General features: G+C 41.4%; 3 protein-coding genes and 2 long non-coding RNA genes across 15 annotated transcripts; 2 read left to right on the top strand and 3 right to left on the bottom strand.

Moving 5' to 3' along the window:
• Positions 1-143,649: 143,649 nt before the first annotated feature.
• Positions 143,650-180,200, bottom strand: LOC149316801 (uncharacterized). Its single transcript, XR_016280530.1, has 3 exons — positions 179,709-180,200; positions 147,773-147,924; positions 143,650-145,344 (listed from the first exon to the last, which is right to left on the bottom strand). It is a non-coding gene; the product is annotated as an uncharacterized LOC149316801 (long non-coding RNA).
• PSD2 (pleckstrin and Sec7 domain containing 2) lies at positions 156,355-236,154 on the top strand. Of its 5 annotated transcripts, none has more exons than XM_089516301.1 (17): positions 156,355-156,647; positions 170,645-170,720; positions 179,588-180,209; positions 181,314-181,802; positions 186,304-186,498; positions 191,226-191,306; positions 196,423-196,535; positions 198,060-198,120; positions 215,753-215,843; positions 217,134-217,177; positions 219,534-219,724; positions 222,140-222,210; positions 226,492-226,649; positions 232,428-232,572; positions 234,075-234,218; positions 234,504-234,731; positions 235,510-236,154. In XM_089516301.1, the coding sequence occupies exons 3-16, from the start codon at positions 179,653-179,655 to the stop codon at positions 234,723-234,725; spliced, it is 2,562 nt and encodes an 853-aa protein (XP_089372427.1). In that variant the 5' UTR covers positions 156,355-156,647; positions 170,645-170,720; positions 179,588-179,652; the 3' UTR covers positions 234,726-234,731; positions 235,510-236,154. The 5 variants fall into 5 exon arrangements, with proteins under 5 accessions (XP_089372427.1, XP_089372426.1, XP_089372428.1 ...); XM_089516300.1 differs by having other exon boundaries at positions 235,505-236,154; XM_089516302.1 differs by having other exon boundaries at positions 156,356-156,647; positions 198,060-198,118; positions 215,754-215,843; positions 234,504-236,154.
• A 5,515-nt stretch (positions 236,155-241,669) lies between these two features.
• NRG2 (neuregulin 2) lies at positions 241,670-446,017 on the bottom strand. 3 transcript variants are annotated; one of them, XM_089516295.1, is made up of 11 exons: positions 445,288-446,017; positions 323,137-323,308; positions 308,421-308,539; positions 298,059-298,179; positions 276,656-276,714; positions 264,014-264,037; positions 252,538-252,640; positions 251,021-251,144; positions 248,115-248,242; positions 245,879-246,103; positions 241,670-243,981 (listed from the first exon to the last, which is right to left on the bottom strand). In XM_089516295.1, the coding sequence occupies exons 1-11, from the start codon at positions 445,781-445,783 to the stop codon at positions 243,333-243,335; spliced, it is 2,220 nt and encodes a 739-aa protein (XP_089372421.1). In that variant the 5' UTR covers positions 445,784-446,017; the 3' UTR covers positions 241,670-243,332. The 3 variants fall into 3 exon arrangements, with proteins under 3 accessions (XP_089372421.1, XP_089372423.1, XP_089372422.1); XM_089516297.1 differs by lacking the exons at positions 264,014-264,037; positions 276,656-276,714 and adding an exon at positions 276,980-277,056; XM_089516296.1 differs by lacking the exon at positions 264,014-264,037.
• A 10,181-nt stretch (positions 446,018-456,198) lies between these two features.
• On the bottom strand, positions 456,199-480,574 carry LOC149316798 (uncharacterized). Of its 2 annotated transcripts, none has more exons than XR_016280529.1 (6): positions 478,842-480,574; positions 473,412-473,529; positions 469,544-469,638; positions 461,085-461,148; positions 459,095-459,244; positions 456,199-457,523 (listed from the first exon to the last, which is right to left on the bottom strand). It is a non-coding gene; the product is annotated as an uncharacterized LOC149316798 (long non-coding RNA). The 2 variants fall into 2 exon arrangements; XR_016280528.1 differs by having other exon boundaries at positions 478,853-480,574.
• Positions 480,575-494,402: 13,828 nt separating this feature from the next.
• On the top strand, positions 494,403-524,523 carry PURA (purine rich element binding protein A). 4 transcript variants are annotated; one of them, XM_089516291.1, is made up of 4 exons: positions 494,403-497,199; positions 519,857-519,922; positions 521,180-521,234; positions 523,964-524,523. In XM_089516291.1, exon 1 carries the CDS (start codon positions 494,429-494,431, stop codon positions 495,428-495,430), a length of 1,002 nt encoding a protein of 333 aa, XP_089372417.1. In that variant the 5' UTR covers positions 494,403-494,428; the 3' UTR covers positions 495,431-497,199; positions 519,857-519,922; positions 521,180-521,234; positions 523,964-524,523. The 4 variants fall into 4 exon arrangements, with proteins under 4 accessions (XP_089372417.1, XP_089372418.1, XP_089372416.1 ...); XM_089516292.1 differs by having other exon boundaries at positions 494,403-496,286; positions 521,180-524,523; XM_089516290.1 differs by having other exon boundaries at positions 521,180-524,523.
• The last annotated feature ends 52,193 nt before the right edge of the window (positions 524,524-576,716 follow it).

Below are 576,716 nucleotides of genomic sequence, written 5' to 3'. Positions count from 1 at the left end.
GCATACGCGGTGCAGGATTAGACTCAGAGAAAAGAGGACTTAAGATCAGAGGAAGGAATATCAACAATCTAGGGCTCATCTACATTTGCCAGAATACTCCAGGATGCCATCATAGGATGGCCCCAAATTCCATCCGAATCCTCCTTTACCTACTGCAACAAAATGCTGCAATGACAAGTGGCTCTCTCTGCAAGCTGTGGGTGTAAATTGCTCTCAGATTAAAATGAGGTGCCCAGCCTCGTTCTGACTTCAAAGCAACCTGTGCCCACAGAGTGACTGGGCAGGGATGCTCATAGGGATTGTGTAGGAAGGCAGCCACCTATTGTCACCACATTTTCCTCTGGGTCCTCTGGGAAACCCAGAGCAAAAGGTAAGTTTTTTTAAATCCCAGACAAGGGGTGGAAACCTTGAACTGGGTTCAGGCATTGTGTAAACAGCCCAGACCCAATTCAGGGTTTTGGAGATGAGTAGTATAAACAGTTCACAGCCAGCCCAAGGGGAATCACCATGTATATTGGTATATGTAGACAAGCCCAAAGGTATGCAGACAACATCATACTACTAGCAGAAAACAACAAAGATTTGAAACAATTACTAAAGAAAGTCAAAGAAGGTAGTGCAATGGCAAGTTTACTGTTGAACATTAAGAAAACAAAACTAATGACCATGGAGGATTTAGTAAAATCAACCTGGTCAATGAGGAAATTGAAATAATTAAAGATTTCCCAAACCTTGGATCAATTATTGCTCAGACCAGAGATTTCAGCCAAGAAATTAGAAGATGACTGGGACTGAGGAGAGCAGATATCATCATCATCATCACCACCACAATCATCATCATAATAATCCCACCTTTCTCCCAAGGCTGGGACTCAGGGTGGCTTACAATATTAAAAAAAAACACCATACAGTTAAACACATACAAATATAGTATATTAAAATAGAATTAAATTGCAATTAATAATTAAAACAAATTCAATGCTAAAATCTAATTTAAAAAGATTAAAATGCTTAAACTACATTAAAACAATATAACAGCACCCCAACACTTGCCTTAAAAACTTTCTGTTTTTAAAAGCCTATCTAAACAAGTAGGTCTTAGCCTGCTGGCAGAAGGATAACAAAGAAGGGGCCATCCTGGCCTCCATGGGCAAGGAGTTCCAGAGTCTAGAGGCAGCCACAGAAAAGGCCTTCCAACCGTGCTTGTGATGGTGGTGGGATGGAGAGAAGGGCCCAGGACAGCTCATATAGGGACATACGGTCTGTCAAATAGCCTGGACCTGAGCCATATAGGGCTTTATAGGTCATCACCAGCACTTTGAATATAAAGGATATGAAAGAACTAGACAAGATCCTTAAGTAGAAAGATGTAAAACTTAACACTAAAGTTAGGGTTATCCAAGCCATTGCAGAGGGCTCATGGTGAAAAAAGTGGACTGGATGAAAATGTGAAGCTGGAAAAGAGAGATGAAGATAACATGGACAGCCAAATAGATAAAGAAATGGGTTCTGGAACAGATCAAACCTGAGTTCTCCTTGGAAGCTTAGATGACAAAATTGAGGCTGTCATAATTCAGCCACATCACAAGAAGACATGACTCACTAGAAAAGACAATAATACTAGGAAAAGGAGAGAACAGTCGAAAGAGAGGAAGACTGCATACCATATGGATAGACTCAATCAAGAAGGCCATGGCCATGCGCCTGCAGGTCCTGAGCAGAGTGATTCAGGACAGGGGAACTTGGAGAGGTGTCATTTACAAGGTCATCATGAATCAAAGCTGACCTGAGGGCAGTTAGTAACAACAATAACAAGCTGGAACCTAACTTTATGGAATGCCACTCAGCTTATGAAACTTAACTTTATGGAATTCCACACAGAGTTCTGAGGAAAAAAGATTGATGCTTGCAATTTACATTTGCAAAGGATGCTGATGTGGAAGGCACAGTGCCCCACAGGGGTCAGTAACACAGACATCAAGACTCAGTCTGCAAACATATTAGCTAACTCCCTTGGCAGATGCTAATAAGCAGGAAAGACATCTTGTGAGAATTTATTGGCAAATGCTGCAGCCAACGTGTAGGTAGCACGAATACAGAGAAGACCATTAAAAGTTTCATGAAAATGGATTTTAGAGCTACTTGCATGATGCAGCTCACACTGGCGGGCATCCTGTTGGTGACATATGTAGAGGTAAGTCCACCTTACCCCTGCATGTCTTTTTTTGGACACTGTGGTTGTTGGTGTTCTCTTTTATCTACTGCAACAGCCAAAGGTTGCCAACAAACTCACTGTTCATCCAGTGCACCCTCCCCATGCAGCCACCTCATTCTGTGGCGGGTGGAGAACATCTGGTTCTTTCTGTGCAGCCAGCTGCAGAATGATTACATCATCTGCTGAGACCTCTGGAGGAACCTGGCAGATCTCAGTGGATGAAATCATTCTATGTCTGTCTCAAATCCCTTCTCAATTTCTGCCAGCTATGGAATGGCCATGGGAGTTTGCAGTGGGTAAATGGTGAATCTGGAGGTGAAGGTTGAGTGGAGATACGTACCATAGTTCATGGGGAACTATTATGGTGCTCTGAGATCCACAGAATTTCAGCCATTGTGTGTCCCCACTCCCTGTCAGTGAAGTTTCTGGTAGAAGGCTACATTTAGTTTCTCTATTTCTCCTGTTGTTAATCTCTTTAGTATGCTGGGAGTTAAGCACATGGAAAGGAAGTTTCAGCCCCTGGAGAGTTTCTGCACAGAGCAATGTTCCCATTTATAGCCCTGTAGGACCAGGGTGTCCTTCCAAGATCCTACAGAAAAACGATCACAAATGGAAACTTCATGACTGTGAACATGACTGGCTTTTTTAACAACTCTGGGTCAGATGACAGATAACAGGGGAATTATCAATATAACTAGAAACCAGAGAAGTAGGAAGTAGGTAGACTTAAAATATCACTCTAAGATTTTGTTGCTAGTTTGTGGCTGTGCTGCTTTTCTCTAAAAGAAAACAGATCCATTCATCTTCTCAGTCAAAGGCCTGTCTGAATGTCCTTTGCATGCCTGGCAGTTTTAATTCACTCCATATAGACTATGCATCAGGTAAAATGAGGCAAAAAACCCATACCAAACAACACTCCTAGATGTTTCTTTTATATAACCTAACATCTGGAGACAATCTATTAATTTAACAAACAAACTTTTATTTTACAAGATCAAAGGGTCAATTAGAATCAGAAAATGAAGAAGATGGAGAAGGTTCCTGGACCAGAAGGTCACCAAGGAGACAGAGCCTGTGGAACAGGGATGGAAAGAAGAGTAATAAATATTCAAATCTCTGATGAAAAGAAGGCATCCTAAATGTCTGGAAACTCTGACAAAAATTTTCACAGTTTGGGATTTATTCTGCATGAAAAAACATACATAGAGGTTTTTGTTGTTGTTGTTGTTTTTGGCATAGAAAAATGGCATTTTCCACAAAGAAGAGTTTTTCTTTAGGTAGAAAGAAAATTTCCTGTGCAGAAAAGTTGTTGTTGTTTTTTTTAATAAAGGAAACAGCATTTGCTGTACAGAAAACTCCATTTTCTAGGTACAAAATTTCCACTTGTGGATTTATTTTCCAGAATAAACCCTGGACTCCAAATAGTCCTTGAAAATTGTGATTGGCTTTCTCACGGTGAGGAATAAAATGGTTAAATTATCCAGTGTGAGAGAAAGGAAGGTTCTTTTCTTCATCTATGGTGGGACTGTGAGATGGCTAAAACGTTTTGGAAGAGTGTACACAGATTAATGATTAATATCCTTCAGGTGGAAATACCTCTAGATCCTCGTAATTTTTTGTTAAATGTGATTTGTATTGTGGAGGAATATAATGTAAGAAAGAAGTCTTCCTTAATATTGTATATGATTATTGTAGGCCGAATTCTATACGCGCAATATTGGAAAAAGAAGGAGATTCCCTGTGAAACGGAATGGTTAAGTAAGTTATGGGAAGCCAAAGAAATGGATGTACTTACAGAGAGTATGAAAAATAAGGATGTGAAGAAGGTATCTGTAAGATGGGAATGCTTGGAATTGTACTGTGGTTTAAAGTTATGTATAACAGAAGGTTCTTAGAAAATAATAGTGTACATAGAGGAATAGATTTGTATGCTTTAATCAGGATTGAACAATTCTTTTGGGGATCATATAGAGGTAAGATATCAAAGGCTATGGTCTCTCCTGGGTTTTGATATAGTGGAATATGATGTAACATCATTTAGTTAATTATCGCAGATTGTGTTGGAAGTATTGGTAGCTTTTTTATATTTGATATGAGAAGATAAGCATATTAGTGTGTTGTTATTTGTCTTTATTGTTTATGTTTTATGTTTAATGTTGGGTATTGTCAGTGATGTTTTTCTATATATATATGTGTTTGTCTGCTTTATAATAAATTTTTAAAAAAATTATCCAGTCTTGCCCTACTGTAAAATTCCTTTGTGCCTTTATGCTGGTATAAATGATGTTATATGGACAGTTGCACTTTCTTGGTGCCTGCACAAGTGTGATATCCTATTCATGGTTGTACAAGTCAATGTAGTGTTTTGTAAGCTGTTCTTCTCTCTAGGAAGTTCTGTAAGTGCTATCCTTAGGAGTTCAACTGACTGTTTGCAATAGAAGAGCAAACAGTTATACCACTTTTTTCCATGACTGGTTGCACAAGTCGTACTACTTGTTTCCATGACTGCTTGCACAACAACTAGTGAAAAGGTTCAATTTGGCAATTTTTGATGCAGTGACATTTTTGACCATTTTCATTAAGTTTCAGGAGGAACACTATGAAGGGAAGCCCAAAACAGCATTGAAAAGATGAGTGTTGAGGAAGGGTTTGACAGAAGTTTGCATGTGCAACTATTTCTGGTAACCATTCCACAGTGACCATAGTTTGGTAGCATAATTTAAGAGAGCACAGGACAGTTGGGTAGAGGTGAACAACTGTGTGGGGGCCAAGGGCCAATTTTTCACTCAACAGCAAGGCTTTTGCACTGTAATCTCACTCGAAATGGCAGCACAAAGTGGAAAATACAGATATTTGACAATAGTACAGGATTCCAGAATATTTGTGAGTTTTTTCATTGGTGTGTGTGTGTGTGGGGGGGGGGGTTAGCTACATCATCTTGGAGTAAAATTGTGCATACACCTAATTATTTTTTTTTTAAATGGAGGGTGGTTGGGGAAAATGGGGGGAGGCTTGAAGAGGCCACAGAAATAAGGTACACAGGCCACACTATACCCATCCATGATGTAGGACTAAATGCAACAAATAAATAAAAAGGAGAAAAGAAGAGGAGACAGGTAGTTTCTGTGGTATATTCTCTTGTATTGTCCACTTTGTTGCTTTGTCAACAATAGAATGATATTGTCAGACTGCACTTCCTCCTGCATGCCACTCTGCCTCTGTCTCTCTCAAAAGCATGCAGTCAATGGTAGCAGACCCAATCTTTCTTCTTTCTCAAATATTCAGTTCTCTAATAATGTTTTATCACTATAGTTGATGTATTGTGATGTATAGTGTCTGACTACAGTGAACTCTTCCCATTCGTGGGATGAGTGGGTGGTGGAACCAAACCCCCATGAATAGGGAAAAACATGTACAGTCAGCCCTTCTTATACACGGATTTTTTATATACTGATTCAAGCATACACGTTTTGAAAATGTTCCAAAAAAGTATAAATTTACCTTGATTTTCCATTTTTTATAAGGGACACCATTTTGCTATGTCATTATATGTAATGGGACTTGAGCATACAAGGATTTTGTTATACACGGGGGATCTTGGAACCAAACCCGAGCGTATAACAAGGGTCCACTGTATACTCAAGCCCCATATTATTCAATGGGTGGTGATGTGTGCTTGTCTGCATAATATGGGGCATGGTGAGCTGTAGACACTCCAATCTGTGGATAGCTGACCCATTGATGCAACGGGTCCACGGTATTACTTCTGAGGCTTTCTTATTTTGTTTGGGTTCTTAGTTTTCCAGTTTTCCACCCCACCCAGCTCTGTGCTATCTGTTTTTCTCCTATGGAGGGGTTTTGTGTGCCATTTGAGTCGCAACTGAGCGATGGAGAAACCAGTGCTGGCTAGTTCCTTTGTATGTCCTCAACACAGAGATAGCGATAGCATAGTTAGGCGAAGATACAAAAAGATTTTAAGAGGAAAACATGTTAATTCCTATAGTCTTGGATGATAATGAATATGTAAACATACAAGTAAAACAATCAACAAGAGAAGAATTCAAAAACAGGAGAAGATTTTTTTTTGTCTTTTCCACTTAAGGCATGAACTTCCTTTGATACTATTATTAGATATATTTTTTTAGCTTTTCACTTAATCTATTAGTCTCCTAACAGCCAAATAATAATAATAATAATAATAATAATAATAATAATAATAATGTGGACTTTTACCCTTCTAAATTGTGAATTGTTTGTTATTAATCCCAGCATTTATTTTGTTTTTCATTGCATTTCTTATTTTCAATGTGAAGTTTGCATGATCAGAGAATTGCAATCATAGCCTTTTCAAAATGCTAATTCATTTAAACAAAAAACATGCTGTGGCAAGGATAGCCAGAGTTAAAGCATTACTCTGGTTCATCTGCCATCTGGGGATTTGGCTGACTACTGTATATACACGTGTATAAGTCGACTTCATGTATAAGTTGAGGTCAACTTTTGGGACCAGAAATGGGGATTTTTATATGACCTGTGGATAAGTCGAGGGTCAGACTTAAGGGGGCAGCTCTGGGACCATCAGCATCTCTCTAGCCGGCCTCCCTTTTCAGGAGGAGGGAGGCCAGCTGGAGAGAAGGCTGCGAGGGACGTATGCACGCCCTTCCCTGCCTTCTCTCTAGCTGGCTTCCCTTCTCAGGAGGAGGGAGACTGGCTAGAGAGAAGGCTGCAGAGTGAATGCACACCCTTCCCAGCGTCCCACCAGGTGGGCTTTCTCTTGTGGAGAGAGCCCGATTGGGGAGACGCTTGGTTGGAGCACCCCACTGACCCGTGTATACGTCTACCCCAGGAGGGCGACTAAAATGGTGAAAGGTCTGGAAACCTTGCCCTATGAAGAACGACTCAGGGAGCTGGGGATGTTTAGCCTGGAGAAGAGATGGTTAAGAGGCGATATGATAGCCCTGTTTAAATATTTGAAAGGATGTCATATTGAGGAGGGAGCAAGCTTGTTTTCTGCTGCTCCAGAGAACAGGACCCGGAACAATGGATGCAAGCTACAGGAAAAGAGATTCCACCTCAACATTAGGAAGAACTTCTTGACAGTAAGGGCTGTTCGACAGTGGAATAAACTCCCTCAGAGTGTAGTGGAGTCTCCTTCCTTGGAGGTCTTTAATCAGAGGCTGGATGGCCATCTGTTGGGGATGCTTTGATTTGGATTTCCTGCATGGCAGGGGGTTGGACTGGATGGCCCTTGTGGTCTCTTCCAACTCTATGATTCTATGATTCTATGATTTTGGGGACCATTTGGGGGCAAAAATTTCTCAATTTATAGTCGAGTATATACGGTATGTAACATTGATTTAAAACAAACAAACAAAAACTCTGTGTAATAGGGTAATATTCTATCATAGCATATAATGAGAAAATTTTTTATAGGGGAGGATGGAGTCAGTGTGTAATATTTATTTATTTATTTGTAGTTTATTACACAGGAAGAATTCAAGCTTTTGACTATGTCTATTACAGTTTTTCTAGACTGGCTGAAAGAAACACAAGTCTGTAATTCTCATTGCTGTACTTATGGCCAATATCTAAAGTTTCTCTTGACCCAATCATTCCTTACAATTACCACAATTTTTCCTCCTTAGCTGAAAAAAGCATTTCCCCCCGGCAGGTAGATTTTAATACATTTGGAATTTGAATTCCTAATTCATGTGTGCACCTTTTTGCTATGGCTCATTTTGTTTTGTGTTTAGACAGTGACATCTGTGCCTCTAGGTGGGCAGTGTTAACCTTTTGGTCCTTATCATACCATGCCATCATACCAGCATAGCAGTGGTTTGGTCCCATTTTTGTCTCAGCCTTATCACATGATGTTATGGTTTACCTGGTGCCGTTGTGCTATACAGTCATTGCAAATATGATTTTTTTTCATGCTTAAAACAATCTGTTAATTACTCCATTTCCTGCTATGATTCTGTAACCTGTTTGATTGTGGATGTCTCATTCTGCTTTGGATTTCCTCCCTATCTTTTGTAAAATATAAATAGTTTGTTGTTATAGTGCAATAAAGCGGTGATGCTGACTTTTTAATCAGTGAAAGTCACTATTCAGATACATTTACTTTGGTGTTTTCCAAAGATTCCTCTGCTGCTTTCATGTGTTGCCACAAACCACAGTGTTACCATCACAGTGTTACTTATTTAAAAAGTATTTTTAGTATTCCCCTCCCCCAGATAACAGTGTGATAGCAGTATGATGCCTTGCTGTAATAGTGTTATTATGTTTAATGAGTACAAGTGTAGTCTTTTTTGAACAGGACAATGTAAACGGTGAAACAACTGCCTACAGTGATAAACATTCTTTGTTTTCCAGTGGAGAAAGGTGACAAAAATGGCGGGGAATGGTATGGTCCATTTCTCTTCCTATGTCAACTCTCATAATGTGAGATCTGAACAGTGGCGGGTGCACTGTAATAATATCATGCTGTAATTGTGTTATTACAGCTTAATGACTACAAGTGAAGCAGTTTTCAACAGGATATACTGAAATATCTGATTAGTGTGATCAGCACTTTTATTTTTCACAGGAGAATGACATCAAAAATGGCAGAGGATGGGGATGTCTGTTTCTCTTCTTGTGCCAGCTCTCGATATGAGAGACTTGGGCAGTGATAGTGCTATTACTTGCTGTAATTGCAGTATTGGGGCCATTGAAAAATACATATGTTGAAGCAAACCAGTCATGAAGCACAAGATGGGACAAATGAAGTTGTGATAATGGCATTAGTGCAAATGAAAAAACCCTGCATATCATGCTATTACAGTGCAAATGTGGCAAGGGTGTGATACCCAATTTTGGGGGGAAAGCAAGATACTACTACTACTACTACTAATAATAATAATAACAACAACAATACACAGTGTCAACAATCAGCTATTATTGCCAGTGCAGCTGAAGCAGTTTTCAAATGGTATAATCCAGCTTAACCGCATGGTGTAATAAGGACCTTCATGTTCCAATCACAACCCAGGTTTTGTGCGCTATTTTACAATGGTGGGTGTGAAAGAATTGGAAAGCATTTCTTTCATATAGGGATAGCTGGCAAGTGCTGCTGTGTTGAGCCCTTCACTTGACCAGAAATGGAGCCATTGTTGCACATAGAAAAAGAAGGTAGGAGCCAATAGAATTGAGAAATAAATACACAATACTTCCCATCATTGGTTTCAAGGGAACCCACAAGCAATGCTTTTGCAGTCTGCCTCCTGACCGTCCCTGTTTCATTTTCTCTCCTAATCAATATGTCTCCAAGGAAATGTCTCTCTCTTCTCCCACAGGGAGAAAGATTTTAATTTGTTTTTTTAAAAAATCTCTCTCAAACATTACTGTTAAAACGGTAAGCTGTGTCCAAAGCCCACTGGCCAATACTTTTAAAGATGTCAAGACTGGTAATGTTCCAGATCTCTTCTGACAGGGCATTCCATAATTTGGGAGTGGCCAATGAGAAGGCCCTCTGGGTAACCATGATCAACCTGGTCTTTATTGGTTGAAGGAGGTTCTTCCCAGAGGACTTGAGTGTGCGGGATGGATTGAATGGAAGGAGGCGATCCTGCAAACAGGTTGGACACAAGCCATGTAGGGCTTTAAAGGTGATAACCAACACCTTGTACTGTGCCCTGAAACTAATAGGCAGCCAGTGAAGAGATTTTAAGATAGGAGTAATGTGGTCACCCCTAACTGTCCCAGTGACCACTCTGGCTGCCATATTTTGGACTAGTTGAAGTATCCGGACTAAGTACAAGAATAGCCCCATGTAGAGTGCATTGCAGCAATTGAACCGTGAGGTTACCAGTTTCTAATTAATAATAGATCAATCATCAAACTTAGGTTGGAAAGTTCAGAACTGCCTGTCTCCACAAAAACCTTGCAGAACTTTCTCCAAAGCCATTTCCCCACTACTACCCAGTGTTATGCATATGGTAACCTCAGATTATACTTTTAAGTGGTAGCAACCCATTTCTGAAGTGGTGGACCACATTTTCATTTACCCAAGCTATTTAGTATTTTAATCCTTAAAAATTATGACAATGATTTTTTATTTTTATTTTTTAACAAATTTGGCACCCACTTATCTGTTATGCTGGCTGCAAATGAGATTAATTCGGTATACCAACTCCTCATGTAAATTTATGGGAAGATGTCACTTCATGTATAAAACAATGGGAAGAACATTGAGAATATGGGTTTCACATTGAAAGTTTTTCATCTCCTGCTATAAAGACTGGAATAGTCTTTTGATTGATTATCTCATATATATATATATATATATATATATATATATATATATATATTATTTTTTAAAAAAACCTGATGTGATTTTGTTTGTTTTTTCCCAGGGCTTTAAAGGTGTTTTCAAAGTAGTCTTAAGCTTCTGTGAATTTTTGTTATTATTGTTTTAGCTACTCTCAACTAGTCTGGAAATCCTTTTCATGGAATTTAGAGGATGGGACAGAAGTGTTTCAAATGAGCAATAAGAGAACAACTGCAGAAGCCTTATCACACAAGAAAACAAAGCTGGCACGGAGCTGGAGAGTTGTGGCTTTCTCCTTGCCTTATCACAAGACATTGTAGTGTTTCTGTTCACTTCCTGCAGGAGATGGTCATAGAAGCCTGTTGTGTTGAATGGATTTTTCACAACCGTCTCCCATAGGAAGAGAACTGAAGTGTTATAACATCATGCAGTAAGGCACAGAGAAAGCCAACACTCTTTGGCTCTGTTTCTGCTATGTTTTCTCATCTGATAAGGTTATAGGTCATGGTCACTATCAAATGAAAGCTTTCATCTTCTAAGCAACCACCTCCCCACCAAGAACTACAGTAATTCTTCCCAAGTGTCCACAAGCACCACCTGTGTTCCATCGTGTAAGACTGCATACTTCCTGGCATTTTGCACATCCGTTTGCACACCTTCATTCACAAAATTCAAACTAGATAGCATAAATGGACAACACTATAAATATAACTAATAGCTATTAAAACACCCATCTGTAAGACAGGCATGGAATGTAAAGGATGTTTTGTCTGCTGGAAGGATGTCTTGGGTTGTGTTAGGTTGATCAGTTTTAACTAGGCAAACCAATTATGGAGTTACTGGACTTTTCCTTTTTCTACATGGGGTGACCGGTAACTATTTCTTTCTATGGGAGAAAGTAAATGTATTCACACTAGGACACTCCTAGGGGGGAGGCTAAACGTCCCCCCTTTCAGCTGCCAAACTATTTAAGATCAAACTTGCTTCTTTCCATGAGCTCTAATCTGGTTCTGTTTTGTCAGCTGCAAAATAGGTACATTCACACTTCTAGAAAGCGTTCCCCACCCACTCCTGCCTTTGGCTTTATGAAGACTTTAATCCTGAGCAGGGAATGTTTACACTGCAGTCATCCAGCTGAGAGGATATTGGATCCAAGCAACCCAGCAATTACTAGGTCACTGTTCAGTATTCTCACTTGCTAAGAGAAAGCAGGATGTGCTGCTGATGCAATGTGACAGTGACAGTGGCAGCCACCATCCCTCTCCTTCCGCCTCCCCCCTCCAATCCAAGTCAGAGGATTCCTAAGAAGCACATCTGCACCACCGCTGCCTGGTTGTCACTGGATCCATATGAAATCTGGACTGCTCTTTGGAAACCACTGTTCCTCCTCTATGCTGAGAACCAGCATCATGTTATCAGAGTCAGGTTGGGTTCCCAGATGTCAGGGCCTGCTCCGTCTTGCCAGTCCTGGGGGGGGGGGGGGGGGGAATAATAGGATGCGAGTGCTGCTTTGAAAAGAATATATATTTTTCTCATTTGTCTTTTTTATTTGAATGGCATACTCTGTGCAATCTCAGTTGATGCTTAAGGTCATGCTTAATTACCTCACTGAGGCCTTCCCTTCTAACACCACCTTTGCAACATCATTAGGACCCTCCTCACTAAACCTCAGGTTTGGCCCTGCAGTTTCAGGGTCTGGGATAATCCTAACCTTGCAACCCTAGAGGCAGGGCTACATGGAAACAGATTGATCCAAGCAGAGCCTCTAATGTGTGAGTCTCTGTCAATCAAGAAAGCGAAGGGAATGAAGGTTAAAGCCAAATGAGAAAAGATTCTGTTTTGAAATACCATGCTCGGTGAGTACTGCAGAACCTGTCCTTGGAGTCCATGTATTTATCTTGGTCCAGGATGCCCAATGATTGCCTAGAAAAAAAAACCAAGGTGTGCTTCTCTCAGGGCATTGCAAAGAGAAGAAGCAAGGCTTTAAACAGTTTCCTTCAGAGAATGCCAGCAAGCTTAAAACAGCAAACATGTCCCACAAGATGACACTTTCAGAGGCTGAGCACAGCTCTTTGGCTGAGTGCATCCCTAGGTTGTGTGTGTAAGCTAGGGACCATTGTAGAGAGCTTTAGCAGATCACAGTGCCTCCAAAATGTTTGAAAGCAATAGTGCGCTCTCTCTCTCTCTCTCTCTCTCTCAATCACACACACACACACATACACATACACACACAGAGCAGCTGTCTGCAGTGAGTTTGCTCAGGTCAAGGTCAGAGTAACACAACACAACATTTCTGAAGCAATCAGAGAGAAAGTGAAAAATTCACCCCCAACAGAGATGGAGGATGTGCCGCTACAAGAATTGCTAACAGTATGAAGCTAATAAACAAGCCATTAATTTGTGTAACATATCTTATGCACATAACAGGGAAATTTGTTTTCGGGGAGCGGGGAAACCAAGGAACCAAGTGTAATTTTTGTGCAGCATAAGTCCTGAACTAGGAAGATTCATATCGGTTCAGGATTCTCCTCATCAAGGTTTCCCAACACTTGAGAAACACTTCTTCCAAACGTTTTCTGAATATTTTTGAATATTCTTTCCAATCCTACCTTGAAGTTTCAAAACTCATTCCTTTCTTATATAATATTCTAGTTTAAAAGCTACATGTACCACTGATGTATAAAAGTACAGTCGGATCTTCATATACATGGATTTTTTTATACACAGATTCAAGCATCCACGGTTTGAAAAAGTTCAAAATAAGTATAAATTTCAAATATCAAACCTCGATTTTCCAAATTTTACAAGGGACACGTTTTTGCTATATCATATTTAATGGGACTTGAGCATCCACGGATTTTGTTATCCACGGGGGATCTTGAGCATCCACTCCAGTGTATAACAAGGGTCCACTGTACCATGAACTGAATAACAAAGTTAATTTGTACATGATATGCTTTATAGATTACCATATTTCAAAGACAAGAAAATTCACAAATAAAATTTTTACAGCACTCTCATTTAAAACTTCCAAACAACTTGAAAAAAACTTCCAAACATTTATGGTGGCAGTGGCTGATTCAGTGTTTAGTATGAATGAGCAGTGGCAAGGGACTATATTTTTGATATAGCTGGTAATAGTAACTACCAGCCATCAAAGGCCACAGAATTGATTAGGTTATATGGTGATATCTTCATTTTGCATACTTACTTTTCCATTGCACTATTTTCACCTTATTTAATGGTGTTCATATAACAGTCCCAAAGGGTCAAACGCAGTCTGGTTTCAAATTCTTTTTCTTATTTAATATATTTGTATCTTATGACAGTTCCTACAATGATGAGAGGAAGGAAGGAAGGAAGGAAGGAAGGAAGGAAGGAAGGAAGCAAGGAAGGAAGCAAGCAAGCAAGCAAGCAAGCTGTCCCAGAGGGAAATATTCTCAAAGCAAAATCCAGTCACCAACCAATCTGAACAAGACAAATGATATTTCAGATCTTTATATTGTCATGAATTGTATCTTGAATGGCCTGCCAATCATACACTTGAGTTAAATGTTGCACACCAATTCAAAATGGAGATAAATTAACAGAGAGTAATTGTAAAATTGGGTCAGAGCAGTAACTCATTTATCAGAAATACTTTCAGAATAAGAAACCTAGGAGCAAGGTCCTTGAGGAGTGGTCTATTCATCTTCTATCCTTGATACCCACCTTCTAAAACAGAAGGGGGAATTGTGAGCTCCCCAAAGATTGTTGGACTGCAGCTCTCAGCAGCTGTAGCCAGCATTGCCAATGATGAGGAATGCTGGGAGCTCCAGTTTAACAGCCTGGAGGCCTGCAGGAGTCTCATCCCTGTTGCTGAAAGCCTTTCATGGCCAGCATCCATAGTTTTTTGTGACTTTTTCAGGCTATGTGACCATGTTCTAGAAGAGTTTATTCATGATGTTTCATCTGTATCTGTGGCTGGCATCTTCTGAAGATGCAAGCCACAGCTGAGGCGAAATGTTAGGAATAAACTCTTCTAGAATATGGCCATACAGCCTGAAAAACCCACAAAAAACTATGTAACAAGGTTTGGCCAGCAATTGCCTATTCACGTAGAGGGTGGGAGCGGGGCAAGGATTGTTTCCCTTTAGGGTCAAAATTAGTCCATTTATAAGGTAGCTGAACTTTCTACTGTATTTTCTCACCACAGTTTCTTGCATCATGCCTCGCACATTGTGCTTTTTGCATGAAAAGGAAAGAACAAGTATGACTGCCACTGCCATGGTATCTTTGTTCCAAAAAATCGGAAGGCCATTTCAGTCAAAATGACTGGTAAAGGTTTCCCCAGTATCACAGCCAAACTTATTTTTCTATCTGAGCTCTTCCCCTCATTTAAGATCTCTGTTGTACATTCCCAGAGTTTTGAAAAGTTTCTTTTTTAAAACTACATGTCCTAGAATCCCTTAGCCTGCCTGGCCACTGCTAGCCATGTCAGCTGAAGGATTCTGGAAGTCAAAATAAGAATTTCCCCAGTCTCTGAGCGTTCATCTATGCCTTCTCCCTATTGCACAGTTTTGCACAAGGATTTGCTTTCTGGATCCTGTTCTAATCTCGATTTTTCACACTGTTCTCTGACCTCAGCACTGCACTGCAGCATAAAGAGATTCCCTCCCCACAAGACACACATTTTGAAGCACTTTCCCTAGGTGAGATGCACTAATGAACTGTGGAGAAGATCAATAGACCGATTGGAAATGCTGTCAGCCCCAAGGCAACACCTCCTGTATTATCTCTGATCATGTTTTGAACTTTTGTCTTGAAAATGTTACCTGAAAGGAGGAGATGGCTGGCAGGTCTTAAATATCTGAATTTATTTGTTTAACTTTTTAAACTGCCCAGTAACCAAAATATTCTCTAGGCTCTTTACAACTACATACAAAAACATAAAACATAGAGGACCAAAAGCAGTCTACCCTGCCCAGAACATCAGCTACCTCACCTGTACTAGATGAAAAAGAAAGGTGGTATTAGGTGTTACCCACATTTTGGAGGCATACTAGCATATGTCTGCATGCCATTCTTTCACTTTAGGAATTCAATGAATCTCTACACAGCCCCTGGCTTAGGGGCTACTTAGGGGATGTGAAAAATCACCCAGTCTCTACTAACTTGGCAGTAGCCACTGCAAAAGATGGAATTCTGTTCCTCTGTTGCTGAGGAAGCTCCCGTTTCCATCCAATCCCTCATGTGAGAGATCTCCGGCACAAAGGGGAATATATTTAATTTTATATTGTTTTGTTTTGTTTGTATGCTGCCTTTTTCCTGGAGCAGGAGCCAAGATGGCTCACAAGGAAAGAAAAATGGGAAAACTTTAACCACTAAAAAAAGCACAATTAAAAATCCCCATACTGTGACAGAGACCTTATTTCTGCCTGTTGCAATGGGGATTGCTCGTGGGAGGGGGTGGAAATGGCATGCCATTCTATGTCTGCAGGTAATTCAGTAGTTTCATAGAGAAGCTGAAGGGCGTGGGGGATAAAATGGCACCTTGGGAACCACAAACTGTAATTGCCAAAGACAAAGCAATGCCCCCAGCACCAGCCTGCAGATTCAACCAGCAAGCTAAGGACACAATTACTCTGATCATGTACCTACAAATCCCAATTCACACTGCCTATCCTGCAGGATAATAAGGTCTGATAATATTAAAAGACAGAGAGGTCAAAGAGGACCAACAGATTGGGATGACTTCAGGCCCCACCTGGAATACTGTGTCCAGTTGTGGGCACCACAGTTCAAAAAGGATGTTGAGAAGCTGGAGCGTGTCCAGAGGAGGATGACTAAAATGGTGAAGGGTCTGGAAACCATGCCGTATGAGGAATGACTTAGGGAGCTGGGAATGTTTAGCCTGGAGAAGAGAAAGTTAAGAGGTGATATGGTAGCCCTTTTTAAATATTTGAAGGGATGTCATATTGAGGAGGGAGCAAGCTTGTTTTCTGCTGCTCCAGAGAAGAGGACCCGGAGCAATGGATGCAAACTACAGGAAAAAAGATTCCACCTCAACATTAGGAGGAACTTCCTGACAGTAAGGGCTGTTTGACAGTGGAACACATTCCCTCGGGAGTGTGCTGGAGTCTCCTTCCTTGGAGGTCTTTAAACAGAGGCTGGATGGCTATCTGTCGGATATGTTTTGATTGAGAGTTCCTGCATGGCAGGGGCTTGGACTCGATGGCCCTTGTGGTCTCTTCCAACTCTATGATTCTATGACTTTATCTCTCTCTCTTGGCACAGGTCAGGGTCACAAAGACAGTGTCTGTTCCACAGCCAGGCCTCATTTCAAACAAGAGTGGTTCAGTTTCATAGAAGAATGGCTGTAGTTGCAGAAGAAACCATTGAACAAGTACCTTATTTGCAAAGGGCATTTGGCAACTGGCCTCTAAGGAGTACTCTTTAATATGTTCATATGCTCTTTTTCTCCACAACCATTTCCAACACTATGAGGTATGTATTCATTCACCAGCTCATGAAATGTGACAGACACTGAAGAGCATGGACCAACTACAGAATGTCTGCATATATGAAAGGGATTCAGAATAGCTGCTTTAGTTGTGCCCAAGAGTTTATGAGTATTCACTGGATTTCTTGGCATTTTTTTCTCTGACTCGCCCCACCAAAACTCCTCAAATGTAGCAGTTTGTGATGTGATTCAGTGCAGCCTTGGGTGCATGAAATGAGGGCTGTGTTTCTTTGGATCATGACCTTTTTTTGCTTTTGTTAGAAAACCTGAAGTACAGATATGAACAGTTTGTGCTATGTGGAATATATCCAAATATGATGGTCCAGCGACTGGCTTAGAGCAGTTTGGGTTCCATGGAATTTGGAATAGTAGAGGCTGCCATGCAGCTGCTTTCAAAATCTCAGGTTTGCAACACCATAATATGCACAAGGGTTTTTAACTGACCTGAAAACAGAGCTCTTCCATTTCTGTCTATTTTGAGTCACCCATTGTTAGAGCTTGGTGATTTGGGGATTGAATAATTCAAATGCATATATATATATATATATATATATATGCAGAAAGACAAAGAGAGAGCTGTTTCAAATTTACATACATCTATATTTCTTAAATTTAAAACTTTATTTGTACGTTTTGGTTGTAGCTTTGTGAAGACATATAAATAATAAGAAAAAGCATAAGTATAAATTAAAACACTACTTGAATTTAGTAATATCCAATAACTGGCAGTTCACCTGGGCCCAAAATCAGTTTGTCGAATGGCCTACCATTTGCTTGATTTTGCCTTGGGTGTGCAGAGGAGAATAGATGGATATGGCTTTTCTAAGAGTATTCCCATATTCAGCTAGCTAATACTTAATACTCAAGAAATAGCTACTATTTTATTAATAACATTGCTCCTCAAAAGAGCTCAAGGCAACATATCTGTCCTTCCATATTGTATCCTCACAATAGAGCTGTGAAATAGGTTAGCGTGATAGATAGCAATTGATCCAAGATCATATACATTGTGAGTCCTCAGTCTAAATCCTGTACTGCCTCCATGTGCCTCCATTTTATATCCACAATGTAAGTGTGTGTATTGAAGTTATTAACAAACAGAACTGGAAAATATAACAAAAGCAAAACATTTAGGCTTTTGCCTTCTTCAGTTGCTATAAAGATGAGACTAAAGATTTCAGCCAGAATCCTGCATGGCAATTATAAATGTCCAGTGGGCCCTTGTTATCCTTTGGGGTTTGGTTCCAAGACTACCTGGGAATAATAAAATCCATGGATGGCCAAGTCCCAGTACAATGGTATGGCAAAATGGTGTCCCTTATATAAAATGGCAAAATCAAGGTTTGCTATTTGGAATTTATACTTTTTAATTATTTTCAAGCCATGGATCCTTGAATCTGTGCATACAAAATCTGTGGGTAAGGAAGAGTGTCTGTATAACCTACAGTTACGCACAGGTCAGTGCTCATGATCCCTATGAAGCCCCTAGTTTAGGGGCTATGCGGGGAGTATGAAAGTCCCCCAATCTCTATTTACTGAGCTGCAGCTGCTGCATTTGACAGAGGTCTATTCCACTATTGCTGACTGCTCTTCCCACCTCTCTCACACAAGGGATCTCTGGTGCAAGGGGTAATTGCAACAGGGGCTCTGTTTTTGCCTGTTGCAATGGGGATTGCTCAGGGGACGTGGTGGAAAAGTCAGCCAGTTGCATCCTGAATGACTGGGGAATAGACCACCACCACCCCATTGTAGGTGCTGTTGCTCATAAGCAGGGATGGAGTGGGGTCACACTGGAATTCATTGTGTAGGGCTGTAACTACAGTAATTATACTTAAGTAAAGACCATACAGGATTCTGGCCTTCATCTTTAGCAAATGAAGAAGGCAGAAGCCAAAATATTATATTTTTCAATTTTATTTGTTAATTACATTGATAAATATATATCTATTTAGTGGTTAAATGCAGCCTTTGGGAACCCACGAGAAAACTGCTCAGCCATGGAAAGCCACTGGGTGACCTTGGGCAGGTCACACTCTCCCAGCCTCAGAGGAAAGCAAAGACAAAAACCCCTCCAAACAAATCTTGCCAAACAAACAAACAAACAAACAAACAAACAACCAAAACCCCTGTGATAGGTTCACTTTACAGTCACCATAAATTGGGAACAACTTGAAGGCACATGACAACATGCCTTAAAATATTTTTAAGTTATTGCAATACAAATAATTTCATGGCAAAATTTTAAGTTTATTTGAATAACAAAATTAAACCAGTCTAAGTGCATGTTACTGCAGTTTTGTTCAACTATTTTTGGCTACTGAAAAGACATGGCTTTTTAATGCATTTTATTTACCAGTTGCATGACAAATTAAGATGCTAAATCAGATAGGCAGGGGAATCCAGAGGGAGAAATCCAGATGAAACATTTCCAGAAAACTGGCATCACTTAAAGGAAGATCTGAACCTCCTTGTCCCGAAGTGGCCGCTCATCACACTGTCAATTCCAACCTGATCAACATTTGGACTAGGCTGTTTAAATTAGGTCATCATGAATGGAAGATCTGCCCATCTTTGGAGAATTCCATTTGATTTCTAGATGGATAGTGATGACTCCTTGTTCTTGCATGTCTCATTCCTGTTCCTAATATGTTCTGCATATTGTCCTGCACACGACTGGATCTGCTGTTTAGCACTATACATACTCCCATAAAGTTCTTGTGATGCCATGAAGAGAGAAATGCTCCTGAGAAGAAGGAAGTTCTTTCTTCATCTCCCCAAATATTGGTAGCATTTACTGCCTACCCTTGGCCCTTTCCCCAGGTGTGTAGTAAGTGAAACAGAGTGAGATTATGGCCTCCATCATGCTATCAGGTCCAGGCAGGGAGATGCTCAGAGCCACCTCTTCCCTTGGGCCTGAAAAGGGGCTGGCTCTGTCCCCAAGGAAAACTATTTTTAGCCCGGCGGCAATGCCAAACTTGATCTATTGTATTATGAAGCCAGTATTCTAAAACTAAAACTTGCCCACATGCACAAAGGAGATCCTGTTGTAGGTCTCTAAGGCCACAATCACCTTAGTCTGGCCTTGATCCTGCATAATAAAAAAGATAAAATGAACACTTTCTATTTTCTCTATGCCTGTAGTTCTGTTAATGAATCCTTAGTGTCATACATTATTGACAGAGGTGGAAGGCCAAACAACAACAGCAGGTCTGTGATACCCATGTGTGTAGTTGACTCATGAGGGCTGAGGGTCTGAGAGAAGAGCCCATGCAATATGAAGAAAAGGCAACAGGGAGATAAAAGAGCGATTGATGGCAACAGTTGGAGCTAAAAGGCAAGGAGAATAATGACCCAGGACAGGACAAATACAAGGAACTTGGGAGTCTGGATATTTCATCCTTTTGAAACAAAATAATGAAGCAGCTACTGGATACCAGGAACATCCTTCAGCGGAGGCTGGCAAATGTACATGACATAAAGATCTGTTAAGGGTTCTGATCATCATTCAATCCTATCAAACGCACATGCAGATTAATGTACCTCAAAGGACTGTTTTAGGGAGGGGGGTCAATGGGTGATAAAAAGGGTTGCCAAGTCTCAGGGACCCTAGCCTAGACCCTCTTCTCTAGTCCTCAGGGAGGAATCTCGGCCAAGAACACTGCTTTGAAATGTATGTGTCTATATATTTTTCTCACTTGTTAGACTTTTTATTTTATTTTAATAGTATATTCTGTGTAAGTGTGCTTGATGCTTAATGCATTATGTTTTATGCCATCATCAGAGGCTGCACCTTGCAATACCATCCTTGTAACATCATTGAGACCCTCTCATGTCACATCACAAGGCATCTAGGTCTCAGGTTATGGCCCTGAAATCTTAGAGCCTAGGATAGTCTTGACTTACCAAAACTACAGATAAACCATGTATCCTGAAATGGTTGGGGCAAGGGTAGGAGAAAATAAATTTTAATCTTAAAAGTGATCTCAGCACCATATCTGAAGACAGAACAATTTTGAAAGTTGTAGAGAACTCCAAACATCCAGTCAGACATATTTGGGTATAAATAACTGGGTTGGCTGTCAATCTATTTTGTGTTACTTAAACAAAGACTAATTGGTGGGAGCAATTTGTTTAGTATATTTCTGCATTTCTATTTCCCTATTGACCCTCTCCTCTTGGCTAGTGGCATTGATTTTAATTGTCTTTGTCTGAGATTTGTCTGAAGCCAGTGTTTTGCATCTTCCCTGCAGTCTTGTTGTGACCGTGCTTTCCTCAGATCTGAAGTAAGACAGAAATTTAATGTTCTTGTTACAGGATATCCTTAATAACTGTGCAGAAGAGGGAATTTCCACATGAACAAGTCAGGAGTCAAGGTATAGAAACCTCCCCACTGTTCTTCATTCTGTCTGGTCACCTTACTTCACCTTTTCTCTTGAGATGTTACTGTTCACAACAATAGGCCTGGGACAGAAGGTGCTACACTTCATTTTTTGGAACTCAAGCAGAGAAACAGACTGGGAGAAACAAAGAGGGGTTACAATGGGTAGAAAAAATATAGCCCAGGGAAGCATCAAAGCACCAAGGAAAATGAGGAATCCAGGTGGTGCTGTTTCAGCTTTCAAATCTTCAGAGACAGAAGCAGTGGATTCATAGAAAAATTCTGTCCATAGTGCTGAACTTGAAAAGTATTTTGGCATGACTTCAAGATCATTATAATGAAAACAGAATCTATTAATGCTTCCCCTTTCAGAGAGCAGAATTTGGCTCTTTGATTTGCTCAATCAACTATCTTGTTTTGCTTAGTCCCTAAAAAACCATCACAACACACTGTGTGGGTCCCCCTCCTCCACCCATTTTCAGTACATTGTACAGCACTTGGTTGTGTAGAATCACACTTCCAGGCTCATCTGTATGTCACCAGATGGCTTGTCTGCACATTGCTGCATGGCACTTGGCCTTTGGATCCTCTGCTTTCGATGACCTTCAGAATCCTTGATCATGACTTATTGCTGATATGGCTGAATTATCTGGAAGTTTTTACAGAGATATTTATGGAGAGAACTAGTGAGGCATGTAGATGAGGCCCTTATTCATTCAGAGACTTAGCTATAGCATTCTGCTCCCAGGCTGACAGGTTTGCTGCTGTCACAGGGAATGAGATTCCCAAAGGGCATCACTCCAAAGAAGAAAATCTGTAGAAGGGACCGATTGTTCAGATTAAGATCTGACATCCTCTCAAGGCTCTGGGTAGTGTGAAATTTGGTAACTGGACATATAAAGAGATGGGCTTGTGATTTTTGTGTTGACTAAATAGTGACTGAATTACTATGAAGTTTGTGGACATCATATTGTGTTGATAGGCTGGCAAATGTTCTAGACAGGGAAACAATGGTCATTGTGCATGTCACCATCCAAAACACAGAAATTAAATGTTCCAGAAAAGTTCTGGAAGCCAAATTTAAGTTCTAGGTAACATGTGTCAATACCTCATATTCAGGACTTTCAGCAGTAATGCTACCTTATCCATGCTCAGGAAGAGCTAGATCAGTGCTTCCCAACCTTCCTAATGCCGCGACCCTTTAATACAGTTCCTCATGTTGTGGTGACCCAAACCCATGAAATTATTTTCGTTGCTACTTCATAACTGTAATTAAATAGGTATTTTCCAATGGTATTAGGCGACCCCCATGAAAGGGTCATTTGACCCCCAAAGGGGTCCCGACCCACAGGTTGGGAACCACTGAGCTAGATAGAGCCTGAGCAGAGTCTCAATGCAAAGAATACATGGTGACATCAAAAAGTTTAGATTGACTAGAATCATAGAATCATAGATTTGGAAGAGACCACAAGGGCCATCCAGGCCAACCCCCTGCCATGCAGGAACACTAAATCAAAGCATATCTGACAGATGGCCATCCAGCCCCTGTTTAAAGCCCTCCAAGGAAGGAGACTCCGCCATACTCTGAGGGAGTGTATTCCACTGTCGAACAGCCCTTGCTGTCTGAAAGTTCCTCCTAATGTTGAGGTGGAATCTCTTTTCCTGTAGCTTGCATCCATTGTTCGGTGTCCGGTTTTCTGGAGCAGAAGAAAACAAACTTGCTCCCTCCTCAATATGAAATCCCTTCAAGTATTTAAACAGGGCTATCATATCACCTCTTAACCATCTCTTCTCCAGGCTAAACATCCCCAGCTCCCTAAATTGTTCCTCATAGTGCATCGTTTCCAGACCCTTCATCATTTTAGTCACCCTCCTTTGGACATGCTCCACTTTCTCCACATCTTTTTTGTCACATTTTGGGGATCATTTGCAATGTGATGCAAAAAAGATGGGCATCAGAAAGGAAGGAACAGATTTTAGAAGAAAGTTGCTGAGACTGCAGAAGACTTGTCTAAGCAAGCAGCTAGAGCTAGGGCTCAGGGATGAAGAGTTGTTTTAAAAAGGTGTTGTGTAAGCAACATTTAGGCAGCAACTAGAACATGTAATAACTGGTCCAGAACTTCCCAGAATCAATGGACTGGATATGCTTCAGTCAAAGACCTTTCTGAAGGATCAGTGTTAGAATAGCTCCACATTGGAGAGCAGGTACTGCATCTTCTTGAAGGATATTAATGTGGATTTTCTGGAAGCTTTGTTCTTGGGTGAACCTTGGTGGTCCTGTAATGATCCTTCTTTTCCTTTTTCTCCCTCTCTCTTTTCCTTTCCTTCCTTCTCTCTCTCTCTCTCTCTCTGGTGTGTGTGTGTGTGTGTGTGTGTATATACATATACATACACATACACATACACACATGTATTGACCAATCAAACAACCAAACAACCAACCAACCAAATAACCAAATAAATCAATATTTTTTTGCCAAAGGTGGCAGAAGATGGTATAAAACCCACAGCACCCCATCTTGTTTTCCATTTTGCTATCAAGCCCAGAGAGGCACCAGAATTACTCTGTGACTGTGAAGGAACAACACTACAACAAGACACAATGACACCAAATTAGGAGTAGTAGCTAACACTCCAGAGGAAAAGATCAAAGTTCAAAATGACCTTATAGAATGCTGGGCCAAAACTAACAGAATTAATTTCAACATGGAGAAATGTAAGGTACTACACTTAGGCGGAAAAAAAAATGAAATGCATAGATATAGGATGTGGGACACCTGGTTTAACAAGACTACATGTGAAAGGGATCTAGGAGTCCTAGCAGGCCACAATTTAAGCACGAGTCAAGAGTGTGATGCGGCAGCTAAAAAGGCCAATGCAATTCTAGGCTGTATTAATAGAAGTATGGTGTCTAGAATAGATCGAGAGAAGTAATAGTGCCATTCTATTCTGCTTTGGTCAGGCCTCACCTGGAATAGTGTGTCCAGTTCTGGGCCCCACAATTCAAAAAGGATGTTGAGAAGCTGGAGCATGTCCAGAGGAGGGTGACCGAAATGGTGAAGGGTCTGGAAACCATGCCCTATGAGGTGAGACTTAGGGAGCTGGATATGTTTAACCTAGAGAAAAAAAGGTTAAGAGCTGAAATAATAGGCATGTTTATATATTTGAAAGAATGTCATATTGAAGATGGCATAAGCTTCTTTTCTGCTGCTCCAGAGACTAAGATATGGAACAATGGATTCAAACTATAGGAGAAGAGATTCCACCTAAACATTTGGAAGAACAGTAAGAGCTGTTTGAATATGCTGCCTTGGTGTGCTGTGGAGTAGCCTTCTTTGAAGGTTTTTAAACAGAGTCTGGATGGCCATCTGTTGGGGGTGCTTTGATTGTGAGTTCCTGCATGGCAGGGGGTTGGACTGCATGGTCCTTGTGATCTCTTCCAACTCTATGGACTTTATCACATGGACAAAAAAGACGGGAGCATAGCAGGATGCTCCCATCAATATTACACAATAGCGTGAAGATTTTCACATGACGTTGCGTGAAATCGCAAATATCCTGTACTTATTATGTGAAAAGAGAGGAATACTAGTGCCGCTTTTTATTCATGGATTTTCCCATGAATAAGAAGCGGCGCTAGAATTTCTTTTTATTCGCACAATAATTGTGGGCTAATCACCACATTGCACAACCTCATGTGAAAATCTTTGCGCTATTGTACAATATTGATGGGAGCATCCCGCTATGCTCCCGTCTTTTTTGTCCATGTGATAAAGATCTATGACTCTATGATTCTATAAGTCTGTAATTCTAAGCAATACAAAAAATCGAACCACAATTCAACTGGAATTTCAGAAATTCACTGGAAGGAACAGACAGGCTGTGACTGAAATTAAATGTCCATTTCTTAAACTCTATGTAATTAAACTCTATGTAAACCACTTTGATCTTTTTGGAAAAGCAGTATATAAATAAAATTATTATTATTATTATTATTATTATTATTATTATTATTATTGCTCCCCAAGTAACTCCCCAAGAGTCACTGACACCTTGCAGTGTAGATAGCCCATGCTTCCATAGTATCTAAATCATCACATCCAATTCCACAAAAGCAGCAAACAGAACTTCACAAGCTTTGCCCCTTGCTCCAGCCACACAAAAGAGGTACCACTTGGGCATGTGTACATTGCCTTATCATTGACATTTTCAACTAGCAGTCCTGATTACATGTGCATTGACGTCGATGTGCAGGCAGCCGTGTTGATCAGAGACCATCCTGAACTAAGGCAAAGACACAGCCTATTCCCCTGAGAAGTGAGCAGTCTAATTTCTGTACCTCCTGCATTATGCACTCTGAGTGTGTGTGTGTTACTTGGCTCCTGAGCTTTGCTGCTAAGCTGCAGAGTGGCTTCGTCCTTCTGTTTCTCGCCTCCGATTCCAGGGTCTCTCCAGGATCACATGGTCAGCGATTCTTCCAGCCCACGAGTCGTGCTCTGCCAAGAGAAGCTGGAGTGCCTCATGCAGCGTGGCCTGCGGACAAAATCACAGGCCTCCAATTAACCCTTCTCGAGTTGTGCTCTGCACTCACGTAGAAACCAAAGGACTTTTTCCTCGCACATGGGAACAAATGCACAACTTGACATCTCAGCAGATTAATTTCCTCTGCATTGGCAAAGCTAGGATCAAAGCTAGCAAGCTTGTCCCTAAAAGCAGCCATGAGATTTCTTGTTGGGATCACGGTCACTAGCACTTCTTCAGAGTTCAAGTCTATGTGGAGTAACCAAAAATGGCACAATGGAGGAAGGTTTTTTTTAAAAAGAAATAATTCATATGGAAATAATGGTGGGATTTGGAAAGTTAGATTCCTTGAAAGGATCATATTAGCAGATAGTTTGCTTCCCTTCCAGCCACATGTTCAAATTTGGCTTGATTCAAGGTGGGATGCTGCTGAATTTCAAAGCCTCTTATTTGCATGTTATAATGTAGGGGGTGAAGGGACTAAAAGAAAAAAAAGCACCAGGAAGCTACAGCGTAGGCTTTTCTGCTTGCTGACTCCACAGGGGACATAACTGCAGACATCCTCTCTCTCTGTGAGGCTGCATATGAAGTGAAATGGTCTGTAAAGATCCCAGGATGCTGTGGGCTTGGCTGGCAAGTTAGCAGGGGCTCTTTGCAGTGACTGCCCAGCAGTCTGTGTAGGTGGAAACCTGTATTGTGCCTAACCAACTTCAAACTGCTATCTACCTGGCCATCTAGCCATGCATCCAATCTGTTAGGAACTTATTCCAGAAAAATCAGAATTTATACATCAGAAAGAAAATTTGTGGGGAAAAACCCTCCAGAAGAGCAGCTATTAAAAATTAAACCAGCCTAAGAACCTGGTCTATATATGTGTGTGTTTGCGTGTAAGAGAGAGAGAGGGAGGAAAGCACATAGAAGGGGTACATTGTGAGTCATGTCCCTAGGGGGCACTCTTTTGCCAAAGGTGCCATTTTCTGGTTGAGAAGGAAAACCCAGATCCTCCTGCCCCCTTGTGGTTCTTCCATAAATATCTTGCAACAGTGTTTATGTGCAAATAAAGACCAAAAGACTAAATGAAGATGAAAATACAGGTATTTGCATCAGTTAACAATGGTGGCATATTTTACTTAGATACTTTCAAATTGCTGTAATGAAGTTGGCAAGCTGAAGATAACAGAATAAAACATTTTCCCAATCATACAACAACCCCTTTTACTTGAAGACTAAACCCAAAGCTGCCAGAGGTCTCAATGAGGAGGAGACCAGGGCCATGTTCCTATTATGATTTAAAGTGAATTGCTGATCAGGTTATATGACTGTAATTTCCATTTGAAACTGGTTCCAATCCTACTGTGATTGGTTTCAATCGCGATGAAGCAAGGCAAATGCAAAAAAACCCACTCTTTCCTAACACTAGTTCTTTGGCAGTTCTTTTGAAAAGAATCAATTCCAAAGCATGTTCAACAAGTGCGAACAACGGATCTGAATTGCATCATTCTGGAGGGGAGGGACTAATGGCAGAGGGGTATTTACCATCCTTCCTCAGTTTTTGGTAGATCCACCATCCGCCCCTCACAGCGTTGCCTTTGTGCTTGTGGTGTGACCTATGAGCGGCATGATTTTAAAAAAAATGATAGAAGATTCGATTCATTGATTTTGCAGCTACTTGCAATCAGTGAGGCAAGTAGTTGCAAAATCAATTAATCAAATCTCTCTCTCTCTCTCTCTCTATATATATATATATATATATATATATAGTCCCCAAGCTGTGCTGCCCGAGCTGCCACTTATGTCACTGATGACACACAGATGATTGACATGCATTTTGAAGTGGTGCAAACTAATCAGGATGACAATCATGCTAAAAAAGAAGCAATTACAAGGAGATAATGAAAAGATCTGCTTTCATAGTGGGAACAACGGACCTTTTGGAATCGATTTACCAACACGTAGCGAAGGCAAATCGCAAACCGATTTAAATGTTAGTGGGAATGAGCCCCAGGAGTAGATTTGTATGGGAAAGGACTGCAACATGACTTCTAAAAGCAATGTTTGGTCTGAGGTTTAATCTGTACTGCAAAAATAACACAGTTTGACACTGCTTTAACTGTTATAGCTCAATGCTGTGGAATTCAGGTATTTGTTGTTTGTTGTGGCACCAGAGCTCTCTGATACAGAAGATTAAATCTCTCACAAAACTATAAGAACTTTATCACACCCGTTTTTGTCTCCATTACAGGTATGGAAAGAGGATGCTCATATGCACGTGCAACCATCTAAAAACAGATTTTATCGCACTCCAAAGTGTCCTCCAAAAGGCCCCGTTCTGTCCCCCGGCGCCAAGCCGTCCCGGTTCAGTGCTGACGGGCGCCATTTTGCTTGGTCGGAAGACTTCCAACCAGAATATTTCACACACCTCAGCACTGATCCGGGATGGCTTGGGGCCAGGGCCTTTTGTAGGATGCTTTGGCATGTGATAAAATCCGTTTTTGGCTGGTTGCATGCGCACATGAACGTCCTCTTTCCGTACCCGTAACAGAGACAAAAATGGGTGCGATAAAGTTCCTAGTCTCAGAATTCCATCACACTGAGCCATGGCAGTTAAAGTGGTGTCCGACTAAATTTAATTGCAGATTAGACCTGGGTTTACAGCTACTCAATTCCTGAATTCTTTGTTCTAGGTCTATGTCTGCCTTAAGCCATTATTTTGCACCTGGCTTGGGGTTGGTAAATCTTGGGATTCTAGTGAAAAACAAAGAGCACCACATGCCTGGAGTTTGCCTACTGCTGCCTTAGATGATCCTTTAGAAACATTTCAGGAAGACCAGAGGAAAAGTGTTCTGTTTATATTGCTTTTCTGTCTGCATCCTGAAATGCTGGAGTTAGCAATAACTATGGTATCAACTTGGTCTGGAATATTACAGTAACTCCAAACTGATAATGCTCAACTATATTATGAATCAAACATGTTTCCCCTAAAATGTTGTTTTACAGCCCAGAAGGTAAAACATCATTCTGTACATAAAAGCAGAATTTAAACCCACATTTTGTTCTTGTCCTTAACACTAACCACAGTTTAGATAAAGCTAATCAATCCAATCCACCCAACCTGGCCTGAAGCCTATAGGATATGGGAGCAATGCAGTCTTTAACCTTGTCCAAAATATCACCAATCAAATGACCTTCTTGTTGTTGTTAACTGCCCTTGAGTTGATCCCAACTCATGGTGACCCTGTGGATGAGACATCTCCAAGACTCCATATTTTCCACTGCTCTCTTTGGGTCCTGTAAATTTATACCTGTGACCTCCCTAATGACATTACATAAGAGATTTTTGAACTGTATATGCTTTGTTAGCCCTTTCCTACAACCTCTGTTTTCTTATTTTAGCATATACTAATTCAAAGTATAGTGTAATGATTTGAGCATTGGACTAGGACAATGGGCGACCAGGTTTGAATCCTGGCTCAGCCATGGAAACCCACTGGGTGATTTTGGGCAAGTGACACTCTCTCAGCCTCAGAGGAAAGCAATGGCAAATTTCCTTTGAACAAATCTAGCTAAGAACATCCAGTGATAGGTTCACTTTATGGTCACCATAAATCAGAAACAACTTGAAGGCACACAACAACAACAACTCCAAAAACAGCTCACCCCAAAACCTCAATATAATGAAATGATTTTACTGCTCGAGTTTGTTCACCACTTCTGGAGCCTTAAAAATCACCCTGCATGAGTTTTTATAGACCTTTGCCTGACCCATGAACAGCATCTACTGCCTAGACAAAAAAATAGATTAAATTCTGAACAGAAGATGATCAGCCAATGACACAGCTCCTATGTCTTCCACTAATTTATACATAAGATCCCACCTTTATCCCAGTTATCAGCATGTTCACATCTCTTTGAGCTCACTGCACACCAGTCATCATTTGTGGTCAGGGCTGCTGTACACAGTTCACCATGCCAGAACAACTGTGAAAGTCGTGGAGTTCTTCTGGTTTATTCACAACTGTTCTGTTTTGTTCTCTTGCTTCCAGACTATATTCCTTCCCTGGCTCCCTTTGGGGGCGTTCCCACTTGGCAGATAAAATGGATTATATTGGAGTGATTCTGATTCGGATTATGTTCCGGGAATAATTCGAATTTTTCCCATCATTTCCATTACCAAAAGGGGCAAATTACCTCGATTCATTTAAACCTTGTTTTCGTTCCCATTTATTTTAAATCGCTTTATTTTAAAGTGGATTAACTTGCTCCCCATTCCCATTTGTGTCCACAAGCTGTCAATCAAGTGCATAGGCTTCAGACATCACAAGTCTTGGAGTTGCTTTTTTTGGGGGGGCAGCCAATGAAAATTGACTGCATCCAAGGCTCTTCTGTTGTGTCTCCCCAGGCTAGAAGGAGGCTTGGCAAATCGGATCAAGGAGGAGAAGGCAGCGGGCTTCATTAATGGGGAGAGAATCTTTGGGGAAGAGAGAAGATAAGGCTCGATCCCCCCCTCAGATCCCTGGACGTCCAGGCTCTCCATTCCCCAAATCACTTTTCCTCCCCCATTGCTCCTTGGGCTGTTTGGAGGTCGATCAAGTAGGGATGTCCTGCAATGCCCATCCCATAGTTCCTCTGGAATGAGCCTTCTTTCCCAAAATCACTTTTCCTCCCCCAATGCTCCTTGGGCTGTTTGGAGAGCAATCAAGCAGGGATGTCCTGCAATGCACATCCCATAGTTCCTCTGGAAGGAGCCTCCTTTCCCAAAAATCGCTTTGCCTCCTCCATTGCTCTCTGGGCTGTCTGAGGGGCGATCAAGCAGGCATGTACTGCAAAGACCATCTGCTGCTCAGGTGCTCAGGCAGAAGTGAAAAAAGAAAAAAAGAATAGTTTAAAATGGTGTTCAATGGCTCTCCTCACACATCGGTCTATGAATGAGGAGCAGAGGGGAGGTTGCAATCCACCGGAGGAAAGGCTATGCGAATTGAAGAAAATGGTGCTGGCGATGCAGAAAGAGACCAAAGAGGGTGACACCCCCAGGCCAGCCCCTTGAGTGATGCTCCTCCCATCTCCAGGTTCCCGAATCAGACACCCTTTCGTTCCCATTTGGATACAGCGAATCGTACCCCGCTTTCAAAAATAACTCGCGTTATAAACTACTATTTTTTTAAACCGAATTATTGGCTGATAATCCGGTTTAAACATTTTAATTTGATTCTAATTCGAGATGCTGTGGGAACGAATGAGGGGTAATGGAGATTAAATTCGAGCTTCAGTGGGAACGATGCACCCTAAATTCGGATCATGACCCGCTTTATAGGTAAGTGGGAATGACCCCTTTGTCTTTCTCACATCTCCTGCTGAGACCCTCCTTACCAACTTCCCTCATTGTGGAATTATTCTATCCAGCAAAGGCTTTCATCCACCTCTTTGAGCCTTGACTGAAATGCACTATTTAACTTCATCAACATAGTTCCACTGGTCCAGCTGCTTTGATTATACAGTTCTGAATGAATGAATGAATGAATGAATGAATGAATGAATGAATGAATATAAGCTGCATCTGCACTGCAGAAATAATCTGCTTTGACACCACTTTAACTGCCATGGCTCAATGCTATGGAATTCCAGGTTTTCTAATTTTTGTTTTTGTTTTGGTGGCATCAGAGCTCTGGTATCACAACAAACTACAAATCCCAGAAATTTACAGCATTGAGCCATAGCAGTTAAAGTGGGGTCAAACCGGATTATTTCTGCAATGTGGATGCAGGCAGCATCTCCAAGAATTTGAAGTGCATAGTGAGGCCGCAATCTGACGTCTGCTCCCTCTGAATGTCTAGATGTGAAGCCATGGCCCATTTCCCCCCATAGGATGCTGTTCTGATGAGAGATGCTTAAAGGTTCCATTGATGAGTTTAATCAAATACTCTGTCATGTTCCTCCTTTTTGTCTGATCTGGCCAGGGTTAATTCACTCTATAGCTGGTTAATTTCTAGATTTTGCTATTTCAGGAGCTGAAATTAATGGCATTCTCCCCTGAAAACCCAATGCAGCAGCTTCACTGTTGGCTTCCTCCACTTCATACCAAAATGGCCATGTGCTTTCTTTCAATTTACCCATCCCCATATGTGTGTGTGCACACACTCCCCATCACTTCCAGTCTACCCTTCTTCCCTGGTGCTCTTCATCTGCTTCACCTTCTGCTAAGATCCTCCTTCCCATCCTTCTTAATTGTTGGATTATCTTGTTCAGCACATCCTTATGAATGACATTTTAACAGGGCTTTTCATTTAAATCTATATTGGGATGAGCAAAGTGCAGCCTGTGGGTAACATCAACTCCCCAGGGCTATTTTCATGGTCCCTGCCCCTGGTTAAAAAAAAAAGCTCATAAATGCAAAATGCAAGGGGAATGTGGAGGGTATTTGCACTATGTGTGAAGCCCCCAGGAACCCACAAGGGTCAAAATGAAATTTTGAAAAGAAAAAACAAAACAAAATTGCCCTCTAGGGGCCCAGGAAGACCCAAAACATGTCCCCTAGAGGGCATTTGGGTGTACTAGAGGCAAAAATTATTATTATTATTATTATTATTATTATTATTATTATTATTGAAGCAGATGAAAGGAGGAGTGCGGCCCTCCAAGGTTTTCTGGAGGGCTGATACAGCCCCATGTTCTTCCACAGTTGCCTACCACTGATATGAATCTAAGTGTATGTGTTTGCGTGTGTGTATTTGCATGCTTTTGCACATGTCCCTGATGAAGTACAGCCCTTACAGAACTCACTGTCTTGAGCATAAGATTGCTCTGCTTCTCGAAGTTTCTCAGTACACCTTAGTTAATTTTGTGAACATCCTATAAAACATGATGGTATAGTAGATTACAAAAGACTTTTGTATTACTCTCTTTATTTAAGCCATTTAACTCTTACATTTGGAAACCAATAATTTCCATGTCCCTCCCTCCTCTATTCTCCAAGTCTTCTAGATGAGCAAGGACACCCTCAATTTTCCATTCATTCTTCTGAAGATGTCAATTTGAGACTTGGGTGCTCTGTATCTTCTGCAGGCTATCAGAATGATTACTGGATTTCTCTCTATAGCTGCATGTTTGTACTGAATTTTGGTTTCAGCTTTTGCCCCTTTCTTGTGTGCTACCTTGTATTTTTGTTTTACCTCTTCCAGCCTAACGTGCTGCTGTCTCCTTCTACAGCAATATCTGCTTGGCCCATGTTGCTTCCTTAATCTTACTGTGAATAGGAAAAGAGCTCACAAAACAGTGAGGCTTTTGCTTAAATATCCTTTGCATTGTGGTGCCTGACTTCTGCCTTGATCTGTAGTTTTCTTTTGAGTGCTGTTTGATCTCTTCTGTCAAGCATTTAAAAAATCCATTTACAGTTCTTTAGGCAGCACCCTCTCTAGCTCCCCCTTGGAAAATATTTGCTTTGCCAAAATCAGTCAGCAGTAAATAAAACCCGTGTGGCACCAAGTACATTTCCTAACAACTTGAATAGGTATGTATGCATGTACTCTGGCTTTTCTTCACAAACAAAGATTCAGGAAGGATTCATCCCACGCTTTCTACAAGCGCGTTGATGACTAAAAAGGCCAATCCGAGATAAACAAGTCTGGTTGCAGAAAGCACAGCAGAAAGTCTCCTTGGGTGATGTTTCCAGGTTGTGGTTCTTTCTGCGCTGTTTTTTTCTTCGAGACTCGTTCGGTGTGAGTTTTCAAAAAAGGCTGCAGCATCGTAGATAATTAGACTCCATGCCTCCCAAAGCGAGGTCAGGGCAGACCGTTGTTGGTGATCAATTTGGCCAAGCCTGAGATGTTGTATCAGGGAGTCCTTGGCGGGCTACAGACCGCCGCTTTGCGGCAGTCTGCCGCCGCCGCCGCTTGCTCCGTGCGGGAGCCGTAGCAGTCACACCACGCGGCTCCCGTGCGGAGCAAAAAAGGAGCTCCAAAATGGAGCTCCTTCTTGCGGCGCCTCTGTGACGTCGTGAGGCGCCGCTGGCGCATTCGCGACGTCATAGGCGCCGCGACACGTCTGGACGCTATGCATCCGATACATAAAGATGGCGGCGCCCGTATGAACAGGGCGCCGCCATCTTGTACGTATTCTATACGTACTAGGGTTAGGGGTGTGTGGAAGCACCGCCCCTTCCTAACCCTAGTACATATAGCATACGTACTAAATGGCGGTGTGTAACCCGCCATCGTATCTCTTCTTTGGTGCACCTTTCTTAAGCTGACCCATGGCAAGTTCACTGTAGAATACTATTTTTGGGAGGCGATGGTCCTTCATCCTAGAAATGTGTCCTGCCCAGCACAGCTTACTCAGTAGCATGGCCTCAATGCTAGTGATCCCTGCTTGCTCAAGGACAGCAACATTTGTCACATAGTCAGTCCAGTGTATATTTAGAATTGTGCGTAAACAGTGCTGATGAAAGCGTTCGAGGAGTCGTAGGTGTTGGTGATAGGTGACCCATGTTTCAGGCCCATAAAGGAGAGTAGACAGTACAGTTTTTGTGCTTCACCTCAGGTGTTTGTTACTCCAGACTCTTTTGTGAAGCCTTCCGAATGCACTATATGCCTTTGCTAGTCTGTGATTGATCTCTTTATCAATCTTGGCATCTGAGGAGATCATGCTTCCCAGGTAGGTGAACCGCTGGATAGATTTAAGCACAGATTTGCCTACAGTGATGTGGGGATGGTAGTGTTCTTCCTGTGGTGCCGGCTGGTAGAGAACTTCCATTTTGGTTTTGTTTGTATTCTCTTTGTTATGCCTGCATCATTCTCTCATGGCAAGTGGTTGCTAATATATATAAAGAAATATTTATTTCATGCATGCACACAGTTATATGAAATAGATATTTCTTTATATATATTAGCAACCACTTGCCGTGAGAGCATGATGCAGGCATAACAAAGAGAATACAAACAAAAATAAAAACCACCCAAAATCATGTGACTCCTTAAAAACAAAATATTAAGCTCCCTGTTTCCCTGCAGCGTTCAGAAGATCCCTTCTCTGTTGCAAAGAGAAAGAGCTCAGTAAGACAGGAACATGAGAGAAAGCACCAACACAAGGCTATCCCTGGCAGCTGATGCAGCATGAAATCAAATACTCCCTCCCAATGAGTCATGAGCCACACAAACCCTCCCCTGGCTGCTACTTGGCAGCGGCAACAGCAACTCCCTCTCTGCACCAATAGCTGTGTGCGTGCTGGAACAGGGTGCCCCTGGCAATGCCCTACTTTCAAGGTGGCATTCAGCATTTGATGAACTATCAAGGCACAGAAGGATGCTGCAGTGTCCAGAGAGTAAGGAACAAAACAGGAGACGAAGGGGGATAGTTAACAGGGAAGCACAAGGACTTGAGCATCTAAGCCATGTGGGAGGGTTTTCTCCAGCCAAAGTGACCTTTCTGTTGTCTCACGAGAAGGTGCAAACTGCTTCTGTGATCTGCTTTCCCGGGGCAATTAGGCTGTTTGCGAATGTTTCACATCACTGCGAGAGTTAGGCCATCATTGTTCAAAATAGCCTGCTGCTTCCTGTCCTCCCCCAAAGAAAACGTTAGAAATGGATTAGATCTTTTTTTGATTCTTAACTGGGAAAGTAGAATGGTGTTTTAAAGGGGAACTCACATTTCAGCTAAACAGAAACTGCAGGATGCTGGAATAAAATCAAAGTTTTTACTTTGGTCATCTGTTTGAAGACAGCAAATAAAACTGGTCAAAAGCACGGTTCCTTTCTCCTTTCCATCTGCTTATATAGCTTTTCCCCTTTTATTCCCATTCTATCACCCTCATCTTCCATCTCTATCCTTTTCCAGGATGCCTTTTTAGTCATCAACGCGCTTGTACAAAGCGCGGGATGAGTCCTTCCTGAATCTTTGTTTGCGAAGCAAAGCCAGAGAGAGAGTCAGAGAGAGAGATCATAGTAATCAGTTGTCTTGGGTCATTCTGTTTATAAACTGCTTCTCCTGTACTTGGAAAGATAATGAATGGTAATACACTGCTTCACACCATTGCTGTATTTGTGCATCAGCGATATTAGTTCCTGTGTTTGCTTTCTTGCACTTGAAATACGACAGTGTGATTCATACCACCCAGTTTCCTCTGTCTCCTGCTCCATGATTGGTGTGGATTTTTTTTAAAAAGGGAAACTGTGTTTGTACAATTGCACAACTGCACAATAATGTAATAACGCTGTTATAGAACCACCCCCCACTCCCTACCCAAATGAGGAGGATGAACACACACCATTACCACTTGCACCAATCCTCCCCCTACCATTTCCCCCTGTGAACCATCACTTGACTGGTTCTACTTTTGTATATTACACTTTAAACTTTTACGCACACACGCATACACACATGCTTTATTTATTCTTTAAACTTTTCTAGACATTAATCCTTAATAAGATATCATTACAGTTGTACTATAGAATTACTCTGCTTATTTTTTTAAAAAATAATTTAAAATAATGTAAGAAAACATGCAGGAAAAAGGAGAAAAAATGCAGAGAAGTTCTCTTGGGAACTCTTGGGAACCCTGGGCAAGGAAGACTCAGAAGTGGTTTTGCCAGTTCCTTCCTCAGAAATATTGCCCATGATACCTGGTATTCCTTGGTGGTCTCCCATACAATGTGATAGTGTTTGCCTTCATGTTGTTCCTGACATATCGTGACCCTAAGGCAAACCTATCATTAGGTTTTCTTGATAAGGTTTCTTTAGAGGAGGTTTGTCACTGGCATATTCTAAAGTTGAGAAACCGTGACTTGCCCAAGGTCACCCAGTGGGTTTTTGTGGCTAAACAGGGATTTGAATGCTCTCCAGAATCATAGTCCAATGCTCAAACCACTACATCATGCTCCCATTAAAACAGGAGTGGGAGTTCCTGAAGTTGGGGGCTGAACAGATCGCCCCCTAATGGGTGGCCTGTAGCTGCCTCTTTCAACACTGGATTGGGGCTGTGGCAACTGTGCTGTGACCCCGATCTAGCCTTTCCATGGCACAAAAAAGAGCTGCAAAACCCAGCTCCTTGTTGTGCCACAGAAAGGGCACCATAGCTGCTGGCGTCATGACTTTTAGGCTCTCCTTTGGCATTGCATCATCTGGATGCAGTGCCAGAGGAGTGCCATGACACCACCCGCCATGTGGTGGAACACATGGTGCCACGCTGACATGGGGGTGGAGTTTGGCATGCATTGTGCGGACACCACGCCCCCATTTGATGCTGGCCTTTGATGCTGGTCTGTTGAGGCTCTTAGTTTTTAGCCTCTGGAACCCTCAGTTGGCAGACTTGCCTAAAAAATCAAATCAAATTTTAAAAATCCAAACCAGAAGGGGCTTCTGGTTCATTTCCACCTCCCCTGCTCCTCCTCTCTTCTACATTTAAAGTAAAGACTTCTGAACAAAACTACCACTGAAAAATCAACTCCAGGGGGTTAAAATTACCCCAGGTAGATTGCAAGGCAGCAGAGAGCAGCAACAAAGGCAACCCCTTGCCCACCCCCTCCATTAAAGTGTTATTCTAAATTTCTTCCTCTGACAACTGAATGCTACTGAAGGCAATTTAGTAACTTTAAGGATTAGAACAATGCTTAATTGAAAGAAGCCTTTACTTCCTTTACTCTTCCCTTTTTGCAGAGGCTCTGCAGATGTCTTTTCTCTATAGTGTTACCTGTTGTGTTTTGCGTTGGCTGCTAGGAGCACTTTCACATTGAATGTTTGTCCTTATGTTTTAATAGACAGAGCCAAGCTCTGGAAAGAAATCCCTTGCGAACCTTACTAAAGTAGGCTTAAATCCTGTTGTTTGTCCCACCTGGTGTAGATCCATTGAATCAATTCAAAACATGTATGTGTTGACTCACCATGCACCAAGTGATTCAATGCAAATATTTTAACTAGACTAACCAACAGGATTATAACCATGGTTTTGGATCCCTTTGAAGGCAAAGGTGGGGTTTGGTGCTGCAGACATGGCAACCCTGCAGTTGATATAATCACCACCACATCAACAGCTGCTCTGAGTTGTCCAGAAGGCCCTGCAGTGCCAGACCCAATCCGTTCTGAGATATGGCATCTAGCAGAGCTCCAGTACAACTCAGAGCAGCAATGGAAGTACATCAAGAATGGCAACATCAAGAGTGAATTCACCAGCTCCATGGCAGCAAAACCACCAGCTTTGATTGAAGGTCCTGCAACAGTTGAATAAAATATCACAGCTAGTTTAAAACCTGGTTCCTATTTACATTGGTAACTGCACAGTTCACCATAAGTTAACAGGTATCATATTGTTAATTGAGCCAGAGGTACTGTGAACAACATAGGCTATAAAGGAGCACAGACAATACAGCTATTGTCCAACATGCCATGAGCCACAGCATGCTTTCCCATTTTCTGGCTTTATCTGTAGAACAGTGTGACTGGGATAACTTTTCAATCCCAGTTGTCTCCCAGAGCCCATAATAAGCTCTCTAGAATTTGGTGAAACATATGTTGCGACATATTGACATCTAGGCAAATAATTCACAGATATCTGAGTAAAGATCTGGCTCCATCTTAGAAACCTATCTGTCTTTGATTATCAGGAAGATTGGCTTACACAGTGGGAAGACCAGCCTACATTGACAAAATCAAAATCATGTGGACTCTTTCTGTTTAGCTTGTCACTGTATGGTTTTTGAAGATATATACACGCTCTTTCCCACCATCCAGAGAGAGAGAAAGGCAAGCCAGCTCATCAGGCCTTGCCTGATAAGAAGAAGGTCCTCCCTCCCTCCACCATCATCCAGAGGGAGAGAAGGGTATGCCAGCTCCATCGGGCCTAATCAGAATAAAAAGAAAGGCCCTCCCTACAATCCATCTGCCTTGGTCCAGCCCTCGGAGGGAGAAAAGATCTGCTGGACTTTCCCCCTTCCCCCCCTGCCATTTCCTTCTCCTTTTGCATCTTGTCTCTTTAGATTGTAAGCCTGAGGGCAGGGAAATGTCTAATTAACAATTTTTAAGCCGCTGTGATAGCCTTTTGGCTGAAGAGCGGGGTATAATATATATATATATATATATATATATATATATATATATGCCATTACAAAGAATAAAAGTCAATTGTCAGCCTCCTCTCCATGCACTCTCCAAGCTAAAACAGTGTTAAACTGGTTTTGGTAAACCATGGAAGGTTCTACACTTGTGCTTACTTTGTAATAATGTAATCTCTCCTTTCAATTCAACCAAGAAATTCAGTACAGCTGTATAACTGTGTAGGGTCAAGCATAAAGATGATCCCAATATGTCACTTATAGAGCCAGCAAGGTATACTTTTTTGAATGCTGGACTAGGACTCCAGGAGATCAGAGTCTGAATCCTTGCTCAGCCTTGGAAATCCTCTAGGTGGGTGATCTTGGCCGCACTCTCACACTCTCACAGTCTCAGAGAAAGGCAATGGCAAACCTTCTCAGAATCAACCTTGCCAAGAAAACCCCAAGGCAGAGTCACCATAAATTGAGGTTGACTTGAAGGCACACAACAACAACAAACAATACTCATATTTTACAACTGTTTCACAGAATCATAGAGGTGAAAGAGACCACCTTTCTAAGGCAGTAAGATGTGATTGGTTTTTTTTTTTTAAAGAAAGTTCCATGATCAATACTTTTCATCAGAAATAAATAAATAAACCAAGTTCAGGAGTCAAGTACAAAATATTCTCAAGTCTGACGTCGAAGGCTTTCATGGCCGGCATATAGTTTTTTTGTGGGTTTTTCAGGTGATGTGGCCATGTTCTAGAAGAGTTTATTCCTGATGTTTCGCCGGCATCTGTGGCTGGCATCCTCTGAAGACGCCAGCCACAGATGCTGGCGAAACGTCAGAAATAAACTCTTCTAGAACATGGCCACATAGCTCGAAAAACCCACAAAAATCTATATTCTCAAGTTTTTGCATCCTTTCGGTGGTTGATCTAGATATTGTTTAGGTGCCGCCGGGGCTCTGCAGGCCCCACTCTGAAAACCTCTGAGGCAACAGAGAAGCAACAATTAAACAAATCAGGTAATAAAACCCTACGGAAGAGCGCATGGGTAGCCAACATAACAGCTAAACTTGGACATCCATGTGTTTACCCAGCGCTGTGCTCTCTGGGGCCTGTGGCAAGAATTCTGCTCATTTTAGGATCTCAAAGGAGATTTACGAGCAAAAATTAAAGGTTCAGGCTTGCAAGGGACTGTTTGTAAGGAACTGAGAATCCACTTTCTTCCATGGCTGCCTGCCACTGTGAAACCATAATTCCCCAAGCAGGGTGAGACGGACGCCTAGCTACCATGACCTCCTCAGTAGGTTTCCATGGATACCGCGCACTATAAATAAAAAAAGGGGAATTTCAAACCACTTTCCAGTCCGGCTTTAGTGACAACAAGGAAACCTCTTTGAATTTAGTTTCCTATTTCACCTTTTCAGGGGTTGTTTTGAAGACAAATAATTACCGCTTGAGCCCGGAAATTACCACTAGTCATACCTATTTACTTCTACCCTCGGCTCTAATTAGCATGTTGAGGGTGGCTGCCTCTCTGAGATGGGAGGTTAAGCTCTGGGTTTTGGAAGACAGCATGGTGGGCGGCTGGGAAGGGTGGGGGTGTCAGGCTGCAGACCACAGACCTCTTCCAAATCCTGAAGGTGTGGCATGGATATGAGTTCAGGAAGCCTGGGGATGGGGGAGAAAAAGAGGGGGACTCTTGCATCTGCATCCTTTTGCAATGAATCAGATTCACACTGCAGATTTTGTCTGGCATCCTGGGTCTCATGAGGATTGAAAATAATTTGGTTGCAGCAGTGGGAGGTGTGCGTGTGAGGAGAGAGGGGACTCGCTTTCCAACAGCCTGCTGGGGCGAGAACATGCCTGACACTTCATTCCTTTCCAGTTAATGCAGCGAGACCGGAAAGAAACTTAACCCTCTAATTGCTAAATGGGGAAACTCTGGTTTCATCTTTAAAGAATAGATTTTTTTCTTTCCCCTCCTTTACCGAATCAGGCCTGAACCCAAATGTGCAAAGCTGAATTGTCTTCATCTGGAGCATAGGTGGAAAGAATCGGTCATTTAAAATATTTCTTAGAACTCCAGCCACGCTGGGATGAGGGCAAAACTGTCTGCCTGTGTAAGAGATTGTTCTGTTCTTTCCCTCTAGAATGATAAAACTGGGAACAATTAATCAGAATCATGTTTCTTATGATCCACTGTAGGTACTATCACCCACCATGATAATGCAAAACAACTGATCTACTGTCTCCAAGCTGATACCAATCAATCCCCTTTCTTTCAGACATAGTCTTTGCTCAACAGCAACCACCAAACATCACTTTTCTGCCTTCTCTGCCAGCCCACCCCTCTAGGCTCTGTGTAAACATATTTCTGTTTCCTGCTCTCACTGCTTGTGTCAAACCTAAGTTTGGCTTGAATGAAATAGGCCCTCAAGGATGTAATCCCTTCCTTTGCCAATGTCTAGACCAGCCCACTCCCAGTCGTGTGCCCCCTGAATATATTGGATTATATCCCACAGCCTAGCTTCTATTACTCCTCCCTGCAGAACATGGCACTATGGTGAAGGAAGAAATGATCTGGCTTTGTGCATACTGTTAAGCTTTTGCTAGAAGAAATATAAGGGATCATGGCAGAACATTCTCTAGAGACCCCTTTCCTGGGTTCAGTGTGATGTATTGGGTGGAGAGTTGGACTAGTCCCCATACAGCCATAAAGCTCACTAGATGAATTTGAGCCAGACGCAAAATTTCAGCTGTACCCTCCACAGCATTAAAGGTTTGAGGTGAGGATAAAATGGTGAGGCATAAGCCACCTTAGGTTCCTTGAAAAGAAAATAAAGGAAATATATGTCTTAGTATGGTTAGAGTTGGTGCTACTATTAACAATCACTGTGAGCGTAGCCATCTTGCTCATATTGCCATGACAAAAAGACACTAGCACCACTAGTAGAAGTGTTGGGTGAGTTTTCCCCATTAGCTTTATGGAGCTGAAGTTAGTCGGATTCTGAAATAAATGAATGGGAAGCAATACAGACCCTCCAAGTGTCCCAGTTTGTCAGGGACAATCCCAATGAACCCTCTGTCCTATCACTCTTTCAGCTGCTGTTGAAATATCTCTGAAGTTTATCACACGGGAGGAATTTCTCTTAATTTCAAATGAAAAGAAAGTGGGGTCAGAACGCATTCACGTGAATTCGCTAGTTCAGCGAATTGTGTTTGAACTGACTTCCCATTGCCCGAAATTGCGTGTGATCACCTCTCATGCAATAACGTGAAACCCCACGATTGCGTTCGGACTGACTTCCCATTGCCCGAAATTGCGTGTGGTAGTCTATCACACAATAAAGTTAAACCCCATGATTGTGTTCGGATTGCCATTGGATTATACTTCCAGTTTCCCTTGTCTGATAACGTCCTTTGTTTCCTTCTCTGCCTCTCATTTTCCTCATTTGTCCTCAGCTTACTTCAATTGCTACAAACTGAATTTGAAGTGCAAAAATTGTTGCACTCAGTTAACTTGGGGAGAAGAGAGGAGAAAGTGAAATTTTGCCTTTCTCTGTCAGCTCAGACAAAAGCTCACTTTAGCAGCCTCTCTTAGCTTATGTGTTCTTCTTTGCTGACCTTTCCTTGTTCTTCCTTGCTTGGCCACACACACACTGGTTTTCACTGATGAAATGTTGGAGGGTATGACAATGCAGCAAGCGTTAATGTAAATGACAGTGTTAATGTAAAGTCCTGCCCTCATATGTGAGGCCTGGACCAATTCCTCCCTAAGGATCTTGATTAGAACCCCCTTACAATATGAATGAGGTAGTGCTCTGTACATTTGGGATAAACTATCCACCCAGTAAATCTCCAATCAGTGATAGCCTGATTTTCCTGCCTGTAGTGATGGACATAATAGTAGCCTTTTCCACATACAGAAGCCAGTTAGATTGAAAACTGAATCTTACTTTAACACTGATGATGATTGCTGTCTTCTTATCACGTCTGAAAGTGGCAGGCTCCTTTAGAGATCATACACAACACTGTTCTCCAGTGCCTCACTGCTTTCTGCCTGCCTGCCTGCCTCAAGTTTCTCTTGAGTATTCCTCAATCAGGTCATGATGGGTCTGAGCATTGTAACATCTTGTTGTGTGCCTTCAAGTCGTTTCTGACTTATGACGATTCTAAGGTGAACCTATCATGGGGGTTTCTTGTCAAGTTTCTTCGGAGAAGGGTTGCCATTGCCACCCTCTGAAAGAGTGTGTCTTGCCCAAGTTCCAGTTTGTGTTGCACCTAGAGTAGCTATTCACAACCTGGTGTCCTCCAGATGTTTTGGATTACAACTTCCATCAGACATAGCCAGGTCATAAGGTTGGAGAAAGGCAATCTAGAAAACAATATTTGATATGGGATCTGCCTAGAAGTTATTACATAAACTAAAACAGAGGATACCACCTTGTGCTGCTCAGATGGTTAAAAAAAAAACCTCTGATAAAAATACTTCCAAATTTAGGTGTAGCTTGAATTTCTTATAGCTCCTCCCCAGATTTTCAGTATTTGGCCAACAAAGGCAGGTGAATGAGTGTGAAAGAATGCCAGGTACAGAATTTTAAATAAACCAAACAGTAAAATTTATTTAAGTAAAATAAAGTTTTACTTTAGTTTAGATAGTGCTGGAGCGGCAAAAAAGTACAAATGAAAAAGTGGAATGATATAAACAGAATATTACTAAATATTTGACACACCTAATCATTTGTGGTTATCTGATTTTTCTTAGTTGCAGAAAAAGCAACCATTTAATTGAACCCCTAATAGTGAAATCATGCTTTTTCAAGCCACCTTTAGAATAAAGAGACATGAAGGTGTCAGCCATCAGCTCACGCTGGTGTTGTCAGGCTCTACACTCCACACCAGAGGAAGGGCTTTCTGGCACAGAAAAAAAAATATGAGAAGCCATCCTAGCTCAGCCTTTTTCCAAAGGAAAATTCATTTCTTTAATTATTGGTTGGGCAGAATAGGGTTAAACAGGCAAGGTGAAGATTGACAACTGACCCAAGTTCAATAGGATACCAGCTAAGAACTTGAATCCTACTGTTAGTCCCAACTGGAGCAGACCCATTGATTCAGTGGGATTTGCCAACATATTGACTCACCATTCAAGAATTGATTTAATGGATAGACTTCAGCTGGAAGCAGAAGGAAAATTTAATCAAGGCAGGTAGGGAAGGGGGATTCCTACCCAATGTCAAAAATGTGTTTTTACTCAAGAGTAGGCTGCTATATTATGTTCTTTGAACACATTTTATAGACGCCATTGCCAGAAGCAAGATGTGAGCCTACTTAGGACATTACTTTGTTCCACTATGACAATTCCTTTGTTCCTAGCAAGGGTGAAATTCTCTCCTGCTGAGAAAGCCCAGTCAAAGACCAGGCACAGTGTCAATCCTACTAAATCCCAGATGGCTGAAAGGAGAATTTCACTGTAGGTGAAGCAGGAAATATAAGAGAGAGGATGCACAATCACATATGCACATGCACACACATAGCCACACAATATTTAGATTTCATTTTTTTAAAAAGGGTATAACAAGCAAAATAATATAGAAACTAAACTCTCTGGGGTTTTGATGTTGTGTGCCTTCAAGTAGTTTCCAGTTTATGATCACCCTAAGGTGAACCTATAATTTTTTTTGTTGTTGTTGCAAGATTTGTTCAAAGAGAGTTTACCATTGCCTTCCTTTGAGGCTGAGAGAGTGTGAATTGCCCAGCCCAGTAGGTTTACTTGCCTAAGTTTGAACTCTGCTCTCCAGTGCTATATTTCATTGCTCCGACCATACCATATTGGCTCTCCTGTCTGGGGGTAAAAAGGTAAAGGTAGTCCTTTGAAATGAATATCTAGTCGTAACTGACTGTAGGGGTGGTGCTCATCGCTGTTTTTAAACCAAAGAGCCAGCATTGTCTGAGGACTGCTCTGGTGCTCATGTGGCCAGCATGACTGCACCAAACATTGTTACCTTCCCTCGGAGAAGTGGTTCCTATCTATCTACTTGCGTTTAAATGCTTTCAAACTGCTAAGTTGGCAGAAGCTGGGACTAGTGACAGGAGCTCACCCCATCATGCAGCACCCGAGCCTCGAACTGCCGATCATCAGAACTGAGGGTACAGATGGCAAATTAAAACTGGGGAGGTGGGGATAGAGTATGATCTTCCATTGTAACATTATACAGGGACACCTTTGTCTGCACCCACTATTTGATGTTTGAGGTTTCAGAGGATAAAATATTAGGGCAGCAAAAGAACGGCGTCAGGAGTTCAGAAGCGTCAGCTACAGAGGAAAGCACTGTTAATCCTATTTTTAAGCAACAGTCACCAGTGAAACTGAATGGGCTCCCTGATTCAGTCATAAATTGGATCTCTGCACCAGTGGGAATCCATAGGATAGGAAAGAGTGGTATATTTTTATTAGCTTGCTTGTTTCTTTATATTTTCTACTTACCCACTTAATTCAGTTTCAGATACTGTCGAAGGGACTCCTTGTGGACCACAACATGATAACATACTGGCCAAAATAAAGTGTTTGATTCATATATTAATTAATTTTTTTAATCCTGATTTTCTACTGGAAATAGCAAATTAACTCCAGTTCATGTCAACTCTATTGTAAGGTTTTCTTGGCAAGATTTATTCAGCGGAGGTTTGCCATTGCTTTTCTCTATGGCTCACAGAGTGTAACTGTAGGAAAAAAGGGGGGGCAGCATTGTATGTCAAGGATATGTATACATCTGTAAGGATATTCCATTATTTAGTACATGGAAACCTGGTTGGGAGTTTTTGGGTAAATATTAAAAAAAAAAAAGGGGGGGGACAACAGTGACCTCATCATGAGAGACTGCCATAAGCCCCCAGTGAGGCTGAAGATTTGTATGATGCTCTCCTAAAACAAATGGCCAAATATTCAAAAAGGAGGGATATCATATTAGTGGGAGACTTCAATCACCCTGACACTTGTTGGGATGCAAGCTGCCAAAAAATAAAAAGTACAACAAATTCCTTGCAGACAATTTCAGACAAGTAGGAGGAAGAAACAAGGGGATCAGCTGTTCTGGATTTGAGATGAACTAAAAGAGATGAACTGGATTTGTTATACAGAGGAAAAGGGAAGCCAATCACACTCTGGACTTCAAGAAAGCTGATTTCCATAAGCTTAGGAAAATACTGGGTGAGATCCCATGGTCAGAAATGCTCAAAGGGAAGGGAGTTCATAATGTACCAGACCTTCTGAAAGGTGATATTCTTGCAGACAAGCTGGTGAAATGTAGTCTAGACAGTGCTATTGTTATGAGGATTTGTAATTAGTTGACAATGAATCCAGAGAGGGCTCATCAAGGGTTGTTCTTCACCCTGTACAGAGGAAACTAGTTGGTGCCCTGATGTTGTTCAATGTGTTAATAAATCATTTGGATGATGGTGTGGAAAGCATGCTTATCAAATTTGCAAGTGACACCAAATTAGGAGGGGTAACTAACACCCCAGAAGATAGAAACAAAATTCAGAATGACTTGAACAGATTAGAAAGCTGGGCCAAAATTAACAAAAATGAATTTCAACATACATAAATGTAAATACTATATCTAAGCAGGAAAAATGAATTCAGAAATAAAGGAGGGGTACACCTGGCTTGAAAGCAGTGCATGTGAAAAGGATCTAGAGGTCTTAATAGACCACAAGACTGCAAATATCAGTCAACAGTGTGATGTGACAACCAAAAAAACCCCCCAAAAAACAAAAGCCATGCAGTTCTAGGCTGAATTGACAGGAGCATGGTGTCCAATTCAAGGGATGTAGCAGTTTTGGTCAGACCTCACCTGGAATATTGTGTCCAGTTCTGGGCACCACAATTTAAGAAGGATATTAACCACCTGGAATGTGTCTAGAGTAAGATGATCAAGATGGTAAAAGTTCTGAAAACCAAGCCATATGAAGAATGGCTTTAGGAGCTGGGAATATGTAATTTGGAAAATGGAGCGAGCTTGTTTTCTGCTTCTCCAGAGACTAGGACACAAAGCAATGGATTCAAATGATAAGAAAAAAGATTCTGCTTAAACATTAGGAAGAAATTTTTGAATTATGAGCTGTTCCAGAGAGGAATTGTTTGCCTCAGAGGGTGGTGGACTCTGCTTCTTTGGAGGTTTTCAAACAGAGGTTGGGTGGACATCTCTCAGGAATAAGAAATAAGAGAAATGAGAAATAAGATCTTTCTTTCTTTCTGTTTTTTCTTTCTTTCTTTAAACTGCATTAGCATAATTCTAGAATTGCATTAACCTGCACACACATGCACACACACATGAAAGGCACACTAGGTAGGAGACAGGGTTAAGGATGAGGGCAGAAGAAAGAACGGTACCGGCTAACCAGCTGTCATGCTAATGAAGGGACATGCAGTAGGGAGTGCTCCCATTGTATGCACTTCTCTTCATTAATGTGACTGTGGTGGAGGTTGTGTGATGAAGTTCTAGATAACCTCTGCAATCCCTTCCAATTCTATAATTCTATGATTCTACGACTTCCTTAAATCACTTAGTGGATTTCCATGGCTGAGCATAGGTTCTAACTCTGATCTCCCAGAGTCCTAATCCAATGCAAAAAGGTCTGTCTGTCTGTCTGTCTGTCTGTCTGTCTGTCTGTCTGTCTGTGTGGTTGTAACTTGACAGCAAATCAGCTGAAAATACATGGAGCAAAAAAGATTTATGACTTCTCAAAAAAAGGAATACAGAGAGAATACAGGAGAATAACAATTTAATCACTACATTATAGAGCTGCCTTGGGAAAAGTAAGGGAACACCACTATACCAGAGTAAGCATAGTAGCACCCAAATACTGCAAGATCTCTTTCCTGGGCCTAATTCCCACTTACCTCTTGATTCAATTCCTGAACCAATTCCTGAGCAGAAGGAGAGAGGCAGGCTGGGAGGATGGAGGACTGAGGATGGAGCAGGCATGGCTGGGAGGCCAAGGAAGCCGCAGCCAGTGGAAACCAGGGGGATACGAATCCGATTTGAATCCACCCTGGTTCCCACTTGGGCTGAATTGATTTATTTCTAAATAAATTGATTCAGCCCAAACAACACCCCATTTCCCCACGTCTTTTTGGTGTGGGTTAAATAGGTAAAAACCATGGTCCCCCTTTCCAAATCACTGCAGTGATTTGAATTAAGTGGGAACCATGGTGGTTTAAAGTGGATCTTTTCAAATCACGATCTGGTTTAAACCATAGTGGGAATGACCCCTTGTTTACTCTGTGCTGGTCCAGATCCTACTGTTGTGTAAGAAGTTAGGAATTTTAGCACCAAGAACATCCCTGTGTACTTGGCTTATAGTGAACCATGTTTGTCAGTGGTGGTCTGTCTGCTTGAGCTGTTTTTAAAAAATTATCCACCATCATCCAAAATCATTGGGTGTCATTTGCATACGCATTTAATTGCTCACTCCTAACTCCTGGTCATTTTACGATTAAATTAAATAGCACGGTTATGCTCCACAAAATAAGTCCTCAGTGGGAATCCATAAGTTATTTTCTCCACTGTAAAAACTGTTTGTGTATTAATGCTTTCCTCTTTTTCTTCCTCCTCATCATTGTTTTCCTCCTCCTCCAGCCAGTTAACAACCCATAAGAAGAGCTGCTGTTTTATCCCATGACTACTAATGTGGTTTAAGAACTCTGTCTATTTGTTGATGAAGAATTCTAAAAGGTTGCATTCCTTTGCACAAGCTATATTAAACCATCCTCAACAAAGCTTGTCCTTTTCCATCAATTTACCTAGGAAGGTTAGGTTGATGGGTGGATCCCTTCAGGTTCTGTCATTAAAAAAAAGATGGTGGTACTTTGACTGCATTCTTCTGGTTAGGAAACTAATTATGTTTCCTCTCTGACTCTAGGTGAATGGAGAGAACACCCTCAGTTAGGTTTGGAACTGGACTTAGAAAAATAATGATCAATTTTCCAAAAGTCTAAAAAATAATTTGGCTTATTCGGAGTCCTTATCTGAGACTCTGCTGTCCCCTGGTGATGTAATTGGGAGTGCAATCCTTCTTCCAAACCCCTATGCTTGAGATTACTTCCATCCGTGGCAAGCAGATGCCTCTGTGACGTTTACCGAAAGGACAAGATGAAGAAGCAACAACTTCCCCTCAGCTCCTAGGACAGCAGTGTATACATCTTCTGAATATACTAGTCTAGTTGCCCAAAGGGAAATACCTTTCATTCAGTTGTCTCTGTGTATTAGAGAATATCAGCAACAGACCCCAAACCCCCAGAAACTATGAACTATGAATATATTATATTATTATTATTATTATATTATATATATTCAGGAAGCAGGTGTCCCACATAAGGATGGACAGAAAGTATATTATAGGTCAAGGGTTCATATATTATATATATTATAGAATATATGAACTATAGATTATAGTTCAGCTACTGCTGGAGGGGATGAGTGGGAATGAAGGCACTGACCTTTAAATTTTCCTTTCACCTCCAAATTTCTAGCATTCCAGAGAGTGAGAAATTGAAAACAGTTCACACTTAGAACTTCTATATTGGTTGCATTCACATTTCCTTGGTGATTTTGCCTCCCCCCTCCTTTTTTTTAGATGCCTAAATTGTATTTCGACATGCTCAACTGAAGTTTTAAGTTACTGCAGTGCTAGAAATTTGGAGCCCAAATGAACATTACAGGGGAAAATAATTCCTTGGAGAATGGCAGGGGATTGGACTGGATGGCCCTTGTGGTCTCTTCAAACTTTATGATTCTATGATTCCTATTTGGGGTTACAACATCCTCATTCCTCACCCCCACCCTCACTGCTCTAGTTCGTTGGTGGATTGTTGTTCAGTTTTTGATAACAAAGTTAGTAACTGGGATTCTTGAAAAATATGCTGGAGTAGGGAGGTCTTGGTTTGATGTGCCATGGCACAAGGTGTGAAGCCATTTTCAGAATCGCTTAGTTCAGATTAGATATGCCTTAATTGTAAAGAAATCCGGAATACACACTATTTAAAATGCTTAAGTGGACCAATGGAATTGTAATTAAAGATAAAATTGTAGGTTGAAGTGTGTTCACTTCTGCATGCCAAATTTTCATTGGGAAGTTTTGGGGGTTTGGGGGGATTTTGTTTTGTTTTGTTTTAGGACCCTATCACATGGGATTAAGACCCCAGTATACCTTTCCCAAATTCAGTCCTAATTCAAGGGGAAGCCAAGTGTTATCACACAGAAATTGCTGCTGAGTCCTGGGTTCGTCCTGGGTGCAGCTTGGGTGCAGCCCGGGTCCTGTAAGCCATTTCGGTGGCCATTTTAACAAGTCAGAAGCTTCCAACTTCTAAAAATGGCTGTCAAAGCAGTTTACAGGACCCAGGCTGCACCCTGGGTAGACCTCAAAGCTGCGCTTGTGGTTCACTGCCTTTTTTCTAAACTACATACACACTAGCGACAAGGCAGGACTGCAGAAGAGGAGGATGTTTCCTTGTGGAGAACTTGGAAGCTCATCAGGTGGGAAGGAAGCTCTGGAGGTGCTACCTTTTTCTCCCTTTCTATGAAGGTTATTACACAGGGTTAAAAAATGGAATAAGAGTGGATTAATCCCACCATTAAATTGTAATTGCGAAAAGATTATCACATGACATTACACTCATCTCGTATTTCTTTTGGCTGGAAACTGCAATTGTCTCATAACTTCTTATTAATGATAAAACCCCATGAATGAGAAGTCAATATTACTCTAGTTGCGCAGTTGAGGAGGCTAGGAACCAAACAACAATTCAGTTGCAATATCGCAGAGCTGACATCATCACCGTTTTTTCCTTCTTCTAAATCCCAGATTGCTGTTTGGCAAATGAACTTCCTGTGGATAACTTGCCATTTGCAAGATTATTCTGTTTCTGTAGATTTCTGTTTTATTTATCTCAATCACGAACATTTTTTTTTTTAAAAAAATGTTTTAATTGTTTTAAATCCCGCTCATTTTATGTAATGCTCTCTCGTGGTAACTCTCATGATAACAAAAGAACTTGAACAAATGCAATATTTGTCTTCTAAATGTGCATATGCACAACTTTGCATTTATGATACAGCAATAAAAGTGGTTTTCATGCGTGGAAAACGAAATTGCTTTTGTTTTGTTTTCATCCTGGCATTGAATCGTTATTGCGAAATTTCATAGAAAAAATAGATTGTTACAGTGTGATGCTCCCATTCACTGCCACTAGTGCTATAGTTGTCGAAATGACCCTAGTATGATAATCTTTGGCATACTATGCAATTCCAACACAGTTTATTTTTGTTGTGTGGCTGCATTTCTGAGTTATGGCAACCCTAAGGTGAATCTGTCACAGGGTTTTCTTGGCAAGATTTATTCAGAGGGGCCTTGCCCGGTGTGGTAACTCATGGTGTCACTTCCCATTGACCTCCTCCCATACTACACCCATACAGAATCCTTAGTAATGTTTTTGTACTAATTTGCACATAAATCGCAATTCCCATATATCACTGAATCTAATGGTAATAGTTGTGACATAAACACCTGGCAAAATTAAAATTATCTTTAAATTACAATATCATATGCACAGAATAAATGTGTTTACATGTACATAGTTTCATGTGATTAAAGTGAAAAATTGGTAAAATATGGTGTTTTTAACGATTTTTTAAAATTAAAAATATTTTTAAAAAGAATTAAAGAAATTAAATTTTGAAATTTGAATTTAAAAATAAAACAAAACATGAAACCTCTCCTTTCTCCTCCCACTGATCCTCACCCTACTCATCCCATTTCTTTAGCATTTTAAAGAGATACAGGCAAATGTCATAGCCTATTTTTGTCAAAATACATATGTTTGAGGAACAGTGGTGTCATCCCGCCTTAAGATGTCACCTGGTGTGGTCTGAATCCCCCGCAGTACCTAATGATGCCACTGCTGGGGCTGACAGTGTTGCTCAAGGTTATGGCTGAACATGGATTGAAACCCTGGCCTCCAGAGTCGTAATCGATTGCTCAAACAGCTACACCACACTGGCTGTGATCATTGACATGAGGTTTGTAGTTTGGTCAGCGGACCAGAGGAGTTCTTGGGCTAAGAATTCTAAACACACCTCACTAAACTGAAAATCCCAGGCTTCCATAGCATGAGATAGATAAAGAGGATGCAAGATCCAGTGTGGCATAATGGTTTGAGCTTTGGTCTCAGCAACCCTGGGCAAGTCAGAAAACCCCGTGATAGGTTTACCTTAGGGCTGACATAAGTTTGAAATGACTTGAAGGCACACAACAACAAAGTGGAAACAAACATATCACCATTTTCTAATTTATTGCACTCTAAAGTCATTCTCCATTACCAAACAGAAAAGAGGTGAGTGAAAAACGGCTTCATGTAGCACCTAACCTTGTTTTGTGCCCTCATCCCCTTTGTATTCTCGTGGCCAAAAATAAGTCCAATAGATAGACAAACAGACAGACTGAAGAAAAAAAACAAAGTGTATTCCATTCCCTAGAAGCTGTGAGGAGAGGAAACCCAATCTTTGAATAGGTTGCAGCCCTCTGCTATTTTAACATTAAAAAAACCCTACTTTTTCAAAACCAGACATGGAATTCTGACCACTCCTAATTTTGTACATTTTTGGCAGTCTCGGCAGCCCCTGAGGCTTATCAGAGCCAGAAAACTGGGCCATGGACCAGCTGTATTTACCCACGATACCCTGATATACAGACATCTAAACATCTTGTGTCTCATAGCTTGCACATTCTCAGCTCTGATTAATCCTCTGCTGCACCATGTTCACAGAGGCTTTTAAATTGTCCCAGTTTCTTTTCTTCCTCCTACCTTCCCCCTTTTTCTCAGTTTGCTTCATTTGGTGCAGAATGAGATCAAAGTACAAAACTTGTTAGGTTCCAGTTAACTCAACAGGCAGCAGAGGGGTGGATATACACACAGAGTTTATATAGTGGATCTGACAGCAAGCTGTAATTCTGAGCTAGTCTGTTAAAGGAAGTTTGATTTCATAATAAAGTATTATGTTATATTTATTGCTGTGCACACACACCAGGATTACTATATTTATTGATCTGTGCTTTTACTTTTCTTTTTTAGACTTTTCTAAAGTCATTAAATAAATTCCAAGATTTCTCTGATTATTGCTTGATCACACTCTTTTGACCACACTCTGATGCTCCTTAACTACATGTATCCTGATGTTCACCTATAAAATGTTGGTGGATATGTACCTATTTTATGCAGCACCTTCAGTATCTTGAAAGAATCCCTGTATAGAGAAATATGTGTGTGGCATCATTTATTTGGTAAACTGTGTATTTATTTTGCCAAAAGTTCAGGACTTTACAAAGACAGTTAAAAGCAACTTTCAAATTAATCTGAACATATTTGTATGTTCCCCTCAATTACCTGTGAAATGGGTATTAATGACTGAAGCATGCCATTGCAACATACGGCTGCAGTAGTAAAAGAAAGACTATCGAACTGGAAATCCTCATTTATTCAGGCATGTAAGCTACAGGCATCTTTATTCAGGCATGTAAGCTACAGAGGATAGCTCTAGCCGCCAAGGAACAGTAGCACAGGTTGAGTATCCCTTATCCAAAATATGGGGACTAGATGTATTCCATATTTCAGATTTCCCCCCCCCCCCCCCCAGATTTTGGAATACCTGTATTTGCATATACATAATGAGTCATAATGATACTATAGAGAGACTGAGGATCTGTGAAGTAGTGGAAGGTGTAGATTCCCACCAGTTTACAGTACCTCATGTCTCTTTCCAGCCTGATGAATACAATAGAGGTACACACTACACTACTTGTTTTGTTTCACAAAGGGTTTTGTATCTTTGCATGCTTTGGATTTCAGAATTTCAGATGAGGGATACTCAACCTGTATCACAGTATCAGAAGCAAGATAAGGACAGCAAAAAGCCTCCTTAGAGGCAAGACTGAAACTTAAAAGCACATCTCCGATTTTCACACAGAGATTTTCCCCTTGAATTTTCCTCTTTCCTTTTCTGTTTCTGCTAATCATTATCTACATTACATACTAAAGAATGAGAATTTGTGTATGTGATAGCAATAAGGTCAATCTTCACTTCTGCACTGGGGAACGAGCAGCAAGTTGGGTGATAGCTACATTTTACCTTGTTGTGCCTTCAAGTGATTTCCAACTTAGAGCAAACCTAAAGCGATCATACGGTTTCCTTGGCAATTTTCTTTACAGGAGGTTTGCCATTGCCATCTTCTGAGGCTGAGAGAGTGTGACTTGTCCAAGGTGACCCAGTGGGTTTATATGGCTGAGCTGGGGTTTGGACCCTGGTCTCCCTAGTCCATCACTCAAACCATTATACCACTCTGGTTCTAGTTAAATGATAATTAATGAATGGCCCACAAAGGTGTCATTCCAAAGACTAGAAATATCTATGGTATATTTACACGTATGCACACAGACATTTCACAGGCTTCCCAAGGGATTCTGAGTTGCACCTTGGCTTGTTAAAAACCCTAATGATATTGCCACTTGAGCAATGATGGTGGTTGCTTCTATAGTATGATAGCACCCAACACTCAACAATCCTTTTTTGTTATTGTGTGCCTTGAAGTTGTTTCTGACTTACGGTGACCCTAAGGTGAATCCCTAGTTAAGATACTAGTTATTCAAAATCAGAAGTGACTTAGGAGTTTATCCCGTGAATATCATGGAAAAATCGTGTAATTACGTGAAACAGTTTCACACAGCATTGCACAAAACCCGCCATTAAAGTGGTCGCAAAGAAGCATTAAGGCTTTACTTTTGGGATTTCAGTGACAATGCATTTCTGATACCACTTTATTTGCACATTTGGGTATGATAATAATTTGGGCAACTGCTCGCCATTTTTGCTTTATTTGCAGGATGCTTTAAATGCACTTTAATCGCCCTTTAATGCCGAAATTAGCCCCAGTGTGCTAAAATCCATACACCCAATTCCATTTGTGTTTTGGTTTCTTTTGGCAGTCTGTGGTACCTGCAGGTTTCCTGGTGCAGACAAGTAGCCTACAGACCCAATCCAGTTGCCTTTCTCTGATCTACAGTGTACCTTGCTTTCAGTAGGAATACTTAAATAGTATTGTACCATCTGAATTTCTTTCCAGGCATTGGGACTTTAGATTTCCTGAACTTGGTTTCCCACAGTCTCCCTTGCATAACTTCTGCTTGTGCCATTATGCATGCACAGCTTGCCATAGCTTTCAGCTCATTTTTTTCTTCTGCTGCTGATGTACACATCAACATGTTCCTATTAGCTCAATTACTATGGGAAAATGCATTGCCATATGCCAAGAAGGCTACTGAAGTGGACAATAGGGCTTGGGAATGGAGGAATCTGTACTTCCCTCATAATCAGGCAGGTCTGTTAGCCAATTCAGCAGCACCTCATGGAATCCTCTTTTGACCTGAAAGCCCAGATAGATGCACCCAGGGGATTATAAAAGACAACATCTTTTATATGGCACCTGAACTATGGTTGCTGCCAAACTTCAGCCTAAACTACAGGCAGAAGAAAAATTACAGGTTTTTCCTCAGATGAAACAACCAAGGAGCTCTGAGGATATCCCTAAGCTTTTTGGTAAGACTAGTAAAGCCTTCTTGGGGAGCAGAATAGTAGGGGAATTAAAGAAGTAGATTCACAGATTAGAAAACTATAGTTTTTGACAGAACCTTGGTAAAAACATAAGTAATGGTTTGGCAGGAATTCCATTAAAGAACATGATTTCTTAGATGTCAGTATATTTATTAGCTGGAAATAAAGCAGCTCCTGGCAGTCCAGTTAATGCAACAGTTACCAGTTGGAAGTGGGGATGATGGTTTGGGTAGGAATGCTGAACCTGAATTCAGTTCCCTTGAACTAGTTATTGTCTTATTAGAACCACCAAACATGCTGTCTCTTACCTGCAGATAAGTTAGTATGTGAAGAGTTCTTGTAGTACCTTTGAGACTAACTGAAAGAAGCACGAGCTTTCATGGACTTCAGTCTACTTCCTCAAATGCATATAGTGGAGTGGAAAGTGGTAGAATTCAAAGATATAGCCATGTTAGTCTGTAAAATCAGTAAGTAAAGAGATCTTGTTGCACCTTTGAGACTAACTGAAAGAAAGAAGTTGGCAGCATGAGCTTTCAGATACGTTTGCACTCCACCAAATGTATCTGAGGAAAGTAGACGAAGTCTACGAAAGCTCATGTTGCCAACTTCTTTCTTTCAGTTAGTCTCAAAGGTGCTACAAGATCTCTTTACATACTGATTTTACAGATTAACACGGCTATGCCTTTGAATCCTACCACTGGAGATAACTTGTTATCTATAAATTCCTCTGCATTAATATTTCCCGTCAAAGAATCTCTAGAGGAAGACTCATTTCATGTGCCAATCTGCCCGCAATTTTAGTGTTTTAGCATTGGAATATTTTAAATTTTCTTGTTCTTTAATCCTTTTTTATGGGTTGATTAAATTTTTTATGATTGAGGGGAGGGTTGGGGTTTTGGGGTTTTTAAATTGTAATTTTTTAATTGTATGATGTTTCAATTTTATAATGTTGTAATCCACTTTGATTCCTTTGTGAAAAAGTGGAATATAAATTATTATTATTATTATCTCCTACATACTGGTGTCTCTGATGGGAACATAAACTTCCAAAAGCTCTACCACATCTTTGCCTAAGAAATAGTCTGCCTGGCCATACTCTCAAGTGTTAGCCTTTTGTAGCAGACACTTCAAAGTCTTAGACTGTGAAAATCTAAGACTCAGAAGCTAGCCTTAAAACATCCCCCCAACTCCTGCATCTCACCCATGGTGAGATTCATTAATCCTTAAATGGCTGAGGATAAGAAGTGAACATCCTTTCACGTGTTACAGGGAATGAAGAAGCCAAGATGCAAGCACTCCTGCTTTCCCCTTTATCTGCCTTGTCTCATAGGTTCTGCATTTCATTGACTGTACCAGACATCCTCAAAAATAACACTAACCATGCATGATCTCAATCCATTCCTTCCACTGTACAAGCACTAGTCTGGTTTCATCCAAACTCCTTTGAGGATCAGTCTGAGCAGTTCTGTACTCATGCTCTCTTTTGGTATCCCTTACTTCAAGAAGTGGGTAATATTTTTTTAGTCTTGTTCCTACCATAAAAAAATCAAATTGATACAAGTAGCAAACTATCACATTAGACCTGGGGACTTTGTTCCATTCTGTACTTTATTCTATACAATGAGAAAATGCTTTTTTAAAAAAGAGAAGGAAATACTATTTGTTTCACTAGCTATGCTTTGAAAGTAAAGGGAAGTTAGTCAAACATACATATTTAATAGAACAAAGAGATCAAGAACATCATTAAAGTCTGCGGATTTTGCTTCCTTATTAGCTGAGTGAACTCATTTATCTTGTGGTCCTTTTGATGGACAGTTTGCAGACATTAACTGGTTAGCTTTTGAATACTTATCCTAAGCATTTGTAGGTGAAATAAATCACACTGGGAAGTGAAAGGCTTCATTTTAGCAAAGTCATAAATGAGAAATAGATATTTCTATGGCAATGTATTGCAAATCTGGAAGGAAACCTATATTATGTATCAGTTACCCAGTTCTGGGGATAAAAGTAAGATGAAATGAAATAAAATAAAAGTTGTATCTTGTTCTAAACAGCCATTCAGAGAAGGGACTCCAGCAGGGTCATTGAGCCGACACAGTTTGACACAGCATAATTTTGAAAACGAGAACTGTCACCTTTATTCTTTGGCCTCGAAAAATCAGAGTATTTAGTTATGGGGATTTCTTTGAAAGAAAATTGTACAAGATTACAACTAGCTCCTGGTGTCCAGAGATGCCAGGTTCATTTCCGCAGAGTTTCACACATATCGGAAAGAAAGTGCCTTCTACCAGGTTTATTTGTCCATCCAGCCCAGCAGCTCTCTAGAAAATTTCCCTCCATAATAATTGCACACTTCTACACATGTGGCTAGACTGCCCCAAAATAAATACATTTTGGCAATTGGTACTTGAACAAATTTCATTGATTACCAACCAAGAAGTAAAGTTATGTTCAGAAATGCTTTCGTTATCAATATATGTGGACACATTCAAATTTGAAACATAAAAACGTCATAGATTGCTTCATAACAGCAGCTCATGTAGAAATTGCCAGATGCTGGAAAACAGGGGAGATATCTTTAGATATGTGGTGGGAAAAGGCATATGAATTATGGTTACTTGAAAAACTGTCTGACAGAATGGCAAGTTATGCAGGACAACAAAAATCAGGAACTTTCATAGACAAACGGTTCCCACTCATTGACTTTGTAAATAAAGACAGAAACAAGGGAAGACAACCTCCATCTCATCCAAACCTTTGGTTGGACATTCTGGACTAGATTTACACAAAGACAGCACTGGACTTTAAAATGACCACTTATATTGAACAGAACCTAAGAAGGAGACCTGCAACATAATTCAAAGTTGTGAGATGAATTGTTTTATTTTGCTTTATTGTTATGCAGTGTTTTGTACATAGTTGTTTACTTATAATAGTAATTAAAAAGAAAAAAAAGTCAAGTCCAACAGCCTGGTTTGCAGGGAATATGTTTTCCACTGTGATCTTGAGGACACTTCCCATGATAGTTACTGCCAGTTTAAATTGTTTTTGTCATATATGTCAAATTAAGAAGTGTCCCTCCATTCTATCTACATGACCTTAATTACACTGAACCTCAGTTGTCATTCAATTGTCCTTTCACCTTGTTTGGAGTAATTCATTTGGGGCTTTTCACCATCTGCTGTGGATTTTAAGTTGTGAAACAATGCGGTATTGTCACTGGCATACCTGCATGTGCACACACACAATGCAAAAGAGAAAGAAAGCAAAGCCACACTGCCTGTAGGAATAGAATGGCTGGCAGAATCCCACTAGGCCAGTACAATGAATATCTGTTTGAGGGCTTTAGGGAGTGATATGTTTGTCAATGGCTGCTACAGGTTTCCCCACGTCTGTCCTTAATCTCCTGTGCCACTCCACAGAGCCTCACTTCTCATAGTGTGAGGAGCTATTCTGTAGAGCAGGGCTACTCAAAATTGTGGTAGATGGACCACAATTTCAGACTGATATGCCAGTCCGTGAACCACTGGCTGTCAATCTGAAGCAAGTTTCCATGAAAGCAGGAAAGAGTTGTAGCAAATGAATACAAATATAATGCCAGTTCCTGGCATATTGGGGGAAAAGATCTACCACTCCCACATAACAGATAGCTTAAAAAGCATTACTGTAGAGGATGCCTGGCACAGAAAGAAAGAGAGTCATTGGTGCGGTCCAGATGGTGCTTTGCGCCAGCCTGGCCACATACTAAGGTTGTGCGGGGGTGGAGCAATCAGACGCCGCGCAACCCTAGTACATGACAGCGGCATAATAATGGCGGTGCCTTGTATACATAGGTGCTGCCATTGTTACGTAAGCCCCACAAGGCATCCGCACATTGCCGTGCGGCGTTTACGTAACCAGTGTACCAGTGACGCACTTGTTATGGTGCCCCTGCAGCTTTAAAAGAACCCATTTTTTTTGGGTTCTTTTTCCGCCGGAGGGAAGCCACCCGGTTTGGTGGCTGTGGCATTCTTCCGGGGGGGGGGGGGGAAGCCACCGCTGTTCCAGACATTCTCTAAGGTATGTACCGGGCCATGTCTATATATGCCAGTTACACTGGTTTCCCCTATGCTCACCATAACCTGTCTACACAACACAGGGTCAATTTGAGACTGGACTATCACTGGCTAAATTGGTGCAAAAACATCTCACCTTTTGTTCCAGATTTTGCTGGAAAATCCAGAGCATTCTGTAGCAGTGGCATCCATAGCTGTGAGTCACAACAAGGTGCCTAGTATGTGATTGACGGTGGGCACCTCATTTCTGACCTCAGACGGAGCAGTTTGTACCAGTGGCACCAGGTGGCACAGCTGGATGAGTGATTAGACAGCCACTTGGTGATATTCTGAAGTGTGGACAATCTACATAAGGGAGTTCCAGAGCCAGAATACTCTAGAAGCATGCCTAAGTCAGGTGGAAGCAGGAATCTTTAGGGTTGTGGAAATGCAGCTGAATGTCTGAAATTGCAACCCAGCAACTCCATTTCTAAGCACATTCAGACTGTGAAGGTGTAGGGAGTGGAAAGGGAAGAGCAGTCTCCTTGAACTCGAGGGCATCTTTTCTTTGCCACAAGACAGTTTGGGTTGCCTTGACTGGGATCTAGACTGGTTCCCTGCAGACACCATTTACTTGAGAAGATGCCTCATACAGAGACAATTACTTATTTTTAAAAAACGTTATGATATTTTTACCTAGTATCTAGAAGAAGCCATGGAAATGGAGGAACACATTGCATATGTTTCCATGCAGAAGTGATTAAAAAGAGTCTCTTGTTAGGAAGTCTCTAATTAGGGGAGTTTCTTAATTTAACTCGAATTGCGGAGGTTTAACAACGCCCTCGCGAGATTTTGTCCCTTACTCTATACCAGAGGGCCAAACAATCTCTTAAGATATGACGCGAGACAGACTGCACCAATTAAAGTCCAAATATTTATTAAAAAGGGAAACAAACACACAGCAAGGGTCACACACACACACACACACACACACACACACACACTCAATACTCAAGGAAAGCAAAGGAGGGAAATTTGGGAGAGAATTGAGAGAGACAAAATTACAGGAGATACTTACCTCCGAAAGTTTCTCCAGGAATCCAATGTAGTTGTGGATGATGGAAGAGACACGGCTGCCGGAACATGGGGAAAATGGCCAAGGGAGCTAAAATCAGAGTCCAGTCTGGTGTGAACCAGGCTGTATTCTGGTAATAGCACACTGGGTGAACAAATCTACAGATATTTATAGGCGAAATCCAGCATCTGGTGATGAGCTTAATGGTTTGGCCAAAGCCAAGACAAAGGGTGTAAGGACCTGGGCTTTGTGAAGCTGAAGTGAAGAATAGTCTAGGCAATGCACTTGGGTTGGGGAAGACAAACAGATATATGGGTGGATCATTGATATGTTATGGGGCATACATTTTTAGACTAATAGACAAGTATATATGGTAACCCACAATTGCTGACTTCTTCACCTCCTGATTCCTGAGCACTTTGAATTCCACAAGCATAATCTGGACTCTGGGGAAGCAGGAAAGAAAAGGTTTCATCTCTGGAACTGTGGGATCTGGAGTTTGAGCAGGTACTTCACATTCTCTATGGGAGAGCTTTAATGTTCTCACCTGAACTACAGTTGCCAAAATACCCTAATTTAATTACCAATCCTTGCTAGGCTCACTTGGGTACTATAGTTTAGGGGTGTACACTTAGCTCTTCCTGCCTAAATGACAAATCTCTGGATCCTGTAGGTTGGAGCTATGACAGTTAATGTGGAATCAAACAAGTGTAACCTTGGCCCCATTCCCACTGGGCAAAAAAAGCGGCTTATATTGCTGAGATTCTGACTTGAATTTTTTTTTCTGAGTTGTATTCGAATCTGCTCCCTCATTCCCATTACGAAAGGGGGCAAATGGACTCGGGTTTTTTTTTACCCATGTTCTCATTCCCATTGAAATTTTCTCGGTTGTAATTTGAAGCGGACTTTTTTGCTCCCCGTTCCCATTGCCCTTCCAGAACCTTTTTTTAAAAGCAGCTGTCAATCAAACACCTAAGCGCTTGACATCACAGCCAATCAATCGCTTAGGCGCTTTTCCCCTCTGGGAAAGGAAAAAGGGAGCCTCTATTTCCTCCCATGTCCCTTTGCCTCCCTGGCTCTCCTGTGTCTTCCCAGACTCCCTCTGGGAAAGGGGAAAGGGAGCCTCCATCCTCCCAAGTTCCTTTCCCTCCCTCATTGCTCCCTGGGCTGTTTGGGGGGGCGATCGAGTAGGCATGTAAAAAAAAAGAAAAAATTATTGTTAAAAATGGTGTTCAATGGGTCTCCTCACACGTTGATCTATGAATGTGGAGCGGGGGGAGGTTGCAGGAGGGAGTAATGTGTTTACCGTATTTTGAGGTCAATGTAGCAATTTGCTATGTATGGACACCCAACAGAGTGCCTAAGCGATCGAAAGCTTAATTTAAAAAAAAAATAAATTTGTTTACACATGCGATCGCCTTACCCTGCTTCCCACTCTACCGGGGGAAAGGCTATGCAAACGGGGGAAATGGCACCGGTAATGCAGGAAAGAGAACAAAGTGGTTGATACCCCCAGGCCAGCCCCTTGAGCACTGCTCCTCCCATCCCCAAATTCCCAAATCAGACACCCTTGTCGTTCCCATTCATTTGCCCCGAATTGGATTCAGGAAGTGCAGAAAAAACCTCTAAAAATGTGCACCCTTTTTAAACCGGTTTATCCACCACTGATTCAGCTTTTCCAAGGAAAATCAAATACATGGGGATCAGATCCAAATTCCAATGGGAACAAAATTGGTGCAATGAGGATCGAATGCACGCTCAAATGGGAATGATGCACCCATAATTCGATTCTTGAACTGCGTTATAAGCCAGTGGGAATGGGGCCCTTGTAGTATAAATATTCTCTTCTGCACTCAGGTGAGATGTGTTGTAATGTTTAAACATTTACTAGTTTTGAATCTGCATATAAAAATCACAATATGCAGTGTATTAGAAACCATCCTCTTTTGTTCCTTCTCCTTTCTTCTGCAATCTCTGTCTGATACATGTTTTCTCTTTTGGTGGTGCATGAATGGCCACCCACTCAGCTGCAAATCACACCTTCCCAAGAGTATATTGCAAGGGGAAAACAACAAAGTGGCTAACAGTGCATGCAGTGACAATTTTGCTTTTGGTTTGGGCCATGGTTTAAAAAACAGTACTCATTAAAGTGTCCATGTGCCCCACTTTACAGAGGAAAACTAGGGTGTCACCTAGGTCTAGTGTGTCACCTGGGTCTAATCTGCACTGCAGAAATAATGCCATTTGGCACAGTTTAAACTGCTAGGTCTCAATTCTATGGAATTCTGGAATTTGTAATTTTGTAAGATATTTGACCTTCTCTGTCAGAGAGCTCTGGTGCCACAACCAATTACAAATCCCAGGATTCCACAGGATGGAGCCATGACAGTTAGAGCAGTGTCAAACTGCATTAATTTTACAGATTAGACCCAAGTGACAATCTTCCCAGCTATATTGAAATGTATTGAAATTCTTTTCAAAAAATATATACGATTTCATATATCCCTATTAATTTGAACATGCACATTTTAGCAAATCATCATCTTCTTCTTTGCCAATGCATGTGGCCACCCAGACACTTGCACATCTCTGTTTTAGTCGTGTGTTGGGATAGCCCTGCAACTCAATCGATCTCCCTAAGATTAATATTGAAAATATGTTCCCTTCATCTTCAGTTAACTTTCTGATCAGTTCCTGGCTACAAACCTAGACGATGGATGGAGGCACCTATTTTATTATTATTATTTTTTTTCATTTAGAGTATGAGAGTGAGAAAAAAGAAAGTGCTGTTAGAGGACACACAATGGCAGCTGGAATTAAATGAGACAGTCCTTCAAACAGGAAACACCACTCAGGCCTTTTGTTCAAAGCAAAGTGGCTCAGAGAGCACTTTGGAGAAGGGGAAAGCAAAGCTGCTGTTGTGCAAATAGATTTTGTCTGTCTGGAGTGCTGGTTTTTCACCCAAAATATGATCACTGAAATTTTTTTAAAAATCTGTTTTCACCTCCATCTCCTTTCCCATCTCCTCCTCTTTGTTTCAGTTTCCAGTTCAGCTGCGCATCCAGCCTTCCAAGAGTTAAAACTTTCCAGCCTGTGCTGCAGATTCCTTGCCTGCAGCCTGCTGCCCTGAGTCAAATTAATCATGTACTGGGAAACACAGCAGGCATGTACTAGCTCTGGGCATGGTGTATCACGTACTTTCTGGAATCTGTCACATGGGAAGCTTTCTCCTCTAGGCTCAATTGATCCTTTCTCAGTTTGATGCTGTGCTTAATTGTGAGACAGGCCTGTATTTTTCTTGTTCAACCGAACTTAAAGGGCTACTCTTGCCAGCCTCATCCGAAGAAGTCTAACACAACAGAACTGCCAAACAAAAAGGGCTTTCTCTCCATGCACATAATAGTCTTTATGTGTTGCTGGTAGGACAGCATGGAGATAAATTGTTTAGGTCCCATTTCTTTCATGTACAAGAGGGGCAAAGCCTCCCCTACCATAACAAAGCACAATTCCCTGTTTTGGCAAAGTGTGCGAGAATCACCAGGAGGCATCGCTCACTGGGGGAGAGAAAGAGATAAGTATGCAGTGGGTAGGTTTCAGTCACCCTGCATTACCACCTGCAGCAGCTCTCTGTTCTATTATTTCTAAACACAGGCTGTTCATACTGGTGTGATCTGTTTATCCACACAGCCGCAAATCCAGTATTGTGTTAAAATGCGGCATTATATCACCAGGGGATTATTTTATGTTCCTGAGCGTTAGATTTCTGAACTACGTTTCTAGTACTCATGATTGCAGAGACAATCTCACATCTAGTAGTGAATTCAAGGCTATAAAATAAAGGATCACTGAAACATGTAAGGGGTGCAAGTTTTTCAGATTTCATTCATCACTCAGTTTTGCTTTCTACCATGCCCATGTGTGTAGTTGGGCAAAATGAGGGCATTGTCCCTTCAGATAAGAATTCTGTCCCCAAATGAAAATTTCCTTCAGTCCCCAAATTTCAAGCATTCAAGAGATAGATAGATAGATAGATAGATAGATAGATAGATAGATAGAGAGACTGAAAATCATTTACACCTTAAATTTGCTATCTTTGTATTCCCTTGGAAGCTTTGCTATGAATACTCAAACCATATTTCTAATTTCTCACCTGAACTTTCCAGCTACTACAATGCTATAAATTTTCAGAGTGAAGGAATATTTCATGGAGGGGGAGGTAGAATTCTTATTTAGGAGGGGGCAATGCCCTCATTTTGCCCCTTCTGCAGTGATACCCTGGATTATGTCTATCCATGGGTGGGCACATCCATTTTCCTGGGACCTAAGTCACTGTCTAAGAGGGCTAGGAAAACCTAACTTTACTACCCCCATCAATATTTTGGTCTTACCAGAATAAATCCATGAGAGGTGAAGAGACAGGATAGATGTTCAATGGCTATGATTAGTAGCAATAGGAGCTGGGTGGAAGATTATTACTTTCTTTCAGTGGCAAATCAGTTGTAAACCCCCAGACAATGCCTATGAGGAGGAGGTCTACTATGCCCTTACTCTGTCCATCATTTGGTGGCAGTGAAGGAATTGTAGAGGCATATATTGTTGAGGGATCATGTACATGGATTATACCAGATGGTTATAGAACTTGGAATGTACAGTTTGAAAATTAATTTGTTAGTGATAGGAATTAGAAATTGGGAGATTAATAATGATTTTTTTAATCTATTGAAATATGTTAATTAATTCATTGTTTAAAATGTTAGCTATTAGAATAAAGCATGGAGTTTACAGAGGTTGTCATTGTAGACTGCATAGGGCCACATCTTATTAGTGGATCCTTCAAAAGTTCTCTTTTTATCATTTTAAAGTTGTATCTCCTTCTCAGCCTGGTTCCTTTTTGAAGATGGCTACAAAGCCTATAATTCAATTGTTTGAAAACTATTGGTAAAGGCTGTCCTAACGCATGTAATCTCATCGTTCAAGTACGTTTTTTCATTTACTTGCATCTGTCTTCTCTACTTTTCTCTCTCATCAACATGTACAGTATTCACTCACTCTTCAAACACTTCATTTGTTAAAAGTTAATAGGAAGTGATGTTAAAGGTTAGTAATGAAATGTTTATATTAGCTAGAGGACAATGATCAACATGGAACCATAACAGGCAATCTACCAGGAATAGTCTGCAAACTGCAATAATTTACAAATTGATATTGAGAACAGAGTTAGAACCAGAACCAGAGCAACTTAAAATTTGTATGATCAAGAGGAGACAAGATGTAAGTTATAATATTGAGATGGAGAGGTGAGAAAAAAAACCTGTGGGTGAATGGATTAAAGAGAATTTCTACAAGATGATGTTCAGGTGGTTCGTGACACCAACTAAAATAGTTAAAATATATAAAAGGTTGAAAAATATTTGTTGGAAATGTGGAAAACAAGAAGGAATGTTTCCTCACATATGATGGATGTGTACTAAAGCCAAGAGGCATTGGAAGGGGTTCAGAGACATGAAATCTTCAAATTAAGAAGTCAGTTGAAACCAGAGTTAATGCTGCTGAGAATTCCAGGTGAGCATATTAAAATTGTTAACTATATAGTATTGCACTATATTGTTATAACCGCTAGAATACTTTATGCTCAAAAAATTACTGACATACCTAAAAAATAAAGTTGGATTTTAAATGTTTTAGAAATATTAGAAATGGAGTAGCTCTCTATTTTGATCAAAGAGTAACTGTTCCATAAATTCCAGAATGACTGGAAACCTTTCATAGAATTTATTTTTTAAAAAAGAAAGGTATAAAAATGCTTGGGAATTCTGAATATTAAATTGATTCTAATGGTGCAGAAGTTAGACATTTAAGGGTCTTTTAAAAATAAAATTGAGTAAAACCAAGGCAATGAACTTCTTTTCATATCTTGTGATTTCAACTTTGGAGTGTGTATTTTAGATGGAAAGCAGGGGTTCCAAGAGTTAACTGGTATTATGATAAGTTAGTAACATTGCTCTTGTGTTTGTCTTTATGTTTGGAAGGATTATTGGATACTGTTGATATTATATGTTTGTAAGATAATGATGACTGTGATTATGTCAGTTTTGCTAAAACTTATAAAAATAAATTTTAAAAAAATTATGTGAATCAAGTGTAAACAATTTTTAATCAGCACATTGAGCACATGCTGAATTTTTTTCTGCACATCTGAATCATTTTATCTTATATCTCCTACTTACAGTCAAGAAATGTGGCTTGAGATTCTGCATTGGGAGAAGCTACAATGTCTCCTGATGCTACCGTCCAAAATCCTACCTTTGACATCTTGCAGTCTTGGTTGTGGGGCATGATAAGACAGACATTTGCAGAGCCTCCTGCAGGATCCAGTCAGGATCCGGATGCAGCTGTCTGTTTAAGCATACCCCACACCCAGAGGAAAAGGCACATCGTCACTCACCATCCCAATCTCCAGCATCTTGGAAATGTGTTGTGTTGGGGGGTTGTGAGACTTCAAAGGTAGGATTTGGGGAGAACATTTGGTCATTGTGATTGCTCAATGACTGTAAATATGCATTAGGATAATTATAACATTGTAAGTAAAGTTGATGACACTGTAATTACAGTACTGAAGAGGATGGATGGCAGCCAGTGACTGTAAAGACTGGTGTAAGGGCACATGTTTTGCATACCACGTCCAACCAATGGCATCTCCAGATTGAAAAATCTGGTCTCTAACAAGCTGTTCTCTGCCCTTATTTTACTTTCATACCTTTTTTAAAACTTCTTAACGTGGCACTGTAGGGTTAATGAAATAAAATGATAGTTTTTTGTGGGATTTTCAGGCTATGTGGCCATGTTTTAGAAGAGTTTCTTCCTGATGTTTCGCCAGCATCTGTGGCTGGCATCTTCAGAAAATGCTTGCCTGGAAAGGACTTGGGTATATATATTGTGTGACCTGGAAAGGCAGGAGTGATTTGCATGTGTATTGTTCACTCCTGCCTTTCCAGGTCACACAATATATATACTCATGTCCTTTCCAGGCAAGCATTCTAGAAACTCTTCTAGAACATGGCCACATAGCCTGAAAAACCCACAAAAAACTATGGATGACGGCCATGAAAGCCTTCGACTTCACAAATAAAATGATGTTTGCACTCATTCATTTTGTTCTCTATCTATGCTTCAACTGAGGTCTAAGCTGCACTATAGAATTAATGCAGTCTGACACTGCTTTAACTGCTTTGACTCAGTGCTATGGAATTCTGGAATTTGTAGTTTTGTGAGATATTTAGTCTCCTCTGTCAGAAAGCTTTGGTGCCACAACAAACTACAAATCCCAGGATTCCATAGGATGGAGCCATGACAGTTAAAGTAGTGTCTGTCTGGATTAGCAGATTAGTGCTGAAACATAAGAGATGCTTGCATCAGAGTTCCAAGGTGGAATTTAAGTAATCCAAGGATAGGCAACAAGCAGCTTCAAACATCTGCCCTGGGAAACCTGACTTTATTGGTGCTGTATGGGCAAACCCTAAAAACACCTTTCCCCCACAAAACATGTGGCCCACTGAAGTCAAACATGAATGGGAGGTGGGGGGGGGTAGGGAGAAGGCCAACGAGGAGAAAATAGCATATGTGTGAGGATTATTTTTTACTTATCTATCTCAGGGTGCATCCACACTGCAGAAATAATACATTCTGGGCCTGAACAGACAGGCCAAAATAAAGCTGCTTTGGGTCACTTTGGAGGTATGCTGTTTAAATGCTGCATGCATCTTAAGAGGCCGGAAACCGCGCCAAAGCCACACTCCAGTCCTAAGGACGGGAGCGCAGCTTTGCCGCAGCTGCTGGCCTCTTAAGATGCGTGTGTCATTTAATCAGCATACCTCCAAAGTGACCCAAAACAGCTTTATTTTGGCTTGTCTGTTTGGGGCCTTTGGCACCAATTTAAGTGCTGCAGCTCCATCCTATGAAATCACCAGGTTTGTATTTTTACAAGGTCTTTAGCCTTATCTGCCAAAGAGTCCTGGTGCATCACAAAACTACAAATTTGAGATTTTTGTAGGATGGAACCAAGGCAGTTAAAGTGGTGTCAAACTGCATTATTTCTACAGTGAAGAGGCACCCTAACTGTTCTACACTATATGAGCAAAGGAATACAAAGTGATTTATTGCATCTCACACCAAATAATAATATACAAAACCAGAGAATAAAACCAATAAATATTAGAGAAGGATAACTGAAGAGAGTCACAATTCCTCATCACAGAGAAAGAATCAAACAACTTCCATATAGGCTAATATAGAGATGGGAAACATTAGCCTTCAGCTTTAGAAGACCTGACATTCAAAAAGGGCCATGGTACCTTAAGGGCTGGCTTCCTGAGGAGGAAGCAACATACAACCACATTGCATTCCTCCATCCCTTCACTCCTTTTTTCTCTTTCTCTCATTTGGTTGTTTTTCAAATCCATGAGTCATCAGGCACCTTACTTACTATATTTTCTTTATTTATTTCATTTGTACGCTGCTTTTCTTCCAGAATGGGAACCAAGGTGGCTCCCAGAAAGAGTCACTTAAAAATCAGAATAATTTTTAAAAACACAGTTAAAATAATGACATAAAACAATATCAAATTATTATCAAATTATTTAAAGTTTAGAAAGATAGATACAAAAGTTTTATTAGGAACAGCCACCAAGAAGACTCTTTCAGGTCCTCACCAAGTAAGCCTGCAATGGTGATGGGACAGAGAAAAAGCCTTCCCCTGAAGATCTTAGAATTCTAGCAGGTTTCTATTGGGCGATACAGTCTTTCAGACAGTCTGTATCTAAGCCATATAGGGCTTTATAGGTCATGACCAACACTTTGAATTGTGTCTGGAAACAAAATGGTAGCAAGGGTTGCTTATAACTGGCCCCAGTCAACATTCTGGCCCCGCGGAAGTTTCTGAACAGTTTTGAAAGGCAGCCCCACATAGTGTGTGTGTAGCAATAGCCATTAATTTATTAACTAGTACACTTGGCCCTCAGTATGTGTGGGTGATCCATTCACTACTACCCACAGACACCAAAATCCGCAGATGCTCAAGTTCCATTGTCCCCAATGGCAGCACGTGCATGCAGCCATACTGCCATTAGGGACAACAGGACTTCAATGGCAGTACATGCACATGGCCATGCCACCATTCGGAACAGCCCTTGTTGTTCCCAGTGGCAGCACATGCATGCAGCCACACCATCGTTAGGGACAACGGGAAGTCATTAGGGACAACAGGACTTCCTATTGTCCCTAATGGCAGTGTGGCCAATGAGACCAAGCACCAGCAGTAGTCTATGAATTCCCTGCACAAACTTCATGGGGAATTCCAAGAAAGGAACTAGCTGGCCACACACCCAACCTGCCCATATCCCATCCAGTAATGGACTTCTCACAGAAGGAAGCAAGATTGGAGTTCCACAGCAAAACAAGTTACTATAGATTTTTGTGGGTTTTTCAGGCGATGTGGCTTCAGAGGGTGGTGGCATGCATGTTTGTGTAGTATATATACTTGTGTGACCCTTGGTTGGGAGGAAGTGATTTACATGTTAATCTGTGTGTTGGTCTGTTGTTGAATGGCAAGGCCTCAAGGTGGAAGGATATGTGTGGTGGAAGTGTGTCCATTCATTAGCAATCCATTGTCTGTGGGGAAACCCCCGACCCTGGGTGGTGTTCATTTGCAAGAACTGAATCTTGATTTAGGTGTTCTTCAGGACTGACAGCCAAACTTTGTTTACTTGTAGTGTTTTTTCTTTCCTGTTGAAGTTGTCCAGGTGTTTGTGGATTTCAATGACCTCCCCATGCATTCTGACCTGGTAGTTGCTGGCATGGTCTAGAATTTCAGTGTTTTCAAACAGCATTCTATGCCCAAGTTGGTTTATGATGTGTTCTGCTACTGTGCATTTTTTCTTCTTTCCTGTTACTATTTGGTGGTGCAAAATGTGGTCATTAACGGATTATTTCCAGCTTGCAAACATGTAAACTTGTGACAGTGGTACAACAGGATGAGACCAGTACACCAATGACCATATGATAGGGCATGATCACTTGTGATGTTGCTGCATTACTATGTTGCCATAATGCCATGGTGGTATAAGTTAGCACATTGCTATCTGATGCATTGCTTCCAGCCCTAATCTTCTCCAGAGGCCTCCTGTCCTATTGTGTTTGGCAGAGAGAGAGTCCACATCTAACAAATTCTAAGAGAATTCTAAAAATAATTAATTTATTAAAGAATGAGAATTAATTACAATAGAGAATTAATTAAATGAATCACAGGGGCCTAGCAAATTAATAATTTAATGAATTCAATATCCCCCCCCCCCAGCTCTTTGTGGTTTAAAAACTCTGGTAGTACTGGCTTTTCAGAGCAGTGCAGAGTCACATTTTTCCAGATGCAAAATATAGTGCATATATTACTGGAAAAATGCAATTTATTTTTAAAATCACAACCTTGAGGGAGATAGTCAGCATTGTGTGGAATAATGGTTTCAAAAATTGCAATGTGTTTTTAAAAAGCTGCACAGCTTTAGTAAGACAGGCTGAAAGGTTCACTCTACATCCCAATTTGGGGTTGTTCTCACTAGGTGAAACCCCGCGTTCTGAATCGAATCCAAGGAGTGGCGTTCCTATTAGGATCCGATTTAAACCTAGAACGGTTCTAGAGCAACCCGCAATCATCCCCACTACAAATCGAATTGTAGAGCGGAATAAAATTTTGAATCGAGTTTTCCTCATTTAACGTGTGTTAAAAAAACACTAGGGTCCGACCTACGTTTTTCCATTGATTCGATTTAGGAACCGGAGCATTTAAATAGGAACGACAGCCTTTGAAATTGCGTTAGATGAATGGGAGGAGCGGAGTGCGATGGGGCTGTCCTTGGGGGAGTTGCCCTTTCTGTCCCCATCCGTCTGGCTGTCGCCATTTTTGCTTCCCTCACCCCTTTGTCCGCTGTGGTCTTTCAATAAGAGATAAGGATTATTTTTATTTTTTATTTTAATGGTTTACAGGCGCTTAATCTCTTCAGCGCTTTAAACACCTGAAGTCCCGGCTGCTCAAGGCTTCCCCCAGTGGATTGCAACCTCCCCTCTGTGAGGGGAGAGCCCATTTCTAACGGAGGAGAGGCAGGGAAGGGATGGCTCCTCGCGAGGAGACATCTGATCTCGCCCAGGCAGGGAAGGGCTCTAATCAATGGGGGGGGGGAGAATAGAGCCTTTCTCTCTCCCTTTCTCAAATGGAATCTGCCTTCTCCTCCAACCCTGGAAAGAGAATCTTTGGGAAGAGTGCTCCCTCCCTGCTTTTCCAGCAGCCTCCTTCATTGATCTCTGGGCTCTCTGAAGGGATTCTCCCATAGTTCCTCTGGAAAGAGCTTCACTTTGCCAGAAGCCTCTCCCATTGATCTCTGTGCTCTCTGAAGGGATTCTCCCTGGCTGTCTTGGGAGACAGGATGCTGCCCTCCAAAACCTATCCCATAGTTCCTCTGGAAAGAGCTTCGCTTTGCCAGAAGCCTCTCCCATTGATCTCTGTGCTCTCTGAAGGGATTCTCCCTGGCTGTCTTTTGGGAGACATGAAGAGGGGATGCTGTCATGCAAAACCTATCCCATAGTTCCTCTGGAAAGAGCTTGGGTTTCTTAAATTCGCTTTCCTAAATTCGCTAAATTCACAAACAGTCAATGAAATGGAAACGATGCCAAAAGATAAATCGCTTCCAAATATTCCGGATTAACGTTACGTCATTCTGACGTACTATTGATTGACAGCTCCAAATAAGGTATGGAGGAGAAGAATCGCTTTATTTAAACACCGATTTCATGCCAAGTAGGAACGCTTGCAGGTAAAAACTTCGATTTAAATAACCAGATGGGAACGATGAACAAAGCGATTCGGATAGCGGGATAAGAACAGTGTTATTTTGAATCGATTTTATTAAAAACGTTGTATTTTAAATTGTTTCAAATCTTAAGTGGGAACAACCCCTTTGTTTGCTTTCACTCTTGTGAAAGCTTTGAAATTCCTTTAAATTGTGGGGGGAATTTTTTATTTGAAAATAGATTGTGGAAACTGGACAATGTACATGGATACCAATTTTTTTGTCAGCTTTCCTTAACCATACATGACAAGGACACCTCATTTTAAGATGCTGAAGAAGACTGAACTTTAATATTCCATTTATTGTGAAGGTATTTCCCAGCGCTCCTGTGTCCATAACTTGTGCGAGTGGGCACCTTTGCACAGAATGTTCCACTTCTTCCATTTCATGTTTGGCAACAGAACTTGGCACAATGTTCATGGTCTTTGTTTGATCTTGGCCCTGTCTGGTTTCCAGCATTGTCTAGCGGCCTAACCCTTAACTTGCCACAGGCATGTTATAGTCAACAAAAATACAAAAAGAAAACGGTCCCTCTTCACTGAGCAGCCAGGATACTACAAAAACTAATTTCAAAAGCTACTTTTATGATGTTTGCAGTGTTCGCTGCCTCCTTGTGGTTAATCTTTATACTGTATCTCTCAGCATTTTTTTTTAAACCACCATATTCTCTGAAAACTGCAAGAAACATACAGGTTGTTTTTTAAGAGTTTTCCCCCCCACAAACAGGAAGTCTTTACAATACCTTTTTATATATATATAAAAAAAGACAAGTGAAAAAATGCATTGTTATAACTGTCTCCTCTCTTGACTTTTTTCCTCCAATGACATCAAAAACATCTATCCATCCATTCATCTGGTCATTCAGAAGAATGATTTGAAATTGACTGTGACATTCTCACTTCAGAATACAAGTGGATTATAATAAGATTACGTGCTTCACCACTTCAAACCCTCCCTGCCCTTGGAAGGCTAGCATAAGAGGGGCAAGTTTAGGAATCCCCCCTCCCACAACAGCAGTACATAATCCTGTACCACTAAGCAATTTCATGGAGGGCGGGAAAGCAGATGGTTTGCATGTGGTAATGGTGGTATGTGCCTTCAGTGGTATGCATGTGATGTGTCTTCAAGTTACCTGTCAGCTTAAAGGTAACTCCCCACCCCCTTAATTTCATAGGGTTTTCTTAGATAAGGAATACTCAAATACAGTTTTGCCAGTTTCTTACTCTGAAATGTAGCCTACAACACTTGGTATTTGCTGTCAGTCTTCCATCAAGTACTAACCAGGGCTGAACCTGCTCAGTTTCTAAGGTTACACTGGATCTGATGCCTTTAGGGTATATAGGCCCTGGTACCATAACTTACCCCTGGAGGATTCAGACAAAGAGGAAGAAGAGGAGACAGCTTGTCAGGGATTTGCTGCTTCTGATAATGAAGGTCTCTGTGAGTCCCAGGAGCCTGGGGCTGAGGCAGTAAAGGTCCCTACTTCCTGACAGGAAGTGGCAAAGGCCAAAGAAACTAAAAACAAGTCCCTATCCTTTGCTGAGAGACAAAGAGATAAAATGCCGATCCTAGCAGCTGTTAAATGGGAGATGCTGATTAATTAGGCACCTAGTGTTGTTGAGGGAGCTGCCCATAAATCGCCCAGCAGTCCCCTGGCTTGTTTATTCACAATAGTCTTATCTGGGTAGTTGACTGACATTTGAGTTTCCTTGGCCTGGACTAGTTTCACTATGACAGTTTGGCAATTCCTTATTGGCTTCTGGTAACTGGACTCCTGGACAAGCTGTTGACCACCATTTAGTTGGATAACTGTGCGCTGTACAGACCAGCACTTTGTACTGGCCTGAGCTCGAACTAGGGTTGCCCGAGGGCTGAGCATTTACACGCTCCAAGCCCTTCTTGTGGCAACCAGGCGCAATCTTGGTGTGTGCCTGACCAGAAGGGTGCGCCATGATGCTTGTGTGCAGCATCCAAATGGTGCTGCACATGAGAGGCATCATAAGGCTGTGCCGAGGGCCTTATGGCACCCCTGTAGTTCTGGGAATAGGAGCCATGTTTCGTGGCTCTTTTTCAAGCAGGATGGGGGCATGGCGTCCAGTTGCCATGTCCCCAACCCAGCGTTTCCAGAGGTGGCACAGAGCCTGTTGAGTCCCTGAGTTGGATAATCTGTGGCTGACCTGAACTGACTGCTTGATCGTTCTTGCATTATAACTCCTTGCTTCCTTGCTTCCCACATGGTGAGCAAAGCACACCATGGGGGAATTAGTGCTGTTTATTTATTTGGAATTATTTTATCCTTCCTTCCAAAGTAAAATTTTGGAATCTTTTTATACTGCCTTTCTAGGCGAAATCTTATTTGTAAAACCAAAACCAAATCTCAACATTTCTTTTTTAATGGGACCTGCATTAGATAGGGTCGTGCAGTCTTGGGAAACAACTTTGTAACAGAATCACTGGAAATGAGAGTTAACTATTTTAAGTGGGACTTGCCCTTGACTTAGGCCTGTTACAGACTGCCAAAATAAAGCTGCTTCGGGTCACTTTGGAGGTATGCTATTTAAATGATGCATGGGTCCTAAGAGTCCGGAGGCCGCACCAAAGCCACACTCCATTCCTAAGCACTGGAGTGTAGCTTTGGTGCAGCTTCCAGATTCTTAGGACCCATGCATCATTTAAATAGCATATCTCCAAAGAGACCCAAAGCAGCTTTATTTTGGCAGTCTGTAACAGGCCAAAGATTCCAAAATGAAAGGTGTTGGTTCTAATAAAGGATGCTTTCTACATCTAGAGTTGTCTGCTTCTCTATTTGGCCAGTCTTCAGAGGGGAATAATACTTGCATGGGAAACACCCACATCATGTGGTTCTTAAAAAAATGTTTACTACAGTGGTGCTATGCAGTACACTAAAGTGACTACCATGTTACTCCAGTAATGCCTGACTCAACCCTGAGTGTGGAAAAAGCCAGTCAGATTAATCTCAGGCTGCAATTCAACATTGCCTCAGCATAGCATAAATATCCACATGCAATGATATGCTACGCCAGAGGTATGTACCTTCCATGCACAATAGCAACATTGTGCAACACATGTCAATGCCAGAATGCCATTGTACAATGCACAACTATAGTATAAAATGTGCAACACACAACCACAATGCATAATTTTGCTGTATGTGCACCTCTGCTCCTGCCCCTATCAACAGAATATGTCTGTTGTGTTATGGTAAATAATGTGCAGCAAAACGTATGAATGTATATCTTGCTAACAGGATGCCAGCCAATGAGTTCACATGTGAATAATTAATAAATAGCACAGATGATGGTTGTGAGCTATCTGCTGCCCAGAAAACCATCTCCTTATACAGGCTACATTCACTGAAGGATATTTTTAAAATACCAGGAACTAGCACTGGCTCCCATCTCTCAGTATATATTTTCAAAGGCAAGATTACTGTTCGCACCTTTCCCTTGAACACAATCTAGACAGTTTCAAAAATCCCACAGAAACCAAGCAATTCCAAGGACTTTTCTGAAAAATGAAAGAAATGTGCAAGCACAAAAAAGCCAGAGTCCTCATCTACTTCCTGATGAAACTGCTACAAGGACTGCCAAGTTTTCTCTGCACAAAGCTGCGTACACAAAGAGACATAACCAGTGCAGACGCACACACAGAGAACAAGAGAACTGAAAGAAAGTATCTCAGCATTGGCACTCATTGCTCTCTACACCTCATCACCATGCATGGAGTGGGGTGGGGGCAGTAGGGAAGAATGGAGGGCCAGCCTGGGCAATACATTGGCTGCCAAGAGACCAGATGTGACTCATTCACCATGATGTTTTCTTCCTAATTTCCCTTTACAGATTCAGAAGCTGCCTCAATGATCAGAACAAATGATTGGTCACAGCCCCCCTAACCCACATGTTAAGAGTATTAAAATATGTTTCAGCAAAAATGTGGGTCATCTTGACACCAGATAAACAAATATGACTGGTTAGATAGTGTCATCATAATGTCATTATGCAATGGTTGTGCATTGGCAGGGACCACATAGGAAGTTTTCAAGGATCGCTGACAGGGTGATCACATAGGGAGTTTAAAAAAACAGCAGTAAGGCTATTGCCAAGTAGGTGATGGATATCATATGAATACTAAAAAAATAGGTGAAGGAGGAGGGCCTGGGGGACATTTGGCCTGAAAAAACATGTTTTTATGTCACTCCTCCCACATTGCTTGTGAACATTCAACACAACCCTATCAACAGCACTTCTCTCTCTCTCTCTTTTTCTACTTGGAGTGACTTTCTTCTTCTTGACTGCATTTTCCCCTTCTCCCAATCCTGAACGTTCAGCTGGAAAGTTTAGAAAAGCACCTTTCCATTGCACAGAGAGGAATTTTACCTGGAGCTACTACTGTGAATGAAATTACTAGGACCACCTGGTTTTAGCCAATTTAATTCACAGGAGGTGTCCAGATTAAAGAGCTTCTGTAGTAGGTCAAAGGCACTACTCTCAATTCTCAGAGATGCTGCTGCTAAATTTGGTGGATGCTGCCCATCCAGAGATGGCTTGGGGAGAAAAGATGGCAGGGTTCTTTATGTGTTTCAGTGATGGAGCCCTGACTCCTGCGGTGTCTCCAAGCTCATTTCAAAAGCTCTGTAGCCACCCAAGAGGAAAACATGATCCCACCATTTGCTTAAAATAAACATTTCTGAACCTCTGGGTTTCAAGAAGTTTGGAAGAAGGTCCCACCTGTATGTCTGGAGTTGGGGGGGGGGGGAGAAACACACACAGAGTCTATATTGGGCTGCCCTACACTATTCCTCTTGGGTTGTACATCCTTTATAATCCAGTTTCAATACCTAAATTCAGAGCCATACAGCTTCTTAGTTAGTGGCTGATTTAGTTCCAAGGTCAAGCCCTATGTGTTTCATGTGGTGGTCAGATTTGCATTGATCCAAATTATACCTGAGGTCTACCATGCACAATTAGGTGCCCCAACAAATTATATACTTCAGGCATGAGCAAAGTACAGCAAGGGTGGGACTATAAGCATGCATTTATTATGATGACCCAGGTTTTGCTGAATATAGTGTGTGAGGGCCCCCAAAACATTTTTTTTCAGCACACAAATGGCTAATCAGCTCTTGAATGATCTTGAATAAGGTTCTTCTGGTCATGTGAAGCCTATCTACTCCCCACCACCACCACCACCACCACCACCATCACATAGCTGTTTCAGATCTGAAATAGGGTTTTTTGTTAGAAAAGGCCAAAAGTGGCTACAGATGAAGGGGGCAGACAAGATTGGCAATTTTAATATAAATTTTCGCCTGCATTAAATGGGCATGATAAAAAAAATAAAGTGGGTGGGTGCAGACTACTGAAGTTTGGGGGAGAGTGTATATGGCCCCCGGACTGGCCACAGTTGTCCATGATCCACAACAATCATGCCTAAAATGGCAATAAATGAATAAACGTAGATTCACAGATCTGTTCCACAACTGAAACTTGAATTGCCCAGCATGGAGCCACCAATGGAATCTTTCAGTTGTATGCCACGGCCTCACAGAAGCAACAAGCAGTAGTTCAAAACTGGCTGACTGCTGGGTCTTCCACAAGAGAGGGAGAACCCATATAAATTAAAGTTACTCTGCTCCCTCCCCTCCTTCTCAAGTTGAGCCAGGCAACCTGGTGAACATACTGGAGCAAGACTGAGTTCTCCTAATATAGCTCCTTGGGTTTTGCCAGTTGTTGCCACATCTGCTTCCACTCATTCCATTCTTTTGCAGGTCTCTTTATAGCAATTTCTTGGATCTTCAGCAGGTATGGTTTGCTCAGGCGGCCCTATGGCTTTCTCCTCTCTGAATTTTTAATAGTTCTTTGTTAGCTTTCTAATGTCATAGTGCAAAAGTGCCATTTCATTGATGAGTTGATGTGATATAGTTAAAACACAGACACAGACACACACACACTTCCTCATTATGTGAACTCAGACATTGGAGGAGAATGTCTACAGAAGTGTGGGTGTAAAGTAGGAGGTGAGGGAATGTGATTTTGCTCTGTGGGAATAAACACAGCAATTACACTTTAGAACTATATCAGAGGAGCAAATTATAGAAAATAAAAACAAAATTATGGAGGCACTGCAAGAGAAGCAGTTGGAGACAATGTAAGGATGGCAACTCATGTGGAAACACATCTCAGGAATTTTAAGGGGTTGGGCATATCCACATCTAACATAACTCATACCACAAACACGATGCCTACAAATGAACCAAAATGTGTTACCTTTTTACTGATTTTTTTAAAAAAACAAAGACGTCGGGAATATGTTTGAATGGAGAAGCAAAAAGAAGTATCAAGAAGTTTCAAGAAGCAACAACTGCATAAACATACAGGGGCAAAATGGAGGAAAGTCCTTTTGAAATAATCAGTTATTTTTAAAGGGTCTACTTGGCCCTAGCAGATTTGTATTCTGTTCCATCTGTCTGGCTTTCTTGATTCGTAAGTTACAGAGAGGAAGCACAAAGGAAAAAGCTCATTTAAAACAGCAGGTGATTTGCTTCCCAGGTATTTACCAATCATTTACTTCTTTGATATATTACGAAACTGATCAGTAATTATCTTTTAGTGTGTTCTATCTTCAACAGTTAGTTTAATATGCTTTTAGGTTACGTTCTTGAGCTTTTGATAGTGAGATGCCCTCTTATAATTTGTATTTCCTTTCAGATTTTATTAAGAGAATTATGCCTCAGGAACAGTGCTTGGGAAGATCAGGTAGAACTCAGGAATTTCCTGATTTAAATCTCATCTTTGCCAATAACCCCGTGGATGATCGTAAGCAAGTTATTCTGTTTCATTCCCCTCACACATCTATAATGTGGAAAACATAACAACTTTGCCAGGTTGTCCTGGGGCCAAAGGATACTACACAACTTTCTTCCACAGAGGGAGAGAAATACCAGACCATAGTAAGGCACCTTGCCACAGGGGTCTCCCTCTGCCACAGAGATGGAAAGCTCTGCATCTAGTTTGATCTCTTACTGCTCTGGTGCAAATAAGAGCAAAGAGGGGAAAGTACCAGGGGCAGGGCAAGGGAAGGCTGGAGCAGGCTTTTCACTTGCTAGATTCTTTGGAAACAGATTGGTGTTGCATCCAGAAAAGGAGATGGGAGCAAAAAAGCTAGCCCCACCACCTTTGCCCCAGCTTTCCTAATCCCTGTATATGTTATTTTTTGCTGTGAAGGTTGGTATTCCCTTCCTTCCACTCAGGGACGTAGCCAAGGGGGGGGGGGTCCTTGGGGTCCGGACCCCCCCTTCCATTAGAAAAATGAATGGTGTGTGCAGCTGCGCCGCCGCACACAAGCTTGATTATAATGGTGGCACTTAGTCTGCCCCCCCCCTTCCTAAAATCCTGGCTACGTCCCTGTTCCACTGCAGCAGCCAAAGCCCCTCCCCAAGCCATACTGTAAAGCCTCTGAAGCCCATCCCTGGAATGGCCATTCTGTGTGTTGTTGGGAGTGGACAAGATTACAGGAACTTCTGGCTATGTCCCCATTGCCAGGCGTGAAATGATTACAGCAGTACAGCATTTTGCATCTGGCTACAAGGACATAGCCTGACACATCTCCAATCCTGCCTGTTCTCCATGAGGTACAAAATGCAGGTGGTGGAGGCTTCAAAAGCAATATTATACATTCAGGAGAGTGATATATGGCTCAGCCTAGCATAAGTCCACATGCAGAAGCATTAGACTACACTGGGCTACACAGAATGGCAGCCCCAGACTGCATAAATCTCAAATGCTTTCTATGATATTAATGGAAAAATCTGCTAAATTTTAAGTAAGCTTATTTAAATAAAAAACTAAATAATATTTTTATTCATTCCCACATTAGAATGAGTTTCATCCATTCCTATATCCTTCTTGAGATATAGCTCCTGGAATCTCCCAGTCAGCAGGGTCCTATGCTGAAGAGAGATGAGTTTCTAAACCAGCATGCATCAAACTGCACTGAGGAATCACCTGAAGAAGAGTTCCATGTTCAACATATTGGCAATTTTATTATGCGTACGTTGGACCAGTATAGAGGAAAATGTATGTATGCACGAAGGAATCACTGGTACAAATTGTTGACAGTATATGCAAGGGTTGATCAATTCCAATTTAATTCTTTTTCCTTCTTTCTTTTCAAGATCTACATGGAAAAAGTTAGTGTCCGATGTAACCATTATTAATGTCAATATTTTTGTTCTACATACACATTTTTCTTAATGTAAATTTTTCTTTTTAAAAAAGGTAACATTTTGAGCAATACTTTTTTTTAAAAAGTTCCATTTTGTTTGATGTTACTTAGAGTTTGTCTTTATGTTGTTATCATTAATGCAATCTAGTTTTGTGCACTCGACCCATGCTTAGCATGGCATTTCCTGGGAATTGTCGTTCTGTGCTGCCAAGTTATTTTCTGACTTATGGTGACCCTAAGGTGACTGTATCATGCGATTTTACTGGCAGAATTTGTTTGGGGGGGTGGGTGGGCTGCCTTCCTCTGAGGTTCAGAAAGTGTGACTCACCCAAGGTCCTCCAGTGGGTTTCTATGGCTGAGTGGGGATTCAAGCTCTGGTCTCTCAGAGTCCTAGACCAACATTCAAACTGCTATACCAGCCTGGGTCTCTTTTGGGAATAAACCCAATCAAATGGAAAGTTTCATCTTACCACTGATAGCAGAGAAGCCTCTAGAAGGCTTGATAAGGCTTGATAAGGAAGTTTTCCCCATGTGACTGGCATACTCCCTGGAGTCACCTAGACATAAGACAAGTGGCAGGGCTCCCTGGGTGGATATGGGCTGCCTACATCCCGGGACAGATAACTGTGATAAGACCCGTTTTTGTCTTTTAGATCCCACATCTCTCCTGCTAGTTTTTCTGTGTGTGGTAATCTCCATACAGACTAGCTTTAAATAGTTTTGCCCAGAATTGTGCAGAATTATTGGACTCCTTAGGCTAGCAAACTGCTCAGACAAACAGTGCAGAAGGATTTTCAAAAGGGAATAAGACATAAGTATGAGGAAGCAGAATATAGACCACTCCAGTCAGCATGGAGGCAGGAATGTTATTTCCCAGGGGATTGACACGTGTCTGAGATCATAAACTGATCATTTGTGAAGAGGATGGGGACAGTATTTATCACCCCCAATCTGCTGTGAGCCTACAGGTTTGCCTCTGTTATGTCTCATGACCAATGCAGCAGAGACCTCACTGTTTTTCTGTAACAAAACAAAGAAGGGGGGAAAACAACAATGACAACTACATTGTCATTAAAGTAGGCAAATAATGATTCACTACAACTGCTAGCATATTTTTTAGCCAGTTGGTAAAAAAAAAATGCAAGGATTTTCAAAATGCTAATGTACTATTATGGAAGTATTGATGCTGAATCACTAGGGAGCCATTATAGTCAACCAATGTTGTTTAAATACACCAAAATGTGCCCATACTCAGAGTAATCCCACCTCTCTCTCAGTCTGGGGAGGAGAGCTAGCTCAGAGAGAACCCACAGATGACCAGACTATTGAATTTGTACATCTTGTACACCACAGAAGTATTGGCCTAATAACAGCTCCTTAGAAGAAACCTGAGTAACTTTTTAAAAAGCCAGTTCTTCTTTCTATATGCCTTTACTTTCCTCCTCTGCACCTCTTCCTTCTGGGGAAGAGGGACCATAACTATTTGAACACTTTGCTCCTGTCTCAGGCAACAAGAGCACTTGGGCTGGCCCTGGACACATGTGAGCATGAATTGGATACATTTAAGAAAAGTCTCAGTTAATGGTAATTTCCCCCATCCCTGTGTGCATTTCTGCACATTCAACAAGCATTTAAAAAGGACCAGTGGGTGTTTATTTGTGCCACAGCTTCAGAAGGCATTCTATAACCTCATCACTGAGATGTAGCACATCCGGAAGAAGAGAGCAAGTAACCACAGAGGAAGGTGTAGATACCACCTGTAAAGAAGACAACAAAGATATCCAGCTACCAACAGCTGTTGCTAAGATAGAAGGAAGAATATTTCTTTCTGCTATGTGTAGGTGATATAATAAGAAGGAAATATAGGAAGATTTTGGGAGGACAATACAATTTGGATTAACAGAAGCTTTGCAGAGTCATCAAATCAATATGGAGCTATCACCTTTGAAAGATTTTCTGTGCCAACAAGAGGAACAAAGGACATGTTATTGTTTCTCATTATACTGATGAGCTTTTGAGGACAATTTTAGAAAACCATTTCTGGCTAAATTGGCAACTGAATTTGGGGCATGTGATCCCCTGATTCATTGGCTTCCTCCTTTATGTTCTCTGTGCAGTTACCCATACACAAGTTCTGCATCTCTAGTGTAGAGCAACATCTTGGCAAGCAATTGGGTTCAGACAGCAAGGGACGGGATTTGTTTCATCCCATCAAATGGGCAAAGTCCAGCTAATGTACAGGTCTCAAAGTTTGGCCAAATGCTTTTCTCCCAGGTTCTCTTTCAACTGCTGCCTTAGCAGAATGGTTGGAGGAACATTCTCCAACTTTATGTTTTGAGGAGCTTCTCAGCTTTGCATCACATTTTTCTTCTTTAGCAAGTTTGTTTTCATAGTACCTGGTTAGTGACATTGGCATGTGAACATAATTGTAGTCTGAGAATTCATTGTCATAGAACTGTTATACATAATTTTAAATTGTTTATAGAGGGTGCAGCAGCGCAGTAAAATGTTTTTGCTTCAAATTATATTTAGTGCATTTTACATTTTGGAAAAGCAATAATCTACATGAGATTATTTCCACTGGTGACGAGAATGGAATGTAGATACAAAACACACTGCAGGAATAATCCAGTTTGAGACCACTTTAACTACCCTTGCTCAATGCTACAGAATTCTGGGAACTGTAGTTTTGTGAGATATTTAGCCTTCTCTTTCAGAGAACTCTGGTGCCACAATAAACTACAATTCCCAGGATTCCCTAGCACTATGCCAGAGCAGTTAAAGCAGTCTCAAATTGGATTATTTCTGCAGTATGTGTTGGACCATAGTTACGGAGTTGTAGAATGGATTTGTGAACACATTTAAGGACATTTTTGGCTAAGTAATCCCATAAAATGATGCAGCCGAATGTTGATGGATGAAGACCAGGGAGCGGGCAGACTATATCCACTATAGGTTTCTTCTTTCTCCATTTTCTTGTGCTATCTCATTGGCTAAACAAAAATATCATACCCCATTGATTAATGTTAATACACAGTGTCCTCAGTATTTCTTTGCAACCTTTTGTTCTTTGTTAAAGTCCTCTCCTCCACCTCTCCCTCCATTGTTTTCTGCCAATGTCTTACTGTCTCACTGTTGCCTTTCTTTTCAAAAGTCTTGGAACGTGCTGTTTACGTATGCCGTCTTAAGTTTTTCTCTAAGGATCATGGATCCTTTTCAATCTGGATTTTGCCCTCTGCACTCTACGGAAACGGCTCTCATAAAAATTACAGATGATCTGCTTCAGGCCAAATTAAAAGGCGTATACTCCATTCCCATTCTCCTCAAACTCTCTGCAGCTTTCAGTACAGTCGATCATATTATTTTGCTAGATTTGCTTCAGAACCTAGGATTTACTGATTTAGTACTTATTGGTTTGGATCATACGTTACAAATCAGTCATTTGCAGCGGTAGCTGGAGGTCAGGTATCTTCTACTTTTCCTCTGTTGGTTGGGGTTCCACAGGGCTCCGTTTGGAGCCTGTTGTTGTTTTCTTTATACACCTTATTTCTTAGTAATCTTATCAGTTCGTATGGTTTTCAATATCATCTTTCTGCCAATGATATGCAGTTATATTTTTCTACTCCAGAACTTTCTTTGGAGATTGAACAGCATGTTACATCATGTCTCTCAGCTATCTCATCATGGATGCTTCATCAGTGTGTGTAACATGGCTAAGTCAGAACTACCCATCTTTCCTCTAAAACCTACCTTAAATATACATTTTCTATCACGGTCAGTAATGTTATCATTCATGCTGTGAACGAAGCATGTAACCTTGACTTTATTTTTTATTCTTCTTTGTCCTTTGCTCCTCAGTTCCAGGCTGTAGATAAATCATCCTGATTATTTTTTCTTTATAATATTGGTAAAATTAGACCTTTTCTATCAGCTTCTTCTGCTAAGACCTTTGTTCATGCCCTAGTTGTCTCCTGCCTTGACTACTACAGTCTTCTCTTGATGGGGCTCCCATTGTACCAGCTTAGTCCTCTGATTTCCATTCAACATTCTGCTGCTAAGATGATCTTTTTAGCTCATCGCTTTAATCATGTCACCCCACTTCTGGCATCTCTTCACTGGCTACTCCTTCTTTTTAGGATTCTGTACAAGCTTCTTCTCTTAGCATTTAAAGCTATCTGTCACTCTTTATTGCATCTCACCATCCTGTTCTAGATTTGTGGTTCAGGAGCTCAGGGCTTCCTACCCAGCCAGAGATTTCTTCTTCCTTGGCTCGGCTTCACCCTTTTTCACTTGCTGCACCATACTCCCGGAGCTGCCTTCCTGAACGTCTGCAGATTCTCTCTTCTCTTTCTAGTTTTATATCTGAATTAAAGACTTTCTTGTTCTCTAAAGCATTTGAAACTGTATTTTAATATTGTTTTATAATTTTATATTTGATTATAAGTTGTTTCTATAGTTTGCATTTTAAGTGCATAACTTGCTTAATTTTGTATAGTTTCTATTTTATGACTTTTAGATTGTACACCATTGGCAGGATATATGCTGTTTTCATGATGCCTGTAAAGTGCCATGCAACTTTATGGTGCTATATAAATAAACAGCAACAACAATAATAAAAGCCTTGATCATTTTGTATAAAAGACATTGTTGCCAACCAGGATAATAAATCAATTCTATAGAATCTTACGGTGTGCAGTGTGAACATATCCAGAGACTCATTGGACAAAAGGTCCATGCAAGGAATAATAATAATAACAATACCTCTTTTTAAATAACTCCCATTAGCCTAGACAGCAGCAACCAATTTTGAAAAAATAAACATACAATTCAGGAATAGCTAACTATTGACATTCTGTCATCAACAGTAGGGTTGTTCTTAGATGCATGGATTCTCAGAAGACTGTAGGTTCTCTTTTTGTTATTTAAAAGATGCAGACTGTCTTGTACTGTAGCACCTTCCTTGTCCAAGGCCAACTGCTCTAGCCTTCCTAGACATGCAATAGAAAACCTTGGTGTGGACTATCTGTATCTTGTCCAGGATATTGGATCTGCTGCAATCATAGTAAGCTGTGCTACTCAAAATGGTGGTCCATGGACTGGTTTCAGTCCATAAGTCATCAGCTGCAGGTCCCTGGAGAATTTCCAGGAAAGAAAGAAATTGTAGCCAAAGGGCACAGATATTGTACTCTAGAGGGGAAAAATATTGGTCCCACAGATCAGAGAGCTTGTGGTGCAATGAGCTATGGCAGATTATGCTGGAAGTACAGAAAATTTATTCTGCACAAATCCCTCTAAAAAGATATTATGGCCAGGGTAACAAGGCGGATGAGGCACCATGAAATATAAGACATTCAAGAAAAGTGTAGGACATGACTAAACAAAAGCTGAAAATGCTACAATAACAATAAATTCATGCTTCTTAGTCTTCTCCAAATGGAGGACATTTTGGAATTCCACCTGGACAGAAGGTTGAAATGTAGGACATGTCCTGGAAAAGGGAGATGTCTGGTCACCTTGTGTTATGGCAGACTATTTTAAGTTCCATGAATGAACAAACTGCATAGTGGATACTGCTGTGTAATAAAATACTGGCTTCCCCTCTCCTTTAAGCATTGTGGCAGGATTATTTGGCAAGAATGCAGCATTCATTTCTTGGAACCGAATGGCTCCTGAAGGTAACTTTTCAAAAATATGCCTTTAAACAGTCTGACAACATTAATTTTCTGGTGCTTCCAGTCTTGTCCTGTGTGGCATTTACTTTTAGTAAGAACGGTGCTCTCATTTGAAACCTTGCTTTAGTGCTCCCATCTCCACCAGATCCATATCTCTCAGGCAGTCTTGGGAGCTGAAGCAGCAGAGCCTAGCAGTGCAGCGTATCCTCTAATGAGATGGCGTGTCAGTCTGTGGCTAATGGCTGCCTGGGCTGGTTGTTTGTGCAGAGTGATTGCAGTTGTTTTCCCCGCAAGCCAGAGAGGAAGCCATTCCAGGGAAGCTGAGGCTGCTGACAGTAAACATCTCAGTGTCCTGCAACCAGGCTCCCTGGGAGAAGCTTCATTACAATCACTCCACTAGAGGGGATTCTGCCTTATATTCATTCATTTGTTGCTTTTGTAAGACCTGAGTGCTCCAAGAAGAGCCATGTTGAGCTTTCTTCGTAGGGGCATAACTCGTTCCTTGTGCTTGATAAAGCATGCATACTCTTGTTGTTGATGTTGAATTCAAAGATACGGACATGTTAGTCTGTACAATTAGTATGTAGAGAAATCTTGTAGCACCTATGAGACTAAGGAGATTATCACACATTAAAAAAGTGTCCTATCCCCGATAGGATTCAGTCATGTTTCGGATTGCAAACAAGTCTTATCACACTTAAAAATGCCACCACTGCCACTGGGCAATTGCAACCCACATGCAGCCCAGCCAATTTTCAAAGAGGGGAAACTCCCATCTTTGAAAATCGGCTGTCTAAATACAGCTGAGATCCGGGCTGCATGTGGCTTGCAGTTATTCAACCGCAGCGGCAGCATTTTTGAGTGCGATAAAAGCTTCCAATTCGAAATGTGACCATATCTTGTCAGGGATAGGATGTGGTGGGTTTTTTTTTGGTGTGCAATAATCTCCTTACTGAAAGGAAGAAGTTGACAGCATCAGCTTTCCTAGGCTTCAGACTACTTCCTAAGATGCAAGCTAGTTTACAAGCTAGTGAACTGTGGGCTAGACAATGCAACTATTAGGTAGATTAGTAATTGGTTGACCAGCTAAACCCAAAGAGTACTCAGCAATCACTGCTGTTCGAGAGAAGTGGCCAGTAGGGTGCCACAGGGTTCTGTCCTAGGCTGAGTTCTATTCAACATCTTTATGAACGACTTAGATGAAAGAATAGAGGACATGCTTATCAATTTTTCAGATGATATGAAATTAGGAGGAGTAACTAATACCCCAGAGGAGAGGATCAAAATTCAAAATGATCTATATAGATTAGAAAGTTGGCCCAAATATAACAAAATGAATTCCAAAAGAGAGAAATGTAAGGAACTGCACTTAGGCAGAAAAAAATGAAATGCACAGATATAGGATGGAGGACACTTGTGTGAAAGGGATCTAGGACTTCTAGTAGACCACAAGTTGAACATGAGTCAACAGTGAGATGCAGCAGCTAAAAAGGCCAATGTGATTCTAGGCTGCATCAATAGAAGTCTAGTGTCTAGATCAAGGGAAGTAATAGTGCCACTCTATTCTGCCTTGGTTAGTCCTCACCTGGAATACTGTGTCCAGTTTTGGGCACCACAGTTCACAAAGGATGTTGACAAGCTGGAGTGTTTCCAAAGGAGGGCGACAAAAATGGTGAATGGTCTGGAAACCATGCCTTATGAGAAGAGACTTAGGGATCTGGGTATGTTCAGCCTGGAGAAGAAATGGTAAAGAGGTGATATGATAGCTCTTGTTATTGTGTGCCTTCAAGTCCTTTCTGACTTATGGCAACCCTATGGCAAACCTATCATGGGGTTTTCTTGGCAAGTTTCTTCAGAGGGGGTTTGCAATTACATCTGAGGCTAAGAGAATGTTACTCACCCAATGTCACCAGCCAGCCTGGTGTAGTGGTCTGAGTGGTGGATGAGGGCTGGAGACCAAGCTTCAAATCCCTGCTCAATTATGGAAACCGCTGAGTGACCCTGGGCAAGTCACACTCTCTCAATGTCAGAGGAAAGGAATGACAAATCTCTGAACTGACTTTGCCAAGAAAACCCTGTCATAGGATTGCCATAAATCAGAGTTGATGAGAAAGTATGTAACAACAATGATTCACATGAAGGGGATTAAATCTCCTTGCTGCACAAGTCTGTCTATCTATTCCCCACAACTCCTCTATGACTATTGTGGCTAGTAATTGTTGTTAAAATATATATTATTAATATATAAACATTGTTGTTAAATGTTGGTGCTATTAATATCATTATGTTCAGGCCATGTGTGGAAGACAAGTAATAATTCCAACAAAAATACGAGTATACATTTTAAATATATATCCACACATGTAACATCCCATCTGTTAAAACATTGGCACGGCTTGCACAGAGTCTGTGACACTGCTAATGTGAAGCAACCTCTCCCACACACATCCCATGCCATTAGCTTTTATATTTTTACCATTTTATTCTTTAGAAGCTGAAGGAAAGTTACTCCCTCTTTGGTAACACACAGGTGGTGGAGGAGGAGGACTCATGTAGGCATTTTAAAACTGCAAATATCAGCAAAGGTGGATCTTCTTTCTTCTACAAGTGCCTCTTTCCCTCTCCACGGAGTTTATCAAACGGGAGGAATTTCTCTTAAATTCGAATGAGAAAGTATGTAACAACAATGATTCACATGAAGGGGATTAAATCTCCTTGCTGCACAATCTGCCTATCTGTTCCCCACAACTCCCAAAACGCATTCACTTAAAATCGCTAGTTTTCCGCAATTACGTGAATGCGCATTGCATTCGAACTGGCTCCCCATTGCCCCAAAATAGCATGCCATTGCCCAAATTTGCATGTGGCAGTCTATCACTCAATAACGTGAAACCACATGATTGTGTTCGGACTGACTTCCCATTGCCCAAATTTGTGTGTGGCGGTCTATCACGCAATAATGTTAAACCCCATGATTGTGTTCAGATTGCCATCAGATTATACTTCCAATTCCCCTTGTCTGATAAACTCTTCATGTTTCTTTTTATTTAGCTCTTTGACAAATCTTCTTTTCACTGCTAAAGAGCTTTGATTTTTAAAAACATAGTTTACAACTAGCTACTCACTGATTTTAGGGTGTGCAACTGTGTAACAAATAATTGTTAATTATTTTAAAAATAAAAGAAATGAAAAACCATGATCCAGCAGCTTTTTAGAATTGTCTTTAGAAATGTCTTCTGTCCACATGAACATAGCAGTGATCCAGTGTACTCTGTATATTTATATTAACAGTGTTTCTTATCAAAGGCTCCTGAAGAAACGTGAGTGTCTGAGGTTAAAAGAACAGATTCTCTTATAGACTGGGAGCTGTTTAAACAGCAAGAAACACAAAAACAGGCAGTAGGGAGAAACAGACCCTTTGTACAATGGGAAATAGAAAGTGATGCCTTAAATGGGGATCTGTGCTTCAGATGATGTTTAACTTATTTCGAACTGTTTTGGAGACAGTGATAAAGATGAGAAAGCAGAAAAGATGTACCAGTAGTGGGCCAGGCTGTGCACATTACACACAAGATAGTAATTAACTGGAGAAATTAATTTGTACATTTAGTACACTTGCAATGACAGTGCATTGTTCCTTGTGGAACCAATATGTTCTCTACTTCCTAGGCTGCACCCGGACTGCAGAAACAATCCAGTTTGAGACTGCTTTAACTGCCATGGCTCAGTGCTATGGAATCCTGGAATTTGCTATTGATTGAATGGTGATTTTCCCCTTTGCTATTAATCAATAAAACTAAGACCCAATACAGACCTCCACTTTATGGCGGCCTGGGGCCAAAATTAGGGCTCAAGAGCGCAGAGTGTCCGCATGCTCTGCACTCTCCCAGTGCCATTTTGGTGCTTGCATGTTCACACACTGCACGCACTGATGACGTGACTTGTGTGCCACGTCCAAATGGTGCGGTGCACAAGAGATGTCACTGTGCCACTCCAGGGTGCTAATGGCACCTTGGCAGTGGTGCAGAAAGGAGCTGCTTTTCGCAACTCCTTTTCGGGGTGGTAACGATCTGGGGCAGAAAAGAGAGGCGTCTTGCCATCCCTTCCTGCCTGTCTGTACCAGACCGAAGTTATATCTTGCCGTCTGAGAGTTTTAGTTCTTGGACCTGTTAGACACAGGCTGGCATCTGGACTCTTTGAAGTTACCAAGAGTCCTCTCACTGCCATTAATTTTATACAATCATAGAATCATAAGAGATTATCACATATGGGACAGGACATCATTGTCCCGTCCCTGTCCCGTCCTTCCCACCTGATCATGGGAAGGACTTTCACATATGACCTGACATTGATCTGGCAGGGAAGCACCAGTGAAAGTGATCGTGCAAATCACTTTCACTCACAAGTGCTTTGAACCTGTCATTCTGGGAAACGGTAGTGAAAGTGATTGCGTGAATGACATTTACATGAAAGCGGGCTGAAAAGCGCTTTCTCCTATCAGCTGAAAGTGCTTTCTCCTGCCTTTGCAGTCTTTTGCATTAACTGAAGAACCCGTTAATACCATGATGGCTAAAAGCAGTTTCAGCTGACGGCTGAAAGTGCTTTTCAGACTACTTTCATGTAAAAGTGATTTGCGTGATCACTTTTCACTTCGGTCACAGATGGGTCATGGATGGAATAAGGACAGGGGACCAATACTGTCCCTGTCTCATCCTTATGAGATAATTTCCAGAGAGTTGGAAGAGACCACAAGGACCATCCAGTCCAACCTCTGCCATGCAGGAAATCACAATCAAAGCATCCCAGACAGATGGCCATCCAGCCTCTGTTTAAAAACATCCAAACATGGAGACTCCACCACACTTCGAGGGAGCGTGTTCCACTGTCGTACAGCTCTTACTGTCAGGAAGTTCCTCCCAATGTTCAGGTGGAATATCTTTTCCTGTAGCTTGCATCCATTGTTGCAGGTTCAGTTCTATAAAGCAACAGAAAACAAGTTTGCTCCATCCTCAATATGACACTTCTTCAAATACTTGAACAGGGCTATCATATCACCTCTTAACCATCTCTTCTCCAGGCTAAACATACCTAGCTCTCTAAGTCTACCCTCGTAGGGCATGGTTTCCAGACCCTTCACCATTTTGGTTGCCCTCCTCTCGGCACGCTCCAGCTTGTCAACATCCTATTTAAATTGTGGTGCCCAGAACTGGACACAGTGTTCCAAGTGAGCTCTAACCGAAGTAAAATAGAGTGGCACTTTTACTTCCCTTACTTTTTTTTGAAGCAGTCTAGAATCACATTGGCCTTATGGCTGCTGCATCACACTTTTGAGCTATTTGAGCTATTAAATTCCCCCTACTATATATTAATTTGTGGGTGTCATCTCAATAACCTAACAATCTGGGTAACAAGACATTCAGTGAAATATAGGAATCAAGATTTATGAGAAACATTAGTGCAAAAAAACTACTAAAGGTTCAGCATGGTGTGGTATGGGAGGAGGTCAAAGGGAGGGGGTGACACCATGAGTTACTGCACCAGATGACACCAACCCCAGTGATGCCATTGCTCTGCTAACTGGTTTTGTTATTATTATGTGCTGTCAAGTTGACTTCAGTTTATCATGCCCCCTATGACTGAGAGACCCCAGGCTGTGGCTTCCTTGACTGAATCTATGCACCTGAAATGTGATCTTCCTCTTTTTCAACTGCTGACAACTTTTCCCAGCATTGCCATCTTTCCAAATGAGCCATGTCTTCTCAAGTTATGTCCAAAGCAGAAACTAAGCATGGGCTGGGCTAGAATCCTGCAGACCTGCTACTTTGCAATCCTGTCTCGAGATTCCTTATCTCCACTACAACCACTTATTTGAAAGCAAAGTGGAAAACATTTATCAAGAGCTGTAGATGTGCACTGATGCAAAATCAGCAATTCTTTTTGTTTAAACAAAGCTTAAAAATCTAAGAATGTGTGTGCATGTACAAGGAAGACTTGTGCAAGGATTAGTTCTGAATGAATGAGTAATATGTAACAAAAGTGCTTGTCATATCTTTAATACAGCAAGAAATATGTCTTGATTTTGGCTTTCAGTGGCTCATGGTTATAGAAGAAAGAGATCTCAGGATATGTCTTGTTCACAAGATAACTGGGTCCACAAATACATCATCAGAAGGGAAACTTAGGAGTAAAGCAATTTAATATGTCTCATTTCATTTTATTCACGGGCCTTTCTTGTGACAGGATGGCAGATGAGGTGATGAAGTCCTTGGTTCAAATTCTGTCTTTGCTACAGATGCACAAGCTAGCCATAAGTAAGCCACACACACACACACAGTTTTTTTCTCTGTCTCGCCTTTCCATGACAACTTCTTCCTGTTTGTGTGAGACCAGGAACATGTAGGAGTGTCACTAAGATGTTGCTGAGTAGATACCAGGTGGTAGATAGAGATGGGAACAATGTGTGTACTATTTTATTTTTAATGTTATATTTTATATTGATGCTGGTCTTTGACCGTAATAAAGAATTTCATCATTTCTATTCCTTTCAGCTCTGTTTTTCTGCTTTTGGCCATGATTGGTGAAGTATTCTGATCAACCAAATAAGACTTCTATAAGAGCTAGTGTGGTGTAATAGTCTGAGTGCTGGACTACAACTCTGGAGACCAGGGTTCAATTCCAACTTTGCAATGAAACCCACTGGGTGATCTTGGCCAAGTCACATGCTCTCAGACTCAGGGGAAGGCAACGTCAAACCTCCTCTGAACAAATCTTGCCAAGAGAACCCCTTGATAGGTTCACCTTAGTGTTGCCATAAGTCAGAAATGATGTGAAGGCACACAATAACAACAACAACAACAATAAGAAGCAATTCAGAACAGATGAATTTGCTTCAACCATCCTTCCTCCCCAAATTTGGTCTCATGTCAACCTCCTCAAATGAATAAGGGTAGATACAGGTTGATCTGTGTGTATGTGTTAGTCCATGTGTGTGTATTTACAAATGCAAACAGTGTTTAAAACTCAGCCTCATTGGTAAAGTCGTTGCAAAGATGATTCAGAGCTTGTCTGTTGCTGGGTGGAGAAGATGAATGCTTTTCTGATCAACTGCTTAAAATTCAAGGTCAAGTTGCACCAGTGTCAGCAGACTTCTTAGGGCTTGGATGGTAGAGTGGGCTTTTTGGGAAATAGCAGTGCTGTTGCATTGGGAGGGAGAAGCGAATATCCACCTGCCCTCAGAAGAACACTGCAGGGAATAGATGCTGGAAGCAGTTCCACTTGAGCAGATGGCTGAACAACGTTGGCTGCAGAATAAATTGGCTATGACGGTCCAAGGGCCAATCACAGATGGCTGAAATTCTAGCCGTGTCCCAGATCTCCTCAACAGAGAAGATTTTCTGCTTTCCTTCATTTGTGCTAAAACATGGTCAGGCTTTACATACTGAAATCCTGTGGAAAGGAGAACCCAAGCATTTCTCCCTGGCATTTTTTTTTTTTTAAAAAAGCTAAGCTTAATGTTATTTTGGCACTTCTTATGCTTGTATTCCGCCCTGCTTTCATGCTTAGGTTGCTGTAAAAGGGCCTTTCTTTCCATATTACTCCCATAAAATCCTTTAAGAGAAGCTAGGCTGAAAGTCTTAAAATCACCCGGTAAAATTCATGACTGCTCAGGATTTGAACTCAGGGACTTCAGGAAAATCCAGGGGATAGAGCCACGGGACTAGCAGCAATGTGGTCCCTAGTGCCCCTTCCTTTTCTGAATCCTGTTTGCACCTCTGGAATTTCTCTTTCCATGCATGTTTGGAGTCTATGCTGCAGAAATTTGAGCATTATTTTGCTTGTATGTGAGATTAGTGCTATTGTCCTATAGTTGCTGAAGTCTTTTGTATCTCCTTTTTTGTGGATTGGTATGTATATTGAGCGTTTCCAGTCTGTTGGCCACCGCTTTGTTTTCCATATTCGTTGGCATATTTCAGTTAGCACTGAAGTTGCATCTGTCTGTAGGCACTTCAATTGGGATATGATCTGTTCCTGGTGATTTATTTTCCCCATTTCGACTTCACTTCTTGGATTTTGGGGTTCATCTTCATATGGCTCCTCATTCCAAATATCATTCATTCCTGAATTCTGTTCTGATGGTGGCCTCTTGTCTGTGGTACAGATTCCCCATTAGGACTATCAGATGTAGTGGCACCCCCTTGTCTTTAAGTACATTCCATAGCTTTTCATGATCTATATCTTTTCATGATCTCTTTTGTATAACTCTTCTGTGTATTGTCTCCAGCATCTTTTTATTTCTTCTTGTTCCTGTATAATGTTCTTTTTTTCTCCATAGAGCATCTCTGCCCTCTGTTTGAACTTGGCTTTAATTTCTTCGATTTATTGATAGAGGTCTCTTGTTCTTCACTTTTTGTTGTTTTCTTCTATTTCTCTGCATTGGTCATTGTAATATTTCTCTTTATCCCTGCATGTCAGACGTCGGACAGTTGTGTTCATACTTCTGGCTTTGTTCCTATCTCCCTTTGCTTTTGCTTTTCTTATTTCTTTTATTGCATGAAGCATTTCCTCTGTCATCCATTGTTTCTTATCTTTCTTTTTGGCTACTGTTAGTGTTTTCCTGCATTCATTCTTAATTATGTCTTTGACTTCTGTCCACAGTTACTTAGGTTCCCAATCGATTATACTCAATAGTTCAGATCTGTTTCTTACATTGTCCTTGAATTCATCTGAAATGTTATTCAGGTCATATTTTGGTATAATTATAGTTTTTGCTTTCTTCTTCAGCTTCACTCTGATTTACGAGCAGTTTGTGTTCTGTGCCACAGTCAGCTCCTGGTCCGGTTTTGGCCACAAGGATAGAGCTTTTCCATCTTCTTCTTCCATTTATGTAGTCTGTCTGGTTTTTGTGCTTACCATCTGGTGATGTCCAGATATATAGTCTCCTATCTGGTTGTATGAAGCAGTATTTGCAATGAATAGATTGTTGGCCTCACAGAATTCTATCAGACACTCTCCTGCTTTGTTTCTTGTTCCTAATCCAAATCTTCCTACTGTTTTTTATTCTTCTTTGTTGCCAACTTTAGCATTCAAGTCTCCAATGATTAGTTTGTAATCTTGTGATGGTATGTCGTCAATTTCTTCCTCGACTGCATCACTTATTTTTATTGTAAGGAGAAACTGGCAAGGATCTGTGCAATCCTTATGTCTGATGTGTGGGAAACACTCTGAAAGTGGGGGCATAACATTTCACTATGCACAAACCAACATGCCAATTGCTTTAAGATATTGATTGATGGCATTAGCTCCACAAAAGGCTTTATAAGAAAGGTGGGAATTCAGATAATAAATGCTGAAAAATATAAACAGAGTCAGGGAAGTAACTTTCATATATGGTGATATATGATAAACCAAAACTCAGCCATCACACATAAGGAATAGACTGAAAAAATAACCATGATGAAATTAAATCCTCTTATTGTTTTACTAACATCCCCTGCAAAACACGTACTGCTGAGCTATTATATCTGTATTATCAGTTCACTTCCTGTTTCTAATAAATGCCATTTTATTCATTTATTTATTTATTGTGGTAAAAATAGGTCTGGGGATAATTACATTTAGATGATAAATTACAACCCTCAGAGCATTCTAGGGGTCTAATTTGTCATTTTAGGGTTGAGTTGTTTTTTTTAAGAGTTGGGTGTCAGAACAGAGGTTGACCCAAACTATCAAAGTCTGAGGGAGGGCAGAAATGGCTGTCAGAACTTCACCATGATCTAAGAGAATTAATCTTGTAGTAACAGCAATATTCTGCTATGCAAAACATTAGGGAAATGAGCCAGCAAAGCTTATGGGTTATATAAGGCTGAAAGAAGGGAAGGGAAGAATTAACAGATTTTTTTTGTAGTGCTGGAATATGTTTAACATAATAAGGCACACACTTCAGGCAAGTGAAAATGTTTCATTTTATACCATGGAGCCAAAATATGAAATGTAAAAAATATTTATTTACTGTGGGAAGGAATAAATCTGCCTCAGAATATTTGTCACACCCAAACCCTGTGGGCTATGTAGGAATTTGGGTAGTAGCTCTTCCTCCTTGTTTCTGTCCTGTTGTATTTGAATGGGTTTTCAGTTCTATTGATGGCAAGGGAGGGGGAGAACTATGGCAGTTCAAGGAGCCTCTTCTTCTCATGCAGTGTTTATAAAAGGGCAGGTGGTGGGGTTAGACCTATGGCTTTCCCTTATGCTCTCCCTGAACACTGAACATTTCTGGCCCCACCATTGACAGGTCTCTCAGTGATGGTAGCAGAACTTTCCACTACACTTGAAGCAGGCATCCCTTTCCTACTCATGGGCCTCTCATACCCCCCAATATTTCACAGATGAAAACTGGAACACATGTGGCCAAACAACATCAGTGTGTGTGATCAAGATGGTTATGTTATTACTGAGTGAAGAGCACAAAAGGCTGCACTGTTGCTTCCCTACCCGGAAGGGCAACATTCCACCCATTTCTCTCCTCCTCCCCACTGACTTAATTGAATACACATTACTTTTGCACTTTCAACTCAGTTTTTACCAACTGAAGTATTTTGAGGACAAAAGGAGAAGCTGACATAGGAGAGAGAAACTGGGACTAAGCTGGCAACAAATAGCAGCTGGCATCCTGTTGGTGTTTTATGCATATGCAAATTCCCTTAGGCAATGTGGTGGCATAGTGGTTAAAACATCAATTCTAATCACCACAAAGTTTGCAGATTGTCAGTTTGAGACCAAAGCACCGCATGATGGAATGAGCACCCATCACTAGTCCCAGCTTCTGCCAACCTAGCAGTTTGAAATCATATACTAGTGCAAGTAGATAAATAGGTACCACCTTGGCGGGAAGGTAACAGCATCCCATGTGCCTCGGCATTTAGTCAGGACCACAGAGTCGTTTTTGACAATGCTGGCTCCCTTGTCTTAGAAACAGAGGTTAGCACTGCCTACTACTGTGGGACACAACTAGACAATCATGTCAAAGGTGAAACCTTTACCGTTAAGTTCCCCTATACATGTGAGTAAATTTTTTGGCCATTGTGCAATGGATCATGTTTCTGATTGTGGTTGCATATGCAAAAGTTCTGCAAGTGCAAACATTTCACATGGAGTTATGCACTCTTGGATGGTGCATAACTATTTGTCAGTGCTTTTAATGTACCATTTGATTCGCTGGGATTGTGGAAAGAGCATGTGCACACACCCCATTCATAGAATCATAAAATCATAGAATCATAGAGTTGGAAGAGACCGCAAGGGCCATCCAGTCCAACCCCCTGCCATGCAGGAACACTCAATTAAAGCATCCCTAACAGATGGTCATCCAGCCTCTGCTTAAAGACCTCCAAGGAAGGAGACTCCACTACACTCTGAGGAGTGCATTCCACTGTCGAATAGCTCTTAACCATCAGGAAGTTTCGCCTAATGTTGAAGTGGAATCTCTTTTCCTGGAGTTTGCATCCATTGCTCTGGGTCCTAGTCTCTGGAACAGCAGAAAACAAGCTAGCTCCCTCCTCAATATGACATCCCTTCAAATATTTAAACAGGGCTATCATATCACCTCTTAACCTTATCTTCTCTGGGCTAAACATCCTCAGCTCCCAAAACCATTCCTCATAGGGCATGGTTTCCAGGCCCTTCATCATTTCAGTTGCCCTCTTTGGACACACTCCAGTCTCTCAATTGCAATACACAGGCACATTTGTGGATATGCATTAAGGTGCACGGGGTTTGGTATTCATTAGAAGGGAGAGGTAATGCAACCACCACTTCACAACATGTAGTAGAGATTTGCACTGTAAAAGCACTAGTTAGGATTTTGGCCAGCAACGAATGACAAAGTTAAGACCTTATCCCATTTCTGTTTATAATTGCAGAAGGTGATTCGTTCAACCAACCCTTAGCATAGAACCACAGCTGTAGCCCTACAATATATTAAAAAGTAAAGAAGAAACAAGAATAGGATATTGAATGCTCTACCCTCATACCATATCTATATCCTCCCCCTGCAATTTTCCCCCAAGCCTGTAATCCCATATTTTAAACACTATTAGGTGAGGATGCTGCTTGGAACAGGAAAACAGTGCATGTAAAACGGATTACTTGTCCTCTCTGGGAGCAGAACCAAAGGGAAACTACTGCTCTAGAATATGGTTTTCTTCGTCAAAAGAAGTTGTTGAAATTTCACTAAGCATGCAGTCAAGAAATCAGGAGAGCTGGATTTGGAAAGACAGCTATGAAGAAACTAGACAAGATCCTGAAATATAAAGATATATCATTATATACTAAAGTTAGGATTGTGCATGCCATCATTTTCCCCATTTGCATGTATGGCTGTGAAAGCTGGACAGTGAAGAAAGCTGATTGGGGTGGGGGGTAGGACTCATTTGAGATGTGCTGCTAGAGGAGAATTCTAAGAATACTATGGACTGCTTAAAAGACCAATGGATGGGTCTAGTGGTGCAGTGGTTAAATGCCTGTACTGCAGCCACTCGCTCAAAACCACAAGGTTGCGAGTTCAAGACCAGCAAAAGGGCTCAAGCTTGACTCAGGCTTGCATCCTTCCATGGTTGCTAAAATGAGTACCCAGATTGTTGGGGGCAAATTAGCTTACAGTTGTAAACCACTTAGATACTGCTTAGGCGGTATGAAGCGGTATATAAATGAAGCTTGTTTGTTTTGTGGTTTTTTTGTCCTAGAAGGAGTCAGGCCTGAACTCACTCTAGAAAATAAGGTTGCTCTATTTTGGGCACATCATGAGAAGAAAGGGCTCACTAGAAAATACTATTTTTTGTTGTTGTTAATCACCCTCGAGTTGAGCCATGGCACATCTCCAAGATTCCCTCTCTTCTACTGCCCTGCTTAGTTCTTGCAAATTCATACCCGTGACCTCTTTAATACAGTCCATCCATCTAGCATGTGACCTTTCTCTCTTTCTGTTTCCCTCTATCTTTCCTAGCATTATTGTTTTTTCCAGTGAGTTTGCCTTCTCATGATGTGGCCAAAATATGACAGCCTCAGATTAGTCATCTTGGCTTCCAGAGAGATTTCTGGTTTGATCTGTTCTAGGACTCATTTGTTTGACTTTTGGACTGTTAGTGGAAACCTTAGCACAGTGATGGTGAACCTTTTAGAGGTCGAGTGCCCAAACTGTAACCCAGAACCCACTTATTAATCGCAAAGTGCCATGTCCCTCTGGCTTTCTAGTAACAAACTCTAGCAAACTCTGTGCTGGGGCGATGGCACATGTGCCCACAGAGAGGGATCTGAGTGTCACCTCTGGCACTCGTGCCATAGGTTCGCCATCACTGCCTTAGCACATGCTTGGTAAAGCTGAGAGCAACAGGAAAAGAGGAAGATAACATTCCAGAGGGATAGACTCAACCAGAGAAGCGACAGCCTTGAAACTGTAAGCAGTACAGCTGAGGATAGGGTATTTTGGGGGTCTCTCATTCATCCAGTCGCCAGAGGTCGATGCAAACTTGAAGGCAGTTTAACAACAACAACAACAATAAGAACAACAACAGTGTGTTTATGTATAATGTAGAGATTGGCCTACAGATTCTATAGTTAATACATCTTCAACACACATCTACAACTAATTTGTGAAGTAGCCCCCCCCCCCCCCCAGTTTGTTCATTCCTCAGCACCCCAGTTCTGGCCTGAGCTTTTGGGGACACTGAATGGCCCTCAATTCATGTCTTCTAACTGTCATCCTTTAAGACCTGGACTGCCTGCACTTTTTTTTCACTTTTCCTTCATTGTTTTAGCCACTGCAGGACCACAGCTGGACTGCCTTCTAATTGCTTTGGTTCTTTGTTGGCTAATCCGTCACTGGCCTATAAAATCCAAGTAAAGCTGCAGGAAGCAGCTGACTGCCATGTATTCAGTTGCTTTAGAGGTGGACTGCAGCCATTTTTGCTCAGTCCCTGCCACAAATTTCATTCCATCTCCAATCACTGCAAATCAAATACAGAGGTGCAGCATGTTCCAGGTCACACAAGAGTTGCTTTAATTCACTTTTCCTTTCATGCTCCTTGGAACTCTATATGTTCCTGACACATGATGGCTTTGCATCATTCTTACATTGTTGCCTTCAGCAGAGATTTGCTGAAGCAAAGCAGAAGGATGGTTATTGCTCTCTGAACTACAGATTCCCCTTTTGATATGCATCACAGAGACATCCAGTCAGAGCTTGCCAAGAAGGCTAGCATCCCACATTATTTTGCAGTCAATTCTGACTTTCAAAACAGGAGTCACTCTTGAACTGGGACATTTTACACAATTGATACATTAATATAATTGTGTCAATTATATAAATCAATTAATTGAACTTTGAGTGACACGGATACGGTGTACCTCCCATTCTGGATAGCAGCTCAACAACTATTTAAGCCATAGTCTATTGGCTTGTTTGTGTTGGTCCAAAGTACACAGAGAAAACGCTCCAATTTGAGAGCACTTTAACTGCCCTGACTCAGTCCTAGTGAATTCTGGGAACTGTAGTTTTGTGAGACATTTAGGTTTCTCTGTCAGAGAGCTCTGGTGCCACAATAAACTGACCACACAGCAATGTCCTGCCACTGATCCACATTTTCCAGGCGAATGTGTAAAAGGCAGTTCTTTGTTCTCTGGATTTCCAGAGAAAAGAAAAGTTCTGCATTGCCTGCAAATCCTGAGGAATGTAGTGTGCTCAGGCTGCAGCTGCCAGGAGATGAGTATGGGGTTTTCTGCTGGTGCAGATAGGCCCAGATTGGCAGCTATCATTGTTCCTTGGTGTACAGTATCTGTCCTGAATTTATCACCTTTCCATTTTAATTGATGACCCCCCCAGGGCTCTGGTAATACCAGGCTGAGTTGACCCTGGTAATGCCAGGCTGAGGTTTGTGAGTGAGTGGCTGCAGTACAAGCATTTAACCACTGCACTACCAGGGCTCTTATTATAGGAGAAGATTTCTCCATATTCTCTACACCATGCATCATTTCATACAGTTGTTTTATGTCTCCTCATATTTAGTTCTCTTCTAGGTTAGAAGGTCTGAGACATCATTGTAACCTTTCCTCATGGAACTTCTCCAGCTCCTCGATCAGTTTGGTTGTCCTTTTCTGCATCTTACTTACCAGGAAGTAAGCACCATTTTTTTCAGTGTAATCTATTAATTAAATAGCTAATTGAGGTGCATGGGCTGAGAAAACCTCATTTGGCGAACAAATTAATTGAGGCAGAAAACCAGTAGATCAGGGGAAAGGATGTGCAGAGTATGACATAAAATGGCTCTGAAGCGACAACTGCATCAAAAGCAACAGATTAAATACAGGGAATGCCAAAACATCCCATCTCACTACCCATTGTCCAGGGAAAGCTTCTTCCACTGTGCCTTATTCATACATTTTTCTATCCATACAGAGATTATATTGCCTTCTTCTTCTCCTCCTCCTCCTCCTCCTCCTCCTCCTCCTCCTCCTCCTTCTCGGGATTTAAGGCAGCACCTATACATTAAAATAAATAAATATAAAATAAATACAAAATAAACATTTCAATTAGCTAAGAGGATCAACAAAAGAACAGAAAACAGTGAAACTGAGTTAAATATCAACAATATCTTAAAAATATGTACAGTGCACTCGTGCCATATGCAAGCGCACCATACACAGCTTTCAGTTTACGCTGAAGCTGCACCTGGGAGGAAACAATGTTGCATGCTGTGCCATATGCATGAGTCCCATTGTTTTCAATGGGGCTCAAGTATACACATTTTTCCCCTTATGCAGGGGTGGTGGTGTCACAAATGGATCCCCCATGTAAGTGTGCAGTTAAAAAGAGCTGGGAGTCCCATTAGTGAAGCAGAGGTCCAGTACAGCAACAGACAACATCTTCCTCCTAACAACACCCCCCCCCCCAAAATGTCTTCTGTGGTGTTCCTTCTCTGCATGAAATGCTGTTCTGTTCTCTCTTTCTTCAATGGATTTTATACTGTAAGAAAGAAGGCCAAAGAAGTGGGGGGAAGGGGACATGGAAGGGCTGCTATAATGATTTCTTACACCATCTGGATTTCCCTGGTTCTATAGGAAGCATGGTGATTGTACATCAAAGCCTCATCTAGAAGCAGATTTTCCTGCTGTGAAACCCCTGCATAGAGGCAGGCAGAGGAATCTGGAGCAGGTTCTAAGATGAACAGTTAATTCACATGGGGAGGGGAGTGCCATTACCAGACCTACTGAGAAGGACCATTTGAAAAAAGAGTGCTACCACACCATATTAAAACACAATATTCCCCCCAGTCTGCATACATGGCACAAAGGTAATTGTAGACTAGATATCTTTAAGGGAAGGGTGCCCAACATCATTGATTTTTGCGTTGCAGAACCCTTCATGTGGGCACAGGTCAAGATCCTACATGGAAGAGCTATAATGGCTGACTGACTGTTGTCCCAGTGCAGACCACTATTTATATTGGTTCCAAATCACACAGAACTCCAGTGACAATTCCAAATAATTTTTTGTAGCTCTATTAAGAAAGTAATCAATACACATACACAAACACATACTCATGCACACATGATAGAGCTCAATAGATGCATCGAGGAGCCTAGTAAAACCCACAAAGTGTCTGCCCAGTTACGAACCAGGCCAAATTGCTAGTGTCTAGAGAGTGGTATATATACTCAAAATCATGTCTTGGGGCAGTAATCAAAGAATGAACAGATTAACTCACAGATAAATGGTTCCAGGAGATAAGAATGGTTGAGAGCTGTAGTAAATATTCGGATGATTGCTGTGAATATCTCAGACAAAAGAAAACCCCTTGCTGCTGGAGAAGTGTCCTTTGTCAGTGTATGCACAACCATCTCCCTTGGCCAGACTCCCTTCATCACTCTCCATAGACAAAGGGATTATGTTGATGCCTTGGGTAAACTCATTGTGGTAGGTGTCTTGCTTTCTCCCTTGCTAGAGCCAACCAGATTTTCAAATATGGTATGATCAGGTTTCTGTCTTGGAGTTACATTTCCAGGTCACTCCCTGGTCACTTATCTCAGTGTCCCTTTAATGTTAAATTGATATAAAATATGAGGGGTGGTCAGGGATCTGGTCTTGGGATAACAATTGTGTACTAATGTACATATTCAGAATAGTAGTTGACAGGGAGGCCAAAGGCAGCCAGCGATCATAAAAGTGATCAGTGGCTGTCTAGGCCCATCAGTACCAAGCAAATATCTTGTAGATGGAGGTTTTCAATACCTCCTTCTGAAAAACTGAAAAAAAAAAAAAAACAGATTCACAAGCATAAGCCCTGGCTACATTAGCATAAATTTCCAAGAAGATTCTGGTCAGGGAACCCACAGCAGATATTGTGTGGAATCTTCATTTTTCATTCTGGCTCCAAGCAGATCTCGATAATGGATTTATTTTTTATTCAACAATGTTATGTACAGCTTCCTGGCAGAATTATCCATGTCTGGGAAGTCTAAAAAAAGGAAGGAGAGCAGAACGAAGACTCTGGGCTATGCAGAGATAATTCATTGTGCCTGTATACAGCTGTGCCCATCTATTAACCCAGACACCATGAAAGATACCATGGTGAATGGCATCTGAGAGGTCAAGGTAATTCAAGCAGAAAGCCTTTCCCTGTCACCCTCCCAGAACTGGCCATCCTGGGGCCAAAAGCATTTTATTTCCTAAATCACTCTCAGGAGCCTAATCCTAATGTACCCAGAAAATCAGTGTAGCCCAGGAATGCTGAGAGGTGGACCCTCCTCTTCTGCTCTGTCACCTTGCCTAACCAGGTAATTAGGGAGGTCTACTTCTGAAGTGCCTCAAGCACCATCTCAGCCCAGATTAAAAATGCATGAGAGATTCTCAGCAGGAGCAAACTATGTTGGGCTGGGAATGTGCAAATCCTCAGGTTTCAGAGAATTGTTCATGAGGCAGAAATGGGATCATTATGAAACCATATTGTCTTACTTCAGAGCAAGGAAGTGGGCACTGGAGAGACTGGCTTGGCAGGCCCCCAGTGGTACTTCTGCCTACCTATTCCTGCTGTTAGCCTCAATTCTCATAGTTTTATAGTCTCTTTCCAGAGATTTTCCTAAAGCATAACCATCCTTTGAAGGTGACATTTATGTCTGTAATATCCCTGCTTCACTACAATCCAGCTTCTAGAATGTCACACTTCTGGGGCTGCCAATCTTAAGTGTACCAAGATCATAAAGGGCAAAAAACAAGGAAATATTTAGTGAATGCTAAACCCTCTTAAATCCATTGATGTCAATAGCAGAGACTAATGCATAATTTCCCCACTGTAGCCAAGGGGGCATAAAATGCTTAAGTGTCCTGGATCATACACTCACTGTCTAGTATGAATGGGATTTGGTTACTGTTGTCTCAAGAGATGGTATAGAGCCTATTTGGGGGAAATATGATGGGAAGAGGAACTTCCAGGTTTTCTTGGCTCTTTGGCTGGAATCCTGTTGCAGCACAGCACTAAATTGTGGTTGCTTCCCCCCCCCCCCCCCCCAGTGATATATGCTGGTGGTGGGGGAAGGCAGACAAAATCTGCTGTCTATAAGCAGCCTATTTTTCCAATGCTTACAGCTTCCATGGTCACAGCACCCACAGCCTTTCTCCTCCTGATGTCACTCCTAACTCTGGTAGAGTTACAGCAGTGTGTTTGTAGATGAGATTCCAGCAATAGGCTGTATGCATGGTTTGGCCTAAAAGAATGGCCAGAAGCATCCAAACTAGCAGCTCCAATTCTGGATCTTGAGGAGAAAACCAAATACACATAAGAGGTTCTTCATGCTATCTAACCCACCTTATACCCTCCAATATTTTACAGATCAAACTGAGTTGCATGTGGCCAAGCAACATCAAAGTATGCAGAATGTTAATATGTATTAATATGTAATATGTTTAATTGTTGTTCCTAGAATGTACGCCACAGACAGGATTATTTTATTTTATCTATTTGAATTGATTGTATGTACAGTGCTGTGTAAATTTACAGTGCTTTATAAATAAATTAATAATAATAATAATAATAATAAAATTATGGCAAAAAGTTCTTAATGAGGAAGAAGACACAAGCAAGGAGGGGCTGAAGCAGTTTGCTTGTACTTGATCCTACTGGGAAGAGCATGATCTACCTCCTTTCTGTCCTCTCCAGATTGCTAACTGAATGCAAACTACTTTTGCACTGTGTCCTCAGTTAGCAACTAAAGTATGCTGAGGACAAAGAGGGAAAGTGGAAGGAGCAGGGAGAAACTAGTCTATTTTAAAAGCAGCTGAAAGGTGGGATGGCAGAGTATTAACTGGCATAGTCCCTACCAAATTGGGGCAGTTGAAGGGTATGCTGCTTTCTCCCTGATATACAGTGGTACCCCGGGTTACGAAAGTAATCCGTTCCGCGGAGCCCTTCGTAACCCGGAAACTTTCGCTAGCCGAAAAAGCCCATAGGCTTTAATAGCGAAAGCCGCGATTCCGGGTGAAATCGCGCCGAAAAGCACCAAAATTTCTTTCGCAACCCGGAATAACCTTCGTAACCCGGAAATAATTAATTAAGTGAATTTCTTTCGTAACCTGGAAATTTCGTAAGGCGGCGCATTCGTATCCCGGGGTACCACTGTATTTGTTTCCTAGCTTCAGAGAGCTTTCCCACTTGAATCAAACATTCAAATGTATGGTCCTTAGATTTTCCTCTGAAGAGGTACAAGGGGCTGCACCACATGATTATGCTGTTAAGACTTGCAGTAAGTTTCTATTTGCTGCAATTATTAACAGCATAATCATGTATTGCAGCCCGGAGGTTAGTTTCTGAGAGCCAGTGGTTTGAGCATTGAACTATAACTCTGGAGACCAAGGTTTTGAATCCCCACTCAGCCATGGAAACCCACTGGGTTATCTTGGGCAAGTCTCTCAGCCTCAGAGGAAGGCAAAGGCAAACCCATTCCAAATAAATCTTGCCAAGGAAACAGCCTTAGGGTCACCATGTCAGAAATTATTTGAAGGCGTGCAACAACAAAGTTAATTCTCACTGGAGGAGGTTCAAAGTCCCTCTTTGCTTGAATATCCTGCAAAGACCTCAAAGATTAACCGATATTGGCTTCTAAAATAGATTCTTCATGACTCAAGTTCAAATGTAGTGGGCACTTAAAAATACATTCTCACTGCAGTCATTCATACAGAATGAGAGAGTGAGAGAAAGGAGGTGTTTTGGGTTGCTAGAATGAAAAAAAATGGACAGGAATCCTGGACAGGTTTGAGTGTTGGACTACAACTCTAGAGACCAGGGTTTGATTCTCAGTTCGGCCATTAAACGCACTGGGTGACTTTGGGCAAGTCACACTCTCTCACCATCAGAATATGGCAACGGCAACCCTCCTCTGAACAAATCTTGCAAGAAAAAAACATGACCTTAGTATAAGTCAGAAACAACTTGAAAACACACAGCAGCAACTACAAAAATGTATTTCAGCTGGTGTTGCTTTTACAAACAAGATGTAAAAATTTAGTCTTTCATACAACCAATAAAAATATAGGAGCCCTTTCCAGTCATCAGTTTGTCAACCCTGATATCCATGGATCTTTTCACACGACATAAGTGTAGCATTATGATGGCTATGGCTGCATGCTGTGGAATCCTTGAGTTTTTAGTCTGAGAAGGCACCATAGGAGCTCCTTGGCTGAGAATTCCAAGTGGCCCACTTTAAATACCAAATCCTAGATTCCATAAGATGTTGCCATGTCAGTTAAAATGGAATCATAGTGCTATCAGTGTGTACAATATGAAAAAGTCCCATGTCTCCATGCTCGTAGCAAGATCATGAAACCAAGATACCCAAAATATTGGCTGGGATATTTAAAGAACCCGGAAGCCTCCCTAAATTATTCTGAGTTATTTTGTTTTTCATTAATTAATTAATTAATATCCCACCTTTCTCCCAGCACATAAATTATGGCATCTCACAAGTTAAAATAAAATACAGGTTATAAAAAACTTATTAATGGATTAATCGATAAGTTTAATGAATAAATGAATGAATTATGCTAATTATTTATATAATATTATTCTAATGTTGCACATTTATATTGAACTGTACTTATTTATATTGTATGCAAATAGCTTATAGTCTAAGCATTAATAAATTACTGCTGCTACTAGTGTTCTATACAGGCTAGTGTAAAAAGACACTGTGGCTTGAGAAGCTGTACAAGGTAGAGACAGGTTAGCATAACCTTACATCGTGGCAACTGGTATTAGGCCTTGCTAGCCTCTTTGTATATAAGGACACCTCTCTGAGAAGAAGAACATCTTCTTCCTCTCAGTCCCAGGGGAGAAACCACAAAAGGGTAGAATAACCCCTTCCAGATTGTAAATGTCACTGCAGCTTCTAGAAAGCCAGTCTTATTAGAGCACACAGTCCCCATCTATTAGGGCACTTTGTCTCTGTCCTAGGAGTTTATCACATGGGAGGAATTTTTCTTAATTTTGAATGAAAAGAAAGTGGGGCCACAATGCATTCACGTGAATTAGCTAGTTCAGCAAATTTATGTAAATTCAAATTGCGTTCGAACTGACTTCATTGCCTGAAAATAGATTGCCATTGCCTGAAATTGCGTGTGGTAGTCTATCAGCATGAAACCCCATGACTGCGTTCGGACTGATTTCCCATTGCCTGAAAATAGCTTGCCCTTGCCCGAAATTGCGTGTGATCACCTCTCACACAATAACGTGAAACCCCATGATTGTGTTCAGACTGACTTCCCATTGCCTGAAATTGCATGTGGTAGTCTATCATGCAATAATGTTAAACCTCATGATTGCGTTCAGATTGCCATTGGATTATATTTCCAATTTCCCTTGTCTGATAAACTCCCTAGAGAGGGGAACAGCAGTGCCTTCCCTAGGAGATCTAGAGGCCCAAGGAGAAAGTGACACCCTGTTTATGTTTGGAGACCAGCTACACATTCAGCTGTAGAGCCAGTGTGGTGTAGTGGTTTTTGCATTGGACTACAACTCTGGAGACCAGGGTTAGAATCCAGGCTCAGCCACTTAAACCCCCTGGGTGACTTTGGGCAAATTACACTCTTTCATCTTCAAAGGATGGCAATGGCAAACCCTCTCTGAAGAACCTTGCCAAGAAAACCCTGAGATAGGTTCACCTTAGGGTTGCCATAAATTGGAAATGACTTGAAAGTACACAACAACAACAAGCATTGAAGAGATGAGAGAACATTTTCTTTGTTTTTATTTCTCTTACTGCATCCTTTCCTCATCTGTTTGCAAACAGCAAAGTTTGGGTTTGCAACCTCAGTAGCTTCTTTTTACTTCAGTGTATCATTGAATTTGGTTTCATTAGGACCTAAGTGAACCTTTATAGAGAGGTCTTCAAGCTCCATCAGGCCTTCCCTGAAAGAGGAGCCCACCCCTCCATCCACCATCATCCAGAGAGGGAGAAGAGGAAGCCCGATCCATCAGGCCTTCCCTGAAAGAAGAGCCCACCCCTCCATCCACCATCATCTGGAGAGGGAGAAGGGGAAGCCATCTCCATCAGGCCTTCCCTGAAAGAGGAGCCCACCCCTCCATCCACCATCATCCAGAGAGGGAGAAGGAGAAGCCATCTCCATCAGGCCTTCCCTGAAAGAGGAGCCCACCCCTCCATCCACCATCATCTGGAGAGGGAGAAGGGGAATCCTTCCAGCCTGGAGGGAGTGAGATGGCAGGCTCAACGCCATCGGGATTATCCTTAAGAAACAGAGCCTTCCCTCAAGTCCATCTGCCTTGGTCCAGGCTTCAGAGGGAAAGATGAACTCCAGGACCTGATCAATTTCCCCACAACCATTCCCTTCTCCTTTTGTGTCGTGTCTTCTTAGATTGTAAGCCTGAGGGAAGGGAACTGTCTATTTAAAAGATTGTATGTACAGTGCTGTGAAAATTTACAGCATTATATAAATAAAGCTCAATAATAATAATAATAATAATAGGGGTCCCCTTAAGAGCAGGAAACATATGAAGCTCAAATGCTTTGGAGGACTAGGCTACTTAAGTCCTATTTAAGATCCTTAAGAAGATCCTACATCTGTGTAACCAGCTGTGTATGGGGGGGGCATATAAATATAAATACAGAATGAGACAGCAAGGAGCTTCTTATGACATGGTACTTTTCTGACCTATAAGCCTAAAATGAAGGATTTCTCGTAGTCTATTGCATACCCAACTGTATTCTTCTATGGCTGAGGCTAGGTCCTCAGCTTCATAGTAGTCTTTTTCTTGCCCATAAAGAGTTGTCCTCAGAGAGGGATACCTATCCATCCTGGTGTGGGGAGGGGGAGTAAGAAGAGTAGGTTCCAGCACTGAACTCTGCTGTTGCTTTCTCACTTTGTTTCCAAGAGTCTTCTCAAGAAAGTTCAACTCCATCACACTGACAGGATGACGCCAAAATGGCCCTGCAGAAAAATAAAAGGGTGACATAAGCATGTTAAGAAGAACTCCAAAGGTTTGTAGAGCACAATGTAGTTGTCTAATGAGGACTGACCCACAGAAAGTTGAGGGTTGGGTGAAAAAGTAAGACAGAAAACTGGGTGTTGGGATGTATTTAGAAGAGGGAGGCATGCTTAAGATTAGACCCTTTAACAGGAGTATGCCTTTTAGAAGGTGAGAAGGAAACACTGCAGTATTTTGTGACAGGTGCCATTGTGACAGGTTCTTGAAGCCAGCAATTTCTGGGATGGAAAGTTGTCACGATATCAGACACTCAGCTACCTTATTGGATTCTGAGTGTCCAGAAATGCCACAGTAGCCACTCCCAGTTCCAAGGGATGGTTCGGTAGCCATCTGGGTGGGCAGATTGCTTGCATAATACAGGTGTAGCACTACCATAATTCAGGGGATGGTCCCTGTTGGATTGCAAGAGCGTCAAAAGTTGCCCTCCAGTCAGCTTCTTCAACCAGAAAAGGACCTCCATTCATGCACCTGATGCTTTTGGTGCTAAAGGCACAAGAGGAAATTAAAATGAGGAAAGAGGAGCAGTCATTTGCAGAAAACACCTTCCTTTGGTTGCTGCTGGAGATGGGGAAAGAGCCATGGAAACAAATGGGCTTCTAGGGAGCAGGCAGGCAGTAGCTGCTGCGTAAGCACAGCAGGTGCTCTAGAAGGAAAGCTTTCCTAAAGCCCCTGAGCTTCCTATTGCCAAAGAGGAGAATGGCCCAGCCTGGTAACCTGTTGTCTTTTACGAACTTTTGGAGGATGGGGAAGCAGGAGTGGAGGGAGGAGGAGGAGGCTTGCTATCACTAGAGAGAGCTAGCCCCAACAGGGAGGACTGAGCAGGCCGAGGGAGGCTGCTGGCAGACTGCTGACTGTGGGACTTCTGGAGTGTTAGAGCATCAATTAACCTTTGTGGAGGCTGTGCCAGTGCCAGTCAGGCAGAGCAGCTTTCCCTGGAAGGCCTCTGATAGGCTGCAAAGTGCCGCATGGCCTGCTGCAGAGTTGGGAGAAACTGAGAGGAAGCAGCCACCTGAGCCAGAGCCGCCAATGTCCCACGCTAAGGGTTTTATCTCCTTTCCTCATTAAGTTTATGAAGGCGATGTTTCTCCTCTGTGTCACACTGCTGCCGTTGGAATACTAATGGGGAGAGATATTAGTTCCAGCCTTCACCCGCTCTGCCGTTGTCAGGCAATTTTATCCGTGCCAACCCCTGACCATGCTATTTTTAACACTCTCGGGTCAGGCCAAGCAGAAGAGCAGGGATGTCGCAGCCTAGATGTTTAGTTAAGCACCACCAGAAAAATTGGACTCTCAGTTTTCCCAGAGCACAGGACTGCAGTCCAAAGAGCTTCTTATTAGGTGTAAAGGGGGAGTCCTCTAAGAGTAAAAAGGTTGCCCTTGCTTGAGAGATAGTCAGGGCCTGGATCAGGAGAGAAAATCCACATCTATACTGTTCTGCAGTGATCAAACGAGTCGTCCACACTTGTGATCCACTGAAGATCTAACAAATAGCAATTTCTCCATTTGAAAAAAAATCATGAAAGCAAAGGGCTGTGCACTCTCAAAAAAACAGCAGCCTCTCTACTAAATGAGGTGGCAACATATTGAGCAAACATATTGCGCCCAAATGTAGTTATCCAAGGCAAATGTAATGACCTGAGGTTTGTAAGGTGTCGCTGGATGTATGATGGCATATCAAAAATACTGTTGATAACATTAATCATAAGATATCTCTGGAGGTCTGGACAAATGTCAGACATAGACATCATCACCCCCATTTACCTGTTGCAGACGTACACTGTTATTTTTTATATTTATTTCAGTTTTACTTGTATTTCTGTTTTAAAAGAAAAAGAACCTAAACATTTTACAATTCATAAAACCATAGATACAATGACATACAAAACATGAGAGAAACAGCTACTCAGCAGCAGCGTAAAAGGTCTAAATCAAGGGTGGGGAACTGTAGAAGGCTAAGAGGACACATTAGCCTTCCAGACCTTGGGAAACTGTGTCCCCACAGAACCTGCTCCAGCAAAAAAAAAAATGTTTTTGCCCTCAAATGCCCCCAAACACCCTGTAGGGGAGATGGGGACATATTTTGCAATCTTCCTTGGTGCATTCTGAGGCAAATTGTATAAAATTCTGTTCTGACCCCCTGGGGGGTCCAATGGGGCTCCAAACAGGGAGAAATGTCCTCATACTGGCTAGAGATCATTTCAGGGCATTTCAGAGCAATTTGTTTTGCATATTTTGACCCCTGGAGGCCTTAGGGGCCACATAAATGGCCCTGAGGTGCATGCAGTTCATGGGCCACACTTTGCCCACTCCTTGTCTCAAGTGAAGGCCTGGGGAAATGAGAAAATCTTTGCCTGGCATGGCAATGGCATCAGAATAGCTACCAGACAGATCACCACACCCAAAATGGCATTCTCCCCCATAACCAGCTAGCAATCTCACATCTGAGGTCGGGGATGCCCAAGGGAGCAGGATGATAGCTCTCTTGTAGGAATCAAGTTAATCAATGTATTGCATAGAGATGGACTTCTTTAAAAATCTGTCAGAGGTTGGAATTAGGTTCAACTCCTGGGACTTCTTTATTTCCCATGTTACTAAAACAAAAAGATTTAAATGTAGAGCCGTGCCCCCTGAGGCCACCAAAGGAAGTGATTCTTCAGGGGTTCACAGGAGACTATCAGGGAAAATCAGGGAATTAAAAAGGCATTTCCCTGGGAAAGTTGTGTAAACATGGCAAAGGTTTTCAGATGACGTCGCGATCTAACAGGACTTATCCTGGGAAGAACTAGGAATACTCCAGCAACAAATCATCCACAGGATTTACTGATGAATGGTTTGTTGCTGGAGCATTCCTGGTTCTTCCAGGGATGAGTCCTCTCAGTTCACAATGTGTATGAAAATCTTCACCACGATCGCACAACTTTCCCAGGAAAATGCCTTTTCAATCTCTGATTCTCCCCAGTGTGACAGTCTCCACAATTTTGCCCCCTACCTGAAAAAGACTTCCAGCAACAAAAGTTTAGAAAATGGAAGCGATCAGGACATCACTTCCAATTTGCCAAAACAATCACATGCAGCTTTGGGGATGTGTGTGTCTGAAATTAGGTAGTTGTAGCTCCTGGACTGTCCTCCATGGCTGCTGATTCCTGGCTTACATTCTTTGCACATGGAAAGTCTAATCAATCCATCAAATCTTCAGCTTTTTTTAAAAGGTCAGGTAGCATATGATGCCAAAGATCTCTGCCTGAGACAATGAAGAATTTCTGCAAGTCAGACCAGTACTGACACAGAAGGACAAATGGTGTGACATTCCTGAATCACAAAAACCTGGCACAAAATTGACAAGGGAACCAAGAAGGGAATTTGCCTCAGCCAGGATCTTGTGTCTTCTAATGCACCTTTCCATTTGGGCCTCCTAGAAGGAGACAAAGGGAGTAATCAATTTCCTTCCAGCTTTGGAAGATGATATGGTAATCCCTTCGTACCATGAGGGGTCCATTCTGGACCCCTCACGGACAGCAAAAACCACAGGACTTTAAGTCCCCTTGTTTCCTATAGTGGAGCAGCATGCATGTGGCTGCTGGCATAGCTGCATACACATGCCTCCATTACAAACAACAGGGCTTGTCATCTGAAGATCTGCAGATGGCAAGCCCATGGATGAGAAGAGTCCACTGTACTGTATAAGCATCGTATAATCAGACTGATAGGAAGAGGTTTACTTTTATCTATCATTTTTCTTATGAATTATAAGACAGACAGTTCTAGAAGGACACACCATTGTGCAAAAGAACTTAAGTTTTGGGTGCACATTAAGGGACAATAGAATGAGATCAATACATTCAGAATTCCCAGCATGCTTCTGTGCCAACCTATCAAAAACGTTATAGGGAGCATTCTCGAGCTACATTAAAATACTGGAGTGTTCCCTCAAGGTGACAAAGGAGTGGTAGAGGCATAAATAGTGAGAATGTTGTGGAAAGTGACTGAGCCATCAGAGGTGGATTGCGATGCCACTAGGTATTCCATGCGGACCACACACATTCAATAATTTGAAACACACATGACTCCCCACTCCATCTCTTTATTACCATTCGTCATAGAATCATAGAGTTGGAAGAGACCCCAAGGGCCATCCAGTTCAACTCCATTCTGCCATGCAGGAACTCACAATCAAAGCACCCCTAACAGATGGCCATCCAGCCTCTGTTTAAAGTCCTCCAAAGGAGACTCCACCACTCTCTGAGGGAGTGTGTTCAACTGTTGAACAATGCTTACTGTCAGGTAATTCATCCTAATGTTTAGGTGGAATCTCTTTTCCTGTAGCTTGCATTCATTGCTCCAAGTCCTATTCTCTGGAGCAGCAGAAAGCAAGCTTGCTCCCTCCTCAATATGACATCCCTTCAAATATTTAAACAGGGCTATCACATTGCCTCTTAACCTCTTTTCCAAGCTAAACATCCCCAGCTCCCTAAGTCTCTCCTCATAAAGCATGATTTCCAGACCCCTCACCATTTTGGTGGCCCTCCTCTGGACATGCTCCAGCTTCTCAACATCCTTTTTGAATTGTGGTGTCCAGAACTGGACACAGTATTCCAGGTGAGGTCTGTCCAAGGCAGAATAGAGTAGCATTATGATTTCCCTTGATCTAGACCAGAGCTGCACAACTTGGTAGAAAGAAGGGGCCAAAATTAAAATAGGTTAACTTCTTTGGGCCACGTATAGGTTTTAGTTAAATATTATTTATTAATTAATATTAATTCCATCCTCCTCTTCCTCCTCCTCCTCCTCCTCTGCCTGGCCCTTTTCTTAAGAGAAAGCAGAACAGCGGAGGAGCATTGTGAGTGTTCACCCATCCTCATCCTCCACCTGGCCTTCTCCACAGGAGAAAGCCAAGCAGCAGAGGAACCTTGTAGGGAAAGTCCTCCTCTTCCTCCATCACCTGTCCTCATCCTCAGGAGAAAGCTGGATGGTGGAGGAGCCTTGTTCAGTAAGTATTTGTCCATCCTCTTCCTCTGCTGTCAAGGCCCCACTGCTGCCAAGGCCAAGCAACGGAGGAGCTTTGAAATCATTCCACATTGTCACGGGCCGCCCAAAATCCCTCGGTGGGCCCTGGGCCATATGTTGTGCAGACCTGATCTAGACACTATACTTCTATTGATGCAGTCTAGAATCACATTTGCCTTTAAAGCTGTTCAACTTGTGGGCTACAAGGACTCCTGGATCCCTTTCACACTAGTCTCATTAAGCCAGGTGTCCCTCATCCTATATCTATGCATTTCATTTTTTTGCCCTACATGCAGTACCTTACATTTCTCTTTGTTGAAATTAATTTTGTTAGCTTTGGCCCATCTTTCTAATCTATTAAGTTCATTTCAAATTTTGATCCTGTCCTCTGAGGTATTAGCTATGCCTCCTAATTTGGTGTCATATGCAAATTCGACAAGCATGCTCCCTAGCCTTTCATATAAGTCATTGATAAAGATGTTGAATAGCACTGGGCCCAGGACAGATCGCTGGGGTACCCCACTGGTCACTTCTCTCCAGGATGAAGAGGAGCCATTGCTGAGCACCCTTTGGATTTGGCTGGTGAACCAATTACAAATCCATTTAATGGTTGAATTGTCCTATCCACATTTCCTAGCTTGTTTTCAAGAATGTGTTAATCTCCTCTCAGCTACTCTCCTCTCTGAGGTAATTCTTTATCACCTTCTGGGTACCTAGGCATCAGATGGTGGTCAAAACCAGGCAAGGTAGAATTAACATCAACACTCCACTTAAGCACTCCACTTAAGTCTTGGAATTGCATATATGGGAGAATGAGCAGGCTCCTTGGTAGGCTTTTAGTTTATTTATTTATATACAATCATACACACACACAAAATATCTTTCACCCTTAGGCAAAAGAAAGACATGTCAGTATCTTGGTACATGGCTTCATTACATTAAACAACATAGTATGGCACATAGAGCATCATATATTCATTATATTACAGGCTTCCAAGGGTTAATATCCTTCAGTATTGCTCTTTCTATAAACATGTTATATATCTATAAACATTGATAATGGATATCCATTACCAGTGACGTCACCAGACTTGGTGATACGCAGTGGGGAGGGGCTGTCATGGGGGATGGCTGTGGCCTATCCCAACCCCCTGCTGCTTGTGGCTTCATTGTCAGCATGGCTCATTCTCCAAGGAGAGAGCTGGGCTTGTGATGAAGCCATGAGGAGCACTTTCCACCATCTGCTACTACCTTGGCTCCCTCCTCAGGGATAGAACCGGGCAGTGACAAAGCCATGAAGGGTGCACTTGCCCCTCACCACCACCTTAGCTCCCTCTCCAGGGATGGAGCGAGCTGATGATGAAGCCATGAGGGGGCATGCTTACCCCTCTACAGTCCTCAGGGAGGAAGCTGTATGGGTGACAAAGTGATGAGGAGTAATCAAACTCTGTTATTCTACTCGCTGGACATAGGAAATACACCTTTAGTGCATATTTCAACAGTTCCACGCACTCATTTTCTATTTGCATCTTAGAAAAATATCTCCATATGGCAAATTATTTATGTGTACCAAATACTGAGAGCCAGCGTGGTATAGCAGTTTTGAATTATGCTTCTAGAGACCAGGGTTCACATCCCACTCAACAATGGGAACCCATGGGATGACCTTGAACAAGTCACACTCTCTCAGCTTCAGAGGAAGGCAAAGGCAAACTAAGTCTGAACAAACGTTGCCAAGAAAATCCTGTGATAGCATTGCTTGAGGTTCACCATAAGTCAGAAATGACATGAAGGCATACAACAACAAAAGCCATATACTAGTTTCGGAATCCATGTCCAGAAACAGACCATCAGAGTGATTTCTGCAGCCATGTCAACTAGCTGCTCATTCTTTTTAGACAACTGAAAGATGGGGGGGGGGGGGGGAGGGGGGAATCAAGCAATTATTTTGGTAATCATAGAAATAAAATTCAGTTGCTGAGCCTCTCCATGTAACTTAGTATGCACATGCCTCATCCAAATTATTTTGGACATGTTTACTCAATATAACCAGAATTTCATATCATCATCATCGTCATCATCATCATCATCATTTTACTACAACTGAAATTTATTACATTGAGATAGATCCATACTTAGAGTTGACCCATTAAAATCCATTAGTCTTGATCCAACTCATAATCTTGCAAGCCATAGCTACTTCCCATCAATGTCGAAGGTCAAACTGAACAAAAACTATGGAAGAAATGTTTGATAATTTTGTACATACTAGTACTATTACTACTACTAATAATAATTTAAATAATACTTCTATATTGAATCAAATTTAATCATTCATATCTAATTAATTTGAAATTAATTTGAAATTTCCATTTCTGTTTTCACCTTGGAAAGTCTGAGTCCTTTCTTTAGTGACATTATATTTAAGCAATATTTCCATGAAATCTGTATAAACATCTTCACTGATGCTCCGTCCTTTCAGTCTGAGTCTGAAGCAAATAGTAACTTACAATTAGCTCTCCCATGCACCCAAAAGTGAGGTATAATTGCATTGCATTACATTCGCAACTTATCAAAAGTTATAGGGGTATGGGTTCACTAAACAGTGGAAGACAAATATTAAGTGGTTCAAGTGCTGACTAATGCTGTCCCTTGTGCTTTGTTCTGGACATTGAGATAGTGATGCAATGGATAACAGAAAAGTGCATTTTGTAACAAAGGGACAAAAGGTTTCAGATTTTTAGAAAATGAAATTTAGAAAGTAACTATTGTAGTTATTTTTGAGAAAAGATTATTTAAAAAAAGATCACAATTATGATAACAAACTACTTTGAGGAGTATGAACTATAAAAATAACTACTTCTTTTAAAAAAAGGATGATCGAGTCTGTGCCTGAAAAACTAGGGGGGAAAGGGGGATGCATAGAGGACAAGTTGTAAGCCAACATAATTTGTGATAATGCACAACATCATTGCTGATCATTGTCTGTTAAGGCAACAGCCTTACTTTCCAATTACATGGCTCCAGGGAGTGGAAACCAACACAAGATAGCCTCAAGTGGCATTCTCCAACCTGTTTCCCTCCAAGTATTTTGGAAAAGTTTGCTGGGCATTCCAGACTATGAGAGTATATTGGGATTTAACAGAATCTCTGCTTGGGAGGAGATGATAATCCTATTATCATTTAGTAATAACACCCCCCCCCCAAGCTAGTCTTTTCTGTTCCTTATCCCTCAACCCCACTGTTCTGTCTGTCAGCACTCAGTGTTACCCATAGGCATATAGGAATTCTCTGGAGTGATATTGGTGATGGTTTATATCAGTTGATGTTGGTGTTTTAGAATAGCACTGCATTGCCCTGCACTTTCTTATTCAGGACCTGAATGAAGCCCACACCCACTCTTTGTAATCTGCTCACAAAGCTTGGTGGGGATGTCTGCCACCTCCATCTTTCCCCTTCTCCGTTGCAGAAGCCAGGAGTGGGTTTGCCATGATTCACACTGTGCAGGTAACAAATCCAGCTCTCCAGGCAGGAATTCAGTGGACAAATGTAGGTATACCTGCCTAAGTGAAAGTTTGATTAATTGCATTAATTAAGCCCTAAGGTATAGCTCATAAAATAAAGGTACAACTGGGCATATTGGGCTGCGGAATGGATTAAGTGACATGGAGCAAATTGCAGTAGGAGCACAGACACTTTTCAGTCTAGGACAGCTTGAGAAATGATCAGATAATTAATGCAAAGTTTTCTGCTGAAGCTTCAGCTTACAAATGGGCAACTCTGCCAACAACAGCTTGTAGATTCAGATGCTAAGAGATGCAGAAGCCACTGTCAGAGAACACTGAGAGTTTAGCAGTGAAGGGTGGCTACCTATGAAAGCCAATATTATCATGTCCTGGACATCCCTAGAAGAAAAAGTTGGTGGTGTCCATCATTTCTGCACTGGAGAAGTGCCAACAACAATGTAGTTCTACTGTATGAAACACACACTACTTTGCGGCGGCCCAAGATAACAGTTGCTATCCGCAGTTTTCCCAAGGACTTGTGTTTTTACTATTTATTTTTTTAATGGATTAGTGGAACCCATGGGAGCTTTCCGTCTGGTGATTTCTACCTATTGATTTATTTAAAGCACGTTTAAGCCAAAGCGTTTTCTAGTACAATAAAAACAAAACAGTTCTGTCTGCAGCCATGCAGTGTCCGACATAAAAAGGAAAGGGCTGAGGCAGGGAAGAAGACAACAAGCAAATTCAAGCATCAGTTCCTAAAGTAGTGCTCATAATGTGCAGGCAAAGGGGTCAAGAGGAGCTATGTGAAGGTGAGACTCACTCACCCAACTTCTGTTCTCGGATGGCAGCACAATGGGTATTTTTGATCCCACCGCTACCACCAATTATATGACAGTGACAATGTGGCACTGCTAGAATCTCTCAATACCTTTCACTCTTTTTAATGTGTGCTACCACTGCCACCAATGATGTGAAGATGATGTCCACTATCCCACCAATTCTTCACTGGGAAACTCAAACTGGGACTCTCTTAAGTGTCTCCTGCACTATAGATCTCTTTAGATGCCAGTCCTCGGGGTTTCAAATTTTTCCCAGCTTGGCACCAACTATTCTTTGACAGCCACACACTCACTGTCTAATGTGTCCCAATCCTAAAGGACTTTTCACAATGTTGCTAACATTTTTAATGTGTTCTGAAATTACTTCAGAGAGCTGCTTAGTAAAACAAAGTAATACATTTATTTACAAGTCAGGCTGAATACAGTATCTCTTGTAATGGATAGTGTTCACTATAGAAACGGTGCATAAATAGTTTTTTGTGAGTTTTTTGGGCTGCGTGGCCATGTACTAGAAGAGTTTATTCCTGATCTTTTGCCAGCATCTGTGGCTGGCATCTTTCTCTGAAAAACCCACAAAAAACTATGGATGTCAGCTATGAAAGTCTTCAACTTCATGGTGCATAAATACTTTATAAGTTATACAGTTTAATAGTTTCTTTAGCTTGTTTTTGTAATTCTCTATAGCTTTATATATGTTTCCTTACAGACTGAGAGCTGTGCAGACCGGCAGTTTGGGCTAGCTTGGGGGTGGAGTCGGGGCATAGTGTCTACACAAAATACACCCCAGCTCTGCCCCAAGGCAATGTGATGCTGCATGCTACACCACATGGCGCACAGCGTCACAGCATTCCTCCAGCACTGCGTTCATATGACGCAGCGCCAAAGGAACGCCGACAAACCATGACAACGCAGCTATCATGCCCTTTGCAGGGCACAAAAAGAGCCACTTTTTGTGGCTCCTTTTTGTGCCCTGCAAAGGCCAAATCGGCTACGGCATGCAGTTGCCGCAGCCCCGATCTGGCTGTAACAGGGGTGGCTGGAGAACCTTTATTATTCACAGAACCTTTATTAAACTTTTGTATCTTATAACCCTTCTGGTTACCTGTGACTCCACTAGTCACCAAACATTAGGGGGATGGATCTGGGTTGTGGCATGCGGTTGCCACTGCCCCAATCTGGCTGAAGAAGGGGTGGCTGGAAGCCACCCCTTCGGGGCTGTTTGTACCGCCCCTATGTCTCCCGCAAGACACTTGGGAGGACAGATGTTCAGAATGGGCCCACCCCAGAGTCCAGTCCCTCCCTTTGGAGAAACAAACCTCTCTTCCCACTGAAACCCAGCCCCCCAGCTTCATCAGACTCCCTTTCTTTGTGCACAAAGACACATGGAATGATTATTCAGTGTTAGGGATTAATAGATGAAGCTCTGGGGGGAAAATAGTATCATGACATAGTTTTCTGTGGGTTTTTCAGGCTATTTGGCTGCGTTCTGGAAGAATTTAGTCTAGTCCTGACATTTTGCCTGCATCTGTGGCTGGCATCTTCAGAGGTTGGTGGCATGGAAGTGTATGGATTATATATACCTATGGGACTCGTGTTTGGGAGGAAGTGATTTACATGCTGATGGTGGAGTTAGTTTGTGTGTTGTACTGCACTGAACAGCCTGCTGGTGTATTGTGTGGATGATATGCGAGGGGAATTTGTGTCTGTTTAATTGATAATCTATTGTCTGCGGGGAAAGCTCTTGAGCCTGAGTGGTGTTCATTTGCTTGTGTTGCATCTTGATTCTGGTGACTTTCAGGACTGTTGGTCAAACTTTACTTTCAGTGTTTCTTCTTTTCTGTTGAAGCTGTCCAGTGTGTGAGGATTTCAATGACTTCCCTGTGTATTCTGACCTGGTAGTTGTTGGCATGGTCCAGAATTTCAGTGTTTTCATATAGCATTCTGTGCCTCAGTTGGCTTATAATGTGTTCTCCTACTGCTGACTTTTCTGGCTGGTCCAATCTGCAGTGTCTCTTGTGTCTCTTAATTTGTGTTTGGATGCTGCATTTGGTGGTCCCTATGCAGTCTTGTCCACAGCTGCACAGTATGCGGTAAACTCCTGCAGCCAGGAGAGGGTCTCTCCTATCCTTCACTTCCAGAAAGTGGCCACATAGCCTGAAAAATCCACAGAAAACTATGGATGTCAGCCATGAAAGCCTTCGACTTCACAGTATCATGACACTTTTGTACTTATCTACAGTGTTGCCATATTTGGAATAAATTATATAATTCTGGTTGTCCCATTTCTTCAAAAATGATGGTCAAGTGTGCCTTTACACTCATGGGGTTATGTGATGATTATGTATTAGTGAATTACAACACTGTGAATTACTCTGTGAAACTGAGTATGCAAAAAAAGTGAAATACACATTATGATGCTCAGTGCACACCTACAAATACAATGCACAATGCATAAAGTACATCTGGGTGTGCCGTGCACAACGGCATCAGTTGTGCAATGGCACCACCTGTTCAAATCTTCTTCCGCAACTTTCAGCTGAATATAGATGTTAACCCTATTTAAATGCTTTCTCGCTCCATCTTGCTAGAAGGGTGTCATCCAATGGAATAGATCCATCACAGATTTTAAAAGAAATCATTTTTGATGCTATTAATTAATTTAAATAGTTTTTACACTACAGCTGAACAAGCAAGTCATCTATTGTATCCTGTAACGTTTTGAAAATTCATCCAAAAACAGCAGCTTTCAACGTAAATCCAAGATTTTCTTCAAAATGTAATACAATTCTAGATAACTAGACTGGTGCAAAACAATATTGTAACAAAGCACTGTGTTTTATTTTTCAAAGAAAAACCAAACAATGAAGCAAATAGAGCTACCCATACTCTACTTACCATGAAATGTGTGCTCCTGTAGCTATTACATTACCACAAAGAACCACTTGGTGGCAGCCTTTGACTCTAAAATAGGTGAGCAGAAAAAGGGAAAAACCTTCTATAATTGTTTTTTCATGTTCAGGTCTCTCTGTCTGTTCCTGTCACCCTTGTTTGATTGCTGGTTCTGTAAGCATATCATCAAACAAATTCAGTTTGTTAAAAAATAATTGTTAGCAATTTAATTTACGATCAAATAATATACATTCTGAAAATAGTAATAGAAAGAAAAAACAAAGAGGGGAGGGGAAAGCAGGGAAAAAGGAGGGGGTTTATCACACGGGAGGAATTTCTCTTAATTTCAAATGAAAAGAAAGTGGGGCCAGAACACATTCATGTGAATACGCTAGTTCAGTGAATTTACGTGAATTTGAATTGTGTTTGAACTGACTTCCCATTGCCCGAAAATAGCATACCATTGCCCGAATTTGCTTGTGGTAGTCTATCACTCAATATTGTGAAACCTCATGATTGCGTTCGGACTGACTTCCCATTGCCCAAAATTGCGTGTGGTAGTCTATCACGCAATAACGTGAAACCCCATGATTGCATTCGGACTGACTTCCCATTGCCTGAAATTGCATGTAGTAATTTATCATGCAATAACATGAAACCCCACGATTGCATTCAGATTGCCATTGGATTATACTTCCAATTTCCCTTGTCTGATAAACTCCGAAGAAAGTACATTTTCTGATATGATATGATAACTGATACACAATAGGGCTCCGATGCCATCCTGACAGTAATTGGGAGGGAGATCCAACTAAATAATCCTACTAAAATTACTAAAAACTATAACCACTAATTAGTACATTGGTAGATTTGTTATTGCTCAAAAATCCATAAATGATTTATCAAAAAGTCCTCAGTTCGCTTATTCTTTAGAGCCCACGTTAATTTGGATATATGGGCTAACTCAGCGACCTTGACAATCTGTTCTCCCATCATGCTTTCCCAAGTTTGAGCAAATAATATTCTTAATGCTGTTGTCATATACTGAAGAAACAATCCTTATTCAGTTTCCAAGTCTTTATTGATAATACCCAACAAAAATATTACTGTAACATTACCTTTAACAATACTTTGAATTAACATAGAAATCTTAGACCAAAATCATTCGGTCAAAAAACAATATTGGCTGTTATTAATCAGACTTCCTGTTAAAAGTTATCTTATAAAACTGATGTCAAGAGTTTTCAGTAGCGACTTCTTAACATTCAGGCCAAGCTAGGGAATGCTTTAGTAAGGCTTTAGCCCAAATCCGGAGATGAGGAGGCCATATGGATGCTAATATGCAGTTGACAGACAAACTGATGATGGATTTGTTGTTGTGTGCCTTCAAATCATTTCTGATTTATGGTAACTCTAATGCAAACCTATCACAATTTTCTTTTGGCAAGATTGATTCAGAGGGACATTGCCTTTGCCTTCCTCTGAGGCTGAGAAAGTGTGACCAACCCAAGGTTACCCAGTGGATTTCCATGCCTGAGTTGGGATTTGAACTCTGGGCTCCAGAACTGTAGCACAACAGTCAAACCACTACCTCATGCTGGGTCCTGATGATGGATAAGAATGCATTTTTTTAAAAATGTGTATTAGAGATGGTCAACAAAGGGCCCGAACAGACAGGCCAAAATAAAGCTGCTTCGAGTCACTTTGGAGGTATGCTGTTTAAATGATGCATGCATCTTAAGAGGCCGGAAGCTGTGCCAAAGCCATGCTCCAGTCCTAAGGACCGGAGTGCAGCTTTGGCGCAGCCTCTGGTCTTTTAGGATGCATTTCTCATTTAAACAGCATACCTCCAAAGTGGCCTGAAGCAGCTTTATTTTGGTCTGTCCGTTCGGGCCCAAAAGTTCATTGTTTAAACTTTCCCATATTTGCATAACAAAAACTGTATTTTTTAAAAAAAGGATATTTTCAAGATAATCAAGGATATTTACTAAAGGTTAATAAAGCTTTCATTTTAAACTGGAACATCAAAAAGGCAGTAATACAGAATTACAGTATTTCTCTGAAGTCTGTAACCAGAATTTCAAACAAAGAGATGGAGAGGAATTAGAATGTACCGATGCATTCTAATGAATGTGTAAATGTAAAATAAGATATAAATACATATGTAAACATATTTCTTATCCAGAAGAATTATGCCTATGTGGGAAGACAGATTGCAAACTGGAATCCTTGAAATAAAATAGTTAGGTAGGATTAATGAGAACTACTTCCAAAACAGAAGCATACAGTAGGACTTGAATTCTACACCCTGCTCTGGAAGAGAGCATCTCTCAGTAGGCTGCTTAGAAGTATATTGTTTTTCATAGTGTTATGATGCTTGTAAATGTTACAAAATTTGGACATCCCAGGTCCAAAACACACTGCAGAAATAATCCAGCTTGAGACCACTTTAACTACCCTAGCTCAATGCAAGGAAATTCTGGGAACTGTAGTTTTGTGAGACAATTAGCCCTCTTGGCCAGAGAGCTCTGGTGGCACTGAGCCAGGGCAGTTAAAGAGGCCTCAAACTGGATTATTTCTGCAGTGTGTTTTGAACTCTAGAAATACAATGACAATATCATCACAGTGAAATATACAGGAAGCTTTCATAAATATGATCTTAATCTCAGTATGTTTTTCTTACAGTGATGGGCTGTCTTGCAATATCCTCCAGGCTTTCCTTACTGTAGCATATTTTTGATGTTGCAGAAGACAAGATAGGAGGCAAAATCTCAAAAGCGAGACTAACAACAACTTCCCATAAGGCATTTACAGTCGTGGCCCCCAAATTGTGGAACAATATACCGGAAGAGATCCGTCTTATTGCCACCTTGGAAGCTTTCAAGAGGGCACTTAAGACGGATCTCTTCCGGCGGGCCTACCCACCTGACCTATTATGATGACCCTGAAAGAACCCCATCCGACTGTGACAAGATGGAAAATAGACAACAAGCTAGCTTTTAGTAATAGTAGTGATATTGCAATATTGTGATTTTATTGAATATTGTAATGTATATGTTTTTATGCTGTGATCCTGCCTCAATCCGCAGGGAGAGGCGGGAAAAGATTATTAATAATAATAATAATAATAATAATAATAATTTATTATTATTAAAATCTGCAGCTACTATTAAGTCCCAGGGCTTGCCGTGCATGAAAGCTTAACTCTGCATATGGCAGGGCAGGCTGTATATTATTTCCATCACAGATTTTGTTATGTTAAATTCTAATCTCCCCCACCGCCTGATATTGTAAACATTTTTAAAAATTACTTGGGCAAATTATCCAGGTGAAGCCCGTTGTTATTATACTCATATCACAGGAGGCAAGGCTGTGACTGAAGGAATGTCTATAATGCCAGCCCAGCACAATAGCTCAGAATTGTTGTACCCATTTTGTTCTTGGAAGTTAGAGTGCTGTATGGCAAATTTATAGCATAGTCCAGTATTGTTATACAGTTCCCTTCTGTACTGACTTTTTGTAGGGGCCATGCAAGAGTAAAACTACCATTGCATTTGCCTTACGCAAGGGAACTTGATACCAATACTTCGCTACACAGTAAATTTGTGTTATATGCAGAGCTTATATGCAGAGCGCTTACCATTCCCTCCTATTTCATTTCATTTTAAGAGTCTGTTCATGCTGACTTCACAATTTCAACATCCAGTCAGCTTTCCCTGTCATCGCTCATCTTTCAGGTTATTTGTAACATTTTACCTAAATCTGAACATTTTTGTGACCTCAGAGTCAGATTTGCAGACTTGTGTATTCTTGAATAATATAACAAATTTGCTCGATTTTTGAACATATATTTCAATGTGTGGCCATCTTTTAACCACTGATGGCGCAGTGGTTAAATGCCTGTACTGCAGCCATTCACTCAAAACCACAAGGTTGCGAGTTCAAGACCAGTTCAAGACCAGCAAAAGGGCCCAAGCTTGACTCAGGCTTGCATCCTTCTGAGGTCGCTAAAATGAGTACCCAGACTGTTGGGGGCAAATTAGCTTACTTGCAAATTAGCTTACTTGCTGTTCACCGCTATGATCTTTGGAATAGCGGTATATAAATAAAACAAATTATTATTAATTATTATGTGTGGCCATAAAAAAATATCTGGCCAGAACAGGTTTGCCTATGGGTAGACAGTAGGATGAGACAGAGTAAGCTTACCTCCGCTATTAATTTACTAATTAGACCTAAGAGAACATGGGATAAATTCAGGATAGGTGGTGCAAATAAGAAGATACATTCCAGATGATTGATCTAACCACTGAGAAACAAGAGAGAAGAAAATCAAGCATAAATACTTAAATGCTGAATACCAGACCTTCCAGAAATGTAGACTCTGACATTACTGGTACTTTTTTTTCCCTACGTGAAATGTGCAGTTGCAAAATAATATTTGTGAGATTCAAAATTCAAGCAATGCCGGACTCTGTTATGTTAGCTGGTGTAAAAATTGTCTGTTGACAATGTGAAAAACACTGGTATCAATAGGGTTGGTGTCACACAGTGCAGTAACTCATAGTGCCCCCCCAGTCCACCAAATGAAGCCCTGCCTCCCAGAATAACGTGTGTGTGTGTGTGTGTGTGTGTGTGTGTGTGTGTGTAAAAGGGATTGCCTTCAGATTACTACACCCTCCCTACAAGCTCCTGAAGAGGTTCAGCTGCTCTTCCCGCCCCCACTCCTCCTTCTTTCTGCACCTCACTTGGACAACCTTTTGCTCAGGGACCAAGTGCATGTGCTTTAGAACGTTCCAAAAGTAATTTAGCATAGAGTTTTAGCCTGGTAGGTATATTGATACACTACATGAAAGCTGGGCTTACAAAAAATACTTTTATGGTTATAACTTAACAAAAGATTCATAGACAGTCATGTCAGTGCCACCCTCTATGACAGTGTCACCCTGTGTCAACTGCACCCCCGACATCCCTCTAGTGATGCCACTGGGGAAAAGTAAAATAAACAGCCTCTCTAGAACCCTCAGCATTTATCAAGGGTAGCCATTTCTCATCCTGTTACCACAGATATTCACTGCAGAACATGACCCGCCCCCATGTCTACTACTCTTTATAGCAGAGATGAGCAATGTGCAGCCCTGGGCCTGCATGCTCCACCCTCAACCTCCCTCCAGACTCCTTGGATTGCCTTTTTCTGTCCAAACTCTAGGGTGAATTGCCTCCCCTGAATGCCTCCAATTATGTCACCTCACATTTTGATTCAGTTCCAGCCCTCAATTTAACATTTAGCCCAGCCACCTACCCGTTTTTCAAAACTAGGAGTAAATTTCTGGCCAGTTCTAGCTTATTGTTTATTGTTTTACAATTTGGCTCCCCCCCCCACTCCCCGAGAGTCCCTGGAAAATCTCCCCCTCTTTACCAAACATTCCCCAGTGTTTTCAGGTATATAGAAATAGAACAAAAGACATTTTCAATACTGTGACAAGGGTAGTGATGCCAGAGAATGCCGTGGTTTTTTGTTGGTTTTCTGTTTGCATTAAAGCCATTCAAGTGACAGCATTAATTCCATGACCTCTTACTTCAGACAGGACAAGCTGAGAAAGGTGAAGTGGCTGGAAACAGTAGAACAACACAGGAAAAAAATCGTACCATATGTACAGGGTGTTTTATGGAAAAAGAGCACAAGACGATGTTCGTGAATAATTGAGTTCACACATTTTAATTGAATTGAACTGGTCATTCAGTCTGAATAACTGATTATCACTGTACCCTTAGCAGCACTTTAATGGAGTGAGAGAAAATTTGCCAGGAAAAGAGAGGTCAGTAGTGGGTGCTCACAGCAGGAATCCCCAGTCCAAAATCCCTTCTTTTGCAGAGAAGAAAGCCAACCGGACCAGTAAAAGGTGTTCAGGTGCTGTCCAAGTGACCAAAGTCCAACATGTGCAGGCAGAACATGAGATTATGGAAGATGAAGACAACACGCTGTCACCATCTCCTCCAGTCTTTGCAGGGACTTTTTGAGATTGTCAAGGAAAGGGATATGTGTCATTGCTCAATAACTGTTAAGAAGGTCAGAGCCAAAGAGGAGTAGCTTCTTTTAAGGACCAAAATTTTGAGTGGGACCCCTTTGGTGGTTTCCTTTCCTTACTACATGGCCCTGGCTGGTCATCTCTCTCCTATGGGATGTTATTAGCTAAAGAAGGCAAGGATCAAACAAACCAGTGGGAACCTGCACCCTTCTCAGGAGAGATTTTTCTAAGTACCATTAGCAGGCTAGGCATCAGTGCAAAGTGCAATGACCAATTTCCCATAAATCTAAAATGAAAATTTCAAAAGTGCAAAAAACAAAAGCAAAAATAAAAAACAAACTCAAAACCACACAAAACCAAAGTCAGATTTTTCAGTTATAGCTGAATTAGAGACGGATGTAGCTATAGTTTTGCCTGGCCAGGTTACTGTGGTTACCTTTCAGTTTCATGGCATGGACACATTATAGCCCAGTGTAAACAGTGAAAAACACATGCATATGTTAAAATAATCTTAGAAGAGTTTATTCTTTGTTTTTTTTTTAAATTGTTTATTTCATAAAAAAGACATTACAATACAGATACATACCATAATATACACATAACATATACATACAATCTATACAAGTTTTAACCACTTGACACTTATAATCTTTCATAACTTCCATTGTGTTCACATCCTTCCATCACCCATATAACATAACAACCACTACAACATAAATCTTCCTGTATCTTCAGGTATCCTTATATCCATTGAACTTCAAATAATGTTATAACTTGATTACTTCATTTCCTTAATTTATATCTTATCATCTATTTCCTTACACAAAGAAATAGATGAAACTACATACAAAATATAAAGAGGAGAGAAAAATCTATGTATTTTAAAGGAAATCTCTTTTCATTTTGTTGGTATTGCCTTTGACTGGTATTTACATAAAATCAAGCTCTGTCAGTACAGAAAAAATTCTAATGCGTCTTAATTCAGATGTCCAAATACTTTGAAGTACTATATTTCCCTATCCCGATAGGATAGGTATGAAGGGAAGAAAGGAAGAAGAGCCCAAAAAAAGGATCTACACCTGAAGGCTCTTATTATTACCATTCTTTTAGGAGATTTAATGTCTTTATGTCCCCTTTTCTCTCAAAGAAATTAAACACTTGTTTCCATGTTTCTAAAAATTGTTCTGATGATTCATAATTCAATTTTCTTGTCAATTTATCTGATTCAAATATCCCATATAGTTTATCAAACCACTCTTTTAATTTTGGAACCTTTTGACTTTTCCATGTTTTCGCATATACCATCCTAGCTGAACAGATCATATAAAAAAGCACACATCCATATTTCTTTTCCAAATTTTCATCAATCATGTTCAGGAGAAATATTTCTGGTTTATCCTCTAATTTTACATTCAGTATTCTATTAACAGTTTTCCGTATGGTTGACCAAAACTTTTTTGCCTTGTTACATTTCCACCAGAGGTGGTATATTGTCCCTTTTTTCTTTTTGCATTTCCGACATTTACTGAAACACAATCAGACTAACTTAAGAAATAACCAACAGAAAAGTGCAGAATTTGTTCCATTACAAAACAACCCTCCTCCCTGACTAACCATATTAGATGGTAAATGGAGTAACCACTTAGGGTATTACAAGGTACATTCCTGTAGAGTATTTGAAGCCTCATATGGTAGTTGAAAACAATTTCCAGTCTGTGAGAGGAGTGAAGTCAAGCGTCAAGAGGATAGTGTTGGTCATTGTACTCCAATGCCAACAACAGCCAGTTTATTGAGGAATGAATAAGGATTTGGGGATGTGCATCTCGGATCATACACTCCACATTTCCAAAACAGGGGCTTATATACAACACAGAGAAAACATCATTTTATTCTGGTTAAAGACAATGTCAAGAGTATTTCTCTCATGCCAGTACTAGCTAACATATGTATAAATCCGGAGGTATAAAATATGTATTGGACTGCCCCTTATCAGTTGCCCACCCCTCAAAAATAGAGTAACATCTGGTCCAGTGCTCCTTTTGGGCTCAAGACACAGCCAAGCATTTGGGAAGTGGGCCTAGATTTATTGTGAGTTACACACACACTGGTCCTTATTTTCTTCTACCCACATTGCGTTATTACTAGTATGGAGGCATGCATGACAGTGTCTTGAATCCAAACAAATTATTGGGCCCCACAGTGATTATGTACAGTGACTATGAAAAAGTTTTAATGCTGATACTAAAAAGGTAATTTACAAGGTAAACTTTAGAACATCCTGATTATTGTGCTAACAATAAAAGGTACAATTAGAGATAGCAAAGTTTAAATGTTGGAAAAGTCCATTTAAAGTGGGGCCTTAAGTTCCATAGAAACCTGTACTACCTCCAATCTTTCTGTTTTCCTCTGCAGCCCCTATCAAAATGGTGACACAAAGAGAAATCACTTCCATTGACATTTTGATAGTCCTCTGTAGATAAGAACTTCAGAAGAAAACAGTGGACTTATTATATGGAGGGGATGCAGGATGCACTTGTTAGTACATGCTGCATACCCTACATTTGGGGCCTCCATGTTTTCATGTTTCATATCTAGAACCAGCATGTTCTTATAGGTCTTGATGACCTTTGGAACATCAGGTGGATTTCCCATGAGAAAGGAATGCAGACCTGTGGACATGTGTACGATCCAGGGTAAAAGGGTGCATGGATTGATCCTTCCTCCTCCAGGCCTTTTCTGCATTTCCTCTTGCATCGTGAGACAAAGGTGAAGCCAGTCTACCCCATGTTGTGTTCCCAGCCAACTTCCCTATCCTCTCACCCTGGGGTTGTCTTCATCTAATCACTGTTTTTGTCACCCTAACATTAAAGCCATCAACCAGTCTAGAATCCCATTGTTGATTTTTGGGAAAGCCAACAGATGTTTGTTTCATTGCTAGAGATCATCAAGCACACCCCCAGAGACTAGTTATCAAGTATAAATATCAGCCCCAAATCTAGCCCTGCATGTGTACAGAGAGGTTCTTCCACCCACTGAGTCTCCCTCAGATCTTCCTAAATCTGAGCCACTCCCATTTTCCATGGTCTGCTCTTCAGACAGGCAATTATCTCCTTTCTCTGAAACCCTAAACCTCCTCTATCCAATCTCCATATTTCCATTTTGGTTAGCCCTGAATGCTGTGTCTGTTTGAATTACTATCATGTGTTTGATTGCACTCTTAATTAATTCTTCTTAATTCATCTGAACTTGGAATCCTCCTCAGTGAGTACTGGTATTTACAAGTGGCAAAGGTCCTAAAGTTACCCAGCCTCTTGAAAGATTAAGCTAATTCCCCTAGCATTTCAAAATAAGATGATGCACTAGGTGTGGACCTGCTAGTGCTCCCACCTTTCTCTGGGTAACATAGTGGTGTGAGGAGGGGGGAATAGTTGTTTACCCAGCCTACTTCAATTTTTTTAAAAGTGATATTCATTTCACATTCCCAGTTGTTATTGGAATGGCCTAAAAGTAACAGTGATTGTTCTTTTATATATGAAATCTTTAAAATGTATTCCATGCAAATATAGACCCAAAACAGCAATTCCAGCCCCCAAGTTGGTATGCCAATCAGTTCTAACTTGCATAGAAACAACCAAGATGTCCACATAAATACAGTGGACCATTGCCTTACTCCACAACCTCCCCCCGCGTAAGGCAAATTCCGCCTATGCTCGAGCCCATTCATTTGAATGGGGCTCGTGCGCATGGCGGTGTGGTGTTGCGGCGGTGCGCGCATGCCATGGGCATGTGCCCCAATCATCAGACTGGGACGTGCCACCTCTTGCACCTCACACGCTCTCCGTGGCTTGAGTGCGTGTGCTCAAAGCCACGTATAACGTGGGCACATTGTAGCTAGTTTGTTGGTCAAAATTAGTTCACAATGTGCATACTGAATAAATAAATAAACAAAAATCCAAAACGTGTTTGAGTATCCAACCACTTTGAGTACTTTGCAGTATGCAAATAATTGATGGATTAGCCTCACACCTTGCTACTGTCTTCATTTTGGTTCCATTAGATAACACAGTAAGACTAGCGACTCTGTGATGTAGATTTGTATACCATAACAGATAGAAAAAACACGTGAATTTTAATATTAAAGATACTCTATATTAGAATAGAAGTAATAAACTTCAATGCTTCTTCTTCTTCTTCTTCTTCTTCTTCTTCTTCTTCTTTTGAAAATTTCAGTCCTTCTCTGAATGCTCGCTGTGCTTGTGTTTGTGTCTGGCAAATATGACAGCTTATTAAAATGGCAGCCTATTCATTATTAATCCCTGAGCTGTGATCAACAAAAAACAAAAAAAGGTCACAACTTGCACTCAACTGCAGCCAAGTGCAAACCTGGCTCCCTGTCGTATCTGGTCACATGATCAGCAAGCACCGCTAGACACCCCTATGGCCAAACAATAACGTGAGGTTGCAGCAAAATGAATTATCCTTACTTCATGATGTGGCTGGCATGACAGGTTGGATGCCCTGAACGGTGGTGCAGCCGCCCTCCTTGTACCACCGTGGCAGGTGAACCATTGCATGCCAGTCCACATGCTGACTCAGTCTTCTCCCTTTAACAAAGCACTATATTCCTTGCAGCTGCATGTTCTTTAGATGCAGGTCGTGGTGACACTTTCTGTTCTATCTGTACTGAGAAGGGGATCTGATTCCCCCGCCCATTCCTTCGTCTCCTCATGACTAATTCAATTCCCCGTTCTCCAAAAGCAAGGTTCTTCCAGTTCCAGGAAGCAAACACTCTGCAGTGAATGCTGAAGGGTGGCCTTTGTTTCCACCCTCTGCTTCACAGTCCATGTCATTTCCCCTGCCAGCCTGTCAGCCTCTCTCTGGCATCTTCACCTAAAGCTGCCGGGTGGTTTCATCCCCTCCTGCTGACATAATGGGATCAGCCTGCTGGCACCACTAGCTCCCAGGGGATGCTGTCGCTTAGCAACTGCCCTTACCCAGAAGGAAAAGGCTGAGAATGCATCTTGCCTATCCGACTTTTTTTTTTTGCACTGTGCCAGTGGATCACAGTTGCAGTCTGTGTAAAGGGAAAGGATCCGGTTGTGCAGCATACATAGGTTCCTCCCCTTTTGATCTCCATCATGAGAGAAGAGGATATTCAGATAAGTTTTTATTATGCATCATTAACAGAAATATGTAGTTCTGTTGTTTGGCAACATTCTCCTTCTCCTCTCCCAGAGCAAATGAGCAAGCAAACAGGCCACAAGGAAGGCAGGGTATCAGCAGAGAGTGAAAAGTATTTGAACCACTTAAAATGTATCGAATTAATCAATCACACATCACTGGTTATGCTGTGACCTGGTTTCATGATTGGTGATTTCCAGAGAAAAAGCTATTGGTGGAGGGATAAGGCCATTGCCTCTACATACGAATCCCACCCCCCTGAATTTTCCTTGAGTCTCCAAATTAAAATTAAAACTTCTGTTGGAATACCATTTAGGCATCCAAAGAAAAGGGGCACATAGAGTTACCAAAGGAATACTAACACAGTAAAATGTGAACAATTTGCAACACTAGAAATTTGCAAATGAAGGCAATTTCCATGGGGTGCAGAATACATATATTTGGGAGAGGACAATGCTCTTATTTTGCCATTGCTATAGGCCTTGCCTTTAAGTTGCTGCAGTCACGTTATATAATGTGCATTTTACCCCCAGTATTTAACATTATTCAGCATCCCTGAACTTTTATTTTCTTTCCTCAAATGCACTGGACAATTTATATTAATCAATCATCATTGGAAGAGGGCAGTACCACCTTGAGGCTCACCTTTCCTCTTTTTCTCCTTTTACCCTTTAAAGGAATTTGGAATGCTCTCACCCACCTGTTCCATGGGACAGAGAAGGATTTCTCTGAATCTCAGGGGCCATTCAGACTGCCTTTTACCCTGGTTCAGAAACCGGATTAAAAGCGGGAAGTTCATACTGGCCTCGATTCTTTAACACCTGAATTCAAGGTTTGCACACCCGTTGAGGGGCAAATGCCCCTTGGCACGGGTCTTTTGAAAGCAGAGTTTTACCTGTATCTTTTGAGAAAACCCGGGTCCCGGCAAATATGAACTTTGGTCATGTTCGGGTCAAGTTCAGGGGAGGGATTAGGTCAGAGGGTGGAACATGCCTCCCTTCTTGCAGGCATCTATCTATCTATCTATCTATCTATCTATCTATCTATCTATTTTTTGGTAATTTTTATTTTTGACAGACTGTGCAAATAGTTCTACAGGTTGATAATATTGATAGAACGTTGTGTGCTTGTGCTATATTTCCCTTTCGTTTGCTTGCTGCCGGCATGGCACTTCACTTTGCAAGAGGCTTTTTAAAAATTATTTTGTGTGTGTAATATGCGAATGCTACAATGCGATTGTTACAAATGTTTCTCTTTCATTTTGGCAAAATGATACAGAATGCTTTTGCTACACATGTGTATTGTAAGGCATTCTGGGGTGGTAATCTGAGGGAAAGCAAAGGATGCAGAGATGGCATTCTGAGGTGAGGGATTATTATTGTTGTTGTTGTTGTTGTATGTGTATATGAGGCATTCTGGGGTCGCAAGGAGGGAAAGCAAAGCAAGAGGATGCAGAGATGAAATTCTGAGGTGAGGAATTATTATTATTATTATTATTATTATTATTATTATGTGTGTATGTGAGGCATTGTGGGGTCGCAAGGAGGGAAAGCAAAACAAGAGGATGCAGAGATGACATTTTGAGGTGAGGATAGATGGCATTTAGGGGTGGAAAACGGAGGCTGAGCAAGGAGATCCAAAGACGAGGGAAGGATAGATGGCATTTTGGGATGGCAATCGGAGGGAAAGCAAAGAAAGAGGATGCAGAGATGGCATTCAAGTGACCTCCCCTGCAAGCGACATTTGTTGTTATTATTATTACTGTGACAGATTATGTGAATGCTTTGGGCTGGAAGGGAAGGGAAGAGGTTCCTTGGGGAAGTCACACTCTCTCAGCCTCAGGGGAAAGGCAATGGCAAATCTCCTCAGAACCAATCTTGCCAAGAAAACCCCAGGATGGGGTTGTTTTAGGTTTGCCATCATCTGTAATGACCCAAATACACACAACACACACACACACACACACCCCTGGAGGTTTTTAAATTTGACAAGTTGACAGAATATGCGCATACTGCTTCCAGTTTTTTTTAAAAGGAGGGGGAAAGCACCCATTCCGTTGGCCAATGGCTGTAGGATACATCACCTTTGACGAAAGCGGAAGTGAATTTGATTGACAGCAAAGGAGGCTTCATTTTAAACCAGTACCGCAAATGTGAACTTCAGAGGGGTAAATTGCCCTGATCAAGGTAAACGATAGTGGGCACTTGTTTCTGAGCAGATTTGAGAGGGGGGGACCCAGATCTGCCCAGTTCTATCCAGGGCAAATGGGTGAGGGGGAATGGGGCCTGAGAGTCTTTGTGAAAGTTTGGTACCACCCAACCATCACTGCCATACAATGCTTACCTTGCCTCATAAACCTGGACATTTGCAAGACATGCAATGCATTTTAGAAAAATGAGTATGCATACTAAAGGGAAACTGGTTAAAATTCATAAAACTGAAAAATGAGAAGAAATATGTTTTAGTCCAATGCTTCCCAAACTTTGGTCCTGCAGATGTTGAAGGATTAAAGTTTGGAAATCACTTCTCTAGTCAATGTGGGAAGGGGTACAAAAATAAATGTATTAGGGGAAATATGTGTAGAAAGGCGGGCAAGTCTTGCAACCTGATATAAACTAAGAAATACTTTAATTATTCTATCCCCACCTTTGGGGCAGCTTGGAGCCACCCCATTTAGACTGAACTGAGGCCATGGCAAACAGATGTTCAGCCCTAATCCAGCCAGCTTCTGTCCCAACTAGGAGCAGAAAAGATCCACTCCTATTTGGGGTGGGAAAAATCTTCCCTTTTGCCCCTGGAGCTGGCTTTTCACCAGCTCCAGGGTGTGTGGCATTTAAATACCATGCCCCCAAGAAAGTGAGAAGCCAGCTTTACTGGGCAATCTGTTTTGGCCCTTTGTTGGGTTCTGCTGAAGTGCTTTTCCCCAATGAAGTGGGTCATATGGTTTTCAAAATATTTCTGTTCTTAATCCCACTCTCTTTTCCATCCTCCATCCCATTCTAGGATGAATATCTGAAGACATTGCCATTTTTTTATCAAGCTACAACATCTGGAATTGACCCCTTAAAACAGGAAAGGATGGTGCAAAGGAAATCTCATTTGACACTGTACTAATAGTGGCACTTGATGTGGTATGAAGGTGAACAGTTTCATGGCAATTTTGTCACAACAGACTTCCAAGGGTTCCATCTTGGTTAGATATCAAGAGTCCCTAAACCCTTTAGAATAGCTCTTCTGGACAGCTACCTAAGGATGTAATGGATGTAGCAAAGTACACCTTCTTTGTCACCTCACCACTACACAAGAGGTATGACTATGCACTCTTACACATAACTACTCAGCATCACATCAGATCCTATGCCATTTGTGTTCTAGGCATATTACAGCCAGTTTCATTACTTCCTTGAAAAACCAGAAGGCCATCCAAGTATCATATGGGCACTACAATTCAAAAATGATATTGACAAGCTGGAGGGTATCTAGAGAAAGGCAACTAAAATGGTGAAAAGTCTGGAAATCATATCCTCTGAGGAGATGCTTAGAGAGCTGGATATTGAGAAGGTTAAGGGATGATATGACAGCCATGTTTAAATATTTGAAGGGATTTTATATTGAGGATAGAGCAAGCTTGGTTTTTGCTGCTTCAGAGACTGAGGACTTTTTCACACAGGAGGCAAGCCTCATTAAATCATGATTAAATCATGCTAATAGTGTGATCAGGAGGAAGATTATCACACCCCTCCATGCTTCTCCGGTTTGTGTCCCATGCATAAACAATAATGGACATGTCATTGTGTAATAATGGAAACTCCCATTATTACCCAATGATGCATTCATTACTGTTTACGCATGGGACACGAACAGGAGGAGTGTGTGGGGGTGTGATAACCTTCCCCCGATCATGCTATTAGCACAACTTAATCACGATTTAATGATGGTTGCCTCCTCTGTAAAACACAGAACAATGAGATTCCACCTAAGCTTTAGGAAGAACATTTTGATGTCATACGAAAATGGAATCTCCTGTCTTTGTGTGTGTGATGGAGTCTCCTTCAGAAGTTTTTAAAGAGAGGCTTGATGGCCATCTGTTAAGAGTGCTTTGATTGTGTATTCCTGCATGGCAGGGAATTAGACCAGATGGCCTGTGTGGTCTCTTCCAATTCTGTGATTCTCAGAGCATTCAGGAATCCATTGAATCCTGCTAACCCCTGTGGGTAGGCCACTTTAACAAAGAGGCACTGTCAGTGTGAGATCAAACTTCACCAGACAGCCATTTGAAAATAGTGAGGTGGTAGTTTCTACCAACACAACATCCTGCCTAGCCAGAGAAAGTTCTAGTCCATGGACATTCCCACTTTAGCCTGCAGCTTCTTCAGTTGTTATTTTCCTACAAGAGTACAGTCGGCCCTTCTTATACACGGATTTTTTATACACGGATTTAAGCATACATGGTTTGAAAATGTTCCAAAAAAGTATAAATTTACCTTGATGTTCCATTTTTTATTAGGGACACCATTTTGCTATGTCATTATATTTAATGGGACTTGAGCATACACGGATTTTGTTATACACGGGGGATCTTGGAACCAAACCCCAGCGTATAATAAGGATCCACTGTATTCAAATGTCTCAGGATAACTGTTAAATAACTCCGGAAAGAGCAAAACTATGTACTTTGCAGGCTCTTTGTAAGTTGTAGAACTCAACTGTACATTTTCAGGCTGTGCACTTTTTATGCTTTGTGTGAAAAGGTTCAAATTGGTAAGAATTGTACCTGATCCAACCTCTTAAGAGAATGTAGCACCCAAGAACCTTTCCAGACTGGAATTGAGGCTGAGGCCCCCCCCCCCAGCTCCCACTCCTAATCAATAACATCCTGCTTATTTTCAGAAACTCAGTTGAGCCTATGTCCTGCTTTATGCAGAAAGCCTGTTGGTATACCTCATGGCCATGAAATTCTAACACAGCTCAAATCCTTGTTTTTTTCTGGATTTCACCCAGTTTTTAGGCACATCACTCAGTGCTTGTTTGGATCCTTATTTCGCCTGGATTACAAGCATTCATTATAAAAGCTAGTGGAATTATAGAGCAAAATGTACAGCTACTCTGTACAAATGTGCTCTGCTTTTGAGCCTGTGTATGCCAATGAGAGAAGTCTCACACTTAACAGAGAGATTGTATTAGTCATGAGCCCCTGCTTCTCAAGAGGACTGTGCAGTTTCCTGTATCGATTTTTCAAGTCTGCAGAAAAGATGACCATTTCAAGGACTGCCCAGTTGAAGTCTGTTTTCCATAGAAACTAACAGAGGGCTGAAAGTTCAGCTGCAGTTGCCCCTATGGCTGCTACAAAGCAAAACATGATAGAACTGAGGAAGGGTAGAAACTGCAGCATCAGCTGAATGCAAGGTGCAAAAGAAGGCAGATGTGGCAACATGAGGTGAGAAGAGAAGGAGATGCACATAAGTGTTGGAGTGCTTTCATGGCCAGCATCCATAGTTTTTTGTGGGTTTTTCGGGCTATGTGGCCATGTTCTAGAAGAGTTTCTTCCTGACGTTTCACCAGCATCTGTACCTGGCATCTTCAGAGACAGTGAAAGATTGAATGGGGGATTCAAGGAGCAAGAAAGGTAGGCATGCAGTGACTGAAGGTGCATGAGAGAGAGCAATGATAGCTCAGTACAAGGTAAGGAGGGAAGAGAGGGTTGGAGATGCAAGTAGTGGGATGCAAAAAGCAAAGGAGGGAAAGATGGCAATGGTGCAAGAAGAGGCAGGAAATAAGATAATTGAAGTCATGGTGTAAAGGAGAGAGGAATTGTGAAGTTTCAAAGTGAGACAACAGGTAGGAAGGGAGACAAGTGCAATGGGAAAGTGCAAAGAAGAAGAGAGGTAGGTACAAGGTGAGACAAAGTGCAAGGCAAGGCAATGCTTTGTGTTTCGTGACTTATCTCTGCATTCCCTCTAGGAATCAGATGGCAGCCTTCTGTAAGAAAACTGATGGCCAATAAGTAAGTAAATAAATTCCGAGTGATCTGATGACAATCCAGTAGTATTAGAAGTGGCTATGCCTGATAAAAGCCTATTTACCACATCAGGAATGTACATAACTTTTTTATCTTGATCCAGTCTTACCCTTACTAGTATTACTAGTACAAGGCAATGTGTTACAGTGGTTTCATTGAGTATCTATATGAAACCATTGAGGGAGGTCATTAGGTGTATTGGGGTTGGGTGCCATTAGTATGCTGATGACATTCAGCTCTACTTCTCCTTATTTTTGGAGTCTGCTGGGGCCATGAAGATGCTGGAACAGTGTCTGGATATTGTAATGGGCTGGATGACAGCCAATAAACTGAAGCTGAATCCCAATAAGAGATAGCTCTGTGGCTTGGTGGTTCTCAGGTCCAGGAATTGGGTAGGTTACTTGCCCTCAATGGGATTGTGCTTCCCATGAAGGAATTGGTGTGTAATCTGGAGGTCCAGACAGACTCTGCGGCTCATAGTACCTTGGGCCAGCTTCAACTGGCCTGCCAGATATGGACTTTCCTCGATAGAGATAATTTAGCTACCACAAGCAAAGGGATTTTGTAGTACAAAATTCCTGTACATGGTGGTATTCCAGACTAACATGGCTATATCTCTTAGCTACAGTAGCCCATGCTCTTGTAACTTCCTGATCAGACTATTGCAATGTACTCTACTTGGGGCTGCCCATGAAGATAACTCAAAAACTGCAGCTAGTTCAAAATACATCAGTTAGACTGCTTGCTCACTAGAACTTCATTCAGAAACCATATAGCACCAATTCCAAAGGAATTGCATTGGCTGCCAATAGGCTTCCAAGTTGAATTCAAGGTGTCGGTGACATTTAATGGCCTAAATGTCTTGGAACCTCAATACTAAGAGGAAATGTATCTCTCTGTATGCCTACCGGTCTGTTGAAGGGGCCTACCTCTGTATAATGCAGTGAAAATTGGTTGGATGCAACAGTTCAGCCCATGGACACTAGATGGGGCCCAAACCCCTTCATTTTTAGATTATCAGGCACTTTCATTCATTGGATGGAATTGGTAGGAAAGGTCTAAAGACTTGAGAAATCAGAGAGGAATACATGAAGTAAAGAAGCACTAGGTGAAGATTCCTGTTTGTAGAGAAAAGTCTATGGTGAATGGAACTTTCTCAGTAGAAGATTAAACTGTCTGAATTGTTCTTTCCGATGGGGGGGCTCAAGAACTGTGTGAGAAGTGACATGAAACAGCAGAATTTATGGTGACAGTAGATCTTTAACCACATTCAGTCAAATGCACTTACAAAGGCCTTTGAAGACCATGGAGCCTTGTGTGTGACAATGTTCAGAAAGTGCGGCTTGCATGCAACAACCTACCCTGCCATTCTCCACATGTTCAGATGAATGCTTGAACAGGGCTAATCATCAAATTCACCCACCTTCTCTGTGACCACCCGAATTGCCTAATTGTCCAGTTGCCTTTCTAAAAAATAAACAAAATCTTTATTTATATTTCCCACCTCTCCCCATGGATCGAGGCAGGAGGACAACAGCTAAAATCAACATTACAGTACATGGAGTCACAAACTCACAAATTCGTGCAATATATTAATTGACGGTCAATTATAAAACAGTATAAAATTTATTATTACAGTCTATGTGCACATCATCCCTAGGAGGTAAGCATTTTCAGGGTTCAGTTCATAATAGATCAGGTGGGTATGCCCACCGGAAGAAATCCATCTTGAGTGCTTTCTTAAAAGCATCTAGAATGTTAATAAGATGGATCTCTTCTGGTAGGCCATTCCAGAGTCTTGGGGCAGCAGCAGTAAATGCTTATCAAAAGTTGATCTTAGTCTGACTTTAGGATGTTCCAATAATTTCTTTTCAGATGTCCTGAGAATGTGGGGCGAATTGTGTAGGGAGAGGCGTTCCCTCAAGTAGCTCGGGCCCGAGCCATTTAGGGCTTCAAAGGTCATTACCAACACTTCATATTGGGCCCGGAAGCTAATCGATAGCCAGTGCAGAGATTTTAATATCGGTGTAATGTACTCTGATCTAGATGTTCTAGTGAGCAATCTGGCTGCAGCGTTTTGAATCAGCTGGAGCTTCCGAACTTGGTATAAAGGTAGCCCCATGTAGAGGACATTACAAAAATCTAAACGAGAAGTTACCAGCACATGTACCACAGTTTCAGGGTCTCCCTTAGGGGCGCAGCTGGCATATCAATCATAGTTGGTACCAAGCACTCCTGGATATCGCCTCCGCCTGGGATGACAACTGTAGAGATGAATCCAGGAGTACACCTAAAATGTGAACCTCATCCTTCAGGGGAAGTGTGACCCCATCAAGGACTGGATGACTAACTTCCTTCTCTGAACTAGGGTTACCTATCACTAGTACCTCCGTTTTCTCTGGATTTAGTTTGAATCTATTTTCCCTCATCCAGCCCATTGCCAACTCAAGACAGGCATTCAGAGGAGAGATACCATCCTTGGTCACTGCTTCAGTCGGAGACATAGAGAAATAAATTTGAGTGTCATCAGCATTCTGCCTGTTTTCTTCCTTCCACTTTAATAAAGAAACATTTGGTATTAATCTTTATATTTTAATAGTATTGCACACTACCTAGGATTAATAAAACTGGGGAAATGGAAAACAGAATGGGGATGAATCCATGAAGAAGGAAGCTTCCACAACAAAACTTGTCATTTCCCATGCACACTCCCTCTCATCCCAAGTATCTCTGTAAAATCATGGGGGATCCTGAAAAGAATGGATTGTTTCATGGAGGGATACAGTGGGCAGTGGGAATTGTCTCAAATTACATGAACACAGTGTGTATGTGGCACTTCTGCTTCGGTTTGGGGTGGTTCTCCTCATCTGACCATTCCAGCAACATACTCCACGCTGTTAATTAACATGGCAATTTCTCCTCTGGGGAGACTTTTCAGAACAGAAAAGAAAAGCTGTTTATATTTTGTTTTTGACAAACTGATACCACACCAGTATATGGATCAATTTCTAGAATAGACATATAAATGGGGAATTGTATTTCATCAGGATTTGAATCTATATTGAGTTTGGACTCAAGTGGTCATCTTCAGTTTTGGAACCTACAGATTTAGCAGTGTGACTGGAGGACCTCGTGTCATCCTTCATCGGGGTCTAGGAGAAGGCAGAGGATGATGGGATAGGTCGCTGGGGCCAGGATTGGGAGGCAGGGGCAGTCAGAGGATGATGGGATAGGTCGCTGGGGCCAGGATCGAGAAGCAGGGACAGACAGAGGATGATGGGATAGGTCGCTGGGGCCAGGATCGGGAGGCAGGGGCAGTCAGAGGATGATGGGATAGGTCGTGGGGCCAGGATCGGGAGGCAGGGGCAGTCAGAGGATGATGGGATAGGTTGCTGGGGCCAGGATCGAGAGGCAGGGGCAGTCAGAGGATGATGGGATAGGTTGCTGGGGCCAGGATCGGGAGGCAGGGGCAGTCAGAGGATGATGGGATACGTCGCTGGGGCCAGGATTGGGAGGCAGGGGAAGTCAGAGGATGATGGGATAGGTTGCTGGGGCCAGGATTGGGAGGCAGGGGAAGGCAGGGGATGATGGGAATGATGGGATGGGTTGCAGGGTGGCGGAGGGGGTGAGATGGCATGAAGGATGAGGAGGGGGATGACGGAGCAGGATGCAGGGGACCAAGGGGGGTGACTTCAGAGTGCTTTTCCACACCAGACCAATTCGCAGTGCAATTGAAGTGAGCTTCAATGCGAATTCTGTGAAGTCCCTTTTTTTCCAGTTTTACCAAAATGAGGGGTCACTTGGGAAACACTGCTGAAGCACCTCACAAGGCGCTCCCACAGAAATCAATGGCATCTGATAAGACAGTCACTTTACGACGTGAAACCGCATCGTTGGAAGTGCAGTCACCTCGGAAATGAGCCGGAACTGGGCTGGAAAACCACCGGAAAGCTCCGTGTGATATACTCCTAGGTTGCTGAAATTACTACCCAGCTTGTTGGGGGAAATTAGCTCACACTTGAAAACTGTTTAGTATATTGGTAAGCATTATAGAAATATACTTGCTATTACTAGGTTGGGTACATGTCACATGTCTGTATCCATTGTTTCAGTTCCTCCTGCTGTACTTTTGGGCTGTCCAACTGCTGACATTTAAGAAGAGGGTGTGATTTTTGACTTTGTCCTCTTGCCACATTTATGATTATCAAACTGCACATTTCTTCTCTCTCTCTCTTTCTTTATTTCTTTTATGGTTTATAGTGCGAAAATGATAGAGCACTTCAGCACTATTACTATAACTTCAAAAAAAAACTGTGTGGCAGGGAACATGAATACTGGCAGAAAAGTACAGGGCTTAGGTGCTGAGTTCAGGGAGGGGATGGTGGGAGGATGGATGGAAACCTCTCCCACACCACCAATTACCACACCTCAGCTGGGAGAACAGTTGTAAAGAAACAAGTAGCTCAGAGGCAAGCACTAAACTCCACTAAATCCTGAAACGGAAAGCTTGAGAATTTACTGGGACTATTGCGCTCTTTGGAGAAGCCCTAAGACAGCCTGTCTAGTAGGCAAAAAAAAAAAAAAAGTATTAATCAATAGTCAGCGAAGTGCAATAAACAGGCATCAATAAATTGGGTAGGAATTGCAAACAGCAATTTTTAAATTAAGGATTCAAGAGTCTTGAAAAGCTCATGTGCTATGTCCATGCCTTCTAGGCAATCTAGTACTATTAAACATAAATCAGCACAAATAAGGTCTTAAAACCAAAGGAAGGCACAGGTGCACAGAAACCACTGTACTACAACAACTAGGCACCATTGTCTGAACTCTGTTACAGTGAGTGAGCAATGAACAGCAATTCCAGGGGGAAGGGCTAATGGAAACAGTTTTAGATGCAAATTGAGTTGTGCATACTCTTCTGTGTTTCTCCTACAAAGGGGATGTAAGGATAATGAAGACAACCCATTTTCCTCATTAAAACATGCAGCCTGTCTTCTCAGATTAGGCCCCTGAGTGATCTGTTTGCTCCCGAAAGCCAACTTTGTTTGCTCCACCTCAATAATTTTCCTTGTCATTCCCTGTCATGGGGCATTTTCCAATGTGATAGATGCAAGCAATATTTTGGCAATAGGTTAATCATCTGCTAATACAGTGGTCTGAATAAATGGGGAAAATGCACACAGTCAAAAGTACAGGTGCAGATGGTTTTTGTAAGTATCCAGGAGGATCGTTGTCTAGACTCTATATGTGGTCTCTTTCACACTACAGAGTTTATAGTAGTCCAATCCCACTTTAACTCCCATGGCTCCATCTTATTGCATCCGGTGCTATGTGGTCTTTAGAATCCTCTGCCAGAAAGTTCTCAAACTCCCTGGATTCTATAGGATAGATCTGAGGAAATTAAAGTAATGTTAAAGTGCTATAACCTGGACTTAGTGAAGCATGAAACAGATGTGTGACAAGGGATAAGGAACCCCTTTCATTCTAAAACCCAAATACAGTTTCAGACAAAGTCTTGGGGATGCATCCCAGTGATGGGTGGAAACAAAGGCAATATGCTTACTGCTAGTAGCCATGCTTTAAGGGAGATATTCCATCCTTTTAGAATGGCAAAATCTCATGGAAAACTAGGGAACCGCAAACAGTGGTGCCACAGGAAAGGTGAAACCGAGAGGACCAACAGGAACAATTATTTCATGATACTGGCACTGCTTAATATTTGCTGCTATTCAGCTCATTTATTTTGCCTCCTTCTTTCACCATTGGTCTCCACAATTTTCTTCCATTTCTTGTGATGTAGGTTCTGAAAGATCAGAGAAAGAAAGAAAGAAACTCAAGGCCAAAATAAGAAAGATAAGGCACTTCACATTCACAACAGATTCAAAACAACTCACCATTCTTTTCGGTTATATGAAAACACGAGTAACTTAGGAAAGGCCTTCATTCTGAACAAGGCTTGCCTTATAAGGTTGTTCCACATCAACTGAAGAGCTTGTCTCCAGGCAGATGGCCATACATGTGGTAGGAAGAGTTGCATTTTACCAACAAATATTTTCCCTTTCTGCTTGTAAAGCCAGGATATTACATTATTTAATCCAACAGTACAGAGCAGTGTCCCTCTCTTGCTTGATGTCTGGAACACCATCAGTAGCTGACACAGCTGAACATTTATTTTATTATTTATTTATTTAAATCTATTTGTTTCTAACAGCTATAAATATTAACATTAAACTAGCTGTGTACTAAAATAAACAAAGATTTGTACATCCATCATCACTTATTAAAATACTTAATGGTGAAATCATTAAGTAGGCACAGTCACATGCACAAGTAATTTCTTAACTGGGTCTATGATATTTTGAAACCCCATTGGGACAAAATGAGTGGGTTACATTTGAAATAGTCTTCTTTCGTTCTAAGGGCTTTATCACACGCAGATTTAAAACTGCAATTCCCATGGGAGGGAAGTGGCACTGGTGACACTGATCACAAAATGTCACTTCCCTTCCGTAGCTGCCCCATTCCCCAGGTATCTCTTTTCATTCACTGGGAAAACCCGTGAATGAGCTGCCAATAGTGCAATGCCCCGAGTGTGGAAAGCCATTCCCAGGGCAGTTACGTTTTTGGCAGCCACTGTCCTCTCCTGCCCCATTTTCCCCCTCCCCCATGCTATTTTTAAAAATCCTCTTTTTTCTTGCAATTGTGGAGCTCTGCAGCCTCAAGGTTTCTTTAAAATGCAGAGCTCCAAAACTGCAAGAGAAAAGTTTAAAATGAAACAACAACAACAACAACAACAATAACAACAACAGGACACGGGGATGAAGGGAGGGTGGAGTTAAGGGAGAGGACTAGAAGGGAGGGCCATGGGAACAGAAGTCCCCAGTTGCATAAAAGAAAAACATGCTGTAAAAGATGCTATAAAAGCGGTACTTGCCGTTTCAATTTTTTTTTTCTATGATTGCAGCAACAAAGGGGCTGGTGTGATAAAGCCCTAAGACTTTCAAGTTGGTAATACCTCCCTTTTACTGTTAAAAAAAAATCAATATACTATTCTCTATTTTTCTATTGAAACCCATTCTTCTTCCTATTCTCCACCTTCTCTATCTTTAACTAATTTCAACACACACACACACACACACACACACACACACACACTGTTTTATATATCTGGGCTGTGATATACAGTGGACCCTTCTTATACATTGGGGTTTGGTTCCAAGATCCCCCGTGGATAACAAAATCTGTGGATGCTCAAGTCCCATTAAATATAATGGCAGAGCAAAATGGTGGCCCTTATAAAAAAAGGAAAATCAATGTTTGATATTTGAAATTTATACTTTTTTTTTGAACATTTTCAATCCGTGTATAAAAAATCCGTGTATAAAAAAATCCGTGTATAAAAAGGGCCAACTGTATATCACTCTTCTTCTTATCTCCCCCCTTCTTTGTCTGTAAGTTTAAGAAATATATTATTCTCTATTTCTGGCCCAATATACACTTGCTAATCTCCCTTCCCCTCTTTCTCCTCTCGCTTTTCTCCCCAGATGTTCTCCTCTTTCAAAACCTGTTTCTTCTCCCACATTTTTGGCATATCTGTGGAGATTATCACATGGGGATGGGATGGCACAGGAGTGGATCATTCTCCTGTCCTTATCCTGTCCATGACCATGATTATGTGAAAGAAATTCATAGATGTCGCACTGATCTGGTCATTGTCCCATCAGTGAAATGGAATTGTATTAACTGGTACTTCTTTTAATACAAAATGACAGGAAATGGCGAGACAATTCCACTTCTCTCACAGGATAATGATAGGATCAGTGTGGTGTAATATGAAAGTCTTTTGCGTGAATGCTGTCATTTGTGCTTCCCGGACAGGACAATGTCCAGATCGTCACAACGTCATGTGAAAGTCCTTCCTGTGATCATGCAGGAAGGATGGGGAAAGGGTGGGACAGGGACATCCTTTTCCCCATCTGATAATCTGTATCACTGTCATTGCTATCCAACTCTGGTGTCTACTTTCCTCCACACATTTCCTCTACCTTTCTTTTTTAAAGTACCTCTTCAAGTGTCATGTTGTGGACACCTTTCTTCCAAGGCCATACAGAGTTCTGGAATGTTTGCCTTTCCCCCTCTTTCCTCTGTGTGCTCCTCTCTCTTCCTAAACTGCTCTCATCTGTCTCTTATCTCCCCATCCTGCACATCTGTGCCACTATTCCATCTCTCACCTTGTCTCTTGCTTCCATCTCTGTGTCCATTGCCTCTTTCACATGCATTCTACTGCTTCTCTCCTTCTCATGCATACATGCTGCACCATGAGACAATGCACTGCAGAGTTCCTCTTCCTGTTCCTCCCTCCTTCTTATTCTTTGCTGCCTGCCTGCATGTACAACGGAATGAAAAAATTCAGGGTGGGCAAAAGGGAAGGTGGCGAGGGCAGGGAAAACAACATAGATGATGAAACACACACAGAGAGAGACACGCAAACACTTCCCCGTTCCCCATAAAATGAACATTAAGGTGGATTTGGACAAAAGATTTTTATATGCTGGTTTTAGCTTATTAAATATTAAAAATGTAATTAACATAATATTAATGCATGGGTTATTATTTCTGATTAAGAACACAGGACGTTGCCTTATATTGAGTTAGACCACTGTTCCATCTCAACCAGTATTTTCAACTCTAACTCACAGTGGCTTTCCAGAGTTTTACAAATTCATTCTTCTCCTTGCCATAAAGCTGTTTCTGATTTATGGCAACTATAAGGCAAACCTATCACAAGGTTTTCTTGGCAAGTTTCTTCAGAGGAGGTTTGCCATTGCCATCCTCTGAGGCTGAGAGAGTGTGACTTGCCAAAGGTCACCCACTTTTTCCAGGCAAGCATTCTCTGAAGATGCCAGCCACAGATGCTGGCGAAACGTCAGAAAGAAACTCTTCTAGAACATGGCCGCATACCCCGAAAAACCCACAAAAAACTATGGTCACCCCGTTGGTTTACAAGCTGAGCCAGGATTCAAGCTCTGGTCACCATAATCATAGTTCAACTCTCAAACCACTGCACCAGGCCGGTTCGTTCCTCTTCGTAAGCTCCCATAATCAGATCAGATCAGGTGTTTTCATGGTGAATATGTTTACATCTGAGCTATGACTAGTTTTAAATAAATCACTTGCACCCAAGAGTTTTTCTTAGTGGTTGTATGTACAGCGCTGTGTAAATCTACAGTGCTTAATAATAATAATAATAATAATGAAATAGTGGTGCCCAGGGCTATGTATGCTTGAAGATCATTAACTAAGTTTCTCTGATGATGTCAATGGTATGTAATAGAATAAGAAGTACCTGTGAATATAGATGCATGTATGAAGATCAAATGTCAGCAGACATCTAAGGGTTTTCTGCTGACAGAATATTCTGCCTAGTGTTCACAGCAGCTATAAATGAAAACTGCTAGTTGAAAACCCCACAAGGTAGATTCTGAAATCAACATTTATCAAGGAGTTTAAGAGTAACCAGGAGAGAGGGAGGAGGAATTATTTAAAATATAGTAATGCTCCAGTCAGAGCATTACAATGAAATTATTACTGGCTTTTGAAGAATTCATTTCCTTGTAAAGATAAATTTCAATCACTTATAGCATAGGTGTGAAATTGTTTTCTTTCAAGGAATCTGCCAGGAATCCCTTCTTCATGTACTTCTACCAGCTTCTAGCAGACTCCATTAAGGCTGGAAAATGTGCCTTCGCACCAAACCACCAGCATTTAAAAAAAACATTCTGGCTCAAGTATTCAAGGCCAAAAGAGAAACCTCTCTCATTAAGCCTAATAGTTCAGATGTATTCCTTTGATAATATGGTGTTGTTTTTTTTCATTCTGGAAAGTCTGAGAAGGCTGTGATCAATGTGAATCCCATTCCAAATAAAAACGGTTCTTAATCCAAGATCCTGTCCTTGATTACTGCTATTGTTAAAGGTTTCGGGCCTAAAAACCAGAAACAGAGGGTGCTGGTTTATATCCTAAACTGTATAGTCTGGGTATCCTGATCCAGAATGAGTTGCAGGAAAAGGTGGTGACAATTTACCTTTATTTATGTATTTATTTGATATGCTGCCTTTTCGCCAGAGTAGGACGCAAGGCAGCACACAGAAGGAAATCCATTAAAATCGACCAATGCAATTGTAAAAACAAAATCATCACAATTAAAACAATATAAAATACTAATTATAGCAAAACAATGGAAAGATCAGGGAGATTTGCAAATATAAGATTGGTATAAAGAAGTATGGAAAATAGCAATTAATGATAAGTTAACATGTGAAATCAAGGAATAATGAAATAAAGAAGAGGAATGATTTTGAAGCAATATGAAAAATATTAATACAAAATATTTTAATAAAAGAGGAAGGTGGTTTACCTCCACAAGAAGCGTTACAATTTTGGAGGGTAGAATAATATGAAGATTAATATCTCTGGTGATGGGGAGCACTTGGGGAGGGGGAGTTAATTAATGATAAATTAATAGTATTATATTTTAGTGAATAGAATATATTTAAAAGAAGATAGTAATAAGAATGAAGATATCAGTAATAATTTCATGTGTTTTTTTTAAATTATTGGTTTAGTTAATATTAAATGGTTTAATATGAATAAGATTCAGATAAGGTAATTAAGTGGATAATTAATGTGATTTATTACATATTGTATGTGGAATACTATGTAAAAGACATTTTTCAATATTAAAAATATATAAAATTATTTTAAAACACACAAAAGTTTTTAAAAATAAATGAAAAATACAATTAAAAAAAGATTCCCAGGCATGGTTACTTATTAAAAGCCTGCTTAAACAAAAAGATTTTGTCTGCTGGTGAAAGGAAAAGCAAGGAGGGGACCAGCCTAGCTTCCTGTGAAAGTGAGTTCCAGAGGATGGGAGCAGCCACCAAGAAGGCTGTCTCTCATGTCTTCACCAAGTGAGTCTGGGATGGTAGTGGAATTAAGAGAAAGCCTTCTCCGGAAGAGGTTAGAGTTCTTGCCAGTTTGTATGGGGAGATATGGTCTTTCTGTATGGTCTTACGAAGGCACGGGACAGAACATCCAAAAAGGACAGTCTCCTGTCGCCCAGCTTTGGTCCGCGGGGAAGCCACAGCGGGTCCTTCTTGCGGTGCCATTATGACACCGCAGTGCACCAATGGGGCATTCGTGACGTCACAATGGTGCCATGATGTGCGGATGCTAGGCATCCATCACGTAATGATGCCGGTGCCCATCTGTACAGGGCACCACCATTTTGACGCTTTCGCACGTGACAAGGGCACCCTATCACACCCGTCTGGAGCCGGCCATAGTCTCTATGTAAGCTGTACCTTGCAGGTTTGGTGACTTGGGTCTCCAATTAATCAATCCTGTCCTTGCTGTCTTACAGAGATCTTGGTGGTCCTTGACATGCCACACACCCCTGGAGATGGAGATTGGAAGTGATGTGTTACAAGTGGCAAAATAACCTCTGTAATACATTACATTTCAGAGGTAACAAAGACCAACAACATTCTTTTTGAAATTAATGCAAACATACTGTCAACTGAAGATGCTACAACTGGATTAATGAATGTAAATGACATGTTGTAGTGCCACAACAAAACTAGTAATTCCTCTCTATTCATCTTATAATACTGGCCAGTCTGCTTTGACTGTGCCATGTTATTTCTTACTATTAAGACATTTTAAAAGGCAGGCTTGCCCACACAATCTCAGCAGCTGTGGGACTTGAGACAAGAGAGCAATTTGTTCAATTGAATTGTGGGAACGCCTCAATGATTGGTTGCTATTCATCCAGTAGAAGTGACTCTCTGTTTTTATTGCTGTGATGTCTGGCACTTTCTTTCTATCCTTGGGATTACAGAAATATTAGAGCACTGCTGTGTACACATGTGACAGGAATGAAATGATTTCTGGATGTGAATCCTGCCAAACTCTCTCATTTTAAAGTTCTGATTTGGGTTGTACACTCAAATTCTGACATATGAATTTCAGAACTGAAATTTGTGGCCCCTTAAAAACTAACAATTAGACACGGATAAATTTTGTCCAGGTCCCAAAATTTAATGCCAAACCTGTTAGACTTTAAGTTGCTTCAAGACACTTGGTTGGTTTTACTATCACAGACTAACTGCAGGCAGATTGCTCCAACAGACTGAAGTAGTTGCCTCAGTGAAAACTAGAATTTGTCATCAAAATTACTCATTTACTTGTTTTAATTGCTTAAGTGGATAAATTAAGCTTATTATTGAACTACATTGCTCATTGAATTGTGTTGATAAACATATTGCTAAATGTTGATAGCTGCATGCAAATAGCTGTGTGTTTTGTGTCAAATAGTGGTAACTGCTGATCACAAAATATCAGATACTCTGAACATATGACTTCTTTTTCAGGGCTGCTGTCAAACATACTATCCCAAGGTTGGACCCTCTGCACTCCTCCTCTGTGCCAATATCAAACTGATAGAAGAAGGGGATGTTTAGAGCATGTAGTCTTGGGGATGCCCCAGAGCAAAAAATTGCATTTCCATATAAGGAGATCCAAGTAGCTCAGCATGGGGAATCTGAAGAGCATGTAGCCAGGGTAGGTCAACTAAAATGGTAGGTGATAGACCTTGTGATCATATGTGAACAGAGATCTATGTACACTCCCCTCTGGAAGCAATACTCCTTTGTCCAGGGACATTTACACTGATTTTCCATCCATTCTCAATTTCCTTGCTCATTCTTCCCTTCTGAAAATCCTTTCATGTCCTGATGCCGGCCCCAGGATATATTTTGTCCTATAAATATGCCTACCCAGGCACTCTCAGTTCAATCTCATTTGAGATAAGGTAAGCACTCTATCCGGAACTCACCTAACTCTTCAGCATAAGCTGGTCACACCACGATGCTAAGGCAGTTGCTGAGCCATTTTCCACTTCACATTGTCCCCCAATTGGAGCTACACATCTGGAATTGGTACAGTATTGCCCTCTGCAACCCCTTTAAGTCGCTGTCTGTTACCACTTTTTATATCATTAGTTTTTGGATGTGTGTGTGTGACAGAGTGTCTCTGTGTGAATTGTGATTCCCTTTTGATTACAATAAAATTACATTTGGACCTGAACTCTGGAGTTCTGTTTCTCAAATCCATTATGCACAGGCTTGAACTCGCTTTAGTTGCCCAAGCCCTCTTGGTTGCTGTCATTTGAGCTAACAAAATTCCTCTATTTGAATATTAATTGTGGTTTCCCTCTCAGGATCCTTGCATTTTGGGTAACAAACATCACTGAATGCTGTAAAGTCACCAGTAGACAAATACAGATGCTTAGGATGGAATATCCAACAAACATCCAGAAATTATCAGCACAGCCTGAGAACAGAGATTACCTTTCATCTACATTTGGGAAGAACTGGGGAGATGGAAGAATTAATTTTAGCCTTAACAATTTCATTGCACATATTTAAACAACAACAACAACTTTCCCATCTGTCCTCAAGGCTCAAGGCAGGGTACAACATGATAAAATACAAAATAAAATTTAAAAAGAGTATAGATAGAGCCAACAATTAAAATACAATACAGTAGGCCCTGGTTATCTGCAGACTTGCCATCTGCAGATATAACCATCTGTGGATAGCAAGCCCACACTGTTACTAATAGTAGTGTGTACACATAGCCACGCCACCATTAGGGACTGCCCCATTGTCCCCAGTGGCAGTGCATGCATGTGGCCATGCCACCATTAGGAAGAATAGGACTTCACCTGATGTCCCATTGTTCCTAATAGCGGCATGGCCATATGCACCCACCACCATTGGGTACAACAGGACTTGAGGTCCCACAGATTTTGGTGTCCATGGCGGGGTCCAGAATGGATCCGCTGTGGATACTGAGGTCCAACTGGACTATAAAATCATTAAAACACACTATATAATACATTCTTTAAAATATACCTATTAAAAAGTCATGATTTAAAATTGACTTGGGTAGGAATGCAAGAAGAGATGTGTCTTTAATGTTGTTTTAAATGCTGTCAGCATTTTCAGTTGTCATTTCTCTTCTAACAGGTCATTCCACGGTCTGGGAGCAACTGATGAAAAGGTTCTTTAGGGAACTATTGCCTGTCTAGTCCTGGCCTGTTGGAGCAAACATGTTCCAGAGGCCTGAGTGTACAGGGCATATTGTACAGAGAAGGCAATCCTGTAGGAGACCCAGATGCAAACTAAATAGGGCTTTAAAGGTAATAAGCAACACTTTATACTTTGCCAGAAATTAGTTGGCAGTCAGTGGAGTGATTTTAAGATCGGTGTGATGTGATCATTCCTAGATGTACCCATAATCACTTTATCTGCCATATTCTGAACCACTTGGAGTTTCCAGACTTTGTACAAAAGTAACCCAATGTAGAGCACATTACAGAAGTCCAGTCTTGAGGTTACCAGTGCATGCACTACCATACTTAGGTACTCCAATTCTAGGAAGGGGTGCAGTTAACGTTATCAGCCAAAGCTGATAAATAATCATTATACCATGATACATTTTATATCTCCTGCTTTTCTGGACTTGGCGGGTTGGATCTAAACTTAGGGGTGAAAGAGACAGCCCCGAAGGAGCAGCTTCCCGCCACCCCTTTGAGCACTGGATCAGGGCCGTGACAACCACACACCACAGCTCCAATCCAGCTATTTGCTGGATCGAAAAGGAGCGGCAGAAAGCTGCTCCTTTTTGAGCCAGCAAAAAGCTGGCTTTTCTGCCACAGCAGCAGTTTTTCCACATTTCTGCAATGTGGTGCATGTAAATGGTGCACTGCAGAAAAGCCATGACACCATGCGCTGTATGGTCAGCAGGGTGGCATGACTCCGGCTTAGGAGAGGTGTCAGGGCATGTGGAGTGTGTACACTACGCCCCCATGCCACCCCAAACCTGGCATTTTTTGCTGGTCTGCTTTGTCCCTTAGTCAGACTTGGGACAAAAAGGCAGTGAAACCAGTAGATGATAAGTTGATCCTGACTGTCCATTGATTTCAGTGGCTCTGCTCCATGTGTATCTACTTTGATTGCTATTCCCTCCTCTTTATAGAAACAAAGTATAATAATTTATAATTTATAAATGTAAAATTTTCTATAAATTGAAGGAAATACCAATTACATTTGTTGAATCCAGACATAAATACACTTGGAGGAATTCCACTGAAATCAAAGGGTAGTCACAGAAAACATATTAATTTTCTAGAAGCCTGCACAGTTGTTGTGCTGGAATAGATGATTTAACATTTTGCATGTGAATTTTACTTTAACTCATACACACTTTGTTAGCATCTCTTGGTTGTGTTGCTAGGGATCAAAATTGTCAGATTGGATGCCATCAGTGAACTCCAGCCATTAAATGCCATTGCGTCAATTCTACATATTGTTGCATACCAATCCTCACATTTGTAAGAAAATAAAAGAGGAGAGGCAAAATGGTATAAGCAGGAAAAAGGGTGAAGTGATAGATTAGTAGGATGATATGACATGAGTTTCTCACTGGCTACTGTCATATGAAGAGGGTTGCATGGGTGGAAGCAGAGAGGATATTATAGGCAAGCAGATGGAGAGCCCTGATGCATGAAACCAAAAGCCTACCTAGCCCAGCATTCTATTCTCACTGTGGTCTGCTTGCAAACAGGATATAGGACCCTCTGACATATGTTTCTCAGCAAATGCAACTGAGAGCCATGCTGCCTCTCATAACAGAGATAAAGTATAGCCACTGATAGATAGTCTTGTCCTCCACAAAGTTCTCCAGTAAATCTGATAACAGAAAGAACCTGCCATTTTTTTTTTATAAAAGAAGGCCATTCGCAAACAGCAAGCTGTAGCTGAATTTATCACATTTCTTAGGATCATGTCCAGAGGAGCCAAATGGGCTAAAAAAAAACCAGGATGTGAGGCAGGTGCCATTTTAAAAGAAAAGTTGAAGAAGCAACTTTCAGCCCCCTTCTGAATTCTCTGTTCACTTTCAGACATTCCTTGTTGAAACGTCAGGAAGAAACTATTCTAGAACATGGCCACATAGCCCGAAAAACCCACAAAAAACTACTGGATAAATTGTTGTTCTGGTGACACTATCATGCAGAGAAGAACAATCATACAAATGCATCTGAGGAAGTCTACAACTCAAATCTATGAAAACTCATGCTACCAACCTCTATCTTTCAGTGAGTCACAAAGGTGCTGGAAGATCCCTATCCCTAATCATGCACAGTAGATCATACAGGTGGAAATACTTTCTGTCCCAGTATCTTCCCTGTATGTAAAGTAAAGCAAATAGTAGTATGTACAATGGTTTGTACGGCATTAATGGACATGTTCAGTGTTCAATAACAGATGAAAACACTCATAATACAGTTTAAACACCTTCAACCTAACAGGAAGCAATCACACTAAGGAAAACGAACCCATTAAAAGACAGGCAAAACATTCCTTTTGTGCAATACTTCGATTAGGTGGCTTGGAGGAAGGACCGACAGACCATGTAAGTATATCCTTGTGAGTTTTACAGAGCTTGTTGTTTTGTATGCACCCTATTTTCCTAAAGACAGCCTGCCCGTTTGGCAGGAATTTCCAAGTTCCAGTTTCAAGGTATCTGATTGGCTAGCGGAAGGCAGATCCATTTGTCGTATCTTTGAGGAAAATGTTAAATATTCTTATCCATTTACTCACACTTGCTATAGTAACTCCTAATTAAATTGTTCACTGGTCTTTCAACATATATTCATCCAAACCCTTGTGCATCAGGTCTCTCCCCTGCTCTTTCATTCAACACAGGCTTCATCAACCTTCCCTTTCAGGCTTCTCTCTTACCCCCTCCTCTTTTTTCCCCTCCTGTCTTTCCTGCAACCTGCTTCCTAGCAATCTTTTGACACCTGAAGGAAAGCTAGGGAGGCGTGACCCATTACAAGTGGTGGGGAAAGACAATAAAAGGAAAGTCTGGGAAGGCATGGAGGAAAGGATGACTCTTTACATGTAGCTGCTGATTATTTTGCATGGATTTTTGAAAGAAACGAACTGCATTCGTGGAGGAAAGCTTTCAGCTTTGGTAAGTGGAATCACCATTTTTTTTATGCTGTATTGATTCACCTCTGTGTCAATGTATGTAATATTGCTCTTGGTAAAGCATTTTATTAGTGTTATGGTTCTCATTCATATTTGATGCATTTACCTAAAGCTGCAATTGATAGGATTTGATTTATCTTTAGATGTCTCCAGTTTGTATCCTTCTGTACATTTATGTATGTGTGTGCAGTTATGCATTCTCTATATATTCCTAGACAAGTAGTGGGATGTAACGATTATTGTTCGAATCAAACACAATCATATTATCATCTGTGTCATAATCCTTGAATCCTTTGCCAAAGATGTGAACTATTATTTATATAGCTGAACAATGGGAAGAAAACCTTGACAAATGAAGAAAGGGCTCCTCATGTAATTATGAGATCGTTCTTTCCTCAGAGACTGTGAATGAATAAAAATTAGAATCAAACCACTTTACTGGCTTCATTTTTATTTGAAAAACAATTCTTACAAGCCTGAAGGTATAGCCTAGTACAAGATGACCTTTCTTAACAAGATGCTGATATCGTCTGTGCTGTATTTTATAACACGGTTACATTTGAGCATCAGTTCAGCAGTATAGCACCCAACTTACATGGTTGTCATGGAGATGGTACAGAGAAGGTGAAGTGATATGACTGCATCTGGACCGTGGAAGAATCTGAGGCTGCTGCAGCTGATTCGTAGTGATAGTAGTGGTGGTAGTGGTATAATATGTGCTTTGGGGGATTTGGTTTTTCCTCTGCTATGTGCCAATTCCCTCTTCCTTAGAAAGATTTAGTGCAGTAATACAGGGCTGAAAGGACTCTGATATTTAAAAGATATGGCTGCACTGGTACTACATGATTACTGGAATTGTAACATTAGCATTTGTGTGTATTTGTCAGACTAGAAATGGGAATGAGATTAGGTTAGCCATTCAGATCTATTCTCCAAATACATCTAAAAGAGATACCTTGAAAAGCATTGCTGCAGAGGTATTTTTTATTCAAAGAGAATCTATTTGCTTTATTACCCACATTTTGTTCCATTCCCCCCCCCCCAAAAAAAAATCTGAATTCTAACAATGCAATTTTGTCTGCTTGTTTCACCTTTACAAACCAGACTGTGTATGACATTTTGCAAGTGGTAAAAGGAAATGTGTCAGCTACTGGAGGAAATGAATAATTTATTAGGCAGAAATTCTCTTGCCTAAGGCAGACTGCACTACAAAGACAGATTCTCTGAAAATTGTATTCATGTTGCTCACGAAATGCATTCAGTTTCATGCAACAGACGTGCAATGTTTCTATGGTAGCTGGAACTCAATCAGACTCTTCTTAATTTTGGCTGGCACACCAGTTTTGCCCATGATTTAATCTGGTCTCATTATGTGCTCACATAATAAACATGTAATTTGAAGGCATCTCCAAAAAATTCAGTGAGGAAGGCACTTTTTGTTTTCTCTGCAAAATACAATTTCACCCTTAATTTTTAATTGTTCTATCATATTAGTACCATGGAAATTAAAATATAATGGCAAAAGGCTTCTATTAGAGAGGGTAAATCATTGTAATTAATATCTCCAAGCACAGGGAAATTTAATTGCTAAGATCTACTCTGAGCTGTCGCTTGCCAATCCATGTAATATGACGTTTCACGTTTGTATCGTATTCTAGGTCAGACTCTGACCTAGACTCTATACACAGGTTGCACTAGATATCTAGTACCCTTTCTTTTCAAGTTTCTATGGATACATTTTATTTTTTTTCAACCAGAGGATGTGGATTTAGAGTTCTTAGCGATTAGGCTAATCATGTGAACACTTAATTCTTGCTCATTTATGGGTAATTGAAATGGTGAGATTGGGATTGTCTACTTGGACAGCAGAAGTTGCTAATGTCTCAGTATGAAACATACTATGGGTCTATTGGACTGTAAGAGTCAGTTTTGTGTCCCCTAACATACAGTTGGCCTACTCCAACTGTGGGCTTGCCATCCATAGATTTGAGCATCCATGGGTGGCCCCACCCCTTTCACTTCAATGGTGGCATATTCATGTTTCTGCATCATCATAGCCATGTGCGCAGTGTGCCGCCATTAAAACCAATGGGAGTTGAGGTCCTGCTGTTTTTGGCATCTGCAGGGAGGTCTGGAATGGAACTCTTGTGGATACGAAGGGCTGACTGTATATAAAAAGAAACAACATGGTAACCCCTTGGACTTGCATTGTTCCCATGCACTCTGAAATATTCTCTTCTTGATTAAGGTGCTAACATGTGTTGTACTGATCAAAATTTTCTTGACTAAAGTTGATTATGTTGGTGTCTTACAGTCTGGTTTCCATCCCAGTGTTGGAACAGAACAGCAACACTCTTGGTGGCCTTCGGGAATGATTTATACAAGACAATGGATGAAGGGAGTGCAAATTGATTGATACTTTGGGATTTTTTCAGAGGGCACCTCCCACAATTTCTGATGGATAGGTATCAGAAAGTGATTTCAGGGGACTATTCTTACTCATGACTACTGGCTTAAGAATAAAAGATGAGCCATATTAGTCAGATGGATGGCCTACGTAGCCCAACTTTCTGTTCCCAGAATGCCCAATCAGTTGCTTCTGGGAAGCACTGAAGCAGATCATGCAAGAAATCCTTAAAACGTACTCCTCTTCTCTGGTCTAATGGGCTCCATCCTGTCTCTCCATACTTTTCATCATATAGATAAAACCACTAGGGTGAAATCATGCAAAGATCTGGACAGAAATGTTCTCTTTATACTCAGTATAAATTTTTTTACTATAGGGAGATGGTGGAAAGATTAACCCCAGGCTGGGTATGATCTGAAGCCCACTGCACCTCACAGTAGCATTTCTGCCTCCTTGGTAATTCTACAGAGCTGCACCAATGTAGTTGCCATTTGGGTTAACTGGAAGTGACATTGCATTATTACCCATCACCTTTTGGACCTTGGGAGGGCATTCTGCCTGTTTTGGGTTGGGAATCCAACGAGATTTTTAAAAGCATGAGAGGACCTTTTTTCAGTTTAAGACAGCACATACTGCCCAAAGGTCCCACAAGCCACAGAGTTCCGATCCCTGCTTTAAACAGTAAAGGACTGGATATCAGTGTACAAAATGAAACTTAATTTAGGTAAGACAGAAACATTGTGTGGGGGTCAGTTGGCCAAGGGTGGGGAACTGCCCAGAGGTGATAGGTGCGTCTAAGGCCAAAGGATAGAACCAACAAGAAATTAAAACTCTTACTTCAAGTAACTAAGCCTTAGGAGAGGGATGTCAACCTTTTAGCATGTAGTGTGGAAGACATATAAAAGTTGGGCAACCACTAAATGTTGGTATCATAGGGAAGAGGTGTGGAAACATGGTAAAACTGAGGGGGCTGAGTTAGGGCCACAGGAGGGTCAATTTCATCATCAGGAACTGAGGTTTCTCATTCCTGGTCTATAGTCTAGGGCAGTGATGTCCAAACTCTAGCCCTCCAGGTGTTTTGAACTTCAGCTCCCAGCATCCCAGACCATTGGTCAAGGTGGCTGAGGCTGTCATCTTGGCCTCAGAGGGAGCGATCAGGCAGACCCAGCAACATCAGGGACTGCCTGAAGGAAGAGGCCCCTCCCTCCTTAACTGTCATCTTGGCCTCAGAGGGAGCGATCAGGCAGACCCAGCAACATCAGGGACTGCCTGAAGGATGAGACTTCTCCCTCCTTTAACTGTCACATTGTATTTTGTATTGTATTGCAATTTTTTACTGTACACCGCTATGATCATTGCGGAATAGCGGTCTATAAATAAAATGCATTATTATTATTATTATTATTATTATTATTATTATTATTATTCTGGGAGCTGAAGTCCAAAACACCTGGAGGGCCAGAGTTTGGACATCACTGGTCTAGGGGATAAATAAAGATATAGGTACAGATATCCTTCCTTGGATGGGGTTGAACTCTCCCAAGGATATGAGTTTCATGTTTGGGGTACTTTCTGTCCTGGCGCTGCTTTACAATGCTCAGCTGGTGGAAATACTATTTAAAAAAAATATCTTCAGTTGTTAATGCTGTCTTAGTTTTGCCTTATTCTAGTTTCTCTAATCCAAGCAACTAATCTGCATATTATGCAATTTAAGGAAATTAATTTTAGCATTCAAGGCAGCATACAGAGATCTCTCTTCCTTCACTTTATTTCCACAACAAAATGGCCCTCTTTGAGCTCCATTCCAGCAAAATGGTGGCAGTTGTGGGGCAGCTATATTTGACCCCTAATTTAAAAATGACATGACTTATTTGGAACATTTGGAACCCATCAATAGCAATTTGAGATTAATTGTTATGGTTCCATTCTACAGAACCCTAGGTTTATAGTTTGGGGAAGGATTTGAAATGCACTGTACTTAAGCACTAGAGCTTCCTAGCAGACAATTCTGACTACCTCATCAAGCTACAAATCCCAGGATTCCATAGGATGAAGCAGTGACAATTAAGTGGCATCAAACTGTCAAACCTATGCAGAGCAGATACCTCCTTTATCTAATGATTTGTCATCACGAGTACTCCATTTACAGTGCAACCCTAAGCATATATGCTTATAAAATAAAATCTCACTGAGTTCAGTGGTTCTTACTCCCTGACAGGCATGCTTAGTCCTGTAGCCTTTTAAAATGTACAGTAACCATTTTACCATGAAAATGGAAAATTAGGTGAAAACAGAGCAAGTAATATTCTATAAATCCCTCAGTCTGACAAGTGTGGCATGGTGATTAGAGTGTTAAACTGGGATTTGGAAGATCAAAGGTTGGAGAACAGAGTTGGGATGGGAAAGGAGGAGAAAGAGGGAAAGAAGGAGCCCTCCAAAAGAGGATAGGAGAAAGAACTGGGGGAGGAATTAGAAAGGAAGAAGCAAAACAGTGGAAATTAAATACTGATGTACAGATTGAGCATCCCTTATCTGAAATGCTTGGGACCAGATACATTTTGGCTTTTGGACTCTTTTGGATTTGGGAATACATGTATTTGCATATACATACACAATGGGATACCCTGGAGATGGGACCCAAGCCAAAATACAAAATTCATTTATGTTTCACATACACCTTATATACATAGCCTGATAGTAATTTTATAGAATAGTTTTAATAATTTTGTGCATTCCTCCATTATTCCCCTTCTCCTTCCTTAACTCTTGTGATTATCTGGAACTGGGGGGGGGGGGATTCCTGCTGAGCCCCTCTGCCTCCTCCTTGTCAGAGGGATTCTTTTGGGCAGATGGTACCTTACCCTGACTGCCTCCAAGTCCACAGCCAGCAAGTGTCCTCCGGTGCCTTCCTGGAGGATCGTTCTTCACATGCCATACCACCGGAAGTCGATGCTAAATACAGAATTTTAAATATTCTTCAGAAAGGAGAAATTTCACCAAAGATGAGTTTCTCCCATTATGCTTTTCAATCATTCTGTTTTTTTATTCAGTCGGCTCTTGGTATCTGTGGGGAATCTGTTCTGGATCCCCCAGTGGATATCAAAATCTGTGGACGCTCAAGTTGCATTGTCCTCAAGGGTGCCGCAGCCACATGGCCGCACAACCATTGGGGACAATGGGACTTTGCCATCCCGGCCACCCAAAGCTGCTCTCACCACAGTAGGCAACAGGGGGCTGCCTCCTATTTTTCCTCTTTCCCGGCTGCTGCCTCCTCCCTCTTCCTCTTTCTTCCTCCCTCCTCCTCCAATTCCTCCTCTTCTGCCCCCCCTCCACACACACACATGGGCTTGCAATCTGCAGGTGCTGGAATCCATGGATGGCAAGGCCACAGATACAGAGGGCCTACTGTATTTCTATTGATGCAGCTTAGAATCACATTAGCCTAAAAAGCCAATGCATTTTGAGTCTGCATCAATAGAAGTATAGTGTCTAGAACTGGATCGAGGGAAGTGATAGTACCATTCTATTCTGCTTTGGCCAGGACTCACCTGGAACAATAGTGTCCAGTTATGGGCAACACAGTTCAAAAAGGATGTTGACAGGCTGGAGCCTGTTCAGAGGAGGGTGACTAAAATGGTGAAGAGTCTGGAAACCATGCCCAGTGGCTTAAGGATCTGGGTATGTTTAGTCTGGAGAACAGAAGGTTAAGAGGTGATATGATTGCCCTATTGAAATATTTGAAAGGATGTCAAACTGAAGATGGAGCAAGTTTGTTTTCCACAGCTCCAGAGAATAGGACCCAGAGCACTGGATTCAAACTATAGGAAAAGAGATCTTATCTGAAAAATAAGAAGAACTTCCTGATAGTAAGAGCAATTTGACAGTGGAATACACTCCCTTGGAGTGTGGTGGAGTCTCCTCCTTTGGCGGTTTTTTAACTGAGACTGGATGGCCATCTGTCAGGGGTGCTTTGATTCTGTGTTTCTGCATGGCAGAGGGTTGGAGTGGATGATCCTTGAGGTCTCTTCCAACTACATGATTCTATGATTAAAGGGCTGTGCCTGATGGACCTTCCTTTCCTATGCATCTCATAAAGTTCAAGAGTACTCTCAAGACCTTCCTTGTGATCATATGAAGGACTTTGTTCTTTGATCCACCTTTCTTCAGCTTCAGAACTAAGTCATTTCAAAAGCTCTTAAACCCTTTTCCTCCTTAAAGGGAATTTTCACTGAGGGATGAAAGCTAATTCATTTCCAGCCATTTGTCTGTGCCTTGCTTTGGAGTCAAAGCAACCATTGCTGAGAAGCCTTGCCCACAAAATGCCTCTTCATCAACATAATGAAAATGAAAAGTATAGCTCAGCTGTCTATACAATTCAATCAAACAATGATATGTGCCAACTGCCCCCCTTGAAAACTGTAATGTTTAAATTTAAGCTGTAGAATATGAGTGGAGAACATTCTTTTGACCATCAGTCACATTCCAGTTCAGTGAAGAGGCGATATGTGGGGTTAAGAAAATTGGGAGACAAGGGGAGAATAAATGGTGCCAGAACAAAAAAGTACAGAGCCAAGTAAAATTCTCATTCATTTAGATATTTTCTGACCTTATGTACAATGCACAACTCAAGCCTAGGCATGTCTTCTCAAGAGAAAGGCCCAGTGCTACTCAAACTCAGGAGAAAGCCCTGGTGCATAGCTTGTTGTTAGTAGTGTGTGCATTAAGTAATTTCTGACTTATGGTGGCCCTATCGTGGGATTTTCTTGGCATGATTTGTTCAGAAGAGGTTTGCCATTACCATCCTCTAAGGTTCAGAGCATGTGACTTGCCCAAGGTCACCCAGTGGGTTTCATGGCCAAGTGGGGAATTGGACCTTCGTCTCCAGAGTTGTAGTTCAACACTCGAACCATTATGCCTGCAAAGCAAGAGTTAAGTCCCTTAAAATATACATGTACAGACTGGGCCAGAACTTCCCCAACCTTGCTCTAATTCGGTGGTTTTTAACCTTTAGTTTACCAGGGACCACCCTTAAATATATTTTGCTGCTACTAACTCCCAAGATTTAAAACCATAATAATAATAATAATAATAATAATAATAATAGAACACTGAACCATTAACAATCATACCATCTGTTAAACATTCCTTCAGAGGCATCATACTACCAAGTTCTCTCTTTCAGTTACTGTATATACTCAACTATAAGTCGACATCATGTATAAGTCAAGATCAGGTTTTGGGACCAAAATTATGGATTTTGCCATGACCCGTGGATAGGTTAAGGTTAAAACTTGGAGGCTTCTTCAGTGTGTGAATGTGTGTGGATGGCAAGAAAGACTCTCATTGAGGCTTTTTGCTTCATCATTTCAGCTTTTGTTTCAGCCAGACACACAGGTGGGAGAGGGACTCTTAAACAAACAGCAATATTAATCAATCAACCTGGGCTCTTTCTGCATGGCTCCAGAGAGAAATAAACTCCTCTCTGCACCACATGGGGAAATCTGAAAGAGCTGCTATCACATTACCATAGTGACCCATAAATAAGTCGACCTGGGATTGGACATAAATTTTTAGACTTATAGATGGTAGTCGCAAAGATCCATTGGCATATTAAATACCTTATACAAGTTGATAGTAAATAATGGTTAAGAATATATCCTTGCTGAAACGTGATTTTTCCGAACATTTTTTCTTTTGCTGAAAGTGCCCCTTGTCCATTCCAAGTGTGGGTTAAAAGATGCCACTATTCTTCTGACGTCTATAGGCTATCTCTATCCCCCTGAAAAGCTGGAGCAGTCCAAGTGTGATATAGAGATTCAATTGCTAAGAGAGTACAGGGTTCAAATTTCTGTCTGTCTTGCCTCCCTCATAGAATTCCTGTGAGTAGAAAAATGGAGGAAAGAACCAATTATGCTACTTTGAGCAACTTAGAGGAATTGCTTGAACCATTTTAGGGGGAGTTTGAATAACTGATGGCTTATGACATGCCAATGTGCAAGTGATGGCGATGACTGGTATTACTATTATTGGTAATCACATTTAAAATATTTAATTCAGACGCCAAGTGAAATAGTTAAAAATAATGAAGTACCTCAAGTAATAATTACAAACAGGACATTCTAATTAAATTATAAATCTCAGTCTGCCACAAATAGATCCAAAAGCTTGGAAGCAGAGGCCCCAGTCTAGATTATGCTGAGAAACAGTGTGATTTATTAGTCAGAGTATTGATCTGAAATGTGTTGGACTCTGACTCTGGAGGCCAGGTTTCAATTCCCCACTCGGCCATGAATCCCACTGGGTGACCTTGGGCAAGTCACACGCTCTCAGCCTCAGGGGAAGGCAATGATAAACCTCCTCTGAACAAATCTTTCCAGGAAAACCACATGATAGGATCTCCATAGGTCAGAAATGAGTTGAAGATACACAACAATAACAACAACAACAAACTGAACTAAAACGGAAGCATCCTCGTTCAACCACAAAGTTGATTGGTTTACCTTGGGCGACTCACTATTCTTGGCCTAACCTACCCTATAGGCAGGGATGTAGTGAAGGGGGGGTTCTTGGGGTCTGGACCCCCCCCCTTCCATTAGAAAAATGAATGGGGTATGCTGCTGCGCCGCCGCACTCAAGCCTCATTATAATGGTGGCACTTAGTCTAGACCCCCCCCCCCTCCTAAAATCCTAGCTACGTCCCTGTTATAGGGCTGTTGTGAGGAGAAATATGGGGAGGACAAGCATGAATTCTGCCTTGAACCCCTTGGAGGAAAGGGTGGGTATAAATGTAAGAAGTAAATAAAATAAATATATCAGATGGTAAAGCTAAATTTAATAAATTTAATAAAAGTGTTAACCTAGTTAGAGGGAGGTAATATGACTGGATGAACTGAAAAAAGAAATTGGGTGAGAAGGAGGGAAAAATAGGTAGAAGATTATGGGGCAGTACAGACAGGTGGCTAAAAGCCATCCCTGTAAGCCCCGCAGCTGTGCTGCAGCACAGATGCACTGTTCAAAAGGAGCCGCTCTAGGCAGCTACTTTTTTGCCCCGTCCCTATGACACCTCTTCCACCCAGAGGCATGTGGGTGCTTGGACACCCTTATGTCACAAGGCTGTTCCCCATGTGGACGGGGCCACAGCCTTGTGACATAATAGTGCCTATATTAGGGCTCAGTGCATACGGATGCTGCGCTGTATCGCACTCTAATATCAGCGCAAACGGCTTGTCTGTATTGGACCTATGATTGGAAAGTACAAAAAGCTAAAGAGAAAATATGTAATGAGAAACTGCAGAGAGCACTGAGGCAAAAAGAGGACTTGGTCACTAATGTTTGATATAAGGAAGTGAGCAAGTAGAGCTTACTGCACCATAACAAAAACACACAAATAACAAGGCATCAGCTGAAGTTCAAATGTGTGGGTTTAGGAGGTTAGTGCAGAAAAAACTGTAAATATCTCTCTGACTGCCGGTGGATGATTCTTGTGTGTGAGAGAGAGTGCATGAGCCTACAAGGAGAGATGGAAAGAGTCTAGTCCAGAGATTCTCAGACTTTTCACTCTTGTGACCCTCTTTATATCTACATGCGGAAGTTGAAACCCCCCACAAACACTGGATGTAGTACATGAATAAAAATATTTTGTTTAGTGTGTGTATTTTCATTTGCACATTTGTGTATATTCATATTTTTACATTTTATAAAGACATATTTCTTATTATTTCAAAATGAAACAATTTTATTTAACTAAATTTGATTTTTTTTTAACTCAACACATGTGTAAATTTTACATGTAAAATGGTTTGGGAAGAAGAGGAGGAGGGATCTCAATCCACCACCCCCCTCCTTCTCTACAGTTTGAGAACCCCTGGTCTGTTCTATCTTAATAATTGTCTCTTTGGTCTGCTCACTAGAATGCAATAGCTCCATTAACAAGTGAAAGAAAGAATCTCTTTGTCATAGAACTTCTTTGTCATAGAAAGAAAGATGAAGGACTTAACCAAGGTCAGATATAACAAATTGCAGTGATAAATGATTCTGAAATGAAATGCAGTTCTCTCCCTTGCTATGGTTATTGATTTTTTTAAAACAGAGATTGTGCAAGTGAGGACCTTTGATAAATTTTAGCAAGCAGAGTTTAGAAATAACAAGTTGTAAGTAATGTAGTCATTTGTAATTACTGGGGTTTTGTTCCAAGATCCCCCATGTAAAACAAAATTCGTGGATGCTCAAGTCCCATTAAATATAATGACATAGCAAAATGGTGTCCCTTATTAAAAAAAATTGGAAAATCAAGGTTTGATATTTTAAATTTATACTTTTTTTTAACATTTTCAAACCATGGATGCTTGAATCCGTGTATAAAACAATCCGTGTATAAGGAGGGCCGACTGTAGTTATTTTTTGTAACAAGGGTATGCTAAGGATATATGTCTAAGGTAGCCATGAAAGCAATCACATTATTGATCTAACAAGTAATTATTAAAAACTTCTCTATATAGTCTGCCCTCACTGTACACACTCGTACCGTATGCAGCTTTGGAGCTTACACAAAATGGTGCAAGCGCTGCTGGTGTGGTGAAGCATACAAATACTAGATTAATATCACTTGGCAATCTTAGCCAAGATCTACAGTTCCTTTCCATGTATCTAGCTGTCCTTTTAAGAATAGTCCAACCCTTTTGTATGGCTGAGCTGGTTTTTCTGATTAGAATTCCTGCAGCACCTGCTTTGTCAGTATCCACAAAAGCTTATGCTAGAAATTTCTTCTTCCCAGTTAGTCTCAAAGAGGCAATTGAATTTGCTTATATAGTTTATGCTAAAACAGACTAAAGTTGCATCTGCACTACAGTGTTAATGCAGTTTGACACATCTTTAACTGCTGTGCTTCAATGTTATGGTATTCTGGGATTTGTAGTTTTGTGAAATATTTAGACTTCTTTGTCAGAGAGCTCTGGTGTCTCAACAAGCTACAAATCCCAGGATTCTATAGGATGGAGCCATGACAGTTAAAGCAGTGCCAAACTGCATGGATTCCGCAATGTGGCATCAGCCGAACACAACTATCCCCTTCAATACCTATGAGATAGGATAGGCATTGAACAGGTACACCTTTGTTGGATCACAATAGGCATCTGGGGATTTGCTGTGGGATCTGGTCTGTCTTCGAGTCCAGACTATTCTCACCTATATCCCCTTCTCTCATTCTACTGTTCTCAGCTTCTGTCTGGCGTTCTGCAACTTCTTCTTCTTTCTCACTTCACTTTTTTGCAGCTTCTACCTCCTCCTTTGGCTCAGGTTGTGGATCACATTGTATAATTGCTTGTGGTCTTCCAACATGAAAGCACTGGCTCCAATATGAAAAGGTGGACACGAAAGGCTCGTTTCAGAGGTCCAGCATACTCTCTTGTTGTCCTAATGCTTCAAACATGGTATCTTGTTCTGGAAAATCTATCTGCCCCTGTTTTGTCAGCTCTGCTTTGGTCATTGATGTGTCTAATACTTTCTTTGCCAGTTTTTAAGTTCATTGCTGTGTATCACTTAGGAGCATAGCCAACCAAAATACTTTGTTTTATTCTGGCATATAGCTTTTGATGCTTTTGCTTTGATATTTATGCATACACTCAGCTGCCAAAGTATATAGCAAAGATTATAATCTTTATAATCTTTACTATACTAAATGTACAATATGCTTCATATGTGGTTCTCTTCCACATCACAACTAACATGGTGTGTGTATGGTGCCTTTGGCTGGCAATCTGTTCTGGGTATACATGGCAGAGACAAATGCCTTACCAGAGTCTGCAGAGAAGATTACTACCTGACAACATGCATTCAGTGGTTCCTAAGATAGACCTCTGCTTCCTTTCAGCAGTTTCCTTCTGCTCAGAAGCATAACTCACACTTCTTCTGTACAAAATGTCCTGCTCTTTGAAAAAGCCTTGTGTGGGGTGTGAATTAAATGCACCACTGCTGTCTATGTGTATGTTTCAAACTTGATATTGACCATGGTCATACATTTCTTCAACATCTAAGGACCTTTAGTTTCATCTTTGAGCGCTTGGATGACATAATACCTTAAACAATCATCCACAAAAAGAAAGCATTTTCGTTTTTCCCAAGTGTCAGTGTATTAAAAGGGCCATGTTGGTTGGCATTCAAGATGTAAAAACAGAAATTCTGAAAAGATAGGGAAAAAATGTAATTTTTTTTTCAAATTGCAAAGTATGATTTGACTTGGTATACAATTATGATCTTTACTATACTAAGTGTACAGTTTATTCAGGAAATAATTAGAAATTGAATTTAATTTTTAATTTTCCCCCTACAGATAGACCCACAAGGTGTTGGAGTGTAGGAAACTTGTGGACTGTTACAAACTACTTCAGCTTTGCCAGTCTTTGAGAATCAACCCCCGTTCCCAGTGAGAACAGAAGAAATGGTCAACATTAGTTAAACAACAACAACAAAAATTGTTTCGTTTAGTGCTCCATAGTGTCAAGCAGGAGTAAAGCATTTATGCCCATAAAAAGGAATCAGAAAAGGAAACCAGGACTAGGAGGTACAATGATCTCATCACTGCTTCTCAGGCTATTAGGTGTGGGGAACCTGGCTTCTTTCCCCCTGATGTGATAGGGACCAGTACCTATCCTATTGTGTCCATTGGCTACAACAGTTAGTTCTTTCTCCACAATCTCACTGCAAACTAACAGCCAGTGGCTGGTACAACAGGTTGAGCAGCACTACTGTGCATGGCCTTACCCAAAAGTCTACTTGTTATATAGGTTTCAGAAATAATGTGGGCAGACAAAATACATGAACATCTTCTCTTAGAGAAGGTCCAAGATAAAGAAAGAAAGAAAGAAAGAAAGAAAGAAAGAAAGAAAGAAAGAAAGATGATATATAGAGATATGTTGGAAAAATAAGGCTTCAGGAAAAAAAATGATTCCATCACCAAACTTTTCTTTTCTGTCATTTTTTGTTTTATGCCTTTGGGTTTTCATATGTCTAGTTGCTGTGTATGAGAGATCACATTTTAGTGCGTCTTCCAGTCCCTAGCTGAAGTAAAGGCCCAATGTCTCAAGTACAGTGTGTACCTGTGTGGACAGTTACTTTTCTGTGCATTTACCTTAATACCTATAGTCAGGTTCTTGTCTTTTGCTGAAGAACACCCTTTGTAACATAGTGTCCCCGCTGTCTATGTCACAGTTCAAGGCTGTTTACCTTCTTCTGTACTTGGATGACATTTGCTTGCTGAACTGAAAGACTACATTTTATTCCAAGAAACTGCTGCAAAAGATAAGAAATCACCAAAAGTAATCTCACTTTCTGCTGGACAATTTTTCTGGGGAAAAATAATTAAAAATTCAAGTCTATTTAATTTTAACTTGTTAAATACAATAATCATTGTTGTTATAAGCTGTTTACAGCATCTCTATAATCCAAGCTTCAGTTTCATCATCTCTTATATCCAAATTGTCTGACTTAAAGTTTAACTAAATGGTTTTTAGAGTGTAACTAAACTGTTTTTAATGGTGTGTCTAGCATTTCTTTAGTTCTGCTACATTCCTTTACAGATTACCTTCCTAATAATAAAGAATTGATTTAGCAGCTGCATCGTTTCACCTTTCCCAAGAATTTACAGCATCTCCTGTGAGTTTTCCTAGTTCACTATAAGAGTATGTATTTTTGACTTGCAAGATTATCTTAATTCTGTCATTCCATTCTTAATAAAATTTGTTTGGTTAGGATAACTCAAAACTACCGCAGCCCCAAAGAGGAAAAAATAGCTTCTTGCAGGGAAAAACTTAAAGAACAAAGGCGGGGGGGGGGGGGGGGGGTCCTGAACAACCTGATTATTATTAATATATATATATATATATATATATATATATATATATATATATATATTCTGTTCATATAGCAGAAATATGCTGAGCCCATAATCTATTGGGGATCTAAGGGGTTGTTCTCACTAGGTGAAACCCTGCGTTCTGAATCAAATCCAAGGAGTGGTGTTCCTATTAGGATCCGATTTAAACCTAGAACGGTTCTAGAGCAACCCGCAATCGTCTCCACTACAAATCGAATTGTAGAGCGGAATAAAATTTTGATTCGAGTTTTCCTCATTTAACGCGTGTTAAAAAAACACTAGGGTCTGACCTACGTTTTTCCATTGATTCGATTTAGGAACCGGAGCATTTAAATAGGAACGACAGCCTTTGAAATTGCATTAGATGAATGGGAGGAGCGGAGTGCGATGGGGCTGTCCTTGGGGGAGTTGCCCTTTCTGTCCCCATCCGTCTGGCTGTCGCCATTTTTGCTTCCCTCACCCCTTTGTCCGCTGTGGTCTTTCAATAAGAGATAAGGATTATTTTTATTTTTTATTTTAATGGTTTACAGGCGCTAAATCTCTTCAGCGCTTTAAGCGCCTGAAGTCCCGGCTGCTCAAGCACCTGCATCTGCCAAAGGAGCACAAGGCTTCCCCCGGTGGATTGCAACCTCCCCTCTGTGTGGGGAGAGCCCATTTCTAACGGAGGAGAGGCAGGAAGGGAAGGCTCCTCTCAAAGAGGCATTCCCTGCCCGCTTGGGCACTGATCTCGCCCAGGCAGGGAAGGGAAGGCTCCTCGCGAGGAGGCATCTGATCTCGCCCAGGCAAGGAAGGGCTCTGATCAATGGGGGGGGGGGGAATAGAGCCTTTCTCCCTCCATTTCTCAAATGGAATCTGCCTTCTCCTCCAACCCTGGAAAGAGAATCTTTGGGAAGAGTGCTCCCTCCCTGCTTTTCCAGCAGCCTCCTTCATTGATCTCTGGGCTCTCTGAAGGGATTCTCCCTGGCTGTCTTGGGAGACAGGATGCTGCCCTCCAAAACCTATCCCATAGTTCCTCTGGAAAGAGCTTCGCTTTTTGCCAGAAGCCTCTCCCATTGATCTCTGTGCTCTCTGAAGGGATTCTCCCTGGCTGTCAATGAAATGGAAACGATGCCAAAAGATAAATCGCTTCCAAATATTCCGGATTAACGTTACGTCATTCTGACGTACTATTGATTGACAGCTCCAAATAAGGTATGGAGGAGAAGAATCGCTTTATTTAAACACTGATTTCATGCCAAGTAGGAACGCTTGCAGGTAAAAACTTCGATTTAAATAACCAGATGGGAACGATGAACAAAGCGATTTGGATAGCGGGATAAGAACAGTGTTATTTTGAATCGATTTTATTAAAAACGTTGTATTTTAAATCGTTTCAAATCTTAAGTGGGAACAACCCCTTCGAGCTATTTCATTTTGTCTCTCTAGCAGACTAAAATGCATACCCTTCAACTGTCCTGATTTGACAGAGACAGACTCAGTTAATCCTCTATCATTCCATTTTAAGATGCTTTTAAGCATCCCAGTTTCTCTCTCCTTCTTTTACTCCCCTCCTTTGTTTTCAGTTTGTGTAAACAAGCAAAGGAGGAGAGTAGGAGAAGGAGAGAGAAACTGGGATGCTTAAAAGCATCTAAAAATGGGATGATAGAAGATTAATCAGGACTGTCTCTGTCAAATCAGGACAGATGAAGGGTATGCATTTTAGTCTGATATTGCATTTGTATGCAAACTGAGTTCAAAGTGCAAAAGTAGTTTGTACTCAATTAACTCAGCAAGTGGAGAGGACAGGAATGGGGAATTTGACCCTTCCTCTAGGCTTAGACAAAAGCAAATTGTTGTGGTCTCTCCTATTTTGTGTGCTCTCCCTCATTAACAACTTTTGCCACATTGATATTGCTTGGCCACGTGTGTCATGGTTTCCATATGTGAAATGTTGGAGAGTATGGGGCTCGACAGATGGGTGGTTCTGTGCCGCCCATCTTTGCCCCGAGTCAGTGCTACAGCGCTGATGAGCTGCCAAAAAGAAGCTGCCTAGAGTGGCTTCTTTTTTTGTGGCACTGTAAAGGGGGAAAGTGACGTCCTGGAAGTGACGTCTGGAAGCTGCACTGCCACAGCATCATCATGGCATCCCCCATGTGGATGGGAGGCTGCCATTATGGTGCCGTTGGCACGTACTAGGGTTTGGGAGCGTGCAGTTAGTGCATGCTCCCGAACCCTATAATCAGGCCCAGGGCACCACAAAGCACCCACTTGTACCAGGCCAATAACATTGAGAAACAGAATCAGAGTTATCAGCCATCTGTACTCGCTCCATACAATCAATTAGAATGACTTAAAGACAGAAATTCCTTTAAAATAAATTTTGAAATAGTTTACTGACAACCTCAGTCATGTACGCTAAGACAAAGTCGCAGTTTAGAGAGTGATGAGTGCACAGAATTAAATTTATTCAGAGAACAGGAATCTGTAGCATCATTTTGAGCTATGTTCTTCACTGAGTGGAACCTAAAGTAACAATGGGCTTTGTAATTATTTACAACACTGTTTCAAAACAAAGCTTTAGCTAGTTCTTTTAAACTTCAAGAGGAATTTCTTTTTTCTCCATGTAACCCATTCCATACTCATGGACTCTCTTCTTTTTGTACCATTGTCAAACAAAGAATAAATGATGGTCTGTGAACACTGAAAAGATTTAGCCGTTTGATGTGGAGACATTTGAAAGTCATGCCTTTGCTATCCCAGCAATCATCTCTTCTTTCATGCAAAAACAAGAACAGAACAAAGTTGCATTAGTTCACAGGGTGGTTTTCTCCCCCATTAATGCAGCCTCTCTAGGCCAAAGTGCCCAGTAGTGGGATTCTTTCCCATTCTGAAAAACAGCAATGAAATTAACAAGTACATCATTTTTGCTGACTGTTCAGTTTTAATAAAAACTGGTTTGGCTCCAAATTAAGCTTCAAAAAGAGCTATAGTCCCTTCCCAATTAAAAATAAAACAAGGCCAAATTCTTGCCTCATTGGCAGACTTTTTAGCCATGTTTTACCAAGATGACCCCTTGTCTGGCAAAATGCAGTGGGAAAAAATTGTAGAAATGACCTAGTTTGATCAGAAAGCTAGTGTGTTTGTGTGTGTGCCCTTCTTAGAAAGGTTTCAAAAAGACAGGCAAAATTTTCTTGTGGGTGTCATCTTGTTATAGACAACCATGTTTTACAGAAGAATAAAGTAAGTGTAGCAAGGTATACAATAGTTAATGGTGGAGCGTATTATCTGAAAGAACAGATTCGGGGGGGGGGGGGGGAATGAAAGTAGCTCTGTTGGCCCATTAGACAAAAACAAAAATCAGTAGTGTAATGCCTTCCCATAGGGCTGAGAAAATTAGTAATGAGCAAGCTTTTTAATTCTCTAGAACTCTTAGTCAGGATATGTTCAAGCTATATTTAGGTTTTAAAAGAAAAGAATAGGAGCAGGAGGAGACAGAACTGTTTTAGACCATGATAAACCATGACAACTGCTTTTCATTCTAGGAATATGTGAGACTTTTGTAGGGTCCACATTTTAAAATGTCTGGATTCAGACTTCCCAGACTAAATGTGTGCATCAGAACATATTTATACTTTGGATTATGCATTCCTCTGAATTTTGTAATATAGTTTTCTGCTAAAAAGGTGTAGGGAGAGCAAGAAAAACAATGCGAGACAATATTACTATGGACAACTATAGAAAAATGCCAAAACATTTTTAGGAGAAATTCAATACAAAAATGTGTTTTTAGAGAATATTGTTCCAAAAGAAATACAGTGTCTGTGGATTTTTAAAAACGATGTATATATATAGAAAAGGGGGGGTGGGGGGGCAGACTTACAATTGAACATATATAAAGCCAAAGTGGAGTGGAAATACACCAGGAGTTGGCCATGTGCAACTGATTTTGACAGATCATTGTTTCAGCAGAAAGGAAAAGGTATATTTTCATAATGCCGTACTAGGAGAGGTGACTTGAGAGAGTGATGTGGGACTTGATCACAGAAAAAGAATCAATTATAAAGCCAAGATTTCAGGCTTTGATGACCAAGTGTATTGTAATTTGGTCAATATATCTAAAGCATAATAAAGAGAGGAAGGCTTTTCCAGTTAAACAAAAGAGGGACAGGTCACTCTTGACCGTGTTGAGGTTGAAATGATCATGAAACCAACCCTATCTTGCGTTGCAGGGCTATAGCACATGAATTGCAAGTGAATGTTAGATGAGAGAATAGAATGGTCTCACTCATATCTTAAATGCAAAATAACCACTGTTGAGGTGTTCATCCTATCTTCAAATGTCTTCCTCTTATTGGTTTATATACATATTGGTCGACAGAATCACAAACACTTTATCAGAGTGTCATAAAGTATATAATCATTCCATCCTGGCTGCTCACAAAAACAAGACCCCTTGCTCAAATGCTTGTAAGTCTTGCTCTTCATACATCAAGCCAGATAGTGACTAAGCTGTCAACTCAAAAGCCCTTGGCAACAACACAGGGGCTACAGATGTTCTTGCCTTCACCCGCACCATGACAGGCTCCACTGCTCCTCTGACTAATACTGACATTGACCTCTCCTCCTTTCTGGATGCAGGATGAGTTGCTTGGGTGATGACTGGCTTGTGGGCAAGCAATTAGGGACAGGGAGCGAGATGCAACCTCAGTTTTCCTGCTCTTACTTCATGAAGGTGGGGAGTGCATTTTGATGGTGCAACAGAGGACAGGCTGTGAGAGAGTTTTGGCCACTCTTGGACAAGTATAGCAAAGCTGAAGCACAACTAATTGCCTTTGAGCAGTTGTATATGCATTAGCTAGGTCACTGGGCAGAGTGAAGCAGCTGCCTCAGGCAGTGGGTGCTAGTGAGCAGCAGTGAGGGGTTAGACCACAGGGCTAATGTTGCACAGCCTGTCCCTGTCCCCGATATTTATTTGATAATTATTTGAATAAATAAAATTTCAAAATTTATAATGTTAAAACATAATTAAACAAACCATAATGTTAAAAAGACAATTGAATCAAAACCAGTTTAAAAGCATATTAACTGGGGAAAAAGGAAACCATCCATGCATTAAAAGTTGCTTTCTACACAAGAAGTCCACTTGCATAGAAAGAGTTTTGCTTTTGTGCAGGACAGCAAGGAGGGGTAAGCCTAACTGTATGGCCCATGAGCAGCCACTGAGAATGTCCTAAACTACCTCAAGCAGCATAATATCTCAAGCTGGTCCCGGCAAATATTTCGTTCCATTCTGTCAAGCCCACCTTGAATTATCTGCATGAAATTTCTCGTATTCCAGTGTTTGCATTGTCAATAGCCCTAAGCAGTACAGTACATTTCACCAGGGTTTGTGGGAAGCAAAAGGTGTTACTCTAGTGTGAAGAAAGATATTTTTAACTGAATAAACAGCAGGAACAAATTGACAGCATTGTACATCTCAGCTGTTACAAAAATCACAAGTAATGTTCCTTGTGTCTGCAAAAACTGGATGTTGCTGCTGTTGCTAAATGTGACCATAATCTTCTTTCAGTCAGTGGGAGAAGATGTACTGAATTTTTTGCCCCCCCCCCCTTTTTTTTTTTTTTTTAAAAGAGAAAATACTATTGAGCAGAAAGATAGGGATGTCTGAGTGGCTGTAATGGGTGTGTGGAAGCACACATCTTTTCTTCTGGCACCGAAGCAGACTAACCTGATCTGCACTTTCCAATTTTTTTTTTTCATATGGTGTAATTTTGTTGTTAGCTGCCCTCGAGATGGTGATCCTGTGGATGCGACATCTGCAAGAGTCCCTATCCTCCATCTCTCTGTTCAGGTCCTGTGGACTCATACCTGTGTCCTCCCTAATAGATTCCAGCATGTGGCCTTCCTCTTTTCCAGCTGCCCTCCACCTTTCTTAGAATCATTGTCTTTTCTAATTATTTGTTTTTCTTCATGATATGGCCAAAATACAAAAGCCTCAATTTGGTCATCTTGCCCTCCAGAGAGAGTTCAGGCTTGATCTGTTCTAGAAACCATTTGTTTGTTTTCTTGACTGTCCATGGTATTCTTCGTACTCTTCCCCAACACCACATTTCAAATGAACTGATTTTCTTCCTATCGGCTTTTTTCACTGTCCAGCTCTCACATCCATACATGGTGATAGTAAATACCATGGCTTGGACAATCCTCACTTTGGTGTTCAGAGTTATGCCCTTACATTTTATTATCTTGTGCAGTTCTTTGGTGCAACAGTCCCCATCATTTCATTCTCTTTTCTTCCAAAGTCCTCCATTGAAGCTGTGGCTTTTAAAAACATGGGACACCTGGAGTCTCCTCCCCACCCCTATGACATTTTCTATTATTTATTATGCAGATCGTGGAGAAGTTAACTATCTCTCCTAATGCTAACATCACACTCAGAAGCATTACTTTCAAAACTGCTTTATAGATAGGGAAGAAGTTAAATTTCCTTAGATTATTTGTATAGAATGTACTACCCTTTCTTTTCCCCCTCTAAAGCTGTGCCTGTAGGAGATGTAGATATACAACAGCTTTTTGAGCAAGGGTTTCACTAAAACTGGGATCTTTCTTTGCAGATCTAAATTTAACTGACAGCATTTGTGCTCTGTTTTATGCCCCCATCCTATCTGCAAAACAGGGGCAATGGTTTTGCATGGACTCAGTGTTTAGATTGGAGTTCCTGTACTGGGAAGAAGGTGGGGTATAAACAAACATAAACATAACAACAACAACAATAAGATTGCTGTAAGGATTATTGAGCTAGTAGAAACAAAATGCTTTGTATGCTCAAAAATCCTTTTAAAATGTGAAATACTACTCTTAGCATTGTTACTGTATAATAGCAATGACGCTATTAAATAGTGACTGGGCAGAATACTTTCCTGTATTGTGTTCAACACAGAAAGCAGTCTGAGAATCAGTTGCCACTGAACATGTGCAAAAGGCAGCCACCGCTAACATTAAACTACTTTCTTTAAAAAGAAAAAAAAATACCAGTTGACAGTCTTACACATGTCTTATAAAAACAAAACAAAGCAAGCAAACAAACAAAAGCTTGCCATACAACCAAGGAAAGGAAGGCAGGCAGCATGTAGTAGGAATGTGAATTCTCCCTCCCTTTACATAGGTACATGCACGTGTTCATGTACTTGCAGACAGAACCAGGCAAGTCTCAGTCATCAGCTGGTTTTGTTCCTGTAGAGGAAAGCCTTGAAGTGAAAGGGTTGTTAGCCTGGTTCTCCACAACAAAATGAGTCCAGAATATAATCATTAGATGAGAAATTACTAAAATCACAATGCACCTGCCACCCCCTCGAAAGACTCCAGATGCTTTCCATAAAGTCCTGCGGGGGGCACACGTGCCTTTCAGACCTAAAAGACTCAGCATTCTGAAAAGGCTGTGATTACTCAAGGGCCTTGGCCTCTCAAAGAGATCTTCCCCACTCTGTTCCCATTCCATTGCTATACTCACTTTATCCCTTGTTTTCCATCCCACCCCCCTACATCTACACCTACACCCCCCCACACACACACAGCTCTTATCTGGGCCCTAAAAAGTTTTCTTTCCCCTTCTAGCCTGCCTTACATTCCTCCAGTCCTAATACATCTTATCTAGAGGCAGAAGGCCTCATGTTTTACTGAATCTAACAAAGGAAGATGCATTCTCCCCAAAGAATTTTAGAGACCCAATTCTCTAATTCATATGTTTAGCTTCATCATTAACTGGGGTAAGAAGTGCTTTAGGTGAACTCACTAGAGAAATTGGCCTAATTCATGAATTAACAAATTAATTAATTTGTTAGTTCCAAGTTCTCATTGTTCTCCTTCACCAAGGAATAGAGAAAACATAGGGTTAAATGGCGTGACGGATAACATATTGTACATTTAATCACCACTTGACCTTACTGTTTACATGTTTTCCTCTATGTATGCGAGTCTGCGCCATCAAGTTGTTTGTCAGTTTATAGCAATCCCATTAATTTCATAAGGTTTTCTTAGGCAAGGAATACTTGGAGGTGGTTTTGCCAGTTCCTTTCTCTGAAATGTAGCTACAGAACCTAGAACCTATAGGTATTTGTTGGCAGTCTTCAGGGCCAACCGTGCTTAATTCCCAATATTAGATAGGATCTGCTGCCTTTAGGGGTTTTAAGGTGTTTTGCTCTATACCCACATATATACCTGCCAGCCTGGGGGTATCCCTATAATTCTGGAAAGCTTATGCCACAACATATTTGTTAGTCAAAGGACTAATAAGACATGATGAAATGGCTAGAGTTAATGCCATTACAAGATTGATTGACTCATTGATTAATGTGGAGGAAAGAGATAGGAGACAAAGTACATCAAAGTTACATAAGTTTCTTTAAAAAAAAATCAAAACTAAACTAATCTTAGGTATTTGCCCCAACGTGTTTGGTAGCAACAGAGGCAAAGAGCAAAAGGAGGCATAAAGGGAAAAGGGGTGAGTATACTGTATATAAACACATTTACTTCTTCTTAGGCTTTGCTTTGGCTGGGAATCACAGCTTTTGATAAACATTACTGTCATTTAAACAACATTTGTTTTTGTTTTTTTTTTTAAATAATCCCTTTCTGATTCTGATGGTTTTCTGCTTTTCCCTCTTTGAAGGTAATACAGGGTTCAAATTCACAAAGAAGACAGGGTAACACAAACCAAGGTAGAATCAACAGAACATGAATAGAAATATTCTATTTCCATCACCACCTGAAGAGTATAATGAACCACATACCTCAAGTGCGCAGGTAACCACAATCATCTCCGAGAACAAGCAACCAGCACAGCCAGCAGAATCCCCAAGTATCACATCCAGCATCCGGAATGACACCGAGCCTCCTGGATCAATGGATAACAGAAGCCTGGAGGATGGTATCTATCTGAGCAATGCAAACAGACATAAGGGAACAGTGGCAGGCGCTTGGAGGGAGACTGAGATGCAGAAGGAAAAAGGATGGCAAGAACAATCAGGAAGTACAGGGGATGGCATCAGCAGTCTGGTATTCACAAATGGCTTGCACACTGAGACTGAGTCTGAGCCTGGCAAAGAAAGGGATGACAAGGGGGGAGCAAAAAGACAGGCTCAAATCAATCCAAGGACGGGCAGTGCTGATTTGGAAGAGAGACTCTTGAAAAACAAGTTGCTGTTCAGTGAGCCGCTCAGCAAAGCAGGTTTCCAGTCACACCGTGATGTTTCAGAGCTGCTTGATCCTGAGGATGGAGAGGACCAGATAAGGTAACAGAATGGCAGAAAAAAATGGCAATGCCTTGCATGCCTTTCAGTTGCACCTTAAAGCCTTTGAGCTTGGGCTTACACTTGGGAATGTCACCCCCAAAGCAAGATTTTCACAGCTGCCACTTGTTCATCTCCCCTTCCCCATGTAAAGGCTTTTAACTGAAAGGGCTTCCAGAGAAACGTAACAGCATTGTGTTGTGTTGGCTGATTTATATCCCACCTATTTCCCAATGCTGGGACTCAAAGGGGCCCAGGTGGTGTGCCTTCTCCCTATAATGCAGGAACTCTAAAGCAAACCAGTGTCCCTGAGGAATGGGAGACTGATTCAGACTTCTCAGTTAAGCCTGCTTGAAGATTTAGAGATGATGAAGTCTCTTTAGCAAACAAATTATATTCAAAAGCATAGCCAGAGGAGCTTGAAGACTATGCCATAAGAGTTTTTCATATCTCAAAGAGTCTTGCTTTTTTGTCAAATATTTCTCATTTGGGCACTATTTATTTAAGTAGTCATATCTTAACCAAAATTATAAAATCTCCAAGTGGTTTATAATAAAATCACCTTAAGGAATTAAAAATTAAAAGAATAAAAATAATTTAAACGCTCTAATATATACTAAACAGTTGATTTAAAAGATGAACATTTTCAAAAACTATATGCTATTTGGTTCTATTTTTTCTGTTCCATGTCATTTATATTCTACTCCAAAAGTTTCTGTTTTTCCTAAGAAAGTATGGTTCTTTAACTGTTTAATTTTGGTAACTTACACTAAAAAGCATCTTTCCCATTTATCATGTCATAAAAGCACCTAAGAAATAATACTCTTTTCATTTCCTCTGTTCTGCCCATGGTCTTCTAATGAACTACTTGAAAATGAACCAAAAGGCAATGGGAGTTTCAGGATATCCATGGGGTTTGAATCTAGCTGATAAGTGAGCATCACATTCTAGGCTCACATGTGTTTTACTGCAATAGCTTGAGTGTCTCTTATGCTTTGCACTGCTACTATTTTGCTTTAACTCCCCACACATACCATAAAGGTCTGAAAAGAATGACATCCAACAAGTGTAATGTCTCTATTGTTCAGTCGTATCTTTCCTTTTCAGCTTCGCTGCTGCAGAAGCCAAGCTAAGTTACAGTGATGATGACAGGGAAGATTTTGCATTTAAAGACATCAGGGATGGATTCAGTTCTACCTTTGAAAAAATTGTGGAATCTGACCTTATGAAGGGCACATACTACAGCAGTCTGGACTCCTTGGATGTGCTCTCACTGACAGATGAGACAGACAGCTGTGTTAGCTTTGAAGCTCCCCTCACGCCTCTTATTCAGCAAAGAACTAAAGAAAGTTCTGAACTTTTAGAACAGAAACTCCTTGCTCATCGGAAAGACCTTCTGGAGCCCGTGTTGACTGATAAGGAGGAAGAGGCAATGGCCAAGGCTCTGGATAGTGAATTTGGGAGCCCACTGAAACATTCTATCACTAGCAGCCGGTCTGAGAATGTGCTCAGCAGGGCATCTCTCAAAAACATCCCTAACGGCTACCATGTTGAGAGGACAGAAGAAGATGCTACAAAGCTGATGAATTCAATCAGGTAAAATGCTTTTCTTGTACTATAGCTGTCAACCAATTTCAAATTTACCTTGGATTAACCATGTTTAAGCAATTAGCTGCTGCCGTATCATTGAAATTCAAGTATTGCATATTCATTATTACTATTTTTTATATCTTTAGTATATTTGATTATTAGTACTGCCTATTTTGTTTTATTTTGCATTATGTCTCTCTCTCTCTCTCTCTGTTTTTTCTATTGTATTTTAGTACTCTACATATTAATAATTTATACCATATACTACTGAATAGTATGTCAATGTTTTATTCTGCAACTGTTTCTGAACCGCCACGTACATGGATGGTCCTATATAAATAAGTGATGATAATAAGAGTTAGTAGTAGTGGCAGTGGCATTTATAGCACTGATAGCCTTAATTGGTTCAAGGAGCCAATTAATCAATGAAAGATAGATTAATTAGTGGAAGAGAACTTTAAATTGAAAAGGTGCTTTTAATCAGTGCGACTATATGTTAATGGCCTAGTTTCTCGAGGCTATTTCATGCTTATGTGCAAGTGTCATCGTCTGTATTTCCTTTTCTTGCCCTTAATAAAGATAATGTTTCATTCTGACATTGTTTGGTAGCTTTAGTTTATTAAACCCACTGTTTCTTAAATCCACCTTGAGTCCCATTATTTGGAGAAAGTCAGGATATAAATGAAAATAATAAGAATAAGAAGAATATAATTGTTACCATATACCTCCATTTTATATTTTGAAAGTAAATTGTCTAAACATCCAGAATTTGGTAACTTATCAATATCCACATTTAACCAACAAATTGGTTAAAGGCAGATTATTAATCTACTAAAATGAAGCAAAAGCTTGGTAGCCCTAGTTATTCATAGTGATATCAGATGCAATGTTAAGAAAAGAGGAAGGACTGAAATTATAGGGAAGCAAGGAGAGAAGAACAAAAGCAATCAAAACGGTCAGGAAATAGTTGGGATCAGTGATCTTCCTAATGCACTGTCCCATGCTGTTCATTTAGTTTTAACCTCAGGGAAATTACCAGTATACTTCCAACAAGGCAAGAAGTTAAATTCATCTTTTTGAACTGAAGATACAGTATTGTAAAGATGCAACTAGCACCAGCTGAACTCAAACATCATCAGCAGCAGCATAGATGCTGAAGTTAAAGCAGCCAGAAATGGGGGTAATTTAAACCCCCTCCCTCACAATATTCAGGGAAATTCCTTCACCAAAGCTGGAAATTCCCATGGGAGAAAATCCCCCATTGGCAGCCAAGTCTAGGGTCCTTATCACACTAGCGAAATCCCATTCAGGAATGGGATTTAAGCTACTTTTAAAATTTAAAAAAACTGCAAATGCGGGAAGTTTATCACACGATGTCACTGTTAAAGTGAAATAACGTGAAAATAAACCTAAGGTAAAAGTGGAAAAAACAGCAGCTTTTTTCTTTTGGGAAGTTGCGAAAGTAAAAAGCTGCTGTTTTTCTCCCTTTAACCTTAGGTTTATTTTCACGTTATTTCACTTTAACAGTGACATCATGTGATAAACTTCCAGCATTTGCAGGTTTTTAAAAATTTAAATGTAGTTTAAATCCGATTTCTGAACGGGATTTCTCTAGTATGATAAGAACCATTGTCCAACTCACCAGGACGGAAAGATAAAGAATCCACACTGTTGTTTTCTCTTCATCCTCAGCTAACCTAGATGAACTCCTCCTCTGCGAATATGTCCCCTAGCAAAGTGTAATTCATTTGATATAAACCCAGAAGATGGTTTAATTTGTGATTTAAACCTTGCTTTGTGCTGAAATATATGTAATAGACCTTTCTTAATAATACACACACACATACACAGTGGTGTGGTGAAAATACTTAAGTATGAGGGACACTCCTGTGTAATATAACAAATGCATGTTTGCCCAAATGTTCTTTTGGAAAAAACGAGTGGAAATAAGAGTGCTTGGTGAATAGAAAGTGTGCCCCAGATCCAGTGGGATGTGGTGTGGAATGGGCAATATCATAGCACTGTTTATAGTCTTCACAACTGCTAATATCAGGAAGGTGTGATAGTGGACTTTTGATGGCAGACACACTATGTTCCACAGCATCCACTTATATGATTTGGGAGTGAGAGCTTAGCCATTTCATGAGGTGCACAATCTATTTTGGTTTTTAAACGAAGCCCAAGTACAATGTTGACTAATTGTGTAAGGGATATGAGCATTAGATATATTGAATATTAAGTAAATTGGGCACTGGCTATGTTATACAGTTGGCCCTCCACATTTGCAGCTTTGACTTTTGCAGATATGATTATTTGCTGTTTTAATTAATATGTTCTCTCTGCTGAAAGCTGACCACAGAGTTGTGCTGAGAACCTAGAAGTTCCTAGAGAAAACACTTCTCTGGGCATTGGTAGGTCTTCCAGTATGATTCTATGATCAACTTCTGGCAGGTGTTGGCCATACAGTTGCACCCGAAGACCTGGAGATTCCTAGAGAGGTGTTCTCTTGGGTAAAAAGAATAGGTTTTTTTTTAATTTGCATGTTACCCCCACATCCATTGGGGATCCTTCACCCCTAACCCCAGTGAATGTGGAGGGACCATTGTAGTACCTTGGAGGGATTGTATGGAGCTTGACTCACCATGCTATAGGATGATGTCAAATATGCTTCATTAGTTTTTATCACTTTCGCTGAACCCTGCATCTGAACAAGGTTCAGATTTCAAAGTTTATCACCGCTACATAATAAGCATTAGAATTTCAAGAGTTTAACATGTTTAACATGTCAGTTGCAAACATTTGTAACCACTATACAATTCCATTGAAGTTTTAATGGGCTAAAGAAAAATTTGTAATGTAATAATTGCGTATACAGTCACCCCTCTGTTTCCGCCGACTTGAGATCCGCCCACAGCTGCACACAGGAACATACTCCAGTTCAAGCCAATAGGGCTTGAACATACTCACATTTCTGTTTTCAGTGGTGTGTGTGTTCTGGAATGGATGCCTCACAAAAATGGAGGAGCGACTGTACATTAATGTATTTAACCTAAGTTAGAAAAGTTAACAGTAGTCTCTGGATAAACTTCAGTATTTATGGTTTTATTTGACAAGAGATGTATTAACAATGTATGTTTTTGTAGGATTTTTCACTTTTTCATATTTATACTTTTTTTAGGCTTAGGGATTCTGGGAGTTGTAGTCCAAAAAAGTAACATTTCAAAAAGCACACTTCCAAATTCCCCAGAACTCTTAATCAGGTTAGATGCACACACATAGCAAGTAAAATCAGTAGCAGAGGTAAAAACAGTGAAGCAGATAATTAAACCATCATACAGCTATAAAAATAAAATTAAAATAAACAATGGAAATATCTAACAGCATTAAAGCAGTTCTTAAAAAGTCTAGGAGCACTGAAAAGAATACAACATATATTCCAGACAAGCATCTCTGGGAGGGCATTTTGCTTTGAATGTTTTTAAAATGTTACATTCAGTAGATGACTTTCAAGAGCAGGATGGTGAATGTGTGGCATTTCACACAGTACTGTACTGCAACTTTCATAATCCTTCACTTTTGGCTATGCTGGCTAGGGCCTATAGGAGTGCAGCTCCCAACCTATTTTCAAGCTGTTGAAAGTTAGGTGCATGCTCTATGAGCAAAGTGCAGCTCTAGTGCTGTTTTTGTGCCGCCTGGGTGACATCATCATCATCATCATCTGCAAAATGTCCTAAAACAGCAATCACCACAACATGAGGAACTGTATTAAAGTTTCGCAGCATTAGGAAGGTTGAGAACCATTGCCCTAAAATGTCTTCTGTGGTGTGTATTGCATCTTCACTATATCTGAAGGCCTACTGTTAAATTTCTCCCCAAACTCCTTCCAAAACATCCTCTAGTGAGTATTCCCACTATATTTTTGGACTGTCTGGACCAGAAAAATCCTTTAGAAGCCTTTAAAAAAACAGGAAGAGGCTATTAAGCTGAGAACCTAGGACTCTCAACTAAAGGCCCATGACCTTCCTTTTTCCAAGGAAATGATGGTTGCTGATAATTTTAATTCTTTTGTACAGATTTGGTTGAAGACTCCCTGAAACTCTTAATTTATCCAAACTCTAAGTGGCACACACAGTAGTTTTTTAAACTGGCCCTATATTCCAAACCTATATGTAGAATTGGAGTGTGTAGACTGGCTATTTCACAAAGGCCAGAGGGACTTTGTTTTGATGAGTTGCAGGAAAGAAAACCCCATATATCATCCTCCATCCCTCAAAATTGGGGATCTCCAACCTGTAAGAACATTACCTATGTTCACAGAGGACACATTAGATAAATAGAAACTTGTGGCAAAAGAAAAGGGAAAGGAAAGAAAGAGAACCTGAGAGTAAGTGCTTTGAAAAATATATGTTTTAACTGAGATGGCTAGAGGAAGGATTTTAGTTTAAGGTTTTGCTTGATAGGTCCACCATCCAATTCAGCTTCTCTTTACTGTGTTGTGTTCTTGCAGTGATACCAACATAAAAGATGCTCTTTCTGACTCTGACTCTGATATGGGAAGTACAGAACAACTTGACCAGGGAAGCACAGACACCCTCGTCAATGGCTGCAAGGCAGATGGTGAGGCTGCCAAGAGATTGGCCAAAAGATTGTACCACCTTGAGGGATTCAAGCACTGTGATGTCGCGCGCCAGCTTGGGAAGAAGTAAGTGAAGCTGACATAAAACTAGCCCTGAGCCAAATTTGGTGGGTTTTAGTTTCATAAGCTTAAGTCCCTGTTTCACAAACCAATTTTGGCCCTAAGTTTTTATTTATTTTGTTTGTTTGTTTGTTTTTTGGAGAATAGTGGGATCCAATTCAGATCAAATCAGTCACTCATTAAACACAAAACCAAGACAGATCCGTGATTCCTATAGCCCTTTCGGACAACTTGCTGTTGGGGGAGGAACTGGAGCAATGCACCCTTATCCAGATCTGTTTGAATATTGCTGCCCACATGGAACATAAAGTGGGTAGAGATGCCTTGTGAAAGGGTGAATTGAAAATATTCACACTAGGATGCATATTCTCATCCACATCCTGATCCAATTGTGTTTACTGACTAATCATGACCAGAAACAACCTTGGATGAAAGTCCTCTGTGCTACACTACTAGGCAGTGAAATGAAGAAAGAATTGGATTGGCAGGGTGATAAGGATAACTCAGCAGTTTCTGCTCCCTTTCGGACTGATGGCAGTGGGAAACTTTGGCCTAAATCCAGTTGCTAGAGGAAGCTAAAGTAGCCCCATTAAATCATTTGCTGAAAAACATATGTAAATATATTTCATTTAATGGGTCTATTTTAGATGGGACTAGAAATTGGATTTAAGCCTTTGTGTGTCCACAGTTACATCATGATATAGCCAAATGTATGTTGCTATTGTAGCACCATGACATCTTCATGTTCTCTTTGTTCTCTGGATATCACAAAGAAGAACTTGGTGGGGGGGCATATGCAAGCACCAGCAGCAGAAACAATGATTGAAAAGAGTTGTGTAAAAAAATTCCAAAACAGTGAAATGCAGAAATTCATCCCCACCCCAGATATTTTCACATTGAACAGGGGCTGAGATTAATCCTTCTTTCCAAATCCATGATGACTCTTTTCTTTCAGATCTTCTCCACTATGTGCAGCATCTTCTGGGTTTTGGTTATGGGACCCCTTGTGGATACCAAAATCCGTAGATGTTCAAGTCCGTTTATATACAATGGCAGAATAAAATTGTGTCCCTTATATAAAATAGCAAAATTAAGGTTTGGTTTTTGAAAAATATATATATATTCAAGCCATGAACGGTTGAATCCATGGATTCTGAGGTCCAACTGTACTTAGAAGTAGTGCAAAAAATAACAAACAAACAAACAACCTGGGAATGTCAATGGGAGATTGTTTTTTTACTGAGTACACCTGCGGTACAAATGGAAGATGTGGAAAATTCTGGAGAAGGAAGTCACCTTTAGGGCAGGAAAGATTAAATATCCTCTCCCTGTGCCATATATCCAATCCAATCCAATCCAATGTATTTTTCAGTGAAGAAAAAAACAAACAAAAATAGAGTTGAATCCAAGGTGTTTCACATAGGATCTTTTGAAATTACTATACGATTTTAGTTTCATTGATTTCAGTGGGAACTACGTGTAACTTTCTTAATCTGGATCTGACAGATACACTGTGTATTTAACATATTGTATAGTTTGCCATGCCATTGTTGGACAAGGAAAAATGTATATCTGAAGTTAAATGGGGCAGTTTCAATATATCCACATAATAAAGTAGAACACACACTCCTTAGAGAAGGAGACATCCATGAATTTAAAGCTTCAGGTCCCTGAACAGCATGAAAATAGCTTTGTTATAGCCTCCCTAAAGGCATATTGGCCTCATTTGCAGAAAATGGCATGTAGTGAAGGAGAAGCTGATTTCCTAGGTGACTGTATCCCAGCAATATTATATTCCTTGTACTGTGTTGTTTAATTTTAATATTTATTGAATCCTTTTTGTCGATATTAAAAGTAGGGAACAAACAATACTAAAAGAGTCTTACCCACCTTCCCTGGATATTTCACACTTCTCCCATATCAATATCTAGCCAATGTAGAGGAAAAGAAAAAGAAAGATATAGTGGAAGTGGAAGGAGGGGACCAAGGCCATTTGTGCCTGGAAAGGAATATGGTTTAGTCATAAATTTTACTGAGGTTAGGGCAAGCCTTCAAATCTAAATTATTCTAAACTCTACCTTTCAGCATCTAGGAGAGAATCGCATCTTAAATATCTAGGGTTCCCAGATCTCAGGGCCTGGCCTTGAGTCTCCAGTTTTCATAGGTTAGTTCTAAATCTCAAAATTCTCCAGTTTTGGCAGGTTCAGGCCTGCCAAAAGAGGAAAGGATTGTCTACAAATCTCCAACTAAGCCATTAGAGCAACAGCTTGCTACACTTTGCAAGGTTTGATTGATTTATTGCTGCAATTTACAAAGGCTCTCCGGGGGCCATTCTATTTACGTACTTCCCAACTTCCCTCTGAGTCATTGTGGTGCCAAGTTTACCCTCTGCTGTACTTCTACTTTCTGGCTAGAAAATGTAGCCTAGATTAAATGTTCCTTATCCCATCTCCCTAAACAAGTGAGAAAGAATAAAAATCTCATCTCACCTTGATCTAAGAACAGCCGCTTTAGCTATGATTTCTGCCTCAACTTCCAACCAGGAAAATTTGTTCTGTGTTAGTTTGTGTGTTTCAATAACAAGCTGTGAAAAGTGGTGGTTGGTACTTAATGACAGTGTTGTGGAGCAATCATGGAGGGCTGTCTCAAAGTCTTGGGGTTTAGTTGGAAACCCCAGGGCCTGGAACAATCCTGGGCTGGCACCCCTATAAATATCATTAAGCTCAGGATTTTAATTTTTTTTTAAAAAAAATCTATTTAGGTCCTCCAGTATGGTTGTCATATTGCATGATTGGCTGGATTTCATCTAGCATATAGCAGCCATGCCATCAGATGCCTCTTTATGCCTTAATTGACCTGGATTTTGTAAGAATTAGCTGCTCCTGGCCTTGAGTATTTTTATAACTGTGACTGATATTCAGAGATCAAGAGCAGAGATGAGCAAAGAGTTCCACACCATTGTGTGAAGGAAAACATCCTGATTTATTTTGGGGCTGAATAGATGGGCAGGAAGGAGCGGCTAGAAGCCTCTCTGAGCCTGATCACTCTGGGGCAGCAGTGAACATAGTCCGCAGCCCCAAGGGCATCTCCTCCCATGGCCCCAAATAGGAGTGGAAAAGATCCACTCCTTTTGGGTCTAAATTTGGGCCGCCTTAGGTGGCCCTAGTGCAGCTCCAGAGTCATGTGAATGACGCACCACTGGAGCAGCCGGAAGCCCCCCCCCCCTTCTGCCCATCTGTTTCGGGCCTTTGAATCCTTTTTACAAAAACCTTTCTGATGAAAAGGTGATTGCTGCCAATAGAAAATAGAGTGGGCCCTTGTTATACGCTGGGGTTTGGTTCCAAGATCTCCCATGGATAACAAAATCCGTGGATGCTCAAATCCCATTAAATATAATGACATAGCAAAATGGTGTCCCTTTATAAAAAATGGAAAATTAAGGTTTGATATTTGAAATTTATACTTTTTTTGAACATTTTCAAACTGTGGATGCTTGAATACGTGTATAAAAAATCTGTATATAAGAAAGGCCAACTGTACAGAGAAAAAAAAGTCAGTGCACTATAAACTGGGTAGCTGCATATTAATGCCATAAGAAATTACTGAAGGTGTTTCTAATCCAGGTCTTATGCCTTGAAAAAGTTTTTCTGAGTTAAAAAAAAAAAGTTCGGTCAATGCCAATATGGGGCATTCTTATTATATCAATAGCAAAGCGACATTGTGGCTGAGAAGGAGTGTAGTATTATGCCTGCCATGCGGAGTAGCCTCTTCTTGTTCTATCTGCATGGAAAAGAAAGGAATTGAGAAGAGTGTATGGCAACCCTGCAGTATAGTGCAACATTGGCATCTAATCTGGCATGCAGAGTGCCGTAGAAGAATGTAAATGGGGAGATATTAAATTGATTGTCACAACCATTCTAGGCCCTGTTTGGGCAGTGCGATTAATTACCCCCATATGCCTGTTGGGGAGGAGTAGACTGGGACAACTGTGATCACAGGATAGATGGATTTCAATTTCAAACAGCCTGAAGGGAAATTCTTGATTACTTGCCCTTTTCTGGCAATCAGCTTCTCCCTAGCAAGCAATAATTACTGAACCAATTATTTTAGCCACCATTTACTTACCTGAAACTACACAGACATTGCAGTTTTCCTCTGCAAGTACCATAAGACCATACTGTTTAAAGACCCATAGCCATGTTAGTCTGGATCAGTATGCAAGAGGATCTTGCTGTACTTTTGAAACTAACAGTGAGAAGCACTTAATGCATCTGATGAAGTAGACAAGTCTACAAAAGCCTATGCTACAAGCTTCTTTCTCTCAAAGGTGCTGCAAATCTCAAAGGTGCTGCGAGAGCCCTTTGCATAACCATACTATATAGCAGTGCTTAAACTAGACAGTGTTTCACTCTTGTTTTATCAGTTATAACTCTTGTGTCATAGTCTTGAAAGAGGTGGAAATACTTTATATATAGTGCAGTATCTTGACACACTTGTACAAAGTGAGCCTAGATTGAACAAGGTCTATGTAAGCTGAACTACACAAGTGATAGGACTCAATTCTGCTGTTCAAATCAGTGGTGTTTTAAAGGGTTTAACTCACATCCAGGGTGAGCACATTTCAGCTCTTGCATCACTGTACGAGCTCAGATTCGTCTTCAATGCTTTGTCAAATGAGATTCTGTTGTGAAGGGTATGCCCAAATGGACTTACTACAACCTCTTTATTTGCAGTAATGAATTTAGCAAATTGGTAGCTGAAGAATATCTTCGTTTCTTTGACTTCACTGGGCTGACCTTGGATAAAGCACTCAGGTGAGCTGCAAGGGCAGGGATCTCAAACGCATGAGTAATAGGTAAGGCCCCATGCTTTTAATTTCCGTTAGACGCCATATATACATTTCTCATGTTTCTAGAGTTTTCCAAAGATCAAATATTTTCAACTTGTTTGCACATTGCTCTTATGTCTGCATTCTTCTTTATGAAAATTTGTTTTCTCTGAATCCTCCTTCAGATCAGCTTATTAACTGTTGGGATCATGGACCTCATTGCAACTACAGAAAAAGACTGGTGGGGAGAGAAAGAGATGGTTCACAGTGTTACAGCATTTTGTAGTAGTTTTGATGCCAGAAGTGCATTGCTCCCCTGTATACTGGATGACTTGTGTTCCATATGGATGCTGACGCAGTCCGAGCGGCTTAGTAGAAGCACCAGCCATGACTCCCATGTCACCTCACTGAAATAACTATTCCCAGAGGCTATACAGCTAGGGCTGCATATCCCTGTAGTTCTTTGGAGAATCTTCAGGCCCTAATTAAAATATTGCATGTAATTAGCTGAGAGAGGGGATTGTTTAGGAAAGCAGGGGAATAATTTTCCATGCTGAAGTGGTAGAATGGAGAGTACTTCAACCTTGAAAGTCCTGTCACCCATGAGGACAGGTTAGCTCTCATAAATATATGTCTGAATCAGAGCTGGAGAAAGTTACTTTTGGGGAGGACTACAGCTTCCAAAATTCCTCAAGGCAGCACAGCCATTTTCTAAGCTCTAGGAGCTCAATATAGTTAGACTTGTAAGGTAGTAGAGAGGGCTGAGAACTTTTAATGCCCTTCCCTCGACTGTCAATCCCAGGAACCCATAGGATGTCATCATGGCAAATAAAGAGGAATCATAGTGCAATAACTGTGTTATTTTGAAAGGTCCCTGGGTCCCCATGGGAGAGGGGAGTTTAAGGATGCAGCTGAGGATGAGGGGCTAACCACACCTCTGTGCCTCCTTCTCCACTAGAAACGGTCCCTCCTGAAGTGATTTTTCTCTTTCCAAAACAAGTTGTGTGTGTTTATCTATAACACTCAACTAGGCTCTGTATTTTTTAGACCTCTACAGCTTACATTTAAAACATCCTATCTGTTTGTCTGAGCACATTTCTTTTTCTCATCTGGTTACCTCTGCTCTGCACACATTTATCTCATAACATTCTCTGTATACTATGTACTTTATTCTTTGCTTGGTCCAAATTTTTACTTTTAGACATTGTGTAATGTAATCATGCATTACCCCCGCTGAAGTGAGAAATGAAAGCATTTTTACAGCTCGAAATAGCAGTGGATATTGTGTTGTTGCTGCTGTTGTTGTTGTTAATTGACAATTGTTTTTTTCATGCTTCAGTCATAACAGTGAGGGAAACACAGAGCCACTAAATGCAATAGACTGTCACTTACATTGTTGGGGAACTTCAACTCGTCATAGAGCAAGCACCAACCAATGGCAAAATGTTATTGCGTATGCATCCACAATTCCAGATGCCTGAATGCAATTTAGGATATTAACCTATGAAGCCCTAAAAAGTGCTGGGCCAATATATAATGTATACATCTTTCTCGCATCCCATTGTAATATCTGCGATCCACCAATAAGGATTTCTTCATTAATTGGTCTTTGCAACAGACCAAGATAGTGTTAATAATAATAATAATAATAAATTTTATTTATACCCCGCCTTTCCAAAAAAATGATCAAGGCGGCTTACAAATGTTAAAAACAGTTACAATAGGATTTACAATACAAATTAAATTACAATATAAAAGTTAAAACATTACTACAAAGAATAGGAACAGGAGTCAAAAAATACACATATCAGGGTACAAACAATCAATCACAAATATTTCGGAGTCAAAGGAAGAAAACAAGGGCAGAGAAAAATCAATTAAACTAAAGAGGGAAGGCCAATCTAAATAAGTATGTTTTTAAATTCTTCTTAAAAGAATCTAATGAGGCGGCAGAGCGAAGCTCTAAGGGGAGCTTATTCCAGGAAGATGGGGCAACGATGGTAAAAGCCCTCTGTGAGGTCCTTACAAGATGTGCTCTAGGAACCTCTAACAGGTTTGTCCCGGATGATCTAAGTGTGCGGGGCGGATTATGTGGGGAGAGGCGGTCCTCCAAGTACCCTGGGCCCAAGCCATTTAGGGCTTTATAGGTTAAAACCAACACCTTGTATTGAGCTCGGAAGCGAATAGGCAGCCAGTGAAGATCTTTTAAAATAGGTGTTATATGGTCCGACCTGGAAATACCAGCGACCAGTCTAGCTGCCATATTCTGTACAATTTGCAGCTTCCGGGTTTGGTACAAGGGTTGCCCCATGTAGAGCGCATTGCAGAAATCCAATCGAGAGGTTACTAAAGCATGTACAACAGTTTCAAGGTTCCTACGGTCCAGGTAAGGGCGCAACTGGCGTATCAGCCGGAGCTGATAGCAAGCACTCCTGACCGTCGCATCCACCTGAGGTGTTAGCTGGAGCGACGAGTCAAGGAGCACCCCCAAGCTGCGCACCGAGTCCTTCAAGGGGAGCGTGACCCCCGTTCAGGACCGGATGACAAATCTCATCACCCGGAGCCGGGGAACCTATCACCAGTACTTCCGTTTTCCCTGGATTCACACTGAGTTTGTTCTCCCTCATCCAGCCCATTACCGACGCCAAGCAGGCATCTAGAGGAGAGATGCCATCCTTAGTTACTGCATCAGTCGGAGACACAGAGAAGACTATTTGGGTGTCATCAGCATACTGATAACACCGCGCCCCGTGTCTCCGGATGATCTCTCCCAGCGGTTTCATGTAAATGTTGAATAGCATAGGGGACAAAATCGCTCCTTGAGGGACACCAGATGTAAGGGTCCTCATGTCGGAGCGACAGTCCCCCAGCTCCACCATCTGGGATCTGCCCGAGAGGTAGGACCGGAACCACTGCAGGGCAGTGCCCCCGATACCCAACTCCCCCAGGCGTCCCAGAAGGATACCATGATCGATGGTATCGAAAGCCGCTGAGATGTCCAAAAGCACTAACAGGGACACGCTTCCCCTGTCCATGCCCAGACGGAGATCATCAACTAAGGCGACCATGGCAGTCTCAACTCCATAGCCCGCCCGGAAGCCGGTTTGAAATGGGTCCAGAAAGTCGGTATCATCCAAGATCGATTGAAGCTGGAAGGCGACTGCTCTCTCGATCACCTTCCCCAAAAAAGGTAGCAGCGAGATGGGCCGATAATTGTTGTGTATCAGGGGGTCTAAGGAGGGATTCTTAAGCAAGGGTTTAACCACTGCTACTTTCAGTTTAGATGGGAACTGACCCTCTCTTAGAGATGTGTTAACGATGCGGTGCAACATAGTCAACACCACATCACCCCCCTGAGCTGCCAACCATGAGGGACAGGGATCAAGAGAGCACGTCGTCTTCCTAACGCTTCGAAGGATCTTGTCCACTTCATCGGTACTAACAAACTCAAAGTGATCCAGTAAAACCGGGGCCACGGACGCTTCGGACGCCTCTCTTACAGGATCTGCATCAATACCGGCGTCAAGATCAGCCCTAATCCGAGAGATTTTATCCGCAAAGAAGTTGTTAAAATCGTCACAGCAGGCTTTAGATGGTACCAAAATAGGGCTCAGGGAGGGAGGGAGCTGAGTTAGCTCCCTCACAACCCTGAACAGTTCTGCTGGACGCGACTCTGCGGACGCAATACGTGCAGCATAGAACGAATTCTTTGCTGCACCTATTGCCACTCCATAGGCCTTCAAGTGTTCTCATGAAGAGAGACACCCTGTCACTGGAAACTCACCAAAGTACAAATCAAAACATTTTCAGAATCTTTCTATTTGATCTGGCTTTTATGTCATTTGAAACATAGGAAGCTGATGAGTTTATACTGGGTCAGATTATTTATCCATACCATATAGCTTGTTGTTATTTATTCTGACAGTAACTTCAGTAGCTCTTCAAAGCTTAAGGCAAAGCTCTTTCCTATTGCTTGCTGTAGGGGCAGCCTGGAGTATCCTGGCCCTGCAGCTGCCTTGACCTGCCTCTGTACCCTTGGCCTCCGTTTCCACGCTGTCATGGCTGTCTGCACAAGTGTCATACTGGACCACCGAGAATGTCCTTTATTCCATGGATCACTTGCTTCTGAGGTCAGAACAAGGCACCCAGCTACAGTCACATGCAGGGCACCTTGTTCTGACCTCAGAACGAGCAATCCATGGCTGTGGCAAACATGCCGAGCAGTCCATCAGGACACCCGTGCAGACAGACACTACAGCTTGGAAACAGATCTCTGAATCTTCACAGAAGATCTAGAGCAACAGGCAAGTTATTTTAATTCATATTAACCTTGTTATGCCTGGGTTCTGGTGCAGGACTTCATCTGTATGGCCCACACCACAACCAGGATTTGGCCTATGCATTATCTGAATAGGACAACACCAGAACAGTCAGAAAAACAGGCCTTTTGACCTGTGCAGACAAGGCCTTAGTCTCCCTCAGAGTCTTTAGTTGACACAGACAGGGGGATTTTCATTGTATTTTAATGAGATGGAATTTGATAGCTTTGTTGGCACCGTCCTGCCTTCATTATCCATCTCATACCATCAGGGTGGGGCAGATTACATATCTCCTACATAAATAGTTAAACTGGTCCAGAATGTGGAAATGTAGTGGAAAGAGTTGGAGTAGTTGAGTTGGAGTAGTTGTAACTAGTGAGGTTCCAGATATAATCTAATCACTCTCCATAGACTTCATGAAACCAGAGCCCACAAAGCATTCTGGAGAGAGATAAAAGATGAAGTACAGCATGGTACAAGGTGGTTTGGATCACCTCCCAATTCAATAACCTAAAGATTTTTTTAAAAGAAAAGTGTTTGCATATCCAGAACAATGGAGTAATTAGTGGCTACACTTTGTGGTGGTGGTGGTGTGTGTGTGTGCAGTCTATAATAGTTATTGTATGCCTGTAATTACATATAATGCATTTCATTTTATAATTCATAAATTCCAGAGTAGTCATCCCCTAAATGCAGTGTCTCCATATTTGTGTGTGTTATAATTTTGCCCAGAATTTGCTTGTTTGTGTGTTTGTTTGCTTAGTTGTCACTTTCTATGTCCAGAACTTTCCTAAAAGCTTTTCCCCTGATGGGAGAGACCCAGGAACGGGAGCGTGTCCTCATCCACTTCTCACATAGATACTGTCAGTGCAATCCAGAAGAGAGCACATCTGAAGGTAATACCATCTTCTTTTCACTATCTGTTTCATATCCTGCCATCATTCTAGCTTCTTAAGGGGACTGTTTGCAAAATGTTACCCAAAAATTAACTTCAAAAAATGTGAGTGTATTTCATGAATTAATGTAGGGTCCCATCCAACTGCACATGATAGTAATGGAACTGCATCTTTAAGGATTAATCCTGTTTCAACAAGTAGGACAGAAATCTAATATAATGCACCAAAGGAGTGTGAGAATGGTAGTTGTAGCCATAATGCCTGCTGCTTTCCTCCCTTCTTTCCTCCCTCCTACATGTTTTATCCCAGTCAGGCTCTCTTCTGAATAGCCTGAGGAAGGGTGAATTTGGGCGATAAACTATAAAGATAAGAGACAAGGGAACAGCTCAGCTCCTGTCATCTTCTCCTTTCCTCAAATACTTCATCCATCCTACTTGAGAAAGGAAACTCAGATAAACAAAAGGAAATCACATACAAATACACAATGAATATATGCTTACAGGGAACAATGCATAAAATCTTGCATACAAGATTTTCACAGAATTTCTTTAAAAAATTGCAGACTAATAGAAAAAAGATGAAAGAAACTATCTCTCTATCTGTCTGTCTGTGTGTTGAAATTGCTGAAATGGAAGGGAAAATAAAAAAAGGGGGACGAAGAAGACACAGAAATGTTCACAAGGCAAATATTCACGCAATTACGCGAAATGGGGAACAAGAACTTGCACCCCTTTTCACCCCGGAAACATACAAGGTCATGATGCGTTCAGACCCCCACTGAGCATGCACAAGGGTGCCGATTCGAATCATTGAATCCCACCGTGTGGTAATACAATTTGCACTCACTCCGCTTTGCTTGAATCCGCATCACATGACTTGCCTTGGATTCTTGCCCTCGATTCAGAAGGGCAATGGAAGGGCAATCAGGTGTGATAAAATATTCACGTTATAACGTGAATTCGCATAGATGAACCAGGAGTCACCCTGGATCTGAGCTGCAAAAACCTCTGTGTGATAAACACCAAACAAATGGGTTCTTGAACAGATCAGTCCAGGGCTCTCCTTGGAAACAAAAATGATCAATTTGAGACTATCATACTTTGGCCACATAATGAGAAGGCACAGATCACTGGAAAAAACAATGCTAGGAAAGACAGAGGATAGAAAAAAAGAGAGGAAGACCACAAACCAGATGGATAAACTCAATCAGGGGGGTTGTGGGCAAGGGTTTGAAGGATCTGGGCAAGGCAGTGGAAGATAAGGATTCTTGGAGATCATCCACACAGTTGCCATAATCCGAAACTGACTCAAGGGCAGCTAACAACAACGAAATAATTGGGAGGGAGGTCTATATCTATATCTTTGTGGATTTGGAGTTTACTTGCATGCTTCTCAGATTGTGATCTCGATTCTTTGAATGTTATCCTACCCAGTAAGCTAAGAAGAGAGAGGAACCTCACATTTCTGTATATGCTTATTTGTATGTATAATTAAAAAGGTTTTAAAATTCCTTGTGTCTTCTAGATGGAATTCACACACTCACCTGTGCCCTGATGCTGCTCAACACTGATCTGCATGGTCATGTAAGTATGGCAGGTAGAAGATATATCCTTTGCCATTTAAGTAAATCTGATGCTACTTGGACAAGTTAGTCAAAGCTGGAAATATGTATTATTGATGGCAAAGGAAATAAATGTTTGAGGCTTTCATCTTAGTTCAATGTGCTGTTTTTTAAGCACCCAAATATTATCACATACAATAGCAATGCAAGCATCCTCCCTCAAAATGTTTCTTGGCAGTATGGGCTAGGATATAATGAGTTTACTGAATGAAACAATATATATGTTAAAGGTATTATATAACCCTTGTTCAGAACTTATATTTCCTAGTAACAGCTGAAATAAGGTTTGGAGGACTGAAATCTGGAGTGTTAGCCAGCTTTGATGACCAACATAATTTCTATTAGGGATGGGCAAATCTGTCAAGTTCAGTTTCTATTGGGTTTTTCTTCTGAAATGTGTTCCATCCCAACTCCACAGCAGACTGCATTTTTTTCAGTCATCATGGAAATTGATGTGTATTTTGCATTTTTTTCAAAATATATTAAATTTTATACACTTTTGGTGTTCTTTTTCCAGTAAATGCATTTTATGAGCGCTCCCCTTCATTGAATGGAGCATTTTGTGCACATTTTCCAAGTTATGTACCTTTTTAAAATCCAGTATTTCAAATGTTTGAATTTTTGCGAGCTTGCAGAGAAGTGTGGTTTGTAAAGTCGACGTGCACTCTGTTTATGTTTAGATCTGCAAGTACAAATTGATTATGTTTCCATTGAAAAGTGTGTGGAACAAAATCCCCACCTACTCCATCTCCCACCACATAAGCATCCCAATTGCAAAAGAAGTTGCTTGCTGATATTGGTTTGTGCTGGACCATAACGCTATTAAATCTATCCTGTAAAAATAAATAAATCTTGATTTCCATTCTTTCCACAAGAATATTTAAATAATGTCAGTCTTCCACCTGAAACTACACTGCAGTTTTGGATACTTTGTCACCTAGCAAAGCAGTATTTGCGGTGATGATATATTGCTATTCCAGTCCAGGCATGAAACTGCAGGTTAAAGTGTTTCTCTTCCCCATATCACAGACCAATTCCCTGCTGGGAGGAACTAACACTATGTATGTCAGGGATGGGGAAAATGTGGTCTGTGGGTAGCATGGTGCCCCCAGGACTGCTTTTGTGGTTTCTAGGGCTCTCCAGGCTACATTTCTTTCTGAAATTTATGCATTCTAGAATGTAAGGGAGCATTTCCACCATGTTTTTTTTTGGGGGGGAGGGAGGGCTCATATGTTCTAGACCCAGGGGAGATTTCTAACAAGAAGTGAACTAGAACTTGACTTGTGGTTTACTTTCTGTTGTATAAAAAGGGGCTTCTGAAATAAGTGAAGAAACCAAAAACGTTGCAAAATTACTTCCCACCCACAGATGGCATAGGGGAAATCCCCCCCCCCTTTTTTGTGGGGTGTTTAACTGATGGTATTACTCTCTTGAAGGGCCAATGCAACTCCCTATGCCCAGCAATTGCCCACACCCTGATATATACATTTAATACTTGGACCGATAATCTTTTATATTTATCATAAGAGTTTCACAATTATTAGTGTATGCACACCTAATCCAGGGGGTAAGGAGAAAGAATAATATGATCCATCCAGTAGATCTTTGGTTTATTAACAGAAGTGGGAACAAGATGACTCCTCTCTGTTGTAAATCATACTGTGGAAAAGAAAAAAACCTGGAACACAGGAATGGGTTTTTGTATAGGACTGTGTTGTTGTTGTGTTCCTTCAAGTCATTTCTGACTTATAGTGAACCCAAGGCAACACTATTATGGGGTTTCCTTGGCACGATTTGTTTGGGGGGGGGGTTGCCTTTGTCTTCCTCTGATGATGAGTGTGCCTTGACCAGTATCACCCTGTGGGTTTCCATGGCTGGGTGGGGATTCAAACCCTGAACTCCAGAATCATAGGCCAGCATTCAAACCCATATACCGTGCTGGCTCTTAGAAAGACAATGAGCTCTATTCATTTATAGCATTCAAAACAAAGGATTTAATTTGAAGTGTCTTTTGCACCTGACTGATTATTCTAGTAAAAAAATGGATTCTGTCTGTTTTAGTTTTATTTTTAAAAAGCAGATACTGGCCTCATACAGACAGGCCAAAATAAAGCTGCTTCAAGTCACTTTGGAGGTATGCTGTTTAAATGATACATGCGTCGTAAGAGTCCAGAAGCCGCACCAAAGCCATGCTCCAGTCCTAAGGACTGGAGTGCAGCTTTGGTGCAGCTTCCAGACTCTTAAGATGCATGCATCATTGAAACACCATACCTCCAAAGTGACCTGAAGCAGCTTTATTTTGGCCTGTCTGTACAGGGCCACTGTATTTTTAGTGTGAAGTCTACACTCAGGTCAACCATTCTGTCTTAGTGAACCTGATTCCTTCTGAGTGTAATCCCATACATACACTTATTTTTGGATTTATTTTTTATGAACATATATTAACAGCAATCTTATGTGGATCAAAGTAGAACAGTAGGCCTGCAGGCCGCAGGCAAGTTGGGTGGCTGATCCATATATCACCCACCTAACTTACCGAACAGTCTCTGAAGCCCTCCTCCCCAGCCATTTATGAAGAGAGGACAGAAGTTTCTATCTATATCCCAATAGCCACATGTGAAATGACTACAGAGGAGCCTGGTAGAATTCAAAATAAATCTCATTATTTAACATCTGGCTAGAGGGGAGGCATTTCTGTAATCCTGCCTGCTCCTCATGAATCAGGAAATAGGCATATGAGGGGCTTCAAAAGCTATTCAATAAATCAAGGGGACACTTCAGGTACTGCAAAGGAAAGAAAGGAGTACTGACCCCTGCAGCATCCAAAAAAAGAAATACAGATAAGGGAAGGATGCCAACCATTGGGTTGCATACTGTACACCATTTGCAGCAGCAGTAGTTTCCTCTTGTGCACTCCCTCTACCAAAATGTAGTCTTGCTGAATAATCTCAAGACTATTTTTGCCTGCTTTGCCTTGCACCCCTTTGCTTGGACACCCCTTGTATGTTGAGACATTGTAGCTAAATATCAGCAGTGGATGTGAACAAAATTTCCTAACAAAAAAACCCCAGAATGTTATATTATTCACTCTCTCTGAAACACAAAGTTTAATCATGTTAAATTTTATGGCTGGCCATTTTGAACCAATTTTCTCTTACCTTCATACCAGCTGGAAATAAGGAATCTTTCAGGAAAAGAAACTGTCAAACATTATTATGCATTCTGTTTGTAGATCTTTTCTGTTTCAGCGTATATAGTTTATAGCATCTAATTGCATTCTAGGTGATTAATGATCAGAACAACACCAATAACATAAGTATTATATTAAGTATAAGAATGATAAGTATAAAGTATTGTAATCCTTCCACAAATAAAATTATTCCATAGGTTTAACAAAACTCAGACACTGTTTGAAATGTATAAAATTAATCATGGAAAATGTGTGCATTGCCTTATAAAAGGTAATTTAATGGCTGTGATTGACTTAGCAAAATTTGAGAAAGGGTGGCAAAGGGAATCAATAAAATAATGGATGTTCACTTACCTTTTAATCATGCTATACATTTGTTGAATACACACATACATACACACACACACCAAGCCTCTGTATATCTACAGGCCCTGATTAGAAGAGGGTTAACATTTTCTAAACATATTGAACAATACAATCCATAAGGGGAAAGGAGAAAATGAAGGAAAAGATGGAATTCATCACAATTCGTAAAAGCTTGTCAGAATCAGTGGTATCATAGAAATCAGATAGTTCTGCTTTCTTCTTCATGTAGCTTTTTAAAAAGCAAGTTCTTTTCATTCCAACTGTGAAGTTACTCATAAATTTTGTTAAATTATTTTTTAAAAACAGACCAAAGAATCAACCATCTGCACAGTGCAAATTCAGTAAGTGCAGTTTGGAGAAGACAATGTTGTACCACCCTCCTATGGGACTGTTCAAGATGAAGAGATTGCCAGAAAAATAACAGCTAGCACTGGCAAGAGCAACCCCAATTCAACTCCACTGGGATGGCTGAATAGACATGGGGGCCTTCATATCACACAAATATAGCACTATTGTCCCACTTGAATTAGCATGGCTGCATTATATGAAATCCTGGTGTTTGTAATTTGGTGAGGCACCAGAGGAGCTCCCTGGCCAAGAATTCTGAGTATACCTTCCAAAGTGCCAATCTCAGGATTCCATAGGATGTCACCAAAGCAGCTGAAGTGGAATAGTGCTGTAATTGTGTCACATAGAAGGGCCCAGAGATTCAAACCCACACTCGAAGAGCTAATAACTCAAATCCCTCTGCCTGGATGGCTGAATCTGCCAGAGTCACTTTCTCCTTCCTTATTTTTTAAAAACTCCATTTCTTTCCATCCCATTTATGAAGAAAAAATTGGTAAATGTTTATTAAACCAAATAATTTGTTTACCTAACCATAGTCACAGTACCAGAATCTAAAGAGGTCATGTCAAATTAATTTGCAGTGGAATTATACGCTGCTGACACTAAATTAGATGGTTTCCACTTCAGCTAACAAATCTGTTTCTCATGTGTGCCCTAATGTTTAATGTATACTTTATTAAATTTGTTCAATTGATCCACGAAGAAGCTGTTGATCCACCAAACTATTCTATACGTGAACTAATCTGATGGCTTTCTCGCCCAGTTCTTCCTCAACATTTGTGGGTGGGTGTGTTTATTAAGTGTTTCATTTCATTGAAAAGATTTAATATATAAAACTGTTACAAAATAATTATGATTTCTATGAGTCAGATTAAAACCACAGTAGCAAAAATATATTCAATGATCAGCTTGCACTGTCCAGCTTGTCCAAAGTTTCTTGAGAACAATCTTGGGTAGTGATGGAGTTAAGTGGTGTTTCTTGGAAACAGGATTGCCTGGTCAGCCTAGGTTCCAGGATTTCAGGGCCAAAATCTGAAAGCTAGGAACAATCCTTTGTTAATGCTACAGTGGTTAAAACTGCAATTTAACTCTTGGTGATGTCATTAAGGCCTTGGTGATGTCATTAGGCATGATACATTAAACATCAACTAGAGAATATGCCACTCAAATAACATGAAGTCTAACTGAGACGGGCCTCAACCTCTTCAGAAGTATTGAGGGTTCTTTACCTTTTGTCAGCTAACCTGTTATTTGTTTGGAGGTACTTCTGGTTACCTGGGCTCCCAACTTGTGATCAATAGTTTAGTCCAAAGAGGCATCAACATTCTGCTTAAGCATTCTTAAGTAATGGACTTTCAAGTATGGAGGAATAAGCAGGCAGCTTGGCGATTTTTAAGGTTATTTTATTTGAATGGACAAAATCTCTCTCACACTCTCTGCCTGTCCCCTTGGGTAGGAATACAGGTTTCTCATTGCCTAGGCACATAGCTTATCATTGACTTTACCCTGCATGTATCACCCGTCATATTAGCATCTTCATCAGATTCCTTCATAGTCATCTTGGCAAACATTCACTAAGAGGTAGATATATAATTTAGCCCTGCTAAAGAATAGAACATGTCTTCTTTGTGCGTCAAGCACACAGACATCTGTATCTTACAGGCATCCATGGAAAATAATATTGTTCCATAGGCATTTGAGAACAGAGGTTCTTTCTCCTTCTCTTACCAGCATTTTATGGGTATTTTTTAGCCAAGGACAGCATCAGCAGTGTAAAAACTGTTTCGAACAGGTATGTTCACTCTCCTTGGAGATCGCTGTAAACAGTAATTTTCCTGTCTTGAGAGGCAGTTTTTCTACTTTGTCCGATCAGAGATTGATCTACTTATTCCCCATTAAAGTAAAGAATAATCTTCCTCTCCAGTGAGAAGAGAGATTTATATTAAAGGACCACTTGCCATTAGCTACCATTACTGGTTGACTACCAACAGATGATTGCATCAGATTGCACCAATCTGCTTGTAAGTGATTTCATCAGCCAATTAATACTATTGCCTTTCCATTTTCAATATATTTTGGTCACTTGTTTCAGATTTCTCTGACTATTTTCTCATTATCTCATTTATCTGGACTTAGGTGGCTTCATGCCCAGAACTAGATGGTAAGCCTGCACTCTATGTTTTGCTACCTGACACACAGACATTCTACTTTTTAAACTCTAAATAGGCCCCCTTATTTCCTTAATGTTCAGACTTCAGGAGCTTTTCCAAAGCATATACTAAATTAGCACTCAGCCTGTAACACAACGAAGTATTAAAACAGGTATACTCACACTTTTCAAAGCTGCGCTCTTGCCTTGAGATTCCTCACCCTCACCCTGAGGACTGAAGAAGACCAGGCCCTAAGATCTGGGAATTCTACTTGCAATGACATCCATAAACTAGGTGCCAAGACTGAAAAGTGTTTGGTTGGTGTGCCCAGCTGCTATACTTCAAATGCAGACACATCAAAGAGCTTCAGATGTTGATTTGAGTTGATGGGAAAGCTTATATGAGAGGAGGAAGTCATTAAGATATCTCACCTCATTAAGATTTTTAAAGGTGAAGAATCTATATTTAAAATATTGGCTGTGAAATAAAACTAGAGTTCTCTACACTGTGAGCACTGGTTAACTTTTTCACAACTGCATTTCACTGAGATTTTTACAGTTACAATACATGCGGTGTATTTGCTGTTTAATCTAGATGTTATTGAAGCATGAATGATAGTAGCTAGGTCTGTTTTCTCCAGGAAAGGACAAAGCTGCTCTTGCTAGTCGTGCTTGTAATAAATGTACCGTACCTGGACAATGTTGGTACTTGAATAAGGCCAAACCTAAGTCACTGACATGATTTTTATGGGGTAGTGCAGCTGCATCTAAAAAATATTTTACACACAATTCTAGAGCACTTACCCTACTCCTTCATTGTCACCATCAGTACTTCTTTCTTGTCTTGTCTTAATTAAAATTCTGCCAACCTTGCAGTCTGTGTCAGGATCTGGAATAAAAGAGAGCTGAAGCTAGGAATTGTAAGCAGAGCTTGGAAAAATTAATTTTGGATTACAGCTCCCATAATCTCTCCAAGCATGATCACAGCTTCATGGAAGAGGCTTCTCTCACACAAGAATCATGGCTACAAAGCAAGATTCTTATTGAAAACACATGTTGCATACATGTATCTATGTTCTATCTCCAAGGCGGTTCCATCGCAAACAATAGAATCTTTTCAATATATTTCTCCACACATATACCCAAAGGATGAGAGAGGCAGAGCTACACCCATCGAGCTTGACTGTCTCAAGTAGATACATGAACAAACACATGAAAAGGGTTTTAGATGGTGTGGTATATCTGCTTCCCTCACTGTAGTGCTTCAGATTGGAACTAGGGGCTCATGTAACTGTATATATAGTAATTCCCCTGCATGCAGAAAATGTAACAGAGGCCTGGGACAGACGGGTCCAAAGTGGCGTGCCAGCGCCGATACTAGGGTTTGGGAGCACACAGCAACTGCATGCTCCGGAACCCTAGTTCGTATGGACGGCGGCATCATGACAGTGTCCCATCCACCTGGGTGCTGCCATGATGATGCCGCCACCATGCAGCTTCCGCACGTCCGTGCCAGGAAGAAACTTAATAAGAGCTACGATGCAGTCTTTATGACATCTCAGGAAGGAGCTGCATTTCACAGCTCCTTCTTACAACGTATCATTCCCGTGGCAACCACACAGTTGCGGGAACGATCCAGAGGAGAAAGGGGCCGCCCCTTTCTCCTCATGGCTGTTGGGGTGTCCAGGGGCATGAAACTGTGCGGGGACACCCCTTTTCTGGGCCAAAGAGGAGCAGCATTTTGCCGCTTCTCTTTAGCCCAGAAAAATGCTGGATTAGGACCACAGGTTGACCATCCAGTTACTGTGACCCCAATCCAGTGCTGCCAGGGGTGGTACAGGCCCGCTGCTTTCAGGCTAGTTTGTACAGCCCCAGAGTCTCTTTAAAATATGTAATACGTCTAACACAGGGGGTTAAAACTGGCCCCTGGCCGTCAAACACTTTGCCCACCCAGAACTGCCCAACTGTTGCTCCTCCATATATGCTACAAGTGGAGTAGCAATTGCCTTTGCACACCACTGAGAACACTGCACTTTTTTCTCTATGCACTTCCTGCTCAGGGTGACCTGATATCCTCCTTTTCCCAGACATATCCTACATTTCAACCTTCTGTTGAGGAGGAATTCCAAAATCTTGTCCATTTTGAGCATGACTAAGAAGCCCATTGAGTAACACCATTTGCTGTTCCCCTCCGAGAAATGTGTCTACTTGGCAGCCGTCTTCTTGCTTCAAAGGATGAAACCTTCTGAAGTTCTTTTTTCCTAAGAGCAGCAGCAGAAGAAGAAGAAGACAATACTTGGTTCCCAAAGCTCAGGATATGTTTTTTGCATATGGGCAAATCCTTAAAAACTAGCTTTGGAGGGATTATTCTTCCACCTCAAGCAGCTCATTGCCTAACACATTTGCTGTCCTTTTCCCCTTTGAGAAAAAAAGTGCCCTGTGCCCTGGGGCAAGTCTTGTTTGCTGTTGCTCCTAGGAGAAACAAAATTTTAAGAGGATCCATCCTATCCCCCTATTTGCAGCAAGGGCAAGATAATAAAATATAATAAAATAAAAATAATAAAAGGATAATAAATGCCGTATATGTAATATTGCTATAAATAAACCATATGAAATGATTTTTTTTAAAATTATATTAGTGTCTTCAGCTTTTATTTTGCAATGACCTATATTTTTCTTGAATGTTCTACATTTAATGGTGCCTTCTCCTCCTTTGCTTTGCCCACTCTGTTCCTGCTGTGTTTGGGTCAGGTCATTTTTAACTCTCGGGGAGGTTGAGGAAAGTCTTTACCCACTGTTTGCAAAAAACAAAAAAAGCTGAGATGAGAGCTTTTTAGCATGATTCCCCCCCCCCCAAAAAAAAAACTTAGCTAATGAGAACAGAGTAATAAAGGGCCCATACAGACAGGCCAAAATAAAGCTGCTTCGGGTCACTTTGGAGGTATACTGTTTAAATGATGCATGCATCCTAGGAGGCTGGAAGCCACACCAAAGCCGTGCTCCAGTCTTTAAGGACTGGAGCACAGCTTTGGCACAGCTTCTGGCCTCTTAAGATGTGTGTCATTCAGATAGTATACCTCCAAAATGACTTGAAGCAGCTTTATTTTGCTCTGTCTGCCCGGCCCAAACTCTTCAAGCTTCAGACTGCTGTCACTGAAGATTCTGATCTGGGCTCTTAAAGATATGGAGGAACAGGGTCAAAGACACCCAGATTCCATAACACCTAGTGGGAGCTGTGGCAATGATAAATGTACACCCACAATGCACTCCTCTTCACTGGTAATGCCATTTCCTAAACCTCTTGGATGGTGGTCCAAGGGGGGAGGTGAGACTGTTCTATATAAACTTTGTGGTGGGCTTCATTTTGTGGCCTGTTTACTTAAAAATGACAATCTTTTACTTAGTGGTAGAATGCCTTCCTGCCTACCTCTTAAATGAAAGGAAGGTATAGTGCTATAATACCTTAATGTATAATGTTAAATTTTGTATGATGTAGTGCTATAATACTCTAATATAATAAATGATTCTAATCCGGCCATGCTAATCAAGTTACCACCACAATTTTAACAACATGGTTAACAATGGTAGTTGAATGGCTTAATATTTTCTTAAAGTTAATATTATAGCATTGAGGTGTTATGGTGTTCTTTGTCATTAAAACCTATATCTCCAGAAAAGTTCTTAGAGGTAATTAAATAAGTAAGAAATAACCAGAGGCATAAAATTGTGCTTTTGGTCTGTGTCATAATGAATACGAACTGAGCTGTGATGAATTCATGCTCCTGAATTGCCTGGCCATGTGCCGTAATAAATTATTTGTATTCGTTATTCGCTCCTGAATTGCCACTAGCCCACTCACTTAAAGAGATGGAGGAGTTGCTAAATGTTTGACCTTCTGCAGTCTGAGAAAAGTCAGAAGAACCATGGGCAATAATGATTGGGTGATAGCGTTATGCGATACCCCATTAAAAGGGAATAAGTAAAACAATTCCACATTATTATGCACTTTAGTGTGGTAGCACACTCAGTCATGTGGATTGTCAATGGTAATCTGAAATGGAATATTTGAACAATCAGTTTGTCACCTTATTTACTCTTTATGAGTATTAGTTTTATGGTATCACAAAGACTGATGACTTAACAATCTTTATATTTCTTCTCGAGGATTCAAAACATAACTCCTGAGGTCCACAATTCTTCCATGGTAAAGTCGTGTAGAAAATTTAATGAACTCCCTAGGAGTACACTTTTGGAAGGCTTTCCTGAGCTTTAAACATTTAATGGGATGTATGTGACATTAATATCTTCTTTCCTCTCTCCTCTTTCTTCCTTCTTTTTTTCTCCTGCTCCTGGATCCTTCTTATTTTTGCTCTTTTACCCTTTCTCAGGTGGTAAGTGAAGTTGCGGGTACCTTTCTATACATTTATGGCATCTGATATTTCTTTGTGTAAAACATGGTGGGATGTATGTTAACCATTAATTCAATGTTTCTCAGAGTGTTAAACTTGCTATATTAAAAACATAGGCTGAAATTCTGTTAGGAACTAACAACTTCATAAGTGAAATTAAGTCTCCAGGAATTAGATTTGGGCATTTCTGTAACTTCAGTATCCAGTAGAAATAGTTGATGCACATCACATACTGATGCACATTTGTCCCAATGTGCATTGTGCACTGATGCACACTGGTCCCAATGTGCATTGTCCGCTGATAGACACTGGACACCAAGGCACATTGGTGCATAATTAGCATCAGTGTACAAGGCATATCAGCACAATAGACCAAGGAATATTTTTCCTCATGCAGGGAAGGGAACAGGAGGAGGTTATTCCCAGTCTTGTAGAAGTAAAAGTTTAAAATCTCCCCCACTCATGTACTAAAGTTCTTGTGCAGAGTGGGTCTGCACATGGTTAACTGAGAGTAAACATAATAGAATCTTAAACTGTATGCAGTTTATTCCTTAATATGTTATAGTTTTTTAGGAAATGTGTGCAGTTCTGTGTTTTTCTACACTTGATTTTGCAATCCTATTTTTGCAAACTGAAATTAATAAATCCATGACTTTCAAACTGGATCTATGGATCAGGCTCAGATCTTTTGATGTCTGAGTGGAACAGCAAATGGAGTTCGCTGCCCCGTAATTTTAGGGGCATAATATCTAGGTTGGCCATGTTGTTCTGATACTTATAGAAATAAGCACATTGAATGACTGAATCGAATAAAACTGAATAACTAAAATTTTATTTACAAATCTAGCTCCCTGAGGCCATCACTACATCCTGCCTAATGATGGTGCTTTATCTGGTGTATCTGTTTTCCATTTTCAACAGATGCTTGGGTCTCAATATTTCTGTTTATTTGACTTTTGTGACCCCCCTCTAAGAACACACTACACACACACACACACACCAACAACAAGGGATTGTTGGGTTTCCATTGGAGTCAATGGGAATTCTTCCTGAATAAATATTGTGAAACATTTTAGGAGCAGTTTAAGAAAACAAGACTAAGGGGCTTGACAGACTGTCCCAAAAGGGAAGGCTGGAGTCACCTGTTTTTGCTCCCAAGGGAGGCTACAGAAGCCAAACCGTGCCGCCTCCCTCCCGCTGAGTGCACCATTGGCACACTGCAGCGCATCAGTGATGCAAGCGTGGTGCCGCAATGTGCAGATGCTGCGCCGAGCTTGCGTCATCATGGTAGCCACCATAGATGCTGCACTCTCCCAAACCCTAGAATCGGCACCAGGTTTGTACTGGGCCAGAGTTTTATTTCTTTTCCTCATCGTTTTGCAAAGGGGTTAATGTGCAAGAAGAAGCTTAACATACAAACTCCAATTGGCCACTTTTTTTCTTGTGGTTGTGGCTATAAAGTTGAATGAGAACCAGCTGGAGAGACTGTGAGATTTCACAGAGCTGACTCTCTCATGACAGTGAGACCTTGCTGCAGGGGGTAGATCAAAGCCAGGGGTTGCCAGGCGGTTTGGTGCTATGGCAATGCTGCGGACCAAAAATGGGTGCCTACAGAACGCCCTGAAAGGGATGGTCTGTACTGTCCCTTAGTTTCCCAGCTGTTATGCTGGTCAGCAAAGTTGTCCATTCCTACTGCCTATCTCTCAGGTCATCCAGACCGTTGCTTCCTCCTGGTCACAATCACCCTGAGTGTGATGAAAGCTGAGTATGGGTGACAGTGGGTCCTCTCATCTTAATCTTCATTGTAAAAATATATAAAGCATGTTTCTTAAAAATACATATGGTGTTATGGTGAGAGGCTTTGTAAAATTTGCTTCTCAGACATAGGGGAAAAGGAGAAAAATGCAGGCTACAAAATGGAGAACAAATTCTGATTAAGTTCAGACTAACTGATGAAGGAAGGTGTGGCAAAGATGAACAAACATGAAATTACATGAATAGATGGTATGCCTAAACTCGTAGACAGGAGTTGTGGTTGTGTCCTTTCAAGTCATTTCTGACTGACGGTGACCCCAAGGCCAGGGGTATCACCAGGCTTTCTTGGCAAGGTTTGTTCAGAGGGCAGGGGGGTTGTGTTTGCTTTCCTCAGATGCTGTGAAAGTGTGTCTTGCCCAGTGTTACCCACTGGATTTCCACTGCTGAGCAAGAATTCAAACTCTGGTCTGCAGAGTCATAGTCCAATGCCCTTCTTAGCTCTCCATTGTCTATGCTGGTTTTGGCTGCTAGGAGTTACAGTCCAACAACATCTGGAGGACTGCATAATTCCCAGCTCTGTTCTAAATCTTCTGAGTTAAATAATCATTTTCCTTTGTAAAGGATAGTGTTGCCTTGCTTACAAAATATCAATAAGGTACAATAGAAATTCATGACTTACAGGGTGGGAAATCAAGAAGTAGTTATTAACAAGTTATGCCTAAATATCAAATAAATTGGCCATGTATTTTTCTTTAAAATTAACATTTTGCCCACATATCCTAAAGGCACTAGATTCCACCTGACATTGGAAGCTAATCAAGGCCAGCACTGGTTAGCACTTGAATGGGAGACCACCAACAAATACCAGGTACTGTAGGCCATATTTCAGAGGAAGGAATGAGCAAAACCATGTCTAAGCATTCCTTGGCTAAGAAAACCCTATGAAATTCATTGGGTTGCCATAAGTGAACAGGCAACTGAAAGGCACATGCACACACATGCACACACACACAACACATTCCTAAATTACATGACACACACATATCTATCTATATGAAGGGCCCAAATCCCCAAATATGGGATTTTTTGGCATTTCATTCAGTCTATATAAAAAGAAAAGCATTCCATCCTTAAAATACAGGACAGCCCTTATAATTACAACCTGGCAACCCTAGTATAGGATTAGGAGAGAACATACATTGGAAATATTTACCTCTGGCAATGAAGAACCCTCAATCAACTGAGCCATGAAATCACTAAAAAAGTCCTGGAATCTTCCTTGCTTCATAGGCCTGAGTTGTTCTGCAATGGATGGCAACATAAAATGTGCTAGTAATACCATTCTTTTAGGCTCCGGTCATTAGCATATAATAGGGAATATGTAAGTCCTCAATGTGACTTAACTTCTTCAATAAATATGTATAGAATTATGCTATGAAAAAGCCTTCTGGGTTGAAGGTTCTGAATGATTAAACAATTTGTTTTGTTGTTGCTGCTGCTGTTGTTTCTGACTTATTGTGACCTAAGGCAAACCTATCATGGGATTTTCTAGGGCTGAGAATGTGTGACTCACCCAAGGTCACTCAGTAGGTTTCCATGGTCAAGTGGGGAATCAACCATGATCTCCAGAGGCTATGTCCTACATTCCAATCACTACACCATGTTGGGTCTCTACACACACACACACACACACACACACACACACACTTAAGCTGACATTTGACAGGGAACTTTAATTACCAATGGCACACATTTTTATTATTGTCAAAATTTTGTAGGCATTTCTCCAGCAGCTTTAGAAAACTCTGAAATTTCTTTGATGCCTCGTGTATTGGGAAGCTCTTTAGTGCACAGCCTGCAGAAGAGAAGGTTAAGAGGTAATATGATAGCCCTGTTTAAATATTTGAAGGGATGTCATATTGAGGAGGGAGCAAGCTTGTTTTCTGCTGCTCCAGAGAATAGTACCCAGAGCAATGGTTGCAAACTGCAGGAAAAGAGATTCCACCTCAACATTAGGAGGAACTTCCTGACAGTAAGGGCTGTTCGACAGTGGAACAAACTCCCTCGAAGTTGGTGGAGTCTCCTTCCTTAGAGGTCTTCAAACAGAGGCTGGATGGCCATCTGTCAGGGATGCTTTGATCTAGGCCGGTTACACACCAGCACTTGGGACGTCCGCAGGACGTCCCATTTTAAAAAAGGGGTGTCTCTTCTAGACGCCCCTGGGTCTAATACGGACTCTGTCCGCATAATATGGCGCCGGCCGTTCCACACGGCCGGCGCCATCTTTACGTATCGGACGCATAGCGTCCGAACGTGTCGCTGCGCCTATGACGTCGCAAATGCGCCAGCGGCGCCTCGCGATGTCATAGAGGCGCCGCAAGAAGGAGCTCCATTTTTGCTCCGCGCGGGAGCTGCGCGGTGTGGCTGCTACGGCTCCTGCACGGAGCAAGCGGCGGCGGCGGTCTATAACCCGCCCCAGATTGCCTGCATGGCAGGGGTTTGGACTGGATGGCCCTTGTGGTCCCTTCCAACTGTATGATTCTATGATTCTAAAAAGGCAATATTTGAAGTTGTACACTTCAGAAATAGCATCTTATATGCCAAGAAATTTGCATCAAACTTTGTGGTCATTAAAATGAATCCAGCTTTCTTACAGGTTTTTTTTTTTAAAAAAAACACCTGTTCTTTAAGCTATCAAATAAATATCCAAAAACAAAGAAAAAGCCTATTTTTATGGGTGCATGTGTGTGTTTATAAAGACATGCAAAGACCTTAGGAAGTGTGTGTGTAAACTCTGTCAGGATTAAACTGATGGAAATTATTATAGAAAGCTACTATCAGACAGACTGAGATCATCATGATTGATAGCTGAGTTAGGATATCATGAAAGGGCAGGAAATTATTGGCTTTTTGGTTTATAGTTGCCATGTGACTTTAAGTAATTTCTGAGTCATAGTGAGCCTAAGGTGAACCTATCAAGGAGTTTTCTTGGCAGAATTTGTTCAGAGGGGTTTTGCCCTTGCCTCCCTCTGAGGCTGAGAGAGTGTTACTTGCCCAAGGTCACCCAGTGGGTTTCTGTGGCTGAGCAGATATTCAACCCTGGTCTCACAGTGTCATTGTCCAACACTCAAACCACTACACCATGCTGGCTCTCACATTTGATTTATTTTTGTTGTTTCTTCATCATCAGGGAAAGCTAGAGCCACTTGTGCAATTTTCTAGTGCAGGTTCCAGAAGAGGTTGACCAGAGCAGCATGTGTTTCAGATACCTAAAGAGAATTGCACCTGATATATCTTACACCAACAATTCAGTTTTCATTGGCTAAGGTATAACTGGAATAACCACAGCTGCACTCATTCACTTTTTGCACTACCTAGTCCTATTTCAAGTTGAGAAAAAACTGATTGAATACAAGTAATTGAACATTTTATTTTACTAAAGGATATATGTGAGTCAGTAGGCACAGGCAACCTGTCACCTTTTGTCTTGACTGCTTACACTTGCAACTGGTTGAAAAGCAAGAGATTTTGTGAAACGGAAATAAGTTGAGCAGTGTGTCCATTTGTTAGTCTGTTCCTCCAGTTTGTTAATGTTTGTCTCCATATATGAATAATTAGGACTTCCTTGCCTATATTTAGTCCATCTAATAAGGTTGTTTGCAGTACAGCAGTACAATCAACTATGGATCAATATTTTATTTAGTATTTATTAAGATATTTGTACCCTGCCTTACATCAAAAAGGTCAAGAGTCTTGCCCATACATTGTAAAAAAATTTCCATATAAAAATGTAACACCAGAAAATGTTAGTGCTTTCTTCAAGGGACAAAGAGAAAACAAGTTTTTGCACGTGCACAGACACACACCACAATTTTCTCCTTAGAATAATTTCTCCACAACACTTTGCAGTATTTGAATGCTAGAAGAAAATTGCCAAAAAAAAAAAAAAACATCTTGCTGGGCTATTATTCTTCCTGAGGAGGTATCACAACTGTTGGGAAATCTTTTTTCCACCTCAGAACAAATAATTATAATTATTCTTTCCATACCTAATCTGAGCTACACATCTAGATCACGTATCCATATATTGTGCATGATCTCTCATTTTCTGGATGAAGTTATCTGCACTATCTTGGAGTCTGGGGTTCGGAACAGTAGCTCCCAAAGCCCACAAAGAGTGCAAACCAGAAAGTTAAAGGTGGCTTTCCCTGCTTACCAGTACCTAATATTTTGCCATTGTTGTGTATAAAGAACAAATTAAAAGCATAAAGAGAAGAGAGCAGAAATGAAGTGCAGAATGTGATGTCAAAGAAATTGTGAGATACTGTCATGGACCCTAGGGGAAATGTTCATACTCTGTGTCTTTGTTCATTTCCTTCATCTTCTCCTCCTCTCATGTGTTGCCCTGTCTGATATTTATTCATCACACATGTTTATCTGGATGACCTTGAGATGCTTATTAATAGATAAGGGTAGGCTTGGCAATGAGTTGGACTGGATGGCCTTTGTGGTCTCTTCCAACTGTATGGTGGGAGAGTTGCTGCCAGACATTGTTGACAATACTGGGCTAGATGCACCAATGATCTGATCTATCCAGTATACTTCCTATACTGGTTCTTAGAAGGTTGCCATAACTTTCCATATTTCACGTTCTCCCAAAATGGTGAGGATGATGTTAGATATATCTTTATACTATTTGATATTCTTTTCATAGTTAATAAACCATAGCTGGTTTTCCCTAAATTCTACTGTGAGTCCCAGGGTTGCTTCCATATGACTACCTGCCACATCTACATCTGATTTGCCTTAATCAGAGGGTGGGAAATGTTACCAGGAATACCATAAGAGCAGCCAAGAATACGGTGATAACCATGCTGCTCAGCAAAATGCAGATAGGTCTAATTCAAGACTAACAGTCTGGAATTGTACCCAGTGAGTCAGCATTTATTCTCAGTATTCTGGTCTTTATCAGTTAAGATCCTGGGAGCCAATATTCTGCTATCGAAACTGTACACATATAAAAGTCATTTTATGGAAAGAGGCCACTGCAATGGCAAATGATGACTTAACTATTTTTCAAGAAGGACTGCAGGAGAGCTTGAGACAGTCGCCTAAGTGTATTAATTTCATATTTGCATGCAAGTGCAGCTAACCTGAATCATTCAGTGCTTGGCAGCTTATAAATTATTCCCTCCCTGCTTTTATTTTGTACTGCTGCTTTTTTTCTGAGTTTGAGCTACTATAAGGGAAGGTTTTTTAATGAGAAATCTTTGCCTCAGTTATCTGCATATTTATGCCTTGGATATAGCATTTAAAACAATCTGATTTTAAAAAAACACACCAGGCTATTCATTCAGTTATCTGCTCTTCTGCATTATAGAATATTGGGAAAAAGATGTCATGCCAACAGTTTACTGCAAATTTGGATGGACTGAATGATGGAAAGGATTTTGCAAAGGATCTGTTAAAGGTAATGCTGTCTCAAGAAAAGATAAGAGAGAGAGAGAGATGGAGGGAGGAAGGAACGGGGGTTTCACCACTATTGCTGGAAACAAACGTATCTATAACTGCAGTTCTCAATATGCATGTAATAGAAATGAATTATGGATGCTCTCCTATCCACTTTTCACATACATCTTCTACAGTTACAGTAAACCCATGCTTTTTAATTCCTAGAGATGATCTACATGAATAGACAAAAACACACATTGCAGATATGCAACTGCAGAATTGAATGCTTCTGTCGAAAGCTAGCATGAGAAGGTCATTACATGGGAGCCTTTCAGTCAGTGTTCCCCCACTGCATTCTGAAGCAGAAGTGGAGTTGGGCATTTGAGAAAGTGCCAAGACAGAATAAAATGTACCATCCCACCTTCCAGTTATGTGTCATGGGAATGGAAAACGTGTCAACTGCAACTCCTCTCACCACTGGCTATGTTGGGTAATGGAAGCTGCAGTTCAACAGATGGAGGTAGACAAGTTCTATTTCCTATAAAGGGCTGACAGAGGAGGTTCTGTATCAGATGCTGAGAGGCCAGTTGGAGGAATGAGGAGATGGGGGTCAGAGACGTGCATATCTCCATCCCCTGCTAAACTAACCTGTTATCCTGAGGCCAAATGTCAGACATTATTCCATTGCTAATGCTGAAGTATGATTCTGCTCCTCGTCTGATTGGTTTTGATGCATGGAACATGGAGAAGAGCCTTGTTGTCATTCATCTCAGCCAGTAAAATGCCTTACGATCCTTTCACTCTACACAATTATAACACTATGATTCCATTTTAAGTGTCATATCTACATTCTAGGACAGTGGTTCTCAAACTTTGGGCCTCCAGATGTTTTGGACTTTAGCTCCCATAATTCCCAGCTGTTGGCCAAGTTTACTGGGGTGTCTGAGATTTCAAGTCCAAAACAAATGGAGAACCTAAGGTCGGGAACCACCAATCTATGGAATACTAGGATTTGCAGTATAGGAGAGGTATTTAGAATTCTGAACCAGAAAGTTGTAGGGCCTCATAAAACTACACATCCCAGTATTCCATAGAATGTTGTGAAGGGAGTTAAAGTGGAATCATAACACAACTGTGTAATGTGAAAGTGCCCTTAGATAAACTGGTTTACTGATAACTCAGTAAGAGAGGATTTCTGTGAGAACACATTATTTAACCATCCTAATCAAGGGTTGATCAGGACACTATCCATAGAAGTGAATTGTATTCAGAGAACTTGTTAAAGACTGACAGTATGTTCTTGTTTCAGGCCCTGTATAATTCAATAAAAAATGAAAAGCTAGAATGGGCCATGTAAGTATGCATATATATTTTAAAATGTGCATTTTATCATCTTCTTTGCATATAAAAGGAATCTTGGATTTTGCTCCCGGCAGAAAGAGTATCAGAAATCCTTACCTTATATGGTATAATGTAGACAATGTAAAATGTTGTCAGAATTACTGTCCTCTGTAGTAAATATATACTATTGTTTATACTACCTCGGTGAGAGAAAGGATTTGTGTACCATCATTTGAGGAGGGGCAATATTCAACCAGGTGATTGTCACCATCATTCACATGGCAGCGCCAGTAGGAACAAATGGGTCAAGCAGTAATCTGTTTAGAAAAGAGTTGTCTATATATAGCTACAGTGCTATATGGGAAGGATTTGTGAGAATTTCACATATTTTTTTTCAAAGGCAGGATCAAGTAATGGCCATATTAATAATGTCAGATGAGACCTGCACAATTTTGACTCAGCTTAGAATGAGCCCCAAACCTGAAAGATCTGAAGACAATAAGCACAGCACAAAACTGTCCGGTTATCAAAGATGACCAGCTTTAAAAAAGAAACAACAGCTTGGTGATGCAATTATGTTCTTCCTTGTTTTTTATCAACCAGCTGGCTGCACAATTCTCACCTTTTCCCTCAGTGAGTAGCACCACTACATGTGTACACTTAAACATACTTAGTGGTTAAGACGCCAGTTCTGACAATCGTAAGGTCAGAAGGTTGGCAGTTGGAGGCCCAAGTGCCATGTGATGATGAGGTGAGCTCCCATCACTAGTGTCAGCTTCTGCCAACCTAGCAGTTCGAAAGCATGCAAACGCAAGTAGACAAATAGGTACTACTTTGGTGTAGAAGTAACAGTGTTCCATGCAGTCATGCTGGCCACATGACCACCAGAGTTTCCTTCCAACAATGCTGGCTTAGTAACACAAATAAGCACCTTCCTCTACAGATGGTTATGACTAGACTGTCAAGGGGAAACTTTTACCTTTTACATTACATATACATACATTACATTTAAACAGATCGTCATTTGTCATGAATGCTTTGTCTATTCCTGTGTAGCTAGGGGTTGGACTGGATGGCCCTTGGGTTCTCTTCCAACTCTATGACTCTATCATCTCACCCACTGAGCCAACAGCAGCCCAGTGGCCAGCTATTGAGCCAAAAGCTCAATAAATCTGAATTCACACTACACAATCACTGTACTATGATTCCATTTAAACTACCATAATTCCATCCTATGGAATCCTGGGGCCTTTAGCTTGGTCAGAGGTCCTAGGGAAGCTCTCTGGCTGAGAGTGCGAATGCCCCTTTCCAAACTGCAAATTTCAGGATTCCATGAGATGCAACCATGGCAGTCGAAGTGAAAGCATAGTGCTATAACTGTGTGATGTGAAAGGTCAAGGGGTTTTTTTTTGCTGGCTGGCTGGGACTGCAAAACCAGGTCAGGGGCTGCTTTTGGCTTCCTCTGTCATCTATTGTGCAGGACAGGTTTAAGGAAATGAAGTGAAATTTGCCGTAGGCATCAATTTTAGAAAAAAAAATGACTAAGGACTAAGAGGTTTTGGATATCTATAATTTAAAATCCTCTCAGGGTGCATATGTACCATAGAAATAATGCAGTTTGACACCATTTTCAGTGCTGTAGCTCTATCCTGTGGAATCCTGGGGCTGGTTGTTTTAGAAGGTCTTTAGGCATCTCTATCATTGAGGGATGGGCCTCACACAACTACAAATCCTAGGATTCCATAGGACGGAGTCATGTCAATTAGTATGGTGTCAAACTGCATTATTTCTACAGTGTAGACGAAACCTCAGAGTGAGAAAAATGACAGCAATAGTCCTTTGGAAATAGCTTCAAAATCTAGTCTTCTTTTACTAAAGTCAAAAGGAAAAGGGCAGCAGTCCACATCTCTCTGAAACATTAATTAAAATAATCCACTGGAGGGAGCCATATATCTGTCTTCAGTTGGTTATGTACAAAGCTTTGTCATTTGGAAGAAAGCTTACATAAGAGAGTTCAGTGAAAGTGCATCTGAGCATCAGATTAAAGAAATAAATACACACAATGTTGAAGAAGCAACATCTAATAATTATTATTATAACAACAACAAACAACAACAACACAGCAGAGCATCTCATTGAGGCAAAAGTCCCCACAGGGCTCCCTCCACACTCACCCAATACAGCAGCCTGAATGCTGTCTTGGAATATAACCAATGTGGAAAAGGATGGATATTATCATCTTCACTACTTTTCAGAGAAATTTCTTTCCAGATTATTGTCTCATCCCTAAAGGTGCACAACCTTTTCAAATGTCAGTTCCTACCTTTCAGATTCTGTTTAACTTATTTACTATTTTTTTATTCCCAAGGGATGAAGATGAGCTCCGAAAGTCATTGTCAGAGCTAGTGGATGATAAGTTTGGTGCCAGTGCCAAGAAAATGACAAGGATAGTTGATGGCAGCAATCCCTTCCTGGATGTTCCCCAGGCCCAGAATGCCATTACTTACAAGCATGGAATCCTCACTCGGAAGACACACGCGGACATGGATGGGAAGAGAAGTAGGTCTATGCCTGTGGGATGTATAGCGGAGTGTCAGAGGGGCTGTTGAAATGCTAAGCTCTTCAGGGCTGGGTGATGCATTTACCATTAGCCTACAAATCAGGATAGAATATATGCATAACTTGGAAACGCGGCCATGTTGGCTGGTGGATTTTAGGAGTTGTGGTTCAAAAAAGTAACTTTTCAACACTCAGATTATATATTCTTCTTGATTTCCCAGGTATGAATAATAGTCCTTTTTAAGTCATTGCACAAGACTTTCTTATACAGCTCATCCAAATTGGGCTGAAAAAGTAGGGGTTCATGCAACATTACTCCTTGGGTTTGGGTGGGTTTTGCCAGTTGGTATTGCCACTCATTCCATCCTTTTGTGGGCTTTGTTTGTAGGATTCCTTCCCCCCCCCCCCAAAAGACTGGGATGGTTTGCTGAGGTGCTGCTGTGGTTTGGAGGGCAATTTTTCTTTTCTCTGTTTTTAAATTTATTTTTACATCCACAGAGCTGTCGTTTTATTGATTCACTATAGCAGTGTACCTCTAAAAATAAGAAAGGAAAAGAAAGGAGGAGACAAGAAGAAAACATGTTCTTCCAGTACATCTCAGAATTAAAAAGAAACCCATTTGAGTGTGGGAACAAAATGTTGCAACTGCTGCCAAGAATTGCCAGAAAATAGGCCAGGACAACCAAAACATTATTTGGATGTTTAAGAAAAGGGGAAGAAGAAACAGAACTACAGGAACAAATAGTGCACTCTCCTGATATATTTGTCCTGTCTGCAGAAGCCTATAGTTTCTTCCCTATTGTGGTAGCTTTTGCACCCAGTTACTTGGTTCCTTACTGTTTAATACACACTTCGTCCTGGAGGGTATGCAAGGTCTTATCTAACTTTGTTTGGAGTCCAAAAGGTTGAAACAAGAAATAAAGGAATAGCCAGAGCTACCATTCCTGATGGAGCTACAGACTCAAAAATTCTCTTCTTTTTCAGGAAATGATCCTTAAACAGGAAGCAACGCTTTCAGAGATTTGTACCATACAACATAAAATGGTACCCTGATCAAATAGTGATCAGGTGATGAGGAATAACAGTATGTCCAACCGTATAGTTCCTGAATAGCAATGGAACTGGGGGGGGGGGGGGGGGGAGCCACAGGAATGTAGCTCTTACACTTCTGCTGGTCACAAAGAAGGAAGCTAGGAGCCCTTAGTATCTATTATTATTATTCTTTATTTATATAGCACTGTAGATTTGCATAGCGCTCTACATACAGACAATAAAATAGAGAAGAGTCTACCATCTTTCAGCTGGCGAAGGGGATCATCTAATAAACAGGGAGCCTATTCTTGTGGATACAGACTTCTGCTGGATTAGCAGGATGGCGACTTTGCCAGGCTGCTTATTGTAGCTATTCCATATAGATTTTTCCTCAGCTCCAGAGTAAAATAACCCCATCACATTTTAATTCCTTTGGATATAAAGCATGGGGGATAAAAGGATTAGTTCTTCATTTTTATTTTGTTCATTCTTGATAATAATGAGAACAACAATGAGATTTGAGAGATTAAGCATTTTTTTTTACCTCATTGACATAAATGATCATCTGGATGTTTCAACAGTGTCTTGACAGTCAGCAGGCACCTTGTTCTTTCCATCTCATTAACTATGCTCTTCATTTATTGCTCTGTTTACTATCTTTTTAAATTCTCCTCTGTTTCTTCCTACCATGACATGAGTGGTGTATAATTTGGTATTTTGTGTCCAGGACACATCTTGCCTCACTAATTGCTATTTTTGAAGCATCTACTCCCACTGCAAACTATTGCTTAAAAGCTGCCCTTATCTACTACATTAGTAAACTGTTTGGGTAGTAGGCAAGGGTGTGTGAAATCAACAGAAAAGCAATGTTGATAATGGTTTCCCTTCACTACCTTTTATTCCCATCTTTTATTATTTTTCATGGATTAACTCACACCTAGTCTTGCTGTGGGCATCTTCCAACAGTTGGTAATAAAGGGGGAAATAAACTCACCCAGCCCTAATGCGCTGAAAATATTAATAGTTATTTTAAAAGTTCTTATTAAAATTGTTAAATACAAAGATATTAATAGATTCCATAACAATGTTTCTGTTACTTTTTTTTTTGGGGGGGGGGAATGTGTGTATGCCATTTTGGACCATTTTTTACCGTTTTAATTGGGATATATATATATATATATATATATATATATATAGCTAACACACTGTGATTATAAATGCCATAAATTAATTATATCATCTACCACCAAAACAATTAAAGTTAGTAAATTTTTAAAATGATTTCAGCCTTATTGTAAACGCTCATGTTTCCAAGCTCTGGTTTCTTCTGTGATGTCTTACAGTAACTTTATCATAGGGGAAAAAATAACCCATGTTTTTCAGCTCCCAGGGGACGAAGAGGGTGGAAGAAGTTTTATGCTGTGCTCAAAGGAACCATCCTGTACTTGCAAAAGGTAAAGAGAATCGGCTACTCTGTTCCATAATGCTGAAGATTCTTTTCCCCACAGAATGATAATAATAATAAATAAAAATTTTATTTATATACCGCCCTTCCAACAGATCAGGGCGGTTAACAACACATTAAAACAGTACAATAAAAGCATCAATACAATACAATTCAATAAAAAACAGAAAAGCCCCGAGTTAGCCAATCCCCTTGCCAGTGAAGAGGAGGGAGGCCCGTTGGACTTTAATCGGGGAATGCAACACTAAAAAGGAAGGTCTTTAACTCCCTCCTGAATTGGGCCAGGGAGGTGGCCGAGCGGAGCTCTATGGGCAGCGTGTTCCAAAGGGCCGGGGCGGCGATGGAAAATGTCTTCCTAGTGGTGGAGACAAGCCTAGCCCCGGGGGCCCTAAGTAGTTGCTGCCTAGATGTTCTGAGGGTGCGGGACGGAATGTATGGGGAGAGGCGGTCCTTCAGGTATCCTGAATGATGTCTCTCCAAAGCAAGGATTTCCACCTAAAACAAATTATACAAAGGACAATAGCTGGTAAGAATCCAGCACAGAGAGTGCTCTTTTGGTTCAGACTGAGGAGGATATCTAACCAGTACTCTGTTTCCAGCACTGCTAGCTAGATACTGTCTTGTAAACAAGGCCAGAGCTTCCTCTCTTGATTATTCACAGGCACACTGCCTCTGAACATGGAATTTTCATATAACTGTTGTAACCAAAACATTTCAAAAATCAGTAGTTGTATGTTCAAATGGACATCCAATGGATACAAGTGGACATATGCAATGGACATGCAGTCAGAATGTATTTTTTAAAAAATCCCTGGTTGTAGTTAAAAGTCGTGTAATGCACTACTTAAAGATGGTTTAACATTATCTTAAGTCTCAGACATTCTGACAACCACATGAAACAACCTTGCAAGACTAATGGGTCACACAGCTTGAACATATACTTATTAATGTGTATTTAAGATTTTGCACAGTAGTTGAGGATTGTAATTATTATTATTATTATTATTATTATTATTATTATTATTATTATTGTATCCTGTCTCTCCCTGTATTGGATCGAGACGGGTAACAACAAACAAGAGAACAATAAAAATGCTACACAACAAACCACAAGTAAAAACATAGCAAAACATCCTAAAATTCCCTCCCACCCTAAAATAGAGTTAGAACAACAATTCCCAATAAAATGCTCCCAATAAAATCAATAAAATCAATCGCGATCACAGTCCAATGGCAACAACTATGCCATTGGAGAGTAAACATTTCTGAGGTGGTCAGTTTGGGAAGGCCTGCCGGAAGAGATCCGTTTTTATTGCCTTCTTAAAGGCTTCCAAAGATGTTATATGGCACATCTCCTCCGGCAGGTCATTCCAGATTTTTGGAGCGGCAACAGAAAACGTCCTCTGGGAAGTCGTTGCCAGTCTGGTTTTCTTAGACTGCAAGTGATTCTTCCCAGAGGACCTGAGAGTGCAGGAAGGATTGTATGGGAATACCTGATAACTGATTGGTCCTCTGAGCTTTTGCAAGACAGAAGCCATAGAAGAGTTAGGAGGACCACAGTCACTGTAAGGAAGGAACTACTGGTTTCTGCAGATGATGAATCCCCTGGATCAACAACATGTTAATGGGATACAATTAATGCAGGATCTCCTGGATTGTTACAGGGCAGAGGAGAGAAAAATAACCCCTTGGAACTCTATAATCGCCACAGAAGAAGAAATGAACAAGAATGCCATGATCATAGGCATTCTTGGTGACACCAGAGAGTGTCAAACTGCACGGTGGTGTCACAAACACCAGTTTCCAGGTAGATCATGGCATATAAAAGTCAGCACAATTTTTCATGGGGCTGCATTAATGACATTTTATTTTATTTTATTTTGTCTAGAGGAAAAATATATTTGTCCTATATCCTACACTTTGATACAGTCATGGCTGTAACTCTTGGTCACCATGAAGGATCTGCAGTGCATTACAAGCACTGATGCAACTGGCCACTCACTATCTTAGAGAAAAATATTAACCATCACTTTTAGTATTAACCTTGCAGTATGGCACTTTCAGTTTTGTTTCTGCACACCCAATGAGTTTCCTCTGACTACCTGCCAGAGTTTCTTAATGAAACATAACTTGTATATGTAAATCATAGCTAAATTCTAAATTTTGCACATAATCATGTTATGAAACTGAAGATAGCAATAGCAATAGAAAGTACATTTCTATACTGCGTACCTAGGGTTGCCATAACCCGGTTGCAACCGGGTTTTTCCCAGTTTTGGCTGCACCTGCCCGGTCACGGCACGGGTGCAGCCAAAAACCGGGAGAAGCCCGGTTGCAGCGGGGTTGCTGGGCAACCCTGGGGCCTCGCTGCCCTCCTCCTCCTCCACCGCGCATGGCCGCGCGGAGGAAAAGGAGGGCAGCGAGCCCTGGGGCGGAGGAGGCTGCAGGGAGGCGGCGCCTCTTGGGCGCAGCCGCGCCAACCTCCCCGCCTCCCTGCAGCCTCCTCCCTCCTTCCTGGCCTCCGCGGGGGCCAGGAACGAGGCTAGGCCGTGGCGATCGCCGCCGGCCTCCTCCCCTCCTTCCTGGTCCCTGCCGGGGCCAGGAACGAGGAGAGGCCCTGATCCTGGCCTCCGATCGCGGTGAGGCCCGGGGCCCAGGCGGGGAGGGAAAGCCTCCTTAAGTGGAGGCTTTCCCTCGCCGCTTGGCCTCCGCTCCCCGCCGCGATTGCCAGGGAAAATGTAGGACAGAATTTTCAAATGTAGGACACATTTTTTTTTGTGTGTCCTACATTTGAAAATTTTGTCCTACATTGTTCCCGGTTTGGAGGTCCGGCGCTATGGCAACCCTATGCGTATCAGTGCACTTAAGCACTCCTTAAGCGATTTACAATGTGTAAGCTACTTGCCCCCAACAAGCTGGATATTCATTTTAGTGACCTTAGAAGGATACAAGCCTGAGTTGAGATTCAGCCCTAGGGTAATACTGAACTCGCAACCTTACAATTTGTGAGTAAGCGGCTGCAGTACAGGCATTTAACCACTGTGCCACCAGTGTAAAGGTACACAAAGATTCCCCCTAGTAACTTTCCATTTGCTCATCATTGCCCAAGTTGAATATACAGAAGTAATGGAGAAGAGATTTGTAGGCTAAAATATCTTGAGAGTCAGAGGTTCTGTATCTCTGCACTAGTTAAATAATTTATGAGAAAGCACTAGCCAGTGAACTCATTCCATTCATTGTTCTTGGACTCAAGCCACGGTTTCTTCAAGCAAGTGGTATTGCCCATTTGCAAATGTCCTTTGACTCTTCTCTCTTTTAATGCATCTTTTTCTTTCCTTTATTTGACATCTGTTTGTTGTTTAAAGGAGAACCTGGATAAGCAGCTCCCAGGTACCTTTTATGAAGCCTAGTGAATCCCTTTCAGCCTGAGTATACCAGAGTTATTATAACTATAAAATAATAATAATAATAATAATAATAATAATAATAATAATAATAATAATAATATAATAAATATTTTTTTATTTCTATCCCGCTTTTTGCCAGGCAATCAAAGCGGCTTACAACAGGTTAAAATACAGCCATATATACATAATGACCCCCCTTAAAACAAGATTAAACAATGTAAGATTAAAAACTACATATTAAAACCGACTAAGCTAAATAAAAATCATCATGGGCAGAGTTCACTGGACGGGAAGTCTTATTTGTGGCCGAGCATTTATTCCGGGAAGGCTTGCCAGAAGAGATCCGTCTTAATGGCCTTTTTAATGCTCTCTAGATTGGTGATTTGACGGATCTCGTCCGGCAGGCCATTCCATAAGTTCAGAGCGGCTGCAGAGAATGTCCTCTGGGAGGTCGCCGTCAACCTGGTCTTTAAGGACTGTAATAAATTCCTCCCAGAGGACCTGAGGGTACGGGGCGGATTGTATTGAAGCAGGCAATCCCTTAGAAAGGTTGGGCCCAGGCCATGTAGGGCTTTAAAGGTGATAACCAACACCTTGTACTGTGCCCGGAAACTAATAGGCAGCCAGTGGAGTGACTTCAATATTGGTGTTATATGGTCACTCCTTGCTGTTCCTGTGACCAACCTGGCTGCCATATTCTGTACCAACTGGAGTTTCTGGACTAGGCACAAGGGTAGCCCCATGTAGAGCGCATTGCAAAAATCCAGTCTTGAGGTTACCAGTGCATGTACTATAGTTTTGAGGTCACCCTGTTCCAGGAAAGGGTGCAGCTGGCGTATAACTGTCTCTCTTCTCCTTTACAGGATGAATATAAACCTGACAAAGAACTTTCTGAAGTAGACTTAAAGAATGCTATTCGTATTCACCATGCCTTAGCCACAAAAGCCTCTGATTATAGCAAAAAATCCAATGTGCTGAAGCTGAAAACAGCCGACTGGCGAGTGTTCCTTTTCCAAGCCCCGTAAGTGCCAAAGGAGAAGCTGTATGAAGTTGTTTTCATTTGTCTTTTAATCTGGCAAATTATAGACTGCCTTATCATTCCCCACATCAAGGAGCTTTTTGCATCTACCAGGGACATAACTACAGGGGTGCGGGATGTGTAGGCCGCACCAGGTGACACCTTACGAGGGGACGGCAGCACTGCTCCCCAAATATCTGCCTTTTGGCAGAAACAGGCTGTGACACCTTTGTCCCTTTAAGATGGTAAAGAGATGGTGTGAGTGGGGCAAGGCTCAATGGGAGGAGAAAGGAGAGGCTCCAGGGGATTTTAATAAAAAAATATTATTTTAAAATTTTCTTTAAAAATATCACATCTTACCAAAGTTTCACTTTAAACTATGTACAAATAAAAATACATTTAGGCTGCGTTCTTGATATTGTAATGTAAATGTATAATTTTAATTTTGCTAGTTGTTTATGTCACAATTATTGCTGTTATATTCAGTGATTTGGGGGTTCCAATTTATGAGTAATGTTATTAGTACAAAAATGCTACTAAGGATTCTGTATGGTGTGGTATGGCAGGAAGTTAAGGGGGCATGATACCATGAGTTACCATACCTGGTGATGGCAACCTAGTGCCACTGGCATCTACATTGTAATTATGAGCATCTTAACATATTTGTAAGTATAAAAGACAGAACTGGAAAACAAGGCATCATTGCTTAACTGGTTTTATACCTTTGAATTCATCTACATGGTAGAAATAATACAGTATGACACCACTTTAAGTGTTGTATCTCCATCATGTTGAATCCTGAGATTTGTAGTTTTACAAGGTCTTTAGCTTTGTCTGACAAAGAGTGCTGGTGCCACACAAAAGTACAAATCCAAGGATTGTGTGCGATGGAGCCATGACAGTTAAAGTGGTGTCAAACTGCATTATTTCTACATTCACCCCTTATGTTAAACTACACAATACATTTCTACCACAGAAGCTAAGTAGATCTGCAAGCTTCCAGGGTGATAAAGCATCTAGGAATCCTGTGCAAATTATTCTGAGCTCTTTGGAAGAAAAAGACAAGCATATATGTTCATCTATCTAAATTAATTTAAATGCATTCACTCTGATTTTCAGGGATTCACAAATTACATTTTGCCTCAGAGTATTAATAGTAGTAATAATAGTAGTAGTACTAGAAGAAGAACAAGAAGAAGAACAATGAATGAATTTATAGTGAAACATTGCTTCTCTTAGCTATCAAGGGCCCAAGACTCACTGGCCAAAAGCAGTGTGCCAGTGTCAAAACTAGGGTTCCAGAGCATGCAGCAACCACATGCTCTGGAACCCTAGTCCGTATGAGAGGCGGCATCATGGCGGTGTCCTGTCCACATGGGCACCACCATGATGACAACAATGACATGCAGTGTCTGCACATTGCTGCGTGTTGCATATGTCACGAGTGCACCAATGGCACACTCGTGATGTACGCAATGCATCACAAAAAGGACCCGGAAGAACTGGGTTCTTTTTACTGTGGAGGGACGCCACGTGGTGTGACGGCTGTGGCATCCTTCCGCAGTTAAAACAGGCAACTCCAGCTTGCCATTTTGGGGTGGCTTGTACTGCGCCAAGAATATAGTAAAAGACCTTGAACACATGCAGACAGTCTTTTCCTTTAAACTCAGCAAGCAGTAGCCTTCTTCTTTGGCTAAATTGAGAGGAGTAGGCAATAAAACAGATGGCATTGTTCCTCAGAAGCCTGAATCTACTGCAGTTCTCTTTCTGAAAATTACAGATTGGCATAACTCTTAAACAAGATTAACAATCTTTCCCTCTCTTCCAAATGAATCGACAATAGATTTTGATTCTGCCCCTCAGCGGTTTGTCTTCATGTTTCCTTACCCAGTCTCTAGAGGACAAAACAAAGGGAGATAGTCTTCTTTGTTTGTTTATTAATTCCTGCATTCATTGTGTGCATGGGGGGAGTAAGAAACTCAGGCCACAGACTTACCTGTTGGGCCTGTTTGTAGGCTACACAACATACCATTCAGGTACCATCTTTCTCCCTCAGGCTGCATTCCATTATCCCCCCAGAATGTGGTGTAAATATCTGAATACAGAGATAAACTATGCCAGCAGTAGGCAACCACCATGCAAAATAGCATGATTGCACAACAGATGTCAATGATTGGGTTTGTTGTTGTTGTTGTTGTATGCCTTCAAGGCATCTCCAACTTATGGCAGCCCTAAGGCAAACCTATCTTGGCACATTTCTCCAGAGGGGGATTCCCATTGCCATCCTCTGAGGCTGAGAGAGTGTGACTTGCCCAAGGTCACCCAGTAGATTTACATGGCCAAGTCAGGATTCAAACCTTGGTCTCCAGAGTTCTGAGACCCAACTAGCACCGTGAATGAACAACCTCAATGCACAATGCAGTGCCATAATGCACAACTGCAGTGTACTGTATAATTGCAGTTTACAATGTAGAACTACAGTGTGAAATGTTTTTGTAAATGCAATTCCACTTCTGCCTTTCTCTACGAAATATAACAATGCCACTATGGCAAATAGTTCACCCCGTGTATGGTGTGATTTATGCCTGTATGTCACTAACGGGATGCTAGCCAATGTGCATTGGTCTCTTTCCCAGACACTTGTGAACCTCTGCTAAGTATTCTCCCATTATTTTCCCCTTATGAATGTCCATGGGGTTATGTTGTGCATATACAGAAATATACCTATATACGTGCAACTGCAGAAATGTAGATTTCTGCACGTACTCTGTTTTCCGCACACATTTTTGTGCAGAATAATTCATGGGGTGAAGCTGTATAGAAATGTTACTGCTGCATTATTATTCCCAATAGGATATTCCATGGGTTGGGAAACTTTTATCTCTGCAGAGAAATGAACAAATATTCTTTCTACCCCAAACATGGAGAGGCAGAGAAACACAGTGAACAGGCCCAAGGAGATATTGAAAATGATGTGATTATGCTCCCCTTAAGGCCATTGAGCAGATTTTCAGTATTTCCAAAAAAAGGAAAGGAAAGGTAGAGAAGGAACCTTTGCAGAACCCATTGAGCACTAGAGAAACACCAACATTATTCTGGGACCATCATTTAGTTTCATTAACATAGCTTCCCTCTCTGACAATTATGGCTGGAAAAGACCAAAGACTTTATAACATCTGGCTTATTGGTGGGTGTATATATTGAGGATTATCACTAATAATAAGAAACACTGAACATATTTAGATAAAAAAGTTTCATTTGTTTCTTTTAACCATTTGTGATGGCTTTTGGATCCAATTCAATTGGAATTCTGTTCTGGTTAAGAAAGAACATGATCTTCTCAGGGATATGAGGGGCAGACATGGACGTTATTACTCTGTTAATTCTTCTGGACCTTTCAGTGGTTCTCAGCACCACAAACATTTTATTATTTTATTTTCTGTATTACCTGCCTGGTTTGGGTCTTGGGAGCAGTGTGGTACATGGCTTCCACACATACATAATGATATGGTACACTAGAGGATTCAGAAACTCCTGTCCTACATCACCCCATAGGAATTTTCCTTTCCAATAATAGAGAGACCCATGTAACTAAACAGTATTTACATGAAACCCATGTAATTTGGAGTGTGATGTGAGCAATATGCCATCAGCATGCAGCTCTGCTTCCCCTTTTGTTCTAATCTATATGGAGTGGATTCCCGATGCAAGTATCTGAAGTCTGAATGACTGAATGAGAGCTAGCAAACTCAAACTCACCCCACATAAAATGTGAATGTGGATGGTGGGAGGCCCACCATTGTTAGAGGATATGCAAGTGTGCCATATGACTCCCAGGGGCCAGATTTGCAGTCTGAAGCATCTACAGTACCTGGATTTGGTTTTAATACTGGCGTCCATAGCTATGAGTGCCTTTTATGAGTTTACTTTGGATGAGATGTTCCCTCACTTGATGGACATAGACAGGGACCTGGCCACTCTCGTGCATGTTATTGTAACTTCTAGACTGAATTATGATAAGGTGTTCCAGCCTCCATTTAGCTTTCCTAAATACTGTTAGAGATATCAGTTATGGTCTGGGTTCAGGTATCAGAAATCTGAGTTAGTTACCAGTTACTGTCCAGGCATTTTACTGAGCCCAGAATGCCTTACATACCCACTTTCAGTTTTCACATGTTTATTCATCACCTTGGGTCCCATAGAGAAAGGCAGGATATAAAATAAATAAATATCCACTCCCACCAATTATGCTTTTCTGGAAGTCTGACTGCCTCAAATTGATGAACAAGAGCTTTTCTATGATAGCACTGGATGCTATCCAGAAAAACACATCACACCATCTCTGCAATTCTGTACTAAGAATGCATTCCATTTCCAGTGGACATGCATGACTCCTCTGTAAAACCATTTTATTTTATAGGAGTCTTCAGCTGATGGACTATATACCTTTTTGAAAGCTAATGCTGTTTTATTTCTATGCCATATTTTAAGACACATTTATCTCTATTGATTTTCTATCTGGTTAAAATGTTTTATTATGGTACTAGTTGTAAATGCATTGGTTGCCCAGTTTTGATCAAAAGACAGGCTACAGATTATTATTATTATTATTATTATTATTATTATTATTATTAAAAAGGAGGAAATAAACATGTTGGGAAGAACTTGCTAGAGTTACAAACATCTAGATTAATCTCAACTTCCCAAAGAGCATTCACTGTAGCGGTTCCAATCTCCCGGAAGAGATCCCTCTTATTACCTCCTTGGATGCTTTCAAGAGGGCAGTTAAAATGGATCTCTTTCGGCGAGCTTACCCACCTGACCTAGTATAAGAAATATTGTTCCGGTTTTTTACCAAGATTGTATATCTCTATACCTCCCTTGCTTTCTAACAGAATTTGTTTTAAAGAAACTATTTGTAAATTATTGTATTTTATTGATATGATTTGTATATTTTATCAGGTTGTAATCCCACCTGGATCCATCTGGGTGAGGCAGGAAAATATAAATAAAATTGTTGTTATTATTATTATTATTATTATTATTATTATCTTCCTTACTCCCAATATGAGTACTTCACCGCTTACAATGTAGAATTAAAACAAAATTATATATCTTATGCATTATTTAAACTGAGACCTTAATGAGCGTCAGCATTGGCATCAGCCAATGTTAGTCTCTATACCTGTGCAATGGCTGAAGCTTCTGGAATTCATGCGTAACATGGCATTGCATTGTACTGGTTGACTGGCTTAAATCCATCCTTGGCATTTCAGAGCTTTGTTTCCAGTTTCTCCATCACTTCTGTGAATTGTTCTGCAAGATGCAATGAAGAAACAACAGCTGTTGAAGTTTCATGCACAATAAGGCTCTAAATAATCTAACTGTGACCCAAATACATCTTATACTGTTTGAGCGTAAGAGCCAACTGCTCCTGCTTTTCTAAGGGAACAAAAGCTTTCAAAATTCTACAAAACTGGCTCCTGTGGATAGCTGAAAAGAGTTAATTTTGACTTCTATTGAGATGTGTGAATCCATTGACTAAGATCCTTGCCTCTTTTCACAATCTATAGAAGCTCTGAAGGACTGTTTTATGGTCTCAGATGACAGATCAGTTAAAAATCCTCCATGGCCAATCCAACTTTCTAAACAAGTTTACTGTATTGACATGGCATGTGTGTTCTTTCTTTCCCCTTCCCCTTTTGCTATTTTTCTTACTCTTTTTCATTTTCTTTCACTTTCTCTGACCCTTCTTCCTCCAACTTTGTTTGCTTTTCATAGAAGCAAAGGAGAAATGCTGTCCTGGATCCTGAGAATAAACTTGGTGGCTGCTATTTTTTCTGCCCCTGCGTTTCCAGCTGCTATCTGCTCGATGAAGAAATTCTGCCGTCCTCTCCTGCCATCTTCAATAACTAAAATCTGTCAGGTAAAAAGGAAAGCCTCTACAAAAGTGTGTGTGTGTGACAATAGAATGACCATCAAGCATAGCGCCAACATTGGTCTTGGACTAGGTTTTTCCCATCCTCAGCCATTGCAAGGTTATTATATTCACCAAGAATCATAGAAGATCACAGCTTAGGGTTAAAGAAGATGATGTGCCTCTAAATTCTGCTTCCTTAACTAGTCTGCAATATTTATCCAGTCTTGGATAAAAGTGAGAGGCATATAGTTTACATGCTGCCATTCATTCCAGTTTCAGGACCTTTGTGGTTCATAGTATTTTTGTGTCTAAAATATATTTAAAACCCAGCTTTTTGTTGCATGTAGCTAGCCCCAAGGTAGCACTCAATCATCATAACTAAAATCACAGTACAACTCTAGATAAACACCAATACAAGGGAGAATTCAATTTGGAGCATAAAGTTCAGAATACATAAGCTGTATTGCAATAGAAATTCTATCATGGAACTTTTTTTAACCATTGTGGAGCATTTAAAAATAGTATCCTACACTTGAAGTCTGAAGTGGTGTACTCCATTCAACTTGATCCCTGCCCCACTCTCATTTCATGCCACACACTCTTATGAGAGATATCTTGAAGTTTATACTTCTAGGGGGCTAAACAGACCACCCCTTTGGAGTGACCTGCTGTTGCCCCCTTCCTCGCCGGATCAGGGCTGCAGCAACAACACACCACAGCACCCGATCTGGAGGGTTTTTTGGCCCTAAAAAGACTGGCAAAATGCCGTTCCTTTTCCAGCTGTAAAAAGGGTGCCTTTGTAGTGGTGGCGGCACTTTCTGGCACTTCTTTTGGCATGCATCATCTGGACATCATGCCAAAGGAGCACCATGATGCCACCCGCCATGCGGTTGGGCGGTCAGCGTGATGGCAGCTTGCGGCTGCAGTCGGGGCATGCGTCATGTGACCACCACACCTCCACTCTGCTCTGAGGCCAGCATTAAATGCCAGTCTATCCATTTACCCCTAAGTAAATGTTGATGTTACTTGCAATGCTACAGGCAAAATATATTTAATTCTTTCATAGAAAGACTACTTTTCCTCTAGTTAACCAATGGACATCTTGGTGTGTGCACGTGCATGTGCGCGTGCACACACACACAAGCTATTGTGGGGTGGGTTCACATTTCTACTAATGAACAGGAAAAAATACAACCCAGGGCCTTCTGGAATATTTAAATGGCTACTTCCCCATCAGATACCAAACATAGATCAACAGAACATTGGAACTAGTGGGCCCTAATACAGCTCCTCTAATATGGCAGGTGCTGGCACTGGGACTGTTCTCTTCATTGGTTTGACAGTTATATACAGTATCATGTAAACAGGTGAATGAAATTTGTGGGTTGGAGAACCTAGTCACAAGCCCAAATATACGTCTCCAGAAAACTGCCATGTCTGCAGTCTGGTAGATGCCTGCACACATGTTCATTTCTGTTGACATCTTTCTCTCTGCACACCTTCTCCAGGAGGAACAGCTGCAGTCTCATGAGAGCAAAATGAAACAAATCGTAGATGAGTTAACTGAGCACAAATTACATCCAGTAGCAAAAGGCCTCAAGTCAAAAGAAGCTGAAGAATATCGTCTGAAAGAGCATTACTTAATATTTGAGGTAAGGTTTCTTCCATCTTCTGACAAGCAATCCAGGAGACAAAGGCAGCTAAGAAAAGTTCCCTTTTAGGACTACAATCCTCCAGTGGCCAGGCTGATAATGACTGGGAAAACATAGTTTCATGATCTCCTTTTTAAAATGACATTTAAAACGAATGTTTCCTAGTTGTAAAATAAACTAGTATGTACATTTCTGAGCCTACAATATCCCTCTGTGGCAAAAAGGCTCCACTTTGAATAGATGGAAGAGTCAAATATTTTTATTCTGTTTCATTGTCTTCCACAGAAAAGTCGTTACGACACATACATAAACCTCCTGTGTGTGAAGATAAAAGCTGGGACAGATGATCTGGAAAAAATTGAAGCCAACCTCTTCACAATGGAGACTGAAGACAGTTCCTTAAGGAAGACTTGTTCTAGCCCTTCCATAAGCCAAGGACAGGTGCCTGCTGTAAACAGCAAAGTCGAGAAAGACGTTATAGAACAGAGTACTTCAAGCAACCAGTAAATACAGGTAACCAGTAAGTGATAGCTAGTCTTCTGACTGCAACTTATGAGCACAATTATTTCTTAGATGTACATTATGTACATGACGCAAATATGTCAACGGAACAAATTCAAAAGAAGCCGTAGTTTACAATGATTCTCTCCTGGTGCTTGAGTATTTCAGAATCATAGGCTATCCATACCGATTATTACTGTAGAGATTTCTTTATTGTGCATGCAATAAAAGGACAGGTGTTCCATACAAGGGCTGGACTGTTCTTCGGCCAGCTCTTTTTCCTTGTGAATACCTGGATTTTCCATTAGGCAGCTTGACAACAGTACCTGGGCTACAGGGAGACACTACCAAATCTGTTCCTTTATTTCTAACAACCATCAGTAGGATTGTAGTACTACAGTCCTTTCAATACAGATGTAAAGGAACACCAGAACACCTGCAATTGTACAGGGTCAGTTGCTGCATACTGCAGTGCTAACAGGTTCTGGGGTGGACAGAATAGATGTTGAATCAGATGACTGGTTTTCACATGAATTCCATAAGTGACAGACACGTCGCAATAACTGCATTACCTGCCCTACTGCCAAAACTTAGATATTGAAGGTTCAAGACTTAAATATGTAATGTTGTAAAGGTAAACCTATTCCAGAACACTAGCAGGAAGAAAATAACTTTAATATACAGGGATCTTAGCAGTGCTAAGTAATGTTTTGAAACTGTAATAGTTTAATTAACATTTCTTTTTCTGTTTTGTAACAAAAAAATCCCATCTGGCTTTGCTGCAGTACAGGCGCTGCTGTTGCCATACACTCCACTGCCGTAAATAGCCAATTCACTGCTGCTTCTCTTATGCCCATTCCTTCTGCTTCTGCTTCTGCTTCCTGGGCATCCAAGCAACTGCAAGTTAAGCCTCATGCGCGGGGAGGGTGGGAAGTGGAGCTGCTGATCACAGATAGCTGTACATATTCCATTTTGCTGTCAGCGTAAATATAGTCACTTAATGGGATGTTGTGCTTCTATTACTTTCTTGCTGTGCTAAAAGTGATTCCGCTGCATTTTCAAGGCCTCCAGCACTTTATTTACTGATTGATTCATTTTCATCTTCTTTTCTAGACATGTTCACACTTAATCAAGTTCCAGTTTTAAAGGATCTTGTAGCTGCTAATTACAGTAATTTACAGTTTATATTTTTGCAGCTTTTTAAAATAAAGATAATAAAGAGATTTGTTTGGATTCTCTCTGCCTTTGAGAATTTATAAATTATTGAGTTTCCATGTTTCTTACCACTGAGAAGTTACCACCCTGTTTTGCCACCCCCTTTTTTAATCTCTTTGGTTTTTTTGTACAGTTTGATAGTTTTATTTGACGGGATGCACTAAGAATCATGTACAAATAAATGATGATAAGCCTGTTAATAAAGGGTAATTCAAAACTATGCCTGGTGTTCCTTTTGATTACTTTTAGTAAGTCAACAGAACTCTTAAGCATATGGGCTGATCTTCCACAAATGTGCTTGTTGAAGGTGAGCTGAGGAACCTGAAGCCTGTGTCTATGTATGGAAATGATTTATTTGATCATCTTGATCATTTGGATTTTATCTTCTTGATGACATGAGCCATTGTAAAACCCTCAAGACGTGCTGTACAAAGAAATTCCCCTTGCTTCAAAAATTTGGCCATTTGCAATGTTCATAGGCATTTCTGAGAAATAAAGTATTCACAAAACTGTGTGCACATTTTAAAGTATAAATGGCTGGAAGTATTTACAATTGGAGAAATAGTTAGAAGCACCCTTCTTTGAATAAGGGAAGATGCAGATGTTAGGTGAAATATATAAATAAATGAACATAAGGGAAAATCACCATCTACAGTGTGTGTGTGTGTCCTGAAGTCATAAGGCAAACAATATTTGTTCAGAGGATGTTTGCCATTGCTTTCCTCTGAGGCTGAGATCATGTGGCTTGCCCAAGGTCATCCAATGGCCAACTAGGGAACTTTCTGTCTGGGGATCTGAGTGGAAATTCCAAATGTCCTCTGTTTTGAGCCATAAAACCTGTCCTTGTGTCATTGGGTGCCTCAGCAGGCAAGCAGGAGATAATTCAACAGATGTATTGCTGCAAATGGAAAAACTACAAATAAAAGGAATAATTTAAATGTAGATTCATAGAATCACAGAGTTGGAAGAGACCGCACGGGCCATCCAGTCCAACCCCCTGCCATGCAGGAAATCCAAATCAAAGCATCCCCAGCAGATGGCAATCTAGCCTCTGCTTAAAGACCTCCAAGGAAGGAGACTCCACTACACTCCGAGGGAGTGTGTTCCACTGTCGAACAGCCCTTACTGTCAGGAAGTTCTTCCTAATGTTCAGGTGGAATCTCTTTTCCTGTAGCTTGCATCCATTGTTCCGGGTCCTGTTCTCTGGAGCAGCAGAAAACAAGCTTGCTCCCTCCTCAATATGACATCCTTTCAAATATTTAAACAGGGCTATCATATCACCTCTTAACCTTCTCTTCTCCAGGCTAAACATCTCCAGCTCCCTGAGTCGTTCCTCATAGGGCAAGGTTTCCAGACCTTTCACCATTTTAGTCCCCCTCCTCTGGACACGCTCCAGTTTCTCAATGTCCTTTTTGAATTGTGGTGCCCAGAACTGGACATAATATTCCAGGTGGGGCCTGACCAGAGCAGAATACAGTGGCACTATTACTTCTCTTGATCTAGACACTATACTTTTATTGATGCAGCCTAAAATTGCATTGGCCTTTTTAGCTGCCGCATCGCACTGATGACTCATGTTCAACTTGTGGTCTACTTGGACTCCCAGATCCCTTTCACATGTAGTTTCATTCAGCCAGGTGCCCCCCATCCTATATCTATGCATTTCATTTTTCTGCCCTAAGTGCAGTACCTTACATTTCTCTGTGTTGAATTTCATTTTGTTAGCTTTGGCCCAGCTTTCTAGTCTATTCAGATCATTTTGAATGTTGATCCTGTCCTCTGGAGTATTACCTATTCCTCTTAATTTGGTGTCATCTGCAAATTTGATAAGTATGCTCCCAATTCTGTCATCCAGGTCACTGATCCTTCACCAGCCGGCCCTTTTCCTGCCAGGGGCCCCCCACCCATCACTAGGGTGCCCCGCAAAGCACGGACGTTGGAGAGGGAGGTGCCCAATGCAGAGGACTTACTAGGGCCTAGCAAGCACCAAAGCATGCCAGCATTCCCAGTTCAGGGGTTGTTGCTAATAAAGTATGATTTTAAAAATGTGTTTTGCTCAGAGTTCTATAAGTCTATTGCAAGCCAACAAGGCATTTTAACAAAGATAATTTCATCAGAAGAATATGGTTGAGTACATAATAAAATACAGTCTATATAATACAGCTATAAATAAACCATATTAAATGTTTAGTTTTTTATTTGGTAATGTCCTAAATTTTTCTTCAATGTCCTGCATTTTGCAAGTGACTTGTCCTCCTTTGCAGTTCTGACATCTGGTCACCCTGTTCGTGTAGATCGTCTGTGGTCACTTTGTTTTCATAATATTTAGCATTAAGCCCACTTTAGTATTTTCATCATTGACCACCTTTAGCAATTGTTCCATGTCTTTTGGAATGGTAATATGTAGTATAGCATAGTACAGTATAATGGTAATAGTATGATAATCTAGTAACGTCTGTAAAATACTGGGGAGAGTGTTTAAGACAACATTGTAAGAGCCTACTTCAAAAACAGGATGGCTGAGATCCTAGATACAGGTACAGGCTTAAGTATTCTGTGCCTGTAGATATCTGTCTAACACCTCCACCATTGAAGTAGTATCCAATCCATTTGGAGACACTGCTCTACTTATTTATTTCCTTATTCTATTTATATGTTGCCTTTCTCCTGCGCTGGCATCCAAGATAGCTCACAAAAAGTAAGAACAGAATCAGCTAAAACCTTCAGGTCATGCAAACAGCATGAGGGAAAGAGTTAGACCATACTCCCCAAACCTTATAGACCAATGCCAGTCACACAGAGGCATTGTAATAGCTGTACAAATGTATTTCTGTCATTCAGAGCCAGTTGTACTCCAGAGGCCTGCTGAATAAAAAGTTCTGATAAACCAGCTAATGCCAACTAATGGGCGACTAGACATTTGCAACTGTTGTATGTGTGTGTGAGGGAGAGAGGCATAATGACTGCATTGTTCCTTTGCCATTCTCATCTATGCCAAACCAGATGGCTTTAATGGCCATGGCTTTGCTCTGGTGCCACAAGCAAATTACAGTTACCAGAATTCCATAGCATTGAGCCATGGCCATTAAAGTGGTGTCAAACTGGATTATTTTGACAGTGCAGATGCAGCCTAGGAAGTCAGCCAATAAAAGTCCAACTGAAAGCTTTGGTGAGGCAGGATCGCCTGGAGCTACAGATCCTAATCTTCCAAGAATGGCCCCGACACTGTTTTTTTTTTTTAAGTTATTAAACAATCTGACTACCAAAATATTTGTGCTTTTTCATTTTAAACTTTAAACTAGTACCATGTTGGCACTTCCCCCAAAACTTTGTAGACATGTTTGCAAATTCCCCTGTTTATCGTAATTCAAATAAATTTGACCAAAGAGAATGTTATCTTTTAACACCAGAAGCCAGGTAGAAGAACGTTGGCGAAGAGTTACACTCTGCCAGCATCCAAGGGCTAGAGCCTTTTACCCACATATCTGAAAGTAAGCCCCAGTGAGCTCTAGGGGATGCACCTGTGAGTAAACAAGTAAAGGATTGCACTGCCATTCTCCTGTGTATGGAGTCTAATCTGTGTGAGGGAGAGTCCAGCTTGAAACAGGACAGTAGATGAATCTCTTATTGGAACAGGGGAACTCACTCCATATCATTTCCTCATTATATATTGAAGGCCCCAGATAGGCATCATTATGTTTGAAATGACTGGAATGCCTTCCTTCAATGTTTCTGTTGTCCTTTTCTATTTGCCTCATCAGTTGTCCCTCTATGTTTTGATATATTCAGCTTGCTTGCTTGCTTTGCATATAACTTCACCATAACTTTATTGCCACAATTACATTTTCTATACATTAAACATATTCTGATAGCCTATTCTTAAAGGGTCACCCTTATGTTAGCCTATTATTGTTAGCATCCTGAATATTACTAGGTGCACCTCTGTTGTGTACCAACAGCCAGATCATGTGGAGTTGAACCTAGAATCTGCTTTTCAGTAGACAGAAAGTGTTTTCTTATGAAAGATCACTCCACTCAGTTTTTCTGGGATTTCCTGATCAGAAATTCCCTGCAGCTTGGCCTGTTCAGCAAAGTCATTCAACCACTTGTAGACTTTTCAAGGGGCTAGATTGGCTACTGTGGGGAAGACGGCTGGGAAAGTCTATTTCCGTAAACCCATTAGCATGCATCTACATTTGGGTCCAACCCCACAATCTTTACAAAACCTACTTTTCTCCTATTAATCACTTCAGCTATAAGAAGCAGTATCTGGTTTTCCTTTTCTCTGTTTTCTTTGTCATGGGTTCTAATATCTGTTGTTATACTGTAGTTCTACTCAAAATTATTTCACAGTAACCTGAGGCATCTTCATAGCAGTTGGTTAAGGCCACTTTTACCAGGAAAGAAATGCCCCTTCCTTCCTTCCTTCCTTCCTTCCTTCCTTCCTTCCTTCCTTCCTTCCTTCCCCCTCCTTTAGAAATATCGGGAGATGTTTGGGTGAAGTAAAAGAATATCACAAAGATATTCAGGGATGATAGCTATGTTTGCTGCTTCATTCTATTTGTCAGTGTTTCACCTGGCTCAAGCTGTTCGTTCTGGCACCCACTTACTGATATTGGGCCCTTCCCTTATATGGGGGATCCGTTCCAGATCCCCCCGCATAAGAAAAATTCCATGTATGGTAATGCCACATTGAAAACAATGGGGTGCATGCTCACGGCAGTGGAATACTATACACTTTATTGTCACGTGTCTTCACCGTAAGCTTGAAGCAGCATATAGTGCACCCACGTACGGCGTGGGCGCACTGTATTTTTGCTACTCGCATTTATCTGCAGTCCCCCTAGCTATTGTTTTGTAGCTCCAAACTATGTTTCTTTATCCCACCCCCTTGGATTATCCTGGGAAAATGAAATATCCACAGCAAAAAACAAAAACAACTCCCCCCAAAGTGACAAATGCAGGCTTAAGCTCTTTTCACTTGTGTTGTTGACAAAAGTCTCATCCCAGTCATGCCAATCTAAGTACTTTTAAAGACACTGCAGAAGAAGATATTCTGTACCTCCTTGCACAAGGCTTTTAGATAAAAGAAGGGCAGCCAGGAGTTCCCAGGCACAGCTTCCACTCCACCAGGCAATGATTGGCTGCTGGAATGTCTTTAGGCACCCAGGGCCAAAGAAGCAACTCAGCAATAGCTGCTTCTTTGCCTCCCATAGTGGATAAAGACAACTGAGTGGCTTTCAGGCACACCCCAAGCCATTCACTGGCTGGGTATGGGATTTTGCCTAGGAGCTCCAGCTGTCTTTCTCATCCCCAGGGGATGAGAAAAAGCTGTCATCCTCTCCACAAGATAAGCAGAGCTATACTAGTGGAGAGTTATGTTCTGCTAGCATTGGTGTTGGATCTCCACCATAATATCAGAGTTGATATCACTCTGTACTGTATCTGAAGAAGTGGGTTTATTTCCATGAAAGCAAATCCTAAAATAAAAACCAGTTTGTCTTAAAGGTACTGTCACATTCCCTTTCCCCAATCCCCCCCTTCCTCCTTTTCATACTGCAAGAGCATGGCTACTTTATTGAAAGTACACCATAATCTTGTTATCCAAGGATGGGTTGCCACGTTGTGTACCATTTGTGCTCCTATTTTCCATTGCCTCTCTCCCCAACCCCACTACTTCTGAAATTGATTTTAGAAATTAAGGTAGTCATTTATTTTTTTATTTATAATATTAAAAAAGTTCAAGTGTTAAACAGTCAAGAGTTCTGACATTCAGACAATCCAGAGCAAATTTTGTACAATCATCTTTATGACAAATTAGCAGCGTTTCTATTGGACCCTGTTGTGGGTGAGGAACAAAGGGTTTAAAGTACTTTATTGCTAAAAGTTAAATGAAACACACTGGCAATTGTATTTTTATCTTCTCAGTCACAGCTTCTCCATGCATCCAATCTACAGTATCTGAAATGCAAAGGACATGCAGAAGTCAAAAGAGGAAAAGAATGAGGCAGGCCATGATGGAAACAGGAGGGCCCCACAAGGAACAGAAAGAAGCGCTCTCCCTCTTTCATGGGAATTTTCTTGCCATCTGTACACAGAAGGCTGCCTCAGAGAGCTAGTGACCTTGTGGCTTACTGGTGTATTCATTTTAATAAATAGAAAGTCATTATGAAACGCTAGAATGTTACAACAACCATCTTTACACAATGCTGCACACAAAGGCATTTTCCTTCGATGTAGCTTTCCATGGGAGGAAGGTTGAGGCTGGAGCTAGTATTCCAGTGGCAATTCTATCTGTGACAGAGGAGGAAGGGAAAGGGGATCACTGGTGATACACTATGGAGACCTTTACCTCACCCGGGGCTTTAAAAACACATGCAGTGTCCACACCTCACCAACGGCACCTTTTATGTCCTGAACCTTTCATTGTGGGATCCACTGTTGCTTTATGATCATGCCAGCATCAGCTGCTGGATTGCAATATTTTTTTGTTCCACAAAATGCACCATGGTTGCTCAGAGTCACTAATGAACAGCTAGTACTTGACTCCAATCACAGCACTCAAGCAGTGAAGAAGCAACAGCATTTACTGGAACTAATATGAAGCAACTCATTCCTCTGAAATGTTTGATTTCTTTCATCTGTTTTCCCCTTGTTCACAAATTGTTCAGGACAAGAGATATCATGTAAGGGCTGTTACTACTGTGTGCTTTTTTTAAAACTTTCTATTTATTTTTTAAATGACTTAAATTTTGCTTACTTGTACATTTTTTCCTCAAAAGGAAAAGTACTTATGCAAATAGTAAGATATATGTCTTCTATATGTGTTGGGGGTGGAAGGGTGGGGGAAGAGAGAGATTAAAGTGTGGGTAGTGAGCATCGATACTTTAAAAGCACTAGATTACCAACATCCAGATATCAAGCAATTTAAAAGGGAGTTGCTCAAATGGAAAAGTGCCCATTAAAATATTCCATAACAGGTTGTCCTGAACTTAAAGCCTATGATCTCAAAAATGCTTCAACATAATCTTCTGTGTGGATTCTGGCATTAGCATACAGCAAAAGGCACCACGATATTTCTCAATGATTTGTAAGTAGTCAAAAATTGGCCCATCTCTTTTTAATATTTTTTTTATTTTTTATTTTTTGTTGATTTCTTCTTTTCTCAGAAGCTGTAAATCAAGATGTTACATATAAATAGATTCCTTAGAAAAAGGTCTTTGCCATTAGCTATTATAAGACATCATTGCTAAAATGAAAATAAAACATTTCTTTTGTTATATTTTTTTTCCTTTTTTATATAAAATAAAAATTTGTCTTTTCTGTTATTGTCCCCCCCTGCCTCCTCAGTCCTGGGGTGTTCATGGGAGTGGGCATGAGGAAGAGTCCGTGTGGCATCTAAGGTGGTGCTGAATCTTGGTTGGGCCTGGTCCGTGTGAGCCGGTTGTCTCCCTGTGTGCTGCATCTATCGAAGGAATAGTAAGTCCTGCTGTCAGCTAGTCGATACAGAGGGGGAGAATCTGGGTCCATTGCCTCAGCGTTCCTCATACTTAAGAAGGGGGTACTCTCAGCTACCAGCTCCTCATCAGATTCACTGTATGAGGCACTGCTCACTGAAAAGGAATCTCTGAGCATTTTGCCCCTGTGTGACAGGTGCCCATTCAATTTAGACTTCCTCCATCGCCTGTTGTTGTGGCCTGTTCTCTTTGGATGTTCTAATGCAGTGATGTACTCATGCGTGGTCTCATATTCATCGTCTTCTGTGATGCGGAAGGGACTGGAGGGCAAGCTCCCCGTGCTCTCATTCAGGTAGCTCCTTCTTTGGTAGTAACTATCATATCTCTGTATATCCTGGAAGGGGACCTGGTATCTTCTGAGCAATGGCTGCTGCTCTTCCACCTGGAAGCTAATGGATGCTGCCGGAGGCAGTGAGACTGCATGAGCAGAGTTGGGGGAGGTGATCTCAAAGGTGGGCATGTGGGTGGAGGCTGAGTAATGAAGGTCAACAGGCGACAGGCGTGCTGGGGTGGTCAAGGCAGACACATACCTAGAAGAAGAAACAAAGGCACTGGGGTCAAGTTTGCTTTGGCCTATCAGTGCATGCCTTTAAATCATAGCTGGTCAAAATGCATCCTGAAGACCACATGCAACTCTCCAGAGATTGTTTTGTGCCCCCCTACAAAGGATCAATGATTTCTTTGGGGGGAGTCAAATCCCCACATGCCCTCTAGGGAGTATGGTGGTATATCTATTATACTTCTAGCTCTCTCTGGGCCATTAAAAAAACAGAAAGTGACCATTCCTGCTGTAGAAAAGACCCAAGGCCTAAAATGTGGTGGAAATGGCCCCATGTTTCCTGAGGGCAGTTTGAGTGCATGCTGGCTTTAAAAAAAATGATCCCCCCACTCTGTGGGGCACTACAGTGGGGGATGCAACTCTCCAAGGCTAACGTTGTTACAAGTTATACTTAATAATATGAATATCAGACTTTGATGCATAAGGTAGGAATGCTGTCAGTTGCCATAGTGTGCACAAATGTTTAAGAAAGCATACTGGACAGGTAGAGTTGCTGGTGGTCTAGGCCCTTGTCCATCTTGGGAAAAAGTTAAACCATACAAGATGGAAATTCTCTTCAATTCCCCTCATCCTGCTGACAAGAAAATGGTTTCACCGATGATAATAATCAGTGCTTAACTGTTTTGTTTACTTTCACTGAATGGAGGAAAAGGGCAGGGGTCTTCGGCTTTCCATCCTTCACAACCTCCAGCCCACTCCTGCAGTCATATGTCCACATATTTGAATGTCCCAAGGCTCATAGGGCTTTTTAAATGGAAACATGCCTTCAGACATTCAAATGCACTGAACTAAAAAAAATAGTAATGATGATGATATGATACGATTGCTGACTGGAGTCTTGGGTTTTACAGTACTTAGTGCAGAGTGCAGGAAGAGTGCAGAAAGGAGACCATAAAGAACATCCCTCCGTCTGATCTCTCCCTCCTTTTTTTCTTTTGCCCTTTGTGGACTTTCCTGGCGCTAAAGCTGGTGAAGCATCTGCCCACCAACAATAAAAAATGATGGTACCACCTTTGCCAGATGAGAATGCTAGGATAACCACTCATCACCTTGTCAACCCTTCCAACTCATCCAAGGTATTTGCTGCTGACTACTTATAAAGATCGGATCCTTGAGGTTACTGTTCCCAAGCAAGATTATTATTATTATTATTATTATTATTATTATTATTATTATTATTATTTACTGTATTTACACCCAGGTCTTTATTAGATATGAACTATGGACTTTCTCAGACACTTAGCCACTGTGCTATGTGAGCATGTAATGTTTGTACAGTCATGGCAAAAACCTACTAAAGTGGCCCCTCCACATATGCAGGGGTTAGGGACAAAGGACCCCATGAAAGTGGAAAAACCACAAATAAATAAAACACTATGTTTTTAACCTGAGAGAACACCTCTCAAGGAAACTCTAGATCTTCCAGTGCAACTCTGTGGTCACAGTCTATGAGAAGTTGACCACAGAATGATGTTGGAGGACCTACAAATGCCAGAGAAGTGTTTTCTCTAGTAACTTCTAAGTCCTCCAGCAAAACTCTGTGGTCAATTTCCAGCAGAGTTTCACTGGAGGACCTAGAGATTCTTACAAAAAACGTATTAATCAAACCTTCAAATAACCAAATCCGCAAAAGTCAAAACCACAAGTAAGGACAGCTAATTGTACTTCATTTACCAATCCTGCCTGCCAAACTACCTTGTCATCCTTTTTCTTTCTTCCCTCTCCTTCTTATCAATCACTTTGGATACTGGACTTTGTGGCTGGGGCTGGGAGGGGTGTATTTCCTCAGGCTTTTAGATCTGCAGGGCACATTTCATGCTGAAACCTCAGTGAAGACATGACACAATGATAATGACAGAAAACGAGACCTTTCACTATGCGGTGAGTCTCGAAGAGAATCCACGGAGTCTCTGTATTGCATCATTGGCCTCCTCTGCTCTTCAAGGGAATAAGCTGCTTCCCGCCGAGCGCGAGCTTCCACACAGGCAGGACTGTTGCACTTGCTGGTTCCTACTGAAGATAACATAATCCCAGACTGACAATCTGAAGTCAGGCTTTCTGTTCGTTCCAAGCTCCAAGTGTGGCTTTCATGTCTGTGGATCAAGACAAGCAATCATTATTTTGCCCTGAAATGCTCCAAAATATCCACAAGGGGCATTTCTATGATATCCTGTGGGCCCCTTGGACCAATTTAAGCCCGGAGGCCTTTAAAAAGGAAAACAATAACCCAATACACTGTGAAAATGCCTCCCTGCCTCCTAGAGGTCTTTGGGGCAAAACTTATTTATTTATTTAATTTTCAAGGAGCTGGGGTAGCCCCCAAGGTCTTCTAGGGGGCTAACACAGCTCCGTGGCCTTTCACAGTTGTCCACTGGGACAAAGCATTCCAGAGTCCAGGAATTTTGTATTGCTAATGGAATTCACATTTTATCTCCTGGACTCTGGAGTGCTTTGTTCCCAGTGCCACAAGGCTAGAAGGAGCAGGGTCCTGCCTGCATTGATATCCTTCCACAACATCTCAACACAGAACAATGCAATGACATCTTGATAAAATGCAGGCCTGTGATTAAATTTGTCTGTTAAAAAAATCTCCTGTATTAGAGAGCCAGCGTGGCACAGTGGTTTGAGGGTTGGACTATAGCTCTGGAGACCAGTATTGGATTCCCAGCTCAGCCACAAAATCCACTGGGTGATCTTGGGTCCAGGCTATCTGAAGGACCGTATCTTCCCTTACGAACCCACTAGAACACTGAGATCGTCCAGAAAGCCCCCCCTCCCTCTCAGGTGCATTTGGTGGAAACAAGAGAGAGGACCTTTTCGGTGGCTGCTCCCAGGCTCTGGAACTCCCTCCCTAGAGAGGCCAGGATGGCTCTATCCCTGCTTTCAATTCAGCAGCAGATAAAAACATTTTTATGCCACCAAGCTTTCTCACACTGATATGGGTGCTGTAAGAGTTTTATGAAGAGTTTTTACATTTTAAATTTGAACATGTAATGTCTTTAACTTTTTGATTGTACGGGAGAAGGCGATCCTGTAGATAACCTGGACCCAAACCATGTAGAGCTTTAAAGGTCAAAACCAACACTTTGTACTTTGCTGAATAATACAGCTTCATATTGATGACACCTTGCTCCAAATTCCCTAATGGCCAATACAAATGGCTTCATAAAGATGTTTAAGTTATTTCATAAAAGATTGTTGTCTGTGGCACTGCAAAGAATAATTTCCCAGCAGCAGAGATACAATCTCTCAGTGTCATTTTCTGAAACAGGCATTGCAAATAAGAATAAAACCAATGCAGTACACCAACTTCCTGAAGCTAGTCAAGGCTGATAGGATCAAAAGCCATTGCGATGCCAAGGAGAAAACTCTGTCTCTCATCTGATAAAGTGTCATTCATCAGGGTTTCTGTCCAGAAACCAGGCCTGAACCCAAACTGAATTATGTTTGGATAATCTGTACCCTCCAAAGCTCTCTGCAGTTGTGGCACCACTACCTTCTCAGTCACTCAGCCTCAATAGGATGTACCTGTAACATGTTTTTAGCTGTTACACATTTCTGGGCCAAGAGATAGTTTTACCAGGAGTGGTTGTACATTTACTACTTATAAAAGTATCTAGTGACAGCCACATGGCCATTACCACATGTCTAGCCCTAATAAGTCAAGGTAGAAAAGGATCAAGATTAGTGTTAGCACTTTAAATCCTGCAGAGAAACAGAGAAACACTTAGGCTCCAAAGAACTCAAAAAGGGCACTCAGGAGCAATCACGTTGATAGCTCACTTCATTTCACCATTCCCTAGAAAGGTCAACATCTCAGCAGGGTTGCTAAGTGTACCTATAGGAAACCCCAAAGCATTCCCCCAGAATCCACAGGTTCTCAGGGGTGGACAATCCTCATCTTCCAGTGGGGGCTAACACTGTGAGACCCACCTTCACCACAAAGTGATCTGACAATGACAATTGAGCTATATTAATCCCCAACCCATATGTGAATTTCCAGAATGCCATATATTGAAAGGTTTATGTGCATTCCCAGACAGGTGGAGCACCGGCTACAACTCTGCAGAGACAAAGAGACAGAATGGAGCAATGAACCTGTACCTTTGGCTTGAGGTTGGAGTCCCTGTTGAGCAGGGATGTGATGGTGAGCAGGAATGGCTCCCTGAAAAGGTGGTCTCAGCTTCTCTTCGTATGACATGCTCAGTAGCAGGAACATTTTTAGACATATACTGAGGAAGGAATAACAAGCAATCTGAAATGAATGTTTCCATTTTCAGAGGAGAAGAAATAGGTTAAACAACTCAGATTGCCCTAAATATGCTTGATTTTATTCTTCAGTTTCAGAACTCCAAAGTCATTACGCTGCCCAATAGTGCTGCTTATGATGGTTTTAAAATGCATACAGATGCATCATACTAACCTGTAGACAACTACTCTCTTATTTGGGCTTCACAGGCCCAGTAACAACAAACAAACAAACAAAAACAAAAAGAAACACTTAGGCCCATATATGTGATCAGAGGCACTTCTGCATAGTTAGACATAGGGCAAGCAAAGGAGCTCTTAAAGCTTGTCAAAAGGTAAGATCTAAACTCTCTTCAAAGAACCAAAAATCACTAAATGAAATGTATATGCAGCTGTTGCCCTTCATAGAGTGTGACTGAAGATCCCATGAAGCCCAAGCAGCATGGTCAATGGTCAGAGGTGATGTTGGAATTCAACAACATTCAGAGGCCACCAGGTTGCTGGAACTACAGGCCTATACAGACTGGCACTTTGGGCCAGCCTGTGGGCAGAGGTAGGGCACAGCGTCCTCAGGCTGGATGCCCTAACTCCACCCCAGGGTGCCATTTTGGTACACGCCAGTCTTCATGGCATGTGCCATCATGGCACGACTCTGACGCTGCATCTACATGATGCAGCACCAAAGAGGCATCATAAAGCCATGCTGCCATGGCTATGGTACCCCTTTGAGAGCACAGAAAGGAGCTTCTTTTTGCGGCTCCTTTTTGCGCTCTTCGGAGGCCAGGTCAGTAAAGGGGTGGCTGCAGACTGCCCCTTTGGGGCAGTCTATATAGCCCCTATCTTACTAACATATTTAATTTCTATCCAACTTTTGTCTGAAGATAGGGATCTTAGAACAGCTTACAATAAAAAGCAAAAACATAATCTAAAATAAAATTTGTCTAAGAAAATTATATATATGAACAGCTGTCAAATTAAATTTAAATCCTCTAAGGTAAAAATTATAAACTTTTTAAAAATCTCTTAACCTGAAGTTCAGCAGAGAGGGAGTGTTGGCAGAACTCTTAAATGTATTATCAGGAAAGTATCCTCTGAGAAAAGTATGCAGTTGCATTCAGATAAAGGGAAAGGTAGAACCATCCATTCTGACCCTTCCATATGAATCAAAAGTCTTCCCTTCCCTGTACCTGCTACTTTCTTCTCCAGCAAAACTGCATTATAGTAACACTGTCCCTGAAAATGGCACTGACACCTTGAAACATTCTAGGAAGCCTAGTCACTGGCATTACTAAAGGTATTCATTCCAGTAGCAAAGTGTAGTTAGGCTTCCAACTTTGTTCTAGAGTCTTTTGTGAGTAAAGGAGGCAAATGCAGGTAAGGCCTGCTCTTCAATGACTCTTCAATGACTTTCTCCAAGTCCTCTAGCATGTGGCGTGCATGGCCTATTCATACCTGCCAATGTTTCACAGATGAAAACCAGGATAGATGTGCCCAAACATCAGCAGAGTGTGATCAAGATGGCAAATGTTATTTATGAGGAAGAACAGACAAGTTAGGGGAGGCCGTGGCAGTTCGTTCTTGCCTAAGCCTGCTGGAAAGGGCATGATTCCATCCTCTCTTTTCCCCGCTGCTGAGTTAAGTGAGTGCAAACTACTTTTGCACTTTGAACTCAGTTTGTATCAACTGAAGTAAGCTGAGGACAAAGGGGAAAAGGAGGAGAAAAAAGCCACTGGAAAAGTGGTATGACAGCGGATTGATTGGGTCATTTGGAGAGTATGGCACAGCAGTTATCACTGAATACTTCATCAACTGAAGACATCCAGTTATGGGAAAGGCAAGCCCCATTGCCCAGGTAACCTTGTTATTTTCATAACATGAACATGACCAGCACCCACTAAATGTATTGGTCCTGTGATGGCTCCACGAATGCTTGCAAGACAAGTGTAGTGTCAGCCTTGATTCTGACTGGAGCAGAATTCCATTTCGTTCCTACCAGAGAATGGTGTAAGGAAGAACTGAAGGAAAGGCAAGTCAGAATGGAAAATTAAACAGGACAGGAAGGCCTAATATCAGATAAGTATGTTGACATTTGTGGAGGGCTATTAGCTTCAGGGTCTGTTAGTTTAGCATGGGAAATAATGTGGTTTCCAAGAATGTAGGAGGCTCAGCACAGGTAGTGATGCTTAAAGCCTGCTTGTTGCAAGTGCCGCTTACTTACTCACACAGCAGCCAGTGGTGTCACGAGGCTTGTGGAGGGTTTGCGGAAGGCTGCTGAGTAGGTGGCAGCAGCCTACCTCACCCTCCCCTCCCACTACTTTGCTCACCTGCCACCCTTCACCACCTCTCCTCTGCCCAGCTGAGGTTCAGTCTGTACCTCTAGCGCACTCCTAGTGATGCCACTGACAGCAGCCTTTCACTTGTAGGATACTAGATGGCAGCATCTGCATTGCATCACAGGCTTGCAAACACTAGCTTGCAATGAATACATCTGTTCTTCCTTTCCAGTCCAGTGGTACTGGGGTCCACCCACAGACCACTGCATGACCTTCTACTGGCAAACCAAGGAAGGGACAAAAGCAGCAGAAGGGAGCGAATGAAGAAGGGAAACTGAAACAGGAAGAGAAAGAAAGAGGATGGGAGAAGAAGGGGAAAGATGAAAATGAAGGAGGGTCATTCCCCTTCTCCAACCCTTTGACCTGCCTTCTCCACCCACTACAATTTCTCAGAAGTGACTACTTGATGAATTAAGAAAAGCTACTTACATCAGCCATCTGAATTTCCTCAGGGTCCAGCCGGGGATGGCTAGGACCATTGGCAAGGTTCCTGTTCTGATGGGCTGCACACATATTTTGTCGCATATGATTATGCATTTGATTTCTCTGTTTTCTAAATAATAAGCAGATTAGTAAATATTACTTGCATTCTTTCAGCAAAGTCATTCAGACAGGAATTAGGAAATTATTTTACTACTGTGGGCCCTTTCACTGTACTCTCAGGGAAGATGTGAATGCCATTATGTGGCACCTGTGGCCTGGTCTTCTTTGCATTTGGGCTTCATCTCTACAATTTGTTCTTTTGTCGTCATATGGACTTTGAACTTGGCCAAGCTACATACGCCATCTGAGATGCACAGATGGAATGGTAAGGCTGCACAAACATGTGAGGGCTCTTAGGGCTGCTCTTTTCCTTGTTCTGAGAGGCATGCCTTTGATGTGGGCAGAGATGGGCTGGGGAGCCTATTGCCTTACATTTTGGCAGTCAAAGGGACAGTTTTGCTCCTCCATCCCAGGACCAGCCATCAGATAAAGCCCTGAAAACAAGTTGGAAAGGCTTGTTTTAAAGGATATTCCCCAGTTTGCCACTGACTTACAAAGGCCAATTACAAAAAAAAGCAAAAGCAAAAACAAACAAACAAAACCAACAAAAAAATACTATACTATACCGTGGCTTAGATCTATACTTTAGCACACCTACGCTATTCCCATTCTAGTTATTCCCTTTTAACAAACATGATCATTTAATTAACCACGTCAATTAATATTGAAGGGCTCCCTTTCATCTTTTTTTAAAGGAACTATGTCAATATTTGTTTAATTGCAATAATATTAAAAAAGAGAACTTCTTTAAAATATATTTGGGTTGGTGATGCCAATCTTTAAATTCATGCTGAAACATTTTTTAATCTACAGTTTTTTAAAAGAACATATTGAAATGTTTGTACATTTCCATAATTTTACCAGTACTTTACCACATCTTTTTAAAAAAGATTAGGTTAGGCTATCCAGAAATCCTGTGTTTTTTGCCACCTTGTTCTAATTTTTCAGTTAACTTCTTGCTATTAAAATTTTTGCCAATCAGTCGCTTTAATTATTTTTTCTTCAATGACTTCATTTCATCATGATCTGTTTTACTGTATAGTTCTCATATTGAATGTTATTATATTCTAGTTTTCCATTACTGTGTTTATCATTTTGCAATCATAATAAGATTTGAATAATTTGTTTTAATATACCTATGCATTGCATGGCTTTTTCATTTACATGACAATATACACCCTGTTATTATTTCTATTCCCTCTTGTAGCTCTCATGTTACATAATAGCTTTGCTAGTTAGCAGTTTTTGCAGACTGATTTTCAACTGCTGCCTTTCAGTGTGATTTTCCTCCACAGATCAAGGAAATAGTTGTATACTAACACAGGGAAGTACTAGAACTGTAAGAATGACACAGACTTTCAGAGTATATAAAGGACTGTTTAGTATTAATAAAAGCCACTCACTTGGTTTTACAATAAGCTACCACACACACTATTCCCACCACAAGCAACGCAACACAAATCCCAGTAATGGTTAGAACTCTCTTCTGATACAGCTCCTCAGCTTCTGCAAAGGATATAAAAAGAATGAGCAATTAAAAATCCATCTCAGATAAGAACTGTGAATGCTGAATGCACAATTATCATCTTCTCACTAGGAATTGGGATCTAATAAGCTATTTTCTTAAGATCCACTCTACATTAGCCGTAGCTTTTCTTCTCCATTTTTTTTTTTACAAATATTCCCTTTTAGCACTTCCTGAAACTGTGAATTTAAAACAAAAGCAAGGAAAACCCAGGATCCTTTTCCTTTCAGAAACTTCCCTTCATGTTTTCTGATAGTTCCACACTTCTCTTCCTTTTGTATCAAACAACTTTGTATAATTTAAGCATACTACTACTGCCACCATTTGGGCTACTTTCCATACTATTGACTTACAGCATGTCTTTTCATGCTTATATAAGCTCTCCCAAATATTACAGAAAATTAATGTTGGTGTGCAGAAGCTCTTGGTAAGACTCAGCCTCTGTTGACAAAAAAAAAAAGCCACGGGGGTATTAATTATTATAATAAAGACATACACACACACACACACACTAATGCTACTAGAACTGGCAGAACTAACTGAGACACTCAAAACACCTGAAAACAGACTGACCATCATTGATGTCACTCCAAATATCTGTTCTGGGCAGAGAAAGAGGGAGTGGGTCATGAGAGAGACCACACATCAGTCAAGGGAACAGAAGAACACAGAGATTGTATCATTATTGCATTGTTCACGACAGTGCAAAGATGTAAGATATTTTAATCTGAAGGAAGAGAGTAGAGAATATACTAGAGACTATCCTGGTGAGCAGCATAGGAAGTCAACTGGGTGACTTGAATTTCCAGGTGCAAAATGGTTGATTGTAACGGTTATTGATCAAACTATGTATGGCCTTGACTATACAGCTTGGGTCTAGGCTATTTGAAGGACCATATTTCCCTGTACAAGCCCCCAGAGTATTGAGATCATCCGGAGAGGCCCTTCTCTCTGTCCCACCACCCTCTCAGGTGTGTTTGGTGGGAACAAGAGAGAGGGCCTTCTCAGTGGCTGCTCCCAAGCTTTGGAACTCCCTCCCTAGGGAGGCCAGGATAAAGACATTTTTGGTCAGTCAGTCCTTTTATGCTGATAAGGGCTGGGTTTTTAATGTTGTTCTATATAAATTTTAATGGTTTGTATTTTTAACATGTTATATTTTAATTTATAACTGTTTAACTCAGAAAATTGTTTAATTGGTTTTAATAATAATAATAATAATAATAATAATTTGTTTTATTTATATACCGCTATTCCAAGGATCATAGCAGTGAGTAGCAAGTAAGCTAATTAGCAAATAAGCTAATTTGCCCCCAACAGTCTGGGTACTCATTTTAGCGACCTCGGAAGGATACAAGCCTGAGTCGAGCTTGGGCCCTTTTGCTGGTCTTGAACTCGCAACCTTGTGGTTTTATATTTTATATTTATATATTGCACTATTGTTGTACTGTTTTTAAATTGTATTGTTTTATACAGTTCGCCCTTTCTTCATGCGGGGGATCCATTCCGGACTCCCCCTAGTAAATCAAATACCGCCTATGCTCAAGCCCCATTTAAATGAATGGGCCTTGTGCATGCGGTGGTGCGGCAGTGCAGCAGCACGCATAAGCCATGGGCACACACCCCAATCATTCCTATGGGACGTGCCACCTCTTCTCCCCGCGCAGCTTTCAGCGTATGCTGAAAGCCGTGTAAAGCGCACCCGCATATGACGTGAGCGCACTGTAGTTGTCTGCTGCCTTGAGTCCCTATATTGAGAGAAAGGTGGGATACAATAAAATAATAATAATAATAATAATAATAATAATAATAAGCATTACTATTTGTGTTTGGACCATGGATGGCTACCAGTGAAGATAAAGATGCGTGATGTCCATTAAAAATCAGGGGAATGAGTAGAAATTAATTTTCCCCTTTCACAAGCCCAATATCTTTGCTATTATCTGGCCATCAAGTTAACTTTAGTTATTGTTTTATATGCTGCCCTACTATCTGATGTTTTATAAATAATTATTTTTGTCATGTAATGTTATTACTTTGGCCTTACTGCTGCATTCCTTTAAAAAAAAAATCAGCCCAGAAAAAGCTTCATAGAATAGCAAGTGGCTTAATTTTCCCCCCAAATCTGCTTTAACTGATTCTGAAATTCAGGAATTTGGTTTTGGATAGATAACAGTATCTGTAGAGACCAAGTGTGGCATAGTGGTTTGAGTGCTGGATTATGGATCTGGAGACCAGGGTTCAATTCCCAGCTGAGCCATAAAACCCACTGAGTGACCTTGGCCTCAGGGGAAGGCAATGGCAAGCCTCCTCTGAACAAATCTTATTAAGAAAACATCATGATAGGTTCCGTGAACCTAAGTCGGAAATGACTTGAAGGCACATAACAACAACAGTATCTGTATAAGAATGGATATTAGAAGACTGAAAGTTGCTTCAATTGGTAAAGGCAGATTAAAAAAAAAAACAATCACAGCTAACTTACTAATTTTCTTGGCCATCTACCCTGAAGGGTCCTAAATACCCTGAAGGCACCAGATCCTGTCCATCTTGGAAGCTAAGGAAGATCCATGCTGGTTAATACATACATGGGAAGGAAGGAATTGGCCAGCCAACTTTTTGTATTCTTTGCCTAAGAAAACTCCATGTATTTCATGGAGTCACCATAGGTTGGCAGGTGACTTGAAGGCACATACACACACACACAATGTGACAATGACAGTTGTACGGACAGTGCAATAGGGTACAGAGGGTGACTGCTTTTATTAATGGAGTACCTAAGCAAGGTATATAAAGAATAAATGGCTACAGAAAACATATTATTAATTTTAAAATTAATGAAATATTTGTCTGTTCCAAATGACTCTCCAATTATGTTTATTAGCTTTAATTCATTTTATTAAATTACAATTGCTCACATGACAGAAGAATCATGCCACTGAATACAAATATAGTGGCAAGACTGAGCCTGAAACAGAAGCTTTGTACAAATTATATTAGCCTCTCTATGTCTATCATATTATGTATTACTAGCACATTTTAAGCAACTACAATGTTGGGGGCTTCCAGAGAATTAGAGCCATCTAAAATATATTTAAGCCCAGTAATTCTTCTGACATCAAAAGATGAGCATGTACCTGTACTAGTTTTCACTCTTTTTTTCTTATGTTTTCTTTCATCATGAAACTGCTTGCATGCTTCTTGATCATATAGCATGGGGGGGGGGGGAGTAGGCCACATGTGCCAAATAAATGATTTCTGCAAATATGTGTTAGGTGCTTTTGTGACAGAACAGAAGCACAGCTGCACTGCTTTGGTTAAGGAACAGCCACTTTGAAAGGGGACAATTTAGAGCAGAGAAATAGGAGGAAAGAGGGGTGTTTAGCCCTCCTAACACCCACTGGTTCCCATTGAAAACTGTCTACTGCATAGTGGCTTTTCTGTCAACAGCAACTGGGGTTGTGCCACACATGATGCTGGGTAATATCTAGCTGGCCCTTTATTTTGGGCCCAAGACTTTATCACATGTGGGGAAACTTGGGGGTTTAAATGGGCAATATCTGCATAATTTTCATATGCATCACAATTAAAGATGGCTTATCCCAGGAATAACCACCTTAGTTTTGGCATGTAGTTCCTCCATGTGATTAGAACTGCATGGGCACATGCAGAAGAGCACACTGGCCACACCAACCCTCTCTGTCGCATTCCTGAGCAAAACCCCATTACCCACATTTGGAGGGCAAACATCTCCTAGTGGGGAGCCAGCTGTACATATGTAGTTTCCTTATCTGATTTAGAACCCTAGTTCTACAACATTTTAATTAATTAATTAATTAATATATTGCCTTTCACCTGACATGGCAGTCAAGGCACCTTACACCAAGGCTAAAACAACTTAAAGCTAAAAAACTAATGATAATGAAGGTAAAACACAACATATCATATAAAATGTCATTGATTTTAGAAGACATAAAAAGTACCTCATTAAAGATGACCACAACAGGACAGTGCACATACATCATAAAAAGATTCACTGCAACCACTTAACTTAGCTTCCTGTGGAAGGGAATTCCACAAACTGGGAGCAGCCACCAAGAAGTCTCTCTCCTTTTAAAGTCCTAAAATCAAGCAAGGAGCTTGCACAACTCCCACAAAGAGCCTGCTTCAGAGTGTTGCCCTCCAGTGCATGGATGGCAGTGGGCCTTGGCACAGGGATGCAATAAGTGAAGGTGGTGGATCAACATACACCTCTCCCTCATACAGTGATAACGTTTATTGGCCAACTGAAATGCACAATATACTTGTTGCAAGCTTTCCTCCCTCACGCAACTGAAATCACATGGGGGAACTGAATGGCCAAAAGACTTACAGAAGCCTTTGGTTCTCTTTGAGAATCATCTGAGCACTTTTACAGCCAGTAGAAACCCCACAATTCTTTGAAAGCTCTTGGGAAGAAAAGCTGTGTAGGCAGGCCAGTGTGAAACCTGAGATTGCTACCCATGGGGTTGTGAGTTATTTCTATTAGACAATAAGAGTCTAAGCATGTTAAAAAAAAACCCACCAAAAACAACCAACTCCACACACAATGCTGTGAAGGGTTTAAAAGATGAGTGTATAGTCTGCTATGAAGTTTAATATTCAGTACAAAATCAGAAGAAATAAATAATAAAAAAAGAAAATGTGCTACATCAGTTTCATTACCATTCTGTGTTACACATGACTGAGAAATCAGGAACTATCAAAATCTGACTTCATATTTTCACTTTGAATGTACTAAAACATTCTAGTTTGCACAGGTTATGTACAATGAAAAGCTGAAAAATGAGCCATGATTTCCCCAGAGTCCTACCACCTATAGTGTTCTGTACGTAGAACTGTCACAATATCTATGTATGGATCAAGGCTGGGATGTGCTACTAATATTTCAAGACCAGGGGTAAAGAAGATCTCATAAAAGGAAGACATGCCAAGTTTACTGTGCAGCCCTGCACCAACTTGGGAGTTTATTGCATGGCTTAAAAAATCGACTTACCCCTGCCACGGTGAAGTCTATTTCAGGATAAAGTTGAGTATTGTCACATGCAAAATGCTGCTGTTGCTGCTGCCTGGCTAAATCCCAGCTAACTTTCGGCTAAAAGCCACTCTCAGCTGACTGATTTGCAAAGCCAGGAGCTTCCCGGTTTTGAAAAGAGGCTGGCTGAGTGCAGCTACTAACCAGAAGATGGCCAGCATTCAGCTGGGCAGTAGCATCGGCAGCATTTTGTGTGTGATAATACCCAACTTTATCCCAAAAGAGACTTCAATGCAGCAGGGGTAAGTCGGGTTTTTAAGCCATGTGATAAACTCCTTGGTCATTGAATGTGGTAGAGTTTACAACTAAGTAGAGATACACTGTATTCGGAAAACATCTTGCCTACTCTGATTTTCCCTGATTCATATTAATTAGAAAAAACAATATAAAGGTTCATATTTCAACCTTCTTTAGAGACTAACAATCATACATATCCTGAATGTTGTCCTTCTAAATGCTTTCTATTGGGGTATGAGGAACAAGTGAAAGAGTTCAGTGAAAAATTCAATATTCTGCAGTTTACGCTTTCAACTGATAGGATAGTTTATGAATCATAACTAAGGGCATGGGTCAGGCCCTAGCTTTCAGAAAGAGGGGCTCAAGCCCTAGGAGCTTTCACTAGTGGTCACTATCAGCATCTGGTGCCTTTGATATGGAGAAAGGAAACTACTTCTGCACCCATAGGCCCGAGAAGATATATAGCAATTGTGATATATCACCAGACCACCAAGATTTCCAAAAATATCCTAAATAATTTACAGCTCAAATTCTATTTCAAGTATTTCTTATACATTAAAGTTAATTCTCCCTTGAGCCTTTCTCCTGCCATCCATATTAATATCAGACTATTCCTTGGGCCAGAGCTTATGTTACCCTTCTAGACTGGTGGCTGGTTGGCAATGTTGTCTGCAAAAGATTCCCTCCTCCCAAATCTAGGTGGTACAGAAGAGAAAATGGTGAAGAGGGATTCATAAAATGAACTTAACTGGACGGTCTTGGTCTTCCAGGTGTAGTTTTAGTCTCGGATGGGAAAATGCCTAAGGGGCTGTAGCACAAATACTGTGCTTTCCTTCAAACAACTAAGCTCTCAGAGTAATTAATTTGGCTGCCACTCCTGGCAAAAACATTAAGATCACAAATGCATACTTCCCTTTGAATGGGAGGGTTATTATAAACCTACCTCTTAGTGAAATACGTAGGAAAACCCCATGTCTTGGAAAGAGGTGGGCAGCCCAAGCACCCATCCTTTACTTAAAAATACTACTCAGCTTATTTTATAGAATCTTCTTCTATTTTGCAGCTTAATCTAACTAGCAACTGACTAACAGCTGCCCTTTCACCATTTGTGCAAACCACATGGCCAGTGCCTCCACCTATATTATCATTAATTCTCAACATATAAAAGACATATATATGAACTCATGTATATTACTCTGATTTTCAGTGGCAGGAGAAGTTCCATGCTTAAAACTATACAAAGGTGTTCTGTGAAAGCAAAGATGAGAAATATAAGCAGACTAGTATTTACACAGTGAATGATTGCTCCCATTTTGCATCCCTCAAAATGAAATGTCTTTCTGAAGAACCTCCTGCACACTCAAAACTAAATCAAGTGTTAAAAAAGTCCCATTGCTTTTGTCAGAAATAAATGAACGGGAAAAAATGAATTAATGGTTTCAGGGTGATATTGAACATTTATTCAGCCTATCATGTATGCCATTCATAACATCCTCCATCCCACTACTGCATTCAGATTGTCAGTCTCCATAAGCATAATCTTTATGCTTGATCTAAAGCACCAAAGAGTAAATTCTATAACATCAAGGTAAATGACTTAATTTCTAAATGTCTGACAATCTCTTTTTCACAGCTGAGAATACTAAAGTCTCATAAACAGCAAACAAATTTTGTTATGATGGATTGCTGTCATGGATTGCTATATACATGGTTTGGTTTTATAAAAAAGATGACAGATTTAATAGAATTCTTTAAGAATGCGCCAAATAATAAATTTCAGATTGGTGACTAAACTTTTATGTATAGTGAAAACAACTAAGTTTATTTATGTGAATTTATGAATTTCAATTTCAATCTTAAACCATGTTCAAAAAGAAAAGATTCATGACTGAAGAGTTATTTATTCATTACTATGTAATGATGATACTTTAGAACAATAAAGAACTGTTGGGGACTGGGGACCAAAAATGTTTAATAAAAAGAAACGTGTCAGTGTACATTTATATGGATTTGGGCAATGACAGAAAGAACATAAAGGACTATTTTTTAAAAAAAAAAACTTCTAAATTCAGTTAGGTTGTAAGAAATTTGCACAAAAGTTGGGTAACACTTTCATTTCATAAACACATACACGCCCATGCACACGCATATAATTTACATACAACAAACCAATTATCACACTCTAATAACATGTAAAGAGCAATCCAGTACATGTGAATTAATGTTATCCATCGGTACTAGAGGTAATATAGTCAGTGGGTAATGGTGAAAAGACAAGATGGCAAGGGATGTTCATTGTATAACAGCCAACCTAGAAAGATATTTCTTTCTTTTTAAAAAGCAAGAAATGTGAAAGCTAAGAAGGGATGAAAAAATCTTCAGTTCCAAATGATAATTGAAATTATATTTGAATCAGCAGCACTGGTTTTATTCCACTGTCAATTCAAAACCACTTTCTACATTATACTTTTCATTAATAGAAAAGCACCACCTCTGAAGGACTGATAATTTATAGTCTAGTCCTCCTAGTATACTCAGGAAAAAGCCCCAGTGACTTCACAGTATATTACTCCTAGATGAGTTGACTGCAGCTTAAATCTAATACCCCACTCTCCTCCAGTTCCAGTATTTTTGTCAGTGCAAGATATGGGGTGAGATAGCCATTCTTTTGATAAGGAGGCCTTAGTTTCCATCACATTCCTTGAAGGGAGGGAACTGGGGACAATAAACTCACATAGGTTAGTTTGGAGTCATAATGACAAAGAATTGCATAATTTTGTGGAAATTTGTAAACAGTGACAAACACTCCATAAAGATTAGGCTGGTTGCCCAGTAGTTCTGTCCTCAAAAATATTTATAAATGATACGTTGTCTTAAAAAAAGTATAAATGAAACAGAAAGATTAATAATAGTATCATTATAAGTATGCCCTGTACACATATATTTGATGTTTTTACTGTCATGTTTCCAACACATGAATAACCTGGGTTTTCCTTAGACACTGAATCTCCTCAACACTTCTGTTCCACCAAGGTCTTCCTAGTTTAATTTACAAACCAGCATTACCCAGCCAAGAGAAAGAGGGATCATGTAAAGACCTCTGACCAGGATTTAGACTAGATGCAACATAGGAAGAAAGGGACTTTTGGGTGCCTTCCAATAACTGCAGATCAATCAAGTCTCAATACTTTCCATCCTGTTGCTTCCCTTAAAATTAACAATAGGGGATGTTAAACACATTCTTGGAATGACCATCTGCCCAATGCCCCCGCAACTCTGCTGAAATCTTAAAAGTGATCCCAAGAAAACACCCAGAAAGTCTTTAAAGCTCCTTCTGTTAATCCCCATTGTAAGGGCTAGTCAATCCATCAATATGGGGGGAACTGCACCTTCTTTAAAGGCATTCTATATTCTGAATGTTTCATGTGCCATAAATCCTAATGCAGAAAACAAGATTCTTGGGACTGAATCCTATGCAATCAATAACAAGTGAACCTTTAGGCCTACAGATGCTATAATAGCTTAAAGTTTAATAATGGGCAATGTACAGGTGTGATATGTAAACCTCCTCCCATATAATGTCACTTTGCAAAAAACAATTCCATTAGGACCAAGGTCAAATAGACCTGTGAATTCCATATATAGAGTAAGTGTCCTGAAATGAACTATCTAGGTCTCCCAGCGCAACTCTGTGGTTACTTTTAACCAAATGTTGCACTGAAGGGCTTAGAGATTCCTAGAAAGGACACTCCACTAGGCATTTGTAGTTCCTGCAGTGCAATTCCATATCAATGTCTGGCAGATGGTGACCACAGAGTTGCACCGGAGGACCTTGAAATTCCTAGAGAGGTGTTCTCTCAGGTAAAACATAATGTTTTTGTTATTTGCTGTTTTTCCACATTCACGGCGGTCCTGTGCCCCTAACCCCAGCAAATGTGGAGGGATGAGTGTACACATTCAGCATAAATACACTATAGCTCTTTTACTAATGCATAAAACAAAACATACAGAAAATTCATGAAAGACAGCAGTTGAAACTTAAACTGATGCACTCACGCTGGCATGTACAAGGTAAATGATTTAGGATGGTGGGATATCTGAAACCGATGTTTGAACGGTATAGTAGCGCTTTTTCAAAGCGTTGTTTCTAGAGGGGAAGGAGGCCCCATTTTGCTTCTGCTGCACATAGGAAAAAGTTTTGAATATGCACCAAATACGCTTAGATTCAATAGGTTTTAGGCCAGGTCAAACTGTGGAATGTGGCCTTTCTACTAAAACACATCCCATACATGTACTTGGTTATCCAGGGGTGCTAAGACAGGGCATTGATGGCTTTCATCCTTCTCATCAGCCCTCTCTTTTTAAAAAAAACGTAGGGATGATTTCTCTGCCTATTTATGCACGTATAAATGCTTCATGGCCCTGGTATCCAAAGAGACAAGAGACAGATGGCAGCAGGATCATGATGCTTCTAGTCTAGGGCAGAATCCTGTTGTAGCAGCACTATCCTAGCATAAAAACCATTGCTCAAATGGTTACACTTTCTCTGAAGTTTTACAAATGCAATCATAAGTTCCACCAATAGTTCCACAATTCCTCTCTCTCATTTGTGGCATGGCAGATGGGGCACTAAGCAACCATCATGCAATGGGTGAGAATTCAAGTTCTTTACCTGATATGTTGCAATTATGGGGTCCAGCATAACTATGCTGGTGTATATTTATGCTACAGTAAAAGCATACAGGAACTGGGCCATATAATGCAATATCTTGTTGTTGCTGTTTTTAAAGTCTCACCTTGAAGTAGGAAGAGCAGAAAAGCACATGAGGAAAGGAGGATAACATGGGGTTTTCTCCAGGAGACACTCAAGAGACATCATCAGATTTTGGATATGTGTGTGCAAAGACTTTATTGTTTGTTAAATTGAAGAGCTGGAATTTGTCTCTTTTTGAAATCTGTGTATCTTAAGTCAGGCCAGTTTCTGCTATTATGTTGTATGAAGGGCAGGGGAAAGACTGGTGACTAGACTAAATTAGGCAATTGTAATGAATAAAGATTTCCCCTAACTTTCCTCCTTCCTGATGTTCTCAACTACAGCTCTGGAAGATTTCTCATGGTGGCTACAGAGCAAGGGGAATTGCTCGCTCCCCCTTCTACTCACAAGCACTATTCCACTGCTGGGAAGGGTTAATCGGATACAACTTAATGTAATCTTATCTGAACTAGTGTGTGTGGTACATGCTATTGTAGTACTGTTATATTATAAATTTCAATATAGCTATATTTATAAACAAATTTATTCTAAACGAACATTAAATGAAATGTTGTAAGGCAGAAGTGTCTTTCACACTCCATAATTATAGCATTATGATTCCACTATATCTGCCACGCGTGCATCCTGTGGAGTCCCAGGGTTTGTAGTTTGGTCATAGGCATTAGAGCTCTGCGGCAAAGAGCACCTCATGAAACTATAAATCCTAAATTTGTATAGGATGTAACCATAGCATTTCAAGTGGTATAAGTCCTGTAATTCTGGAACGTGAAAGACATCAGAAAGGAAGAGAAATGTGACTTTAATTCCCATGTTGATTGTTTTCAAAAGCCTTCAGAGGCTTTGTTGATTTGCTACAACTTCTAGTTTCCTTAATACCAGCCTGTTCTTTACTGGAGTGTTTGTCCACTATGCATATGGCACAAGGTGACATTCCAAACTGACCTCTCCAGCTTTTGAAATTTACAAACAGAATGCATGATTGAAGTTAAATGTGGTGAGTCTAATATCACTTGAGCTAGCTTGGTATGCTTATCAAGGCTATTAGGCAAGTGCTGCTCATGCAGATGTTTTATAAGGAATATACGTATTTTATAACTAAGACATATATTATGAAAATGTAAATGTAGGACATTTTTTGTCCTCATTGTGCAAGATGCAAAACAGAACGGCTGATTTTTTGGTCATCCCATTAAAGCTGTAAATATATAATGTGAAGGATTGTGGGCAGGTTTTAATGATGTCTGATTAACAAATGAATGGTTTAATCCATACCCTTTAATTCTAATCCAAGATGCTCTGCCAGTGCAGAAAAAGAACAAAGAAGAGAAAGACAAAAGAGAAACAGTTTTATAAGAGAGAAAAGTCAAAACATTAAGATAACATAAACATACTTTGCAGTTAGAATAGCTTTCCTTTTTCAGGTCACTGTCACAGAAGCAATAAGAAAGAAAACAGTATTGTCATCACAAACACTAAAAAGGCTGTACTGCTATATGTAAAGAGGTGTCTAGGAAAATTGCAAGGCAATTAAAACTTCCTCAAGAAGAGGCATGCCTGTTAGTATTGTATGGCTCTCTCTGACAAGCAGAAATATTAAGCATTAAACATTAAGACTGCATAGGCTCCAATTACACATACTGAGAAAACATAAGCAGTTACAGGTAGTATTGCTCACCAGCTAGCAATTAAAAAAAAAGTACTGTAGTAAACTAGTGTATCACAAAGAAATAAAGAAGGTTTTCGAGAGTGAATGCTAAGCAAAACAAGGTATGTTTTTCAACCTTTAAAGTCTACAGCTTATAACAGTGATAAGATGAACAGACTTAAATAAACGAAACTTGACAAAACAGAGTTCAGGTTCTACCAAGCAGAATGAAAGCTGATTGCTTCTCTATTTTGTTTTCCTTCAGTCACAATCAAGAGGAAGGAAATGTCTTCTAGGAACAGAAGGTTAATATTTGCATTAATAACCAAGATGAGGCCACAACCAGGAACTGTCCTAATCTAATACTAAATGTAGAATCACTATGGTGGGTTGCCATAGAGAAGCGGCGGTCTGGCTCCGCCTCCGCTTGCAGCGTCCGGGAGCCGCAGCCTTTAAACCGCGCAGCTCCCGGACGCTGCAGAGAAGGAGCGCGGAAATCGCGCTCCTTCTCAGGCCCCGGAAGAGACGCCGCGAGGCGCTGGTCGCACGCTCGTGGCGTCATTTCCGGGGTGTGACGTGTGGACGCAGCGCATCTGCTACGTCAAGATGGCAGTGACCATGCGGAACAGCCGCTGCCATTTTGTGCGCACAGAGAGCGTACTAGGGTTAGGTGGTGCGGAAGCACCACCCCTTCCTAACCCTAGTACGCGCTCGTTGCGTACTATATGGCGGTTTGTAACCCGCAGGTGTAAAGATAGATTAGGGTGGCCTAATAAGGTCAAATAACAGCTCCTCTTGAGCTTATTTTGTTCTAACAATACCCCCATTCTTTTTCTTTTTTTTAACAGATCATGGGTTCTTAACTATTCCATACTCAAACCAGGAATGCCTCTGATAACTGTTCATGGCACCTCCTGAGTGAAGGGCTATTTGCCTTAAAACAAAGGCAACATTCTTAATTTTCAATAAAATGTAAAAAACAATTCTTTGAGTCCCAGCCATAATAACTCAGTTGCATCACTGGGATTATCCAAGGATTGATTAAACGCACCCTTGCATATGCTACTGTATTTGAGACTAACAATTGTATTTAGTGCCCGGAACAGACTGCCACTTTGCAGCGGCCTGGGGCCAAAATTAGGGTTCAGGAGAACAGAACAACTACATGCTCCCGAACCCTGGTGCCATCATGGCTCGGCCCCATCCATATGGGGGCCGCCATTATGGCACACACGCCACACAGTGTGCAGACGTCACTAGCAGGAAGTGGTGTCATGGCGGCGCCCTTTCCTGTTTAAGGTGCTTTAAAAAAGCAGCCGCTATAGGCAGCTTCTTTTCAGCAGCACATTGTTGCCATGCCATTTGGTGGCTGCGGCAACAATGCGGGGCAAAGATGGGCGGCACAGAGCCGCCTATCTGTCAAGCCCCTAGTTCTTCTTTAGTATCCAGATTGGAACTACCATGTATGGGAAATAGACTGACCTTAATTTCTAATGCTCTTTTCCAACTAACCTGTTTCCCCTTTTGGAAGCAGGTATTTATTAGAAGTAGCAACTGGGACTATACACTCAAAGTTTGGAAAACCTGGTGTGAAGGTACATTTATATTACAGAAATATTACAGTGAAAGGGGTGAGTTAGAACATCTAAAACCTAATGGACAAAGTATCAAACACCATAATGCTGGCAGAGAGAGGCAACATCATCCTTGCATAGAAAGTGTCACAATAGCAGAGTGCTCTGAAACTTTTTCATTATGAAAGGACGTACTGAAAACTTCAGGAGGTACTTTATTATTTATGGAGGTAATATAATCCCCAGGGTCAAACATATGTCTCCTCTTGCCTATGAAACTCCATTAGGTTCTGTGTATGTTAATGACTTAAGATTAATAATAAAATGCCTATCAAGCCAGATAACAGGGAGAACAGAATGACAGAAACAATCCTAGCCCACAAGCCAAAATAATTTCTGCTTTCCTCTTCTCCTCTCTTGAGAACAAGTACCCACATTTTTCAAATTATTGTTCTCTCTTCTATCAGTGCAATTTATCATTTTAAAATATACCAAATTCTCTCAGTTCTCTCAGTTATATAATCCATATTGCTATTTCCCTTACAGTGTGTATTCTGGTTTGGTTTTTGAGGTGATTACATCTGCATTTGTTTTAGAGCAATCATAGAATCACTTGGTTTTCAATCACTGCTAAGACATGACTGTTATATGCCACTTAATTATAACCATAATGGACAATAATACAAGTATGTTTAGCACACTTCTTGAACCACCGGAAAAAATGAAGGCAATAAAAAAAACAAGGATAGGATGCCCCTGCAACTAATTTTAAAAAGCTGATGATACAGCATTTATGTAAAGATTACCTAGATAATACATAAAGTACTTTTGGGTTCCTAAAGCTCATTATAAAACTAATTGTCAGAGAGCCATATCGTTGTTGTTGTTATCTTTATTTATATCCTGCATTTCTCAACAACAACAACAACAACAAAACCCTGGGACTCAAGGTGGCTCAAATACAATATAGTTATAAACATATTAAGCATAAATAATAGGGGGAATTATAAGCAACTAAAGATAAGAAAAAGTTGAAAACAGCACAATTGTAAGTGGTACAGCATGCTACTGAAAACTCTTTCTTTAGTTCCTCAAAGTCTGTCACAATGAAAAAAAGAAAACCCTTGCCCATCAGCTGAAGGGCAGCAAGGAAAGAGCCATTCTAGCCTCTCTTGAAAGTGAGTTCCAGAGCCTGGGCAGCTGCCAAGAGAGACCTGTCTCACATACCCACCAGATGTGCCTTGTAAAGGGGGTGGAACTGAGAGAAGAGGCTCTCCTGATTCCCTCAGAGTCTGGTCAGGCTCCCTGCATATGGGAGGAGATGATCTGTTAGATAGACTGGACCTACGCCAGCACATTGCATTGTGCCTGGAAAGAGATCAGTGGCCAATGGAGATGTTGTATCAAGGGAGGTGTACTGTCACTGTAAATGGCCCCAGCTAACAATATGGTTGTAGCTATTTGTACTAAATGAAGTTTTCAAATACTGTGTTCAGACAGCCCCACATCATCCAAGTAGGATCTAAGGCATGTGTAACCACAGCCTGCTCAGACTTCTCCATGAATGGGCAGTTGCTGCACTACCGTCAACTGTGCAAAAGCACCCCTGGCCACCACAGAAACTTGGGCCTACAGGCTCAAGGCCCAATCCAAGAATACCTCCAATCTGTCAAATTATTGTGTTTTCAGGACAGGTTGAATTCCTGTTCCCTAATCTGCCTTTAGACTGACTAGTCTGTATTGACTGGATATATCACTCTTATCATTTCCATTACTGATGCCAGCCATTGGCTTAGGATGGAGGAAAAAAGAACAACAGTTGTGTTTCATTAGCATACAGGTGGCACCACACCCCAAACCTCCAAACAATTTCTCCCCCCAGTTTCATATAGATGTTGAATAAAATGGGAGAAAAAACAGAGCTCAGAGAGATTTTACTGGTAAAGTTACACTGGACTCCTCCAGCACTGCTGTCTGGGTTTGTCTCTCTAGGAACGTGTCTCCAAGTTCCAACTCAGTGTTGTGGCCCTGAAGAATACCATGGTTGATGATACTGAAAGCTGTTCAGAGGCTGACCAGAAGAAACAGGAATATGCTCTCCCTGTCCATTTCCTAGTGAGGCAAAGTCACCAAGAGGACTCAAGCTACCACAGCAAAGTTTAATGTTGCCTCCACTCTCAGAGAGGTCTTACATAACTGTGGCAGGTATCTTCCCAAGGTGCAAAATCCTAGATAATATGGAATGGCCAGTTAAGGATGTAAAAACACAGCCATACAGCCTACTACCACAACACTTCTCCAGAATGGCAACCTACTCACCTACCCTATTTGACAACACTTCATACTGACTCGGCTATAAAAGCCGGTCGGCAGCTACTTCACTGATCACTGATCCAGCTGTGCCCTGACAGCCAGCTATCATAAGGGAAGTAGGAATGTCAGATATCTTTGGGATATGGAAATAGAATTCCATTTATGGGCTTTCCAGTCATGGTCCCATGTGACAGGAAAACATTATGATTCAGCTTTGGAGTCTGCTTTCAATCTCATAGAATCATAGAATAATAGAGTTGGAAGAGACCGCAAGGGCCATCCAGTACAACCCCCTGCCATGCAGGAATCCAAATCAAATCATCTCCGACAGATGGCCATCTAGCCTCTGTTTAAAGACCTCCAAGGAAGGAGACTCCACTACACTCCGAGGGAGTTTGTTCCACTGTCGGACAGCCCTTACTGTCAGGAAGTTCTTCCTAATGTTGAGGTGGAATCTCTTTTCTTGTAGCTTGTATCCATTGCTCCGGGTCCTAGTCTCTGGAGCAAGTGAAAACAAGTCAGCTGCCTCCTCAGTATGGCATCCCTTCAAGTATTTAAACAGGGCTATCATATCACCTCTTAACCTTCTCTTCTCCAGGCTAAACATCCCCAGCTCCTTAAGTCGTTCCTCATAGGACATGGTTTCTAGACCTTTCACCATTTTACTTGCCCTCCTTTGGACACATTCCAGTTTTTCAACATCCTTTTTGAACTGTGGCACCCAGAACTGTACACAATATTCCAGGTTCATGAGGGCACCAAACTTGTAACCCTCACTTGAAGCTTATTGGAGATTCTGTTTTTTTATATACAGTGCGCCTGCGCTATAGGCAGGAACCGCATACGCGGCTTCCAGCTTATGCAGAAACTGTGCAATGGGAGAGTGAATGGTGCGCCACGGTGCACACGCTCTCCCGCAACACGAGCACGAGCCCCATTCAATCGAATGGGACTCAAACTTACACTTTTTTGGCCAACATGGGGGGATCCAGAACGTATCCCCCCATGTAAGCCAAGGGTCCACTGTGTGTGTGTGTGTGTGTGTGTGTGTGTGTGTGTACACAACATACATATATACATATATACACACACACTCACATATATATACACCACATACAGTGCAGCTGCGCCGTATGCGGGTGCACAATATGTAGCTTCAAGCTTACGCTGAAACCACATGACAATAAAGTGTATGGTGTGTGCACTCATGGTACCCTAAGCATGCACTCTCCATTTTTTCCAATGGGACACGAGCATACACGGAATTCCCCAAAGGGCCCACCTTTGGCATTCCTGTTTGAATGAAATCAGTGAATGCCTTTTTTTCTAGAATGAATGCCTTTCCACCATGGAAACGTGTGTGTGCAGAAACATATACTCTTTAAAAGACAGTTAAAGGTTAAAGCAGTTTTAAAACACATTCATGCCCCAGGAAGCATGGAAATTGTTAAAGTCTTAATTTCTGTGCTACATATTACACAGCGAGGGTCAGAACTGTGTGGAACCCCAGATGTTGTTGTACTGCAATTTCCAGCAGTCTCAGCCAGCATAGACAGTGGAAGAATGCTGGGAGTTGCAGTTCAACAATGGCAGGAGATCTGGACAATTGCCATTGCTTTTCTACCAGCTCCCACTGGCATGCTCACTTACAACTTATTCTCCATGCACCTGCACTTTCACCCCAATTCTCTTCCTCCATGGTTAATAGCAGACAGTCATGGGTAAGACCTCAGTTCTCAGGGTGCAATTATCCAATAACCTATCTTTAACTGCATCACAAATTTGCTTACGAAGACAAAAATGCTAGCTTCCATTTACAGATTAGTATATAATTAACCTTCAAAGAGTGCAGTGTGTTTCACACTGCAGCTTGAACAGCAAAATCTAGTTCTCCCACTCGAACATGCTTTGCTGATAATTGTCCAAGTACCCATAGGAACTGATAAACACTCCGGAGAGAACTGGTCAGACTACTCAAGGGAAAATCTTTTTCATATTCTTTTGTAGCTTCTTTAAAGATATGACTGCTGTGTGGGTCATTTCTCTACTGTTCTTTCTTTGTTCCCTTTCGTAGACGTGATCTATTTCCTCAGATGCCTGATACTTCCTCCATGCATCTAAGGGCATCAAGTGTATGAAAGCTTATGCTACACCTTCTTTCACAAAGTTAAGGATGCTACAAGATCCCTTTCCATGCTGATATTACAGACTAACACAGCTATGTCTCTGAATTCTACCCTGAAATCTGCTGGAAGTCAGAGTCTACCAAGAATGTAAGACCCAACAAATTCCTTAATTGTCTTGCTGAAAATGGAAAAGGTTACAAGAGGATGGACAATCTTGGATCTGACTCATACACAGAGGATCAGAACTGGTCAGTAGGATGTAAATTATGGGAATCTTGGGTGGAAGTGACCACCTCCTCTTTGCATTCACTATGCAAAGGAAAGGGGAAATTAAGTGTCCTCAGATGCAGACTGTGGACTTTAAGAAAGCTGATTCTAATAAGACAGTTTATGATGTATAGAACTTCCTAAAGACAGGCTACTGAAAGCACTATCAAAAGCAATTCTAACACAAAAGAAAAGTTGGGGATGTCTAAAGAAACAAGGGTAGCTGATTAAAGACATTTCAGACAAGCTAAGATTTAAAATGAACATGTATAAGAAACAGACTTCAAAGTGAAATTCAGAACTTTCATGGGTGTCTTCAACTGCAAGCAGACAAACTGAAAATTTTTTAAGGCTTTGCAGTTTGATACTTCATTGAGAAGTTGAGAAACACAACATAGAATCATAGAATCATAGAATCATAGAGTTAGAAGAGACCACAAGGGCCATCCAGTCCAATCCCCTGACATGCAGGAAATCTAAATCAAAGCATCCCTGACAGATGGCCATCCAGCCTCTGTTTAAAGACCTCTAAAGAGAGAGACTCCAATACACTCCGAGGGAGTGTGTTCCACTGTCGAACAGCCCTTACTGTCAGGATGTTCCTCCTAATGTTGAGGTGGAATCTTTTTTCCTGGAGCTTGCATCCATTGCTCCGGGTCCTAGTCTCTGGAGCAGCAGAAAACAAGTTTGCTCCCTCCTCAATATGACATCCCTTCAAATACTTAAACACGGCTATCATATCACCTCTTAACCTTCTCTTCTCCAGGCTCAACAGCCCCAGCTCCCTAAGGTGTTCCTCATAGGACATGGTTTCCAGACATTTCACCATTTTAGTCACCTTCCTTTGGACACGCTCCAGTTTCTCAACATCCTTTTTGAATTGTGGTGCCCAGAACTGGACACAATATTCCAGGTGGGGCCAGACCAAAGCAGAATAAAGTAGGACTATTACTACCCTTGATCTCGACACTATACTTCTATTGATGCAGCCTAAAACTGCATTGGTCAGAAAAGAGGAAGAGAGTAATAGAAAATATAAGGGGACACATCATTTCAGCATGCTGTTTCCATACATTTTTTCTTTGCTGTGCAAACTGTTTCTATTTGTTTTTTGAGCAATTGAGTGGAGCAATCCACATATAATTTGGGAATGGAAAAAATACATAAAAACATGGAGCAGATAGTGGCGCTGATGACAGTACTCCTTTGATAGAAGATACATGAAGGGGATTATAATTGATCTATATACAACTAGTCAGACATCTGGTAGATTAGGGAAATATTACTGATGTAATTTCATTAGGCTTTTGGTAAGATCTCCCATGATATTCTTGAAGAGAAGGATGAGAGGTGGATTTGTAGCCCATTGATGGGTCTGGACCCAAGAGCACTTAATAATGGTCCTCCATTCTCCTACAGAAAAATGACAAGTGCTGCAAGGTTCTGTCCTGGGCCTACCGTTACCATCTTTATAAATGGCTTGGATAAAAGAATACAGAGATGCTCGTATTTACAGATGACACCAAACTGGGGGAAATTTCATATTCTCAGAAGAAAGAATCAGGATTCTGAGAAGATGGAATCCACATTCAAGTTTGGGGAACAGGGCAAAAATGGCCAAAACACATTTCCAGAGGGATGAATTGAAGATTTAATTAAGTTTCTCATTTAGGCAGGTAAAATCAGAAGTGCAGACATGGGATGGGTGATACCTAGCTTTATAGCAATATTTACCATCTTAACAGATTGAAAGCAAAACACGTTAATCATTAAATAAATAAATAAATAAATAAATAAAGCTAACGTAAATGTAGGCTGCATGAAGAGAATTACTGTGTCCAGATCAAAGTAACATACTGTGCCACTCGAATCTGTTTTTGTCAGTCCTCACCTGGAATACTGTGCCCAGTTCTTGGCATCACAGTTTGAGAAGGGTATTAACAACATGGAATATGTTCAGAGGGTAACAACTAAAACATTAAACCCTAAAACGAACAGACAAGGGATCTGATAATGTTTAGACTGGAAAAGAGAAAGCGGGGGGACAATAGAATAGCTGTGTTCAGATATCTGAAGGGCTGTCACATGTAAGCAAGTTTGTTTTCTCTCCTTCACAATATAGGACTTGGATCAATGACTCAGATTACAAGAAAAGAGGTTCTGACAGAACATTAGAAAGAACATCTTGACAGTAACAACTGTCCAACAGTGGAATGCATTACCTCAGAAAATGGAGACTTCTCTTTCATTGGAGGTTTCAAAAAAGATGGCCATCTGCCAGGAGTGCTTTAGGTGTGGATTCCTGTGTTGGTGGTGGGCTTGGATTAGATTATCCTTGGGACATCTTCCAACTTTACAGTTCTTTAGGATATTTCATGACTAAATGAAGTATTTTATGGAAATCAAAATGCCAGTCTCGCATAGACATTCAAAGCTTAATATAGGAGTACTAGCTAGAGAAACAGTAGAAGACTAATGTGATTCTTTCAATATGCTAGAATATGTTGGATGCAATGCAATGAATTTTTTGTAAACATTTTATTATTTTGTGCTGGCCGTGTGCCGTAATAAAAAAGTATTGTAATGTGATTCTTTTTCTTTAAAAAAAAAGTTGATAAATTTATTTTTTTATTTTATTTCTGTTTGTGAGGTTTAATGTTTCACTTGCCAAATGTCATCTCATAGTTATATAACTTGTTTCTAAGATACCTACTGACCCAATATCATATTCTGACTGTGGAAATTTAGAAACAAGTGTCATTTATTTTATAGTTCTTACTTTATTCTGACAGAAAAGCAAATATAATACAATTTATATAAAATTTATATAAAATGTAAATCATAATTTCTATTTACTTATTCGCTTTTTTATTTTGTTTGCTTTTATTGCCTTTAATTACAAATAAAAACAGTAAATACATATTAAAATTACAACGAATGCTGAACACATCTTTGCAAAAATAATGAGAAAACTGCTTGTTGTATAAAATGTCACTCGAATTACAACATAGAAATCATAGAAATACAGAGGTAAATTAGAATTTCATGCAACAAGCCATAAATAAATGGCTGCATATGCAATTCTGTAACAAGTGTTTGGTAATTTATCCACACAAAATGGCAATAGGACCAAAGATGAAAATCTACTCATAGTTCTCTCTTTTAAGTAGTATTGTGGCTTTATGTTGCATTTTAGCTAATCCAAAAATTACTTTTCTTAATTTGTACTCCTTCCCTTGTTTAGTGCTTAAAACATCTGCAACAATATTATATGTTATATGAAACATATTGCTCTTAAAAATTGTTTATTATACAGTGGACCCTTGTTATCACTGGGGTTTGGTTCCAAGATCTCCCATGGGTAACAAAATCCGTGGATGCTCAAGTCCCATTAAATATAATGACATAGCAAAATAGTGTCTATTATTAAAAAAATGGAAAATCAAGGTTTGAAGTTTGAAATTTATACTTTTTTTAACATTTTCAAATCGTGTATGCTTGAATCCATGTATAAAAAAATCCGTGTATAAGAAGGGCCAACTGTATGTATATTTTACCAAGCATTATGAAACAAATGCACCAATAGTTTCTCCTGACTACAATTCAAAAGGGTCAAAGTCTTAGGGTGGGCAACTGTGCAGGGAGCAAAGACTAATTTTTGCACCTATGACCCTTCTACCAACACAATGCATCAGCACATCTGGGTGCACTGGAGGTTACATCATATTATTTCTAGTCAACAATTCTGGCCAATTTATGGCTGAAAATGAAGACGGTCTGGTGAAGATTTGGGGGAAAAGATTTTGGGTAACCCACACATCTGTGGGTGAGGTTTGGTTATTTGTGGCAGTTTGCGGGTAGAAGATCACACCAAAATTGTATCAGTTATTTTCTTTACACTGAATGGGTTTCACAGGGCTTCAGGTGAATGTTGGTGGGAAGTTTTAGAAAACAAATAGGACTCAGGGGGCACATGCAGCCAATACACTACACCTTTTCCACCCCATCTTAAACATTTTTTTTAAATTTTACTCATAAGTGAGATTCTAGTCATGGGGGAACAACTATTGTACCGTTACACAAGGAAATCTTAATATTGCCTTTGGTCTCCCCCGCCTCCCCCAATCTTTTTAAAAATGATTTTCTTCATTCCAATACTGTCTTCTAGTCTTGATTTTTTATTTAAATTTCATTGTGGGCTGACCAAAAAGTCAGGTCATACAAGCCTCTATTACGAAAATATCAAAAGTCATTTTAGTCATAAGCTTACACATTATGTTTCTGTAACTGTCTAAAGAATTGTGCCATAACTGTGCCATAAAGAGCATATATTTCTGAATATGAGTATTATCCTATCTACAAGAAAGCAAAGCAAATATTGGAATAGCAGAAGTATTTTTATAACATTGACGTTGTTTTTAAATAGTTTATCAAAGTCCTGCAGTTCCTTAACAAATCTATTATATAGTGTGAACTTTTATGGACTACAGCCCACTTCTAAGGCTCTGGCTACTGAGTACTCTTAACAGACTCCTACATAAAGAATGGGAACCCCTTATAGACTGTTTATGAATAAAAGAAAATGACTTGGTAACCCTTGGATTTGATTATTAGAAAGAATTGACTATGGAAAGAAGAGATGTTAATATTAGAAAGTGAGGTATGAATATAAATGTAAGCATATATAACTGCTGACAGGTAGATTGGGAGCCATCTTTTTTTTTTCTTTTCCCGTCTTTCTTTCCCTTTCTTTACCTTTCATATCATTTAAGATACTGTTAAACTCTCTAAGAAACATAACCTGGGAAACAGAGTACTGCTCAAGGAATGCAGGATTTCACGGACAACATTTACTGGAGTTCTATAATCCTTTCCTTAAACTATTAATGTTGAATTGCAGTAAAAATTGATTGGCTGGCAAAGCTTGCAGAATATTTTATTTACTACCATTCAGGGATTTTTGTCCCCCAGTTCAAATAAAACTAGTATTAGTTCACTGAACAGTGTTAGGCCCTCTCCTGGAAGCTGATACGATAATGCCTAATCCTATGTATGCAATTCTACTTTGATGCTTTTCCACAAGTTTCTACAGCCAACATTGTGATTAGCAGCACCCTCAATTAATTAGTTTAGCCTTGGGTCAGGAACCACTATGGTACCTCTACTAATCTTCATTTTACTGCGCACAGATGACCACATTAGGCTAAAGAACTATGCAAGCACCAATGCACCAAATTCTAACAGAGGTGGACGTGGAAGGAAAATGTGACAAATGCCTCCATTTCTTCAACATTTTCTTAAGAACTAGGTAGAGGTTTGGTTCCCAAACAAAAGCTAAGCCAAAGCCATAACTAAGTAAAAGCCTATGTTACGTCTGGTGCTGTGAGTTGCTAAATCTGCATATTGATACAAGTGGACATGTTTCATTAACTCTTCTGCCCAGCACCTGCTAAAACACAGAAGGAGTAATGGTGAGCAGGAAGAGATTACTATAACCATATTTTGGAGTCAGGATTACTGATAGTCCTATAGCCTTGACCCAAAATACATCCTTTGATTTGTAGTTCTAGCCCAATGACATATTATTATACTAAAGCAGGGGACTGTAGAGGATAGAGACTCTATCAATGACTCTTTAGCTGCATAAATTTAAACCTATGCACCTATTTACTCCACTGACATGATAATCTTAAAAATAAATCAGTGGCCCTTTGAAATATGCCTTTTTTTAGTTTACAGCTGCAAATTTTCAATAGGAGGATGGAATATTCCAGAAACTAATAGATAAACAGACACAGTCCCCCTCCCCCTTTACATTTGGAAGTTGCCTGAACCCACAGTGAGTTATGTTTAGATTAGCATCGACACCAATAACATTCTAACAAATAGCAAAAGAAGGAAAGCTCCAAATTGGAAAAGAGTTGCTTTAAAGGTGTCACATAGTGTGCTACGACAAATCAGAGAAAGAGAGAAGTGGAAAGAGACATACTGGAGAAGCTGGCCATTGCGAAGTTCTGACACTGGTCCCCTGTGAATTCGTTCGGACACCTAACGAAAGAAAAGAAAACCAGAAAGAGAGAAACAAGATAGCATGATATCCAAACAGACTGAAAAGAGGTCCTTTCTGATGCCAACTTATTAGCTCCTTTTCAAGATTTCTCCTGATGTGCTTTTGGCTGGTCCCTTACCTGCATTACCTAAACCTTAGCCCAGATATTAACTCAAAAGAACACCCTCACTATGCCACTCTAAATCCAGCGCTGTACCCAGGAGATTTTAAGTAGTATGGTGCAATTTTTGTCTTCAAACATACTTTGCTTAGGATCAGGCATGTACAATCGCAAAGGCAGTTTCTCCAAACATCTCTGTCCGAAGAATCCATTTGGACATCTGGAGGAGGAAAAGGGGACAAATCACAGAACAAGGCTGGCATCATCCTTGAGGCTATGGTTAGAAATAAAAAAAATGCACAGCGATGAATTTAAAAAAAAAATAAAGCATCTTATGTAAGATAGCTGGATTTAATCTTTGCTGTGTGAAAAAGAGGACACTCTAACTCCTTCTCTGTGCAGTTGTTCTAACCCTCCTCCATGCATTTTAAGCCTATAATCCTCAACACCCACAGACCTGGGCCATCTGTGACAGCATAAAAAATGGGATCACTATCCTGTGTCTTGGGCAGCTTTCCCAATCCTGGCACCCACCATGCATTGGCAAGGAATGAGGAGAGTTGTCCCCAAATACAACTGGAATGTGCTAAGTCTGAGGTAGGTGGGTCTAAAGAGAGAGGTGATGCTGAGACATAGAATGGTGTTGGGATTCATTTTTGATTTCTCAACAAAATCATGTTTGATGCACTCATGACCTCTGGGACTGCCAGTTTCCCATTCAGATTGTTTGATGATGGATTAAAAATTGCAGATTTGTAATTTGCAAAGGAGAGAAACGTAAATACTTTATGCCAATCAACGATACAGCACTAAATGTTATTTTTAATCACTAGTTTTAAAAAGTGTATGGATAAGGCACAAAGTCATCAACAACATCCTTTGAACCAAAATGGCATGAACAGGAGGGGTGTTTGGTGTTTTTAGTACGCATATCATCGAATCTTAAAGGTGCAGTCCTAGGGAGTAAATTGCATTGAAATCAGTATTACTTCTGAGTAAATATGCTTAGGGTTGTAGTGCATAGATAGCACTGACATTTGCTGAAAGTTGTCCCTTGGCAAGTAAAAAATTTGTCAGTAGCCAGGCTAAGGAATGCTAAGCCGCTGCTGGAAAAGGATTGGGGCTGATATCATGAGCTGACTCACTACTGGGTATATTTGCAGCAGACACTTCTAAACATAGAATTTACTTCAAGATAGCATTGTGTTTACTCAAAAACCACATTTTATCTCCATACAGTTTGAATGTAATAGTTTACAAAAGAAAAAAAGAAATATATATTATCTCTCAGGTTTTTGCCTTTTTTCTCTAACCATCCACATAGTGCAGAAAATGTCCCATGTTCTTTAGCATGGGATTCTAGATTATTTTCATCAGACACATGCTATTATCTCAACTCTTGCCATGGGAAATATCAGTGGTAGCCACAAGTTGCTTGATAGTCCAAAAGTCTGGCTCCTACAATGGCTCCATCTTCATTGATACATTCTGGGCAACAAAATTCAATGGAGTGGGACAAACACATTTTTGAATGATTTTTGTACCATCTTTGGACCAAATATTTAGACCATCGGATGAGACGTAACGCGTTGTTAACTGCAGCCATTGAGCTTTGGGTCCAAATTCATCTCTCTTTCCTTTTATCAATGAATCACCAGCTGAGTTTTCGTATTGCATGAATGATTAATTTTCTCATATTACTCTGTGTTTTGGTTGCTTATCAGTAAAACAATGTTGCAAATATTTCTTGCAATACTGCATTGTAAAAAAAAATTACAGGAAAAATAAATAAATAAATCAAGAAACTAGAAGGAACAAAATGTTTTTGTTATTTTTCTTTAATTGCACATAAAGTTTATATAATCAATAAGTTTCAGTCATAAAAGATACTGACAGAAAAGCCTTCTGCTGCATCGCAAGGGAACCAACAAAATCTGGCTTTCTTGCCAAATCTATCCAATTGTTGTTGTTGTTTAATAAGGAACTTTACATGAAATTTAAGGAAAAGAGGGTTTCTCAATTATCCAGAACGTCCCACAAAACCCACCATTAAAATGGTCACAAAGAAACATCAATCTGCATATTTTTACTTTTGGGATTTCAGCGACAATGCATTTCCAATATTGCTTTATTTGCACAATTGCGCATGATAATCATTTGCACAATTACTCGCCATTTTCACTTCATTTACGGGATGCTTTAAATGTACTTTAATCTCTCTTTAATGCCAAAATCCCCCAGTGTGATAAAACTCCATAGAGCCTTATTGCATGTCAAAAGCAAGCCAAGACACAGCAAAAGAGAAGAGGGTTTCTGCTTACCTCTCCATATGCTACTGTAGAATTTCTATTCTCCATCCAGAGAGAGATGATTGTAAAAGCATGCCTTTTTCGAAAGAGAGTTTTCCAGCACAACAAAAGACCAGCTTTTACTACCATGTCCCTCAGGAAGAGAATAAAAGTGCTTAGAGGACATGCAGAAAGACAAGTAGAAACTGCCGCATCTCAGTTTGTTTCTGACATGAGATAAGGCTCTTGATCTAGTCAGTAAATCTAATTTCTTCATTTCTGGTACTATACTATTACTTCCCCCCTTATCTTTGAACTGTAGTTCAGAATATACAATACTGCTAGGTCTGCATAACTGCACCAAGGAACATATTTAAAGCAGGATAACATAAAACACACACACACACACACACACAGAATTATTAAGCATCTGAAATTGAACCATTTTATAAGCATTTTAACTGTTTCAGCATTTATCTATGTAGCAATTGGGAAGCCATAGATTTCAAGAGGTCAGTGCATGTGTCAAAAGCGTCTGTACGCTGCTCCACTTTTGCTTGACACAATCTATAAATTTGTATGAAACAGCATAGAAGCTATCTCAGTTATCTCATGTTTATTTCAGCCAGTACTGGTTTGTTTAATTGCACGATTAAAGCCAGTTTCCAATACCATTTTGTAATATAAAGGTTTTTGAATGACTTCCAATTGCTGTTTCAGTTTTCAGTGCCCTGAAAGAAAGTCAGGCATTGAGTTCTAATTGGCTATTTCCAACTGGCTGTCTTCCAACTGGCTGGTTGACCACACTGGAAGCTATTTCCATTCACATGCCACCCAGATGAATGCCAATACTTTCTTGTGAACTAAGCCTTTGTTATTTACCTCAAAAACTGAAAGCTGTCTTAAAATTGGTAATCTATCTGATGATCTATAATCCTTCTGGCTTTGCTAACTAGTTAGTCCAAAAGTTCTTCATTGTCACACAGTGTAACATGTCTTTAGACATACCATGTTCATTACAATGACTCATATAACTTCATCTCTGTGAAGCATAATACCAACATTACATTACTTTACATGGATTTTTCCTTATCTTTGTTGAGACTAATTTTAGGTGAGCTATTGCCCACATCACTTCCTACTTGTTGGAGTCTATGTTTATTGTAGAACTTTTCCTCCTACCTATTTGATTCTCTTTGATCCACCAATCATTCCACCAAATAATAATTCATATGTCTGTGAAGATAAAGCTTATCATCTTTTACCAGTTTTGGTCTGGAGTATTTTGCATTTCTTTAGCATGCATGTCACCTTGACCTTCATAATTTTGGTTGACTTGAAGTCAGCATCTGGTAGACCGTGAAACAATTGGGTTTATATTCTTTTTAAAATTATGTTTATTAATAATGATATTAATCATCATCATCACCAATGAATTATTTGCACATAAAATTATACATATATGTACATAAAATAAATGCATATTAAGAAAGAGAAAAACATTGAACTGGATATTGTACAGTGGACCTTTGTTATATGCTGGAGTTTGGTTCTGTGTCTAACAAAATCTGTATATGCTCAAGTCCCATTAAGTATAATGACATAGCAAAATGGTGTCCCTTATAAAAAATTGAAAATCAAGGTTTGATATTTGAAATTTATATCTTCTTTGAACATTATCAAACTGTGGATGCTTTAATCCTTGTATAAGAAATTCGTATATAAGAAAGGCCGACTGTATATTGCAGTTTCACTTTAACGTATGGGCTTCTCTTTGGCAATACTTCACTAACCCTTGTGGGAAAGAAATGTTCTTTTCAGTGAACTGGGGAAAGTCCTCTTTCTTCCTTATGGAACTAATGTATTGACAAGTAAAAAATATCTGTCATGATCTGTTGCATCATGGTTTGCCTAAAAAAGCCTACCTTTGGTCATTTCCCATCCTAACATGTTACATGAGACAAAAAATACTCAAAGGTAAAAATCACAGAATTTTGCAACATTTTCTGCTCTAGTCATTTTTCATGTACACCTGTAGAAGGGAAATGACAGAAACCTAGAGCCCATTCACACTACATGATTATATATTACATTTTAACTGCTATGGTAACATCACAAGGAATTTGGGGATTGGCAGTTTTAGGAAGAGGGACTGAGAATTATCAGCACAGAACTCTAGTACATCACTAAATTACGAAACCCAGGACTCCACCGGATTGGCAGTTGAAGTTGAATATATCACTATATTTGTGTAATGTGTAGTGCCCCTGAGGATACGGTTTACAGGTGTGTAGGTAAGCACCTACATTACAGGGCTAGTTCTCTGTGTGTGTTTTTTAAGAAAATGTGACTTTGGGAAACTAACATGTCCCATCCTCGTGTGTGAGAGTTAATAGATCATATAATGTACATAAGACATAGGATTCCCAATTGGAAAATTGTTTGCGTTTGTCTACATAATAAAAAGTAGATGATACAAAATACAGATGTGAGTATTTTAGGTATATTATTATTATTATTATTATTATTATTATTATTATTATTATTTTGGTGCCATTCTCCAAATTTAAACCCAATATTGTTGATTATTTAAAAATAACCTTGAGCTTGTTTCTTTATCTGGAGCTTGTAAATACAGACAAAACTGCAGACAGTTCTAATTTGTAGGGGCGGGCGGGTTCGGGCTATATGGCCATGTCCTAGAAGAGTTTATTCCTGACATTTCACCAGCACCTGTGGCTGGCATATTCAGAGAGTCTCTGAATATGCCAGCCACAGATGCTGGCGACACTTCAGGAATAAACTCTTCTAGAACATGGCCACATAGCCTGAAAAACCCACACAAATCTATGGATGTCGGCCATGAAAGCCTTTGACTTCACATCAGTTCTAATTTGGTATTATACCTGAGATGGTGTCAAGTAAAGAAATAACATATCGTCTATCACCACTACTGCTGTCACCACCATCACCACAAAATTAGATAAAAACCCCAACCCAACCAAAAGTACTTTGTATTTGCACAAAAAATAATTAATTTTAATTAATTGCAATAACCAATTAATTAAATTTTAATTTCAATTTAATTTTAATCAATTTAATAATCAATTAATTTTAATTAATTAAAAAGAGAAATAGTTTCTGTGCAAATACAAACATAATTATAAAAAAGGGAGGGAGGGAGGGAGGGAGGGAGAGAGGGGGCCCAATGATAGAAATAGAACAGGATTGGCCAGAAATGGGAATGTGTGCCAGTAATGGAAAATGAATATCGCCTTAATGAGATATAAAGACTTGTATGAAAACAACAATAAGAAGAAATAAAATGCTAATCTATAAGCAAAACATGAGTTGGGACAGATACTGGAGTTGTACAGTGCCTGGATAGATCCTTAAAATTAGTGGCAAAGACAACGAGGAGGAAAGAAGAAATAGAAAGTTAAAGAAAGTAGGGGTGAGAAGAAGTAAATGTATGTGTAGAAGGTTAGAGTAGGTAGGCTTAGTAGAGGACAGTTATAGTCATAGTTAAGGATGTGGTGGAAAGAACGTTAAGACAGTTTAAGAAAGTTTAGGAAAGGAAGTATAGTGGAAGGTTAAAGGTATGGTAAGTTTATGGTAGTTAGATTTTCCTCTCGTTAAGATTCGTATTTAAGTAAGAATGTATAAGAATGTATATATGTAATTAGGTTTTGTATACTGTGTTTGTCTATTGTTTTTGTTGTTATTGTATATGACGCTATCTGCTTGTAAATATACATCTGTTTTAACAATAAAAATTTAAAATTTTAAAAATTAAAATTAGTGGCTATCTACTGTATATACCCAATTATAAGTCAACCTCATGTATAAGTCAATGGCAAATTTGGGGGCCGAAATTAGGAATTTTGATAAGACCTGTAGATGTCAAGAGTAAAACTTAGAGGCATGTAACAAAGGATGTAAGAGATGAAGTAAAAGAAATTGATTCCATAGAACTTACAAAATTCCATCAGGCATGACTGTTTGGGTTAACCCTAAAGGCTAGATAAGTGAGAGAGTAGAGGGGGCTGGTGCTTATTTTCGGTGGTCCCAGGATGACTACGCTCCAGTTTTTTCACCATTCTACTCACAGAAGATGATGGTAATTTTTTACATACAGTATTTGAATTAAAGTACAGTACTTACATTAACCCATGGATAAGTCGACCCAGGTTTTCTAGTCAATTTTATGACTAAAATTTCTAGACCTATACATGAGTACATTCAGTAGTTTTTGTTTTTAATTCTAAATTTCTAAAATAAAGAATTTTGAACATATTTATGGCCTCTTGGAAGACAGAAAATAGTTGGAAATTCTGGAATTTCTTTTAAGAAATCTTCATCTGTTCATGCATTCCATATATATAGGGTTCTAAAGAAACATTATTGGTCTTATCAAAACTTTTACTTCCCTTGAATTCCTCAGATATTTTTCTGGGAAGGAGCCATCAAATGTGATTTTAGTTTCTCCTTAGATAAAAGCAGTGATCATAGGGATGTTTGAAACCTATTAAGACATTCAACTAATTGTATTAAAACTGTTTTAGCATAAATGTTTTGGCTGAAGAATGATATTCCCTTCAAAATGTACTTTAGAAGATTCAATGACTATTTCACTTAAGTCTATACTCTCAACACCTTTTCTAAAATCAAGCCATTGACTGCTGACTGGCTATGAGGAATCAATTGCAGAATGATATGAGACTTCCATACGAACCTCGCTACCAATAGTAAATGGTATGATTGCTCTGTATAAAGCCAACACAGTTCTGCATCTCAGTGTGATGAAATGACAGCTCAGTCAATTCCAGTCGCAGCACTTGGTTGATCGAGGGATCAAAACAAAACAAATACTGGATGGATGGATGGATGGATGGATGGATGGATGAATGGATGGATGGAATGTATTTCTAATACCAGCAATGTTCTACATCTTTCCCAAACCTAGTTGGAAGGAATAAGTAGGAGGAATATTCTTCCTTTCAAGAAAAGAAAAGAAAAGAAGTATAGTATCTGCTATGTTTCATCTAAATTCCATGTGATAGAAAGCTGGACTTTTAGAACTTAACTCATGTGTTTCCTTTGGTTAACAGGGCCCTGGAGCTTTTTGTGACTCTTTTTTTTTTTGCAGGGGGGGAGGGACTATCTGTTCTCCTTATATACACATGAAAGCTGAAGAGACAAGTGAATAGGCAGGCAGCTCCATCCCAAAACAGCCTTAAGGGGCATACAGACTGGCACTTTGTGGCAGCCTGTTGGCAGAGTCAAGGTGTAGCATCCACACGCTTGACACTGTGAACCCACTCCCATGGTGCCATTTTGGTGTGCACCCATTTACACTGCATGCACCATGATGATGCCTCTGTGGCGCAGCACCCAAATGGCACAGTGCAAAAGGGACATAATCATGGTGCACTGGCGCACCTATGACACCCCTTCCAGGATGCTGGAAAGAAGCTGCTTTTTTTGTGTCCTCTGGAGGCTGCGGCGTGCGGTTGCCACGGCCCGAATGTGGGGCACAAAGGGGCGGCTCCATGTTGCCCATCTGTATAGCCCCTTAGTTTCAAAACAGCAGCAGCTGCTCTAAATCTTCAAGAGTCCTTCTGTTAGCCAGCTCCAGAACTTTATGACTGCCCTTTTCTCTCTTTGGCATCATTATCATTATTATAAAATGTTCGGTTATTCAGAATAATATCTTTCATATTTGATAACAGACATTACAACAATAACATTAAGAATAGGTAAGGGGAAAGGAAGATATGGAGACATAGGAAAGGGATCAACATTCAGTCTTCAAGTGGGCATAGTTGTCTGAGAAAGTTAACAAAATGGCTGACTACAAATCAATAGGTTATCATAAAACTTTTTATATATATCTCTTCATATATCCTGTCTTAGAATAGAATTTAAACAGGAATTTACCCCACCCAATAAATGACCAAGACACACCAGACTTATAAAAAGTGCTACTAAGACAGGATGTCTGTAATAAATGCATAAAGTTGCATTAAATGGTTGTGTCATCAAACAGCTGAGGTACCATATGGTATCACTGAAAATTTTTCAGATCTCAAGCAGAGTTCTGCAGGAAGTCTTGCCAACTAAAAGAGAAGAGAATTCCCTGACAGAAATGCTCTCTTTTGGCCATCTCTGTTAAAAACCAAGATTAACTAAGGTACTGTAGCTGTGTGCCAAATATTCTCCTTTCAAATTTTTCAGGTCAACACTCATCTGGAAGGGAGGGGGTGTCAATATTTCCTTTAAAAGTGCACTGATTGTGATAACATTCTCTATTTTTCAGTGTGTGTCTTGGTTCCCACTAGCTATTGTTGCTCTTGATACCATTTCCTTCTCCTGAATCTTCTGGGTCTTTCCTGGATTAAATACACAGGAGCTCAAACAGCTGAGCCATACACAGGATGCCATGATGTTGCTGCACAATCCAGTAGTCTATGGACGGTGGCACTAATGAAAACAAATGATCAACTGGGAGTGAAAAAATATCTTCTCAGCAGAACTGGAAAAAGTTGTTTTGGATTACAAATCCCAGGGGTCCATCATCACCCAAGTTGGCATGGGGATTGTAGTACAAAATGTACATTCTCCAAGGTATGCTCCTGAATTATCCACATCATCATTCACAAAGATCATGAAGTGAGTGGGATGACTTCAGAAAACAGCATGAATAACTGAATTTCACAATGTAATAATGCTACTATAAGAACAGATCCAGTCAAGAGTGAGAGACAGAGAAACCAATATAATAAAATAGGAAAACATTTTTCCAGGCACGGTTGAAAAACATCTGAAAAACGAAATGACTTTTTAAAAATTCTAAGGCACGAGCTTTCCATACTGAAACTTCACAACCAAACCACAGAGCCTAGAAAGCATTACTGTGAGATGTTAACTGTGGGGAAGAAAGAAATAATGTGACTTGATTCAGTGTGCGAGAAGAAAGATTTTACTTCAAAGTGGGTTTTCATCTCAGCTACACATACAAAATTTAGGTCATTCCTCTCCTTTCCAACAACAGTATGGGAAGACTATTCTGTCCACAGCCACTAGTCTAAAAATAAGCTGCTGGTGGGAGCCTGTTTCCTTTACCTTCTATGAAGCAATACCACAAAGGCTGCCACAGTGGCAAGGTGAAGAAATTCACTAGTCAAAGGAAGAGAAATTGTGGAGAGATGGCCATTGAAAACATCCCTTTCTCCTTCTTACGACAGAGATTTTAAATCTCTGCAATTCACTCATAGCCTTTCAGGTGGAGAGGAATACAAACTGAATGGTGGTTGGCTGACTGAAGTGAAGTGAAAATCATTGAACATACTGAAATCACAAAAGTTAGTATTACTACCAGAGGATACTAAGTGGATGATGCAGGAGTATTATTCTAATCCAAGGCAGAAGGGATTGTTTTGGTTGGTTGTTTTTTTAAAAAAAAGCTCGTGCTATATTCCCCTATGGCTAAACTATCTGGGCCAGCATACTATCAGTGAGTGGGGCCAGAAGTAGAAGTGGGCAGGAACATACCTTCTCATACTCACATACATACATGTGCACAGTAACACACAGAAAACATACATGTACTTATACTATTCATAAGAGAGAGGGGGAGAGAGAATGCATTTTACACACACATACAGTGCACAATGGTAACTCCCATGTCATTTACGTGGTCAATTTGTTCTGAGTTCTAAACTTGAAAGGGATAAGAGAATACAATTTTTACATCGTTCAGAGTAAAACCCATAGGAAATTCACCGCCCCATGGACATAATAGCCACTACGTTTTCATGATTACTTTCATTTTGTGATAAACAAGAAGTTCCCTTCTTTGTGTCCGAGAAGCTCCCTTCTTTCTGTCCATGGCTCATAAGATCTTTACTACAATTTTTGTTGGTTTTCCTTAAATTCAGTCAATTTTGTCTTATAATGTTATGAATGCTCACTAGGGATTTTAAACTCTGAGGAGGTGGGCAATGAGATCTGAGTATTCCAAATGGCCTCTAATGCTTACCTAACACTTCTGGAGCTTCTCCAGCATTTCATGAGGTTTTCGAGCACTTTCAGGGTTGCCTAGTGGCTCTAGATCACATTGTCTTGCCAAAGCACTTGGGAAGATAGTTTTTTGTGGGGGTTTCGGGCTATGTGGCCATGTTCTAGAAGAGTTTATTCCTGACATTTCACCAGCATCTGTGGCTGGCATCTTCAGAGAATGCCAACATTCTCTGAAGATGCCAGCCACAGATGCTGGCAAAACATCAAGAATAAACTCTTCTAGAACATGGCCACATAGCCCGAAAAACCCACAAAAAACTATGGATGCCGGCCATGAAAGCCTTCAATTTCACATTTGGGAAGAGTTTAAACTAAGTGGCAGCGAACATGATAAGATGGGCATGGCAATGATTCTGCAGAGAAGAGCACCTCCAACAATCAGGGTGGACACTAGGTGGAGTGGGGTCAGGCTGAGGAGGCGCAGGGGTGAAGAGAGGAACGTGAGTGTTGTGGGAATGCTCAAAGGCTGTAAACTGCCAGAATGCTGTCTTGGAAGGCACCTCACATTGGTGACGGCAAATGACAGTTTTTAAGCCAGAGTTTTCATGCATAAAGACAAGGTACAAGAGGAAGGGGGAGGAACACAGAAAGGAACATGGACAGGGAAGGATCCAGAAAGGAGACATGTGCTAGACTGAGCTGGATCATAAGATGGGCTGGACATTTTCCACTACTATCTTGAAGTCGACAGCTTTCTTAATAGAAAGAATGAAAAGGGGGCTTTAGGTTGCTTGTTCCTTTGCATCATTCATTCCACTGAGGTTCAAGTGAATTCTGCAGGGGGTTGAATTGGATGGTCCTTGAGGTCTCTTCCAGCTCTATGATTCTATGATCTTTAGTTGGAAAAATGATATCAGGTGGCAAGATGATGTGGAAGACATTTCCTCCCTCTGTGTATAGTGTCCAGATTGTGGGTGGTATTTTGCTTGCCGATATTATGTTATCTTGCTTGAAGCAGAAGCAAAGCAAAATCTATTCACTTCCAGGGGCCACCTTCCTCTTCCTCCTCCTCTTCATACAATTGACTTTTTTAACAGACCAAAACTAATTCAATGAGTCTTTAAGGGCAGCTAGAAATGTAAAATAGTGTTTTAATTTGCATACCAACTCAATAGTTGAGAAGTAGATTAGCTGACTCTATTTTATTAACATTACCCCCTAACATTCACTCTGTTGCATGATGAAAGGAGTATTAAAAATATACACTAACCTTGTTAGTAATATTGGTATTTTAGCCTTGTTATATTGCTTGTTTTGCCACAACTTTGGGCATGGGTTTAGGATGACAGGGTTAGAAAAGAGAGAAGGCAGATGTGACTGCTTTTTAAATAATTTGGCAGGGGGAACAGAAAAACCCACAGATAGGTGAAGAAGATTCCAGCAGTATCCAGTTTTCCTTTAGTTAGTTTAGAATAAGCTAAATACTTTTCTGATTTGTTTTACTTTATTTCCTTATTCCAAGCTGTTACAAAAAGGAGAGGTTTGTTCTGTGGTTTATTCTGTAGTGGTCTTAAGTTTAAAGATACGTGACACACATCAGTGTCTGAAACCTTTTCAGAGACTGCACCTGTCCTCCCTGTCATTTTCAGTAGACTGACATTAGGTTTTTTCTCACTGAACAACTGCAAGGAACCAACACCCAATACAAGGTGTTGGTTATTACCTTTAAAGCCCTACATGGCTTGGGCCCGAGTTACTTGCGGCAATGACTCTCTCTAGACAATCTGCCCATCACTCTCAGAATAACTGGGAAGAACATGTTAGAACACCAATCAACTAGGCTTATATCAACTTCCCAGAGTATCTGCTCCAAAACTGTGGAATGATCTTCCGGAAGAAATCCATCTTGGAGGCATTGAAGAGGGCACTCAAAACGGATCTCTTCCAGTGAGCTTAACCACCTGACCTTGTGTAAGAGACATCTTCCGACCCATTATATAACTCTATTGCATTGCCATTTAATGTTGAGTGAGTCTTTAAGATTAATTGTCCTACTTTTATTGATGTGTTTTATATGTATTTTATTATTGATGTATGTATTTTAGCAGACTGTAATCCTGCCTCGATCCAACTGGGAGAGGTGGGAAAATATAAATAAACTATTATTATTATTATTATTATTATTATTATTATTACTAGAAAGCCTGGTGAAACCAGAGAGGACTTTTGCATGAATAGATTGTGAGCTCAGTATTAATGGACTGATTGGTCCATTTTGAATGATTATTTCAGCACAGTTCATATAATAAATAATAGGGCCTGAACAGACAGGCCAGAATTAAACTGCTTCAGGTCACTTTGGAGGTATGCTATTTAAATGCTGCATGCGTCCTAAGAGACCAGAAGTTGCATCAAAGCCACGCTCCAGTCCTAAGGACTGGAGCACAGTTTTCATGCAGCTTCTGGCCTCTTAAGATGTGTGTGTCATTTAAACAGCATACATCCAAAGTGATCTGAAGCAGCTTTATTTTGGCCTGTCTGTTCAGGCCCCTAGTCAGGATTAGAACATGCTCAGAGGTACTTTGTGCTTTAATTATCTGTCTATGTTTTTTGCACCTGGTTCTGGCTAACATACCCTTGGATTCTAGAAAAAACAAAGCAATGAGCCTAAACTAGATCCAGCAGCCAACCTCTGACTTAAAGGATTGGCTGTTGCCAGGAAGGTTCTGTTCTTGCCTAGCAACTCCTTGCAAGCAGTAGGCAAAGCAACCAGGCAGCAACTCTGTGCCAAAATCCCGGTCTAACATGAACAAAGATTCCTCTTGTCTGGCACCTTTATGGAGCTGTCAGGAAAAGGGACTTGGAGATCTGTACTTCATCTCATCCTACACACTGCACACAGTGGAAGGGTGAGCATACCTGATGTCTGTTTTGATCTCCCACTGGGCTCAAGGCTGAAGGAAGCATGCCACAGATCATTTCCTTCATTTCAACCAAACTGAAAGCCTCCTGTTATCTATGAGTCCATGCTTCCAGTTTCTCTTTCTTGTCAATGGCCAAGTGAACATAATGTTCTCCTATAGGTTTCATTCCACATTACCTTTTGGGAGTTTAGAAGAAAAGGTAAAAATGTTTTCCATATTACAAAAGTCTTTGCCAGTATGGAGGATATATCCTTTAATTTGTACTTTCCAGAGTTTGTCAGCTGGAATATATGTGGTCAATTTGTCAACACAGAGATATTCGTTGATAGGGTAATGATATGCAGTGGCAAGAACCAAAAACACTTTGTATGATTTTTTTTTTTTGGGGGGGGGGGGGGTTAAAGAAAACACTGCTCTGAGGTAAAATATCTGCATCCTAAGGCCTTCACTTTGTAAATCTGGTTTTGGGTGAACTGAGTCAACATTCTGGGTGTATATTCCATAACAATATCCAGAGATCTTATTAGGAAATAAGTAGAATGAAAGTATAATGGCTAGGAAACAAATCAGCTTTTGCAAAGATTGAAAAGCATAGATATGGAAATCAGATGTTTCCACTGACACATCCTTGTCACTTATTGCCGCAAGACCTTAAGAAGCTACAAAACTGCAGAGTATAGATGTCACAGTATAACAAAAGCCTCCTCAAGGCTCTATCCAGAAAGTGTGGAGAATCTTCCTGCAAATAAAAGGAGTTACGTTTGTTGGGGACCAGTTTCAGAAATATGATTAAGGAGTGTGCACTACAGAAGAACAAGTCAAAGTAACCCTATCTCCAGATAGCTAAATCCCAGAAGGGTAGGTAGAATTCCTCCTATCTGGGTATTAAATCAATATATATCATATGCACATTTTATCAGAGACAGCCAATGTAGCATAGTGATTAGAATTCCAGACCAGGAGCATAAAGGAGATTATCAGATGGGGTAAAAAAGCTGAGAGTAAAAGGCATACTCCTGGCAAAGTAGTGCGATCGTACTGAAGATTTTCAGACATATTGCACTTATCCAGGCCTTAACCCATGAAGAACCAACACTGCTCCAGCAAGAAACATTCATGTGGAAGTCCCATGAATGGTTTGTTGCTGGAGCATTGCTGGTTCTTCATGGGTTAAGTCCTGGATAAGTGTGACGTTGTCTGAAAATCTTCAGCACAATTGCACTACTTTGCCAGGAGTATGCCTCCACACACACACACACACACACACACTATTTCTCCCTGTCTGATAATCTCCAGAGTTCTTGAAACCTAGCAAGTTATTTTGGGTCACTCACTCAACAAACTTACTTCACAAGGTGGTTGTGGGGATTAATGGTGAGAAGTAGACCATGTCAACAGGCCATGTTCATTGCTGGTGGGTGGCTGTGATGATATTTATAACAGCAATAACATTTTGTCATGCACAGATGCTTTCAGTTGTTACTTCACAACCAACAACACTGGAAGCTACCTTATATACTCAGCTATAGGTTGATCTCATATTTATCAAGGGTAGGTTTTGGAAACAAAATTATGAGTTTTTATATGACCCATGAATAAGTCAAGGGTAAAACTTAGGAGCATGTAACAAAGAATCGAAAAAAAGAAGGAAAAGAAAATAATGCCAAAAGACTTGCAAAATTCCAGCACGTGTAACTGTTTTCATACTAAAGGCTGGCTGGGTGAGAGAGTGCTTCTAGAGCAGATTATGTTCTTATCTTTCATCCTTTTTTAATAAGAGTTCAAATACAGTACTTACATTGACCTGTGGAAACTCTGGTTTTTTGGATCAATTTTTACTAAAATTCCAAGACTTATACATGAGTATATACAGTAAGTCATATTGAGAAATATAACTGAAAAGGCACTCAAGGCAACATACATGTCTCTTTCCCTCTCCACATTATTTCCACAAAAAAACAATTCTCTTTGAGCTCCACACTAGCAAAGCAACAGTGGTAGTCATGAGGCAACCAACTTTTTCCTTATGCAGCTCCATTTAGCCTCTGCTTAAAATGTTACCACTCACTTTATGTGTTTATGATTTTGCAGATAGCCCATTTGGAGTGCAACCCTAAGTATATTAACCTGGGCCTTGTCTGCACAGGCCAACCCATCTCCCAACCCCCATGCTTGCATCATCCTGTTTGGATGATGCACAGTCCAAATCCTGATTCTGGTGCAGGCAGTCTAGACCATGTCTAGCACATCCTATACCAGAACCTGGCATAAAACACTTACAACACAGTAAAAAAAACCTTGCTTCTTGCTCCAGCTTTTCCAGGAAGATCCAAAGCCCTTCATACCTGTGCCATGGCAGCTGTCTGCACAGGTGCCCTGCTAGGATATCCAGCACATCCGCCACTATCACTGCTCACCCATTCTGAGGTCAGAACAAGATGCCAGCATGGGAACCATTACTCGGCACCTCATTCTGATCATAGAAGTGAGTGACCAATGGTGGCAGTGAATGTGCCAGGTGGCCTAGTTGGACACCCGTGCAGACAGCCACCACAGCAGGGAGGCAGAAGCCAAGGTAATGAAGGAGAAGGGGTGCCTGTGGAGATAGGATACTCTGAGCTGTCCCTGGAGTATCTTGACCAATGCAGACAAGGTCTTAGAAGGACATCCCACTGAGTTCAATGGATCTTACTCCCTGGAAAGCATAATAGCACCCTTTGAAAATGTAACCATATTATTTTATTAATAGCTTTCTTTGAGAATAGAAAATTGGGCAAAACCATAACAGGAGTGTATCCATGCTTTTCAGCCTGACAAATGTGGTGCGGTGACTTCTCCCTCATTACTGGGTCTGGAAGATCTAAGGTTGGGGAAAAGATTTGGAGTGGGAGAGGAATAGAAGGAAGGAAAGGAGCTCACTATCAGAGGTTGGGAGAAAGAACTGGGGGAAGAATTAGAAGCGGGGAATGGTGGAAATTAAATACTTTGGTACTTTCCATTAGTGTTTTTATTTTCATATATTTACTGTTATAGAATCATAAAATCATAGAGTTGGAAGAGACCTCAAGGGTCATCATGTCCAACCCCTTGCCATTCAGGAACACAGAATCAAAGCACCTCCAACAGATGGCAATCCAGCCTCTTTAAAAACCTCCAGTGAAGGAGACTCCACCACACTCCGAGGGAGTGTGTTCCACGGTCAAACAGCTCTTACTGTCAGGAGGTTCTTCCTAACGTTGAGGTGGAATCTCTTTTCCTCTATTTTGAATCCATTGCTCCAGATCCTTGCTCCATCCACAATATGACATCCCTTCAAATATTTAAACAGGGATATCATATCACTTGTTAACCTTTTCTCCTCCAGACTAAACATACCCAGCTCCTTGTGTCTCTCCTCATAGGACATGGTTTCCAAACCCTTCACCATTTTGGTCGCCCTCCTCTGGACATGCTCCAGCTTCTCAATATCCTTTTTGAATTGTGTTGCCCAGAACTTGATGCAGTAGTCCAGATGAGGTCTGACCACAGCAGAATAGAGTGGTACTATTACTTCCCTCAATCTAGACACTATACCTCTATTGATGCAGCCTAGAATCCCGTTGGCTTTTTTAGGTGCAGCATTACACTGTTGACTCATGTTCAGCTTGTGTTCTATTGGGACTACTAGATCCCTTTCAAATATACTGTTTTCAAGCCAGTTCTTCCTCATGCTATATCTGTGCATTTCATTTTTTCATCCTAAGTGTAATACTTTACATTTCTCTCTGTTGAAATTCATTTTGTTACTTTTGACCCCGCTTTCTAATATATTGAGGTCATTTTGAATTTTGATCCTGTCCTCTGGGGTATTAGCTACTCCTCCTAATTTGATGTCATCTGCAAATTGTATAAGCATACCCTCTATTCCTTCATCCAAGTCATTAATTAAGATGTTGATATTAGATAAAGCATGGAAGGGGAGAAAGTCCTAACACTCTTTAGACCTTGAATACACAGAGACTTCTGTTAATTCACACATATTCATTTAAAAAAAACCGCATACCCCACACACACATACACCAATCCCTCAAAACACTCTCCAAGCTCACTGTTTCAGTGCACTGATGCTATACTACCACTCTGACTGATGATATAAGGAGCAAAAAACAGTCTGAGCTCTAGCATAATAAAAGTAGACCTTATCTTTAGGGCCTACATATCCTAAGGCACCAGATCCTGTTTGACCTTGGAAGCTTAGCAGGATTGTTTTGGGTTAGTTCTTGGAGGAACGTTGCCAATGAGTTCCAGGTTCTTTAAGCAAAGAGGAAACTGGCAAAACCATATCCAAGTATACTTTGGCTAAGAAAACCGTAGGAAATTCTTGGGGACACCATAGGTCAACAAGCAACTTGAAAACATAACCACACACACACATACCGCATTCATAAATCACATGATGCAGTAGAGGAAACCTGAAATCAGATTATATCTCTAACACTATTTTCAGAAATTAAACACATGTAAATATCACAAAGCACAAACCAAGCCCTTTAGTTCGTTCTCCTACTCTGTGGTGCTCTCTGTCTGACTTTGGGGCTATACAAACAGCCCTTAAGGGGCGGCATGCAGTTGCCCCTTTTTCAGCCAGATTGGGGCCACGGCAATCTCATGCTGTAGCCCTGATCTGGCCTTCCAATGGCATAGGAAGGAGCCGCAAAAAGTAGCTCTTTTGTGCACCTTCTAAAGAGCGCCAGAGACGAGGCAGCACGACTGTATGGTGCCCCTTCGGCACTGTGTCATTTGAACGCAGCACTGGAGGTGCATCATGATACTGCATGCCATCTGGAGCAGTCCGTGGCATCATGATGCCCTGGGGGTGGAGTCAGGGGGTCGTCATCAGCACGCTGTGCCCTGACTCCATCCACAGGCTGGCCTTTCAGGCTGGTCTGTATAGGCTCTTAGTATGCATTAGGATACAAAGAATATTCCTGGTTGAAAAAGGGATTTCATGACACTTCAAAAACTTAGATCCTTTTCACACAATACATGTATGCTGAGGTTCCACTTTAATTCCTATGGCTATATCCTATAGAATTCTGGGGATTGCAGTCTGGTTAGGTACTAGAATTTTCCGGATGTGAATTCAAAATAACCCTCCTTAAAATGTAAATCCCAGGACTCTGCTGGATGGAACCATGGCAGCTATTGTTCAAGTAGAATCATAGTGCTATAACTATGAAAGGGCTCCTAGTGAGAAAGAATAACACAGTAGTGAGACTATGCACTGTTTCTCCGAAGGAAATTACTTTGCACATAAGTATATATGAAGTATGTGTAAAAACGTGTGTGTGTGTGTGTGTGTGTGTGTGTGTGTGTGTGTGTGTATGTGAAAAGCATATTTTAAAAACATTTTAAAAAACAGACTTCTTTATTAACTCGCCAAAAAACCTTTTCAAAGGTCTACATTAGAGGGTTTTGGACAAAAACATGATTTTTGCATCAAAAAAATGGAGGGTCCTGGGAAAAAATATTTGCATGAAAACTGGTGATGATGTGAAAATCAGATAATTTCCTTGGTATTGAAATCACATGGGTTTCTGGAAGAGGGTTTACATGAAAAAATATTTTTGATACAAAAATGCTGTTTTTGGACAAAGATATGGCTTTCAGGGAAAATATTCCTTTTCACACATGTGCACGCACGCACGCACGCACACACACACCCAATGTGTATTTCTGTGCAGAATGATTTCCCAAACACTATGAGGATATGTGAACACTAGGGTAAGAAGTGCACATAAATGTTCATTTTCCCCTGCAGTAGGGAGACTACTGCAGAAACATTTTGTCCTCACATGCAAACTTAAAACAATCAAATATTTACATCCCAAGCAAGTACATTTCTATACCACTTATCAGTGCACTTAAGCACTCTTTAAGCAGTTTACAAAAGGTAAGTTAATTGCCCCCAACAAGCTGGGTACTCATTTTAGCGACCTCAGAAGGATGCAAGCTTGAGTTGACCTTGAGCCTCTGGCTGATATTGAACTTGCAGCCTGAAAACTATGAGGTTATTAATCCAGATGGTCACCTGTTTAGGATGCACAACTGCAGGAGACTTTCTGAAACTAAATGGGCACAGCTACATGGTGATGAGATGGAGTGGGAGGAGAAAACCACAAGGCTCTCTTGAAATGCATGTGAAATTATCTTGCCTGCCGTGGCAGCTGAACATGTCACAAACATGAATGGAGGCAGAGACCGGTGACAATCCTAGTGAGTGAGCGAGCCAGATTTATACATGGTGCAACAAATGTAGCAACAGCCAGAGAGAAAATTTCATGGTGAATGTCCTCTCAAAGGTATGTCAGCCTTTCTGGATTGTTCACAGTGCATTCCTATGCATATTTCATGAAAGTCAATCCCACTGTGTTCTGTGCAATTTATTCCCAGGAAAGTGTGCATAGGAGAGCAGCCTCCATTTCTATGACCCTTCAGCTGATTATCTCTCTGCAATCAAATCTACTCAGAATCCAGAGTTCTTTGTTGCATAATCAGAAACTACCAACGAAATTCCCCCACCTCTATGATAGCTCCACACTGTTGTCCTATTTGAATCTACAAGAAACTATTTTGAGTTCTTTTTTGCCTTTGCTGTGTTTCAGGCAATGATTTATAGGCCAATGTCTTAACTTCTTTGGTATATAAACATCTGAATATTGTCACTTTCCTTGCCCATTAAAGCAAACTCCTATTTTCAGTTTACCAGGTCTCACCACAGACCACCAAAAATGCAAACACAAGCAATCATCCCTTTTGCTGATGGCACATGCTAAATGTCTATCAGCTAAAGGCTAGCACTAAACATTTGTCTGTTAAAAGCCAGGATTTCCCCCCTGGAAGGAGATAGGCAATACTTTCAAATCTATAGACTGTAGAAAAATTAGGAGCCCGAGTATCCTTCTTGGTAGCTAGAAAGGAACAAGGAAAACAGAAGAAAAGACATGGTGACGAATAAAGATAAAAAGAGTCACTGCCTTAATTTTCTAGCATAACCTATCTAATTAGTTTATCACACGGGAGGCAAAGTGCCCAAATCCTGTACATGAACGGGGTCTCATAAATCCTGTGAAAATCCCACAAAAGTGGGATTGTTTTCCACACATCAGGCTCATTGAGCATTAACGTGACATTAACCAGTGCAGAAAGTGGGCAAAATTGTGCTGCTTTTTACTTTGGGGATTTCCCCGAAAGTAAAAAGCGGGACGATTTTGCAACTTTCTGCAAGGGTTAATGTCACGTTAATGCTCAATGTGCCCAACATCATCTGAAAACAATCCCGCTTTTGTCGGATGTTCCTGGATTTAGGGGCTATACAGACTGCCCCTTTGGGGTGGCATACAGCCACCCTTTTACCAGCTGGATCGGTGCTGCAGCAACTGCATGCCATGGCACCAATCCGGCCTCCATAGAGCACAAAAAAGGAGCCAGAAACCCAGCTCCTTTTTGCACCCTCAAAGGGGCTCCATAGCCACCACTGTGTGGCTTGATGATGCCCCTTTGGCACTGTGCCATTTGGATGCAGCGCCAGAGCTGCATCATCATGGCACACACCATGTGGACTGGCGTGTGCCAAAATGGTGCCCCGGTGACGGGGTCACAGTGTGCAGCATGCAAAAGCTGTGCTGTGGCTCTGCCCACAGGCCAGTGTTTTTCACCAGTCTGTACAGGGTCTTAAACTCCATTTTTGCACGGGATTTGGCCGCTTCCCTACTATGTGATGAATTCCTAAGAAGCATTCCTGCAGTATTGATGCTTTAAGATACTGCAGAAAACAAAGGCCTGGCAACCACAACAAGCTTCTAGCTAAGCCTGTTCCTTTTCTTAGCCAAAGGAACTGTCAAGGGACCACCAAGGCAACTTGCCATCTTAGAGCACATCACAACAGTCACCCTCTCAGTTTCCAAGAGTTATATTTTGTGTTGGAGAAAAGGAACTTTTCCACTTACCTGCAGGACAGCTGATTTATGCCCTCAACGTAGTAGCAAACTCCACCGTTGACACAGTAGGACTTAACTGTTTCATTGCACTGTCTAGTGTGTCCAGGCCCAGAGGACAGAGTTGTGGATACTGTGAGGGAGGGAAAGACATATTACATGCTTATTTTGCACTTCCCACTCCTTGAGTTACGTTGCTGAAATCCCTGGCTAACCCTGGCTTCTATCTGTTTTGGGTTTTTTTGTGGTTTTTTTGTTGTTGTTTTTGTTTTGTTTTTTTTTACTAGCAAAAACACTCAGTTTGCATATAGATTGAAATAGTCTTTAGTGTGGAAAAATGTAAAACACTTAAGCAAAACTGACAGCTGCTCAAGTTCCATGTGAGGGAAACCTCAGACAGTTGGACATCTAGGCATACTCACTGCATAACCCTAAACCCTATGCAACAGCACAATCCTAAAATCCATGTCAGTGTTTGAAGGCTCTCCCTCAACAAGAGGATGGCTGGCCCCACAATTCTTTTGGACTATTCTCTCATGTTCAAGCTGTAAACCAGGGGTAGGCAATCTTTTTGAGCCGGGGGCCGGGTTGCTGTCCCTCAGACAACTGGGGGGCCGAAGCCAAAAAATAAATAATTAAATAATTTTTTAAAATTAATTATATAAATAAACCAGGACAAATGTAGGACAAAATTTTCAAATGGAAGACACTTTTTTAAAAAAAATGGAGGACACGCGAAAAAATTTGCTGATTTTTTAAAAAATGTTAATATAAATGCATGTTTCCGAGGCTTCTATAGACAATTGCCCCCCAAAGGCCCCGGCGGCAATCAGCGGCAGGACCGGGCTGGGGCCGGTCCCAAGGCCTCGCTGGGCCGCATCCGGCCCGCAGGCCGCAGGTTGCCTACCCCTGCTGTAAGGGGTTGCCTACCCCTGCTGGTTAGATAAGTTTGCCACTCAGTGACTAAAGGGGGTACTGCAGGCTTCAAACCCAGACACATACTTAAACTAATTAAGATCCTTAAGGGGACACTCCAAGAATTAAATCCCTTTTTTGTAAATCACTTTGAAAACCTTGGGTTAAAAGCAGCTTTCAAATGATTACAAATAATGAAGTTCTGCTTGAAAACTACAAGGTAATTACATATGAAGACATATTCCTGAAATATGTTTATCAATGTACACGTGGATACTGATAATCGATGGGGGAGGAAGATACCAGTGACCCCAAACAATGGTAAACTGCATATGCACAATGTTCTTTACAAAGTGTGGAAATGTAGTAACAGCAGCAGCAGCAGCAGCAGTAGTAGTAGAATCTTTATTCATAAAAGTTATAAGCCATCACAATTCAAAATACTAAGAAATATTAAAATAAATAAAATACCAACAAATAAACAAATTAGATATAATAACCATACTAAAAATCACATTTATATGAATAAAAGTTTAAATATCCAGAGTAAAATACCAGCTATCTGCAATATTCCGAAATAATTCTTACAAATGATTTTGATATTTGGATTGTAGCTACTAGCAGCCAGGACAAATTTTGCAACCATAGTGGTGAGGTAAACTTTATTTCTGGCTAATAAAATGCAGATCTGCACAAGGGGAGGATTCTTAGAGATGAGAAGGATAGTATAATTAAGGAACATTTCTCTAGGAGATGTATACAGCGAACATTACAGCAGATAGTGTTAAATGTTCTCCACTTCCCAGAAAGTGCGGAAATGAAAAATGGAACAATGGGGATCCGAATGGTGCACTAGTTCCAGAAATTTGCATGGTATAAAAGTGTACCACAGTGGCTAAGAGACTATGCTATTACTCTGGAAGTCACCTGCTTCGATCTTGCTTCTCTCTTGAATTCACTAAGTGATTTCAGACAAGTCACTTTCACTCTGACATGAAATACTGGATAGAAATAATGGTGTGGGCTAGGATCACAAACAAGATAATGTATGTGAAACCCTTTGAATACTCAGTAATGCCACATAAATGCATAACATTGTTATTAATTTGGTCTTTAGAGTTGACACTGGCTTCCTATAGAGTCTAGTATATAGTCTAGATTGGTTTTGGATTAGCTAAAACCAAGTACTATGCATATATCAAGAATATTCTCTTGATGATTAGGAAGGTGAAAGCAATGGTGAAGGTGAAAACACCAAAATACCTTTCTGGAAGCATTCCAGAAGCCCTTAAGAATATGTCAAGGGCTGATAAAACACTCATGTGGGATGTTTGGTAAAAACAAAATAAATGACATAATATTGATCAAAGAGAATATGAGGGATGAGGTACTTACACATTTCTTATATTACAACTAATATAGTAATTTAGATTCTGAAGCAGGTAAGACATGTGTTGCTCCTAGGAAAATTCAGGCAAGAAAGCCCTGGATGCGGGGGGATCTTCTGAGTGCCAATCAGTGAGGCTGTGTATGTACCCTTGAGTGGGATCCATGAGGAATATGAAGGGACATGCACAACTTTCTTGAATAGTATTAAAGTACTAAGCATCTTAGAAAGAAATGAAATCTCCCAATGAAAGCACAATTCATGAAATACACCTTATTTCTCATACACACACATGAGCAATCAACCTTCAATTCTAGCTGGCCATCTTAAATTTACATCTTCAGCATATTTTAAATGGTTGGAAAACGTGTTTGTCCTCCAGTATTCACAGTTCTGTCCTGGACATGCTGTGATGCCAACATGACAAAAGTGATATTTGAGGGAGTTACAATAAGTGGTTTGGGGCCTAAAGCTCAAAAAGCATGCCTTTTTAAAAAAAATAATAAAGCTGCTCCTAGTATTCAGAGCGATGCAGACACCTAAGAGTATTTTAGATTTACATTTCCTTATGCTAGCAGTGTCATGTAAAGAGTTAGAATGGTTTGTCTCACGGTTGCATTGCATTCATTTATTGCATATTTTTGTGATAGTGGTCCAAAGAAAACTTCAGGTACACGGGGGCAGGTTATGATGGGGGAAAGGATGAGGCAATGGCTTTCCCTCTCTTTGCTTCCGATGGGCAAATTTTAACAATGGAGATAATTCTCAGAATCTTGTGGTTTCTCTTCATCTGGCAGTTCTTATTTTTACTCTCTGATAATACCCAGGAATGATACTGTATCATTACATAGCGTAATTCTAGGACATTACTGGAAAATAAAATGGCCTCATCCACTGTAAGTAGATGGCACCGGTGGGTTTTATGCCCTTCCACTACTGAAACGGCTCCCTCGCCTAAAGCAAAGTTTTACACACAACACATTTTACAATCTTTGAATAATGCCCCCAAAGGAGAAACATTTAACTCAAGTATGAACAAAAGATTTACTTTTGCTGCACTATGGCTGCCTTTATATGATAATGAACCAACTGAATAAGGAGGAGATATCAACCGAAGGAAATGACTAATGACTTCATTCATCAGTATGGATGGGGCATTAGCCATGACTGAAAATATGTCATTGCAGAACTTGGCTTGAAGAATCACTGCAGAAAGATTCCCAGGAAGTTCTCTTCACAGAAAAGATAGAGGACTTGCACTAAATGAAACTCCCTGATGAAGGGGTAGTTTTTTGCTCACCTTCTAGCTCCTATACATGCCATGACTCATGATTTACACTTATGATTCACACCACACCATAAACAGAAGTGCATCACCACAAGCAGCTTTCTCTAAACGGCCATCCATGTGGCATATTGTTATGGACACTTACTGTGGAAAACACTCCTCTCTGAGTTGAGATCAGTTCCCAAACAAGCTGCTTTTAGGAAAACTGTAAAGATGAATCTTTTCAACTTGGTCTTTTAAACTGTTTTCTGACTATTGTAGGAATTATTCACTGATGTTATATCTCAAATATAGCAATGAGTACGGTAATTTTAACAATTTTTCTCCCCATTTTAACAAAGTTTTTTTAAAATGTGCAATTTTTAAGAAGTATCTGTAGTTTGGGAATAAAATATAGTGAGGGTTTGAGGGTGCAGGAAACAGCTTTTTCAGTACAGAAATATTTCCTGCACAAAGCATGTTGTTTCCTGTGATCGTTTAGCCAAAAGCAGTATTTTCTGTGCAGGAAAGAGTATTATTTTCTGCACAGAAAATGCTGTTTCCTTTCCCCCAAACCCCATGTACAAATATTGTGCAGAATATATACTGAACAGTGAAAAATCTTGTCAGTCCAGGATTGTCCTCATCCAGGTTTCCTGACACTCAACAAACATTTATTGTACTGAATCTTCCACATTCATTTTGTAACAGAATGGTGCAAGATTCAGTACATTTGTTGTACTGAATCTTCTACCATTCTGTTTTGTTGGATGATCTGAAGGTTTGATACTATGAGAAATAGAGACAAGTTTCTTTCTGTCTGCTTTCTCCAACTATGCATAATTCTATACTTCTAACATATCCCTCCCTTATCCTCATTTTACCTCAAATCAAAATTCTCAGATGTCATAAATGCAAATTCTCTTCCTAGGGCAGTTACTCCAGTTTTGTGGTCATTTTCCTTGGCTTTTTCCACATATTTTCTAGCTCAGCTCACAGACAACTGTTAAGTTATTATTAATCCTTTTGGACTATTAGCAGAGCTGAAAGTTTCATGTAGCAGCAGTAGCAGCATCCCAGAGGTCTGTGGCAAACATGGAACTAAACATAAGAGAAGCTGTGTCCTCTAGCTATCTGTTTTCAACAATATAAAGTAGAACACATTACCAAGTACTTAAACAATGTAACCAATAAGTGATTATTACTGGTATCTGTTTTACAAAATTATATACGCCATGCTGGAATGTGTGCAGAGGAGGGTGACAAAAATGGGGAACGATCTGGAAGCCATGCCCTATGAGGAGCAGCTTGGGGAGCTGGGAATGTTTGATGAAAAGAAGGTTAAGAGGGGATATAATAGACATGTTTAAATACTTGATCTCATATCAAAGAAGGAAGAGGCCTGTTTTCCATGGCTCCAGAGACAAGGTCAAGGGGCAATATATTCAAACTACAGGAAAAGAAATTCCACCTAAATCTCAGGAGGAATTTCCTGACAGTAAGAGCTCTTTGACAGTGGAACACACTCCCTCAGAGTGTGGTGGAGTCTCCTTCTTTGGAGGTTTTTAAACAGAGGCTGAATGGCTATCTGTCGGGGTTCTTTGACGGTGTATTCCTGCCTGGCAGGGGGTTGGACTTGGTGGCCCTTGAGGCCTTTTCCAACTCTATTATGATTTTATGATTATCTCAAAATAATAGAACAATAACAACAGTCCTCCATGCACTTCTACTTACACCCAAATCCTCTACATGTTTACTCAACCTCCAAGGCCTGCAGAGTGGATATTTCCCATTGCCATTACTTTGGACAGTGATAGGAACAATCAAATTAAAATCAATTAAGTTATAATTGATTTTGAATTTTTGCCAACAAAAAAGAACAACTTGATTAAATTTATTTCTCAATTAAGGTGACTGGCTTTCATAGGAATTTCAGCACTAACCTTTTGCAGGAATTAAATTATTAATTAAGGGGCTATACATACCAGCAAGAAACGCCAGCATCAGGGTAGAGTGTGGGTGTGGCGACCACACACTGCACACCCCAACCCCGCTCCGATGCTGACACCATGCCGACCGATCAACTGTCCCCTTCTTAGGTGTTTAGACGCGCTGTGGCAAAGAATTGGTGAAAAGCCACCGCCGCTGCCACCGCCACAATAAGCACAGCTTCTTGCTGCTTTAAGAAAGAGCGGCATTTTTCTGGCCTTTTGTGGGCCAGCAAAGCACTGGATCAGGCCCGCAGCGAGCAGTTGCTGCAGGCCTGATCTGGCACTCCCAGGGGCGGCACAGAGTCGCTCTGTTGGGGCAGTTCGTACAGCCCCTAAGTTTATTAATGAGCCACAATGTTAAAGAGCCAACGTACTTTAAATTACCCAGTTGGTTCTCCACCCAAAACCTAGTTCACATGGATCTGAAGAACTACTTTTCATGTCTTAAAAAAACCTATGTGATTTGAGTAAATACAAGATTTAGCCATGCAACCTTTGGCCCTTTCGCACCACCCAACTGTAGCACTATGATTACATTTTAAATGCCATGGTTGTGTCCTATGGAATCTTGGGGTTTGTAGTTTGGTCAGAGGCACTTGTGGTGCTCTCTGGCTGAAATTTCTAACTGTCCCTCCCTGAACTGCAAACCCAAGGATTCCATAAGTTGTTGCCAGGGCACTTAAAGTGGAACCACAATGTTATAACCATGGAAATGGGATTACCCTTCTAACTAGCCATGTGACAATGCAGAAAGATATGGGGTAGAGCTGACATATTGCTCACTGCATGCATTTCAGAAATTGGGAGAAAGCTAATAAGATCTACCAGGATCAGGGTGACCAGATGCCATAATCTTAAAGGAGGACTGTGCATTACAAAATCTCCTGGAAAGGGAGGACACATGGTCACCTTGGCCAGAATTCAAACACTCTTCTCCAATTGCTCACATGACAGTTTGTAAGATTCACATCCCAGTTTCAGCTACAGCTGTTTGTTTGCCTTCTTGACAAAACTTGTAAAGTGCCAAGCCACCAGTATTGTTACCTTGCCGTTTTAAATGTGCTGTCCATCTATGAACTATATTCCAGAAAATGTTACTGTATTTGGAAATTGTGGATTATCAAGCCCAACACTAGAAAGCCAAAAACAATGGGCAGCAACATTCACACCACAAACATCCCCTTGAATTCCCCACTAGTGAACCCAACCCCATTTCTCACAACCCTAATACACCCCATTCCCCACTCGCAGCTGAGCCATATTTATATACGCATTTAAATGCAGTTGCTCAAAACAAAACTCAAACCACTGCATTATGATGTCTTTCAGTGATTGTCTTACTTCACTATTTACATTCAGGAGTGTATGTACATCAGGAGCACAATAAGGCAATTGCCCCCATATAAGAATTCTGTCCCAATTCCTTTAGTCTCCAAATTAGGGATCCCAATATAATGCAATGGCTTTAGTGTTGGACTAGGATTCCAAGAAACTGGGGTTCAAATCCCCACTCACACATCGGAACCCAATGGGTAAACGTGGACAAGCCATAGTCTCTCAGCCTCAGAGAAAAGCAATGGCAAACCCTTACTGAACAAATCTTGCCAAGAAACTGCCATGATAGATTTGCGACAAGAACAGCATGGATACCCAAAACAAAAGAAAAATGAAAAGGTATTTACTTGCTTCATAAACACCACATAATCTGTAAGGCTCTTTAAGGATGCACAGGAATTTGGTATCTTCCATTACGGCAGGACAGTAAGGGTAGGTAGGAAGGGAATAAAATGTATTTTCTATTAAAAGCAAACGAATAACATAAGCCCTGTTTCTGTGTATTTTTAAAATACACAAGGGTAATCAATAATAATGTTAAGGGCTGTTTTTTTAAAAAAAAAACTTTATTAGAATATTAACATTTATTAAGGCTTTAGTGCAACGTTAAACTTCATATACATGTTAGCAGTGCTATAGTGAAATGCATGATTGTGCCCAGGGATTGCTGTATATACTCATGTATAGGTCTAGAAAAAAACTGGGTCAGCTTATCCATGGGACAATGTAAGTACTATACTTTAACTCTGATATAGATTTTTTAAAAAGGAGCCATCCCCTTTTTATGAAGCAATAAAAGGTGAGAGCTTAGTCCATCCTGGGAGCACCAAAAAGAAGCATACTATCTCATTTATCCAGCTCTTAGGATCAGCACAAACAGTTAATGTCTGCTAGAATTTTATAAGTTCTTTGGCATCATTTTCCTTTTCATCATCCTTTACATCCTTTGTTACATGCCCCTAAGTTACATGCTACATGTTACATGCCCCTCAGCTTATCCACGGGTCATATCAAAATCCACAATTTTGGCCCCTAAACCTGTCCTCAAATTATACATGAGGTTGACTTATAGTCGAGTCTATACGGTAAATAAAAACTTTGGCCCAGTACATACCGCCAGGAAGCAGCATTCAGGCAGCAATTCTAGGGTTAGGGACCTCACACCAACTGCACGATCCCTAACCCTAGCACGTCACCAACTGCACGATCCCTAACCCTAGCACATCCCTAACCCATAGCGCACTTGTGACATCCGCATGGCGTCCAAAGACAGACCCAGTTTTTCTGGGTCCTTTTTGGGGTGGAGGGATACCACACAGTTTGGCTGCTGCAGCGTCCCTCCGGAGGAAAAACGGGGCACTTTGTTTTGCCTCTTTGTATTATTCAAGACCTAAGAGCTTGATGGTGTTAGGCTTCCAACTTAAGCTCAACTTATCAGTCCACTGTAAGCAGTCTGGAAAGATCACAGCAAAATTTAAAAGTGTTGCCACTCCTAGGGCAAAGTCAACTACAGTTCCTGTCTCCTTCTCTTCTTGTCTTAAGCTTGTGAAAAGCATGTCCCTATAAGACATAAGCTACCCTCACCAGTTTCCTCTGTTTTAAAATAGATTGAAGCTCAGTTTTAACTTCTCTGCCATATAGGATAAACATTCACATTGAAACAATGGAGTTTATCAGACAAGGGGAATTGGAAGTATAATCCGATGGCAATCTGAACGCAATCATGGGATTTAATGTTATTGCGTGATAACCTACTACACACAAATTCGTGCAATGGGAAGTCAGTCTGAACGCAATCATGTGGTTTCACGTTATTGCGTGATAGACTGCCACACGCAAATTCGGGCAATGGCATGCTATTTTCGGGCAATGGGGAGCCAGTTCTAATGCAATGCATATTAACGTAATTACGTGAAACTAGCGACTTTAAGTGAATGCATTCTGGCCCCACTTTCTTTTCATTCGAATTTAAGGGAAATTCCTCCCATTTGATAAACTCCCAAGCTTTACAAACTGGTTACGAACCAGTCAGTCAGTGCCTGCACCTGCTGGACTAGCTGCAGAAAAACAGAATCCTAAAATCTTGAGTTTAGTAGGTTTTGACTTTTCATGTCAAAACAAGTAATCACACACTTCCATCTTTCCTAGATCCAGACTGAACTAAGAGCCATACTTCTTCCAGCTACCAGCTTTCACTGCTAAGCCCATCAGAAGATGAAGAAGCAGAAGCTTTTCCACAGTACTTTGACTGAGCTCCATGACCTGTTGAATTACCACCTATCTTTCAGATATGAAGAGCCTTGGACAACAGAAAATCACAACAGTCTAAACTAGACCTGGAAAGGAATGTTACTTAAATTCTGTTTCCCTTCCACCATTAGAACTTTTATTTTTGGTAGACTAAGGCCCTGGTAGACTAAGACCATCCAAGGAAGCAAATAAAACAAAGGCAGGGGAAACCATGGGGGTTCAGAACTACTTTGTTAGATGAATGGGGTGACATGGAAGAATGAATCAAAGATGGATGTGTAAAATAAAGATCACAGGAGGCCTAACCTAGAAGTACTGCCAGTGGATTGCACTTTATATCACTTAGAAGTACATCAAACTAAATTATTCTGCTAGAATATTAAAGGATTTGACAGAATAGCTGCACAGAAGTGCTTTAAAGAAAAGAATTACATAAATTACACTAACTACTGCATATTTGGTTATTAAGAACCTTTTATCAAACAGGAAGAAAATTGCATGAACATAAAAGGACCTCACCATTTTTGCCAAAATTTGGAATGTAGGCAGGTATGGGGTCAGGTCTAAGTATAGTTGGGAGCCCATGGAGAGGAGGGACTGTGCCTCAGATTTTGTTTTTTCACTCCAGGTTGCTCCATGTAACTTGGTGAGACATGCTCACAGACTGCACTTCTCTAAGGAGATTATCAGCCGGGGGGAAATCGACAAAGGCATTCTCCCAGCAAAATTGTGTGATCGTGCTGAAGATTTTCAGACAACGTTGCACTTATCCAGGACTTAACCATGAAGATCCAGGAATGCTCCAGCAACAAACCATTCCCAGTATTTCCCTGTGAACAGTTTGTTGCTGGAGCATTCCTGAATCTTCATGGTTTAAGTCCTGGATAAGCACAATGTTTCTGAATTTTTTCAGCGTGATCATGTTACTTTCCCAGGAGAATCACTTTTACTCCTGGCTTTTCCCCCCAATCCGATAATCTCCATCATCTCGAGAATTTCAGGGAATATGTAATTTCCAAGACTCTTGATTTTTGAGGGGCTTTTACAGAACTACCTCTAAAGTTCTTGTATCTAAGAGCTAAGAAATGGCTGAAAAGAAGATAAAATTTCAAAAGCACAAGTTTTTTTTAAAAAAAAAGTTGTTTTCTTGAACCCCAAGAGATTTGTGATGTGTGCACAGAACGAAAGTGAAACAAAATCAATCACTTTGGCTCAACTCTATAACTTACCAGTTCTTACACTGAGAGTGCCTCTGACAGTGTCCATGCCCAGCACATTCTCTGCTTCACAACTGTATTCTCCTGCATCTTCCACTTTCACTTTATTGAACTGTAGTCTAGAGTTTTTTCTGCAAAACAAATAAATGTAACAAAAAAAAAAAAAACCCAGATTAGTTGCACCAAAGGTGGCTGGAGAGATATTACAAGGATGACAATTTCAGGATGGCAAAATTCTTCATAATTCTTGCCTTTGTAAATACTTTATGTGATAGCAAAACCGCAAAATTCTATTGGAGAGTGGAACTGCTTAACAATTTGGACCTTGATGCCTGTTGTTTGGGCTGACAATGCATTGGCTTCTGGCCCCTTTAGCTTTGGCCTGATCTGGTCTACACACCCAACTCCAGCTTCTGGCCTTCTAACTACCAGCAGAGCTGAGAGAGGACAGCCTGACAGCCACATACAATAGGTTTCATAGTATTAGCTGCAATAGTGTTAGCTGCAACAGTGGGACTCCACTGCTCATCTTTCTGTGTTATTTAAAAAACCCTTATTCCTACTTATTCCTTTCTTTTTAAATCTGTTAGCAATCAATGATCAAGCTGCATTACAATTCATATCAGTCCCAGCCAACATTATAATAAGCATAATGAAAGCAATAGTTAAATAACATCAAGAATGCTGCAGGTTCCTACTCATTTCTGACAAAGTTGATGAAGTACTTTGGGGGGATGACCACATTGTATTGAATATCAAAGGTATATGATTGTCCCCCAAATGGATCCCATGTACACATTCCAACAATCTGCCAAAATCTTAAAATTTTATTAAGAATTCACTTTGTAGAAGCTATGCTAATTCTTTACAATGTTTCTCCTTCAACATAAGTGATACTTCTCTCCTCAATAATACTTTCTACCCATCTGCCTGAGGCTAAATTGTGTCAGTGTTAGTTTTATTGATGAATAACAAAAGTCTTTTCCAGGAGGTAGAGATTCTGACATTCTCTCAAAATCCCTTGTTAATTTTGAAGGGATCCACTTGTTCTGTGCAAGCCTAACTACTAAACTAAGGCCTGTTAAAGACTGCCAGAATAAAGCTGCTTCAGGTCTCTTTGGAGGTATGCTGTTTAAATGATGCATGCATCCTAAGAATCCGGAAGCTGCACCAAAGCTGCACTCCAGTGCTTAGGAATGGAATGTGGCTTTGGTGTGACCTCCGGACTCTTAAGACCCATGCATCATTTAAATAGCATACCTCCAAAGAGACCCAAAGCAGCTTTATTTTGGCAGTCTGTAACAGGCCTTAATCAGCCCACATTACATCCAAAAGGAAGATGCTGGGAAATGTGTAGTCCCAGAAATACACCAAAAAGAGCTGGTTCAGAAAAGTTCCCTGGCACAGTTGAGTTGGAACTCAGCCATCTTGATGAGAAGGACAAGGTCTCCTAACAGACCGGAGGAGAGCTTCTGCAGTATTTAAACAGAAGCCAACTAACCTCTAGGTCACAGTGATAGGAACTAATGAATTAAAATCAATTAAGATGCAAATTTGCTTTTAAAAGAAGGCAAGTTAATTAAGTGTATTTTAAATGGAAGTGACTGAGTTAAGTTTGAATTTCAGTGATAATTTTTCTCCAGAACTGAAGTATTAATTAAGTTATTGGTTAACTGAATTATTACAAAGGAATTAATTGATTAATAAAAATGCTAAAGAGACCCCCCCCCCCCAAAAAAAAAGTATTATCCAACTATTTCTTTACACAAACTATAATTTTTTGGATGGAACGCTATTTCTTGTTTTCTTTTAGTCCCTTTGCATTTGGAAATTGCAGGGTGTAAGGCACAAGTATTAAGGGAAGCTTGGGATGGAGTGAGATGAAGTGAAGGAGTAAGTTGGGGTTTCTGTTCTAGGACAATATATGGCCTCCTTTGCATTCAGATAATCCCATTGTGTTCTGCCCTGAACACAGCACATAGGCTCTTCATCTGACCCTGGCAACAGAATCCTGAAGATCCTAACCCTGGGACTTTTTGCTAGGATCAAATGTGAATCAGTAAGCTAAAGAATACAGAAGGCAATAAGATAGAAAGAGGGAAAGTGAGAGAAGTGTTTTTGATGAGGTCGGCAAGAAATGGGATTTTCTAAAATTCATGAAAGTATTTTCTTCTCTCCAAAACTAAAAACATGGATGAAGGGACCTCTTTTGTACCTTTATTCTGATAAGACTTTTGGCATAGTACTGCAAAGTAACATAAATTGACTATAAAGTCAAATTAAAATTAACTTAGTTGTTACAAATATACCTTTTTCAACACTAGAGCAAATGAATTCCATTTTCTAGCTTAATATGTTAATCCTTTCCCACAAACCTTCCCATTTCTGCTAGGTCATTTGAAATAGTGAACTTCATGAACTGGACACTGTGGGATGAGCTCATGGACTCATAGTTCACCAAAGACTGGGTTGAATATTCAATTTAGCACCACTTGCTCCATATGCAGAGATTCTGCATCCATGAATTCAACCATCCACAACTTGAAAATACACACACACACACACACATTTTTCTCCCTTAAAAGCAAACCTTGATTTTGCCATTTTATATAAGGGACACCATTTTACTATGCCATTGTATATAATGGGATTTCAGTATCCGTGGATTAGTATATCCATGAGGGGGTCCTGGAACAACCCCTAGAGCCCACTGTAATTCTGAACTTTTTTTTAGTTCTAACTTCTACTTTGTATAGGTCATCATATACATTTCCCCAACACAAAGGTTCAAATGTATCTCTTTGCACTTAAGAATTCTTCTCAGTGACTCTTGTGTTTTTTCAGTTTCCCCTTTACAGATAATTATTTAAAGGTACTGCTGTCTACATGCTCAGTCCTCAGCTATCCTTTCTTGGATCAGCCATAAAAACACTGGAGCCAGGATTGAGCCTGATCCAAGCAGACTGAACACAGATCTTGTGAATCTGTCCTGATCCTGGGGTAAACTGTCCTTACCCTGGATCAATTTGACCCCCAGTTTGCCAACAGGTTTCCTGGAAAATCTGTGGCAAACCCTGGCTATTCAAAGGCCCCGACACTATCTAATTTTCTGTAAAGTTGCACTGACTGAGAAGCCCCACGTTGCTGCATCTCATCTGGAAACAAGGAGCCTGGCCATGTGGGTGCAGTCATGCACCCTGTTTCTGTATCAGATGTGGCAATGCGGGGGGGGGGGGGGGGGGCTTCTCAGTAGTAGCAATGGCACCAAAAGAGCATGGACTGGTAGCAGGTCCCCAGTTTGGCATGGGGATAGGTATGTAAACATGTGGTGGTCCAGAGACTGACCTGGGTGAACACCTGGGTCAGAATAGCATGGGCTCTGCCCATGCTTTCCTGGCCTTTCTGCTCAGAGCCTACAACTGTGGCTGAAAATGATTTCCAGCACAAGGGGAAGTGTTTTCCCTGATACCAGTATCTCCCTGTGACACGTGCATGCCGCTATGTGTCTTGCTGTGAAATGACAGGATAAAACACATTCAGTGGGATGAAAGGAAGGAAAAGGCTAGAGTTTTGTTCTAAGACAACAGTTAGTATAAACATTGTCATATACTAAATAATAATAATAATAATAATAATAATAATAATAATAAATTTTATTTTTACCCCGCCTTTCCAAAATATGATCAAGGCGGCTTACAAAGTTTAAAAACATTACAATACAGGATAAAAATTCAATATAAAAGTTAAAACACTACTACAAAAAACAAAAAAACGGGAACAGGAAATCAATAGAATACACATGTCAAGGGCAAAGAGAAGGAGAAAATAATTTACATCGGTCCGGGGTCAAAAGGGAAAAAAGAGAGCAGGGAAACAAACAGACAATCTAACTAAGGTGGGAAGGCCAACCGAAATAGATACGTTTTCAAGTTTTTCTTGAAAATAACTAATGAGGCGGCGGAGCAAAGCTCTACAGGGAGCTTGTTCCAAAGTGAAGGGGCAGCAATGGCAAAATGCCCATACATATACCGCATGAGCATTCCTTTAACATGCACATTTTTATAACTTACTTTCTGAAATGTCACATGCTTGCCACAGTTATCAGTTTATGTATTCCCCCCACCACCACCAAGAGATCAGTGATATATGCAAAGAACAAAAAGGGATCACAATTTAAACACACAATTATGCAGTATATAATGCCAGAAAGAAAAATGATTAATGGATCACCTGTGCTTCCCCAATGAAGCTGTCAACATTGACCCAATCCTCACACCAAAAATGTAAAAACCTCACTTGATGCAGTTCTATTGTTGGTCTAGTGATAACTCTGCTCAGAGTAGGTGGATGAAAATGGTGATGGTGGTAAATGAAACTAGTTTGTGTGGCAATCCATTAACAGAACTGCCCTGCCCTGAGACCATTTGTCCACCTAAGCAAGATCTCAAACTGACAGGGCAAAAGGAATGCCCAGGGGCTGCAGGACCTCAGGGACCACATGCACCCAGCCCCAATCTGGGCCACTGCCACAGTCCTGAACTGGCCACCAAAAATGAGAGGCTTTTGCTGGGGTGAGCTTGGCACGCCTTCCAGCTGAGTTTGAGGCATGTGTTATGTAAACACTATGCCCCCAACATGGCCCTACGGCAGACCTTTTGGCCCATCTGTTTTGGGCCCAAGTGACCTTTCTTTGATTTGTTGATATACTACAATTATGTGCCAGTGGACTGGCTGGGTCTGACATTGAAAAAAATCAGATTAATGAATTGAGAAATGTCTCAAAATGCAGTTCAAACCAATTAGTAATTAATTTTCTAAAATAAAAAAAAATGAGAAATCAAGTGAACTGCCCCCCTCCCTCCCAATACACACTACTAGCAACAAAAGGAACCAGCATAGTATAGTGATTTGAGTATTGGATGAGGGCTGCAGGAGGCCAGAGTTGAATTTTTTTTAACTATGGAAAGCCACTGTGTGGCCTTGAGCAAGTTACACTCTCTCAGCCTTAGGAGAAAGCAATTGAAAACCTGCTCTGAATAAATCTTGCCTAGAAAATAGGGTCACCATAAGAGAGTCAACCTAAAGGCACATACCAATAAATGAGTACCAAGTATTCAGCCATATAAGAGCTACAATGCTCCATTAGGAATGTAAAATCATGAGTTTGTACAGGCTGGCACAAAGTGCAGGCGAACTAGGACTGAACTAGGGCCGAGCGTTCATATGCACGGAGCCCTAGTTCCACCGCCCAGGTGCCATATTGGCACCATGTTGGTGCCATGTTGGTGCATACCTGTACACATGTGGCACGCCATGATGACGTCCTTTGGGCACAGCGCCCAAATGACTCTACGCACAAGGGGTGTCATGGCACGCCAACGCATCAATGGCACCCCTTCAGGGATGCAAATAGAGCCCACCCAGAAACGGTTTCTTTTTGGTCCCTCCAGAAGCCTTGGCATGTGGTTCCTGCGGCCTCCTTCTGGGGCAAAAATGGGGGGCGTTTAGCTGCCCGTCTGCAGAGGCCCTATATTAGGAACCTAAAAGAACTTCAGTTCTAAAACCATGATACTAAACATGATTCTTCCCTGAGCACTCTGAAAATCCAAGCCCTGGGGCTGCATACAGATATACCATGCCTTAAAGAGATTAGTTGTAGTGATTCCCTGTCCTCCATTCCCACACTAGTAAATCAGGCTTCCTCCCATCTTTGTAATGCTAATGTTAGATGTATCTGCCCTAATGATTTGAGGGCTGGTTCAGTCATGAGTTTTGCCTCAGTCTCTAAGTTTCAGACAGGCAATCTGCCTTTTAAAAAAAAGGTACAGTTTGTATTATTGTTATTATTACTTCAAATCTTCAAGATTACAAAATAAATTTTCCCTGACTGAACTTGAGAGAAGAAGCCAGCCCAGACCATGGTGACTGTATTTTCAGACCACTCTACCCAAATAAGGTTGCAAATGTACACTGCCTGGAAAGAGGATGGTTATTTTTATCTATTTTGTGGTCTTCCTGTATATGATACATGTATATTTCTTTCTGCAATTCTACGGCAAAAAACGGCTTTGTTTTCATAATTCTCCAAAGAGAATGGAATGTTCTGTGCTATAATTCATCATAAAGAAGAGGCAGATCTATAAAGTATTTGCATGATTTAGTAGATGAGATCAAAATTCTGATGCTCAGGTTACAAATTACAGCAAACAACCATTCGCCTAATGCCCATTTGGAGATTCAGCGTGACTGATGGGACCTTGGGTACCATGTGGATTTGTTAATAATGAAATACAGAATATTTGGGTGATAATAAGTCTCTATAGAAAGTAACTGTGCTTCAGCTGACATGAGGTTCATAGGGAGGGAGAGCATATGAGGAATCCAGATAAAATAATTTGGTCAGATCAGGTTTAAATGATGCAGATTCCTCTCTCAACTTGTCCTCTATTATAAAAACATTAACAGCACTAACTGGCAAAGGAATAATTTATTTGTTACATTATTCATCAAATAATCTTTTGCCATCTCACTCACATTTTGTTTAGCACAAGGCAAATTGAGCAAAAGGAAGTATCTTTCTTCCAAGATCTGTTTCCCTTCTGAGAAAGGCGGACTTGCCTGTGCTTGTTGCTAATTAGTGACAGAACACGTAGTTCACAAGCAAGGAGTTTCCCCCTCCGCTCTTGCAAAAATTCATTGAAAAGGACAACTCCCCTGCCCAATGGCGCCAGGAGGATGTGTTTGGGGGGGAATAAATTGATGGAAAAGTGGATGATTTGACATACAGGTAATTGCTACTTTCTGCAGCACGGTCTACTCGGTTTCATTAAGGCCCATCATCACTGAAAATAATCATCTTAAACTCATTTGGCTTGGGGAATGGGATGTAGAGACAAGAATGTAATAAGACTAGATAGAACTAGGACCTTAAATGGCATGAAACTTTCTCAGAAATCACCCAGCCTTGAAATGTGGCATCATTATTTACAGCTGCTAATAAGAAAAAATCAGTCTGATAAGAATTTAAAGCAGCAAATGGCCTAGGTTTCTGACTCCATCATTAATCGCTTTAAATTGGGGGGCTTTACTAGGAGGGTGTGGAGTGCAGGTTGCACCAGGTGATACCCTAAGAAGCAGAAACACCACTGCCCCCCAAATATCTGTCTTTTGGCAGAAACAGGTTGCAGCGTTCACCTGCATCCCTTTAAAACACTGGAGCTCAGTGGAAGAGATGGTGTGAGTGGGGCGAGATTTAATGGAAGGAGAAAGGAGATGCCTCAGGGGCTTTTTATTTACATTATAAAATGTTTGATTTTTTTAATTAATTTTTTATTCTTCTTAAATTTTCTTTAAAAACATCACACGTTACCAAATTTTAACTTTAACCACATAAAACTATATACATGTAAATACATTTAGGCACTGTATATGATATTGTAATTTAAAGGTATAGTTTTAATTTTGTTGGTTATTTATGTCACAACTATTGCTATTACATTATGTTATATAAGAGAATTATGATTTATTATTGCAAGTACAAAAAACATTACTAAGGATTCTTTATGGTGTGGTATGGGAGGAGGTCAATGGAGGGTGACACCATGTATCACCACACTAGGTGATGCCAACCCTGCTTGAAATTAATGAATTGCTCAATCTTAAATCAAAATGGGGACTGTTGTCAAGAAATCAGAAGAGAACTAACATTTGGAATGGCAGCTATGAAGGAACTAATAAGCTCCTCAAGAGCAAAGATACATGATTAAATATCAAAGTCAGAGACATCCACACCATAGTATTTCTGATTTCTATACATAGTTGTGAAAGCTGGACAGGAAAGAAAGCTGAGAAGGAGAGGATGAACTAATCTGAATTGTTGTTCTGGGGAAGTGTTCCACAGATAGCATGGACAGCTAGAAAGATAAATGAATTAGAGCTAATTAGGCTTGAACTCTTCCTAGAAGCCAAGATAAGCAAATTGAGGCTGTCATATTTTGGATATATCATGAGATGATTTGACTCACTGGAAAAGACAATAATGCTTCATAAAGTGGAAGACGACAGGAAAAGACAGAGACCACACTACAAGTGGACTGATTCAGTCAAGGAAGCAACAGTCTTGAGTGCGCAAGATACGAATGGGGGATTGAGGACTAGGAATCTATTCAAACAAATAGTAAATAATGACAACAATACATTTTAAATAAAAATAATATTGAATCAAGAATTGTTTCCATAACCAACCAAAATATGGCAAAACTAGCATGGAGGATATAAACAGGAAGACGTAGCTATGAAGAGTATCCAGCAAGATCAGATAATCATGTTAAAATAGATTATATGAGTAATGTTCGTATTCTGAACAGAGTGGAATCTGATCTGACTGGAAGAGCAAAAGAGTTATGCAATCATGTCTTATAAAAAGAACTTTCCTACACCAGTTTAAAAATTTAATATATTTGACTTCTGAACTATTTCAACATGAGGTAACATGTATTTTATTATTACGGTAAATTTATAAATATTTTATGACAATCAACCAAGTGGGCATTTATTTTCAATCTTGTTTCACAACACTGCTTTGCACATTAGTTACTATTTTAGAGTATCAAACATTTTAGTCCTTGACTAACTATTCATCATACCGTATACACTCATCTATAAGTCAAAAATTTATGTCCAAAAATTGACCCCAAAATCCCAGGTAAACTTATTTATGGGACAGTATGGTAATGTGATACCAGCTCTTTCAGATTTCCCAATGCGGTGGGGAAAGCAATTTCTTTCTTTCTTGAGCCAAGCAGAAAGAGACCCGGCCACCGCTCTCTGGGGACTGAAGGCTGAAACCAAGGCTGAAACAGTGAAGCAAAAAGCCTCAATTAGAGTCCCTCTAGCTTAGGGTTGCCATATACCGCCTGGGGACGGGACTTTCCCGGTTTGGGGCGGGTCCGCACGGTCCTGCCCCAGTTTGGCCCCGCTCCCGATATTCCCCCCCAGCGAGGCTCTGGAGGCGTCTCCGCGATTGCGGAGTCCTCCGAGGCCTGGCTGGGGCTTGGGAGACACTGTCTCCCAGGCCCCAGCCAGGCCTTGGACAAGGTTTAAAAATGTAGGACCTTTTTTTTGCCAGGGGGGAAAAAGGTCCTACATTTTTAAACCTTGTCCTACATTTTTCCCGGTTTGGAGGTCCTCAAGGATGGCAACCCTACTCTAGCTGCATGCACACATACACACATTGAAGGTGCCTCCAAGTTTTACCCTCGACTTATCCATGGGTCATGGCAAAATCCATAATTTTGGCCCCAAAACCAGCCCTCAACTTATTCATGAGTTTGACTTATACTTCCGTATAGATGGTAATTAATTCTATACAATATTAAGGCCTATATCTTTAAATAATTGCCCTTGCTTAGTGTCCTTGCATGTAAAAACAGAGTCAAACAGGAATCCATCACTTCATACTTCTTCAATGCTATCTCGACGCAAATATAACTTTGCACTGCATGCTCAGAAATGTTTAATTACACCCCTGCTATATTTAATTTCAATTGCAGTTAATCTGTGTTCATTTTAAGATTGTTATAGCAACCAAGTAATTCTTTTTTAAAAGACATGTGGATTAAAAAATGAGAATTGGTTAAATGGCACATTTATGACATAAGTGATGCACAGCAACATTTGGACACTGTGCATCGCTTACATAAAGATGGCAGCCCCCTGCACTTACTAGGGTTAGAGACTGTGCAATTGTTGCATGGTCCCTAACCCTACTATCGCCACCACCGTGCCCCTTTCAGCCCATCTGTCTCAAGCCATCCTTTTGGTCAGATTCAGACTTTTTCTACTCCTACACTTGTTGCAAGCTGATTCTTTCAACCTTTGTAGTATTCCCAATCCTGCAGCAGTCCAAAAACCAAGCAAATTTCCACAAAGCAATAATTTTAACACTTAACTGACATACTTCCTATAAGAGATTTCAGCCACCTTTCCCAAATGGTAAATCGTAATCTGTATCAGACACAGCTGATACAGGTGAGGGCAGGAACTTACCCATTTTCTTTCAGACTAGAACTGACCTAATAGATGTAGTGAATGAATGTGAAGTTGACACAGAGTTATGCAAATTATATTTAACCAATAATGTACTTTTCTGTGTTACTGCTAGCCAAGATTATCTTTTGAGCTATATTTAGTCCTTTTCCATGCTAAAAATAATAAATGTCATAGGGGCTCTACACACAGGCGAGGAAGCGCAACCAAATGGCGCCAGAATGCTGCCCAGCAAAAAATTAGTCGCCTAGAGCAGCTCTTTTTTGCAGCGTGATAAGGGCTGCTCAGAGCAAGGTTTACACAGAAATTTTCCCCTAAAGCCTGTTGTTAGTCCTGACTAGAGCAGGCCCACTGAATCAATGGGATTTATGTACTTGTTGACTCACCATTCAACAGCTGATTTAATTGGTCAAGTCTAGTTAGTTCAAGCCAACAGGAATCCACACATCATATCACAGAGTAGAAGACATACATTTATACCCTGACATACATTTATTACCCTAGCAAAAAAAAAAAAATCTAAAAAGCTGGTCCTCTAGCACACCAACTAGCCCAGCTAGTAAAAGCAACATCTAACACAGTGGGGTCATAATCAATCATGCCATGTGAAACAGCTTGTGGAATGCCTTGTACAAAGGCTTGCAGAACAGCTTGGGCAAGAGAAATCAAAGTATTCAATTTGATACTTAAGGAAGGATGAAAGAGATTGAAGCATGTATAAGCAGTAGAAGCTTTGCACTGCACCAGCAAAATAACTCTACATCCACTCTGTAGCATTTGAGGCACACTCCCACAGCCCATGTTACATTCCTGTTTCATCTCAAACTTTTACAGCTGATTTTTTTCCCCTCTAGATTTTGTCTCTTTGGGCCCAGACAGGCCAAAATAAAGCTGCTTCAGGTCACTTTGGAAGTATGCTGTTTAAATGAGGCATGCGTCCTAAGAGGCTGGAAGACGTGCCAAAGCCATGCTCAGGTCCTAAGGACTGGAGTGCAGCTTTGGTGCAGCTTCTGGCCTCTTAAGATGCATGTGTCTCCAAAGCGCATACTTCCAAAGTGATCTGAAGCAGCTTTATTTTGGCCTGTTCAGGCCCTTACTTAGGTAGTCCAGTTTTGGTCTGTTGAAAGATACAATAATAACATTTCTTGGAATAGACTGAGGATCCATCTGCCCCTGGTTTCCAAACAGGAACAGAGACATCTATGCTGTGAAGAAGCAACTTATTATATGCATTAAAATATGTGTCATTAAGGCCTGTTACAGACAGTCAAAATAAAGCTGCTTCGAGTCACAGTGGAGGTATGGTGTTTCAATGATGCATGCGTCCTAAGAGTCCAGAAGCCGCACCAAAGCCACACTCCAGACTGGAGCGTGGCTTTGGTGCGACTTCTGGACTCTTAGGATGCATGCATCATTGGCGGGGTACAGACCGCCGCTTTGCGGCGGTCTGCCGCCGCCGCCAGTAGGTCCGCGGGGGAGCCGGAGCCTTCAGACGGCCCGACTCCCGCGCGGACCGAAAAAGAAGCTCCAAAATGGAGCTTCTTTTACCGTCGCGTTTGCGACGTAGCGAGGCGCCAGGGGCGCGCTCGCTACGTCACAAGCGGCGCGACGCGTACGGACGCTCAGCGTCCGATACGCAAAGATGGCGGCGCCCATGTGGAAGGGGCGCCGCCATCTTGTACGTATAGGATACGTACTAGGGTTAGGGGGGGTGCGGAAGCACCGCCCCTTCCTAACCCTAGTACGTATTCTATACGTACTAAATGGCGGTATGTATCCCGCCATTGAAACACCATACCTCCACTGTGACTCGAAGCAGCTTTATTTTGGCTGTCTGTAACAGGCCCATGTCAGTGTCACATTTAGAGATGAACTGGCTTCCCTCATTCTGTCTCTTTACTGTTTCATGTGTTTCATGGGATCCATTCTGTGATCTCAATTCTGTCTTAATTAGGATTTTTTTTAATAAATAAAAAAGTATATTTGACACCTCTTTCATTTCTCTTCTTCAGGAACTTCCAATTACATTTCCAGGTCCATAAATTACATGAAAATGACATTGGTGCCATTCAGTTTCCTGTTTCTGTGGTCTTTCTGGCAATGCACTGATTCCCTGAGAACATCATGTTTCCCAAAGCACATCTTGAAGAAGACTATGCATCTTTTTCAAAATATACCAAAATATCCTTTCTTCTCCATTTAACTAACAGAGATGTTCTTCTTCAAATCACTGAACATGTGTCTGCTTATGCTTATAATGAATTATCTTCTCTTTCTATTGATTGCTGGGACATTTTGATTATTAATTGTTTTGGAAGTGTTTTAAATTAAAGTGGTTTAAATTATTTTATATTTTTATACTATATGGTATGGATTTCTAATGTGAACTGCTTGGAAATTTCATAGTATGAAAAGTATATATGTAATATACACACACTACAAATAAACAGTATAATTAATTAATTGATTATAAGATGGCAAAAAAGATTTTATTGGGATAAGACAGCTCAATTGCCTCTATGTTTTTCTGGCTGTTCAAGGAAAGAGGGGAGGTTTCTAACATTTTTATATCTATAGATTGGCAGGGACGTAGCCAAGGGGGGGGTTCTTGGGGTCCGGACACACACCCCCTTCCATTAGAAAAATGAATGGTGTGTGCTGCTGCGCCACCGCACACAAGCCCCATTATAATGGTGGCACTTAGTCTGGACCCCCCCCTTCCTAAAATCCTAGCTACGTCCCTGAGATTGGCATTAGTTAAGAGACTGAATAAATGAAATGAAAAACATTATATGTGTCTACAGCATATAATCTCTTCCAGAATGTGATGCTGTACTTCCATTCTTTACAGATTTGCAGAAATATACACACTAGATCTGTGCCTGCATTTTTTTTTCTGGTATGGAACAAACATAAGACTCAGTAGATAAGTCTAGCTGAATGTGGTTGCTTAATGCATCAACAAATTAAAAAGCAAATGGGACCTGATAAAGTGTGCCTCTAATTCTTTCAAATATGATATAAAACTGGGTAATAAGCTTTTTAGAGTATGGGTTCAGTTAGGGTTGATAGCTAAAGAGATCAAGGAAAAGCACTACATTTTACCCATAACCCAAATGTACTGACAATAAAAAAACTATGCCTTTTCCAAGGAAAAGATCTGGCAATGAATTGATTGGGGGGGGGGGGTGATTTTACTGCCGATAGTGGAAAAACTTAAGAAAAATTTGGAGAACATCCACATCAGTGGAATCTACCACTGGAGAATGGTGAACATTTCAGATGTGAAAAGTGGATCTAATACATGTGTCTTCTAAATGTGACATAATTCAGAAAAATAGGAACTTATACTATTTCCCATTGAATAAATTTCTAAATACAAATCTCTGTGAATCAAATAGAGATTTTGCAGTGTCTTCTAGGACACTGTAATATCTTTAGTTTAAAAAAGAGAGAGTAATATAGAACAAATTTATAGAAGGCCAATATTTGTTTTTAGAACAACCTCCAGAATAATATATGACTATATGCACCATTTTTCATAATTGAAGTCAATCAATGCATTGTTCGTAGCATGATTATTGGTAATTTCAGGATTACATCTGACAACAATGGAATTAATTTAGATATTGGGTTGGATCAAATTTAGGTGCATCAGACAGAAGCTCATTATCCCACTCCTGCGAATGCTCAATAGCCAACCCTCTCCACAAATATTATGCAGACATGCCACTGACCCTGCTGAACAAGTGCTGAGAAGGGACTCCCTCCTCACACAAAATCAATCTTAGACATCTTCAGCAGAATACATTATCCCTCTGTGTAGCATTTCAAATGATTAAAGGGGCAACCACAAAGAGGATGGGACAGAGAACTCTGGTCCTGCAGGCGCATGTGCTTAAATATGCATCCAATGTGTTGTTGGAATAAATAAATAAATAAATATCCAGGATACAATTGTGAGTGGGTTTTATATTTATCTGGCCCTTAAACTTGCTGAGTTGCAACTGGACTCTTGACTACCAGATGAAGCAGAAATTATTCTGCAAGATGTAACTAAATGTATGCAATTCTCATTTCTTCTTAGCTCATTCTTGTGGTACAAGTGCCACTGGCCTTTTCTCTTGGCCATTTACAACCCCCATGCCTACACTTTTGCTCACATAAGATGGGGATAAGTAGAGAATCCAATTGCTAAACATCATGTTATGCTTTTATCTATTGATACTCATTTTATTGTTCTTGTTTGGTGTTACCACCTCGGTCCAATACAGGGAGAGGATACAAATAATAATTATTATCATTGTCCTGCGGCAAAATATTTTTATATAATTTTTTTTAATGAAACCAAAAAAAGTTGTGGTTCTTTGTTCCAGACTCAATGTTGAGGCAAGCAGTAGGCAGACTGAGGTTTCCCAATTTGTTACAATATGCTTAAGTTAGAGAAATGCCCAAGATGAGTCCTGGAACACTGAAGATATCAACAAAAAATGTAACTGAGCACATTGTGAATGCATCTCTCATTACCTGAGCCATCTAGAACTCCTTGGTGTGGGAAAGCACTTTAAGATGGGTACTGCTTTAGTTAAGAAATGGACTAGCCAGTTTTTTCAATGAAAATAGACCAAAAACACTTTTTTTCCAATGTACTGACTGTAAAAAGCAACCGTGTTATACTTACTTTCCATTTCCATATTTTATCCTGATATCTTTGCTCTTTTTCAGTTCTTTACCATCCTTGAACCACTTGTAGGATGGCTGGGGATTCCCTGCGCTTGCCTCACACTTCAAAGAAATCTTTGCACCCACTTCTGCATTTAGGCTCTTCAGTTTCTTGAGTTTAGGAGGGACAGCTGCAAAGAGAATAAAAAGCAAAGTTAGCTTATTAAAGCCACTTGTCTCCTTCAAATCTATACAGTGATAGGAATCACAGAATCAAAGAAATGATGACAGAAGTGCCATTGGCTTGCTCTTGGCAAAGTCTCCAATTTAAAGGCCTCATAGCTGCATTTATCCCTATTGTGAGCTATTGACTGCTCATCTAACCATACGTCATCCTTACCATGTTGACTATGCATCATGTCAAAGAATAGAAGATAAGGTACATGCCAAACTCTGTCACATTCAACTTCTTTCCTATAGTGTCAAGAGAACCTGGAGCTTCGCAGTCTGCAGCTCTTTCCATCAAATATTCCTGCTGCACATTTGCATTTCAGTATCTCCCCACCTCCCTTAGGCACAATTGCCAGCACTCATCTTATCCGAGCAGAAGAGACAGGAATGTACATCCAAACAGGGAGCTAAATGGCAATATAAACTCAGGCAGGGTTTCCTCTGAGAATGCTTTGCCCTCATTCTGATGCTGCTGTCACAAATTCATTTGCTGCATTATCTCTTACCTTTGCTGCTATCGGCAGACATGCTGTTGTTGATTCCACAGCCTATGCTGATCTGAATGGAAGCTTTTGGCTACAGGAAGGGAAGAGGAGCTGAACTCTCTTCCTTTCAGGCAAGCCACAATCGCTGCCTTTTTTTTTTAAGCTCATGTGCCTGCCTATCTGTTCTGGGAATGTACTGTACACTAGCATTTCTGCTGCCAAGAAGGAAAATGCTAAAACTCATCTCCATAGAGAAAACGACTGGGAATACAGAAGGTCACTCAGCTTTTCAAAATGACATTCTTCTCTTCCAATCAACAGCAACAGCAAAGACCCCAAAAGGAACATTTGCCTGTGAGAGAGGACAAACAGGGCAGAGAAGCCAGACTTTGGGCCACAAGAGAGAGAAAATCCAATGAACAGATCATTGCTCTCAACAAAACCAGTACCCATCAAATGAACAGTACCTCCAGTATCTCCTACTGCTGTGACTATTAGTTTTACTGGTTGCTTTAGTAGCAATGGGAATTTAATTTACTTGGCTTTAGGGGAAAAAAGGTCTAACATTGTAGCTAATGTTCCTCAACCCATGTGCCATAATCACATCACAATATGCTAAGCAATCTTCTTGACGTTTCTCTTCACTAAATCATTGACAGAGAGGTATTAAAGAAATTTTATTTATCAGAATGCTGTGGATGCATTTAAATTTAAAATGCAAATAAACTGAAAGCATATTATTCTGTTCTGCATTGAATATTTCACACACACACACACACACACACACACCACTGATGTTATGAGAAGGAACAGTAGAAGTGGGAACCCAGTTAGGGAAATTCTAGTTTAGAATGTTGTTTAGCAGTTCTCTCCTGTATTATTGTTTTCCTGCCAAATTCAGGATCCCTAAACTTCCCTCCACAAAAAAAGAGACACAAAAGACTGTAGCAACATAGGACCACTAATCTCCCATGCAAGCAATATTATGCTCAAAATTCTGCAACATAGACTCCAACCATACATGGAGAGAGAAATCCCAGAGGTCCAAGCAAGATTCAGGAAAGGAAGAGGCACTGGGGACCACACTGCAAGCATATGATGGCTAATGGAGCGTATCAAGGAATTCCAGAAGAATATCAGCAGGTGCTTTATAGACTATAACAAAGCCTTTGACTGCATAGATCATGAAAGGCTATGGAACGGCCTTAAAGACATGGGGGTACCAATACATCTGATAGTCCTGCTGAGGAATCTGTACTCAGGACAAGAGGCTACTGTCAGCACAGAACACAGAGAAATAAGAATGGTTCCCAACTGGCAAAGGGGTCAGACAAGACTGCATCTTATCACCTACCTGTTCAACTTATATGCAGAACATATTATACAAAAAGCATGCTTGGATGAAGAAGGAGTGAAAACAGGAGGAAGGAATATTAACAATCTAAGATACGTAGATGACACCATAGTACTAGCAGAAAACCTCACAGACCTCGAACAACTACTGAGAATGATCAAGGAAGAAAATGCAAAGGCAGGCTTACTGTTGAAAATAAAGAAAACAAAAATAATGACTACGGAAAATCTACACGATTTCAACCTAGACAATGAGGAAATAGAAATAGTAAAAGAATTCTCATACATGGGATCAACCATTGACAGGAACAGGGACTGTAGCCAGGAAATCAGAACAGGATTAAGAATGGGAAGGGCAGCTAAAAAGAACTAGAAAAGATCCTAAAATGACAAAGATATACAACCGTACACAAAAGTTAGAATCATACAAGCCATTGTATTCCCTGTTATCATGTATGGATGCAAGAGCTGGACAGTTAAGAAAGCAGATAGGAAGAAAATCCATTCATTTGAGATGGGGTGCTGAAGGAGACTGCTGAGGATTATGTGGACAGCCAGAAAGACAAACAAATGAGTCTTAGAGCAGATCAAGCCAGAAATCTCCCTGGAAGCCAAAATGACAAAACTGAGACTCTTGTATTTTGGGCACATCATAAGGAGAGAGGACTCATTAGAAAAAGCAATAATACTGAAAAGTAGAAAGTAGAGGAAGACCACATGCTAGATGGATGGACTCTATTAAGGAAGTCACGGTATGGATTTGGAGGAATTAAGCAGAGCAATGGAGGACCGGGAGTTTTGGAGATATCTCATCCACAGGGTCACCATGGGTTAGGATCAACTCAAAGGCAGTTAACAACAACAACAAAAAAAAAACTTCCAAGATACTATCGGCCTTACAAAAAACACACAGTGGCTTTGGTCAGACTCACAAATTCAGATTGTAGCTTGGGCTTAAGTTTGGTTGATTTGCTGAGTTGTATTTTTCAGATGGCATAAGGCTGATAAGAAAATTGTGCATGGGAAGGCAGTAGTGGTCTTTCCAGGTACTCCCTGTATCATAAGAATCTATTTACCATAGCTTCCAAAAAGTTTTAAGACAGTTTTATTTTGGAAAAGCAACTTTTCCATTTTCAGTATGGTTTGGAGTAACTGAGGGGCTCTACAGATGGCCCCTAAGGGGCGGCAGGAAGCCACCTCTTTCCTGGCCGCATTGGAGCCGTGGCAACCTAACACCAAGCCTCTGGACAGCGCAGAAAGGAGCCACAAAAGCAGCTCCTTTTTTGCGCCCTCGTAAGGGTGTCATAGCATGGCAGTATGCTGCCCCTTCGGTGCTCCATCAGGTGGATGCAGGGCCAGAGTTGTACCATGATGCCACATTGTCAGGACACTGTGCCCTGACTCTGCCCACAGGCCAGCCTTTCAGACCCATCTGTATAGGACCTGAGTTTAACTGCAGAAATATATAGGAGAATAGCACTAGCTACCTCACAATGGGTTTAGATGACAGGCTTAGATAATCTTCTTATGTATGAAGAGTCATGACATTACTGGCCTTAAAAAATGATTTCACCATCAGGGACAAACATCTTTTGGATTTTCTAAAAACTATTTCAAAATCTACATAGAAAATGATAAGTATGGCAGCATAATAAGGAAGTGCACATACAATGTACAATAGTAGTGCTTTAATGGGATAATATTTCAGGGATTACAAAATTACCTGACCTGCCAAGGGTTGGGCCATTTGTATTTCTATTAGTATTTCTCTTCATCAGAGAGCATTCCACATCCCAAGGATGGAAATCTTTTACTTACTAAAGGTGAAGGTGAAGGTATTCCCTTGGCATGACTGTCTAGTCATAACTGACTGTATGGGGCAGTGCTCATCTCTGTTACTAAACTGAAGTGCCAGCGTTGTCCGAAGACGGCTCTCGTGGTCATGTGGGCAGCTTGACTGCACTGAATATTGTTACCTTCCCACCAAAGTGGTACCTGTTTATCTACTTGCATTTGCCTGCTTTTGAACTGCTAGGCTGGCAGAAGCTGGGGCCAGTGACAGGAGCTCACCCCATCATGCAGCACTTGGGCCTCAAATCGCCAACCTTCTGATCTTCCGATCATCAGAATTGGTGTCTTAACCACTAAGCTACCCCATGTTGTTTTACTTACTAATGACTGCTAAATTTTGAAAGAGGAAATTGATCCCACTGATGCAAATATGGGAGATTACTATCAGAAACAAAAATGAAACTTTCACTAGTATCAATCATGATTCATAGTGTATGGCACAATTTTTCAGGCTTCCAAACTGTACACTTTCATCCATCACCATTTTAAGATTTAAAGTTAAGGTAAAGCTCATCATTGTGCTCCTTAAACATGTCTTTTATAATTTACATAAGCATTTGTTTGTTCAACTTCCTGAAGAAGGATTCAGTGTCACTCAAAGGCTTAGACAGCCAATTCAGCCAATGTTAGATTAATGTCACTACAGTCTAACTTAAAGCAGCTATCACAGGCTTAAACATGTGAATGAGCCATTTCTCTTTCCCCAGCCCATAATAAATTATAGTTGAATAGATTAATCTGCCAAATAGCTGTAACAAATCTATTCTAACGTCCTGTTTTAGTTACACAGACTCAGAATTCTAACCCAGTAACTAATATAAATAAAGATCTTTAGCAACATCCATTCATTCTGAGCGCTTCTGTTCATGTATGTCAAGCACAAAGAAAGAGACTATGTATCATACCTTTGTGATATCAGCACTGTGGAAAGAATGCACAAAGATCTCAAAAATATTTCACTCACAATAGCAGCTGAAAAGGACCGCACTGAATTATTTTCTTTCCTAAATCTATCTGTGAAGAATGACAGATGACATCTGTTTTCATGAACCAGTACACATGTTGATGTGGAGAGATAGTTTGCGGTTTTACTGTGGGTCTTTCGTTAGCACCGCTCTTTTAACACTGCATAACGTCCAACATTTCACAGATGAAAACTGGGACATGTGTGACCAAACAACATAATGGTGTGGTCAAGATGATAAACGTTATTAATAAGGAAGAACACACAATCTAGGAGAGGCTACAGCAGTTTGATTTTGCCTAGGTCTACATGGAAAGGCACAATTCAACCCTCTCTTCTTCTTCCCCACTGCTGAATTAACTGAGTTCAAACTACTATTGCACCTTGAACTCAGTAATCAGAAGACAAAGGGGGATATTGGGAGGAGAAGAGGGAAATAGGCCATTTTAGAAGCAACTGAAAAGTGGGACAATAGAGAATTAACTGTGATTGTCCCTCCAAATTAAGACAATTGGAGGGTGACTTCCCACTTCATTTTGCTCATTTAGCCATACATCTTTTTCATGTACAAACTGTCTTTCTAGATCAAGCCAAAGATCTTGATGCTCCAGCGGCATGCCTACAATAATCAAATGTCTCCTCTCAGAAGTTTGTAAGACTGTAATGTCAAAGGCCAATTACCAAAAGCAGTAACACCAGGTTCCATGCAATAAGCACAGTTTACAATCACTTACAATCACAATGTAGGCTACTAATGCTCGTTTTGTAAACTTGAACCTTTTTGAAAGCTTGATGACCAACCATAACTTCCTATAACTGTGTTATGCCACTTGCTGCCCCCTGTTATACTTTTACCCTGAAAGTTATCCATTCCCCTGTCATAACACACTGAGATGAAGTTCCTTAACTTTTTGAAAAACTTGCAAGGCAGTCAGGTCAGTCCCCCAAAACCCCACTAAATGAGAACACGGAATGCCATTCTTTCTGAGTGCATACTTTTCTCTTCTAGTATACCACACGTGTCAACCATTGCTTCTGCCATCATGCCATTTGATAAGGTCTGTAAACTTAGGTAATATCAAAAATTATGTATAGCCATGTCGTCTGGAAAGAATGATCTGGGTGAAGTAATTTAGTTTTATCTTATTATTTATTAAAATATTTTGTTGTCAATAAATTCTACATCCATTAAAAGCCTCCCTTCCATATTTGAAGTTTAGCACAATTGATAGATGATCAAGTAACTCAACACACCACAGAAATCCACTGCTCACCAAAAATTATTTAAAAACTACCTGCTTGCTACAGCTTTTCTAAAATCCATCTAACATCAGTGTAGACATTTCTTTTCATGGAATGTTACAGATACAAAGCAACTTCAAGAAACCCTCCTAAGCAGGTATACAGTGCAAATGTTAGACATACCCAAATTTGTGTAGCTTAATTTATTTTTAAAAAAATATTCATAACTCGTATAATTCAAGGCAACTTTCCAAAATAATAAAATCAACAATGCATAGAAACAACGTTATAAGGTAGCAAACCCAAAATTCTGTTCCACCTAATCTAAGAGAAATGAAATTGTTCATTAGTTATAAAATTCTAAAATGTTTTACAGCTTTTAAATCAAATCTTCATATTGAGAAGCTACAGTCATTCTCAAATTACATTCTGCCAGGCTCATTGTTTTATTTTTATTTTACCTTGCTGTTCTGATTTCCACCTCGATATTCCATTTCTTAAATCAGCAGGCTGTGAAATCCAGTTGCATTTGTGACCCAAGAGGAGAGGAGGGATATCAGTCCAGGTTAACAGACTATGGCCTGATACAGACAGCCAAAATAAAGCTGCTTTAAGTCACTTTGGAGGTATGGTGTTTCAATGATACATGCGTCCTAAGAGTCCAGAAGCCGCACCAAAGCCGCGGTCCAGTCCTAAGGACTGGAGTGCAGCTTTGGTGCAGCTTCCGGACTCTTAGGATGCATGCATCATGTAAACACCATACCTCCAAAGTGACTCGAAGCAGCTTTATTTTGGCTGTCTGTATAGGGCCTGAGAATGCCTGCATATGGATAAACGCATCCTCTTGTAATCTTGGATAAAAGAACATCATCTAGTTACTTTTGCCTTCTTTCCTCCTTTGAGTGCTCTTCTCTCAATGGCCTCATCTCTGTAAAGTAACTGACTATTCCAGAGAGTTGGCCACTCTGGGTCTCTGACTCTAGTCAGCATAGTCAGGGTGGAGATTAGGGAAGAAGTGGTTCAAAAATATCTGGAGGGCCACAGCTGATATATTCCCCATAGTCTATTTCTCAGGGTTGGAGTATGACTTTTTAAAATATGATGGTGCTGTTTTAATAATAAATGGATTGAGATGAAGTCATTCCCAGAAAGTAGCATAGAAGAACACAAAAATATGCCTCACTTGATGGCCTAATGGGGAAGAACTAATCACTTCTTTAGATGTATGGAGTTGTGGAAATAGGAAGCAGAAGTCACTCATGTATCTTCTTTTCAGCATGCAAAGCCACCCACAAAACCTGATCCCATACCTGTTTAAATTATTCAATTTAATTTATTTGTCTGGAAGCAACTCTCATGGAATTAAATAGGGCTGATTCCCAAGTGAATGTGCATAACCTTGTGGTATTAATATTAAATGTAACTTAGACTGTAGCAGAAAAAAATAATTTCAAAAGTATCACCAGTAGCAAAGAATTAATAGTTATATGTCAAATGGTGCAATGAGATTTATCTTTCCCCTGAGTCTATAACCCATACTGAAAAGAACTCCCAGATACTTCCTCTTCTAAAGGTATTCAGATATGCTTAGTCTGACCATGTTTGAATCATTTGAAATTTTGTCTTACAACAACAGATCAGCAGACCCAGATCTCCAAGTCTATTTCCATCAACCAGAACTATTTTATGAGTTTGCTATTATTCTACAAACATTTCAGCAGCAAATCTGCAATGGTTTCAATTAGAATATAACTCGAAAAGTTTCTAAATTTCAGGAAAGAATTGGCTGTCCTTAGAGCAATGATTCTATAACCATCACCTTTATATTGTTGTATTAATATATATGCCCAGTCCCCAAACCATCAGTCTTTCTTTGACAGCTTGATTTGTTATAATGAGGAAACAGACTACAAATAAATACACATTTTAAAAAAAAGGTAAGGATGAATATTATATGTTCATGTGCATCAATTCTGTGTGGCAGTTAAAGTGATTGGCTTGGACCAAAGGACTCAAGATGGTCATAAAACTCCCTATTCCCATAAAAGAATGGACAAAATAGAAATGAGTCGTGTATATATAAAGTGCCTCCATATTTCACAGCTATCCATGTAATAAAGGATACATTTTTGGCAATAAAGTTTTAACTGAAGATCTAAAGGAGGTCTCCAAGGTGCTAGCCCTATTCCTAAATGGTCCCAGAACCTTAGATAACTCCTTTAATGCTATCCAACACCCAAATGGATTCGCCACCCACCAATATGAGCCAGTAGCCACCCCTGGAACTAATCCCTTCCATTTGCTGAGCAGGAAGATAAACATCCAAGACACTAGAATATCTTTTTCTTGCTACAGGAAATATTTTAAAAACACCTTATTACTTTCAATAAAAAAAATTATCTTCAAAAATAAACAAACCCATTAGAGATTGAATTGGGTATGGGATCATTCATCCAGACATTATTATTATTATTATTATTATTATTATTATTATTAACATTTATTTATAGAGTGCTGTAAAGTTTGCCCAGCACTTTACATAGTACTGGTAAAACCAAAAGAATAAAAACCTGCCAAGTGGCATACTATCTAAAACAACAACATTACATAATTAAAATAGCTTTAAAACAATAATAATTAGAATACAATAAAAACTGCAGATTAACAACCAATAACCTGGAATGCCTCCCTAAATAACAGTGCTTTCAATGCAGCCTTATAATTAGCCAAGGAAGTAATAATAATAATAATTAATAGTTCTTAATTGTATGGGAAGGAGATTCCAGACATGAGGAGCTGCACAGGAGAAGGGGCGGATTTGAGCAGGAGAAGGACACCAGTATCATAAGATCTCAATGCGTGAGGAGGGCGGTAAGTTGAGATGAGCGCTGACAAATAAGAGGGAGCCAAGCCATGAAAGATTTTAAAGGTCAGGAGAGAATTTTATATTGGATTCTGAAAGGAATGGGGAGCCAATGGAGGGATAACAACAAAGGGGTTACATGGTCAAAGCAACGGGCAGAGAAGATGATCCTGGCCGCTGAGCGTTGCACAGAGATTAGGAGGCTAAAGTGGGAAATAGGAAGACCCACTAGCAATGAGTTGCAACAATCCAGGCGTGATATCACCAGTGGATGCACAAAAGTCTTCGCCATCAAAACAGAAAGAAATAGTCGACTTCTGACAAGATTATAAAGAAAGAACCTGCATGACTTGGCTGTAGCCTGGAGCTGTAGAGTGAACAATAATGAAGAGTTAAATAGAAAGCCAAGACTACGGGCCTCATTGACAGATTGAATAGAAATGTCATTCACACTAATTAACAAGGAATATTGCAAAAATGTCTTGGGTGGGAAGACAAGTAGCTCAGTTTTAGCCATGATGAATTTCAGGGGCCAGCGAATCATCCACTCAGAGACAGACAGATGGACATAGGGACTATGCAGTGTGCATAATCAGACAGCCTGGCCTATGCCTCTTAAATCAGGTTGGGAGAACTTTGAGGGTCCAGGGGCCTATTTTTGACCAGGCACTGGCTACCCCCAGCCTTGCCATAAACAAATCTAGAACTGGGCAGAAGTCCACTTCTGGTTTTGTAAAACCACTTGTGGTGCAAAGGTTAAGCAGAATCATGTCCAAATGGGAGTGAGCATCTCCAGGAGAGGAAGGACAGGTTGCTTACCTGTAACGGTATTTCTTCGAGTGGTCATCTGCGAATACATACAAATAGGTTTGTACTGCGCCTGCGCAGTGCCTTCGGAAACTTCTAGAATCACTGGGCAAAGTACTCTTTGCAACATATAGAAACTTTTTGGCGGTAGCTCCGCCCATCCCTTATAAAGCCCCTGCTTTCCCGCTCTTTCCCCAGTTCCGCAATTTTTCCGCCGTGTAGGCGACAAGGAGTGAGCCAAATTAGAGCAGGACACCGAGGGGAGGATGGGCGGGATTTGTATGTATTCGCAGATGACCACTCGAAGAAATACCGTTACAGGTAAGCAACCTGTCCTTCTTCTTCGTGGTCTCTGCGAATCATACAAATGGGTTGAGACTAGCAAGCTAAGGTTAAAGGCGGAGGGAGTGTCCTGACACCATAAATAACCAACAATTGTTTATTTGACAACAATAATAAAAAGCTCAAACATTGTCTCAAGACTCGTCTATTGAAACTGAGTTATAGGTCTGTAAACTCTTGACCCATAAAGGGGGAGTGAGTGTAAAACCATTAGCTTGGTAAGCCTAAAGGAGGCTAAAATCAGTGCAATCCAGAAACCAGGATAGCCCTGCCAAAGGCTGCATCTCTCTTGGCCCTGGTGTCCAGTCTGTAATGTTTAATAAATGTCAGGGGCTGTGCCCACACAGCAGCCTTACAAATGTCTTCCAATGAAACCCCTGACAAGAAGGCAGAAGATGCTGCTACCGCCCTTGTGGTATGGGAGCGGACCCTGACCGGTAAAGGCTTACCCAAGAGTTCATAAGACAAGTAGATGGTGTTTGACACCCATTTAGAGAGTCTCTGGGCCGATACCGGTAATCCCTTCTTCGGTCCCGAGTAGCACTGAAACAGCCTCTCGGAACGGCTGGAATCCTTAGTCCTGTCCAAATAAAAGGCTAGTGCCCTTCGGACATCTAGCATGTGGAGGGCCCTCTCCGCATCCATGGTCGGGTTCGGGGCCAGGGTAGGAAGCACAATGTCCTGACACATGTGGAACAGTGACACCACCTTGGGCCAAAAAGAAATGTCAGTTCTAAGGACTACCTTGTCCAAATGAAATCTGAGGAATGGCTGGTCCCGTCTCAGGGCACAAAGTTCACCAGCCCGACGAGCCGAGGTAATTGCCACCAAAAACGCCGTCTTCCAAGTCAGGAGCCTTATGTCCGTCGTGGCCAGGGGCTCGAAAGGCTTAGACTGTAAGGCTCCCAACACCCCCTCCAGGCTCCACGCCGGGGGTGGCAAGGACACTTGCGGGTTCAGATTATTATAGCCCTTGAGAAAACCCTTAATAAGGGGATCTTTAAAAAAGGAAGGTCTATCTCGAAACTGGAAAAAAGAACAAATGGCCGACAGGTAGCATTTTATCGAAGTGAGGCAGAGGCCCGAGTCGACCAGGGACATTAAAAAGTCCAGCACCACCGGCGTCGATACTTGGGCAGGGGAGAGGTGTCTGTCAGCCAGAAACTTGAGAAACTTGGTCCACTTTTGGGAGTAAGATTTGCGGGTGGCCGGCTTCTGGGCAGCTAGGATCACTCTGCGTACCGGTTCTGGCAGGCAAGCTAGGGATGGATTCTCCATGCTACCAGGGGAAGGGTGTCGATGTCGGGGTGGCGGACTCGACCTCCCTGAACCGTGAGAAGATCCGGCCTGCGTTCGAGCCGGAGAAAGGTGTCCCGGGAGAGATGAAGGAGGCTCGGGAACCAAGGCTGTCCTGGCCACCACGGGGTGATCAGAATGGCATCGGTGGCTTCTGATGCCATCTTGGACACTGTCCTGGTGATCAACGGGAATGGGGGGAAGGCGTACAGCAGCACCCCCGACCAGTCGAATCCGAACGCATCCCCGAGGGAGTCCTCGCCTCGCGTCCGGGAGCAGAACTGGGGACAATGGGTGTTGTGGACAGTCGCGAACAGGTCTATCTGAGGGGTCCCCCACCGACGGAAAAGGTCCCTCACGGTGTCCGGATGGAGCCTCCACTCGTGGCATGAAGACGGGGACCTGCTGAGGAGGTCCGCGAAGTCGTTCAGTGTCCCTGGCAGGTGTACCGCTTGAAGCAGGATGCCTCGGGCGATGCACCACTCCCACACTCGGAGCGTGATGTCGAGGAGGGTGCGTGATCTGGTGCCTCCCTGTTTGTTGAGGTAGTACATCACCGTGGTGTTGTCCGTCCGGAGTTGCACGACCTTGTGGAAGAGGGAGGATTCGAATGCTCTTAGGGCCTTTTCCACTGCCGTTAGTTCCAGGGCATTGATATGTAGGGTCCTTTCGACGGGTGACCACATGCCTTTCGCCCAGAGATCTAGAGCATGGGCTCCCCACCCGTCCTCCGACGCATCCGTGGTTAACACCACCTCTGGCTGAGGCTGTGAAAATGGCATGCCTGCGCAAACGTTCCGGGAGTCGAGCCACCAATGGAGGGAACGGGCGACTGGTCTCGGGATGGTGAGGCGACGGGATGGAGCGTCGGTCTCCGGGTCGAAGACTGACAGGAACCAAGATTGGAGGGTTCGGGATCGAAGCCTTGCCCACGGCGTGACGAAAGTTATCGAGGCCATGTGTCCGAGGGCCACCTGGACGTCTCTGGCGATAACTCGTCTTCGGTCCGTGCACCGTCGGATGGCCACGCAAAGGGCCCCAAAACGGTCGAGGGGTAGGGAGGCCATGCAGTTGTTGGAGTCTAGGATGGAGCTGATGAATCTTATTTGTTTGGTGGGGAGGAGCATGTGACTTTTCGAGGTTGACCACTAGCCCTAAGTCCTTTAGAAGCGTTAGGGTTTCCGAGGTGTGCCGGTGAAGCTCTTGACTTGAAGGGGCCACTATCAACCAGTCGTCTAGGTACGGGAAGATCCTGATGCCCCGGCGATGGAGATGGGATACGACCGGTGCCATGCACTTGGTGAAGACCCGTGGGGCCGTGGCAAGGCCGAAGGGCAGAACATTGTAGCTGTAGAGGTCCGTCCCGACTGCAAAGGTTAGGAACCGGCGGTGGCTCTCCCGGATGCTGACATGAAAGTAGGCGTCCTTCAGGTCGATGGTCGCGAACCACAGGCCCTGGTGTAACAAAGGCAAAATAGAGGCAAGCGTTACCATCCGGAACCGGTGGTAGGAGAGGTAAGTATTCAGGGCTCTCAGGTCCAAAATGGGTCTGATGCCCCCATCAGTCTTAGGAACCATAAAATAGCGGGAGAAAAAACATCTAGGGACGTCAGCAGCAGCGACGGGCGAGATGGCGCCCTTGGACAACAAGGTGCGTACTTCGTCGAGAAGGGTGTCTGAGGGGGGGGTGGATAAGAAAGCTCCGGTCGGAGGGAGCTCTTCGAATTCAAGGGCATATCCCCTACAGACGATGGTGAGGGCCCAAGAATCGGTAGAGATCGAGGCCCAGATGTTGGAGAAGGGCCTCAGTCTGTCCAGAAAGCAGAGGGGAGAGGAGACGACGGAGTACGCGGCACCGCTTCAGGTCCTCTTTTTATTCTGGTCGGGATCCTGCCTCCGGTAATTTTTCTTATACTTGGGGGCGGAACGGCGACCTGAAGAGGAGGAGGACTGCGAGGGGTACCTCTGCCTGGGCTGATCCTGGCGCTGGTAGGGGCGATCCTGTTGGTAGGATCTCTGGCCTTGCCCGTACCATGGACGGACGCCGGTGAAACGCTTACGGGAAGTCTGAGGAGAGGAAGACATACCGTGCTTTTTCGCGGCGGTCCGCATGCGGTATTTGAAATTGAGTTTTTCATCCGTCTCCCAATGGAAGAGGCCGTCTTCATCAAATGGCATGTCTTCAATGGTGGTACGGGCATTTTGGTTGAGGTCCGAAGATCTCAGCCAAGCATGTCTGCGCAGGGCAATCACCGCGGCCATGGACCTCGCCGAGCAATCCGTGGAGTGCCTGGCTGACGTTATCAACCAACTCCCAATGGAGTGTGCCTCATCCCGGACCTCGGAAAGAGTGGCCTGGGACTCTTCAGGAAGGTCGGGAATCAGCGGGGAGATCTTCTCCATCAGCCACTGGATATAAGCCCCCATGCAGGCGTTATAGTTGGCCACTCTGATCCCCAGGGCTGATGAGAAATAGGCCTTCTTGGCCAAAGCGTCCACCTTCTTTGCCTCCTTGTCCGCTGGCATCACGGACGATTTTGGGGTCGATGTCCGCTGGGCGCCCTCGACGATAGCTGAATTTTGCCTCGGGTGTCCAAAGAGCCATGAGAGAGTGGAAGGAGCAATCCTGTAGAGGGACTCTATCCTGCAGTTGCTGGAAGCCGTCGAAGCGGGAGCTTCCCACGAGCGTCTCGCCAGCTTTTCCAGCGATGGTAGCAAAGGAATTGCAGGTGGAGTGGGCAGCTTTCCATGGATCCTCCTTTCAATGGGGTCAGAGGCCTCATCTTCTACCTGGGAGGTTTGGATGTCAAGTGCGTTTGACATCTTGATGACATGTTCAGCAAAGGTGCGGACATCATCAGTGGGTGACACGGCACCAGGCTGGGCAAACTCCTGGATGGAAGGCTGGTAATCCTCGGCATCGGAGGCGCCGGAGTCACTCTGGGGACGGTACCGGGTGTGAGGGAGAGTCTCCTCCTCGGGGTCTAGGTCCACCACTTGGAGTTCTGGGGCCGCGCCTATCCGACGGGAAGAAGCTGAGACGTCACGAGTAGGCTTAGTGAGTGGCTCTGGCCTGGACTTTCGAGATGGAGACCCAAGGCGGGATGCAACGGAGTTCCGTGGGACAGCCATGTAGCAGGTGTCCGTCTCGCTGTCATAAAAATAGTCTGGTCTTTTCGGCTCCTTCGGAGGGGAAGGAGAGGCGGCCCGGTGGACCATGGCGGTATGGACAACCGATCTGGGCATTGGGGTGACCGAGCGTTGACTATGTGTGGAGCTCGCTGGAGAGGCCGGTTCCGAGATGACGTCAATGGTGTCATCCGGCATGTGGCGAAAACTAGGCAGGGCACGACCCTCAGAGGGAGAGCTTCGACGGCGATCTGGACGAATAGAGGGGGCCTCTGTAGTCTTGGAGCTCCCAACCCTGGAGGCCTTGTCCACAGTGCGAGATTCCCGGGGCCTTTGCTCGGAGGCCGGCCGGTCCCGAGAGGTCTCCCTGTGCCGGGAGCCGTCGGAATCCCGCTTGTCAGGGCGGTGTCGTTTGGCCAATGGGTGCTGGTCTCCCAAGGGAGACGAATGTGTCCTCTTGGAGGCCGAGGGCGATGCGATAGCGGAAGCCGGAGTCGTCACCTTGGTGGTCGAAGACCTCGAAGTCGAGTCCGCTGAAGCTGAAGGCTTCGGGACCGAGGGTGTGGAACCCGAGCCCTTAGTTGAGCTCGCTGAGGTCGAGGCCTTCGGGGCCGAGGATCTCGAGGCTGACCCCTTCTGGGCGCTCGAGTCCTTTCCAGAAGCGCGGCTCTCCTTAGAGCTCTTCGGGCGCTTATCTTTCTTGGATGGCCGGGAAACGTCCACCGAAGGGGTGTCGGCGTCCGGTCCCTCGCGGGGAGCCACCTCAGAGAGAGTTGGAGGGTCGGCCATGAGCTGGGTCGGGGCCTCGGGAAGAGCTGGGAACGGCGCCGACCCGGTGGAGGAGGGGGGCCCTAGAGAAGACATGGCACCCGCGGCGAAGACCTTCGAATAGATGGCCGCCTTTAGTCTGGTCTCTCGATTTTTTCTCGCTTGGGGAGTGAGGGATTTACACAAGGCGCAGGATGATGGGATGTGCGCCTCTCCCAAGCATAGAAGACAAGCCGAGTGGGGGTCCTGGCCGGGGATTTTACCTCCGCAAACCGTGCACTTTTTGAAAGGCACCGAGGGCATGATCCGCTTACGGTTCGTGGTCAACAAGCCGAGGTCAGTAACGAGAGTCAGTCCGGAGAGAAAAAACGCAGTTAAGGGTCAAGCAAAGAGTGGTCAAAAAACGGTCCGTGGTCAAGCTGCCAGTGATTCCGATGACAATAAGAAGAGCGAAGTTCCCAAAGGCAGCAAACGCGGCGGAAAAAAGGAACTGGGGAAAGAGCGGGAAAGCAGGGGCTTTATAAGGGATGGGCGGAGCTACCGCCAAAAAGTTTCTATATGTTGCAAAGAGTACTTTGCCCAGTGATTCTAGAAGTTTCCGAAGGCACTGCGCAGGCGCAGTACAAACCCATTTGTATGATTCGCAGAGACCACGAAGAAGAATAACCATTTTTAATAGGTTGCGGAGGAATAGATTTCCAGGGACTGGGGAGGGGGGAAACAAACCTGTGGGCTTTCAGTTCTGCAGTGCTGTGCTAAGATGTAATGGAGGATGTTCATCAATTCAAGGGAAATGCAGAGGTGTTGCCCTTTTTCATTTGATGGAGATTCAGTGCACATTTAAATGGCAGAGTTTAAATACAGCTCACTGTTCATCAATTACATGTCATACACTATTGGGTTATATGCACTCCGTAGTTTCCACTTTTCAGCAACATATTTATAAGAATTACATGTCATGTACTAATGAGATCAGAAAGTCCATTTCTGGATGTAACTTTGAGTTACATTCCTCAACATTTGAAATCATTTGTTTTGCAGTTTATTCAGAGGCCTAGAAATTAATTGACACAATCTGTCCCTATTTAGGCTGCGATCCTTTGCACAAAGTGTCATTAAATTCAATACGATATAGGTCAGCATAGACATGTAGAGTTTGACACCAAAAAAGACCTTCCTCTGTTTTTTGTTTTGGTTGTTTGTGTTTGTGTGTGGTTGACATTCTGTGGTTTGGGTCCATAAATTTTCTGGAGCTATTTCCCAAAGCCTAATGTCTTACCCAGTTTTCTGATCAACAGCTTTCAGAGATTTGGCCCCATGAAATGGTCACTGAAATATATTATTCTGCTCCTGCTATATAGGTAGAAAGGACTGAAACATTGGCTAAACTAACCAACCATGAAGATTTCAATTGAAAACATGCTGCTTCCCCCTCTACTCACATTTGACATATATGTTTGCCTGCCACTGAGATATTCACAACTGCACTAAAATTATAGCAGTATGATTTCACTTTAAATTGTCATGGCAACATCCAACTGCATCCTTGGGTTTGCAGTCTGGGGAGCTCTCTGGTGGAGAATTCTATGGTGCGTTACAGACCGACGGATTGCGGCGGTCTGCTGCCACCGCCGCTTGCAGCGTCCAGGAGCCATAGCAGCCAAACCGCGGGGCTCCCGGACGCTTCAAGGAAGGAGAGGGAAATCACGCTCCCTCCTGGGCTCCGGAAGTGGTGCCGCAAAGTGCAGCGTCACTTCCGCCACGACACGTCTGGATGCTATGCGTCCAAGACGTCAAAATGGTGGCGGCCATGTGGAACGGACAGAGTCCATAATAGCAGTAGGGGTGTCTAGAAGAGACGCCCCTTTTCCAAACTGGGACATCCTGAGGACGTCCAAAATGGCGGTTTGTAACCCGCCTAAATATCCCTTCCTAGACTACAAATCCCATAATTCCATAGTATGGAATATGGCAATGAAAGTGGAATCAGAGGACTATAATTGTGTGTATGAAAGGGATCCTAGTTTCAAAAGACAAAAGAAGTTTCAAAACTAAATCTCTTCCCCTCAGTATATTATTTTAGGAACTACCTTAAAAAGCTTTTATGGATTTAATTAGTGTAGCTTGATTAAACTTGATACAGAATTTAAGTGCCTTAATGACAAAAATACATTATACTGTAGGTGCTCTGGGGCATTATTTAGATGTTCTTGAAAACATAATTAACCCTAAATGGGCAATCTGCCTATATATTGTCTAATGATGGGAAGAGTAACAGAGAATACATCTCACTCAGCAGGTTATACTCCAATTTATTCATAAGAGACATAAGACTAGATAAAAGGAATAATATACACTGACAACAGATGATACTGGTAAGAGGGAAGCTACAGCAGATTAGATGAAGTTTCTCAAAATCATGGATGTTTTCCCCTCCTGTATCTAACATATAAAATTCATGGGGTCACCATAAGTCAACAAGTGCCTTGAAGACTCATACACACAGACAAATATACTACTACAGTGGGCCCTCCTTTTATGCGAGGGATCCGTTCCGAGGGACCCCCTCCCCCTGCATAAGGGGGAAAATGCATATCCTCAAGCCCCATTAGAAGTAATGGGGCTCGTGCCTGCAGTGTGCCATTACATCTTCCAGGGCGTGCCAGGGTTTTTTCCAACGCAGCTTCCAGCATATGTATTCTAAAATCCTGTCTTCCTCATAATGGATGATTCTGTTTCATTAAAAATGTCTCACTTTTCATCATTTCAATACCTTTTTTTACAGATCACTAATCAAATTCTTAATTCTGGGCATTTCTGTTTATTAATGGGGGGGAAATTATGCTTGTGAAACTGGTTACTTCTAGAATATTTAACAATACAGGACCAAGCACATTATTTCTAAAGCATAGATGAAAACTCCATTTGTGATCAATTTCAATTTTACTAAAGTAAAGGTAAAATTGGCACATTTGGCCCTTTGGCACAGTTGTCAATTCGTGCCTGACTACAGGAGGCGGTGTTCATCTCCATTACTAAGCCATGTAGACAGCGTGGTGAAAAATGACTCTGTGGTCATGTGTCTAGCATGATTAAATGCCAAGGTGCATGGAACGCTGTTACCTTCCCACCAAAGTGGTACCTATTTATCTGCTTGCACTTTTACATGCTTTCAAACTGCTAGGTTGGCAAAAACTGAGACTAGTGATGGGAGATCACTCTTGGATCTTGAATTGCCAATCTGCCGACCCTGAGGTTGTCAATGTCAGCATCTTAACTGCTAAGCTACCACATCCCTTAACAGAAGTACAAACACTCCACGTTCTTTCCAGAAAGATCTTGCAACCATTCTGAAATGTGAGACAGCACAGGTTATCTTATCGAGCTGGAATGTAGTATTCACAGGGATAGGATTTTCTGAATTGTGCTAGTAAAAAACCTGATGCCATTGTGTATTTCCCTCCTCATCAGAAGGTAGAAAGGTTGTGTTTTCACTGCAAAAATAATGCAGTTTGACACTACTTTTTCTTTTACGCGGGGGGTCCGGAATGGATCCCCCACGTAAAAGAAGGGTGCACTGTATATTATAAACCTTTAATTTGTATACTGCCTTTAGTCCCAACATCAGCCCCAATTTTGTAGGAAGGGTGGGATATAAATATAGTTATTAATACTGGCAATCATCAGTATCACCACCACCATTATCATCATAGCTGCATAAGAACACACAAGATATGGTGCAGTTAACCCAATATCAGAGAATGAGGAAGAAGTATAAGGTGGTCTATTCCATTTCTTTTTCCCCCGCCCCTAATGATCTGCAGTAAGTGTTTAGAAGTCTGTCACCACATCCAGAACATTTATCTGGAGCTTCAAACATGCCATTTTCTACCCCAGAAATATGATGACAGCATATCACTCACCATTTAGCAGTAACATTTATTATTTCAAAATACAGTACACTGCCATGATCAATATATCCTGCTTTTGAATTACTGCCTGTCATAATTGCTATGAGAATATCCTTTATTTTGTTTGTTTGTTTTAAGGATGGGCATGTTCCAGCCTTAGATATTACCAAGGATGGAGGGTGCAGGAAGGGCCTTCCTTTCTGTAGCACCAATAAAATGGTGGAGGCCATGGAAGAATGCTTTGTGGGATGCCCTCCCTGTGGTGTCAATGTTGGTTTCTTTCTGGCAGAAAGTCATGACATCATACAAAAAAAGGCAGTATATAACGTTTAATTTAAAAAAATTAAGTGTGGGGAAATGTTTCACTCTCAGGTCTAAGGACTTTCTCTCTTTCCCACACCCGAAAGCGATGGCAATTTCTGAGCTAAGGGAAATTTCAAATGAAACCATAAACCTGTGTTAATATGATCAGGTTTTATACACATATTTTGTTGGCTTGTTATGTGTTCTACATTACAAAGTTCAGCTCTTTGTTTTAATATGTATGAAAAATTGGTTCTTTCTTTGAATCTCCAGTGTGAATGGTTGCCCAGTGTAAATCTAATTTAAACAGGCATTTAAAACATAAAGTTTTTAAAGAACAGGCTGGGGTGTTGTGTTGTTGTTTAAAGGTGTCTTAAAGACTTTTTTAAAAAATTGTATTTTATTCTTTTAACATGTAATTTGTTTTAATATTGTAATAATTCAATTCTATTTTAATGCATCAGTTTTGTATGTTAGTCCATGTCTCTTTTCCTCTTCTTCATAATTCTTACATAACTAAGCATGCAACAGGAGATGCATGACTTGCATTTTCCTCCTTCTCTATCTCACATCACTGTTGGACAGATAGGAATGTGCCTTGAGGAAGAAGGTAGGAAGAGAAAGCACTGAGGCCAGTGGCATCACTAGGTTGGTGTCACCCGGTGCAGGCACCTGAAAAGTATAGTCATCCAGTGTAGTCCACACCCCACACATCTCCCGAGTATTGCCCCTGAATGAGGCAGCTCTTTGTCTCTTGTGATGCATAGTTAAGCAATGGGACATACACCTGCATGAAGTCTGACTGTGTATGGAAACTGGAGCAGACCCAGGAACTGTATCCCTGAAAACTCAGATTTAACTTCACCCCCTGGCATCAGTTTCTCTCTCCTCCCCTTTCTCCCTCTGTTCTTGTGTTTTTTCAGTTGCTGCAAACTGAGTCCAGAGTACAAAAGCAGTTTGCACTCAGCTTAGCAAGAGGAAGAGGAAAGGAGGGCAGCCTTACCATTCCCAGTAGACTCAGAGAAAAGCAAACTGCTGCAGCCTCTCCTAGCTATGGGAAAGAACATCCTCTGCTATTCGTCTACAAATTGCTTCTTGAAATAACCAAAGAAATAAAAAAGGGAAGGGAACAACTCTGCCATTGAAGAGGGGCTTTCCTTGTGAGGATTCCCTTTGAATAATGGCACTTAAGACATTTGGAAGATATGAGAGGAACATCAAACTTTAGGAATTAATAAGATATCACTTAAATATTATAACTGAAATTATAATACGTAACTGTCCTGGCCTCTCAGACTGTGGTTATGCAGGCCTCAACCTTTCCTATTCATTTCTGTCTTTTATTGGAAGCCTTGCCTCTTTTTCCACCCTCCAAGGTCTTCTAGTACTGAAGCTTTCTGGGTTTGCCTCTTTAGAAAGCAGTGCACAATGAAGTCCTCACCCTTGACATGCATAGGAGGAAGAAATGGTCAGTGGGTGGGTTGCATGTGAAGGGTGTTTTCCAGTCTCTTTGTTTTCTATCTATGTGTGAGGAAGCACATAAAGATAGAAGACATGCTGAAACAGAGCTGAGGACCCTCCAAAATATTTTTATGACCAGCCATCCCCCCCAGAACCAGTGCGGTGTAGTGGTTTGAGCACTGGGCTATGACTCTGACTACCAGGATTCGAATCCTCACTCAGCCAAGGAAATGGACTGGATGATCTTAGGCAAGTCACACTCTCTCAATCAACCTCAGAGGAAGGCAAAGGCAACCACCCCCACCCCCAACAAATCTTGCCAAGTCTGAAATGGAAACTGTGTATGACCTTTGCAACTATTGCTTTGTTTTTGTTTAAAACAGTGAAGATCTGGGGTTGGGCCAAGCTGGATGATTTCGAATTCAGCCTGGTATTGGACCACTGTGGGTCCTGCCTGCCATAGGTGAGTTGTGCAATTTGTATTATTCTTAAGTCTGGATAATAATTATAGGGCACCCTATCAATACACTCACACTCTTACCTTCCTTCAAAGGCACACAACAACCATGACAACAACAATATCCCAATAACAGCCCTTTGTGCTTGCATGCACATCACTTTGAAAAAAGTACTAAATAAGTACATGTCCACAGGTCCCAAACAGCTGAGGACCATTCAACATTATCTGGCAGCAAAAATATATATTACCACAGGTTGGATTGTGTGATAATAAAGGAGTATAGAGAATTACCTTTCTCCATTTGTTTAAAATGAGGGAAAGGCATACTTGTGAGGGATGAATGCCATCTCTTTCAATTCCCATTAACATAAGCATCAACATCCAAACTAAGTGGACAAGTAACTAGATATTAAACTCATCTAGACATATCCCAATCCTGTTGAAACCCATTAGTGGTTAATTACAGACTCTGAGTTCCAATAAAGCACATAGTATATATTATGGAGTCTGTAATATGCGTCATGCTTTAGGCAACTTATATTCCATTTTGTTGGGAAAAGATGACCAGACATTCACACTGCTCCTTCCTTGAGTGTCTTGGTAAACAGCACTATCTCACTCTGAAACAGAGGATATACCAAGGAAACTGCAGCACACATTTTTACTTTCCTAAGGGCAATGCTTGATGACTGTTTATTTATTGGCAGGCTTTTCCATGTTTCTCACTAGGTTCTTTAATTAACACTCACAAAAGCTTTTGCTAACAGCACCTGCTAGGCTAGCAATTCCAACATATAAAATGAAAATCTTGGAACATTATCATAAACCCCAAATCATGTAAGAGGAATTCATGATGTATTCTCTTCCCATGTCAGCCTTGCCCCTTATGTAAATATGATTAGTAGAAGTGAAAGCACTGTGCAGTATTAACTCAAATACCACAAATATAAAGTCAGGAAGGGCTCTTATGTCTTCCATCTTTTTGAATTTCTTGGTATAAAATTCAGGAGAGATCTGCAGAGATCTGAATGAAAATTTAGTCCTGTAAGAAATCTACTATGGCTAAATATTAGATGGTTAACAGCAAAAAATAAAAACAACAGAGTTTTAGTCCTATGCAAATGTGGTTGGAAAAAATGAAGGCACAGAGGGGAGGATCAGGATTAGTACTCAGTGCTCTGCTCATGATCCACACATGTTCAAGATATCACCTACACAGAAACCTATGCAAGTAAAGACAAGTTGCTTATATGTGATCTGAAACTGGAACAGTAGATACAGATCATATATTTGATGTCCACACATAACTTCTTGGCAATTTCTTTTGCAGACAAATGCCATGGAGGCATGGAGGTGGTAGTTGGTTCCTAGAGAGCATATTAAACACATTTTACCCTTCCACATGGTCATTTATATCCCAAAGGAATCTTTGCATGGGGCTTTTCTGAAGTTTGCAGCTTATTTTATTTTATTCTGCCTTCTAATACATTTCTTATCAGTTTTATAAGTAGGGCAGGTATCTCATTTCTCTGCACTAGGACTCAAACAAAGAGCTAAAGTACATTAAGATTAATGTCAGGCCAAAAGAGCTCTTGCACATGGAAGCTGTCTAAGAGGGCTTTTCACCCTTTTTCCTTCTTCTCATGACCAATTCCTCATCCTGTTTTCGAGTGTCCTTGGCACTCACTCATTCTTTCTTTCTGACATCACTTTTATCACAGTCTCTTCTGCAGATGCTTCTATTTTATAAAGAGATGGCTTCAGATCAGATTCCCCTCTGGCCTAAGTCCTTTCCCCTAGACCAGCTATGGCAAACCTTTTAGGGACCAAGTGCCCGAACTAAAAGGTGTTCAGACACCAGGTATTACCCGGTGCCAAGGGCAGGACTTCCAGGAGGGGGCTTCTGCTTTCCAGGAGTGGAACTTCTCCCCCCCCCCCCCCCGACCCTCCCAGGCCTTCAGCTGTCTATCTGGAGACAGCTGAAGGCCCAGGATGGCCGGGAAAAGGAGGAACAGGCATGCACCTGTTTCTCTTCTTTCCCACCCTCCCTGTGCCCTGAAAAATGGCTTCATGTGCCTTCTCTGGCACACGTGCCATAGGTTCACCACCATAGCCCTAAACTTATCCTTGCATGGGGGGTGGACAGAAGACAGGGAGGATGGTATGCAGGCCTCACAAAGAATCACAGAGCTGGAAGGAACCACAAGGGCCATCTAGAGCATTCCCCTACCATGCAAGAATACACAACTATAGCACTCATAAGAGATGGCCATCTAACCACTTTTTAAAGATCTCCAAAGAAAGAGTGTTCACTACTCTTTAAGGCAATCTATTCCACTATCCACAGATGTGTGTATTTTTTTCTGAGCATGATCAAGATGTCCAGGAAGCAAGGGTCCTCCATGCCTGAACTCTCCATGGACTGAGGTAGGACCCCATTTTTAAGATACTGAAATCAGCATCCGGTCAGCAACAGGAGTCTACTACCAGGATAAAATTCTTCATAGAAATCGTGAACACAAGCTGAAAGGGGGCATTTGTGATATCTGTGAGACTACAGGTTGAACCATATTCTGATCAGTGCAGAATCCTTCAAGAATGTACCAATGTAAGGATGACAGGAAGAACAGAAAACAGGACAGAGGTGGGGGTGGGGAAGAACTCTAGCTCAGTGACAGAGAACCTCCTTTGCCTGCAAAGGGTTTAATTCCTAACAGTTCTAGGTATTGTGTGAATCTTTGGATGGTTATTTTGTGCTACATGGAACAATAGCCTGACTCAGTATAAAGCAGCTTTTTATTGTTGTCCATGCCTTGCTTCCATGAGCAATGTTAAAGATCTAGAGGACCATTGGTTGCTCAGATTTGGAAGAAAATATCACAAAAGATTTATAGTGTCTTCCAGAAAAATTGAGTTATCTACAGATGTAATCCTACCATCATTCTGATGTCCTTCTTTAAGAATGTAAAAGAGATTTTGAACTCACTTCGAAGAAAGAGTACTACATAGTTGCCAGACCAGTTCAGAATCATTGTGTTCCTGTCTGTGCACTGGGAAATGACTGCAATAGAGTATGTGCTTTGTGTGCAGAGGATCCCAAGTTTATTTTTCAATAGCTTTAGGTACAGTCAACACAGGCAACTTGAAGTTGAATGACTGAATGGTCTCAACATAAGGTAGTTTTTTCTGTGTCCTCCTCTATTGCCATGCAAGTTTTATTGCACACATTCCCAATAAAGTAGCAGCACATCTGTGTCCTTCAAGGCTTCTTCAGAATCACCAGGATCCATTCGTATTTTCTGCCCAGCCTCCCTTCTGCTAAAAAGAAGCAAGCCCACCCTTGAGTGGAACATTTAATCCAAAGAAAAGAGGAAATTCCTGGTCAGAAACACCCAGCAATGTTAATTAATCCACTCAGAAAATCTAGAAACCAAGGTTTCCAAGTCCAGGACAGATTCACTCACACAACTTCCATCGTATATCTATATCCAAGGAAGTTCAAGGAATCTGCATCCTGGATTTTTTACTTCCCTTATCCTGAGTCTGAAAGAATCTAAATATTTGCAATATTGAAAATAGTGTGACTACTGAGATCCAGTTTGGTTTAGGGTCTGAAAATTAGATTAGGACTCTGGAAGACCAGGATTCAAATCCCACTCAGCAATGAAAACCCATTTGGTGATCTTGAGCAAGTGGCCCTCTTTCAGCCCAAGAGGAAGGCAATAGGAAAATCACTCTGAAGATATTTTGCCAAGATAACCCTATGATAGATTCACCTTAAGATTGCCATAAGTCAGAAACAACTTAAAGGCAAAACACCAACAGCATGAATACATAATGAACGGAAGTGACTACTGAATTGTTTAACTGCAGTGATTCCTGGAAAAAAATGTATTCTGTGTATGTCAACACTGTGTGCATCTTTACATACACTTTGTTGTTTTTTACACACAATTTATATATAATCAAATTGACTTGGGCTTATAGCAATCTTATGGCTGAGAGACCCCCAAGAGATCCAATCACCAACTGTCCTGCTCAGGTCTTGCAAACACAGGACTGTGGCTTCCTTGCTTGAATTAATGCACCTGTAATGCAGTCTCACTCTTTTTGTAATGTCTTTTACCTCACCAAACTTTATTGTCTTTTTCAGTGTCCAAAGTACAACAGCCTCAGTTTAGTCATCTTGGCTTCTAGGGAGGGTTTAGGTCTGATTTGCTCTGGGACTCATCTATTGGTCATTTTAGCAGTCCATGTTATCTGTAGAACTCCCCACCAGCAGCACCATTTCTATTTCAAATGCATTGGTTTTCTTGCTGTCATCTTTCTTCACTGTCCAGCTTGACCTACACTAGCGCTATAATAATAGTCAACATTTGTGAGCTTAGGGTCTCTTCACACTACACAATTATACAGCACAGGGTTTTTGCTACAGAATACTGTTCTAGAATACTAAGAAACGGAAGAATAGATGCAGAATACTTCAAAACATTTGCAAAACTTGGCACAAGTTTAGAGAAGATTGAACAATGTTGGATCTTTGGGGGTTTCAAGAAACTGTGGTTTGAGATACTCGTTATTCAGTTTTGGAGGTGCTACAAAATATGCTGTTTTGCTGCAAAAATCCACAAAATATTTGAAAAACTGGTACAGGTTTGGAGGACAATGTTGGATTCAGGAGATGACTGCAAATGCCTGTTATGCACTTTTAGAGGCACTGCAAAAATGCACAAGTTTTGGTGTAAATTGCTGCACAATGTGTGTAAAACATTCAGGAGATCAGACAGTGCTGGATTTTGGCGTGTTTACTCAAGAGCTCAAATATTTGTCTGCCAGATTTGAGTGTGCTGCAAAATGTAGGGGGTTTTCTGCAAAACATTGCAAATTGTTGGCAAAACTTTGGCACAGGTGTGGGGAGTATTCTAAATTTGGGGGTTCATAGTTAAGGAAGTTCAATTATAGTGCTATGATTCCATTTAAACTTCCATGGCTGCATTCTATAGAATCTTAGGCCTGTTACAGACTGCCAAAATAAAGCTGCTTTGGGTCTCTTTGGAGGTATGCTATTTAAATGATGCATGGGTCCTAAGAGTCCGGAGGTCACGCCAAAGCCACACTCCATTCCTAAGCACTGGAGTGCAGCTTTGGTGCAGCTTCCGGATTCTTAGGATGCATGCATCATTTAAACAGCATACCTTCAAAGAGACCCGAAGCAGCTTTATTTTGGCTGTCTGTAGCAGGCCTTAGAATATCTAGTTTGGTGAGGCACTAGCGCTCTCTGGCTGAGAATTGTAATTGCCTCTCCCTAAACTGTAAATTCCAGGATTCTCTAGGATGGAACCATGATTTTCAAAATAAAATCATAGAACTAAAATTGCATAGTATGAAAGGGTGTTAGACTGAGTTATCAAAACTGATTAAACAGAACTATGATGATAGAGCCTGGTGTATGGACTGTTACCAAAACAAAATTATTTACTATTTTTAACTCCTTTGACAAGAATGTTTTGGCTGGAGATGCTTCCTGAAGCTGCAGCCAACTTCAGGGAGACTAATAAAACATTCAATATGGTCTATTAATGAAATCACAATATCCAGCAATGAGATACATCTCCGTGCCATGTGTTCCAGTCTCTAAAATGCTATCTGAGAGACACTTGGAATCCTCCATACAGCTCCATTTTATTCTAATACAGGAATATTTTTTAAAAGCCAAGAATTTATCAGGTTTTTCTCTGTGAACAAATGGAGAGCTAGTGAGGAAAACATAAATCAAAACTCAAAATGTTAGGTAGGCTGGAGAAAATTCTGAACATTTGGGGGGGGCATGGGCTGAACATTTGGGGGACAGTATTTCCAACACAACCTGCCCCCAGAACTAGCTTATTGGCCCCCAGAACTAGCAGGTCTCCATTCACTCCACTGCCAAACCAGTTGCCTGTATCAGATGTAGTCAAGCTGAAAATAAATCCTTACCCTATTTTAAAAAGAATTTCTCTCATCCATTGAAAAATCCACTGAAATTCCCACTCCCCATTTTTATGGTCTGAGAATGGGGTCACAAAAATGGGGTGCCATTTTCATACCTCCAACTGTCCCAGTTTGCCAGGAATATGCATTTTTTAATTTAGTAGAAGTTAAAAGATGTTGTCTACAAACATTAAAAGAAACTATTGGCCTGTTACAGACTGCCAAAATAAAGCTGCTTCGGGTCTCTTTGGAGGTATGCTATTTAAATGATGCATGGGTCCTAAGAGTCCGGAGGTCGCACCAAAGCCACACTCCATTCCTAAGCACTGGAGGGCAGCTTTTGGTGCAGCTTCCGGATTCTTAGGATGCATGCATCATTTAAATAGCATACCTCCAAAGAGACCCGAAGCAGCTTTATTTTGGCAGTCTGTAACAGGCCTATAAAAGCGAAAATGTGAATAGCCATCTTTGTCAAGATAAGAATGTTAGTCCATTTAAATATTTAAAAAGAGAGAGAGAAAGGACAGAAGGAGTCTTTAAGACAAACCAATTTGTTCCATCATGAGCTTTTTTGGGCCACAGCCCTTTTCTTCAGATGCAAAAGTTTATGTAAAATAAGCTGGTTAGTCTTTAAAATACCATAAGATTACTTTTTCCTTTCTCCCTCCTTGGTCTATTAAAAACAAGAATCAGCAGAGGGAGCTAGAGGGGGTAACCCACATGATGCATAGAAATAAGATCAGAAAGGTCTAAAACACACTGCAGAAATAATGCAGTTTGAGTCTACTTTAACTGCCTTGGCTCAATACTAGAGAATTCTGCAAACTGTAGTTTTAGCCTTCTCTGTCAGAGAGCTCTGGGACCACAATAAACTACAATTCCCAAGATTTCCTAGCACTGAGCACTGGAAATTACTTGAAAAGCAAACAACAACAACAACAACAACAAAGGCTGTTAGCAGGGACGTAGCCAGGATTTTAGGAAGGGGGGGTCCAGACTAAGTGCCACCACTGATTTTTCTAATGGGGGGGTCCGGACCCCAAGAAACCCCCCCCTTGGCTATGTCCCTGCTGTTAGTTAAGGTATTTAACTTAAATTTCAATGACAGGTTAATATAAATGTAATACAGTTGGCCCTCCTTATCCATGTAGTCTTTATCCACAGATTCAAGCATCCACTGTTTGAAAATATTCTATATACATACATACATATACAGTGTGTGTGTGTGTGTGTGTGTGTGTGTGTGTGTGTGTGTATTCTAAAAAGCAAAGCTTGTTTTTGCCATTTTATAAAAGAGGCACCATTTTATTATCCATTGTATTTAATGGGATTTGGGCACCCACAGATTTTGGTATCCATGGGGCGAGGGGGGCCTGGAACCAGACCCCTGCAGATACCAAGGGCCCACTGTAGTTAGACATCTTTCTAACATAACACAGTTGAAGTAGTTACGTAAATACACCATTTTCTAACTTTCTTGTCTCTAAGCAAGGCAAACCTACTGTCAATAGTGTTACAGTACTCTCTGTTAGCTACCAGCCACATTTCTCAAAATTATACTGCATCATCACATAACATTGTTCTGGACAGACTAGTGGATTTTTAAACACACACACACATAAAAATGGAAGCTGTTACAGCCAAAAGGAGCAGGTGATGGATACAAGAAACAACAGGGCAGTCAGGTTGCAATTTCAATGTACCTTCTTGCCCCCAGTCTTACTCCTTCAAGTTCAAGCTGAACTGTATGGATAAGTTTAATATGTAGACTTACTATTTACCACTTATAATAATAAAAAAATTATGACCAAATATTTTTGATCATAGCAGAACACAATGTATGCATTAGTAAATAAATGAAATCTCTCTCCCCCATCTTCCCTTTCCCTGTCTCTCAAATACTCTTTTTCCAAATGATTTTTTAAGCAGCTGTTATCCGTGTCCAACATATGAAGTTTCTTGTATATAAAACATAAGCATATTTGGCAAGCAGTAGTAGGGCTGCAATCCAAAGAAATTATAACAGATTATTTGTCAGGTTTTTTTATTCTGATAATGTGTTGGATCAAACTGGCATAATAATATATTCTGGATTTGTAAATTAATTATCAGTTTTATTTAGAAAAGAGTATACTGTAGACTTCTAGCACATCAAGATGTTAAAAAGTTCATTAGAGTTATTCTGCTCAGCAATCATTCTGCAACTAAGATTTCAAAGAGGAAAAGAAGTAGAGAGCGCAATGCTTTGTGGGAGAGCTAAAGGGAGTTAGATTATTTTATCCAACTGACTTCTCCCTCCCCGCTTCTTTCCCTGATAGCAACAGTGAATTCCTTTTTGATATTAAAACACATTCACAGGTATGGTAGCATTATCCATGGAAGCTTTAACAGAAACCCTACAAGAATTTCATGGCTCATTATACTCTCCCATTATTAAAGGTAACCAACCCTAGGCAATGTCTCCCTCCCTCATAAATAAAGGAAGACAAGATGCACCAGCAAAACCTTGAAACAAGCCACTATAGCTGTGGGTGACAGGGAGATCAGCATAGTGTCCTTCTTACTTCTTCTGATGGCCTTCAGTTCTGTTCAGATGTTCCTTGCTCTTTCTTCAAGGAACACATCTTTAGGTTTCAGTCATACAGACACATACAGAAGACCTAAGTGCTTAGGATTTCAAATCCTCACTAGTATTATTTCACAGGTGAAAACCAGGTTACGTGTGGTGAAGCAACATTTGAACATCATCAAGATAGCAAAAATGAAGGAGAATAAGCAAGCTAGGAGAGGCTGCAGCACTTGGCTTTTTCCGGAGCCTACTGGAAAGGGCAATATTCTCTCCCTCCTGTCCTCCCACTGAGGCTGCATCTGCAATGCAGAAATAATGCAGTTTGATATTGCTTTAACTGCCATGGCTGAATGCTACTGAATTCTGGGACTTGTAGTTTTGTGAGAGATTTAGCCTTTTCTTTCAGAGCGATCTGGTGCACAACAAACTACAAATTTGTAGGATTCCAAAGCATTGAGCCATCATAGTTGAAGCAGTTCCAAACTGCATTCTTTCTGCATCCTGAGTTATTGGCTGCAAACTGTTTTTGTATTTTGAGCTGAGAACAAAGGGGGGAAGTGGGAGTAAGGGAGAGAAACTGAGACATTTATAAGCAGCTGAAAAAGTGGGACAACAGAGGATTAACTGGACTGTCCATGCCAATTTGGAGGACATAGGAGTTATTGTGATGTTGTTCCTCCTGCCTGAACCACACTACTTGCTAAGCTCGGGGAGATCCAGTTAGTCATTCTGTTTCAGGTCTTCTTCTATACCAGTCTTGCTCGGGGATGAGGGGGGGAGGTACAACTGAAGCCTGGGACCAAATATACTGCCTCCCTGTCCTCACTGTCTATGCCATTCAGAGGGTGAAATGCAGAGTACTGAAAATTCATGGATGCTGTGGCTATCAGCATCTACTAGTCATAATGGATATATGTCAGCTGAAGGGAGCACCGGTGTGAAGATAAATCTGGAAGGAGTGTGGCCAAGCAAAAGGAAGATGTGGTCAAGGGTACAGCCAATCCATCCAAGATCTTTGGGGTGTGGGGTTACTTTTATTCCACCTCATATTTTCTGACTCTGGATGGAATACACTTGGGTTTGCAAATGTAAAAACTCTTTAGATATACTACATTTATTGCCTGCAATGCAATGGAATTTTCACTGAGATCAAAGAATACCCCATAAAAGCCTTTGATTTCACAATACCCCATAATTCACTCAATGCAGTTTTTTACAAAACAAAACCCTAGAGGACATAAGAGTTAGTATAGAGTTCGTCCTCCAAACAAGGTTGTATCTACACTGCAGGATTAATGCAGTTTGATGCCACTTTGACTGCCATGGACCAATGTTATGGAATTTTGCGACTTATTTAGCCTTCTTTTTCCTGGTGCAACAACAAACTATAAATCCCAGGGTTTCATAGGATGGAGCCATGACAATTAAAGCAGTGTCAAACTGCTTTACTACTGCAATATAGAGAAGCCTAGGTGTATCAATTTGTGCTATGACTTTATTCACTGAAAACACTGAAAGGTAGGAGCAGGCTAGTTGTTTAGAAAAAGAAAAGGCAGAATGGCAGCTGTGTTATATCACTGCTTCCCAACACCTAGAGGCTTGCTATTTAAACAAATGTTGGGAATCTAAAGATTATGGCATACAAGGGAGTGGGGACAACTCTTCACTTCCTTCTCTTCTTCCTTTGCAGCATATATTGACAGCATATTTTCATTCTCAGAAAAACAAATATGTCAGCCAAAGTGGGGAAAGACAATGGAGATGAGAGAGAGGAAAGGGCCTACTAATACTCCAAAATAGTATCCTGGACTAGTGATGTCATTGTCCAAAGCATCATCCAGTGCAGAGGGCAGGGCCAAAAAGGCACACACCCTCATCTCATTGCTTTGTGCAGCTGTACTCATGAGTAGAACAGTGCATGGCAAGGAGAGGGGTACACTCGGTTATGTGTCACCCCTCTTCTGGGCTGTCACCCCTTGTGCCCCCCCTAGTGACACCACTGTCCAGGACATGATTGTTAAGGCTAATAAAATCCACACCATGTTGCCAAAAAATTCCATCCCAACTGCTATTCCCATGGCCTCAGAAGGAGAGAAGAAGAGGCAGGCACAGCTCCACCATGCCTAGCTTGAGAAGCAGGTGAAAAGTTCTCCATCCCAACTGCTTCTTCCTTGGCCTCGGAGGGCAAGAAGAAGAGGCAGTATCTGCTGGACTTAATTCCACATTCCCTTTGCCTTGTGTCTTATTTACACTGTAAGCCTGAGGGCAGGGAACTGTCAAATTGACAATTTGTAAGCAGCTCTGAGAGCTTTTGTGGCTGAGGACAAGAGGGTAATTAAAATTCCAAATCACTGATTCCTAAACTCTGGTTCTCCAGGTGTTTTGGACTTCAACTCCCAGAAGTCTCAGTTACTTTGGCCAATGGTCAGGAATTCTGGGAGCTGAAGTCCAAAAACATCTGGAGGAAGAGAGTTTGGGAACCACTGTTCCAGATAATTAAATAACTCTCCTTTTGCGATTGCCTCGCTCCCAGCAATAAGGTGGCAATGCTCAGAACCAGCCATCAGCCCTGATCCCAGGCCTTTTTTGCACTATATTAGTGGAGGTTTCCCGCTTTACAAGAGTTAAAAATTCCAGCAATGTTTTTCCTCCACACACACACCTAGGTCCTCTTTCTTCCTACTTGCCCACATGCTCACAACCCCATCATTTTTTCTATTTCATCACCCAATCATTTACCACAGCAGTTTTCCTCTCCCTGAGAACAGAGGACCAGTACAGATTAGAAGGGGGTGACCAGAGGCTGTCCCTTTCTCCTCCGGATAGTTGCCACTTCAACCACACATCCACGACAATGATCTGCTGCAAAAAGGAGCTGCGAAATGCAGCTCTTTCCAGCGATGCTGCCAAGGCACCATTAGCACTCTGGAGCGTCACGACAATGTGTCTTGTGTGCCGCGCCATTTGGACATGTCACACAAGACATGTCATTGGTATGCGCACTTAATAAACTTGCGCACACCAAAATGGTACTAGGGCTCGAGAGCATGCAGTTGCTGCGCACTCTCAAACCCTAGAATCGGCGCCAGCACCCTGCTTCCCACCCATCTGTCTTCTTTCTCTTCCATTACTCCCTCGGGTGCTTAGAGTCACCATAAGTCAGAAATATCTTGAAAGCACACAGCAGCAACAACAACAACACTTTTTCCGGAACACAAGGTTTTGTTCAGTAATATTAATTATATATGGCCTGGCTGGAACCCATCACCACTCAAACTGAAATTCACATTAAAAACAATTCATATTTGTAACTACAGTATATTCTGAAATAACAAAACCAAACTAAAGCCCAGTGAAAATAAGGCTAATATTCAACAATAACACTATTTTTATGTTCAAATGTATAATACTTTGTACAATAATATTAAGATAATGTTGGAGATAAAGGGCATGGCATTCCAAAATATTCTGGATTTTTGGCTACAGATGGTGGAGAACCCGCTTTGCTTATTATTTCCCGCATATGGCTTGCTTCCTTAACAGAAAATTTGGTACCAGAGGCAGAAATAACATGGGAAGAGTACAGATATGTACCAGCACTACAAAAAGAAGAGCAACTGAACTTCTTTCAACAAACTTTTTATTCAACATTATGCACAAGTGGAATGGGGGGAAAGGGGTCAGGTAAGCCTTGCATAAATAAACAAAAACATTTTGAACCTTCTAGAGACAGTTTGAAGGCTTCTTCCAAGATGCAATCAGGGATGACAGTTTATTTCACGAGCCTCCATTTATCTTATTATCTCAATTTTGGTGGCCAAACATACAAATCTATGGATTATTTTTTTAAATAAACATGCTGTGTGTAGCAGGTGAGGGAGGCTTGTTTGGTCTCCCCTTTTCCAGTGGTGTCCCTGTCATTGGTGTCACCCAGTGCCAAGGGGGCAGGGAGACAGCAGGAGATATTCTGCCCTACCACCAGCACCACCCCAATGCTTTGCTTGCCTGCTCCCTGGCCAGCCCATCCAGCAAGACCACTGCTTGTGGTGGTGCTGTAGTCTCTAGACAACCATTTGCAGTCTGGTGTGGTTGCTCAGGGAGAAGCCAACAGCAGATCCCAAACACAAGACACTTCCCCCATGAGCAGTACGTGTATCAGAATCTAAAGATCCTGTCATATATGTATCATGTGTTTTGCTTTGCTTATTACATATGTAGTACTTATGTTGTAATTGGGATGTAGTGCGGAGGGTTTTGAAAGAATTAAGTTGCTTGTAAGTGCTGTGATCCGACCACAGGTATGCAGAGGAGGTTTTTTCCCTAGCTGAACTGAAGGCTTATCACCAGACTGTATAGGTTGAAAATGTAAAAGAGGGAGAAAGTGGGGGACATTTGTACATTGTTATGAGAAAGGGGCATAAAGTGTGCCAAGCCATGGGAGGTGGAGTTATTACATTTTAATTCCATTATTATGCTTTGATTTGACCCGGGATGTTAGTTCTAATTGAGAAACATTGCTAACAGTTTCTGTCTCTGGTAGTATCTGCAGTAAAGGTGTTTAGTTAACCAACTTGGGACTGCTTGTCTATATCTCAGAGTCATTTGGGATCTCGCTTGGCTTCTGGGTAAGTGAGAAAGGGATGTAACACCCTTTCTCATTTGCCCACCAGCTGCACCAGCTCCACCCCAACAGGTGTACATCCTCTCTCTGGGGTGTCACCCAATGCAGTCCACATCTCCTGCACCCACCTAGTGACACCAATGCTCTTTTCTCTCCATTTTGCTATTCACACATGCTCAGTAAGGGCATTTAGAGGAAGCTGCAATTTACCTTGGATATTGTAGGCAGGCACACACAGCTACAGTACAATTAGTTAGAGTGTTTTGTTGCACTGTTTGTTGTAGACATGATGCTGCAATCTGACACCAAAAATCTGTGTTTTCCCAGCCCTCTTTCACCATCCTCCTAATATTGATGCTCCTTAAAAAGGAAAGAACTTTCCTCTAGACAGAGGAAAAAGAAAAAAGGAGCAGACAGGAATACAAAGACTAGTAAAAGGGAGTTTCTTTGTCAGAGGCTTTGGTAGCTGATATACAGCATGCCTGTATAGTTATTTTTATGTTTGCAATTATAATTTGTATGCATGTTTTTGCTAATTTGTACGTAAAACATGACTCCACACCATACTTTGCACTGAGTGTATGTCTGAACTGAGGGTGGGGAAGGCAGGGATTTGGAGAAACCTGAGGCAAAACATGGATGTGGTTTATATTTTATTTTATTTTATTTTTGCTGGAGTTGCAGCAAGAAGAACAGTCCTCTGATGTCTCTTGGGGGCCAGTGTGACTCCTGCAACCCTAACAGTTGTCCACCTTGCGCTAAACTATAGCCTCATTTAACACCAATGCTTAGGCCCTGTGCAGACCAACCATAAAGGCCAGCCTGGGGGCAGAGTTGGGGCATGGCATCCACATGACACACGCCCCAACTCCACCCCAGGGCACTATGATGACACACACCACTCCACATGGCACACGGCATCACACCGCTCCTCTGGAGATGCATATGCATGATGCAGTGCCAAAGAAGCGCCCTAAAGCCATGGCGCTGAGACTATCACCCCCTTTTCAGGCTTTTTGAGGCTCCTTTTTGTGCCCTGCAAAGGCCAGATCAGGGCCACAGCGTGCGGTTGCCATGGCTCCAAACTGGTTGTAAAAGGGGTGGCTGGAGGCTGCTCCTTCAGGGCTGTCTGTACAGCCCCTCAGTTACTGTTTTCCCTCCTCTCCCCACTATGCCCCTAAAAATGTGGTAAACTTGGAGTAGAAAAAAAACTGGCAAATAAAGAACATTATATTAGCTTTCCTGATTGATCATTGGTATTCTCAATATAGCTGAATGTAGGAAGATATTGATCTTGTGAATTTTTAAAATGGAAGACATGTCATTTTTGGATTCTGTTACAACCTTTACCTTGAACGTCTCTGGCCTCCAGAGTACCTACAGCAAATAAATTGAATGGAGAACTATTTCACCATACCCTATGGATGGGGAGTAAGTGCAAGTCAGGTTTGTTTACCAGCTGAAATTTTGAGGAAGCTGGGTTTCTAGCAAAGCAGAGCTCTTGTTGCTATGGTTCCTACAGAAGCCAGAGCTTTGTCTTGGAATGCAAGCTCTTTTTTTGTGCAAGATCTCATCACACAGACCACAAACCAGACCATCGTGCAGCATCCCCTCCAAGTTTAAACGATTGCAATGTTGTGCCAGATGTCTAAGCTCAACAATATATAATGAAACAGTGCATTGGGTTCCACTTAGATTTATGGAAAGAGTTATGTTGTGCTATCTTAGCTTTGGGAGAGAAATGCCCTTGTAAGGCAGCCAAATATCAGCCTTATAAGGTGTATTAGCAAAGTGTTCTGGTGCTATGAGGGCAGGTGCTTCAGTTAATAGGTCTGTTCTCCATATGCTGAAAGCATTTGTTGGATTTGTAAAACTGTGTGCTGGCAAATAAAAGTCCAATTTGTCTGCATAATCTACTCATTTTCTACTGCGTTTAGGATTATACTCTTCAGTACAGACTTAGGTAGAAGCCATCTTTCATACAGTCAGTGGTGTCCCCACCCCTGGTGTCATCCAGTGCAAGGAGGCTGTCCAAGGAGCAGTGGCAGCCAAAAGAGTGCACTCAGCCATCTCTTTCACTGCAGCAGCAGAAGCCAGGAGGGGTGAATTTAGGCCTCTTTTTGTTGCCACCACAGAGGACTCCTTGTGTGAAAGCCACTACCATAGTGAAGTTGGAAGCAGTGCACTTCTCACTCCACAGCAGGAGGACCTGGCTGGGTGTCCACCTCTTTCTGAGATGTCCTCCAGCACAGGCTGAACCCTCATGATGACACCACTACATACAATACATATACTGACCTGGGAGATTTTGTAGTGATCTCTCAATGGTTCAGGTGATCACTTAAGTGAAGCCTCACTGGGATTGTGTTTCCCCTCTGTCTGTACATTACAATGAACTACTAAAATGTACCACTCTGATCATTAGTGAAAATTTTCATGAAGAAAAGGCCACAAAAAGAGTGAATAACTAAGAATGACTTTAATAGGGAAAAAATACAGTGCACCCGCGCCATGCGTGGATGCATTTTACACGGCTTCCAGCTTACGTGGAAGCCATGTGGGGAGATAAACAATTGTGCATGCACCCATGGCGCACCCATGCCACACCGCCACATGCACGCGCCCCATTATCTCCTATGAGGCTCGAGCATAGGAGGATTTTCCCTTACGCGGGAGGATCTAGAACAGATCCCCCGCGTAAGGAGAGGGTCCACTGTATACTTGAAACAGACTTTGACTACTAAAGCTGGACCTTGAAAAGCTACTACAAAAATGTAATTTGATAATGTTACCATCCCAAGGCCCCCAAAATAGTTACCAATGTAGTGATGATTTGACAAAAGTTAACACTTCACTTTCTTGTTATTTAACGATAACAAACATAGGCCCTATACCAGTGGTTCTCAACCTTCCTAATGCTGCGACACTTTAATACAGTTCCTCATGTGGTGACCCCCAACCATAGAGGAGCAGTGTCTCAGTTCTTAAGACCATCGGAAATATGTGTTTTCTGATGGTCTGATGGTCTTAGGGGACCCCTGTGAAAGGGTCGTTCGACCCCCAAAGGGGTTATAACCCACAGATTGAGAACCGCTGCCCTATACAGACTGGCCTGAAAGGCTGGCCTGATGATGCATGCCCTGACTCCACCTCCAGGGTGCTATGATGCTGCGCGCCACTCCAGACGGCATGCGGCATCATGGTGTGCCTCCGGTGCTGCATCCAGATGATGCAGCACTGAGGGACACTATACAGCCATGCCACCGTGGCTATGCCACCCTTTGAAGGGCACAAAAAGGAGTTGTTTTTTGTGGCTCCTTTTTGTACCCTCCAAAGGCCAGATCAGGGCCATGGCGTGAGATTGCTGGGTCCCCAATCTGGTCAGAAAAGGAGTGGCATCCCGCCGTCCCTTAGGAGTGGTCTGTAGAGCCCCATACTTGTCTTTTTAGTTACTTTTTAAAACCATCAGAATGAATTAACTGCTGTAATCTTATATAAACTTACCAATAAGACCACATAAACTCCATGAATTCAAAAAATAAATTGGAGGAATACAGGCATACCTCACTTAACAAAACCTCTGACATTTTAAGCTCCTTTTTACAAAACATTTTTGTCCTTCAGCGCCCCCACCCCGTTTCTCTTTTGTCATCTGCCTAGCTAACTTTTTTTTAGCTTCTACAATGGGATGATGGTGAAAGCAGCATGGAGAAACACAGATGTTCAGTGTCACATTGCAGTGATGTGTCTGTAGTAAACAATGTTATAAAGCTTGACATGGAAATCAGTGGGATTCTACTCTAGCCAATTCTGCTGTCTCTGTGTGTCTACCTACGAAAGGCACGGTTAACAGCAGCTGCCTCTAGAATTCCTTACTGGGCCCATTGCTCAATATGAACAGCAAAACAAGGTGAAAAGGAAAGCAAATAAACCTGCCTCACCAGCTCCCCAAGGCATGTTTTTCTTTAAAAAAAAAAAAAAGTCTAGTTCTCTTAAGTTTGGCCATCAGAATAGAAATCATGAGAAGAGTGGGGGTAGATGAAAGAAAGGAAAAGAGAAAAATTCCTCTTTCATGTGGTCTGTAAAAGATTCAAAATGCTTTTGTTTTCTTATGTAAGGCTTGTCTGTCCTGGTTGTTTCATTTCACATGTGCATATTGTTCATTTGGAATAAAAAGTTTGTTGAAACATGTTGAACTGTTCTTCTTTTTTTGTGGTATAGGAACCTCTCCATATTCTTCCTGTTATTCCTGCCTCTGAGACCAAAATTTCCATTAAAGAAATAATACCCAGGAAAACATCTCTTTCATTAACCAAGGTATACCTGTACTCATTTGAAAATATCTGAGTGGGAAGCTATGGGGAGGCATAAAGGAAATGAAGAGACATTGCTCTGAAGAAAAATCATCACAGAGCAGTGATCTGTGGTGAGTTTGGGTTAGGAAATGAATGACCACATCCTCATATTCAGTTTCTGCTCTTGGATATGTCATTTGTCTCCCCATACCTTGAAGTTCTGTTCGCAGTATGCCAGTTTAAATGCCCCTGCAGCTTAAAAGCAGGGCTTGAAACCAGAAGACACTGCTGTGGTCACCACCTAGTGTTGGAAGGAAGAAAAGGTGGTTTATCATGTTTCTACTGCTAAAAACATGTCTCCTATAAAACAGGAGCAAATTGTGATTTATAGGCCTGGCACAGACCACCCAAAAAGGGCGGCCTGTCAGTGGCCTTTTTTCCTCCTGAGGCTTCGGTGGCAAAATCCTTGTGGTAGGACCCGGCTGCCTCCTGATTTAGGCTTGAATTTGTATGAAGTAAGTCGGGTTATTTAAGCAGAGCGATAAGCTCCTAAGCAAATGGTTCCATTGTCAAACTGTCCTTATTGTCAAGACGTTCCTTCTGACATTCACTTGCAATCAACCCTCCTGTAAACCATTAGACCTGGTCCTATCCTCTGGGGCATCAAAGGGCAAGCCTGGCCCGTCCTCTTGCCCTTGAGGTATTTGAAGAGTGTGATCATGTCACTCCCTTAGTCTTCTCTTCACCAAGTTGAACATGCCCAGCTCCTTAAAACTTTCTTCGTATGTGTCATTCTCCATACCTCTTATCTTCCATGCTACCCTTAGGGCCCAGAACTGAATGCAGTACTCCAGTACAGGCTATAGTGACAATAATAATAATAATAATAATAATAATAATAATAATAGTAGTAATAATAGTAATAATAGGATTTATTTATATGCCACCCAATCACTGGTTTATTACATTACATTACAATTACATTACATTTACAATTACAATTACATTTGTCTCTGAGGGTTAGTAGTTTATAACTATTGCTGGCTAAGCTAAAACCTCTGGTTTTTTCAAGTGTCCATTCAACCTCATCTTGCAAAGTAATAATGAAACCAACTTCTATAAGCATGATCCACTCTGGGCTGCTTCAAAAATGTATGCATCATACTATGGTTGACATGGGCTCTGATGAATATGGGCTCCAATTGAACAGCACTCGTAAAGATTATACTCATTTGTTCGTTCCTAAATATATTGTCCATCCATACTTAGCATGCAATATTTTTTTACGCCCCATGAAGTTCAAATATTTTAAATGTACAACAGAGTTAATACAACATACAGCAACATATCAAGTCAAATGCTTAAATTAGCAGCAAGAGGAATTAATTCCAGAGAGTAAGATGTCTGCCGGTTTTATGATCTTCTAAATCAGGTATGAGCAAATGTGGGAGGCTAGGGACCTGCACTACCTGCTTAGGAGAGCTTGGGGGGATGTACCCCAACACCCCACTGCAACCCAAAAATGCCCTCAAATGTCCCCCAACACGTTTTCAGACCAAGACAGTCCAGAAGATCCAGTATCTTGTTTTTGATTCCATATAAAGTTGTTCAGTGAGATCACCATACAGAAAAGCTGTGCAAACATCCAGATGTTGAACATTCATTTTCTTGTAAGCTGCAAAAGCTAGGAGAATTCTGATGGTTGTATGAATGACTACTCCAGCAAAGGTTTCATTGTAGTTCTCACCATACGTTTGAGTATAACCCTTATTGACAAGTATCTTGCTTTGTATCTTTGAATCTCCCCTTCTGCATCTAGTTTTGTGGTAAAGAGCCATCTACAGCCAATTGCTCTTTAGCCTTCTGGCAATTCTGACAAAGTCCATGTCTTGTTTTCATATAAAGATTGCACTTACAGCTTGCACCCACTTCTTAGAATCTGTCTTTGGCAGTCCCTTGATCCTTTTCCAATCAGGGTTTTAGAATTAATTCCTCTGTGGCTTGATAAGAAAATCTGTCAGGTGGCATACCTTTATTGGAACATTTTGACTTTCTCAACTGGACTTGGATACCTGGCTCTGCTTCCTGCACACTGGCTAGTTCCTCTTCATTAGGCTGGTCCACTGCAAGTGTAGCCTCTTCTGGATGCAAGACCTCTGGAGGTCAAAAGAACTCCACATACTCTGGTTGGTGGCGGGAGTCTTCTTCTGCAAATAAATCTTGATAGACATCTTGGTTTTGATTAGATTTGGGCTGTGGTCTTTCATCAATATAAAAAGCACTTGTTAATTTTATTGTGCATCCATCTGAATATAGAATTCTGTAACCATGTCTAGCATAACCAATAAAAAATCCCTCTTTACTTCTGTAGTCAAGTTTACCTCTTTTCTGCTTGGGAATATAGATAAATGCTTTGCTTCCAAAAATTTTCAGATGGTTTAATTTTGGCTTGACTCCTTGCCTTAACTGGAATGGGGATACATCTTTGGATTTAGTTGGCGGTCAATTACACAGGTATGTAGCAGTCATGATGGCTTCAGACCAATAGTGTTTAGGCATATTGGCTTCCAAAAGCATGGTGACTGCCTTCTCCTTGAGAGTTTTGCTCATTCTCTCTGCCACACCATTTTGTTCCGGAAAATAAGCCTGTGTAGTCTAATGCTCAATGCCATGTTCTTTTAAAATTCATCAAATTCAGCACTGACAAATTCAGTTCCGTTTTCTGTGCACAGGCTCTTTGGTTTATAGCCAAATTTGTTAGAGACTCAATTAAAGTACTCTTTGAATTTTTGAAAAGCTTAACACTTCACTTTGAGAAGGTAAGTGTATGTGTATCTGCTGAAATCATCAATAATAGTCACAAAGTAAGAATTACCTCCTGCTGACCTCTGATTCATTGGTCCAGAAAGATCAGCATATAAAAGATCCAATGCCTTGTTGGATTGTCCACAGCAACTGGAGGATGTGAAGCTCTTGTGGCTTTTCCTTTAAAGCATTCAACACATTTTTCATTGTTAGAGAATGCTTTGAATTTAAAGCCTCTTGCAAGAGGCTTTCCTACTCTGTCAGGACCCAGTTTTGTTTGCCAAACAGTTCCTTTTCTTCGCGCAAAAACATCTTGACCATTAGAAAGATAAACAGTAAGAGTTATATTTCCATCAAAATCAACAAACAATTCTTTGTTGTTGAAGTAATATGCACTCATTCCACTATCAATGATAACCTGGTTTTTATATTTATCTCCAGCAATTTGAAATAATTGTTGTTCAATCAAACTGATGTCAACATGACTGGAAGATTTCGCTTTAGGATTAAAAGCTTTTAAAGTTGCTTTTGCTTTTGCTATTGCTATTCAGTCCCTTACTTTGCAGCTTTTGCAGCTCAGCTCTTGGCTTTGACTTGTTAAACGTTGTTTCTATTTGACTTCAGAGAAAAGGAAGTCTTTTTCAAATTCTTCATAGCAAATTGAGCTAGTTCTCTGTCCGTTGTTTTTGTATTATAGTTATCTTCCATCAAGTTTTGCCTATTTTGAAATTCAACAATTTGAATAATAGCATCTTGTAAAGAAACATCTCCTTTAACTTATAAAGCATTCATTATTGGAGAGTAAAATTTTGGAAGACTTGCCAAAAACAGTCCAAGTTTTGCATGTTCTGGAAAAGATTTTCCAGCTGATGTAATTCTGGACAAATTGTCATAAAGCCATTAATATGCTGATTTAAAAATTGAGGATGATGCAACTTGGTGTTAACAAGTTTGATCATGACAGCTGTTTGATCAGAAATACTTGGAGAATTAAATACAGTGAGCCCGCGCCATACGCGGGCTTCACTTCTGCAGCTTTCAGCATATAATGTCATGAATGGCACGTGCGCCCATGGCACACGCACACTGTGCTGCATGCATGCGCCCCATTATTTTCAATGGGGTATGAGCAGACGTGATTTTTCCCTTACACCGGGGGGTCTGGAACATAAGGGAATGGAGCATTGTACTTTCTGTAGTTTCTCCCAAATTTGTTTTGCATCAGTTAAACCTTGAATATGGTAAGCAACGCTGGGATCTACAGACAAGCAAATCTAAGATGCTGTTTTCTCAGCATTTTCATCAAACTGTTGTTACTGTTTTCCTGCTTCTGTGGGTCTCTGCCCATTTACTGTTTTAAATAGTCAGATACATTTGTATTTTCCATGACCACTTTTTATAATTTGTTCCAGTTAAAATTTCTGTAATATTGTGGGATTAGGATTAGTAGAAGCCATTCTCTATTATTGGAGTAGGGGAAAAAATCTTTCTTGAAGTCAGTATTTTCAGGAGAAGTAGTTTAAAAATAATTTGGAACCTCTTCTGAGACCTCACTGGGTCTAGACTGGGATCCCTTCTAGGCCCATAACCCATAAAATGTGGGGTGCAGTTTGAGTTTCCCAAGGTGCTAACCCTTTTAAAGGGAAACTAAGGCGGGTTACAGACCGCCAAAAAATACGTAGTGACTACGTATTTTTTGGCGACGGCCGTTCCAGATGGCTGCCGCCATGTGTACGTCTTGGACGCATAGCGTCCAGACGTGTCGCGGTGCCTATGATGTCACGAACACGCCAGCGGTGCCTCGCGACATCATAGAGGTGCCGCAAGAAGGAGCTCCATTTTGGAGCTCCTTTTTTGCTCCATGCGGGAGCCGCGCGGTGTGGCTGCTACAGCTCCCTCACGGAGCAGGCGGCGGCGGCGGTCTGTAACCCGCCAAAAATAAGCAAGTATGAAAGTCAAACCTGTCAGAGTCTAGTTTTCACTAGCAGTCTTGCAGAAGTGTGGGACAGATTATATTTTAATATGCTTTCCTAAAAATAAAGACTAACTCAAAGAAACAACAAACATGTAGTTTGTGGTTTAAAAACAAATAATAATGGCTTTAATAAATGAAATCCTATCTTAACTGGGGACAATATATCAGGAAGAAAGCTATTACTCCATCTTAGACGTGGAGGAGGCTGGCAGTTTAGGATCTTCAAAGAAAGACAGTTTGTCTTAAGAAGGAATGACCTGAATAGGAAACCTTGGCCAGGTACAGACTACCACTTTGTGGCAGCCTGGGGCCGAAATTCGGAATCGGGAGAGTGGGGTGTCCGCATGTTCTGCGCTCTCCTGGTGTCATTTTGGCACACACGCATTCAGATGGCGCGTGTGCTGATGACATGCCTTGTGTGCTGCATCCAAACGGCATGGCACACAAGAGACATCACTGTGCCACTCCAGTGCTCTAATGGTGCCTTGGCAGCGGTGTGGAAAGGAGCTGCATTTCACAGCTCCTTTTTAGAGCGGATTGTTGCCGTGCCCGTGCAGTTGCCATGGCAATGATCCTGCCCATCTGGACAGGGCTATTATCTATATAATAAGGGGAAAGAGAATGCATAGGTTTCTTCCAACAGAATTCAGTTAGAATAATTTTCAAAATATAGTTATTTGCCTAATGTGCATGCTAAATGCATGGATCTGAGGAAGTGAGATATGGCAACCCTAACCATAGTTCAGTTGTAGATAACGTGCTAGGCATAGATAAAGTCTTTGGTTCAATCCCCACCATCTTCATCTGAAACGACCTTGCAGAGCTCTTGTCAGCCAGAATACAGGCTGGTCAGCAAGATGGATGGATCCATGATCTGATTCAATATAAGGCAACTGCGTACAAGTTTGTTTGTTTGTTTGTTTGTTTGTTTGTTTGTTTGTTTGTTTTACCGATCAACTGAAACTCCCTGAAAAGGTGCCTTGTGAGCTCCCTGGGTGTTTCATAGTTGTGGCACCATAACTGCAGAAGCCCTGTTCCAATCACTACTACACCTAATCTGGGGGAAAGGGAAAGAAAGAAGGAGGCCTCTTATAATGATTTCAAGGTTTGAAGATGATCCTATGGGGGGGGGGGGATGCTCTGGGAGACAGCAGTCCCTAAGTAGTTTACAACTGTAAGCTAATTGTCCCCCAACAAGCTAGGTACTCATTTTAGCAACCTCAGAAGGATGCCAGGCTGAGTCAACCCTGAGCCCCTGGCTGGTATTGAACTCACAACCTTGTGGCTTGTGAGTGAGTGGCTGTAGTACAGGCATTTAACCACTGCACCATCAGGGCTTCTAGGATTATATATAGGTCTCAGACCTTTCAGAGTTTTATAGATAAGGACCAGTACCCTCAAGTTGGGGCTGGGGAAAAAATAGGCAGCAGATGAGCAAGAATCAATGTCATACATTCCCCCACAATCTGCCCAAGTCAAGAACCATAATGTTTCATACTGTCCCCAGGGAAAGCCCAAATTAGAGCCCAGTGAATTTTAAAAAATGAAGACGTAATCATGCATTATTTGTTTTAACTGATGAAACTCATCACAACCACAGCCACATCCTGAGCACATCCAGACAGCTCCCATGCTGCATATATGAAATGTGGAACCCTACTGATAAAAACAGTCTGTCTTCCAACAGTTCATAAGGTAGCATTGTCAGCACTTTCAGCTTGTCTGGATGGAGTATGGTCCCAATGGGCTGAGCTGAATTAGTCCATCCCGTCTGTCAAGTTTCAGCCTTGGCACCCTAAGTAGCAAGCGGTTCTTGTCCCCTTCTGCAACATGTAACAGTGAACCTGCTTTTAACATCACTTGCCAGCTGGCACTGACTTAACAAGATTCAGACAAAGTAACAAGGCAAAAGCTTGACAGTGGTTTAATTTGTGAGGTCATGACATATTATTTTAGTCAGCGCTAATACATCCACACACAGAATGATAAGTGTAATGTGCAGGCAGAAGTTAAAATAAGCTGTGATCACAGCTTTCCCAGTGATTTGTTATAAACCAAACTGGATTTATTTTTCTGCAACATGGCATCATCAGTGTATAAAACCATCAAGTATTTGCACCAGACAGCTTACAATCCAAATTCTGACATGTCAGGGAGATAAGAAAGAGAAAAAAGAATAAAGGAAGTAAGAATACTATGGGATAATGCGTGCAAATGCCGTCACATGTACTCAATTAAGGGCAATAGTTTTCAGCCTGTGACCTCCCGTTTTCTAAAATCAAATATAGCCCTCTTTTTCTCCTCTCTCCCTTAAATAATCTTCCCCACCCCCAAGTGGTAGTAATGGGACAACCAAACTGAACAGATGAAACACCAGTTGGAGAACAGTATCCTAATAATTCTGACACTTTATTACCCACTGTTAACCTTCCCATTCTGTTACATAAAAATACTGAACCATGCTTTAAAAAAAATACAGTGATCCTAATGACATATCTCTGACTTACAGGTAATGTATTAACTTACAATTAAGGCATTCCAAACACAAGCAATGTTTTCCTAATAACAAAAAAAAAAATTCTTGCTATACTGTATTAGCAAATACAGCTTCTATAACTCCTCACGATTATCTCTTCTTAACAGTATTTTACTATCTGCTTTAATGATTAGCAGTTGTCATTTTTCTGGAAAGCTGGTTTAACATTTCTTTATTAGATGCACTGTCCTTATACCCTTCAAATATCTAATTAGTTTACTCTGCCTGCATGTGCGTGCGTGCATACGCACGCATACACGTCACCTTGATTTGTTCATTCTGTTTTAAAAACTGTATGTCTTTGTCTTCCCCAAGCAGGATGGCTCCCTAGCCAATATGTTGTGCTGTATAACTCAGGAATCATTAGGAGAGGAAAAGAAATCTTCTGGATATTCCGTTTTCAAAACACAGAAATAGTTTTTGTTTTTTAACCTGATAATAATCCATATGAAATGAGGCATTTACCAAGGGTGGCCAGATGCAAAAGAGGAAAGGGATTTCAGCAGGTATGGCTCTTCTGAGCTACTATGAAAGGTGCAGGAGCACTGGCCTGCTTAACATCTGGCAGCCTTTGATAAATGTTGTCCAAGGGACAAGAGAGCAAACAATTTCATTGTGGTTTAAAGACCAGCTCCACAACAGTGCCTTGGATCTGTGTGCCCACCAACACATCCCCATTCCTCGGGATTAGATTAATTCCATTTCTTTTTATTACAGTCTTGAGGCTGACACAGAGCAAGGCATTTTGGAGGCAAATAAAGCTAAGCTGTCCTTCCTCTCATCGAGTCACCTCTGCTGCTGAGAAGAAGTGTCTGCCCTGCCTCCTCCAGAGGCATTAGCACAGCTACTGCTCTGCTTTTTTTCCAACATCTCCCCTTGCTAAAGGGCTTGCAGATGATTCAGAATCTTCTCACTCCCAGACACTGGCAGTTTATGAAACCACAGCCCACTGTTGAGGAGGTTTGATGTCATACAAACACCTATATTTGGAACAGAACCAAACAAAAAGTGTACAGGGGGGGTGGGGGTGGTTCACTGGGGAGAACTCACATTTTAAAGATTCATATTTCACACCCACAGCAGAAGTGGGGCAGAGGCTGAGGCACATCTATCAGCCACCATGCTGGCACTTCACCAACTACAATAAAACTGTAGGAATCTGCAAGTGGGTGTCAGACTTGAAGGCACTCTGTCACGTGTGCCCTTTGGGGATTCTTTTTCCCTTTACAGTTGTGAGAAACACATAAAGGGGAAGTCAGAAGAGAACACACATTAACACACACACACACTGACTCTAAGCTTATAGATGCACACCTCTTGGCTTCATCCAGAGGAGAAGCAGTGTGGTGAGGCAGCTAGACTCTCGAGCCACAAGGTCTTGATCTATGGAGACCTCTCCCTGCTTTGTGAGCCTACCTCACAAAGATACTGTGAGGTTTAGAGAAGGACAATCCATGAATGGAGCCCTGGGCTCTTTTAAAGAATAGCAGAGTGACAATGTAACACCAATAGTCATTAAAAAAGTTCCTTCACCATTTAAATACATTTAGCTCCCCAGCCCACCCAGTCATACCAGTATGCATGTAAAGAGATACAAATCACTACACCAGGGTGCCCACAGGCTCTCTCTGGGACACAGAGGAAGTGTCATTTTTTAAAGTGTACCATTTAAATAAAATTGTCACCCTTGTACTCAATAACTAGTGGTTTTCTTATAGATAAGTGGGGAAAGCACTAAAAGCAGGACAAGTGCTCTCCTAGCATCAGCTTCAGGGTCCTCTCATCTTACCTTTTCAGCTCAGTAATCCACTTCTAATAGCCCATACCAATAAAATTAGCCAACAGATAAGAGCACCATGGAAAGGTTTTCACTATACCAACAGCAGAAGAATTAGAGCATATAGATGCCACTCACAGAAACAGCCACTGCAGCCTTGGCTCCTTGGATCACACCTTTGGTTTCTGACAGCTTCTGCCTCCCAAGGAACAACTTTATACAAAGAGACTTTTTTCCAGCATTGATTATTTGCATCCACTCTAATCAGCCTGCCAGCACTTTATAGGAGTCGTGACCAGAGGTATTTCCAGAAAATACCCTGCCTCAATTTGTGCCAAGATTAGATTTTGCTATTATTTAAGCATCTCATAAACTTAAGAGAGAGTTACCATGCCTCAGATTTAGAAACAGATAGAAACTGTATCTCAATGGATTTGCATTGGTCCAAGCAGCCTGAATATCCTCTCCTGTTTCAAGCTTTTACAGTGCAGAAAAAATGTGCTAAAACTGGAAAGTACCTTCTTTGGGGCCTGCTCCTTTTTCCTTTTCCCTCCCTTCTTTGTTCTTTTTGCCCCTTCCTCTGCCCTTCCTTTTGTTCTCAGCCATTCTGCACAGGCAGAATATTTACAGCCCCAAGGAAAAGTCAGTCCCTGCCAGACGCAAATACCCCCAGCAGTGCCGCTGCTTCAAGCTTAACTTTCCTGCTGAAACTTCCAACTGTTCTTATACTGTTTTTGACACAGGCAACACCCACTTCTCCTGGGTGGAGGAGTGTGTCTTTTTAACTATTTCCATTCATGTCCTCCAGCTGTCTGGCACACATGCCAGGGACCACAGGAAGGGCTGGGTGAAAAGGCACTGGAAATGAATGAAAGTTCACAGAATGGAAGGTGGAGAATGAAGCACTAAAACTTGCCCAAGCAGCAGAAAGACACAAGGAAGATGCTGACTGGATGTCAGGAGACCTCCCTAGAGCATAGTATAGGAAACATGGGAGTATTCTACAGCCTGATCTTTTCTGTGTATTTTGTCCTTGTGCCTTGGAATGACAAATCATTTAGGAGCCTTGCACACAGTTATGCACACTATACCCCAGAATGCAAAGTAATATTATACTCCAAAGTTTTTCAAGTCAGAAATTAAATACAGAGGCATTGGTGAAATGCTGTTAAGGACTGGGTCCACATTATCTCCCTTACAGTTTCTTAGGGACCTTTGAAGACAGAGCAAAGACTCAAAACATAAATCTGTGTCCTTTACAAAGGTCAGAGGGTACATAAGCATGGCCTCTGAAGTGGTCTTTCGATGTTATTACTCTACAGTGTTTATATATTACTTTATAATAGGGTTATGTAAAGTACAGTTCCAGCATTCCTCACCATTGACTCTGCTAGTGGAAACTGTAGCCCAACACCATCTGAGGATTGCACACTGCTGCTTACAACATCAGCATGAAAGGCAGGCCAAGAACCTAGAATCTGTAATTCAGTCCAAAACTTTGTAAGTCACTGACTCATCTCTAAGATTGCTTCAATATCAAGCATGCCCAAACTGCAGTAATAATAGCAGTAATTGTGTAATTAGTAACATCCAGACAGTAGCACCAAGACTGTCTCAAGGTTTTCTAAAATGTTTTCAAAACATTCTGCTTACACTATTCCTCTCTCTCTCTCTCTCTCTTTCTCTCCCCACGACATCTGTGAACACATGCCTATCTACAAATTCCTTTCTAGGCACACAAATTTGCAGGATTTTTAAATAATATAATTCCAAGGTACTTTGGGATAGTCTTATCTTATATAAACTGGCCAAGGCCTACTATTTCAAGCAGTGCCATGGATGTTGGCAATGACCCAGCTACCTTGCTGGGCCACTGATTGTTAATTAGCATTGATGCTGATTTGCCAGTTTCATTTCAGTTTTCCAACAAATAAGTAAATTGACTTTTTGATGAGCTGGCTTCTCATCTTTAAGACATTTTACTCATACTCATAAAGATGTTAATGGGAGACCCAAGGGGAGAAATGTTTGATTGCCAGTGCTGTATAGCATTATGCCCTCTGGATATCTATATGTTAGACCTATCTTTCTTTCAGAGGTTTATAAGGTATGCTTAAGAAATGAAGCCTTCTGGAGGGGCTCTCTTCTGTGTCTCTCCAATGGGAGCAATGCACCATGTAAGGATGTGGGAGAGAGTCTTCTCTGCTGCATTGTCTTGTTTGTGGTATGGTCTCCTTTTGGCGACCTGACTGGTGTTAGCTTCGTTCCAACACAAAGGTAAATAATTACTTTTATTAAAATCAAAGTCTTCAGGGCCTACATATTTTGCACAAATCTGTGCACATACATAGTTTTAAACTGTTTTAATTTGTTTTCACTTGACTTGTACACCATCCTTAAATCCTATTACTTAGGAAAGGACGTATCATTCTCTCACATGCATGTACATTTTGTAGTTGTTATACAAGGCCTATTCCTATGACATCACAAGGACATATTGCCTGGTCTCATGTCCTGTCTTGAAGTTTCAGGGAATGAGGAGCAGCCAACCTGGTTACAGGAGAGAAAAGGTCCCTTTGGTGAGACCACTCCTCATATTTTTATGAGCCGAATTCTACTTTGCTTTTATGTGGATTCCTTTGTTGAAAGAGTAAGGCAAAACATTAAGATAATTCTCTATTTCCCCACAAATACGTTATACAATTTTTCCTGATAATTCTGACCCTCCTCTCATAAGATAATTCTGAATCTCCGATGATAATCTCTTTTATACTTTTGCTTACAACCAAAACTGGAGCTTTCCTTCTGGGCATCTGACTCAATATCCATGGCAACATTTGCTAATTGTGTTAATAAAACTCAGGCAGCTCATCCCTCCCTGACCCCCTTCCGGGCTGAAGCTGCATATTAAAATCATTCATTGTCAGAACTAGAATTTCAAAGGTTTGATCCTGTACCAAGATATGGGTGTAACACCATTCTGCTTCAAAGAGTCTTCCCCCCTCAATAAGGGGTGGTTATCCCTAACATTTCTTAGTTGGGTTTGTCTACTCCAGCTTAAAGTACCCATGGTGTACTTCTGCCAGGTGATGCCACTTTCTACAAGTATACAAGACAAAACCACGGATGCTTAGAAATCTGTTCAACTCATTGCTAGCTAAGAAACAGACAGCCATGTTAGACCTGTGTTTTGCTGGTTTCTGAAAAGGATTGAGACTTTCAGATTATTTGTGATCATGTGTTGCAAAGGTGAAATGGCATAAATAAGGAGACAGAATGGGGCTTTCAGCTCCTGGAATGCTACCTCCTGCCTCATACACTGCTGGTCCTTACAAGAATATTCTTTGGCCCTTATCACACATGGGAATCACAGTGGCATGATAACATGATAAACATGCATTCAGTTCCCCCTGCCCACATGACACTATTGTTGTCATATGGTTGAACCATGGGAGATCCTGTTTTTATTCACATGAAAAATCTGTTGATGACCTCCTTTAGCACTGCTGTCACAAGTTCAATAGTGCTTTCCTGTCAATCCAGCCCCCTTCCATGCCCTCTTCTGTTACGGTAATGCTTCTCTCTCTCTCTCTCTCTCTCTCTCACACACACACACACACACACACACATCTTCCTCCTTTCCTCCAACCCTTCTCCTCCCCACACCCAGCTCCTTCCCAAAGGTTCCTAAAGTTTACCCCCTGCCCTCCCCTCAAAGCAGACATAGCTTGCCCTGGGAACAGAGAAGAGGGGAGGGAGGGAAAGAGAGCGGAAGTGGCAAAGTGGCAAAGGCACTGCAATGAAGTTTTGGTGCTAACAGCCACTCTAATTCTGGATCAGGATCAGGTGAGGTAAGAATGCCATCCCAATTTTGGCATGCCACAGAATTACAGCAGGAGAGAGCCCCATGCAATAAGGCTCTTTGTGCTATTGTGCTAGTGTCTTTGTGCTAAAACCAAGGTGACATATGATGTGGCTCTTGTTTTCGCAGGGGCCTCCAGAATGGATCTCCCGCGAAAACAGCCGACCCTCTGTTTTCGCGGGAGATCCATTCTGGAGCCCCCCACAAAAACAGAGACTCACAAGTATTCAAGCCCCATAGGCTTGAATGGGGCACGCTCCCACAAGCATGCAGGGCGTGTGCGCCACAGGGGCACCCTACTGAAGATAAAGCATATTCAAGAACACAGATCCCAAGTCCATGAGAAAAAAGAACTGACTATAGGTTCTTAGCATCCAATTTTGGAGAAATGTTGTTGTTGTTGTTGTTGTTGTTGTTGTTGTTGTTGTTATTTATATCCAGCCTCTCTGTGGAACACAACCAGGGTGGCTTACAGTTAAAATAATACAACTCCATATCCCAATATTTGGTCTCATAACTCTCCTATGGGAAGCAATGGGACTTCTAAAAGCATTCATCATAGAATCACAGAATTGAAGAGTCCACAAGGATCCAACACCATGCAGAAATGCAAAATCAAAGCATTTATAGAAGAGACCCCCGGGCCATTGCAACCAAACTCCTACCATGCAGGAAATTACAATCAAAGTATCCATGACAGATGGCCATCCAGCCTCTGTTTAAAGACCTCCAAAGAAGGAGACTCCACTACACTCCGAGAGAGTGTGTTCCACTGTCAAACAACTCTTATTGTCAAGAAGCTCTGCCTAATGTTGAGGTGGAATCTCTTTTCCTGTAGCTTGCATCCATTGTTCTGTGTTCTAGTCTCTGGAACAGCAGAAAACAAGCTTGCTCTATCCTCAATGTGACACCCCTTCAAATACTTAAACAGGGCTGTCATATCACCTCTCAACCATCTCTTCTCCAGGTGAACATACCCAGATCCCTAGGTCTTTCCTCACAAGGTATGTTTCCAGATCCTTCACCATTTTGGTCACCCTCCTATGGACACACTCCAGCTTGTCAACATCCTTTTTGAATTATGGTATCCGGAATTGAACACAGTATTCCAGGTGAGGCCTGACCAACATCCAGCCTCTGTTTAAAAACTTCCAAAGAAGGAGACACCACCAAATCTCCATATCAAAGTACAGAATTGTGAAGAGAAGAGTAAGCACAATTGCTGTGAGATGTCTAACCTCTATACAACCATCAAGGCATCAAAAAATCAAAGTACCGTTCACAGCCAGCCCTGAAGCAACTGAAAACTTATCTGTCTATATCTGATGCAAAAGGCTCTGCCATATGATCTAAGAACGTGATAAAGATGATTTAGTCTGACCACATCTTTAACAGGGAGCTGCTTCAACCTAGAGTAAATATGAGTAAAAAAAACCTGCTGCTACCATGATCTTCCCCAAAACAGGCTTAAAGTAGCAAAAAGGTGGTCTGGGAGCCAGAGGGCAGAATCTTACACCACACAGGTGGAGCATAATGTAGTTCTACATCCTTCTCTCACCCCTGGAAGGCAGTCTAAGTGCTGGACTACTTCAGGTTGATGTCAGTTGTCTTCTCTCAGCTGCAGAATACAGATATTTTCAGAATGCCTCCCAACTAGTATGTGGCCATAGCACACACTGTCATCCTTGAAAACTGCCTTCTTATAGTGGAAGAGAACCCTGTGCAAGAAGGCTTTGAATATCTCATCCCACAATATCCAGAAAGGACAAGCTCTTCCAACACCAGTTTATATGAGTGAATGTCATCATCAGGATTCTGGCCAGAGAGTCCCTAGTCCAAGTAACTCTCTGCCACAAATTTCTTGCAATCCTATACCTCACTGAAAATCTCACTGAACTCAAAGTATTCCAAATCTACTTCAGTCAGTATCCCAGACTCTAAGTCCAACTTTTCAGGGCAGTGGTGTGGATCATGTAGGCCCCCCTGCCCTGCCCCACCCCAGCCCCCCTGCCGCCACCGCCACTTATGTGATTGCATAGAAGCTCCCTTCTTTCCTCACCAATGATTCTTCTGGTTAGGGATGCTGGGACTTGCCGCTCCACAACATCTATATGACTGCATCAAGGATACTTTGACCACCATCTTTCAGGATCAAGCTGCCACAGGTGCCGTCTTATCTTGAAGGCCAGCCAGGAGCAAAGTACCAAGCACAGTCTATCAGAGATGAGAGAGTAACTGCCTCAGTCATGTACAGAAGTTTACCAACCAGTTACAGCTCTCAGCATTCAGTCAGTTCAAGTACATAGGGTACAGCAAGAAAGCCAACCTGTCAGTCCAAGGAAGTGTCTGGTAATGCTCAGTTTACGATGCAGGGTCCAAGATCCTTCAGAAACATGAGCCAGGAATCAAGAGGCAAGAGTGTTGATTCCTCCTGAATGGTCAGTTGTCAGCAAACCACCTTCCAAGGGAGTTGCTGGATTATTTATAGCCTGGCAGCATCTCACCGCTATTATCTGATTAATGACTATTTCCTGTATAAATGCTCTGAGTGTCACTAACCCTTCCTCTCTCTACTATGTTCCATTGCAATAAGTATTATCAAGTTCATGTCTGTGTGTTGTGGCTCTTGGGGAGTGTCACTGTTTGTCTCAAGTACTGGCATGCCACCTGTCCTTGTGTCTCCCTGTCTGTATTGTAGTCTGTATCACGTCCCTCTGTCTTTCTGCTTCACTGTCTGTGTCGCAGCCTGAACTTGGGTCCTGGAAATAAGGCACAACGAGTGTCTTCACATGACTTGCTAGATCATATTCAGTAGTGATAGAGGTGCCAGTTCTCATGGATGAGAATGTGGCTTCTTTAGCTCCCTCCTGCATATCTGCTGTAAAAAAAAAAAGAAGCTAGTTTCTCCCTCCACCTCCCTCATTATTTCAGCTATTGCTACTTGATTAGAGACTTGTAGGCATCAGAGCTGAGCTTTAAAGATCTTGCACCGCTGACTTCTGCCATGCAGATACCTGAATGACCAAGAGCAAGAGGAAGAAGTGGAAAGCCTAAAGCAGGGCTTGCACATTTCATGAAGCCAACAAGGTAAGGCAAAAGGACAAAGTTCTTGTGTTTCTTGAACAGACTCTCAAGAGGTAAATCAAATGTAATACAGTGTATAATATATTTAAAGCTCCTGAAATGCTATTAAATTGTTGCAATGCAGTCTACTCAGTATGGAATGAAAAGCCAATTACCATCCTGCTCAGAAAGAGGTGGTGAGGCAGAGTAGCACCACTAAAGCTTCACATGGGCCCTTTGCTTGTTAGCTTACCAGAGGAAAGCATAATTCAAATCTGCACTGTTTTGCAAAGCCACATGTAGTTTTTAGCAAGTGGTAGCTGCTCCAAGTAGAGTTTCTTTGGATGAGTCGAATCACTACACTGTTTGATTATGGTGTAGAAACTGCCTGCTATAAAGAAAGCAAGGCTGTAGACATAATAAACTTCTCTAAGGGGCAGTACAGACGGGTGGCTAGAAGCTTTCCCTGTAAGCCCCGCATCTGTGCTGCAGCATCTGCATGCTGCAGCACAGATGTGCCATCCAAAAGGAGCCGTTCTAGGCAGCTCCTTTTTGTGCCGTCATAAGGGCTGTGATGCAGCCTTATGACACGTCTTCCACCCAGAGGCATGTGGATGCTCAGGCACCCTTATGTCACAAGGGTGCACCCCTTGTGGACGGGGCCGCAGCCTAGTGACGTAATGGTGCTGATATCAGGGCTCGGCGCATATGGATGCTGCACCGTATTGAGCCCTAATATCGGCACAAACGACCTGTCTGTACTGGGCCTAAGAGTTCAAGGCTCTTCTGTAAAGTAACCATGACATCATTGTCTGTGTCCTACCGTAGTCTTTGGTTGAAATGGTTTTCTAAGTTTGCATGATGTTGTACCTTGGAAGGCGTAAGATAAGCCCCCAAATGTATCTTGCACTGTTATGTTTGTATTTTTTACTACGTTTGTTGTATTTTCTATACTTATTCTGCTTAATTATTATTATTACGTCAGTTATGTGTTATTTGGTGGGGAGTATACTTTGTATCTAATGCTTTTGTTGTAATCCACTTTGATTTAGTGAGAAAAAAGTGGAATAGAAATAAATCATTATTATTACCGGTATATTATTATTATTATTGTTATTATTATTACCAGAACCTGTACACCAGAATTGTCAGACATAGCCCTGTTATCTTGCAGCATCTTTGAAGGTATCTTATAGCACCATTAAGACTAACTGTGGTGCGTTACAGACCGCCCAGAAGGGGCGGTCTGCCGCCGCCACCATTTGCAGTGCAGAGGAGCCCCAGCGTCCAAACTGCACGGCTCCTCCGCGCTGCAAATAAGAAGGACCAAAATGGCGCTTCTCTTTGCGGCTTGGATATGATGCCGCGAGGTGCCAATGGCACACTCACTGCGTCATATGCGCTGCGCAACGTGCGGATGCAGCGCATCCGCTACGTAAAGATGGCAGCCCCCATGTGGAACAGGTGCTGCCATTTTGTATGGACTCAGTCCATATTAGGGTTAGGGGCGTCTGGAAGGGCCGCCCCTTTCTAACCCTAATACAGACCCAGTCTGTACTTTATGCCCATCTGTAACGGGCCTGTGTGAAAGAGGTTGTAGCTTAAGCTTTCATATACTTGGTCTACTTTCTCGGGTGCATGGAGAAAGGAAGTAGACCAAGTTTACAAAAGCTTATACTACAACTTCCTTTGCACAATTAGTCCCAAAGGTTGTACAACAGTAGTGTATATTTTCTCAGTGTTGCAGTACCTTGATTCCCACCACCCAAAAAATGGGTTGATCAGATTATAAGTGAGGGGCAGAATTGAATTTCACATCATTATATCTTGAAATGTTAGTTCCCCCTCCTCCTCCCCCTTTTCATAACCTCAGTTTGCACTATAGCTGCACACACAATGGACAGTTGGTAGGGTGTGGAACAGAAGCGTGGGGCAGACCTTAGCAGCAGGAAAAACAAAGGTGATTCTCATCTCCTCTTCCTTAATTTCCTCCTGCAAATTCTTTGGCATGTTCCTACATGAGAACTGGCCTTTGCAAACCTAGTGGTTATGTGACCAAATGATCCTTCCAGCTATTTATGTGTGGGCGGCATGAGAAATTAACAGGCAGTCCCTTTGGGTGTAAATTATGCTTCATTTGAACCTGAACATGCTTCTAGGGCGCTGTTTTCCTTTTCTTAAATTCCAAGTCATTTTGGGCCGGGCAGGATGTGTCAGGCATGTTTGAAGGCAGGGCTAGGTCACTTCATGCAAGACACTGCAGTGATTCTGACTGCTGCTTTGTGAATTGAGATTCTGTTGTCCAAACCCAGCTCTCTCAGCATGGTTGTTATAGAAGACTAACAATTCTCTGATCATGGAGCAACGGAAAGCAAAAGCAATTTACAATGGGGTTTTTTTCCGGATTATAATTGTTACTGTGTGGTTTTTATGTTTGCTACAGTATTGCTAGAAAAAAAATGTGGGATTTTCCCCTTATTGACATGAGGGGGCGCATACTGCAGTGACCTTAGAGGTACAAGTGTATATTGCCCCATTCCTGTTGTGGTCCCCAAAATGCATATGCATGGACCAAGAGAATCATAGCCTCTTCTCAGCTCACCCTCATCAAGGCAAGCCTTTGCAATGCAATGTGAGTCTATTTCTAGACTACTGTATTCCCTCAAGAATTATATTCCACTGCAGAATTGTTGATGAGGAGGGAGGAGGGGTTCCAATGCAGAAGTTTCCATTCATGATTTTTGATGCAGATTGTTGTTTTTTTAAAAAAAAAATGCTTAGTGTATTCTGCATTCTCAGTGCTTAGTCATGCTATGTAGTCATATAACATCAACAGCATGCATGCAGGGTGCTGGAGGCTAACAGGGGAACCATGTGCTATTTTAATTGATATTGTTATTTTCCAGAGAGATGCTAGAGATTGGATTGGTTTACCACACCCTTAAAAGCTGGAGTTAGGGAACAACAAACGCCTCCGCTGATTTCAAATCCAAACCAGGAATACCGCTGGCATAACCTAGCTGAAACTGTCTGGATGAATACACGGTAACCACCTAAATACAAGGCACAGCACAACAGATTTTTCAAAGGACAACACCTCACTCGCAGAATAATACAAGATAACCCGAACTATTTTTCTTCTTCATATAACCTTAGAAGAATAGCTGGGTCTGCAAACCAGTCTTTGCCTGCTAATACAGTCTGGATGACAGTATGAAACACCCTGAATCTAAGCAAGATAAAAGTGTGGTCAGTCAATAGGCCAAGAGGTTATTACTTTTGAATATTCATGTTCTCTCCTTCCCCAAAAAATGATCAAAGTTGCAGTCTGAAACTGTGTTTGGACAGATTTGCCTCTGTAGGTGGCAGCTGATGCAATGACCAATACTTTTAGCAATGGTTTGGACACTAAGGCCTCATCCACACTGCGCTGTTTTAATTGCCATGGCTCAATGCTATGGAATTCTGGGATCTGTAGTTTTGTGAGATATATAGTCTTTTCTGGCCCAGTACAGATGGGCCTCGTGGCACGACTTGATGATGTGCTAGGGTTGCCTAGGGGTGTTGCTTACAGATGCCCCGCAACCCTAGTACATCTTCCATACATCAAAATGGTGGTGCCCTGTACAGATGGGCACCGCCATTTTGACACGACGGACGCCTAGCATCTGCACGTCGCAACACCATAATGACGTTGTGAGTGCATCATTGGCGCACTACGGCATCATTATGGCACCACAAAAAGAACCCGCTTTTTGTGGGTTCTTTTTGCTCTGCGAGGAAGCCATGTGGTTGTCAGCTGTGGCTTCCTCGTGGAGCAAACCAGGGTGCCGGCAGACCGCCCTTTTTGGGCGGTCTGTACCAGGCCAAACTCATGCCACAACAAACTACAAATCCCAGGATTTCATAGCATTGAGCCATGACAGTTAAAAGTATTGTCAAACTGCCTTATATCTGCAGTGCAGATGAGGCCCAGCCTACAAAAAGTCACCCATAAAATGAATAGGAAAGTCAGACATATAGAAGTACTGGACATCTCTGAGCAACCAGGGAACTGCTGAACCCCAGAATATGAGATTACTGAAACAGAAATGCCACCGGCTGTAGTTCCCAAGCCAGGTTTACTGAGGAGTCAACGTCTTCATCCTCAAGGGCCACTAAGTTTGTGTTTGTGCACAGGTGGCATCATTGAGAATTTACAGAAAAGCAACAGAGATGTTTATCACACTATACTCTTATAGTGCTACTATTCCACTTTGACTGCTCTAGCTGCCTCCTGTTGCATTGTGGGATTTGCAGTTTTAAGGAGGGGTATTTAGACTTCTCAGGCAGAGAACTTCTCTGCCTGAGAATTCTAAATACCCCTCCTTAAAACTGCAAATCCCAGAATGCAACAGGAGGCAGCTAGAGCAGTCAAAGTGGAATAGTAGCACTATAAGAGTATAGTGTGATAAACACCAGAGTATTAGGCTTGAGGCTCTTTAAGGATCATTATGCACCAGCAACAACAAGCAGGGCTAAGGAGAGATAATCAAGCTGAGGAGCTACAGTGGGCCCCTGGGTTTGGTTCCAGGACCCCCTATGGACGCAAAAATCTGTGGATGCTCAAGTCCCATTATATATAATGGCATAGTAAAATGGTGTCCCTTATATAAAATAGCAAGATCAAAGTTGGCTTTTGGCATTTATAGATTTTTAAATATTTTCAAGCTGTGGATAGTTGATCCCAATGGATGAAGAATCTGTGACTATGACCAGCCAGCTGTATGTATGAATTCAGTCAGAGGCACCCAACCCTTGTTGGGACACATTTTAGCTTCTATGGGACCTGTCCAAGGTCCTGAAAGACCTGTCTCTGTCCAGGCTTGTTCCCAGAACTGACATTTGCTTACACATTATCTGCTGGTCTGCCCTTTGCTCTTGTCTGGTAATGACCACTGCTCCATTTGCTTCTTCTAGATTCCACCGAGACTTATCCTCATCAGAAGAGGATAGCTATGAGCATATTCTGTCAATTAAACCGTCTGGGCCCATCTGCAAGAGAGAGTTGGTTATAGTTATTCTGGCTCTGGTAACATCATGGTCCAGTTATTTCAAGATGCTCTACATGGGGTTACTCTTGAAAATGACTCAGAAACTTTAATTTCTGCTACATTCTTCTACTCACCACCCTCTTGGTAGAGTCTGCATGCAGAAGGGTATAGCTTCACTTATTTGTTATTCGCTGAACATTTAATGTGTTATACAGTCTGCAGATAAATTATGGGTTATACAGTGGTATTTTAATTGCTAAGCAACTGTTGACCACATTCCTTAGCGGTTAGGGAGCAGATTCAATGGAGTTGAGGCTGCTACAAGAAGATCCAAGATCAGTCTCTTGGGAAAATCTGTAATTGGAGGGGGATAATTGGTTTGCTTTTGCAACACATAATTTCAAAACTTTGATGGCTACTTTCTCATTTGCTTATGTAACAAATGAGAAAGTAGCCATCAAAGTTTTGAAATTATGTGCTTTAACTAAGCTTTATTAATGTTTGCCGGTTAGTTCTGACAACAAACATCTCTGGTGAACATCTCTAGTTGCGGAAGAAAGGTTTTCTGAATTTTACTACTGAAGCATGACTTTCTAAACTAAAGAGTTACTGGGCTTGACATTTTTGTTCTTAGCAAAAAGGAAAAGTGATAAATGGTGTCAGTTCACCCTCTCTGTGACAATATCTCCTCTCATAGAAGAAAACCTACTCAATCCTGCAATGACTTGAAGAAGGAGTTGCCCGGAGTGCCTGTTATATTTCTTGTTGCTGAAAAGCAAGGCCTCGGGGAAGGTTTTCTCTGCAATTACACAACCATTTTTCTGGAATTATATATACAATAAAATGTTCTGTTTTCCCATATCAGTTGCTTCAGGTGGATAAGAACAGTAAAGCTACACTTTACCACAAAATACAATAAAATTACTTATAATAAAAATTAAAATGGAGGCGATGAGACAATACTTATCCTAAAACTTAGATCAAAAGGCAACAAGAGGGTGGGGGGAAATAAGGAGCTCAATAGGCCAATGCTTGCCAAAGTAGGGAAACCCTCTACAGATGTACTATGAGAAAGATACTAAGAGCTGGAGGGAGACTAACATAAGTAACATCAACCACATGCACTTCTCCTGCTCCATCTCAACTGTCCCCTCGATTCCCATTAGAGAGCCACCAAACCTCAACTAACCTGTGGTGTGGCCCCCAATGATTTGCTTTGATTGTATCAGATTTACCTGATCTGATAAATCTTATAGGGATCTGTATTCTGAAGGGAAGGATACAGATAAGGATAATAAATAATTAATTAGTGAAAATCGATTAAGGTTTCAATTGACTTTTCTTCCTGGGAAAGGAGTTCTGCAATCTAGGCACAACCACTAGTAAGGAGGTTTGAAATCTTTCCTTTTGGGGTACTGCCATACTTTGGTGTGCTTGTCTTACCTGAAATATCTGTATATCTACTTGATATATTTTGTCAGAGGAAATACATCCATGCTAGATAAGTCTTTCTAACAATTATGCTACACAAATATATATGCTTGGTTACAGAGTCCCCAAATGTAGTGTATTGTTTAATGGGATCAAAACCAAAAATACAGCAAGGTTTTGGAGCTGATGCATCAACTGCTTCAAGATATATCCCAAACCAAAAAAAAAATCAGTTTCGGGAAGCTTTTTCCTTCTAGCATCCTTCCAGTATTATGAACCCATTTTGACCACACAACATTTACACTTAGTTGACATCCTGGACATTTTCACATAGGTTCACAGTTGAACAGCAAACTCCAGGACTTGTTGGCTTGTTTTCCTTCCTTGTTTGGAAGCTGGATTATACAAGAAAATGCAATTCTGATATACAGCTGTTCAGATGAGGGATGAGCAATTGGAGACTGGAGACTACACTGGGACTGCAGAAGACATTACAGGGCCACTTCAGTGCAAGACAGAACTGAGAAATCGTAGGAGCACCACATGCTGCCCACAGGCCACACTTTCTCCACTCTTGGTTTAGATTTTTATCTTATTCACTTTTGTTTTCTTATTATCTATTCAATATTACCTTCTATATTGTATTATCTTATATATGTAATAAATGCTTTTCTTATTAATTTAATTACTAATAAATTTGTGTGCTGTGTTCAATGTGAAGTCTCTAATACTAACAAAAGGATATGGTAGCACTCAATATTTCTGAGCATTCCACACAGTTAGAGAAGAAAGCTATCAGAATGGTTGCAATCCAACTTCTACCAGAAAAGGATAAGCTAGTTTTGTTGAGATGAAAAACTCACAAGGAACAGCTAAAGACTGGGGGAAAGTCCAAGGGGGTATGAGGAAGATAAAGAACCTAGAAGCAATCTAGCTGGGGGAAAAGTAAAAAGTAGGCAACAGCTTCAGCAAGAAAATAATTTTTGGAAACAGCAAGTGTCAGAAAGAGACAAATATCTCTGGAGAAAACAGTGCTTCAGACTGGTTGGATTGATCTTTGAGTTATAGGTGTTTAGTTGCTGCAAATGATGAAGGCCACAGGAAAAGATAAGTGAAGCAAGATGAAAGTGCAGGCCAGAGGAAACTTTGGGGGGATACAGACTGGCAGAAAGGGGCAGCGAGACATTGCCCCTTTCTGCCCCCAATGGAGACCACAGCAGACACATGGTGCTGCCTCCAGGAGGCCTAGAAAGAACCCGCTCCTGTGTGCCCTGTGTGTGCCATTGTGTGCACTGTGTGGATGGGGGCGAGGCAAGATGGCACCCACGCACTGATAGTAGGACTCGGTGCATGTGGACAGCCAGCTCTACCTAACCCTAATTTTGACCCCAGGCCAGCACAAAGCACCAGTCTGTACCAGGCCTTTGTGTTGTTCAGACATACAGATGAAGGTTGTTCAGAAAAAATCTGAACAAAATCTCACATAGGCTCATGAACAGAGGGGAGATACACAAAGGGAAGGAAGAAAGAAGACAGGTTAAAGAAACTTAAAGAGATTAAGGCTGTGAGCCAGGTCATTGAGGAAACATAGGGTTTGCTGGAGCTAGAAGATAAATGAGGATCATGTGGCCATTTGTTGTTGGACTGTAGTCCCCAGCATTCCTCACCACTGGCTATGATGCCTAGGGCTGCTGGGATTTGCAGTCCTGTGTCATCTGGAGGCCCACATGATTCCAACCCCCAGTATAAAGCAAGTGTAGATTACCAGACACTGCTGAACTGCTATCAGCTTTCATGTTTTGAGCAGGGAACTGTATCTAGGGCTTGCCCTATATCATCTGTTGCACCTCTTTGGAGCAGTTGATTTCTGCTCAAGACTGGCTTCACTTTAAGACTATGATTTGGCAATCTGGGGAGTGCTTCTAGGGCCAAGCAGTTGACTGTGTGTCAATCACAAATGGATTTGAACAAACCTGGCAGTTCCTGGGCTGCAGCCTCTTAGTAAATGAATAATCAGACCTACATTATTGAGCAGTTATAAAGATTACTGAGGCAACAAATTGGGCACTCAACAGGAAGTATTAACTTTTCAGCATTTCATTAATTTCAGTATGATTATCTGTTGTCTCTAGCTTGGTTGGCAGAAGTGTGGTAGTATACAGTCACTAAACCAAATGGCTGACTACAAACACTCCAAGGTTTGTCAGGTCACAGAGGTAAAGTGAAAGCAGAGGTTTACAATATAGGCATGTATTTAACCAAGATAAAAATCAGAGCTTTAGCACAGCTAATTATTTGGTAGAATCCATATATGATCTTTTATGAAGACAGAAAAACCCAGTAGCCCACAGTGAATTTAGATATTGGGAACTTGGGTTGATATAAATATATGAAACTGCCAGATACTGAGTTGGACCATTGGTGCATGCAGTTTAGTACTGTCTATGCTGTCTACAGACAGCTCTCCCAGATCTTCCTGAGAGTTCTTCTTTTGTTCTGCCATCTAGAATTCTTTTAGCTGAAGATTATGATAATTTGCCATAACCTTTGCCAAATTCTGCTTCAGCTGAGGATTCATGGAATTACCAAGGAAAAGCCCTCTGGTGATCATTGTTGGCTCTCCAACTGTAATAGGGAATATTCCTGTGTTCCACCTGGTTGTTGTGATAATAAAACATATTCTTATAAACAGGGTAGCTGGCAAATATGCAAAACCAAATCCATATTCCTGTGCTTTGGCCAAAGTATAGCTGATTTAAGCTGCATAATGGAAATGGTGAGGCAGGGAACTGGGAACACCTACAAGCCATGCATATTTGAGGGGGGAGGGAATCACTCCAGCTGGATTCCACATAAGGCTGGAAGACACTCTTCAGAACTACCCTATGAAGTGCAGATGTAAACACATTCTATATACATCCACGCCCACACAGCACAATCTCCCTGCCTCCCGCTACAGAGGATAAGCCTCTCTGTTTATTTACTTTGAGTGGGACTTTCTCATGACACTACAGGAGAAACAAAAATTCCCTCTTTCAAAATGTGGCTCATGCCTTAACTTGCTGCCTTGAAACTCATTTTTACAAAAGAAGAAAGAAGTTGTTAACCAAGATCTATCAGCATCTGAAAGCAGGAGTCACGCTACTGCAGTAAGCTGTACATACAAAGCAGATGTTGGCAGTAGAATACCCACCAGCTTCCTTTGAAAGAACCCAGCCCACTATGGCTGCTTCTGCTACCAACCTCTGGAGCAAAGCCTGCTTTGGCAGTCAGGCGACAAAAGGATTATGATAAGAAGGAATGTGAGGCTAAGCTATCAAAAGGGATCCCTTCCCAGAGAAAGTGGTAAAATTCCCCTCTGCCAAAACCAGAGAAACAAGGGCTGTCAGATGGGAGCTCTGCTTTCAACAGTGTCCTCACTTTTGGGGAGGGACAGGGGATCAAGTGATCTACATTAAGGTATCTGATAGTTATAGTGGAGTCCAAGGGCCCAGACAGACAGGCCAAAATAAAGCTGCTTCAGGTCACTTTGTAGGTATGCTGTTTAAATGATGCATGCGTCCTAAGAGGCCATAGGCTACACCAAAGTGCAGCTTTGGTGCAGCTTATGGTCTCTTAAGATGCATGTGTCATTTAAACAGCATACCTACAAAGTGACCAAAAGCAGCTTTATTTTGCTCTGTCTGTACGGGCCCTAACTCACCACTATAAGCTGAAGTGCCATTATTCAGGTAGTTTCTAATGATTTCTCCACATTGCAACATTGGCCCAAAACAAATGGGCTAAAAGTGCCACCTTTGAGCTGATTCAGGGGAATGACATACAGATGACGCATGCCCCCCAGCTCAGGCCAAAGCCATGCCACAGCTCCCTAAGAGGCCCAAACCTGGCACAAAAAGGAGTACAAAAAAAGTGCTCCTTGCTGGCAATCTTTTGTGGGCCATAGTAGCAGCTGGCCTCAGGACCACAGCGGCTAATCACCGCAGTTCCACTCCGAACAGGGAGCAAATGCGTTGGGAGCAGCCTTGCTACTCCTTTTGCCTTGTCTGCTCGAGGCCATTCTGAGATAGCATACCCATACTTCCAAAATCCTGTTGCGATCCAAACATTGTAGCTGTTCCTATGCCTTTTTCCTTGTCTCACTTTTTCAACCATGACAACTGGGTGGCTAGATTTCCTGGCTGGACACTCCTTAACCTCTACCCCTACACACACACACACACACAACTACTGCAGCTTTATTCCTCACATCTGAGGACAGGGATGGAAGAGCCAAGCACAAGAACTGGGGCTCTGGGGTACCACTGAACAATAGCCGCTTGATATTTATTAATAAATTTTAAGTGTTTTTTACTCCCATTCTTCAGCTAACAAGGCTCTCTGAGCAGCTTACATAAGATCGGTAAAAACAATAACAAATAACTGGAACAATAAAAGTGTATGCTGCCTTTTAACAACCTATTTATTTTAAAGAAGTGGCAATGATAAGAGATGTTCTCTCTTCTTCAGAGAATTGCAAAATCAAGCTTGTGTGTCATTCCATTTGGTAAATCCCAATTCACTGCAAATCTGCCCACAGAGACCTCTGTTTCCATTTCTCTACACTTTTCCTTTCTCCCACTGCAGGTTTTCTACTCCAAACCCTGCTTTGTTTCCAATTCTTCCGCCGCTCCCTTCTTTATATAGCCTTCATATATGCCTTACAGAAGACTAACTGCCATGTGTCAGCCTGTAGGTCATATCCAACCCTCTACCCATTAATTTTATTCAAGCAATGTTTAAAGCCAAGGCACAGCAAAAAATATGTCTGTTGTTTCAGTTATAATTAAAATCAAAGTGCTTTCACAGTGTAAGCAACACATTTCTCGCTTCCATGTTTCATATCTTTTCTAGATTTTAATGTAAAATTCATACAGTATCCAAATGTAAATTTATGTATTTATTCATTTAAAAAATCATCCTGCACTTCCATCCAATGGAAGCTCTGAGTAGATTCTAAAATCTTGATGAAATGTTAAAAACAACAAACTTAAAAGGAGCAATTTATCACTAAAATTGGGGGGGAGGAATTAAAGGCCTGTGTAAAAAACAAAATTAAAAAGGTCTGACCATAAAAAGAAAAAATACTTTGTGCCAGGTATATATCTCGGTTGGGAGGGAGTTCCAGAGACAGCACCACAGAGTACTTTGGAACAGCACTGGCTTGAATGCTATATCTGTGTGCATACATGCAATAATTATGGATGAATCCCTCAATGTTCAGTGCCATCAACTTTATTATACAGAGCACCTGTATATCAAACATACCTCCAGTGTTGAGATTCTGATACAGTGAATACAGTGTGATGATGGGCTTTCTCAGACGATTTCTAATAGTCCATATAAGCAATGATGACTAGATCACCCCATCCACATGCTTGTGAACACTACTGAAGGACTCAAAAGGATTAGTAGGATAGGACTTACCTTTGCAAAAGCCATGTTGCTTCTTTTTCACTAGGGTTTTTCTTTCTACATGCTTGACATTTTTATCTCCATGAATACTTTCTACCAGTTTACCCAGAACAGACATTAAACTAACCAGCCTGTGATTTCCAAGATCCTCCTTGGATTCCTTTTAAAAAAACTAGTATCACATTGGCCAGTGGCATCACTAGGGTTGGTAACTCATGGTGTCACCACCCTCCCCTTTGATGTCTTCCCATTTCACACTTACAGAAACCTTAGTAATGCTTTTTTGCACTAATATTACTCGTAAATCATAATTCACCTATACATAAATCTTCTGATTTGATAGCATGGAAAACAGACAACAATTTGGTCCTTTTAATGATTGGTAGCAGTACTGCTGTCCGTTTTATTGCTTGCATTTTTAGATAATATTGTATTTTGTATTTTGTTTTGTTGATTTTTTGTTGTAATCCCACCTCGATCTGCAGGGAGAGGCAGGAAATATAAATTATTATTATTATTATTATTATTATTATTATTATTGGAGATCTTTAAGATAATAGGCTTCACTTCTCGTTATGGTGTATGTTTTCTAAATGTTTTAGATGTTCTAGATATTTTAGCTATTTTATTGAATTAATAATAATGTCAGTATTTTATTGATTGTATTTTATATCTATACCGTGTTAATTTGTTGATGTAATCCCTCCTCAATCTGCAGGGAGAGGTGGGAAAATACAAATAAAAATTATTATTATTATTATTATTATTATTATTATTATTATTATGAATAGATGTGACAAACAACTAGCAAAATTAAAATTATACCTTCAAATTACAATATCATATGGACAACTTAAATGTATTTACATATGCATAGTGAAGATGAGGCTAAAATGTGATGCTTTTAAAGAAAATTTTAAAAGAATTTTTAAAAATTTATTTATTTATTTTAAAAAAATGGAAATTTTAAATTTTAAATATTCTGGGGCCTCTGCTTTCTCCTCCTACCGAGCTTCACCCCATTCCAAACATCTCTTAAAGCAGTTTAAAGGGAAGCAGGTGAATGCCACAGCCCATTTCTCCCAATAGATAGGTGTTTGAGGAGCAGTGGTGTCACTCCACCACATTAGAGTGTCACCTGGTCCAGCCCATATACCCCACAGCCCCCTAATGATGCCACTGACACTGGCTACTGTATTGTTGTTGTGTGCCTAAAAGTCATTTCCAGCTTATGATGATGTGGGGTTTTCTTGGCAAGATTTGTTCAGAGGGGGTTTGCCATTGCCATCCTCTGATGCTGAGAGATTGTGACTTGCCCAAGGTCACCCAATGGGTTTATATGGTCAAGTCAGGACACTATCTAGTTCTCTAGTAAAGAGGCCAATCCTGGAGATGCATATTTTCATCTCATTACCACTATTTGTTTCAGTTTCACAGACTTCCTTCCTGAAAATATCATTTCAGGCAGAAGTACCTGATGCACATCTTCCTCAGTGAAGACAAACAGAATTCGCTCAGTTCCTCATCAGTCTCTTTATTTTGCTGCAGTTCCCCTTTAAGTCATATCACTATGCTATCTGAAGAAAGTATCGCATATTTTGGTGATTTGAGCTGGGTACTTCCTATAATAAAGACCATCAATCTAGTCATTGTGAAAACAGACAAATCTGTGAATATATTCCTTCCTGTGACCTGTACATTGGCTCAGATCCAAAAAACTTGGCTTCATATCCTGCTCATGTTCATCCCTTGCCCTATAGCCATCCTGGGGGAGGAGGTAGAGTCGGGCAGCCAGACTGTGCTTTCTGTTGTGCTTTTCTTCATCCCCAAGAAGGAACGGGTGTCCCAGATTTCAACTCATCTTTTCTTAAATGAGCAGATGTGGGGAAGAGAAATGAGTCAAAATAAATAAATCACATTTCTTTTGTGACTCCGGGGAAGGTCATTGAATGACTAAAGGGGAATGGAAGGGGAGATGCTCTATAAGAGAAATTTCACAGAACTACAAAGGATGCTTCTTCATTTGTTTTAAGGCAACCACCACCTAGATATCAGGGGTCCTTTGGGTAAGGAGTTAGACAAGTTGAAGCTTATGCTGCATGTATACACTGTTTTGCACTTAATGCTTGGCAGTCGGAGAGATGTCGAGGGAGATAGAAAGCTGTTCTCATCATTGAAGTTCATGCAGAAAGACACTACAAGCACTTCCTCTCCCACTCCTGCCTATGTCTCATCGTCCTTCTTTTCTCCAGCATATAGCAGCCTCCCACATATGCCACCCCCATCTGCCCAGGCATCACCTCAGCAGAGTCCCTTGGGCCTTTCATTATGTTCCATGTCTCCCAAGCTGGGTTCCTGCAGGAGCCGGCTAAGCCTAATGGAACAGGGACAGCCTGGCGCCAGCAAAGTTACATCAATAAAAATTACACAGGAAGAGTTAACACAAGGCTTGGCTGATCTACAGGTGCAATTAGAATTTTAAGCAAAAAGTTGGAGCAGCTCCCAAGATCAGGTATGTCAGTGGCAGGTGATGCCAGAAAGTTTTTAAGGCTTATTGTACTTCCTGCCATGATGCTGAATGCTGGGCTTGGCCAAAAGTCCTAAAGCACAACCTCCCCCAGTGGTTAAACAGTGTCATTTCCCTGACCTAGCAGTCTCAGAGCAACTCCTTCAGCTCTATATAAAACCAAATATACTATAGAATGCAATAAACAGAAATCAAGTGTGGGTTTGTATCATTTAAATATGAGTTTGAGACCTCAAAATACCTGTCCCAGATCAAATAAGGAAATAAAAGAAGATGAGTAAGCTGGAAAGTCTCAGAGTCCTCTTAGAGTTTCTAAATCAGCATATATGAAGAATCTGTACTAAATACAGGATTTGTCTGTACATGTTTCCCATCCAAGCAGGGGTATCCTTGACCTTTGGGAAGCCATGTCAAGAATGGAGTCCATGAGATTCTTCACTTTGGTAAGTACTCAGCTCCTCAAGGAATATGTGCCAGAAATATGGTTTCTATGCAACAACAAAAAACCCCAAAAACCTACACATATTTCTGTGTGGATGAATATTTTCCCAAGAGATAGACTGGCCTCTAGCTGTTCCTGAGTCTAACATACCTCATAAGGATTATATGAAAATAAACATCAGACTAACTATGAGTTCTGTGCTGTGCCCCTTGGAGGAGGGACTGTGTCCTATTTTCACACACACAAAAAGGATCATGCCATCATTTCCCACATAAAAGCTGGCAACCTTATATACTCATACCATCTAAGAGGAATCCATTAAACAAATAGATATAATGATATGCAGGCCCACAGCTGCAGATGGTTGCAGTTGCTACCTTCCCACATCTCATTCCTGGTGAAGAATATCTTCCACTCTTCCTTTCCTAAGGTCTCACTTCTCCTGGTCCACTGTTTCTTTCCTACCTTGTCCCTTGCTTTCTCTGCCCATCCTTCCTTAAATGCTAGCTCCCTAAATACCCATTGGCCCCTTCTTCCCTTAGGGTAGCTTCTCCTCTACCTAACCTTCCCTAAGGGTATTTCTCAGTCCCGCAAATGAGCTCTCCTTCAGCATCCCCAAAGTAATCCCCAATCCCTTGGGCTTGTCTCTGGGATCAATGTTCTTCAGGCAGTGAAAACAGGCAAGCCAACTTTTTTGCCTCTCTGTGGTAACAGAGTCACTCCATTAAAACTTCAGGATATTTCATTTATCAACAACATCCACAAACATCTTCCCTGCACTATTATTTAGATAATTAAGCCAAAACAGAGCTATAAGGAAACCTGTCACAATTCTATGCTTAAGCCTGCCCAGAAGGCAAGGCGTTGAAAAACATTTATCATTGATCTACTGCCAATGTAGGTAGTTGGAACAGCTGAATTAGTTTCATAGTTTAATTCCAGACCCTGGTGTTCAGTCCCTAAAACTGGTTTCCCTGGTGACATTACCAAAAACACAACAGCAGCCTTAGGCAACAGTGCTATGCAGACTTACCTGGAAATAAATCTCACTGCACTTAGGGTGGGGGGAAAGACTCATTGGAAATGTAACAACGCTCAGCATTTAAAGAGTTAAAGATGTTATAGAGAGAGCAGCAAAGATACAGTTAAGCAGTTTTGAATGACCCAAAGTCTCCTGATCTCTCATCCAACATCACTGAAATGTAAACTGGTATTCTTAGGCCTGTTACACACTGCCAAAATAAAGCTGCTTCGGGTCTCTTTGGAGGTATGCTGTTTAAATGATGCATGCACCCTAAGAATCCGGAAGCTGCACCAAAGCTGCACTCCAGTGCTTAGGAATGGATGTGGCTTTGGCGCAACCTCCAGACTCTTAGGACCCATGCATCATTTAAATAGCATACCTCCAAAGAGACCTGAAGCAGCTTTATTTTGGCAGTCTGTAACAGGCCTTAGATATCTTTCTCCCTCTTCTCTTTCCATCCTCTTATTCTCTCACTTCTACCAAAAGTAAAACTAGCTCACTTCAGTGTTAACTTGGGACCTTCAGATGACTTTTCTATCTTTAACAGAGGGGCTATACAGACTGCCCCAAAGGGGCAGTTCCATCCGCCCCTTTCTTGGCCAGATCAGGGCCGTGGCAACCTCATGCCATGGTCCCAATCGTTTGCACCCTCCAAAGGGTGCCATAGCTGCGGCAGTGCGGCTGTATGGTGCTGCTTCAGTGGTGCATCATCTGGAAGGGTGCGTGGCATCATTATACCCTGGGGTTGAGTCAGGGCACCTAGCGTTAGGACACTGCACCCTGACTCCAGCCACAGGCCGGCACAACATGCCGGTCTGTACAGGGCCGGAGTTCTTACAATAAAACCTTAGGCTGCATCCACACTGCATAAATAATCCAGTTTGACACCACTTTAACTGACATGGCTCAGTGCTATGGAATTCTAGAAAGTGTAGCTGCTGTGGAATCAGAGCTCTCTGACACAGGAGACTAAATGGCTCACAAAACTACAATTTCCAGAATTCCATAGAATTGAATCGTGGCAGTTAAGATAGTGTCAGACTGTTCTATTTCTACAGTATGGATGCAGAATGAGGGGCTGGACAGACCGCCCCTTTCAGCACCAGTTTGGTGCCACAGCAACTACACGCCGTGGCCCCAATCTGGCTTTTCCATGGCACAAAAAAGGAGCTACCACGGTGGCACCTTCTGGTGCTCCTTTTGGTGCTGTGTCATCTGGACTCAGCACCAAAGGAGTGCTGTGACACCACCCGCCATGCAGTCGGGCACATGGCATGACAACGATCAGGGCAGCGTCAGAGGATATGTCATGTGGACACCACACCCCCACTCTGCCCTGAAGCTGGTGGCTGTACAGCCCCTTAGTCAGAATTGCTAGTGATTGCCACATGCACTTTCCATCAAAGCTTACTTCCAAGTAAATCTACACATGATTATACATTTCCTCTTCCTGAGGAAAATGATGGACATAAAGAAAAGTTGGCAGGGAAAGCCGATTGAGTGCTCTTCCATTCTCTTTCTTTGTCTGCCATCCTTTCTTACTATCCCTAATTCCCTTTTGCACACCTGCATGCCATACACACATCTACGTATCAACCCATGCATACACAGAAAGAGAAACATGGACACACATGCATGCACTCCCATCCCTTCCAAACACACACACATTCCTTGTGCTGTTCTTTTCTTCCCAAACAATAATCTGAACTGCAAGGTGCAGTAAGCAGTGCAAGGCCCCCTTTTTAAATAAAATATAGCTTTGTAAAGTTATGACAAGCAGCAACAATCCACCCAACCCCAACCAGCAGTAACAAAAAAGTTGAATTCCTTTTTTAAAAAAGCATTCTAAAATCAGGCTTCAGATAGACATCTCCTTACCTTTCTAATCTCTCTTTCTGTTACTTCATACAGGACACACTTCCTGGGCTTACCCCTTCTCTTTTGGGTCATCTCTTTCTTTTTTCCTAGGTATATTCATCACTTTCAATGGCTTTAAATGTCACATACTGGTGACACCCACCTCTACTCACAAATCTTTCACCTTCCACTTTGGGATTGTCTAGACAGTCAAAATAATCCTGGTAAAATGTAGGTAGAATCTCTTCTGTTCACATGCAATGCAAACACACTTCATATAGTTTTTTGTGGGTTTTTTGGGCTATGTGGCCATGTTCTATAAGAGTTTATTCCTGATGTTTCACCAGCATCTGTGGCTGGCATCTTCAGAGAGCTTCACACTTTGACTTCACACTTGATATACTTTGGAGAAGGTTTCAAAAAGCCACAAAAATATATATTCATGTTAGTTTCTCTGTGTAAAATCATAGAGTTGGAAGAGACCACAAGGACCACCCTGTCCAACCTCCTGCCATGCAGGAAATCACAATAATTTGATTTAACACTAAATGGACTGCCTGAGAAAGTGATGAACTCTCCTTCATTGGAGGTTTTTAAACCAGGTTCTGATGGCTGTCAGGAATGCTTTAGCTGTGTACTTCCTGCATTGGTGGGAGTTAGATTGGATGTCCTCTAGGGCCTCTTCAGTTCTGAAATTCTATAATTGTGCAATGCTCTGTCTCTGCACTGATAGTAGTTTGGTGACCTGGATCTTAAATGTTACAAAATGTTAAGCTAATACATACCATGCATGTGGATTTGAATTAGAGTAATAGTCAATAGCACTTTCCCCATGGTGGGCAATTCCAGGCCCTCCCCTCCATAGAACTAACCTTTTTCTGCCTAAAAGTACACTTTGGGTGGTGCAGAGGATATAAGGAAAACTGAAAGTTGGAGCAGAATGTTATTTACAAGTTTGGATTGGGACCAACCAATCCAGATATTAGCTTTGAAGCCACCTTGCCCCTTGAGTTGTTAGCCAGGCTAATGAGAAAGCAGTGGGGTAACTATCTGTACATGCCTCATGTGGGTTGGATCTGTTTGACGCAGGATTGGGTGTGAAACAGCCCTAGGGCATGGTAGCTGTTTCCTGAAAGGTGACTCATCAACCTGTACTCATGCACAGGCCTATTTTAATTTACAGTTACCTGGAGTCTCAAAATGTATCCAAAAAGGTATTTCTTTATCACAAGACGGAAAATAATTAAATCAACAAAAAACTAGACAGATGACTGGATGGATTTAAATGGTTTATGGTACAAGAAACATTGGTGCCTAGTCCTGGTGGCCTTCTCAGCTGACTCTGTGGGTAACTCTCCCTTCTATCCCTGGGGATACTTTAAAATACCTTCTGAGCATGGACCAGACAATGATATTAGACAATGAAAAAGTCTTCCTTTTCGAGCCACTGTATTTCATTTCATTTCAGCTGCTGTTACAACTACTAACAAGAGGCCCGGTACAGACTGGCACACCGGCCTGGGGTCGATTTTAGAGCTTGGGAGAGCAGAGCGTCCACACACTCCCAAGACCTACCACACTGTCTGGGCACCATCTTGGCTCACCCCCGTCCACATGGGGACTGCCATGACAACGTACACACAGCTCAGTGTCCAAACATCACTGCACCATGCATACGTCATCGGTGTGTACGAGGGCTCCAGTGGCACCCCACGCACACCCTAAAAAGAACCCACCAGGAATTGTTTCTTTGTATGCTTTGTGGAGGCCGCACCGTTTGGTTGCTGCGGCCGTCGGGGGCAGAAAAGGGTGGCATCTTGCCACCCATTTCTCCCCATCTGTCAAGCCCCAATAGTCAACATTTTGGGCCCAATGAGGGCTTTTCTATACCGGAAGGAAATCCTGTACTCATCCCATATCAAACACGACTCAGGCAAACAACATTCCTCAGGATTCTCAGGCAAAAACAAAATTCAAGGTCAATCAGTATTTCATTCCAGGTACAAAGAGGTTTTGCTTTCTTGTGACTGAGCACCAGAATTAGAAAGTATAGTTTTTAACTTCTGTATTGTTCCTCGCTTCCCTTGGGTAAGGCATCTTGCTTTATTGTCCAGTTTAACAGCCAGCTAGGAGCACAGAGAAAGGAGGAACTATTGTGAACAAGTGAATTCAAAGGTATGGAAAGGGTTCATGAACAACCCTGGAGGCTATTCTTATGTCAAGCAGAATTCCTGCTGCATTCTATGGCAATTACAGGTTCAGACACCTACAGGATGCTATCCAATATAAACACTTGCTATGGACAGCCTATCTTCATGGCTTTGGTTTTCTTTAACCTATGACAAGAACAAATTACCATGAATGTAAGGAAAGTTCAATTATACTTCTAAATAAGATAAGCTTTTATTCATATACTCCCTCCTTAACTGTCATCTTGGCCTCAGAGGGAGCGATCAGGCAGACCCAGCAACATCAGGGACTGCCTGAAGGAAGAGGCCCCTCCCTCCTTAACTGTCATCTTGGCCTCAGAGGGAGCGATCAGGCAGATCCAGCAACATCAGGGACTGCCTGAAGGAAGAGGCCCCTCCCTCCTTAACTGTCATCTTGGCCTCAGAGGGAGCGATCAGGCAGATCCAGCAACATCAGGGACTGCCTGAAGGAAGAGGCCCCTCCCTCCTTAACTGTCATCTTGGCCTCAGAGGGAGCGATCAGGCAGATCCAGCAACATCAGGGACTGCCTGAAGGACGAGACTTCTCCCTCCTTTAACTGTCACCTTGTATTTTGTATTATATTACAATTTTTACTGTACACCGCTATGATCATTGCGGAATAGCGGTCTATAAATAAAACATATTATTATTATTATTATATCACCAAGGACATGTTGACTGCTCATCTGAGCCATTAATGAGAACAGCAAATCCACACTTAGCAAAATCATTTAAAAATAATTTAAGAACAGTTCCTTCAACACCAAAGATGTGAACATTCATTAAAATGTTTAGATGATAAAGGGAATCTAGAAAGCAAATATGAGAAGATTCTTACAGTCTGATGTTTCTACTTTGACCTCACCTGATCCCACCCTCCCAAAAGATCCTGTATATTCCACTATTGATTTGAGTCTTCAAGTGCGTAGTCTTACATACCTAACTGCCTGGTCCCAATTCTCCAGTCCTCAGGTCAAAATGATGGACACTCACCACAAAAGCATTGCCTTTAAATTACATACTTCTGTGTGTCCCTGGCTTCTTGCTGCTGCAAGCTGCTTTGGTGCAACCGGTTCTTCCGGGTTCTTTTTGCGCCTCCCAGGTTACATCGTGAGTGTGCCAATAGTGCACTTGTGATGTAAGCAAGGCATAGCAACATGCGGATGCTGCGCATCGCTTACGCCAAGATGGTGGCCCCCATGTGGACGGGAGGCCACCATTAGGCCGCTGTCCCCACGTCATAGGGTTCTGGACCATGCAGTTGCTGCATGGTCCAGAACCCTACTATCACCGCCGCCACACCACATTTGGGCCGTCTGTCTTGACTCTTAATTTCTAAACAAAGAATTATTTTCTCATTTGCTACAGTTGGTGTTTACTATTTGAACTACATCCCCTGGGCAATCATATTTAATATTTAATGTGTCATATTTCATGATATCAATAGGAGTTGTCCCTAGGTCTTGGGTTTGGGCCCTGAAATCCTTTGGCCTGAGATGCTCCTGGCCCAGCAACCCTATTCAAGGTACATTCTACTCCAGTTTTAAACCTCTGCAGTCTGGAATTGCAAACATCTACTAATAGGTTCAGTTCATTTATGTCCCTCAGACACAGATGGATGCTTCCTTCTCTGTCCTGACTGCATTGCAATAATCTTTGTTAGCTGATTGATTTGATTTTTTTCTGTGTGGCACTGGGCATCTGATATGAAACATGGAAGTAAAATGACACTGGGCCTCTTTCCCTGTTCCCCAGATTTAATTGTATTTTATTGAGGATGGGAGGGTTAGGGAGGGTTTGGGATATAATGAAACATGTTGTTTTGTATTTTATGGATGTTTTAGCGTAAGCCGTTTCGATCATTTGGAGAAGCAGGATATAAATAAAAATTGTTCTTGTTGTTATTGCTCAGCTACAATTCTAACTGTGGTTTTGTTTTTCTAATTTTGTTTGCTGAACCGATTCAGAGGGCAGTTTCTTTACATTTACATTTATGTTTACATTTATATACAGAACACATTACAAAATGCACATTCTGAAACCAGAAGTATGGCATATAGAATCCTTTCTGTGAACCTATCTGAGATACTTTGCTCCAGAAGGGAAAGTATTTTGGCTAAAAGTGCCTGCAGAATAAAACAGGATGCTGCTAAAGAAATATCACTACAATTTCACATTCCAAAGGCCAGTAAAGACCTCATACTTCATGCAAGCTTGAACTTGATGATATATGCTCATGACATGCAGTGGGAAAATAGCCAAATCTGGTTGAGAAGAGGTGCAAAGCAAAATACTCCCAATAAACATTAATAGGGCCTGTTATCAGACCTTCTGTTACTCAGCTTTAAGCATCTACCCATTAGTAGCATGTTGAGGGGAGAACCAGTCCTCAGTCAAATGGTTTGTGTCAGGCTGACACCAGACGCCTCTGTGTCTCACTGCAAGAAAGAGGTTTATGGCCCCCTGCCAAATTTAGTTTATAACTTATGCTTGATAGCCATAGTCCCAGTATATGACTGATAGAAAACCAATTTCAAGACTAGGATTACTGTTATTACAGATGATAGTGAGAAACGTTAACTGTATTACTGGACAGGCTGTCTCACATTCAGAAAGTTTCTCGAAGTGGACATCTCCTTCATTTTCACATACCTTGGCAAAAACGCAATCATGTAAAGACCAAACAGGCAGCCAAACACACACACACACACAATATACAACAGGACATTTTCCCATGCGGAATAGCCATTGAAACCATGCAAGGATAGGACCAACAAACCTACTGACTGTTCTAAACCTCATACAATCATAATAGTATTTTCTTTTGTACAAGAAGAGGGAGAGTAAAGGGAGAATGAATAGGAAGACTCTAAACCAACAAATCAAATCATCACTGAGAATTATTTATCCAGAAAAGCCTACATCCCAATTCACAAAAAAGGAGACACAAAAGACTGCAGCAATTACAGGACCATAGCACTAATATTCCTGCAAGCAAAATTATGCTCAAAATTTTGCAACACAGACTCCAACCATACATGGAGAGAGAAATCTCAGAGGTCCAAGCAGGGTTCAGGAAAAGAAGAGGCACTAGGGACCACACTGCAAACATACGATGACTATTAAAGCACTCCAGGGAATTTTAAAGGAAAATCTACATGTGCTTTATAGATCAAAGGCTGTCATACTTTGGACACATCGTGAGAAGGCAAACCTATCATGGCATTTTCTTGGCAAGAGTTATTCAGAGGAGGTTTGCAAGGCTGAGAGCATGTGATTGACCAGGGTTACCCAGTGGGTTTGATGGCCAGGTGTAGAATCGAACCTGGGCCCTAGAGTCATAGCCCAACACCCAAACCACTGAACCACACTGGAGATGACTATGTCCCGCCTAATCCCATGCATATTTACTCAGATACAAGTTCCACTGATTTCAAAGCAATTTACTCCAAAGTCAGTGCATGTAAGATTGAGGCTATAAAATGAAATCTGATTAACAGCTACAGAAAAGCAATGCATGCCAGTATTAGAGGCGACTAAATACCTTCTTTAAAAAAAATAGATTTCAGGTTTTTCCCAAATAGCCACATTTTAATTGGGCCACTCTGTTCTACAAAGTTAGATTGCAATTTGAGTTTGTGAGTAACATACACACACATACTAGTTGCAAGACAACTAGCAATATTTAATTGATTAATAATCATATTTAAGTTCATCAATCACTTAAAACAGATTTATAATGTGGATTAATTTGTAAAGCAGAGTTATAATGAATCATTACATTTTTTTAAGAGCATGTTATCTTATTGTTCCAAGTCACTGATGTTTTCCGCTATTAATATTGCGTCTTCATCAAATCTTAGACTGTTGATGTTCCTTGCTCCTATCTTCACTCCTCCTCCTTCTTAGTCTTGCCCGGCTCTTCATATATTTTCTACATACAAGTTGAACAAGTATGGTGACAATGTGCAGCTTTGCCTGATTCCTTTGCCTCTTGGGAATCATTCCATTTCTCCATATTCTGATCTGACAGCAGCCTCTTGTCTTGAGTATAGATCTCTCACCAAAACTATCAAATGTATTGGTGCTCCCATGTCTTTGAGAGCATTCCATAGCTTTTCAGGATCAATGCATTTGAGGCCTGTTGTACTTTGGCCACGTCATGAGAAGACCTGACTCATTAGAAAAGTCAATAATGCTGGGAAAGGTTGAGGACAGAAGGAGAGGTAGACCACACACCAGATGGCTAGACTCAATTAGACAGTACACAGGCATGAGCCTGTAGGAACTGAGCAGAGCAGTGGAGGACAGGGAGACTTGGAGATGTCCCATTCACAGGGTCGCCATGAGTCGAAGTCGACTCAAGGGCAGCTAACAACAACAACAAATCTTATTGTTACAACAGAGAACAGCAGTAAAGACTAAAATAAACAAAAGTGAGAGGTTTAGCAACTGTGTACATAGAAGCTAATTCAATTTGTAATGAAAACAACTATCTTGCAGGATCATGCCAAACATTCACTAACTAAACTAGCATTCTTTTCCCACACAAACCAGTTACTGTATATACTCGTGTATAAGTCTAGAAATTTAAGTCAAAAAATTGACCCAAAAAACTGACTCGACTTATCCACGGGTCAATGTAAATACTGTATCTTATCTCTTATTTAAAGGAAGGAACCATCTCCTGTATATGTATACTCTACTCTCTCATCCATCCAGTCTTAAGAGTAAGCACATAGACTTCATTTTATAAGTTCTTGGACATTGTTTTGCTTTGCTTCGTCCTTTAGATCCTTTGCTATATGGCCCTAAGTTTTAACCTCGACTTATCCACAGGTCATAGCAAAATCCATAATTTTGGCCCCAAAACTTGCCCTCGACTTATACATGAGATCGACTTATAGTCGAGTATATATGGTAGATGCAATTGCCTGCAACTCAAAAGAGATTCGCTATACTGGACAATTACTTATATCTAAACATGTGCAGAGTATTTTTCTCTCAGCATTTCCAGATGCAAGCAGGTTACCTATCTTTATTCAGGGGAGAAGTAAAAGAAACCTGAGAGGCAGTCTGTTAGCATACCTGACATTCCCCATGTTATATTTGGGCTCTCCATATTTTCATGTTTTCATATCCTGAGGCACGCATGTTCTTAAGCGTTCACAATGACCTTTCGAACACCAGGAGACTTTCCTATGAGAATAACATGTAGACCCAAAGACATGTGAAGGACCCAGGTAATACCAAGACAAAAGCTAAAATGGGTTTTCTGATTACTCCTTCCTTCTGGCAGGCTCTTTGCTTATTCTCTTGCACCAGAACCAAAGGCAAAATTGAGTAAGCCAACACTTCCTAACCATCCTCTGCTGTGTTCCCAGCTAACTTCCCTATCCATCTATTTTGGGGTTGTTTTAAATCTGTTTTTGTTAGTACAAAGTTAAAGCCATCAGTCATTCCAGAATCCCATTGTCAATTCCATGTGAATACCATCAGGTCTTTGTTACACTGCAAAATATCCCCTAGCACCACTTGAGGCTAAGATCTCATAAATATTAGTCCCAAACCTAGCCTTCTCATGAACAGTTGTTCCCCATTCTGTGCACACAGACTCTTCTACAGTGCGCCCGTGTTATATGTGGGCACAATGTACGTGGCTTGAGCATGCGCCCCGCAAGGGGTGGCGCATCCCATTCAAATGAATGGGGTGTGCACCCATAGTGCGTGCGCACCACCGCACCGTCATGCACACAAGCCCCATTCACTTGAATGGGGCTTGAGCATAGGCAGAATTCACCTTACGTGGTGGGGGGGGGGGTCCGGAATGGATCCCCCATGTAAGGCAAGGTTCCACTGTACTTGCTGTGTTACCATCAGACTCCATCTGAGCTACATCCCACTTTTTGTAGTCTTCTCAGGACAGATAAATATTAACCTTCTGTAACCCTAAGCATTCACTATCCAATTTCCATATCTCTATTTTGGTTAGCTCTGAATGGTGTGTTTGTTTGAAGTACTATTGTGTTTTTAATTGCAATCTTGCGTGTTTCTAAATAAAATTCTTAATTCACCAAACTTGGAATCTTCCCACAGTTAGTACTGGTATAAATAGATGGAAATGATCCTCATGTTACCCAGCCCCTTGTAAGCTTCCTTGAGCTAACAATTTCCCCAACATTTAAAGAGACACTGATATAGTTGGTGGGGACCCTCCCAGTCCCCCCACTTTATTTTAGGTAATAAGTCTCAAAGAAAAGGAGCAGAGAACAGATAGCAGACACACAATTGAGGCTGAAATTGTCTGCATACTTTTTTGAGAGAATATATTCATACTAAAGCACTTTGATTTTATTTTAAATGCCATTTTCCATCCCAAGAACTGATGTCTAGAGGAGTGGATTAGGGCTCTCTAGCAAAGAAATTGAACCGAGTCAGCAAACTGCAAACCCCAGGATCTCTCAAGATGGAGCCATGGTAGTCAAAGTGGTATTAAAGTATTGTAACTGTGTAATGAAGATGTACTTTTAACGGACCTTACTCTTGGAAAAACAAGAGTATAAGCTGGAACTATATAGTGGGGAGAGACAAGGAGAGGTATACTGTATAGGAAGAAAGAGAAATCCAAAATGAATGGAGAAAGACAGGGAATAAAGAAATAGATTTAGTCAATATTTTTTTTTGCCTTTTCCAAAGGATTTTGACTAGGTAGGTTTCCAACAGAAAGATCAACTGTATACTGAGGCTGCTGCCCATGAGACGTTCTGTGTCATGCACAGCCTTTAAAAGGTTTAGCATGTTATTTAAAATGGTTGTGAGCATTGTGAGTCAGCATTGCCAGATACTTCCATATTTGTAGGTCCAAAGGGTTCTGTTCAGCGTCAAATACTGACAACTGTCATTGGAATATGATGATTCTCTGGCATAGCAAAAACAGAAGGTTTCATCAGCCTCATGTTCTTAGAAATTGAAACAGATCCAGCAAGCAAGTTACATAGGCTCCCCAGCACAATACTCTCTGGTTTTCATTGTGTGTTATGTTAATTAACCATGGCATGCAAAATAACACTGTGGGGTCTACAGGAGCTGCTTCAGTATATGTGTTGATCTACTCGGTAATAACTCTTGGCTGGTCTTTTCTGTACTGTCAGTAGGTGGGTTTTGCTGCTGCCCACAATAAAGTATTCTATGACATAAAGGGTGGCCAGGAGGAAAACCACAGAAATCTGAATCAGAAGGATGATCAACAGGACAAATAACAGGGCAGAATACGGATACAAGACAACCTGTTTACCAGGAGACAATGTGGAAACAGTGTGGGAACGGTAACTGGTTAAGGCTCACACAGTGATGCATCACATTATTTCAAGGCGCATTTAGAGTCAGCAAGCTGGTAACAGAATCAAGAAAAGATTCTTCAAGTAAGGCATTTGTGGTTAGGGATGGAAGCCTTGTAGTGGGTAGCACCACACATACGACTTTGTTGGCTGTCCTGCTGCAACCGGGGCTGCCCTATGTGGCTCAGCAGGGAATGTATTGTGAGAACCCATTTTCTTACAGTCCAAACAAATCAAGAGGTGCATGAAGTATGGTGGCTGAAAGACAAACTTCTAGCATTGTACCATTCTGCTGATGATCTTGAAATGCAAGCAGTAGAGTCCTGTACTACTCTGCATCACATCTCATAGATTTAAAATTTAGCATCTTATGCTCAGAAGCAGCAAGTACTGGGAAAGTCATACACTGGTAGGGCTGAGTAGTCACAGCAAAGTCAGAATGAGGACAGCCATAGTGACCAGGTCTCAAACTCTCAGAAATCACTCATGGGAAACAGGCAGTCATGAGGAACAAAACCAAGAAAATGGAAAGACAAGTCATATACTGTATAGTCAGTCACGGGGTCAGGTATTCAGGAAAACCAAATGCAAGCGAGGTTGTAGATCAGTTGTCTGCAATAAGGACTTTACTCTGCTGCAAGGAGATTTAGGAGATTATCGCACTGCGTTCTGAGACCGTTCTCATCACGTGATGAGAACGGAACGCATTTGAGTATACCTCACGTATGTGTTCCAATCGGGTTCTCAGAACGTTTAAATGTGTTCCAAATGTGTTCCAGGAGGGTACAGATATGAATGTGTTCCCAGAGAGCTGAAACGTGATGGGAACGTTCCAACAGAGGTGTGTGCGATATTCTTATCTGTTCTCAAATCCGTTCTCTCATTCCTCCGTCTCCTGATTGGCTGAAAGAATGACAGGCAGGGAGGGAGGCAGGCAGGCGAGCGACTGCAGTGAGGGAAGGTGTGTGTGTGTGAGGGGGGAAAGAAGGAGGGAGGGAAGGGAGGAAAGTTGGGACAAGTGAGAGAAGAGGAAAGAAGGGAAAGAGAGAGAAAGAGAGAGGGAAACAGGGGGGCCAGAGCAGAGAGCAAGAGGGAGAGGGTCTGGCTGCTTCTGCGAGGGCCTCTAGTGTCATGTCCAGCGGGGCTCCTGTGCTGGCAGCCTGCAGGAGGCAAGGATGGCACGGATGCCCAGGACCTTCTCCTCCTTCCCTCCAGGAAGGAACCCACAAAAGCTCCTCTGTTTGGAGCAACACACAAAAGCAAGCAAACAACTCCCAGAATTCCATAGCAAAGAGCCAGACAAGAATTAAAGCGGGGAGGGAAGCTCACAGGCCCCACCTGGAATATTGTGTCCAGTTCTGGGCACCACAATTCAAAAAGGAGCGTGTCCAAAGGACGGTGACTAAAATGGTGAAAGGTCTGGAAACCATGCCCTACAAGGAACGACTTAAGGAGCTGGGGATGTTTAGCCTGGAGAAGAGAAGATTAAGAGGTGATATGATAGCCCTGTTTAAATATTTGAAGGGATGTCACATTGATGAGGGAGCAAGCTTGTTTTCTGCTGCTCCAGAGACTAGGACCCGGAGCAATGGATGCAAGCTCCAGGAAAAGAGATCCCACTTCAATATTAGGAGGAACCTCCTGAGAGTAAGGGCTGTTCGACAGTGGAACACACTCTTTCCTCAGAGTGTAGTGGAGTCTCCTTCCTTGGAGGTCTTTAAGCAGAGGCTGGATGGCCATCTGTTGGGGATGCTTTGATTGTGATTTCCTGCATGGCAGAATGGGGTTGGACTGGATGGCCCTTGTGGTCTCTTCCAACTCTATGATTCTATGATTCTATGAAGGCACACATTACATGCGCACACACACAGGAGGCAAAAGGCTGACAAGCAGCCAAAATGGGGAATTGGGATGACAGCAGAGGACTCTTCTTTTCTAACCGGTTTAAAGAGCTGCTATGGCTGCCGGGGCTCTGCCCTTGGCCCAGTCCCCTCCCTGGCAACTTGCTTTTCTTCGGCTTGAAGAGACCTGCATGGAGCTCCTCCTTCTTCCCAGCCTTGCAAAGGAGGTTTGGGATGTAACTTGCAAGGCTCATCTCTCCCCATTTCTCTTTCTCCCTGCCTTCCTCCCGATCCCTCCTTCTTCCCTCCCTTCCCTCCCTCCTCCTTTCCCCCCTCTCTCTCTCACACACACCCCTTCCCTCACTGCAGTCGCTCGCCTGCCTGCTTCACTGCCTCCCTGCCTGTCATTCTTTCAGCCAATCAGGAGACGGAGGCGGCCTTGGTGGAATATGTTCTCGGAACGGTTTCAGGAATCGCTGTGCGGTAAAATGCAGTTCTGATCACGTTCTGATCACGTTCTAGTTTACTAATGCAGTAATATCTGTTCCAGGAACGTTCTCATCACGTGATGATAGGAACGTTCTCAGAACGCAGTGCGATAATCTCCTTATAGTTGCCTGACCTTAACAGCCAAGTGGCAAATTGCTTGGCATCTGGTATTTAAGCCTGTGCATGAGAGATTGGGTCTGCCTCTGCTCTTGTTTGGCTCCCTGTTGCTGTACAGACAAAATAGGTCTCTCTTCAGCACCTACCTGCTTTTGCTCATCTTCCAGAGAGTCTGCACTGGTTGTATCTGGTCTTCATTGTTATAGAAAGGGGTTCTCTTCTGGAGCTGGAGTCTCTCCCTATTCTTAATCCTCTGTGTAAGATTCCACAAAGCCATGGAAAATAGACCCTTCTGATGGTTAAGAGGAAGCAATCCCTGTTTACGAACTAGCAATGACTGCAACCATTGCTCATTGTTCCATCAATCCTGTTGTTGCATTTTTCTTAAAATCCAACACTATTACCCCCCAACCATTGTTGACCAAAGCAACCCACTGCAAGTGACCACTACAGGTTGACCATCCCTTATCCAGAATTCCAAAATCCAGAATATATCAAAATTCAAAATTGTCCACATGAGTAACTAAGACAGAGACACCTTCACTTTCTGATGGTTCAGTGTACAAAAACATTGTTTCATGCACAATATTATTTTAAAATATTGTGTATAAAATTACCTTCAGGATATATATATATATATATATATATATATATATGGTATATATAAAATGAATGCATTCCATGTTTGGACTTGGGTTCACTCTCCAAGATATCTCATTATGTACTACATATGCAAATATCCCAAAATCTGGAAAAAAAATCAAAATCAAAACCACTTCTGGTCCCAAGGATTTCAGATAAGGGAGACTCAACCTGTACTACCTAATGGACAATCCACATGACATTCAATTAACCTCCAGAATCAAGTGAATAGATAGACTTGGTATATTGTGGGGTCACCTGCTTCTGGCCCTCTTCAAGGAAGAGCACTGAAATCAATACTTGCATATATATATTTGGTACACCTAGAGATCAATGATTGAAGGATGCTGAAGGCTATTATCAGAGGCGTTAGCTGGCTTTGGGTTTTTACAAGAGCAGTGCCCAAATGTGTACATCATCTGTTCTGAGTTGCTGCCCAGACCAGTTTGGAAGGCAAAAGACAATCTATAGTACTTTGACAAGTTCTAAAGAAGTCTAAGTAGAGCAGTAAATTTGGCAATGGAGGACAGATAGCTATTTGCTGCACTCATATACTAAGACCATTTATGTAGGACTTATTTATGTAGGCAATTATGTGTTTTTACATCCCAACAGGATTATATCATGATCAGGCAGGACAAAGGACACTTATCTCTTTGTCTGGCAGGGATGTGCAATAAAATAACAGAGACAAGCAAGAAAACCAGTTAGCTTAAGAAAGTGGAAGGTCTTCCTTAGATCCACCTCATTAGGTGATGGGAACTGGTGATGTGGAATGGAAGCCTTCTGTGGCTAACTTGGCTCATGCACTTGGCTCAGTGGACAATGATTATAGAAGGTCTCCAGAAAAATATGATGAGGGAGAGGTAAGTAACACTAGCAAAAACAGATAAACCTCCTCTTCATTTCATGCAGGGATAACAGATGCACAGGCAGGTTTATTAGAGTGTTCTCCACAGTCATAAATTACATTGCAGATCTCTGTTAAGTTCCAAGTTAATAAAGCTGTGGCTGTAGCTAACCCAAAGGCAAATTCTCATATTTTTATTCCAGGGTGGGGGCAAAGTGTAAATCCTGGAGTGTCTCAAATGTGGCTTGGCTAAGTGACAAAGCATTCCCAAAAATTGAAGGAGAGCTGGGGGCATCTCAAAGAAATCAGGGTGTATCTTTCATCGAACACTGGGACAAATCAGTTTCCTCATTTGTTTGAAAATGCAGACAGCATGTGTGTGTTTACATACAAAGAAGAAGCAGGTATCTATATCCTAATAAGAAACTTTTGCCCTCTACGGATAAGATATTGGGGTACAGCATCCATGGTAGCAATGGGCACTCTATCCTAGGAAAGAATCAAACCGTTAAAGAACATCTGAAGGTGAGAAAATTATTATTATTATTATTATTATTATTATTATTAACCTTTATTTATAAAGCGCTGTAAATTTACACATGTGACTTTCTTGCTACTAAAGCACAACCGCAAAGGACTGGCCTTTCTAATCGGGGAAATTTTTAGTGTAAACCCTCCCAAGGGACAGGATGCATGACAGGGGGTTGGACTGGATGGCCCTTGTGGTCTCTTCCAACTCTACAATTCTATGATTCAATGAAAACACATTGTCTGTGTTACCAATGACAAAGGTGGCTGAATTAAGAAGGCAAAGCCCTGGAAAGAGAAACACACAAGACGCTCCATTTCCATTTCCATCAGAATATAGATGCCTGGTAGCACAAGAAAGCCAAGGCGACAAGGCCAGAAGACATGCCAAACAACAGCAGACAGCAGGAGTATGGGAATAGAGAAAAACAACCTCTCAGCTCCTAACAGAGCTGAAGAAATGAAAAAAACAAATAGGCTTTGTAGTGCTTATTAAATGTCTTTTAATTACAAGAACGGGTTTAACTGCACAGCAAACCTTAATCAGAAACCATTGTTGACCGATTCTATCTTCATGCCATGAGTGATTTAGAGTACTTCAAAAGGGAACAAAAAGATGCACACAGCTTCTGATGCAGCAAACCTGTTTATATATGTATTTTAAAGAGAAATGGTATGAAAGTGGCTTTGCTATGTGGACATCCCATGGATACAGCTAGCTCTGTAAAACTGGTTGAGAGCATCACTGCCACCTTGTGTTGGTATGTAAACAGAATATCTATTTTGTTGTGTTAACTTTCTGACATTATTTTGTGAAAGCATGTCACTTGCTTAACAATTTTGTTTCTTTGTTTGTTGCTTATAGCTCACCTTTCAAAACCTCTCACATGGAAATTTTACAAATATATATAATAGTATAATAACTGTTGAAACAATCATGGCAAAAAAATTACAGCAATAAAATCGAAAACAGTAGATGGCAGAGTAGCACAAACATAAAAGGCAATGGTGAGATAAAGCTTACAATAAAAAGTCTGGAAAAATGCAAAGTTCTTAGCCTGGCACTGAAATTACATCAAAGCAGGTGCCAAGCAAACTCTTCCTAGAGAGAGGGTGTCCATGACCAAGATGGCACACTATGTCACACACCATGTAGGTGTCTACCTGCTAGTAATGTGATTTTGTGGATTGTGAACTATTTTCTCAAGTAACCACTTGAATAGGCAAACAGTAATCTGGCCTGGAGATTACCAGAAAAAAAGGGATCAAAGCAGAACGCATTCATCAGCAATTTACCCTGGAAAACCTTGAACAAATGCAGCAGCAATCATAGCCTGACTGAGGCAAGGATCAAATCAATAGACCAAATTATCTCAACTACCTCCTTTATCTCTAAAGTCAACTGAACCTACAGAATACAGTGAAAACATCCAGTTGCTAGCTTTTTAAAGGGCAACTTGGTATCCTCTTAATTCCACTCTCTCCATTTCATGCCAAGTACCTTATTTATTTATTTTACATCATTGTCAAGTGAATAGGTTTTTAGACTCAGATTTCTCTCACACAGCATCTACAAAATTACACTGCTTCAAAAAAAAAAAAGGTAAGAATAAATAAATAAATAAAACTTTTATTTATATCCCGCTTTTCATTACCACAATCAAAGCGGCGTACAGCCTTTAAAAAATACAACAATATATACAGTTCCTCCCCTTAAAAAAGAATTAAACAATTATATCCATTAAAATTACAGACAATAAAATCTAAAAACAATGGTACAATGATAAAATAATGGTGGGCAGAATCTTCACTTATATATGTCTCGGGGCGGGGGGGGGAGATCTTTACGTGGACGGGTTTTATTCTGGGGATGGAGAGAATGGAGATGAGACCTGCTTGCAGAGGTTTGCTGCTGGGTTTTTTCCCCTTTCCTTCTTTCTTTCTTTCTTTCTTTCTTTCTATCAGGAATAGTCCAGGAAAGCAGATCAAACCTGACAGAAAGAAGAGAAGTGATGTAGAGACATCACTCTCACACTGTATCTGGCCCAACAGTTCAAGATACTTGATAGAGTCAGATCATGACTGTAAGAATGCTTACATGTGAGAAACCAAAGCCAGGGACTGGGCCTTCTATTGCTACAGAAGGATCCTTCTGTCACACAGTCAGTTCTCCAAGTAGTGACAGGTTGCAGGAGAAGCTTCCGTTTGGCTCTTTCTCTGGAGACTTTGCACGATAAAACTGAAAAGTGTTGCAGAAGAGCATTTTCATTGTACACATTTTGCCTCTGCATCCTCCTGGGGGGGTGCCAACAGCAAATGGTGAAGGGATGCAGTTGAATTGATGTTCAATGTGGCCAAGAGAATGGGGGAATACTGTGGGGGAGCATACCTTCCATCCTTTCCCCACAGGAAGATACAGCATGTAAGAATTGTGCAGGTCACATGCAGTGTCCCCCAGAAAGGAAAGGAAAAGAGGAGAAATTAAAAGAAGCTTGTTTCAATGCTGTGTGCCAGTCTTTGTGTGGGAAGTATCATTCAGACCACTGGAGCCTTGGAATGCCTAAGAGTAGTTTCAGTTGAAATACACGATAAGCAGAAAACAATTTTTTGTCAAGCTACCTTCCCTTTTCATGTGTGCAAACAGCATCCACTATGTGTCAACTGAATTGCTGCAAGAAATCGTTCGCATGTGTCTCTAGGGACCTTATCACACAAAGGCACTTCCATGGATAAAACACTGCTTAGCTGTTGCAGGAGCGCAAAAGTGGGATCATCTGTCACACTTCTAAAACGTAATTGAGGCTTCCTGCTTTCCTCCCATCAATGAAGCCATTTTTTTAATAACGGAAGATCCCATTTTTAAAAAAATGGTTTCTCCTGGCTTCTCCACGAACACTTCATCAACGGAAGGAAAGCGGGAAGCCTCGATTACATTTTAGAAGTGCGACAGACAATCCCACCTTCGTGCTTCTGCAACACTTCGGCAACATTTTACCCACGTAAATGCCTCCGTGTGATAAGGACCTATGTCTACAGCACATACCAGTTCACTCCTCTTTGCTACATTCTTATGGAAGAGAAGCCATGATGCTATGTCATCCATACTACCTTTTACTGGGTCTTCAAAATGGCTTGTGATTTTACTCTTTGTTTTAATGGGAAAATGTAGGAAAGCCTTACAAGCATGCAGTGGAGTCTGGCTACATACGGCATTGTGCCCTGGAAAAACTACAATGAGCTGCTTTTTTCCCTTTCTCCATTGGTAGCTAAAGGTTGTTCTCAGCTTACTATACCATTCATTTTTTAGATTGCTTCTGCCGCATTTACTATGGGAGTTCTTTGTGCATAGGCAGCTCAGCATAAATTTGCCAGCAATGCCTACTTGTATGTGATCTTCAAACAGTCTTTTAATGAAGACTCCAAAAACCAAATCCCACAATCCATACTTCTACAAATTTATGGGAGGGGGGATCTGGTAAAAAGAAACAGACCAGTGTGACCAGATAAGGCTTCACTACCAAAGAGACCCCTGTCTCCTCAACCTATATTCTCCATAGTACAGATTGCCATGGCAGCAATCACCACAGTCAGTGGGACCAATGCACAGCAGGGCTGATACACATTAGGCATCAATGCGCATCAGACATTCTTGCTGGTGTTCTGGTATGCACTTTTGCAATTCACTAACAGGATTTCTTAATGCTTCTGCTACTTAGTTAAGCAGATGTAGTTACATTCAGTACAAAGTGATATAGGATTCTGGCAACCAACCTTTAATAACAACAACAACAACAACAACAACAACAACAACAACAACAACAACAACAAATTTTAAATTCTCCTCCTCCTGAGAGACATTACATTACAAAAAAGTTTTGGAATATTATACGTACTAGGTTTTGTTTTTTGTTTTTTTGCCTTCTGAATGCTATATGGAATACTATGTAATAAAAGCATTTCTGGGCTTCTTAACCTAAAGGAGTCTGTTATTAACTCCTGTGGCTTAATATAGGTCACACTACAGAGATAATTATAGCTTTTAGATCTGGAGGCACAACTTTCATGTTCAGGCTCATTATTTTTAAAAATTACATTGTTTTGATAATTGAGATGATATCTTCATTAAATGAAAGTGCATCTATCAGTACTCATAGAGGATGGTTTTTCTTGTGTCCCAGTGGGATTAAGAATTTATCATGAGAACCAAAATTCAAGAAGGAGTTTCCATATTATTTGCCCTCTCTCAAGAAGGAACTGTGCAGACAAGTGGCTGATGGCACACATTCCCAGCAGCTGAGACTATAGTTATAGCACCATCAGATACCTCATCATTTGGGAGTAAGAGCAGAGGGTTGGATGTAGCCTTCTCAGTCCCTCCTTCCACTTCCACACCTCATCCTTAAGACATTCAAATCTGGAGCGGAATGACACCTTCCAGTCAAAAACAGGAAATTACAGGTATATCAGCTTCTCAAATTTGGACATCTAATTTGCATGTTATATGCAAAGCAATATATATATAGCATTTATTTGCATTCTAAATCTGTAAATTCAATATATTAATAATTACATTTTTTCCACTATATTTCAGCCTTGGTACCATTTTTTTTATAACTACAGTTCTGACAAAACCAGTATTGCATAATATTTAAAGTACTGGACCTGGGCCAGGGAGACCTAAATACAAATCTCCATTTGATAATGGAATTTGCCATGTTACCTTGCATTATCACTGTGCATCAAGAGATTTTGTGGGTTGTTGTGAGGATGACTAGCAAGACGGGGATCATAAAAATTGACCTTTTGCATTTTTAACGGAATCCTGCATTCATAATGGAGTCCTAATTCCTAATATTAACAATAATATTTTGTCATACACAAGTACCTCTGGGCCAATTCTCACCACATCACTGCTGTCTTTGTCATTGATTGCAAAAAGCTATAGAGCCATGAAAATATCAAACCAAGAGTGCCTGCCATCTGATTAACAGGGAGAAACACATACAAAAGCAAAGGGAAAACTCCATAATTAAAGGAGGGAACAAAATGTAATTTCCTTCAGAGATACAGATGAAATATTTTATTGTAATTTTAAAAATAATATAATTTTACTTCTTTTGTACATTTTAATTTTTCATTGGAACACATGCTAATCGGGTCATCTGTGCTGCTATCAGCTAACTATTGTTCATTAATGACCAGACCAATTGAAGCAGAGGTCCATGTGTCTAATCATGTGGACTGCAATTCATAAAATCTTAAAACAAATAAAGCAGCTAGACTTTATGGTGTCTCTAGACACTATTATTTTTGGTGCAACAGACTACCTGCTCAGCTACCTGCTGAATGCTCTGAATGGTATTTGTTTATGTAAAGGAACAATAATTCCAAGCAAGTAAAGGAATGGTATTTGTTTATGTAAAGGAACAATAATTCCAAGCAAGTACTAATCTGAAGTCGAAGGCTTTCATGGCCGGCATCCATGGTTTTTTGTGGGTTTTTTGGGCTATGTGGCCATGTTCTAGAACATGGCCACATAGCCCAAAAAACCCACAAAAAACCAAGTATTAATCCATTGTGTAATCCCCCTTAATAACTTTTTCCCAAATTAAATGTCCACTTCTGTTTGATATATAAATTATATATCAAGCTCATAGTAGCTGCTTTGTTTCCCTTCTGTTTTGTTTAACCTTGCAGAAAGACATGGTATTCCCAATAAATATATAAATCTCCAGTGGTCACTTACTTAGGTGGAAAACCCATTTAACTTAATAAGTCACAGTTGAAATATCTGCATGACACACCCCAGATGAATAAATGTGGAGTCCAAAAAGACTTTGCCTTTTCTTTATAATTGTTTGAATCAAATTCTCAAAAACCTTTAAGACGCACATTAAGCATTTACCTTAATAAGCTTCTCTCTGTCCTCACCTCTTGCCTTTTCCTAGCTTGTCAGGGTGGTACCCATAAGCTGGTTGCCTTTGGTAACACAATGCCAGGAGTGACTGATGTAGAATTCTCCCCTCTTCCTGGAGAACCTCTACTGCTGTACTCCTAACTTGCCTCATCCCTTCTCTCCCCTTCCTCCGTGACCATGCATGCTGCTGCCATGTCTCCCTCCCGGATCCTTGCATTCTGCCACTGCACCTCTCATCCTCCTCGCCTTGCACCTTCACAACACCTCCTTCCTTCTTACACTTTGCTGCTGCATCTCTCATCCTCATCTATCTGCCATACTCCTCCCTTGCCCACAGCCATTTACTCCTGCTGCTGCCACCACTAGCTACATTGACATAGATAGGCCAGCCAGTAGCATTTCAACCAATGACATAAACACAGCAGATATCAAGCACCATCTTAAAGAAGGATTACTGTTCTCTCACATGCAAAGGGAAGAAGGCCTCTTCTAAGATGCCTCTTACACAACATTAACCCATCATCAAAACACAAGGTATGTTTTTTCCCCCCTTGTCTCATGTGGAAATTTGTGCAAATGTTAATAAATTAAGTAGTTAATCAACCCAAATATACAATTGATAAATTAACATTTTTCTAAGCAGGTAATTGTCATAACACTTGAAATTTAGGAAATCATGAGGTGGTAGAAAAATTTCATTTTTCATGTTCCTTGGGAAATTATGATGCATAATTTTTGGAGATCACTATTAAAATTAATTTTAGAATGCTTGCGTTGTCTAGTAAGGAAACACAAATTTAAATCTAGATGTGCAGTTAGCAAATACATTAGATAATGGAGCATGCAAGGTCAAGAGCTGAAATATATAAATTATTTGACAAGGTGAAGGCAACTGTTTGACAAAGAGTACAAACCTCCCTCTGAAATATCAGGTTCATAGCTTAAGAGTGCCCTTGAACCCAGCACTCCTCCATGAAGACTGAGTTGCTAATGTGGCCAGAAGTGCCTGTGCCTAGCTTCAGTTGGTGAACCAGTTGCAACCTTTCATGGGAGGGCAGATCTGGACACAATAGTTAATTCCTTAACTACCTCCCAATGAGACTACTATAATGTACTCTATAATGTGGTATAATGCAGGGCTCCCACTGGGGGGGAAATGAATGGAAGATACAGCAAGAGCAAAATGTGGTGGCAGACGGTTGTCAGATGTGTTTTAGAGACCATTTAACACTAGTACTATAGCAAATGCACATATAAGAACTTGCTTCTGAGTTCAATACAAGTGGCTGGTTTTGCCCTATAAATCCCTAAATGACTTAGGGACCAGGATGTCTGAAAAACCATGTTCTCCCATATGAGCTTGCATGAAATTTGAGATGAGCAGAGGACCTGTTAAAAACCGTTTTAAATAGTTCACGCATTTCTTTAATTGAATTTATCCATTGCACATTGTCTTGGGCACCCTGGTGGGTTGAGGGGCAATACATAATGCTGTAAATAAATAACAAATAAATAAACGCTAAGCAGTGCTGAAAGATCACCTCTATATATATAATACATAGGTACAGAGGAGTCACAAGAAGGTGAACTGCCTTTCACTTGGCTTGCTGTGCAAAAATGCTAAGGTTCTGAGTGACTGCTGAATACCTGAACTAAATAAACAAACCCAAAAGATGCAACTGATGGCTGAGTCAAGGAATGGAAAGGCGACAGAGAAATCTAGCCTGATAAGAGACCTCTGATCCTTTGCCCTGCTTTCATTCCCTTGGTCTTGGCAACACTGCAGCATTACATGCAGTTTACTGTGTAACTTGCAGGATGGAAATGATACCCTGAGGTCGTGACTGGATGTTCCTGTAACATCCCTTGTCTTTCTTAGTGCAGAAGGTAGTTACAGTCTGGGTGAATAAACTCAAGGATGGCTCACCAGTTTTTATGATCTTCTAAAATAACGTAAGTATTCATTCTTTTCATATCACACACACCTGGAAAGGTCCATTCTTGCTCATTCATTGCAGTGTCTGGATTTTAAACTCTGTTTACATTATTTTGTTACAATCTCTGGATTGTAAGACAGCCTATCATCATCAGTGTCATCTTTGTCATCATTGTCATCATCGTTGTTGTTGTTGTTGTTGTTGTTGTTGTTGTTGTCGTCCAGATTGTCTCTGGTTTGCTTCTGGCTTGCTTTTGACCATACTTGCCTGAATGATGGCCTACAGAGATGGCTCTTTTCTTCATACCATCCAGTTTTATCAAGGACCTGTACAAACAGGTGCATTGTTGCCACCATCTCTTGGAATGTATTGTGGGAGAAAGATTAATAATAAGCTAAACAGCATATTTAATTGCTAAATATATGGAAATAAATCTCATTTATCTTTATGTCAGTTCCATGGGATAAATCATTATTGTTCAGGGCAGGAAAAAATCAAGTTTCTGAGAGTTTGTTCTATCAGATTTACATGACTGAAATTATTTTTTTCCTTCTGAGTCCATTCTAGTTGGCTGAAGAAATTTGAAACTGACACTTTAGAACTTACAGTTCTGTTAAAGCCTCCTTAATATGCCTGTTCGTGTTCAGGGAAGGTGGATGTTAGACTTTCCATGTCCAGCACTTGAATAGTCATTAGGCACACAGATTTAATGTGGACTTTTCAAGTTAAAGCATCTTATGAAAATTGTGTATGTGTGTGTGTGTGTGTGTGTGTGTGTGTGTGTGCCCTGCAAATTGTTGAAGGAGCTATGCAACCCTAGATTATAGGGGAATGATGATTATCTGGGAATATCCTCTCTTTAAGGAAGGGATGCCAGTCCACTGCATTCCATAAGAATGACTTATCTCTTCCCCTTGATGTCTCCCACCTTCTGCTGTTTTACCTAAGAACTTGCCTAAATCAGGTGTTGTGTGTTATTCCTGTGAACCTTCAAGTCTTTTCTGACTTTTGGTGACCCTATAATGTGGTTTTCTTGGCAAAATTTGATCACAGAAAGTTTGCCATATCCTTCCTCTGAGGTTGAGAGTGTTTGATTTGACCAAGGTCACCCAAAAGGTTTCCATAGCTAAGTAGAGATTTGAACCCTGATCAACACAGTCTTAGGCCAACACACAAACCGTTACGCCATGCTGGCTCTAAACCTGAGGTTAGCTGGACCAAAAGGCTTCTCTGGAAATATAACTATAATGTAAAGGTGTAATTTTAATATTGGTAGTTATGTCACTACTATTGCCATTATGAGCCAGTGTGACATAGTAGTTTGAGCATTGAAATATGACTCTGGAACCCAGGATTTGATTCCCACTTAGCCATGAAACCTTGGGCAAGTCACATGCTCTCAGCCTCAGGGAAAGGCAATGGCAAACCTCCCCTGAACAAAGAAAAACCCATTATAGGGTTGCCTTAGGGTCGCTATAAGTCAGAAACAACTTAAAGGCACACACATTGCCATTACATTCAGTGATATGGGAATAACAATTTATGAGTAGCAATAGTACAAAAAAAATTTACTAAGGATTCTGTATGGTATGATATGAGAGGAAATCCAAGGGGGTTGGGGCGACACTATGAGTTACCACACTGGGTGATGTCAACCTTAATGACACCACTACTAACTGTATTCACATTTTTAATACTGAATGCGACTGATGTGAAAACATTCTGTATTTTATAAAAATATACACATTCAATAAAATATATGCATTATGCAATAAGGAAAGATATGCAACTGTGCAGTGTAATGGTTCCGTGAAACCTGTATAATACAACAGTTTAAGCCATTTAGAAAGCAGTCCTTCCAAGACTGCATCTCTTCAGAACTGTGGTGAGTAAGAACTGAGGTGTGGATCTCCCCCCATGTCAAAGATTCCTGGCATCTGGCACCTTCTATGACAAGAAGACAGCTAAGCAAAAATCCTTCTCCCTAAAGGGCTTACCAGAGGTACAGAATTTGCCAGGAAAGACATGTAAAATGTAAAGCTCTCCTCACCTGCATATCTAAACTGCTTCATTTCTACATCACATTCCTTGGCTGAATCATTCTGAAATGGCTGAATCACTTTCAGATAATTCCAAGACAGAATTGCTTTTGGTTTTATTTGGTTTTAGTGATTCCTTTTCTCTTTTACTGGGAGGTTTTCATGTTATCCTTCTTAGGAGTCAAAAACACACACCGAACAATGACACACAAACACCATCCATACACTGAACCAGAACTGCCATGGCAGCTTAACAAGAAAAATATAAGAAAATATATACTCAAATGGTTGATCATTTCAGCCTCTCCTTATTAATGTATGTGAACTATGGGCCCATACAGACAGGCCAAAATAAAGCTGCTTCGGGTCACTTTGGAGGTATGCTGTTTAAATGATGCATGCGTACTAAGAGTCCAGAAGCTGTGCCAAAGCCATGATCCAATCCTAAAGACTAGAGCACAGGTTTGGCACAGCTTCCAGACTCTTAGTATGCATGCACCATTGAAACAGCATACCTCCAAAGTGACTCGAAGCAGCTTTATTTTGGCCTGTCTGTATGGGGCCTAAGTCTACAGAGGTGACCAGGATACTTTTGCACAGACTTTGGTCCTCTAGAGGTTTTGGACTTCAATTCCCAGAATTCCTGACTGTTGGCCAAGCTGGCTGGGCTCATGTGAGTTGATGTCCAAAACACCTGGAAGACCAAAGTTTGGAAATCACTGCTTTAGGGTATTACCTCCATGCTCTTGTTTTATGCTTCGAGTTCCTGTTACAGTAGACCCTTGGAATCCACTGGAATTTGGTTCCAAAATCCATGGATATTCAAGCCCCATTATGTACAATGGCACAGTAAAGTGGTGTCCCTTCCATAAAATAGCAAAATCAAGATTTGCCTTTTGGAACGTATAATTTTAAAAAATATTTTCAAGCCATGGATACTTGAATCTGTGGATTTAAAGAAAAAATACGTGGATATGAAGGGACAACTGTACAAGTTTGACTGTCTCAGCTTGTGAGCAGACCCAAGCTCAACATAATTTTCTTCCCTTGTTTAGATCTGGACTTCAAAAGTCTGCATATACTCTTTCTATATGCTCTCTAGTATTAGCCTCCTTCCCCCGATCCAACTTAAATGGATGTAAATCCACATTTCCCTTGAACAATGGTGGCTGGTGGGTCCCATGTTAATGATACAGTGCATCTACTCTATTTTAGTCAGAACTTTAAAGAAGCTATCCTGTCTCCAAACTAGACTTGGGCCCTTGGCTTGCTCCTTTAAAGTTCAGCTAAAACTCAATGTAGATTCACTGGCCCATGGACATAGAATCCACCAGTCACTAGCAGTAAGGAACAGACCTAGCAAGGAATGATCAGCATGCTTCTGCCCTTCCCTTCATTTCCATAAATTCCCAGGAAAGGGGTTAAAATAGAACTAAGAGAGCGAAGCTGGTGCCCCACCAAAGGCTTATACCCCAGTATCATCTGCCATATTACCACCTTGGAAGCCTTTAAAAAGGCTATTAAGACGGATCTCTTCCAGCAGGCCTTCCTAGACTAGGTTAGATCCATTAGATCCATTAGACTTGCCTCTCCTTTCTGTTGACACCTCTATTGCTACCGATACTAAAATTGTTTGATACCATCACCCCGTCCCCCCTCCTCTAGAGGAAGGACAGGTTGCTCACCTGTAATGGTATTTCTTCGAGTGGTCATCTGCGAATTCATACAAATGGGTTTTACTGCGCCTGCGCAGTGCTATTCGGAACCTTCTAGAATCACTGGGCAAAGTACACTTTGCAACATATAGAAACTTTTTGGCGGTAACCCCGCCCCCCTCCTATAAAGCCCCGGTTCCCGCTCTTTTCCCCAGTTCCAAATTTTTCCGCCAAGTAGGCGATGCAAGACAGAGCCAATGTGAGCAGGACACCGAGGGGAGGATGGGCGGGATTTGTATGAATTCGCAGATGACCACTCGAAGAAATACCATTACAGGTGAGCAACCTGTCCTTCTTCTTCGTGGTCTCTGCGAATCATACAAATGGGTTTAGACTGGCAAGCTTAGGTTATGGCGGAGGGAGTGTCCTGAAACCAAGCTAGGTTAAGCAATGAATTTTATTGAACAATAAACCTCAGACCAGTCCAAACATGTGTCAGAATTCTTGTTACCTGAGAGATACTGAAACATTATCTACAAGGCAACAGAACATCCAAGGCAGTAAAGACAAACCGTGGATGACAAGGTAAAATGTGAACACCTGTATAAAACAGTATCACAACCTGGATAGGCAGCAGTCCGATCAATGTAAACCTGAAACCAACACTGCCCTCCCAAAGGCTGCATCCCTCCTAGACCTGGTGTCCAGCCTGTAATGTTTAATAAAAGTCAAAGGCTGGGACCAAGTCGCAGCCTTGCACACATCCTCTAAAGAAACTCCTGCCAAAAAGGCAGAAGATGCCGCAACCGCCCTGGTAGCATGCGAGCGTACCCTGGCCGGAGCCGGTTTGTGCAAAAGCTCATAACAGAGGTGAATAGTGTTTGCCACCCACTTTGACAATCTCTGGGATGACACCGGTAGTCCCTTCCTCGGCTCCGAATAACATTGGAATAGTCTCTCGGAGCGGCTCGAAACTGCAGTCCTGTCCAAGTAGAAAGCCAAGGCTCGCCGAACGTCCAGCATATGCAAGCTGCGTTCCTCAGCCGTGGACGGGTTCGAGGCCAGGGAGGGCAAAACAATGTCCTGGCATGTGTGAAAAAATGAGACCACTTTAGGGAGGAAGGTGATATCCGTCCGGAGCACCACCTTATCCCTATGGAATCGAAGATAGGGCTCATCCCTCCGTAGAGCACACAGCTCGCCCGCACGGCGGGCAGAAGTTATGGCCACTAGGAATACAGTCTTCCAAGTCAATAGTCTCAAGTCTGTTGTGGCCAAGGGTTCGAAGGGCTTGGATTGGAGAGCAGACAGTACTATGTCCAAGCTCCAAGCCGGGGCAGGAGCTGAGACCTGGGGGTGGAGGTTGTTGAAGCCCTTTAGAAAGTTCTTAACAAGGGGGTCTTTGAAAAAGGAGGGCAGACCATCGTATTGGAAGTGAGCACAAATAGATGAGAGATAAACCTTAATGGATGAAAGGGAGAGCCCTGCATTCACTAAAGACATTAGGAATTCCAGTACCACCGGTACCGTGACAGCATCTGACGGTAAGGCTCTCTCTTCTAGAAAGTGTAGGAATCTCCTCCACTTGGAGGCATAAGACCTCTGGGTGGCCGGCTTGCGTGCGGCGCGAATTACCCTCTGTACCGAGGGCGGGAGTGACATCAGCTGCGGAGCCTCCATGCTACCATCGGTAGCGAGTCGATGTCCGGATGCCGCACTCTCCCTCCCTGGAGAGTGAGGAGATCTGGCCGCGGTTCCAACCGGAGGAACTCGTCGTTGGAGAGATGGATCAGCGACGGGAACCACGGCTGTCTCGGCCACCATGGCGTGATGAGGATCGCGTCGACACGGTCTCTCAACATCTTGGAGATTACCCTGGTGAGGAGGGGAAACGGGGGAAAGGCGTACAGCGTCTCTCCTGACCAATCGAAGGCGAAGGCTTCTCCGAGGGATCTCTCGTGGTGCCTTCGGGAGCAGAACTGGGGACAATGAGTGTTGGAGGCAGTCGCAAACAGGTCGATCCGAGGAGCTCCCCACCGACGGAATAAGTCGCTGACTGTCTCCGGGTGCAACCTCCACTCGTGGCAGGTTGAGGAGGCCCTGCTGAGCTGGTCGGCTAGCGTGTTGTCGTCTCCTGGGAGATGAATGGCCTGAAGGAGGATGTGCCTCTGGATGCACCAGTCCCAAATTCTCAGTGTGATTTCCAGGAGCGTTGTCGACTTGGTGCCTCCTTGTTTGTTTAAATAGTACATTACGGTGGTGTTGTCAGTCCTGAGGAGAACCACCTTGTCCGTGATGCTGGATTCGAAGGCTCTCAGCGCCTTCTCCACCGCCAACATCTCCAGTGCGTTGATGTGGAGAAGACACTCCTGTCGGGACCACCTCTCCCTTACAGATAGGTCCAAAAGATGGGCGCCCCAACCCTCCATCGACGCATCCGTCGTTAGGGTCAGTTGTGGTTGGGGCTCGGTGAAGGGCATGCCCACGCAGACGTTGCAGGAGTCTAGCCACCACCGGAGGGAGGCGGCGACGGGTCTCGGTACGGTAAGCCATGTGTTTGGAGAGTCCGACATGGGGTTGAAAACTGAGAGGAACCAGGCCTGAAGAGGTCTCAGTCGTAGCCTCGCCCAAGGAGTCACGAAAGTTGTGGATGCCATATGACCTAGGGCCACTTGGACGTCTCTCGCCCTCACTCTCCTGTGAAGCCGTACGGCGTTCACCGCAGCCGACAAGGTCAAAAATCGGTCCTGAGGCAAAAACGCGGTGCATTCTTCTGAGTCTAGAATGGCGCCTATGAAGCGGACCTGCTTGGATGGTGTCAGGGAAGATTTCTGCAGGTTGACCACTAGTCCCAGATCTGAAAGGAGGAGCAGAGTGAAGCGGACGGCCTCCTGAAGCTCTTCCCGGGAGGGGGCCGCCAGCAGCCAATCGTCCAGGTAAGGGAAGACCCTGATGCCCTTGCGGTGAAGGAATGCCACAACCGGTGCCATGCATTTCGTGAACACCCTTGGAGCTGTGGCCAAACCAAACGGCAGGACGTTGTAGTAATAGGCGTCTGAGCCGATGGAGAAGGCGAGGAATCTCCTGTGGGAATCTCGAATCCCTATGTGGAAATAAGCGTCCTTGAGGTCGACTGTGGCAAACCAGAGGTCCTGGTGAAGCAATGGTAAGACAAAAGCCAAAGTTACCATTCGAAAACGTCGGTAAGAAGGAAAAGATTAAGGTGTCTTAAGTCCAAAATAGGCCTAGTCCCACCATCCGACTTCGGTACCGTGAAGTACCTTGAGAAGAAGGATCTAGACAACAGTTCGGATGGGACCGGTGAAATTGCACCTTTTTGAAGCAAAGAGCGCACTTCGTCGAGAAGGGTGTCCGAGGGGATTGTGGACATAAAAGCTCCGGTGGGCGGGAGCTCTTCGAACTCGAGGGTATAGCCCCTACGGACGATGTTTAAGACCCAGGAGTCGGAAGTGATGGAGGCCCAGATGGCGAAATAGGGCCTCAGAATGTCTAAGAAGAATGGAGTGGGATGGACGAAGTGTGCTAGGGACCTTCATGTCCTCTTCTTGGCCTGCTCGAAGTCCTGCCGGCGGCTCTTACGGTACCGAGCAGGTTGGTTCCGGCGGCCAGATGAAGAAGAAGACTGGGAAGGATCCCTCTGGCGCTGTCCCTGTTGGCTGAATTGACGGTCCTGATAGAAGGACCTCTGGGACTGACCTTGATGGTGTTGCCACGGGCGCGGACGTCTGCGGAACGTAGAGGGCACAGGGGCCGACATGCCATGTTTCCTCGCGGCCGCCTTCATTCTGAACTTCCTGTTCAGCTTATCATCCGTCTCCGCATGGAACAGCCCCGAGTCGTCAATCGGCATGTCCTCGATGGTGGCCCGAACGTTAGGATTTAGGTCCGAGGCCCGGAGCCATGCGTGGCGTCGCAGAGCGACCGAAGCTGCCATTGCTCTGCCAGAGCACTCTGCGATGTTCCTCGAGGCAGTAATTAACCAGCTGCCAATGGAGTGGGTCTCGTCCCTAATCTCAGCCAAGGTGCGCTGTACCTCATCCGGGACATCCAGGATGACAGGGGAAATGCCCTCCATGAGAGTCTGAATATAAGCGCCCATACAGGCAGCATAATTAGTGGCCTTGACCACCAAGGCGGCCGCCGAGTAAGACTTCTTGGCCAAGGCGTCGATCTTCTTGGCCTCTTTATCCAGGGGTGAAGAGGCCTGACGCTGGATGGCAGTCTGTTGGGCTCCCTCAACAATCGCAGAGTTCTGACGTGGGTGAGAGGCCAACCATGGGGCGACAGGAGAAGCCAGTCTGTAAAGAGACTCAATTTTCCGGGGCGGACCCAGCAGAGAAGATGGGGCATCCCAGGAGCGCTTGACTAGAGTCTCTAACGAAGGCAGTAGTGGTATGGCCGGAGGGGTCGGCACGCGACCGTGAACACGCCTTTCCACCGGGTCCTTGGCGGTCTCGTCGGGATAGGCCACCTCAATATCAAGGGCACGGGACATCTTTATGACGTGCTCGCTAAATGACCTGACGTCATCGGTCGGCGAGGTCGGTTCCGGTTGATGAAGTGCCTGTGGGGAGTCCTGCGGAAGATCACCCTCGTCGGAGGAACGGTCAGACTCTGGGAGGAGGTCCGGTTCGGAGTCCGAGGCCAGCAGGTCAACCGTGACCTTGGGCACAGGGCGGTCAGCCGGGCGGTGAGTAGATGGAGCCCGAGTTGTCTTGGAAGAGATATCCACGTCCAGACGCCTATCCTCCCAATGTCGGTCCCGTGTGGAGGGGAACTTCAGCATGGCCACGTCCCTCGGTACCGCCATATAGTACCGATCGGTCTCGGAGTCGTAGAAGTAGGCATCCTCGTCGAGGTCACGGACCGGCGAACGTGGCAGCGGGGTGGGGGACCTCCTCCGGTGCATTCGAGCATCTACCTCCCTCGGGTGTGAGACCTGAGTCGTTGACTCCGAAGGGCAAGGGGCAGAAGGCAAGCCCTCTACGGCCGAACCGCTGGGGTGGTCGTCCCGAGATGAATGGCGACGCCGGCGCTCACCTCGAGGAGAAAGACGGCGTCCGCCCGAGTCAGATGTGGCCCTTGGAGATGGAGACTTAGACCTGGACCGGTCACGCTGGGAGACAGCCTTAACAGGTGGAGTCGACCTAGGCTTCTTGGGTGCCACGGTGTCTGGGGTCGAAGCGGAGGAAGGTCTCTTCTTGCTCGACCTCGGTTCCAGCTGTGCATCGGGCGGGAAGAAGGGAATAGGGATCTCTGAGACCCTCGAAACCGACTTGGGCTTGTCTCTCTTGGTGGTGTCAGCTCCTGATCTACCGGCCTCAGAACCCTCCGGCTTCGAAGACTTGGAGTGAGTCTTAGAATGCCTGGAAGTGTCCTTAGACTTCTTCGGGCTCAAAGACGAGGTCGAAGCCGCCGTGGGCGCCTTACGATCCGAAGATCCTCGCTTGGAAGCAGACGCTCCCGAAGCACGGTCATCATGGGCTGATGAGGCAGAGGTGGGCGCCGCAGAACCCGATCCCCGGGATTTCTTGGCGGGCTTGGAAGAGGCACTGGGTTGGGCAGAACCACGGGCCACATCAGCAATCACACTGGGCTCCCTAGAGCTCTGGCCTGGAGTGGCCAATGTAGGCGGAGCGCTGGCCGTGTCGCGCGAAGAGCCGGGAGGCAATGCAACCGAGGCAGAGGGCGCTGAAGAAGGACGGGGGTCCACCTCCCGGACCTTGCCCTGGGCAATCGCGGATGTCAGTCGCGACTCCCTGTTTTTCCTGGCCTGGGAGGACATCGATTTACACAACGGGCAAGCCTTCGCATCGTGTTCTCTTCCCAGACACAGGAGGCAGGAGGAGTGTGGGTCTTGGACCGGGACTTTACCCCCACAGACCTCACACTTTTTGAACGGCGGAGACATACTTGCCAAAGCCGAAACGAGGGCGATCTAAATCGAAGTCACACAGTCCGATGGTCAAACAGCCGGGGAAACAGAAAAGCCAAGTCCAAAAACAGTCCGAAGTCCAAAAAACCAGTGATCCGAAACGAGCAAATAACAGCGAGGTTCCAAACAGCAGCCAAACGCGGCGGAAAAATGGAACTGGGGAAAAGAGCGGGAACCGGGGCTTTATAGGAGGGGGGCGGGGTTACCGCCAAAAAGTTTCTATATGTTGCAAAGTGTACTTTGCCCAGTGATTCTAGAAGGTTCCGAATAGCACTGCGCAGGCGCAGTAAAACCCATTTGTATGATTCGCAGAGACCACGAAGAAGAAGATTAATTTCTTACACTAATCTGCCCAAAATTTTAATGTATTTCTCTTGGATAGTTTTATTTTTTTATATGTTTAATCTCTTTTTATGGGTTGATCACTGTTTTTATGATTGGGGGAGGGTTGTGGTTTGGGGGGTTTTTAATTGTAATTTTTAATTGTTTGATGTTTTATTTATACTGTTGGAATCCATTTTGATTCCTTTGTGAAAAAGCGGAATACAAATAATGATAATAGTTATTATTATTATTATCATTATCATTATCATCTGCCCAGCATATAAAGAAGGCAGTGATGAGGGTCTTCACATACACATACTTGTCAATACACTTCCAATCTGAATTCAAGGTTCTTAAATGGTTGGGACCTCAACACTTGAGGGAGAGCGTCTCCCTATACTGTATGTGCCTGGCCAAGAACTGAGCTCTGCTTGGAGCAGGGGGGGCTCCTCTTTGTCTCTCCAGGGAGGACAATACATTATATGGGGACATGGGAGAGAGACTTTTAAGCTACTGCAACCCTATTGTGGAACACCCTTTCACTGGAGACCCTACTGTCACCAATGCCAGTTTAATTTAGGCACCAAGTAAAAACACTGCTGGTTTTTGAAGCCTTTGGTCCTCACTTGTTTACGTCAAATGCTATGTACAGGGATTTTAACTATTTAATCTTTTAAACTGGTTTTAACTTTTTCATATGTTTAATATTTTAACTGCAAAATTATTTTTTTATGGTTTTACATTGTTTCAGCCTATTAGTATTCCTTCTGCCAGTAAACAATCCTCAGATCACTTGATACAAGGCAGACCAGAAATAGTTAAATACATAAATCCTCCTCAAGCCACTATCCAGTGGATATAGATCACACTGAAAAGGATGAGGGAGGATCCATCACCTTTCTTCTTCCCTCCCTCCCACTCGGCTCCCAAAAATAGCCATATTTAATTGAAAGGATAAATCTGTTTTAATTCAGTGGGGTTTTATTTCTAAAGGAAACTCTGCACAGCTGGTTATGTTGGTTCAGAGACAGAGAGGTTTGGCTCCCCTCCCATCACACACACACACACACACAGAGAGAGAGAGAGAGAGAGAGAGAGAGAGAGAGAACCTACGTTTGAAGAGATGGATGGATGCATGGATGGATGCATGGATGGATGCATGGATGGACGGATGGATGTGCCTTGCAATACTCTACCCTGACCCTCAAACCTTGATGCTCAGCATGGACCAAAAATGTTTTGAAGGTACAGATGTGAGGGCTTATGAATGTTGCTTCTTTCAGGGACTCTTCCTCATCACTCAGGGAAATAAAAAGACAAAGGCAAAGGAATGGCCAGCTTCTTCCAAACTCCATTCTCCCCCCCCCCCCCCACATACACACATACAAAAAGAATATCAGAAGAGAAGAAAATGGCAAAGGCCTCTTATTTCTTCCCACCTCTCCACTTGCCCACCTACAGTTCTTCCCACTCACACATACCCTGCCGTCAGAAATAATGTTTTCACAACTCTTTGATAAAGGCAGCCAGCCACTTCTCTCAGTTGTTCCCCAAAAAAGTTAAAGCTAGAAGGTGTTGCATGGCCACAAAGCAAGTGAGGCCAGAAAAGCAAAGCCATTCCTAATTGGAAAAACTCTGTAGTTAGGGGCTGTTCCCTTTAAGGACAATGTGATGCAAATGTGGTGTAAACACATATGGATATCCACCCACTCCCATATGACTTTGTCACAAAGACAAATACAGACAGCAAAGCATCGAAATGCATTCAAGTGACAACACACTTTCATTATGAGCACCTGATATTTCTAATACCAACCCTCTTGATGGAAACATAGGGACTTAGCTTGCAAATAAATTGGGAAGAAATGCTCAGTCAAATAGTTGGGATACTAGATCACTTCCAGTATTGTGGTCTTAAGGAGCTATCGATAATCAAACAAAGGATTATTATTACACCTCATGTCTTGAGGGTTATTCATATGGTAAAAATAATTAAGGATGAATCCAGGTTGTTGTCGATATGCATCCCGAATGCACCTGATTAAGTGTGATACTGGGGGGTTTTCCAAGGTTTTTAAAAAAGATTTGCATTCTCAGCAGTGTGAATAACTGATGTGAATAGACCCGGGATTAAACTCCACATGCCTTGAATGCATTTTGAATACATTTGCATAATCAACTCCATGTTCATTCAAGTGCTGACAAATGTGTGCAACCAAACTCACAAAGATAGGCAGATATGCGGTTCCATAGTGTGTATAACAATCCAAGAATTCATGAATGAGGTTATTCACATCATTCTGCTAAAAACAACAGTGTCTGAATGACCTCCTTAATGGCCTGTTTCCTTTGTAAGCAGACATCAAAGATACTGAAAACTAAAAATCCAATGCACACTTACAATAGAGAAAGTCCTATTAAATTCTATGGAATCCACTTCTGAATAAATATGCACATGGACTTCTTACTGCTGAGGGCAGTAATGTAAGCCTTTTGTTTTAAAATACATGAATAAGAAGGCATGTAATAAAAAAGTAATTATTTCTTCCAGGCATGGTGTAAATAAGCAGGCATCAGTCCTGTACATGGGCACAGGGTTTCAACTGCCACCTTCCACCTGTGTCAGTACAAGAGGAGCACCAACACTGCAGTCCCTGTGCATGTACATTTCACCTTTATATGATTTTGAATGGATCCCTAGTGGAAGGAGATGGTTCATGATGTGTGGATGTGATGAAGGGGTTTCTACTACCAAGTTGTAATAGGTTCCCTTACCAAAAGAAACTGCACTGAGAAATGAGTTATTCTCTCTATAAAAGACTACACCACAAAAGCATACGGTAATCCCAAACACCAACCAATGAAATACAAAAGGCCAACAATGTATTTTTGTAAAGCCTAAAAAAATGTCCAATTTTTTCAAATTTGCAAGCAATATCTGGAATAGGGATCTTAAAATTTGAAAACCATGAATGGAAAAAAACAGGAAAAACAGGCTTCTCCTTAAAAAACAACTATAGCATGGGAAATATGTTCTCCATCCAATACAATCAACCAAAGATTACTATTACAGGCAACTAGTTTTCAAGGTAGTAAATATGGGGAAGCCTTGCTTAATGTTAGAAATCTCAAGCCCTTCCATGCATTAGAATATGAGGCCAGAAAAAAAATTATATCACATTGTAATAATACATGCAACCAAGCAAAAACAGCAAAAAAATATTTTGAGTTAGTAGGCCACCGGTACCGAGAAAGAAACAAGTCCTTCAGTACCATGGACAGTTCTCAAGAAGCAAACAACTTGTTCCAATTACTTCTAAAATCCCACTGAGTAGCACCCCAGGCTCCATCCCCTTCCTGGAGTCCCATGAGTTTTACAGGGATAGTCTTCCAGTCTGGAACTTGTTTCCCATTTCTCTCCAGCATGAAATATTGTCTGGTTCGATGAATCCACAATCCTTGCTTCCGAATGAGCTGATTCCTCAAGGAAACCAGCTCAGGAAAAATTGCCCCTGGTTCCCAGCTCTGTGGTCTCTGACTCTAGAGGTTCTTGGCTTTTTAATCTGGGTGTGATATCATGATCTGGGACTAGCATCTTTGCAGGTTGAACTACTGGTCTTCCTAACGTGGCTGGCCTTTTGCCTTCTCATGGTTGGAGTCATAAGAGATACCACAAATGATACAGCAGTTGAGTAGTTTAGCAAACCATATGGTTCACACTTACACTTTTGCCTATCAGGGCAACCAACCCCAATTTAATACCAAAAGTTGGATAGGAAATCACTTTTTCATCTAGTAGCACCTAGAGTTGGGTTCCTACCACAGATATGAGCATCATGGCTGAAAACGGAAGAACAGATATTCAGATTCAACCATCCACAGGCATTTAAAGTTTTTTTTTAATCCAAAACATATACCTTGCCATTTTATACAAAGGCATAATTTTATATAATGGGTCTTGAACATGCACAGATTTTGGTATCCAAGCGGGATCCTGGAACAAAATCCCAGTGGATACCAAGAGTCCACTATATATGGGGCCATGATCTCAAGCCTAGACCTAAATGACCACCATCCTTTGTCCAATTAGTTATTAGCAATCAACTAGTAAAAGAATGGATCAAGCTAATAAGAGTCTGGGTGCACAACCTGAAACATCCACATCCTTAAGCTGCAGTAACTGAAATACAAACCAATATGACCAGCTGATTCTCTGGCAACATCATGTAAGTGCTCTGCTCTCAAACTGCTATTCAGGTCAGAATGCATGTGAGTACGCTGATCACCTGCAACCAAGCCACAGAAGTCTGCCTGTACCGGATCCCTTATCCTCAGGCCCACTGACAATGCAGAGCAGGCTCCACAAAACACAAAAGTCAAAACACAGATCCACTAGATGGCAGTGTACTGGAACAGCTGTGGTGAGGAAGCATTTTTTTGCCACCATCATCATCATCACATTGGACTTTAAAATGAGTTCCAGCCTCTTTGTCTGGAACTCTCCCAAGTGTTTCCTTTTTATGGTGTTATAGTATCTTTCCAACTCTTTCAGTGCTACACACCCTAATATGCCAAAGTGTCAACTGGAGTCTACTCAATAGGAGCAGATGATTAGTGCTGTTCAGTAACTACCGAGTGGTGCTGGAGGTAGCACTGGTCAGTTTTAGCTTGTGTTGAACTGCTCCTAAGCAGTCATGTTGGTGTCACTTATTCTAGTTCACAGATAGGATCATGATATTTGATACTGTAAAAATAACTACAGCCTCAGAAAGTGAAAACAATATCAGATGGGAATAAAATAGATTTTACATAGCCTGAATTACATGATGAGAGACAATCCAGATAAAACAATTCCCAGAATTGTCAGACTGCTAAAGTATGAATAGAAAGATTTTCTTTTCTTTTCTTTTTTCCGCTCACAGTGCTAAATACCAGAATGCTGATAATCATATCTTCACACCTATGCTTCTGGCTAACATTATGTTGCCTGAATCTAGGATTCCCAATTTTCCTTTTTAATTTAATTTTTTTTAATGGGATGCCTCACTTTCAAGGGCTTAAAATTTGGTCCTGCATCCAGGTGATACAGGGTGCCTCAAATTCTGTTATCTCTTGATCTTGGGAGAGTGGGCACCAGGTGCATTCCAAACAGGCTTCCTCTCCACAGCATTTGGTATATGTTGCAGACTGCCCTGTTACATATCTGCTCTGATTGTGATGCGGTGCAGACACCTGCTGTTCCTCCTCTCTGGAAATACCAAGCAAAGCGTTCCCCAAGTAGACTTTTTATCTCAAGATGTCTGGCCTAAAATCATGAGATCTGCTTGGGTTTAGAGGTTTCCATGGCATCTGAAATCTTATAGGAGCCTGGACATATCACAGGAGGCTCCTCTCTCATAAGACTGACAAAGGCCAGCCTCATACGTTCCTAGCCAGTCTTAAGCAGGCCTCACAAGCAGGAGGATCTGATCCATACTGTTGTGTGGAAAGCCCGGCAACCCTACTTGAATCTAAATTTGGATTTTGAAGTTGTGTAAACTACCTCCACAGCATAAAGGAATGAATTTCAAACAAAATATATATGAGCAAAGATAAAGAGAAGAAAATACTGATTACCTGTAGAGTGAGATGTATTTTATCACACAACCTCTGGCAAACATATTGTCACTTTCTTTAGTCACTGGACAGCATGCTAAACCATGCAAGATGACTTAGCTCATACTGCTAAGTAAGAATGACCACTTCAGATCACTCACATGCACTTAAATTAACTGCTGGGCACACAGATGCACATACTCTACCTCAAAAACGATTTGTGTAAACAGACTGTCAGCAGCCAATTCTATGAGAAAGTTGTTCTTTTGCTGAGAAACAAGATCACTGAAATGGCTCCTGGTGCACTGTGTGTATGGAGACTATCACACAGTGGAAAATCAGGGATTCAAAAAGCATTTTCTGGGCAAAGTTGCACAATCCTGGCAAAGATTTTCAGATAATGTCATGATTAGAGAAGACTTATCCTGGGAAGAACCAGGAATGCTCCAGCAACAAACCATTCACATGACTTCCTCTCTGATCATGACATCGTATGAAAATCTTTGCCGCAATTATGCAACTTGGCTGGGAAAATGCCTTTTCAATCCCTGATTTTCCCCCATGTGATAGTCTCCTAAAGCTCAGACTTCATTATTATCAGGGAAAACCAAATGTCTCAACCATCCACATCATGGCAATATCCAGTTTTCAAGATTCTTTAATACTCTATAATAAACTGATTCTGTTTCACCTCAAAGAATAGAGCCTGGGATGGAGGGATGCAGATTACCAGGAAGCAATGTACAAATTTAGAGATCATTATCCATTATCCATGGCTCTGACAGAGGTGTCTGGGGCAGGATAAACAGTTTATTTGAGACACTATTGAGAAGGTGGGAAAGGATTCTAATTCAGAAGGATAGTTGTTGAGGCTAAAACAGTATGATAATGAAAAATGATTCAAGACTTCTGTTATTGTTTTAGGTTCAGTTGGTACCAAAGTTCCAGAAATACAACAGGATTAAGATGGATGATGGGTGTGGAGTATATAGTGTCAGAGGCAGAAAGACTTCATCATCCACCATTTGCCAAGCAGGCATCCAATGCTCCAAGGTCTCAAAGGTTCCAGCACAACTAGTCTACATTTCAGTCCTTGAATGAGAAAAGACACCAGATCAATGTTGTAATAGATTTCTTCAATTTCCTCCCTAAAATTATTGGGATTAGAGAATACCAGTAAAACTATTCACTATGATTAGAAGCTAGGGCTGTTGAACACACACATACCTCTGCCACCCCCTTCCTACTACTGAGTTTTCCAGATGATAGATAGATAGATAGATAGATAGATAGATAGATAGATAGATAGATAGATAGGGTATAAATGTATTCATTGTTGAGGCAGGCTGTGATAGTCTCTGCACTTCCGAATCCAATGAATTTCCAGGACTGTTCCAATTTGGATTTCATCCACTTCAGAAAAGTCCAACTTCGATTCTAACAGCTCATGAATCTGTCTGAACTAATTTAGTTCAGGATTACAGATTCATCCAGATCTAGTGTGCATGGCTACTATTTACTCATCTTTAGGGAAAGGTAGTTCTGACCTTGGCACAAATTGTAACCTTTAAGAGCAGGGACCTATTAAGGCAGAGCATATTCTTCTGTGCATAGAATGCAGGGGGCAGAGTGGAGCTGGCCATGGTCCTACTCTCCTCATAGTCATCTGGGGGAACTCTCAGCCTTGGCCACAGTGCGCTGACCATGGTCCTGCTTTCCTGCCAGGATTTCTGCAAAACATCACCTGTATGCACAGCCTGGAAAGAATACAGATGACTCTAACAACACATATACTATATCTTAGCACAGTGGACATGATATACACTTTTAAAAAATACAAATTCTTCCATAGTTCTATAATTTGCTGGAATTGCAAGGCATGATTTTTTTTGTTATGACATGCTAGCTTTCCAGGATCAAGAAGAACCTGAAAGAAGCACCCCTCACTATATGCTGAGGAAGTTACCCAGTCCTAGGCAGGGATAGAGCATGGGGATTCAGCATCTAAGCAGAACCTCTGTACACCAAAACTACCACTATTGTTGTGACCATTAGTGAAGTGCCAGAGTAAGGGAAAGAGAATGCTGCAAATCACAGCTCTGGTATTAAACTATTCCTTAGAGCCCTTCAGAAAGATGAAATGTCTCTCAGGCAAAACAAACTGTTAAAGTGCAGAAATAAACTTCACCGAGATGGCATAGGTCCAAAACATACTGCAGAAATAATCCAGTTTGAGACTGCTTTAACTGCCCGGGCTCAAAGCTAGGGAATTCTGGAAACATTTCTGAGACATTTCACTTTCTCTGTCAGAGAGCTCTGGTGCCACAATAAACTACAATTCCCAGGAATCCCTAGCACAGAACCAGGGCAGTTAAAGCTTCACTGGGTGTTATTAGGGTTTTTTTATAAGCCATATTAATGTATCCTAATTTCTGAGAATGCGCCTAAGGGGTATCACAAACATTTGGATAATCAGAAAAATGAAAAAATAAGAGAGATTAGTATTCTTCGGTTATCTAATGCTCATCTACTGAACTATGACCATTTTCAGCTACACAAACATACCATGAATTCTGAGCAGGAATACAGATAAGCCTTTATCAGCTTCTCAACTATATCCAAAAGACCAACATTAAGCAGTATGTTCTTCAGATTACTATCTGGAAATATCAACCATGACCTTGGCCTATAAATACTGCATCTCTCTGTCAGGACCCAGAATAGACATGAGAAAGTTCACATCCCACATTTATTCCTTCCTAGCAACTGAAACATCAAAATAATATTTTTATCATGACCAAAAGATGTGTTAGTTTCTATGATCATAGAATCATAAATTTGGAAGGGGCCTCATAGCCCATCAAGTCCAAACCCTGTTCAAGGCAGGAAATCCAGCTAGAACATCCCCAGTGAGTAGCTGTCTAGCCTTTTTCAAAGTCTCCCAGAGCAAAAGACCCCTCAACTTGGTTCCACTGTCAAACAGGTCTTACTGTCAAGAAATTTCTTCTAATATTCAGTCACAACCTACCCACCCACTCCCCATAACTTAAAACCATTAGACTTGCTCCTACACTGGGGCAGCAGAGAACAAACTTACATCCTCCTCTTTATGACAGCGCTTTAGATATTTAAATAGTGCATACATTTCACCTCTCACTCTTCTGTTCACCTGAACATGTCCAGTTGCCTCAACCTTTCCTCATATGTTTTGTTTTTCACACCCCGTTATCATCCTTGTTCTTCTCTGGACCTGTTCTAATGTGTGTACATCCTTCCCAGAATGTGGTGCCAATAGGTGAATGCACTATTACAGATGAAACCTGGCTAATGCGCAATAGTGAGACTATTTTTTCCCTTGTCTTAGAAACTAGGGGTCTATGAATGCAGGGTAAATATTATATGCCTTCTTTGCTGCAGCATCTGGGTCATATTCAACTCATGGTCAACAATAATCCCAATGTTCTTTTTACATATACTGCTGCTAAGCCAAGTACCCCTGCCCCTGTCCCATAAATATACATTTAGTTTTTGTAGTCTTAATACAATATTTTACACTTGTCTCAGTTGAATTTCATTCAATTAGTTTCAGCCCAGTTTTCTAGTCCTTTGGAATTCTGTTCCTAATTTCGAATGTGTTGCCTTTTTCTTCTAGATTTAACATGTTCACACTTGATAAGGATTCCTTCTAACACAGTGGTCCCCAGACTTTTTCAGGCAGCCACACCCTTTCCTCTTGGGCAACAACCATAGTGCCCCCCATGCCTATTTCCTGATATTAAGTCTACTGTTCTACTGCAAATTTAAAACAACCAAATCTGGGAAATCTTGAACTATTGTAGTGTCTTCATCATCTACTTTAAAGTTATATGAATCATCAGTTGTTGTCATTCTTCTTTGCTTAATGTTCAACTATAAAGCTGCCTTTGGACTTTCTTTCTTGACTTTCTTCAGTAATTGTTCCAAGGCTTTGCTATTTTCAGCTATTTCCAGCATATCTTAAAATGCTGATGTTCCTTCCTCTAATTTTCATGGCTCTTTTCCCTGGATCTAATCCTGCTTTACATATGATATGGTCATCATACAGGTTAAGCAGATTGATAAAATGCAGCCTTGCTTGACCCCCTTTCCAACTGGAAACCATTCCTTTTCTCCTTATTCTGTCCTAAAATAGCCTCTTATCCTTAGTAGAGGTTACGCATCAGCACAATCAAATGTTATGGCTCTTCATCATCCTCGAAAAAAGTGACTAGCAGGGTGCCACAGGGTTCTGTCCTGGGCCTAGTGCTAATCAGTATCTTTATCAATGACTTGGATGAAATTGGATTGGAATCAAAGGCATGCTTATCAATTTTGCAGATGACACCAAATTAGGAGGGGTAGATAATATCCAAGAGACTAGGATGAGAATTCAAAATTACCTTAACAGATTAAAGAACTGGGCCAAAATTAACAATATTAATTTCAACAGAGAGAAATGTAAGGTACTATACATAGGCAGAAAAAATGAAATGCACAGATGAAGGATGTGGCCCACCTGGCTTGGCAACAGTACATGTGAAATAGATCTAGGAGTCTTCATAGACCACAAGCTGAACATGAGTCAACAGTGTGATGCAGAGCTTTAAAAGCAAATATGATCCTAGGCTGCATCAGTAAGAATGTTGCGTCTAGACTGAAGGAAGTAATAGGACCACTCTATTCTGCTTTGCTGAGACCTCATCTGGAATATTGTGTCCAGTTCTAGGCACCACAATTCAAGAGGGATATTGAGAAGACGGTGCATGTCTAGAGGTGGGTAACCAGACTGGTGAAAACTCTGGAAACCATGCCCTATAAGAAGCATCTTAGGGAGCTGGGTCTGTTTAGCCTGAAGAAGAGAAGATTAAGAGGTTATATGATAGCCCTGTTTAATTGTTTGAAAGGATGTCATACTGAAGATTGAGCAAGTTTGTTTTCTGCAGCTCCAGAGAATAGGACCCAGAGCAATGGATTTAAACTACAGGAAAAGAGATTCCACCTAGACATTAGGAAGAACTTCCTGACAGTAAGAGCTATTCAGCAGTGGGACGCACTCCTTCAGAGTATGGTGGAATCTCCTTCTTTGAAGGTTTTTAAACAGAAGCCAAATGACCATCTATTGGGGGTGCTTTGATTGTGCATTCCTGCATGGCAGGGGGTTGGACTTGATGGCCTTTGCTGTCTCTTCCAGTTCTATGATCCTATGATCCTGATTCTATGGCCTGTGCTACAATCTGCTCCTCGTCTTGTTTTTGCAGAGATAATAGAGCATCTGCTTCCAATTATGTAGTCAATTTAATTTCTATATAGGCCATCAGGTGATGTTCATGTATACAGACACTTTTTTGGTTGCTTGAGGAATGTATTTGTGATGAACTGTTGGACTCATAAAGTTCATTCATTGACTCCTGTTTCATTTCTTGATCCTAGGCCAAATTTTCTTACAATCTTTGATTCTGTGCTGTTACCTATTTTTGTATTCCAATTGCTTTAACAATAAGTCCTGCTGGTGTGTGGTCAGCTTCCTCCTGGACTCCACCACAGAATCACTCTTTCTTCCTCTTCTGCCTCTTTAGTTTTATACTGATGGATTTTCACTGAAGTCTTATTAACATGATTCAGTCAGACTTTGCATTGTATCCTTTTGATACATCTCTCCTCACTATTAATGCCACTCCATTTCATCTTAGATTTTCATTTCCTATGTAAAAACACTGTGTAATTATCTGATTCAAAATGTCCCATTCCTGTCCACTTTAGCTCACTCACCCCAAGTACTGTAATGCTTATACTTTCCAATTCTTGTTTTACTATGTCTAGTTTTCCATGATTCATGCTTCTCCCATTCTATGTTTCTATTGTTGTTATGCAGCTTTGGACTTTCCTTTCACCTCTGATCACGTCAGCAGCTGAATGTCCTTTTGGTCCAAGTCCACTTGTGTCTGGACGCAGTGCTACTTGTACTTGTCCTCTGCTGTATCCCAGCAGCTTGTTGAGTGCCATCCAACCTGGGAGTCTCGTCTTCTGGCACGATCTCTTATTTAATTTTGGATTGTCTCATCATAGGGTTTTGCAATAAAAGATATTCAAAAGGAGATTTACTGTGCCTCGCTCTGTGCAGAGCTAGCAAGTATTAGCTACAGTGCAGCTGACATTGTCTCTGAGAGATCCTTGGCAGTATCACCATCACCACCACTACTACAACCACTGCCCAATAGCTATTTGGCACATTTAGTCTGGCTGTTCAACAAAAGCCTGCCTTGACATGGGAGACCCTTCCAGCAGTACTGCTGCCATTAGCATAGCCTCCTGCCTTGCAAAAGCACACCATCACACCACCACGGAAAGGTAGTGCAATTGGTGGGACTAAACTAAACTAAGGGGCTATACAGAGAGCTCAAAAGGAGTGGCTCTGTGCCACCACTGGATGCATGGGGTTGGGGACGTGGCAACTGGATGCCATGCACCCAACCTGCCAGGAAAAGAAGCCTCGAAAAGGAGCTTATTTTGCCGGTCATGTCATGCCCTCATGATGCTCCCTGTGCATGGTACCAATTGTGTGCCATGCATGAGTGATGTCATCATGGCGCACCTGGTGTAAATGGCAGTGCACCAAGATGGTGCCCACGGCATGCAGTAGGGCCCGGGAGCATGTGGACGTTCTGTTCTACCAAGTCCTACTTTCTGCCCCAGGCCAGCACAAAGCACAGGTCTATACCAGAACTAACTAAACAGTTTGGCATGATTTGCTCTTGCCAAACCCATGCTGGCGCCTATTAATCACTGTATTGGCATCTAAATGTTTGCAAACAAACTTCTTTATAATCTGTTCCAATATTTTTCCTGGTACTGAGGTCAGATTGACTATAGTTCTATAACTCTCACAGATCTTCTTTTTTGCCCCTTCTAAAGAGAGGGACAATGTTTGCCCTTCTCCAGTCCTCTGGCACCTCACCTGTTCTACAAGATGTCTCAAAAATAATGGCAAATGCTTCACAGCAAGTTTCTTCACAATTCTGGGATGCAGTTTGTCTGTCCCTGCAGTTTTGAACTCATTTTAGGTTAAATAGGTAATTCCTGACTATCTCCATATAATTTTGATTTGCGTTTTGGATCCCCTTCCAAGGTCTCTGCTGATGCATGGAAGCACACAATTCTTTTCGAGGTGGGGGGGGGGGGGACTGAAGCAGTATAGACAAAATAAACCTGCAAAAATCAACCCTCTAGTTATAGTGCCACTGTCATTGTCTCTGAGAGACACAGCATAATCCCTGAAATCGATATTATTTTAAAATACTGCATCAGTACATATACTTGGCATACAGAGAGCCAGACAATTAACTCAATGAATACCTGTACTGTCAATCCAAATAATTTGTTCATATATGTTGTGTATTGTAAAGTCTGCCACCATGGAATGCTGTATTCTCTCAGGCACTTACAGTGTATGCATAGCACAGCATGCTTAATCATTCATTGCACTATAAAGCTTACTCTTTCATTGGACTACTCAGAATAGCCATTCAAAGGACAGAAATGGAGGATAATCACTGGCGGTGGGGGGAACAGAGGAAGTTATAACTGCAAGATTATGGTTAAAGAGGTGTTAGCAGTGTTATAAAAAATAAACAGTTCCATCCAAAGCAAGTCTTTTAAATTTCACAGTTCAGAAAAACATAATTTGGATTTGTAAAATTTCAGTAGAATCAATGCCCCTTTTTTTATACGCACATATATATGTACACATATCTTTAATGAACACACATATATATATATAATTGCCTTTCTAAACATTCCGTTGCATAATGCAGTTTGCAATAAACATCAATATAGCCAACCCATACTATAAAAGACCCAAACATGATCAGATCAGAGCAAGAAATGAATAAGAGCAGCTGAGGCTTATCATAGGCCTGATGCTCATCTGCACAAAATCAATACTGACCTGACATTAAAAGGTTTGCCAAGACAGTGTGGCCCTTCCTTCCTTCCTTGGGAAGGAAGTTCCAAAGTAAGGATGCCACAAATGAGAAACCACTTTCATCAGTCAAAGTATAAAAGCAACCATATCACCAATAGCTTTCTTGAAGCTTTGTGTTGAGCTGTTTGAAAAGTACTTCCTCAGGGGAGAACCAGCCGAAAGGAACGGTATGCACTCATTCTCCACTGTGCAATGAAATAGTCTCCCTGTCCATGTCTTCATGAATGAAATGGCTTCATGAACGAGAGGTATACCAGGAGCCCAGAAACAAACACAGTGAGCTACAGCCTGATCCCACACCTGTTTACATAGAAATAGAGCCCACTAAGCTCAGTAAGTCTTACTCCATACAAACACACCTAGGATAGAACTGGGGGGTAAAACTTGAGAGCCCAAGTGCAAGAAATAGAAATGAGCTTCCCAAGTTGAATCACTGCTTGTTTGTGGATTGAGGCAGCATACAAGAGGGAAGGGGAGGTTGGGAACTAGGGGCAAGGCAATGCAGGCAGCCAGCGTTGGCTGGTGACCCTGGAGAACGGTCCCTCAGAGTCCAATGGCAGCAATGCTCTTGCCTAGCATGTATTTGTTCTTCTGAAATCTATAGCACTCCATTCTATGCGGGGATGGTCCTATGGTTTGGGCCAAATTACTGTATATACCCATGTATAAGTCTAGAAGTTTTAGTCAAAAAACCTGAGTCAGTTTATCTATCAGTCAATGAAAGTATTGTACTCTAACTCTTATCAAAAAAAGGAACCATCCTCTGGCGAATGGCAAGAGGATAATCTGTTCTAGAAGCAATGATCCTCTCTCTGCTCTCTCATCCATCCAGCCGTTAGTGTGACTATAAACAGTTGTAACTGCTGAAATTTTTTAGGTTCTTTGGCATAGTTTTTCTTTGATTCCTCATTTAGAGCCTTTGTGGCATACCTCTCCGTTTTACCCGCGACTTATTCACGGGTCATATCAAAATCCATAATTTTGGGTCCAAAACCTGCCCTCGACTTATATGTGAGGTCAACTTATAGTCAAGTATAAACAGTAGGTATCCAACTTCACACATCTAACACTCCCTCCAATCAGCAGTGAGATACAAAGTGTACTTAGCCCTTGTAAGAGAGGAGGCTGGGTATGAACTGAGATATAGTTGGCACTGCCTCTGATGGCCCTGCCCTCTGCCCTGCCATTCCCAGTGAACTACTGCTTCCAAGTATTATAGATTCATAGAATCATAGAGTTGGGAGAGACCTCAAGGGCCATCCAGTCCAGCCCTATTCTGCCATGCAGGAACTCTCAGTCCAAGCATCCCCAACAGATAGCCATCCAGCCGCAATTTAAAGACCTCTAAGGAAGGAGACTCCACTACACTCCAAGGGAGTGTGTTCCACTGTCGAACAGCCCTTACTGTCAGGTCTATGATTCTATGATTCTAATCTTATAGGAGCTGATCTTTATCATCTTTTGCCATTTCAGCTGCTCTCAAACCCTTAGAATAAAGGAACACAGACTCGCTGCCCATTCACCGATCCATCCTGTGGCTTTGTCTAACTGTACCACAAACCTTACTAGAATCGTGAACTGAAAAGGAGCAGAGATCGCCAACCGATGCAGACATGAAATGCTAGGTGCCTTTTTCCAGATGACAGCAGGTCTTCTGCTTGTCACATTTCATATCTGATGAAAAGCAAAGAAACACGTGAAACAAATACTCCATATTGAAAGGAGGTTACGGACACTGCAAAGAACTTTCCGTGACTCCAATGCCTCCTTGCGCTCATGAATTCTTCATTTCTTCAGCAGAACATGCCACTTCCATCTACACGCATGCAAACCCTCAGAGTTCATCAACAAGAGCGGGAAGATATCCCATCCACCACGCCACCGAAAGACCTCTCTTTTAAAAAGCCTGCTAACTGGAAGGAAAAGACATATCAAGAACAAGATATATAGGAGGGAACCAAGCTTCCACGCTTCCTCAGTTATCTGCCACAACTAAAAAAAGAATAGCCATCTGAAAGTCATGACTGAAACACTAGAGCAACAAAAAAGTTCCAAAGCAAATGGCACACAAAACTCCCACGATTGCTTCTCCCATGTTTTTTTAAATCTAATAGTAGCTCAAACATTTTCCAAATGACGAGGGGAGAACCCATTTCTCCTTTTTCTCACTATCTCAAAGCCGCTGTTGATACCACTGACCTTTTGCAGGGCAAAAAAGCATGGATGGAAAGGCTCATAACCTTATTCTGAAGCCCAGCCTGTGACAGCTTTGGGGGATATATGGGAAACCCATCAGGATTTGCTCCTGCGTCTCCTGAAGCTTACCTGTTTGGTCCCGACAGGTGCTTTTATATCAAAAACTTTCTGAAAAGTGTGTGGGAACACCCTGTGCCCCCCCCCCCCGTCCCCGTCACCTCCATCCATTTGCTAAGAGAGAGTTTGCCTTGCCCTTAAATGAGGGAGCTTCATTCACCTCAACACTGCGACCAAGTCTCCTTCATAAAATCTGCCCTAAAAGGGTGCAGAAATCTAGGAGAAGATGACTTCAGGAAGGCAAGGCAGCCCTGGGGACATCAAGCCAGGACACCACAAAGAAGTGTCTTTTTTTCCACCAGGAAAGATAAAAGGAGCCATTTGTAAGCAAAAGAGGGAGAGACAAGCTCTTGTCTGCTGGGTGAGAAGATGTTTCAACACAAGTACACTTAAAAGGGGGAAAGGGAGAAGGGGAGGTTGTTTACATAAGAAAGTTGCCAGCCCTGCCTTATACAACAGAGTTCACCGGGCAGAAAGAGAGAGAGAAAGAGAGAGAGAGAGAGAGAGAGAGAGAGAGAGAGAGAGAGCATCCACCGACCTCCCTTTCTCTTCTTTTCTCTCCCTGGATCCACAGCACACCCGGCTCCCTCCACAACGATTCATGTTTGCAATTAACAACATCTCCCCCCACACCTACACACACACACACACACACACACATATGCATGTGTGTGTGTATATACATGTGTGTATATATGTGTGTATGTATGCATACATAAGTGTGTATATAAATGTGTGTATATGTGTGTATGTGTGTATATATGTGTGTATACATACATGTCTGTGTGTATATCTATGTGTGTAAACATATGTGTGTATGTGTATATATATATATAAATACATATGTGTGTATATGCATGTGTGAATACATATGTGTGTATGTGTGTATATATACATGTGTGTATATGCATGTGTGTATACATGTGTGTATGTGTGTGTATATATATATACATATCTGTGTATATGCATGTGTGTATATATATATATACATATGTGTGTATATGCATGTGTGTATACATATGTGTGTATGTGTGTGTGTATATATATATATATATATACATATGTGTGTATATGCATGTGTGTATACATGTGTGTATGTGTATATATATATACATATACATATGTGTGTATATGCATGTGTATATGTATGTGTGCATATACATACCTGTCTATGTGTGTATATGTACGTGTGTGTATACATACTGTATGTGTGTATGTGTATATACACATATGTGTGCATATGCATGTGTGTGCATACATATATGTGTGTGTATATGTGTGTATAGTACATATATGTGTGAATATGCATGTGTGTGTGTGTATACACACAGAGACCTCCACACACACACACACACACACACACACACCCCTCTGCCAGGATGGAGGCTCTCCATGCTTCCTCCAGCTCCACAATGCAGCATAATGCAGGGGAAAGGAAGGATGGGAAGTTTGGAGGGCGCCCTCCGGCCTGAGGCTTGCAGGAGGCACACCCACCAGCCCAATGGGGGTGGCTGCCTCCACACGGATTAGAGATAACCCGGGTCGATCCCGCTTTTTCCTCCTGCCCTGGCTCCCTGCGAGGGCATGCTGGGAATGGCCGTTGGTTGTGGCAGCAGAGCGAAGCCATTGCCAGCATGCCCTCGCAGGGAGCCAGGGCAGGAGGAAAAAGCGGGATGGAGGCGGGTTGTGGTTGCCAGAGTGGCCCTGACTGACCGCAGTCTGCGCAGAGGATGCGTCCGACGTCCTTCTTGAGGTTCTTGGCGCTGGTGTCGAGGGGGGCGAAGGAGGCTCGGAAGACCAGGGGCTGCTCGGTGGGCTCCAGGAAGAAGATGTAGCGGTGGTTGCGCTTGACTTTGAAGCAAGGGGCCGGCGGCGCGGGGCCCACGCGGATGAGCTGCTCCCGCTGGAGGCCGCCGCTGTTCAAGGGCCACAGGTCCAGCACCTTGACCAGGATGCCGGGCCCCGAGGAGGAGGAGGAGGAGGAGCCCTGCTGCTGGGTCCCGTTCCCGGGAACAAGCGCCGTCGGGGAAGAAGAAGAAGAAGAGGAGGAGGAGGAGGAGGCGGGCACCGCCTGGACCTTTCCCTCCAGCACCACTGCGGCCGAATAGGCCTGATCCTGGACGGAGCGGAGGCTGGGCGGGTAGCAGGCGAGAGAGACCCCCAGGAGGAGCATGGAGATGAAGCCGGGCGCCCTCGGAGCCCGCCTCATGCCGAGTCAGCCGGAGCCCGCCGCAGCCGACACCAGGCCCGCCGACTCCGCTGCCTTCTTCCTGCCCTCCTCGGCCCTTGCGGCTTCTGCGGCTGCACTGAGCCTTCCTCCTCCTCCTCCTCCTCCTCCTGGGGATGCTGCTGCTGCTGCTGCTGCTGCTCCTTCTTCTTCACCGAGAGGCAGCACCAGACCTGCCGCATCTGGCCAGGCCATTTGGGGGGCCGACGCCGCCGCCGCCGACGACGCCGCGAGTGCCCTTGCGGCCGATGCTGCCGATGCTGATGCTGCTGCTGCAAAACCGGAAGAGGCGGAAGCTCCGGAGCAGGCCTCCCCGACGACGAAGGCGCAGGGATTGGCAGCGGAACAGCCCCCTCCCCTTGGTTCCCTCGCCTCCTCCTCCTCCTCGAGGGGCTCCGCGGATGAGCTCCCCTCCCCTCAAGCGCTGCCCTTCCAAGGAGAAGAGGCCGAGGACCGCGTTCTTGCCTTGCTCTCCATCCCCTGCCGCCTCCCTCAAGAAGAAGAAGGAGAAGCCCCCTCCCTCTTATCCCTCTCTTCAAGGGGCTCCTCAGCAGAGCTCCTTGTCCCTCAAGCGCCCTCTCGACCCTCCCCTTCAAGGCGAGGAGGCCGGGCACTCCTTTCTTTTGCTCTCCTCCTCCTCCTCTTTCTCCTTCAGGGGCCTCTCTCCCTCCTTTTCCTCCCCTCAGCTGAGCTCCCTCTCCAAAGGCCCAGGACCCCTTTCTTAAGAATCCTAGAATAAGAGACTCGGAAGGGACCCTCAAGGGCCATCCAGTCCAACCCTCTTCTGCCATGCAGGAACTCCCATTCAAGGCACCCCCTGAGACACAGGGCCGCCCAGCCTATTTTGGAAAGACATCCATCTGACTCCAACAGCCAGCATATTCCCCTCTTCAACCGGCTCTTGACGGTCGGGAAGTTCTTCTGTCGGGGGTCTCTTTCCCTGCAGCTTATGGATCCATTGTTCCGTATTCTCTGGAGCAGCAGAAAACAAGCTTGCTCCCTCCTCCATGTGGCATCGCTTCAAAGGCTTCAACAGGGCCGCTGCCCTATCAGCTCTGAATCTCTTCTCCAGGCTTTTCAAGGCCTCGGCTTCCTCCCGGAGGGTGCCCTTTGCGGCGGGGACAGGGGCAGCCTCCGTGACTCCAGGAACCCCGGGCAGAGGGCAGCCCCGTTCCCCACTTTCTCCCCTCCTCCTCCTCCTCCTCCTCCCCTGGACCTACCTCTGCTTCATTTCCTCCAGGAGAAATAGCCCACCCAGCCGCCCCCAGGGGCCTGCGGTCTGAGGCTGTTCCCGCGCGCCCCACGAAGCCCGACAGCAGCAGGGAAGGAGGGGGAAGGGCCAGCCTGGGTTCCCTCGTAGAGGAGGCTCCAAATCCCCGGAAGGTCGGCTCCCTTCTTCAGGGGGGACCGTCCCGCCCCCCCATGCCGGGGTTCCAGGGGGTCTCCTGAGGCGGCTCTGTCTGGAAGTCCACAGCCCCGAAGGGACGTACAAGTGACAATACTTGTCCATAGGGAATCACTGGGGAACAATTGTCCATAGGGAATCACTGGGGAATACTTGCCCATAGAGAAATTTTGGGAATTATTTGCCCATAGGGAAATGTCGTGAATTATTTGCCCATAAAGAATCATTGGGGAATACATGCCCATAGGGAAACATTGGAGAACACTTGCCCATAGGGAATCATTGGGGAATGTTTGCCCATAGGGAGTCATTGGAGAACACTTGCCCATAGGGAATCATTGGGGAATGTTTGCCCATAGGGAGTCATTGGAGAACACTTGCCCATAGGGAATCATTGGGGAATGTTTGCCTAAAGGGAGTCATTGGGGAATACCTGCCCATAGGGAAACATTGGAGAACACTTGCCCATAGGGAATCATTGGGGAATGTTTGCCCATAGGGAGTCATTGGAGAACACTTGCCCATAGGGAATCATTGGGGAATGTTTGCCCATAGGGAGTCATTGGAGAACACTTGCCCATAGGGAATCATTGGGGAATGTTTGCCTAAAGGGAGTCATTGGAGAACACTTGCCCATAGGGAATCATTGGGGAATGTTTGCCCATAGGGAAACATTGGAGAACACTTGCCCATAGGGAATCATTGGGGAATGTTTGCCCATAGGGAGTCATTGGAGAACACTTGCCCATAGGGAATCATTGGGGAATGTTTGCCTAAAGGGAGTCATTGGGGAATACCTGCCCATAGGGAAACATTGGAGAACACTTGCCCATAGGGAATCATTGGGGAATGTTTGCCCATAGGGAGTCATTGGAGAACACTTGCCCATAGGGAATCATTGGGGAATGTTTGCCTAAAGGGAGTCATTGGAGAACACTTGCCCATAGGGAATCATTGGGGAATGTTTGCCTAAAGGGAGTCATTGGGGAATACCTGCCCATAGGGAAACATTGGAGAACACTTGCCCATAGGGAATCATTGGGGAATGTTTGCCCATAGGGAGTCATTGGGGAATACCTGCCCATAGGGAAACATTGGAGAACACTTGCCCATAGGGAATCATTGGGGAATGTTTGCCCATAGGGAGTCATTGGAGAACACTTGCCCATAGGGAATCATTGGGGAATGTTTGCCCATAGGGAAACATTGGAGAACACTTGCCCATAGGGAATCATTGGGGAATGTTTGCCCATAGGGAGTCATTGGAGAACACTTGCCCATAGGGAATCATTGGGGAATGTTTGCCCATAGGGAAACATTGGAGAACACTTGCCCATAGGGAATCATTGGGGAATGTTTGCCCATAGGGAGTCATTGGAGAACACTTGCCCATAGGGAATCATTGGGGAATGTTTGCCTAAAGGGAGTCATTGGGGAATACCTGCCCATAGGGAAACATTGGAGAACACTTGCCCATAGAGAATCATTGGGGAATGTTTGCCTAAAGGGAGTCATTGGGGAATACCTGCCCATAGGGAAACATTGGAGAACACTTGCCCATAGAGAATCATTGGGGAATGTTTGCCCATAGGGAGTCATTGGAGAACACTTGCCCATAGGGAATCATTGGGGAATGTTTGCCCATAGGGAGTCATTGGAGAACACTTGCCCATAGGGAATCATTGGGGAATGTTTGCCTAAAGGGAGTCATTGGGGAATACCTGCCCATAGGGAAACATTGGAGAACACTTGCCCATAGGGAATCATTGGGGAATGTTTGCCCATAGGGAGTCATTGGAGAACACTTGCCCATAGGGAATCATTGGGGAATGTTTGCCCATAGGGAAACATTGGAGAACACTTGCCCATAGGGAATCATTGGGGAATGTTTGCCCATAGGGAGTCATTGGAGAACACTTGCCCATAGGGAATCATTGGGGAATGTTTGCCCATAGGGAAACATTGGAGAACACTTGCCCATAGAGAATCATTGGGGAATGTTTGCCTAAAGGGAGTCATTGGGGAATACCTGCCCATAGGGAAACATTGGAGAACACTTGCCCATAGGGAATCATTGGGGAATGTTTGCCCATAGGGAGTCATTGGAGAACACTTGCCCATAGGGAATCATTGGGGAATGTTTGCCCATAGGGAAACATTGGAGAACACTTGCCCATAGGGAATCATTGGGGAATGTTTGCCCATAGGGAGTCATTGGAGAACACTTGCCCATAGGGAATCATTGGGGAATGTTTGCCCATAGGGAGTCATTGGAGAACACTTGCCCATAGGGAATCATTGGGGAATGTTTGCCCATAGGGAGTCATTGGAAAACACTTGCCCATAGGGAAACATTGGGGAATGTTTGCCCATAGGGAATCATTGGAGAATACTTGTCCATAGGGAACAAATTGGGCAAGTAGTCAACATTTCCCTATGGGTAAGTTTTCTCCAGTGATTCCTTATAGGCAAATATGGTTTCCCTATAGGCAAGTACTGTCATTTGATTAAGTACATCCTCATTGCCCCCAGCTCGGGCAGAGAGGCTCCAAAGCCACCCTCTTGCCTTGTGGCTTATAGGCAATCCTTGCCTGGAGACTGGACCAGGTGCAGTAGCAGCAGGGACTGGCCATTGTTGCTGTGTTGTTGATTATGTTGTTTTCATTGTTGGTCACTAAAGAACCAGGATCTCATTCACTTGCACCCATGGCAAGCCAAAAAAGCAATTCTTCCCATGTCTTTGGAGAGAAGAGGGACACTTTGAGGACTGGTGCTGCCTAAGGGCCCCTTGGGAACTGAAAGATGCCTGCTGAAGTGGCGGCAGGGTGGCCGAATGTTCTCATAACCACAAAGGAGGACAAAGTACTGTGAAGTAGAGGACATTACAAAACAAAACCGTCATGAGCGACAACCCTCATTCATATATATATATATATATATATATATATATGCTTCTTCCTCAGGTTCAAAATGGAGGACATTTTAAAATTCCTCCTGAACAGAAGGCCAAAATACAGTGACCTATAACCCTCATAATAATATAAATTCGTACTTCCTAGTCATGCTCAAAATAACATTTAAGACAGCGCTTTATAAATAAAGGTTAATAATAATAATAATAAATTCTTTCAGACAGAAGGCTGAAATATAGGACAGGTGCTGGAAAAGGGAGACATGTCTGGTCACCCTGAGTGTAGGTTTTCCTCTTGCAAGCAATGATCATTACTGAAGTGTTTATCACACGGAGGTTTTTGCAGCTCAGATCCAGGGTGACTCCTGGTACAGCTATGCAAATTCACGTTATAACGTGAATGTTTTATCACACCTGTTTGCCCTTCCGTTGCCCTTCTGAATCAAGGGGAAATCTAATCCAAGGTAAGTCACGTGATGCGGATTCAAGCAAAGTGGAGTGAGTGCATATTGTTTACCACACCAGTGGGATACAATGATTCGAATCTGCACCTTTGCGCATGCTCAGTGGGGGTCTGAACGCATCATGACCTTGTATGCTCCTGGAGCGAAAAGGGGTGCAAGTTCTTGTTCTTGCTTGATTGCATGAATATTTCTGTGTCTTCATCATCCCCCTTTTTTATTTTTCCTTCCATTCAGCAATTTCAACACACAGATAGATATAGATAGATAGATAGATAGATAGATAGATAGATGATAGATAGATAGATAGATAGATAGATAGATAGATAGATAGATAGATCTGTATATTCACATTCATGCAATACACACACACGTATATATATTCCCAAAAAATGAGTTGCCCTGAAAGTTGCCCTGATAGTGAAAGGACCACCGAAAGGAAATGGGGGGAAATTGCAGCGCCACATCATGGGAAATTTGCAACCTGGAGGTTTGCGGTGGTGTACCAGAGCAGAAGCAAAGCTACATTCCACACCAGATCAATTCAGAGTGAAATCGAAGTGAGCTTGGAAGCGATTTCTGTGAATTCACTTGTTATCGATTTCACCAAAATGAGGGGTCACTTTGGAATCACTGCGGAAGCACCATAGAAGGAGCCCCCATAGAAAGGAATTGTGTGTGATAACACATCATGTTATCACGTGAATTCGCATCATTGGACCCACAGTCACATCGGATCTGAGCTGCAAAAAGCTGCAAAAACCTCTGTGTGACAAGGCTCTTGTGCAGCCCCTTAATCACCCATCCAGAATCCAGTATACTTCCCATGACTGCAGTTTTCACTCCCAGCAATGTGCTCTTGTTGGAGAATTCTGTCCCATCTCTCTTACCACCTGTGAGAATTTCAATTAAGCTTGGAGGAGAAATGAGGGAGGAAGATGGTGGTATCATCCTCACTGAATCGTGGCACATCTGCCTTGAAAACCCTAGCTCCATTACACCACTGCTCAAAGCAATCCAATTGTTGGGAAACCCTCAAAATGTAGTCTGAGTTGTTTAGATCTGTCAGTCAGAACTTGACCATGCGGGCTGTTGATTTTTAAATGCATGCTAACTTGAAGTCGTCTTCACACTTGCATTAGCAGGAAGAGGAGACAATGCCATTTGGGGCTGGCTGTATCCTTAGGCAGAGAGAGGAAAGGCGGCAGATTCTGGAGGTCAGTGGAAACAGCCTTCCACCACCACCTTTCCTGAGCCTCTTACCCATTTCCTTCTTATAGAGGAGAGAACTGCATGTGCTACCCATCCTGTCTTCTGCCCCAAGGAGGAGTCTGCTGTCCTCAAGTGAGAAGATGCTACTCTGCTGCCACGGTAGAAGTCAGAATCAACAGCCAATGAAGGTGCCATCTTCTCATTTGCCTTAGGCAGCTAAGCTACAGCAGGGAGGCAGAGGGCACAATAGTTAAGCCCAGGTAGTGCCCTTGAGAAGTCAGATCTGGCTGTGGGAGCACATACCTTGCTTACATCCCATTGGACTATTGTTGTAATGCACTCTGTGTGGAGCTGCCTTTGGAAACTGTTCAGAAACCTTGTTGGATCCAAAATGCTGCAGCAGAGTTGTTGACTTGGGCTGGTCCTTTGGAAATTATGTTTTAAAGGTGTTGTCAATGTTTTAGCTGCTTTAATCGTGTGTTTTTTAAAAAAATAATATTGTTTAATTGTTTGTTTGTATTTAAGTTTTGTAAACTAATGTTTTAAAAAAATATTGTAAACTGTGAAGTCGAAGGCTTTCATGGCCGGCATCCATAGTTTTTTGTGGGTTTTTCGGGCTATGTGGCCATGTTCTAGAATTCTAGAACATGGCCACGTAGCCCGAAAAGCCCACAAAAAACTATTGTAAGCTGCCTTGACTCTCAACTCGGAAGAAAGTGGGATATATAGTCAATAAATAAATGAAGGGCCAAAGTTATCCACGGCCACACCCTTGGCAGAAAAAAAGGAAAACTGAGGCATGTTGACATTAAGATCATGGTTGAAAAGCACCAGGGCAGTGAAGGGGATGAGAATACCAAGGTGCAAAAGCAATATTTTGAATCCTTCAAAATCTCTTCTCCCTTGGCTCTGTTTTGACATGAAGCCCTATTTTGACACGAACATTGTGCGATTGGCCATCCTATACCTAATGAGGTCCCCAGCCCAAAAAAGGCTATGCACTTGCAATAAATGTGCATCAAATATATCCAAAACAGGGCACTGTTGTTCATACATAATACAGAGAAACTGTGAAAGCAATCAGAGGAGAAAAAGGTGGAAGATCAGCAAGTAGTCCAGGAAAGACCAAGTGGAAAGGCTGGTGTCATGAGAGCTAAATATGGAAGGATGTGGTGCAAACATCCACAGGCAAATCACCCTAAAGCTGTCAGAGGCATCATTCAGGAGTTGCCTAGGCCAAAGAAAGATGTTGTTGCTGTTGTTAACTGCCCTTGAGTCAACATCGATTCATGACAACCGTGTGTGAGAGACATCTCCAAAAAAAACACCTGTCCTCCATTGCTCTGCTCAGGCCTGACAAATTCAGGCTTCTAACCTCCCTGATTGAATTTAACCATCTGGTGTGTCGTCTTCCTCTCTTTCTTCTACTTTCTACCTTTCCTAGCATTATTGTCTTTTCTAATGAGTCATGCCTTCTCATTATATGGCCAAAGTATAACCTTGGGTCATTTTGGTTTCCAGGGAGAGTTCAGGCTTGATCTGTTCAAGAACCCATTTATTGGTCTTCTTGGCCAACCACAGTACCCTCACTACTTTTCTCCACCATCACATCTCAAATGAGTTCATTTTCTTCACTGCTTTCTTCACTGTCCAGCTCTTGAATCCATACATGGTGATGGGGAATACAGGTTGGCCAATTCTAACTATAGTGCTCAGTTGTATTGCTTTAGTCTTTAGGATCTTGCCTAGTTCTTGCATAGCTGCCCTTCCCATTCCTAGACTTCTTCTGATTTCTTGACTGCAGTCTCTGTTCTGAACAATGTTTGATCCAAGGTATGGGGACTCTTTGACTATTTCTATTTCTTCATTGTCTAGGTTGGATTTAAGTAGATCTTCTATTGTCATTATTTTTGTTTTCTTCATGTTTAGCATCAAGCCTGCCTTTGCACTTTCTTCTTTGACCTTCCTTAGTAATTGTTCAAAGTCTGTGATATTTTCTGCTAGTAATAAGGTGTCATCCTTCTATCTTTCCTTCACCTCTCCTTCTTCTGAGTCTGCATCTGTTGTTTGAATGATGTTTTCTGTATACACATTGAACAAGTATGTTGATAAAATGCATCCTTGCCTGACCCCTTTGCCAATTGAGGACCATTCTGTTTCTCTGTATCTTCTTCTAATAGTAGCCTCTTTTCCTGAGAACAGATCCTGCATCTGCACTATCAGAAGTAGTGGCATAATTTTGCTTGCATGGAAAATTAATCCTATAGCTGCTATAGTCTTTTGTGTCTCCTTTTTGTGGATGAGGATGTAAATTGAGTGCTTCCAGTCTGCTGGCTACTCTTTTGTTTTCCGTATCTGTTGACATATTTTAGTTAACACTCGAGTTGCTGCTGTCTGTGTGGATTGTAGCAGTTCAATTAGATTCATTATCATCTGTTCCTGGTGATTTATTATTTCCAATTTCCCTTATTGCAGCTTCTACCTCACTTTCTAAAATTTGGGGTTCATCTTTGTATAGGTCTTCATTCCATGTGTCATTCATTATTTCATCTCTTTTATATAACTCTTCTGTGTATTGTTGCCAGAGTGTTTTCTACCGTAGCATATAAACAGCTAAATATCTCTGAACTGCTCCTCACAGAAAGCATTCTTTATCAAATAATGTATAAAACAAATAGAGAAACATGGAAGAGAATGAGGAGAACTCTACCAACCTAAAATGTGACAGGCCCTGAGAACATGAAATATTGAGGAAGCATTGGCCTGATTGAGACCAACAATGAGCCTGAAGAGATTTTATGTATTCAGGATGTACTTCAGGTTTGACAACAGGGAAACAGAGCCACTGATGAACGGGATGTCTTTCATGTCATGTGGACTATGTTTGTTGGCTCACATCAGAGATGGATCTAACCACTGATGAACAGTGTTTGGCTTCAGAAACAAGCATCCATGTAAACAAGGAACATATAACAAAGTGTGGTGATCATACAGCAGTAAGGCATCACATTCTATGAAGACACACATTTATCTAGCATAATTTTGTGTGTAGTACACCAGTTAAACCATTTTTTCCACTTAGAACTAGTAAAAGTGAAGCTAAAGCTAAAATAAGACCTATGTACATTGAAACTAGTTTAAAGTATAAGTGACATACACCCATGGAGAAGAGAAGACTGAGGACGTTATCAGACAAGGGAAATTGGAACTATAATCCAATGGCAATCCAAACTCAATCATGGGGTTTCATGTTATTGCGTGATAGACTACCACACGCAATTTCGGGCAATGGGAAGTCAGTCCGAACGCAATCATGCGGTTTCACGTTATTGTGTGAGAGGTGATCACATGCAATTTCCGGCAATGACAAGCTATTTTCGGGCAATGGGAAGTCAGTTTGAACACAATTCAAATTCACGTAAATTAGCTGAACTAGCAAATTCACATGAATGTGTTCTGGCCCCACTTTCTTTTCATTCGGAATTAAGAGACATTCCTCCCATGTGATAAACTCCTGAGTGGTGACATTATAGCTATCTCTAAATATTTTAAAGGATGTCATATAGAGGATGGAGGAGCAAGCTTGTTTTCTACTGCTCCAGAGACTAGAACACAAACAAATTCAAATTACAAGAAAAGAGATCCATCTAAACATTAGGAAGAAACTTTTTTTTCTATAAGAGCTGTTCAACAGCAGAATGGATTGCCTCGGAAGGTGGTGGACTCTCCATCTTTGGAAGTCTTTAAACAGAGGTTGGATGGGCATTTTTCAGAAGTGCTTTAATAATGTATTCCCTGCATTGCAGAGAGTGAACTAGCTGACTTCTGTGGTCCCTTCCAACTCTATGATTCTATGATACATCACTTGAGCACTGAAATATCAAATGAAACTTGGGCGCGTTACCAACGCGCCAAAGGGGCGTGCTAGGGTTAGGAAGGGGCGTAGTAGGTTTGAGAAGGGGCATCCCTTCCGGATGCCCTATTACAGACCCAGTCCATAACAAATGGTGGCACCTGTCCACATGGGGGCCGCCATTTTGACGTAGCGGAAGTGACACCGCGAGTGCGTGACTAGCGCCTCACGGCATCTCTTCCGGGTCACAGGAAGGAGCGCGATTTTCGCTCTCCTTCTTTGCAGCGTCCGGGAACCGGGCCATTTGGCTGCTGCGGTTCCTGGATGCTGTAACCGGCGGCGGCAGCAGACCACTGCTTTTTGGCGGTCTGTAACCCGCCTTGTTATATTAGTTTATGACATAATTATCAATTTGAAATCCAAATATTTGCTTATTTTCCATACCCATTTACAATGGGCTATCAGAATGAAAATTGTTGTGCATTACTATGGCACAGTTATCTGTCAGAACTAAAAAGTAGATTGGTCCATGTGCACATTTAGCTGTAGGGAAAAGTTGTTGTTGTTTGTTTTAATGCAATGTGTTATCTAAATCAAGGCATCCTGAATAATTTAACAATTTATTGGCTCTTACGGTTTTCAGTATCACTTTTGATACTGATGACACCCAACTGTATTTTTCCACTCCAGAACTCTGTCCGGAGGTCGAACAGCAAGGGTTATCATGTCTATGTGCTATTTCTGCTTGGATGCTCCATTGGCGCCTTAAGCTCAATATGGGCAAGTCCGATCTACTTGTTTTCCCACCGAAGCCAACTCTGCATTATTCATTTTCAATCACAGTTAGCGGCACTAATATTCAACCTGTGAAGGAAGGGCATAGTCTTGGTTTTATTTTCTATTCTTCCCTTTTGTTCGTTCCTCAAATTCAGGCCGTGGCAAAGTTGTGTCGTTTCTTTCTTTATAATCGAGCAAGAATCAGGCCTTTTCTTTCAGTTTTTACTGCTAAGACTTTGGTTTAAGCACTGGTCATTTCTCACCTGGATTACTGTAATTCTTTGCTAACTGGACTTCCTCTTTTGCATCTTGCCCCCTTGATTTCTGTGCAACACTCTGCCACTAGAATTTTTTTTTCCGCTTGCCATTATGATCATGTCACTTCATTGTCGTCATGCCTTCACTAGCTCCCATTTATCCATTATAGGCTCTTATTACTAACTTTCAAAGCCCTTCATGGTTTAGCCCCCACCTACTTGTCAGCACTTGTTTTCCCCATCTTCCTGTTCACGCTCTGCACTCTAGTGATTTGGGGCTGTTGATTCAGCCAAGGATTTCTCTGTCCCTACTCGGATATGCCCCTTCTCCCATGCTGCCCCTATTTTTGGAATCCCCCTCCCATGAATTGCAGACCACCACCTCTTTAAATTACTTTAAGTCTAAATTAAAGACTATTCTATTCAGGGAAGAATTCCAACTTTTGTCTTGATTTTATGACCATATTGTTTGTATTAATTTACACGTTTATAGTACTGTTTTAACTTTGTTATAGAAACATTTTATTAATTTATAATCTTGTTCATGGTTTTAGATTTTGCACCATAGGCAAGCTTTTGTTTCTAATTTGGATTGTTGTTTTCTCTCCTTTGTAAAGCACTCTGTAAAACCTATGGCACTACACAAATAAATGTTGTTGTTCTTCTTGTTGTTGTTCTTGTTGTTTAATGTATTAGTTGAATGAATAAAGTGAGGCCCTTGCATCAATTTGTCTAACCACCACCTCCATTCAGTATTAGCATTATTTATAACATCTTCCTTGTGCACTAAAAAGTAATCTGATTCTTGTTTTACAGGCATCATTTTATGTGGAACACCTGAAAGACCTGAAAGAACAAGATGAAGAATGCTTTGAAAATAATGTGAATCATGGCTTTGGTTAAGCAAACATAGCATGGCTAAACAAATAATTTTAATAATCTCTGAGGGACAATAAGGGTAGTGGATATAGTGGATTGAGTATTGGACTACAACTCTGGAATCTGCGCTCAGCCACAGAAACCCACCAGGTGACCTTGGGCTAGTCACACTCTCTCAGCTTCAGAGGAAAGGTAAACCTCTCTGAATATATCTTGCCAAGGAAATCCCATGATAGGTTCACCTTAGAGACACCTTATGTCAGAAAGTACTTGGAGGCACACAACAACAACCTGAAAGACACTCCACACAAGTTTTCACAGAAAGGCCAGAGGTATTGCCATGTAGTGTCAGCACTGAAGATTGAGATATTGGAACAAACTGTCCAGGTTTACTTATGGTCAGACCCATCAGACATCCCCCAGTGAGAAGGAACAAAACTTTATTTCCAGTTCCAGCTCAGGCTTGACAACCATTGAGGGACAATCTTAGGCAGCCACCCTACACTGACACCCAGGAGGCGCTGACACCAAGAAATTTGGTGCCATAACAAGAGCCCCAGCCCAACTTCAGGTCCTCCACCATCATTGACGGGGCTATGGATATAAAGTACAGAAGAAGTCAACATTTAAGTGCAAGACCAAGTATGCAGAGCACATTTGGCATCCCAAGCCTTTCTTTCATAGACTAGAGATGAAAGGTACCTCCATAGGCCATCTATTCTAGCTCCTTGCTCAGTGCAGATCCTCCAGCTAAAGCATCGCCAGCAGATAGCTGTCCAGCCTCTTTTTTAAAGATGTCCAGAAAAGGAAATCCTCTCTAGGCATTTGGTTCACTTGCTGAACTGCTCTTATTGTCAAGAAGTTCTTTGTAATGTTCATTCAAAATCTACTCTCCTGTAACTTAAAACCATTAGTCCTCCTCCTACGCTCTGGGGCAGCAAAGAACAAATCTGTCATCTCCTCTTTGTGGCAGCCCTCAAGGTACTAAAGAGTGCAAGAGTGCAATCATGTCACCCCCTCAAGTTTTCTTGACTTGGAAACTATGGTCCTAAGCACACTGCAGAAATAATCCAAGTTGAGACCTCTATAAACGCCCTGGCTCAGTGCTAGCGAATCCTGGGAATTGTAGTTTACTGTGGCACCAGAGCTCCTGCCAGAGAAGGCTAAATGTCTCACAAAACTACAGTTCCCACAATTCCATAGAACCAACCCAGGGCAGTTAAAGAGGTCTCAAACTGGATTATTTCTGTAGTGTGTTTTGGATCTAAGCTATTCTCAATGCAGGCTAAAATAGCATTCCCCTTCTTTGCTGCAGCAACACACTGTCAAGTCAACAGTGATCAACAATAATCCCCAGATCCTTTTAGCATGTAGCCATATATTTCCCATTCAATATCTGTGCATTTCATTTTTGTGGCCTAAATGTAGAATTTTCATCTGTTTCTGAGAGGGAAAATCGGGGTACTAGGGCATGAGCCAGATCAAGGCCTTCTGAGCTCTAGAAAGAGTACTGCTATTGAACAAAAAATACTTGCTACCTGTTAGTTGGTAGTGCAACAGGTTAGTGAGGAAGCTGCTCAAGTCTTGCTAATTCACCTCTGGATGCCAATGGATAGCTTCTGTGCAGGTTCAAGCTGATGGCTGATGGTTCAGTCCATGTTCCAGTTGTTTGTGATCTCTGCCTTGCTCTGGGTTGGCAAAAAAAAAAAAAGTCATGAAGCTAATGTGTGTATTCTGGATGCAGCTGATAGTTTCAAGGTTGAAATCCAGCTTGGTCCAAATACAGACTTCCATTATCACAAGAACAAGAGGAATAATGCTCTGTTAGAAACTCCCCAACTAGACTGAACTAAGGTAGCTTTGCCTTTTCTGTGGCATCTTAGGCCTTTCATCCACCACTTCAATCTGTGTGATGTTAAGTGACATCTCCCATATCAAAATGCAGGCTTTAAACATTTCAGCACCAAGTGAGCTTCCTCCCCCACCCACATTTTTCCTCATGGCACAAATAAATCCATCAGAACTATGTTTTGTTCCTGAATTCACAGAGAATTAGACCAGCAATATTAGGGTTCTGCAGCTTTCTGCTCTGAAGAGTCATAAACATTGTCCCTAAGTTTCAGCCACTTCCCACATATATTGGTGGCAGCGGTTGTCATTGCCAGAGCCAGCATGGTGCAGTAGATTGAATGCTGAACTGGAACGCTGGGAGGCCAGCATTCAAATCTTCCCTTAGAGATAAAAATACTCCATTTGTCCTTGGGCAAGTCACTCTCTCAGCCCAAGAGGAAAACAACACCATACCTCTTCTGAATAAATATTGCCAAATATTGCAAGAAAGTGCTCAGACTTATATAAGTCAGAGTCAACTTCAGGGCACTTAACAAGTTGTTGTTATTACAAAGCAAAGGTATCTGGGATGAAAATTATTCCAATGTATTGCTTTTTGCCATTGAGGTACATTTGAAAATCCCAGCTAATGTAATACATGGGGGCAAAAAGTATCACATGTCATTTTTCAGGGAAACATGATTCTGAGAAACAGAAATGATATACTCTGGCTCTTGGTGGCTTGGCTGTGTTGAAGGATAGAAGAGAGACACTGGAATTTTCAGTGGATTCGGGAAATACAAGAAGTGTATAGAAAATCCCGCTGATAGCACTAACCTTAACTCCAGCTGTAGCCCTACTAAGCAACAGTACATTAAAATCTTTCACAATTCACAGGATGCTAAGGTTTGGAGGGGGGTATTTGTTTTCTGTTATTTAATCGTGGCCCAGATGAACAGTTTGAAACCTCGCTCAGAATTTTGCTTAACGGTGAAGTATAGGATGTTTCTTATGACTCAGCATGATAACATGGCAATTTTAATATTGTTCCCCCCAGAAAAATGAAGGACATTTTCAATAGCAGCAAAAATAGTAAGTTCCATTGTGACACTGGAAAATACTTTAACTCGCCACTAGAGGGAAGTATAAACAATCTGTTTTGTCTCCAAAGCTATTCACAGGTTTTATAAAATAAAGGGGCATTCCTTTCCTTTCCTTTCCTGTCCTTATCCATGCTTTCATAATAGTGTTTAAAAGTGAAATATTAGATTTCTGCTCTCTAAAAATATATTTCATTAGCAATGTATTTAAGATGTTTATATTAGGGATGTGATTCTTTATTAATTTTCTTCTCAAAGGACGCAACAAATAATTTTAGCCATTTCCTTCCAGCTATGAGAAAGTATTCACAAACCCTATAGTTTTTGAAGACTATTCATAATTCAGCACAAATCTACACATGGTCTTTGCTCAATAAACAGCCTTTTCAGTGCAGGAAATGGTCCTCTTCATAAAATAGATACATGAAAGATAAAAGCATAATATCTAAACAGAAGTTAAAGGTTTCTGAAATCTTAAGCCCTACATTTGTCACAAGATCTATAAATTGGGGGGGGGGGGGGGAATATAAGATTAACAAGGTCCAATAAAAAAGGAACTCACCTGGCCCTGAAAAGAGAGCACTGGTATCATACGTACCTCTGCAAAAGACCTCACTTTTGGACTCCAATTACAAAGACCAATTTCCACTCCACTCAAACAACTTGGGATTCCAGGAGAGAGCAGGTAAAAAAGGGGAGATACAGAAGAGAAGGAGGAACACAAATTGTGAAGCTTTCCAGAGCAGTAGCCACCATTGTGGCAGTAAAAACACAAAAGAGTGTTTTAGTATCTTGCAGATGGAATTGTAAAGATTGAGACTGGGGGAAATGAAATGCAGAAAGCACAGAATTCAGCAACAGTTATGCATACAACTATTGTTCAGTGATAGTATAGACATCAATTGCATTAGTGAGCTAATTAGCAGTTGTAGTAAGGACAGGTTGCTTACCTGTAACGGTATTTCTTCGAGTGGTCATCTGCGAATTCATACAAATGGGTTTTACTGCGCCTGCGCAGTGCTGTTCGGAATAGTCTAGAATCACTGGGCAAAGTACACTTTGCAACAATAAGAAACTTTTTGGCGGTAGCCCCGCCCCTCCTCTATAAAGCCCCGGTTCCCGCTCTTTTCCCCAGTTCCGAATTTTTCCGCCAAGAAGGCGATAGTGAAGAAGCCAATGAGCAGGACACCGAGGGGAGGATGGGCGGGATTTGTATGAATTCGCAGATGACCACTCGAAGAAATACCGTTACAGGTAAGCAACCTGTCCTTCTTCTTCGTGGTCTCTGCGAATCATACAAATGGGTTAGACTGGCAAGCTTAGGTAAACGGAGGAGGGAGTGTCCTGACAACCAAGCTATGATAAATCACAGGTCCATTTATTGAAACAATAAAGGAGTTTTCATAAAAAGAGTCAGTGTCTCAATCTGTATTATACATGACATTAACCTGCAAAATTTTTCAAAGGAAAACTCAAGACCCTGAGAGTTTTAACCTCTCAAACCTGCGTAACCACAACCATCAATATTGCAGCATTTGAGGAGGCAACATATGGACCTTAAACAGCAATTGCAATGGGTATAGAATGTGAACAATAGACAGAATGAAAACAGGTGGGTTATTATGCAACATCACCCATCAGAATCATTAATAGTGCCTATTAATGTAGACCCGACACCAAAACTGCCCTCCCGAAGGCTGCGTCCTTTCTGGATCTGGTGTCCAGCCTATAGTGCTTAACAAAGGTTAGGGGCTGGGACCAAACCGCAGCCTTACACACATCATCCAGAGAAATTCCTGCAAGGAAGGCAGAAGATGCAGCTACCGCCCTGGTCGCATGCGACCGTACCCTGACTGGCATAGGCTTTCCTGCTAACTCATAGCAGAGATGGATGGTATTGGCCACCCACTTGGAGAGTCTCTGGGGAGATACCGGTAGTCCCTTTCTAGGCTCCGAGTAACACTGGAAAAGTCTGTCGGAGCGACTCGAATCCGCAGTCCTCTGCAAGTAGAACGCTAGGGCTCTGCGAACATCCAACATATGCAGACCCCGCTCCTCAGTGGTGGTCGGATTCGACGCCAGGGTAGGCAAGACAATGTCCTGACACATATGAAAAAATGATACCACCTTCGGAAGGAACGTGATATCAGTTCGGAGCACCACCTTGTCCCTATGGAACCGAAGGAAGGGCTCATCCCTCCGTAAGGCACAGAGTTCCCCTGCCCTTCGGGCAGAAGTGATAGCCACTAGGAAGACAGTCTTCCAAGTCAATAATCTCAAGTCAGTAGTGGCTAAAGGTTCAAACGGCCTGGATTGAAGAGCAGATAGTACAACGTCCAAATTCCAAGCCGGGGTAGGCGCCGAAACTTGGGGATGCAGGTTATTGCACCCCTTTAAAAAGTTTTTGACTAGAGGGTCCCTGAAAAAGGAAGGTAAACCATTATATTGGAAATAGGAACAAATGGCCGAGAGATAACATTTAACGGACACAAGGCACAGCCCTGCATCCACCAACGACATAAGGAACTCCAGCACCACCGGCACCGTGACACGCTCCGGTGTCAGGTCCTTCTCCTCCAAGAATCAGAGAAACCTCCGCCACTTGGAAGCATAGGACCTCTGTGTCGCCGGTTTCTGTGCTGCCCGGATCACTCTCTGTACCGAGAGCGGAAGCGAACTCAGCGGCGAAGCCTCCAAGCCACCATCGGTAGCGAGTCGATGTCCGGGTGCCGAACCCTCCCGTCCTGGAGAGTCAGAAGGTCCGGGCGCGGTTCCAACCGAAGAAAGTCGTTCTCGGAGAGGTGAAGAAGAGACGGAAACCACGGTTGTCTCGGCCACCACGGGGTGATGAGGATCGCGTTGACATGGTCCCTCGACATCTTGGAGGTCACTCTGGTGAGGAGAGGAAACGGAGGAAAGGCGTAGAGAGTCTCCCCGGACCAATCGAAAGCGAACGCGTCTCCGAGAGAATCCTCGTGTTGCATCCGAGAACAAAACTGTGAGCAATGTCTGTTGGAGGCCGTTGCAAAAAGGTCGATCCGCGGAGTTCCCCACCGGCGAAACAGGCCGCGGACCGTCTGCGGATGTAGTCTCCATTCGTGGCAAGTCGAGACTGTCCTGCTCAACTGATCCGCCAAGGTATTCTCGTCCCCTGGCAGGTGAATAGCCTGGAGACGGATTCCTCTCGGTATGCACCAATCCCAAATTCTCAGAGTTAAGTCCAGGAGCGTCGTCGACTTGGTGCCTCCCTGCTTGTTGATGTAGTACATTACAGTTGTATTGTCTGTTCTGAGGAGGACGACCTTGCCTGTGATGTTGGATTCGAAGGCCTTCAGGGCCTTCTCGACGGCCAACATCTCCAATACGTTGATGTGGAGAATGGATTCCTGCAGGGACCATCTGTCCCTTACACATAGGTCCAGGAGATGAGCGCCCCAACCGTCCAGCGATGCATCCGTTGTTAGAGTCACCTGTGGTTGAGGCTGAACAAAAGGCAATCCGACACAAACGTTGTGGGAGTCTAGCCACCATGATAGGGAGGCGGCGACCGGTCTCGGTATGGTCAGCCACTTGCCTGGCGGATCCGTCATGGGGTCAAAGACCGAGAGGAACCACGACTGAAGAGGCCGCATTCGCAACCGAGCCCACGGGGTCACAAACGTGGTGGAAGCCATATGTCCTAGGGCGACCTGGACCTCCCTGGCCCTTATCCTCCTGTAAGATTGGATGGCACTCACCGCAAGCGAAAGGGCCGAAAAATGGTCTTGAGGAAGATATGCGATGCATTCTTCGGAGTCGAGGACGGAGCCGATGAAACGGACCTGTTTGGTTGGCAACAGGTGAGACTTTTCCAGGTTGACTATGAGCCCCAAACTTGACAGGAGGTCCAGTGCAAAACGGATGGATTCCTGAAGATCTTCCCGAGAGGGAGCCGCAAACAGCCAATCGTCCAGGTAAGGGAAGACCCTGAAACCCTTCCGGTGGAGGTATGCGACTACCGGTGCCATGCACTTTGTGAAGACCCTCAGCGCCGTGGCTAAGCCGAACGGGAGAACATTGTAATGGTAGGCGTCGGAGCCGATGGCGAAGGCGAGGAACCTCCGGTGGGAGTCTCGGATCCCTACGTGAAAATAAGCATCCTTGAGATCCAACGTCGCAAACCAGAGTCCCTGGTGGAGTAAGGGCAAAATGGACGCTAATGTTACCATTCGAAAACGTCTGTAATGCAAAAAGGAATTGAGTCCCCTCAAGTCCAATATCGGTCTAATCCCACCATCTGGTTTCGGCACTGTAAAGTACCTAGAGAAAAAGGATCTGGAACATAGTTCAGGTGGTAAAGGGGAAATAGCCCCTTTCCGAAGGAGAGAGCGCACTTCGTTGAGAAGGGTGCCCAAGGAGGCGGTGGAAATAAAAGCTCCGGTGGGGGGGAGCTCTTCGAACTCGAGGGTATAGCCCCTTCAGACAATGTTCAAGACCCAAGAGTCGGTAGTAATGGAGGCCCACACGTTGAAAAAAGGTCTAAGGATGTCCAAAAAGACGGGGCCGGGTGGAACGAAGTGCGCGGGGGGGCTTCATGCCCTCTTTTTAGGTTGATCAGCCTCCTGTCTTCGGCCCTTACGGTATTTAGGAGGGTAGGACCGGCGGCCAGACGAAGAGGAAGATTGGGAGGGGTACCTCTGACGTTGAGAACCCTGTTGGCCAAATTGACGGTCTTGATAAAAAGGCCTTTGGGACTGACCTTGCTGGTGCTGCCACGGACGCGGGCGCCTGCGGAACTGGGGAGCGCTGGGAGCCGACATGCCATGTTTTCTAGCTGCCGCCTTTAATCTAAACTTTCTGTTGAGCTTATCATCGGTCTCGGCATGAAACAGGCCCGAATCGTCGATCGGCATCTCTTCAATCGTGGCGCGGACACCTTGGTTTAGGTCTGATCCACGGAGCCAGGCATGCCGACGCAGTGCGATGGAAGCTGCCATGGACCTGCCCGTGCATTCCGCGAGATTCCTCGACGCGGTGATCAGCCAGCTCCCGATTGAGTGAGCTTCGTCCCTGATCTCTGCCAATGTGCGCTGTGACTCATCCGGGACATCAGGAATAATCGGTGAAATCCCCTCCATGAGGGTCTGAACATAAGCCCCCATGCAGGCAGTATAATTTATAGCTTTGACAGCCAATGCCGATGCGGTGTAGGACTTCCTCGCCAAGGCGTCAATCTTCTTAGCCTCCTTATCTAAGGGAAAGGAAGACTGACATTGAGAGGGGGTGTGTTGAGCACCCTCGACGATCGAGGAGTTCTGACGGGGGTGAGCCATCAACCAGGGAGCATTTGGGGCGGAGACCCTATAAAGGGACTCTATCTTGTGCGGCGGGCCCAACAGGGAGGCTGGAGTATCCCAGGAACACTTGACTAGGGACTCCATCGAAGGCAGCAGTGGTATCAACGGAGGGGTCTGCATCTTGCCCTGGACCCGTCGCTCGATCGGGTCCTTGGCGAGCTCCTCCGGGTATGCCAGCTCGATGTCGAGGGCGCGGGACATCTTGATGATGTGCTCTGTGAATGACCTCACATCATCCGTTGGGGAGGCAGGGTCAGGCTGGTGAAGGGCCAAGGACAGAGCATCAGAGCGGTCATCTCCGTCCGAAGGAACGTCAGATTCCTCTGGAGGTTCCGGTTCCGAATCCGACGGGATGATCTGCAAGGCGGACTTCGTCTTGTGCTCTGGTCTATGGCGTGTCGGAGAACGGGACCGAGCTGAAGGTCCAGCCGCAGCCTCTTCCTGGTACCGGAAACGGTCTGGTGGAAATTTAAGCATGGCCACGTCCCTAGGAACCGCCATGTAAAATCTGTCGGTCTCGGAATCATAAAAGTAGGCGTCATCATCAGGCTCGCGCACAGGTGACGGGGAGGGGGATCTCCTCAGGTCAGCCGTAGCAGCTTTCTTGCGAGGTAGGAGGGCCCTCTCTTCCAGGTCAATGCGTGGAACCGTCACAGGGTCAGAAGGACCAGTCGCCGCTGTCTGTCCAGTGGCGGAGTATGAGGTGTCTGTGGTGTCAAGCCGATCCCCAACGGAGCCATCACGGGGAGTACGATGTCTGGAATGGAGAACCTTGGAGGAGGTGTGGCTGCGCTCTTGAGATGGTGGGGAGCGCGAACGAGACCGAGGACGGTCCCGACCACCTTCCTTGGTGAGAGTGGAAGTCGAACGTGACTTAGTCTTGGCCTTTTTTGCGGGTGGAGCTTCCGGGGTGGAGACATCGGTGGAGGGAAGTCTCTTCTTAGAAGATGACTCACGGGGTGTATCCGGTGGGAAGAACGGAATCGACACTTCCGAGACTCTCGTGGTCGACTTGTCCTTCGAAGAGGAGCCCGACTTGGAGCCCGTGGTGTGGTCCTTGGAGGTCTTGGTCCCCTTAGAAGACTTCTTTCCAGACTTTGCCTCCTTGGGGCCGGGATCGGGAGATACTGCCCTGCCCACTTAGATGTCGTGAGCTCCTTCGACATCAAACTTGTCGGGGTCGGTGCGGGGATGGATTCCGCTTGTTCATGGGCAGACTTAGAAGAGGCACTGGGTTTCGAGGGACCACGGGCCGCGGCGGGGGCCGGATCCATCCGCCCGAGATCATGGGCCGCAGAGACCAAAGCCGGTGGAGCGCTGGCCGGGCTAGCACGGGCGGAGGTTGGAGGAGCCGCCGAAGGCACCGAGGGGGCAGATGAGGGGCGAGGGTCCCCCTCCCGGATCTTCCCCTGAGCAATGGCGGAAGTTAGCCGGGATTCCCGGTTTTTCCTAGCTTGAGAGGACATGGACTTACACATCCCGCAGGCCTTTGCATCGTGATCCCTTCCCAGGCAGAGAAGACACGACGAGTGGGGATCCTGAACGGGGACCTTTCCCCCGCAAACGTCGCATTTCTTGAATGGAGGCGACATCCTACCAAAAATCGAAGGTAAACAGTCCAGTGGTTGGCAAACGAGGTCAACAATCCAATGGTCAAGCCGGGGGGGGGGGGGGGGGGGAAGCAGAAAAAGGCAAATCCAAAAGACGGTCCGGGTCAAAAGCCAAAGCAGTGATTCAAGAGCAAACTAGCGAGAGCAAAGTTCCAAACAGCAGCCAAGCGCGGTGGAAAAATGGAACTGGGGAAAAGAGCGGGAACCGGGGCTTTATAGAGGAGGGGCGGGGCTACCGCCAAAAAGTTTCTTATTGTTGCAAAGTGTACTTTGCCCAGTGATTCTAGACTATTCCGAACAGCACTGCGCAGGCGCAGTAAAACCCATTTGTATGATTTGCAGAGACCACGAAGAAGAAACAATTTTCTCCTTGCTCAAACCACAGGAAATGTGTCGAATCTCTTGATGAATTCTTGTTCAAATCTTTTATGCTAAAGTCTGCCTTTGATATTTCCTTGCCCTACAGTGGCTACTGTACAGTCAATGACAAACTGTTTGAGGCAGCTAAACTATTTCCCTATTGTTGTTGGTTTTTTAAAAAATTACACCATCTCTAATATCAGAATTGTGTCCATGTACTCTTCAGCATCGCATTTGCCCTATATAGAATGCAGCAGGGTGTTGCAGACAAACAATGCTATATACTTGACTAGAAGAAAAGCAGGTCTATGAAACCCAGATATTGTGAATATTATTATTACTCTAGAAGAGTTTTGGCAGTATAGGCCTAGGTATAGCGTTGCCATCTGGATCTGCCTCAGCATTTAGTTATTTCTACAACCATTTCAAAACTGCAACATGTTCCCATTGCAGAAAAGTGTTGGGCTTCTCTGCACCTGGGTCTGGCCTTGCCTTATTTGGCTTTGCTAGAACATGTGAACTAATATGGGCCATTGGTGAGAACCTACAGCTGCCCTTTGTGTGTGCCATGAGTCCTCTCCTTGGCTGCTTTGTGAAAGGGTGTTCCTCTCCCATTGCATCTTGAATCCTTGTCCCAAGAGGGCTTCATGTGTTCTCTGAAGGTGCCATGCTCAGGGAGCTGTGAGTGTACTATATTTGGATCCATCTCCTTTCTCCCTATTTTGTGTCGTGCTCATGAATCACTACCTGTTGGAGGCTTGTTGAAGTACCATCATTGCTAGCTGTACCACTGGAGCTGATGGACCATAAATGCTATGCTGGTGGTGGGTGTGGGTAGGTGCATATGGTAATGTTTGCACATAGGGAAAGTTCAGCCCAGTGTTTTTGTTTTGTTTTGTTTTTTAACCATTCATGGGACTCGGGAACAGGAGGCACAAAAATGCCCCAGAAGATTAATAGCCTTTGGAAGCAGCATGAGTATTACCTTAATGTCTAATAAAATACAACATTCCCAACAAACTTGCAACAAGTGTTTCTTTCTGTTTGAAGATATGATTAAAGTTTTCAGCACAGTGGGGATGGTTGAAATGTTCAAGAGCTGGTGGTCCATATCCAGACAGCAAAAGGTGTCACAGTTGTAAATATTGCCACAATGTATCCAGGAGTAACTGATAAGCAGACTGCAATATGGAATGTTCCTTGGCTGCACCAGTCAATTCATCCAAAGTAAAAATCCCACAAACAATCCATTTCTTCCATTAAAAGGGTTGTCTCGCAATCTTCAAATTAAGTTTATCCCATAGTTTAGCATGACCATATGACAGTTTCATTCTTTTGAGAAAACAAAAATGAGGTGGTAAAGGCTCCCAGGTGGATTTCCTAAATATAATAGTGATTTTCTGAAAGTAAACCTGAAAGATGCACAATGAGATACCTTGGAAAATGTACATTATCCATGAAAAAATATTTATCTTAAGTTTATCAGTCTTAGCCCCTTCTCTGATAATGTATGTCTTCTATCAGTCATGACATTGCCACAAGTACTAAGAAGACATTCAGCCATTGCATTGGATGGCATGTCTGTGTTGTCCTTGAAAAAGACATGGAACATCTAGTGAAACTGACATAGGAAGATAATCCCACGCTGCGCATATTCAGATAGCTGCAGAGTGCTTCCCTGACTGTCTTTTTCCCTCTCCATGTCACTGAGGCAGACTTGCACACACACAAACACCTCCAAAAAAAACCACCTTATTTCCCTGATAGATGTTTTCTTTTCGGAGTCTCGTCATTGCAGCTCTCATCCATACTGCTGGCACATTTGAATTCAGTCTTCAAAAGGCTTCTAGCATGGACCCAAGAGAGAAAGGAAAAAAATGTAAGTTGTTCTTGTTAACTATATTTTACCCTACCTTTCCCCCAAAACTGAGATTCAAGGCAGCTTGCAAACTACAGTGAAATGAAAAGTTATCATTTACTGGCTTAACTGAGCCTGAGTGCATTACACCCTGCTTTTAGTGATGGCAGATGTCAGCTTAACGGGTTTCAGAGAGAGAAAGGATTAAATGATTATTTGGTGTTGGGTTTGGATTCTCTATCCCATGAGCGCTTTCTCTCAACTCTTCACTCCTTCTCCTGCTTCCCTTTTAGGTTCTCACTCTCTCTTTTCCTGTATGTCTGGCTATCCATCGTACCTCTTTTGTCTTCTCCCTCTTCTGTGTTTCCTCTCTGCTCCTCTGCACATCTCTGTTTCATCTTCTGTGATTCTTTCTTTCTCTTTTCTTCATATGTCTCCCTTGTTCATCTCCCTCACTATAAACTCTGTTTCTGATACCACAAAGTAGCTAAGCCAATTGACACATTTCTTGTAATAAGAAATTACTGAAAACTTGTGAAAGATTAAAAATTCCTGATAAACAATAAACTCAGCAGTCCTTCTTCAACGTTCCTTTGATTGAGAGAGTCTACTTTAAAATCAGTGACAAATTTTCTTGGAAGCCTAACGTTTTCTCTGACTGTTTTTTTTTATCTGTGTATTTAAATATCACTACTTCTTATGGTCAGCCACCTCTCTACTTTGGGCCCAACACACTACCCTGATGCTTGCAAAGAACAAGTCAGGAGAGAATTATTAGGAGATGTGGACTAAGACGTATAAAAGTCCTCACTTGTTGGAGCAAATTATTCACTTGAGGCTATTTAAAGGTCCCTGCTACCCCAAATTTAGATATGCTGGAGTGCTCTGTGAATTTCTGCTCAAGATTAGGTCAATACAGAGATATGCCAGCAACCTTCAGAGTGACTGGTCTAGGAATTCAAGTTTCTCTTCCCAACCTCTATCTCACCACGCTACCTTTTCCACCATATAGATTTGTGGGGCTTCTGAAGAAGTGCTTGCTCAGACAACCCTCTCAAGCTCAAACATAGATCTTTTTCAGTCCTGTAGAAAGGAGGGATAGTAATGTAATTTTAAAAGGGACTGCAAAACCTTCATCTTAACTGCAGCTCTGCCTCCCTCCAAGTGTAGTCTTCCTTGAAATCTCTAGTTTCAAAGTATACTCATCAGGGAGAAAAATTCCTTGGCAGAGGCCTCAATGAGTCTTTGTGTGCCACTTCTACTTTTAAAATAGGATGCCTGCCTTCTCTATCTGTGTGACCTTTGTGGTTAAATATATTCAAATTGTTGCAGTCTATGAGTTTGACCCCTTATATTGGGCTATATCAATATACTGGTTCTCAAAGTAATCCGGGATTTAGAGACTAGGCTGCAATCCAATATTTCCTTACTTTGGAGCAGCCTTTCTCAAATAGTGGGGCGGGCCCCCCAGGGGGGGCGCGAGGCTCTGTTATGCAGAGGTGTACTTATAACAATTTTATAGACAAATGATACTATTTACAGTCGCGCGGGGGGCGCAAAATGTTTTCTTCTTCCTAGGGGGGGCATGACAGAAAATAATTGAGAAGCACTGCTTTGGAGTAACGTCCCATTAAATGTCACTTCTGAGCAGCTGTGTATACAATTGCACTGCATTCTTTATTAATGACTTGGAACTGTAATAAGATGATTAAGGAAACATATAATGTTGCGAATTGAACCGCAACAGGCTATACTTGAAATTGTGTCCTACGAAACTAGGACACAACTATGTGAGAAGCAGATTTCTCAAAGAAATATATTCCAACTCCTAGCGGAGTTGGAAGACAATCAGTGGAGGAATGTAGTTACTCAAATATTATCTGTTTCCTATTAGGCCTAGTTTTGCTCCAAAACAGTGGTCCCCAAACTGTGCTCTTTAAGGGATTTTGGACTCCCAGAATCCTAGACTATTGGCCAACATGGCTGAGGCTTCTGGGAGATGTAGTCCAAAATCTCTTAAAGGCCACAGTTTGGGGAGCACTGCTCCAAAACATTCCTTCAGTTCTTCATTTACCCATCAGAAAGAAGAAATCAGAATACTGACCAGGCCAGTGCTACTCAAAGTGGTAGTCCATGGATTGGTGCTGGTCCCTGAGGCATTTGCTGCAATCCCTGAGAAATTTCCAGGAAATTGTAGGCTATAGGCACAAATATAGTTCCAGTCCCTGGCACATGGGATGGGGGGTTTCCATTCCCCTATATTAGAAAGCTTGGGATCCACTGGACTAGACCAGTTCAGTTCCATTCCACTTCCACAAACATGAACTGAATGCCACTGTTCTTCTGCTTAATTTGAAGAGATAATCCAGGAGTGCTTTTGCACATTTAAAACCTGTGCACCAACTGTACCTGTTCCTTGAGACATCAGATCTGGTCTTGGTGGTACATGCCTTGCTTACATCCCATTTGGACTACTGTAATACACTCTACTTGGCATTGCCTTTGAAGAGTGTTTGGAAGCAGCTGGTCCAAAGAGCTGCAGCCAGACTGTCAACGGAGGCAGGTTATAAAAACCACACAGTGCCCGTTGAAACAATTCCGCTGTCTGTCAGTTTGTTTCAGGGCACAATTCAAGTACTGGTTATGACCTATAAAGTCCTATATAGCTCAGGTCCAGGCTATTTTGCAGACCATATCGTCCTGTGTGAGCCGGCCCAGCCTCTGAGATCATGAGAGACCCTTCTCTCAGTCCCACCACCATTGCAAGCGTGGTTGGTTGTGACACGAGAGAGGGCTTTCTCAGTGCCTGCCCCAAGACTCTGGAACTCCCTTCACAAGGAGGCCAGAATGGCCCCCTCTTTGTTGTCCTTCCATCAGCACTTTAAGATATTTCTATTCAGACAGGCTTGTAAAACAGAAAGTTTTTAAAGAATGTCCTGGGGGTGTTATACTTTCTTAATGTGTACTGTTTTTAAGTATTTTCATCTTTTTTAATTTTACTCTATTTTTTAACAAGTGATCTGTTTTAATATTCTAATAGATTAATTCTATTCTAATGTTCACTTTTGTATGTTTTTAAATGTACCGTAAGCCACTTTTAGGCCCAATTTGGGGGTGGGTGGGATATAAATGATGATGATGATGATGATGATGATGATGATGATGATGATGATGATGATGATGATGTTCTGGTTGTCTATGGTGTGACTGGCACAAAAAATGGACCTTTATTAGGGGATATTTCCCTTTTTCTTTTTCTCTTTTTTGTTATTGGGGTAGAAACATTCCCAGCAATACCATTAATGCTGGGTAATATGAAAATAAATACATATCTGTTTTCTCTAAGGGTTTATGCCTGTTTCCTAATTAGGTGTATTGTTGCTCAGAAATACCCCTGGAATCACTCAGTGTAGAGGGAAATCATCCCTACAGTGGAGAATTAAGGTATCATAAGACTCACCACCACCATCCCTAATGGAGTATTTCAGAAATTAAACTAAAAAAGGCCTCCACAATGTCTCCTAAATACTGTTCATCCACAACCTCTGAGTGAACACCATCCTAGCCACTATGGATGTGGAATCCCTATACTCCAACATCCCACACCAGAATGGACTACAAGCCATCTAGAATACCATCCTGAATGAGTCTACAGCAGACCTAGCCACTGAACACTACCAATCAAATGTGCCTCCAATTCAGTGGTACTACCATGGGTACTTATATGGCACCACAGTATGCAAACATCTTTCCTGGCTGACCTGGAACAACGCTTCCTCGGCACATGCAACCAAAAACTTCTCCTCTGTCTATGACTTCTTGATGACATCTTTGTAATTTGGCCACATGGAAAGCAATCACCTGAGAAATTCCATCGATCTGAAGTTGGAACAATCAACACAACAAATTCACTTTTTGACACCACTGTGCAACTGCATGATGGATTTCTAGGCAGCATACTCTATCAAAAACCCACTGATCGCTATACATACTTACATGTCTCTAGTTTCCACCCAGAACACTCTATCAAATCTATTGTTTACAGCCAAGCCTTCCAATACAACCACATCTGTTCAGGCCCACAAGAGACTCAAAGTTCTTGGATTTACAACAGGCATTTCTCAAATTACAATAGCCATCTAAGGAGGTCTAGAAAACTAATTGACACGGCAAGATTTCCCTTTTTGCAGAAAAACATAGTAATCTGTTGATAGGGACTTAAGTTTCCTTTATGCATGTGGCTGTATGAACTAAAGCAATAGAATACTGGAAAACTCTGGAAACATTGTCTTTTTGCATCTGGCTAAACAGAGCTTGGACAATCACTCTGGCACAAAAATCAATCTGCAACTTAACAATGGTTAAAGAGTAGGAGGACAAATTTGTTAAAATGTGCTAAATGTTTATTGTACATGGTATCTGCCTGGGTTTGATTCCAGGACTCCCATGGATACCAAAATCCATGTGTTCTCAAGTCCCATTAAATACAATGGTGTAGTGAAACAGTGTCCCTTATTTTAAAAAATCGCAATATCAGGGTTTGCTTTTTGGAATTTATATCTTTCTGGAATATTTTCAAGCCTGGATGGTTGCATCCATGGCTAAAGAATCCATGGATATAGATGGCTGACTGTATGGATGTTATCAGACAAGGGAAATTGGAAGTATAATCTAATGGCAATCCAAACGCAATAATGGGGTTTAACGTTAATGCTTGATAGGCTACCACACACAAATTCGGGCAATGGGAAGTCAGTCCGAGTGCAATCATGGGGTTTCACCTTATTGCGTGATAGACTACCACACGCAATTTCGGGCAATGGCATGTTATTTTCGGGCAATGGGAAGCCAGTTCGAACGCAATTCGCATTCATGTAAATTTGCTGAACTAGCGAATTCACGTAAATGCGTTCTGGCCCCCCTTTCTTTTCATTCGAAATTAAGAGAAATTCCTCATGTGTGATAACATCCTATGTGAAATAAAGACCTTTTCTGCATGGACCATCAGTACAGATTATCCAGTTGTGGAAGCACTCCTTTTAAACCAAGAAAAGTCTGAAATGAAGGGAACTGATGTTTTTTTTCTGTAGTTGTTTGAACTTTATCTTGTGGTTGTTTCACTTGCTGGGGGGAGGCAAAATAGACATTTTACCTGAACTGAACTGAAAGACAAATCTATGATTACGATGTATCTATTCCTAGCTATATTTATATATACACAGTTGCAAGCTATTGTCTCTTCTAGCAAACTGGGCAACCTCTTTTGTGCCTTAAGTAACCTTAAATGCAAATCCCATCTTCTCTGCCATTTACCATTGGATCTACACTGCATATCAGAGCAATTTTAAATGACTGATTTATCTGCAATGTCCACTGTGTTTTCTTGAGCTTTGTTGTTGTATGCCTTCAAGTCATTTCTGACATATGGCAACCATAAGGTGAACATATCACAGGTTTTTCTTAGCAGAATTTGTTCAAATGGGGGTTTGTCCAAGAACAATTTAGATAATTTCAAACTCGGAGTATCACTATCAAAATAAAAAAATACAAATCAACTTCTTAGTATTCATACCGCAATTTTCTAGCAAGTGTGTAATTGTATCTAGCTATCGAAATGTCTTCTTTACATGGCTGTTCTATGTATTAGGTATTATCCATTATGTATTTTCTAGTTCCTTACTACTACTGCTTCACGTATCTGCTGAAGCAATTTGCTGCTCATGATTGTTGCTAAAATAACTGATAAATCTTTGTTAACACCAGAACATTATCTGTGTTTCTGCTGTGGCAGACTAAGAGTCAGTTCACACAATATTCTGGGTTTATGATGGCTACTTGGAATAGCAGTCTGGCTTGTGTGAACAGCATCTCATTGACTGGAATACTGTGCCCAGTTCTGGGCACCACAATTCAAAAAGGATGTTGACAAGTTGGAGCATGTCAAGAGGAGGACAATCAAAAAGGTGAAGGGTCTTTAGCCTGGAAAAGAGCTGGTTAAGAGGTGATATGATAGCCCTATTTATGTATTTGAAGGGGTGTCATATTGAGGATGGAGCAAGCTTGTTTTCTGCTGCTCAAGAGACAAGAATAAGGAACAATGGATGCAAGCTACAGGAAAAGAGATTCCACCTCAACATTAGGAGGAACCTCCTGACGGTAAGAGCTGTTCCACAGTGGAACACACTCCCCCGCAGTGGTGGAGTCTCCTTCCTTGGAGGTCTTTAAACAGAGGATGGATGGCCATCTGTTGGGAGTTCTTTGATTTGCAAAAGTGGGAGTTCTCAGAAGAGTAGTAGTGCCACCAGTAAATAGTTTCATATGCTCCTTCCTTAACAAGGGCAAAAATATATCTGAGTGACACTCATGACCAGATACCTTCCCAAGTACTTTGCGAAATGTGGATATTATCTTGCATAGCTTCTAAAAGTGTAAAAGTTTATATTCTCAGAAGAAAAGAGAATATGTTATAAGAAAAGATGCTAAGTAATTTATTTCAAACTCTGTAAGGGATTTAGAGATAGCAAGTGTGGTGTAGTGGTTTGAGTGGTGAGCTACAACTCTGGAGAATAAGATTTGAATCCGCACTGGGCCATTGAAGCCCACAAGATGACCTTGCACAAATTATACTCTCTCAGCCTCAGATGGAGGCAAAGGCAAATCCCTTCTGAACACATCTTGCCCAGAAAACCCCATGAGAGGTTAACCTTAAGGTCACCATAGGATAAAAATGTCTTGAAGGAACACAAGAGGATTAGGCAGTCTCTGTAGTTTTGCACATTTCCTTGTCTCCTGGATTTTCCAATATAAATCCAGAGCTGATAATTGGCGTTTTCTTGATTAATCTGCAATTGGTTTCCATTCATTAAGACCAGCCATCAATCCAAAATCCACCCAGCCTGGCTTCACCCCATGGGTATATCAGTTGATCTCCCTTTGAGAAAATGAGCAAAAAGGGAGAGAGAAGCAGACTGTATCTAAGTTTGCTTAGCAAAACTGAAGACCACAGGAAATGTGCATATAATGCATCATTAGAATGGCAGTGAAGAGTGCTAGATGATCAACACCAGTATCCCAGAACAACTGGCAGGAATATATTTTGGCTGGACATCAGTTAGCATATGATCAGTATACTCTTACCTGGGAATAAGTCCCACTTAATGCAATGGAATTTACCTCTGAGTAGGCATACATAGGATTGTATAAAGAGTCTGGAAGGACAGAAGAATAAAAGCCAAATGTGTGTGTGTGTTGTGTGCCTTAAAGAACTTTCTGATATATGTCAAATTTCATGAGAGGGGGGCTGCCACTGCCATCCTTTGAGGCTAAGAGAGTGTGACTTGCCCAAGTTCAGTGGGCTTTTGTGGCCATGCAAGGAATTCAAACCTTGATGTCCAGAGTCATAGTCCAACACTCAAACCACCACACCAGAGTAGGGGCAGACAAAGCAACCTGGGAGATAAGGGGGAGGGAATTAACTGATTGTATGTTTAGTAGTTACTATTATTAAATATGAATGTGCCCTACAGTACTTGGATCCTGTACAATTCAAAACGCAGGATATAAAATGATGTATGAACAGACACTAGTGATTTAAAAGCTGGCTTTGCCATGCTGCCAATAATTACTAATAGACTGAACAAAGTGATTTACAACACACTTCTGTGTCTTCCAGGAGTCTGAAATGAGATCTCTAGCTGCTCTTCCAGTGCAAGCCACACAAGAGTCATTGCTTGCCAGCATGGTTTTATGGTGTGCTACATTCACAGTGATGCTGGTACAAATCTCCCTTAGTACCTTGCACAGTTTGCTATGTGTTGCTCAAAAAACAACACCTACTAGTCTGCAAAGGACAACTGTGCTCCTTTGCACTATTTTAAAAAGGGTTTGAAAATGTAACAGAAGAGAAAATGGCTACTGCACTATTGAAGAATATAGGATAGCTTCAGAGCTATGAATGACTCTCTCAGCTGATACAGTGCGTAGCAGAGAGTGAAATTTTTAAAGGTTTTTAAAATACAGAATCTATCATGGCAGGCATGAGAGCACCAGAGGTGGAAGATTGCTTACTTTCTGCTCTAAAGGCACCAGTGGCACTTGCATCTCACCACACTTTACAACACCCTTAACTTCAAGGCACATATACCACATAGCATCTCAAGGACTTCAAGGTCAAGAATGAGGATGGAGTGGCAGGGGCATTGCTAGAAGGGTGCAAGGGGTTTAAACCACGCCAGGTGTCACCCTAAGAGCAGGGTGACACCACTGCTTCCCAAAAATCTGCCTTTGGGCAGAAATAGGCTGTGGCGTTTGCCTGCATCCCTTTCAAATGCTGAAGAAATGGTGTGAATGGATTGAGACTCAATGGGAGGAGAAAGGAGAGGCCCCAGGTGTTTGTTTTTTCAATTCTTTTAAAAAAATTAAACATTGTAAATTCCTTTTAAATTTTCTTTAAAAACACTGCAACTTACCAAATTTTCACTTTTACCACATGAACCTATACATGTGAATACTGTACATCGAAGTTATGCCTATGCTACTATAATTTAAAGGTCTAATTTTTAATTTTGCCAGTCATTTATGTCACAACACATCTGGCCGTGTCATTCAGTGCTATAGGGGAATCACAACTGACAATTTACATTAGCACAAAAAACATTATGAAGGACAAATTGTGCCAAGAAAATCCTATGATAAGGTTGTCTTAAGGCACATTCTGCCCTAAGATGGAAACAACTTGAAGGCACACAAGACACACACACGGTGTGGTATGAGAGGAGGTGTGTGGTGGGTGACACCATGAGTTAGGACACTAGGTGACACCACTCCAAGCTGACCAGATGCCCTCCTTTTCCAGGACATGTCCTGTATTTTAGCACAGGAGAAAAGACTTAGGTAGCTGGGTGTGTTTAGCTGGAGAAGAGACAGTTAAGAGGTGATATGATGCAGTCTTGTTTAAATATTTGAAAGGATGTCCTACTGAGGAGGGAGCAAGCTTGTTTTCTGTGGCTCCAGAGATTAGGCCCTGGAACAGTGGATGCAAGCTACAGGAAAAGAGATTCCACCTCAATGTTAGGACGCATCCTGGAAAAGGAGGATGTGCCTGGTCACCCTATGTGCAGTTAGGACATCTGGCTACCCTGTGCCAACCCTAGTTGCTCAATAACAGGTCTCTGGGGCCTGCTGTTACACACTGGTTGCTCACAGGAATGGCTGGGTTTTTCCCTCAGAAATACACCGTCTTCTCCCCTCAGCAACTCATGGTCTTTTCCCCTCAGAACCTGTGGCGTTCTTCCATCTTCTTCCCTCAGAAATCATGGCTTTGTCCCATCTTTTCCCCTCAGAACTTGCGGTCTTTTCCTATCTTTTCCCCTCAGAACCTGCAGCCTTCCATCTCTTCCCTTAAGAACCTGCGGCCTTTTCCCATCTTTTTCCTTCAAGAATCTGTGGCCTTGCCCTATCTCTTTTCCTCAGAAACTGGCCTTTTCCTATCATTTCCCCTCAGAACCTGCACCCTTCCATCTTTTTCTCTCAGAACCTGCGGCCTTTTCCCATCTTTTTCCTTCAAGAACCTGTGGCCTTGCCCTATCTTTTTTCCTCAGAAACTGTGGCCTTTTCCTATCTTTTCCCCTCAGAAATTGCGGCTTTCTCCCATCTTTTCCCTTCAGAAACCGCAGCCTTTTTCTATCTTTTCCCGCTCAGAACCTGTGGCCTTGTCCCATCTTTTCCCCTCAGAAACCATAGCCTTTTCCTATCTATTCCCCTCAGAACCTGTGGCCTTGTCCTATCTTTTCCCCTCAGAAACCAAGGCCTTGTCCCATCTTTTCCCCTCACAACCTGCAGCTTTTCCCCCATCTTTTTCCCTCAGAAACCGCAGCCTTTTCCTATCTTTTCCCCTCAGAACCTGTGGCCTTGTTCCACCTTTTTCCCTCACAACCCGCAGCCTTGTCCCATCTTTTCCCCTCAGAAACCACAGCCTTTTCCCATCTTTTCCCCTCACAACCTGCAGCTTTTTCCCCATCTTTTTCCCTCAGAAACCATAGCCTTTTCCTATCTATTCCCCTCAGAACCTGTGGCCTTGTCCTATCTTTTCCCCTCAGAAACCAAGGCCTTGTCCCATCTTTTCCCCTCCCAACCTGCAGCTTTTCCCCCATCTTTTTCCCTCAGAAACCATAGCCTTTTCCTATCTTTTCCCCTCAGAACCTGTGGCCTTGTCCCATCTTTTCCCCTCAGAAACCAAAGCCTTGTCCCATCTTTTTCCTTCACAGCCTGCGGCTTTTCCCCCATCTTTTCCCCTCAGAAACTGCAGCCTTTTCCTATCTTTCCCCCTCAGAACCTGTGGCCTTGTTCCACTTTTTTCCCTCAGAAACCAAGGCCTTGTCCCATCTTTTTCCCTCAGAAACCACAGCCTTTTCCTATCTTTTCCCCTCAGAACCTGTGGCCTTGTCCCATCTTTTCCCCTCAGAAACCAAGGCCTTGTCCCATCTTTTTCCTTCACAGCCTGTGGCTTTTTCCCCATCTTTTCCCCTCAGAAACCAAAGCCTTGTCCCATCTTTTTCCTTCACAGCCTGCGGCTTTTCCCCCATCTTTTCCCCTCAGAAACCAAAGCCTTGTCCCATCTTTTTCCTTCACAGCCTGTGGCTTTTTCCCCATCTTTTCCCCTCAGAAACCAAAGCCTTGTCCCATCTTTTTTCTTCACAGCCTGCGGCTTTTTCCCCATCTTTTCCCCTCAGAAACCGCAGCCTTTTCCTATCTTTCCCCCTCAGAACCTGTGGCCTTGTTCCACTTTTTTCCCTCAGAAACCAAGGCCTTGTCCCATCTTTTTCCCTCAGAAACCACAGCCTTTTCCTATCTTTTCCCCTCAGAACCTGTGGCCTTGTCCCATCTTTTCCCCTCAGAAACCAAGGCCTTGTCCCATCTTTTTCCTTCACAGCCTATGGCTTTTTCCCCATCTTTTCCCCTCAGAAACCAAAGCCTTGTCCCATCTTTTTCCTTCACAGCCTGCGGCTTTTTCCCCATCTTTTCCCCTCAGAAACCAAAGCCTTGTCCCATCTTTTTCCTTCACAGCCTGCGGCTTTTTCCCCATCTTTTCCCCTCAGAAACCAAAGCCTTGTCCCATCTTTTTCCTTCACAGCCTGCGGCTTTTTCCCCATCTTTTCCCCTCAGAAACCAAAGCCTTGTCCCATCTTTTTCCTTCACAGCCTGCGGCTTTTTCCCCATCTTTTCCCCTCAGAAACCAAAGCCTTGTCCCATCTTTTTCCTTCACAGCCTGTGGCTTTTTCCCCATCTTTTCCCCTCAGAAACCAAAGCCTTGTCCCATCTTTTTCCTTCACAGCCTGCGGCTTTTTCCCCATCTTTTCCCCTCAGAAACCAAAGCCTTGTCCCATCTTTTTCCTTCACAGCCTGTGGCTTTTTCCCCATCTTTTCCCCTCAGAAACCAAAGCCTTGTCCCATCTTTTTCCTTCACAGCCTGCGGCTTTTTCCCCATCTTTTCCCCTCAGAAACCAAAGCCTTGTCCCATCTTTTTCCTTCACAGCCTGTGGCTTTTTCCCCATCTTTTCCCCTCAGAAACCAAAGCCTTGTCCCATCTTTTTCCTTCACAGCCTGCGGCTTTTTCCCCATCTTTTCCCCTCAGAAACCAAAGCCTTGTCCCATCTTTTTCCTTCACAGCCTGCGGCTTTTTCCCCATCTTTTCCCCTCAGAAACCAAAGCCTTGTCCCATCTTTTTCCTTCACAGCCTGTGGCTTTTTCCCCATCTTTTCCCCTCAGAAACCAAAGCCTTGTCCCATCTTTTTCCTTCACAGCCTGCGGCTTTTTCCCCATCTTTTCCCCTCAGAAACCAAAGCCTTGTCCCATCTTTTTCCTTCACAGCCTGCGGCTTTTTCCCCATCTTTTCCCCTCAGAAACCAAAGCCTTGTCCCATCTTTTTCCTTCACAGCCTGTGGCTTTTTCCCCATCTTTTCCCCTCAGAAACCAAAGCTTTGTCCCATCTTTTTCCTTCACAGCCTGCGGCTTTTTCCCCATCTTTTCCCCTCAGAAACCAAAGCCTTGTCCCATCTTTTTCCTTCACAGCCTGCGGCTTTTTCCCCATCTTTTCCCCTCAGAAACCAAAGCCTTGTCCCATCTTTTTCCTTCACAGCCTGTGGCTTTTTCCCCATCTTTTCCCCTCAGAAACCAAAGCTTTGTCCCATCTTTTTCCTTCACAGCCTGCGGCTTTTTCCCCATCTTTTCCCCTCAGAAACCAAAGCCTTGTCCCATCTTTTTCCTTCACAGCCTGCGGCTTTTTCCCCATCTTTTCCCCTCAGAAACCAAAGCCTTGTCCCATCTTTTTCCTTCACAGCCTGCGGCTTTTTCCCCATCTTTTCCCCTCAGAAACCAAAGCCTTGTCCCATCTTTTTCCTTCACAGCCTGCGGCTTTTTCCCCATCTTTTCCCCTCAGAAACCAAAGCCTTGTCCCATCTTTTTCCTTCACAGCCTGCGGCTTTTTCCCCATCTTTTCCCCTCAGAAACCAAAGCCTTGTCCCATCTTTTTCCTTCACAGCCTGTGGCTTTTTCCCCATCTTTTCCCCTCAGAAACCAAAGCCTTGTCCCATCTTTTTCCTTCACAGCCTGCGGCTTTTTCCCCATCTTTTCCCCTCAGAAACCAAAGCCTTGTCCCATCTTTTTCCTTCACAGCCTGTGGCTTTTTCCCCATCTTTTCCCCTCAGAAACCAAAGCCTTGTCCCATCTTTTTCCTTCACAGCCTGCGGCTTTTTCCCCATCTTTTCCCCTCAGAAACCAAAGCCTTGTCCCATCTTTTTCCTTCACAGCCTGTGGCTTTTTCCCCATCTTTTCCCCTCAGAAACCAAAGCCTTGTCCCATCTTTTTCCTTCACAGCCTGCGGCTTTTTCCCCATCTTTTCCCCTCAGAAACCAAAGCCTTGTCCCATCTTTTTCCTTCACAGCCTGCGGCTTTTTCCCCATCTTTTCCCCTCAGAAACCAAAGCCTTGTCCCATCTTTTTCCTTCACAGCCTGTGGCTTTTTCCCCATCTTTTCCCCTCAGAAACCAAAGCCTTGTCCCATCTTTTTCCTTCACAGCCTGCGGCTTTTTCCCCATCTTTTCCCCTCAGAAACCAAAGCCTTGTCCCATCTTTTTCCTTCACAGCCTGCGGCTTTTTCCCCATCTTTTCCCCTCAGAAACCAAAGCCTTGTCCCATCTTTTTCCTTCACAGCCTGTGGCTTTTTCCCCATCTTTTCCCCTCAGAAACCAAAGCTTTGTCCCATCTTTTTCCTTCACAGCCTGCGGCTTTTTCCCCATCTTTTCCCCTCAGAAACCAAAGCCTTGTCCCATCTTTTTCCTTCACAGCCTGCGGCTTTTTCCCCATCTTTTCCCCTCAGAAACCAAAGCCTTGTCCCATCTTTTTCCTTCACAGCCTGCGGCTTTTTCCCCATCTTTTCCCCTCAGAAACCAAAGCCTTGTCCCATCTTTTTCCTTCACAGCCTGCGGCTTTTTCCCCATCTTTTCCCCTCAGAAACCAAAGCCTTTTCCTATCTTTCCCCCTCAGAACCTGTGGCCTTGTTCCACTTTTTTTCCTCAGAAACCAAGGCCTTGTCCCATCTTTTCCCCTCAGAAACCACAGCCTTTTCCTATCTTTTCCCCTCAGAAACTGTGGCCTTGTCCCATCTTTTCCCCTCAGAAACCAAGGCCTTGTCCCATCTTTTCCCCTCAGAAACCACAGCCTTTTCCTATCTTTTCCCCTCAGAAACTGTGGCCTTGTCCCATCTTTTCCCCTCAGAAGCAGTGGCCTTTTCCTAGCTTTTTCCCTCAGAAACCAAGGCCTTGTCCCATCTTTTTCCCTCAGAAACAGTGGCCCTGTCCTATTTTTCCTCCCCTCAGAAACAGCGGCCTTGTCCCATATTTTCCTCTCAAAACCCGCGGCCTTCTCCTATGTTTTCCCCTCAGCAAGGCGAGGAAGGCCTGCGTGGATTGAGCGGAGCCGGCCTCGTCTTGCGGATTAAAGGCCCGAGCCTCCGCCGCTGCTCTCCCTTTGACCCGCAAGACCAGCCAGGCTGGGCGAAAGTGTAGGCCGGGCCGGGGAGAAAGGGAGAAAAGGAGGGAGGCGGCGCCGGGGCGAACGTGGTGTCAAAGACGAAGCGCGGCGTTACGTGGAGGGTGACGCGGCCTGCCTGCCACGATGAGGGAAGAGGAGGGGGAGCCGAAGCCAAGCGAGGCGGGCGGCTTCTCGGGCCTGCCAGGCGGGCCACCGCAAAGGACGACCCACCCTCCTCTGCCTTCTCCTCCTCCTCCTCCCGGGTGCCTCATTTTCCCGCTGACAGGATCGCCTTCCCGACTCTTTCGCCTCAACACTGGTCTAGGAAGACCAGCCGGCTCCCTACGCCCCTGAACCGGCCTCCTTCACCACCACGAAGGGCTGCCGTCTCCAGGAGGCTTCCTCGGGAGCAAATACGAGGAAGAGGATCGCGGTGTAAAGGCTGCGGAGTGTGGTCTTCTTCTCCGACTCGCAGTTTGGGAGTAAAGCGCCACATAGGAAGGGCTTGCTTTCCGAGTCGGTAAGGAAGGACAGCAGCACTTAGTCCTTGGATGGGAGGCTGCATCCACACTGGAGAAATAACCCGGTTTGGCACCGCTTTAACTTATTGTCTGGCTCGCTCTGGGCCCACAACAAACTCCAACTCCCAGAATTCCATAGCAAAGAGCCAGAAAGAGTTAAAGCGGTGTCAAAGAGGGTTATTTCTCCAGTGTGTTTTGGACCCCTGTGAAAGAAAGAAGTTGGCAGCATGATCTTCCCTTAGACTCAAGCCTACTTCCTCCAAATGCATCTGAGGAAGTGGGTTTAGATCTAAGAAAACTCCTGCTGCTAACGTCTTTCTTCCATCGAGTCTCAGTGCTGCTACAAGATCTCGCTATAGACTGATTTTACACTGCTCTATCTTTGAATTGTATAGTGTTTGTGTTATAATTCTTATTTGGCACTGTATGCTATGTATTCTACTGACAGAAGTGTTTCAAAGCTATGATTCAGGCTGTCAACAACCCCATGTAGAAATTGTCAAAGTGTTGGGGCACAGGCGATGGAGGAGGTTGGACACTTGATCATGTTCTTTCTCTAAAAGGAATGGAATGACTTTCCTACATTGTATAAAAAGGGCAGGCTAAAAGTGACTGGCGACTGTTGGATGTTTAGGAAAAGTTAGTTCGGACTTCGTAACATATTCATTTTTCTACAGATAACAATCTCTGGTTTTTCCCAGCATTGTGGGGACGCATATATTCAACATACTGAACAACATAGGCCTCACAGCAGCTTTTCTAAATTGAATCTCTCTGATTTTTCAGTGCTATCATATACAAAAAGGTGAGATGAATTCTTTCAAGACCCTGCATCCTAAATCCTTTCATTATATTAAAAAGATTGGATCATTTCCCCTTATAGTTAATATTGCAGGGCTTTTTTTAATTTACACTTGTAAAAATGCTGCTAGGGGTTTGTTTCATGAGGCAGAAAACATTCAGACTTTATTGTTACTTAAACTGAAATACAAGAAATCAAAATAAAGTAGCTAATAAAATGTGGAGATGTAATCTGTTGGTTTTCAGTACTTCTCAGCAAACAGGCCTGGACTTAATATATTACGAGTCCTCTATTCACTAATACATCTTCAATACTTACTAGTCATTGCAATTTTCAGATTCAGTCTGTAAAAGCAGTATTGGTGATTAAAATGTACTTCTAATCGCCTTGTTCTAAAGTATACTTATCCATGTCATCTCATTTATCACAGTGGAATTTATTTCTGAGCAAACTTTGCCTACATCTCCCTTCGTCTTCTGTTAAAATATAGTTGCACAAGGGCAAGCATTTTTCATTTTCCTCTGCCCACTGTAACATTTTATTACAAGAACTCTGTTTGATAAATGATATAACGACATGAATTGATTACCTTAATTTATAATCATGTTTAGTAAAAAAAATAAAAAAATTCTTCATCCTTTTTGTTGTGGGCCTTTCTGCTTTAAACTGAAATCCACATTTAGTGTCACAACAACAAATGGTCTTGTAAATACCTATCAGATCTGTGAATGCAGGCACCAACAGTAGTTAGTGACTATGGAGCATTAAAGCCTTTCCTGGAAGTAAATGATTTTACATTTTAGTTGAGAAATGTCCTCAAGTATCTAAAGGATTCTGGCTTGCACTGAATTCTTATACATTTCTCCTTTAAAAACAAAACCTCAAATAAATAAAAGAAGGAAAGAAGACAGGGAATAGTTTGTACAAAATTAGTGACAGCTATTTCTAAAACATGGCCACAGTTTCTCCCATCTGCCTTTAAAAACCAAGCATACTTCAAAATTAGGTTTAAGATGTTAGTAACTTTTTATAGCATGGTTCTACGAAGCATTGTGTTTTTAGCAAAGCTCCAAACATGTCTGTCAAAAAGCAGTCTATTTCTTTTGTTCCAACTATAGTGGACACTTTTGTCTGTGAAAGAAGTATTATTCCAGTTGTCAAGGCAGGTACCTTTGCTTTTTATTTGTATCCCTACCAAACTAGATTGGATTTCCTTTTCAAGCATATAAGGGACGCATTGAAATGGCACAACTTCCATTTTCGTTTGAACTTCAAAAGTAACTGTAAGCTCTCCCAATGTTATTGTGCTGCTAAGCTTAATCCAAGTGTTTTAATTACAATTATTGTGCACTCTTAAATGATTCTACTGAGATGAGTTTCATCTTGGATTCGATTGTTTTATTCCCTATTTGTTAAATAAACACATCCCAGCCGTTGCTTGTGTATGCTTTATTATTTCCATGCTTCATTGCAAAGATTTAGTTCTACAGAAATTTAGACATCAGAAATTCCTCTTCCATTAACCAAAAGTCAAAGGAAATGGCTCCTGTGGTTCTTCTCATAACATGTTTTCACAGAAAGCATAACTGTAGAGAAATTTGTTCTCTTTAACTTATAGCAGTGTCTCTTGGGTTTAATCATTACAGTATCATTTTGTTACAAGGATTGTTAAATTAAAAACCCAGACTATGAATAGTCTTTGCTGTTTGTTGTTGTTTTAAATTGTTCATCTGATGCTAAAAGCATAACCATCAAGTCCTGATGGTTGTATGTATAAGTATTTTGCTGCAAAATCTGTCGTAACTCATTTAAGGAAATGCAGAAACATGGACAACTACAATTTTCTAAACAGAAGGGAAAAGGCTTTTTAAAAACCAGATTTCCACTGAGTTTAATGTAACACAGTTCAGGATATTTTTAAAAGACCCATCATTCACTTTGTCATTTTGTTTAAGACACGCTTGATTTTGTAAAACTCATACACTGTCTTTGAACGCTTTTTACACTATGCTTTCCCCCCATTAGTAAACAACTAAATGGCATATATTCCTCTTTCACTTATTTTAAAAGTTCTCAGCTTTAGGGGTTTTTTAATTAAATATTTTCATCAGCTTTAGTTTTGAGGTGGTGATTAAATAAAAGTAGTTAAAGTCAAGTGTGAAAGCTGTGTGAAATTTCCTACTGGATCAAAGGACTTCCACAGGTTTAAATATATTTGTGATATTATTAGAACATGTGTGTGAATGTTTAGGATGCGAAACCCCAATACTTAGTTGCTTCAAATTGGTTCACCCAAGGTTGTTTAACATTTAAATTCAGTCTCTACAGAATAAAAAGACGAAAGAGAGTGGGAAGAAGGAATAAAAAAGTAGCAGTGATTTTAAAATGAACTGGTTTTTATTTTGTTTTACAGTCTCATGCCGCACCTGAAAATGTGGGTTTAATGCCCACAAAAGTTCAAGCTAAAACAAAAACTGGTTAGTCTTAAAGGTGCTGCTGCCAGCCTTCTTTAAATTTGTCCTGTGTGTCTTGACTAAAGGATATAGTTTCATCTTTTTTACTATTCAGCTGAAGGAGGACTTTGAAAATTCAAAACTGTAGGTACTTTTAGTCCAGCTATTTAATTCTCTCTCATTACACTCACACCTTTCCTGTGTCTTCCACACGATCAAACCAGTATCATGCTTTAAATCCCACGCTTCTAAGTAAAGCAGTTTGTTCCCATGTGTACCATTGACTCTGTGGGAATTATGATATGTCACCAGAGAGAAAAACCAATGAGAGCCAATCTTTCCCAGCAGGAGCACTTTAGTGTTGAGAGCAGGTTGTGTTTTGTGTCTCCAAAGTCTTCCCCCCACTTATGGGACCCTAAGGTTTATCACAAGGTTTGTTCCAAGGATGTTTGCCTTCTTCTGTGGTTGAGAGTCTGCAGAGAGAGCTCTTGGAGACCCTTTGAGACTCACTGAAAGCAAGAAATTGGCAGCAGCAGGAGCTTTCCTAGCCTTCATGCTCCTTCCTCAGAGATGTCTCTGTAAACCAAAGGCATCTGAGGAAGTAGACTTAAACTAGGGAAAGCCCATGCTGCCAACTTCTTGCTTTCACTGAGTCTCAAAGGGGCTCCAAGATCTCTGACTGGTTTCTACAAAGGCTAACTGGGCAATATTTTTGGATCTGGGAGGCTGAGAGAGAATGTGGTTTGTCTAAGGTCCTCCGGTGGGTGGGTTTCATGGCCGAGGGAGGGACTGATGAAAGCCTGGTCTCCAGAGTCCTCCTAGTCCAGAGCTCAGAGCAGGGAGGGCTTACTCGGGGTCTTCCCAGCCGAGGGAGAGGATGGAGGAGGTAAGACCAAGGAGCACCTCCTTCCTTGCCTCAGCCTTTCTTCTCTCCCGCACTTGACTCAAGTCCTCCTGGGTAGGAGAAGAGGAGGAGGAGGAGGAGGAGATCGTGGTGGCATCCGCACTACAGAAACAATCCGGTTGGATGCCATGGCAGTTCAAAGCGGATTATTTCTGGTCCTCGGACTAGGACTCTGGAATCCCCCGATTGAGCATAAAACCCCTCTGGGTGCCCTTGGGCCTCAGGGAAGGAAGGCAAGGGCAAACCTCCTCCGAACAAACCTTGCCAGGAAAACCCCGGAAAGGACTTGAAGGCACCCAGCAAGAATCAGAAGAAGAAAGCTGGGAAAGGGAAAGCAGGGTTTCGGGAGTCCCCAGCCTCCCTCCTCTAGCCAAGGCGGCGAGGGGCAGCTGAGATGTTTACTTCGTGGTATTTGCTATGCCGCCTTTCTCCCAGAAAGGGACCCAAGAGGGGTCACAAGAACAAGGATTCAGAAGATAACTTCCCTATCAAACCCTAAAGAGTGGTGCACACTTTTATAGACTATCGAAAGGGTGATGCATCCCTCCTTGTCAAAAATGTGGATGATGAATGAATGAATGAATGAATAAAAGGATGATGATGATGATGATGATGATGATGATGATGATGATGATGATGATGATGGTGATGATGATGATGATGCCCCTCTTTCCAGGAATCGCTCGCGGCCCGGAGGAAGCCGTCTGGGCCCTCTCTCTCAGAGGAGCCGAAGAATGATAGCTTGCGGTATAGATCTCCAGCTTCCTAAACTATAATGAGAAGATCTGGGTGGTGATGCTAAAGTTCCCTAAAGTGGGAGGCAATACGGAAAGAAGGAGATCATGCTCCAGATGGATGGGTTCAGCCAAGAAAGCCCTGGCTTTGCAAGACCTGAGCAGGGCAGTGGCTGAGATCTTGGAGGCCTCCTAAACCGAAGTGGACTACCTGACCACGAAGAAGGAGACCAACAAAGCTCCATGATCGGCTTCCCAACTTCTCCTAGAAAGAAGGGAAACCGGGTTAGTCATAGCAGCAGCCAAGTTGTTCTTAGTCTCTGGTGGAAATAAAGCCTCCTTTTCCTGTCTCTTGATCCTACTATATGCAGGTCTGTTTCTTTTTTTACTGGTTGTGTAGGACTGCTGCTTGACGTGAATGTAGATTTGACACAAACTGTGCCCCTCCTTTTAAGAGAAGTTGGACTTCATCTCCCAGAAGCCTCAGCCATGTGGGCCTATAGCCTGGGATTCTGGGAGCTGAAGTCCAAAATCCCCTCAGAGAGTACAGTTTGGGGACATAGATAACACCCAGTTTATTCAATGGCTCTGCTTTAGCAAACTATAGTTTATTGAATAAACTGGATGTTATCTAATGTCGAGAATAAACTGGATGTAATCTATATCTAAATAGGATTGTTTAGGCCAGTATATTCAGGCATGGAATGGAAAATGGAGACATTACTGTTTTCCTCTCTTGGCCTGGTTTACACTGGGATGCCTTTCCTTTGAATTGACATCCCTCCTTTAATAAGTCCTGGATTCAGTTTTAGGGAAGTGCAAAGGTTTCAGTTTTCTTTATCTCACACTTGCCAGCAAGAGAGGCTGCAAATAAAGAAGGCCTATGAGGAAAGCTCTCTCTCTATATATATGTGTGTGTGTGTTCTCTAAAACATAAGGAATAGAAATGGACTAAACCCTGAGCAGCAGGGCAAGCTTGCATAGAGGTTTCCCCGGCTCTTGTCCCATTACTATTGCTGTTATTATTGCAGTTGATTGGTTTTACTTTCAGGATTGATTCAAGGAAGAAGGCAAAAAGATTTAACAGATCGAAATGACTTGGATATGCCACAGAATTGACTGCAATGGATCTGAAGTAAAAGCATTCACTCTTGTTGATTTTACAAAGGGATGAAGAGAAATCTAGGAGGAGAGGTTTGTCCCTTGCCACTAAAGCCTTACGATAGAGTTTATCACACTGGGGCTAATTTCAGTATTAAAGAGACATTAAAGCAAAGGGTAATGACATGAAAACCCCACTTTGGGCAAGATGTCACCTTCTCTCAGCCTCAGGGGAAGGCAATGGCAAACCTCCTCTGAACAAATCTTGCCAAGAAAACCCTGGGATAGGGTTGCCTTAGGGCTGCCATAAGTCGGGAAGGAAAACACAAGATTGGAAGTGACCCATCCATCTTCATCCATGGACAGACCGCTTTTTGGGAATGGGGGGCTGGAGTGGGTTCAAATCTTGTGTTAAAAGGTGGGAAAGACCCTTCTTATTTCTTAAAACATGTGGGAGCTTGGTATTTATGCAAAGGGGCCTTGAAGCACCTTTGAGACCTAATTGTGCGAAAGAAGTTGCAGCATAAGCTGTCCTACAGACTTTCTGATTTGGTTTGATACCAGTTTAACTGCCCTGGCTCACTGCTTTGGGATTCTGGGGTTTGTAGCTGGTTGTGGCACCAGAACGGAACTACAAATCCCCCAAATCCCATTGCATTGAGGCAAGGCAGTTAAAAGTGGTGTCAAACCGGGTTATTTCTGAAATGTGGAAGAGGTGTTGGTCTACTTTCTAAGATCTGAGGAAGATGACCAAGGTCCAAAACACACAGCAGAAATAATCCAGTTTGAGACTGCTTTAACTGCCCTGGCTCAATGCTAGGAAATTCTGGGAGCTGTAGTTTTGTGAGATATTTAGCTTTCTCTGTCAGAGAGAGCACTGGTGCCATGATAAACTACAATTCCCAGGATTCCCTAGCACTGAGCCAGAGCAGTTAAAGCAGTCTCAAACTGGATGATTTCTGCAATGTGTTTTGGACCCATGTCTAGGAAAGAGTACAACTTCTTCAACATCCAAAATCCAATGTATGGCCCACAGGCTACCTGGATGTATTCTTCTATCTACACAGCCTCAAAGGTGCTACAAATCCCTTTGCATATTGATATTCCAGACTAACAGGACCTTTATAATGGTCCAGTACCTTGGCCACTTTGCCCTTTACAGAGAAGGACCCTTCTCTAAAATGGCTCCTCTTTCTTCCTACTCGAAGGAGCCCATCTGGAAACGAGAGTATGGGCTAAGCAGGGCTTCCAAAAGGGAAGCCCATGCTCTTCCCAGTCCTCACTAATGGAAGTCAGGCACCTAAAGTTTATTTATTTTCATCGATGAATTTTGTTGCAACATTATCTTTGTTGTTGTTGTGTGCCTTCAAGTCGTTTCCGACTTATGGCGACCCTATTATGGGGTTTCCTTGGCAAGTATCTTCAGAGGGGGGTTGCCCTTGCCATCCTCTGAGGCTGAGAGAGTGTGACTGAGAGAGATTGCCCAAGGTTTAGGAACTCACTACTTGAGCCTCTATCATTTTGTATGGAAGGGAAGGAGAGGGAAAGAAAAAAAGCCTCCATTAGGAAAGCTTTTTTTTAATTATCAGTGTAAAATAAGGGTGTCTGAGAGACTACCATCTCAGTCCCAACCTTAGTAAACCCACTGTTCCTCCCTTTTGGTGAAGGAAAACTAAGCATCTGAGGAAGTAGACTGAAGCCTAGGAAAGCTCCTGCTGCCAAACGTCTTTCTTTCAGTAGTCTCAAAGGGGCTACAAGATCTCTATTTACATACTATTTGAATCCTGTAACTCCTTAGTTCCCAAAACTTTGGCCCTCCAGATGTTTTGGACTTCATCCTGACTGTTTGGCCAAATTGTGCCAAAACACCTGGAGGAACAAAGATTGGAAACCACTGAGAATCATGGGCCTTCATGTCGAAGAAATCCCAGAACCATTGCCAAGTAAGTCTGAGGTAACATATATATGACACTTTGACACTAAAGATTAAAAGACCCATGGTGGCTTACCAAACTGACTATTTAGGGAGATCTTGTAGCCCCTTTCAGACTGACTGAAAGAAAGAAGTTGGCAGCATGAGCTTTCCTAGACTTCAGTCTACTTCCTCAGATGTATTTACATTCCTCAGATGCTTCCTCAAATGCATTTGAGGAAGGAGACTTTAGTCTACAAAAGCTCCTGCTGCCAACTTCTTTCGTTCAGTGAGTCTCAAAGGGGCTACAAGATCTCTCTCTACATACATTTGGACATTGCATGGCATAAATGCATCTGAGGAAGTGGACTAGGAAAGCTCATGGTGCCAACTTCTTTCTTTGACTGACTCTCAAAGATACTGCAAGATCTCTCTCTCTACATCCTGAAAGATAGAAGTTAGCCATATGAGCTTTGATAGACCTCAACCTAGGCTCAAGTCCACAAAAGCTTATGCTGCCAACTACTTTCTTTCAGTGAGTCTCAAGGGTGCTACAAGATCTCTTGACATGCTGGTTTCTACAGACTAACACGGCTGTTATATCTTTGAGATTACCTATAACACAAACAACCGCTACTACCTAGCCTAACACAGAACAGAAAAGAAAACATGTGTTGATAAGATCTCAAAACATCTAGGTTATCATCTGTGTCTGAGGGCCTTTTAAACCATTAATGGAGGGAGCGGACGGACTCCAAAATGAAGGGGTCGGGACGGTTTTAGAGTCCCTGAGGTAAAGAAAAAGACACGGTGGGGAAATGTGTGAGGAAAGCGTCGGTTCCCCCACATATTGTGTTATAACTCTGAGGGAATATTTCGGGCGAGGTGTCTGAAGTGAGGCACGAGAGAGAGAGAGAGACCCCCGCCTCAAGGTTCTCCCAGAGACACGTGAAAAGCCTTAGCCGTCTGAAGGGGGGGGGGACAAAAAAGGAGACTCTTGTGTGAGGAACGGTGAGTTTGGGCGCCTCTTTCTCTTCAGAGTCGGGCCTTTGTCTCCCTCTTCACACACATACACCCAGCTTTATTATTATTATTATAGTCTCACTCTTTCTCACAGTTTCCTCACACTCTCTCTCTCTCTCTCTCTGTAGATAGATAGATAGATAGATAGATAGATAGATAGACAGACATCTAGTGTGAGGAAACTGTGAGAAAGAGCGTGACTATAATAATAATAATAATAATAAAGTTGAGGGGATGATTTTATATATATATATATATATATATATATATATATAGTGTGAGGAAACTCAAAAAGAGGGAGACTATAATAATAATAAAGTTGAGGGAGGTGATATATATGTGTGAGAGTGAGTGTGTGTGAATGTGTGTATAGTGTGAGGAAACTGACAAAGAGGGAGACTATAATAATAATAATAATAAAGTTGAGAGGGGGTTGACTTACATACATATATATATATATTGTGTGAGGAAACACTGTGTGAGAAAAAGCGAGACTATAATAATAAAGTTGAGGGGGTGATATATATATATATATATATATATATATTGAGAGGAAACTGTGAGAAAGAGGCAGACTATAATAATAATAAAATTGAGGGGGTGATGTATGTATATATATATATATATATATATATTGTGTGTGTGTGTGTGTGTGTGTGTGTGTGAGTAAACTGTGAGAAAGAGGGGGACTATAATAAAGTTGAGGGGGTGATTATATATGCATGTATGTCTATGTGTGTGTACATATGTATTGTGGGAAGAAACAGTGTGTGCTTGAAAGGCCGAGACTGGGGGCAGCGGGAAGGGCGCCGAGGAGCGAGGGACGGGCCTGGCTGCCGTCGCTGGGCGGGTGTCGACGAACTGAGGGGAAAAGAAGACGAGGAGGAGGAGGAGGAGGGGGGGGAAGCGGGCGCGAGAGTCCGCCAGAGAGGTGGGTGGGGCCTCCGTGCCAAGGAAGAAGACGAGGAGGAGGAGGAGGAGGAGGGAAAAGCAGAAGGGGCGCTGAGCCCGGCCTCGCCCGGCGCGGGGAGGGGGCACCATCATCGCCTCATCACATCCTGGGGCTCCCTCCCTCCCTCCCTCCTTCCCTCTCCCTCTGCCATGTTAGCCTCTCTCTCTCTTTCTGTCTCATCCCCAGATCTCGCGAGAGCGGCCGGCTGCTGCTGGTGGTGGCTGCGGAGGGGGCTGGAGCGGCGGCGGCAGCAGGAGGAGCAGTAGCGGCGGCGGCGGCGGCGGCGGAGGAGGAGGAGGCGAGGAGGGAGGCGGCCGGGCGGGAGGGCGTCGGGAGGCCCGGCAGCATCATGGCGGACAGAGACAGCGGCAGTGAGCAGGGCGGCGGTGGCGGCGGCGGCGGAGGGGCGCCTGGCTCGGGCCCGGGTGGCGGCGGCGGCGGAGGGCCTGGCGGTGGCGGCGGCGTGGGCCTGCAGCACGAGACGCAGGAGCTGGCCTCCAAGCGGGTGGACATCCAGAACAAGCGCTTCTACCTGGACGTCAAGCAGAACGCCAAGGGCCGCTTCCTGAAGATCGCGGAGGTGGGGGCGGGCGGGAGCAAGAGCCGGCTGACGCTGTCCATGTCGGTGGCCGTGGAGTTCCGCGACTACCTGGGCGACTTCATCGAGCACTACGCGCAGCTGGGCCCCAGCCAGCCCCCGGAGCTGGCGCAGGCCGCGGACGAGCCCCGGCGGGCCCTGAAGAGCGAGTTCCTGGTCCGCGAGAACCGCAAGTACTACATGGATCTGAAGGAGAACCAGCGCGGGCGGTTCCTGCGCATCCGGCAGACGGTGAACCGGGGCCCCGGGCTGGGCTCCACGCAGGGCCAGACCATCGCCTTGCCGGCCCAGGGCCTGATCGAGTTCCGCGACGCCCTGGCCAAGCTGATCGACGACTACGGCGTGGAGGAGGAGCCCGCCGAGCTCCCCGAGGGCACCTCCTTGACGGTGGACAACAAGCGCTTCTTCTTCGACGTGGGCTCCAACAAGTACGGCGTCTTCATGCGGGTCAGCGAGGTCAAGCCCACCTACCGCAACTCCATCACCGTCCCCTACAAGGTCTGGGCCAAGTTCGGGCACACCTTCTGCAAGTACGCCGACGAGATGAAGAAGATCCAGGAGAAGCAGAGGGACAAGAGGGCCGCGGCCACCGCCTCGGCCTCCTCCACCGCCACCACCACCGCCGGCCCTGGCTCCTCGTCCTCCTCCGGCGGCGCCGAGCAGCAGCCCGAGACCGAGGGCAGCACCAGCCCCGCCGCCTCTGGCCCTCCAGCTGGGGCCTTGCTGCAGGCCGAGGAGCCCGAGGAGGATTGATCTCCTTCCTTCCCTCCCTTCCTTCCTCCCATCCTTCCTTCCTCCCTTCCTCCTCTCCACTTGGCTGCCTCCTCCCTGCCCTGCTGCACAGAGACACTTGTAACAATAATAATAATAATAATGACGATAAAGATGATGATAATGACGACAGCAACAACAACAACACACACAGAGAGAGAGACTATAAGAGAGAGAGAGAGAGAGAGGGAAACTACACATTACCTGCAGCCCAGATATACCTGTTGTTGTGATGACTCCAAAGGGGAGCGCCAACCACCCATCCTCCACCACCAAAACCAGTACCTGCAACCCAGTATACCTGTTGTTGTGATGACTCCAAAGGAGAGCACCAAACACATCCAACAACCAACAACAACAAAACCAATACCTACAACCCAGTATACCTGTTGTTGTGATGACTCCAAAGGAGAGCACCAAACACATCCAACAACAACCACCAACAACAAAACCAGTACCTGCAACCCAGTATACCTGTTGTTGTGATGACTCCAAAGGAGAGCACCAAACACATACAACAACCAACAACAAAACCAGTACCTGCAACCCAATATACCTGTTGTTGTGATGACTCCAAAGGGGAGCACCAACTACCCATCCACCACCAACAGCCACCCAAACCAGTACTTGCAACCCAGTATATGGCTCCAAAAGGGAGCGCCAACCACCCATCCACCACCAACAACCAACAAAACTGACAGCAAGCAAGCAAGCAAAGCAAACCACCACCACCACCACCTTCTACTACTACTACTACTACTACTACGACTTCTTCTTCTTTCTCTCCACCGCCCCATCGCTGGATTGTTCCTTCCACTCTTGCCCATCGTATAAAACAGTAAGCAGCTGCTAAAAAAACAAAAACAAAACACAAACAAAAAACCACAAAACAAAAAAAAAAAATATTACAAAAAAAATATTACAAAAAAAAAAGTAATAACATTATATATGATGAACTGTGTTTCCTACTTGATTAAAAAAAAAAGAATATAAAGAACTGAGTGTTTATTTCCCTAATTAACCGAGAACTTTTGTACACGTTTAAGCTATTATTATTATTATTATTATTATTAAAAAAAAGTGTTTGCAAAAATGGTCAAGATTAAAAAAAAATATTGCTGAATTATATTAAAAATAAAAATAAAAAACAGAGAGAGAGAGAGAAAGAGAGGGAAAAAATATGTCCTTTTCGTGTTGAGCTAACATTTGACTTTAGCACAAAAATAATAATAAAAAGAGATATTTTAGAACACGTAAAAAAAATAATAATAATATTTTTAGTTTTTCTTCTCATTTTGTTACCAAATTTCAAAAAAAGAAAAAAAACCTTTTCCTGGAGGTTATTATAGTATATTTGACACCCTATATACCTGTGATTAGAGATGTGTATATATATATATATATATGAGGGCTAGGCATGCTGTGTGTCTGAGCTTTGTCTAAATGTTATGCAGAAGTCTGTAGAGTTAAAAGGTACGTAGGTTTAATTCATGCAAGGTAAACAATAAGTGCTCTCTTTTATACAATATGCATTGCATCTGGACCTTAAACATATAAAATGGTCAGTGAAACTTCTGTGAACATGAAGAAAAAAAACATTATTAAAAAGGCATTTAAATGAAATTTGCTAACTTGTGATTTTTACGGTTTGAACCAAAGTTATTCAAATAGTAAAAAGAGAGGAAGAGAGAGAGAGAGAGAGAGAGAAATGATCTCCCATATTTTTCTGCACCTGTTTGGTTTACAACTAAGTAGGTATATTGTCATTATTGTGTATATGAGATGTACCTGTATTGTTCATAATATATATATTTTTATGATGTGTACTTAAAAGTACTTCGATGTGCAGCAATTTCCAGTAAACCTGTTTTTGGATAACAGGCGGCGAGGGTCTTTTGCGTGTGGCCACTAGCACTACCCCCTTTGACATGTTTTAAGTTCGGTTCAGACCCCCCGGTTTGTGCTAGTGCTAACTTATGTAAGCCTGTCATAGAAGTCGGTGCAACATGATTATAGTGTAATCCTACTGAGCCATGGATTTTGAGTCTCTAAAAGCAAAAGCCAAGTCGGTGTGTTGTAAAGAAAATTCCCATGTAGCTGTGGTGCTAGTTATTACTGGCTACATACTTTATATATGTAGTAGTGACACCCCCCCCTTCCGCAAGTGTGCAAGCCTTCAGTTAAAAGTACGTAATTCGTGTGATATATTAAAACTGTAGGGTATTTTTTACAAAACAGTCTAAGAACACTATAATCTGTCAAGCGGTGTTCTCCAAATTTCAGTTATTTGTAGTAATATGCGTTCAAGAGGTTGTTTTTCCCCCCCCTCGAAAATGTCTGTGCGCTTTTAATTGACTAACTCCTTGCTGCTGTATAGTAAAGAAAATATATATTAATATATTTTTTATCATTAAACTGCTGCATGACTATCATCATTGCAAGTGAAAACAATATGTTGTTATAAACGATGCCTTAAAAACACTAGGAAACGTAGTTGGAGTTCTGACAAAATAAGAACCTGACTCTTGAGTTTTGGAGTGCCCTCCTTTTCTTAACATCCTTGAAAAGAAAACGTAACTATTTAGATTAAACTGCTGTTATGTCGAAGATGCCACCTGTAGGAACAGATATTTTCTATGCTTCTCTTTGATTGTAAGAGGTTGGGTCTAGGAAAGACAAAGATTGTTCAAAGAAATCACCTTCTGTTCTCATTAAAGCCTAATTCCTTCTTTTTTTGGATATGTACTGTAAGTGTCAGTATGAATTCTGTTTTCTCTTGTATCGTCCATTTCCAGTTAAACAAGATGGCTACCGGTGTCCACCGAGCACCAAATGTGCAATAATGTTGTCGTTGTTCGTAGTTTTTTGTTCTAAGAATCACTGGAATTTATTACGTTGTTTTTTCTAAGATGCACTTTCCGACATAGAAAAAAAGAAAATAAGCTTCCATAGTGTGTAATGTGATAACTTAGATGCTTTTTGACCACATGTAAACATTGAGTCGCATGCCCACTTTTGTTTCTAATCGGAGGGCTTGTTGTGCAGTTTCACGCTGTATTTGAACTGTGATGTGGAAAGGACTGGATTCTCCATGCTACACATATATAGTTAGGGAAGTTTTGATTTGGCTGCTTGGTCGTCTTGGTCCTACTACTCATTATATAGTTTTAAAAGTTGCAGTAATGTAAATTGGCAGGTGTTTGGGGTTTTGTTTTTGTTTTTAAGCAATAACTTATATGGATTAGCGTGCAAGTGAAAGGTGTCTTTTTGTTCCCTTTAGTTAATTTGAACTTGATTGAAGATCAAAATCCGTATTTGGTTGTAGGATGGACACAGGCAGTAGTTTTGAAGAGGAGCTAAAAGACCTGAGAGTGGCTTCACTTCTCGTGATGTGAATGGACTTTCTGGCTCATTGTTGCCTTTGGTAGGTTTCATCAAAGGCAAAAGTAGCGTAAGCGCACACACGACAAGCAGTGGATCCGCTTTCACACCGCCTTTGACTCTCTGAAAAGCTATTGCCTGAGCCTGCGTTTAGACTGGCCTAGAGACAAAAGTCAAAAGAATTGGCATTTTGCATATTTTCTTTTTCTGAAAATTGAACTTGTCTCGACCCAAACTTCCCCCCAAACGTCTCCCACTTGGACCTGAGCGCCTCAAGACGATACATGGGACGCGCAGTTCCACAACTTACCACAGTTCTAGCAACGTTCTGAGAGTATCTCAGTTTATGGACTCATAGCGGATCAGTGGTAATGATAACTTTTTGCGCTGGGGATAAATTGACCTTGCTTTGAATTTTCCCAATTTAGGTGCTCAATACTTTACCAAGGTTCTCTTAAAAACCCACTGCTAAAACATAGCGGCAGCGAGAGAACCTTGTTGTAAGGCCAGGAGAATAAAAGTAACGGTATATTTGGTGTCCTGAAAACAGTATGCTCAAATGTGCCAAGCGACCCACCTTTTGGAAAACATGCCTTATTTCCCGTAACGTGTTTCCGTTGTCCTGACCCAAGTTACAATGCTACCTTATATGAAGTGCAAGAAAAACTTGAAATCCACTGCAATACAAACATGGTCTCGTTTTATTATTTTCTTGTTTTGTAAGTGAAAAGGACACTGTCAAGTAACTTACAGTTCAAAACACGATCTCCCTTTTGGGTTATTACAGCATGGCAAATGTCCTCAGGTTAAGTCCCACTTGTTTTTGGTTTTCTTTTTGTTTGGTTGGTTCATCTTCTTTCTTTTCTTTCTTTCTTTCTTTCTTTTTTTTACAAAAATTGCTCTGTCTGAGATATTAAATAAACAAGCTAAAAAAATTAGACACTGTTGATTCATGCCTCTTTATTGTTTTATGCTGTGAAGTGCAGTTTGGAGCCAGAGGGGGAGCTAAAGTAACTACAGAATCATAATCTGTGTAGTGCTGAAATTGTAGGATTTGACAATCCGCCAGAGGAATTAGCAGGGAGGAGGGAAAACAGGGGATTCAACATTTACCAAACAGATCATCCAGGGTGGAGGAAGGGGTATTGTCAAGTCCATGGCCAAGCCTAGTCTACAGATGGTTAGAGAACGTGCCAAAATGTAAACGTTTCACCCGAAATACTTGACAGTGTCACTTTTTAAAGCATCCCTTGCAGAGCTTGCAGTAGGCTCTCTGTTGGAAAGTACTGCGAAACAGAACCATACACACCGGACTTTGTAAAACGTAGTCTATCTGTCTACTGTGCAGACAAAGAACTGCCATACCAGGCAATGAAGAAAACATGAGGGCCTATAGTAGGCCAGTAACTTTATTGAGACGAGTTTCCTTTTTTCCCTTTTTAATTTTTGAAACAACATTGTAGCAGTTTCTTTGATCAGCCATGTCCCTCTTAAGCTATGCAAACTACTGTATTTATTGTGGTCAGATGAAAATTGGATGGCATTTGTACACTAATGAGTATATATCCGTATAGTTATTAGTGTGGATTTAAGTATTACAAATGGACCTGTTCTGACTGGGTAAACTTTATACACCCTGTTGTCTGGTAGTTTGAAAAGAATAAAATATCTTCCTGCAGTGGGAGTATGATATTTTATAACTGTTTACCATTAAAGTACTATTTTGTCAGTTTTCATTTAACTTGTAAAACAGTGACTACTTTGTACTGGCATAAATAGGTTATGGATATATCTTTTTGAAGCCAACTGATCAAGTACCTTTGTAATAAAAAAAAAATCAACGGATCTGTTTCGGTTGTACTCACTGTTGTCATTTCTTGTATGACATACAATGTGTGTTCTGATACCATGATGTTTATGTTTCCGGAGAAATCATAGACAGGCAATAGGAGGGATAGTAGGATTAGAAAAGGAAATATTAACTTTACAAATTAAGATGTCTTATTTTTATCCAAGTTATCTTCATCAGTAAAAAGTGGCTGGGCTGAGATCTCTTGTTCCAGTCATCCAAATCATTGTTAGAAGTATTTGGAACATGTCAGAAGAACACGTCCTTCTAACTATAGGCCACCACATCAATTGAACAACTGTGGCTGGTGCTTTATCTCACTATTACGACTTTCAGGCGTCTTTCAAACCATGATTTGGAGGTTAGCATGAGCCTTAGTCTGACTTGGATGTCCTAGTAAGCCATGAGCAGAGGAAATCCAGAAACGGTGGAAGGAATCCATATGGCTCCATCTACACTACAGAAATAATCCAGTTTGACGCCATTTTCACTGCCATGGTTCAGTGCCATGGATTTCTGGCTCAATGCCTTGCAAAACCACTCCCAGGATTCCATAGCATTGAGCCATGGCCGATAAGTGGTGTCAAACTGAATCATTTCTGCCGTGTGGATGTGGCCTTTGTAGCTAAGGAGGAATGGATGAACTCCAGGTCTCTTTTTTTGATACGCCTGTCAAGGCTTGCAAGGTTCATCTGACTTGAGTTAATGGTTATAAATTAGATTCTTATGAAACCGTACTACTGGCCTTTAACATATATTTGCATTAATTTGTTGTAATTCGTTTTTTCCCTGATAGTATCTTGCTTGCTATCTTTCTTTTTTAAAATGTGCATTGAAATCTCCAAACATTCAAATATCTTTTGGGATCTCATCGTTTTTCCTTCTCCCCTTTCTGACAAGCTCTTATGCACGCTAGTGACATGCTTCTTCTTTAGATATCTTTCCTCTACAAAGGTTCTTGCAGTTGTCATCCTCTGAACATTTACCTGAGAGTAAATACTAATCTTATTTTTCAGGAAATAGGCATGGGATTTTTTTCTATTAATATCCTGGTTTCTGTTTCATTTTAATTTAGGGTTAAAAGGCTTGTGTACATTGTAACTCAACAACAAGCAATTACACTTGTCAACCTTTTCAGATTGCAAATTCATTAGAAATCGTAAGCGTTGTCATTCAGCTTTGATTGACATGTTGCATGTCTGACTTGTTTAAAATTGTGAAAGCTGAAAGTAGAGGTTATAATATTGATAGACGAAATGCAGGGGTCAGTTTATTTGAATACAATGGCCTGTTACAGACTGCCAAGATAAAGCTGCTTCGGGTCTCTTTGGAGGTATGCTATTTAAATGATGCATGGGTCCTAAGAGTCCGGAGGTCGCACCAAAGCCACACTCCATTCCTAAGCACTGGAGTGCTGCTTTGGTGCAGCTTCCGGATTCTTAGGATGCATGCATCATTTAAACAGTATACCTCCAAAGAGACCCCAAGCAGCTTTATTTTGGCAGTCTGTAACAGGCCAATAATTGTTTTTGCCCAGGAACTCATATGTTCTCACAATTTAACAAGTTGGTTGGAGTCCAAATAACTCCTTTAGATCTGCATGGAAGGATCCCTGGCTTATATATATATATATATATATATATATATATATATATATATATAGGTAGACCTCCATGTCACATTTGTATTGGCGATTAATCTTTCCTCAATATCAAAATAAGTAAGGCTTGGAAACTGTTTTAAATTCTGAGGAGTACAACCAGATCTGTCCGTTTATGAGAGAACAGTTAAAAACAATGCTGATCTGTGCATGTTTATTGAGAATTAAATCCTGCAGAAGATTTTAATGAAGTGCATCCCCAAATGTTTACAGTAATGCTCCCTTAGCTCCTAAAAAGCCTCCACTGTCAAAGGCCTAAGCTCTGTAGCATAAATCCTAATGTAGTGAAGGGACAATGCAAAGTTGGTTCATGAACAGTATTAAAGGTGTACGCTGTGTGTATATGTTTCACAAACCCTTTGTGGGATTTAAAACATAGCAAAACCGGCATAATAAATATCCATCTTTGTTCCTAAAGCTTCTAGTTCTTTGAAGCATATGTGCTATGATGCGAAGTACAAAGCCGAGCCAGTGTTATCAATACTGAAATTCACTGCAGCTTTAAGGGGTTTGCCTTTTACCTTTTAGCGCACCACATGGTTGGGTGGATCCATGCTAAACATAAATGCATACATTACCTGATATTGGGTACCAGAGAAGCTTCCTTACCAATTATATTGAAGATTAATTCTTGATAACAAGTTTTAATCATCCTCTTTTAAAGATTCAAACGCGTTAAAATTTGTTTTTGTGTTTTGATGTGTGGCTGTTTCAGTTTGCATTTGTTGGTTCGGTATAAAAAACTGATACTTTGGAAGGGTACCTTATAGTCTTTACAGGGTTTTGTGAAAATAAATCTAGAGAGGTGACCATAAAATTAGGTCCTTCCAAATCCATTTTCTGGGAGGAGTTTTTGAATCCATCTGAAACAAAATGAAAAGGACTCATGATTTTGTGGAAAGTATTGGATTTTGGAGAAGGTCTCTCGTGGCGCCAGTGTTCGTTTTTTTATCTATTTTGTTTTTAAATTTCTCTGGCCACTATAGTAGTAAGCATTGGTGTTAGTTATAGCAAACGGTTTATCCAGAATGCTGTTGTTCCATTATTGACGTATGTTTAGGAAGTGAACATACCTTAAGCTGGTTTTCGACTTTCAGAATCAGTATGTTACCTGTTTTCTTCCAGGTATCATATTAAAGGTCATGATTAGTTGGCTTTTAAAACCTTTCTCGTTCTGAAATCTGCAAAATGTACGGGTTGTTGCTGTTGCTGCATGTCTTCAAGTCCTTTATGACTAATGGCAACCCTAAGGCAAGCCTATGGCAGGGGATTGCCTCACTATATCAGCCTCCATATTGTCTTTGGCTGCATCCACACTGGAGAAATAATCTGGTTTAAGAGCCATGGTTCAGTGCTGTGAATGCTCCGCTCTGGGTCCACAACAAACTACAATTCCCAGAATTTCACGGCATTGAGCCATGGCACTTAAACCAGATTATTTCTCCAGTTTGAATAAAGCCTTTGTTGAATAGAACATCTCTGTCTCTGTGAAATTCTCACCTTGTTTAATCAGCACATTGGCTGCTGAGCAGCAGCAGGGTCTTCTGCTGTGATTGCCCCATTAAAGGGTGCTTTTCTGCCCTTGTTTTCTAGAAAAGGTGGTTCTATGTGTTACATCTTTCATTTGACTTAACTGGCTGTATGTATAGCAGGCTTTGATTTGTGTCAATCTTTCAGAGGCTGTTCTATTTTCGTTAATGACAGTGGTCCCTCCACATTCTCTGGGGTTACGGGTGAAGGACCCCCATGAAAAGGGGGAACCACAAATTACAAAAAGCACTATTCTTTACTCTGGGGAAACTCCGGGTTCTCCAGTGCAACGTCTGGCAGGGTTGCACTGGAGGAGCTAGAGATTTCTAGAGAGAACACCCGCAAAAGTAAAAGCCGCAAATGTGGAGGACCAACCGTATTCATTTTTTGGCATACTTCACTAAAAAAACTTGTGGTGACTTTTGAATGTGCTTTCATTTGACTTGTATCCAGTGACCACTAGCCCAGTGGGACTTTATTTCCTCCTCTCTGCAGTTCTTCCCACCAGCATTCCCACCAAACCTGCTGCTATGAGTTTACAGATTTTGAGGGTGCAAAGGGAGTTACAGGAGGAACATGGATTCAACCTCTTTCTAGTCCCACTGACAGAAGCATTTAGGTAAATGAAACAACTCCACTGGATTCTAGTCATTATTTGTAAACTGTTTTGAATGCTGGAACGGCAGCATATATAAATGCTTTAAATAGTCTTGTCACCGAAATTAAATGTTGCTTCATGTGATAACTACTCCTTAAAATTAGTTTAGTCATGATTTTTATTAGATTGCTAAAGTTCATCCTAGCAACATGACAAGACTTTTTATTACGTTACTCATAAAGTTACTCATAGTCCAATAAACAGCCCCATTTTTGAGAGGCATGTTATTGTGCCATTTACAATTACAATGTTTTTCTTAAGTAGAATAAGCATTAATGACTTTTAAATCATCCCATGAGGGTTTTATTACAACCCTGTATTGCACACCATTTTTTTCTGGGTATTACTTTCATCCAATATTTGACTTCAGACATTGTAAGGATTTTCATCGTAAAGAAATAGGAATGGTGATCGTTTCATCATCATGTAAAGTAACTGAAGACACATGTAAATCAGTTGTGAAAAGAGAGTTCAAATGAAAATGTCTAATTTCAGGCATAGGTTTTAACTGGACTACATATATCTAGACAAGATGGATCGATTATCTAACTATCTTGTGTAAAAGCCTTATGTACAATACAGGCTGCATCCTCACGGCAGAATTTATGCAGCTTGACACTGCTTCCGCTGCTATTGTGCAAATGCTATGGAATTCTGGGGATTGTAGTTTCGTGAGATAATTAGCCTCAGTCAGAGTCACAACAAATTACAAATCCCAGGATTCTATAGCATTGAGCCCTGGCAGTTAAATTGGTGTCAAGCTGCATTCATTCTGCAGTGTGGTAGCCACCATAATTATATATAAATTTAATTTTATGGGTGGCTTTGTCTTATTTGATCCATGTTGGATCAAATATGACTTTGAGAAGAATATTCAACTTGATTGGATTGTAGGTTGGCAACTTGCATTTCACGCTGGGTCATATTTTCATGTTTATGTTGGTCCTGTTCGCCTAAAATATAAAAAAAACATTATTACTGCCCTGATTTTCATCCAAAACTCCTTTTCTGAATACCAGTAACAGATGAAAATTGAACACTTGATTTTCCCACAGAGATAGAGTGTGAAGAGGCACTTGGGACGTCCTTGTTTGAGTGGGCATACTGTTTCTATGCTCCAGGAATTGCCCGGCCCTTAAACCTACTATGTGTTCTAAAACAATTGATTCTGCACATCAGTTGAATGCAAAGCAATGTTTTCCCCAACATTTTATGTTATTTCTGTTTATTTGTTAGCTTAGTGTACCCATGAGAAGCTTATGCAGTTCTTCTTCAGACGGTAAATACTAGAGTTGTTTGTATCCGCTTTTGTCAGTTGCTGCTTGTCGCCCACTCAAAAGAACAGTAATGAATGTAATCTTCAGACGTTTACTAGTTAATTACAAAATTGCAATAGCCTCTGAATGTACAAACGTCAGGAACTTTATAGTTGTAATCACCAGATAATATTGTAGAATAATTGGGCAGTATCTGAGTTTGCAAACATTTGCATATTGCTTTCGTAGACTGCAAACCTGTGGCTAATGTTCTGTATTTGCATTTATCGTTGCACAGTTCCTAACACAGAAGATGGGGTGAATGGCATTTTTGTATTATTTCTAGCATTATAATCATACAATCAACTCAGTTGTACTCTTAACATCAAATTTGGCATGATGAGTCTTTCTGGTGAAGTAAAGATCTGCCCAGAAATCAAGCGAAAGCAAATAAATGGCAGTTCTAAAAATTTTGCTTTGACATAGAGGGAGCATCTTTTTCTGGCACTTTTGTGTTCTTCTGAGGCGTATCTTAAACTTATCTTTAGCAGTTTCAATTCTGTTCGATGTTCAAGGACATTGGATGGATTTCCTCTCCTCTGGTTTGGGGGAAATCAAACCATTGTAAGATTTCAAAGCTCCCAAGCTCTTAAACCTTAGAGTTGGGATAAAAGCTTGTTGTTGCTGCTGCTGCTGTTGTACACTGGAGTGGGCAAAGGATGGTCTCCAGGCTGTTTTTGTGCCCTTCATACATCCAAAGCCTCCAGACCACCCTTTTGCTGGCCTCTCCTGGGAGCTTCTAGACTCATCTTTTAAATAGACCAGAGGGTCATTTGGGCTCTGCCATGGCTGCAGCTGCACCAGAGCCCAAATGGAAGGCGTGCAATGCCTTTTCTCACTCGCTCAGCAGCCCTGCCAGTCCCATGGGGTATATATAAACACCCCCACTGGATGTACATCCTTATCTGGGGTTTCACCCAGTGTGGTCTGCAGCCCTCTAGTGACACCACTGTTTGAAACAGAGTATGCTTCTAGTATGAAACAGTGGAGATGTTAAATGCTGAGTGCTAATGCAAACAACAAGGGGGATATTGTGCCGGAAAGTCTATGTGAAGAGCAAGAATTGAGTATTAGTATTTATGTAAGTGCATGTCATTTTCTCCATGGAAGATGATGGTATAAGGTAATCAGACCTTAGTAGATATTTAGCAAGGTATTTGTTTTATGATTTCTAGTCAGTCTTTTATCAGCTGTACATTTCTGTTTTTGTCATGATGCTGTGTGGTCATTTTATGAGCTTTTATTGATTTTAATTGTTATTCGCTATTGTGAGTGGTTGGTAAGCACCAGAAGAGCAAAATATAAATTCCTGTGTGTTCATGTTTACATGTGCATATATACATAGATAAAGCTTTTGTGCACAGTTAGATTAGTTGCTTTAAATTGCAAGTCTGATAAAGAGAAGTGAATACAGAAAATAAAGGCTAAGCAGTATAATGCAAATGGGAAACATTATGTTGGCGGGCTTCCATGAAAAAAAATGCTGATTATTTTTTAAAGCTATCCAATCATTATATGAAGTTAAGTGTGAATTCCGCTATGAGTTTTTGAGACAGCTAAAGAGTAGTTCAAAGGAAAGTAATTATGAACAGACTGAAAAGCCACCATGATCTATCAGTCTTTCTCAGAACCCATTTTTATGGGGCACCTCAGGTGTGTCAGGGTTCAGCCTTGGCCAGGAGCAGCTTCTTAAATGGTAGATCTGCCCTTGGTGGTATAGAGGTCAGAGTTGCTTCAGAGCCTGTGTAGAGTTAGCACTTATTGGTCTTGTATCTTCTTAGCAGTTTTCCTAACAAATACAAAAGGGAAAAATGGCATTAGGGGTTATAAAATATTGCTCAATCTATGAAAATTAATATTGAAAAAACTATCAATAAAAAATATTTATAGCATGGACTGTCCAAATAATATACAATAAAAAGAACCTGTGGAAAAGCAGGAGAATAATTGGTGACTACTCTGTATATAGATTGATTCATTTGTGGAAATTCAAGCATACATTTCAGCCACTGATGAAGACTGTTTGTCAAAACGTGTTTATCTGAAAATATTGATAGACTGTGAATAACAGATACGAACGGATTCTATTCTTCCCCGTCAGGTTTCCTAGTACAGTCAGTTGTCTTCTGAAGGACCCTTATAATACTGTACCATTTGAGACTGATTCATCTTTGGCCTTCAAGAAAATTGTTGCATTTCTAAAGACTAGAGGTCTCCCAACAGGACCCTAATTCTTTTTATTGTATATTCTTTGGACAGTTGAACTTGTTTGATTGTATTCTTTGGTTGATTTGAGAGTTTTTAACAACATATATACATTCATATAAATAGTTTCAATATTAATTTTCATAGATGGAGCAATATTTCATAATCCCTAACTTCATTTCTTTTTTCCTAGCAGTTTCCCCCCAGCAAGCATGTTTATGGGCCTAAGTACCCTAAAGGCACCAGATCCTTTCTGATCTTGGAAACTAAGAAGAGTCAGGCTTGGTTAGTACTTGGATGATAGACTGCCAGTGAAGACTGGCTGCTGTAAGCTGTATTTCAGAGGAAGGAAGTAGCAAAAGCACCTCTAATCATTCCTTGTCTAAAGAAAACCCTATGAAATTCATTGAGTTGACATAAGCCAGCAGTGAACTTTAAGGCGTGCAAACGCATGCACGGACACAGACTTTGGACATGGCCTGTCTTAGATGTCATTACAAGTTGAGTAACCTTTATCTGAAAATCTGAATTCCTCCAAAATAAAAAAATGAGACTGAATTTATTTATTTTCTGGTGACAAATCAAACTTTTGTCACTATCATTTGATATTCTTGGCTACTGTATCATGTGAGCATGTAATTCCTAGTGCAGAAGTAATGAGATTGTTTTGACTTATAATGGCTTTTTTATTTAAGAGTGAGCTAATTTGACTTTGGTGTCATTGAAGATATGTTCAAGGTTGACTAAGATGTAAGCCCTTCTGAGCTCAGCGGGACTTTCTCCCTGGAAAGTACATGTAGAATTGCAGCCTGGATTAGGATGCCAAGAAATATGGGGCTAGTGTACCACTATTTTGTCTTATAGTTAAAATTGCAATTGATATGCTCAGTTTTCTACTAAAATTGGATCCTGAATAGATATGGTGTATTGCTGAGGTTTCTGTGATAGAGTTGCAGAAGTGGAACATACAGTATTCAGCACTTTGGAAGCAAAATCTTTGTGCTCAAAACACAATTTTAACATAAGAATTGGAAAGCCAGTCTTATATCCATAAATGGCATATAGACTAAGCAAGGGCCACCCATAAACAGGCTACGCTAAGATCCCAAACATGCAGGAGTAACCAACTCACATATTTTCAGCTGCTTTTTGAAACCGTGATCCGGTTTACTGCCAGCAGCTCAAATGCAGACATAGAAGATATTCCTGCTGCTTGCTTAGGCTTCATTCATGTGCTTTCAGTAATGTTTCTTTGGGAAAGAGAGTGACCCGCTATTTTTTAAAAGTCTTGGGCCTTGTTTCTTTAACAGTAAGATTTTAATCTTTTAATGCTTCTTTCTATTGTTTTTATGTAATACTTTATGTGATAGTTTGGGTTCTTGGGCTTATTGCTCCTTGCTGGAGTCATGAATGGACAGTTGTTTTCAGAGGATGTTTTCATATATTGTATGAACATGAAAACTAACATGAAAATTGGTTTCATCCTCTGAAAATTACACTCCCTGACTCGGGTCAACATTTATGTTTCAAAATATGCACAGTCAAAGTCTGCCTCATGGATTTTGGTGAAAGTGATAAATGAAAAACAGACATTATGATTCTAGGGAACCAGATGGGACAACAATTTGCAAGCGATGCTTAATCTGTGTCTGTTTTCATTTGGAGATTATGTTTCACCAAAAAAAAAAAAAAAAAATGGATTTCAGATTTAACCTTCCTCCATCATGGGTTCTCAAGATATGTTGCAATGCATGTCCCATCACCTATTGGTCATATTTGCTGGGGTGTAATGGGAATTGCTATCCAACATGTCTCATGGGCTATTTCACACCTTCAAAGGCAGGGATAAGCAGTTTTGGAAAATCTAGGGGCTAGTTGTCTGCCACTGAAATGTCCAGTGTGTTCAAACGACCACAAAATGAAACAAGAAGTGCTTAGACATCAAGTTCCAGTTTTGAAAAAGTATATCTTTTTTAAAGAGGTAGTGATGCTAGCAACGTAATGTTTTATTATGATCCTAGAAAACAAGATGGAAGAACTCAAATGCTGAGAAAGAGCCTGGAAATTATATAAGACAATTCTCTGTTTGGGGGATTGGGGTGCACAACCCACATTCTTCATAAGTCTTATTGACAATATGTAGATATTGAAACACTACTGTTTACCAGAGTTTAGCTTATGGATTTCAGTCTCCACAATAATGATAGATATCCAACATTATAAGCTAATAATAATAATAGAAAATTAAAGTTAAGTTAAGCTTGAAGCAAGAAACTTTAAAAGGTTGCTGTTAGATGAAATGTCTTTTGAACAGGGAAGCTAATGAGGACTACATGCCTGACCAAAACAACATGCTTTCAAAGATAAATGGATTTTAGTAGTAATTGCCATGGCAATATCTAACATTTGTTTTCAATCTGATTATTATTAGCACCCTGAAAGCATCCCTGCTGCAGGTTCATGCTAAAGTGCTACTTGTGATGAAATCTCTGCCATAGTTTAGTCAAGAATATTGTCATACTGGAAAAAGTCAAATTAGTGATGTGTTAAATGATCTTGAATATTCAGAGTTGAGAGGTTTGGGTCAGGAACCAGATTAATTCCTAAGTATATAATGCCCCTTTTCCTTTTACCGAAGCAGATTTGTTGTTCACTTATCTCAAGTTGACTTTGTCTTATGGTAACCCTATCAATGAGAGACCTCCAAGTCACCCTATCAAGAATAGCTCTGTTCACGTTTTGTAGTCTCAGGCCTGTGGCTTCCTGGATTGAGTCTATATATCTGGAATACAAACTTCTTCTTTTCCTACTGCCTTCTTCCTTACCAAGCATTATTGTCTTTTCTGGTGAGTCATGCCTTCTCATGATATGGCCAAAGTACAAGAGTCTTAGTTTAGTCATCTTGGCTTCTAGGAAGAATTCAAGCTTGATTTGCTCTAAGGTCCATTTATTTGTCTTTTTAGCAGTCCATTCTATCTGTGTAAGTCTTCTGCAGCACCAAATATGTCAAATGAGTTGCTTTTCGTCCTATCAGCTTACTTCACTGTCTAGTTTTCATAACCACACATAGAAATGGAAAATACTGTATGATGGCATGGACAATCCTAACTTTAATGAGTTGATACTTCAGGAGCTTTTAAATTCCTTCATAACTGCCCTTCCAAGCTCTAGTCTTCTGATTTCTTGACTGCAGTCTCCATGTTTTCATCATCTACTTTAAAGTTCTGTACATTTTCTGTGGTCATTATTTTTTCTTAATGTTCAACTGTAAACCTGCCTTTGCACTTTCTTCCTTGACTTTCTTCAGTAATCAGTCCAGGTCTTTGCTATTTCTGCTAGAAGTATGGTTTCATCTGCAGACCTTTCACCTGCATACAAAATTATACTAAAAGCAACTCTTTACTTTTCCTCACAAGAATAAATGGCAGGTATCTGCTTGAATATATATATATATATAGTGTGTGTGTGTCTGTAAGCTGATATATTTGCTTGATATATATATATATATATATATATATATATATATATATATTTATATTGTATGTGTGTCTATGATATATGCAAGCAGATACCTGCCATTTATTCCTGTGAGAAAAAGTAAAGAGTTGTTTTTAGTATAATTTTTCAGAGCAAATCCTGTGTTCATCTCTCACAAGGGTCCCTGCCTTTCTTGTACACCTTCTTTGTGAATGCAATGAGCATTTTATTAGTGTATGGGGACTTGAAATGCAAGGACACACTTTATGAACATCCCTCCTTTTCATGAACATTTGTTTCCTGTGTAAAAAGCACTCTTTTTTTCAGTGCAAAAGGATGAAATTGTTCCTGTCTTCTATCTTTAATACAGTACTGTTCTGATCACTACAAGACCCCACCTTCTGCTTCTGTGTTTGGTTTCCATGTGATTTCTAGCTCCAATTGGTTTTTGATCTGGAGTCATTTTTTAAAAAACAGCCTTCTTCTTCCTGGGGGCAACAAAAAAGCAAATTAAGGATGAATTTTTAACATAGATTTTAGACTGCTTTGTTTTAAAATAAAGGGCAGCATACAAATATATATAATAAAACATCAATATAAATTATGAAACAAGATGGAAATATTAACAGCATAAAATTAAACATAACTTCTAGTAGAAGTAAATAAAACTCTCATTACAAATAAGACTATCTGCTGGGCTACTGTGAATTAAATTTGCTCATATCTGCACAGAGCCTTTAGGGATTCTGTTGGGTCCCTTTGCAATGTGGCAAAATGTTGTGAATTGGCCATCTGTTGATCTAAAATAAGTAGATGTTTCCTTTAGCCTCAATGACATTGATTCTGTGATGCTCTCACTGGTTCTAGAAAAAAGTACAAATTTTAAAAACACTAAAGCAGCAGTTAACTGGTCTCAGAACAGTAGTGAATTTCTAAATGAAACCGCTAAAGCAACTACACACCCTTCTCTTTTTCCATGGCAGATTTTGGTCCTAGAGAATTATTTGATGCAGCACTGATTTTGCATATGCAGACATACAGATGTGTAGAATAGCTAGTCTAATGCCCTTATCAGCATAATTCTTGATCAGCTAAGCAAACATCATTCCCAGTGACTGAGGTTATCTGAATCCCAGAGTATTGAAGCAACAAGGAGAAAGCCAAAATGTCACCTAGACATGGTAAATGCTTCCAAATGAGGATTTTATTTTGTAATTGCTCTCCTTCAAACACACTTTTATTGATCATCCAGATACCATTGCCTTCCATTTGTAACCCTTCTGCATTTTCTTGAGTTCTCTGTTTTCTTACAAGAAAAAAAATGTAAAGGAGAAAAAGAAGGAATATTTGGAAGCACCCTGCAATATTCATCAAACATACACCCAAAGAATTTCCACAGTGAATTCAGTGGGTACCTGGCTTATCCCCATTATTGGGCTAACATCATCTGGGGTGAAGTATTGATTGGAGGAAAGACTGGTCCTGAGCACTTCTTCTCCATCAAATCTTTCTCCCAAACATTGCACCTTTTGATATTTCTATAAAGACAAAAATACAGATGCTTCATTTTATTTAAACAAAAATGAGAAATATACTAATGTTAGCAGTCAATATGCAAACTTATTGATCATTAGGGGAAAAGAGCCAATGTGGTGCAGTGGTTTGAGCATGGGACTACAACTATGGAGACCAGAGTTCAAATCCCCACTCAGCCATGGAAACCCACAGAATGGGTTTGGGCAAATCACATTCAGCTCAGAGGAAGGTAAAGGCTGACCTGCTCTGAACGAATTGTGTCAAGAAAACCTAGTTCACCCTAAGATTGCCATAAGTCAGAAATGACTTAAAGGCATACAGCAACAACAACAAACCCAAGCATATCTTATTTCAGTTTTTTAGAGTTAAAACACTTAAATTAGAAACAATATAGTATAGTATAGTAAGCAAAAAGTTTTCCTTTTCTAGGCTCATAAACAGTATGTACACTCAGCCAGAAACTCAGTTTGAAACCTCTTAGAAAAGAGATTCTTACGTTCAATCAAACTTTTAATATGGAACTTTTAAACTGCATATTATCCACATGCAGGAACTAAAGTCTGGTATTCAGTTATCTGGGAATGAGCATGCATAGGATTTGGTAGCCATTAATATAGTAACTGAACAAAAAATGTGAAGCAATATTTGTTGCATTTTACTTTTAGCCTGTTCCATTCTTTTAAGTATATATCCTTGAAAATCCTAGCATAATACAAACTGACCTTGCTAATATCTTAAATGTCTGAAAGAACTATGGGGTCACACTGTTAAATGTGCAATTGTATCTCCCCCCCCCCATTACCCAATATCACACGATGTATACACATCTCCCTCTTCCCCAAAGATGGGGGGAGCCCACCATGTTGCTTCTGATTTTACCACCAACATGTGGCAACGCTGGTTTAAAAAGAAATCACATGGAATTTTACGAGTGCCACTTTTTTGTTCAAATATGGTACATGAAAGGCATGAAAGTGACATTTGTTTCACCGATGTACCAATGAGTTTTGGCACAGAATCAGTAATGGCAGCAGACGACCCTTGGAGACTGCTGGAGGCCTAAAAAATGGCAAGATCCCAACTGACAATTTTAAAGATATATTTATTCCTTTTTCAACAGGAAAAAAAATCCACATAAAATTTTATTGAACAACTTATCATAGATCGAGTGACATATTAACTTGATTTTTTAATGCTTACTTAACTTCCCATGGGACAGATTTTAACCATGTATGTTGGACCATGTTTTGAACAAAAATCCTATCCTCCAGCCCAGATGTCCAGGTAGGAAACTAGTATAGACATAGGTGAAAGTTAGGAAGATGTTATTTGTTGTGAATATTACATAGATGAAATGACAGTTAAAATAAGTTTAAGTGTGGCCCCAGTTGAGGCAGAGATTCCCCTCTTCCCAAAGTTGCAATTTAAAAAATGTGTTCACACATTTAATGTTTGAACAGATTTCACCTTTAATTTCTGATTCTCAGCTTTCACTCTGAGTTTTATAAAATAGAAAGTTTCAACTTCTTCATGCTTTTTCCTTGATTATTGTGAATGTTCAAACCTTCATCAGATTGTTTCATTGGATGGAAAAGCTGACAAGAGAAAAGCAAGAGGAGTATAACCATGTAAAACAAAACCATCCCCGTCTTATTTCAGGAGTCCTGTGCCTAGAGGACTTCCAGACTGTACTGCTCCATCAGATACCTAAATATATTTTTTATTCTGCAACATCTGAAATTACTTTTCCAGAAACATGTTGGTTTCAATAGCAATGTCATCATGAACATCATACTATCTTGAACCCTGGATCTAAGACATTTGTTATTTTGTGAATTTATGCCATAATTATTATAACCTAAATGCATCTATTTGTGCTACCTAGAGCTCTGCTCAGCTACTCAGTGGAATTGACTTAGTGGAATTTACATAAGTGTTGATTCCTCACGTTCCCATTGTTTCAGTGCATCTACTCTAGTTGGAACTGACATTTAAATTTGGGCCATTGCATTTCACTTCCTATTCTAATGAGAATTGATTGTTGTTGTTTTAAAAATAACTGCTTTTGTTTTGGAACATGGGGATAGCAGAAGTTGCCATCATAGCGAGAATTGTAATCCACATATTTGTCAGTATTGAATCTTGGAGAATTCAGGTCTTCCCTCCTGCCCCCTATCTCCCATACTTTACTAATCCTGATCCTGCCTCTTTCTTCCTCCAGAACCTGAGAGTTAAGGACGCTGTCTTCCCCTCCTCTTCCATGGGCCAACCCAGAAGTTGGGTCTGCCGTAGGGAGGTCAATACTCGGCACTGTTGATGCCTTCCCCTTCCTCCAGCCAGGAGCATATTTTTGTGGGTTTTTCAGGCTATGAGGCCGTGTTCTAGAAGAGTTTATGCCTGACATTTCGCCAGCGGCTGTGGCTGGTATCTTCAGAGAATGCTGGCATGGAAGAGAGTGGGATATATTTACTGCTGTTTGAGGGGAAGTGACTTACAGGTTAGTTTTTTGTGGGTTTGTTTGAGCTATGAGGCCATGTTCTGGAAAAGTCTATTCCTTACATTTCCCCAGCAGCCGTGGCTGGCATCTTCAGAGAATGCTGGCCTAGAAGAGAATGGAGTATACAGTATATACTTGAGAAGAAACGATTTACATGTTAATCTGTGTATTGTTCTGTTGTTGAATGGCAAGGCCTCAGGGTGTCTATTTAATTAATGATCCATTTTTTGCTGGAAACCCCCCTAACTCTGGTTTTCATTTGCATTTCTCTCAACCCACAGTATATATATCTCACTCTCTTCCATGCCAACATTCTCTGAAGATGCCAGCCACAACTGCTGGTGAAATGCCAGGAATAAACTGTTCTAGAACACTGCCTCACAGCCCAAAACACCCACAGAAAACTATGGGTGACGGCTGTGAAAGCCTTTGACTTCACACCGGAGCATATTCTTTGCTGTGCAAGCAGTGTCAGTTACGGATAGGTTTTGCCCTATCACAGAGTAGTTCCCAAGGGTAGCACTTCTTACATTCTTTTAAAAATGAATGAAAGAAAGATGTGGGATACTTTCAGGTTGCATTCAGAGGCATCCTTGGGGAAGAGATCATTCTGTTGATTATGAGAAAAGTTTTTTTCCTTAAATCAACTGAATACCTGTTGGAATCCTGTTAGTTTTGCCCTACAAAAGAGAACCAGACCTCACTTGCATAGGTGTGTTTCGTCATCATGCTAGAGGGTGTGTGAGGATAGATCATACTCTGCCTTTTGTGAGGTTTGTATTAGATGTGATTAGGCCACCTAAGGCTGATGAGCAGGTCCTGCTGCCCACCACAATATTATCTTCCCTTATCTCTCATCCAAACCTGCCCCCAGCAAGGATTCTGCATGCTTGCTTTTCTTAGGTTTTTTGGGTTTCTTTATGTTTAAGAAACCCTGGGCAGGAAAATCTCTGAGCAGGCTAGGATTCTCTTGCCTGCCAGTTCCCTGGAGTTGCCAGGTAACAGCACTACTTTCCAGTGGTGAATGGGAGCTCAGTTCCTCACTGCCAAATGGATACCAAAGGGGAATTAGACTGATGTATGACTCACACAATCCTTCTGGCAGTGCAGGGACAGACCCTCCCTTTCCACCAAAAGAATCATTAACCCCTGACCACGGGTTCTTGTGTGTATGTGTATAGACTAGTGAAAGACTCATCACGATTGTCAGAGTGTGTATGGGAGAGAGGGGGCTTGTAATTTTGGATGGATCTCTGGAGATAAGTCCTGAATTGTTGGCACACGTTGCACCACTCTGAAGGATGGCCTTCCCCAATCTGGTGCCGTCTCAGTGTGTTGGGCTAGAATTCCCAGCATGCCTAGCTAACATGTCTATATTGCCTTGGGAAATGGGAATTATAGACCAGCACACCTAAAGGGTACTGGGTTGGAGGAAAGCTATTTTACTTTCTTGCCAGCAGGGAATAGGTTGATGTCAGGGATGAAGGAGAGGATGTAGTGGTTTGAGCATTGGACTGTGACTCTGGAGATCAGGATTCAATTCCATGCTCAGACATAATAACCCACTGAGTGATCTTGGGTGAGTTTCAGTCTCAGAAAAATACAGCCTTATGGCCTTAGGGTCACCATAACTTGGAAATAGATGTTCAACCTGACTCTGAGCTTTATCACACTAGCCGAGATCACGTGGGGAAATGGGATTTAAACGGGAGTTAAATTCAAATATAAACAGAACCCACAAATTCAGGAAGTTTATCTCACCGAATTGCTGCTAAAGTGAAATGATGCAACGCTAAACCGAAGTTAAAGTGGAGAAAAATACCACCTTTTTACTTTCAGAATTTTCCAAAAGTAAAAAGCTGCCATTTTCCTCCGGTTTAGCTTCAGTTTAACTTCGCGTTATTTCACGTTAACAGTGATGTTGTGTGATAAACTTCTGGCATTTCCGGGTTTTCTCTAATTTAACTCTTGTTTAAATCCCATTTCCCCAAGGCATCTCGCTAGTGTGATAAACTTGTCTGCCAACAAAGAACCTCGGTAGCTAAGAACTGAGCTTCTGTCAAGGTTGTTCCATCCTGGGTTGTGAATGTTGATCAGATGATGGAATGAGTTGAGAACAGTTTGGAATCTTTTTGGGGCACAAGGGGTTGCCCAGGTGGTTGTACTTTCTCAAGGGTTGTGTAAGTTCAATTCTTACTGCAGCCAATCAGTTTACAGCTCACACCGAGCCATGTGTCTCACTTTTGGCATGATGGGTGAGGGAGTTAAGTCAGTCACTGTGCAGTAGATGAACTCAAGACCACTATGCCCCTTGCACATAGGTCACTAGATTGGTGTATATTTATGCTGTGCTGAAAGCATAGAGGATCTCATCCATATAGAGAAATAAATTATTTACATACTCTCTATATTGACCATCATCTCTGGGAGAAAGATGCTAAGGGAATGCTATGGTGGAACTGGGCAAAAACGTCCTGTGGGAGATGTATGCTTCTTAATGTGCGGGATGTTTGCAAAGAGGGATGACCTTGTACCTCCTCAAGCAGACAGAAGAAGTTTGCTTCCCAATATCCAGAAATTTTATTTATTATAAGATTATATGACCTTGTATGCCTATATGGTCTATATAAGAAGTTTATGCATTCTTGTAGCCGCTGTTGTTGTCTCAAAACTGGTGCATATGATTTTCTCTCAATTTGTTTCTTTTGGTGAACCCATTTGTTCTAAAGGTTGGAAATTCTTGGTGTTGTTAGGATGTACAATCTCTGTGCCTCAATGTAGTTTGTTCCTAGAATATATAAACAAAGATAGTAGTTTCTAAAGTACAATTTCCTCTTATAAATCCACAATTCAGCTCAGCTAAAAGAATTCTTGTAAGTTTTAACATTTTTAAAACAAGTAAATTCTTTAGCCGTCTGCCACCAGTGAAGCTACAAAGCTTAACTCAGCAGTTAAATATAAGTAGTATTCAAGATACAAAAATGGAATCCTCTGAGTTTTTAAAATTTCCACTAAAGACAAGGGGAAAATGTTAGCAAAATTAAAATGTTTAGTTTTATATGGGTAATTTAATGCATTTTAAATGTTTAATATTGCAACTTGCATGGTGTTTGGGTAAATTTTAGGCATTTTGTCCTAATATTTCCAAAGGGTAGTCTAGAACATCTGTAATTTGAATTTTGTAACTTATTGTGGATTGTGGACACATTTTAGAATTTTGTACTTGGGTGAATAGCTAAAATTCTATTTGCTGTTTTTTTGCTTTCCCTGCTATGAACCCTTTTCCACATAAATAATATGGTTCATGTGTTTTGGTGTTCAAAAGAAATTAGTCTATAAATGCCATAATCCACCAGCAGCCCATCCCTTTACTATGACTAACTAGTTATGGTTTGGGTAAGCTTTGGAGGTCTCCAAGTCTATTCATAAATAAGTTGCTACACCATGGCTTATGAAGATTGCTGGAGAGCTTGAAAACTTAGAAAGAAATTTGGGAATGTTTGTCTCATCCCAGAGAAGCTGTCACCTGAGAATAGATTTTAGAATTTTCTTATAAAGCACCCATTTAGGTTGTCTTCTTTATATGTAACTTGAAATATGTTGGATCCCTGCATGGCAGGGGATTGGACTGGATGGCCCTTGTGGTCTCTTCCAATTCTATGATTCTCTGGCCTGTTACAGTCTGCCAAAATAAAGCTGCTTCGGGTATCTTTGGAGGTATGCTGTTTAAATGATGCATGCATCCTAAGGATCCGGAAGCTGCACCAAAGCTGCACTCCAGTGCTTAGGAACGGAGTGTGGCTTTGGTGCGACCTCCGGACTCTTAGGACCCATGCATCATTTAAATAGCACACCTCCAAAGAGACCCGAAGCAGCTTTATTTTGGCAGTCTGTAACAGGCCTATGTTACTCTTTATAAAACTGTTTATTTCTGGTTTCTTACACATCTTGCAAAAACTGGAGCTGAGACAGAAATAAATTTTCTTTGCCTAATGTATCAGTCAGCATAGTTAAGCTTTGTTAGAAAATGTCTGGAAAACGTAAGGTGTATACTGTAATTTTTTTATTTTTTTCAGGTGGGACATGGCTTCTGGTTTGGGGCAGTTATTTTCTAAATGAAATTCTTTTTGTTCAGACTCAACCTGCCCCCCAATCCCTTTGAAATTTCAAAAAAATAAATACAAGAACAGTTAAAATGGAATACTATGTGGATAACACGGGATTCAGTGAGAGTTTTTCTTTTCCACATAAACCAATATTTACCAGTAATCTTGTGTTTCTATTTTTGTTTTTTGGCAGACTTTTACCAGTAAATATCGGTTTATTCCTGAAACCAGAAGCCCTAAACATATCTTTGTTTATAAGGTCAGTCTTCATTTCCTGTTTCTGTCCTTCCCCATCTATTTACAAATTCTGTTGTCTTCAGATAATGGAAAGTATAGAGTATTCTTTCTGTTTTCCCTTTTTACAACACTTTTTTAAAAAGTGAACTTTGCTAGCGTTGTGTTTTTAAATTGTGGCTGAAATTATAAAGTTTTAAGGCACCATTTTTAGACATTTCTGATCCAGAAAAAAAATGCTAAAGAACTAAAACACAGCATTGCTCAAAACTGCAGCTATTTCTGTTTAGATTGGGAGTGGGAATCCTACTCCCCAGATTACTGGAGTGCCACTCTCAGCAGCCCTAGCGATCATAGATAGTGGGGAGAAATGCCAGGAGTTACAGTTCAGTATCATATGAGAAGCATACAACTGCCACCTCTGATTTAGATGCTTTACATTGAAAGTATTCAGCTGCTGCCCCTGAAGCTGACAGGACCCTATCCAGTTTTTGCTACAGGTAAAGAAGCCACTGTTCGCAACAAGCTCTAAGATCATGGTTTTCCTACTGCTAGTAATAGCAAAAACAAAACAAAACATCCCAGTGAAGATCTCTAGGACCTGGAAGAAGCTTACACACACACACACACACACACACACACACACACACACACAAAAACCCTTCCTATATCTCAACAGGAAAGGAAGGGAAAGATTTAACCCACACTATCCCTGCATGCTGAAATATTTTGTGGAGGAAGGGACTGTGTGTGTGCACACACATGTGGTTCCCCAACACCTCTGTCAAACACTGGATACAGCCCTTGGGGCCAAAATATTCTGTGCCCTGGTCTAGATCTTCATAAGTGAAAGGTTGCACTAAAAAATGGGCAGACTATTTCTTTAACAGAGGTTGTGGACAGAAGTGGAATAGTTAACATTAGACAAAACATCTTAACAGCTTGCATAAAAAAATATATGAAAATTGTAAGAGTGTAGTATTGAACTCAAAACAAGCTTATCTACTTTCAATATAGATTCAAACTAGTATCACAGAATGAAAATAATTAAACATAAATGGGTTGTTAATAAAATAGACTCATTCTAGAGTGTTTTTGGCCAATGTTGAACAATATTATGATTTGAAACTTAGTGTCAGAGACACTGGCAACACATAAAAGTGTCAACTACTCATAGTAACATAATAGTCGACATCTTTTAATTTCAATTTTCTCCAGTTGTGTTAATACAACTGCCCTTTCTGTCTTTTGAAGTCTTGACTGTATCTTTTTCTTTTTTTAGAACTTTCAGTACCATCTATCGATTTCATCCTATGACCTGTTATTTGCAAAGCAAGGTAACCTCCACAGCCAGTGGGGATGTGAGATCATGCGCCACCACCTCCGTGCACTTCATTTCGTTCCTAAATGTTGTGTGTGTGCCAAGAGTCCTATGTATGTGGGGGAAATCTCGCTTATTGTTAATTCTGCTTAGGATTCTACGCACATCTGCATCATTTATAGATTGCATCCAATAATGGAGGTGAGGTGCTGCCAAAGGAGGCATGAGTTCTCTAGTATTCATGTGGTAGAACAAATCAAAATTCCTTCCTCTTGAGATGAGATCCCTAGCGTTCTTAAATCTTCACTGTGTGTTATCTCAACTGAAATCTACTTTTCCACCCCTTGTGCAGCCTCCCTTTTTGTGGCCCTGGTTGTGCAATATAGTTGGCAACAACCTTAATATGAACAGTTGAAACTGACCCTTCTTTGAAGCATTCAGAAGGTGTGAGGAGAACTTCTGTTGCCACTCTGGAACACGAATGTTTATACATCGTGTGATATCAATCATCTAAAGTTTAAAGATAAATTGTCTTCAACACTGGTAAATTACAGTATAACACAAGCAACTGAAATTGGTCCAAAATATTATAATATATAGCTTTTCCTATATAAGCAATTTATTTACAATTTCAAATTCAGAAAAAAAAGATTCTTTAATGGTGCATATCACTCTTGGTTTTTTTACAGTCGATATTGTAATTTTGTAATAATGTGAATATTTAATTAAATTGTTTAACATGGAAAAATATATGTAAATTAAATTTTATTCCAAGGTGCTCCACATTTCAATGCTGTGCTGCAGTCAGTATTATTCCAGTACAAGGCTTTCTTCTTAGAAAGAAAAAGGTTGTTCATTCTGTTCTCATAAGGCTAAGTAATGCATTCATTTAAAGATTTGGAATTCTGAAGCCACATTGCTAAAACTCTGTAGCTGTGCCATTTCTTTAAACTCAAATGGCTGATAACAAGCCTGCCTGAAATCATATGTGGCAGAATAAGTCCTGACATAAGAAAGTGAATATGCAGAAGTAGCACCACATATGCCCCCCTTCTAGTTTGCTTCTCCACTCTGTAAGTATAAAATGAAGTCAGGATTTAGCACTTAAACAAAGCTTCTCATTATGGAACTGGGGCCTGTGTGATTCCAAACAAGTCAGAGCTTTACAGCCAACTTCAAAATCCTTGTTTAAAGGTGACCTGATCCTGGCTTGTTTGGGAATGCTTAATCATAATTCTCAGTTTGTATGTAATGTAACAGATGTTTAAGTGCTAGTTTCTTGTTTTCACGCTGACAAAAGGGAGAAGTGAAAACAGAGGAAACAGTTTGCCTGCATTCACATGGTGCTTTATTAAGCCAGGATTTTGGCAGCACATTATGTTTATACATGGGCAGCAAAATAGCAAATATATATAAGTATTAGATGGGTAAGATAGTAAAAAAGAAAATAAAAGAATAAGCCTTTGTGTAACTTTAAACAGAAGTTGAAATGTTTTCCTTTTTGAAAAGTCCAACAACAGGTAGTTTTATTTATTTTACAATATTCTAAGATATCCTATATCTTTTTCCCAGTAGAATATCTTTTTTTACAATGAATGTTGCATAGATATAGCACCAATGTCAGTGAGGCTTCAGCATCCAGTGCACAAACAAAATATTTCCTAGTGTATATACTGTTTCCTAGTGCATAAAAGCAAAGGAAGCAAGCAACAAAGCCTTTATTCATTATTGGTTAAATTGAAAGACCATTCTTATAAATTGCAGATGGATGGCAAAAATTCTATTGACTTCTCTGGAAACAGTATTAACTCCTTCTTTACAAGAACATATACCTGCATACATAATCATAGAAGTTCAAGGTTTCATAATTGCATTAATTATATATAGATTAAACAAGAGGAAGGGAAGGGAAGGGGAAAAAAAGAAATGTGGCAATACCAAGTGGTACTTCATCTGAAGAAGAGAGTTTATATCTACAAAAGCGCATGCTAAAATACAAATCAATCTTAAAGATGTTGCCATAATTCTTTTTCCCCCTCCCTGCCTTCTTTTTATGCTGCAAGAGACTAACACAGCTACTTTTTTGAAATATAACATCTTCGTGTTTTGATGTAGGATGCTGTTAATTTTATAACCATTTTATAAAAAATTGTCAGCAAAAGTATTTTTACCCATTTTGATTCATGGGTAATCACTATGAACTATTCAATCACTATGAACTAGTTCTCCCTGCAGGCACGTAAACCGAAGGATGTCAGGGTGAAGAGAAGCTATGGGCAATCGTATGGAGAACCTGCAGCTAACTCTAGGATCATAACTGGTGGGGAAAGTGCAGCCATGATCATAGCTTCTGCTAATTGTTCTCCATATATAGTTTGCATGGGAGGATTTTGCAGTGCAAACAAATCCTACAATTTTTTTTCTCCATTTCCAGATATTAAGATAAAATCTGTAGTATGTTTTTCACATGTGAGGTTTTTTGTTTTTTTGTTTTTTGAAAGGACAGAAAAAAAATCTCTCAAGGAAAGAATAGAAATATCTCTCAATCTCTGCATAATTTTTGTTGCTAGTTAATCTTTAGTAGATGTGCTAGTATCTCTTGGTGGTTATGTTTTTCTGTAACTTTTTAATTATCATACAAGCATATACTGTAAGAGTACGCACTTATTAGAAGATTGGAATGTTGAACAAGGCAAAAATATTTGTTTTTATTTATGTAAATAACTACTATTCTTTTGTTTTAAGAAACCTGCCTACCATCTCACGACTGTTGTATTTTTGACATAATGGACAACGTTCAGACATTCTGTGGCTTATGTATTTGTGTAACTGTTTGTATGTAACTACTAACTCTAAATTGTAAGTAAGAAACATGCTTGTTCCATTTATTCAGAGTATTATCTCTCCTGTCTAAAAATATTTTCAGTTATATGAGAAAATGAATTTATTTATTTTTTTAAGATTGTCATGCAAGATGTGGTTTCTCTGCTTTTTAAAAAAAAATACTGGGGTGGGGTGGGTGAGGATTTTATCTAGTTTTCACTTGATAGACCAAAGTTACCATTGACACTGTCTTGCAATGCTGATCAAATTTATCTCATTTGCACTTTAAATGAATAAAACACAAGGAAAATCAAGGTGTCAATTGTATATACATTCACTGTAAAGTAGAATGTATATCATTAGTCAGTATGTTTATAAAGAGGGTATTTTCCTTTGTTGCGGGAAGGGGAGTACTCTGGCAATGTATTTGCTAGTCAATATAAAGTGTTTACATGTAATTACTTAATAAATTATTTGATTTAAGATGGATCTTAGTGGTGATTTTCAAGTACAACCATTGAGAACATCTATTTTCACTCAGTTCATAATGTTTTTCATATCTTTTGCAGCAGTGACTTTAAATGCATCCATTTGTTGACAGTTCGGAGGAAGGCACAAAGCATCCGCTTCTACCAGATTTCCAGAATATTACTACGCATAACGTTGTGTAACATTATCTACCACATGCACACTTTGAATAAGGAAAAATGTAATTCAGATTGCTAAATGCAATAGTATCTACAAAAGGTGTGCTGTAACTTTACTCCAGTACCTTAAAACAAAGCTATAGTTTAAAATGGATATGGCCAAATAACTTTTTGATGTACCTTTAGGGCTAGATGTGTATGACCTGACACCACAGTGCTAAATGCATGTAATTGGCAATGAGTCTTAATGCTTTTAGTGAATTTGTTCCACATATGTAAATGTACCTGCTGTAGAACATTCGTGGTAGATTAGTAGCAACTTAAGATGTTTTCAGCACATCCAACCAACTAGGGCCATATCCATTTTGTAGCATATGCCTGATTCATAAAGTATGGAAACTAATTCAAGCACAATGTCATTATACTACACATTGCACCAGGATTTATTCCCTCCAGAGCAAACAAACTTAAATATAAATTTGGTACAAACACATATTTAGATCTACTGTCCTTGCCCACTCTCCATTATTCAAATGGGATATATGAATGAAATGATGTTGCACTCCTTTTTAAAAATTAGAACAGGTGTAGTTTATCAGATGTAGAAGGTGTGTTTTACTTCCATTTTTGTTGTTGCACAAATTATTTTCTGTACATAGAACTAAATACAGACAACTTAATTTTCAATAATTAATAATAAAAGATCCAGGGGGAAAAACAGAAACAAGAACTCACATCTGGGCATCTCCAACTTCCTCCCAATTGTTTCTAGACACAAATTATTGTTCCATTTAAGAAACAACTGCTCAGAAATATGAGCCAAATGTGAATTAACATGGAACGCTAGGAAAGCAAACAGAGAGTTTTCCCAGCACCTTAGGCTAACAATGTTATTACAGCATAAGCTTTTGTGGATTAAGGTCCACTTCATCAGATGCATAAAGTGTCCCCTAAAGTTGACAGGCGCACTGATGAAGAGGAGGGAAATGTTAACACTGAGGTTAAATAGAAAAGAAAGTGTGACAACAGTCTGACAAGTTAAAAACTGAAGTATATGCAAAATACGCACAATGACACTTGACATAAGTGCTAATTTTACACATTCATTCTTCCATCAGTTACTGCTTCTCTGAATTGTGTCTGTGCTTATTTTGTATAACTTTAATTATCAGAATGCGTTTTTGAATTTTGAATTTTCACAGCCATTTGTAATATACCTGCTAACCTGGGGATAAGTTTTTATCCATCTGACTATAGTACTCAAAACATGTGCCATGATACATTAATGTTTAAAATAGGTGAAGACAATCTTGCTTTTACTGCACAGACTAATAAGTTGACTTCAATGTATGGCTTCCCTATAAATGAGAGACCTCCAGGACATCCTGTCATCAACAGCTTTGTTCAGGTCCTGCAAACTAATATGACTACCTTTCTGCAAATTGATTTACGAAAGCAGTTCACTTGCAAGGTAAACAACAGACTGTTGTTTTTTAATGTTGCATTCCCATTACATTGAGAGTGAGACAATTTTTGTTTTTGTAAGGTCAAATACTCATGAAGTGAAGCAGAAGTGATGCAGGAGAATTTGATGGATTATATAGGTATCTCATTTTGGAGAACCTACAAAGTAGAACACTAAAGATAATTCAACATCTTGATTGCTTTTTTAAAGTCTTTTGTTCAAGTCTTTATAAATTCATATTACTGCTTTTGTAACAGAAAGACACAGCTTCTAGAAGCACAGGAACATCATTATCAGTCAGATTATAATATTCTACAATACAGATGTTGCAGAATGGCAATATCCTCTAAAAGGTTCCTTACACACACACACATATAACGGATTTGGAGTTCTAATTTACTTCAAGGATTTTGGCTGTAGTCTTTCCACTGGCGTATAGCATCTGCTCTCCACTGGAATGTAAATATTTACTCATTTTGTTCTTGTATGAAAGGATGTAAAATTTCAAATTTTCTCTACTGGGTGAGATAACAAGAATTTTTGTGCATTTTTCAATTATTTTTCATATTTTGGGATTTCTTTGCAATAACTTTATTTGATGCACATACTACTGCGCAGACAACCTTGTATTTTGCATAAAGGAAAATGCTTTTTATGCAAAAGCTATCAAAATGAGTACATGTGGGGAAAGAGCTAGTCTTTTCACTCTTGCTGAATGATGAAAAATCTTGCAGCAGTTGACAGTTGTTTCAGTTGAGTGTTTCAACTTACTGAGATACAATTCTTGTTGAGGACGGGAAATTTGCAAATATTCTTTAATCCCTACTCTATTCTAGAATTTGATATATGAAGCAGGCCTGAGAAAACAATCTGTAGATATTACAATTCTGCTGTTTTACATGGCATCATAATAACTTTATTGAATCATTGGATCATCATTAGAGATAGTTGTTCCATAGCAGCATGCTTACTAACTGATAGACTCTAATTTGGATCCTAGCTTTTATCTAATGGCAAAATTCATGGACAATAAAGCCTTCAGATAGATATTTGATATCATAGCTATGAGGGGCAGCATATCATTACTGGCAAATGACAGCACCATAGGGCTGTTGCACAATTCTGTTTCTAGGCTTCTCCAAGGCATTTGGATGGCTACTGTGGGAAGAGGATGCTGGACTGGTTTGTTGTTTGATCCATCAGGGCTCTTCCCATGTTCTTAATTGAAAAGAGTTATCCAGATACGTTTAAGCTATTATTGGCACTTACTGAATTTTAAAACCAAAGAAAAATGTATTACTATATATATATATATATATATATATATATATATACACACACACACATATACATATACATATACATTCACTAAAATGAAACATTCTGCCGCTTATCTCATCAATATGTGCAGCTGAAACAGTCCAGATGAGATGTTCTTAATCATTTCTGAAAATACCCCAGAAGATTTGATTATTGCAGGGGTGAACAACTGTGGAAAGTTAGGAGACAACATTAGCCCCCCCACCTCCCTGGGAAACCTCAGAGAGCTGCATTGTTCACTCTATCCATTCCTACTAATAATGATGATGATAATGATAATAAAAATAAATTGTTCGGCCCTCAAATGATGTCCAAATGACATGGTAATATTCTCACCATGCTTTTGTGACTTATTGATTTATTTTTATCCCGCCTTTCTCCCAAAATGGGACCCAAGGTGGAGAACATATATAAACATAAGTTAAAATTGTACACTTAAAATCATAATACTGTATAAAAATTACAAATACAGTGGTGCCCCGGGTTACGAAATTAATTCGTTCCGGGGCGCCGTTCGTAACCCGAAAAGCCTTCGCAAGCCGAATCGCCATAGGCGCTAATGGGGAAAAGCCGCGATTCCGTGTGAAATCGCGCAGAAAAGCACCAAAAGTTTTTTCGTAACCCGAAAAAACTTTTGCAACCCGGAACAATAATTTCCTATGGGTTTTTTTCGTATCCTGAAAATTTCGTAACCTGGGTATTTCGTATCCCGAGGTACCACTGTATAAAATTTTGGGTTCCTAGAGGGTATTTTGGGTCATTTTCAGGCAAAACGTTTCTCTTTTGTTATTTGCAAAATTTTGCAAAAAAACAAAAAATGTTTTGACCCCCTTGGGGGTACAAGGGGATCCAGACATGGAGTAAATACCCTCCACACACCCAGAGGTCATTTTGAAACAAAACAAATTTTTGAGCCTTGAAGGGCTGCACTTTGCCCAGCCCAAGTCTATTGCATCACTTTGAACCAATTTTTTCTATGTTGGACCTAGATTTTCTTTCATTTTGGTGAAATGAAAAGCCCTGCTGCTGTACTTATCTGGTAGTACTGGTGGACCAAGGAAAGGTGTGTGGCAGCCATCGTGGCAGTGGTGCAACAAATAGTTACAGCATCTAAGTGGGAATCTCCTGGCACATACCAGAAATCAATCAGTCATTGTTTAAGCTAGTAGGAGTGGAAAACAGAGCTGGGCCCAATTGGAAGAATCACTTCCAAAAGGAGTACTAGATATCTCCTTATGTGAATTAGAGTTGTGTAAGCATAGTGCAGCATAGGAATGTGGTGGCTTAGTGGTTAAGACAAACAAACAAAAACAAGCTTCATTTATATACCGCTTCATACCGCCTAAGCAGTGTCTAAGCGGTTTACAACTGTAAGCTAATTTGCGCCCAACAATCTGAGTACTCATTTTAGCAACCTCGGAAGGATGCAAGCCTGAGTCGAGCTTGAGCCCTTTTGCTGGTCTTGAACTCGCAACTTTATGGTTTTGAGTAAGTGGCTGCAGTACAGGCATTTAACCACTGCGCCACCAGGGCTCCAAGACGCCAATGCTGATAACTGGAAGATTAGAAGGTTGGCAGTTTGAGGCTCGAGTGCTGCATGATGGGGTGAGCTCCCATCACTAGTCCCAGCTTCTGCCAACCTAGCATTTCAAAAGCATGCAAATGCAAGTAGATAGATAGGTACCACTTAAGTGGGAAGGTAACAGTATCCAGTCACAGTGCACAGTGTTCGGTGCAGTCAGCAGTCCTTGGACAACACTGGTTCTGCAGCTTAGAAACAGAGATGAGCACTGCCCCCTACAGTTGGTTACAACTAGACACTCATGTCAAGGGACTACATTTACCTTTAAACATAGTATCACTATTGGATTCTGTACCTGGATACCTGACATACGTAATTTAAGTGGTTTTTTTTTTTTTAAGACAAGGCTCTTTTCATCTTGAAGGCGCATTTTAATATTATTAATGCATGATGTATCTTTCAATAATACTAAACTCAGATGCTCTGTATTTTCTGTTTGGTATTGGATTTTCTTCTATTCCACATAATATATCTACTCACTGCCTTTAAGATTTGACATGGTGTATTTGATGTCATTCTGATGTGTGTGCTTTAGACAAACTTGATGTGCATATATTTTCCTAGCTCTTCTGATAGCCACTGAAGGATAGTATGATTCTGGGGTACACATTCCCCCAGGAGCGCGAACAAGAATGTTTAGGAGTATGTGAAAAAAAATTGAATAATGACAGAAAAAAGCACATACATCGACAGTGTAAAACAAGACTGTTGATGCAAACATGAGTGCACAGAGTAAACTTGGAAGTCTTGTGTTGCAGCAACTGTTAGCTGCTGGAGCATGCCAGGAAAACAACTGCTAGAAGAAAGGCACACCGACTCCTGGCTTATCTCCAAAGAGGCACATTGTTTATTTGTTGCAAAGACACACCCAAGAACAATTACTAACACCATCCACCAACTACAAACCCCAACAAACTGTACAAACGGACATCTGAGCTTATATACACATTTGCCATTTGGCAATCTAGCTCAACCCCTTCCTGTACAATTTCCTATGCATCTTGGAATATCTTCCCCCTTGCAAAGATGACACAGTATATTTACACATTGCTACGTGCTTCTGACACACACTATGACCTTGGACATCACCTGCTGGTTTGAGTCCCAGCTGCAGCTAGTTCCAAGCTTCTGCAAAGTGAATAACCATTTCCAAAATGTTACATCTGAACATTTTCATACACTTCTATACTTTAACAAAGACCACATCATCACAATTATGTGTGGGAGAGAGACGGTATTCTTGAAGCTATGCGTACAGAGAGCGAGAACACAATAAAACCTTAAATAAGCAACTAGGGAGAATGGCCCATGGGCTTAGATATTTCTACACCAATGGACACAGCCTAAGAAATAAACAAGATGAACTTGACCTCTCCAGAGACTAGGACCCGGAACAATGGATGCAAGCTACAGCAAAAGAGATTCCACCTCAACATTAGGAAGAACTTCCTGACAGTAAGGGCTGTCTGACAGTGGAACACACTCCTTCCTCGGAGTGTAGTGGAATCTCCCTCCTTGGAGGTCTTTAAATAGAGGCTGGATGGCCATCTGTCATGGAGGGTGTTGGACTGGATGGCCCTTGCGGTCTCTTCCAACTCTGATTCTATAATTCTTAACACAACAATACAATATAATAGGCATCACTGAAACCTGGTGGGATGAGTCTCATGATTAGAATGTAGTAATAGAGGGGTATAACCTATTTTCAGAGAAATGTACCAAACAGGATGTTTACACCTGTGACTTAAATCCCAGAAGCCAGGTTGAGTGCATCTGGGTAAAAATCAAAGAGGAGAGAAACAACAAGGATGCCATTGTAGGGGTCTACTACAGACCCCCAAGCCAGACAGTATCTGGATGATGCCTTCCTAGAACAGATGACCAGACATCCAGAAAGTGGAAATATAGTAGTACTAGGGGATTTCAATTATTTGTTGGGAGTCACTCTGCCAAGAATATAAAATCCAACCAATTCCTCACTTGCCTTGCAGACAATTTCATTGTGCAGAAGGTGGAAGAGGCAATAAGAGGATCAGCTGTTTTGGATCATGGGGTGGAAGTGATGGGATCCTTAGCTGAAAGTCACCATGTTCTCTGGAGTTTCTTATGCAGTGGAAAAGGGAAGCCAGCTGTAGTCAGACACACATTCTAAACTTTTAAAAAGCTGATTTCAATCAACTTAGGGAAATACCGAGGGTGATCCCATGGTCAGGAATATTAAAATAAAAGGTAGTCCGTGAGAGATGTAAGTTTATTAAAAGTGGAATATTAAAAATGGGAGGTGTCTAAAGAACTTTCAACTGAGCCAGATTTAAAGGTGCATGTGCAATAAATGGAAAGGCGGGGAAATCGCAAAGAGGAAATCATATGACTAGCCAGCATGTGTAGGGAGAAAGCACAGAACAAGCTCAGACCTGTTAGGTTAAAAATGGAGCACAGGACACAACAGGGAAATTCAGCACATAATAAGTAAACAAACAGCTTCATTTATATACCGCTTCATACTGAACTAACAGTGTCTAAGTGGTTTACAACTGTAAGCTAATTGCTCCCAACAAACTGGGTACTCATTTTAGCAACCTCGGAAGGATGCAAGCCTGAGTCAAGCTTGAGCCCTTTCGCTGGTATTGAACTCGTAACCTTATGGTTTTGAGTGAATGGTATAGTATAGGCATTTAACCACTGCACCACCAGGTAGAGGTAGTACATGAATTTAACCACTGTGCCACCAGGTAGAGGTAGTACATGGTTAATCTAAATTAATTTAAGACTCCAGGACTATATGAACTACATCTAAATGTATTAAAAGAACTGACAGAAGTAATCTCAGAGCCACTGGTGATAATCTTTGAGAATTCTTGGAGAACAGGAGAAATCCCAGCAGACTGGAGGATGACATTTGTTGTCCCCATCTTAAAAAAAAATGGGGGGGGGGATCCAAACAATTACCACCCAATTAGCCTGACATCAAATACCTGGAAAGATTCAAGAGCAGATTATGCAACAGTCTGTAAGCACTTATAAAGGAATACTGTGATCACTAAAAGTCAACATGAGTTTCTCAAAAACGAGTCATGGCAGACTAAACTCACCTCTTTCTTTGATAAGAGTTACAGGTTTGGTAAACGAGGGGGGTGCTGTGAATGTAGCATATCTTGATTTCAGTAAGGCCTTTTACAAAGTACCCCATGATACTCTTGCAAAAGGCTAGAAAAATTGTTGACTAGACAATGTGATTGTTAGGTGGGTTTGTAATTGGTTGGCCAGCCGAGCCCAAAGGGTACTCAACAATCACTCCTCTTCATCCTGGAAAGGTGTGACTAGTGCCACAGGGTTCTGTTCTGGGCCCTGTGCTATTCAACATCTTTATCAATGACTTGGATGATAGAATAGAGGGCACACTTATCACATTTGCAGATGATACCAAATTAGGATGGGTAGCTAATACCCCAGAAGACAGGATCAGATTTCAAAATGACTTTAACAGATTAGAGAGTTGGGCCAGAGTGAGAAATATAAAGTACTACAGTTAGGGAGAAAAAAATGAAAGGCTCAGATATGGGATGGGGACACCTGACTTGTCCACAGTACATGTGAAAGGGATCTAGGAGTCTTAGTAGACCACAAGTTGAGCATGAGTCAACGGTGTGATGCAGCGGTTTAAAAGGCCTGTATATCCCTAGGCTGAATCAATAGTGTCTAGATCAAGGGAAGTAATAGTGCCACTCTATGGTCAGATCTTTTTGAAATGCTTTGGTCAGACCTTATTTGAAATGCTGCTGTACTATTCTGGGCACCACAATTCAAGAAGGATGTTGACAAGCTGGAGCATTTCTGGAGGAGAAATCTGGAAATTGAAAATGAAAAATCTGGAAACCATTCTCCAGTGAGGAGCAGCTCAGAGAGCTAGATATGTTTAGCCTGGTGAAGAGAAAGCTAAGAACTGACATGATAGCCATGTTTAAAAAATTGAAAGGATGTCATATTTAAAATGGAGTAAACTTGTTTTCTGCTGCTGCAGAGATTATCACATAGCACACTGGATTCAAACTCCAGGAAAAGAGATTCCACTTCAGCATTAGGAAGAACTTCTTGATAGTAAGAGCTGTTTGACAGTGGAATATACTGCCGTGGAATGTGGTGGAGTCTACTTCTTTAGAGGTTTTTAAGCAGAGGCTGGAAGGCCATCTGTCAGGCATTCTTTGATTGTGTTTTCTTGCATGGCAGGGGGTTGGACTGGATAGCCTTAGTTGTCTCTTCCAGCTGTATGATTCTATGAAGACAGAATGCCAGATGGTGCACTCCTAGCAGGAAGAATGTATGTCTGCCACCCAGAGCTTCCCACCATAGCCTTTCTGAAGCTTCAGTCCTATGACAAGCTGTGGGCAGCATAGGCAAGATTGGCATCACAGAATTGGACCCACTGAGACAGCCAGCAGCTATAAGTGATTCTCTCCCTGCCCTCATATGAACAACAAGCTGCAAGTGCTCCACCGTGAGTGAGTCCTTCCAGATCTTCTCTACGTCTCTTCTCTTTGTCATTATTTTAAGGTTTAAATTATTTTTTCAATTCATGTATTTTCAGATATGGATAAGTGGTTGAAAACTGGCACAGTAAAAAAGTTGATTACCAATCATTAAGAATTTCTCAGGGCATGTCTAACAATTTAGTAATGCAAACTAGTAAAAAGGCAATGTCTTCAGTTCTTTGAACAGGTAAAAAGAGAAAATATTGTGATGAATCCATGAAGCATGTATTTTCATATACAGATGAGGACTGTCCTGAGCCCCCACGTTTAGTGTGTTGTATCCAATGGTAGCATGAAACTTTCTTTACTCTTGCAGCATTTAAAAACAAAACATGTCAGCTATACAAACAAGAAATGCGGGGGGGGGGGTTCACCGCCAAGCAAAACATTAGAATATGACATCATTCTTGTCATTAGCTCACAAAGATAATGAAAATCCTATCGTCTTAGCTATTGTATTGCTAGATATGGTAAGAATCATACTATAGCTGAGAATTTAATTTTTCATTGTGTAAAAGACGCTGTTCTGTGTATGCATGGAGGACAAAAATATAATATCGCATAGAATTCTAGATATGTCTGACAATGTTGAGATGACAATAATAGGTGGAATTAAACATAGTAAATTCTTTGCTGTTCAAGTTGAAGAAAGCACAGAGGTTGCATATTGCACTGTTTTAGTTATTATTGCAAAGTATTGAAAGCTGATGAAAAATGTTTGCTTTGTGATCTTCTCTCAGAGCACACAGGAGGTGAGGATGGTATGTAATACTATTAACTGTTATTTCAAAAAAAAAGGGGGCATTTATTGGTCTAATTGCTGTGGGCTATGGACTGATGAGGGCAGGTTTGTGTCAGATTTTTCACTCTGGTCTTCATGACTGTGTAATGAAGGAAGCCCCCAACATAACCTGGAGTCACTGCCGCATCCACAAGCAGAGCCTAGCATCTAAGTACCTCCCTGGTGAATTACAAGTCATACTTGCTGAAGCTGTTAAACTGCTTAATTTTATATAAAGTCAAAGTCCACAAAGTTGAGGATTTTCAAAGCACTGTGTGAAGAGATGATGAAGAAAGCACAGAGGTTGCTTATTCATAGAGAAGTGACTTTTGGAAACCATGCCCAATGAGGAGTGTCTTAGGGAGCTGGGTATGTTTAGCCTGGAGAAGGTTAAAGGGTGACATGATAGCCAAGTTTAAAAATTTGAAGGGATGTCATATTGAGTTTGAAGCAAGCTTTTTTTTCTGGTGTTCCAGAGATTAGGACACGGAGCAATGGATTCATGTTACAGGAAAAGTGATTCCATATAAACGTTAGGAGGAACTTCCTGACAGTAAGAGTTGTTTGATAGTGGAACATGCTGTCTCAGAGAGTAGTGGACCCTCCTTCTTTGGATCTTTTAAATAGGGGCTGGATGGCTTGGCCACCTGTCGGGCCATCTACTTTGATTGTGTATTCCTGCATGGCACGGGGTTGGACTGGATGGCCCTTGTGGTCTCTTCCAAGTCTATGATTCTTAGTAAAGTGGCTCTCTCATTGTAAGGTCCTTACCTGGTTGTTCAAACTTAGACATGGAGGGTCCAAGTTTTTAAAGACAACCCAAGTTTTTAAAGACAACCCTCCTTTCCAACTTGTTTCCAAGTTACATGACTGTGGTTAGCTTCAAGATATTTATCAGATAATTTTCCTCAAGTAAATAGTATAAATTTGGCACTTCAGATAGTTTGATAATCTTCAAACTTTCAAATAAAATTGAAAAGCAATAATTCTTTGAAGGGCATGTATCGGAAAGGGCCAACCTGAGGTATTTGAACTTTACACAGTGAAAGCTATAGCTCTCCCAGGAAATGAGTGAGGAAACAACAACACTTAAAAGGGTTAAAATCATCTTTCAAGAAGTACTTCTCAAAACCTGGAGAGGAGAACAAATCCCTTTGAAGGAGAATACATCCAAGCTACCAGATTATCAATCAAACAAAAAAAGAGAAGTTGATTAAACTTTCGACTGATACTACTTGAAAAGCTGAATTCAAAGAAAATCCCTTATTAACTTTTGGGCAAACATCAGCAGAGCTTTCTGACAAGGTGCTTAAAAGTTTCTGTTGCCATTTACAAATACAAAGCTGGTGGAAAGGGCTTTCTCTTCTTACACTTTTATATAGTAAACTGAATGTAGTTCCAGATTTAAGAGTGTACTTTACATCAGTTGAACCTGATTTCAAAAAACTATGTGCCTCAAAACAAGCTCAAGGATCTCACTGAACATTTGTTGTGTATAAAATATTTATTGTGTGTTTTTATGCACTATCTTTTACCTTATTATTCCTTTGCTTTTTTATCCCATCATTGGGCTATTTATTTACAACATATACATTTGAAATAACAGCAACTGCATTAATTACAAATAGTTTGCTAATATGAAGGGTGCAATTTATGGAAATGGGCTGCCAAGTGGTGTGCAAGTGAAAAAAGGTTGGGAACCAATTATCTGAAGCATAGATGATCCAAACAAATCATTAGATGCTACAGTGCTACTTACAATCAGATATCCCACACATTGTGCACTCATTCCTTATTTTCTTATCTACTCTATGTTTATTTATTATTTATTCATTTAATTTTATATCCTGTCTTTCTCTTCTATCCACTATCCAAGGTACCTTATAATGCAATTAAGAAGCAAGAACCAATAAAAATACAGAATGTTCTAAATATTGTATTAAACTACAGTTAAACCAATTAGAAAATTATAAAGAAACGCAACGACAACAACAACAATCCAAATTAAGATAAAAATAGATTTAAACTACCTCAGTAATAATAGTTACGATTAAAAGTTCAGCACATCTGTTTAAAAGCTGGGCCATAGCAGACAGACATGTGTCAAAGGCCTTTCTGAGTAGAAAATCTTTACTGTTCCTTTGAATTGTACCTATGTACTTTAGTCTTTGATCAGCAGACCTTCTACCAGTTCTAAGCCGGTAAAAAAATTATCCTCCACCACATATATTTCAGTGTGAAAATATGATTCAGTCATAAAATTATTTTCGTTGCTACTTCATAACTGTAATTAAAAATGTGTGTTTTCCAATGGTCTTAGACGACACCTGTGAAACGGTTGTCACAGGTTGAGAAATGCTGTTAGGGACATCTGAATGAATAATTTCCCCTCACATATGTGGATTTCTTTTTTCAGGGACTGTAGGGTTGCTATTCCCTTATTCTTTCCACAGCACCCAAAGCCCCCGCCAACTTATTTAAAAACCTTTGACAACATGGTCATCCTATGCTTCAGGGCAAGAAGACAGGTTTGAAAAAGTGTCTAGCTGCATCCCCATAGCCAGGTGAATGATGATTACAGAAGTCATGAGACCCACCCAAGGGATCTCCATGGATCTCATGTCATGTCCATTTGTCCAAAATGGTGGCAAATTGTTTTTGTTTTTTTCTTGTAAAACCTCATGTACCTTGTGAAGTCGCAAAATATTTTCAGACTCATTGTTGCTCTGAACTGGCAGTGCCCTGACAGACTGGATGCCACATGTACCTGGAGGCACTTCCAGAGGTTTTTCCTCAACTGTTTGTATAGCTGGCAAATGCTTGAAGCAAATGTTGTCAGGTTGTGAGCTGCTTTCAGAGCTTCAGATGTGCAGTAATCGCTCTCAGAGGGCCTATATAAACAGGCCAAAATAGAGCTGCTTCAGGTCACTTTGGAGGTATGCTGTTTAAATGGCACATGCATTTAAGAGGCCAGAAGCTGTGCCAAAGCTGTACTCTAGTTCTTAAGACTGGAACATGGCTTTGGTGCGGCTTCCGACCTCTTAGGATATATGCAGCATTTAAACAGCACACTTCCAAAGTGACCCGAAGTAGCTTTATTTTTGCCTGTCTGTACAGGCTCCGAGTTACACTGGAAAAGCTGTTGCAGAGCTTCCTGTGAAGTACATTTTTGTTTCATTGTACTTATAGTCTGAAGAACATGAAACCCCAAAACAGCAATGTCCAAGCATACCGAATTACTATTCTTCACCATGCACCCCCCCCCCCCCCAGGAAGAACAGAAATGTAGACTTGTATTTACTAGTTCCAGTCACTTCATTCATGATGCAGGTTTTTAAAAAAAAAAAAAAAAAACAATCAGAAAACCTGTCTTTCCCAAGAATCCTGAATGCTAGTACTGCCCTGACTACAAAGCAACAGATAGCAGATTTTTGTCTTTGCAAGCAGGACAGTTAATTATCTTAGTAAACAATAAGTTATTCATTAGCATTGGGTTTGCAGTTATCTTCCATCTTCTTTCTGCTTGGTCAGGAGGCAGTGCTTTTTCTCATCCAAGCACATAATACCACATTATATCCTATGTTGATCACAAAATATGGTGGAACATGGTCTGATACAAAAAAAGAGCCTCAGTGATGAAATGCAATAGATTTATGTGGACAATTCTTGCACCAGCAAGGGTTTTATTTTTTTTTTGGGGGGGGGGGTTAGAATGTGCATGTGGCAAGTGGCTGAAACTTGGGGATGATGTTTACAGTTCTTCAGGTGACAGTGTCATAAAACATCTGTCTTTCAGGTCTCGTTCCATTTAAATGGTGAAGAAAATATGGCCATGGGGGATTAATGTTCAATCTAACTAGATGATGTATGATTAAGAGTACTGGTCATCATCCTATTTAGTAGGTTTAATACACCAAACACTTAACTGTTGTCCTTTTTTCTATTAATAGTTTCTTCTGTTTCCATTTAAATTGCATATTAAAAAATGTGTGTGTGTGTAATTATTAATGATAGTCAGATTATGGGAAATATGAAGAACGCTCAAAATGGGAAATATAATTACTATAGTACAAGGCAAATAAATGAGAACCTGAAATTGTACACTAAAGTTGACATGGCACAGTGGCTAAGGTATGGGTACTGATGCAAACACAGAAGGAGACCCCACCTCCTTCTATGTAACAGAAGCCTAGAAAGTTGGTAGATAAGGAGGAAGAGGAAGAACCACAACCACCACTGTATGTACTCCTGGACTAAGAAACATAAGACATATGTTACAAACATACCGATTGGTGCTAGTGTGAGACATGGAGTGAGAAGTATTTTTGTATTTTTCGTATAGAGATTGAACATTGCTGTTTCCCCCAACAGAGTTAAGGCCTTGTGGCCTGGACCTCGCCATCTGAGTTTGTGTAACAGCCCAACAAACTGTTCATCTATCAAGCATGGATGGTGTTCAGAGTAACTTTGCATCTAAGGATGGCTCTGTGCTTTAAAATCTGTGTGATGTTGCTCAGGCTCATCTGCTTTGCTGCATTTATGCTATGTTGATTTTATGTCTCAAATCTGTGTTTATGTGGTTTGTAAAACAGTTTATTATAATTTCTCACCTAGAGAACTGTATGTGACATCTTATAATAGCCATTAACAAAGAAATCAATAGTCCATTCAGTACAGTCTTAGATTTGGAGAGTTCTCCATATGGATAACCTTCTCTATATTTTACCCTAAAGAGATGCTAGCTCTTTTTGAAGCCACAATGAGCCCCTATATGTAATCTCTATATACCTTAAATCCGTACCAGTAATTACATGGATGACTGACAATACTATTCGTGATCATGATCATATTGAAGTCTTGTTTACTAAAGAAGAAGAGCAGAAGAGCCCATGGCATCTGGCTCCATCCAGCCTGGAGGGAGAGAAAAGACAGCCCCAGCACCATTGGGCCTACACTCAATAAGAAGTAGAGCCCTCCCTCCAATCCATCTGCCTTGGTCCAAGCCTCAGAGGGAGAGAAGAACTGCTGGACCTGATCCCCTTCTCCACCACCATTCCCTTCTCCTTTTGTGTCGTGTCTTTTTACCTTGTAAGCCTGAGGGCAGGGAACCGTCTTATTAAAAAGATTGTATGTATAGTGCTGTGTATATTTACAGCACTATATAAATAAAGATTATTATTATTATTAATAATAATAATAATTGCAGTTGGCATTCTCAGGGTGGTGAAGTTTAAAACTGTTCAACTTCCACCTCTTTACCTGATTTTGCATAAATTTCACAGAATCAGCATTAGTAGCAATGAATTATTAACATCTTTGCTCTCGTACAGGAGTAGAAGTAGATTACTTCTATTTTTGACATTCTGTTAGTTTCACCTATAGCCTTGAAAACTGGTGATTAGCAAAGGACAACTGATGATCCATTCCTCCACTTTCTCAGCCACCTTATGATATGAAAAGTATTACATCAGACCAATACAAGTAATATTGGAAATGATCTCTTGCGTTTAACCAAGGTATCGTTTGCATTTTTGTTGAGACCTTAATTTGAGCCAGAAATGACCTCTGGTTTCTGGTTTCATTGCCAGGGCTCATAATCTTGTATTATGTCAAATAGTAACAGAGTGCCATTTCCTTGCTGGTGAATAACCCACATCTCTCCTCTGAATGCTGGGGCTCAGGTAAAATGTGGTAGCCCAGAGCTCTTGAATTCTAAACAAACTTGAGTCCCAGTACATTTATGAAGACTGAAAAGTTTCAGTCACCTAATGGCTTCTTTACAGAGCAGTCAGGAATAGAACAGATTACTTTTGCTTGATTATGATAGAGTTTGAGCTGTTCCAGTTACAGAACTGTAGTTGTGATAGCTTGTTTGCACTGTATCTCACTGCTGCATCAACCTTTTCAATATGGCTGATTTGGCTGTGCATCTTATTCCCCAAATTATAGCACTGACTACAGAGGGATCCTGCTTTGTTCACTCTCAACTGTTAGAAAAACTAACAGGATGACAATGAAGATATTTCATCAATCTTATAACTGACATAATTGCACAGAACTTATATTTATGCCTTTTCATGCCAGGATTATATAACATACTGATTTTGTTTCAACCAGGAGTCTCTTGGACTCTCATGTTTGGGAATAAATCTACTCTTGCAGTTAATTTACTTAATAAATAAGGCTTGGTTGTCTAATAGAAAATTTCTTATCTGTAGATATTAGAAATAAGGGGTATTCCAAACACCTGTTTTTCTACTGCTATCATGTCTTGTCAGTATCTGTATTTAACCAAATCATTGTATTTATGCCCACCCACGCACCTCCGTTTCCCATATTTGAAAAGCTCTTACCTGCTAATTAACATTGCATGATTTGTTCCTTATTACTGATTTGAGCAGAACAATATCTGGGTTTAAACCACGTTTTCTTTTCTTCTATGTTCAAAGGTGATTCTAAGGCTATCGGAAGAAAAAATGGGAAATATTTAAAGAAGGCAGTGTGACTGTACTGTAGGGTCATATAACCAAGAAGCAGCATAGTCAAGTTGTCCAAACCAGTAAGGATGGTGTCAGGAAAGCAAAGGTCCCAAATGAGTTCAAGCTTGACAATGAAGCTAAAAATGACAGTAGGTGGGGGTTTTTTTTTTGGGGGGGGGTGTTTCTTTTTCTTTTTGTTTGGCTGTAGAGATTAGCACATCAGCTTTCATTGCCACTCTAGGCGTGGGATGTAAACTCACAGGGATGGATTGTATTGCACAGGTCTGTCCCTGGGCAGTATTCATCCCATACCTGGTCTTGGCTTCTCCCGGACCTTTTAAAGAACAGGATTTTCCCGTTCTTTAAAAGGTCTGGGAGAAGCCCAGATCAAGTACAGGATGAATACTCCCTGGGGATGGAGCTGTGCAATACAGTCTGTTCCTATGAGTTTATATCCCGCACCTAGTGCAGGAATGAAAGCTGTTGCACTAATCTCCCATCTGCTGCTTAAGGAGGACAGTGAAGCAAAGATATTCACATTCTTTCTAGCATCTAAAAGTTTTCAGTATTCTATTCCTGTGAGTGCTTTCACTAATACGTTCACTGCCACCAACTCTGAGGTTTTCCAGTAACCCTTCCACTGCTACCAATGGTGAAGGCTTCACTAATCCTCACCTCTGCCACCAATGTGTGGAATTTCTGCTCTCCCATCATTGTGGCCACCAACTGTGGGGACCTCTTAGGTGTCCTCTTGGTTCCTGGGTGAAACTTTATTCATCTTATCTCCCCACTGGGCACCACCACTGTGCATTAACTGCTGCCATTGTGTCAGACATTGTGTCTGAATTCAAGCTTTTCAGTATGTAGCATTCTCAGAGGCTGAAATACAACCAATAATAAATAACAGAAAATGAAACATAACATCAAAGATTACTTATTTAGATTACTTATTTAATAAATATAAATCCTGACTTGACACTAACTCACATCTCTCATTCACTTTCTCTCATATCCTAACTAACTTATACCTGACTCTAACTCTCCTCTATCTCTGCACCTGACTAACTATCCTAACCAGACTCCTAACCCTCATTAACTAATCCCTCATTTTGATCGACTCCACTCTAATTATTTGACCAATTGTCATTTACCAGCCTTTTCAAAAATCCCCTCAGAAATTTTGCCAGTGACCAGTCACTTCCCACTTTCCATTCTCTCACCCCCTCTGGACATCTACTACACCAGTGGTTCCCATTCTTTGGTCCCCCAGATGTTTTGGATTTCAGCTTCCAGAATTCCTGAATGTTGGCCAAGTTGGCTGGGGTGTCTGGGAGATCTGATGTTCAAGACACCTGGAGGACTATAGTTTGGAAATCAGTGTACTACACAGTGCATACATAACCATGCTGTACCTTGCTTTATCTGATAAATGCAACAACATTCCCACCCCCAAGAAGATCCATAACTTCACAGTTCCACTTATGGGTTTATAAAAAATAGTGAAATAAAAGGCAAGACATACAAAAATGGTATTTTGTTCAAATAAAAATAAGTGAATCTGTTTGTTTAAATAGATATTTTAAAACAGCTAAAACACTTTTAAGGTATTGTACAGATGCATGGTATTGCAAATTTTAAATAACACCCAATTATTACTTGATAAAATTTCCTAGACGCCTGGCACCCGCTCAAAAGAAGCTTACATCTAGACAATTAAGAAAACAAAAGAGAGAAGGAAAAGATAAGTGTGGGAGAAATGTGCACAAATTCAGTTATTCATCAATCCATTCACTGGGTTACAATCATGGGTCAAAGGTTAACTGACTAGAAGACAGAGGCTGCTTCAGAGTTCACATTAGGAGTGCAAGAGTGCACAGAGCATCTTGGCCTGAATCCTACTGCGTAGTCCCAACTAGAGTAGGCCCATTGAATTAATGTTGGGTAAAAAGAAAAGTAAATCCCACTAGTTCTGTTCGCCAACATCCCTTGTATTCTTTCAGGAAGAAACTGGAATGCTGTCAACTACCACATTGTCTACTAGATTCTCTTCTAGATGAACATACCAAGAAGGGCAGTAGTGTTTGCTGGGTCAGTTTCTGTGAATAAAGATCTCATTTAATTTTGACCTGCTTAATTTAATTGTGACCCAGCAGGCTACTAGTCCATATAATATAGGGCAGTTATAAAAGGTTAGTTATACTATTTATACATGGCAGGGATTGATATCTGCCAGCTGCAGTGTCATCTCAGAGATGACTGGAGGGCACTGGGGAGGTCAGGTGCCCACTGAGAAGGTATAAGCATGCATTTATTTCTGTGTAATCTACTGTGAAACTTGTATGACCCATGTCTTGAACAATGATACAGGAGCACATAACAAGACTGATAAACATTGACCTTTGTGGTTCTTAATTAATTCTTGACAGAAATCCTCATAGATATCATTAAAAGCACCATATGGTCTCACAATCTTGGCCTCTGCTAGGACCTTAGGATTTCAAGATCCAGGATACTTAAATAGGGAAATTTTATGCAGATGTTTACTTTTATTTGCATGTCAGCCATATACCATTTCATAGTATAACGGGATGTGTAAGAATATGTGTTATGAGAGAATATTACATTGGAGAGACAGAGGGTTTTTTTTACACTATTTGTTCAATACTATGTATTTACGAAAGAGCAGATTCAGAGAGCAGAATATAACTTCACAACATTCAGACCTTACTCAGAATAGAATTATGCGTTACGTTAGGGCTGCCTGATGTCATACTAGAGCAGGGGTTTATGCACATGACATCCAACCTGTGTAGGATGTGATCATTACATTCTAATTTTATGGGGTAATAATGACATGGAAGTGGCCCAGATGCATTGGATGTTATTGGTGCTACCTCCTAATTCATTGCATGGGGGACAGGAGAATTACAGTTGTGGGCAAACATATAGGTTTTAAAGACAGACCGGATCTGATCATCAGTCAAATCATTGACAAAAATTCCACTAGTAGCCCTTGCTTGTTCCTTGAAACATATGACAAAAGAATAAGGACTTCTTTGTGAAAAAGAAACTTGAACTGGTGAAGATTCTTACACTTCAGCAAACACAAATGAGCACATTGGCAAATACAGAGTAACTGAGTTCTTATTTTTCAGTGGGGTGTTGGCCTATTTCCCCTTTACAACCATGCATGTGTTGGGCTTAATAGGTAGGAAATTTTATTTCTGCAGCTTCTGCTCACATAAAAGAGAGCACTTTATTACTTTCCCCACACTGGCTCTAGCTCTGCTTAATGCAGGGGTAAATTAGTTGTCAGTGCCATCCTGCCCTTCCTAAATTAAATTGCCACTAAAAAATATGGGATGTCAGTCAACTTTAAGGGTAAAAATTAATTATATATTGTGGGAACATCCAAAGAATCTTTCCAAGTATTCAGAATAGGAGATGAGATTTATAAGTGCAATTGTAAGTATAATTTCATGATGTACAGTAATGGAGGATTACATCTGGTGAATCTATTTTGGAAAACAAGAATATGTGTAAAGTACAGGTGAGGAGTATGTGACACTCCAACTGTTAGACTGCAATTGAATGAATGAATGAATGAATGAATGAATGTTTATTTATATACCGCCGTTCCAATGATCACGGCGGTTAACAATAACAACAGAAACAATAACAATACATTATATAACATAGGAACCCCCCAAGGTAACACCATACAACATCATAAAAGCCATCATTCATTCCTAACTTAAAACCAATAAAAACATCAATAGAACCCACTAGCTAAAACACGATCAACAGCATAACAGGAGCAGATAACAATTCAAGACATGGTAGGGAAAGCTTGCCGAAACAAATGGGTCTTCAAATTCTTCTTAAAGGACTCAAGGGAGAGGGCTGAGCGGAGCTCGAAAGGGAGAGAGTTCCAGGACTGCGGGGCAGCGACCGAAAAAGCCCTCTGCGCAGTTATTACAAATCTCGTCACAGGAACTCTCAAAAGTTGTCTCCCTCCTGACCTAAGAGTGCGGGGCGGATTATATGGGGAGAGGCGGTCCTCCAAGTACTCTGGGCCCAAGCCATTTAGGGCTTTATAGGTCGCGACCAACACCTTGTATTGCGCCCGGAAGCGAATAGGCAGCCAATGCAGCTCTTTCAAGATAGGTGTTATGTGGCTGACCCTGGAGGAACCAGTGACCAGCCTGGCTGCCATATTCTGAACCAACTGAAGCTTCCGGGTTTGGTACAAGGGTTGCCCCATGTAGAGCGCATTACAGAAATCAAGTCGAGAGGTTACCAGTGCGTGTACCACTGTTTCAAGGCTCCCCCGGTCCAGGTAGGGTCGCAGCTGGCGTATCAGCCGAAGCTGGTAGCAGGTGCCCTTAACTGTCGCATCCACCTGAGAAGTCAGCTGAAGCGACGAGTCAAGAAGCACCCCCAAGCTGCGAACTGTGTCCTTCACGGGGAGCGTGACCCCGTTCAGGACAGGTGGACAAACCTCCTTCCCAGGACGAGGGGAACCTATCACTAGTACTTCCGTTTTCTCTGGATTCAGGCTGAGTCTGTTTTCCCTCATCCAGCCCATTACCGACTCCAGACAGGCATTGAGCGGAGAGATGCCATCCCTAGTCACTGCAACAGTCGGAGACACAGAGAAAACTATTTGGGTGTCATCAGCGTACTGATAACACCGCGCCCCGTGTCTCTGGATGATCTCTCCCAGCGGCTTCATGTAAATGTTAAATAGCATAGGGGACAAGATCGCTCCCTGAGGGACCCCAGATGTAAGGGCCCTCTTGTCAGAGCGACAGTCCCCCAGCTCCACCATCTGGAATCGACCCGAGAGGTAGGAACGGAACCACTGCAAAGCAGTGCCCCCGATACCCAACTCCCCCAGGCGCTCCAGAAGGATACCATGGTCGATGGTATCGAAGGCCGCTGAGATGTCCAAGAGCACTAACAGGGACACGCTACCCCTGTCCATGCCCAGACGGAAATCATCGACTAAGGCAACCATGGCAGTCTCAACCCCATAGCCCGCCCGGAAGCTGGTTTGAAATGGGTCTAGATAATCCGTATCCTCCAAGACCCTCTGAAGCTGGAAGGCAACCGCCCTCTCGATCACCTTCCCTAGAAATGGCAGCAGTGACACAGGCCGATAATTGTTCCGAATTAGGGGGTCTAGGGAGGGCTTTTTTAACAAAGGTTTGACAATGGGCGTTTTAAGATTAGATGGAAAACAGCCCTCCCTGAAAGATGAATTGATAATACGGCGCAACATTTCTGTTGTCGCCGTTCCCCCTTGAACTGCCAGCCAAGAAGGGCAGGGATCGAGAGAGCAGGTCGTCTTCTTCACACTATTGAGGATCCTGTCCACATCCTCGGTACTAACAGACTCAAACTGATCCAGTATAACTGAGTCCACGGAAGCACCGGACACCTCTACTCTTGATTCTGATCCAATAACAGCGTCGAGATCTGCCCTTAGCCGAGAGATTTTATCCGCGAAGAAGTTATTAAATTCATCACAGCAGGTTTTAGATGACTCCAATAGTGGGTTCAGGGGGGGAGCCAATTGAGTGAGCTCTCTCACAACCCTGAACAGCTCTGCTGGACGCGACTCCGCGGACGCAATACGTGCAGCATAGAAAGAATTCTTAGCTGCACCTATTGCCACTCCGTAGGCCTTCAAATGAGACTCTAGGAGTGTCTTGTCGGCTAAGTCCCGATGTGTCCGCCATTTGCGCTCTAGTCGTTGCGCAGCCCGCTTCCTTGCCCTGAGATCTTCCGTATACCAGGGCTTTTTATTGGAAGCAGGCTGGAAAGGACGCTTGGGAGCGATACTGTGTATAGCCCTGGAGAGATCAATATCCCAGATGTTAGACAGGGCATCAACAGAATCGCCGTCAGTTCCAACCAAATAGCCCTCTAAGGCTTCCTGGAACCTTTTGGGTTCCATCAACCTTCGAGGGTGGACCATTCGAATAGGTCCGCCACCCCCGAGGGGGATCTGGGTAGCAGCCTTGATACTCACCTCAACCAAGAAATGATCCGTCCATGACAGGGCAGAGGTATTCGTTACCTCTGCCCACGGAGACTCCATGTCCGTACAGAAGACAACATCGAGTGTATTACCGGCGGAATGCGTAGGCCCTGTCACCAATTGGGACAAGCCCATGGCAGTCATGGTAGCCATGAAATCCCGAGCCGCACCGGTTGGAACATAGCTGGCATCGAAGGGGATGTTGAGGTCCCCCAGGACAATAAGCCTGGGGGACTCCAGCACCAGCTCCGAGACCAGCTGTGTCAGCTCGGCCAAGGAATCTGTTAGCGCACGGGGTGGCCTGTAGACCAACAGAATCCCTAACTTGTCCTTGGCCTTCAGGGTCAAGTACATACACTCGATGGAGTCAATCTGGCGCACATGGTTCTTGGTGAGGGAAAGCGTGTTCTTATGGATCAAGGCAACTCCCCCCCCCCCCGCCCACTCACCCTGATCTGGTCCTTAACTGAGTACCCGGCAGGGAGGGCCTGTGCCCACACCGATTCACTCTCAGGCCCAAGCCAGGTCTCAGTAATGCAAGCCAGGTCGTAATTCTTATCTTCCAGGAGATCATACATAATGTGGGTCTTATTTCTAACCGACCTGGCATTGCATAGGAGCAGAGACAAGGATTGTGGTACAGTTGGACTGACCCTCAGACCTCTTTGGTTAGGAGAGTGGATGGAAGGTGGGATAGATATTACGTATCGATCCCGCCTTCGCTTGCAATATGTCTCCACCCTCCTACCGCTATATCTCCCCCTGCCCCACACTACATCTATAGGAGCTCCGCTTAACACAGCCGCACCTCCCGAACCCTCCCCAAGCCACAAACAAACCATGTCTATAAAAACTCCTGACAAGCTGGCTTCCACCCTTCCTCAAAACTCCCTCCTCCCCCAAGAATTAAAAAAAAAAAAAATCCCATCGTAGCCACTGAATCTGGAAAACTTCTCACTAGCCCTAATAAACTGAAAGCAATATACTGAAAACAAAATGCAGTGGTTAAGAATGATTAGGGAAAAGAGTGATAATAAAACAGCAAGCCTCAAGTGCCTCAAACAGTTATGTTTCAGTCTATTAGCTCCTTCTTGTTGAAGGTTTCCTAGATGCAGCTAAATCTGGTATCTTCAAACCCAGGAAACATATTCAAGGTTGGCCTGGTTTGTTGCTTCCTCAATGGCCATGAAGCAAAACATGACAAAATTCACAAAACATGATTTTAATACTTTTGCCTGATGAAGACGCCTGTGGAGCTTCAAAGCTTGCAGTATGTATTTTGTGCTTCTTAGTTGGACCAATAAAGATATAATTGTTTTGTGGATCTGGGATTTTTAGGGTTTTTAATCCATCTGGATGAGCTCTTAGATGGCCCCCCCCCCAAAAAAAAAAAATCCTCTAATCATTTAAGCCCCACTGAGTTCAGTTACACTTACATATCAGTAGAACTGAATAGGATTGCATTGCCTATATGGAGTCTAATATAACACCACTAAGATATCCTAAATATAAAACATCTGTTTCTAGGACTAAGTTGTTAGTCAGTTAACCAGAAATGTATTGTCAGATATTTGCCTAGGGTTTTAACAAATTCCACGAGGCAAACAAGCCATTGTCTGGCTGATGGTCTGCCTTTCAAAATGGCATTGTGTTACTTTATGCTTTGCAAAGGCCTTTGCCTCCATCACTACAGCAATTTGCATGTGGACATACACTTCATTTAAAAGGAGGCATCCCATGTCATGTCCTGTAACCATAACCACATTTCAGAACAGATTTTAGGCTTTTCTGCTGTAATCTATTTAGGAAAATGTCATGATAAAAATGTAATAAATATTTGTGTGTGCTGTGGTGTGGTTTGTTTATTTGTCTAATTTCATTTTGATCAAATTTTCTAACTTTTTCTAGTAATCTGGGACAAAAGCCAAGACCAACTTCTGGACTTATATCTGTATGCACACAACATTGTTAGTTATAGATAATAATGTATTATGGCTGCGTAAAAATTTAGTTCAGTATTTCACAGGATAAGCTAATTTGAATTGTATAGTTCATACCTCCTTACTTCCCTCTTCTTTCTGTAACATTCCTACTAAAGGAGTGTTTTAAATATTTAAGCATTTTTTCACCATTTTAGCCACATTTGAGCAGTTCAGTTCAAGGCTGTTGGACTGAGATTCCCATACCAGCCTCAAGAGGACATCTGAAGGGCTGAGAAAGATTGTGTTCAGTGTAGCCTTATATCTTTGTGAGCTTCATACATTACCAAAGCAACATGAGATTAATCATGTGAGAAACGGTTCCCTTGTAATTCCCTTGCTTGACATTGCCAAGGCTTCCTGGTTTAACTGGCAGTCCCAGTTAAACGATTTCAAGTAGAACCCAGCTGATACCTTAGAGAGCTGCTGCCAATTGGCATAGACAGGGCTGAGCTCAACAGGCTCAATGAAGTGGTTCATTGTAAGACAGCTAGATAATAGTAACAAAGCATTTATATCCTGCCATACCACATTTTGATCAGGTGTGAACCGGGCCTCGGATAACCATCTCCTGAGTTCTGTTTTCTCTTTAAATTTCAAAGTCTTCCTTTGCTGCTAATATCTAAGAAAGACCTTCTCTTCTGCAGAAGCCCTTCTCTTCTGCATCTTACCAGGCCTTTAGTGGTAGGTCTCTTAGTGGTAGGTATCCAAAACGTGCTCCGTGCATGCAGCATGCTCCTTGCTTTTCTCAGCAAGTGACTGAATAGGACAAGGCCTGAAATGAGAGAGAAGGATGATTCCTTTCTGCATGTTGAATAGTGTCAGCTAGAATAGCATTCAGCACCTGGAATAGCACTTTTAAAACATACATGCCACCAGCCACCAGGGGTGAAGGAATAGTAAGATGTAGGCAACCTAGTTTAAAAGTACAGCACTTGGTTTGCTAACTAGTCATCTTTGCTACAGTGGACCACTTATTGAGTTGTTAGACTGAAAACGAGAGAGGGCTCCTGCATCTTTAATGGCTGTGTGTGTGTTGTGTGCCTTCAAGTCCTTTTTGACTTATGGTGACCCTAAGGTGATCATGGGGTTTTCTTTTCTTGGCAAGATTTGTTCAGAGGAGGTTTGCCCTTGCCTTCTCCAAGGCTGAGAGAAAGTGACTTGCTCAAGATCACCCAGAAGGAATTTCAGCAGGTGCTGCTCCTCACTCAGCCAGGTAACAAATGACACCTGCTGAATTATCCTCTTCCATTAAAAGTAAAGGAGCTGTCCCCAATTTTCACTATAGCCTAGTGGTTGAGTGTTGGACTACAACTCTGGAGACCAAGAGCCAGTTCCCCGTTCAGCCATCAAACCCATTGGCTAACCTTGGGCAAGTCACATGCTCTCAGCCTCAGGGGAAGGCAATGGCAAACCTGCAAACCTTGCCAAGACAACTCCATGACAGGTTTGCCTTAGGGTTGCCATAAGCAGGAAATGACTTGAAGGCACACAACCACCACTGCCACCCTCTGGGTCAGAAACTTGCACAAACCTCCCAGGTTCATGATATATAGTAGTTTGTCCAAGTTATGAGCTTCCTCTCCACACATATTTTAATGTTTCCCAAATGCAAGTAACAAAAAATAATTCTTAACTGGACAGTTACAAATGAATAAAAGCCCTACTTTATAAATCTTAGGGACATTTGAGCCTATACTGGCTCAAAAGAGGAGCGGGTGGGGAAGCCACATTGGGAGAGAGCTCTCTTCCAAAAAATATACATACCTGCAGATAGAGCTATAGATGTATGTCTCAACAGATATAGATGTGTGTGTGTGTATACAGAGAGAGAGAGAGAGGTGTATGTACATCTATACATACAGATGAGTGTGTTTCCTGACAGATATAGAGATATGTGTGTGTACACATATATCTACAGATATATGTAGATATATGTGTGTATACAGATGTAAATTTGTGTGTGTGTATGTCTACAGATAGATATTTGTGTGTGTATCTACAAATATAGATGTGTGTGTGTACATATATACAGATATAGATTTGTGTGTGTATATATATATGTGTGTATACAGATTCAGATGAGTGTATGTGTGTGTGTGAATACAGATATAGAGATGTGTGTGTATATGTCTTTGTTGTTGTTGTTGTTATTCACTCTCAAGTTGATCTCGACCTATGGCGACCCTGTAGATGAGACATCTCCAAGACTCCCTATGCTCCACTGCTCTGCAATTCCATACCCATGACCTCCTTAATAGAGTCCATCCATCTTGCATGTGGCCTTCCTCTCTTTTTGCCCCTCTCCACCTTTCCTAGCATTATTCTTTTGTCAACTGAGCCGTGCCTCCTTATGATGTGGCCAAAGTACGACAGCCTCAGTCTAGTTGTCTTGACTTCCAGGAAGATTTTTGGTTCAATCTGCTCTAGGACACATTGTTTGACTTCTTGGCTGTCCATGGTAACCTCAACACTCTTCTCCAGCACCACATCTCAAATGAATTGGTTCTCTTCCTATCCGCTTTCTTAACTGTCCAGCTCTCACATCCATGCATGGTAATAGGGAATGCAATGGCTTGTATAATTCTAATTTTTGTGCCATAAATATGTGTGTGTGTATATATCTTCAGATATATATAGAGTGTGTGTGTGTCTACAGACAGGTGTGTATTTGTGTGTGTGTGTGTCTACAGATATAAAGATGTGTGTGTATATCAATATTGAGATATAGATATATAGATATCTCTCTCTCTGTGTATAGCACCTTTGAGACTAACTGAAAGAAAGAAATTGGCAGCATGAGTTTTTGTAGACTTCAGTCTACTTCCTCAGATGCATTTACATCTGTATGCATCTACAGATACAGATAATTATCTCCAGATACAGATGTGTGTGTTTCTACAATTATACATATAAATATGTGTGTGTGTATATCTTCAGATATAGGTGTGTGTGTGTGTGTGTGTGTGTGTATCTACAGATACAGGTGGGTGGGTGTCTACAGATATAGAGAGAGGTGTGTGTGTGTGTACAGATAGGTAGATATAGACTAGATATACCTAGATATAGATTATATATATCTACAGATACAGATATATGTGTGTGTGTATGTCTATGGATACAAATATAAATATGTGCATATTATCTTCAGATATAGGTTGTGTTTGTGTGTATCTACAGATACAGATGCGTGTTTGTGTGTGTGTCTACAGATATAGAGATGTGTGTGTATGTGTGTGTGTATCTACAAACAGGTGTGTGTGTTTGTCTACAGATACAGATCAGGGACGTAGCCGGGGGGGGGGTCCTTGGGGTCTGGACCCTCCCTTCCATTAGAAAAATGAATGGTGCATGCTGCTGCGCCGCCACGTCCAAGCCCCATTATAATGGTGGCACTTAGTCTGGACCCCCCCTTCCTAAAATCCTGGCTACGTCCCTGTACAGATATAAATATGTGTGTGCATATATCTTCAGATATAGATGTGTGTGTGTGTGTGTGTATCTACAGATACAGGTGTGTGTTTGTGTGTATATGCGTGTCTACAGATATAGAGGTGTGTGTGTGTGTACCTACAGATGTGTGTGTATATCTACAGATATAGATATGTGTGTGTATGACTACAGATACAGATATAAAGAGGTGTATGTGTATATCTTCAGATATAGATGTGTGTGTTTGTGTATGTGTGTGTCTACAGATACAGAGATGAGTGTGTATGTCTACACATACAGATATAAATATGTGTGTGACTATATCTTCAGATATAGATTGGTGTGTGTGTATGTAGATACAGATATATGTATGTCTACAGATCCAGATATAGAAGTGTGTGTGTGTGTGTGTGTACAGATAGTGGTCAGTGTTTGTGTATGTGTGTGTGTGTATACAGATATAGATATATGTGTGTGTGTGTGTATGTCTACAGATACAGATATAAATATTTGTGTGTATATATCTTCAGATATAGATGTGTGTGTGTGTATCTACAGATACAGGTGTGTGTGTATGTGTGTGCCTACAGATATAGAGATGTGTGTGTGTATCTACAGATATGTGTGAGTGTGTGTATCTACAGATATAGGTATATATGTATATGTACAGATCCAGATATAAATATGTGCGTGCATTTATCTTCAGATATACATGTGTGTGTGTATCTACAGATACAGGTGTGTGTTGGTGTGTGTCTACGTGTCTACAGATAAAAGAGCTGTGCGTATGTGTGTTTATCTACAGATATATAGAGATATGTGCAACTATAGATATATGTGTGTGTCTACATATACAGATATAAATATCTGTGTGCATATATCTTCAGATACAGATATGTCTGTGTGTGTGTATATATATATATATAGAGAGAGAGATATGGATATATGTGTGTGTATGTCTACAGATACAGAGATAGGTGTGTGTGTGTCTACAGATACAGGGAGGGATAGAGGTGTGTGTATACACACACACACCCATTTTCAGAGGGAGCTGGAATGAGAGCCCAACCTCTGCCAGCACTAGGCTGAAGAGAATAGAGCTGCCTTTCCCTCAGTCCGCCATGGCGGCTCCTGGCAGCAGAGGGCAGCCTTCAAGGCTTCGTCTTCGGGCCGCCTTTCCTCCTTCCTGCAGCACACCCTTCCCCTCAGAAAAGGACCAGGAAGGGAAAGGGCGCCACTTCCCACCCTTTAAAGAGCCCCTCGGGCTAAAAAGACGAGGAGAGCCTTTAAAAGCCTCTCTCTGGAGTCCCTTGGAAAACATGAATCCTGCTCTCCCCCAGCCATTGACTGCTGCATTGCCCTTCATTCATTCCCCACCATTTCTAGCTTCACACTCACTCAGAAGCACCTCAGTGGAGCATTTCAGAAACAGAGCCTAGGAATAAGGGATGGAAGGGATAAGGAAAGGGAACATAAAAAGAAAGAGAGGAGAGAGGGAAGAAGAAGAAGAAAAGAGGAAGAGGTAGTAGACCAGTGGTCCTCAAACTGTGCCCTTTAAGAGATTTTGGACTTCATCTCCCAGAAGCCTCAGCCATGTTGGCCAATAGTCTGGGATTCTGGGAGCTGAAGTTCAAAATCCCTTAAAGAGCACACTTTGGGGACCACTGTAATAGACCATAGGACTGAGAAGGAAAGAAATTGGGATAAGAGGCAAAGGGAAGGGTTCAAAACAAGAGTGGAGGAAAGGAAGAGAGTTAGGGAAATTTAAGAGGGGGGAAAAAAGTAAAATATAAGAATATATGTATTATTGTTCCCATTTGTTGAAGGAAGAGAAGGAGGATGGCAACAAAAAAATGGAAGAAGAACAGAAGAGAAGAATATTGGGAAATGTAAAAGGGATCAAAAATTGCAAATGGGAAACATACTAAAAGGAAATGATGCGTAAAGTTGTTTGAAATATTGAGAGTTTTGTTTGGTTTTGTTCTGAATAAAAATATTTTTTAAAAGAAAAAGAAACAGAGTCTAGGCATCATCCACAGAGAAGACCAAAGTTAGTAAGGAAATGCCGACACAGCATATGGTTTTAGGTGGGGACGATTTTCAGTGCCTCTCTGCAATGCTGGAAATTAGGGACTCCAGGAAAATGCCCTTTGGGAGTATGGGATTTTTATTTGGATGGGCGATGCCATCCTTTTGCCCCCTTCCTTCCTCTAAAGGTCTGCCTAGAAAGCAGGGGGACAAGTGCCACCATAGCCACCCTTTCTTTGGGCAGAGCAGCTTTTGCCCTTAGCACTAAAAAAGAGCAGCCACCTCATCCTCTCCCACAATTCACACATCACTGTGGGCAGAAGTAGTGACAATCCGGCCCAGTGAAACCAGTCCTCCCTGTGATGCCACCCAGAGAGCTAGTGCAAAAGAGGAGGCACTTTTGGGACTTTATCACATGGGGACCTATGTGCTTCCATCCTGAAAATGGTTAAAGTGTTGGCATCCTGGAAAAGCAAGCAAATTCGCTAATGCTTATCACACAGAGAACACAACAAGGAGTTAAAAGTATATTAAGGTACTTAGTCAAGAAATTGGGTTGAAAGCGAATTTGGGTTTCAGACAGATGAGGACAAATCCCCTTGCTAGCTTGGAAATAACTTTTTTTCCGCATGATTCAAACTGTCATTTCCAAAAGTGCATACACAGACATGCTCCTGAGAAGGAAGGGAAACCAGGGAGGACAATCCTCTTTTCTCCAGAAGCTGTTTCAGAGGAAGGCAGGCTGAGGTTTCTCTTTGCAAACTCCCTTAAAAAACCACACACAAACACACACACCAGAGAGAAAGAGGACAGGGCTGGTCCATAAAGCTGCCTGATTTCAGTGAGGGTTGAAACTCCCAGATGCCCTCCTTTTCCAGGAAATATTTTTCATTTCTCCCTCCTGTACAGGAGGAATTCCAAATCGTCCTCTCTCTTGCTCTTCAACCAGCTGTCCCCTTAGAGCAGCGTTTCTCAATCTATGGTTTGCGACCTCTTTGGGGGTAGAACAACCCTTTCACAGGAGTTGCCTAAGACCATCGGAAAACACACTCCTCCATTGTTGGGGGTCACTACCACATGAGGAACTGTATTAAGGGGTTGCCGCATTAGGAAGGTTGAAAACCACTGCCTTAGAGGCTATTTAGAGGCTTCATTAGAGGAAGAGATCAGCCGCACGAGGGAAAGAGTTGTGTGTATCCTTTTAAGAACAAGGCTGCCTCCTTCTTGGCACAGCAAGGAACCATGGGCAATCTGGGAACGGAGAATCGGGGGCATGGCTTTCAGACTGCTACAATTATGTGAAGAGAGTGAATTCATTCATGAACTGGAAATGAAAACACAGTATTTTTGAGAAAATGCTTATTCCCTAATTCGCCTCACTTTCTGTCTGGATTCTGACCAGTTTGTGCACAGCGTCATCTGAAACGCAATTATGAAATTGTCCCTAATGCCCTGGATGACCCTGCATTGTGACCAGTTTAGCCTTCCAATTTTTGTCTCCACTAGGAAGGAACCAGTGGTATTCCAGTTGAGCTGCTACAGTCCAAACAGACAGAAATAACTCTTTTCCTATCTAATATAGGTCAACAAATAGGGAAAACAAAACGGTAACCAACAGACCGGAAGCATTTGATATTAATTCCTATCCACACACAAAAAAAGGAGACACAAAAGACTGCAGCAACTATAGGACCATTGCATTCATTTCCCACACAAGCAAAACTATGCTCAAAATTCTGCAACACAGACTCCGCTTATACATGGAGAGAAAAATCTCAGAGATGCAAGAGGGGCTCAGGAAAGGAAGAGGCACTAGGGACCACATTGCAAACATATGGTGGCTAATGGAGCACACTAAGGAATTCCAAGAAAAAATCAGCTTGTGCTTTATAGACTATAGCAAAGCCTTTGACTACATAGATCATGAAAGGTGATGGATGGCCCTTAAAGACATGGGAATGCCATTACTTCTTACAGTCCTGATGTGGAATATGTACTCAGGACAAGAGGCTACTGTTAGAACATAATATAGAGAAGCAGAATAGATCCCATTTGGCAAAGGGCTCAGGCAAGGTTGTATTTTATCACCCTACTTGTTCAACTTGTATGCAGAAAATATTATATGAAGAGCATGCTTAGACTCAGAAGAAGGAGTGAAGATAGGAGAAAGGAATATCAGCAGTCTAAGATATATGGATGACACCATACTACTAGCAGAAAACATCACAGATTTGGAACAATTACTAAAGATGTTCAAAGAAGAAAGTGCAAAGGCAGGCTCAAGGCTAAACATAAATAAAACAAAAATAATGACCACAGAGGCTCTACATAAATTCAACCTAGGGAATGAGGAAATCAAAATAGTTAAAGAGTTCCCATACCTAGGATCAAACATTGATCAGAACAGAAACTGCAGTCAAGAAGTCAAAAGAAATCTAGGAATAGGGAGAACAGCTATGAAAGATCTAGGCAAGATCCTAAAGAGCAAAGACATACAACTGAGCACTAAAGTTAGAATCATCCGTGCCATTGTATTCCCCATCAACATGTACAGATGTGAGAGTTGGACAGTGAAGAAAGTGAACAAGAAGGAAATCGATTCATTTGAGATGTGCTGGAGAAGAGGGCTGAGGATCCCATGGACAGCCAAAAAGACAAACAAATGGGTGCTAGAACAGAACCTCAAATCTGTCTAGATGCCAAACATGATCAAATCAAGGCTGTTGTACTTTGGTCACATCATGGGAAGAAACAACTAATTAAAAAAGACAATAATTTTAGGAAAGACAGAGAGAAGTAGAAAGATAGGAAGACCATATGCTAGCTGGATGGACTCAGTTGGAAGGTCACGGGCCTGAATATGCAGAACCTAAGCAGATCAATGGAAGACGGTGGGTCTTGAAGATGTCTCATCCATAAGATTGCCATGAGTCAGAGGGAAGAATTAGGATGAAGTAGAAACACGAAGCAGACAGCTCCTTGCCACCCCATTGTCCCTGGATGGGCCCAAATCCAATGTGAGTAGTGTTTCATGCTCTTAAATACTTTGTTAGAATTCAAATTGTTTTGAAATTGAGGGATTTCTCCTACTGTGAAAATCCAAATATTAACTATTATTTCAAGTGATCAAGTGGAATATAAATATATTATTATTATTATTATTATTATTATTATTATTATTATTTGACCATGGTTATCACTACATACTGCTACACCTCTACAATCACATCTCATAGTGAGAAATCTATAAGCAGATGTGCTGATATGGTTCTTCACTATGGCTATTATAGGGTAAATAGTGATGCCCAAACGGACTTTTTAGTTAGAAAGCCTGAACAAGTTTGGTGAGATAGCGTTATTTTGCTGACACATTAAAAATTAAGTTTCCAGTTCTTCATGGAACCTGCCCAAGAGTTCTTAAAGAAGTAAAATGTAAAATGATAATAAAAACTAGATACCTGTCCATAAATTTATCCTTTTTAGATGGGGGCTGTAAAACAGATAGTGTAACACTAATTTCTAAAACAGTATTTTGGGAAAACAGAAAAAATTGCTGGCCATTAGCTTAATGAGGGTAAACTGGAGCGAGACATTGTTCAAGCTAAAATTATCAAGCATATTAAGTGATCAAGAATAAATCTTGCTAAAGAAGAATAAGGCTACCTTGTACCAAGCTACATCCTATCTCATGCATTTATCTAATAGATATGGGGTGGTGTTATCTGAAGAGCCCTCCATCTGAAACTGGCCAAAAACATGTTGGAAAGTAAACTAGAAGTAACATCTGCTTTCCATTTTTGACTTTCTTCCTATTTTTACTGGCTTCTGAATAAGCATTATGATTTTCTGTTGCTGTTTGGTTGTGATTTTGTTTTAAATGAAGCTGAAGAACTCAAGACTGGATAAGATATTGCTCCCATCTTTCCTTGAGAGATGTGTTCTTTAGCTGGCCAGGTGGCCCATGAGTTTAGCTATTCAGGAAGAGCTTGCAGCACATGTATTTTGGACCACTGGTATCCAACAGATGGAACAACGGACAGTGTCCACAAAAACTTATGATATAATTAATATGTCCATCTTTATAGAGACACGGGACTGTTTATACTGTATATTATACTATATGACATTCTTAAATCAAATGTTATCATGTGTCATCAAAGTCAACATTGCCCATTGACAGATGAGTTGTTCTGACCATACATGTCTGATCTAAAGCAATTAAGCTAAAGATGGGTAACAATGAGCCGAAAGTGGGTATTTTTCAGAGGACCAAAGATCATTTGAAGAAGGAAGCACTGCATATAACACCTGCACCTGTGGTAATTTTTTTGTTTCCAGTTGTATGGTTTCGCAAACCTGCAAAAGTAGCTGTTGACAAAAGGGTTTACAAAATGTGTGTGTGTATGTGTGTACATACATACCACTAAAGTCCAGACTCCCACAAACATCTCTTAAAATCTGATATCTGTTTTCAACTGTACTGTCTTACTGCCTTCTAGGAAAACTGAGGTCTTGCAACAGGTGTTATTTGCATGTGCTATTTTTAAGTGTTCTGTTTCATGTAACAGTTTTGCTATCCAGAAGCCTTACAAATACAGTTGGTCAAATAAGCAGAAGTGGATGATATCACGAAGATGGAGGCATGATGTGTTGGGAGGCAGCAATTCTGAAATTCTAAAAACACCACAGCCACTTTTGATTTAAAAATAGTTCTGGTGTTAGAGTATCTGGTATCTAAAGGTTTTAATTTTAGTGACAATTGTAGAAGTACTGTCCTAACATTATAAATTTTAAGTAAATGTAGTTCCCTCTTTATTTCAATTATTTGACACAGCAGGAACATTTGTTCCAGGAGGCAGCGTTCTCAGAAGAGACAGGGAGGCAGCATGGATCTTCAGAAGCAAATAACATGAACAGATAAAGGTGTCATGGGTCCTGAGAAGAAACAGGGAAAAACTGAGGTGATACAGAACATTGATCTAGATCCCTAATGCACGAGGCTGGTAATGAAATAAAATATTTGTGACATTGTCTTATGGAGAGAAGGGTGGATATTCCTATCAAATTAACTGCAAATATAATTGATACAAGTGATCTGAGTCCTAACCTCTACATTTCAGCAGTACGCACCTTAGCCATTCCAAGGGGAAAAGTTCTCTTTCTACATTCTGTAGAGAAGGAATTTGTTTCAGACAACAAATAATTGTTCTTCTGAAGAAGTGTTTTGACCTTTTAAACTAGAAGATGCTAAGCACAAAACAAACTGTTAAACCTGACTTCTTCACGTGGGTCATACAGTACCATATCTTGCTGCTTTAACTGTGGGTTTGGTTTTGGTTGCAATTTTAGGTACTTTCATTTACTAAAGAAATTCATTTTCTTATTCAGAGATGCGGGTTCATCTTTGAAAATGTACACTGAGTATTTATGTTTTAAGTACATGGGTCCACCAACAGTGGCTGTTATAAATACACACCACAGTGGGTATAGGTGTCGTGATTCATCCAGCTAATAACATTTCCAAACTACCCCTGAGAAAGAATGTGTGATAGATGCATTAAAACTATGACTTGCCTCTTTGCATGAAAACTTGAGAAAGATTCATGACATATTTACAAGTCAGAATTGCAGCTGTGGGACCTTGCAAGTAGTGGAATGTATTGGCTGGTAGCTGGCTGCTCAAAACTGCTCAACGTTTTTTGAGCTCATCACTGTAAACTTCTGAATAAATGTGAGCGTTTCCATTTCAGTTTGTCCTGTTTATAAGAGGCTAAGGTAGGAGCATGTCACCAAAAAAACAGTGACTATTCAAGTCAAGCAGCTGTCAGGGTAATGAGTATGGTTCAGACTCCATATACTCTAATCAGTTCAAATGAATGAAATTATTAGTGGAAACATGGTGACTGAAAATACAAGATGATCTCCTGCAGATCCAAAGCCAGTAGGCAGAAAATGCATCTGCACAGTCTTTGTATTTGGAGAAGACAAGGGAAAACATATCTACAAAGCTTAGATTGAGGTCAAAGTCACCTTCTCAGATCATCCTTAACAACATCCAGGCAGACACATGAACTATTTGAGATCCCTTTTATGTAGAATAATGTTTCCAAAAGGCTTCTGAGGGCATGGGTCCCCCTTCCCATTATCATTTTTAAGTGGGTGCATGAGCTTATGAAATGAGGAAAATCAGCTAAAGGGAAAGAATGTTGAAACATATGGGAATATGAGGGATGAGAACAGAAAGATTATGATAATTCTATAATATGTGACTCTTCCAGACTAGTCTAAAGAAATACAAGTTTGTGCAATATATCTCCTTGGATTCTTCTCGTTATTTCCTTTATGTTCACTTGTTTCATTCTTTACTGGGGTTGTTGCCAGCATAAAATAATAAAATGTTTACAAAAATTACCTTGGATCTGCACTGGGACTCAGCCAAAGGTTGTTTAAAACTGGGAATTTACCTTGCTCATATGATCTTGTGTTTGACAGAGCATTTTCTTCTCTTTTTCATAATTATTTTTACTGGAGTTATAATGGTATAGTACAAAAAGTGCCGTTTCACTTATGGGCTGCAGCTCTAATAATTTTTTTTTTAATGGAGACAAGATTTTTTTGTTCCATTATGGTCCAAAACACACTGCAGAAATAATCCAGTTTGAGACGGCTTGAACTGCCCTGGCTCAGTGCCAGGAAATCCTAGGAACTTTTTGGAGATGTTCTCATTCTTTTTCTTCTACAATGCTTCAGAATTTGTCTTCCAAAAAGTAATTTTTGTGAAGTAATATTTTAGTCTGCTACTGGGAAATTAGTTTTGACTTTGACAAGAACATGTCTCTCTGCATAAAAATAGATCTGAGGAATTGCAACACTGTTGAATGTAAAAACCTAAAAGGTTTGCACAATTTTTGACCTTCTACATTGAACACAGTAAAACAGCCATATATGACAACCCATCAGAATACACCTCCAGTTTATGCTGACTTCCAGACTGAAAATTGCTGTGTGGGAGAGATGTGGAAATACAACAAAGAGTTAAAGCAGCAGTGATAAGGTTAATGAATGTTTCAGTTACATAAAATCTCCTTATGTCTCCTTATGTCTTATCCACCTATTTTTACCTAAGGACCCTATCACATGGGGTTAAAGCCCCGGCTTACCCTTTCCAAATTCAGTCCTAATTTGGGAGTCAGCCAGGTCCTATCACACAGAAATTGCTGCTGAATTGCTGCCTGGGTCCATCCCGGATTCAGCCCAGGTACTTCTGACTTCTAAAAATGACTGCCAAAGCACATTACAGGACCTGGGCTGCATCTGGGACAGACCCGGGCACTGATTCAGCGGTGATTTCTGTGTTATAGGACCTGGCTGCCTCCCAAATTAGCACTGAATTCAGGAAAGGTAAGCTGGGGCTTTAACCCCATGTGATAGGGTACTTAGGCTGCATCTGTTATGCAGAAATAATCCAGTTTGACATCACTTTCATTGTCATGGCTCAGTGCCATGAAACTGTAGATCTGTGAGACATATAGCCTTCTCTGCCCAAGAGCTCTGGTGCCACAACAAATTATAATTCCCAGAATTCCATAGCATTTGGCTTTCCCGCAGACCAAAACTAGGCGCCGGGAGACTGTCCTTTTTGGGCGGTCTGTACTCCGCCTATGACTGCTGTAGGATAATGCACTGGAGCCTCAAGGCACTCGAGAGAGAAGTACCTATGCTTTTTTTGAGATTTTTTTTAAATGTGATGCTGGAGACCTTTGCCTGGACAGTGGACCTTCTGTATCTTTTTAATAGTGGTGTGTGGGGGTATGTTCATTTTCTCAGCATCTTCACAGGGAAACTGCAAGTAAAGGCAAGGCCTGGTTTTAGAGGTGGGTGAGCCTGGTACTTTCATAGGGCACCTAGCTGAAGGGGATACTCAATGATTTTGTTAGGTCTCTGATTACATTAGACTGGGTAATTTGGGGGGGGGGGGGGGATTTGTGACTTTTTCAAAGTTCTACTTTGAAACCTAAATTTGGCTACTAGGTTACTTCCATCTGTTAAATTTAAATTATCACCACACACACATTTCCAATTTCTTCACTCTAGAAAAGAACTGTCAGAATGTGATTTTACCTAACACTATAAGCACTCCGATTACTATAAACCTCTGTGGAAAAATGGAAGCTATAAGATGATGAGGAAAGGATGCTATTAATCCTAAGGCTGGCTCTGAATAAAAACGCAGAGGGCAGCCTGCAAGATGGCAGGAAAACAAAAGCTATGAAGACTGCTGAGTTTCCTCGCCCTTTGGGGAATGAAGGCTTTCTTCCAGCCAGTCTCTCAAGTTCTAATTTAGTCTCAGTTATTTTTTAATCTTCTGCTTCAGACTTTCAGATTTGATCAGCCTTGTTGAACCTAGTTCCTCCCGGTATAGCTATATCTGTTCCCAAACAAGTACTAGACACACGCAGCAGCCCTGGGGTAGCAGGAGAGTAGTAGTCAGTGGAAAAATAGAATACAGAAGAAAGGATTAAAACTCTCCTCCTGTGTCATGGTCCTAGTTTGAACTAGCCCTATCATAGCTGGTGTTGCTTTAAAAAAGAGGGTGTTCCCACTTGCCTATAAAGCAGATCATGAAGCGAATTAAGAGGTGTCGTTCCCACTGATGCCCGAATTAGTTCCTCAATGCCCCGGAATTGTTTCCACTGCGATTCGATTCAAAATCGAATTATATCGTATAATTTGAATTAGACGCCTATAAACCGGTTTAAAAAATAGTAGGTTATAAAGCGGGTTATTTTTGAAAGCGGGGTATGATTCGCTGTATCCGAATGGGAACGACAAGGGTGTCTGATGCGGGAACCTGGAGATGGGAGGAGCAGTGCTCAAGGGGCTGGCCTGGGGGTGTCACCCTCTTTTGTTCTCTTTCTGCATCTCCAGCATCATTTTCTTCAATTCGCATAGACTCCCCCCCGGTGGATTGCAACCTCCCCTCTGCTCCTCATTCATAGACCGATGTGTGAGAAGAGCCATTGAACACCATTTTAAACTATTCTTTTTTCTTTTTTCACCTCTGCTTGAGCGCCTGAGCAGCAGATGGGCTTTGCAGTACATGCTTGCTTGATCGCCCCTCAGACAGCCCAGAGAGCAATGGGGGAGGCAAAGCGATTTTTGGGAAAGGAGGCTCCTTCCAGAGGAACTAAGGGATAGGCTTTGCAGGACATCCCTGCTTGATTGCCCCCAGACAGCCCAGGGAGCAATGGAGGAGGCAAAGCATTTTTTGGGAAAGGAGGCTCCTTCCAGAGGAACTAAGGGATGGGCTTTGCAGGACATCCCTGCTTGATCGCCCCCCAGACAGCCCAGGGAGCAATGGGGGAGGCAAAGTGATTTTTGGGAAAGGAGAGCCTGGATGCCCAGGGATCTGAGGGGGGGGGATCGAGCCTTATCTTCTCTCTTCCACAAAGATTCTCTCCCCATTAATGAAGCCCGCTGCCTTCTCCTCCTTGATCCGATTTGCCAAGCCTCCTTCTAGTCTGGGGAGACACAACAGAAGAGCCTTGGATGCAGCCAATTTTCATTGGCTGCCCTAAAAATAAAAAAAAACCCTAGACTTGTGACGTCTGAAGCCTAGGCGCTTGATTGACAGCTTGTGGACACAAATGGGAACGGGGAGCAAGTTAATCCGCTTTAAAATAAAGCGATTTAAAATAAATGGGAACGAAAACAGGGTCTAAATGAATCGAGGTAATTTACCCCTTTTGGTAATGGAAACGATGGAAAAAAATCGAATTATTCCCGGAACATAATCTGAATCAGAATCGCACCAATATAATCCGTTTTATCTGCCAAGTTTTGTGTTCAAAGTTTTGTGTTCAAGTTTTGTGTTCAAAGGTATAATTTTTATCCAATCTGACTCTCAGAAAGTAGTCTCTTCTTAGAAGCTGTGATGAAAACTGGCTAGTGTTTCCCATAGTCCCTTCCCATGTTTGGCTTGCTCAGAGGTGAGTCAATCATAGCCTCTTCATTCCCGGACTTGACCTCTCTTTCTATTCCCAGTTGAGTCCTGAACTAGGAAGGGAAGGCATTTCCTTTTTCTCAGGTGCTTATCACACTAATCAGCCATTCTTCTTGAAAACAATTTCTCCTGTACGCAGAAAAGTAGCAAAATGGAAATGCACTCTTTAACACCATCACAGCAATTTGTCACACTTAAAATGCAAGAATTTTACACCACCATTTACACCACCCTGTTTCTTCTGCCTCCTGATCTATGTTTGTTTTTTTCAAAGGCAAAATAAGAAGTTGCAATTGCAGAATTGTAAAATTACATAATGGTGTTATTATGGACCCTCCACATTTCCTTCCCAGATTGGGAAGATGAATACACACCACATCACTTCCACAATTTCACCCCTATACTTTCCCCCCACACACCACTTGCCCGGTCCTGCGTCTGTATATTACTCTTTAAACTTTTATATATTTACTCTTAACTTAGGGGCTATACAGACCGGCACTTTGTGCTGGCCTGTGAACAGGGTGAGGGCTGAGCGTCCAAGCCCTTACGCCACTGCCTTGGCACCATTTTGGCATGCACCATTCTAGATGTTGTGCTATGATGATGGACCTCTGGCACAGCATCCAAACAGCACAGTGTGGAAGGGGCATCATCATGCCACACTGTGGCAGATATGGTGCCCTTTATAGGGTGCAAGAAGGAGCTGCATTTTACTACTCCTTGTTGCATCCTCCGAAGGGCGAAACAGGGCCCTGGCATGAGGTTGCCATGGCCCCAATCTGGGGCGAAAAGAGGCGGCATTCCGCCACCCATCAGAACAGCCCCTTACTCTTTAAACTTTTCCTGAACATTGTAGTTTCTCTGGGCATTAATTCTTAATAGGATTATATCAGAATCACACTATTGTGCTTTTCCTCATATTTTTTTTTAAAACCTGTCATTTTAATTAAAAATACATGCCAGAGAGTGGAGAGCTAACCTAGAGCTGTTCTCTTGGGAATCCTGGTATCCTTGCAGCCCACCCACTGGAAACAGTTTGGAGTTTCCCTGGTGGATCCCCAGGGAATCCCTGAGAAAAAACAATGAAACCACAACCACAATGTGCTCACTATGCTTCCAGTATCTCAGTGAAGGGAATGAGCAATTACTAAACAATGGCAGGATTATTTCCAGTAGGAAAAAGAATCAGTTTCCAAATGACCCAATAGTGATTCAGCACAATACAGCAGTGAGACAGCAACAACAGAAGTGTTAAGATTCAGGGAAGGGCTGGACTAACACAGTTCAATTCCAGAATAACAAGAGTCATGTGGTATGCTCCCTAGATTCTGACTAAATTGTCCTTCTCTGCCAAATTTGGCACAGCCAGAAAAGGCACACAGCTCTGCTCCCGGCCAGTGACCTGCTGGAAAGAGGGGACCAAGTCTGCTACCAGCCACAGTCCCCAGAGTAGGACCAGGATATTGAAGCAGCCATGATACGAACCAACTTTCAACAAATGCAGATTCAGGTACCAGAAACTGAAAGTAGAAATGTGGAGGCCCAAAGATTTCTGACCAAAGACGATTGAAACTATGAGATGCTTAAGATGCTTTGTGAGTGTATGTATAATTTAAGCAAAGACCAAGTCTAGCAAAGTCACTAAGAGGTGAATAGATATGCAACAAAGCAGAAACAAATTAGCAGTAGATTGGATTAGTACTGTTCCTTGGAAAACACATGATGCGCAACACAAGGGAATGGTTTAAAATTTATATTGTTAACGGTGGTTGATGTAATCCAAATGAAGCAGCATGCATCAAATAGCCTTTTAAAAATCAGTGTGTGAAACAGTTATTGCATACAAGTAAAGTTGAAAGGGAGTTCAGAGTTTGCCTTGCCGCAACCAAGCCATATCTTCTAGATAGATGGTTTCCTTGCTGTGTTTCAAAGAACCTTAAAAAGGCATATCAAGTTTCCTCAGCAATAGCACATACACTTTCCTAAAAGCCTCTGTGGGGTTAGATGTGCACGCTCCTAATGAAGCACACCATTTTTAGTAGCACATGTTTTTTTTATGAAATGAAGTAGGCTTGTCACTGTTTTTCTTAAGATTGCCTCAAACACCTTAGGAGAACTGGGCCCATAACCAACCATCTCCTGCTATCCAACTTCAAGTCCCTGTACAATAGCATTATAGCATTTACATTTCTATACTGCTTATCAGTGAACTCAGCACTTTAAGTGGTTTACAATCTGTAAGCCAATTGCCCCCAACAAGCTGGGTACTCATTTTACCAACCTAAGAAAGGATGGAAGGCTGAGTGGACCTTGGAGCCCTGCTTGGGATTGAACTCACAACCTTGTGGCTGCAGTATAAGCATTTAACCACTACACCACCAGGGCTCCTGTACAGATACCCTTAAGGTGTGACCGGGCAACCCAGCCACATGGATGCCGCAGTCCTGTGACCTGACCCCATGTGTCTGGAGGCTACATGTAAATTAGGCAATCATGTCAGCCTTTCCTGTTTTGCTGAGGTCTGTAGCTACGGTGTGCTATACAAAGACATTACAGTACCATTGATGACAGTTTTTATGCATTTGGTTTATACATATTTGTGACAGTACCACTTAGAGTCCAGTTATTTCACTTAATGATTGCCCTAATATTTGAACAATGTCTCCTTAGCCTTCTTCCTGAAAAGATCAGGATTAGTAGGAAGGGAATTTGTGTTTTGCCTTTTTTTCTTGCAAACCTAGCATTTCACTTCAGTGTTAACATCACTTTTTTTCTACTTTCACACACACACACATAACACACCTTTCGGCTTCATGTACAACTTTAAAATGAAAAATACTCCGTAACAATTGTGAAGTCTGTAAACAGCTCTTTACTGCAACATGTTACCTGACTGGAAATTATTATCACTGTGAGACAGAAGTGGGCAACTTTTGTGACATGAGTGGCCTAATACTTGGTGAGTGGATATGTACTTTGTTGGGTCATTGCTATGTTCTACAGATTTCTGAAACCAGTTTGGACTAATTTCTTCCTCTTGTCCAGAATGTTGCTTATAAGATTTTGAGACCATTGAGCAGATATCTAATTTGATATATTTTCTGTGTTTCCCATATTAAAAGAATAAAGGAGAGCACTGGTGGTGGTGATGGTGGAGGAGGAGGAATCTAGTATTAAGAAGAGACACTGTATGGGCTGGTTTGCATACTTACATAAACACTGTGTAGCCCTGAGATTTTTTTTTAATTGGCAGTTTTGTGAAGATGAGGTGGAATGAAAGTTATTACTTTTAAGAAGGGAAGCTATTTGAAATTCCATCATGATCTAAGCTTGTAAAATATCACCTTGCAAGAAATATATTTGTTGCCAGAAGGAGGAAGGCCTGCTTGCATAGATATCCACAGAACAACACAACGCCTTGAGAAAATGTGGGCTTATGACTAATATCATTTTTATAATTCAAAAAAATCCCTTTTGGATGCGATAATCTTCAAAGGCTTTTGAAGAACATGAAAATGCACACACTTTTATCACATTTTGCTGGCCCGTTAATAAAGGTGTTATCTAACTATGATTTTTGTTTTTACTCATGGACTACTTTTTTTAAAGAGATTATTTGTAAAACAGCATATTCATGCAATAACATCATTTATTAACTATTTGTTTAATGAAATGGTATGCTGTGAAGATTCACATTGGAACCATACACTCCTTCCCAGGTACCAATTTACAGTAATAATTCTCTCTTCCCTTATTCAGGCTCTTCCCTTATTCAGCAGAAGATGAATTGTTTCAGTTAATGATACTTAACAAGTCACAAACTATATACTTCACATTTCCAGAATGAGAAGAAATGACAAGGAAAAGGAATAAAAGTTTGCCTTGCGAACTAGAACTAAACTGGCTCAAGGTTGGAGAAAATAAATGTTAATGGATTTTTATTAGTGCAACTAGGAATGAAGCTGAAAACTTGAACAACACCGAAACACTGGATGATTTATCTCCTTGGCTGGAAGGAATGGAGGGACACAGTTGATGCTCTCTCCTCTTCTAGGCCCAAAGTTGCAAAGTGCTTTTTTGTTGTTGTTGCTCCTAGGCCGAGGAATGAATCCAGGGCTGTTATGACAGCCACTGCTCCCAACCTTTGGGAGCCAAGAAAGAAAGCTGCTGCAATCTTACCGCCCATAACTCTGCTGCAGTGCTCTTACAGGCTAGAAGTGACTTTCCAAGACTCTGAATAGGAGGAGAAGCAGTGACTGTGAAAATGCTGTGACATTCAGTGCTGACTGAGAAAAGAGCTGTCACTGTCAAATCTCCCAGACTCAACAGGCTAGAGCAAGTAACTGCGTCCCCAGTGCTAGTCCATGAAAAGAGAATTGAAGAGAATATCAAGGGCCCGAACAAACAGGCCAAAATAAAGCTGCTTTGGATCACTTTGGAGGTATGCTGTTTAAATGACACATACATCTTAAGAAGCCAGCAGCTGTGCCAAAGCTGCACTCCAGTCTTTAGGGCTAGAGCGTCGCTTTGACATGGCTTCCGGCCTCTTAGGATGCATGCATTATTTAAACAGCACACCTCCAAAATGACCCAAAACAGCTTTAATTTGGTCTGTCTGTTCGGGCCCTAAAATACATTTAGGCTGCATTTGTACTGGAGAATCAGTCCTCCCCCCTCCACTTGCATTAATAAAAAAATCTCTTCCATAAAGCTGGCACAAGTGCCCTCTAGTGGCACTCTCCGATGCCACTGTATTTCCATTTCAGTTGCTTCATAAAAATTAACCTCAGATCAAGTCATCCAGACTAGTTCTTTGAGCCAATTTAGATTGCGCCATTTCATGTTGCTTTTTGACATTTATTGGCGAGCTTGGGCAAGTCACACTCTCTCAGGTAAGAGATTCCTACTTGATTGCTACAATTCACATGAAACCAAGAAGCTTTTCGCATGCATGTTAATTCAGCTTACCCCTATCTGGTTTAAAATTTAATTCAGGCGGCATCCTGATGTTATCAGACAGTTTTTACCACTGAATTTGCCACCCATATACAGCCCAGGTCCATTCCTGCTTTCAGAGCTGCTCCAGTGGCCATTTTCTTAACTCAGAAAACTCCCAGATCTGAAAAGAGCCGTGAAGAGCAGTTCTGGAAGTGGGGATGGACCAGGGCTGTATTTGGGTGGCAAATTCAGCAGTAAAAACCATCTGATAACATCAGGTTGCTGCCCGAATTAAATTTTAAACCAAATAGAAGTAAGCTGAATTAACATGCATGTGTTAAGCTTCAATATAAAATAAAATATTTATATCCTGCCTCTTCTGTTTGGGGAGCAGGTTTTAAGAACCCATCTTTTGAGTAGGAGCCAAGTATTTTGGAATAGTGTGGAAAAGGAGGGGAAATAGCCTGAAACATTATGTGACTGATAAAATGTTGTTTCGATCTCTCTTTTTTAAAATGGAATACACAGCAACGAATGCCACCTTCTCCCAGACCTTACATATTCACTTCATCTGGAAGAGCTCAAAGGTTTCTCTTCCTCCATGCTTTATGCCATTCCACATCTCTGACTTGCTAGAGTTATTTAGCTGTTTATCCAAGCAATGGTTTCATTAATTCACTGTATTGTTCTTTTAAAATAAATCATAATCCTTGCAGTGAGTCCCGCATCCAAGGAAACTGCCAGCCTCCAAAGGCAAAATCTGTAGTCTGTCCCAGAATCCAGGGAGTTGAAGCTTTAATTATGAGCAGTTGCATTTTAAACAAAAATAGTGTTTACATGAGCCCTGATCCAGCACCAAAAGTGCTTTTCCTCTTAGCAATAGCAAAGCAAGTACATTTCTATACCGCTTATCAGTGCACTTAAGCACTCCCTAAGCAGTTTACAAAGTGTAAGCTAATTTCCCCCAACAATCTGGGTATTCATTTTAGTGACCTTGGAAGGATGCAAGCCTGAGTTGAGCTTGAGCCCTTTCGCTGGGGTTGACTCCTGTGCCTCAAAATCCCTTCAGCTTCTAGCCTAAAGTATCCTGGTGTTAGGAAGGATCGAATCAGGGGAATTTAATCAGCTCAAATATTACGAGAGGTGTGTCCTAACAATGCACGCATGGGATTGTGTCCCTATGTGTATACCAGAGGTCATCTAGTCTAACCCCAAGAAACAGAGACTCAAAATGCCAATGAGTTGCAATAAAAATATAAAACGTTTATTAAAGCCACACAACAAAGGGGATCACACATGCACTCACACATTCAATACTAATGCAAGGGAGGGGTAGAGTCTGGGAGTAAAGGAGAAAGGATAGAGGCACCGTTGGGATAATTACCTTAGTAGTCTTCTCCAAAGCGACGGATGTGAGTGATGGTGGGGAAGGTGAGACACGGCCGCAAGAACAGGGAAAGAAAGCGGCGACTGCGGTGGCTATGAGCTGAGTTCCAGCGGGCAAAGCTAACACGAGGCCCGAGAGACAGTGAGCTTTTGGCTTAGCTCGAGTGATTTCAGCGGAGCCCAAGGCTCAAGGATCGCAAGCTTGGAGCAGGCTGCTCGACAAGCAAAGTATCAGGTTTGGAACTCAAAGCTCACAAGCCCACTGGAGGGTTGGAAAAGGGGTCCTTTTATACCCCTGAACATATCCTCAGGCTATGCTACCTGGCGAACAAAGGCTTGATTACTCTCTTTTGTATAAGCTGAAACTTACACAATGGATACACAAAGAAGAGGTCTGGCACTTTTCAGGGAAGACAAATATCTAGATGGCAGAGCTGTTAAGACAATCACTCGCTCATTGAGAAGGAGGCTACCTCTATTGTCCTCTCTTCTTTGGGTAGCTTGCGAAACTTGTAGGGCAACTCCCAAAACTGCTTGCTTAAGGTTTTAAATTCTACCTTTTCCTTGACCATGCCTAGCAAGCTTGCTGGCTATGTGGTCAGCTCGCCTTTGGGATAATGGCGGCTAGCAATGGGGTCAGTCAGGAGAGGTCATGATTTTTGATCGCTTGGCACCCAAAATGTATATAAAACCAAACTTGGTAACACTAGTCAGAGGTGATCTGCTCAAAGGTGTTCTTGGTAGTGTCATTGGTGTCCATATGAATAAAGAGAAAGGGCTACTGATCTGGCTTTTTGTGTTCCAGATACATGTACCAGGAACACAGCACATTTCCCAGTACATCTTTTTAGGCGGGTACACAGGAGCCACTATACCTCTGATCAATGAGTCTCCAATCAACAGCATCTTTCTTTTCTTCTTGTTATAGCTAGGGGTTACCTTAACTCCTTTCTTGGCAGGTAGTATCCATTGTTGCTGGTTTCCTGTTTTGAGCGTCTTCACTGCTGCTATCTTCATGAAGATGTAAGAAGATGAAGAGGTTCTGAATCCCTTCTGTATGGTCTGCTCTTGACAGTGACTTTCCTCCAGCGTACTTCCATGCCGTTATAGCCTCTGCATTTTCCTTGGCAGTTTCTTCCTGTTGTTTCTGTAAAACCAATCACTCTGTGGTTTTATCCAGGAAGTAGTCACGTTCTCTGATGCATTTAAGGGACTCAAGATTTAGCTGTAGTAAGCTGGCCTTCTCTTCCAAAAGAGCCACTGATTTGCACTAGCTGCAGGTGTTCCTGAATTCCTGAACAGAATTAATCTGTAACCATTTCTGTGGAAATGAAAAGGAAGGAAAGAAATGAGAAAGGGAGGGCAGATATTTTGTGGCTGATGAAAACAAGCACACACATGCACACATGAACACCATTCTCATGATTGCCATTCTGCTTATTTTCCTCCTGCTTCCAAGCTGAATTGTCTTGCCAAAGTCCAAATGGTCTGTCAGATACAGAACAAAGCAAATAATAGAGTTTGGTGTGTGTGTGTGACAACTATACTGTGCCTCCTCCCACCTCTGTGGATTTTGAATCAAACTGCCTTTCCACTTAACTGTCCGAAGTTAAAGGTACAAATAAACCTTGCAACTTTTGTTCCATTTCACTTAGAATTGTTAATTCCCCAACTTTACTGGGAGCTGGCAATGGGTGGAAACTTTCAGGTGGAAATTTAGTCCTATTTTTATTTGTATATTTCTTATCAGTAATATAAATCATTCTCCTCAAATCACATTAGAGACTGTACTGCAATACTAAAATAAATAAATAAATACATAAATCCAGCTTTAAAAGTGGATCTTTAAAACTGAAAAATGTCTGTATTAATTCCTTGGCTTCTTGATAATCCAGATATATCAAATAAAAGAAGAAAATGCCTGTACTGCAGCCATTCACTCGAAACCACAAGGTTGCGAGTTCAAGACCAGCAAAAGGGCCCAAGCTCGACTCAGGCTTGCATCCTTCCGAGGAGGGAGCTAAAATGAGTACCCAGACTGTTGGGGGCAAATTAGCTTACTTGCTAATTAGCTTACTTGCTGTTCACGGCTATGATCTTTGGAATAGCGGTATATAAATAAATAAATAAATAAATAAATAAAAAAGCTTTGAATAAAGTGCCTCCTAATTTGCTTTTTAAAAGCCCTTGTGAGTAGGGTTGCCATAATTGTCCACTATTACCAGGGACAAAATGTGGAACAAATTCTAGACCAAACTCAGCCCAAAATGTAGGATGTTTAAGAAAAATGGAGAACCTTAAATTTCCTACATTTTGAGCTGAGTTTTGTCCTGCAGTTGTCCTACAGTTTGGTCTCGAATTTGTCCTACATTTTGTCCCTGGTAATAGTGGACAAAAGAAAATGTTTGGTTAAACATTCAATTGTAGTATTTAGCTTTGACTTTTGTCACACACACACACACACACACAGTTATCCCCTATGGTGCTTTTGGAATAAAATTTAATTTTTTAAAAAAGCATAGTGACAGTTCTCACTAAGTCCTTATTTTTTCGTCTTTATAACTTATTTTGTTGTGTCTTGTATTTATTAAAAACTCTGACTGAATGATACAAAGAAAACAGTATAAATAAAACAACATGAATAAATACTAACGCAGCGTTGGGTTTTTGTTGCACAAGAATGCTTCACAGTGCTGCTGACGCACAGACTCCAGCCCCCACATCACATGCTTCTTAATAGTTATGAAGTTAAACCAGTTTGAAAGAATTCTGGACACCGGCTGAACTACAGCTGAACATTCCCAGCCCACTTGGACAGAACTAGAGTCCCCAGAATCCTTGCAAGATGGTCCCATTTCAAAACGAGTTGGGAAACTGCACTGCCTCAACAGTCTTATTAGTGACAGCTTTAAACTTCCACTCTGCCATGCAAATGGTCATAAATAATTCACCTTATTTATCTTTTCACATGGAAATGCATATACTCTCAAAACAGGGTGTATGCAATTTGCTTGAGGAGCTATTTGTAAACAGTGTTCACTGGTTCACCCAAGATCTTCCCACAGAACAGACACTATATGTCTTTGCACAGGTAATTCTGGGATCTGCAAAGTGATGTTCATAGCCCTTAATTCTTTTTACACTGAGACTCCTTAAATGTTTTTTTCCTGCCATTGCAAAGAATAAGGTCAGGGCAGTTCTTTGCTTCTGAGAAGCAGGGGAACCACAGTTGTGAGAGAACTTACAGTTATGAGGCAATTGGACCTTAGTAGAAGTGAATACAATCAGAATACTCACTGCTCACATGTTCTACCTTACAGAGTATCTCCTTTCATAAAGGCTAATTGCTGCACATAGGAGTTTACCTACAACCATGTGTGACCACCCTTTCTTAGCTTTGAAATGTTCAAATGTTAAAAGGTGTTTTGTGCTTCACTACCAAAATTCAAGTCTCCAGGGCCAGATGAACTACATCCAAGGGTATTAAAAGAACTAGCAGAAGTAATCTCTGAGCCACTGGCAATACTCTTGGAGAATTCCTGGAGAATAAGAGAAGTCCCAGCGGACTGGAGGAGGGCAAATGTTGTCCCCATTTTCAAAAAGGGAAACAAAAGACAACCCAAACAATTACTACCCAGTTAGCCTGACATCAATACCAAGATTCTAGAGCAGATCATTAAACAGACAATCAGTAAGTACTTAGAAAGGAATGCCATTGGAAGATGTGTATGCTTAGAGTGCATGTTTTTAAAATTTAATAATATTTTCTTAAAAAGAAAAAGAAAAGACTGCCATGATTATTAAAACGCAACATGAGTTTCTCAAAAACATGTCGTGCCAGATTAATCTTATTTCTTTTTATGATAAAATTACCAGCTTGGTAGATGAAGGGAATGCTGTGGGTATAACATACCTTGATTTCAGAAAGGCCTTCAACAAGGTTGCCAATATTCTGGCAAACAAGCTAATAAAATATAGACTAGACAATGCTACTGTTAGGTGGATTTGTAACTGGTTGACCGGCTGAACCCAAAGCGTGCTCAACAATGACTTCTATTCATCCTGAAGAGAGGTTACCAGTGGGATCCCACACGGTTCTGTCCTGGGTCCAGTGTTAATCAACATCTTTATGAATGACTTGGATGAAGGAATAGTGGGTCTGCTTATCAAATTTTCAGATGACATCAAATTAGGAGGGGTAGCTAATACCCCAGAGGACAGGATCGTAATTCAAAATGACCTCAATAGATTAGAAAGCTGGGCCAAAACTAACACAATTAATTTCAACAGGAAGAAATTCAAGCTACTAAGATAGGGGGAAAAATGCACAGATACAGGATGGTTGACACTGGGCTTGACAACAGTACATGTGAAAAGGATCTAGGACTCCTAATAGATCACAAGTTGAAAATGAGTTAACACTATGATGCAGCAACTAAAAAAGCCAACATGATACTAGGCTGCCTCAATGGAAATATAATGTCTAGATCAAGGGAAATAATAGTACCACTCCATTCTTCTTTGATCAAGTCTCACCTAGAATACTGTGTCCTGTTCTGGGCACCACAATTAAAAAAGGATGTTGCGAAGCTGTAGCTTGTCCAAAGGAGGGCAACCGAACTGGTGAAGGGTCTGGAAACCATGCCCTATGAGGAGCGACTTACATTAAGAGGTGATATGATAGCCCTGTTTAAATATATATATATTTATTTATGAAATAAATTTTATTAATTATAAACACACACACACACAAAACCAAGCAAGCACTTATTCATAATGCAAAAATCATAATACTCCAATTTATACTCAAAAATCCTAACACATATAGTTGAACCCTTAACTGTTAATTAACACACATCACAACTTATAAAATAAATTTTACATACTAAAATTTCACAGCTTGCTACTTACAACACTCCTTCTTCCCTTCTATTCCCATTTCTCCTTTTTCTTTCCACTCTCACTTTTTGTCCATCTCTTAGCTTTCTGTCATTAAATTAAATACTGCAAGCATTAAACACAACAGACAGTTGAGATGAACATTCTTGGTTTTTCTCCTTCCATGCTATGATCAAGTGAAATACTGTATTCCACAACATTTTTTTTCCTTTTGTTTTATAAAATGACATAAATAACCTTTCTGATCAACCTTTTATTATTTAGAAACTCACCATACAATGGATCAGAATAAATAATCATCTTGCTGATCACCCTTTTATTGAATCCCATGCCTTGAACCCCACTGTGGGAGAAAGGCAGGATATAAATCCTGGAAATAAATAATTAAAATAAAATATTGATTAAGAATTCACCCCTTTATTGATACAGGAGAAACTGAGAGAACATTGCTGCCCTGTGGTACTTCTGTCCCTCCATCTGAAACTTGTGGAGGAAAAGGCACTTAAGATAAGTTCGGACTGCAGCATCTTGCTTTACACTGTAATAATAGCAACACTTAGTATGTAGAGAGATCTTGTAGCACCTTTGAGACTGAAAGAAAGAAGTTGGCAGCATGAGCTCTCGTGGACTAAAAGCCTACTTCCTTATGCATCTGAGGAAGTAGACTTTAGTCTAGGAAAGCTCGTACTGCAACTTCTTTCTTTCATTTAGTCTCAAAGGTGCTACAAGATCTCTCTACATACTGAATTCCACAGACGAACATGGCTATATCTTTGAATTCAGCAACATTTAGAGTGTACTGTATGTAGCATTTTCAATCCAGTTCAAAACACTTCACATGCAGTGGAAGTTGTGGTGGATTTCTAAATTTGCACAATAAATGAATGTCTTCCCCTTTTAAGGGTCTCTGGATCCCTAATTGTATCATGTCCTTGCAATCTGATAGGGGTTGGGCTGATATTCAGAAATGGCAGCAGTCAATACCGGATTAGATGGACCAATGTGCTGCCTCACTGTAAGTTAGTTCCATACACTCATGTGTGAAATAATGATCATACAATACTTATTGGGGTTTGAAGTTAAATTTAGACCCTGCCTTTACATGGGTCTCAAGGTGGCTAACAAAATACAAATACAGTCGCCCCTCCTAACTTGCAG

The sequence above is a fragment of the Sceloporus occidentalis genome, unplaced genomic scaffold (genome assembly GCF_023333645.1).
Source record: "Sceloporus occidentalis isolate IW3139 unplaced genomic scaffold, rSceOcc1.0.p SCAF_3, whole genome shotgun sequence".
In the NCBI taxonomy this organism is placed as follows: domain Eukaryota; kingdom Metazoa; phylum Chordata; class Lepidosauria; order Squamata; family Phrynosomatidae; genus Sceloporus; species Sceloporus occidentalis.
The sequence above is the reverse complement of the archived record's forward strand: the minus strand, read 5'-3'. Positions and strand labels throughout refer to the sequence as shown.

Coding starts and splice junctions, on each gene's coding strand:
- PSD2 (XM_089516301.1), top strand. CDS start 179,653: ATGAATAGAAATATTCTATTTCCATCACCACCTGAAGAGTATAATGAA. Junction 198,121..215,752: donor ACTGATCTGCATGGTCATGT/AAGTATGGCAGG, acceptor TTCTGCATTATA/GAATATTGGGAAAAAGATGT. Junction 219,725..222,139: donor GGACATGGATGGGAAGAGAA/GTAGGTCTATGC, acceptor CATGTTTTTCAG/CTCCCAGGGGACGAAGAGGG.
- NRG2 (XM_089516295.1), bottom strand. CDS start 445,783: ATGAGGCGGGCTCCGAGGGCGCCCGGCTTCATCTCCATGCTCCTCCTG. Junction 323,309..445,287: donor CATCCTCTGCGCAGACTGCG/GTCAGTCAGGGC, acceptor TTCTCTTTGCAG/CTGTCCCTCCTAAACTCAAG. Junction 243,982..245,878: donor GACTCACCGCATAGTGAAAG/GTCTCGTTTTCT, acceptor TTCTTCTTCTAG/GTATGTGTCTGCCTTGACCA.
- PURA (XM_089516293.1), top strand. CDS start 494,429: ATGGCGGACAGAGACAGCGGCAGTGAGCAGGGCGGCGGTGGCGGCGGC.